This window comes from Pleurodeles waltl, chromosome 8 (genome assembly GCF_031143425.1).
Source record: "Pleurodeles waltl isolate 20211129_DDA chromosome 8, aPleWal1.hap1.20221129, whole genome shotgun sequence".
NCBI lineage: Eukaryota > Metazoa > Chordata > Amphibia > Caudata > Salamandridae > Pleurodeles > Pleurodeles waltl.
In genome coordinates, this window is record NC_090447.1 from 508482881 (window position 1) to 509059596 (window position 576716).

The 576716-nt window shown below is 44.9% G+C and overlaps 1 protein-coding gene across 2 annotated transcripts; it reads left to right on the forward strand.

Moving 5' to 3' along the window:
* Positions 1 to 44667: 44667 nt before the first annotated feature.
* On the forward strand, positions 44668 to 463346 carry GCC2 (GRIP and coiled-coil domain containing 2). Of its 2 annotated transcripts, none has more exons than XM_069204470.1 (23): positions 44668 to 44804; positions 73663 to 73722; positions 88834 to 88918; positions 123525 to 123592; positions 155562 to 155666; positions 180542 to 183808; positions 183900 to 183972; positions 189078 to 189178; positions 189268 to 189366; positions 205588 to 205707; positions 279016 to 279180; positions 294183 to 294287; positions 298690 to 298852; positions 299404 to 299504; positions 335273 to 335350; positions 338696 to 338833; positions 363020 to 363141; positions 372311 to 372487; positions 372621 to 372838; positions 394584 to 394778; positions 417168 to 417307; positions 446286 to 446487; positions 459311 to 463346. In XM_069204470.1, exons 1-23 carry the CDS (start codon positions 44799 to 44801, stop codon positions 459379 to 459381), a joined length of 5859 nt encoding a protein of 1952 aa, XP_069060571.1. In that variant the 5' UTR covers positions 44668 to 44798; the 3' UTR covers positions 459382 to 463346. The 2 variants fall into 2 exon arrangements, with proteins under 2 accessions (XP_069060571.1, XP_069060572.1); XM_069204471.1 differs by having other exon boundaries at positions 44711 to 44804; positions 73666 to 73722.
* The last annotated feature ends 113370 nt before the right edge of the window (positions 463347 to 576716 follow it).

The following is a 576716-nucleotide window of genomic DNA, read 5'->3' on the forward strand; positions in this document are numbered from 1 at the left end:
ACTGGCTGCCCCTGTGCCGCTGAGGGTGTACTTTCTGTGCCTGCTTGTGTCCCCCCCAGTGCCCTACAAAACCCCCCTGGTCTGCCCTCCGAGGACACGGGTACTTACCTGCTGGCAGACTAGAACCAGGGCACCCCTATTTCCATTGAAGCCTATGTGTTTTGGGCACCACTTTGACCTCTGCACATGACTGGCTCTGATCTGCTGGTGTGGTAACTTTGGGGTTGCCTTGAACCCCCAACGGTGGGCTACCTTGGACCCAACTTTGAACCCTGTAAGTGTTTTACTTACCTGTGAACTTAACAATTACTTACCTCCCCCAGGAACTGTTGATTTTTGCACTGTCCACTTTTAAAATAGCTTATTGCCATTTTTGTTAAAACTGTACATGCTATTGTGATTATTCAATGTTCCTAGAATACCTGAGTGAAATACCTTTAATTTGAAGTATTACTTGTAAATCTTGAACCTGTGGTTCTTAAAATAAACTAAGAAAATATATTTTTTATATAAAAACCTATTGGCCTGGAATTTGTCTTTGAGTGTGTGTTCCTCATTTATTGCCTGTGTGTGTACAACACATGCTTAACGCTACCCTCTGATAAGCCTACTGCTTGACCACACTGCCACAAAATAGAGCATTAGAATTATCTCTTTTTTCCACTATCTTACCTCTAAGGGGAGCCCTTGGACTCTGTGCACACTATTTCTTACTTTGAAATAATATATACAGAGCCAACTTCCTACAATATGGAATGCTGGTATTCCTCAGGATAAAGGCATCATGCACAGAGCCAGGATACTTGGCATTCACATGGGACATGTACTGGTCCGCCAAACACACCATCTGCACATTCAGAGAGTGAAAGCTTTTTCTATTCCTGAACACTTGTTCATTTCTACAGGGGAGATAAAAGCAATATGTGTACCATCAATAGCACCAATGATGTTGGGGATATGTCCCAGGGTATAAAAGCCAGCCTTTTCTGTGGCCAAATCCTCCACCTGGGGGAATACGATGTAGTTGCGCATGTGTTTCAGCAGGGCAGACAACACTTTGGTCAGCACTTGGAGAACATTGGCTGAGACATCCCTGATGCCATGGCCACTGTCGCTTAGAAGGAACCACTTGCCAGGAAATGGAGCACTGACAGGACCTGCACTAGAGGGGGGATACCTGTGGGCTGGCGGATAGATGACATCAGGTCTGGCTCCAATTGGGCACACAGTTCTTGGATTGTGGCCCTATCAAGTCTGTAAGTCAAGATAATGTGCCTGTCCTCCATAGTCGCCAGGTCCACCAGGCAGAAGACAATGTACCGCCCACTCCATTACAACCCGCCCATCCGCCAGCTTTTCCGGGCCGTACCAATGCCCTGTGGCGGTCGGAGTGTTAAAGTGGCTGTATGTGTTGGCGGTTTCTGCAGTGGTCATGATTCCAATTTATTTACTGCCGGCCTGTTGGCGGTATTAGTGCTGCTTTATCACCTATCGCCAGGGTTTTAATGAGGGCCCAAAACTCTTCAGCCATGAATAACCACACCTTTAATTATAAGCTTAGTAAGTTTTATTTCCCTTGTATTAACAATACTAAAGTCATGAATCTTAATCATCAGCTCAAATCAAACTAATTTAATAAGGCTTGTTAATCAACAGGTCACAAGAAACATGATCTAATCAAAGCTTGAATCAAAAGACATTCCAATGCATCAGCACAAATCATTAGTAAAACCCATTTCAGCAAGGGTATGATGTCCTTAAAGTTCAGCAAAATAGTCTGTCAACCGTTTGTCTCTACAATTCGTCAGTCGTCATGTGAATACCCTCAACTAACCCAGATTAGCATCAGCATGTGGGGCTTCAGGCAAAACAATTTAGAACACAAATGTGGAAAACGTCTACCTAAAGAAAGTATTAAAACAGTGCAGTTAGTACCTAGAAAGAAAAGGCATAAAATGCAATTCAGTCACATTGTCATATCTACCTATCCACAGTATGGGTCAGCAAGCAGAATCAGTCTTCGTCGTCAGGTCATCAATCGATCAGCAAACATCAGGCTCTCAGTCAGAGAGTATGAGCCCAATGACAGAATCTTGAATCTCTTCTAATTCAATATCGCATGTCATAACGGGGTAAGATCTGAGCTCTTTTCCCTTTGTCACATTGTTATATCAAAGTTCCCCAAACTATCCCCCAATTTCCAATCGGTCAATTTATCGCACGTTATTACTCTGTCCAATAGTGTCCATGTACCAAATCTATGAATTCTAATATTTCACAGTTTACATGTCGTTGATTGGTCTGCTTTACGATGTTCTGATCATCCGGCTCGTGAGGTATCAATTTTGTTGCATCTTCATCTCCAGTCAGTGTCTTCATTGTTTGCATCCTGGGAAAGTACATCTCATGCACATTACACACATCTGGATACATTACTAGAGACCTCATTTCTTGTCCGTCGGTTCCCATAGAAAGTTTCTGCTAAGCATGGTATTAAAACAATGAGCATTTCACAGTTAGTTCACTCTGTCAGCATTTTATATTAAACGCTAAAAAATACAGCTTCTGCATGAGGCCTGGCAAAACTAGGCCAAGACATTCGCTAAGGTAAGGCCTACAATTAATAAGCCAGGACATAATTCATAACTCTTAATATGACATATTACTACATTAATCTAATACATTTTCAATATTTTGTACGTATTAATCATAAATTAGTACATTTCATGAATACTGGTGGCCATTCTTCGAGATCACATTTTCAAACGTGCACATTATTTTTCTACGTTATTCATTTTCCTACATAAGTCATTATTCAAAATATGTAAACATTTCATTAAAAATTCTAATTAAGACATCTGCTTCAGCAATCCCTCCTCTGATGACTAAATATGTCATCACACCAAATTTACCACCCAAAATTTTACAACTCTATTTCTTCTACATTTTGGTGGTCATTACAACCCTGGCGGACGGTGTTAAAGCTGCGGTAATACCGCAAACAGGCCGGCGGGAAAAAAAAAGTGAATTATGACCGTGGCGGAAACCGCCAACATAGACAGCCACTTTAACACTCCGACCACCACGGCGGTACAGACAAGCAGCGCGGGGGTCACCCCCAACAGACAGGCGGGGGACAATGTACCGCCCACACTATTACAACCCACCAATCCGCCACCTTTTCTAGGGCGGATTCACTGTGGATAAAAACACGGCGGAAACAGCTTTTGCAATGGGAAAACGCTCACCTTAACACACTCCACGAGGAAGGAGGCCACCATGGAGCCGGAACTCCAAATACTCCCTGCGCTTGTCTTCCTGCTCCTCTACGAACACCAGCAACGGCGGCGCCAAAGACAACGGTAAGTACTGCACCTACGACATAGGGGAGGGGGGAGGCAAAAGTCAGGGACACACACATGCAACACCCCCACCCTCAACCCGACCCTCGCACACTACAACACACACACCAATGCATTTCCAAACATCACAGTAACAACCCCCAACCCCCCGAAGAATGCAAAGACAAAAAAAAAAATAGTTGAACCATTGTAATGTATCCAAATACAGTAAGCTCATATATATAGAAATATATACACATTCCAAATATATACATCACGATTAGTAGTGCAGGTATACACAATTCAATGTCCGTGGACCATTGGGCCCACAATGCATGGGCAAGGCCCACACTAGATACTTGCCCACAAACGGAGAGAACACTGCAGGGGCATCAGATAGAAATACAACAGGCACCTCAGGGGGAAGGGAAGGGGGGGCACCTCAGCCGGATGACAGCACCACGCCAGATCCACGACGGGGCTCCATGCCCATTGATGTATCCTGGGGAGAGCAAAGCCACAGTCTCTCAAGTGTCTACAGTGGGTGGGTTGCCCACTGTTCAATCCTGGGGAGTGCAAAGCCACAGTCTCTTAAGTCTCTACAGTGGGTGGTTTGCCCACTGTACCATCCTGGGGAGTGCAAAGCCACAGTCTCTCAAGTCTCTACAGTGGGTGGGTTGCCCACTGTTCAATCCTGGGGAGTGCAAAGCCACAGTCTCTCAAGTCTCTACAGTGGGTGGGTTGCCCACTGTTCAATCCTGGGGAGTGCAAAGCCACAGTCTCTCAAGTCTCTACACTGGGTGGGTTGCCCACTGCTGCATCCTGGGGAGGGCAAAGCCACAGTCTCTCAAGTCTCTACAGTGGGTGGTTTGCCCACTGTACCATCCTGGGGAGTGCAAAGCCACAGTCTCTCAACTGGATAACAGTCTCCACTGGTTCTGGATGGGGACTTGTGCCCAGAGTGCTTCATCCTGTGAAGGATTCAGGTAGTGGATGCAGTTCTCCACTGGTCCTGGAGGGGGACTGGTGCCCAGAGTGCTTCATCCTGTGAAGGATTCAGGTAGTGGATGCAGTTCTCCACTGGTTCTGGAGGGGGACTGGTGCCCAGAGTGCATCACGCTCCCCGTGACGGTCCCAGTTCCGTCACTGTCCCAGCTGCACATGGGCTAACGATGCTTGAGTTGGCGGTGCTTGCCCTGTTCAGCGGTGCTTGCCATGGCGGTCTTTGCCCTGTTCAGCGTTCTTTGCCCTGTTCAGCGGGGCTTGCCATGGCGGTCTTTGCCCTGTTCAGCGGTGCTTGCCATGGCAGTCTTTGCCCTGTTCAGCGGTCTTTGCCCTGTTCAGCGGTGCTTGCCATGGCGGTCTTTGCCCTGTTCAGCGGTGCTTGCCCTGTTCAGCAGTGCTTGACTTTGCAGTTTCTGACCTGTTCAGCGGTGCTTGCCATGGCGGTCTTTGCCCTGTTCAGCGGTGCTTGCCCTGTTCAGCGGTGCTTGACTTTGCAGTTTCTGACCTGTTCAGCGGTGCTTGCCCTGTTCAGCGGTGCTTGACTTTGCTGTCTCTGACCTGTGCAGCGGTGTTTGTCATGGCGGTCCCTCATTGCCCAGTGGGGCTGTGGCTGCCGGGTCCCTCCTGAGCACTGACTCTAGCGGTGGTCTCCTGACCAGCGACTAGTGGACTGCCCTCCTGGGTACTGACTCTGGCGGTGGTCTCCTGACCAGTGACGAGTGGACTGCCCTCCTGGGCACTGACTCTGGCGGTGGTCTCCGGGCCAGTGACGATGGGGCTGGAGGTGGCGTCCTGGCCAGCGGCGAGGATGATGGCCTTCTCCGCTGTGCTGCTCTTACCAGACTTTGGAGACTTCTTCTGCCCCTTCACCACCTTGGGAGGAGTCACAGCTGACTTTGCACTCCCCCCGGGACCCTTGTGAGCGGCTTTGCCGGCAGGAGTCTTCCCCCTCTCCTGTCGGGCACTGTCCAACTTCTGGTGCTTTACAGGGGGTGGACTGGCAGTGCTTTGGCTCCGTGTCACACTGGCTGCCCTGGTGCCCGGTGCACTCCACATACCTCTAACACGCACCACTGGAACCGGACTTTTTTTGGCTGAGGTGCTAGTACAGGACCTATGAATTGGAGGGGGGGTGGTGGGACAGAGGTCAAGGTTGCTCAGGAAAAGTTTCTGACGAACACTGGGATGGGTAGCTGGATGGGGTCTGGGAGTGGAGGAAGAGGAGGTGGTTGTAGGAGGTGTAACTTTAGATGATTTGGGTGCAGGTGCATGTTCTGGAGGCTGTCGTGAGGTGGATGGATGTTGGGTGTGTGTGTGCCCGCGTTTGGGTACTTTGGGAGGGGGCATCACAGACACACTGGGAGAGGACACAGGGGACGTGTAAATGGTAATGGGGGTGGTGAGTGCAGGTGAGCATGGTGTGGTGCTGGGTGTTCTGGTGCGAGTCCTAGTGGATGTAGATGTAGTGCATGCAGGTGAGAGTGTAGGCGACACTGGGAGGGAGGAGGGAGATGATGAGGAGGGGGACACAGTGGAGGCAGTAGATGTTGCTGTGTCTGTATGTGGGTGATGCTTGTGTGAGTGCCTGTGGGATGTGTGGTGCCTATGTTTGCCAGAGCCACTTTTGTGTGTTGAGGTGTGTGCATGCTGGTCTGATGTGGTGCTTGGGATAGGCTGGGGTACAGGGGATTGGGTCTGGGTGGAGGAAGTTGGAGGGGGGAGGCTAGACACAGGGGCAATGGCTGCCATCAGTGCTGAGGCAAGAGATTGCAGGGTTCGATGATGGGCAGCCTGACCAGAATGAATGCCCTCCAGGAATGCATTAGTGTGTTGCAACTCCCTTTCTACACCCTGGATGGCATTCACAATGGTAGACTGCCCAACAGTGAGTGGCCTGAGGAGGTCAATGGCCTCCTCACTGAGGGCAGCAGGGGTTGAGGTGCCTGGGGCGAAGGTGAAGCCCACCCTCCTGGATGAGCGGGCACAGAGCGAAGGCTGAGGGGCTGCTGGGAGGGCGGTGCTGGTAGGGGGGGTGGCGGCTGTACCTGTATAAGTGGGGGGCACAGTTGGTGCCACCACCACAAGGGAGCTCCCATCGGAGGACGAGTCCGTGTCGCTGTTTGCTGATCCGGTGACCGACGTGAAGCTCCCCTCGCCCTCCGTCCCACTGGTGTATTCTGAGTCCGTGGTGTGGCCCTCCAAGGCCATGTGGGATGCAGCTCCCTCGTGCTCCGGTGCCACTGTACCTCCGCCTGATGATGCTGATGCACAAAAGAACAGGGAGAGCACAAAAAGGGGTGTGGAAACAGAAGAAAGACAGGTTGAGTGCATGGCTTACCGCTACCGTTGGCGGACAATACAGACACAGCAGCCCCCTGCACTACGCCGTGCTCTTGGCCTCTACAGCTGCAGTTCCTGGGATATGGCCTATATGGCTATGAGTGTCATCTGCCCACATAGATGACACAGGGGCATGTATACCTGTACTTGGCACTCTACAGAGGTGGGGTGGAGTGGCACATGGCCTGCATTCCGGAGGGACCTAGCCTACGGAACTCGCCCTGGCCTAGGGAAACCCACAGCCCTCCTCCCCCACCCAGACCCCTCCACTGCATGCAAAGTCATCAGAATGTGGGTGTACTCACCCCCTTGTGTCTGCTGTGATGCCCTCATGCGTCAATCCAACTCAGGGTAGGCCACCGCCAGGATCCGGAACATCAGGGGGGTCATGGTGCGATGGGCACCCCTCCCACGTTGAGAGGCCATCCCCTGCTGAGCCTCCGCCGTCTTCTTGCTCCAGCGGCGAATGTCCTCCCATCTTTTACGGCAGTGGGTGCTCCGTCTCTGGTGGACCCCCAGGGTCCGGACGTCCTTGGCGATGGCACGCCAAATATCCTTCTTCTGGTGGGCGCTGACCTACATGACATGTACAGGGGAAGAAGAGAAGTCATTAGCAACAGCACCGTCGAGTGAGTGGCCCACATCCCTACCCTTGCCATGTGGCACATGCATTCACAGTCCTTCATGCTCGCAGAACTCTGCCCCCTTCCTACTGACATCCAGCCCTCTCCACCCAGGCATAGCCCATACAACGTGCTCCCTGTGTACTTACCTGTTAGTCTGGAGGACTGTACAGTAGCGTGTACTGGGGGAGGACCCCGTCCACGAGCTTCTCCAACTCCTGTGCAGTGAAGGCAGGGGCCCTTTCCCCAGACGCACCAGCCATTGTCTCTTCCAGACCGAGGTAACAGCAGCACTTGCAGTGTAGGTCCTCTCCTGTCGAAGATCAGGTATCGAGTGATTGAACAGATAGAAAATGGCGGTCACATCCGCGGCGGTGACGTCCGCGGAGGTGCGTATCATCACCGCCGGCGCACTTCATCATTGGCTCCTGGGACCCATAGGGTCCAATGTTAACCAATGCAGGATTGCGCCGCAGTCTACGACCGCCTACCGCAACGGTGTACAACACCTCACATCCCATTGTCCCAGTTTAGAGGTCAGGCAGCCGCCATTTCAGGGGCCCACATGGCTTCATTTACAACTGCGTCACACATACCTAGGCCTAGACTCAACACACATACAGGAAGAATTTTGTATTTAGTGTCGTGTTCTGTGTAGCTGTGGGTACATACCTCAGAATTGGTTGACTCTGTGGTCGCTGTTGTCCTTCTTAGGCACCGTCAGCTGGGACATTTGAGGAGATGGCAGAATCCCCCGGTGTGCCGACCGCTGGTGGACCTGTTAACAATGGAGGAGCGACATTTAATCATCACCTACAGGTTTGATCGTGCCACAATCCAGGAACTGTGTACCCAGTTGGAGCCAGACCTGATGTCACCAATCCGCCATCCCATAGGAATCCCCCCTCAAGTGCAGGTGCTATCAGTGCTCCATTTCCTAGCAAGTGGGTCATTTCAAACAACAGTGGCCATGGCATCAGGGATGTCCCAGCCTATGGCCCTCATTCTGACCTTGGCGGGCGGCGGAGGCCGCCCGCCAAAGTCCCGCCGTCAGGTTACCGTTCCGCGGTCGAAAGACCGCGGCGGTAATTCTGACATTCCCGCTGGGCTGGCGGGCGGCCGCCTTCAGGCCGCCCGCCAGCCCAGCGGGAAAGAGGCTTCCACGATGAAGCCGGCTCGGAATCGAGCCGGCGGAGTGGAAGCTGTGCGACGGGTGCAGTTGCACCCGTCGCGTATTTCACTGTCTGCCAAGCAGACAGTGAAATACTTGTAGGGGCCCTCTTACGGGGTCCCTGCAATGCCCATGCCAGTGGCATGGGCACTGCAGGGGCCCCCAGGGGCCCCGCGACCCCCCCTACCGCCATCCGGTTCCCGGCGGTCGGACCGCCGGGATCTGGATGGCGGTAGGGGGGGTCGGAATCCCCTCGGCGGCGCAGCAAGCTGCGCCGCCTTGGAGGATTCAATGGGGCGGCGGTACACTGGCGGGAGACCGCCAGTGTTGCCGGTCCGACCGCGGCTCTACCGCCGCGGTCGGAATCCCCATTGGAGCACCGCCGGCCTGTCGGCGGTGCTCCTGCGGTCCTCCGCCCTGGCGGTCTTTGACCGCCAGGGTCAGAATGACCGCCTATGTTTTCCAACTTGTTTTCCAGAGTGTTGTCTGCCCTGCTGAAACACGTGAGGAGCTACATCGTTTTCCCTCAGGTGGAGGATTTGGCTACAGTTAAAGGTGACTTCTATGCCCTGGGACATATCCCTAACATCATAGGTGCCATTGATAAGACCCATGTAGCTCTGGCCCCCCCGCAGGATTGAACAGGTGTACAGGAACTGGAAGAGTTATCATTCGATGAATGTACCGATGGTATGTTTGGCAGACCAGTACATATCGCTGGTAAATGCTATGTTCCCTGGCTCAGTGCATGACGCCTACATCCTGCGGAATAGCGGCATCCCGTATGTGATGGGTCAACTCCAGAGGCACCGTGTGTGGCTATTAGGGGACTCTGGTTACCCCAACCTGTCATGGCTACTGACCCCAGTGAGGAATCCCAGGACCAGGGCACAGGAACGCTACAATGAGGCCCATGGGCAGACTAGGAGGGTGATCGAACGCACCTTCGGCCTCCTGAAGGCCAGGTTCAGGTGCCTCCATATGACAGGTGGATCCCTATTCTACTCACCAAGGAAGGTGTGCCAGATCATCATCGCCTGCTCTATGCTTCACAACTTGGCTTTGCGACGACAGGTGCCTTTTCTGCAGGAGGATAGTCCAGATGACGGTGTTGTGGCAGCTGTGGAGCCTGTGGACAGTGATGAGGAGGAAGCAGAGGAAGAAGACATTGACAACAGGGACTCTGTCATACAGCAATATTTCCAGTGACACACAGGTGAGAACACATCCCTGCCTACTACAAGTACTTTCACACTTCTACCTCTATCCTGTCTGTCAATTTGAAGTAGTATTTGCTAACTGAGTGATACATTTCCATTACGGTTTCACAGGTGTGGTTACCAATGTGTGTCATCTGCTTGCATCCTTCATGGGCTTGTGATGTGTAACATAGGTATGTTGACATTACATTTTCAAACGGTTTTTGTCATTGTCATAGATATTCAAATTTTTCAAAATCACAGACTGACTCCAGATTGTTTTGTGGTTCAAGGGTGTTTATTGAAGTGCTAATTATTGGAGGGGGTGGCAAAATGGTGATGGGTGATGGTGGAGGAATGTCCATGGCAGAGTCCAGTCTATCAGTCTCACAGGTGCTTTGCCCATATGGGCATAGGAAGTGGAGATGGGGCAAATCCAATCTGGACAGGGTAACAAAGTGGGACAGTGGGAGGACAATCAGGGTGATCTAATTTCCTGGCGGGGGTCTTGCCATCTTGCTCTGTCCTGTTCCTGGATCTCAGGGACCGCTTGTGGGGTGGTTCACCGTCTGCAGGGAGTGGGGTGCTGGTGTGGTGGTCCTGTGGCGGGGCGGGGCGTCCTGTCCACTAGCGCCGGCGGAGGTGGTGGGCAGTTCATCGTCCAGGCTAGTGTCAGGGGCCCCTTGGAGTGCCACGGTGTCCCTCATGGTCTTTTGTATGTCCTTCAGCACCCCTACAATGGTGCCCAGGGCGGAGCTGATGGTTCTGAGCTCCTCCCTGAAGCCCAAATACTGTTCCTCCTGCATGCGCTGGGTCTCCTGAAACTTGGCCAGGACCATTGCCATTGTCTCCTGGGAGTGGTGGTATGCTCCCATGATGGAGGAGAGGGCCTTGTGGAGAGTGGGTTTACCTTGGCCTGTCCGCCCCCTATCGCACAGCAGCCCTCCCAGTTTCCCTGTGTTCCTGTGCCTCCATCCCCTGGACCGTGTGCTTACTACCACTGCCCCCAGGTCCCTGTTGTTGTTGGGATGGTGGGTTATCCTGGGTTCCCTGTAGTGGTGGACACACAGCTGATTGGCGTGTCCTGAGGACGGAGGTATGGGCCCGCTGGGTGGGTGCTGTGCTGGTGTTACCAGAGGGTGGAAGGTCAGTGTTGGACTGTGCCTGTGCGAGGGGAACCGACTGTCCCCAGTCCCACGATGGTCCGGGCTGGTCATCTGGATCCAGTTGGCCAGAGCTGCTTTTGTCACTGTGGGTTTCTTCTGTGGGTGGAGTGGAGATGTCTGGACCCTCCTGTCTGGTGACGTTACGTAGTGGTCCTGCAGGGGTATAAAAGCATGATTATTGCATCTGTGTGTGTCATGGTGTGCAATGGGTGGGTGTGCGTGTACCCCAGTGCAAGCATTCCTGTGTGGGGGCTTGTGTGATGATAGTTAGGGGGGTGTTATGGGTATGTGCAGTGGGCATGCTTTAGTGATGGGTGTCCATGCTTTGTTGTGTCATGCAGGGCTTGGTGTAGGGATGGGTGGTTTGTGTTATTAGTACATTAGTGAGGAGTTGGAGTGATAGGGGAGGGGGTGAGAGTGGGGGTGTGTGATAGCATGCAGGTAGGGTGGGGGATATGATAGTTAAGATTTGACTTACCAGTGTCCATTCCTCCACCGACTCCTCCGAGGCCCTCTGGATGCATAATGGTCAAGACCTGCTCCTCCCATGTTGTTAGTTGTGGGGGAGAAGTTGGGGGTCCGCCGCCAGTCCGCTGAATTGCGATGTTGTGCCTGGAGACCACTGAACGCACTTTCCCCCGTAGGTTGTTCCACCTCTTCCTGATGTCGTCCTGATTTCTTGAGTGCTGTCCCACTGCGTTGACCCTGTCCACGATTCTTCGCAATAGCTCCATCTTCCTAGCTATAGAGGTGTGCTGCACCTGTGATCCAAATAGCTGTGGCTCTACCTGTACGATTTCCTCCACCATAACCCTGAGCTCCTCCTCCGAAAACCTGGGGTGTCTTTGGCGTGCCATGGAGTGGTATAGGTGATGTGTGGGGTGGTGTATGTGTTAATGAGTGTGGTGATGTGTAGTGGTGTGGGGTGTTTTGTGCGTGGATGTTGTATGGGTGATGGTGTTGTGTGCCTCTGTGTGGTGGGGTTGTCTATTGCTGTGCTCTCTGTCTGTCCCCTTCGTCTCTAATTTTTGGTCGTAGGGGTTGTGGGTGATGTGGATGTGTGTTTTATATTGTGATGGGTGTGTGGGAGTGGTGTTTGTATGTGTATCAGGAGTGTGTATTTGGAATTGTCCAATGTGGCGGTGTTTTGGAGATGTGTGCGTATTTTGAGTGTGGAGGTGTGTACCGCCAATGGAATACCGCGGTTGAAAGACCGCCGCGTGGATTTGTGGGTTGTAATAGCATGGGTGTGTTTCTGTTGGCCTGACGGTGGAGGTTTTTTTTTCGCCAGTTCATCACTCACCTTTGGTGTGGCGGACTTGTGTGGATGTCTGAATTTCAGCGGATTCCGAACAGTGGGTCGTAATAGCTGTGGCGGAATTCCGCGGCCGCGGTGGTGTGTTTGTGGTCTTCTGCACGGCGGTAAGCGGCTTTTACCGCCAATGTTGTAATGAGGGCCTTTGTCTTCTCAAATTTTCTCTATATGTTCTTTCCCTATTTCTTTCTTCCCTCCTCTGATTGTTTTTAGTCCTTTTCAATTTAATTATTTTACATAATTGACATAATCCCCATATTCCTAATATGCAACCTATAACAATTAAAATTCCCTGTATGATTTTCAATAGTGCCCTATTCCAAATACTACTAAGCCATTTTCCCACTGAAGCAACCCCCTTACCAACCTTTTCCCAAACACATGGTTCTTTTAACTCCTTCAAATCACTAATTGCGTTAGTCAGATTAGTAAGTAAGTCCCTTATCTCTTTACTATTGTTAGGAATGTAAGAGCAGCAATGCCTAGAGTTAATCATTTTACAGACTCCAACATTTTTTGCTAAAAGAATGTCTAAAGCAAGACGATTTTGAAGAGTCATAGCTCTATCCCAGTGCCTAATTTATAAATAAAAAGGTGCCGGTGCCCAAAGCCCTCCTCTTAAAAACGCGGCTGCTGCAATTAAATATGCGAACATGGAATACTGAGGCAGTGTAATCCTGAAGCCATCTCGGTCCCCTCAATCCACATAAAGCCACTCCCTGCCCGTTTAGCTCACTCTAGCAGCTTTCTAATTCCTTCCTTTGTGACGCTTTTTTGTTTTTCCCTTCTTCCGTCTTTTCCATATGTGCCTTTTGCTCCCAGCAAATGCTTGAGGCAGAAGAATAAGCCCCGGCCCTCAAAAATAAGTGTCGGTGCTCCGCACCGGAAACAACAAGCACAAATTAAGCACTGCGCTATCTGCAGCCAATTCAGTATCTATCAGGAGTATAGACCCTGAAAAACTTGTCAGCATGTTATCCACAATAGTAGACAACTTTCGAATCTTGATTGAATTCAAAATGACTCCAACTGAAGGAATCACCGTACCAAATATATCTCCCACTATCGCAGAAGAGGTCTCCCTCCTCTGTCTCTTAATATGTAATTCTGTCATTTTCTGAAACTTTTTCAAATCCTCCATCTGGTAAATCTTTGGGAATACTATTCCCAAATAACATGTCCCATACCATCCTCTTGGAAGACGGTAATAAGCATTAAGTCCACAGATATAATATATCCCTGGAATCGCAGGGTCCTGCCCATTCAACATAAATGTCCATTTACTCTGAAACAAAAACACATGCCTGCATTCACTCGTACCCACAAATAAAGAGTCAGTGCGTGACTTAGGCCTATATACACAAAGCTTCCATACATGTAATGCATCTAAAGCTAATTTTCCTTGCGTCTTAATTGCAGTGTAAGCATAAGCATCCTTGTAAGTCTTTTTCTCTAAACCCTTTTCTAATTTCTTTTTCAGCGCCTTTCTCTTGGCATCGGTGTGATCTAAGAAGCTTTTCTCTAACGGTGTAAGCAAGCATGTAAGATTATTGTTGTGAGCATAAGCTGTCCCAAACGTTAGTGTAGGTTCAAAGAATCCTCTAACTAATACTATGTCATTATCCTTAACTACTCTACTCAAATACCTAATAATAGGAACAAACGAAAGCACAAGGCCATGATTAGAGTAGAAATACTGAATGTATTCCTGGTTATAGAACCTTGTTAGTAACAAACTACAACTTATCCCGTATGTTAATGGAAGACTATGGTAGGTGACTCCTTCCTCCACTGATGAAGGAATCTAGTACACACAAGACAATTCTTTGCATCCAGTGTCTCAACATACTCACTCAGCAAGCGATAGAAAACGTTTGAAGAAAGTTCTCCTTGAACATTAGTAAAGTCATGCAAATACTTCTCATCTAACTTGAATCTTTCTAAGGCCGTTAATGTAGTAGTCTCAAAAGCAGAGAAGTATGGTTGGCTCCTTTCACATCAAGAACAGACATACCCACAATCAACACTACAAACAAAATTCCACACATAATTGCCAAACCACTGCTCATACAGTAGAAAAGCAAATTAGGAATGTTAGGTGCTGTAAATATACAGGGAGTGCAGAATTATTAGGCAAGTTGTATTTTTGAGGATTAATTTTATTATTGAACAACAACCATGTTCTCAATGAACCCAAAAAACTCATTAATATCAAAGCTGAAATTATTGGAAGTAGTTTTTAGTTTGTTTTTAGTTTTAGCTATGTTAGGGGGATATCTGTGTGTGCAGGTGACTATTACTGTGCATAATTATTAGGCAACTTAACAAAAAAAATATATACCCATTTCAATTATTTATTATTACCAGCGAAACCAATATAACATCTCAACAATCACAAATATACATTTCTGACATTCAAAAACAAAACAAAAACAAATCAGTGACCAATACAGGGAGTGCAGAATTATTAGGCAAATGAGTATTTTGACCACATCATCCTCTTTATGCATGTTGTCTTACTCCAAGCTGTATAGGCTCGAAAGCCTACTACCAATTAAGCATATTAGGTGATGTGCATCTCTGTAATGAGAAGGGGTGTGGTCTAATGACATCAACACCCTATATCAGGTGTGCATAATTATTAGGCAACTTCCTTTCCTTTGGCAAAATGGGTCAAAAGAAGGACTTGACAGGCTCAGAAAAGTCAAAAATAGTGAGATATCTTGCAGAGGGATGCAACACTCTTAAAATTGCAAAGCTTCTGAAGCGTGATCATCGAACAATCAAGCGTTTCATTCAAAATAGTCAACAGGGTCGCAAGAAGCGTGTGGAAAAACCAAGGCGCAAATTAACTGCCCATGAACTGAGAAAAGTCAAGCGTGCAGCTGCCACGATGCCACTTGCCACCAGTTTGGCCATATTTCAGAGCTGCAACATCACTGGAGTGCCCAAAAGCACAAGGTGTGCAATACTCAGAGACATGGCCAAGGTAAGAAAGGCTGAAAGACGACCACCACTGAACAAGACACACAAGCTGAAACGTCAAGACTGGGCCAAGAAATATCTCAAGACTGATTTTTCTAAGGTTTTATGGACTGATGAAATGAGAGTGAGTCTTGATGGGCCAGATGGATGGGCCCGTGGCTGGATTGGTAAAGGGCAGAGAGCTCTAGTCCGACTCAGACGCCAGCAAGGTGGAGGTGGAGTACTGGTTTGGGCTGGTATCATCAAAGATGAGTTTGTGGGGCCTTTTCGGGTTGAGGATGGAGTCAAGCTCAACTCCCAGTCCTACTGCCAGTTCCTGGAAGACACCTTCTTCAAGCAGTGGTACAGGAAGAAGTCTGCATCCTTCAAGAAAAACATGATTTTCATGCAGGACAATGCTCCATCACACGCGTCCAAGTACTCCACAGCGTGGCTGTCAAGAAAGGGTATAAAAGAAGGAAATCTAATGACATGGCCTCCTTGTTCACCTGATCTGAACCCCATTGAGAACCTGTGGTCCATCATCAAATGTGAGATTTACAAGGAGGGAAAACAGTACACCTCTCTGAACAGTGTCTGGGAGGCTGTGGTTGCTGCTGCACGCAATGTTGATGGTGAACAGATCAAAACACTGACAGAATCCATGGATGGCAGGCTTTTGAGTGTCCTTGCAAAGAAAGGTGGATATACAGTATATCAGCCATGATCTGTAAAGAAATGTATTGAATTGTATTGTAATAGTATTTATATAGCGCTTACTACCCCTGACAAGCCGTCAAAGCGCTTTTCGGCGAGTAGCACGCTACTCCGGAACCCAAAAGGAATTAGAGGTGGATTAGTATAGGGAAATATGAGTACAGTATTAGTATTATTATGACTTGATTTGAGCCGCGGATATGTGAGTTTGTTAGTTAGATTGACTGGAGTAATGGAGGGGTGGAGGAAGTAAGAATCCAGAAATGTTAATTGGGAGTTTATGGTAATAGGATTTAGGCTTAGGATGAGTAAAGGGGGACGGAGGAGGGAAGAGTCTGTGGAAAGGGTTAGGGAGATCATAGTAGCAGGGTGAGATAAATGAGTGAGAATATAGTAGGGTTGTTTGGGAGATCATGGTAGTAAAGTGAGGTTTGGGTGAGTTAGATGTTGGAGCGGAGGGAAGAGCTTAGGCAGAGTTATTTAGGAGATGAAAGTAGTAGAATGGATTTGTGATGAGTCAGAGTGGGAATGAAGGATAGATTGATAGAGACATGACTTATGGTGATGCGTAGATAAATGTGATATAAGATGAGAGCAGGGATGATTCATAAATATCTAGTATAACAACTTATCTAGGAGTGATGCAATGACCAATGAACATGTTAAGCATAGAATAACATACACACATATATATACACACACACACACACATACACACATGAATACACACACATATGCACACATATATGTACATACATATGCATATTTAAACCATGAGTAAATATACATTAGTTAAACAGGTTTAAAGAGTGTGTGTGTAGTTTATTGTTATGACATAGTAGCGATACATATTTTCTAAAGAGCTATATATTACTAGAATATTCACATAATCAGAAAAAAATATTTATCAACATCAGCATATGCAGTCCATAGCTGTTTGAATATGGTGGTTATGAAGGAAAGATCCAACTCTTGAGTAGTTTTCTGAAGACAAGATAGTTATTTGTGGCTCTTATAGTTGGGGGTAATAAATTCCATAGTTTGGCTGCTTGAACGGAGAAGGATGTACCACCTATAGTCTTTTTCTGGTATGGTGGTGTCCCAAGGTGGGGTGCCAATCTTGAGCGGAGGTTTTCTTTGTTGCATGTATTTGGTTATTTTGTTTCTGAAAAGTGGTCCTGTTCCATGTATAGCTTTGTGGGTGATACAAAGCAGCTTGAAAGTGCATCTTCTGGCAATGAGTAACCAGCGTAGTGCTCTCAAGGCAGGGGAGATGTGGGCTTGTGGCTTTACATGTCATAGTAGCCTGGCTGCGGAGTTCAGAATACGTTGTAGTTTTTTCATAATAGATAGAGATGATCCATGGTAGAGGCCATTGGCATAATCCAGTTTGGATAGTACAAGCGAGATAGTAGCTTGCACCTTGTGTGGAAATCTGAGGTGGGGAAAGATGCGTCATAGAGTCTTCAAGGTGATGAAGCTTGTTCATACTAATTTGTCCTCTTGGGCATTCATAGTTAACTAGGAGTCCATGGTGATTCCAAGGTTTTTAACTTCCTTGGATAATTGAGGAGGTGGTCCGAGATCATCAAGTGCACAGTGGGTCATAACTTTTCCAGTCACCACATATGAGTATTTCTGTTTTGGAGGCATTTAGTTTGAGATGGCTCCAGGTCATCCACTGATCAACGGCTCTGAGGCAACTGAAGATTTCTGAGTTGTCAATGTTTTTGGGGCATTGTAATTTAAGTAGTATTTATGTGTCATCTGCATAGTTGTGGCATGTGAGATGAAAATCATTGATCAGTTCTGGTAATGATCTCATGTAGATGTTGAAAAGCAAAGGTGAGATGATTGATCCTTGGGGGACCCCTGCTTTTGTGAGGTAGGGTTTGGACGAGAAGGGGGGAGAATAGATGATATTAGATCTTTTTTGAAGGTAGGATGTAATCCAGTCGAGAGCAGTCCCTTCTATGCCGGCTTAGTGGAGTCTTTGAATTAGGGTGTCATGGTCAACCGTATCAAAGGCAGCCGAGAGGTCCAAGAGAAGTAGTGCAGCAACTCCATTGCAGTCGACTGTGTTTTTAAGATCATCCCAGATTGCTATGAGTGCCGATTCAGTGCCTCTTCCTAGGCGGAATCCAGTTTGAACGTCTGAAAGTATAGAATTGTCTTCAATGAATTGTGACATCTGGGAGAATACTGCTCTTTCTATCAGTTTGCCCAGGAAAGGTCCATTTGTGATTGGTCTGTAGTTGTTGGGGTCTTGCAGGTCTAGGTTTGTTTTCTTTAATAACGGTGGTATGTATGCCTTTTTCAGGTCTACAGGAAAAGTTCCTGTAGTTAAAGAGTTGTTGATGATTCTTCTTACAGGTGTGGCAGCAGAAGTAGATAGAAGAATGTTCTTGAAGATATGTGGTGGGCAAGGGTCAGAAGGGCAACCGGAAGGTCTGCTTGCTTTGACCAAATCCATAAATTCACCTTGTGATATTTGTTTGAAGGACTGTAGAGGCTGGGTTGGTTTATTCTTAGAGGGCATTTTAGGAAAGGGGTTGGTGCTGATGGTTTTCTTCTGTTTTAAATAGGAGTCCAATGTGTCTGCCATGGTTGTGTAATGAGTTTCCAGTTTGTTTGTGAAATCGTGAGTAGTGGGATGACTTCCTTCCATACATGTGGGTTTTTGAAATTCATTGAGAATGTTATAAAATTCTTTGGTTGCAGATTTAGCATTTTGAATTCTGTGTGAGTAGTACCTTTTTTTAGCTTTTTTTCATTGATGATTTGTATATTCTGTTAAGTTTGTGTAGCTGCAGTTTGTATTGACTGTTGTTTGGTTTGAGCCAGGTCCGCTGCAACTTTCTGATTTGTTGTTTTATCTTTTTCAGTTCTGTGTTTCTCCAAGGTGTTGGTATTCTTTTGTTGTGTTTAGTTTTTCTGGGTGGTATTAGGATATCAAAAGCTTCCTGTAGCCACTCATAAAGTTTTGGAACAGAATTAATTGTATCTAGATCTGTGTTGGCTGTTAGTTGTGTTTCTATGTCATCAAAATTGAGTTTGCTCCAAGGTTGATAGGTGCATGTATGTAAGTAGTTGTGGGGTGTGTTGATTTGTGGAGTTTTATGTCGGAAAGTTATCAAATGGGGGTCTGACCAGGTGATTGGCGTGATGCTATGAATGGTAACTAGTTCAGGCTTAGCAAAAATGACATCTAGGATGTGTCCAGCGATGTGTGTGGGATTGTGTAAAATCTGATGTAGGTTCAATGCGACTAGGCCAGTGGTGATAGCTTTTGGATGGAGCATATTGGGTTTGTCAAACCAAATGTTTAGGTCCCCAAGAATGCATAGGTTTGAGTATAATGTAATTAGGTTTGAGACTGTATCTAGAAAAGCATCTGGGAATGTTGAGTTGTTAGGTGGAGGCCTGTAAAGGAGGAGAAAGTTACAGGAGGAAGTTGGAGTAGGGTGGCATCTGGTGGGGAGGGCTTCACAATCTTGTATGGAAATGTTGTCTGTTTTACTGAGATTTATTGCCTGTTTGAATATAATAGCTAGTCCACCTCCTCTCTTGCCTATTCAGTTTTGTGTGATGGTTTGATAGTCCGGAGGAAGGGCTTCATGCAACACTGGGGCCATGTCATCTCCCAACCATGATTCCATTATGAATAGTAAGTCAGGTTGAGTGTCTGTGAGCAGGTCGTAGATGTGGTGCTTGTTTTTTTAGCGTGACCAAGCATTTATGAGCTGGCAGTTTAGAAAAAGTGTGTTAGTGGTGGTGTTGTTTTGCTTAGGAGAAGGGTAAGCAGTATAATTTGAGGTTTGAAGCAGGTGTGTTGTTAGTTGTGATAACTGTGTGAGGGTCACAATAGTCTTGTTTTTCAATATAGTGTTCCTCTTCCAGCAGGTTTAGGAGGCATTTTGTTGGGTCTGTGTGTGTGGGTGGTGGACTTGGTGGCTGAGAGAGACATGAAAAGTGTACTGTTTTTTGTAGGGTAGCCTTATTATGTAATAGACAAGGGGATGCGAAGTTGTTAAGAGTGGCATGTTGTTTATTTTGTTTGAGTATGTTTAGTGTGGATGGAGTATGGGTTAGGGGTGGTGGAGGAGCATGTGGATCAGGATGTAAGGCTCTAAATTGTGCAATGGAGGAGAGGCGAGTGAATGAAAGTTGCTGGGTTGGGGTGCTTGTAGTAGGTGTTTGTGAAGACTGAGAATGTAGAGGTAAAGATAGGATGGGATTTGTATTCTTTGTGAAGTCATGAGGGTGGGAGTGGGTGTGACGATAAGTATAATGAAAGTTGTGTTGATTTGATGTGCTGATGTGTGTGGTCTGTATTGTTTTTGTGGAATAGTGAGAGGGGATATGGATGTAGTTGTTTTCAGTGAGGGATTTGTTTGTGAGTTAGTGCTGGTGAGTGGAATTAGAGTCTTTCAGTGGGTGTTGATGTGTTTTGGAGATGAATGAATGAGGTGTGTAAGAGGGAATGGATGTGTGTCAGTGGAGGTTGTGTCAGTTGTGATGACTGGAAGAGGTAATATGTGTGGTGGAGTGTGAGGATTGTATGGTTGTTTGTAATTGGTGAAGAGAGGGGAAGGGCGTTTGTAGATGGTGTTTTGGAAGGCTGGGTTTGGGAATTGTTATGATGAAAGGTGGTCTGTGTGGAAGCAAACAGAGGATAGTGTTATTTGTTTGTATGAACAGGGAGTGTGTATCTGGAAGGCTGAAAGTAATGTAAAGTGTGGTTTTGTGTTGTGCGGGTGATGGCAGGTTGTGTTAGTGGGAGTGGACAGAGTAGTGTTTGCTGTGAGAATGCAGGGGTTTGACTGTTGTAGTTGTGGAGGATATGTGTATATGTGTTGTATAAGGGGTATCGTGTTGGATGATGGGACATTGCAATCTGTCTGCGGTCAGTTTGTGATGCACAAGAGAGATGTCTTTGCAGATAATGTGTTTGCATGTTGATAGATGTGTAGGGAGTAAAGTCCTTTCTGGTCAATAGAGAATTGGTCAGCATTTCTGGCCCTAGGCCCTATCAGTCCCGAACAGGCCCAAACAGGCAACTGCCCTTGTCCTCTCCACCCTTAGGCTCGACGCCCAGGCTGAGACGCCCTAAGTCCTAGGCTTAAATAGCCCTACTGGCCAATAGAAAACTAGTCCTGATCCTAACCAATCAGATTTGTAACCCTGATTCAAACAACCAATGGGGAACCCAGCCCTAAACACCAATCATACCCCTAATCTTGACAACCAATCACAACCCCAACCCTAAAAACCAGGAACCAATCAGAATCTCAGCCCTACTACCAATCACGACCCCAGTCCTAGAACCAGGAACCAATCAGAATCTCAGCCCTACTACCAATCACAAGCCCAACTCTAATCCCTAAACCAATAGAAAGACCAGCCCCCAACAACCTATCACAACACCATATGCAACAACAAATAGGAACTTATATAAGGGGCAAGTTAACTGAAGTCCAGCCCCTGTGGGCAGGGAGGAGGTAGCTGCTGCTCTATTCAGAATCTCCTTGGATACAGACACGCTGAATCCACACTTCCAAGCTAGCAGAGTCTATTTTCCAGGTAAGGGAGAGATTGTTTCAAAAACACTGAAATACTGCTTGTCGCGCACTCTGAAATGTGGCTTTTTAAGGCAACAAACAGGGGATGCAGACAGTTTCTAAACACAATTTAAAACACAGAAACAGATTAAGCAGTCTCCTAAACACACTCTGCAAGATGTATGTAGCCTTTTTACTTAGAAAAAGGGGGGGGCTTTTATGCAATCTTGTACCACAAACTAGAAGGGAAATTCACACATTCACGGCTAAAAAAACACCACTTTAAAAGGTCAAGCTGCCTGAAACTCAGAGAGTCTACAGTAAACAGGCTCGGGTAGCAGTAAAAAACACTTTGAAACAAATAATACTATTTCCCAGTAAAGACTGGGGATCCTTACCTAGGTCTTTTAGGAATCCTTGAACAATGGGCTGTATTAGGGCACTGGGAAAAATGCAGGGCTCACAAAATGGAGGTGGCTGTCTTGGGCTTCCCTCCACAAACTTAAGGGGCCAGAGCAGGTGTGAGAGGAGGGATCAGTTTGCCAGGGACTCAGAGAGCCAACCAGCTACGTCCAGCCCCTGTGGACATGGAAGAGGCAGCAGCTGCTCTATTCAGAATCTCCTTGGAGTCAGACAAGCTAAATCCATACTTCCAAGCTAGCAAAGTCTACTATCCAGGTAAGGGAGAGATTGTTTAACAAACACTGAAATACTGCTTGTAGCGCAATCTGAAATGTGGCTTTTTTAAGGCAAAAAACAGGGGATACAGACAGTTTCTAAACACAATTGACAACACAGAAACAGATTAAGGAGTCTCCTAAACACACTCTGCAAGATTTATGTGGCCTTTCTACTTAGAAAAGAGGGGGGGGCTTTTATGCAATCTTGTGCCACAAACTAGAAGGGAAATTCAGACAGTCACGGCTAAAAAAACCACCCCTTTAAAAGGTTAAGCTGCCTGAAACTCAGAGAGTCTACAGTAAACAGGCATAGGTAGCAATAAAAAACACTTTTAAACAAATAATACTATTTCCCAGAAAAGTCTGGGGCTCCTTACCTAGGTCTTCTAGGAATCCTTGAACACTGGGCTATATTAGGGCACTGGGAAAAATGCTGGGCTCACAAAATGGAGGTGGCTGTCTTGGGCTTCCCTCCACGAACTTAAGGGGACAGAGCAGGTCTGGGATGAGGGCTCAGGTTGCCAGGGACTCAGAGAGCCAATCAGCTAAGTCCAGCCCCTATGGACAGGGAGGAGGCAGCTGCTGCTCTATTCAGAATCTCCTTGGATACAGACAGGCTGAATCCATACTTCCAAGCTAGCAGAGTCTAATTTCCAGGTAAGGGAGAGATTGTTTAAAAAAAACTGAAATACTGTTTGTCGCAGACTCTGTAATGTGGCTTTTTTAAGGCAAAAAACAGGGGATGCAGACAGTTTCTAAACACAATTTAAAACACAGAAACAGAATGAACAGTCTCCTAAACACAGTCTGTAAGATGTATGTAGCCTTTTTACTTAGAAAAGAGGGGGAGCTTTTATGCAATCTTCTGCCACAAACTAAAAGGGAAATTCACACAGTCACGGCTAAAATGAACACCACTTTAAAAGGTCAAGCTGCGTGAAACTCAGAGAGTCTACAGTAAACAGGCACGGGCAGCAGTAAAAAACACGTTTAAACAAATAATACTATTTCCCAGAAACGTCTGGGGCTCCTTACCTAGGTCTTTTAAGAATCCTTGAACACTGGGCTGTATTAGGGCACAGGGAAAATGCTGGGCTCACAAAATGGGGGGTGGCTGTCTTGGGCTTCCCTCCACAAACTTAAGGGGCCAGAGCAGGTGTAGGAGGAGGGTTCAGGTTGCCAGGGACTCAGAGAGACAATGAGCTAAGTCTAGCCCCTGTGGGCAGGGAGCAGGCAGCTGCTGCTCTATTCAGAATCTCCTTGGATACAGACAGGCTGAATCCACACTTCCAAGCTAGCAGAGTCTACTTTCCAGGTAAGGGAGAGATTGTTTAGAAAATACTGAAATACTGCTTGTCAGAAAGCAGAAGTAACTTTGGAAACTTGCAGCAAAATTCAAAAATACACAATTATTCCAGCAGATCAGTTTCACTTCCAGGAACCTTTCTCCTTGTCAAAATCGATTTGCAGCTTTGTCAAATCAGGTTTGAAATGTCAAATCAGGTTATCAATGTATTTTTTGGTTATTTTCATCAGTCTCTTTCTCAAACATATTTCTCAGATTTTTGAACAGTTCAGTTCATCAGTCTTCTTCAGGTCACCACAAAATATTGACTTGGAACTTCCCTATCAAAACAAAAAGACATAGGCCCTCATTACAACCCTAGCAGTAAATGCCACTTACCGCCATGCAGAAGACCGCCAACACACCGCTGCGCCCACGGAATTCCCCTACAGCTATTACGACCCACAGCTCGGAATGCGCCATAATACAGACACCCACACAAGTCCGCCACACCAAAGGTCAGTGATAAAATGGCGATAACAAAACCGACACCGTCATGCCAACAGGAATACGCCCACACTATCACGCCCCACAAATCCGTGCAGCGGTCTTTCAACCGCGGTATTCCATTGGCGGTACAAACCGCCGCACTCAAAATACACACACATTTACAAAACACAACCACATTGGACAATTCGAAATACACACATCTGATTAACACACACACACCACACCCACACACCCAATCCAATATAAAACACACACCCACATCACCCACATACCCTTGCAATCAAAATGTATGAAGAAGCAGAGAGACAGAAAAGCAAAGACCACACCAGCATCCAGAGGCACACAACACCATCACTCATACACCATCCACGCAAAAAATACCACACACCCCTAAACATCACGCCACACATCACCTCACACATCACTCACACCACATCATGACACCTCAACGACAACCCAGGTTCTCTGAGGAGGAGCTCAGTGTCATGGTGGAGGAAATTGTCCGGGTAGAGCCACAGCTATTCGGATCACAGGTGCAGCACACCTCCATTGCAAGGAAGATGGAGCTATGGGGCAGAATCGTCGACAGGGTCAGTGCAGTGGGACAGCACCCCAGAACAGGGGATGATATCAGGAAGAGTGGAACGACCTATGGGGGAAGGGGCGTTCCGTGGTCTCCAGACACCAGATTGCTGTACAGAGGACTGGAGGTAGACCCCTACCTCCTCCCCCACAACTAACAACATGGGAACAGGTCTTGGCAATATTGCATCCTGAGGGCCACGCAGGAGTAGCAGGAGAACTGGACTCTGGTAAGTCAAAGTTTTACTATTATATCCCCCACCCTACCGGCATGCCGTCACATACTCCCACCCTCACCCTCACCCCCATCATTCCCACACCTCACATATGCTCTACTATCACAACCCACCCATCCCAACACCAAGCCCTGCATGCAACACCAAAGCATGGACACCCATCACCAAAGCATGTCCACTACAGAAACCCACACAGATCCCAAACCAAATATCACCCAAGGACCAAGACAAGAATGCAAGCACTGGAGTACAGGGTCACTCACCCATTGCACATGATGGCACACACAGATGCAATAATCATGCCTTTAGACCCCTGCAGGACCCCAACGTCACCAGACAGGAGGTACCAGACATGTCCAGTCCCCCCACAGAAGAGACCCACAGTGATGACAGCAGCTCTGCACAACTGGATCAAGATGACCAGCCCGGCCCATCAGGGACCTCTGGACAGTCGGTTCCCCTGACACTGGCACAAGCCACCACAGAGCTTCCCCCCTCAGGAAACACCAGCACAGCACCCACCCAACTGGCCCATCCCTCTGTCTCCAGGACACGTCAAGCAGCAGTGTGTCCACCACTACAGGGAACCCAGGCATACCCACCAACCCAAGAAAATCAGGGACCTGGGGGCAGTGGCAGTAGGCACACAGTTCAGGGGACAGAGGCTCAGGAAAACAGGGAAGCTGGGAGGACTGCTGTGCGACAGGGGGAGGACAGGCCAAGGGAACCTACTCTCCACAAGGCCCTCTCCAACATCACAGGAGCTTACCATCATTCCCAGGAGACAATGGCAACAGTACTGGCCAAGTTTCAGGAGACCCAGCGGCTGCAGGAGGAACACTAGCTGGGGATCAAGGAGGACCTGAAGTCCATTAACAACACCCTGGTCACCATTGCAGGGGTGCTGCAAGACCTTGTCAACACCAGGAGGGACACTGTGGCACAACAAGGGCCCCCTGACACTAGCCTGGACGATGAACAGCCCTCCACCTCCGCCGGCGCTAGTGGACAGGAGGCACCACCACAGGAACACGAGACCAGCACCCCACTACCTGCAGATGGAGAACCACCCCGCAAACGGTCCCTGAGATCCAGGAACAAGACAGAGAACATTGCCAAGACCCCCACCAGGAAATGAGTCCCCCCTGAATGTCACCCTTCTGTTCCACTTTGTCACCCTGTCCATCCTTAAACTGCCATAGCTCCACTTCCCATGCCCCTTTGGACAATGCACCTGTGAGACAAATAGACTGGACTCTGCCATGGACATTCCTCCACCATCACCCCTGCCCATTTTACAACTCCCTCCACTTATTTGCACAGAAATAAACACACTTCTATCACAAAACAATTTGGAGACAGTCTATACTTTCACAAATGTGTAATTGCAATAACCATGGAATATAGCAATATCAATTTAATTGTTCACATACCGATGTTACACAGCTGTAGGGCTGGAGGAAATATAGCAGAGGGCACAAAGTGGGACCCACATCTGTGAAATGGAAAGGCAAAGTGACATGTCAGGGTCCATACACTGAGTGAAAATGACAGACTTATGCTAGCTCCAATAATAGTATGAGATGTGGGTGGCAGTGACATCTTCTTACCTGTGTCTCACTGGAAGTATTGCATGATTATGTTGTTTCTGTTGTCGATATCCTCTTCTCTGCCTCCTCTTCTTCAATGTGCACAGGCTCCACAGCTGCCACAACACCACCAGCTGGACCATCCTCCTGCAGAAAAGGCACCTGCCGTCGCAAAGCCAGGTTGTTCAGCATATAGCAGGCCACAATGATCTGGCACACCTTCTTTGGTAAGTTTTAGAGAGAACCACCTGTCATATGGAGGCACTGGAACCTGGCCTTCAGAAGGCTGAAGGTGCATTCAATCACTCTCCTAGTTTGCCCATGTGCCTCATTGTAGCGTTCCTCTGTCCTTGTCCTGGGATTTCTCACTGGGGTCAGTAGCCATGACAGGTTGGGGTAACCAGAGTCACCTGCAAATGTCGAGGGACAACTGTTAGACGCACACTAACCCGTAGGGTCAACCCCATACCCAGACAACTATTCACACTGTATAGGGTCCTTGTCCTCACCTTTTAGCCACTCACGGTACCTCTGGAGTTGACCCATCACATAAGGGATGCTGCTATTCCTCAGAATGTAAGCGTCATGCACTGAGCCAGGAAATTTGGCATTCACATGGGAGATGTACTGGTTGGCCAAACACACCATCTGCACATTCATTGAATGGTAGCTCTTCCGGTTTCTGTACACCTGTTCACTCCTGCGGGGGGTACCAAGGCCACATGTGTACCATCAATGGCACCAATGATGTTGGGGATATGTCCCAGGGCATAGAGGTCACCTTTCACTGTTGGCAAATCCTCCACCTGAGGGAACACGATGTAGCTGCGCATGTGTTTCAGCAAGGCAGACAACACTCTGGACAACACGTTAGAGAACATTGGCTGGGACATCCCTGATGCAATGGCCACTGTTGTTTGAAAGGAACCACTTGCCAGGAAATGGAGTACAGACAGGACCTGCACTAGCAGGGGGATTCCTGTGGGATGGTGGATAGCTGACATCAGGTCTGGCTCCAACTGGGCACACAATTCATGGATTGTTGCACGATCAAGTCTGTAGGTGACTATTACGTGTCTCTCTTCCATTGTCGACAGGTCCACCAGCGGTCTGTACACCAGAGGATGCCGCCATCTCATCACCTGCCCCAGCAGACGTGCCCTATGGACGAGAACAGCGAGCATAGAGTCAGCCAACACTGAGGTATGACAACATGTCAGTTGCACACATTTAATAATTTGCAGTGTGCCTGTTACTGTGTTTATTCAAGGCCTACATTGGTGTGACGCAGTTAATATTAATGCTATGTGGCCCCCTGAAATGGCAGCGACCTGACCTGTAAGGTGGGACAAGGGGATATGAGGTAACTGCGCTGGCGTTGTACTCTGTCGCGGTAGGCGGTTGAAGACCGCGGCGTAATCCAGCATTGGTTAACATTGGACCCTATGGGTCCGAGGAGACAATGATGATGTACGCCAGCGGTGACGGTATGCACCGCCTCGGACGTGACCGCCATTTTCTGTCTGTTCACTCACTTGTTACCTGACCTTCAACAGGAGAGGACCTACACTGCAAGTGCTGCTGTGACCTCAGTCTGGAAGCGACGATGGCTCATGTGTCTGGGGAAAGGGCCCCTGCCTTCACTTCGGAGGAGTTGGAGAAACTAGTGGATGGGGTCCTCCCCCAGTACACGCAACTGTACGGTCCTCCAGACAAACAGGTGAGTACACTGTGAGCATGCTGCATGGGCAATGCCTGTTTGGAGTGGTGTAGATGGAAGATACGTCCCCTGTACTATTCCTCTCGGTCAGCGCCCACCAGAAGAAGGCTATTTGGTGTGCCATTGCCAAGGACATCCGGACCTTGGGGGTCCACCACAGACGGAGCACTCGCAGCCGGAAAAGATGGGAGGACCTTCGCCGCTGGAGCAAGAAGATTGCAGAGGCCCAGCTGGGGATGGCCTCCCAACGTGGGAGGGGTGCCCGTCGCACCATGACCCCCTGATGTTCCGGATCCTAGCGGTGGCATATCTGGAGTTGGATGGGCTCTTGAGGGCATCACAGCAGCCACAAGGGGGTGAGTACACTATCATTCAGCTGACTCTGCGTGCATTATGAGGTGTCTGGGTAGGGGAGGTAGGCAGTGGGTTCCCCTAAGCCAGGGCGATCTTGGTAGGCAAGGTCCCTTGTGAGGCAGGCTCAGTGGCACCCCAACCCCACTAGTGGTTAGTGCCATCTACACCTAGTCAGGCTCCTGTGACTTCCATGTGTGCACCAATCGGGCTTAGGCCTTGTACCCCATGGGCATGTGATTAATTTAGGAACTATAAGTGCATGGCATAGTGAAGAGGGCTTCTGTGTCTGTAGTGTCTGCCAACGGTAGTGGTGTTGCATGCACTGAACATGTCTTTCTTCTGTTCCCCCCCCCTTTTTTGTGGTCTCCCTGTTCTTGTGTGCGGAGGAGCATTGGCATGGAGCAGGAGGGAGTTGCATCCCACTTGGCCCTGGAGGGCAAAACAACGGAGTCTGAAGCCACCAGTGGGACAGAGGGCGAGGGGAGCTCCACGGCGGAGACAGGAGCAGACAGCAGTGACAGAGACTCCTCCTCTGATGGGAGCTCCCTTGCAGTGGCGGGCACCTCTGTGCCCCCACATCAACAGGTACAGCCGCTACCCCCCCACCAGCACCGCCCTCCCAGCAGCCCCTCAGAGTGTATCCCGTGCCCGCTCACCCAGGAGGGTGGGCATCTCCTTCGCCCAAGGCACCTCAGGCCCTGCCCCAGTCAGCCCTGCTGCCCTCAGTGAGGAGGCTATTGACCTCCTGAGATCCCTCACTGTTGGGCAGTCTACCATTCTGAATGCCATCCAGGGTGTTAAGAGGCATTTGCAACAAACAAATGCATAACTGGAGTGCATTCATTCTGGCCAGGCAGCCCAACAGAGAGCATTTCAGGCTCTGGGCTCAGCACTGATGGCAGCCATTGTCCCTGTGTCCAGTCTCCCCCCTCCAACCTCCTCCACCCAGACCCAATCCCCTGTACCTCAGCCTATCCCAAGCACACCATCAGACCAGCATGCACACACCTCAACACACAAGGGTGGCTCAGGTAAACATAAGCACCACACATCCCACAGGCACTCACACAAGCATCATACCCATGCACACATACCAACATCCACTGCCTCCACTATGTCCCCCTCCTCCATGTCTCCCTCCTCCCTCCCAGTCTCGTCTCCACTCACACCTGCATGCACTGCATCCTCAGCCACTACCTCCATCACCAGCACGCCCATCACCACACACTGCTCACGTGCACTCACCACTCCCACTACCATTCACACATCCCCTGTGTCCTCTCCCAGTGTGTCAGTGAGCCCTCCTCCCAAAGTACACAAACGCAGGCACACACCCACCCAACAGCCATCCATCTCACAACAGCCTCCAGCCAATGCACCTTCACCCAAATTCAGCAGACGTACACCCCCTAAAACCACTACCTCTACCTCCACTCCCAAACCCCCTACATCTACCCGTCCCAGTGTGTCTAAAAAGGTTTTCCTAGCTAATATGGACCTCTTCCCTACACCTCCCCCCCATTCTTTCCTTAGGGCCAGGCTTTCCAGGTCCCAGCCCAGCACCTCAGCCACCACATCCAGAGGCACAGTGGTGCCAGCAACTGCGGGGTCATGGAGTGCGCCAACCATCAGGGCTGCCAGTGTGCCACAGAGCGAAGGCAAGGTCATTCCACCACCTGCCAAGGTGAAAAAGGTGCCCACATCCCAGAGGGAGAAGTCGAAAACACCTGCCACCAAGGGGTCAGAGAAAACGAAAGGGGATAGTGGCAAGACAGCTGTGCCACCATCAAAGGTGGGGAAGGGCCAAAAACTGAAGGTCAGGAGAGGGCATGGTGGCACCGACTGAGGGACCAGTGTCTCACCTTCTGTCCACGTCGCCACCAACCTGTACGGGGGCGAACACCGCCACCTGCACCACCACAGACCCTGCCGCCAGGACCGCCGCACAGACCCTGCTGCCAGCACCGCCGCCACAGACCCTGCTGCCAGCACCGCCGCCACAGACCCGTTGCCAGCACCGCGCGCCACAGACCCTGCAGCCAGCACCGCCGCCACAGACCCCGCCACCACTGACCCTGCCACCAGCACCACCGCCACAGACCCCGCCACCAGCACCGCTGCCAAAGACCCCGCAGCCAGCACCGCCGCCACAGACCCCGCAGCCAGCACCGCCACCACAGACCTCGCCGCCAGGACCGCCGCCACAGACCCCGCCGCCAGCAGCGCGCGCCACAGACCCTGCAGCCAGCACCGCCGCCACAGACCCTGCAGCCAGCACCGCCGCCACAGACCCAGCCGCCAGCACCGCCGCCACAGACCCTGCCACCAGCACCGCCGCCACAGACCCCGCTGCCAGCACCGCTGCCACATACCCTGCAGCCAGCACCGCTGCCACAGACCCCGCAGCCAGCACGGACGCCACAGACCTCGCCGCCAGGACCGCCGCCACAGACCCCGCAGCCAGCACCACCTCCACAAGCACCGCCACGACTGACACCGCCACAAGCACCGCCAGCGGCCCCGTGACATCCTCAGCCAGTGGCACCACCGCAGACATGGCTACCATCCCCAGTGGTCAGTCATCTGAGGCTGGTGGTGAGTTCCAGGACCCTGGGCAGCTTCCATAAAGCAACACTGTCATCATAGTTGTCACCTGCATTTGGAATGCGAAGCCGCAGCAGTGTGGGGTATATCGCTGCCTCCATGGCGTATCATGCTACCTGTACCTCTGCAATCTCGTGGCACACACACCGAGGTGAGGGAATTGTACCGGCCACACTGCACGTGGAGCACTCTGGGCACCAGGCCCCCTCCAGAGCCAGTGGAGATTGACATCCACTACCTCAGTCCTTGGCAGGATGAAGAACTCTGGGCACAACGCCCCCTCCAGAACCAGTGGTAAAAGGCATCCATTACCTCAGTCCTGGGCAGGACGAAGCACTCTGGGCACAAAGCCCCCTCCAGAACCAGTCTTCCTGTCAGATGTGTTTCTCATTGACATCAACACCAAAGGCAATGCATCAGGCCATTTCAGATTCGTAGCTGCACACATCTTTGCAATTCTTGAATTCATCTGCTCCACTAGTCCTGATGCTTCAGGACGGTAACTACAATGTAACTTCTGTTCAATGTTCAATTCTGCACACAATAGTTTAATCACCTCATTATTGAAGTACGTTCCCCTATCTGATTCTAAAGAGATCAGAAGTCCGAAACATGGTATCAATTCCCTAAGCAGCAATTTCGTTACTGTGAGGCTATCATTTCTCTGTGTAGGGTATGCTTCAATCCAATGACTAAAGATGCACACAATGACCAACACATATCTCAAACCTCCACACGCAGGCATCTCAATGAAATCCAATTGCATTCTGCTAAATGGACCTCCTGCTCTTCCAATGTGGCTCAAACTAACCACTGTCCCTTTCCCCGCATCTAGTTGCTGACAAATGACACATCAATGACATACTGCTTTAGCTGCTTGTCTAAACTTGGGGTTAAACCAATCAATTTTGAACAAACGTACCATGACATCCCTCCCAATGTGTGCCTGGCCATGATACTACCTTGCCATCTGAGACAACAGGCTATTTGGCAACACCATCTGACCCTCCTCAGATACCCACAACTCATCCTGTCTTTGAACACATTTCATTTTGCTCCATGAACTTTTCTCTTCCTTGTCGATATTACTCTGCAAAGTTTTTAACTCTTCTAAAGTATCAACTAATTTTAATGCAAAAGTTGTACATGTTCTGTCCTCTTCAGGTAACAATTCCCACTTGTCTTTGAACGATATACAGTTCAATGCACAAAACCTTGTGACTTGATCTGCATATCCATTCCCTAGTGACACATATTATGGATCCGGCTCCATAGGAATCCACGTTCCGGGAAATATGCACAATCAATTTGTGCTGCCAGTTCTCCACGCGATCCATAATGTGGGACGGTCGATCTTTGCAGTAGAGTAGCCTGATGTGCAGTTTATCTTAGTAAGTGACCGGAGACTAGTAGATTAACAGTTCAAGACAAATTGAGGTCTACATATGTAGTTAAGGAGAAGAGTTGAGTGTTATGGTCCTGATAAAGTGTCATTGGATCAACATGGATCCCTGAGATGCGAAACATGTTGACCCATTTAATAGGGGTGTAAGGTAGTTTCCTACTCCCTTGATTGAGAGAGTGAAAGAGCATTATCTCAATTCTCACTCTCCTTTTTGTTTTAACTTTGGCCTTGACCCTTCCTCGATCAATAAATTTGTGGTGATGTGTTAAGTTTTGAGCCAATTTTATCCTTTTTCTGCTCTCCTATCCTTAATGTGCCTGTAGGTGGGCATCGTCCTCTTTTCCTCTTACCACGGCACAGAGACATTGAGAAAAGATCTCCAGCAAAGAGCCCCCTTGATGAGGTGCCCGCCAGACATTGCAGCGCCGGTCTGACGAGGAGCATGCCCGATGATGAAGCATGACATCCAATAGGATGTGTGAGGGCTTTTGCTTCTAGCAATAGGATTGCCCTGTGTCCTTCTATTTTTTCTTTCTTTTTGGAACATTGTATTTATATTTGTGAGGACCATAGAAGAGACTACCTGAACTTGCTTATTTGGTCCCCTCCTCACTAGACTCTGGGACATCACTCCTTGTTCACTCACATCTGGTTTCTTCTGCGCAAATAATGGTACCGCTGGACCAACAGTAATCGGCAGCGATATTGCATATGGGGCTGCTCTACCACTTGAACATTGTGGGAGAGTAACTCCCATGATCTGATTGATAATTGGTGTCAAGTCTGACTGTGTCCCTGTCATTGGTGTAAATCTCGGCATCCCCTGCGGCTGTACCTGGGGTAATAAAATCGAAGTCTGCTCAGTCTCTGGATGCATCTGTGCCTGAACTACTGGAGTAGTTAACACATTATGGGACTGATTACGACTTTGGAGGAGGTGTTAATCCGTCCCAAATGTGACGGATATACCATTCCATAGAATATTATGAACTCATAATACGGCTGGTGGTATATCCGTCAATTTACCGTCACTTTTGGGACGGATTAACACCTCCTCCAAAGTTGTAATCAGGCCCTATTTCCTTGCACCACACCCTGTGTCTGGCTTGTTTTAACTTGCACTGTGCTCACTGTTTCTATCGCCTGTGCTGGGGCTGTTGCATCAATACTAGTACTCGGACCATCGTTGTGCACTGCATAAGGTGGTGGTCTGTCTCTCAGTATCTGTGTAACAAGATCTTCAGCATCAGAGTCCTCCTCCACTAAGGAAGACTTTCTCACTTCCTTACTCTCAGACGGACTTTTATTAGACTTTCTAGTTGCTTTCTTTCCTTTTGTCTCATCTTCCTGCGTAATTGCTGGAAACAAGTTAACTCACTGCAATGTCTCTACTCTCCACCTTTTCTGCTCCCAGTCCCATTTAGCCTCCGCTAAGGACTTCTCTACTTTTCTTACTCTCCTCTCAAATTTCAATTGCTGTTGCTGTCTAGCTACCAGCTCCCAAACTGCTAATGCCTCAAACTGTGCTGGTCTCGGAAGGGGCTTCGATTCGTATAGCGCCATCCGCAATTGCTCCAGAATTCTCAAATTGAACGTCCCATTCTCGGGGAACGCTAAGCTCCCATTTTTCTCTGTCAACTTGCACCACTGTTTTAGCCAAAGACATGGCGCGACACCTCACTCCTCCATTACAATGTAAGCCGGTGTATTTTCTGGCAGTGTAGGCTCTCCTACGTTCGCTCTAATGTATGTAACTTCCCTTAGGGCACTCTTCAATGCCTTGAAAAACTTCATCTTTTCTACTTTTTATTTATTCAAAATCAAAATCGGGAAATTACTTTTACTCCCAAGATTCCTTTCACCCACGTTCTCAACTAAATGCCTCTCATGGCGGCTGCCAATCTGTGCACGACTCTTCTCACTGACTGACCTATCTCCGCGCATTTTCCAATGACGCCACACTCACACACACTGTGGCTGACAAAGTCTTGAGGCTCGTCCTCCAAAACTTCAATTCACACAAAACTAATGCATAATATTGCGAGCACTAATCACTTCAGAAACCTTATGGATTTTCACTGATGGCCCTTTCCCTCATGCAGCTATTCCTCTTTCTCGGTCTCCCAGATTCGCAAGCAAAATTCGACCTGTAAATTTTACTCTCAACTGATCAATTGGTCTTTCCTGGAGCACATAGAACTGGCCAAATCTCAATCTACATTTTCCTCTCACCCACTTAACACACACACTGACTCATTGACCATGCTCGATCAACCTACTAAACTAGACAGATTACAACACATAACCAAGTGTCTCATATACTTTTCAATATACTCTGGAGTCTTAGACCACGCAGGGTCCATACATCAACAACCACGTGGACAATTTTTTTGCATAAGGCACCACACACATATGAAATTCTACGACTTCCCTCCTCTCACACTACGGAGTACGCACACCCCTACTAAAACTTCATTTGGAGTATGCAAACTCCCTAAATCCTCCCATATGTCACAATTCACCTGTGATTTGCATAAGTTGTGCAAGAGCAACCTATGTTTCTCACTCTACCACTGGAACGCCGAGAACATACCCAACACCACTAGCAGGATCCAGGATCTGGTAAAGTCACATCTGGGCTCAAGGAACATCATTCTCTCTACAAATGCCATTTTGAAAAACAAAATCCAAATTTCAATAATACTGAATTCTTGAATGGATCAATCTTTAAACTATTACCATAACTAGGGGCACCTGTCCATCAGTCTCCTAGCACAACTGCTAACACCTGTCATGTTTTGTACATCTATAGCAAGCTCTTAAAGAGACTATACATCGGTCTCCCCACCATAAAATGTAACACCTATCACTCTGTACCTATGGCAAGCCCCTAAAGAAACTAACCATCAGTCTGCTACCATAACTGTTCGTGCGCCGGTCCTTAATAAGTAAACTTACAAGGGGACGCGTATAGGTCGATTAAACTTTTGATTTGTTTAAGGTGTTCTTACCATAGTTCCAGTACAGAGACAATAATCAATGCACAATAATCAATAATCATTAGTCAAATCAATAATCAATGGAGGCAGTAAAATTCACACACCATGACTCTTCAGCCATGAATAACCACACCTTTAATTATAAGCCTAGTAACTTTTATTTCCCTTATATTAACAATACTAAAATCAGGAATCTTAATCATCAACTCAAATCAAACTAATTTAATAATGCTTGTTAATCAACAAGTCGCAAGAAAAATGATCTAATCAAAGCTTGAATCAAAAGATATTCCAATGCATCAGCACAAATCATTAGTAAAACCCATTTCAGCAAGGCAATGTCCTTAAAGTTCAGCAAAATAGTCTGTCAACCATTTGTCTCTGCAATTCCATCAGCAATTGGGGCTTCATGCAAAACAATTTAGAACACAAATGTGGAAAACATCTACCCAAAGAAAGTACGAAAACTGTGTAGTTGGTACCTAGAAAGAAAAGGCATAAAAATGCAATTCCATCACATTGTCACATCTACCTATCCGCGGTATGGGTCAGCAAGCAGAATCAGTCTTCGTCCTCAGGTCATCAATCGATCAGCAAAACATTAGGCTCTCAGTCAGAGAGTATGAGCCCTATGACAGAATCTCAAATCTCTTCTAAGTCAATATCACATGTCATAACGGGGTAAGATCTGAGCTCTTTTCCCTTTGTCACGTTGTTATATCAAAGTTCCCCAAACTATCCTCCAATTTCCAATTGGTTAATTGATTGTACTTTATTACTCTGTCCAATAGTGTCCATATACCAATTCTATGAATTCTAATATTTCACAGTTCGCATGTCGTTGATAGGTCTGCTTTACGATGTTCTAATCTTCCGGCTCGTGAGGTATCAATTTTGTTGCATCTTCATCTCCAGTCAGTGTCTTCATTGTTCGCGTCCTGGGAAAGTACATGAACATTACACACATTTGGATATATTGCTAGAGACCTCATCTCCTGTCCATTGGTTCCCATGGCAAGTTTCTGCTAAGCATTTTATCAAAACAATGAGCATTTCACAGTTAGTTCACTCTGTCAGCATTTTATATTAAACGCTAAGAAATACAGCTTTTGCATGAGGCCTGACAAAACTAGGCCTAGACATTCGCTAAGTTAAGGTCTACAATTGTTAAGCAAGAACAAAATTCATAACCCTTAATCTGACATATTACTACATTAATCTAATACATTTTCAATATTTTGTACGTATTAATCCTAAATTAGTACATTTCATGAAAACTGATGGCCATTCTTCGAGGTCACATTTTCAAACGTGCACATTATTTTTCTACGTTATTCATTTTTCTACATAAGTCATTCAAAATACGTAAACATTTCATTAAAAATTCTAATTAAGACATCTGCGTCAGCACAGGATCTCATCAGTCGATTTCTTCTATCAACAAACCAAAATGCTGCTGAATCACGTTACTTATGTCTGGCTTCCATCCCTGAAGAATCTGAACACAAAATGAACCATATATTTAGCTTCTATGGCTTCAGTAACACTGAAATGCTTCAAAGCCTGGAAAATCTATCATAATAGGAATGTATTGACTCCTTAGATTCCTGAGTCGGTCTCTCAATCTTCAGCCAATCAATATGTTTAGGGGACACCTTGTTTTTCCGATCACTTTCTGATACTTTTTCATCACCTCTTCAAATGACGCATTTGTCATTGGATCTCTTAGAGGTTCACTATCAGGCCAATCAACAGCAACGTTACACTCAGTCCATAAATCACTCGAAACCACAATGTCAGACAATGTATTCAAATCTTCCCACGGGCATTTTGAAAGTTTCACAATGCGTTCTGTCTGCTTATGCCATTCCAATGGTTACTCTCCCAATTTTGGGTAATATTTGTGTAGAACAAAATATCACTCCTACTCCAAGGTACATAAACATATCCACCACCAGGAATTTCTCTCATGGGAAGCATCTTCACATTTCCCTCACTGTGACCTGCTCCTACCTGAGGCAAATCTGTTCTTGTTTTCTTCTGGTCTCTTTTCTTTGCCCATCTTCCTTCACACTTGTCTAGAGCTCCCCAGTTCTGAAAATAAGTGATCAATTCTCTAATCTGCAATCTCATTCCAAGAGGTCTCATGTTCAAAATATTATTGTCAGTAAAGTCTTCTCTGTAAGTTCTCTTCAAGGGTTCTGGTTTCTCCAAATTCACATCATATCTCTGGGCTAATTCAGATAATCTTACATAGGCTTGACCTGCATGTTTTGCAATGTCTTTGCACACGAACTGCCATTCATCTTCAGTGTAAATCTCTCAGTGAACTGTATCCACATTTCCCAATATCATTTAATCTAATTCTAATTTTAATCTAGGTATATCCAAGGGTCTATATCTCTCTGTGGTGTTTTCTGCTCTTCCGTTGCAGCTCATTCCTCCTGTTGTACCTTCTGGACTACAATTGCTCAGCCACTCATTCAATGGCTGGGCAGTAAAGCCTCACAAATTTATGGGATTAATCTGTAACATTTCTGTTCTAGGATGACCTGCAATTGATTGAATCGGGGTACTTGCTATAGACATGTCTTCTGAAGTGTTAAAGGGTAACCTTCCATTCCAGGTACTATAGTTATTTGCTTAGGATATTTTGATCTGGCCACAAAATATGTTGCATCTCTGGGGAAACCTCGCATCTGGAGTAAATGCTATCTTACTTGTCAGTGAAATTGGATCTGAAAACCAGATAGGTGTCAATGGTCTTGGAAGAGGATTCATCCTTTCCATCTCTGAACCACTTGGGCTTACAAATCCCTGTGCACTGTTTGATTGAACTGGGGTATTCGAGACATTCTGAACATTCAGGACATTGAGGCCCTCATTATGAACACGGAGGTAAACACCGTTGTGTTCATGCTGGCAGTCTTTCCATAGACCGCCAGCCCCCTTGAGCCCTGCCGGCAGCATTACGAACATTCTGCTGGGCCGACAGGTGGAAACATTGTTTCCAGCAGAATGCATGGCCAAGACATTGCCGTCAATACCTCTGTGCGGTGGGTGCAGCTGCACCCGTTGCGCAGATCACTTCCCGTAAATCGGGCAGTGACCTGCACGATGGGGCACTGCACAGCGGGCCCCTGCACTGCCCATGCCAGGTGCATGGGCAGTGCAGGGGTCCCCAGGGGGGCCCCGGAGCACCCATTCCGCCAGCCTATTCCTGGTGGGGGAACCCGTCAGGGGAAATGCTGGTGGCAGTAGGGATCTTTATCCAAGGGGCAGCAGCGCTGCCCTGTCGGATAATGATTCCGTCCACCGTCAGGCTGCCTGTCGGAGGCAGCCTGGCGGTGGAGGATGTCCGCCTATGGCAGCCCTCCATGTTTTCTTTATATGGCGGTTCAGACCGCCATGCCGGTGGAGGTCTTTTCCGCCGTCGCCGGAATGGCGGTCTGAACCGCTGTGTTCATAATGAGGGCCTTAATGTGTGAGGGTTATTCCCAGTCATGCCTGAAGCAGAACAACTGAATCTATTGTCACTGGAACTGTCAATGCATCTGGATTCATGTGTTTCATTGGATTGTGTGGAACCCCTATTCCTACAATCTGTCCTGTCAAAGTCATATTTAAAACTTGTACTGTCTGATTTGCATTTAAATTCTACCGTGCTGATTTTGACTGAAATTTTGCACAGGCTGATGTGTACTGAAATATGGCACAGATTGACTTGATTTAAAATTATGTGCTGGATGATTTGTGTTAAAACTCTGAATTGTCTACTTTGTGGTAAAGCTCTGAACTGGTTGATTTACATTAGAAGTCTGTCCTACTGAACTTACATTAGAAACTGGTGCTGTTGATTTGGGGTCTGTTCAACTAGTGCAGAAGGCACATTTCTTGGTATCTCACTTGTTCCTTCTATCTGCCCAGAATTATATGGAGGTGGACGATTTAAAAAATAACTGGTTTATAAAATCATCATCTAAATCACTCTCATAAGTTTCAGCTTTCTTTTCAGCATCTGTTGGCTGTTCACAATATCTGTCTTTTTCCTCGTCTTTGGCCTAGTGCTTTCTCCTTCTTCACCAGAAATGGCTGTATACAACTTAAACTCCCTCAATGAAATTGGCTATTCAAGCGTTCTGCTGACTGCCCCATCTTGCTTTTGCAACTGTTCTTAATGCTTTCTTCATTCTTCTCTTGTACTCTCTGTTTCTGATGAGCCATATGTTTCTAAACATTAAGCGCTTCAAATTGTGCAGGTTTCGGAGGCAGTTTCATCTCATAAAGTACTCGCCTTAGGTTCTCAATAATTCTCATGTTAAATGTTCCATAGCGAGGAAATGTTAGTACAACTTCTCGATTGGTAACCTTATGTCATTGTTCAAGCTGCAAACATGCATGAAGACCTTTTTCATACCACCTATAATCACATGGAGTACCTTCAGGTGGGGTCTCTATTCCCTCTCTAACCAGGATAAATACATCTCCTTTCATCAGACTTTTCAATGCTTTAAAGAACCTAATTTTCAATCCAATTCAATAATTCACAATTTACTTTTTGTAAGAATAAGGAAGTAATTATATTCCTACAATTTTCTCTTCAATGTTAAATAGCAGCACAGCACTTTGTGATGAAGTCCACCAATGCCAGTGTAGATTTAGACCAACCAACCTATACCAGCGTGACACACAATGACGTCAATCTCACTCTTCACAGTACCTCACCCTCCTTTACAGTTTGTGGGAAACCGCCACCTTGTTGCAGTACCCCACCCCCACTTTTTGCCTGGTTTCTGGATGCAACTTGGATTAGAGTGCACTGGGATTATGCAAACCAGGTCCAGAGTGCCAGTGTTCTTTCCCTAAAAATGCTAAGTTATTGATACAATTGGTACCACCTTTAGCTGACGCTATAAGTCCCTAGTAAATGGTACTTAGGTACCTATTGCATGGGGTATTAAGGGTAGGCCCCTGAGGGCACCAGCACAGATTGTGCCACCCTCATGGGCTATTCATCCAGATGCACCCAGCACTGCCATTGCAGGCTAAGTGTCCAGGTGCAATCTTAAGATGCAAACTCGACATGGCACACAGCCTGTAATATAGGTAAGTCACCCCCTGGCAGGCTTTCCAGCCTTAAGGCAGGGTGCACTATACTGTATGTGTGGGCATAGATGCATGAGCAATATGCCCCTAATATGTCCTTGCCTCTGACATAGTAAGTGAACAGAGCAGCCATTTTAAATGCATGTGCTGGACACTGGTCAGTAAGAGTTTAACAGCTACATGTTGGCTACTCTGAACCCTGGGTTGTTTGGTACCAAACAACTCAGAATGATAAATGTAATCTGGTACTAGTATTGGATTTATTGCAAAATGTATCCAGGGACCACCTTAGAGGTGACCCAAAAGCCAATGAAGTCCAGTTCACTGACCGGCTGTTGATGTAGGAACCAGACACTGCAGCTGGACCACATTTCACCTGGCAAACTTGGAGGAGGAACCCTGTCAGTGTACAAACTTTGGTGGCACTGCAATCACCAGTGGCTGAACCGTATAATAGCAAGGGGTACTGGACTCCTACATCAGACACCCAGAAGGACAGTTCACTCCAGACTGCAAGTGGGCCAGGAAGAAACCCTAGTTGAGGGACTTCAGGAAACACCAGGACCTCCCCTGCTGACCTGCAAGTGACCCTTAAAGAGACCTACCTCCTGCTTCCAAGGGCACCTTTGCACACAGCTCTTGGCTCACTGATTCGCTCTACATCTGGCCTCATTTGTCCTGCACCGAAGATCCAGCTGTGTTCTAAGGGTCCCCCAACCCTTGCGACCTTGACACTCCAAGGGGACCCATCGGACTCAACATGAAGTCCATCTGTGCAGTGCTTTTCCAAGTGGTCCCCCGCAGTGGTCTTGCACCAGCTCCAAAGTCTTTCTGCAGCTGCTCCTGCCAAAACTGGGAGCTGTCTGAACTTCTCCAGCTGCTCCACAGGGCCCACCGATGACCTCGACCTAAAACCGAGAGGATACATTGGTAAACGCATTGCCTTGTTTTATATGCATTTTTAAATTAATTCTCCATTGATTCCTATGGTGCGTAATCTCGCGCAGAACTGAGACATTTTCTAAATTTGAAAATTCACAACTTAAAAAGTACTTACTTGACTTTGATAATCTGGGTCTTAAAAATGTTATAAAAATCAGAAGTATTTTTGTAAATTGGTCTCGAGTTATTCTTTTGAGTGTGTGTTTTCATTTATTGATACTGTTAGTACAACAATTGCTTTGTACTTCTCCAAGATTAGCCTAACTGTTCAACCAAGCTACCATAAAAATTAGAGCATTAGGTGGTCTAGTTTTTACCTCTGTAAACCAACGTGTGGTTGCCTGGACCCCTTGCACGGTGTACAAAGTTTGCACACTACATAGAGGGCCAGTCTCCTACACAGTTTTTCTCACACACACTTTTAAAGCAAACCTAATGCAAAATATTGCAAGCAAAAACACAACAACCTGTCTGCTGACTACAGGATAGGGTAAACAGACACTTCAAAGCAGTATGGAACTACACTTTCTGACTCTGTTTTCACAGTTTTACAACTAATGAGACTCGACCAGCAAATCTCACTTTGGTCGATAAAGTTCCTCCATGTGCGCTCCGGATTCACTTAATACCAACCAACTCATGTTCACTCAAGGAAAACTATTAGCACTGTCGACATCTCATGATAAGCACCTCACACTGAAGACAATAAATTAACCAAGTGTCCTTTATACTTGTGTGTTATCCTGGGATCTTAGGCCACGGCAAACTTGTTCAACAAAAACAACTGCAACTTCTTAGCATTAAGTGCCACAGCAACACAACGGCGGAAACTCTGCAAAATACTTCACAACATCACACTTCATCACAATCTTTAGCCAAGGCAATGCAAGCACAATCCCTATTAATACTCACACATCCACTGCAGAGGAATGATGCTGGAACTTTACCAATCTTTGGAATAAACCATGAGACAAAACTTTTCGGGGTGGACAGTTGCATGAAATTTGGGATCTCTAACACTATGCCTAACTATGTCTCCTACCTCGTGGAAGAAATCAGATCTCTGCTACCAAATTTGTTAAAGCATTTCCATGTTGTGCTTTAAACAAGTTCAAAAATCTTCTCACCCAGCATGAAGGGGTGGAGAAATAGGACATCAAATCTTCACACTACACAATTTTAATTAACAGTATGACCAAATTGGCCACACAAGGAAAACTTCAGTCTGGATAAAGTTAAGGGGTTTAATTACAAGCTCAGACTCAAAGTCATGTAGATAATTCTCAAGACAAAATTATAAAGCTACAGAATCACCATGGGTTGCCAAGGCTAAAGAAAATTCAAATAAACTAACATCAAAAGGACTAAACATTCAACAAAAGCAATACAAACCATCAGAATCTGATGTACAAAAAACAAGAGCTGTTCATTTCTTTTGAGCATTCAGGCAATTTAGGGTAAGGGAAACCCCTACAGATTAGTAAGTCAAAAATTAACATGTAATGGGCTAAAACACGTGGACAAACATTAAAGGAAAAAAAGGGCAAAAGGAATTTGAAAAAAATGACATCTGGGGCAAAAAGTGACTAACCAAAGTTGGCAAAAAGTGGGTAAAAAGGAAGATGTCAGCATGTCAGAAGCTTGGTCAAGAGTCTTCTTCTTGGGGGATCAAGGGAAAGATTTCTAAGTCTCGGCAAAACATTGGAATAAAGGGTAAGGGTAGAGAGGTCTGTACCTCTCAGAGCCCAAGGGGTCTAACATGAAGAGTGGACCGAAGAAGGGTAAGGAGCAGAATGCTCTGATCCAACTGGGAGCGGTTTATTAAAGTCCAAATTGCAAGTTGATTTGCTCATCCATGACTCCACATGACTCGGAAGGTGTAATTGTGCAATCAAACTTTGTCATGCGACATGGAACTGCAACATCAGGAAAAATTCCCACTACCAACATGAGAAAGGCATCCATATTAGATCATCCGTAGGGGTTGAAATGAGTGTGTACAATTTTCTTCTACAGTTTCTGAATGTACTGTGCCCAAGCTTAATTTGTCAGGCTCGCCATGTGTAAAACAGTAGAATATCTATTACCAAACTACCACTTCATGAAAATTATGTCTGAAAAGAATGTCAGGTTAGCAAGAATGACTAAACATTTTTCTACACAGTCCGAAAACAAAGCCTTGCAGGCTTCACTGAGGCTAAGCAAAGAGAATTCAAATGGCACATTTATTTTTGCAAAATACAGCACATACAACATTTAAATCATTAATTTCTTATTAATAATCCTTGTCAGTGTTCATGTTACAGTAGATTTTAAAATGAAATAACACTGTTAATACATATAGCTGCCATGCTTCCCAGGTCCATGCATGATGTGCTGCTCCACTCCAGGTTTTTTCTTTGCATTCTGGAAATTGTAGTCCTGTTTTATAATGGAAAAGCCCCAGAATTAAAAGGAAAAACCTGGAATGGAGCAGCACATCACTCATAGACCTGGGAAACTTGGCAGGGCTGAATATATTATGCTAATTATAGTGCAGAACTGCAATTTCGACTTTTGCATGTAACATTTAAGAGATTACTTTTCTGAAATTCATTGTTGTTTTAGTGTAAACCCTTAATTAACATCATAGAGAATTTAGTTCAATTGGTAAATTTAAGGCTAAACCGTCACAGTTTAGTCCTCTGATCTACAGTGAATGTACATTAATACAGGCTTTCAGTGCACTACTTTACAATGAGTCTTTTAGTACTTCAATTAACAAAATGCAAAGTCTGTCATGGCTAGATGATCAATGTGACCTAGCAATAATATTTCTGCTACATCACTATCAAAACATTTATATTTCAAATTGATTTTGATCTCTAATTGTATGCTTATGGAAAGCACACTAATGTTCAAGCAGTGCTTAAAATCTTCCCTCAATAGTGACTTTTTGGGAGATCAAGGACTGTTTCAATGTAAAACAGCATGCACATTTGGTAACAAGGTGTCAGGTGAAAGCTAGCAATATAATTATTCAGTCTGTAGTGTAAAGAATGAGATGAACTTTGCAAAAGAGCTGAGAATACGGGGGTTCTACAGTGTTTCAGTATACGGGCGATAAGTATGAAATAACAGATGAGAGAGAGTGGAAACATTTGACTCAACTTCCAAAACTAAGCTAAGATATGTTTCCCGGTTTTAGCAACATGGCCGCCAGTTTGGCTCTACTGAAGAATGAATTCAAGCTTCGACGTCCGTTTTCTCTTTTGTTGGCAAACGCCATTCTCCAGTCTAGCGTCATATGAGATGAGGAAGGCGGAAGTGTTTGTGGTGTTGTGATGGCTCTTTACTGATGGGACGGTGCTTTGAGGCGAAGTCACCCCTTCTTTAAGCGGCAACATGGAGGTGAGAGGAAACCGGGGGGTCGTCATTTTACAGTTAAAGCCCAGAGGGTCGAACAGCACTTTTCTTGAAAGCAGAGAACAGTACTTTCAAGCCTCCGGTAGCCACCTGAACAGAGTTGCTGTACCGACTCACAGTCAAATAATTCCAAACACGGAGACACCACTTAACAAGCAGGATTACAACCCACGAGCAAATGGCTTACTTTAGACAAGCATTCAACATCTCATGAGCAGGTAGTGATCAACCCTCTGATAGGCAACAGCATGTGTCCAGACACCGTTATACGACCCGTAGCCCTAATGAACCAAAAGCGGACACTTCTAGGAAGGCAACACACGCACACTGAGGCAGGGGACAACACGGATGTCCAGTCAGGCACTGATAGAAGGAATCGGCACCTCCTGTAGCCTATGAAAACAATCAATTCACAGGCAACACACACGCACGCAAAGTGCTCCACGTAGAGGCAGTATGCATAAGGCTTGCTTTTTCTCCTTGTTCCTGAGTATATTAGTGGTTTCCAGTGTGGTTGCCGTCACTTGAGAGTGCTGTTCCAAGGATCCAGTATTATTACGCTCTTGTTGGGTACCCAGATACTCCTCAGTGTTCTTGACTCTCCAAAGGCGGCGAGGTGTGCAGTCACAACTAAAGTCAGAAGGTAGTAGGTTTGGAACTAAGATTTTGCTTGACACTAGTATTCACGTTCAATAAACTCAATGCCCAGTCTGGGTTGTAGTCGTAAATAATATTTTATTTTTTATTAAACTACTTTTGTTTAGCGCGAACACAGATATGTGAGTAGTTCCATGAGGTTGAACAAGAGCACATACTTGGGAGAAGAGGTGTATCTTCTTATATTTTTGGAATATTTTAAAGTCTTCCTTGAGCCAGAGAGGTATTATTCTTTTGTTCACATAGAAAACATTTAAAGTAGGAAACAGCATAATACACATAATGTCCTAGCGCCATGTGGGGGTGAGATATTATCCCTACGTCTTCGTCCCAGTAATTACTTTTTAAGTGTCTTCATCTCTCACGAAGGAGAAAGAAACAGAAAATAAGTGAAGTCAGAACTACCCCTGTGACTAGAACTTCCGGGACTAAGGATAATGAAGAGTACTAGTAATAACCGGGCAGGGCCTCACACAGTTTTATAGCAGTTAAATATTATAGCATTAAATTAGTGTGATGCACTTTGGTCAATGTCGTCCAGTGTTTAACGGTCCTGGGGTGGTCACTTATATTTGCAAAACTATAGGGCGTGCAACTTTTACTTCAGCACTCATTACATGTTCTAGTAAATGGTCCAAAGTTGCTCGGCAGAATGCTATAATGCATCAAATGGGCTGTGACACATCTGCCTTTTGTCCTTGTGTCTTGTTGTGTCACTGTGCCCAGAGAGACAATTCTGGGTTTAAGCCCTGATGTCTGAACATTTTCAAAAATGTTCTAAAAATCTACTTGGGCAAAATCCAACTGCCCAAAATAAATTTTACATCCCAAACAAAGACCAATCGAAGTAGCTTCCTTTTTTGTTCCTTTAAGTAAGGATCTATGAGTGTCTGGTGTCAACATTTCTTATAAGTCATGTCTAAGGCTGTATTATAAGGGAAAGCCAGGTCTTAGTCTGCAACTCCTAGCAGATGTTCCCCGCCGACAGATTTCTGCCAGTCATCCACATATTGATGTGATCCAGTGTACACTGTGTCCCTGGAACCAAGCTATACCCAGCTGATGAGCCCATAGCAAGGCCACATCTGGTCCTGGCTTATGTTCTTGTTCAGGGAGGACCTAGGTTGGCCGTTCATGCTGGGAGCAGAGTCAAGAATGATTTGCATGTAGCTGGGTCCAAACTGAGGTGGCATGGTGTACAAAATAAAGATAGATTGGGATGTGGCCTGAGCAATTTCCAGTGGCCGAGATTAATTCAAGTATTCCATCCATCACTTTATGTATACTTTAATAACTCATCCACATTTAGCACATAAAACTAAACTTCAGATTCTGTGTCACAGCTGTATGCACTTTGACATAGTACCCAATGTACAAAAACACAAGGCAAAGTATAACATATCCCTGAGACCAGGTCCTTATTTAGAGTTTTGCAGAGGTGAGACATTCACCTAAAAGCGGTAGATGCATCCTCCATCTTGTTTAGAGTACATAGACGTCAATACTCTTGAAATATAATGGACAGAACATAAGCCATCTTATGGCAGGTGTCCTGCTTCTTCCAAAATCAAAATACAGCAGTAGGTGTCTAAAGTCTCAGGGCCATATTTATACTTTTCGACGCACAACTGCGCCAACGCAGTTGTGCGTCAAACAATTTAACGCCGGCTAACGCCATTCTGAAGCGCCGGCGGAGCTGCCTGGTGTGCGTAAAAAAAAATGGCTTACACCAGGCAGCGCCGGCGTAGGGGAATATGGAGCTTGGGCGTCAAAAAATGGGGCAACTCAGGCTGAGGCAAAATTTTCGCCTCAACCCGAATTGCGACGTTTTTTTTGACTCACAACCCCTATTGAAATGACTCCTGTCTTAGCAAAGACAGGAGTCATGCCCCCTTGCCCAATGGCCATGCCCAGGGGACTTATGTCCCCTGGGCATGGTCATTGGGCATAGTGGCATGTAGGGGGGCACAAATAAGGCCCCCCATGCCACAAAAAAATAAAAATAAAAAAATACTTAAGTTCCCTGGGATGGGTCCCTCCATCCTTGGGCGTCCTCCTGGGGTGGGCAAGGGTGGCAGGGGGTGTCCCTGGGGGCATGGGAGGGCACCTCTGGGCTCCTTCCGAGCCCACAGGTCCCTTAACGCTGCCCTGAGCAGACGTTAAAAAATGACGCTAACGAGGGTAGACGTCATTTTTTTTGACCCGCCCACTCCCGGGCGTCTTTTTTGCCTGGGAGTATAAATACGACGCACATGCCTCTGAGTCATTTTTTTGTAGGAAACGCCTACCTTGCATATTATTAACGCAAGGAAGGTGTCCACGCTAAAAAATGACGCAAACTCCAAGATCTTTGGCGCTCGACACGTCTAACGCCAAAGTATAAATATGGAGTTAGTTTTGCGTTGGATTTGCGTTAAAAAAAAACGACGCAAATCCGGTGCAAACAGAGTATAAATATGCCCCTCAATGTCTAATTGCCTCCACTGTGGAGAAGTGTGGCACAATGGTTAGAGCGGCAGACCCTGATGCAGAGATCTGGCCCGGGAGCAGGGTTCAATTCCCACCTCAGCGAGTCTTGGGCTCAATTCTCGCCTCAGTGCCTAATCTAATTAATGGGTCCCACTCTGTAACTCTGTGCAATAGCCTGCTTAATCTCCACAACGGCCCTCACAGCGCTTGGATGCCTGGCTTCACCTTGGGGCTGTCCAGGAGTGGGCACCTCATAGGGAAAAGCCAGGAGGGGTTCCACAGCGGTATGCGTACAGCGCCTTGAGACCCTAACAGGTGAGTAGTGCGCTATACAAGTGCGAAGTTTACAGTTTAATTGCCTAAGGTCACTGTGGTCCAAGTGGTCAGTGTCTCGGGCACCAGCTGCAATTACGGTAAGAGATGAGTTATTATCCAAACTGGTTTCAGAAGTTAATGTTCATTTGGGGGACTACTGGTGCTAGAATTGGACAAGCACCAAAAAGTGTACCCATGAAGATACTAAAGTTTGTGAATTTGTATCTTTAAATCCACTACACTCATTATTTGGGGAAGACTTGTAGAACCCACTGATTTGTGCACTATCTTCAAAACCATAACGTCTACCAGAGGTTCCAGAAACACGAAGCCTGGCCTCTGTCATCGAGACGTGACCTTGCAAGGCCTTTTGTTTGGTTCCAAGGGCAGTCAGTGGTTAACAGGAAGTATCCTGGGTGGGTGTAGTCTTTTGTCACAAATAGCCAACAGTCCCAATCGTCCACCTGCTCTTACCAAAGTACAGGAAAATAATACATCCGTTAGGGACCCAGCGAAAATGTTTGGAAGTGATAATACAACATTATCACTGGTTTGCAATGGTTACAACAGCAGCCTGGGTTCGTCTCAACACCACAGCTCTGTCGCCCTGATAGAACACAGAAACGAAAAAGAACTATTAGAATCTTGTGAGCAAACGGGTAGAACCTTGCAGAACAAAAAACAGCGTGTTATTAGCTTAACACTCGCTCAGCAGGGAAGTGCCATGATCAGCTTTGGCCCGACCAGGGTTCAGGAATTGAGCTGAAGACACAGAGTAGAGAAGCCGACTTCTGTCGAGATGGAATAGGCAGCACAATGAGGGCAGTCTCTTGACAGCAGCTATGGATTCAGGTAAGTTTCAATACATTCAAGAAGGTACTGAAAAGCGAGATGAGAGAACAAAGGAAAGATGGACAAGCGTGTCAGGTGAAACAAGGACTCCGAGAATGGAAAAAATAAAGTGCGGGGCCTAAAGACTGGGTGACGAAGTAGTCACAAGTGGAGTACGACAAAACAACTGAGCAACATTGCCAGACAGCTTTCCAGTGCCTACGTGAATCTTATGTAGGAGCTGTACCCCTATCGCCTCAGAAGACCCACCCCTAACCAGGAAGTGAGAATCACATAGTTTCTGTATTACATGCTATGCCCCCGTCCTTAATGCCTGACCTCTACTGTTCTTAAATGAAGTTCGGGACCTTGCATATCGGACTGTACTTACTGCAGCCTCCTAATTTTTCTTTCCTATTTCTGACATCGTTTATCACTGGTGTCCCTGGGTCCCAATACTAAGCGCTCCAGTTTGATAGCCCAGGTACTCCTTTTGGGAAGTTGACTCACTCATGGTAGCGTAGGCAAACAGTCAATGCTTACTTGACGAAGGGGAATGCTTTGAAAGTCGGATTTAATATGGCATCGTAAATAACACCCAGAACATCGATTTGTAGTTAATGACGTCTCTGTGTAAAAATAAAATGCTTTATTAAAAAGGAAAGACATCGAACAGGCCACAACAAGATAAAAACAGAAAAATAAAAATTGATTGCGCTTGCTGAACTAACATGCTACTCTACCTCCTTACTGTCAGGATGGCTGGGCTTGGTTCATGTTGAATCGGACTATATCTGGGGAACTCGGGATCTCTAGTCTTTTGCTGTAGTTTCTCACCTACAAAGGGTCTTTGAATTGGAGCAAGCCAGGGCTTCGGTTGTCACTAGGCCACAAGGTCAAGTTAAATTAAGTAAATAAACTCTCAAAGTCTCTACTTACCGTAACTATGTTTTCATAAAATAAAAGTAAAACCAATAATTTAGGCTGTCAGCCAGTGCAATAGTTTTAAGAAGAGAGTGTCCGCCAGACGCATGTTGATGATTGGGTTGTGACTAGCTACTGCTCTTTGAAGGCTAACAAATGACTGATTGTCCCAAGCCAAACAATCCTTTCATAGACGATCCTGGCATGTGACTGGCAATCTTTCAGTCACTGGTCTAATAAGTAACTATATCCGAACAAGCCTTTCACAGTCAAACCTTTCATGAAACTGATTCATGCCAAGACCTTCCGGCATCTGAGAAACAATCCCTGCATGCGTCTTGTAATGATGTAACATGGCTCCATGCCAGAACACTGGGAATGGAACCAGCTTGTTCTGAGGTTCTGTGATGCAGGGTTCTCTGCATGACAGTTGATATGCTGGCTGTTGGTTGAGGCTGTAATAAATACCTCCTACCACATATCTTCATCTGGTGTGGATTCACTTTATTACACTGGCGACGAAGGTGGGCGGAGAAAGGAACCCAGAGGAAGGGACAGCCTCAACAACAACAAAGAAGGAAGAGCTTGGATTATTTATGAGAAATACGGAGATAACTTACAGAGACGTGCTGGGAGAGGATCGAGCGTCTTGCAGCATGTTCTAGCGGAGAAAAGTGTGAAATTGCGGTTGTAGGGGCTTTGTGGAAAGCTGTTTGAGCATTTACTAAGGATCAAAAGTGGTCTCTGTATGCTTCACGACGTCAGAAGGTCAGTGAGCAATTGAAAAAGGACTGTAAGCTGTGGGAATTGTTGGCGGCCATCTTGGGTGTGGTGAAAGGAGAAAAACAAGCCAGATTGTCTGAAGAAAATAGACTGGATGTTTGGTTGCGGCCATTTTGAGTGAGGAAAACGATCCGAGATTGCTCAAAGAGAAAGCAAGCCCAACTGCCTGAAGAAAACGGACTAAATGTTTCGTGGCGGCCATCTTAGATGAGGAAGAAGGATTTTTTTTTATTTTTCTAAAAAAAAATTTTTTACAGCGCAATTGTTGGAGGACATCGAAGAAGAACATCGACGGTCTATTGGAAGTTGAAACTTAGACGGAGACTGGATAAGGATCACTATATTGGTTTGTGGTCACGGGAATATACATTTCTTTGGAAACTTTATTGCACTTGTGGAATACAAGTATTGGGTGTTGTAAAATGAATTAAACTGAAAAGGTCGTCTCTGCGGTGACAAACACACCTGAAGACCCGTGTTTGATATAGCGGCATCGTGCTGGGACATACGGTGACTGGCACACCTTTTGGACTTTAAGTACTTTTAGCAACTAGTAGGGTTTGGAATATATTGTGGGGAAGAAGTGTTTTACACCTCTTGTGAGTATGCAGAATGTTACGGCGCCACCTTTTTTCTTGTCAGATCCAGGAGAACCGGTTATTAAGTGGAAGAAATGGAAAAAGATTTTTGAGAATTATGCCAGGGTGTGTGGTACGAATTTGAGTGGTGAAAGGAAGCAGGCACTTTTGTTACATTGTTTAGGGGGTGAAGGACAGGAGGTGTTGGAAAATCTACCTCCATTGTCGCAAGCTGATCAGAGGGGGTTGAATGAATATGAAATATGTGCAAGACAACTAGATTTACATTATTTGCCAAAGATTAGTACTATTATGGAAAGGTACCATTTTGGTTTGCGGGAGCAAGGGAAAGAGGAGAGTGTTGAAGAATATATTACGGCTTTACGGAAGTTGGCTTCAAGTTGTAAATTTGGGGCGTTGGTAGAAGAAAGGATTAGAGATCAGTTTGTGCTGAGGTGTTGCAGTGATAAAGTGAGGGAAGAACTCTGGCTAAAGGACGAGCCACCGTTGGATGAGGTTGTTAGTATTGCAAAAAGGGTAGAGCATATGTTAAAGTGTGTTGGAGAACTAAGTAAAGCACATAAAGAAGACAAGGTCAGTGTAAAAGCACAAGAAGTGGAGTGTCAAGTCATACAAAAAGATGAGAAGAAAAAAAAGTATGTGGGTGTCCGTGAGAAAGGTGTTGTAATAGAAAATAGCGCAGAAAAGACACAGGGGAATAGGAGGTTTGCAACACCTTTTCAAGGAAATTGCTACAGATGTGGAAGATTTGGACACATGGCTAATGCAAGTGAGTGTCCTGCTAATAGGATTACTTGTAATGTTTGCGGGAAAAGAGGACATTTTGGGAAAAATTGTAGGATGAGGAATAGGAGAGATTCTAGATCAGAAATAAAGGAAGTCAGTTTTCAAGTTAGTGAGAGTGAGGTGGAACATCCCTCTGAATGGGTTTTGGTAGGGGATGTTAGAGTCAAAATGAAATTTGATTCGTGCTCTCACATCACGTTTCTCTCAAAGGATCTTTTTATGAAGAATTTTCAAGGAAGGAAGAAACTGTTCAAACCTAATATTAAACCTACGGGTTATGGTGGGTTGCCAATTAAGTTATTAGGTTATTTTGATGACTGCATTGAGTACAATGGTAGGTTCACTGATGCTAGGATTTATGTTGCTAAGAGGGGTGATAATTTGATGAGCTGGAGTCATCAAGCACGTTTGGGTGTCATTCTCAATCCTAATGCACATCCATCTGTTCAGGTACAATCTATTGAGGGTGACGAAAACAAGTTTGTGAGAGCTTTTGGTGAATTGTTCAGTGACACCTTGGGGTGTTTAAAGGGGTACAATCACCGTATTAAGTTGAAACAGGGCGCTGTACCAGTTGTGGCAAAAGTTAGACGCATTCCCATTTGTGTCCAAGACGCTGTACAAAAAGAGATAGATAAATTGTTGTCCACTGGTGTTATACAGCCTGTAGAGGCAACGGAGTGGTTAGCTCCCATTGTTGTGGCACGTAAACCAAATAATGAAATCCGTCTATGTGTGGATCTTCGTGCCTTAACAAAAGAAGTGGTGGTTGACAAGTTCCCACTTCCCAATATTGAGGAATTAGTATCATCGTTGGATGGTGCTTGTTATTTTACCACTCTGGATATGGCATCAGCATACCATCAGGTTCCGTTGAGTAAAGAGTGTCAAGAATTAACTGCTTTTATTACGCCAATGGGGGCCTTCAAGTTTTTGCGTATGCCGTTTGGGCTGGTTTCTGCGGCCTCAGTATTCCAGAGGATTATGGAAGATCTTTTTAAAGGCATTTCAGGCGTAAAGTGCTACCAGGACGATGTATTAATATGTGGGAGAGACGTGAGAGAACATGATGAGAGGGTGCATGCTGTGCTGAAAAGGATGCTTGATGCTGGGTTATCTCTTAGGCGAAGCAAATGTAAATTTGGAGTCACTGAACTGGACTATTTGGGTCATCATATTTCACGGCAGGGGGTGAGTCCTAAAAAGGATTTGGTGGACACTATCGAAATGTTAAAAGAACCGTGTACAAAAGATGAGGTTTCTTCATTCTTAGGTATGGCAGAATTTTATAACAAATTTATACGAAATTTTGCAGATAAGACAGTAAATCTAAGGAAGTTGATGTGTAAGAATGCAGAGTTTGTTTGGACGGAAGAGTGTGGTACAGAATTTAAACAAGTAAAAAATGATCTCAGGTATGCACCAAACTTACAAGCTTTTGTACCTTGGAATCCCACTTTCATTGTTACTGATGCGAGTATAAAGGGGCTGGGTGCTCTTCTTTTTCAGATCAGGAAGGACCAAGAGGTGCTAATAGCTTGTGCTTCAAGATGCTTGAAAGGGGCAGAGATAGGGTATTCTGTTATAGAGAAGGAAGCGTTGGCAATTTTCTGGGCCATAAACAAGTTCAGAAAATTTGTGTGGGGATCTTCTTTCGTAGTCAGGTCTGATCATAAACCCCTGAAAGAAATTTTTGAGAAGAAGGGTTTGGACTCAATTTCCTCGAGGATCAGGAGATGGGTCATTTCCTTATAGGAGTATAACTTCATGTTTGAATACGTTCCGGGAAAGACAAATGTAACGGCAGACTGTCTGTCGAGATTGGTGGAGGTGGTAGAGAATGATAAATCTCAGGATGAAAATGATCAATGTGATGCTGAGTGTGGCATAAGAGTTTGTGATGTTACGCTGGGGGCTGTAAAGGAAGATGAATGGAGGGATGAGTTGCAAAAGGATAGTGAATTGTGTTCTGTGATGTCTCTTTTGGAACAGCATAAGTCTCGAAGTCTGGTTAAACCTTGGTCGTTAGTTGCGAATGAGTTAGCCGTTGTTGATGGTGTTCTAATGAGGGGCACAAGAATGATTCCCCCATTTAGTTTGAGAGAAGTCATCGTGAACATGGCTCATGAAGGGCATATGGGCATTTATAAAACCAAAGAGCGCATCCAACAGGATTTCTGGTGGCCTGGATTAGCTTTGATGGTGGAACGTACTGTTAGGGAGTGTACACCTTGTCAAGCTAGTGATAAGGTGCTCAAACCAAGATGTTCACCTATGGTTTGTAGAAGTTTACCAAAAAGTCCATGGGATGAATTAGCTATCGATATTGTGGGGCCATTGCATGGAGAACATCAGACTCCTTACCTGTTGGTGTTGCTGGATTTGTATTCACGATGGGTGGAGGTGAGTTTGGTGAGAGAGATCACTTCTCAATCTGTGATCAGTTTTTTAGAATCTGTGTTCAAACGCGAGAGTTTTCCTAACTCTATTCTTTCTGACAATGGTCCGCAGTTCTGTTCTGCTCAGATGGAGGAGTATTTTGTAAAATGTGGAATTGTACATAAAAAAATTGTGTTATATCATCCAGAGGCGAATGGTTCTTTGGAGAGATTTAACAGGACTTTAAAAGAGAGTATACAATTAGCAAAGGTAAACTGTTTAGATTGGAGAAAAGAACTGCAGGGTCGTATAACAGCTTACAGGTACACTCCTCCTGCATCAACGGGGAAGACTCCTTTTGAACTGCTCAGGGGAAGGTCTCCAAATACTTGTTTGTGTCCTGGCTGGATGGTTGCTGGGAAGGGTTTGAAAAACAATGGTATTGGGGAATGGAGAGACAAAGAAGTGTCTCTGCAAAGCAAAAGGAAGATTTATGTTGATAAAAGGAATAATGCGAAAGTTACAAATTTTGAGGTTGGAGATAAAGTAAAGGTCAAAGCTCCTGTTGGGTGTCAAAATTGGTCAAAATATACCTCTCCAAAAACTATCATTAAGCTGTTTAAAAATGCTGTCAAGACGGATGATGGTCGCATCTGGAATCATAGTCGTGTAGCACATTTTGGGGGGTGTGGTGTGGCCGACAGGAGAGATGATACTTCTCATCGTTTTCCCTCTGACATTGATTTAAGGTCTGATAATACTCGTAGGAGTGTCAGAACACGCAGGTTTCCTTTACATTTGCGTGATTTTGTGTAGTTCTTTCTACCCTCTTTTTCTTTCTGTTCAAATGTGTTTTTTGTTCTCATGTTACTTCTGTTCTAATGTAAAGAGGAAGAAGTGTAATGATGTAACATGGCTCCATGCCAGAACACTGGGCATGGAACCAGCTTGTTCTGAGGTTCTGTGATGCAGGGTTCTCTGCATGACAGTTGATATGCTGGCTGTTGGTTGAGGCTGTAATAAATACCTCCTACCACATATCTTCATCTGGTGTGGATTCACTTTATTACACGTCTGTTCATTCCCCAGTCTTGCCAGCCTGCATTGCTTATCCGGCGTGAGATGTACTCTGCTCCAAGCTTTCCCATCATTCCAATTCATCTTGATAGATGACTGCAATGCTGCCTCCTTCTGGTACTCGAAGATTTGTGATTTTTGTAATAGAAATGTGAGTTCCAGTGTGCCTACATGTGAAGTGCTGTTGTCCAATAAGACTGAACTGTTGGCGACTAGCTCATTTGACATGGGGTCACTTATCAGCTATGCGACTGACTGCTTCACAGCCATGCCAGCCTTTTAGAGACGGGTTGGGGAGAAACAGTTATACATGCAGTAAGATAGAAAAATAAAATGTAATTATTTTATTAGTCGTAAAAGACCAACCCCCATTATCTAAATAAGTGCAATGATTGTTAAAAGGATACACCAGTGATCCCTTTTAACCATTTACGAAGCATACTGTTCATCCATGAACTGATTTAATTCCTTAGCAGCGTGTACAATATTAACACACACACACATATATATATATATATATATATATATATACACACGAGGTTAGAAAAAGGTCACTGACAACAGCGCTGTCCAAAGTTCCATATCTTCAGAATGTCTTGAGGTTCAGCGTCCCTTGTTTGCTGCTCATGAGAGATTTGCAACTCAACTTTGACTTAATTCTTGTTAACAAAGTAAACACGTGAGGATAATTTTGGAGGCCTGCAAGAGTATCAGGTGCATGGGCCTAAACCTGGTCCTTGTCCAAACTTTGATACCACACTGGACAGTAAGTCAATGGTGCTCTGTTTAAAGATCTGCCAAGTGTTAATGTTGACTGCCGCTTTCAGGTCAAGTAAACCTTCCAAAACACATTGGAGTCCTGTGCCCATTTAATGAGCCATCTTGTCCATAATATTTTATGTACAACTTTTGGAAAGTGTTTGTCTGTTCCCACTATAGAGTTCCAGTGGGACTTTTTCTTTTAAGGGCCTGTGGTTCAAGATTTATTAGTCATAGTTAGGATTTTCCGGGGTGGGGTACCTGCTGTGTCACTGATGGCAACTGTCCCATCTGGGAACTAGTCTTATTAGCATTAGCCTTGACAACTACTTCAAACGTTTATATCCCAGAACCATACGAGTGATAAAGTGGATTTTAACACTGACCAAAGAGAAATGGACCCTGTACCGGGAGTGTGTGGGTCTGCTGGCTTCTGGTAAGAGGTATATGGGCATGCAGTGGAAGGGACAGTGCATGCTCAGCCTTGTGATCATTACTGGCGGCCCAACAACCAAGATGATAACTTACCATGGACTTTGCTTTTCCTGACCAGATGGAATGTGATGTGTTTAGCTGCTTGCTCCTGGGTGACCTATGTTGATTTAGACATCCACCTGCTGGTTTCAAATCAGCTTGGCCTTGCTCTGGTCTTCCTCGGATCAGGGTTCCTCGTACAAGCAGATGCTGTTCAGGTTGGCAAGTTCTTCCTCTTTCTATAGATTACAGCAGCAAAGTGGCTTCGCAGCAATCCCGAATTTAGGCTGAAACTAGAGGGAGAATGGCAGGCATTCGGAGGTTAGACTCCTAGTTATGTTGTCTTCTTTTCCCCACTAATATTCAGACCTCCGTTTGCAATGGAAGATGAGGAACTAACTACTGAATGAGTCGATGAGGGGGCTAGTATTTTTAATCGTCTGCTTGCCAACATAGTAAGCTGGAGCCACCCAGGGTTCGTGTAACATCAATAAGTTGAGACTTTCCTCCATTACTTGAGAAAGTCATCTTGCTGTGGCTAGTCAGATTGTGTTGGCTTCTGAGCCAGACAAGATGTGCTTTCACGTGTGTGTACTGGACAGGCAGTATGCCCACAGGAATCCACTTTAAAGGAGTGCGCCCCTAGACTATAATCATGCTGCCTCCTCTGCCAGTCATCATTAGCCTGAATTGAAATGGCAGTAACCACGCTTACATAGAGACAATGTACTCTCTGGGTGACACCAGTTATCAGACCACAGGTCTGATATCACACCACAAAGAAATTATATGGTGCACCTCCAGTTAGTCTGCATCATTAAGTTCACTTGAGGAAAATTACAAGGCTGTTAAATAATGTTTCAGTACAGAATGGCACTGCTTTGCCAAGCCACACAGGCAATTTTGTCCAAAGGTACCCGAGGTTGAGCTTAGTGTCTCAGCTACAAATGGAGATGATATGAGCTCCTATAAAATTAGGTTTTTCATAGCACAGATAAGGGACGAAGCAGGCTTTGCCACACTTGCAGTCCTAGAATATCTCCTTCAAGGTTTCAACCCGTTTACTACACAGATGTTCTTCAGTATGCTCTGGCTAGCTGAAATATTGTTGCACTTCCTGGAGATGACCTCCATGTAGGCTTCAGGCATTTGTTACTTATGCTTTATCCTCCTGGTTACAGCCCTGTGTTTTCTAATACTGGACAGCAGATCAACAGGAGGCCATCTGCATGGCGAACTTTACTCTGTGCTGTTGTAATGTTATTTCTCTCGAATCAAGGTAGAGTACTAGGTATTGCAGTTATTATACATTGGGGCCAGTGACATGAAGTCTAGCTTATGTGATTTTTAACTGGACCATTGGTAGGGCACCTGCCTCCTGTCTGCACCCAGATGAAGCTATCCAGTCCTGCACTTGCAGGAGGGAGGCATACAGGTGGGGGACCAGGGTCGTATGGTGCATATTTGTGCTGCACAGAGTGGTGGGTTTCTTTGTGTGCAACTGGTAATGTCCTTATGGGACACCACAGCCTGCATGTACACCTTTCGTGCATTTTCCCCTGCAACTTATGTCCCTGGTGGTGATTTTAGCCCAGTGTGTATTTCCCTGCCTGGGTCAAGTTCGCAACCCCCCATTTCCTGTGTTGTTGCCACTTCCTGGACTGTAGTCTGAGGCCCATACACAACACCTTGACCAGTCACAACAGGTCTGACTGTGGAATCCTCTGGGAAGCTCATAAAATATAGCCAACAACAAGGACAGGATATTGCTGTAAGAATGAAGGAGACTGTGAATGTGGCCGACCCTATGGTTGACTTGACCTCTGGAGAGGTAGAACTGCTGTACTGCTCATGCGGCTCTTGGTTAGTCTTTGCTGTTTTGACACAGAGGAAGCCTTTACACCAGTATAGTGAAAGAAGACATCAGATAGGGGTAGAATGTCTGTTGGATTAACTAGCCTCCAGACTGGGCTTATGTCTTGTAAATGCTGTGGACATGTAATCTGTCTGGGATCAAAAGGACGATGTAACTGTCTGCAGACAAGCTGGAGTTCACCTGCCAGGTGAGTGGCCTCATCCTTTGGGAGACCTATAGAAGGTCTGTCTGATTGAAAGGACATCTGTAAGGCAACTTGATAGCTTAAGCCTGCCCACGTGCCACAAGCCACCTGTAGCCTACCCACCCAGGAGTAAACAAGAACAGCATCTTGATCAAGGAGCTACTATATCACCATCAGGCATTTTTCAGTGGTATCTTAGTTGCGCAGTATGTGGGTTTTTTGGCATCTACATTTTTGGCATAAGAAAAAGCGAAAATATCTCTACTTAGTTAAATGTTCACATAAATATAGTATGTATACCTTAGCTATAGGTCAACCGTACCAATTATCGAGAGCATAGTTCCTCCAATATTTTTTTATCATTCAGACCGAACAAGGAAAACATCATAGTTCAGGAAAAAGAAACAGCCACTTAAAGTTTTCTTTAAAAAATGAAAATATTTTTGTCATTTTTGTCCTAACTGAAACAGCTGTGAGGTCTTTTGACTGTTGCCACCTGTGTTTGTGTTAGCTACTGTAGCACCTATTCCAACGTTTATTTTAAATAGTACAGAAATATTTTAAAGAAAGTGGGCTTATTATTCCATACTTTCGCTAGACCAAAATAATGATTGCATAAACCATTGGATGAGTATAGGATGGGAATAGAAGGTATACGATGTGTTTCAAGGTAGAATGAAGTCTCATTTATGGAAAGTGGTAAAAATAATCCATGATTGTTGCTTAGATAGTCTAATAAGAATCAGCCTACTTCAGTGTCCATTGATTTACTCCAGGCTCCAGTCTTCCTGTTGAATGGGGTGATAGCTTTGAACTCCTAATAAACAATTTGAAGGGTTGCTTCAGAGCATAAACTTTGAAATAGCTTTAAGCTATATGAAAATGGAAAGATCATTGCAAACTTTATGGAATTGTAAAGCGCAACAAGTTAGAAATATTGAGCACCAATGAAAAATGTTTGTGTTAACATTTGTGGCTGGTACTAGAAACGTCTATTTAGGGACTAGAGGAAATCATTTGAAGCCAGTTCGAGTGAGGTACAGATCATGCAAGGCTATGTAAACTAAATAGGTACCTTGTTCGTTGCTTCTGTGTTTAGTTCAGTCTTGTTTTCAATGCTCATTCTAAATTCTACTTAGGAATGGCAATGTCTCTCTTAGTTATTGTAGGTGGTGTTATTCTTTGACCAATTAAATATTTTTTAAAGAGAGATTTCTCTTAATGCATTCGTGCTTTTTTTATTGTTTGGCGTTGGTGTAGCTTGATGTCTGAACAGTGAGTATGTATCTCCCCAGGGGAAAGCAGATGTCTGATGTTGCCACAGAGGTTTCTTCTAGATATGTCCCCCACCCCATGTTCAAAGTCCTATTACTCTTTCAATGCTTGTTTATGTTTTGGTTGAATGGATGCACCCTCTGAAAATGTACTACTTTTGTCACAAATCTGCGAACTTAAAGGGAAATGTCCATATCTGAAAAGCCAGACTTACATTATTTTCTTGGTTTACGTCACAGAAGTTGTTGGTTGCATTTCTGACTGGAAAGCTAAGATATTTTGCAATACTGATAGTTCTTTCAGACCTATTGTGTAATGTTGAATTTCAGAATATTGGTAGGTTATATATTTCAATAGAGTATATTGTCCCAAGGTTCCACCCCTTGGATCTCGTTGATTACATTCAGGGTGTTTCGTTTTAATATTTTGTTTGTTTGGTTCCACTGCATAAAGTGGCTCACTAGAGGTGCCATTTTAATCTTGCCTGTGATCCTTGACCTGGTGTTGGATGAATCTCTGCTTGACCTCTTATGTTGTTTTGCCTATGTAAAGTGTGTTATGTGGCTAGATGATCTCAAATATAACATTTTTGGTGTTTCAAAACATTTGTTTATTAATGCTGACTCTGTTATAATTGAATTCCACACTGATCATTGCTGGTGCCAAACTAAGCAGTTTCCTAATTGGTGATGACCCTTAAGTGGCAGGAGAATCCATTGTCATAACAAGTTTCCCGACTTCAGATTTTAACTGGAAGGAAGGCTCTGGCTAGTTCATCACTGAGACTTTTGTGTTTGTTAAGCGCAAACAGTGGTATTTGCCGTGGGTAATCCAGTGTATCCAAAATGTGCCAGTTGGATTGAATAATCTTTTTAAATGAATTGGCTCTTGGGCTGTAGGTGGTAACCCAAACATTTGTTTTTGCATCATGTTCATCTTCAATCTTTATCTTCTTAAGTGCTGAGGCTTTTTCCTACCAGCGTTGATCACTTTATTGATGTGGGGAGCGGTTCACATTGATCCCTTCATACTTTTGTTTACACAGGAGGAATGCAGGCCACATTTGCTTCTTTTTCCCATAAGTTACAAACTCTAAAGGTACCCAGGGGTTTGTGGCTTTCTTTAGAGGGAATTTCAAAATATCCAAAATAAACCAAGTGTTAGAAATTAGGTTACATGTTGACTGTGGTATGAGTATGTCTTTTATTTATTTTTGTAAATGTGTTGTTCAAGAATGTTGTGGTAGTTATTTATTTTAGTTTGTGCCCACTAAACAGCATATACCCCATCTGTTGTGAGACATACTTTGGGCTTGTCATGGCCATTCAGGGGCCTGGAGCCCACCTTTAGCTTACCATTTAATGGCTTTGCTGACACTGTCATTTGCATACTTCTTATTGGTGTCACAGCTTGTCATATTTCTGTTTGTCCCTCCCATGAAACATTTCCTGTTTACCATCCCTTTGTTTGGCTAGCTTCTATGCTTGACCTGCTTACTTTTCCATTGCGTTGAATGACTTTTCCAGCTGTCTCCTTTGTGCCCTCTCCCACTGCACTGAGTGTTGCCCTCCTCCGTGTCGTGCTCACCGTTGTGTTCTTACCTTCCATTTAGTTCTTGCCATTGTACTTCTCCCTTGCTCTCTTCAGGTTGCCACTTTGGCCTTCAAGCCCATATGCTTCTCCTCCACCCACTCCACTTTGCTGTCTTTTGCCCTTTTGAAGCCACCAGCTTCTCTTGACTCTACCTCTGTCATCTGCTTCCCTCCCACTCACGTCTTCCGTGTTTCTGCCAACCTACTTGCACTTATGTGTTCCTTCTGCACCCTTGGGCACTTACACCCCCTGTTTTACTTTCGTATACCCAACTCGTGTTACTTCCTTCCCCCGTCCAAAGGAAACTATTTGCTGAAATAAAAAAAACTAACAAAAGTAAGTAGGAAAAAAGAAAAATAGATGGCAATGTTTTTGCACTGAAGGACAATCTACAAAAGTCATTTAAAGTCCATCCGTCAGACTCTTCGGTTCGCCATGGTGTTTGGTGTTTGTTGGTTGTCAAAAATACTAGCTATCCAGAGCCATGAAGTGAGATGCAGCTTATAATATTTTTTCATTGTTTACCGACCTTGCATCAGTTGATGCAGTACAATCTAATGAATGAAAAATGGGATGTGAAAAAGCTTGCATTTTAAAAATGTTCATAAGATGAAGACTTTAGGAGTTATTCGTAAAACTATGTATTTGGGGTTACCCACAAATATCATGTGATTCAGAGGGCCTTGATTTTAAAATCTGTTTCGTCTTGCCCCGGAACTTGCATTTGGAAGCCAAAAATGGAGAGAAACTCAATTGATAGTACACAATTGATATTAACAAATATTCTAACGTTCTGTGTTGCCACACTTCTCCTGAGAAAATGGTATCCCGCTGGTGTTGATCGGCCAATCACCTGCAATAGGAAAGGCCCAAAAAGCAAGAAGGAAGCTTCAGGCCTTTTCATTTTGAAATTCATATGTTCTCATGATGTGGATTGCTGTGGTATTTGAGCCTGGGCTCAGCCCACACTTATGGTTGTCTTGGAACTCCAGAAATGTCTGAAAACTAGACCCTGTGGGGAGTCCCAATTTGGTGTGGCTTGCCTGGATCCCACAATGTTTTATTACACACAATGGGTTTCAAACATAACACTTTGGCTAAAATCATAGATTTTCCTCCCATTTCTTTAAAGGAAAGTTGCAGAGTGTGCCGATGTATCCCTCTTCTGTGGGTGGGCCTGTTGGCAGCTATAGGAACAGGTCAAACCTTTGACTGTATGAAGTCAGTGTGGTCTCAATGACATTTTGACATGTCTATAGTTTTGGTCCATTCCGTTGACATGCATTACACCCACCCATACATGGGAGGTAGTGTTTCAGGAGAAGGGTGGGAATGGAGGGTGGAAAGACTTTGGCCATTGGCTGGAAGTGCTTGAGTTTTCTGTCATAAAAATATTGGAAAATCTTTTTGACCCATACTTTGACATTTGCAGGGAATTCTGGATAAGAAAATGTTGTGAGGTCCATAAGTACAGGCCACACCACCATGGATTCCTCTGCGTTTCTACGTTTCAGAAATGCTGAGGGTCAGTAGGGTTCCCTGATTGCTGGCGAACTATAGCTCAGTTGTTGCTGCCATTTGCCATGTCAAGTGACAGAAAATTGGGAGTTCTTTCAGTGTAGTATTGACATATGGACTGGCCTCCCCACAGGGAGCAGAAATACTGACTGCTGCCTGAAAGGTGGAGCCCATACCATGATGGTCAGGCATCCTACCCTATTACTTATCTCACTTTTTCCTGGTAGCTTGTTCGGCTTTCAGCCTCCCTGTGTAGGCAAATTGGGGTGTTGATCACCTCTCTGCCTATCCAGGGATGGGGGAGATGGAGGTCGGAAAGCCACCAGATCACACAGAAAGAAAGTGAGAAACAAAATGTGGTGTGGTTTTGCCCTTCATGTCACTGCACTGCAGCCCCTACTCATGGGCACCAGACATGGTCCTCTTTCTAACACTGCCTCTCTCTCGTGGTGATTGATGCTCCGGGCTGGTAACAGAGATTTGTGACCGTTCACAGTGGAAACAGCCGTAGCTAGGATTTTTTCACTTTAACTCTGAGACGTCAAAGCAAATGGCATGCTTCTCGTTAAACAGTACATTAAAAAAAAACATGAGCTTTGAGGAAAGCTCTTCTCTTGCTGTTTGAAATTTCACTAAAAGCAGGAAAGCTTTCTCGTGTGAGCTTCAGAAAGATTTCTTGCCTGCAGCCGATGAACAAACATTAATGTTTTCAGCATTTTGGAAGGGATACAAGGGACATGTAGTTTTCATTCTCTGATAATAACACTTCCCAAAGTACCACTCAGGCTCTTTTGTGGGCATTCTATGGCAATTTTCCCGACCTCCTTTAGCCTTTAGCTCTTAAATTTTCAAAGTGATATTCCTTGTTTGTATTGTTCCTTCAGATCCCCTAAGATACTCTGAAGGTAGTAGGTTGTTGTGTTAATCTCTTGAATGGAAGCAGTTTATACTTTTGGAGGAAACTGCTTCTGCCCGTTTGTTTTGTGTGAAGCATTGTGGTAAGCGTACCTTGATCTTCCTGAATCCATGTTTAGATTCATGGAGCTCAGTACTCGTATACCTTCCTTGCTCCTTGTGAAAGAAAGGATTTCCTTTAAACCCTCTGCAAGGTTCACAACTATGATATGTCTCTAAAATATATCTCCAATTTATTTGTGCCATACCTTTTATCCGGAACCTGTCTGTGAACCATGGACTGCGAGTTACTGATTATGCCCGATGTAAAAGATTTGGAGGCAGTTCTCCCCACCACCAGTGGTTCTCAGTATGAAACACTTTGCCAATTTGAGACTTGAAATTGATTACACCAAATTCAGGAACTCATTAGAAACTTGCTGCTTCATTATAGTATCTGGATAGCTTACACTTTTCAGAAGTAGTTCTTTAATGATTCTTTCTAGTCCTACCAGTCAGACACCAAAGGTAAGTCCATCACCGTTCACTGGGGATTCTGACTTCTCCCTGCCAAAGGCTTTGTCGGCTGTTTCTCACAGTGCTTTCCTATTGCAGTGTACTGTATGATCACTCACTTTTTTTGATATCTAAATTTTATTGAGCTTTATCGTGGACCGTATAAGCTGTTCCAGTGGCATAGAAGGGTACATAGCAAAATTGCTACGGTACATAAGTATAAAACAAATGATCAAGAGGAAACAAAGGCGCAGAAACATAAATCTCACTACCGACAATGTTTTACCTAGTTGATCCTACCATTTCCCCCATACACAGTCCTGTTTGGAAGGACATCCACTGGCTTTGTGTACGGGTGTCTCCTGCCACGCACACCAGTCTACTCCTCTTCGCCACTGCATTATAGTCAGAGGAGCAGGGTTCATCCATCAAGTTGCTATGTCATGCTTCAACCACCATGGTGGCTGTGCTCAAAAATGTTTTATCTGCCCTAGAGCCCCCCCAAACCCTCCAGGACGCCTCATAGCACGTTCAGAAGGGAGAGTTCTGCATCCCAGCCCAAAACATCCAAGGGTTCCGCTGTCATGACCGCTCAATATTTTTGAATTACGGGGCATGACAACACCATGTGGTAGAAATCAGAGGGGGCATCAACGCAGCAGGGCAAGTGGGATTAGGGAGGAGGCCTTCTCAGTGTAGTTTCGCCAGGGTGGGATAGGCACAGTATAGATAGTAGGTTTGAATCAGGCGTAACTCTGAGGAGATGGTGATGACTGGAGAAGACATCAGAGCATCACACCAATCATTGTCCTCAAGGGAACCCTGCCTTCCCTCCCAGCATATCCTTAGGTTATCTAGTGGACTGGGGGTACTCATGATTAGAGTACGATAACCTGTGATATTCTTCCCTTACCTAGTGTGCCCATGAGAAGTTTGGCCTCCAAGGAATTAAATTCCAGGAGGAAGGTGTCACGGGATATATGGGCATGAAGTGCATGTCTCAGTTAAAGGTATTTGTAGAATTGCGAAGAAGTGAGTACATTGGTTTCTTGAAGCTCCAGGAAGATGCGGATGTGAGTCCTAGACCATATGTCGCCTAGTTGTGTTATTCCAATAAGGTCCCATCTCTCAAAACCTTCCAATGCAGCCACCTCGAGCAGCCATGTGCCATGCAACAAGGGGGTCTGGAGTATAAGTTTAGCGTCTCAGTGGGTATGTCAGAGTGCGACTCTCCAGGCATGTAATACCATCCAGGATACCAGAGGAATGACAGAAGGGACCAATGCAGCATAGCCATAACCCGGGGAAGCCCCAGTGATGTTCATTCTAGCCGGTAAGCAGGATCGGACAATCCTCTGCTAAACTAGTCATTGATCACCAAGAGTTGGGATGCAAGATAGTAGAGATAAAGGTTGGTCATCCCCAGTCTTCCCTTGTACTGAGCATGTTGGCAGTAATTAATGGTTAAGCAAGATTTAGAGTTGTAGAAAAGGAATGATTACACCAGCCTGTCTAATTTGCTGAACCAGCAATGAAGCAAGAATATGGAAGGATTTTGAAAAACAAAGAGGAACCGTGGCAGTATCATCATTTTGAGGGCAATCCTACCCGTCACATATTAACGGGTGAGACTTCCATCTATTCAAATCGTCTTGGCCCTCCATGGCAAGGGTCCAATATTGAGGGCCCAGGTGATTTCAGGATGAAGTGCTTCCCATACTCCTAGATATCAAAAGGTGAGGCAGTGCATGGGGATGTAATTCTGCCATGCCACGCAGTCCTGGGATGAGGCCAGAGGCACCAAGACCTATTCAGCCGGATTGACGTGCAAACCCGAAGCTTCTCCGTAAAGCAGAATGATCTGAAGGCATCAGGGACCAGTCGATGCAGGATCTGCCAAGAAGAGCAGTACATCATTTGCATAGAGCGCGATTTGGTTTTCCTGGTCTCCTTCCCACCACCATCCCTGTATCTGAGCATCACAGCGAAGGAGGCAAGCAAGTGGCTCAGTCGCCAAGGCGAAGAGGAGAGAGGATAGGGGACAGCCCTGTCTAGTCCGCCGCCTAATCGGGAAGTATTGACGCCTTCAAAGGTCCCTTATCCTCCACACTTCACACAGATGAAGAGCACCTGTCCAGTCTGAGAGGCGCTGAGCGCCTGTCCAACCGGAGGTGGAAGAAGTGCACAAATATCCAAGTCTGGAGCCGGGACTGCATTCAAATCGCCACCAATTACCGTCCTCCCCTCTGGGAGGGTCAGCAGTGTCTTAGAGAGGTCGTTGAGGAAGGTGACTAAGGAGGTGGGTCGCATAGGTACAAACAAGGTTAACAGTGCATCCTCCAGTCTTTCCAGTAAGGGCGAGGAAGCGGCCCTTGGGTGTCCCTTGTCCCTTGTCTCTTGTCTCTTGAGTAATGGACATAGGGAAGGAGCAATGAAAAAGGATTGCCACTCCCCGGGAACCGTGCACGTAACCGGAGTGGAATACTTAATCATACCCCTGGTGTGTCAGGAATGGACAGTGGTTGAATAGCAAATGTCTCCTGCGGCAACAAGGCAGCAGGAAGAAAGCAACGTGTATGTTTCTGTACCTCTGCACGCTTTATCTGGTCCTCAGTTCATTCACATTCCAGGAGAGCACCTACATGGACCCAAGATCAGGGAGTGTGATGGCCATACAAGTAAGTGAAACAAGGGGCAATCAGTCTTGTGTGAGATTTCTGCCAAGGCATCCGCTTATCATCTATATAAAGTGAGAGTGTTCCCTGATTTAGATATAGGAGGTACCACACGAGTGCACCTCTGAGTGGAGTACAGAACATAGGAACATAGAAAAACATACAAAAACCAACCAAAAACATAACATACCACCTGCATACCCCCCCAACAATCCTCCCTGCCCATACTTCTACCCCAAAAGTATCTGTTGCCCTTAAACTGGAAACAGACACACAACACAACTTGAAATCAGGATTAGAATGGTGGACTCTACCATAATGAAGGATCAAGTGCAATCACAGAACTTAAGGTTTTGAATGAATAGCCATATTTATAGTGCCCAGCCAGTGCCAAATACCAGGTAACCCTTAAATTTAGATCGCATGGATCTGCAATAGATCAGTGTCATCTCCTTGTGCGGCTGGAGGCCTGCACTAGAGGTTTGTCATGATCCAGACGGGGGTCTTCTCTGGAGGGAGGCAAAGAAGTGGGTGGGGTGGGCATTTTCAGAGTTCGTATAGAAGGAGGCTGCAATGGTGAGTTTGCTCTATTCGCACTGCACCCCCTACAGGAGGGAGTGTGATTTATTTTCGTTTTAGAAGCTGTATCCTTTTCAGTCAAACCAGAGAGTCTTGGTCTAGGGGGCCGGGAAACACTTGTTAGATGGACTGGTTTCTCTTCTCTGAGCTATATCCAAGTCTCCTCCGGGGTGTCAAAGAATGAGTTTTGTTTGCAAAGACCACATGGAGCCGGGCCAAGAATAGTAGCCTATAAGAGAGGTTAAGCGTCTAGAGTTTCTGTTTAACCGCTGTGTATGAGCGGCGTTGCAGTGGCACCTCTCTAGTGTAGTATGGAAAGATAAGCACCTTGGCATCGCTGCATCATAGGTCCAGACGAGAATGGGCCTTATGCAGGATTGCATCTCTGTCTTTAAAGTTGAGGATGCAGGTGAATATAGGTCTGGTCAGGGCCCCCAGAGGAGACTTTGGTGTCAAGGCCCTGTGAGATCTCTCAGTTGCTAACCACAGGGACAGCCAGTCCGTGGGTATCCAGGACTTAATATGTTTCCAGAAACCCTGTAGCTTGTAAAGGCTCAATTCCTTTAGTTATCCCCACGAAACTCAGGTTGTAGCGATTGTAATGATTTTTGGCATCTTCTTCTCGATGGTAGAGCTCTGCCGTGTGTGAGAGGAGTCGGGAGACTTGCGATTTCCAGGTAGTGACTTTATCCTCCACTATGGACAGTTGGGCCTCGGTTTCAGTAACTCTAGCCATTGCGTTGTGCAAATCCTGGTGCATGAGGGCCCTGTTGACTGGCAGTTCCCCAATCTTAGTTTCCACAGAGGCCTGGTAGATGTGAATGGCTTGAAGGATTGTGGCTAGGTCCCATTCAGGTAGTGAAGGTTTGTCCTCCAGTTTGACCGTGGTTTGTAGTTTTTTTTGGTCCATATGAGTTTGGCAAGCCGTCGGTCGGCTGGATTTGTCTTTGCCCATATTTGTGAGGAGGCTAGCAGGCACTGCCAGTGTGCAAAAAGAGCCCGGCTGCTTACCGGAATGACACAGTAGCATGAGCATCCAGGCTCTGGAGGTGGGCATCAACTCAAAAAATTAGTCTTCACCTGTGAACAAGGTTTTCGGGTATTTCAGGGGTACATCAGATCATCCATGATGAATGAGGGGGTCAGACAGTCAGATGCACCAGTTCCCATTATTAGGCTAGATGCCTCAGCAAGATCAGCATCCCAAAAAATAGGCACAGTGGATGCCTCTTAGTGTAGGCAGAGCATAGCAGAGGTCTCCAAGGGACACCAGTCCAAACTGTAAGGTGAGTCCTGCCGGAGAGGGGGGGAGTCGAAGAGGCACATGCTAAACAGGCCGTCCATCCAGACCTGCCAGGTCCTGGTGTTCACTGGTTGGTAAGGTGGGAGGCAGCAGCGGATTCTGGGCATTGGGAGATCACAGCGCCTCCCCAAGCCAACAGCCCACCTAATTATTCGGGAGGTGAGAGGGGAATGGTGATGCCAAGGCAACAATGGTGAGTTGAACGTAGACCATTGTGCCATTGCTGGTTTAAGAGCAGACATGCCACGCTTCAGCAGCAGCCACACTGAGAAGTTGTATTAGAGGTTGCCTCCTTGTGTGTCATCCCAGGGACCAGAAGAGCAGTAGAAGCAGCCTTAGCCCCCACTCACCTCAGTCTCATACAATTCAGCCAGGTCATCAGGAAGTAGCGGCAGGAGCTCACAGGAAAATGTCCGCTATAAAGAGTTGTCTTCCTACTGTCCATCCTGGGGGTCAACATCACTGTGGCCCTTGGGGGGAAGTCCTTGCCCGGTATGTTTTCTTTGAACCCAGGGCCTGCTTCAGTAGCACCAGGGCCGCGCCCAGCCCTCAAGGCAGACTGGCGTTCACATTGTGGATATTCATGGTCTTCTGGATCGGGCACCGGTGTCACTGCAAACTTAAGGCCTAGTTAAAGGCCGCAGATTCCCCGGGGCCAAGCCGCTTTACCGCGTGAGCGTGCATTGGGGTTTCTATAGCGAGTGTTGTTTGGGACGGCCAGGGAGCAGGTGTACGGGTCCTGGAGAAGTTCGGAGAGGGATTAAAGTCCCTTTATAGCTGGCCCGGCGGTGCCGCTCATCAAGCGGTGGGGGGTGGAGGGGGGTCTCGGAGCCCTTCTCCACAGGATTAAACCTAGGTTGCAGGGTTCAGGTGCGCAGTGGCGCTGATGGACTGCAGAGGAATCCACAGTGTTGAGGGGAATGACTGTCCCTCTCGCTACACAGGGCCGGTTCATAAGTTGCAAAGCTCACCAGGTCTCAGTAAAGGGTTTCCCCGTCATCCCTTAGTCTGAATTCCATTTAAGGCACAAAACACAAATGGAAGTTTAACCATACATCACATCAGCTCAAAATTCCCTTGACCAGACCCCAACACAAAACCTGTCATCACAACCACACTCATACACAGTATCCCCAAACGTCCACCTCCTCCTCCTACTAAACTACAAAGCACAACAAGCCCACACCTTTGCTATCTTCCTGAAACAACACACGTATCCGTGCAAAGATGACAGAACATCACACACTAAAGTGCAGCCCAGCACCCCAGCATGTCCCACACTAGTCTCGCTAGCTGGCCAAACCGGCACGTGAGCAGGTATAGAAGTGCTCGGATACAACACACTAGACTGACTGGAGCTACATCAATCAAAACTATTCAGTCACAATACTGACCAGTTCAATTGTATGCAAACTGAAAAAAAATCGTACCACAGAACAATTACAAACGTACTTTGTCTTCTGTACCACACACTGTCAAATGTTCCGAGATGTACAGAATGGCAACTCTGGCAAAACGTGTGGATGTAACCCGTTGAGTGAAACCGTGGGTGATACCGTATGAACAGCTGCAGAAGAAATATTGCCTTTACTAGAAAGAGCAAGACATCAGCAGCTGCGACTATCAAAACAGATGCCCCAATCATGGTATTCTTGTCACGTTGTAATGGTTGTTCCCACTAGTTCTTCACTTCATCATAAACTTTGATAGAGCTCACTCTTTGGAATGTGACGTTCTGTGCCCCATGAGATTAGCAACTTTTTCACACTAACAGAAAGCTGTGTTACACCTGGGTCCGGTAAAGAACTAGGAGTCCTAATGTATTTTTTTATGGTGCCTTCAATCTTGGAAAGGTTAATAGCTACGCACTTGAAATTTGATCTATATAAATTAGTCTTTGTGAGACAGAAGTATCCTTAGTAACTGTCAAGTTCTTCTGTTTTTCCTCATTCTAATATGGCCTCACTCATAGTCATAGCAGGCAACACCTAGTGTTTAAATAGGAAGGGTTTGAATTATTTGTCCTTTTTAAAACATCTTGACCTCTGCTGAGTGTGTTGGCCAGCATACCCAAATGACCATGGACAGTTTGTTTAGTGTATCCGATACTTTTCTGTCCTGCCAACACCAGGATTCAATCCGTACTGTGGCAGCTAGAGTTTTAATTCCTAAGAAGCCCAGCCTGTATACCAGGTTCTGTGTGCTGCCGTTAATAGGCTGGCTGATCTTTGGTCATAGTACATTCAGTTCCTGAGCTTCCCCAAATAACTAAAAACTGGTCTTTTTAGGTAGCACCTTATGGATCACTAATGTATTCAGCGCCTGGAGTGAAGAGGCCTAAACACAAAGCAGTTTTTTCTTCCAACTTCTACTCCTTTTCGTGTTCTTTCTCATATATACTCGAATAACTTCATGCAGTGCAATAGAAATGTAGGACGTTCTTCAGTCAAGACACAGTTCAAAACCTTATTATGGCACTTTGACTTATTGTGTAATGGGTAGTAGCAGAACGGGAGAATGCTTCTCTTGTAAACAAGCTCTATAGACAGGGCCTATTGTTTTAAATACTTGTTTAATTAATGGCCCTGGTGAATATAGCCAGAGTAGGTCGTAGAGAATGCTCTGTCAGAGCTTTGCTTAGGATCCTCTTTTGCCCCAGTGGACTCCAGTATATGGCACCAGTGCGGCAGGAGAGTGCTTCTCCGAGACCCAAGTGATATTGAAATGAGAAACCATGCTAGGATACAGACCAGTGATCTGCAAGTCATACGTAGTGCTCTGCAGCAGGGACTTTTACACACTAGGATATTTTTTGATGATTCATATCTGTGACAAACACATTGCATACAGATCTCTTCAATAAAGTGCATCAACCACCTGAGCGATCTTAACATTTTTGTGCCCTGACACTTTTTGGGAATACATTGAACTCTGCACCAAGTGCCTTAATTAATAATCTATATCATCCGTGGGTGACGAATACATTTAGCCTGAATAGCAGTTTCGTTACATAAATATAGGCTGCATCTCAAAACGTTTTCGGCCAGCATTTTTTGGTGGTAAATAGTGGAGTGTTTGGGGCTAGTATATTCTGACATCATAGCATGAAAGTGTTTGAGATAGTGGCACTGTGAGACCATCTTGTTTAACAGATGGAGTTCAGTTGTGGTAGCACAAGGACACAACACGGCGACAGAATAACAAAACTGAACAACGTAGGAATATAACACAGTGACTTAACTACAAAATTAGAATGCGACACATCAACAAGGCAACACCTCCCAAAAATAATTAAAAACATCAACAAGACAATTTAACATCACAACAAATGAACATGTGATAACACAATTCAGCACAGCACATCAAACCCCTGCCCCCCAGCACATCATGGGAACTGATCTGCAGGGCAACAAATCACCAATAAAACAAGCAACCCAGTACAAGAAAACAACACATCACAACATAGAACTGCCCACAAACCCATCCACGCACAAAACAGTAATAACATTCAACAGTACATGATGCCCCTATGCGAGACAACATGCCATCACAGCAATAAAACCTCAGTTCAGCACATCAAATATACATGAAAACACCACTGGACACCAACACAGCACAAACCCTAGAACACACCAACACCTTAGGGCAGCACAACAGTACAGTTGTGTTTTTGTTTTTGATGTGTTTTGTTATGATGTTGTGGTTGTGTTGTATGGTGAATATCTGAACATGTATTAACCATTAATGAGTGATGGTGCAATTGTAGCCAGGCGCCCGAGTCTTCCGAGTGATGGTACCAATCTGTATATTCATTCTGGATTAATGAGTGATGGACTAAGAATTACTGATTGGTGGGTCAACCATTGAACAGGCTTAATGGTTGTAATTCTTGATATTTTGCGTGCTTCTTTAGCTCAGCGGTGTCCGCCCTTGGGGTAATGCTTGCACTGCTATTAGAATGGTAATTATTTATTGTTGACGCTCTTGGCACTCCACGCCCTGTTATAATGCTTGTCCTGGCAATATTGCTATTACATGGCATTTTATAACATAGTAACACTGTTGTCTGAGGCCTGTTAAGCTGGTTTAACCTGTCTGCATTCATCCATCCATCCATGCATGCACTTGCCTGCCCATTCATCAACCATACACTCTCTGAATCAGCCATTTTTCCAGACACTCACCCATTCATCCTTACTGTCATATTCACCCATTCTCGCAACCACCCACACAAACTTGCCAATCAGTAAAGAAGCCATGTGACTTCTGAAATAGCTAGAACTGTTGGCTTTGCCAGTGCTCGTGATTGAACTAGTGAATTCGAGCCTCTTAATGAATCAATTCTTTGTTTGACTTGTTGTACCTTTTCTTCTACAGCAGGATGCTGGTCACGATGGTGTTACTTCCCCCGCCACACCTGGAACGGGGAAGTCAAAGGTAAAGTAAATCAAATAAACTTTGTTTGCTTCTGTTTCAAAGGTCAGGATTGTTCTCTTGGAAGATGTCCAATTTTTCTTGCATAGCTTGTAAGATGTACATATGTTCTATTTGTTTTTGTGATTCTCAAACAGAAATCCCAGAACGCCACCTGGGTAATGTTTCCTTGAGTACCTAATTCTACTGTACCAGAGAAAGAATATGACTTCAAAGGGGCTGTGGTCTGAACAGGCAGTCGTGCAGTATTTGTGCTAATTGCTTTATTATTGCACAATGACTTGCTTGTGACTTAACCAGAATTGTTTATTTTATCCCGTAATTAATGAACCAGCTGGCAGTAATGTAATAGAATATAAGGGGCCTTAATAATCCAAAGAAAATATGACTAGTATTAGCTTCTTGGAAAGCCGCGACGTTGGGACTGCGTTGCTTTTAAGAAATCTACATAAAACCCTCTTATTCTCTGAAGAGTGGGAAAATCAGCTATACAGCAACTAACTATTCAGGAGTGGCTTTCCTGATTTAGTACACAGCATGGTTTAACCATTTTAATGCAGTAGATGCACTGTTCATGTTGACCACATAACCGCTGTAGTGCAGTGGATGTGAACACTTCATCCACAACACAATAGCTGAAAACTCTTCCTGTGCTCGAACCAGAAGGATTTTAATTTTAAAAGAATTTTGAGATGTGAGGGGAAACCTTCCCCCCTCATACAGAGATTGTTAATATTTTTTCTAATCAGGGCAGCACAGTGATCTACCATTGATTGAAAGTGAAACCAGGTGGCGCCAACTGGTTTCAGGTTTATCTGTTCTTGGTGGCCCATATTCAAGCCCCCGAACACCAATTCATGTTGGAGAGGTACCACTGGGAAGTGGGCATTGTCCCCTTTTCGGCACTACCTCTCTCTAGTGGATCCGTGCTTGGGGTCGCAGCACCACTGTGATCCCCAAGTAGGGATTTACCCTCTAGAGACTAGAGTGGCTCACCAGGCATGGACAAGTGCTTCCCCCATTTAAAAAAAAAAAGAAGAAAAAAAAAAGTCTGCCCTCCCAGTCCCCACAAGAGCAGTAAGCCAACAAGACACGAGGGAGAGTGTTTAAAAAAAAAAAAAAAAAAGTGTGTTCAGCTCACCTAGACATTGGTCTTTTTGCCCCCCTCTACCCCGAGGACCAAATTAGGGTGATTGCCCACATTTGCTCTCCCTTGAGTGGGAGGGGCAGAAAGCCCACTAGAAAAGGGATGGCTCCTCCCAAGTACTGGACCATGCCCCCACCCCTAATGGCCCTCCCTCACCATCCTGAGACACAGGCAGGGGAGGTTTACCCCAAATCTGTCCCCTGGGAGCCAGAAAGCCCATTAGACACCAGCAAAATGGTAAAAAAAAAAAAAACAGGGTAGGGGGCTTCCTAGCCATTCAGTGAGCCATTCCCCCACACCATAATGGCCTCAATAGTCTTTCTGCCTCCCGTGGGTAAATTGTCAGTTATTGTCAGGGTCCATCAACACCCAAGTATGAACCAGGAGCTCGATCCTTATGGCAGGGATGTGGAATTCCTAACTACCGGGACACATTGTTTGGGGTGAAGGGCAACTAGTGTTCCTGTTTATTTAGTCCTTGGAACAAGTAGGCCCAACCCCCTGCAGCACAAACTCTTTGGCTGCCAGTTCACAGACAAAGGAACGGTCTGCAGTTGAGGTAATGTGTGTTCGTATATTAATGCTGTGCGAACTTGTATTTATGGTTCATTAATGAAAAGTGTTCATTATTAGGGTGAACGCTATAAATAAACGTTTTAAGGACACATTGCACTTTCTGAGTGGTTCCAGTAAAAAAAAAAAAAGTGTACACACTTTTGAAAAGTTTAACAATATGAGGCTAAGCATAATGCTTCCAGAATGCTCTCTGATTATATGCAAATGTTTGCAGAAGCTTGTAAGCAAGAGTGATGATTCTTTGCTTTCAAAATAAAATGTTCATGGAAAAATGCAAGTAGGAAAAGAAACGTTTAGCTACAATGACATTTTTGGTGCTATTTCTTTGAAGCGTCATTTAGTAAAATGTGTTGTTGCATGCTAGTATTTTCCAAAAATATTTGTAATGGAAAATCAGTGTAGCTATTTTCAACAAAATTATGGGAAGCATGAAAATAAACAAGCACTGGCAAAGCCAACCGCTCCAACTTTTTTTTTTTTTTTCGAGTCTTTTGGTTTTGTCAACGTGTCGTGTTTTGACAAGGTTTTTGTAACACTTTATTGTTGTGGGAGCTGTCAGGCCCTCACCATTGTAACAAGCACTGGCAAAAAGAAAAAAAACAGTTTTTGGTCTAAAAACGCACACATTGCCACCAGTGGCGTAACAAAGGTCCTGCGCGCCCCCCTTTTCCTCCCTCAGGGGGCCCCTTCAGCACAGCACCTGCCCTGAATGAGTCTGGGTGGGGGGGGACTCCATGTTTTTTGCGGGGGAGCCCCCCTCCTGTTACATTACGGCACTGATTGACACAGTAGTTCCTGCACTGAACAAAACTTCTTTGTGTGCCAATATGCTCCTTGTGAAAGTAGAATGCAATCACTCTCAGTAACGCCAGCCGATAGAGAAATAGAAGTTTAATAAAACAAAATGTCTATGTTAACGTCAGACCTAATAAGGGATCCAATTGTTAAAGAAGGTCACAAAAGTGCGCCTATGGTGTATGTCTTTGAATTAGTGGCTTTCATGAATTCACAAGAACTTACAGAAGTGGACCAGGAAATGGTACTCCTAGAAAATATTTGTGAACTGTATTTTAGCACGAGCAGATATTCATGTGTAGATTTGCTCATTTGAAAATCTATTGAACGTTTACAAGTTCACTTTCCCTCTAACCGCTTTTTTCCCCAACCCTTGAAGATCTTCTACTTCTGCCATTGTCAAGAGTACATTTCCAACCTTTCTCATTACGGGAAAAGATTAGAGAAGAGCTGGTGAAAATCCTTAAAACATGGAAGTTAGTAGGTTTGCAGACTCAAAGCATTCCAGCCCTGGAACTATTGCTTACTGCTTCCTCCTGTCTCAGTATGTAGATCTGTGGAAAGGTGGCAAAATAAGGAAATTGCTATAGTAGGGATTTAAATTGCAAGTATTCAAGCCTTACTATAGTAGCAGCCCTGGCATAATCAGAGAGGTTTATATCAGAGCTCTTACATAATAAGATTGAAGCCATAATTTGTCACTGCACTACATGGCACCAAAGGGACAAGTAGATTTTTTTACAGGGCAAATTGATTTAGGAAGCAACCTGTCCCATGGAAAAGTAAATATATGATGAAATTCCACACCCCTGATATGGCCTTTTACAGTATGTCTGTGGGTTATAATGCACATAATGACTCTTGCAACTGCAGGCCTCGAAAAATCATTAAAATGTTACTTGATTTCCAGGTTGAGTAACTTGAAAAATCTACTTGACCTAATTGTGGGGTAATTGACCCGTAAATGGGTCTCAAATTGTGTGACCCTAAGCAAATATATTATTTTATGCAGTCACATTTTTCTCCATTCTCACATATGAGTTCACCTTCAAATATTTGAGTTCAGCATTTCTGATGTACAAAAATTTTTTTTTGATTACATAGAATAAACGTTTTCTGCATATATAATAAGAATGTAGCCCATATATAAGGTACACATGATCCATGACTTGCCTCTTAGTTTCCTAATAGCATTGCCATCAGGGCAGGAGTGTTTCTCAGTTTATGTTTAAACACTCACTTTTAATAAACTATTACTAAAGCATGATGTGGTAGCGCACTGTCATTTGCAGACAATAGGCCAAGAAATGTCCAAAAAGCTTCCCACCTACTTGCAGCTTTACTGATAAAACTATGTAGTTTATTAACAATAATCTGTGAAAATTGGGTTTCAGTAAACATATTTACCATTAGCACATCACCAAGTAAAGTGTTCTGATTTGTTTTCATCTCATTAAAAATTTCTTTTCATCACACAGATGTTCAAAAAATTAGCTTTCACAGCTGCTGAAATATATTTTGAAGTGTTTGTACAGTTGACTTAGTTAATTAAAAGCAGTGTGTTAGGGAAAACCTGACACCCTACAGCCTTTCATTTCATTCTTTTTGTACAGTAGTCTGACAGCTCACCTTACAAAAACCTGGAACTCTGCAGTCAGAAGGAAAAGTAAATGTAAGAAGACAAACTGACTTTTGACCTCTGTATCTGAACACAGAGCAAATGTCACAAGATAACAAGATTTAAAGGAGTCTTTATTGCTCCCCCACTTTCTGAATGAACAGAACACCTGCTGTTTGTCAACAACCCAGAACTGGCGAGTAATTTCTAAAAATAGCTTGATCTGATAAAAATGACTCGCCATAGCAAGTGGACGAGTAGATTTTTCGAGGCCTGAGCGTGTATGTCCGCTTCAGAATCATTACACAATTGTTGAAGATACAATATATCTATCTCTTGGTGTGCCTTGCCTGAATTGTTCTCCAGTCTTGTGGACCGCTATACTCCTCCCATGAGGTGTATGTCTTATTAAGGCTGAATATGCTGTATCTTTTCCTCCTTGACCCACTCTCTGTGCCCTATCTCTTTGCCTCCTTTTAACCCTCTTGCTTCTTGTCATGTCTTCATCTTCCTTTCCTGTGGCCTACCCCTCTTCACAATTAACCCAGTGAAAGTCTGTTGTCCCCCATTTCACTAGATTCCTTCCACTTCCTCAGGTTCATCATCTTTTTTCTCTGGATGTTGAATAGCATACTGAGATGGCACTAATTGCTGCAGGGCACAGAGTTGTTACTGCACATGAGGCTTATTACCACATCACGCATTAGGCTTACTGAACAGGGTATGATGACGACTATACAGTATTATTTGATTATCTCACATAGTGAGTGATGAGCTGGTCTTTTGCATACTCCTGACTGACTTGGCTGAATTCTAGACTATATATTGTGATTACTGTCTAATACGGAGAAACAGTTTTGTCTACTGAACTGCACTGAGTGATTGAGCCTATTGCTGCATTGAAAGGGACAATAGAAAAACAGCTGCACAGGGCAATGTGACAGCACAAATGACTTCACGATATTGGTTGATGAGATAATCCACACAGTTGTAGAGCATTGCAGCAAAAAAGAGGATGATTATGGTGCATTTTTTTGTGTTTTGCTATTCCATACTCTGTTGATCTGCCTCGAACATTTATGCCAATCATATGGCCCTGTCCCGCTAAAGTGAGTCCTATCATTCTAAGTTCTTTGTTTTTAGTATTCACTGTTTTCCCTCCTACATTAAGTTGTTGCACTCCAAATGTAGGCTGAATGCTCTAAAAAACTACCTAACAAGTACTTTGAAATACCTAGCTGATAATGGACTTGGTGACTGTTTTCAAAACTTTCTAGCTGTTCATCCTTCATTATTATGGACCTTACATAGTGGTTTATCGACAAAATGGCACCAAAGTAGTGAGAAGATCTTTATCAAAGTGCTGAGATAAAGACATCTGGCAGGGTAGGCACCCGGAAGCTGTTGTCTCAGTCATCACATGGATGGATATAATCTTTGGTTCAAAAGATTGGAATGACAAAAGGGGAAAGAACGTTTAGACCACATACATAAAGTTACAAAGGGCAAGGGAAGAGGCAAATACCAATACGAGGTAAAGTAATAGATGAGAAGAGGGTGTAGAACACATCCTTCTCCTTTGAAAATAATTCTTGAGTCATTCTCCTTGAGGGTTTCCTAGCCATGCCGTTATTTTTTCACTATCAGGCACTGTATCACTAGTGTGCTTCCAATCACTGAAGCATCAGATTAATCCCAATCAATCAAATGTATGTCAGCCCTCACTTTTGATAGATTACTTGCATCCCTCAGTTCAGCAGTTAAGGAGTTTCTGATAAAATACATTAGAACTCTGCATCCTTAGAAATGTTAGAATCCACACCATCTAATCTTCAAGAAATATGTGCAGATGTACCCTCCAACTTGTCAACTATAGCCACCCCTCTCTTGTTCCAACATGTATAATTTCAATTATGACACTTTCTTTATTTGACTACACTACTTTGACAAGTTTTCTATATTTAGAGTTCCACTTAACAATATAATCAGGTTTAACAATTCTCACCAAATCACTTAACGTCAAGTAACCACAAATTGCATTACATTTTTAATCATCCATGCATTTAGGCTTCAGATGATATTAATTAACCCTCCCTTTAGCCATTCCCTTGCTTGTATGGAAATATATTTTTTAAGATTACTCTTTTGTTTTTTATACTCCATTTATATTCATTGAAGTAGGGTACTCTACCTTTATGTACCAAGAAGAGACTGTCTCCAGTACTTTGTGGTGTGTGTGATTCTGTAGGACAATATCCCAGAGCCTCTCTCCTCTTCGACAGTCATGAAGCTTACTCTGCAAAACAAGTTCAGTATTTTCTTTAATGTAATAATTGAAATGTCTGAATTTCCCATTATATTTTGAGTCATACAGTGCTGACATGTTTTCTGGGATGCTTCTTAAGGATCTTGGACATGTCACCTGAAATTAAGTGAACACTAGTGTTAGTAAGAGTGGTTTCTGGGAAACCTTCTTTACTTAAGTACTTTCATGAGAAAAGTAATCACCATTGTGGTGGTTACTTTTCTACAAAAGTGATTTCTGATCATTCAGAATGGTAGCCCTCAGCAACAAAGAGATAACATGTTTGGAAAGCATTAAACAGGCTAACAGAGTAAGCTGATGCTGAATTGAAAAAAAGCTTGACACTGTGCCGTGGAAGGGAAGGGTTGTGTTTCAGATCATCTCCGAACACAAAATCTGAGTCTGGCGATAAGGCGGCAAACTGTTTTACTGGTTAGCCAACAAAGAAACTGGGGCCAGGATTGTCCTATCAGTGCTTGATTGTGAAGGGATGTTAAATACAGGCACTTTTGATATATCTGAAGCACTTGCCACTCACTATGAAAGGTTATATCAAAACAAAATCTGCCACAGTCAGAAATTGAGCTCTTTATCATAAGAGACGTCATCATCATCTACACCTTGTTGCCTGATGACCAATTAGAATTCGATCTCACCATGATTGCTGAGGAGATTCCATGGGTAATCTCAGAAATGCCATCCAGCAAGACATCTGACCCGGACAGGGTCAGTCACTACTGACACCTCACCTGCAGGCGATATTTGAAAAGGCTTAACACAATATACACCATAGTACGCCCTGACCAATACTGCTTCATGCAGTGCAGAGTACCCTCTACTGCCTGAGGTGTTTGCATGTTTGCACCATTCTATGACACTCTGCTCCACTCTACAATACTCTGCTCCATTCTATAGCACTTTAAGCCACTCTGCTCTATGCCACTCTACTACACTGTACTCCACTCTAAGCAACTCCACTCTACCACAATCTACTCCATTCTGACAGTCTATGCCACTCCACTCTATTTGCCGATATTCCACACCACTCAACTGTTCTCCACTCCACTCTGACACTCTACTCCATTTCACTCTACAAAACTTTACTTCACTCTACGCATCTTCACTCAGCGCCCCTCTATGCCACTCGACTCAACTGTATGTCACTCTGCCACTCCACTCTAGGCCACTCCATCCTACACCACACCACTCTGACACTCCACAGCACTATACACCACTCCACTAAACATCATCATACTCCACTGTAAGCCACTTCATAGCACGACATACTGTGCTACCCCACTCCACTCTAACACTTCATTCTACTCTTACACTTCATTGCACTCTGTGCTATTCCTCTCCACACTACGGCACTCCACTTTACTCCACTCTACCTCCACTTTCTTCAACTCTATGCCACGCTACTCTGCACCACAACAATCTCCTCCACTCTATGCCTTTCCACTGTACGCCACTCTGACACTCTACTTAATTCCTCTCTAATCCACTCTACACTCTACTTAATTCTTCTCTAATCCAATCTGCACCACTCTACACCACTTCATTCTAGTCCACTCTACTACTACTCTAAGCCTCTCTATCCTACAATGCTTTACTCTGACATTCCACAACACTCCACACCACTCCAGTCTGTCTCTTTACTCTACGCCTCTTTATGCCCAACCACTCATTGGCAGTCCACCTTACTCCACTCTAGGCTACACCACTCCACTCAATGGCACTTCACTCTGTTGCGCTTCACTTTACTCCACTCTACTCCACTGTGACACTTTACCCCACTCTGTGCCACTTTGCTGCTACACCAGTTGACAGCCCGCCACTCCACTCTGACACACTACTCCACTCTGTGCTACTACACTCTCTACTCTATGCCATTCTACTCCACTCTGTCACTCTACTCTACCCCACTCTACTTTACTCCAGCCCACACCATGCCACTTTACTCCACGTTATTCCATGCCAGTCTACTTAACTCTATGCCACGCCACTCTACGCCACTCTACGCCACACCGGTCTACTCCAAACCACTCTACTCTATGCTACTCTGCTCCACCAAAGTCCACTTTGACACTCTACTTCATTCCACTATGTGCTACAAATTATTACTCTATGCCACTTGATTCTAAGCCACACTACTCCACTCCACCCTACAACACTCCACTCTGACACACTATACCAGTCCACACTAAGACACTCCACTTCATGACACTCTACAACACTATGCCACTCTTCACTACTCCACTCTGTCACTTTAGTCCACTCAACACCTTTTCACACAACACTACTACACTCCACCCTACGCTACTCCACTCGGACACTTTACTCCACTCTACGCTCCACCACTCCACTCTGTGGACCTCCACTTACTCCACTTTAGTACTTCACTCTACGACATTTACTCTATTCCACTTTACTCCACGCCACTGTACATGACTTCACTGTACAAAACTCTACTCCTCTTTACTCTACGCCAGTCCACTCTATAACACTTAACTCGTGTTCCCCCGCTCTTCATCCCTCTTTGCTACACCCTCCTCACTTCCCTTTGCACCCCCTTCCCTAATCCCCTCTGCTTGATGCCCCTCTGCAGCACTCTACTTCACTCTACACCATCTTCTGCACTCTACTCCTCACTACGTCACTCTATGCCACGCCACTCTCCACGACTCTGGCACTCCAATCCAGTGTACAACACATACCACTCTACGACCCTCCACTCTACAACCCCACTCTGTCATTCTCCTCTGTGCCACTAACATTTAGCCATGCTGAACTGCAGCCACTCTGGTGTACAGCATAGCTAAACACATTGGCAAAGCCACTAGCTCTTGCTTAGGCAAGACCTTTTAAGTTTGCCCCTGCTTGTCTTAAATATATCATGACCCCTCTGCATGACCCAACGCTGCAAGTCAGTCAGCGGAGTCCTTTCTCGCTCTTTTCAACTAGAAAGAGAAATATGTCAGGGCTTCCCGCCTTCCCCCTCTCTTATTTACCTCATTTATTGAACCCCCACAGAATGGGTAAAACAGTATGTCCAGGTGAAGGAGTGTAAGTGGAGGAGTGGATACATGAATATGGTGTGCCCGTCTACTCTGATGCTTCTATTAATTCAGAAATCTCATAGCACTATCCCAAGACTAAGCAAAATTCTACAACTTTATGCCTGTGCCTCAGGCCTCAAAGTGAACTGTGGGACATCTACATATTACCTGGTAAAGGAAGACCAGTCAACATACGTGGCACATACCTAGTTCTGTTTTGCAGGAGACTATTGTAAATAATTAGGCATGTATGTGGCTAGAGACTTGCACTGGTGCGAAGACCTGAATGTCTCCCCATTACTCCAAAATACAAAGCAATACTTGGCAGAGTGGACTTCTCTCCTGGTCGTAATGGGAAGAGGAGCACGTCTTAATACAATTTCACTGCCCCCTTTTTATGCATCCTGTAAAACTAACAACACCCAATCCCACCCTCGTTTTTTGTTGTTGTTGTTGAAGTGCAGTCTTCAATTAGCAGATTTTTATAAGAAGGTTGACCGTCTGATAATCTTTTTTTTTAAATGCTTACAGGTCCCATATGACAGAGAGTTGGGAACAGCTAGTAGCTGTTTGTACTACACAGCTTCCTACATAATCCCTAAAAACAATTGGCTATTCTGTGATAGAAATGACCCCAGTGTGAGGTTACAACTAGACCTCATGTACAATCCCAGCCTAAACTCAATATTATGTGGAGCAGCTTATCCCTTGTGCAATACCACCTGTCACAAAGACACCACAAATGTGTTTACAGAACACTTTGAAATACACAAAATATTAGGAAACACTAACAAACGAAACTACTTTGTAGCTTGGCACGACTCCCCATCATAGCAAATTTGAATGGATTTCTGACATGGGACCTAACAGTTATATTGAAGATAGGAGACATATGGACTTTCTGCCATGTCAAATCATTTGAACAACTGCCCACAGAATTTTTGTTACTCCAATTACAATTTAATTTTTCCAATATATGCATCTACACCCTTAAGCCATACAAGAATAAATTGGAAGCTGTTGCTTAGTTTAACACCTTAGAACAAAAGTTAAAAATAGAGCTGCTCAGCAGAAATGGATGTTTCAGAATTTACAGATACGTAGAACTTAATATACCAGGCCTCCTAAAAGATCTTTAGGACAAATGGGTCCAGGAGCTTGCGAACTGTATGAAAAAGAATGTAAAAGTGTAAAAATGGCCTTGCACCCTCTGGCTATCCCTTCATGCCTCATTCTCACCCATTTCAAATACTTTCATGGAGTGTACTACAACCTGGCAAGGCTTGGGCAAATCGATAGGGCCCACAACCCAAACTGCTTGTGTTGTAAAAATAATCCAGATACATTTCCCCATACAATATAAAAATGTCCAGCAATTGCACAGTGTAGGAGGCTGGCCTGGCTTGTAGTGGGTACCAGAGGTACTTACACCTTGTGTCAGGTCCAGTTATCCCTTATTAGTGTAGAAGAGGTGTTTCTAGCAGCCTAGACTGATAGAACGCAGCTATGGCAAAGCAGCTTAGGCTGAACTAGGAGACATGTAAAGCTCCTACTATACCACTGGTGTCATATGCACAATATCATAAGAAAACACAATACACAGAGATACTAAAAATAAAGGTACTTTATTTTTATGACAATATGCCAAAAGTGTATCAGTGAGTACCCTCAGTATGAGGATGAGAAATATACACAAGATATATGTACATAAACCAAAATTATGCAGATAATAGCAAAAGGAAGTAATGCAAGCAATGTAAAGTTACAGTAAATTGCAATAGGAGCACATAGGTATAGGGGCAACACAAACCATATACTCCAAAAGTGGAATGCGAACCACGAATGGACCCCAAACCTATGTGAGCTTGTAGAGGGTCGCTGGGACTGTAAGAAAACAGTGAGGGTTAGAAAAATAGCCCACCCCAAGACCCTGAAAGGTAGGTCTAAAGTGCACCTACTACCCCCAGAGAGCACAGAAGTCTTGATAGGGGGATTCTGCATGGAGAACAAACACCAGCAATGCAACAACAGTGGATTTCTGGACCTGAGTACCTGTAAGACAAGGGGACCAGGTCCAAGAGTCACGACAGTGTCGAGAATGGGCAGGAGCCCAGAAAATGCCAGCTGAGTGTGCAAGGAAGCTGCCACCGGGTGGAAGAAGCTTGGTGTTCTGCAAGAACGAAGAGGACTAGGAACTTCCCCTTTGGAGGATGGATGTCCCACGTCGTGAAGAAGCTTGCAGAGGTGTTCCCACGCAGAAAGACCGCAAACAAGCCTTGCTAGCTGCAAAGGTCGCGGTTAGGGATTTTGGATGCTGCTGTGGCCCAGGAGGGACCAGTATGTCGCCACTTGGATGAGGAGACAGTGGGGGCGCCCAGCAACGTAGGGAGCCCTCACAGAAGCAGATAGCACCCGCAGAAGTACCTGAACAGGCACTTAGAAAAAAAGTGAACCGGAGTCCACCCGAAGTCACAAAAGGGAGTCCCACGACGCCGGAGGACAACTCAGAAGGTTGTACACTGCAGGTTAGAGTGTCGGGGACCCAGGCTTGGCTGTGCACAAAGGAAATCCTGGAAGAGTGCACAGGAGCCGGAGCAGCTGCAACTTACGCGGTACCCAGCAATGCAGTCTAGCATGGGGAGGCAAGGACTTACCTCCACCAAACTTGGACTGAAGAGTCACTGGACTGTGGGAGTCACTTGGAGAGAGTTGCTGAGTTCCGGGGACCACGCTCATTGTGCTGAGAGGGGACCCACAGGACCGGTGATGCAGTCTTTTGTTGCCTGCGGTTGCAGGGGGAAGATTCCGTCGACCCACGGGAGATTTCTTCAGAGCTCCTGGTGCAGAGAGGAGGCAGGCTACCCCCAGAGCATGCACCACCTGGAAACAGTCGAGAAAGCAGTCAGGATGAAGCGATACAAGGTTGCTAGTAGTTGTTTTGCTACTTTGTTGCGGTTTTGCATGCGTCCTGAGCAGTCAGCGGTCGATCCTTTGGCAGAAGGTGAAGAGGGAGATGCAGAGGAACTCAGGTGAGCTCTTGCATTCGTTATTTGGTGAAATCCCCAAAGCAGAGACCCTAAATAGAAAGGAAAAGGAGGTTTGGCTACCTAGGAAGGAGGATTGGCTACCAAGAGAGGTAAGAGCCTAACAGAAGGAGCCTCTGACGTCCCCTGCTGGCACTGGCCACTCAGAGCAGTCCAGTGTGCCACAAACACCTCTGTTTCCAAGATGGCAGAGGGGGAGGTGCAGGTCAGGGGAGTGGTCACTCCCCTTTCCTTTGTCCAGTTTCGCGCCAGAGCAGGGCTGGGGGATCCCTGAACCGGTGTAGAGTGGCTTATGCAGAGAGGCTGGGGGAGGCTACTCCTCCCCAGCCTTCACACCTATTTCCAAAGGGAGAGGGTGTTACACCCTCTCTCAGAGGAAGTCTTTTGTTCTGCCTGGACCCCAGGAGGGCAGAAACCTGTCTGGGGGGTTGGCAGCAGCAGCTGCAGTGGAGACCCCGGAAAGGCAGTTTGGGAGTACCCGGGTTCTGTGCTAGGGACCCGGGGGATCATGGAATTGTCTCCCCAATGCCAGAATGACATTGGGGTGACAATTCCATGATCTTAGACATGTTACATGGCCATGTTCGGAGTTACCATTGTGACGCTGTACATAGGTAGTGACCTATGTACAGTGCACACGTGTAATGGTGTCCCCGTACTCACAAAGTCCGGGGAATTTGCCCTGAACGATGTGGGGGCACTTTGGCTAGTGCCAGGGTGCCCTCACACTAAGTAACTTTGCACCCAACCTTCATCAGGTGAAGGTTAGACGTATAGGTGACTTATAAGTTACTTCAGTGCAGTGGTAAATGGCTGTGAAATAACGTGGACGTTATTTCACTCAGGCTGCACTGTCAGGCCTGTGTAAGAATTGTCAGAGCTCCCTATGGGTGGCAAAAGAAATGCTGCAGCCCATAGGGATCTCCTGCAACCCCAATACCCTGGGTACCTCAGTACCATATACTAGGGAATTATATCTGTGTACCAGTATGCCAATGTAAATTGGTGAAATTGGTCACTAGCCTGTTGGTGACAAATTTGGAAAGCAGAGAGAGCATAACCACTGGTTAGCAGACCCTCAGTGAGACAGTTAGGCATCACACAGGGAACACATACAGGGCACATACTTATGAGCACTGGGGCCCTGCCTGGCAGGGTCCCAGTGACACATAGACTAAAACAACATATATACAGTGAAATATGGGGGTAACATGCCAGGCAAGATGGTACTTTCCTACACACAGTGCTGAAGGTGCATACATCAAACACTGGAGATAGTAGTGGGTCAACCAATTGCGTAAGATCCCAGAACAGTTATCCTTGGTATATTGGAGTACTGGAAAGGTTCATTGTGCAACAAAATCGTAATAGTATTCGGCTTTTTAGCAGCTAAAAGAGACATTGCGTGTCACTGGAGAGCGGAGGTGACCCCCACATACTAAGGGAATAGTTGTGAGGCATCAACTACTGTTCTAAATTGAAAGAAACTATTTTCAAAGTGGGAGGCTGCATAAGAAAATGTAAGATGATTTGGGAGCCTTTGTGGGAATACTTATAGCAATTTAGCCTGCAGTATGATGAGAGAACCTCATTTATGAAATGTCATGTAAATCAGTTTCTCTATATGTGATATATTAAATGAATGACTCTGTAACCTACTATGCTACATGCCAAGTGTTTGCTGTGTTATATTTTAATTTGAAAACCACACTGACCACGGCAAAGAATTGCAACTGATTAATCATCAGGTTGTCGAAGACCCATCATAGGCATGGTTACTCTACTGCTGGGGAAGGGGATAAGGTTGTTCAGTAACTTCCCTTCAGTCCTCAGCATCACTCCAAAATGATTTTCAGCACAGGCTGGTGCGTTATAAAACATTTAAATAAATACATTTCTAGACCTGCTAAAAATATATATAATAAAAGAAATAAGCATCTCTAAGGAAGTATAGAAAATACAGGTGTGACGCAAGTGTTCTATATTTTAGCATGAAAACCAAAAAATAGCATTTTAAATGCCAAATTACTGCAGGGGATGGCATAAAGACAATAATAGCACTAGTGAAACAGAACCAATAATACAGGTGTGAAAAACAAGAAAATATTACAAATTGAAAAAGAAAAGTAATAGAAAACTGTAAGTCCATACAGGGCTCTCTGAAGGGTTGTGCAGCCCCTCAACTTTCCCTTTCTTATTCTGCCACTTCTCTCCACCTGCTGACCCCCAAGTTAGAAAAACAGACCGAAGGAAAAGCTGATTGTGGGGTGGCCTCAACAAAAGAGTTGTTTTGGGTTTCTTTCTGAGAAAAATAATCAAAATTCAGTTTTATATTTTTCGGCCCAAGATTGAAATCTAAGAATGTAAGCTTATGATTTGTTCATTATACAGGCAAGTAATACCTGTAAAGTTAAACCATTAATGGATATTACAGCTTATGACAAGCAAACCCTTCGTTTCATGGAAAACTCTTTATAGTTTACCATTTAATGAGAATCTAGCAGTAGATGGAGCGCATGTTCATGCACCATGTAGAATAAAGTTTGAGATTATACTTTCTTGTTTAATAGCTGGATACCCTTTCCAAGGAAGATCTCATCAAATTTGCTAAGAAGCAGGTGATTGTCCTTCAGAAAGTGAAGTCCAGATGTACAGGTAATGTATACTTAAATTACAACAATAATAATATATTTTTATTTGTTTGAGTATAATAAAAAGAAGATGTCTATGCTAAACCTTTTAGATCTTTGCTGCCTATCATTTGAACTTGATGAGTAACTCATACTGAGGATGCAGTGTGAAATAATGTGCTTGAATGATAATTTTAGCCTCTGTTTGACCATCTGTGAGCCCAATATTACAAAATCTCCTATGGTTAGCTTGTGGATTGTACCATGAGTGCAAAATGTGCCTGGATCCGACTTGAGAGGTGCAATTTAAATTTCTAGAGATCCTTTTGAGCAGTCTAAATGCTTGTCATACATTGTTTTCAAATTGAAATCCTCTTGGCAGCCTGAGGTGTCAAAAATAATTTGTGCTATTGCTGAACACTCAGAATAATGTGGTAGCTCTCCATAGGCAAACCAAAGATTCCTCAAACTTATCCTTGTCTAACCATTTAGATGTGTGGTTAAGGAATATGACTTGTTCCCAATAAATATTTGTGTGTCCACATCTTCAGCACATCAAACACCAATGCAGTTAAGAAAAAAAAGAAGTAAAGAATTATTGCCAGAGGAAAGTTTATGAAAATAAAGAAAAATGTTTAGCTGCTAACAACAAACAATTTCTAAAAAAATTATCAAAGGTAAGTATTGAGACAGAAAAGTCCTCTACGTTGTCATAGGCGAACACAGAGCATACCTGTGCGCCATGACATAGGCCTGTCTGGATTGCTGTCTTGTTGGACTGGGAGGGGTGCCCAAAGAGCTAACATCCATAGTAGTGGAAGGCTGCTGCCTTCACCAGGACTTAAATAGCACAAGCGCAGTGGTGGCAGCATACAGTGTTGTGATGAAAGTAGTGAACAGTTTTTTGTTTTTTTTTTGTACTTTTTGTACCCTGTGTCACTGGAGTGAATCCTACAGGCTCAGTCTCCTTTTTTTAAAAATTCCACTGCTCTGTGTTTAACTCACCCTTTGCCTACATCAGGCTGATGTGGAAGTGCGTGCATGATGAAAACCTGCTGAATGCATGTGAGCACGCACAACATACACTGCACAGAGGGTGCAGTGTGAAACAGTGTGCACATGGCAGATGTGTGTGCGGCGGCAGTGAGTGTTTAAAGTGACATAGTACTCTGGTGAAGTACAGAGAGACTTTAGTACTGCACAGTGTGTGCAGACTAAGTGCATGTGCTGCATGTGGGAATGCTGGTGGTATGGTACATAGGCACAACAGTGCTAGACAGTGGAATGGTCTGTGAATGTACACTGAGTGCAGAAGTGTCTACACTGGTACATTACATGGAGGACTTTGGATTCCCTTTTGGGAAGCCCAGGCCTGCCTGGTGAACACATGAGGAGATTAGGAGTCTCCCCCAGACAGAATTTTATATTGCTGCTTTCCTGTTAGCTGGGTGGGGCAAGCACTGGTTGAGGGGGAGCCAGTCTCTCCCTCCGCGTTTCAAAGGGCTCTTTGATTCAGTGACATATCACAAAGAAGGAGCCTGGGCACATCCCAGGAAGAGGGAAATGGGGCTGATAAGACACTCATAAAGGGAAGGGCTGAGGTCCCAGAATTAACCTTTTGATGCACATATCACTTTGGTTGACATCCAGGTTTTGAACTCTGGTCAACTTTATTATTCTTGTTGTGGGTTAATCAGCTTCGGAGTCCTGTGGGTTAATGAGCTTTGGAGTCCTGTCTGTTGTGCCAGACATCTTTCAGGAGGCAGGATGAAGGTGAGATGTTCATATCAAAGAAGCAGAACCCCAACATAAAACTTCAAAGATCCAGACCCTAAATTACTTTTTGTGTCAGGAAAAGAACTATAAGTAGAGAAGTCTGAGACCACATACTTTGTCATTTGCCGAGCAGCCAGCCAGGCAGCCTGAGATGGAGAATCTCTGCAAGAATTCTGCCAGTGACCAGGATTAGGGACAAAGCCAGCTAGGCTCCTTGCTGGGTGAGGGGACATCACCCAGGGAAACCAAGAGCACCTGTCCAAGAGCACCAGTACCTGCTTGCTTGCCAAAACTGGTGTTCCTGTGAGGAAGAGGAGCGCGTTGGAGAGAACGAGATCCAGAGGAGAGCCCAGTTGGGTGCGGTTACTGAGAGAGATGTGAGGAGCCAGTGCTGCATCAATCGGACCGTTGCTCATGTCCAGCGTTGTGAAGTCTGGTGACCCTGTATGTCAGAAGTGGCTGCTGCATGCCAATGAACTGCACTGCAACGATCGGGCCGTCTTCCTTGTGCAGGAAGTTGCTGTGACCCGGTATGCCAGGAGGGGCTACTGGAGTGGCAGCTTGGGGCCAGCGTGACCTGACAGTGAAATTTGTCTCAGCGAGCCGGTAGGCCAGAATGGGCTGCTCGAAGCGCTGAGACCAGAGGTATGGGTAGTTGCCCATGAGCCATATTTGCTGCTACAACCAAGACGAGGAAAGCTTTGTATCCAAGGAGGCCTGGGAACAGAGGAGATGTTGTTGGAGGGGGAGGGGAGAGGTTTGCGCCTGCCAGGAATTGTGTGTGTAGCTTGACTTTTCCGATCTACTTTAGGACTGCACTGCTGAAAGATTTTGAACAGCTGGAGTAGGTAAACTGAGAACAGGGCCTACCACGCCCCAGTGGATATACCACCTTTGGTTTTTGCAACCCTATTTGACTCTAAGTGACTGCACCTTATTGACTGAGTCTGATAGGAGAAACCCCATTAACGGGGCCTAGTGCTTTACATTCCCCGAATGTTGCCGCATGTGCATGGGTAATAATAGCATAACGGCTACATAGGAACTAAGTAGACCGGGGGTGGCTGGGCAACTGCAAGTGTGCCTACCTCAAGGGGCACTGTTGTTGCTTTTTGAATGTCGATTACCTTTGCTTAATTAGAATTAGAATTATAATACTTATTTTATACAAAATAAGTATTTGACTGGATATTGATTTATTGTGTGCGCTGATTGCACGTTGAGTTATGAGTCATGTTCACTGATCTGTATCTGCACATCCCTCCAAGGGAGGCTTCACTGCTCATGCTACACTACTAACTTAGGTGCAGAAGGGGGTGCTCGACCCAGTTGAGCAGGATCCATATTAGGGGGGTGGGGGCAGGACATCAAAATTAAAACGCCTCAACCACCTCAGTTGGGCCAAGTAAGCCCTGTGTGCCCTGTGTGCCCTGTGGCCCCATGAACAAGGTTCTAACAATAAGTGAACAGAGTAGGCCTAACTGTTCGATCATAGCCAGAAGACGCACCTGTTAACATGGGTTTCTACGAAACCCAATGCACTCTTTGGAGTGGCAGGAGTTAAAATGTTAAAACCAAAGCAGGAATTCTTAGAAAATCTGGGCATAGAAACATCATACTTAAGTGTGCATAGATCTTCAACAGAGGTGGTGGATTCGATCCAGTGAACAAAGTTACTTTCAGACTTGTTTTGAGAAAAACCTTACCAGCGAAAAAGATCCAAGACTTTATCTGATCCTCAGTTTGTTATATTAAAGACAAAAAAACAAATCTAAAACATCCAGCCTGTAGAAAATGCCCCTCAAGGCTGATGCTTGGTTGTCGTACACAGTGGGTGACATCTTTAGTTTCTCTCTAGCAGGCATGATTTTGGAGGGCCCAGGCTGAGCAGAGTTTCATTGCACTGGACTCTCCATTCAGGAAGGTGTGGTGGAGAGTTTAGCAAAAGTTGAAATCGCTCTGGTCAAGTGATGTTCTGTGGCATCTGTGCCTTGTTGCCCAATTTTTTGTCCAATCATTTCGGAAAATGTACCCAGCCCCTTGACGTACGTCAGTATGATTTGATATATATATAGGGGGTGATTCTAACCCTGGCGGTCGGTGATAAAGCGGCGGCCATCCCGCCAACAGGCCGGCGGTCCAAAAAATGGAATTCTGACCCTGGCGGGAACCGCCAACAGAGACCGCCACATTAACACTCCGACCGCCACGGCGGTACAAACAAACAGCGCGGCGGTCACCGCCAACAGACAGGCGGCAGACAATGTACCGCCCACCCTATCACAACTCACCAATCCGCCACCTTTTCCGGGGCGGGAGCCCCGCAGATAAAAACACGGCGGAAACAGACTACGAACGGGAAAACGCTCACCTCTACGCACTCCACGAGGAATCTGGACAGCATGGAACCCGAATTAAACATCCTACCTGCTCTCGTCTACCTGCTCATCTACCACGAGTACGAATGCCGGCGCAGACGACAACGGTGAGTACTGCACCTACGACACAGGGGACGGGGTGGAGGAAAGGTTACGGCACACACATATGCAACCCCCCCCCCCCCAAACTATGTACACACCAATGCAGAGCAACAAGTCACAGTGACACCACCCAAACCCCCCGGAAAAATGCAAAGACATAATTAAATTGAGAATCAAAATTTATGTAAAAAATAGCCTCTGATAAGTCATGGTCAAATAGCAATAACATTTTTAAAAAATCAATTCAATATTTAGTGCAATCGATAAACCGAGGCAATTAGTCCTGCACATTTAACGAAATTCCAAGTGTCCGTGGGCCAAAGTGTATCAACACAAGGGCAAAGCCCACACAGGAGACCTGAGTCCTTTGGAGAGAACACTGCAGGGGCATCTGATGACAAAACTACAGGCACCTCAGGGGGAAGGGAAGGGGGGGGCACCACAGCCACATGAGTCCACGACGCCAGATCCACGAAGGGGCCACCATGCCCACTGTCCCATCCTGGGGAGTGCAAAGCCACAGTCTCACAAGTCTCTACAGTGGGTGGGTTGCCCACTGTGCCATCCTGGGGAGTGCAAAGCCACAGTCTCTCAAGTCTCTACAGTGGGTGGCTTGCCCACTGTGCCATCCTGGGGAGTGCAAAGCCACAGTCCATCAGGTGGATTATAGAGACCACTGGTCAAGGAGGAGGCATGGTGGGCACAGTGAACCGTGAACAGTAGCTCGACTCAGATCCGGCACTGTCATTGTGCCAGTGGTGCTTGAGACGGCGGGGCCCAGCGGAGCGGTGCTTGAGACGGCGGGGCCCAGCGGAGCGGTGCTTGCAGGAAGGGCCCAGCGGAGCGGTGCTTGAGACGGTGGGGCCCAGCGGAGCGGTGCTTGACAGGAAGGGCCCAGCGGAGCGGTGCTTGACAGGAAGGGCCCAGCGGAGCGGTGCTTGACAGGAAGGGCCCAGCGGAGCGGTGCTTGCAGGAAGGGCCCAGCGGAGCGGTGCTTGACAGGAAGGGCCCAGCGGAGCGGTGCTTGACAGGAAATGCCCAGCGGAGCGGTGCTTGACAGGAAATGCCCAGCGGAGCGGTGCTTGCAGGAAGGGCCCAGCGGAGCGGTGCTTGACAGGAAGGGCCCAGCGGAGCGGTGCTTGACAGGAAGGGCCCAGCGGAGCGGTGCTTGACAGGAAGGGCCCAGCGGAGCGGTGCTTGACAGGAAGGGCCCAGCGGAGCGGTGCTTGACAGGAAGGGCCCAGCGGAGCGGTGCTTGACAGGAAGGGCCCAGCGGAGCGGTGCTTGACAGGAAGGGCCCAGCGGAGCGGTGCTTGCAGGAAGGGCCCAGCGGAGCGGTGCTTGCAGGAAGGGCCCAGCAGAGCGGTGCTTGAGACGGCGGGGCCCAGCGGAGCGGTGCTTGCAGGAAGGGCCCAGCGGAGCGGTGCTTGCAGGAAGGGCCCAGCAGAGCGGTGCTTGAGACGGCGGGGCCCTGTTCAGCGGTGCTCTTCTGCACGGCGGGGCCCTGTTCAGCGGTGCTCTTCTGCACGGCGGGGCCCTGTTCAGCGGTGCTCTTCTGCACGGCGGGGCCCTGTTCAGCGGTGCTCTTCTGCACGGCGGGGCCCTGTTCAGCGGTGCTCTTCTGCACGGCGGGGCCCTGTTCAGCGGTGCTCTTCTGCACGGCGGGGCCCTGTTCAGCGGTGCTCTTCTGCACGGCGGGGCCCTGTTCAGCGGTGCTCTTCTGCACGGCGGGGCCCTGTTCAGCGGTGCTCTTCTGCACGGCGGGGCCCTGTTCAGCGGTGCTCTTCTGCACGGCGGGGCCCTGTTCAGCGGTGCTCTTCTGCACGGCGGGGCCCTGTTCAGCGGTGCTCTTCTGCACGGCGGGGCCCTGTTCAGCGGTGCTCTTCTGCACGGCGGGGCCCCCTTCAGCGGTGCTCTTCTGCACGGCGGGGCCCTCTTCAGCGGTGCTTGTCCAGTAATTCAAGGGAGCCAGACCTGGCCTGGACTCCCTGCTTAGTCGCCCTCCGACCGTGCAGTTGCAGGACCCTTCGGTGACGGAGTCCTGGGCCCTTTGGTGTCCTCCCTTACAGCCGGGATGGGGCTTGTGGGGCCCTCCTGCTCCGCGCTCCTGCTGGCTGACTTCTCCGCCCTGCTGCCCTTTCGCTCCTTAGAAGAGGCTCTCTGGCCCTTGCCTCCCCTGGATGTTGTGGCAGGTGAAGTGGCCGAACTTTGGTCCTTGGGGGCAGCCGTGTCAGTCCTCTCACGGCGGCCCTTGAGTTTCTGGGTCCTCTTGCCTGGGGGGGGCTGGCTGTCCCCTTGCTGCTGATAGAAGTGTCACTGCTGCCAAAGGGTGGACTCCAGAACCCATGCACCACAGTGACACTCGAAGCTGGGCTGGTGGTGGCTGAGGTGCTCTTGGGACTCTTAGCAGATGGAGGGGGGTGGGTCAGGGGAGGGAAAGAGGTTAAGATTTGAGAGGTAAACTTTTTTAGGACCAAGGTAAAGGGTGGGAGTAGTGGTGATGGGAGTGGAGGAAGAGGATGTGGTTGTAGGAGAGTCAGGTGTGCTGTCTTTGGGTGCAGGTGCTTGTGACGTAGGCTGTCGTGAGGTGGATGGCTGTTGGGTGGGTGGCTGCCTGCGTTTGTGTGTCTTGGAAGAGGGGGTGACAGACACAGTGGGAGAGGACACAGGGGACGTGTAAATGGCAGTGGGGGTGGTGACTGCACGTGTGCGGACTGTACTGGAGGGTGTACTGGTGATGGAAGCACTGGCTGATGGAGGTGTGCATGCAGGTGCGAGTGGAGACGTCACAGGGAGGGAGGAGGGAGACGAGGAGGAGGGGGACACAGAAGTGGTAGTGACTGTTGCCATGTCTGCATCTGGGTGTTGCTTGGGTGAGTGTTTGTGGGATCTGTGGTGCTTGTGTCTGGATGAGCTGACCTTGGGTGTTGAGGTGTGTGCAGGCTGGTCTGATGGTGTGGATGGGATAGGCAGAGGAACAGGAGACAGAGACAGGGTGGAGACAGTTAGAAGAGGGAGGCTGGAAACAGGGACAATGGCTGCCGTCAGTGCTGAGGCCAGAGCATTGAACGATCGTTGATGGGCAGCCTGACCTGAATGAATGCCCTCCAGGTTGGCATTGCTCCGATGCACCTCCCTTTCTACCCCCTAGATGGCATTCAAAAGGGTAGTCTGCCCAACAATGATGGTCTGAAGGAGGTCAATGACCTCCTCACTGAGGGCAGCAGGGGTGACAAGGGCAGGGCCTGAGGTGCCTGGGGCGAAGGAGATGCCCGCCTTCTTGGGCGAGCGGGCACGGAGCGTAGGCTGAGGGGCTGCTGGGAGGGCGGGGCTGGTGCGCTGGGTGGCGGCTGTACCTGTAGAGGCGGGGGGCCCGGATGTTGCCGCCACCGCTAGGGAGCTCCCATCCGAGGACGTGTCGGTGTCGCTGGTGTCACCACCGGTCCCCGTTGTGGTGCTCCCCTCGCCCTCCGGATCACTGGTGCCCTCGGTGTCTGTGCCATGGCCCACCAGGGCCTTGTGACTTGCAGCTCCCTCGTGCTCCGATGCCAATTCTCCTCCGCCTGATGATGCTAATGCACACATGCACAAGAAGATGAAGAAAAGGGGTGGGGGGAGAAAAAATAAAACAGGTTGAGTGCATGTTATGTCAACACCGTTGGCGGAGAGGACAGACACAGGAGCCTCATGCACTACGCAGCGCTATCGGGGTATACTACTCAGTACTTGTGACCAGGCCTACAAGTCTATGAACACCAAATACACACATGGATGATGCAGGACCATGGATAGCTGTACTTGGCACCCTACAGAGGTGGGGGGCGGGGGCACAGGGCCATGCCTAAAGGAGAGGGCTACACTACAGAAAGCGCCCTGGCCTAATGTCACCCACAACCCTCCTCCCCCACCCAGACGCCTCCACTGCGCATAAAGATAGCAGAATGTGCTGATACTCACCCCCTTGTGTCTTCTGTGATGTCCTCAAGCGCCCATCCAAATCAGGGTAGGCCACCGCCAGGATCCGGGACATCAGGGGGGTCAGGGTACGACTGGCACCCCTCCTAGGTTGGGAGGCCATCCCCAGCAGTGACTCGGCGGTCTTCCTGGTTCCGCGGCGGATGTCTTCCCACCTCTTGCGGCAGTGGGTGCCCCGTCTGATGTGGACCCCCAGGGCCCGGACTTCCTTGGCGATGGCACGCCAAATGTCGACTTTCTAATGGGCGCTGACCTATTTGACATGTACAGGGTGGGAAATGAAATTTCATCATTTTTCTGCATGTTAGATGTGATTGCCCCCCCTCCCCAACTTTGCCATGTGGCACATGCTCTCATCTGTCGTGCGTTGCACTCCTCATTTGCTCCCCACCCCACCAACTTACATCCACCCCACTCCACACAGGCATAGCCCATTCAATGTGCACCCAGTGTACTTACCTGTTGGTCTGGAGGACCGTAGAGTAACGCATACTGGGGGAGGACCCCATCCACAAGTTTCTCCAACTCTTCAGACGTGAAGGCAGGGGCCCTTTCCCCAGTCGCAGCAGCCATTGTCACTTCCAGACCGAGGTCGCAGCAGCACTTGCAGTATAGGTCCTCTCCTGTGGAAGATCAGGTCTCGAGTGATTAATCTGATAGAAAATGGCAGTCACGCCCGCGGCGGTACGTACCGCCGGCGCACATCCTCATTGGCTCCTGAAACCCATAGGGTTCAATGTTAACCAATGCGGCTTCGTACAGCGGTCTTCGACCGCCTACCGCCATGGTGTGCCACGCCAGCGCATTGACCTCACATCCCATTGTCCCACTTCACAGGTCAGGCAGCCGCCATTTCAAGGGCCCACATGGCTTAATTTCAACTGCGTCACACAGGCCTAGGCCTTGCATTGCCACACATACACGCCTTTCAATACATAGATAACCGTGTGCTATGCAAGCTGTGGTGAACGTACCTGTGATTTGCTTGACTCCATACTCCATGTTGTCCTTCCTAGGCACCGTCCGCTGGGACTTGCGAGGAGAAGGATGAATCCTCGCGTGTACCGACCGCTGGTGGACCTGTCGACAATGGAAGAACGCCATATTATACTACGATACCGACTTGACCGAGCCACTATACATGAACTGTGTGCCCAGCTGGAGCCAGCCCTGATGTCCCCCATCCGCCAACCCACAGGGATTCCCCCTCTAGTGCAGGTTCTGTCAGTCCTCCATTTTTTGGCAAGTGGCTCATTCCTGACAACAGTGGGCATGTCATCTGGAATGTCTCAGCCTATGTTTTCAAAGATTTTGTCCAGAGTGTTGTCTGCCCTGCTGAAACACATGCGGAGCTACATTGTTTTCCCTTAGGAGGATGATTTGGCCACTGTGAAGGGTGATTTCTATGCCCTGGGACATATCCCCAACATCATTAGTGCCATTGATGGGACCCATGTGGCTTTAGTACCCCCAAAAGACGATGAGCAGGTGTACAGAAACAGGAAAAATTACCATTCTATGAATGTGCAGGTGGTCTGTTTGGCTGACCAGTACATCTCCCATGTAAATGCCAAGTTCCCTGGGTCAGTGCATGACGCGTATGTTATGCGTAATAGCAGCATCCCTTATGTGATGGAACAGCTACAGAGACAACGTGTGTGGCTAATAGGTGACTCTGGTTACCCCAACCTGCCTTGGCTATTGACCCCACTGAGGAATCCCCAGACCAGGGCAGAGGAACGGTACAATGAGGCCCATTGGCGAACTAGGAGGATCATAGAAAGAACCTTTGGGCTCCTGAAGGCCAGGTTTAGGTGCCTGCATATGACAGGTGGATCCCTGATGTACTCACCAAAGAAGGTGTGCCAGATCATCGTGGCCTGCTGTATGCTTCACAATCTGGCATTGCGACGTCAGGTGCCTTTCCTGCAGGAGGATGGTCCAGATGGTGGTGTTGTAGCAGCTGTGGAGCCTGTGGAGAGTGAAGAGGAGGAAGACGACGGGGACGACACAGACAACAGGGACACAGTTATCCAACAATATTTTCAGTAGCACACAGGTAAGAATCACCCACGCCATTTAACATTTCCTGAAAGCCTCCTGCATCTTTACTTTGTGTATTTCCCCCCAGTTCTTTTTAACTGATGTTTGATTTTCTCTTCCCTTTTCAGTGCTGTATGACCCACTGCGTGACTTCTGCTTGGTTAGCCCATGGACTAATGCTTATTGACATCGGTATGTTGTCATCACAAATTGACTGAACATTATTGAACAGTAATGTGTTATACATTTGTAAATAATACAGGCTGACTCCTGAATGATTTCAGTGCAATGAGTGATGTATTTTTAGTGCTAGATATTGGTACATGATATTAAAACGGTGATGGGTGAGGGTGGAGTAATGTCCATGGCAGAGTCCAGTTCTCAGTTTCACAGGTGCATTGTCCATATGCCTGTGGAAGGATGGAGCAGGGGCAGTTCAAGGTTGGACAGGGTGACAATGTGGGACATTGGGATGACAACAGGGGGTATGTTATGCTGGCGGGGGTCTTGGCATCCTACTCTGTCTTCCTGTGAGATCTCAGATTCCGCTTGCGGCGTGGTTGTTCTTCAGCAGGAGGTGGGGTTCTGGTGGCCTGTCGTTGTGGTGGGGCCTCCTGTCCACTAGCGCCGGCGGAGGTGGTAGGCTGTTCCTGGTCCTGGCTTGTGACAGGGGCCCTTTGTGGTGCCACATGGTCCCGCAATGTGGTTTCTATCCGGTTGAGGGCCTGGACTATGGTCCCCATAGCAGTACCGATGTTCCTCAGTTCATTGCGGAACCCCATGTAGCGTTCCTCCTGCTGTGCCTGGATCTCGGTGAACCTGGCCAGTACCGTCGCCATCGTCTCTTGGGAGTGGTGGTATGCTCCCATGATGGTGGTGAGGGCCTCTTGGAGAGTGGGTTCCCTGGGCCTGTCCTCCCCCCCCCCCCCCCCTGTCGCACAGCAGCCCTCCCAGTTGCCCTGTTTCCCCGGGCCTCTGTCCCCTGGACGGTGTGCCCACTACCACTGCCCCCAGGTCCCTGTTGTTGTTGGGGTGTTGGGTCAGTCTGGGTGCACTGTAGTGGTGGACACACCGCTGATTGACGCGTCCTGGAGGCAGAGGCATGGGCCCGCTGGGTGGGAGCTGTGCTGGTGTTCCCAGAGGGGGTTGGGTCTGCTGTGGCCTGTGTCTGTGTGTGGGGAACCGACTGTCCAGAGGTCCCCGATGGTCCGGGCTGGTCATCAGGTTCTAGGTCGACAGAGCTGCTGTCCTCACTGGGGGCCTGTTCTGGGGGTGGGATGGACAAATCTGGACCCTCCGTGGCGGTGTGTTGGCGTTCGGGCCCTGCAGAGGTAAAATCGTGTGGTTATTGTTTTTGTGTGTGCCATGGCGTGCATTTTGTGAGTGCCCTTGTCCCCCAGTGCTGGCATTCCCTTGTGGGAGGTGTTGTGAGGGTGGTTGGGGGGGGGGGTGTATGGGTATGTGCAATGGTCATGCTTTGGTGATGGCTGTCTATGGTTTGTGTTGGCATTCAGGGGTTGGTGTTGTTTAGGGTGGGTTGTGCTGGTGAGACATTGGCAGGGAGGATGTGTGCTGGGGGGTTGAGATTGGGGGTGAGGGTGGGGGTGTGGGTTGGCATGCTGGTGGTTGGGGGGGGGTGAAGTAGTTGAGATTCGACTTACCAGAGTCCATTCCTCCGTGTACTCCAGCGAGGCCATCAGGATGCAGGATGTTTACTACCTCTTGCTCCCATGCTGTGAATTGGGGTGGAGTGGGTGGGGGTCCGCCGCCAGTCTTCTGCACAGCGATGTTGTGTCGCGACACCATCGAGCGCACCTTCCCCCGTAGGTCGTTCCATCGCTTTCGGATATCTTCCCGATTTCTGGGATGCTGTCCCACAGCGTTGACCCTGTCTACGATCCTTTGCCATAGCTCAGCCTTCCTTGCTATAGTGGTGTGCTGCACCTGTGTGCCGAAGAGCTGGGGCTCTACCCTAATTATTTCCTCCACCATGACCCTGAGTTCTTGGTCCGAGAACCTGGGGTGTCTTTGGGGTGCAATGGGGTGGTGTGGATGAGGTGTGGGGTGGTGTTTGTGGTGATGTGCGTGGTGATGTGTGCGTAGATGTGGTGTGGGTGATGATGTTATGTTCCTGTGTGTGTTGTGCTTTGCGTTCCCTGTGCGCTCTCTCTGTGTATTGCGCCTTCTCTCAGATATTTGTGGTTGTAGGGGTTTGTGGGTGATGTGGATGTGTGTTTTATATTGTATTGGGTGTGTGGGAGTGGTGTGTGTATGTGTATCAGGTGTGTGTATTTCAAATTGTCCAATGTGGCTGTGTTTTGTATATGTGTGTGTATTTTGACCGCAGTGGTGTGTACCGCCAATGGAATACCGCGGTTGAAAGACCGCCGCGTGGATTCGTGGGTCAGAATGGCATGGGCGTGTTTGTGTTGGCGTGGCGGTGGAGGTTTGGTCATCTCCAGTTTATCGCTGCCCGCTGATGAGGCGGCCTTCCGTGGATGTCGGGTTTTTGGCGGTTTCACAGTTGGTGGTCAGAATGACCGTGGCGGTTTACCGCGGCCGCGGCGGTAGAATGGCGGACTTCTGACCGGCGGTAAGGGCCTTTTACCGCCTAGGTCAGAATCACCCCCATAGTTTTTTTTTTTTTTTACCCAGAAATACTGGTTATTGCTAAGAAGGTCTGCATTTTGGATTTTGAAGACTTTAGGTCATATAAAATGGGTTAGAATCTTCAGGCAGTAGTAGCTGTTCTCCATCTTTGTATTTATTGTTATTGAGCGGAATACATAAATAGCCCATGAAACTTCTAGAAATGTCTGCAGTCCTTGACTTTGTTTTCTTCAGGCCTACAGCTCTCAAGGCACACATTTGTGTTCAGGTGCTTGGGGCTCACACAGGAAGCACACATTCGTTCAGGTGCTTGAGGCTCACACAGTAAGCAAGCATTGTAAAGTAACTAGAACAATACCCCACTTATGTCATGACTAAATGAAGAAGTTGGCTAGTCCATCTTAGATTTAATTCAAAAGGAACTTTGACGCTAGAGAACCGGCTTCACCACCTTCTTTTTGGAATCTGGTGAAGTTCAGACCTGCCATTGGCTCCAGCCTATATAGGTAAAACAGGAATCTTGCTGGTGCACTTGATATTTCAGTGATAGGCTTTCCCTGTGCGAACATACACTGACTGTTACAGCAAAGTAATTGAGCCACAATTTTGTGAGATGATTTGAAGCCACTGAAGTTTCATATATAATATGTAGGTTAGAGCTCTTTTGTTTTTATGTTCTCAATCTTCGTATGCATCTGAGAAATCTCAGTCGTGAAGCAAAGCAGAGGACAAGTTCCCATTCTGGAGCCAACAGGGCTGGCCTGCTCCAGTGTTGTGTCAGATTCTGCTCAATTCATCAGACTACTTACATGTACCTTTAATAAAATGAATTCCTCTTCTGCACATTGGAAAGCTCAACCTTTATTAGGCCTAACCAATACACAATAAGCCCCAGACTGGTTTCAACTATATTGTACCTTATCTGTGAGGTGCCACATGTTCTTTTCTTGATGTGGGACAGGGCAGAGAAGATGTGCAAAATATTCTCTGCTAGAAGGAGGTGAGATGACGATACCTCAAGGGTCATGTGGATCCTGTCCTCAGGGATCCAATCCCACTTTCGGAGACGTGTGGTAATTTTGGTGACACTGAATGGCTGTTAATGAGCTGGGGGCTTGTTGAATCAGACCCTAAGTTTTCCTGCAGATAAGCTCCCTTCCTCGCAATCTTGCATTTAGCTGATGCAGAGCCATCCGTGTTGGACATGATGTACTTCAACTAGCATGCCAACTGCTAGTTGAGGACATAAAGATGGTAGCCCCAGAGACAACAGTGCTATCATATTTGAAGGGCACTGCCAATCTTAGCACTCATCTAATGCATGGCACAGTGTACTTTGTAGTTGATGTGTCTGGAAATGCGCACAGTGTCTCTGGGTCACGGGACACATTCTGAGAAGCAGTTATAATTAAATATATATGTGACATTTGAGAATGAAGTGACAATGGCTGTAATAGGCAGTGGTCTTTTATCCACGAGGATAAATACTAGGTCCTTCCAAGCTTATCAGAAGACAGTTTTCTCTACAGTGGGATTGGCTCTGTAGCAACACTTTTACCACCAGGACGATCCTCACACTGGAGGCTTAAGCTGTATGAACAAAGAAATAAGACTGAACACTTCAAGCAAAGTTGTAGCAGGAAGTGGCTGTTTTTTTACCTATAACTTGGACGAACAGTCATGCTGGAGTATAACACATACATTGGCTTGTCCCTCTGACTCAGCAACAGTCTTTCAAATACACGTTGTGTAGTATGGCAATTTTCTGGCTGGTCCTTATGGGCTAAGTTTCATTGTCAATTCCCTCAACTGCCAACATTATGTTATGCAAGTCATCACCCTAATTCAGTTGGTCTAGAATTTCACCTCTATTTTAATGCCTTTGCTGCCATCAATGCAACTGAACCCATTGACTTGTGGAACTGATTGCAAACTCCTTGAGACACTGCTGCTATTATTGACATATGGCACAGATTAGAGGTCCCCACACATTAGGGGTCTGGTACCATCACCAAATCAAGAAAAGTGAGGATATCTCCTGTGGGTGCCGGACCTTTAAAAAGTTCACTGAATGCCAGTATTACGAACACTCCAAAATTTGCCTCCAGCAGTTCGGCTCCAGCACCCTTGATCTTGTTTTGAGTCACTGCCCTCCACAGCATTCAACCCAACAATTTAACAGAGTAAAGTCAAATACTGACTGGGATTATGCAGTAACTGAGTTCTAGATCAAATAAAAGTTAAAGAGTTTTATTACAATAATCTTAATATAAGTTATACAGATAAATACTGTGAAGGCTCAGATACAAAGTATACAATCAGAAATCTTTTAAATACTAATTAGCCTGAAAAGACTCTCAAGAATCAAAGTATCAGGCTCATGAAGAGAACGGACACCATCCTAAGAAGAAGAAAAAGTCTCAAATAAATCAGACAATCTCAGGAGGAAAATAAGATCACCCTCCTCAGTACAAGGGGTTTTTATACACATTTTATGCATAAACAATTAGCAAAACTGCAGGTTCAGCATGACATGACTATTGTTTGTTCACATTGGACAGATAAAAAGCAAGATCGTAACTTTTAAGACTCTTTAGAACTAACCAGTTTCTTATGTAGAGGAATCAGTCTGTTAACTTCCACAGCAACAAAAATACAATATTACACAATCTCAGACAAAGGCTGATGCATTAGTGTGCTTGCAGGCCTATATTGGAAATTCCAGTGGGAGTGTCTTTCAGAATGATACATGTGGAACACGATGGAAAGTCGCATTCACAATACATACTCTCTAAGGAATGTTACTAACTATGGCACAATCCACTGTGCTCCACGAAAACTGCGAGAGAAGACTCACAGTAGGAGCAGGATGAGCAGAACACCAGAAACGGAATCCATTTTAATAAAATGGTATCTCACAATAAAGTAGCATAACTAAACAACATTAACTACACACTTTTAAACATTAGAGTTGAATTGTTTCAAGTGCAACATGTAGGAAGCTGGTTGTAGTACCCCCCCCCATACACTTTTTGCGTGGTTTATGATGGAACTTTGACTGAAGTGCAATGGGTTCCTGCTAACCATGGCCCCATTGCCAGTGTTCCTTCCCCAAAACAAGGTACCTGGTCACTTGATCCCCAAGTGTAACGCCTTTTGTAAGTCCCTAGTAAGTGGTACCTGCTCCTAGTAAGGGCCTAGGTACTGCAAAGGGTCCCTAAGAGCTGCAGCACAACTTGTGCCACTTTAAGGGACCCAGCACCAATCTCATGCAAACTACCATTGCAGGCTGCGTGACAAGGTGCTCCCTAAATGTAAAACCACAACATGGAGCCCAGCCTGTGTGCCATCTCCCCTAAACACTGCATGTAATACAGAAGACCTTACAGCCCGAAGGCAGGGTGCATTATATTTAATGTGTGGACATATCTGCACGAGCAAATATGCCCCTGCTATGTCTTTGTTGATTCTTAGACATAGTAAGTGAACAAGGAAGCCATTTTAAGGACGTGCTGAACACTGGTCAATATGAGGTCCCCAGCTGCATGATGTCTTCACTGAAAGTAGGGATGTTTGGTATCAAACATCTCATACTTATAAACCCTCACTGATTCTAGTGGTGGATTTATTAATGTATGCTCCCAGAGGGCAACTTAAAGGTGCCCCCCAAAAACCTACCAACTGCTGGTGAGCTCACTGACTAGTTCAAACTAGTCTGCCACCAACAGATGAGAATATGACCTCCAAGGGGGAGAACCTTTGATCTCTGGAGGACAGAAACAAAGCCTGCTTTGGCAGGGGTGCTGCCCACCCCTCCCTACAGGATGAACTGCATTCCAAGGCAGAAGGCTTCAAAGAAGCCCACTGCCTTTGGTATTTATGGGTCTGACCTTCCTCAGAAGAAGATGCCACCCCCGCTCCATAGCCCATCTGACACCTGGACAGGTGGAAAAATTAGCTATGCAGGAGGCGTGTTGCTTTTCCAGGCTGGACACACCCCTAGCGGGGCCAGCCTGAAATGCACACAGCCTTAGAAATTCTGGTACCTTGTGTGTGGTGGAATTAGGAATTCTGGGACAGGTTGATGCCCACTCCCCAAAGGGAGTAGTCATCTAGGGGGTGCAGTGACCCCAAAGGTAGGTAGCCCATTGGCTACTACCCTTGACTTCCCTTAATGCCCTCTTAATTGAGTATTTAGGGAACCCATGATAACAGATCCTCATATCTTCGCTGACAGAAAAGGAGGAGTGGACAAGAAGCCTGCTGAACATGAGGAGCACAACTGATTTAGTGCCAACCCTGCGAGCCTACCTGCTGCACCCGACTTGAGGAGCAACTGACCTGTCCTGCTGCTGCAGCCTCCAAGAAACCGGGAAAGCTGCTAGTGCTTTTCAAATCACCAAGAAGGACTCCCTTGGAGCAGAGGAGCTGCTTGTCTGCATCCACAGGCACCCAAAAAGAGAACTGTGAGGACCAGGACCACCCAAACCAGACACCGGACAGCATCACTGCACCCAAGCCACCTAGCCGGAGCTGAAGTGGGCCAATGGTGCCAGCGTGGTTTCATGGCCCTCCAGAGACAAAGCTCACCCGAGCTTGCCTTCTGTGGACTTCCGGACAACATCCTCAGCCTGATTCTGCAGATCCCCCTTCAAAGCAACCACCTCTGATGACGGAGACCCGACAGTCCACTGCATTTCTGCAGCCGGACACCCCGGACCGAGGAGGAGAGGTCTACTGGTGTCCCTACGTCCCCCAGGCTCATGAGAGCCGAGCCTACTTGTTGGTTTGGACGGGCTGGTCCCCCAGTCCACGCCTGCAGCCTGTTTGTGTGGGGCCCCCTCCACCGCAACCACCCCAGTGACGGTAAAATCTACGGTTCAAAGCACCTCTGCATCCGGACGCCCTGGGCGAGGAGAACAGGACCACTGGACTCCCTATGTCCCCAAGCATTGCAAGACTTGAACCCGCTTGATGGTTTGCCTGGACTGGACTCTCAGTCCACCCCTGCAGCAACTTTGAGACCGGACCATACCTCATAGACTTGCACCTGATGCTGTACTGCACCACTGCACCCTGCTGCCCCAGTGCAGCCTGAGGTGACCTGATGGTGTGGCCTTAGACCTTGCTCCATACTTACCATAAGTCCAGGAAATTGGTCCGGTAAGTCGCTGTACTATACCTGTATTCAGTGCTAGTTCTTCCTCCATAGGATAACATTACCGCATCTGAAAAATGCACTCGCTGTCAACTTTTGCAAACTCTAAAAATTCTTAACTCGAAAATTACTCATCTGATTCCAGTGATCTTCGAATCAAGGTTTATTTAAAAGTATGTGTATTTTGTAAACATTGGTTTTGGATTTCTTTATTGAGTGTGTCTCTCACTTATTGTATGAGTGTGTGCCTTAAATGCTTACCACTACCCTCTAATATGCCTAACTGCTTGACACTACCACAGAAGTGAGCTTTTTGGATGCCATTTGTGCCTCAGTGATACCTCTGGGGTTTGCTTGAACTCTTTGCATTGTACCGTTTATTTGTCCACTATATAAAGAGCCAGCTTCTTACACAACATCATTAGTTAACTTTGTACGACTATATTCATCTTAAAAAATCATTAATACACACAAATTATTTACCATCCAAAATGGCACATAAAAAAAAAAAATTCAACGTCCAACAAAGTTTAACCTGCTGCCAGCGGTATTGACAAAATATCACCCGGAAAGAAGCACCTTTAGTTACTGAGGAAAAAGTAGATGCCTGCTAGAGAGAATTCAAAGGAGTAAGGTATGATAAGCTACATATTCAAGAAAGATTTAGCTGAAATGGGTTCTTGTCGTTGGAGACCAGATAATGGTTGTAGAAAAGGTTGTAGTGAAACATGCATATATGTTAAGCCATATATACGCTGGCATTGAAGACTTTAAAAAGCAAACACATTCCTCCAGGGGAGATATTGTGGTTTATGGAACTTGGCAGGACAGAAAAACATCTGCTTGAGAAGAGTGCCACAAGGCTTTGAGGGGAAACACATTACATCCTAACTCTGAGATCATCACTTGTACCAAGAACTCTACAGATAAGGCGAAGAGAGGCCAAGGTAGTCATTCTAAACAAAAAAGGTAAATAGTGCTGGGAGCATCTGATTTGACTGCTGTTTATATTGGACCCTAATGTCCAGGTCATTTCAGCAAAGGAGGAACTTGTGGGTTATTTATCCCAGATGATCTTGAGTAATATGCAAGGATGCCAGCAAAACAAAAAAGGGCATTTGGGGGCTGCAGTCTTGAGAATATGTTCCAATGGGCAGGCTGGTAGTGGACAGCACCTTCATATTTGTATTTGTAGCTTGAAGCCTGGGCTTTGCCCTTTGCAGTTGCCGAGCAGGTGAGGCACTTTTTAAACTACAGTAAGCCACAATACGATTCTATTTTTTTTTTTTTTATTGTGGGCTCATTCTTGAATGATAGAGGGGGCAGTCAGATTTACTTGTCTTTTGGGGGATAGACTTAGGCACACTTGATCTTATTACGTTGCACATAGAGGGTCATGTGGACTCAGTTGGTCGTCTACCTTTACCGTTATACTTTTGGTTCCTTTATGAGACTTAGTGCATGAAAGCAGCATGCCACTAATCATGAAATTCTTATTAAACGCCAAGCTTCCAAACAGACATAGATCTGGGTAAAATTTAAACAGCGCTGGCATACTATGTGTATCTTCCAGCATTTCATCTTATGATTTTTACATTATCCTCCTCAAAATTGCACCATAATTTGGGTTTGCTTGGTTAAAACAATGTAAACGGACAGAAAACAAGTGGCTCTTGTACACAGCACCTTTGTTTTTTTTTGCTTTATTTTTTAGCGTGAAGTGCATCCTCATGTTAATTTTAGACACTAGGATGCATTCCATGCTAAAAAAAAAGCTACATCTAGATCTTGCCTAATTTTACTCTATTTTCTCATAATTACACAAAAGGAAATAACATACATTTTGCAACCCCTACATAGCAGCTGGTTAATATTAAATTACATGGAAGGAAATTGGGTGTGAATGGTTGTGGGGAGATCACTTTGCGTTGCTTTTAGTGTGTAGGGTCTGAGTGACAGGAAAGGTGGAGAAATGTAGTTGATGCTTCTAGAACAGTGGTTCCCAACCTTTTGATTTATATGGACCCGCATTTTAACATTAATAGAACCCAGGGACCCCCCACTGAATCATAATTGGAATTATGGGACCACCGCCTGAGTCATTACTGGAAGCTGGGGACCTAATTTGTCAATAATTAATATTTTTTAATTTTCTAAGCAGTTGCGGACCCCCTGAGAAGGCTTTGTGGACCCCCGAGGTTCCCCGGACCACAGGTTGGGAACCACTGTTCAAGAATGCTAATCAGGGTCAGAATCAGAAAAAGATAATTTCAGGGCAAAAGGCCCTTAATGCCAAATACATGAATGTGATTTGTACAGGTGTAAAGTGACATTATAGTTAGGCATGGTAATGCAATCTTAGCCGTTAAAAAAATCGCAGATTTTCCCTGAAAAAGCAAGAGTATAAGTGACAGTATAGCTAGATGTTGAAATGAGAGGAGTACTAATTTTTTAAAACCGAAGAGCTACTGAAATTCGCCATTTATATTTTAGTGAACTACAGCTTTCGACCTCTGGTTATGACCTCACATGTTACATTTCTCATGACCTGTTAAATAACAACATTGAGGAAATCACTGATGAAATCTTACTTACATCTTTGATGACCGCATTCAGCCATTGTGGCAACGTCCTAAGGAATGTGAACCTGAAGTCATTCACCAACCTACACCTGTGCGCACTCTTCTATCACCAATCAAATAATAATGGACATAACTTGACCACATGCTGGTCACAGCATATCTGTCAAGACACCCACATTTGGTGGATGTTACCCTCTTTTTACTGACATTCACCCACCCCACAAACGAAATCCCTCCATAGACTTTGAATGGGTTGGTGCCTTCAAAAATGAGCTTGTACTCTGTTCACCTTAACAGAATCACCCTCTTAAAGACTTCACATAACCCACAATTTTAAGTCAAGAGGTTGATAGATATGCATTTACCACTGACAAGACGTCTTCTTAGATTGGTACAATACACTACACCCACTCCTGAGAAACGGACAATGATATGCAACCTTAGAGCCATGTTTACAACCCCAATGTGTTAAAATAGCTTTTAGTTGGTCACCCCTACGTTTTGCACCATTCAGGAGTCTTTAATGCCTCAAAATCTTCGCAAAATGTTTGCAGATAAATATTTACACCTTATAAACCTACTTAATACTAAGGATTCTCCTATAGCACTGCGTTAGAAATATTTAAGATGGGCATGTGCTCCGATATCCTCAGATGGTTAATCTGCTGTCAATAGAAGCTTTGGTTTCTCTCACGGATCTTTTGCAACAGGCTTTGCTTGAAGCCACAACCTGCTTTGAAATATGCCTCTGCAACCCACGTCAGGTGTGCTCCTCCTTTAGCTTCTTTAACATGGAGTACTAATTGCACTCCAGCCTTTACTGGTTTGTAAACGGTGCACCATATAACTTTCAACATGAACAAACACACTTGACTCCACAGTTTATGCTATTTCTGTTCTGTGTACCAACACGAGTACACACAGTAAGTCTTGGTAAGTGAGTATAGCCCTTCACTAACTACTTTCTTTTCTTAAAATGATGCAGTGTTATGCATGATGTAACTTGAGATTTCATCAGTGATGCCATTTAAGATGTCATCTGTGACGTCAGTTATGTAATTTATTGTTTTATGAGTGAGGTAACGTGAGATCAGAAGAAACACATGACGGAAGTGCAAGTTATAGTTCATTATACTTTAAATGGCAATTATTTTGCTAAGTTTTACTCATCTCATTTCAACACCTTCCTATAACATTACTTTAACCCTTGTTTTTTTTTCTGAGAAAGTTCTTGGGCTTTTAACATAAGCTAAGATCTTATTACCATACCTACCTATAATGTCTCTTTAACCCTTGATGCTTTTTTTCCTGTTCATATCTGTGGTTATTTTAATCTTATTTAAAGTTGATCATATGCCTAATCGTTTTGGTTAATCTGTGCCCAACCCTGCTGCACAAGTGTTTCAGCATTTGGTCTGACGCCCAACCCACTGCAGGCGGCCAATCTCCAGTGCGCATTCCTACTGCCTGCACAATGACAGTTGGCTGCAGGGTCTGTTCTGTGACAAGATTCATCTAATTTTTTTAAATGTTTTTTTTGGTACTGCGGTGCCCTCTTATGTGGACTTTTTTTCTCTTGACTCCTTCCTGCCCACTTCAGCACCTTTTTAAACTTCTGATAGAGGCTTCCAGCTGCAGATTTCTCACTTTTTGAATATTCCCCTGATGTCCGACTATAAACTTTTTTGTACTACGTCTGTTTGCCAAAAGGTGGCACCCTGCAGTTCAGCACTGATGCTGTTGCGCTCCGGAAGTGACTTGCAGCGCATATATCAGCGCCTCTCCCGTCTGCTGATGTCAGTGTCTTTCCATGGATCCGGAGCTTACTAGTCTCTCTCAGAGACACTTTAACTTGGTTATTCTTAAACTCCTAACAGTGTGTAAGAGATTTCATCCCCTAAAACAACAGGTTTCAAGCCCTGTCGGGATTGTTTCAAACAGATGTCTGTTACAGATCCTCACCAGGTATGCCTGTGGTGTCCTGCAGGTCCAGCCATGAGTCCAAGACCAGCAGCAACTGCGTTGATGAACCTGAAGACCATAAGGGAACATGATGCAAAACCTTGTTGCCAAGCATAAGAAAACCCAACAGAGACGCTCCAGAAGCATGTCTTTGTTGTGTCCTAAGTCTTCAGGCAAGCTTAAATAAACACAAAAAAAATTGAAGGGGAGTTTTTATCCTTCGCACCACTCTCACTCCCTTGAGCAAGCATTTAGGTGGTGCCATTTGTCTTGCTAATTCTCTTGATAATGTTTATTCCACCCTTCCAATTCTCATGGAAGCAGCCGGAGTCGAGAATTTTGTGAAAAATACCATAAAAAAGTTTTGCCTCCCAATCAATGTTCTGTTTTATTATTATTGCTGTAAGGTTGTCTGGGCCAGCTGCTTTAGTTAGCTTAAGAGCCACAGTTATTTATTTTATCTTTTGCCGGGAGATATATGATCTAAGAGCCCAACCTACCTCGACTTTGTTTTCTTGTTCTACCCCAACATCATTTCCTCTGTATAGGTTGCACAGATGCTCATTCCAATCATCTTCACCAACTAAACACCACATGTTTCTGGTGTTTTTTTCCTCCCACGCCAGATGCCAGAACCTCCTAATATTGTGCGTTCCTATGACCTCTAACATAGCTTCCCAATTTCTATTTATATACTCTCATTTTGTCTTCCTCAAAAACATTTTTATAGACTTACTTGGCTAGGCGGAGCTTCTGTTCTATTTCCTTTGTGCGTCTTTTTCTATTTTCCCTTTACAGTTTCCACACCTTCAAGTTCTGAATTCTACACTCTTGATTGTATCAGGTGTTTTTGTTGACCTTCTGACTTGCCCCTTAACTTTATTCTCCTGTGTTGTTTTTAATTTTACTTTCAAACAATCTACTACTTGTTCAATTACCCTGTCATATCCCATTAATACATCATTAGGATCTTCCATCACCTTAAGATCCATATAATTTACCATTAGCTCATTAAGCACTTTTAGGCTGTCTTCTGTAATCGGGTAGTTATCTGGCGCGGGTACTCCACCTTCAGTGTGACCACTCTTTCTCATTCTCTTAGGGAATTATTCCCTGTCCTGAGCCTTAACTGTAGCGGCCAGTGATCACTACCCTCTAGATGCACAACTTCAAAACCCACCACTTCCCCAAAATGCCACACATTTATAAAAGCATAATCAATAGGACAGGCCTGGTTACCTATTCAAAAGGTCTGCTTCGCTGGGCGGTCTGTATTCATGCGTCCTTTAATACAGCACAGGCCTAAAGAGCCTAAAATTAAGGCCATATCCCGAGCCGTACTCTCTATCCTGGGGAAGATACTTTGCGATATACGTGCCGCGGTAAGCAACTCTTCATACAATTGATCACTACATGCAGGATCTAATTTATGATTATAATCTCCCAAGATTAGTACCAACTGCTCTGCTTTACCTATGCATGTTGCTTCCAGGTCTTCCTCAAGTAGGCCCAACTGGGTTTCGTAATCTACTACATCTCCTGCTGAATGTACACATTGATTATAATGAGCTGTCTTGACCCTCCAATATCATTATAAAGGTCTACCTGACCACCGAGTAGCCAGCGACTTTTAGTTTTTATCTCTGTAAGTCTGTTGGCTATTCTAGTTAAGATCAAACTAATTAGACCACCCTAAGGACAACCTGGGCCTAACCGAGCGGCGTCCTTAAATAGCCTCAGAAAGCTATCTACAGGTTTGTGTTCTACGCACAGCTAGGTTTCCTGGAAACACACTATATAATACTTTTCCAACCTCTCTTTAAATAAGTCTTGTTTTTAATGTTTTTTATAGCGTCCTACGTTCCAGGAAAAACCCAGATGGCTATGCAAAGAAGCCAATTCCTAGTCCAACTCGCCCAACTCCCCTCTGCTATAATTATCAAGGGTGTTTATAAGGGGCTCAAAGCGATTCCTCAACATAGGGCCTTTAGGATCGGCAACTGTAGTTACACTTAATTTGCCCTTATTTCTGTCTACACACGTTCTTGGGTTCTTGGCAACTACTAGAGTGTGCTGCACTTGATCTGGGAGGAGCCCTGCATGGCAGTTGAGGGCCTTACCGCTTCTTCCTCCATTCCCAAGTTCCCTTATTTGGACCCATCTTATTCCCTCCTTCTCCAATTCCTTTTCAGCCCTCAATACCATTTGTCTAACACATCCTGAATATAAAAGATCCCTTGTCACCTCACTCCCTTCTGATTTTATGGTAAATCCTATTTGCTTTATATCCTCTGACCTAATCTCACATAGACTAGGGCACTTTCCCATAACTTCCAATAGGCGCGAATGATTCAAAGGCTTAAGCTTCCTCCACCGCTTCCTCCTAATCTCCCTTCCCCAGGGTTCTAATATATACCCACATAATCTCACTTCTATGGGCGCCTTCCATCTTTCTCATAATTCTGGGGCCCTTTGGTGGTAATAAGGGGCTACCCTTCTCCTGTTATTCTAAACTTTCTTCACTTCTTTTTTTCCCCACTTATTACCTTCCTTTTAGTGTTATTTACTTTCTTATTTTCCTTGCTTTTCTTCAGTACAGTCCTTTGGGAATGACGCTTCACTTTCACTAACTGGATATCTTCTGTATTGACTACTCTGGATTCCCTTTGAGATGAACACCCTGTTTTAGGGATAACCACTTCTTTCCTCTGGCATAAGGCTGTTCTTGAATTTCTCTGCCGAACTATCCTCCCCCCTCTTTTCATGGGCCTTTTCCGATTAATAGTTCTCTGTTTGCTTCTTAAAATATCAAGGCAGGGTATATAGCCCGTACCTCCCCAACCTCGACTCCTTTTTATCGCCAGCATTGGTTGTTTAGAGAGGTATTCTGACGGGAGCTCCGTTGTCTTAACTGTATCTCTTAATTTTCCTTCACTACTTCCTACTGTTGTACCTGTCTCCTGATCCCTTTTCTCTGGCTCTTGCCGCACTAATATCGGCACACAACTGTTAATTTGTTTCAACTCTTCTGTTATTCCCTTGTTACTGATTTTTATGTGCCATACCTAAATCGTTATTCACTGTCAGTACTTCTAAAATGGCTTGTAAAGTTTTATGCATCAAGAACATTACTTCTAATAAGGATACTTCACGACCTGCAGTGGTCTCTAAGGCAAGAGCGGACTGCCTATCCGTGGGGGAGGAAGAATCTTTTTTACTTAGGTCTCTGTCTCCCCCTCCTAGCCCCTCCTTCTCTGCTGTGGTATAAAACAGAAGTCTTTTCTCCAACCTAGAGCTCTCCCTTACCCGGGGGTGGGGGAAGAGAAGGCTTTGAGGATAACCTAGGCTCCGGTAGGAGCATTCCTCCATATTCTTGTCTATCCCGCCCCCTAGTAATAAATCCTCATTCTGTAGGGACTCCGAAATAAGTGTCACTTGTTATAAACCGTTCAACTTCACTCTGATAAGTTACTGGGGGCTTTTTCCTTTTTGCTCCCTGAGATACAGTAGGAGTCTTTTTAAAATATTTTCCCACAAATTCTTTAATTGATGCATCCAGTGGTGTTAAAGCAACCCCTTCCCTGCTGTCCTTCGGGCGTTCTCCTGCTGAGTTGGCGGAAGCATATTTCCTCCTTCCAGACTGTCACGTTATCTCCCAAAGAACAACACTCCTTCGGGATCCCCTTTGTTTTAGAGGTACCTTTTAGACCCTTTTTTGGACCACAGGTCCCACGTGTCCGCACTTTGTTTAAGGGCATGCTTAATTTTTACTCCCCTGGAAAAAGGTAGACTCTGTACTATTTTTTTGGAAACTTTTCCTTTGGCTCCCACTTTCTAAAGCCACTACTGCCGCCATACACACTGTGTATCATAACCTCCGGCAGGTTTCAGTCTCTAGTACCCTGTCCAACCAGGTTCGACGCTGATTAACAATACGACATTTCCGGCTCTTACTCCTTTTTTCTTAAGGTTGTGGCACAAGCACACAGGGGCTTGCAGTATGCAGCAATACACAACACACAGGTGGCGGGCACAAGCACGGTAGCAGCAAGTCAGGGTATGCTTTCTCTACTTCAAGAGCGCCAGCCACTCAAGTATATTACAGATACATTAATTCAACTGAAATCAGATAGATGCCACTTACTCTAAATAGGCACTTAGGCAGTTACTCCCCTGGAGTCTTCCTTTTCACCTCCTCCTCGAGGTACTTTCAAGGTACAGATAGCCCTTCAACCATGGGCTCGTGATGTGGGGGGGGTGGGAGCGGTCCCCTCCTCTCTCAACCAGTGCGTCAGACACTGCGCGGTAGCCTAACTGGTCACCGCTCCGCAACTCCCTCTCAACCTCCACGAGGACAGGAGGTAAGCCGCTATGATGCGCCTTATCGTGCCTTTTGGTCTCACCTTGGTCTCCCCTCTCTCGTGCCTCTGCACCCTTTGCACTCCTCTCGCAACTCACGCTGGGGTCTCAACAATGCCCTCCACAATCAAGCGTAATCCAGCGCAGGTCTGGGCGCCCGGCTGCGGCAACCTCGCACCAATGCCTCTCACTGCTGCACACAGCGCGAGCTGAGCAAACTTTGGCCCGGGGGAAGTCTCTACCCCTCTCCACAAAGGCCCTCGGTGCCGCCTGGCCTGCCACAGCCCTCCTCATGCCCCAAGGAACCGGGGGAAACGCTGGGGGCAAAATGTGGCCATGGAGTGCGGCTGGTGAAATGCGGTCTGAAAACACGGTCCGAAAAGACCAGGAGAGGAGAGGACGCTAGATGACTGCCTACCAACCTGGAGTTGGGCAGATTGGGGTGGAGTTGGGTACATTAGGGAACTTTGGAGTGGGGAAGTTTGGAGTGCAATAGATTGGGGTGTAGTGGGTTACATAGGACTGGAGTGGGGTAGATATGAGTGCCATATGGTTGATTAGAGTAGAGTGGGGTAAATTGGGTAGAGTGGATTTGAATGGGGTGGATTGGCGTGGTGTGAAGTAGATTTGGGTAGATTGGAGTGGAGTGTGGCAGAGTGTAGCTGGCTAGATTGGTGTGGAGGGGGGAGACTGGAGTGGAGTGGAGTGGGGTAGATTAGGGTGAGGTAAATTGGGTTAGAGTGGGGAGTGGGTTAGAGTGGGGAGTGGGTTAGAGTGGGGAGTGGGATAGAGTGGAATAGGGTAGGTTGGGGTGTGAGTACAGGGTAGATGGGAGTGAGGTGGATTGGGGTGGAGTGGGTTGGATTAGAATGGGGTTGATTTGAGAGGAGTGTGATAGATTGGAGTGGGGTAGATTGGAATGAAATGGAGTGTGGCAGAGTGGAGTGTGGCAGAGTTAAAAAGATTGCAGTGGAGTTTGGAGTGGTGTGTGGTAAATTGGCGTGGGCTGGATTGGTGTGAATGGATTGAGATACATTGGAGTGAGGTGAATTGAGTAGATTACAGTGTGGTAGATTGGAGTGTGTGGCAAGGTTAGCTACATTATGCCGCATGGTTCTCTCTAGGTATTATTTCAATCCTTTTGAGATTAAAACAACCTTTTGTGAAATATACACATTTTGAAAATTGTGTGGCAAATGTAATTAATCCAGAAATTATGCAAAAAAATGCTTCAGCTGTCATCTCAATTGACCCTCACTATTTCCCATGTTTTGTTGACAAATTATTCAAGGGATAAACACCTATTCATTCTAAATCCAATCAGTTCTCATTGTTAGCTACACTTTAAATTAATCATTTTTTTTAAGCTAACTACACCAAAATAAGCATATAATATAAAACATAAATAACAGATGCCATGCATAAAATGATCCACTATTGCTAAAAATGAAAACAGTAGCACATGCACCTGGTGGTTGAGACACCTGTTTTAGAAAACCAATAAACCAGCATATATCTCCTAATCCCCATAATTCACAAAAGTAAGTCTGGCCTGTTGCTTACTTTTTGAGGATTAGTGAAGACAAAAAGGGAAAGTAAACCTCACATTTCTCTGTAGTGAAGCATCTGAGACAGCACCATGAACTGTGTATGTGTATCATTGTTCCACTTAGAGGTAAGAGCTGCCTTTGGAAGAATCCCTAGTCTGTATGTGACAAACAAATGTTTTGCTAATTGTAGTTGTACTTCTTCAGTGATGATTGAGTAAATTGACCCAAAGTATATCGATCCAATTGATTTTCCTGCAGCAAGGTTGAATGTGCTTTCTAAAGATTATGCTCTGAATTGGGTGAGGTTTTCCCAATTGTTACATACTAAGTAACACGATTGCTCACATTAATAAACTTCTCTGAAGGAGATGGTCATTCATTTCCTGTCCCTGAACGTATCGTTTGCAGTAACTTCTATGGTGTCAAGAAGGTAAAGGAGTCTTTTACCACCAAGTGAAAAACAAAACTTAGTAATTATGTTAGAAGAAGCTTTATGGATATGGTTATTTTAGTGACTCCTTCATATGTCAGAGGGAATCCTGGCTTTCACATCACCGGCCTTCACTGATGCCAGTGGAGCTTTCAACTCGTAGGCAGCAGCCTCATCACTGGAAGTGACGTAGCAAGTCCATAAGGGTACGACTGGATCTTTTATGTCATTTTCTATTCTTACGTGGATTACAGATGCAGTGATTCATTTTTATTTATTTTTTTATTATTATTTTTTTTTTTAATGAATGGTTGTTTTAGAAGAGGTCTCCTGCAAATGTTTCTGGGTTCAAACTGTGTGGGACTTGTCAAATCATTTATGGAATTGACTTTTATGCTACCTAATGTGTTGTGGAGCATTTTATGTAGAACCCTGTGACCTCTTCCACTAATAAGCAGCTTTTGGCTCTGAAACAGACGTGGACTAAATGCTTTATACCCCCAACGTTCTCACTGAGATCTTCGTGCCAGTTGCACAATTGATGGAGCTCCTGTTAGCTTAAAAAAGGCCTTTCTGGACCCAGCGGTGATTATAAGTAAGAAGCTGTATTCATCTCAGTGTTCTCTTAAGCTGTGATAAAACATTGTCCAGCACCAAAGGAACCCAAACTGAGTGTTCAACCAGTCTCATAGAGTCTAGTGCCACAGGTCTCTTCCACTCAGACTAAGTTGAAGCCCCTTCTAAAAATTACTGGGCTCTGCAGAAAGCTTTGTGCTTCTGGCGTTCTGGGCCTAGGAGTATATTTTACAGGGAGTGCAGAATTATTAGGCAAGTTGTATTTTTGAGGATTAATTTTATTATTGAACAACAACCATGTTCTCAATGAACCCAAAAAACTCATTAATATCAAAGCCGAATATTTTTGGAAGTAGTTTTTAGTTTGTTTTTAGTTTTAGCTATGTTAGGGGGATATCTGTGTGTGCAGGTGACTATTACTGTGCATAATTATTAGGCAACTTAACAAAAAAAAATATATACCCATTTCAATTATTAATTATTACCAGTGAAACCAATATAACATCTCAACATTCACAAATATACATTTCTGACATTCAAAAACAAAACAAAAACAAATCAGTGACCAATATAGCCACCTCTTTTTGCAAGGACACTCAAAAGCCTGCCATCCATGGATTCTGTCAGTGTTTTGATCTGTTCACCATCAACATTGCGTGCAGCAGCAACCACAGCCTCCCAGACACTGTTCAGAGAGGTGTACTGTTTTCCCACCTTGTAAATCTCACATTTGATGATGGACCACAGGTTCTCAATGGGGTTCAGATCAGGTGAACAAGGAGGCCATGTCATTAGATTTCCTTCTTTTATACCCTTTCTTGCCAGCCACGCTGTGGAGTACTTGGACGCGTGTGATGGAGCATTGTCCTGCATGAAAATCATGTTTTTCTTGAAGGATGCAGACTTCTTCCTGTACCACTGCTTGAAGAAGGTGTCTTCCAGGAACTGGCAGTAGGACTGGGAGTTGAGCTTGACTCCATCCTCAACCCGAAAAGGCCCCACAAGCTCATCTTTGATGATACCAGCCCAAACCAGTACTCCACCTCCACCTTGCTGGCGTCTGAGTCGGACTGGAGCTCTCTGCCCTTTACCAATCCAGCCACGGGCCCATCAAGACTCACTCTCATTTCATCAGTCCATAAAACCTTAGAAAAATCAGTCTTGAGATATTTCTTGGCCCAGTCTTGATGTTTCAGCTTGTGTGTCTTGTTCAGTGGTGGTCGTCTTTCAGCCTTTCTTACCTTGGCCATGTCTCTGAGTATTGCACACCTTGTGCTTTTGGGCACTCCAGTGATGTTGCAGCTCTGAAATATGGCCAAACTGGTGGCAAGTGGCATTGTGGCAGCTGCACGCTTGACTTTTCTCAGTTCATGGGCAGTTATTTTGCGCCTTGGTTTTTCCACACGCTTCTTGCGACCCTGTTGACTATTTTGAATGAAACGCTTGATTGTTCGATGATCACGCTTCAGAAGCTTTGCAATTTTAAGAGTGCTGCATCCCTCTGCAAGATATCTCACTATTTTTGACTTTTCTGAGCCTGTCAAGTCCTTCTTTTGACCCATTTTGCCAAAGGAAAGGAAGTTGCCTAATAATTATGCACACCTGATATAGGGTGTTGATGTCATTAGACCACACCCCTTCTCATTACAGAGATGCACATCACCTAATATGCTTAATTGGTAGTAGGCTTACGAGCCTATACAGCTTGGAGTAAGACAACATGCATAAAGAGGATGATGTGGTCAAAATACTCATTTGCCTAATAATTCTGCACTCCCTGTATACTATCTGGATATTCCTATAATTTTTAGGAAATAGTTACACCACACTTGCCTGAGCTTAAGGGAGAAATGTTCTTATTTGCTTAAGGATGGGATAGATGCAGCCAAACAGTTTCTCCTTTCCAATTTGGATATAGTTGACACATTTGTGAAGTCAGTGCGCTTAGAATTAATCATCAAACATCATTCAGGCTATGGGCATCTACATTCTCAGTTGCTTGCCAAGCCTTTCTACTGGATATGACATTTGGAGAAAAACGTATGTTTGGGGGAAAGTTGATATATTTTTCAAGTATTTTAAGCAAAGCAGTGTCATGGCCTCTATCTGGGATGGGCCTCTGCTGCGAGGCAATTTCAGCAGATATTCCCCAAATTCAGGTGCTACACTTCAATCGCTAGACCATGACTCCTTGCATAAAGCACCAACTGTGTCCCAATTCATCTAGATCAAAGAAGAGGTACTGACATGGCCAGGGAACAGAATCAACAGAAGTTTTAACCTTCCAGCCCCATGACCGACAGCAAAGTCTTTGAAAGCTTCAATCCCTATCTTCATAATACACCAAGTGGGGCAAAGAGGGAGTTAGTGGGATGTTTGCAAAGGTATTGAGATTCCGACTGGAGTCAAAGGTGATATCAGCCCTTCGTAGCCTTCCAGCTATAGAATTTGGTTTCTCTCTCTTTTTTTTTTTTTTTTTTTTGCAGAAATCATCTCCCAACCTTCCTCCCACTTCATTCTCACCCGGTTCCACATGTTTGTCTTTCTCAGCAAGTGTCTTTCTTTGATTGCAAAAGGAGGGCATTAAAAGTTATTTCCACCTAAAGGAACACAGGAGTTTATTCAAAGTATTTCCTGATTTCCAGGAAGGGTGGATGTATCTGCCTGATATTATATCTATGATTTTTAATTTATATTTTCGCTAGAAGAATTTTGTGGCCCTGGCCCGTATTCTACAGGTGCTGGAACCCCAGAACTGGTTGTTCTCACGAGACCTCCAAGATGCATAGTTTCACATATCTGTGCGAAGATAACACAGAAAGAATATTTAGCCAGTAATGGGATGACAAAGTCATGGCATTGGTTGCATTGCATTTCCCTAGGCAAGGGGGCTTGACCTTTGCGCTACAGGGATGATTGACTTATCAAGGCCATTTTGCCAGAAGCAGTTTTATATCCACTACAGAACTTAACATTTGTTGTACACTCAATGCTTTTAGGTAGTGGGTATAATAAATTTAACTGATTCAGGATACAATGGAAGGGAATGTTATCCTGACCATATCTAGAAAGAATACAAAGCATTTTTCAGTTGCTCTCATTTTTCTCACGTAGCACACTTCAGCTTCTGAATGTTCTCAATACTGTGAATGACTTGGTTTGAGTAGTGCCTCAGACCCAATAGAATCACTTAAGGAACACCTACAAGCCATCCTTATTCTCCCTGCCTAGGTTTGTAAAGTTCTTAATTTGTGCTCAGACTGTCAACCTTTTATGAAGGGGGATTCAGACCTGATGTGCCACACACTATGGTTGTGACGGATGTGTTTCTTATGGCGTGAATGTATTCACTTGTTCCATCTTTCTGTGAATGTTTGCTGTAATCAGATAGAATGCAGTCACATTTGCCATTCTTAATGTGAACAAGAGTGATTTCCAGACAACTTTGTTATTTGGTGAAGAAGTCATTGGGGCCACTTGTAATTTCACATTTAATCTGCCAGTCATGGAGAGTCCTAAAAGGGGACTCTCCATGTCGGTGATCATTGGCGACCCATGAATGGAATGTGTGGGTAGGAAAGCCCTGTGGTGTGCAGCAAATGATCTGTTGGGTACTTCTATGGACAGGTATTGTGAGTGGTTCTGATCTTTCCAGTTTCTGCACAGCCCTTGCCAAAAGGATGCAGTCTGCCTCAGCTGAAATTTCGTTTGTCAGCATTCCTTTCCTTCTTTTCTCATCTGCCAAGAGTTGGCCAGAAGAAAGGCTTTAAATTGAGGCCATCATCATCGATTTAGATTGGACGAAGAATCCAGAGACTTGTATTCAGACAATCTGAGCATGTGTCAACCCCTGGTGATTCCATTGATGAAGGCTATTCTGTTCCAATAAGGAGGGAGAGGTAATGCATCCAAAAATTCTGACTACGTACTTGGAGAGTAAAAGGAAGCCCTTGAGTGAACTTGCAATTTCTTGTGTCCTCTTGACTAAGTTTCATCTTTCATGTTCCCACTGCCACCAGATTTTATAAGGAACTATAGAGTACAACTCTGTTTCATGCCTCATATTTTAGATGTTATAGTGGGCTCCCTTTGGGCCCCATTCATTCTTTTTAATTGAGATTGTTATTAAAAACGTATTTTCTAGTGGTTAAAACTTCAGCAAACATATGTAAATGATACACTGTCTGCCAAGCATACCTTTAGTCTGTTTCTTGCAAACAAAATTGTATTGAATAAAGTCCACTTGTGGATTTCTTTCAAGCTCCCAATTGAAACTATGTGAACATGTTTTGTAGGCATTAGTGCCTCCATTTCAGTGCCAGATCTGAGGTGCTGATAGATAAAGCGGTCCTTGAACAGTTGTTGGTTTCAAACTTGAGAACCACATCCTGCACAGTAGCTTCTTATAGTGTCTAACACAAAGGAATCTGCTGAAGGACTTATTGCCAAAAGTGTTTTTCTGATGGATAATTGACCTTACTGCAGACTTCTCATCCTTCCCCCTCCACCCCTCTTCTTAAGAAGTTTTGGTTCTATGTGAGGTGGGGGCAGGAATGGTTATGGGTGAGGGCAGGAGGCAGAAGACTGGGGCAACTTCTTTATGATGATTCAACCTCTCTTCCAATTATATCTCTGGTGATGAAGCCACTCTTGCCGTGCCTGGCATTGAAGGGTATCAGCCGAAGCATTTTGGATCGATTCTGATGTGGAGATTTCTAAGGCCAAGAATTTGAGTGAAGATAAAGTTTCCATCAGAAAGATCATTCTGTAATGTGTAACATTTAGTTTTTATGTTTACCAGCCTGTGTACATTAGAGCCCGAAGTGATGGTATCAATCAGAATCACTTAAATACCTTGTAATCTATATTTGAGTCCTAAGATCCATACACTGAGTTGCACGTACAGCTGAAACCATTTACTGAAGTGTAAACCTGCTGTTCTTGCATGTCTGCATTCCGGACCACTTGGGCACAAATTCCTTTTTTTGGCAGGTTAACATTTTAGCAGATGTTCAGTATAGAGCACTCTGCCAAAAACTATTTATTATTTTCTTATGAAAATGTAGTAGCTTTTACCTTGTCTCACAACATGACAGACTAGAATAATTTGATCTCTACTCTGTCTTCCAGAGTTAGAAAAAGAAGTAGAAGAACTAAAGTCAAAATCGCCCACGGGAGGAGACAAAGATGTGATTCAGGTGAGAAGGCATTTGTTTATCAATTAGTGAGGATTTCTCCAGCAATAAATAGCATGTTACCTTCAAGCCATTTAGATTAGTTTATATGTTCAATAAAGTCTCCAGTACAGACATGCTTTTTCTTATTCCAAGTTTGTATTTAGATGTGTGGTTTTACTTCTGTTTACAAAATTAAAGATGCAACTGGTAATACGTATCCTTTTTATGTTGCCAACTTTCATTTTTGATCCCTCATTCAGGCTTATAACAGTTGGTTCATTTTTAACACCGGCCTCTGTCAGTTCCCAAATTGAGTAAACGTCTGACATACATCGGATACATATTAAGCCACCACATTTCTGTGGACACCTACTGAATCATTATTAGATGCTGGAAATCACTACCTATATTACAAACCACACAGGGTAACCCAATGAAGAACCTGAAGGATCTGGGTAAATCATTTCACCAAACAACATTGATCCATCAGGCAACAATTACCTAGACCGATTGAAGCGGGGGCTGTGACCGATTGTAGGCGATGAATGCACCAAGCCGAAAAGGGACCGGATTGGAAGAAATAATACTGGGGGTAAAGGATACATTGAATTACCCGGTTAGAAAATATTATTAAAAGAAGAAGATGACAATACGGATTCTCATGCATTGTGGACCTGAGGAAATTTGGAGTTATACTCGCAAAGATTTTGATTTAGAGGTTGAGTGAATTTTAGATGTTCCCTTCCTATTAGTCCTGAGGTAGACCCGTTTTGGAGCTCGGAATTAGCCCAAGAGATAGAGGGGGTCGAAACGTCGATGATAACGTTATAGCCTGGATTTGGTTTTTTGGAATGGAGCGAAGGACAAAAATGTGAATTTGAACCCGGACATAAACAAGTGTTGACTCAATGAGAAGAATGGTTAACCAACAGGCTGTTTTAAAATTAAATTTGTCAATGGATATGTGGGGGATTTACTGTTGCCTTTTGTGTTTCTAATCACGAGCACTTGATTTCTTGCACTTTTTCTGTCCTTCTTTTCTTTCATGTTGATATGATAGGGGTCTTTATGAATATTGAGTAAGATTATAGTAGGAATTGTGTATATTAAATAAAGGATGGATTCTTAATGTTTTTTATATCTATGCTGCATGATATTAATATATATATTTTTTTGTAAATTATTTTTTCTGTAAATCTTTTTTGGCTAATTATTTTTTGGATTAGACGAGATGGAAATCACTACCTAAGCAGCTTCTACAATTTGAACCTCAAAACAAAACACAACGATACAGAAACAAGTATACATCAAACAATACTTACATAATGAAATGTTTTATTTATTACACAAGCAAAAGAAATGTAGTGTTATAGTTCAGCTGAGGATACTTGAACGTACGGTTTCATGCACTGTGTGTGGCCCTTTCTCATGAGGTCTGTTTACTATGTCGACCAGAAAAGACTGGAATTGTGGCATATTTTAAGTTTTGTGCCATCACTACATAAAGAAGATTGTTCGCAAGAGATTTATTGAAAATAGTGTTTCTGGTTTGCTGCACACCCCTTTCTTTCAATTATCTCTGCTGATGATTCATGCTACAGATACCGGGTTTGTAGAGTTGAAAGTCAGGAAACACCCTTATTTATATATCTGTCAAATGTTCACTGTTCGTTACCTATGGCACACATATCACCCTTCAACCTGCATTTTCTGTTCAGAAGTTGCTGGACAGTCTATAGCTATATTTAAAATGATACACTACTAGGGGACAGAGTAATTAAGATATTACCCATATTATGTTATCTTTGAGACAAGGTCCTCTTCTCGACTAAGGATTTCTAGAATCTCTTGCCTTCCCCTCCTATCCACCTTGACACCACAATGACTGGTTCTTTTCTCCAGTTATTTCTGATTTCTGTAGAGTACTAGGCTTTTCTTATGAATCAGAGTATCTTATGTATTAGTAATTGCATCACAAAGTACTACTTTAGTGCTATTTTATGCTGTCCTACCATAATACTCCCTATGCCTTTGACTCTCCTTTCATTGTTACAAATTAAGGCTAGCTAGCTTCAGTTTTGATTGTTAAACTTTATCTCAGCATGCTTGAAAGTTTGCTTATGAAGTTCCAGAGTACATGGTCAAAAGTACCTCTTCCAGTACTGAGCACATTTTGAAAGTAGTTTTCTTGCTAATGGGGCATTGGCCTTATTACACACATAACACATTTAATAATAGGAATTAATAAAAGTTGAAATTGATAAAATTTTTATTTCATTAAAACTTAGAAATTATCCCTGTTGCAGCTGGTTGTGAACTGTAGTGTAGTAAGAGGGTAAAGCAGATGATTCAAAGATGGTAGAACATTGTCATAAAACGTTCTGAAGTATCTTCAAATGAAATGCTCCAGATCTGTTTAGCCACCCAAAAAGTTCAAATAGAACACCCTATCCCCTTGATTACGTCTACTAATTATGCTAGTAGTGACTGTATTATTCAACTAGATAGCTTGGATGCAGTAGGTAACAGGATCACTGATAGGGTGATATTTGTAACATTCTTAAACTACATCCAGATGATATCACCATAAGGGAGTTGCCACAAAACAAACACAAGATCTAGACACAATCAGCAAACTCTCATGCAAGCCCTGTAATGATGGTAGTTCTCAAATCTCACAAAAAACTCATCCTAGCCCAATACAAGTTCCTTCATTTAGTACATCAGGGTCATGTAGTATGAACAAATAAACATGGACACAGGGAAGTGCATCATTATATATAGAGTCAATACAACTTCTATGTACAGTGATCTTATTTCAATGCATATGGTAGATGTACCAAAATTAGTTACACACATTTGGGCTGAGACAAAGGCACCATTGATTAGCAAAGCCATACACTACATAATGACGGAAAAGCATGCTACTGAGAAATCTGTAGTGACATCAGGTGAACTAATAGATAAAATTCAGAGGTACAAAGCTGTCACTACAAATGATTAATAAATAACTTTGATTGCTTGTTCAGCATTGATAACACACCTATGCCCCCAGCTCTTTGGGAATTCAGCAGAATCCTTCCCTCCAGGGTACCAATCGTCAGTCAGTCAAAAACAGGTCCCTAGTAATTTTAGATGTAGTCAGATCATTGATGTAAGCATCATTGACCAAGTGTTCTGGTTCAATCTACTAGTGAAGAAATTTAAAAATGAATAACTTAACATGTTCTTTATTGACCTAATGTCCACATTGCCCAGCATTCCTGGTGAATTTTATGGAAAGCTTTGGAATCACTTAGGAAGATGTCACACGTACATAACATAATTTGGGTATAAGTACAGTCAGTTTCCATGCTTGGCTCTCAGGGTAGCAAAAGGAAGCAGGCACAAACTTTTCAGAGGGGTAATTTGGAGGCAAAAGCTCAAAACTCAGTAGTCAATAAACTGACCCGATAAGGTAATGGTCAACCCAGAGCTTTTAGTTTATGGAAAACGTAAGTGTTTTAATTTCACAGCAGATCCAAATACTACACAGTCCGTGGGTAGGTGTTACCGCGTTGCAATATAAGTTTTGCCTAACAATGAGACACTTCACCCTGTTATCTCCGGTACTCGCTCTCCCTCCACCAGTGTTTGAAGTCTTCCATGCTAAACACACTATGGATTTAGGCAAAGATTACACAGAGGTGCAGACGTCTCCAATAGTCTCATTGGTTAAATGAGCAACTGAGTTCAATTACTTTTTTGCTCCTTCAACAAAAAGTCATGAGTGGATCAGCAGACAAATCTTTGTTAGTCTATTGTTCCTGAGTGCAAGCCAAGGCTCGTGGTTCACCTACTGGTTATTTTTTGCTTTTCAAGCTGTGTGAACTTTTGCTGAGATGGTCAGCATGCCAACAGACAAATCCTCAGGGGCGGGCCTGGACATTTAAGGTTCTGTGCCAGGGTCACGAGCTCTTCAGTTGCCTTTAGTAGACATGCATGGTTGCATGGTCTCATCCTACGTACACACCAGCCTGATGGACATACCATTTTGCCTATTTGGCATCAAGTATACTCTGCCATGGAAAGGTTTATGGTAGGCCCTATCCCTGGGCCTTGTGTCTCCAGCTCGAGACTTGCACAGGCAGTCCTAGAAGATTCAGGGCTATTCAAAGGGCTTCCCCTTTGTCCCTACCTGCCCTCTCAATCTATCCAACAGCCTAACCTATTCCTCAAGCAGAACAGAGAATGGGGCAATCTCAAATGGGGACAGGTCCAGTAAACCTCCTCTTTGTCCTCCCCTGCTCCACAAGGTAAACATCTTTAGTTTTCCCTTAAGCCTGTGGGAAGGGTGTACCCCTTTTTGCTGTAAGGTCATGCTGACGGTCTTGTGGGTCCTGCAAATTGTAGAAAGGGATGTGCCCTTCCCAACAGAGATCCCGTAATCCCCCTCCATCCACTGCCAAATACGTCCATTTAGAGTATGTCACTCGAGTTCTTCAACATGAGGTGGTGGCAGTTCTCTACAAAACTACACTGGAGTTGGTCCCAGAGCGGGTAATAGGGCAGGAGTGGAACTCAAGGTACTTCCTAGTTCCCAAGATGGACGGCGGCCTACGTCGGATGTTGGACTTAAGTGTCTTGAACATTTTTCCTCTCAAGGGGAGAAGGACAATTCTGTCCCCAGCTTAGGTGTTTTTGCACTGTAAACACAGGGCTGAATGATGTGCATCATACTTCAGTATGTGTATTTCCTCATATCGATACTGCTTTTGCACAGGAGGTACCTGCATTTTGTGATAGGTTCCATCCACTACCAGTTTGCAGTATTCAAGTTTGAACTGACATTGGAAGTTAGGTCTTAAGCAAGGTGGTGGTGGTGGTTGCACATCTGCACAGGTTGTGTATATTAGTGTTACCTACCTGAACGATTGGCTGCTCAAGTCAGGCACACACTGCAGCTGGTACCACACCACCTGAACGCCAGGGCATCTCTGCTGTTCATCTTGGGCTTTTCCACCAACCTGCCCAAAACACACAAAACTCTCACTGCCTCCTGTTCATAGAGGAAGTACTGGACACAACGTGCCTCCTGGCTTTCTTCCTCCGCAGAGACTCGGGCCATTCAGAAATGATATTGCTACTTTGGGAAGGACCTCAAATTCCAATACCGATGCTTATTCACTTGCTAGGTTTGAGTCTTAATGCATCCTACTGATCACCCATGTACACTTGTAAATGAAAGTTCTCTAGTGGTGTCTCCATCTGTAGTGGTTCCAACATCGGGGAAATCTGATAGACATCTTCAGGACTCCCTTGGACACTGAATTGAATCTTCTCTGGTGGCCGGTAGAGGAGCACCTGGCAGAACGTAAATCCATTTGCCCACTACCAGCAGTTGCTATAGTAGTTACTGACACCTTCACCTTAGATGGGGGAGTGCATCTGAAGGAACTTGAGATCAGAGCCTCCTGTCTTTGGGCGAGCAAAAACTGCATATCATTTTGTTCTGAGAGCAATTCACCAGGCCCTAACTGCATTAATAACCACCTTTTGTGGTCAAGCATTCAAGATCTTTTAAGACAAAATGATTGTGATATGGTATGTTAACAAGCACTGAGGTGTGGGGGGGAGGGGGTCTCATCTTCTCTGCTGGGAAGCTCTGAAACTCTGGGAATGGGCAAAAGTACATGGAACTGTGTTGGTTGCCAACCATTTGGCTGGCTCACTGACCACAAGAACCAGTAGTCTGAGTTGGCATCATCTTGGCAATCACAAGTGACATCTCCATCTGGAGCATCTTTGCCCTGTGAGGCACTCCTTATCCGGAGGGATCCTAGAACTTGAGTGGAGAAATCTTAGTGACTTTCACCTGCTGCTGGAGGTGGGTGATATTATCCTCTGGTTGCTGTTTTGCTGTCGGGTCATTGCACCTACATGAAGTTGGTTTATGCCAGATCGTAGAACCCTTCATTTTCTGGTACGCGAATGAATGTTGATCCTCTTATAGCACACCTTCCTGATGTTTTGTGGTTTGCACTTTCGTTGACCCAGCAAGGATATGCAGTGGGCACATTTATAGTGGGCACATTTACAGTGTTAACACTGTTGCTCCCATGAAGGCTCTCTCTCTTTCTCTGAGACTCATTTACCCTCAAGTGTAACTTGGGACTATGAAGATCATCATCCTAGTAGCCACAGATTTAGCCAGGAGTGGTTGCTACCCTGAACACCATGACATGTGCGCTTGTCCAACAATCAGGCTGCCACTTTGGGAGGATCTTCTGTCATAGCCACAATGCAGGGTCCTGCACCCGGGCCTGCGCAATCTACACCTCCAACTTTAGTTTACTTTATGGATAAAAAAACGAACTTGTACTGCATTTACCATGATGCACTGGGGCTGACTGTATGCTGGAGTGTGAGCAGGGTGCTCCCGTTCTGGCTTTTCTGTTTAGGAAGGCTCCCTTGAGCCAACAAGCTGACGAGCTCTGGTTGAAGCATCTGCGTGCCAGTGAGTGGCACAGAAACCTTAGAGGACTTTTGACAGCATTTCCATCAACCCCGCAGACAAAGCTGCTCTCTGCTGATGAAGGGCTTACCCTGCAACACGTGTCTAGAGATTTACAGCACTTGCTGCACCTACTAAGGCGAAAAACTTTAGTTTACTTTATGGATAAAAAACGAACTTGTACTGCATTTACCATGATGCACTGGGGCTGACTGTATGCTGGAGTGTGAGCAGGGTGCTCCCTTTCTGGTTCTTCACCAGGACATGTGCGTCTATCCTACAATCAGGCTGCCACTTTGGGAGGATCTTCTGTTGTAGCCACAATGCGCAGGCCCGGGTGCAGAACCCTGCAATCTACACCTCCATGTGTGGAGATTGAGGTGCAGTAGTTGAATGCATTCTTTCTACCTCCCTAAGTAATGGATGCCATTCTGGTTGCCAGGCATCTTTCTACAAAGTGTGTTTATGCCAGACAATGAGGCTAGTTTGTGGCCTAGTGTGGCATCCCAAATAGAGACGTGTTGCTGGCCAAACTGACAGATGGTATGAAATCAGTCCTACAGTAATTACTTTGACATCGTAGACATTCATCAGGAATGTGTACCTTGATGCTTTGGTGCAGTGATTGCATATAAAATTTACAGTCATCCCTACTTGCAGAAAATGATATTTCTAGCTTGTCTCCCTTTTCAAAATCGGTTGGTTGATTGTGTTGATGAAATAGAGGAGGTGTTAAAATCGATTCCAGTTTCTTATCCTCTTAAAGACTTGTGTTTTTGAAAACGAAATAATCAGACTGAAGAAAATCCAGCCTAGTTCCGTCCTGGGAAGGCCTTTGCATCTAAATAGGAGTGTTTTGGATATTTTGAAAACAGATTGTGCATTAACCTCTGTATTTCGAGCACCTCTGACAATTGGTTAACCAAGTGAGGATTTTATGGGGCACGTTTAGAATTAAACTATCTAAACAAAATACCAAAACACTGTCACCCTGTGTTCTTTACTATTAGATAATGGAAGAAATCATCAAAATATTTACCAGAGAAGAGCATTGAAAACGAAAGGATTGAGCTCGTGGTGGTAATTTTGGTAACCACAGCAGCACAAATTGGAGTACTCTGCATTTTTCAAGAGACTATAACTTTTTACCCACAGTCATGCCTTTGTATAGTTACTTGAAAAAAGTGGCAGGGGCTTAAGCAACCAAGAGGCACATCTCCTGAGCCCACGGAGGATGCTTGGGATGGTGTGGGAATCCCAGAGGGGCAGATTTCGCCCCGAAAGGTTAAAACAAAATCCCCTTGTGAGATTAGTGGATCCCAAGGGTAGAGGTGCATGGTCCTGCTGTCTGAGCCTGCTGTGCATGTCCTTAGTCCAGGCCTCCCAACCAGATCCCATTGCACATGTGTAAAGACTGTGCACTATTGGTTTGAATCATACCGGCGCTAGCATAGGTCATCCTGGCGTGGCCAATCCCAAATGCATAGTTTGAAGTTCAAAAATAGAATATCATTGAAAATTACCCACTTATGGTTAGTTATGAAAATCTTAACTTACACCTTTGCCATGCACTGCTTAAGACCTCATACTTGACCTCACTGATGTTTGTCCCTTTGCACAAATACTTGAGCAGTATCAAATAAACTTCCACATTTACACAGATGATGCACAAATACGATTCCAGCTAGACAACAGCCCTTCCAGCAGCACTAACATCCACTCCTGCCTAGATCATGTACTCTTTGGATAATGGAGAGTTTTTCTGCATGAACAGAACCAAGCAGAGATCACCATCATGGGAGAAAGTAAACTTATCTACTATGCCTAAACTAGTCTCTCTCTCCGTCACTCCAAATGCGAGCACCTGACTAAATGGAAAATGTGTGCTTTCTGGAGTAAGTTAGACCAGCATGGAACTCGTAATGATGTGGTCACTGAGAAATGACAATTGCTTGTTGTCAATGGTAGTTATGTGTTCCCCGAGAATGGCAAATATGTGCTACCCGAGAATACCCTGTATTAGGTAGGGGTCGGGACTTGGGGCTCTGCCATGATGTACATTGCTTTTTTTAATCTACCCTTTCCTACTCACTGATTCACCTGTTTATGGCTGGTGTAGGAGGTGCGTTGTAACAAAGGATTTAGGGAGGTGTTTCATCCCTGTCAGCATCTCTCCAAACCTCATGGGCAAACTTTGATCCAGGAAATTAAATAACTGGGGCGGCCCATAGTCTAACTCCCTTCAAATCTGACTTCTTAGATTTCTAGCAAAAATGAAATATGTAAACGTGGAGGAGGAACTTACAGGTTCTTACTCTGTGAATGGTGGGTCTTGGGACATAGAGGCGGTCCTCCTCCCCTTCACATCCATACTTCTCCCAAACTAGAAATTAGAGGGAGGTGAGGTACGAGTTGGAGGAGTGCTCTTTGTTCTCGATTACTCCCTCTACCATCTGTCACTCTTCTGTCTGTAGGATGTAATTATGTCCCTCCTATGTCCTTCAACTGCAGTTTGTGGTAAGAGCTCTTTGTCCCTTATAGGTGAGCTGAGCTGTAGGTATGATTTTCATTTTTTATCAAGATTTTAAAATCCAAAATCTGTTGTGCTCCCCCTTTTTTAATCCTCTGGAAATTCCAATGCCTGATTTGACAGCAGTCATCTCTTCTTCTAGGGTATTTAAAAACTATTTCCAGAATCGAAGACAATGCACAGTTTGGTGAAAAAGCAACCACAATTATTTAGATACAGGAGAAAAAGTGTGGGCGCCACAACGGATCCCCGTTGGACCCACTTGCTAACATTTACTGGGTTGGTTAATTGGTTGGTGCTGTAGCGAATCTTGGCATAGTTCCCTTCATGTAGGCGTACTACTTTTTTTTAATTTTTTTACTTTGATTATTGGTGTTTCACAGAGAAGTACAACTCTTAGCTAGGAGTAGTATTTCTTGTTGCCTGGCACATGGGAAAGTTCATAAATTTCAGCTGGTTCCCGAGCACTATCAGGATTGTATCATGGCCCTTCCGGGTGTATTAATGGCATCCAGTGTATACACTACATCTTTTTGCGTTTGCATAGTCATGCAACCCCTATCCCGCTTTAATCAGTATTCATTCGCTATCATCCTTACTATCCCCATTTAAACTATTAACACAACTAACTAGAACATGTAACAATGCACTGTAGTGACAGTTCATTGTTGTGGTGTAGTTGGGGCATTCAAGGTTAGTTGAGCTATCTGATTTGAAAGGTCAGTATCTCTACCGTGATTCTTCTGCTTCTTCAATATAGGGGTGGGGGTCGAACCCCGACTGGCCCCAGACACCGTCCTTGGTTAACCGGTTGAGGCAGTATGTATGTATTGCCGTCAAAGCAGTGGTCCCTGCCCCCCTACTTCTAGTAATTGACATATCGAGTACTCTCTTTTGCGCAACATGTGCTACGTCACATCTCCGCTCCCTATTGAGTGGGGCTGTACCCCATTACTAACAGGACGTGCCCTCTTCGGTTTCCAAGTCCCCCACCTACCTCTCGTCTCTGTGTTTCCCATGCCTCCAGTACCTCAACCCATAAGGGAGCAATAGGACATGCATACATCCCCCGAGCCTCCTCCCTCCGTAGCGTGTGTAATTCGGCCTGGGCCCAGGTTGATATATCCCGTCTCCAGTCCACCAGTGCTGGGCCCGTAGGGGATTTCCAGGCCATGGCAATCCGACGCCCGAGTAGTACAAGGGCTAGGTCCAAAAACCTGCTGCCAACTCTCTTAGAAGCAGGTCTAGAATGTAGTCCCAGCTGGCAGAAGGAGGGATCTAGCTCCAATTGCGCATCTAGGATTCCTCCCAAAGCCTCCAGCACCCCCTGCCAGCACCGCTGTATCTCGGGGCACTCCCATCTACAGCATTGCACCTGGGGCATTCCCAGGGTTTGCCACCATATATTCCCCCGAGTCTGTGTGGAATAAGGTATGTTCTGTGTAAATAATTGTATTGGATGTATCGGAGGCGTGTGTTACGCGATATCCTACAGGGGTACCACACTTTCTGCCACTCTGTGTCTGTCTTCTCCTTGCCCAGTGTCCCTTCCCATTTCGCTCTAAGCGTTTGCAGAGACTTCAGGGTAATCTCGCTGTGGGCCCAGTAGAGTCTGGCAACCAGGTAGGTATCCTCCCCTATTGTCAGTAAGAGTTGGAGTATCTTGTGCGTTTCTGGCTCTGCGTTCACCGTAAGCCATAATCCTCTTATAGCGTGAGTCAGTGTCTGATTATAGGAGGAATTCCACCCCCCCCCCCAGGGATTCTGCTATCCTCTACTAATGCTGTGATGGACACAGGACCCCTTCTCGAAAGCAATCACCTAATGTCATCACTCCTGCCTGTGTCCTGCTCCTCATCTGGTTTCTTGGTAAGGTGCGATTCGGTGTCCCCAAGGGTATCCCAGTCAGTGGTATTTCAGGGGAGTAGGCCACAGTCACACTCATGCGTCTCAGACACCGTCTCCAGCAAGACAGGGCCACTGTCAGCATGACATTTCGTGCTGGTAGGGTGATCCGAGAGCTGAGCATCTGCGCCAGCAGCAGGTCTCCTCTGACGTCGCCCCAGGGTGTGGTCAAATCTAGCCGGTTCCCACCCGCGAACCACCTAGCAACCCATTGAAGCTGGCTCGACAAGTAGTATAATTCAAAATCCGGTACTCTAGTCCACTTCCATCGGTGGGGCGGCAGAGGGTGGACCGAGATGTTCGATGTCGTCCCCCGTACCAGAGGAGCTCCCTGAGGAGCGCATTTAATTCTTTAAACCAGCTCACTGGTATAGTCACAGGAAAATTAATGAAGTAGTATAAAAGGCGGAGCAACATAATATTTTTGGATAGTGACACTTGGGCCATCATGGAGAGCCCAAGAGAGCGCCAAAACACCACACACGATCTTAAGGCCCGAAGCGTTTTATCTAGGTTGCCGTCCCGAAGGTCTCATACGTTGTGGAACACTTGTATTTCCAAGTATTTGAATGTGCGGGGGGACCATGTAATATGAATAGGGCAGGAGGAGGGACGTTCCGCACCCGCACTCAGTGGAAAGGCGTACGTCTTTTTCTTATTCACTTTGAGGCCCGACAAACCGCCCAAGGGATCCCTGATGTACCATCCCGTAGATAAATTAGTATGTCATCTGCATAGAGCGATATGACGTGGTCCACAGAGCCCCACTGCACTCCCTTGCTATGCCCCTCCATTCGGAACTGAGCTGGTAGGGGCTCAGTGGCGAGCGCAAACAGCAAGGGCGAGAGAGGGCATCCCTGTCTGGTGCCCCAGAATATGGGATCGGCATCAGACACTGCCCTGCCAGTTCGCACCCTTGCCATTGGGAGGCAGTACAGTAGGTCGACCCATCGCGCCCATTTCTCTCCCAGGCCCATCCGAATCATTACTGTCCGGAGATGATCCCATCTTAGTGAGTCAAATGCCTTCTCAAGATCCACTGACATGAGCACAGCACCGGGGTGTCGCTCGTCGTGTGGTATGTGTAAAAGTGAAAATAGGCATCTAAAATTCAGAGAGGTGTTGCGCGCAGGTATGAAACCATTCTGATCCTCGTTTATGAGGTGGGGGACATGCGGGAGCAGCCAGTTAGCCAAGGCCCTACTTAGGATTTTGAAATTGCAATTCAACATGGACAAGGATCTGAAATCAGTCACTGAGGCCTCGTGCGATTTGGTGTTGGGTAGGGGGACCACCAGTGCCTCCCTCAATGTCACAGGGAGTATGCCCCTTTCAAATGCCTCTGTGTAGAGCTCAACCAATGTGGGTGCAAGGATATCTGTGCATGTTTTGTAAAACTCCATAGGGAGTCCATCCGTGCCTGGCGTTTTGCCCGCTGCCAATTGTGAAATAGCGGTCTTTACCTCTTCCAAAGTCATTGGTTCACCCAGGGGGCCTTGTCCTCAAGTGCTAGAGTTCTCAGTGGGAGAGCCTGTAAGTGATGCCCCAGCGACTGTGGCAGGTCTTCCTTAAGCTGTCTGTAGAGGGAAATGTAGTATGTTATAAATGCTTTGTTTATATCTGATGGCGCATACACATGGCCCCCATCCATCCCTCTGACACTCGTGATCGGGGAACCCTCCCCACCGTAGCGTACCAGCCATGCTAACATGCGGCCGGATCTACCCTCCTCTGCATGCAAGGATGCCAGCTACTTCTGGTAATTATGACAGCACAACCTTTCCTGGGTCTGATTAAATGACTATTTTTTTTATTTTAAGGAGTCGTTGCCGTGCCTCCTGATCCTCGCCCTGTTCATTATCTCTGTCATGTATTTCCTTCTCCAAGCAGTTTAATTCAAGCTCAAGTGTTCACCTGATCCCTTCCGACTGTCCCATACAGTAGCCTTGTGTCACTACCTTTAGGGTCTCCCATTCTCTGTGTCATGATGCAGTGGATCCCTTGTTAATGCTAATGTGCTCCAGTAGGTGGGACCGAAGAGCTTCTCTATACGGCAGGTCTTCTAATGTCATCGGCTGAAGTCTCCACGTCGGGATGGGGGCCCTAACACTGGCACACTGCCAGGTAATAAGTAACGGGCTGTGGTCCGACAGGGTTCGCCCTAGGTATTCGGAGTGAGCAGTCTCTGGCTAAGAGTTCCAGTACACATCACCCGATCTATTCTAGTATGCAGTTGATGGGGGCCTGAGTAGTATGAGTAGTCCTTATCCCGAGGGTGCTGAACATGCCAGCCCCCAGTGCATTACCCACTTGTTCAGGCCGTTTATCGTCTTGTGTGCTGTCGCCTCAGGCAAGGGGGAAGGTAGCGGTCCATTACAGTATCCAGCACACAGTTGAAATCCTCCCCAAGCAATAACTGTCCTCTCGAGAGTTTAGCGAAGTGCAAGAAAGGGATCTGCTCCTGGTTAGGGGCATGCACACAGCCCAGTGTGACATGTCGACCGTACAATCTATCCTCCACCAGTACGTATCGACCTTCCTGATCTGTATCTATGGACATGGCCTCAAACAGAACCCCAGCCCTCACCCATATTAGTGTGCCCCGTGCAAATGCAGAGTATGTGATGGTAAATATCTGCCCTCTCCATCTACGTCGCGGCCAATACACCTCTCGGGTAGTAATGTGTGTTTCTTGACATAGTGCTATGTGTACCCCCCTTCTTTTTAGATATGCCAGGATCTTGTGGCGCTTGATAATAGTCCCCATCCCTCGGATGTTCCAGGTTACTAGCTTGTAGTCCGCCATTGGTGGGAGTTGAAATCGGAGATGGACACCCACTCTCCCCCATAGCAGGAGCCCTCCATCTCTTCTGCTCTGTCCCCAACTACCAGTGTCAGATTTGATTCAACAATATCTAGCCTCCTACGCACAGCAAAAACATTCAACAACAGTCCCTAACCCCCAGGGCAACACCGCAACCGTTGGTTGCCCAGCATATGTGAAGCAAACATAACAATAACATTAAGTCATATAATGTTTGCACCATTCGTGTAATAGTGGCTGAGAAGCTGGGGTTGTCCATGGCCGTCATGGCCCCAAAGTCTATCAAAACCCTCATCCTGGGGTTGGTGACACCAAGATCATCCCAGATCATCTGCAGTTTGGGAGGCCACGCTTGGAAGATCATTAGAGTGATGCGAGTCTGAGTCTGTGGAGTGTGTATGCAGTCCGAGTCCCCTTCACTGGTGTCGCCAGTCAGGTTTACCTTCCGTAGCGATGCCACTGCCTCTACGGCCGCCCTTCTGTCCAATGCATTCTGTGCTGGGGTCGGTCCGGAGCTCAGTCAGGACCTATTTCGTTGTCTCCTCGCTCTCCTGCGTCCACGCTGTGTCACCATTCCCATTTTAGTGTGGGAGTCCACATCCTCTTCATGTGTTTCTCACCACTTCCATGCTTCCTCTGGGGTTTGAAAGAAGGTGGTGTGCCCCTCTATGATCACTCTCAGCCTGGTGGGAACGGGAGTGAGTACTGAATGCCCTTGTCTTGTAGCACCTGCTTTACCGCTGCATAGGAGGCCCGCCTGGTCTGTACTTCCGCCGTGAAGTCTGGGAAGAAGAGGGTTACTGTCCCATTTTCAACTCGGAAGGGCCCGACTTCTGTGGCTCATTGCAGCATTATGTCCATGCCCATGTAATGCAATAGTTTAGCCACTACTGCTCGTGAGGGTCAGCCCAAAGCAAGTGGTCTCGACGGCACCCAATGTGCCCTTTCCAACACAAAAAAGGGGGTAAGTTGCCCCGGGGCGACCTCTGACCTCAGCCATCTCTCCAGGAAGGCCACCATGTCAGCGTCCTCAACGCCCTCCGGGAGACCGATAACTCGCACGTTGTTCCTCCGATTCCGACCTTCAGCATCTTCGGCCCATCGTTCCAGTCGTTGGATACGTTCGGTCAGCTGTAAGACAGTGGCTTTAATCTCCTGGTGCCCTGGGGTTAAGTCCGTGAGCGTGGTTTCAGTGCGTTGGACCCTGTCCGCTAGCTTCTGGTGGTCTGCTCTCAACAGGCCCAGTTTCGCAGATACCTTGCCAATTTCCCGCTGAAGCGCTGTTTTGGATTCCTCTATGGCTCCCAGGATCTTATCCAGTGTGGGCTGTAAGGATTTTGGTACAGGGTTCGCCATGTCCATGTGGGCCATGTCGCTTACTCTGCACCGCCCCTGTGACTTAGCTCTGTTCCGGTTTTTGGTAGTCATTCGGTACGACAAGTGATACCGTCAAGAGGGGTCTGGTAGTAGCCCCCATGGCCTCTTTTAGAGTCACTTTCTCCCCCCAAGGCGGAACTGTCCAACAAAGGGTCCGGTGTCATGGGGTAAGCTGTTGCCGTTAGAGCCCTTCCCCAATATTCTGCTCACTCCCCTCCAAGATGTCATCCTAGGGTGTGGGAGGCAGGCGCGGCCTATTGCCACCAATGTTATCAACCCTGCCTATTGCCCCCAGGGGAAAACGCTACATGTCTCTCAGTAATTCGCAATGGCATCATGGATTTATCAGGGCCTGTGTTCGTATGATCCCTACATGGGCCCTATCTTATCCTTGGGTCCCTGTGCAAGGGTCACACTGTACTCACAGTGTCTCCGAGTCCTCCGGATTGCACCAACACAGCGCGCCTGCCCGACCAGCGCCCCCGAGGCATCCCTCTTGGTGCTTTTACTGTGAACTGCAGGTGCAGGATGGTACGCCCGACCTCTCTCCCGGTATGTTCCGCCCTTCTCATGCCTTTCGTCATCTCTCGCTTGTATCAGCTAGGGGACTGTCTTTATCCCTCAATATGCCATGGCAGGGCCCTGGAGCTCCCAGTACTGTCCTGTTGCGTGCCCCATGCGGCTCTTCCTCTGCCAACCGAGGTGCCGCTGAGCCCTCTGGGCCACGTGAGTCCGCCGCGGCCCAGCCGCTACTTTTCAGGTGTACTCTAGGCCGCAAGCCCCACCTCACCAGACGCAGCCGAGGCTCCCAGCAGCCCAGTTCTCTCGCGGCTCGCTCCCCACACCCCTGTCCAGCACCGGAGGCCTCTCCAATGTGTCTCCGTTCCTTTCCTGCAGCCGGCGACAGTTTCTGACTCCGATGGGGCAAAACACAAAGGATGTCTGTCGGGCCTTAGTGGTGCGTTCACACGTCTGCCATTTTCGCAGGTCAGGCAACCCCCAGCGTACTACGGTACTTAACAATTCATTTGATACCCCCCATCCCCTGAAGAGCTGAAGAGCAACCCACCTCTTGGTACCAGATCAAAAGCTGTGTGGAGAGCTCCAAAAGCCACTAATAGATCTCCGCCTCCAAGATCAACAGTTTTCCACTTGATCTCCATAAATCTTAATATTTGGTCTGTTGAGCTTGTTAGGGGTCTCGTAGGTCGCGTAGGCTCTCATTATTCTAATGAGACTGCTGGATTTTGAGCAGCAGGATCGTTCACAGTGTGGGAGACTAAGTCTAGCCCACTGCACGTGACACCTGTAGCTCTAAATCCGGGTTTTGCTCCCGCTAACTAGCAGTGCCTCATCTCTACCAGAGGGTAGTGATGATTGGGCAGCCGCGTGCATGACATACTAGGCTTCTCAGGGAAGTCGTGGTCACTCGGGTTGCATTGGGTTCTCTCATTTACAATTCAGTCTCATATATAAACAACGAACAGAGGCAATATATGTTTCAATAATGAGTTTAATAAAACTACTGCATCTTAGATAGCAAAGCATGAGCTGCAATTACCAGGACAACACTACACAACAGTATTACAATTGTGACGAGAAGTGAAGCATAAAAACAACGCTATCATATTGTCTATGATAGATAGACTATTTCCTATCTAAGCTATAATTTGAGCACAGCATATTAAGCTCTAATTCTGCCTTTCTGGTCCCCCGGAAAGACATCAACCCTCATACCTGAGCAAAGGCCTGTGGTCTGTGTTAGCTGTAGCAAAGCATTCAGCAGTCGGCATACAGTCATGGTCCCCTGGCTGGAATCTCCCTCTAACGTGTAAGGGACAAGGAAGTGTTTATATAACAACACAGCTGATGTTCTGAGAAAATGTCCCTATGTAAGGATGTGTATTATGAATGTTGGAGACTAAACTTTTACCACGTTCACCGGCAATGTGCCGAACTGTAGCCTTGAATGAAGCACAGAGTGATCAAGAATATCTTGTTTGAGAACTGAGTGCTGGGCTAGGCAAAAACAGTTAGATAGATGAAAAAAAAACAAGACCGTAAAAATATATATGTTATAATAACAAGCTGAAGCCGAATAAAATATATCTAGGTTAAAGTGCACAGCGGCCTAGTGTGTTAAAAAAAGGTGCATGGAGCTATAACTAAAATGGCTACACAACACTGGGATTTTATCCAAATCTGGGGCCTTCCCTTGTTTAAGTATATTAACTGCTAGTGTGGTCTCTGCAAGTGTAAACTCTAGTGGAACGCAGACATCCTAAAGGATAGCAGAAACAATAGTATATGAGGAGTGATTAGTATTGGGGTAGAGGGGGGCAAGAACAGAAATTGCTAAAGTGGGCAATCTATCCACACTAAAGTATGGAAGACCCGGTAGGAGAATGTGAATTGCCACTGTTAATGAGCTGCCAGAAAGTTCTCTTCAAGTAGATCTGCCCACAGGTTGTCATCCCAGGTTCTTTGCATAACTAAGTTCCGCCTATATGCCGCTTTAGTTGCCCTGATCTCTTTACAGTTCCCAGTTTTGATTGCTATTAGCAGGTTGTGTTTGGCCGTCCTGCAGCTATCGTTAAACCACCCACTGTTGGAGGTCTGACTGCCTGCACTGACGGACCTGGATACAAAAAAGTCCTTCAGTGTATTGAAGAATTCTATGTGTTCCGTGATTATCTTCCCACTATTGTTTTTATGACCACAGCCTGCCTCCATGTGTGCAGTAAGAGTCTAGTATAGTGTAGCTGTTACAGCAGGGGACATTTTAATGGCCTCCCATTTCACATTCCTATGGCTGTTGGTCACTTTAAGTTGCTATCCATTATTACTAGAGTGTGATGCAGTGGCTAGTGTTAGTAGTCTATAGTAAAAGGTGTTTATGGTCACTTTCATCGTGCTGGGTTACCGCCATATCCATCATGTTTTTCCATAATCTAATGTCTAACAGAACGTAGTCCATGTGACTTTTATAGGACATGCCTGAATTTGGAAACAGGATTGGCATCGGAGGGCTAACGGCCGTTATACGCATGTAGCCAGCTCATGAGCCAAAGTGATATCCAGAACCTTCAGAGCTGCCCTAGATAATAATCTCCAGGGTGGGGCTTTCAGCTCCAAGATATCCTATATTTGGTATTTGTCACAGGATAAATCGTGGGCAGTGGAGATGGGCTCAAATGTAAGATTGAAATAGCCCATAATAATTATATAGCGGGCCCAATGTACCCTAAGAGAAAATGTTCCTGTAGGTGTAGTGTAACAGACTCACAACCTTTCCCTATGCTTCTATTATAGCACTTAATTAGCACTATGGATACACCCTTGTCTGGGGGAATAGAGTAACTTTGGATGTCCCTAGATTATAGGCTCAGTTCAGTTACAGTGCAGAGGAGTGTCACGCTTACCCATGCAAGTAGGCTGCCCGATGTTCGTCGTACTGCCAGTCCACTAGCAGAGATCCATAAACTCTTATAGCCTTTCCTATAAATTGGATCTATGGCCCAGGTTTCTCCAGAATAGACACATTTGGTGCTTGTCTACAAATTGCCCCCATGTTGGATTATCCATTTTAGACCCAATTCCCGCAGTGTTCCAGTTCAAGATGCGCACCAAGTCAGCTGCAGAGAACAAAAAAATGGGTGGTAGATGTTTCCTTAGGGGGGTAGTACCTTCCTCTCAATGATACCACTGGGCAGGGGTCTCCTTATACAAAATAAATAGCTGTTATAACCCTGGGGGGAATACGGTTTTCCCTCAGCAATAGCACCAAGGCTTGTTCTTCCATCGCATCTCGATCACTCACCTTCCAGCATGCCAGAGGCTGCAGTTGCAGGCTCAGATTCAGATGTATCATATGCTTGTGGAATAAGTCATGTGGGGCCTATTTGTTTACTAGGTAGAACATGACCTCTATACACTAGGGTGACACTGCTGCTTAAATGGCTGATTATGATGTGAGGGGACTGCAATATACAAGTGCCCACCCCCAGTAAGTCAATCATTCTCAGACATTGGTGAGCATCCCTCCTTCTGCAGAAATAAACCCCTTTATTGAACCACTCTGTGTATGTTTCTAGGGTAAAACCTTCTGGTTCCTTGTGCTGGTATGGAGATCGATTCAGTGAATGCAGAAGGGTATAAGAAACTCATCGGACGCAGCCAGACTAGATGGCATAATCCTCCCAGCCTTAAAGTTTTAAAACAACCGATGAACAACAAAAGCAGAACTAAAGTTAATGATCACACAGTCACCCAGGAATTGCATAGGCAGTTGGCCGACCCACCCCACCCTTTGTACCATAGGTATGGTGGAAGCCATTTGGTGTGTAAAATATGAATGCAAATGCAACCAATGGAAAACCTTGTTTTTTTTATTTGGACAACGATCCTACAGAGTTCCCTGGCAAACCTGGGACATTTGTTATTACTGCCACTAACTGGCATGCTTCATGAGGGAGAATGAGTACTGGGTAATGAAGCCGGTTCTCTAAGCAATTAGGGATGTTACCCAGGTCACTCCTGCAATTCATACCCTCCCAAACCACTTCCCCGCTTCTCTCCTGTACATGTAAATGGCTCCTGTCTGTTACTACCTGCTGTCCATGGACGTTTTGATTTGATGGAAGTTTCAGCTTGTTTCCTCTTTCCTCTGGAGTCAGTTCGAATAGATGGAGCAATTTCAATGAGTGGCTCTAGGGAAAACTAGGCACCAGATTTAGGGGGACTCGTGGGGACTCATTACCATCAGATTCCAATATTTGGCTTTGTGTTTCATCGCACAATACAGGACGTGTATCCTAGGAGATACATGGGGGGAGTAAGTAGCAATAGTTGTCTCTCTGCTGTTTCAATTTTATTATTTGATACACCCACCGCCTGCTGAAGAAAACAGTCTAGGGTGCTTTAACACTGGTCTTGCCCATGGTGGTTGCCAGTTTGTGCTTCTCCATTCTGAGAGCGCCAGTGCACTGGCAATTTTTTAAAAGGGACAGTTTGGGCGTGAGGTTTTACGCTTCTTTCAAATCCCCAGCAGGCACTCTGCTCTCCCCAGATCCAGGCAGGTCACCACCACAGCTGTAACAGGTTAAATGAGGCAACATCTCCACTGAAAGAAGAGAAAGTACTTTCCTAGATGGGAAGATGTTGGTGGGGTGACCCAGCCCAGCCTCATCAGGGCAATAGATTCAACACAGGCCTGCACTTGGCCTGGGCTTTGTCCGGGCGCATCCCACGCTACAGAATGACAAGATGCACTTTGTAGCTCTGTTGAGTGTGTTAGGGTCACCTCCAGAATCTCAAAAGAATGTTAGGATGGGAAGTCCCCGGAGGAGTCCACCTGCTCTGCAAAATCACAAGGTGCGCTTTCTAGCGCTGTCAGGTGTGACGGGGCTTCCTCCAGGAGCCCAAAAGGATTTACATTTTGTAGTGAACAAAACACAGTACCAATTCAAAGTACTGGCTTTTGGCATAAAAACTGCACTGAGAGTTTTCACAAAATGCCTGGCTGCGGTAGCAGCATATTTAAGAAGGCAAGGGATACATGTGTATTTGTACCTAGGCAATTGGCTAGTAGGAGAAACTCTTCAAGCGAATGCAAAACAGATAAACAAAAGGTTCTATTCAGAATAGGATTTTCAATAAATACAGAAAAATCCTCCCCAAAGCCAGAACAGGAAAATATATTTCTAGGAGTAAGTCTCAACAAAATAGAATTGAAGGCTTATCCCTACAAGAAAGGGATCCCATCTAGACTGCAAGAAGCTCCCCAATACCAGAAGGGACAGTCTCTGACAGCGAGGACTGTATGGAAAATGATGGGGAAAAATGCATCATGCATATCTCTCATCCCACATGTGAGGCTTTACATGAGACCAATCCAGGAATGGCTACAAGCACAATAGTCACAAGCCACAGGGAGCTGAGAAGATCTAGTGGTTGTCACGCATAAAATACAGGAAGAGATGGCGTGGTAGAACAGCGCTCATTTAAAATCAGGAAGACCTTTTACACAACCAACTCCAACAATGACCATTACTACTGACGCTCCACATATGGGTGGGGAGCACATCTGTGCTCTCTTAAAGTCAGAGATGTTTGGAAGGATCAAGAAGCACCACAACATATCGATGTTCTGGAACTGAAACCAGTGTTCCTACCCTTAAAAGCCTTTCCGAAGCAGTTGGTGGGAATAAACATACTGATCCAGACAGACAATACCACATCCATGTTTTATATAAACAAACAGGGAGAAATGCAATCCTTTGTTCTATCAAAGCTAGTGTTGAAAATCTGGAAGTGGGCACAACAGAGGGAAATACACTTAATAGCGATTAATCTCCGAAGGAAAGATAATGTTCAGGCGGACAAATGAAGCAGACAATCTTCATCCTCCCACAAATGGGAACTCAATAAAACAGTACTCAAAGACCTTCGAACAGTGGGGAACACCAGAAATGACTTATTCGCAAGACAGGCAAATACAAAATGCCAATACTTCATGTCCAGACACCCGTACCACCAATCTCTGGGAAGTGCCCTGTCGATAAACAGTTCAGGGAAATTTGCTGACACTTTCCCCTAATGCCTCTGTTACAAAGGGTAAACAACGACTGCAAACAAGGTGAGACGGATACGTATTGCCCCACAATGGGCAAGGCAGACGCAGCACTCAGAATTAATATAAATGGTACAGGGCAACATTCAAAGATTACCAAAGCAACAAGACTCAATGCAAGGAAGGAGAGTGTTCCATCCAGAACCAGAGTCGCTAAGGTTGGCAGCATGACTCTCGATACATTGAGTTTTGACATCTATACTTGCCAGAAAATAACAATGGCATTTCTAAGAGAAGCGAGGAGGCCAGCAGCTAGAAAATGTTATAGGGCAAAGTGAGAAAGAAAGTCATGGTGGTGCCAACAATCGGGCTTGTTGCAGCAAAATATTACGGACACTGCAGGCCTGAAATACCTTACACATCACCTAGACGGGGAGGAGCCAAGATGGCGACCGGGAAGGACGCTTAAGCAAGCGCTCCGTCTCAGGCTCGCCACAGAATATCTGCGGGGCGCTCCTGGGGCGCTGACGCTTCGTGGCAGAGGAGGGATCCGCTCCGGGAGCCTCTCTCCCTTTGCTGGCGGCTCAGGAGGTGTTCGAGCGGCCGCGAGGAGAAGCCGCTGAAGAGTTACTCGTCGCGAGGAGCTGCGGCCGCCATTTTCTTCGCCGCGAGGATCGGGACTCTACCCTGGGGCCCGGACAAAGAGGTGGGTGTGCGGCAACGAGAGGGGCCCACCTTGGGAGAGCGGTGAGCCCACACCCACACCCGGGCCCTGCACTGCCCTGGGCATCCCGCCTACCCCCGCCTCTCTTTCGCCGGAGTTTCCCCCCCCCCCCCCCGCCGCCGCCGCCTGCGAGGGGGGTCGGCGAGCAGCAGGGGACCAGCAGCCGGGACCCCCGGTGGGTACCCCTTTTTCATTTGCGGACCGGCGGAGAGACGCGCCCCCCCTCAAAAAGGTCCCGTGAGGCCACAACAGGAGGCCTGCGGTGTAATCCAGGGGTGACAGCAATTCGGGGGCGGAGGGGGGATCTTCTCCCTGAGCCCCCCACCTGCTGCTGACGGCCCCAGAAACTGCTGGGCAGCTGAGGACACGGTCACGGTTGCCGCGCCCTCCCCAGGAGGCCGCGGCCGCCGTCTCCCCCTGACACGGGGACCTGAACTTAATCCGGAGAGCGGACGGCGAGGTGGGTGTATGGCGATTGGGGGGGCTGATACCGGGGAGACTGGGTCCCTGGGCTGCCGATGCCCCCCCCCCCCTTCCTCAACACGGATTCCCCCTCCCGCCCATGTGGTGGGGCGGAGGACGGTGGATGAATGCCTACCGCGGACCCCTGGGGGTGCCTCCCTCCCCCATGCTCGATGGCGTGGCGCGCTTCCCTCCGGAGAAGACCCTAGGACTGCAGGTAGATGTCGATGCCACTACAGACGGGGCACGTTTAGGGCCGGATTGGATCAGGCCAAGTCATATCTCACGTTAAATGGCGCCGACTTGCAGTACAAGGGGGGAACTGCTCTAAAAAATGTGAGCGCGCCCGGAACTTACTAGGCGCGCACACACGGGAACGACACTCTTCCACCTCACATTGACAGAGGATCCAGGGCCTGGAGTTGACTGCCGGCCGGAGGGCTAGCGAGGGCGTGTGGACCTTGCCCCCCCCCCCCTCTTCCCCTCCCCCCTCCCGCCCGCGCTGGTCGGGGGGCCTGGTGACGGGAGATCCCTGACCGCCTGAGCAAGATCTCACCTTGAAGATCACCAGGAGGGCCGAAACCTCAAAAATCGAAGCGCACACCGGTGCTGACCCGAGGGGACATATAGCCCCCCCTGCTTGAACAGTCCAGGGAACGTAGGTGAACGCGTGGGTGCAGGAGGAACCAGGACACACCAGATAAGACAAAATGGCCGGGAGGTCCAAATCAGCAAAAAGCCAGGACCGGAACACGCATGGCCAGGCACCTGGCAATCAACAACTTATGCCCACCCTGCACTCGCTGGAATCCACACTCCTGGCCCACTCCTCGCAATTCGAGAAAGTACTACAGGCAATTATGGATACTAAAACCTCACTGGAGAGCAGGATAGACACGGTGTCGCAAGATCTGAACATTCTCAAAGTAGACCACCGCAAGTTATCTGAAAAAGTGAAGACAACGGAAGAGGCGCTAAGCGAACTGGCTCCCACAGTAGCGGATAACCAAAAACAAATTCTCCGCCTGGATACAGAAGTAAAGACACTGCTGAGAAGAGCAGAAGAGGCGGAGGGCAGGTCCCGCTGCAACAACATACGGTTTCTCGGATTTCCTGAAAAATCACTGGATCAAAATTCAGAGCTCCTGCTGGAACACTGGTTAATTAAAGAGGTCCTGAATGGAGCCCCATCAAAATTATTTTCAGTGGAAAGAGCACACAGGATCCCTGGACGCCCCCCAGCGCCGGGTCAACCCCCAAGAACATTGATAGCCAGGTTCCTAAATTTTAGAGACCGTGATGCAATACTGCAACAGTTTCACAACAAAGGCCCATTCAGGTACGAGGATTCGACTGTTCACGCTTATCCAGACTTCACTCAAGATGTGCAAAAGCAACGCAACTCCTTCGCTCAAATAAAGCAATGCCTCAGTGAACATGATATAAAGTACGCATTATTATTTCCCGCCAAATTACGTGTATTAACAGATGAACACACCCACGTGTTCACCTCACTGGAGGACGCCTGGACGTGGATGCATGCTAGGGGCATCGCCCACCCCCGCGAAGCAACTGGCACCGCCGAGAATTGGTCAATGATAACGTCACGGAAACGATCCAAGAGGCGCCCCAGAGGTCAACCCACGGAGAAACAGGCTGCAGAAGAGAGAGCCAGGGCCCTAAAAGAAACTCCCCTGCTAACACAGAATTCCTTCGAGACTATCAGGACCCTCCCGGAGGAAGGGTTAACGGAGGCACTGAGGGGCCCGGAGCTTACCCCCAGGACCGCAGACACACTCTGAACGAACACCACCGACTCCCCCCCCCCCCCCCCCCAGAGGGACCGACCGCCACAGCTGGAGAGTAGAACTGAACCTTGCGAGCCCCACTGGGAGTGGTTGGTTATATCACCCGAACTTATGTATCCTTATTTCTCTACTCCTGGAGAATAACTGCTTTACTCATACTGCGCGTAATTAGCGGCGGAGCGCGGCGGGGGGAGGGGATGGATAGCCGCGCCCTAACTCACCCGCAGCTGTGTCTGCAGAAGGATGCGAGCCCCTACAATGAGCCGCACCTGGATAGTATTATTGCTCCCCCGCAGATATCCACATGGACACAGTTTAGCTCGCACCTCAACTGGGTGTGTAGCTTGTTGCAAGTTTACAGTTGGGGACGGGATCCAGTTGGGGAGGGAAAGAGGGTAACTACTAGTTTGTACACTACAGGTCTGCTCACAACACAGGACATGCAGCCGGGGGTGTGGGGCCTGCCCGCTGGGGGGGCGGGGGAGACCGACTGAGCCATATCGGGGGGCAGAGTGCCAGATACACTTTTACAAAATGAACATGGCCCAACCTACAGCCTATAGCACACACACATATGACATAGTCACCTGGAATGTCAGGGGACTCGGGACCCCAAGCAAAAGGTCTAGGGTGCATGCACGACTTAAACGCCATGGCACACATATCGCAATCCTACAAGTAACCCACCTGCGGGACCCAGATCTGCAAGACCTGCGTAGTAAATGGGGAGGACAGATTGTGGGCACATCCTACTCAACCTTCGCGAGGGGGGTCCTCATATGGATAGCAGGGAATGTCCCCTTTCTCCAAACATCACACAAGATAGATCTGGAAGGCAGGTATGTGGTAGTGGAGGGTAAATTAGACGGCAAACAACTATCAATTATAGGGGTATATGCCCCCAATAGCGCGCTGCCCGAGTTCCTGTGCACGCTCACCCCAGCATTATTAGTGAACCCCGAAACACCCGCCATATGGGGTGGAGACTTCAACTGCACGCCGGACCCAGCACTGGAGAGGTCTAACTCCCCCACACACCTAACAGCTAATAGATATCCCAGACGCCCATTGCCAACATGGGCCAGTGATATGGGCCTCCATGATATATGGTGCATGAAGCACCCACAACACAGGGAACATTCATTCTACTCAGTACCACATAAGGTACACACCAGGATAGACTTATTGTGGGGCACTCAGGAAATCTGCACAGTAACCAGCAGGATTGAATATCTAGCCAAGACACTATTGGATCACTCACCGCTTAAAATAACTCTGGACTGGGGCAGGCAGCGTCAGGTGATCCCAACATGGAGGCTACAAGCGGAAGCTTTACACGACCCAGCATTCACAGACACACTGAGAGCAGCGCTAAAACAGTACTGGGAATTATATACCAGCACCACAAACTTAAGAGCGGTGGAGTGGGACGCACACAAAGTAGTAATCCGCGGGCATTGTATCTCCACTACATGGGGTGTGAGACGTACACTCCATGCAGAGGTCAGCAAGCTGGAGAAGAAACTAAGAGTACTAGAAAATGCAGTAGCCCGCAATGAAACGCCATACACGTCACTAAAGGATGCGAGCGCAGAATATGCAACCGCCGACGCCACATTACGCCTTCATGATTACAAATACCACCTGACTAGACTACAATCGGAAGGCGACAGATTGGGTAGGCTACTCGCATGGCTCCTGCGTGAGGACCAGCAGTGCCCTCCACTCGGGGCAATAGGGGTAGGCGCAGGCGCACTGGCTACCACGCAGGTAAAAATAAATGATGCGTTTAGGGAGTACTATACACAATTATACACCAAAAGCACATCATGCTCTCTCCAACAGCTCGGGTCCTTTCTAGCAGACTCTTCCCTGCCCCAACTTACGCACACCGATTGGGAGACCCTAGAGGCCCCCATCACACTAGAAGAACTCAACAAGGCCCTTGAACAACTACCTAGGAATAAAGCCTCAGGGACAGATGGCCTGCCATCAGAATACTACTCTGCTTTTGTGACACACCTTAACGCACACCTCCTAAAAGTGATTGAAGAAGCAGGGATCAACTGGATTCTGCCCCCCACAATGAGGGAGGCAATGATAGTGGTCCTTCTGAAGCAGGGGCGTGACCCCACTGACGTTAAGTCCTACAGACCTCTTTCTCTGCTAAACCTAGACTGCAAGATACTCGGTAAAATCCTGGCCAACAGGCTAGCTCCTTACATGCACATTCTGGTACATGAGGATCAGAATGGATTCATCCGGAAACGCAACACCTTCCTCAACATCCGGAGGCTGATAAGTGTAATGGGCGACACTCCCCCGACAGCATTCGAGGAAGCGGTGATATCACTCAATATAGAAAAAGCGTTTGATACATTAGAATGGGACTTTCTGTTTGCCACCATGCAGCTAATGGGTATCGGCCCAAAATGTACACGCTGGGTACGCATTCTGTACACTGCCCCACAGGCCAGGGTGAATACGGGAGGAGTCATATCAGAGAGCCTCTCGATCAGCAGAGGAACAAGGCAGGGATGCCCCCTATCCCCCCCTCCTATTTGCTTTAGCGATGGAACCACTAGCCGCACGCGTCCGTGCAAAAAAAGAAGAATGGGGGGTGGCAAGGAGCGGCACTCTCCACGCCATATCATTATACGCAGACGATGCCTTGATATACATACGTAGAGCGGAGGAGCTGCTACCCCTGGTGATGTCGCTGCTGTCTGAGTTCGGAGGGATCTCTGGATTAATAGTTAATTGGGGGAAATCCTGCATATTCCCACTAGCCAGTTGGCCCCCAGCGAGGCAGGAGAGCGCCCCGTCAGGCCATTTAAAATGGTGCTTTGACACATTTAAATACCAAGGGGTCAACGTCTATCATAGAGCAGAAGACCTAGGGATGGTAATCTGGGGAAAGCGGTGACCTCTGTAAAGAGCGCAGTACGCTTCTGGAATAAATTACCACTCTCACCACTGGGTAGAGTCGCCATAGCAAACATGCTGATATTACCTAGACTGCTGTACTACTTCGCGGCCCTGCCAATTATTATCCCCAAAAGCTTTTTCAACAGTTTGAACTCCGCCCTACTGCAACTGGTGTGGGGCGAGGGCAGAAGGCGGGTCACGCTCACCACGCTGCATCATCCGGTGGCTACGGGTGGGCTGGGCGCCCCAAACTTTGAGCTCTACTCCGCAGCCGCACAGCTGCAGTGGATCCTAAATTGGCTCCATAGACTCAGCTCAGCAGAAACTATCTGGCTGAAATCCCGACTTCAGGGAGTCCCTCTGCTGGTATGGCTGATGGATAAGCAAACCAAAAGCACATGCGAAAACCCACTGATGACAGCGGCACACGCATGCTGGAAGAAGTATATTCAAAAGGACCCCAAAAAACTTCCCTACTCACCGCTTCCCCCACTAGAACGGCTCCCTGGGTGGGTGGAAGCCGGTTCACATTCTCCCACAATCTGGACAGATGCGGGCATAAATGCAGTGCGAGACTGCTTTGAGGAAGGAAAATTAATGTCCTTCGAAGCCATACAGGCCCTTACAGAGATCAGCCCGGGGCAATTCCTGGCATACCACGCAATATGTCATGCAATCAGGAAAACATGGGCATCCGGAGACCTAGAGCCAAATACCTCAGCCACCCTACACCATATGCTGAACTTGGACCCCCAGGAAAAAGCGGTCTAAAATGTATATAAAATTCTGAATAGACCCCCGGAATCCAATCTGCAGAAAGCTTGGGAGAGGTGGAACGCTGTATTGCCTACCCCGATCTCAGGGACGGAATGGCCAAAAGCTCTGAGCCACACACGTGAGGTCTCAAGAAACCCCAGATTCCGATACACACAGTTTAATTACCTACACCAGACATACCTGGCGCCAGCCAGGATTAAACATATGTTCCCCGAGACGGACCCAGCCTGCCCCAGATGCAAAACACCAGCAGCACAGTTCTACCACATGGTTTGGGAGTGCCCGCGGATACAAGGGGAATGGGCTGGGGTGGTTACAGCATTATCGGAAATGACGGGGCTCAACCTGGACGCGAATCCCAAGTCCTGCCTACTTGGCCTCAGGACAAGGACGAAAAGAAACAAACACTTGCACAAGTTCATAGATTTAGCTTATGCAATGTACAAAAGACTGATAGCGATGAACTGGAAGGCCCCCAACACACCCGACCTGAAAGCCTGGCTTACCCTCACACTTCGCTGAGCACCAGGTATTAATAAAACCTAGCACGAAGGGGACTGCGACAAGCGGGCTGTGAAGCTTGGGGCACTTTAGTCTCCAGACTAGAGGCCAAAAACGATGAAAGACCCCCTTGAACCGCACACAGCCGTGATCACCTAAACGGCTGCGGGCCTAGACCCGGCAATAATGCAGCATTACACCAGGGGAAGCATACACACCTCTCATCAACGCCTCGTCCCCACTGTCCCCCCAAGCGCATACATGCCAAACAGCACCAACAGGCCACCACGCCCAACCAATAGACACTAGTGCCATGGCTCACCGCGCCACATCCTCCCCCTCCTCCCCCCCCCCCCCTCGTCTCCTTTTCCCCCCTCCCCGCGCGGCAGTGGGGGCCCCCTCCTCTAGCGGCAATAGAGCCATACCACAATAGAACGCCCTAAACCTCTACGTCGGCAAAATCCGGAAATATTGATCAGACTGTGCAGACCTGGAAGTGTACGCAAGTTCTTAGTTGTTTGTTAACTTTAATATGGGAGAGCCTAGCGAGTTACTGTAATCAACAACATCCTGCTATTGATGACATCTGTATGCAATGCAATGTATGGCTCTCTTGAAAACTCAAAAACATGTTTAAAAAAAAAAAAAAACACATCACCTAGACTGCAAGCTCACTTATGCATTGTTAAAGGTTTATGTAGCAGCTATTGTGGCATGCACAAAGAGACATATCGAAGGAAGCTTCTTCAGTACACCAGTCATAAAATGCTTCCTAGAAGGGGCAAAGAGAATAACACCACCCAGACATGTGCCAGCACCACCATGGAACCCTAATCTTTTTTTTAGCACAACTCATGAGAAAGCCCTTTGAACCTCTACACAGGGCTTCATTAAACAAGCTTATGCAGAAAACAGCCTTTCTGGTGGCAATGACATCACTTTGCAGAGTACGTGAACTACAGGTGCTTCCAAGAACCATACCTGCAAATACACAGACATACAGTAGTCATGAGAGCAGACCCTCATTTCCTACCCAAGGTCATTTCACATTTCCATATAAATCATACCATACAAATTCCAAGTTTTTCCCAAGAACAAAAAATCAAGCAGAAAAAAGGCGTTACACTGCATGTAAGAAGAGCAGTCATTTACTGCATAGAAAAAACAAAGACGATTAGGAAAACAAAACAATTATTTGTTTACTTTGCGGGCAACAATCTGGTCAAACCAGCGACAAAAGGTACAATTGCCAAAAGGATTTCACAAACCATTCAAGCATGCCATGCAAATGCAGGAGTATAGTTAAGCAACAAACCAAAAGCACATTCAGCAAGAAGAGCAACCGTTGTTTTTCTAGCAAATATACCTTTACAGGACATTAGCATGGCAGTTACTTGGTCATCAGTTCCTATGTTTACAAAACATTATTGTATAGACATTCACATGAACAAGGAAGCTCAAGTGGGACAGAAAGTGATTAAACATCTGTTTACTAATTTAAATCCATCTACAGCCCAACCTCCAAATTTTTTAACAAAAACGCTACAAAATCAATGCAAAGCATGTAAATCCAGAAAAGATTCATGCTGCAAAACAAAATAGTTTCTTACCTGTAGGAGTAGTTTTTGCAACTCAAAGTATTTTCTGGATTCACATGTGACCTACCCACCTCTCTTAAAAGATGGGAGGAAATAAAATCTGAAGATGGTGACCACGAGGGGAGATTCCGTGGAGGGTATATGACGTAACGGGAGGCAGACTGTGGCACCAAATAGTGGAACTCTCGATGCCCAGCAACAATAACAAAACAAAAAAAGTGCTACTTCTGCAAGGGGAGAATTCCAGACCAAACCACTAGATGACGGAATAATGCACAGCATGTGAATCCAGAAAGTTCTTCAAGCTGCAAAACCATTCCTAAGGGTAAGAAACCATTTCCTTCTGCATCAACCATCAAGGCATTATTCTACTGTATTGAGTAATATGATTATTTCAGTCTGCCTTTGAAGAGGTACTGAAGTGTTTTATAAACATATGGCCCAGTATCCTGTGTGATAACTACAGCATTGGAAACATTGGTCGTGCATAGTGAGTTACAATGCTTAAAAGTAGTTTGCCATGTTAATTTGCCAGGCACTCTGTTGAACAAAACTGTACTACAGTCGCTGATACCTCTACATGCTTAGGAAATTATGCAGTCTATCATGTAAGATGTAATTCAGATAATTGCACATACTGTTGTGTAGTGATCATGTAAGCAGTTGCTCTAGGATATGTCATCTGGCAGTAGTGATAACCATGAAACACTGTATATTGTCATCCTTGAAGTCAGAGTCCCAATTCCTACTGGTAGTGCAAACCAGGGAGTCAATCTGTTGTCATCCTAGGAACAACAGAATCTTAGTCCCTTGGACAGCGCTAACCCACAAGGAGATTTTCTAAGATCTATTTGAATGCGAAGACACACCAGGTTAGATGATGTGTGGTTTAACCGCACAAAATATTGTATTATTAGATAGACACAGTTTTCTGCTTGGGTCACATCTAGGAATGTCTGCAGGAGAAATGTGTTGGTAGTGGGAGTTGAAAGGACTGAAGCAAGGGCAGAAGGGCAGTGAATATTCCAGCATAATGCCTGCCTTATAAATGATGTTCACATCTTTGTCATCAAGAGTTGTCTGTGCTAGGCAGGTTTCAGACTTTGCTTCGTAGCGTACACAGAGGATGAGTCACCTTAAGGTATGCATTGGTTACAGGCAGCCAGGATAATTGGCAAATTACAGTCATCAGGAGAGACAGTGGAGCACCATAGTGTTCACTTGTTTTTAGACAGCCAGATAAATTCACATTGAGTCTGCCCAGGAGCTTCAGTGGAACTTTTGGTCTATGGAGATATATAGCACAGGTACATACATTATTACAAATGTTGTTGTAATGTTCCAGACACCTTTAGCAAGAGTAAATTAATTGTTTTCTGTTTTTGGTTCATGTTCAGAGTGGTGAGACTTTCCAGAGATTGTACTAACTAAAAATGCTAACACAAATATATTTATTATTGCCTCTCAGTACATTTACTTCATTTCTTTGTAGGCTTTGGCAGATCGACTAGATACTGTTCTCTTGGAAAAAGCAGAAACTCAGCAGCAATTGGTATCCCTGAAAAAAGAAAATGCCAAGACTAAACTGGAAGCTGAGGTAGACATCTGTTTAAACTGCACGTCTAATTTCTTTTAAAGAAAAGGTTTTCCATTTGAGCATCTTTTCTATAAATTTACTATGATCATGGAGCTGTTTGTGATTTTGTAATCGCACATTTTTCACTTCCAATTGACAGCAGCCCTTCAAAAACAACCTATCTTTATCACAGCTGTATCTCACACAGCCTTCTGTACATCTTACCAGTATTTCTGTATTTAAAGACAAGGGTGGCAAGAGTAGACCCAAGCCAGGTGGAAGAAAGTTGTCAGATGTTATACAACACCAGAGGGAAGATAACTGTCCAAGGTAGGCTGGAAGGCAGCTGCTTGCCTGAGCTCATAAGAGCTCTGCAGAAAGGCCACTTAGCACCCATTGAGGGTTAAAACTACACTGTAATGCAACAGGCACTTTGCAGAGCTGGTAGCCGGGAGACCAGCTAGCATGGAGGTGTGAGGAAAATATTGAGAGGAATTACCTTATCTCGGGCACAACAATGGCTTTCGGCTTGTGGAAACTGTGCTCTGACCATTAGGGCCCGGCAAATAGGAAAGGTAGAAGTGAAGCCATGGCAGAACTGCACGAGTTACTGACCAGTCTGATCCATTCTTTGAGGTGGCCCGAAGTGATGTAGTCACGTCTGGCGAAGGTCCGCCAGTCACTGGTAGATGAAGAATCAAGGTCAGAGGAAGGAGTACAGATGTTTACAGACCTGAGAATCTGGTAGATCCCAGGTGCGGCACGGCCCAGGGTAAAATAGCCCTGCTCAGCTGGATCATGCTTGGGCTTGCTGCTGGTGTAGACTCTGCTTCCTCATTCCTGGGAGACACCGTCAGGGAGGGAAAAACGTTGTGTAGAAGTAGCGTACTGTGAGTGGAAAACTGGCAGCTGGTACTGGTAGGGCCATGAGGAATGGCTCTTCGATTATTGGCTCACCAAAGGTGTGAGCTTTGTTCTGAATACTTTTTTTGTTGACAAGGTGAGGAGAGCTTCATTGGGCATTTCAAGTTGCCATAGACAACAGCTGTTGTAGCCCTACTATAAATATTTTAGGTATTATGAATAAAGCTGAACACCAAAGACTTACTTACTTATTAAGGTAATGTCCTGGTGTGCTTGAATATTCTGAATCTAAGCGGGGAAAAGGAGAAATATTCACAGTTTTCTGATTTACTAAGGAACGTTTAATAAATTATTGAACATTTTTTCACTCCTGCTGCTATCTTTATTGACCATTAGCTTGTCAGTTTTTACTGGCTGCTTATAATCAAAGAACAAAAAATATCTACTAAACTACCCATGTTTATAATGTTAAAATCTCTGCTATTCAAGAGGGCATGAAATTTTAGTGTAAGAAAAGGGATGGTTGGGGAGAAGAAAACAGAGCACCGTAAGATCAGTGGAGATTATCCAGGAAAAGGTCAAGATCAAGAAAAGATGCTGGATAATCATGACTCCGCAATAGGGTGGACAAAATGTCCTAGTGAGCTCAAATGGAAAGGGCAGCTCAATCACAATGTGTGAAGATCTGGTAATGTCTCTGGTCCCTGTATCAGTCTCAAAAAAGCATTGTGCTCCAATATTACAAAAAAAAAAAAAAATCTCCCAAAACAAAATCTATATCTGAATAGCCTACCATTTCTTCCTGTCTAATTCATAGAAAATCACAGATAAGCTAACTTAGAAAAGGAAGAACTGCATGCTTGAGCAAAGACTGCTCTTCACTGTGCCAGACTGAAAGAAATCAACATTTGATAAATAAATATCAACAATAAAATCACAGCCAATCTTCTTCCATTATATCAATCATATTCAAGTTGTGATAATGGTCGGGTTTCAGCCAATAACTTTAGGCTAGGAAATGATGAAAGTAGTGGGAACTCAGAGAGAAAAACATTTAGATTAAAGCCGGGCCTCGCAGACTCATCCACAACGGTATTACTGAGAGGCACATTAAATGAAGTGACGACGATTAAACACACGCAGCCAAAGCACAATGATCATCTTCATTGCTTACATCAAAAGGCTCACAACATTGTAAATAAAATGTGTGCATTGCATAGACAGTTGAGAGCCGTACATACTTCCATGGTGCGCCGAAATAATTGGATACATTCAATTAACAAAAGGTGTGAGCATCTTGAGAATAGAACAAAGAAAGTCCACCTACTTATAGTCTGATTGCCAGAAGAATCCAACGGAGCAATCCTACAAAGTGTGTTCATTAAACAGGTGTCAGAACTTTTGTTGCAGAACGTACTTTCTGAAGAAGAATCAGCTCTGCTCTCTCTCTCCCTCGATAGCCTGCGTTTATTATGTGCCTTCCAACATAACTAGACCTGGGGGGCCTTCTAGAATGACCTTCAATTCAGTATGTAATTTTAAGTTTCTTTGGAGTGGAACATTTCATATGATGAGTCTTAAGAGGCATGGTATTTCTTCAAAAAGATACAGAAAGCTGGATCTTAAAAACTTTGTTTGGTAAGTAGACTGAATGTCTTTCAAAATCTTTTTTTTAATGGGTGTTCTGGGCGCCATCGTGCAGAGCTTGCACAGTAGTTTCAGCTAGGAATGTTGAAGTGATCACTCTGCTACTTTAGGTGTAGGGGAGGTGCCGTCGAGTACCAGGTACAGCTACTGCCACCAACTGCTGAGGGAAGAGGAGAGAGAGAGATAGAAGACTTGGAAGAGACTATGGTAGAGGGAAGGGTAGAAAGAGATGAGGGACGGTGAAAAAAACAAGAAAGAAGTCTAGCAGGTAAGAGTAGGGTGGAAAAAACAGTTTGTTCATAAAAATACTATATATTAAAAATTAATCAGAAATAGGAAATGTAATTCTCTGTTTCAGTTTTTTAAAACACAATAATTCGCAATAAGAAAAACTTGTATAGCTAAGGGAAACTGCCAGCACTTAAGTGGAAACTTCATGATCTGCAAATAGTGAAGCACAAAGTGGATGAAAAGGGCAGATGATTGTGGTACATATTTCTGCACACAATATGTCTTTCACTGTAGTCTCATGCCATGGTTCATTAACTAGTGACCCAGAAGCCTTAATAAAGCTAAGCATCATACCAGCAGCCCATCTTTCGCCTATAATGCCTGGAAGGAATTATCTTGGACATAGCCGGTCAAGGGGTTGGGCAAAACAACCGAGAGACAGGTCATGACTCGCTCACACTAATGATGACTTGTGATTTCATTACTTTCTGACGTGAAAAGCATCCTTCAGAGCTCCAATACCCTATCATAGTGCTGGATTCAAAACTCATGCCATACTAGATTTTTAAAAATAACTAAGTGAACCTGGATGAAAGGAGTTAACATAAAATTAGCAGTTTTCCAATCCGCTCACCTGCGAGTATGAGGATTGAAATAGAGAAGTCAGCTCTAATGATGAATGCTCCCCTTCATACATTTAGAAGGTCAGACAATTAACAATTTAAACTTCATTTCTCTGGATTTATTGAAGGTGTTTTAAAAAAAAAAAAAACCATTAAAGTGGTAACCCGTTTTTAGTACGAGACTGCTTTGAAACAATGTTATGAGGTGTGTGCATTTTATGGAATATTCGAGTAGGGCATAACAATCTGACATATATCAGTGATTTATTGCCCTAGCATGAGCAGAGCAACACACATCAGAGGGCTAATATCAGTTTAGAGATATGTATCTTTGTAAATGAACAAGTTCTACACACAGCGTATAATATGCAACTTCTTTACAAAGAAGGCATCAGTGTGGTGTAACTTTTAGCTTGACAGGTGAAAACGAAATCACCTCAGAGGTCTTTTGACGTATGGAAGATGCTAAGAGTCATAATAAACTTTATGCTGAGGGTAGCATAGCATTAGCATTTAATCGGTTATTGCAGTGGTTCCCAACCTGTGGTCCCGGGACCACTGGGGGTCTGCGAAGCCTCCTCAGGGGGTCCGCGACTGCTTGGAAAACTAAAAAAACATCAACAGATTAGGTCCTCACCTTTCAGTAATGACTCAGTAGGGGGTCCCCAGAGTCCTATAAAGATTCAGTGGGGGTCCCCAGGCTCCAGTAATGGTAAAGTGGGGGTCCACAGAAGTCAAAAGGTTGGGAACCACTGGGTTATTGTGTTGAATTATGATCAGAAAGCAGAAATATATTATTAGAGTTGGTAAAAGATTTGTTTTAAGGCTTTCTTTCTATTTCCATCTTGAGTATGGAGCATGCATCCTACTTTAATACTACTAGAACCTCAAGAAATCAGATGCAGAATTGAAGAGTGTTTGGTAGAGAAGGCTCCATGGGAAGATGGGTTTGTTAGTGAGATATATATATATATATATATAAAAACTATAGTGCAACAGTCATTACTCACTTGCTGATGCTTTTTTAATCACATTTGGAAATGGGTGCATGGACCTGAAACCTTAAAAAAGGCCACCTTTATATATTACTAAAATCCCCAACAAACCTAATGAATTGCACTGCTTATCATCTATCTTACTTCTGAATACACTTTGCATTTTTCATGAAAATAATGGCCCATCATTTGGTATCGGTTATAGGAAGAATGATGGGCCCAGATGAAACCGATTTCATACCCGAGCGCTATTCAATGGCACAAACCCATTTTCTTATTGAAACGTTCTTATTTGCAAGAGAGAAATCAAGAGATAGTCATCTTTTTAGACATTAGGAATATTTTGGGAATATTCTTAGAAAAATGTGTGTTTCCTTCCAGTATGCCAATAGGAAAGCTGTAATATATAGCGGTGTGTGGGCACAACCCATCGTTAGTGGTGTAACAGATGAAAGACTCGCTATCAAGAACTTTACTAGGCAAAGGTGCCCTCTTTCTCATTTACGTTTGACTTTGTGTATAGAACCATTGGCCTTTAAATGAATAGGAAATAGGATAATTTAAACTGGTCTGCTTTGTGAAAGATTAAGCTGTGTGCTGACAATGTCATATTGTATCGAAGACCTGAAGCTATGACTTTATAAAAGACATTTGCACTTACAGCTCAGTATCTAATAGAGACTTCTAGTTGCATATTCCTTACCGTAGAATTTTCCCCCAGGCATCAGACTGGATCCAGAGATTTTTCTTCGAGCAATACCCTTGCGCATCAGTAGGTGGCGTTGGCGTCGCTGGAATCGTAGTCGCCGTGATGACTTTGGGAGTGGTACATAGACGCCGCCTCGGCACAATGACATCCGTTCTTTTCTTTCCGCGGCACTCGCTGATCAAGAGAGAGCTACCCTGTCTCTCTTTGACCGAGTTTGAACGTTTGTCGAGTTTTTTGGTGAGTTTTTGGTGCATTGAGATGTCCCAGAAGACCGGTTTCAAGCCGATGCGAGGACTGTCTCCACATGAAGTCTGTGACAGATCCGCATCGGGTCTGTTTATGGTGCTTGGATTGCGACCATGACCCGAAGTCATGCTCCGAGTGCCGGGCCATGCACCCGAAGGCCTTGAGGGAGCTGTCCCTCCAGCTCATGGTGGCCCGGCGCTAGACTCTGCGTAGGTCCCAGTCTTGCTCAAGAAGAAGGTTTAAAAAACGTTCGCTGGGCCACCCCCACTCTTCTTCCTCCAGGTCTTCGGTCACAGGTAAGAAGAAGAAATCGTCGAAGCCGTCCTGTCGTCCTTCGACTTCACCCCGTCGCTAGGCTGATGCGATGCGGGAGGAGCGTCAACGCTCGAAGCCTCTGTCTTTGGAGCCTGCTTCTGGGTCCGTTCTGCGCTTCCCCGAATTTCCAGAAGCCGGAGCAATCTGCAATGGCAGTGTGCATGTGTTATGCAAGCGGTCCCCCTAGAGTGGCACAACACATGCTGCAGCCCTTAGGGACCTTCCCTGGTCACAGGGCCCTTGGTACCACTGGTATCTTTTACAAGGGACTTATCTGTGTGCCGGGGTGTGCCAATTGTGGAAACAATGGTACATTTTTAGTGAAAGAACACTGGTGCTGGGGCCTAGTTAGCAGGGTCCCAGCACACTTCTCAGTCAAGTCAGCATCAATATCAGGCAAAAAGTGCGGGGGGTAACTGCAACAGGGAGCCATTTTCCTACACTGTGGGACAGGGAACCAGAGGTCTGCCCAGTCCACCCCTGCCCCCGTTGCAGTCTCCAAACCCTCCTAGTCAGTCCCCTCACTCTGATCCAGCTGGCAGCAGGATTTGCCATCACCTGCCCCACTGGGAATCCATCACTACGGAAAGGTGGGTTTTGCAGATAATTTGAAAGGGCTATTCCCTTCCCTTCATATCTGCTCCACCAGCCATGCCTCCATCAGTCAGCCAACTTCCAGAGGATCATTTGCCACTTCTCCGCCAGGAAGTCGCAGTTCTCTTGGCCAAGGGAGCCATAGAGAAGGTCCCTGTGCTTGAAGTAGGTTGTGGTTGTTATTCCTGCTACTTTCTGGTGCCGAAAAAGGACAAGGGCTTAAATCCTATCTTAGACCTTGGGGTCCTCAACTACTTCCTCAAGAAGAAGAAATTTAAAATGCTCACCCTGGCTCAGGTCCTTTCTGCCTTATACCCAGAAGACAGGATGGTAGCGTTGGACTTGCAGGGCACTTATTTCCACAGTCCCATGTTACCTGCGATTTGTGGTAGGTCACAAACACTATCCGTTTACCGTGCTCCCCTTCGGCCTTACCAGTGCCCCTCAGGTGTTAACGAAAGTGATGCCGGTGGTTGCAGCTCATCTGCGCAGGTTAGGGGGTCTCAGTCTTCCCCTTCCTCGTCGACTGACTGTTGAAGGTGGACTCGCCCCAGAAAATCATATCCCACCTTCAGACTACGGTGAGCCTCCTGCACAAGCTCGTGTTCACTATCAATGTGCCGAAGTCACACATGACTCCCTCTCAGATGCTCCCTTTCATCAGAGCTGTTCTGGACACAGTGCAATTTCAGGCTTATCCTCCTGAAAAGTGAGTGCAAGATATTCAGGCTACGATTCAGATCTTTCAGCCTCTATCTTGGGTTTCGGTGAGACTGACTCTGAGGCTGCTGGGCCTCATAGACTCCTGCATCCTGCTAGTGACACATGCCAGAGGGCATATGTGGGCTCTGCAGTGGGACTTGAAGTTCCAGTGGGTGCAGCATCAGGCGAATCTCTCCAACATGGTCCAGATCTCCGAGGGGACTGCGAAAGACCTGTAGTGGTGGCTATCGAATCCACATTGGGTCCACGGTAGATACCTCTCCCTTCCGCAGCCAGACCTTTTCGTAGTAACAGATGTGTCGCTTCTGGGTTGGAGCGACCACATGGGAGAGGTGGAGATCAGAGGGTTCTGGTCTCTGGCGGAGTCTGGGCACCATATCAAATTTTCTGGAGCTCTGGGCGATCCGGCTTGCATTGAAAGCATTTTTTCCCTATCTCAAAGGGAAAGTAGTGCAGGTTTTCAGACAATACTACCGCCGTGTGGTACTGCAACGATCATGGCGGGGTACGGTCCAGGACCCTTAGTCAGGAGACACTATGCCTCTGGACATGGCTGGAACATCAGGGCATTACCTTGGTGGTTCAACATCTGATGGGTTTCAACACCAGAGCTGACGAACTCAGCCGTCGATGCACAGCCAATCACAAATGTCACCTCCATCTTGAAGGTGGCACAAGGTCTCTTTAAGAAGTGAGGAGAGACTTGGTTAGATCTGTTTGACTCTGCAGAGAACGTGCAGTGTCAGCTGTTTTGCATGTTGGAATTTCCAAGGTGGCACTCGCTTGGAGATGCTTTTCGTCTCAAGGGGAACTCCGTCCTCCTTTACGCCCATACCACTTCTGCCCAGAGTTCTCAAGAAGATCAGGAACGACTGGGCCCAAGTCATCTTGGTGGCTCCGGACTGAGAGTATCGTATCCAGAGCTATTGAGCATGGCCACCAGTCCTCCACTCAGACTGCCTCTTCGGGCGGATCTTCTGTCGCATCAACAGGGGACGGTTCTCCACCCAGATCTGTCCAATCTCCGCCTTCATGCGTGGATATTGAGTGGCGGCAGCTGATGACTTTTGATCTTCTGCCCGAAGTCTGTGATGATATCTTGGCAGCCAGGCGTCCCTCCACCAAAACGGTATACGCCTGTGGTTGGCATAAATTTGTGGCATGGTGTACCAACAAATCTGTTGATCCCCTCTCTGCTACGCTATCTGAGGTTCTTTTGTTCATTCTTTCTTTGGCCCAGCAGGGCTCTGCTTTGGGCACCCTTAAAGGGTATTTATCTGCCATTTTGGCCTTTCCTAGGCTACCTGATCAGCCCTCACTCTTTAAGATTTCTATTGTGAATAGATTCCTTAATGGTCTCACCCATGTATTTCCTCCCACTCCATGTATCATGCCTCAGTGGGACCTTAATCTTGTCCTTACTTACTTAATGTGTACTCCCTTTATCGCTCCTCACTTTCAAGACTGTCTTTCTTGTTGCCATCACTTCTGCTCGCAGAGTGAGTGAGCTTCAAGCTCTTTCTTCCAAACCTCCATTCTTGTCTGTGCACCTTGACAAAGTGGTGTTGTGCACTAAGGCTTCCGTCCTTCCCAAGGTTTTACGCCTTTTCATGTATCATCTTGATTCACAGCCCACTTCCGAGTATGGCATAGCTTGGGTATCTATTCTAAGGTCAGGAATCTGCAACTAGAAGTCTTTCAGATGTACAAGTTACTTACCTTCAGTAACAAAATATCTGGTAGAGACATATTCTAGTTGCAAATCCCTTACCGACCCACCCATCCTCCCCGCTTGCAAACTGATTTCTAGGGACAGGGTTCCCCCCTTCAGGTCTTTAGCTCTGGCGTATCAATCTCAGTGTTCTTAGCGGCTCTGCACTTTGGCATAGAAAGTCGTTAAAAGAAACTGACGTCACTGTGCTGAGGCGGCGTCTGTGTACTACGCGACATCTTAAAGGCGACTACGATGCCAACAACACCTACGAAGTCGACCGACGCACAAGGGTATTGCTCGAAGAAAACAATCTCTGGATCCAGTCTGATACCTGGGGGGAAATTCTAAGGTAAGGAATCTGCAACTACAATATTTCTCCACCAGATATTTTGTTACCGAAGGTAAGTAACTGGTACTTTCAGATATTGAGCTACAAAGCTAACTATATAAAAACTGAAGCTATACTTCTGAATGCTAGGTCAGCTACCTCACTGTTTTGCTGTAAGATTTGTTTGATTCGTTCTAGATTAAAACTAAATTAAATTATTTTACATTTATGTTACACATTATATTTGAACTGTTTCTTTAAAATTGTATATATTGTTTTTTTTTTTGTTTTTTTTTGTTTTTTTTCAAACCTCTAGCCGTGTACACAGTGAACAAATTTACAAACGATTTATGTTATATCTATCCAAGTTGCAAATTCAGCTTTCCCGTTGTTTCCCCAGGGAGTAATGTGGCAGTCAGTCAATGGGTAAAGGGAGCTAGGCATACATACATTGTGCACATGCAAGGTTTAACAGATAATGTGAAATGCAAACCTATAACAAAAGAAAAGTAGGAGAGAACTCTCACCTGGCTTTCCTCCCTTTGTGAAGCTTACAATACGTGTATTTCGGCCATACACCCACCACCCAGTAAACTAGAGCACATGCCATCTGTGCCTCTAGAGGTCCGTGAGGTTCTTGCCCTCCCCACTGCCTGCGTGAAATGCAACTATTCCTCACTAAATCAAAGTTAGTCTGGGGTTAAGTATTGGCACACTGTATGTTGGGAATTTTGCCCCCTTTGTGTATCCAAATATAAAATCAGTTTAGAACCTGAGACAAATAACTATTAACCCTGGTCAGCAGAATTGCCACTCTTCTACCATGTTTGTACAATGTTTGTTCTTTTTTTCTTTCAGACAATCTTATGTTTTCTCTTTACAACTCTTTTATCATTATTAATTCAGGCATACCCAGGTTCATGTGGGCTGAAGGAATGGGCACTCCTGGTCATAGAGAAATATTACCTACCTGGCTCCTTGTAATTTGTATGTTGGTTAATACATTTCTGGTATGATGCATCTATGGATAATAGTCAAGCTAAGGAAATGATTAGCATCAGTTACTTACACGGTTCATTTTTAAATATAACCCTTCAAGATTTGTCAGACAATATGCTTTAAAGTGCTCATCGGTATGGTCAGGATTTTAGGATAAATCGCTAGAATGTCGCTTGCACATACCATTATGAACAACCCTACTTTTCTGGCAGAATTTGCAGCAGGCAGCCAGACTTTACCATGACAGTGAGAAAAAGTGAAGGGGGATGTCCCACAGAGGCGCACATGAAATCACAACAGAAAATGCAGTAAGAATTTGGGCAATCTCAGTGAGATACATTTGTAAATGTTTTGAAATAAGGAATTGGCTAATGGATCGTCAAGAAAACAGAATAACGGTAAGAGGCAAGGTTGGCTTACTTACACTATACCAAAAGGGGAAGATCTCTGACCAGTATTCCAACCTCCTGACCAGTTTACAACACAACAACTATTTTGCTGAGATACGGGCCAAATGGACAAAATCACCGCTGTATTTAGAAAAGCGTGAGATGGTGATGATTTGCAAAAGAGACTTTGTGCCGAAAGGTGCCAGTGTAAGACGCTTGCTGTAAAGTCCAATATTCAGATTGTATTACACACCTCAAAAGATAAATTCCTAGTTTCTTGCCGCAGATCTTTATAGTCCTAGATGTAAGAGCTATATAGTTACATGGAGAGAATAGGTCCATAAACTGACTGAGATTCAAGGGTTCTAGTTGAGAGTTGAAACATGTAGAGAAACCTGCCAAAACTGTCCCCACAAACTTACCTTCTAAATATGATATAATGTCTACACTGCTGAATTATATCCTTTTTGGGGGTACCTATGCAGCCACAAGAGCGATCACAGAGAAATGGAAAGATAACCTGAATCCAGACGTTGCGGAATGGTTAGGTTAAATCAATTGCTACCTGAGAGCAGGGTCATCATATTAGAATAGGGCTAGTTTTGATGTTGAGACAGTAATTTGTTTCGTCTTTTCATCTCGTAGATCAAGGTTGTCTTCAAATCTTCTTTTGCTATCATATGTAATAGACATTGTCATGCAAAGAGGATGGTTCAGACATTTTTTATAGTAATAGTATTGATTAGAGGTGTTTTCTGTTGTTGATCTGTAAATTGAAAGCACAGGTCAATTTTCCACATGACTTGGTTGACACTATTGATCTCTCCATAAACACTGGAAAACCAGGGTGATCTACACATGTCTCATAAGTGATTAAAGGGACATGAATGTAAAATCAAAAAGCATCATATGAAAAGAGACATTGTCTAGATTATAAAATCATTGTATTGCCAAGTTAGAAACAAGTAACTGCAACATTTGGCAAAGGTATTAAAGAAATTGAGTGCAGCTTGTTACTTTCATCATTCACTCCTAGGCACTTCGAGAATGGTCTGGGGTCTGCACCTCATGTTTTATCTCATTACTTAAATTTGTAGAATGCTAATCAATAGTGAGCTTAGAGATGCAAGATGCGCTAATGCGCCAAGCTACTAAATAGTATATTTCCATACCCAGTAATATTAGATGATTTATGTTATGCGGGCCAGACAGTATTCACTACTGTAATCTAGGCTGTCCATCAGCCATTATTAGCATAGATGTACCCATGCACAAAAGGAGAATAAGGTGTTATGTATAATAAGGGGGAAATACGAAAGCTGTAAAATAGTTACTGCAACATTAGGGTGTGGCGTGATTCTATGGACAAACAGTTTAAGCCTGCTTTTAATTTTTAATTTCAACAGTTCTTGTTTTTACCTAATCAACTCAGTATAGTGTATCCTAATCACAAGGCATCTATTGAACATGGTGTGCCACTTAAAGATCAGTGTCACCTACCTTGTCTCTTGCTTCCGTAAGTGGTAGGAGTTCAAAATGAGCATTTGGTGCATATGTAGTATACTCTTCAATCTCATGTCCTCCATAGTCAATAAGACATTCCCTCTTTGACCGTCCAAATAAATTATAATACCTCCAGCATATATAGATTATACTGAACTACAGAAAAAAAACTGAATTCATCTATCTACATAGTGTCTGCAGGTAAAGCATGCATCTGCATAGGAGTCATTGCTCAGGGCTACCCATGCTTGTATGAACATGATTGTTCATCCAAGCATGGGTAGCCCAGAGCAGTGACCCCTATGCAATGACATGGATGTGAGGGCTTTGGTGATACACAGCTTGCTAGAAGAAATAGTGGTTTACTAAGGCTTATGTGTTTTTTTGTATGGGAACATGTGTTGCATATATTTCCATTATGGACATTCGTCTGTGTTTTTGCCTTACCCAAATGCTTTCTTTTAAAGGCAGTTGATGAATTTAATGGATGCTGTGTCAGTGTTATTTGCAGTAAAGCTACTTACTCTTACATCTCGGTCTTTCCTTTTGTCATTCTTGTGGGTTTCCTGGCCAGAGGTGGTCCCGAAATTGCATCAGAAGTTGTTAAATCAAACATCAAACCTTTTCATGCCAGTACTGCATAGTCGTGTTTATCACCTGCAACACACCCACCTTCCTTTTCTGTATGCACACATTTGCTCGCTCCCTTTTTTGTGTGGAGTTTATGGATATAAGCGCCTGCTTGTGCTCAGCAGTTTGTTAAATGCACAAACACTCCTCCTTCTTCCACTTATTCTATTTTCCTTCTCTCTTTATCCTCCTTCAGCTTACATAGTTAGCTTGCAACACTGGGCTTTAAGGTATGCACTTTGTGTCAGCAGTTGCTAGTAGCACTTCTCATCTTGTGCACACTGAAGTTCTGTGCTACCATCTGTAGGAAGTTCCACTAAACCTGTCAGGCTTGCGCACAGTCAGGGTGCACCCTTCTTGCATGTACAATTGAATTTGAATAATTAGAACGTAGGGTTGAGTAGGTGCTGTTCCAGGTAGGAGACCAAGTAATGAGCATTCCGCCTGAGGTAACTAAACACCCTGTCCAGGGACCTTCTGCTTCCCATGTGGTGATAACCCACGTACTTCATATGCACATGGAGCGAATAACCATGGGTAAGCCGGAAGCACTGGGGTCCAACAACCATCATTCCCCAGAGTAAACATTCTATTTCAGCTGGATCCTGTTGTTAAGGTGAAGGGGAGGGGGGCACCCAGTGTCCTCATTGGAGTACAACCTCTTCTGCACCTACTGATGGATCCTGGGCACAATATAGGCATGGCAGATCTAAGCTGCTATTGCATAATTGCACCATTCTAACAGTCTGGCCACCTGTTACATGCCCTTTGCATCAATAGGAACAGTGTAGCACCCATCCTGAGTGCTGGTTCATCCAAAACCAAGCCCCTATCTCAACCAAATCAGGTAAGTCCAGCTTACAGCTCCACCTCTGCGGTTCGGTAAAGCTCATGCTTCGAGCATGTGATAATTGGCAGGAAAAAGAACGCCCAGTAGGGGAGCAGAGACTCGGTGAACAAACAAACAAAATATTTCACTGTGGCCTAGAGTAATAAGCATGAATTTAAATTAATTCAAATTTTCGATCCAGTAGTTCTTTGCTTTCTATTTGGGAACAGGTGTGGTTCATTAAAAGAAACTATTTGGAAACAGATAAAATCCTATACTAAACAATGCACTTCCCATTTATGTTTTTTAGTTTCTTCATTTCCTTATCAGTCCCAACTATTTAACAAAACATTTATTGAAATTCCTAATATTTTTAGCGTATAATTAAACATTTAAACATGACCCAGGAACCACATTATGCCTAGTTGCCTAGGCAGACTCTGGTCATTGACCTAACCACCCTTTCTTCAGCCTGGGGATAACCTTAATGATTCCTTCTACGAAAGTTTTGAAATACTCTAGCAGATGCCCTATCATAAAGCAGGGGGTGCTTCCTTCATCCACAGGAATGGGCAATGCCAACAACATGCCAACGAACAAACAGCTTTACCCAAAACCATGGCCCGTACTCATGAGCATCTCTCTGTGATCTGGCCATTGTCGCACCATACAGAAACTACTGTTCCATAACAAAACAGGCTACAAGTGCACCTTGGTTATCTGCAAAAAAGAATGGACAAAATGGCAATGAAAAGTGTAACTGGCAAAATCTGCTGTTTTTTTTTATTTGTTCAGTTTTTTATTTTTATTTTACTCTGCGGTGCAAAAGTCAGTTTGAAAATCAGTGAAATTGTTCTGCAAGAGGACATTGGAAAATGATGTATTTTGTTCTCAAGCATAGACAACAACTTGTGAAAGCTGTTGACATCCTCCAGCATTGTGTTTTGTGGTCATCGGTTGGTTATCTTCAACAGTTCAGTTTGCTTTCCAGCAACCAATGAAAGTGGACCTAGCACAGAGACCTATTGTGCGGAAAGGGAGGTCCATCAGATTACTGTTTTTATAGCACTCTCATCGCCCATCCTTTCAAACAATCAGAAAGAGTAACGTGTTAGACCATTTTGACTGGCTGTTGGTAATTAGTCAAAATAGCTGTTTGAGAACTGCCCTCATACTCAGCCTAAGGTTAACAGAAGCAGATCATCCCAAAAGTAGATTTGCCCAGGGATTTACTGTGCTTACCAGAGAACAAAGAGGGATAAGATGCATTTTATTTATTTATTTTTAGCCGTGCCCCACGTGTAACAGCCAAAGTTCTCAACTTAGACCAAACTTCAGGAACAGCAGGCAATTAACTCCACTGCTCTTACTTCCGCAACATTCAGTTGTTCCATTGGTTCATCATTACACCACAATGACTCACACAGAAGATGATGTAGATTGGTCGGTGCTATTTGTAGTCAAACAGGGACAAAGAGAAGAACGGTCCGGTGCTCAGTGTGCCACTAGCTTCAAGCTAGCCTGACTGATGAAGGGTAGTACCCCAATACAAGTCCCAGGATGCTTGTTTCCGGTCCAGCGAGGACCTGGCCTGGCAGTCTGGGATGGACTGTTTCCATGGTGAGTAGGGTCAAGACTGATTTGCATATGGCTGGATCTAAACTGGGTGGTGGGTGTGGTGAACAAAAAATGATAGATTAAACCCAGATCTGTGAAAAAAGAAAAATAAATTGCTCCAAAGATTGAGCACAAAGATACAAAGAGGGTTCAGATGCATTTTATTTATTTATTTTTAGCCGTACCCCACGTGTAACAGCCAAAGTTCTCAACTTAGACCAAACTTCAGGAACAGCGGGCAATTAACTCCACTGCTCTTACTTCCGCAACATTCAGTTGTTCCATTGGTTCATCATTACACCACAATGACTCACACAGAAGATGATGTAGATTGGTCGGTGCTATTTGTAGTCAAACAGGGACAAAGAGAAGAACGGTCCGGTGCTCAGTGTGCCACTAGCTTCAAGCTAGCCTGACTGATGAGGGGTAGTACCCCAATACAAGTCCCAGGATGCTTGTTTCCGGTCCAGCGAGGACCTGGCCTGGCAGTCTGGGATGGACTGTTTCCATGGTGAGTAGGGTCAAGGCTGATTTGCATATGGCTGGATCTAAACTGGGTGGTGGGTGTGGTGAACAAAAAATGATAGATTAAGCCCAGATCTGTGAAAAAAGAAAAATAAATTGCTCCAAAGATTGAGCACAAAGATATATGGTTTCTTTAAGTCATTGTAACTCGTTTTGCCACAACTGATTAGTGGGCTGTCCAACCAAATAATAATTGTTTGGCATAGATTGACTTGCGGTACATTTTTGGCTCCTGTCTCCTTATTTTCTATGGTTCTTACTGCTGCAACAGCAAATTCTGCCATATCTTTCTGCAGCCTATGTTGCAGTAGATTTCTCCATATTACTCTCCTGTATCATTCGCCTCCAAAGGAACAATCCTTGCATCAGTCAAGTTGTCCTTACATGTCTGTATGTAACAATAACAATGTTGTTTTGTTTCAGAAACCAAGGAAATATCATATGGGTTCCCCAAGCATTAGCCTGATCCTTCTCTCTCGTTTAATGCTCATCCATGTCCAACGTAATCAACTCATGTGTGCGATGTGCAGACCACAATACATTTGAGGGATACCATCCAAATTGCTCTCAATACCTATCTTTCCATGTCCAGGAATTCTGTGGGGGAAGGGTGACTTAACAACTCTAGCATCGAAATTCAAGAAACCGGGAGTCTCCTTTGACACAATACTTTCAATCATTATTTGAATTAAAGGACATGTACATCTTCATATGCTTGCCAAAGTTACATTAATGCTAAGCTGTCATCACAAAGTTCACCTGGTCTGCACTTTGATGATAGCACATCTACACCTTACAAAAGAACGTACATAAACTTCCAAAGAAGGTTTTATAACAACTTAAACCAGCCCAAAACTGTGCAGCAAGACTGACCCTGGACATGAAAAGAACAGGGCATACAATTCTTGCTCTCCAGGCTTCATCCTGTTTGCTTTTGTAAAACATATGTTATTGGCAATATGCTCTGCATAATCCACCACATATACTTGTTTTGGAACAAAAAATGCCTAACAGAATTTTTTCACTACCTTGTACTGAACCCTAAGCAGAAATCAGCATCAGGACAATAGAATTATCATAGCCCCCTTTACCAGAAAGGATACATGCAAAAATACCCTAGGAGCTTTAGCCTGAATCTTATTGGACCCAGAACTTCAACAATATTGTTAGCTGTTTCACCAGGCATTTCCGAAACAGATACCCTTTGATTCCTTTTCTTAGGATGTCTGCAAATCTACTTATCACCTCAAGACGACCATCAGCAAAGTAGGAGGTGCAAATGTTTCTATATTTATCCCTTGTTTTCTTCCATTTTGCTTCTTTACTACCTAGCTGGTTCCTCCCTCCTTTACTTCCTGAAACTCTAAAGCTACCATTGTGGCATGCAGTCAGCATCAAAACACCAGTAAATAATTAAAAAGATAAAAGAATTGAAACCCATATTTGTATGTTTTTCTTTTTTGCAATATGCTTTATAAATGTAAGATATAATGCAATGCAATAATGTTCTCCAACTTGAGAATAACTTTACATATATTTGTAGTACATGGACTTTACATATATTTGTATAATTTAATGAAAATTTATGGAGCCCATGAAAAGTAGTTATGGCACTACTACAGACTTAGTACAGTATGCAGGGGTTGGGAATTTAATAAAATATCCTCTTGTTCATGGGACAGGCTGATTTATAAATCCACTTGTCCCTTGGTGCCATGTAGTGCAGTGACAAATTATGGCAGCAGAATTATATAAGAACTCTGTTAATAGCCTCTGATTATGCCAGGGCTCATACTGTAGTAAGGTTTGAATATCAGCAATTCCCTTATTTTCCACCTTTCCGCTAATCTACATTCTGAGGCTGGAGGGTAGCGCAAGCAATAGTTCCAGGGCTGGAATGGCCTTTTGAGTCTCTGCAAACCTAGTAACTTGCATGTAAAAAGGTTTTTCACCAGCTCTTCTCTAGGGAACTGGGCCCTAATTAGGTCTGGTATTAACCAAGACCTTTTGTTTTTATTACAATGGTATTTCTATCTATCGCCTGGCTTCACTGTGAGTGACCGCATTCTGCTCTTTTACAAGGAGCATATCGGCACTCAAAGAAGTTTTGTTCAGTGCCTGGGACTTCTCTGGCAATTTGTGCTTTTTGAGACTGAAAAATAGTTTTGCTTTTACCAGCGTTTGTTATAATGTCAAAACAAGACTTGCATTGACCAAGCCAAAAAACTGGCCACAAATGTCTGACTTATTTGCTTTTTCACTGCCTCTTCATGTTTCCCATACTCTTGTTGAAACTGGTTAAACTGATTTTCCATTGCAAGTATTGTTTTGGAAATATTAGCATGCATCAACTCGTTTTACGAAATGGTGCTTCAAAGAAATGGTTCCTAAAATTTAACAGTAGTTAGGCAAAACAATGTTTTTCCCAGTTGTATTTTTTGTGAACATTTTAATTTGAAACCAAAGAATCATCAATCTTACTTTCAAGGCTCTGTAAACATTTGCATCTAATTGGAGAGCATTCTGGGAACATTATATGTAGCCTCATATCGTTAAACTGTGAACGTGTGTACTTATTTTTATACTGGAACCACTGTCAGTAGTGCAGTACGAGCTTACAACATTTCCTTAGAGTGCTTACCCTAAGAATAAAGGATTTGAATTAATGACCCATAAACACAAGTTTGAACAGTATTAACATACAAGCACAAATTTTGCCTTCCCTGCAACCAATGCTCTTCCCTGATTCATAATGTAGCATTATAAACTGGCAACCAGAGGGTTTGTGCTGCAGGGGGTTGGGCCTAATTGTCCCAAGGACAAAATAAACATTACAACTTGTTGTCCTTGACCCCAAACAAGATGCCCTGGGTGGCGGCTATCGGAATTCCACACCCCTGCGTATGAGGAGGCATTGTAAATTTAAGAAACAGATTTCTGTCGAAAGATCAGCTTCTAAAATTCAGTGTTTTTGGTTTATTCCATCTATGTTTATGTTCAACATGTAAAGATGTCCTGGAATGTTATCATCTGATGTGAACTTGGAGCAAAACAGCCACCAGCATGGACTCTTTGTGAGATGCTTCTGCAGCCCATGACTACATTTCTACCCTCTTCTAGGATCCAGCATTGATTCTTCTTCTGTGCATTGATCAGTTTATTTAGGTGAAGTGAGCATATTTGTGTGTACTTCTCAGGACTCAGCCTGCAGTTGGGGCCTTGTTCTGGCAATCTTCCTGCCTCTTATCAGGCAACCAGGACAAAAGTGGTGAGTCCCTACATGGTCCGCTCAAGAAGCTGGATTGATGGGCTCCTCTATGAGGCTCAGTCGATGGGCATAGTATGATCCACAGCATCTGCCCCCGAGGCATATGTGCCTCCCACCATGATACTGCGGTGACCAGATGATACCATCTCCTACAGCATTGGGGCTGCAGCACCATCATAACGTGGCTGAGTTGCCACTTCTGACCCAACCCAGTCACGTCAGTCTTCTGAGACTTGAACTGCGACTGGCAATGACGCAGCTGCACCCTGGAGAATCAATAGATCATTGCAGGAGTTTTTGGCACTAATTCTTTTAGTGGCTGCAGCACTACCTGACATCTTGGTTAAGCTGTGCTGCTTATCTGATCCTGCTGCACTGATTGGTGGAGGCTAAGTCTTTGTCTTGTTCTTTGTGGGCCACTCTTCTGCTGTTTTGCTGACCCTGGGATCTTGAGGGTGGACCTGGCCTTCGGTGCCTTTTGGTCTCTTGATGGTTCTATGTTGTGTTGCAAGCGCTGATTTGGAAGATTTTATACATATGTCCATGATTGTCCTTTTATTTACGTTGGTCTCCGCTTAAGGGCCTCCTTGCATGAGTAATAGTAGCAGACATTTGATGACATACTTTATCAAACCTGACCTGAAGGAAAGAAATAGGTAGCCAGAATCATTAACTGTTGAAACAGTGGTAGTACTACCTTGAAGCCCAATTATGAGCCCCCTCTGTGCTTTGGAGTGTTTCTCTTTGTAATCTCACACTGAGGTGTTGGTTTACTACACTGACATAACGTGTATACAATATGGAAATATCCTCATTCTGTAGCTGTGTTATTGTAACGTGTACAATAAGCTCTCAGCAATATCCCTCACGTAAAGTACCTTACCATTCTCAAATAATGATTGTCTGAAATGATCTCTAATATAGGTAAGAGCACGTCCCATCCCTCATCTGTGGGACACCTTTCTCATAGGTTTGACCTGTTATCCGGTTTCATTACACTCTGTGGGCATTAGGTGTTCAACAAAGAAAATAAGAAAGAGGGGCAAATATCTGGGAGATTTATATGGTCCTGTGCATCATTCTCCCAAATCATGCAAAAATTAAAAGAATGCAGAGTTCCAAAAGAAAAAGTCGATCCTCACTACCAATGTGGGGAGGGGTCAGTTGGTACCTGCAAGCACTTTGTACTTGGAACAAGAGCCCGCACTCACCATCCAGTGACATGCTTCATCATTGGGCCATGCTCCTCGTCAGGCCGGCACGGCAATGCCTGACGGGCCCCTCAAGGGGGCTCTTTGCCAGAGATCTTATCAAAATATTTGCTGGAGATGTATGCATAATCCAAAAGTACAAACCTTTTTTTACAAAATGGAGCCCCTGTCAAGATTAAAAACAAAAGAGAAGGTAGGGGAAGTTGGATATAATGACCCAGTCCCCCTGCACATTGGTTTGTTATATGTCCTGTACCCCTATTCAAGGTACTAACATAAAGCGAGGTCGTGTGTGGGTATTTCATACACTACCTATCCCAAAAGTCTGGTCAACATGTTTCTCGCTCAGTAGTCTAAAGATCTGTTGGCGATTTGTCAGGACCTACAAAGAATCCTAATCCTCGCTGTCAAATCGACACATACCATAAACCTTATTGTAATTTTGGCAACCTAAGCAGGAACCTATAGAAAAAATAAAAATAACTTGTTACTCATGCTTCATTTTGACAGCAACAGGTATATCTCATTGTGTGTCGATTAGTGTCAAGCATCTAAGTGGAAACAACCACAGACACTCTTGGTGCTCAAAGGACGTGAAATGTGAGAACAACCATGTGTCACTGAACCCTATGTTTAATAGGTTACCTCTTACCCTCCTAGAGTCAGAAGAATAGACCCTTAGGAATTGCACCGGGCGTTAATAGATCAAAAGAGTCTACTAATCTAAACAAAATGGTTAAAAGAGAAAAATAATCAGTAATATATTCCACCACACAAGTTTGGGCCTCTCATAACAATGAGTCAAACATTATTGATAGTTTTCTGCGCGTGATAGGCTCATGTTGAAATTGTTTTATGAATACAGCTCAATCTGAAGTAAATTGGAGAACAGTGTTGCAAATTAATCCGGGGATACTATTGCTCCAGAGTCTATATCACCAGTGTACCCCTAGTAAAAACCCTCTGTAAAGGCTCAATCATATCTGCTAAATAAAACTCCTTGTATTTCCGATATGTGAGGGATAGCCCAATTCAAGTTAGATAGTACTCAAAATTAACACTTCATGTATGAAGACTGGGAATCATGGAGAGATGTCCCTTATCCTAATAGTCATTTCACCCGGTCAGAATGTGATATGTCTGTGCAGCATGTAAAAATGCTACCAACCATTAGGTACAAAATTGATAGAAAAATTGCGTATGTCTAAATGCCACATGAAAAAGTATTGTGCAAAATATTCACCGTAAGTTGCACCGTCCCCAGTAATGATAACCACTGCCCCAAAAAACGCATCGTCCTAAAGAAGGAATACTCCTAAGTAGTTCTGGTGTCATAATGCCAGTCCTGAAGTTTGATGGCTCCCACCCACCCGGGGATCAAACAATTAACCAGGTAGTGTGAGTTGAAACGCTACCAAGTGAAATCAGTGAAATGGTCACAACAAGTTTGACAGCTTCTGCCTGGGGTACAAACAAAACATGCAATTAACTGGTTAGCGTGTATGTTAAAAACAATGCTAAATGTAGTCAGCAAAATAGTCACAGCAAAGATCACCAACAGTAAAGAATGGCATTCGGATATGCATCTATTAGTAGAAAAATATGGTGCTCCAAACCCCGGCGGGGGAAGGCCAAAAACAGGCACACTTGCTTGTAGCGTGAACACAGGGCCAGCTTTAGCGCTCGTGAAGCCCTGTGCGAGTTTGTTTTTTTGCACCCTCCCACCCCATGACCACCTCCTCAGATCCCTCACTACCCCCACCCCCCACAAGCAAATGTGACACTCATCTCTCCATAGCACCCTTTCACATACAGTCATTTGTTTTAAAGCACTTGTAAAGGCTGGCTTTACTAGTCCACTTAGCTATCCACACAAAATATAATTCTGTTCTTTGCAGCAGGCATATTAACCCTCTACACTACTTTATGGCGAGTCAAAAGCTGCCGCTAGACAAACCTCTGATCTCTCTGTCTAGCAAGAACATTAATAACAAGAGGTATCTTGACATTTGAATTGCTTCATGAAGGCTGGACGCACAAGAAACGTTTCAGCAGGTGTTTTTAAATCGCAAGTTTCATAAGCTATTGCTAAACACAGCGCCTCCCTGAGGTCAGCACCTGGTGCGGCTGCACCACTCGCAACACCTTAAAGCCAGCCCTGCGTGAACACAGCTATCCGGTACACCTACACCAGCTCTGTGGTTCCCGCGATGGAGTCTGTACGGAGGGGGGAGTTGATCAATGGAAAAAGTGATGTAATAGAAATAAAGAACGGATTAGAAAATCAAGCCCAGAAAAGTGAAGGCCATCTTGGAGTGATGAAAAATAGCGATAGATGCCACATTGCAGTGCCGGCCTGATGAGGAGCATGGCCCAATGATGTAGCATGTCACCGGATGGTGAGTGAGGGCTCTTGTTCCAAGTACAAAGTGCTTGCAGGTACCGTCTGACCCCCTTCCCCAAATTGGTTGTGAGGATCCGTTTTTTCTTTTGGAACTGTGCATTCTTATGATTTTGGCATTAGATGTTCAACCTTTTCTCAGCTTTTTTTTCTCTGTCTCTGCTCAGTGTTACTCTCCTAATAATGCCTCAACAATTACGCCTATTAGCAACCCATGACCTTTTTCCTTACATAAGACACTCTCCTCACTCCTCCCAGTAAGGATATATAAGCCCTTCTTTGCATCTTCAATTTCTACTCTCCTTCCTTAGTAACAACGAGTAATGATCCTGATTTGATGCAGTTTCATCACTCTTTGAGCCTGCCTCCAACATTTTCATTGCAATTGTTAATGAACAAAAAGCCTTTGTTGAATTTCGGTACCTCATGGAAATTGGAACACTGCATCCTCTTCTAAGTAGTACATTTGGCACTAAATACTGTTAAAACTGTGAACTCCAGATTACACTCTCTTCTACATAACTGTAGATTAGTAATGAAATACAGATTGAAAATTGTTTACATCAGTGTTAACCATGATTTGAACTGTACTCACGGAAACGTCATTCAGTGACACATCTCTTAATATCATGACTCTTCTCCCAAATGATTACACCATTATAGTGCATGATTGACATGGTAGATCCAAGGAGAGGCTTAAGTATTACAATAAGTAATTACTGACTCTCATTCCACCTTCCAGTGTGTGATCACAGAAATTAAATCAGAGCAATCTTCTCTTATGAGACTTAATGTTATCTGTCACTCTCCTAGTAAAAACTTGCCTTTGTAGAATAGTGCACAGAAGACATGATCAATCTTAATGATGTAAATTGTTCCATTTTCACCCTTACTGATTGTATATATGAGGAACTCAATGTTGTAGCCCTGTTTAGAAGCAAAAGAATAAGGCTCAAACATTCTAGTTGCTGCTTTTCCAGGGATGTCCTTGAAAAAAGAAAATTCTTTAGAATGCTGGAATAAAGGGGCAGTCTTCCTCCTCATCCAATCTTCCAGTTTGTATGCTGGCCTGAAGATGCTACCTGGGAAATATTTTCAAAGAGTCGGCCACCTACATTAAATCTCTGATAAGTACTGCTGAGAATCACTTGAAATGGTCTTTGATTTAGTTAAAGCTGCAAATGTTATTATCTCTTCTAAATTTGAAGAGTTATTCAAGTTATTTCATCAGATTTGAACTTTCATTACCTCTCTTGCATCAAGTGTGTGCTGCGGTGCCTGATTACCTCAAGTAAGAATCATCAACAAAAAAAACACTCTGCTGTAATTTGGCGTCACAGCACACCCTTGATGCACTAGGTGTCTCGGTTGAGACCCCAATGGTGAAGCATGCTACCAACTAGTTTAGTAGGTGAGGGGTCTTTTAAAAAAACGTAACGGTTTTTCCACACAGACGAGGGAAATACATCCCAGTTAGACAGATGGAGTATGGTAGTGTGCTCGCTTTTCATTGTTTAATGAAAACTTTCACAACCCACATAACTTTAATGAACATGAGGCATGTGATTGTTTTTTTTTTTTTATGTAACTAAAGTGTTGTGTGGTAGCGCATGGTCATTTACAGACAGACCATTTTCTATTGAAATGGCCACTAAATTTGCACACAAATGATAATGTGTGGAAATCGAGTTTCACTGAATATTTATCATTTGTGCATCACCAAGTAAAATTGTCATGATTTGTTTTGATCCTATTAAAATCAGTTTTCATTATACGTCAGACTTCCCAAAAATGTGCTTCATTTTTGCTTTTCAAACTACTGAATGTGTACAGTTCATTTGCAGGTTTTTAAGTTTTGCTCTGTTACAAAAATGACATCCTACAGCCACCCTTTCTTTTCACACTATCTGTATGTGAATGTGAAGATTTTTGCATAATTCACTTTACTTTTCTTTCATTGCAAACTTTGTAAACACCGTTCCTTGTGGTAAAAAAAAAAAGTAAGCAGCAGTTTGTCAGAAGACATAGCCTGACCTTTAACCTCTGTCATTCAAGCGCAGCAAATGTGACAAGATAAATATAGAATTTAAAGGCATATTTAGTTATTGCTTAGTCTTTGACGATCCTCTGAAAATTGGCTTGTCACCCACCAGTGGATCGTGACCTACATTTAGGGAAACAATGCTAATAGACAATCAATGAACTACATTTCCCAACTGACATTTTGTTGTGTGGCATACTGTAAAATAATGCAACATACGAGTATTGATGTCACTGATCATTGAAGAGAAAAACAAGCGTAATGGGTGTCTAGGGGGACACAAAGCACATTTAAAAACATTAGTAAGCTCAAGGAATGATAGCATCCAAAAAAAGCCAGTGAATTTGGAAGAACTTATTGCTATCCTATGTTATTCTAGGCAATCTTTGGTAGTTAAAAACAGGCATGCATTTTAAACTGTTTTAATATTCTCTTTTGTTATAGTTTGTGATCCACTATTTCTTGTCACTGATACTATGTATGCTTTTCTGAAGGATGCTGCAAAGAAGGCTGCCAAACTTCAAGAACAATGGAACCAATCAAGTGAAGACTGCCATAAGGAATTTGAAATCCTCAAAAATGAACTTGAAATGTTGAGATGCAGCCACAAGGATGAGGTAGGCATGCTGCAAAAAAAACTGCAAGAGTCTGCTGATCAACAGCTAGCCCTTGAGGAAAAGATGACAGTGCATAGTAATCAACAAGATAATATAAAAAGACTAGAGACAGAGCTTCATCAATTGATACCCACTTATGAGGAACAGATTTTACATTTGAATAAACAACTGGAAGCTGCAATCGAAGAGAAAAATCTCGAAAGCAAAAGACAAGAACATTACCAGGTAGAGATTGCTGATCTTAGAAATGAGCTTCTTAAACTGAGGTCTGTCCATCAGGAAGAAGTATCTAACCTAGTACATCAGCTTGAAACATATGGAAAAGAGTATGTAGAAGACAGGAAAAGAGTAAATGAACTTATACATGATATAACAGAGCAGTTCCTGTCAAAAGAGAAAAGTATTCAGGATACGTTGAATGAAAATAAAGTTAAGTATGAACAGGAAATCATACTCCTCAAAGCTAGCATAGACGAAAAGAAAGAGAACTTCAGAAAACGTACAGAAGTACCAACAGACTTATCTTTGGAATCAGAGACAAAGGAACATGTGAAACATTTGGAATATGTCTTAAAGGAGCATGAATCTCAGGTTAGCATCATAAGAGATGAACTCACATATACACATAATGTTAAATTAAAGCTTGAGCTGGAAATCCAGCACTTGAAAGATGAGTTTTTTCATGAACGTGAGGATTTAGAATTTAAGATCAATGAGCTGCAGCTTGCTAAGGAAGACTGTGCTTGTTTAATAGAAAAATTACAATTTCAGCTTCACAGTGCAGAGGACAATTATGAAGGGATGATACAAAGACACAATCAAGAAGTTCTTGTTTTGAGGAATCAACATAAGAAGGAGATTTTGGATTTAAAGGAGAAGTTAATGTCCAGTTCCGAACAAGAAAGGGCATCGTTGATTTTTGAAATGAAGGTCCTCAAGGAACAATGCGAAAAACTTTTACTTGAAAAAGATGATGCTGTGTCTAACTATGAAAGCTTGAAAGAAACTCTTGTCACACTGCAGAATGAGCTAGGTGAATCTGCAGGAAAGATTAGTAGAGAATTTAAAGCCCTGAAAGAGCAGCAGGCAACAGATCTCCAAGAACTGCAGCAAAAACTCAGAACTGCTTACAATGAAAAAGATGCTCTTCTTGAAACCGCAAATAGTCTTAAAGCAGAAATTGAAGCTTTATCTGCCCAGCACTCTGAATATGAAGAGCTCAAACAAACCTTAAGTTGCTTTCAGGCAAGAAATGACGAAATGGTGGCTTCCTTACAGCAGAAGGATGCATTGTTAAAAGAGCTTGAAGAAAAAGTCAATGATCTTGGCTTAAAAAACACCGATCTACTGGCCTCTTTGGAAGCTTCCCGTGAAGAACTTTCCAAACTCCAGCATATGTGTACAAGGGAACAGGCTTGTGTTTTAGAACTGCGACAGAATACAGAAGCTATTACGAAAAACAATAGTCAATTAAAGCTAGAGTGTGAGGAATGGTTGAAAAAACTAAAAGAAGCTGAAATGGAAAAAGACCAAAATGTTAAAAAGTTAGCAGAAATTGAGAATCAACTTGAATCTGTTAAACAGGAGAAAGAAGCGCTGGTTTCTGATGTCCAGTGTCTAAATGGTGAAGTAGTAAAACTTAATGGAGAAAAAAGCACAATCAGAAGAGATATGGATAGAATATTATTTGAAACAGGCAATGATTTGGCATTTAAGGAACAGATTGAGACATTGCAAAATAAATTACAGCTAGTTAGTGTGGAAAAAGAAGAACTGATCACCTTGTATGCTAAAGGCCAGCAGCAAAGATTGCTTGAGGAAGACGCGCTACAGTCTAAGGTACACGCTCTTCAGAATGAAGTTGATAGGCTGCTTGAGGAAAATAAAGCAATAACAACGGATTTTGAGAGGTTCCTGTCAGAAAGAGGTGGTCCTTTGGCAGTTACAGAGCACATTGAGAATATGAATAATAAAGTGCAACCAGGAAATGAAGAGAAAAAAGAATTATGCAGAGATCAGCAGAAGATGATACTTAATGATGAAAAAATATTGTCTGAGGTGCAAGCTCTTTGTATTGAAGTTGAAAATTTGTGTGAAGAAAAGGAGAAGCTAAGTAATATATTTGAAAGGGATCAGCAGCAGAAATTATTTAATGAGAAAAAGCTACTGAGTGAGGTACAAGCTCTTCATATTGAAGTTGAAAATTTGAGTCAAGAAAAGGAGAAACTGTCTAAAGATATTGAGAACTTGGTGGCAGAAAGAGACTATTTCTTGAGCAATAAAGAAGAATGTGTGAATCTGCAAAGTAAATTACAATTGATTACAGTTGAGAAAGATCAACTAAGTCAATTATATGAAAAAGAACAGCATCAGAAATTGCTTAATGAGGAAAGGTTTGCATCTGAGGTGCAGGCCCTTCAACTGAAAGTAGAAAAACTTCTAGAAGAGAAAGAAACAATGTCTTTCAATATTGAGAGTTTTATGTCAGAAAGGGACGATTCATTGGCAGCTAGGGCACAAATTGAGTCTCTGCAATATAAATTGCAGTTGGCTATTGCGGAAAAAGAGAATGTAAGCAAATTATTTGAAGACGAGCAACAGCAGAAATTAATTGTAGAGTCTCGTCTCAGTGACTTACTGGTGCAAATGGGTAGCAACATGCACTCAGAGGAAAATAAGGACATTGTGGCCATTCTTCAAGCTGTATATGAGTCTGTTGCTAGACTGAAAAAAGAAAGTCAGACCATGGTTTTCCAAAGTAATGAAAGGTGTCTTCTCCTCCAACAAGACATGGAGCGACTTCAGGAAGAAAATGAGGCTCAGGGTGCAAAGCTCAAAACTCTAATTGAGGACTATGCAAAAGAAAAGGTGCTTTTGAAGGCTGAATTGGAAGCTACTGTGTCAGAAAGAGAATCCATGAAGGGAGATCTTCTTGTCATGAAGAGTGAAAATGAGAAGTCAAAACTGGAAAATCTTGATCTACAAGCTCGTATTGAGGAGTCTACAAAAAAGATAGCATGTCATGAAAGTCAAGTAAAAGAACAGCAAGAGCAGTCCCTCAAAGCAGTACAAGAAAATATGGAAGACTTGCTCGAACAAAAAGAGTCTGACCTGCACAATTTGAGACCAGAAATCACGTTAAAGGTGGGTTTAAGTTGCATTGCTTTCATCGTTGCATTGTCATTTCATCCTAACTTACTAGATGGTTGATGTAATTCTATCTTTTGCGTTTTAGGATTCTGTGGATAAAACACTAGCAGTAGAAAGTAATCAGCAGTCTACAATAACTGAGCTACAGCTGAAAATAGGTAATCTATGCATTGGCTTTATGATTTCAGAATGTGTGTAACTGTGATTTATTAGATTTTAAGACAAGCTTAATTATTTATTCTTTTCAAGATTTTAACCCTCCTTCTTCTCTGCCAGCAGAACTGTTCAAATAGGGGTGTGTGACATAACATGCATGTATTAGTTTACTGTGAGAGCTCTAAATTATTTGGCACATAATAATTATGAAGTACTGCTATCTCCAGTATCAGTAGTCCTTTGTGGACTTTAACTTAATGGGCCTCATTTAGACAACGGCGGTAAATTGACAAAACAGTTGTACTTTTTACCCTCCTCTTTGGTCCCTCGCCTTGTTTAGAGTGCGTGCCAATTATGTACGCCCTTTGGATAGAGTAAACAAGTTTGGAAATTACATCTGAAGGGGCACCCGATTAAAGGTGGCTCTTTTGATGTCTTTTCCACTGGTGTCACTTATGTCTGTGACTACTTTTAGCAAGTTTATAAAGTGCAAACATGACCCTGGTATCAGAGTGCTGTCCATACAAAACGAACATTACTGAGGTGAAGATTAATATTTCCTCAGCATGGATGAAGAGTTAGGGAGTGATTGAGAGATATTGCTCCCATGAGGTATTTGGTTGCTATGCTAGGTGGGCATGTGCATAGTTTTATTCTCCTCTGTGCAGCAGGTAAAGAAAAGGAGATCAGACTTCACAGTTCCTTTATTTGTACAGTTATAGAGGACTGAGATGAGTGTTTCAGGGAGATCTTTCGGCATCCTGGGTTTGAGCGCCTTAGCTGCATTCTTAGATAGGTTTAGGTGGTACATTATTTTGAATGAGGTGGGTCCAGTATTTGTTAGTCTTCTGTCAGTTGTGGTGGATATTGGCCCTGGCATGATGTGAGTTTCTGAGTTTTGGTATGAGTTCCTAGCGTGTTTCTATGTAATTGTACAGTAAATTCAATAATTGCCCACATTCCAGTCTAAATGTAGACTGTATGCATATTTCTGTTCAAGGAGAGGAGATTCCTTTCTGTGCTCAGACTAAGTAGTCTCACTCTGACATCTCTTCTGGGCCTGCCTGTCTTATGCACTCTCTGTGTGCCTTTGAACTGAAAATAGTCACTCTAACCTACATTCTCGATCATTCTTTTTACTTCCTCTCCTTGGTTATCCGGAAAATAACCACCACCAGGAGGGTCTACAGAGAGAGAGTGCACTTTCATAATCATGTTAGGCAATTGCCTTGCAGTGAATGACTGTCCTTATTTAGAGTCTTCCTCTGTTTGTTTTTATATCTCTTGAGAGTATGATAATGTTGCCCCCTTTTGATTTTTATGCACCTAGAAGACTGTGGTGAGATCTTAAGGAGAGACCTCTTCTGTTTCTCTGCCAACAAAAACAGTGGTTCCCACACCTATGATCTATATAGAGTTCCTTTTCCGATTTTCTTTTCTATGAGGAGTAGTCAATTTTCTATGTCCATGTTCTCAAAGGAAGATTCCTCTTTGAATTGTGAGATGCTGATTAAAATGACCGAGGCTAGGAGAAAATGGCTGATTACAGTAAAAGGAAAGGAAGCTTCTTGTGTGGCGCTCGAGGTCTCGGGCAGAGTCACATTTCAGCCCTGGCTTCCCTATATGACACAGCTTTGCTGACACTCTGCTACCAGAATTAGCGTGCTTGGGGCCTCTTTGGTGCTGCTCTGCATAAAGCTGTGACCTCAGGCCACCGTACAGGAGTGATCTCTCAGCTGGTTGAGCATTACTTTTCTAGACTCTCAACCTATGCATACCCCAGCCAAAATAGCACAGGCATTCTGAAGTTCACTGTGCCTATGATGGGAAGACCAGACTGAATGGTGGGGATTAGTTTGGCTGAGCGCTACTGGGACAGGAATGCACACCTCAATCTCCAACGTCTGATCGGGCAGCAACATAGGGGAGAGCACACTGTGAATTTGGCTGGGAGTTGCCACTTACTGCTGTCCTGGCAGGCTGGAGGGGAGCTGGTTTTATCTTGGTCAGTGCCACAGTCAGGACCATGGGTGGTCATTGTTGAGCCCTCATCAGCGTTGCTGAGCTTTACTTGTCTCACCACGCATCATCTCCAGCTCCTGGTCACTTAATAAGCTTTGTTTACTTTTCTTTTCCTCGCCTCATCAAAGATCATCTCCATGCGGCTACCAGGTGAGATATGCAGTCTTGATTTCTGTTGTCTGTGATTCTTAGAAAGGTGGATGCTTTATCGTGGTGTTTTTAAGGTGTTTGTTGCTTCAGCACTTTAGGGATCTGCTCCTACCACGCCTGTTCTTTGTCTTTCATTATTGCCCAGATTTGGTGATGGGTAGCATGTCTAGAAAGAGAATTTTCAGTTTGCGGTCCCAGGCTCTGGGAGCTCATCGAATAAATCATTTTCTGGCGGTCATCTTCCTTCATACATAACATACGTGACACCTTTCACTTTCTACATTTAGTTGAGAAATGGAAGAGAATGAGGCATGTATGGAAATGGTGACAGAGATTATAGTTTCCTAATTGACAGTTATTATGCAAACCCTATGGTGCCTACAGGCTGCAGCAGTGGTGATATTAAGAAAATCCATGACACTCCTAGCATTATATATTTGGGACAAAGGAGTAATTCAGCAGAGTCTTTCTGTAAAGATGTCTGGGCAGAAGACAGTGAAGACGTTTTGTAAGTGGTACCAACTTCAATGTGGGGATGTAAAAAATAACATAAAAAGAGAAGTATAGGGAGACATGCTTGGTACTTGGAAAAGGGAACTCATTTGGCAAGACAAGAAGTTAAGAAGATTGAAGAGGTCAAAAGGACAGGTTAGAAAAGACACTGAAAATTAAGATTTGTATTCTGAAACAAGTGCAGAAAAGGTTTAATCGTGCATTTTGAGTTATCTTCGGAGATGGAGAAGATTATAGATTATCTGAATGTCTAAATTTTGGAGAGATAAATAAAGTGAAGAGCTGCACCTGTTCTGTGTGAGGCAGTTTCCCTTAGCCTGCGTGTGTGTGTGTGTGTGCAGGCGTAGCAAGTGTATGCCTGGATGTGGGGAGACGCACACACGCATGTACTGGATGTGCTTTAAAATTATTCAAGATGAGTATGGCTTTGAAGAAATCTCCTATTGTCCCATAAAGGTGTACCCTTCACTGCTACCACATTTTATCAAGCATTGAACAAGCTATTAGGTTTGGTTTTTGCACAGATCATGCACACAAAGCAAAAGGCACTTTCAGACTTCCATACGCATACACAGACGTGCACGCTTACTGACAGCTTTGCAATCCTATAATACACATGCAGACACCATGGCTGTAGACAGAACTTGTAAAGAAACATGTGCATATCTCTCTCTGAATAAGATATGCACATGATGTCCATGTGGCGCATGTACACTGTAGGGGAAATTTGCATTTATAGTGCCTGTACCAAACATTTATAGTTAATGCAGTAGTGGTACGAGTTCTCTAGGGTTTGGGATGAAAACCATCTATTGCTGCAGTACAGCACTTGATATGTGAGTACAAATGTGGCTTGTACCCCTCTTCAGCCCTGCACCCCTCCATTTCACACTCTAATTTCACCACCCATATTTTATATTGCCATGAAGTTCACCAAGTTTCTCTTAACATACGACAAAGACACAGCTTTTAGAGCAGCAGTGTAAGCTTTGCTAACTCAAATAACAGGTACTAAAAAGGGGACAGCAGAACATTTTGTCACAGAAGAGGTACAGAACATGAGCAGCAGCGCGTGGTTACCATTTTGTGTGAAATATGTTTCAGCTGCTTGTAACCATGCATTACTCTTCTGTGGGTTACACAAGTGGGCAAGCGTCTTTTCATTCTCTACCCTCACATTTGTTTTCCGCTTTTAATTAACAAATGCACTTCCCACAAAAAAACTACATAAATAAATGCATTTAAGTAACATATTTCCAACTTTTAATGATTAACATTCCAGTGCCCTCTTACACTGTTTATCTATTATAATAATGTTATAATAGTGTTTAATACATTTATAAGTATAGTACTTGATAACATTGACAACACATGATTTTGCTTCGATTACAACACCACAGTGCAAATATATATAAAATTCTCCTTGTGCATTTATGTTTTTTATTAAAATCTACACATACAAATAAAAAAATTGACCTACGGGGTGTGTGGTTAATTGTTTTTCTTTGTGTGCTGTTTGTAAGTCTACTGTCGGTTGTAGGCACGCCATTGCTACTTCTGTCTGGCCGACCATGCACTTTGATAGTCAAACTGCGCTACACCTGTGACGTGAGAGCTGATAGAATAAGGAAAGGGGCAGGGCAGGCGGTGGTCCGAGAAGGACTGGGGAACTACTGGGTATGAGTGATGGCTGCCTGTGTGTATGTGTGTCTATATAAGGCTGTCCACTCATAAAACTGGCAAACAGATACATAGTGTTTTAGGTTACCTGACTCATAGGGAGAAGGCAGAGTGATGATGTCTGGGTTTTCCTCACAGTCACCCTACCGTATAGATGGTTGTGGAAAATGTCAAAAGTTATTACTGTGAGCTTGATGCTTCTCTGCAGTTGGTGCCAAGTGACGTTTCCACTGTATGATTTACTTTTGGCCTCTGTTTTGCATGTGTTTTTCTACCTATGCTGTGCTTTTTCTGTGTGAGGATGTTACTGTGTGTGTGTGTCTGTCTAGGTTTGTGACTTTATTAAAAAAAAAAAAAATGCTAAGTTCTAGTACAGTCCTTTTAAACGAACAGCAGCCCTGCTTAGATAGACAGCTCTTATCTTATCAACGTTTTCAGTATATGGATTTGGTATTCCCTTTCAGTGTAATTAGTACATATTATTATATATTGTTTAATGAATCAGAAATTGTGCATTTATCACCTAGACTTGCCTTTCCATCTTGCATCATCCTCCATAGATGACTGGTGTGGTGTATTTCGCTGGCGTTTTATAATACATTTTGAAAGTAGTTAACAGAATTGCAGTGTTTCATTTCCAGTGAAGGTATTTTCTGCATGTGCGGTGGGATTCGTTACAGACAGATCTCTGTCTTTTAATTCATGCTATAATTGTGTGAATTTCTTGTTCCTTTTTGAATAGTAAATCTGGAAAATATATTGAAAGAAAAGGAAGAGAAGTTGAATAAGTTTAAAGCAGTCGCTGTTAAAGCAAAAAGAGAACTGGATTCCAGTAGAAAAGAGGTAAAGCAACATGTAGACTCCTGTCATCTTTTTTTCTTTCACTGCATAATATGACTGTTCTCACATCAGGTGCCTATGTTTTTAAATAGGTGCACGCTCTTAAAGAAGACTTGGAGACAGTGAAAAACGAGAAAAGCCAGCTGTCTACATCGTTAAAAGATCTTATTCAAGGAGCAGAAAGCTATAAAGTAAGATCTCCAGATTTTAAAAGTATTTTCTATGTGACCGCAAAATTGTAGTCTTTTATACTCCTACCGTGTTACTTGTTGTAATGCACCCAAACTTTAAGGAATATAAGTCTTACCACTCACATCTGTGAGACTGTGAAACATAGATTATGTTTGTCATGCTTGAATTCTAACCAACTAGTGCTGTGATATTTCCATGGTGATTCCTATTTGGGAAGCAAGCCAATGGGTTGTTTGTGCAGTCAAATATTTGCCACAGACAAAAGTTTTTAGAATCATTGCTTCTTGATAATTCTGGGAGTTTTTTGCTTGGTAGCAAAAAGAAAGTAGACCTATGCTTAAACCTGCTCCTAGCCTCATTTATCTGACTTTCACAGATAACCCCTGGAAACACTCTCTCGAACAATAAGACCACTACCATGTCTACTGAAATGTTGACTATTCCTAAAAACGTGGCATGAAAATAAAGTGATCACCCATTCCAATACTGTGAATAATCTTGAGTCGCTCATGTAGCCTATCATAAGGGTTCACTGTGGGTTCTTGACAGCCTAACACCAAGGTTTAGTTCAAGCTTATTTAACTCAGGGGCACACTCCGAAGTAGATTCCGGCACCGAGAAATTTCGGCATCGAGTTGTCGAATCAAGCAAGCCCCCGAAAAAGCTCCTCGGAACCGAAATTCAGACAATTACATTAGGAATTTTGGTACCGAAAAAACCGTCTCGGAGCCGAAACGATCCTCATACACTGAGGAGCAAAGGCTTTCGATGCAACTCAAAGAAAGGCATAGATTTGAGCAAGATCTGAATGTAGAAGAACCTGACCAAACGCAACAAAGGTTACAAATCGAGAAGGAGACAGGGAAGATACAGACCATCCCTCCACTCAAATCTAAAAGAAAACTAGCCTTTCAAGAATCAGAAATGCAACCAAAAGCCAAAGTGGTTAGAGACAAGTCACCACCACCACAGGTCTCACCACAACCATCCCCACTGCACTCACCACACTTGTCACCAGTGGGTACACCGATAACGCAGTCACCCACACATACTGGGATGACCCAAGATGATGCTGATGTATGGGATCTATACGATCCACCAATATCGGACAACAGACCAGAGTGTTATCCAACCTAGCCTTCACCACCAGAAGACAGAACAGCATATACACAAGTACTAGCCAGGGCAGCTACGTTCCACAACGTAACCATGCACTCAGAACCAGTGGAGGATGACTTCCTTTTCAACACTCTGGCATCCACCCACGAACCTATCAAAGCCTGCCAATGCTACCGGGCATGCTCAAGCACGCACAACAGGTCTTCTAAAAGCCTATAAAGGGAAGAGCTATCACGCCTAGGGTTGAAAAGAAATATAAACCACCCCCGACAGACCCAGTGTTTATAACGCAAAAGCCCACCCCGGACTCGGTTGTGGGGCTGCAAGAAAAAGTGCGAACTCACAATCATCAGGGGATGCCACACCGTCTGACAAAGAAAGTCGAAAGTTCGACGCAGCGGGCATGAGAGTGGCATCACAAGCAGCCAATCAATGGCGAATTACAAATTCGCAAGCCCTACTTGCACGCTACGACAGGGCACACTGGGACGAGATGCAAGACATCATCCAGCACTTGCCCAAGGAACACCAAAAACGAGCCCAGCAAGTAGTTGAAGAGGGACAGGCCATATCAAACAATCAGATAAGGTCTGCATTAGACTCTGCAGATACAGCAGCACTGACTGTCAACACGGCGGTAACGATTCGAAGGCGTGCATGGCTGCGAAGTTCTGGATTCAAACCAGAAATACAACAGGCGGTACTAAATATGCTGTTTAACCAACATCAGTTGTTTGGGCCGGAAGTCGAAACTGCGATCGAGAAGATGAAAAAAGGCACAGACACGGCCAAAGCCATGGGCGCGCTCTACTCCCCACAATTCAGAGGCAATTTTAGGAAACCACAATTTAGAGGGGGGTTTCGGCATCAGACATCTGGACCATCCACCTCCAAAAACAAAACCCACCTACCAGTCACAATACCAAAGGGGGGGTTTTGTGGTTCCTATAGAGGACAGTTCCCAAGAGGAAGAGGGAAATTCCAGCCCGCCAAACCAAGCCCTAGCAAACAGTGACTACAATGTCACACTACACCAACACTTGTCACCAGTGGGGGGGGGGGAGGCTAACCAAATACTACCACAATTGGACACACATTACCACAGATATGTGAGTCCTATCAATTATCCAACATGGTTATTGCATAGAATTCACAACATTCCCTCCAGATGTTCCACCAAAACTGAACAGAGTGTCTCCACAACACTTAAACCTATTACATATAGAGGTCCAAGCACTGCTACAAAAACAAGCCATAGAGCTAGTACCCTGTCACCAAATGGAACAGGCGTTTACTCCCTGTATTTCCTTATTCCAAAAAAGGACAAAACATTAAGGCCTATCTTAGATCTTAGAACACTGAATCTCTTCATCAAATCAGACCATTTCCACATGGTAACACTTCAGGACGTAGTTCCCTTACTAAAAAAAAGGAGAATACATGACAACACTGGATCTCAAGGATGCGTATTTCCACATACCCATCCATCCATCTCACAGGAATACCTCAGGTTTGTAATACAAGGCAAACATTATCAATTCAAAGTGCTACCGTTCGGAATAACAACAGCCCACAGAGTATTTACAAAATGCATAGCTGTAGTAGCAGCTCATAAAGGAGACAACACATGCACGTATTCCCATATTTGGACAATTGGCTAATAAAAGCCAACACTCAGCAACAATGTCAATTTCAAACGCAATACGTCATAGATACTCTACACAAACTAGGGTTTTCTATAAATTACCTAAAATCACATCTACAACCATCCCAAATATAACAATACTTGGGAGCAACACTCAACACACAAAAAGCTATTGCCACTCCAAGTCCACAAAGAGTTCAGTCGTTCCCAAATGTAACATCAAGCATGCAACCAAACCAACAATACACAGTAAAGTTTGTGGTGAAACTACTAGGCATGATGTCCTCATGCATAGCTATTGTCCCAAATGTAAGACTACACATGCGGCTCTTACAGCAGTGCCTAGCAAAACAATGGACGCAGGCACAGGGTCAACTCCAAGATCTAGTGTTGATAGACCGCCAAACACATTCTTCGCTTCAATGATGGAACCCTGTAAATTTAAACAAAGGGTGGCCTTTTCAAGACCCAGTGCCTCACGTCATTATCACAACAGATGCTTCCATGATTGGGTGGGGAGCACACCTCAACAATCATAGCATACAAGGTCAATGGGACAATCAACAAAAACGACTTCACAGAAATCACTTGGAACTGCTAGCAGTATTTCTAGCATTAAAAGCGTTTCACCCACTTCTAGCCCACAAAAACATTCTTGTCAAGCCAGACTATATGACAACCGTATCTAAACAAATGGGGGGACACACTCGTCACAGCTGTGTCTCTTAGCACAAAAAATTTGGCATTGGGCAATTCACAACAACATTTGCCTCATAGCACAATACATACCAGGCATTCAAAATCAGTTAGCCGACAATCTCAGTCAACAGCAAACTCACGAATGGGAAATACATCCCCAGATTCTACAAGATCACTTCTACCACAGGTGGACACCAAATATAGATCTATTTGCAACAAAAGAAAACGCAAAATGCCAAAACTTTGCGTCCAGGTATCCACACCCTCAGTCCAAGGGCAATGCTCTATGGATCAGCTGGTCAGGGATATTTGCTTACGCTTTTCCCCCTCTCCAGCTCATTCCTTATCTGGTCAACAAACTGAGTCAAAACAAACTCAAACTAATACTTATAGCACCAACGTGGGCTCGCCAACCGTGGTACACCACACTGTTGGACCTATCTGTGGTACCCCACATCAAACTACCAAACAGACCAGATCTGTTAACACAACACAAACAACCGATCAGACACCCGAATCCAGCATCGCTCAACCTAGCAATCTGGCTCCTGAAATCTTAGAATTTGGGTATCTAAACCTTTCTAAAGAATGTATGGGGGTCATTAAACAAGCAAGAAAACCCACAACCAGACATTGTTACGCTAACAAATGGAAAAGATTTGTTTGTTACTGCCAAGCTAATCAAATTACGCCACTAGATGCCTCCACACAAAACATTGTAAGTTACTTACTACACTTACAAAAGTCCAATCTAGCCTTCTCTTCCATTAAGATACATCTCACTGCAATATCTGCTTATCTGCAGATTAAACATAAAAAATCGCTTTTTAGAATCCCATTTATTAAAACCTTTATGGAAGGACTAAAAAGAATCATACCCCCAAGAACACCACCAGTGCCTTCGTGGAATCTTATTATTGTGTTAACACGACTCATGGGCCCACCATTTGAACCCATGCATTCTTGTCAAATCCAATTTTTAACTTGGAAAGTAGCCTTTCTAGTAGCCATCACTTCACTTAGAAGAGTTAGCGAAATACAGGCATTTACTATTCAAGAACCCTTTATACAAATACATAAACATAAGGTGGTTCTCCGTACAAATCCACAATTCTTACCAAAAGTCATATCACCGTTTCATTTAAATCAAATGGTAGAACTCCCAGTCTTCTTCCCACAGCCAGACTTAGTAGCAGAAAGGGCATTACATACGTTAGACATTAAAAGAGCACTAATGTATTACATTGACGGAACAAAACAATTTTGAAAAACCAAACAATTGTTTGTCGCTTTCCAAAAACCACATGCAGGTAACCCCATATCCTAACAGGGCATTGGCAGATAGATTGTCAAATGCATACAAACCTGTTACCTAAAAGCTAAAAGAGAATTACCTATTACTCCAAGGGCACACTCCACTAGAAAGAAAGGCGCCACAATGGCTTTTCTTGGTAATATACCAATGACAGAAATTTGTAAGGCAGCCACTTGGTCTACGCCTCATACATTTACTAAGCATTACTGTGTAGATGTGTTAGCAGCACAACAAGCCACAGTAGGACAGGCTGTACTAAGAACATTATTTCAAACAACTTCAACTCCTACAGGCTAACCACCACTTTTGGGGAGATTACTGCTTTGTAGTCTATGCACAGCATGTGTATTTGCAGCTACACATGCCATCGAACGGAAAATGTCACTTACCCAGTGTACATCTGTTCGTGGCATGTTGCGCTGCAGATTCAATTCACATGCGCCCTCCCACATCCCCGGGAGCCTATAGCCGTCTTAGTTGCATTGAAATTGTATATATGTAAATATTTTTTACTTTAATACTCTATGTACATACACATTTACTCCATTGCATGGCACCTCTAGTATCCTTACTTTAACAACTCCTACCTCACCCTCTGCGGGGAAAACAATCTAAGATTGAGTCGACGCCCACGCGCAATGGACCCGAAAGGGAGGAGTCACTCGGTCCCGTGATTCGAAAAGACTTCTTAGAAGAAAAACAACTTGTGACACTCCGAGCCCAACACTAGATGGCAGGAACAGTGCACAGCATGTGAATCTGCAGCGCAACATGCCACGAACAGATGTACACTGGGTAAGTGACATTTTCCATCCAATGCAAATCAAATAATTAATAAAAATTCATCACCGTAGGGCCTGCCAGATGCTTCATCTTTCTCATGCCAACCAGAAGACGACCCCATTCAACTGCGAGAAAGATCCTCACCCTCACGGGAACAGTGTCAGGCATTTGACATCCAATCCTGACCGAGGTCTCGGAATTAATCGCTATTGAGCAGGGCCATCTTTTTATATCTTAACCACGAAAGAGCCTTCTAGAAGGCCCTCCCTCTCACATGGAAATATTCATAAATGCTGGCTATTTTAGGTAAACCTTGACAGGAGTGCATTGGGAGCTGGCCATCATCCCAAGGCACACCTCCCAAAGTCAAACTGTTCTCTTGTCTATGATAAACACTAGCTTGTTATGGCCTTATCAAGCTCCTACATGTTGTGTACCAGCCCTAGCTATTCGGTGAGAAGAAAAACACGTAGCAATAGAAAAACACATTGCATAACATGTTTGCACGGAAAAATACTTTAACATGGCGGCAAAGCTAAGCTGAACACAAAATGGAGTCTATAACCAGTGACCAGTAAAGTGACAATAGGCATCTAAGCCAGGTGCAAAGCGATGTGACACGACATCAGTGGTCAATACTCAAATAACATTATAGTAGCCCATTGGCAGCTACCCAACACTCCCTGAACCATGCCTAAATTCAGTATTTAGGGGAGCCCTTGGCACCAGGAAATCAGATCCCGCTGACCTAAAGAAGGACACTCCAGAGACACAAAAGCGGGAACTGAAGCCAGTGATGGACTCTGCGCCAACCCTGCCCTTCTGCGTGCTAACTTAAACAATCGTGCCAAAGTCTCCTTGTCCTCCAGCTGCTGAGCCTTCCAAAAGCCCGGGAAGACTGACAGCCTTCACTCCAGCACAAGGGAAGTTCCTTGTAGTTGGGAGCTGCTCCCCTTCATCCTTGTAGGCACCCAAGAATTGCTGAAGAGGACTCCAGACTGTCAAAGCCACCACCAGACAGCACCACTTCACCTGAGCCTCCCAGCCCATGTTGAGGTGGAACAACGGTGCCAGCATGGTCCCCAGCTTCCCTAGAGTGAAAATCCATTGTGGGTTTCCCCACTGCTACCTTCACTGCGACGCCTGCAGTCTCTTTCTGCAGGTCCCCCTCAACTGAGACTGCCTCTGTTGACAGTAACCCTGACGGTCCACTGCACCCAGACACCCTGGACAAAGGAGCAGAGGAACACTGGTGCCTCTGCGTTGCCCAGGCTTGTGAGACTTGAGCCCACTTTTTGGTTCACCTGGACTGGTCCCCCAGGCAACACCTGCAGACTGTTTCTGTGGCCCCCCTCCACCACCTCTGGAGACGGACACCTGATGGTCCAAGAACCCTCTGCATTCAGACGCCCCGGACTGAGGACCACTGGTGTCCCTAAATCCATGAGCAGTACAAGACCTGAGCCCACTTGGTGGCTCACCCTAACTGGAAACTGTAGGAGGCTGGACTGGCTTGTAGTGAGTACCAAGGGGTACTTGCACCTTGCACCAGGCCCAGTTATCCCTTATTAGTGTATAGGGTGTCTAGCAGCTTAGGCTGATAGATAATGGTAGCTTAGCAGAGCAGCTTAGGCTGAACTAGGAGACGTGTGAAGCTACTACAGTACCACTTAGTGTCATATGCACAATATCATAAGAAAACACAATACACAGTTATACTAAAAATAAAGGTACTTTATTTTTATGACAATATGCCAAAGTATCTTAGAGTGTACCCTCAGTGAGAGGATAGGAAATATACACAAGATATATATACACAATAGCAAAAATATGCAGTATAGTCTTAGAAAACAGTGCAAACAATGTATAGTTACAATAGGATGCAATGGGGAAACATAGGGATAGGGGCAACACAAACCATATACTCCAAAAGTGGAATGCGAACCACGAATGGACCCCAAACCTATGTGACCTTGTAGAGGGTCGCTGGGACTATTAGAAAATAGTGAGAGTTAGAAAAATAACCCTCCCCAAGACCCTGAAAAGTGAGTGCAAAGTGCACTAAAGTTCCCCTAAGGACAAAGAAGTCGTGTTAGAGGAATAATGCAGGAAAGACACAAACCAGCAATGCAACAACTGTGGATTTCCAATCTAGGGTACCTGTGGAACAAGGGGACCAAGTCCAAAAGTCACAAGCAAGTCGGAGATGGGCAGATGCCCAGGAAATGCCAGCTGCGGGTGCAAAGAAGCTTCTACTGGACAGAAGAAGCTGAGGTTTCTGCAGGAACGAAAAGGGCTAGAGACTTCCCCTTTGGTGGACGGATCCCTCTCGCCGTGGAGAGTCGTGCAGAAGTGTTTTCCCGCCGAAAGAACGCCAACAAGCCTTGCTAGCTTTAAATCGTACGGTTAGCGTTTTTGGACGCTGCTGAGGCCCAGGAGGGACCAGGAGGTCGCAAATTGGACCAGCAGAGAGAGGGGACGTCGAGCAAGACAAGGAGCCCTCTCTGAAGCAGGTAGCACCCGGAGAAGTGCCAGAAACAGGCACTACGAGGATGCGTGAAACGGTGCTCGCCGAAGTTGCACAAAGGAGTCCCACGTCGCCGGAGACCAACTTAGAAAGTCGTGCAATGCAGGTTAGAGTGCCGTGGACCCAGGCTTGGCTGTGCACAAAGGATTTCCGCCGGAAGTGCACAGGGGCCGGAGTAGCTGCAAAGTCGCGGTTCCCAGCAATGCAGCCCAGCGAGGTGAGGCAAGGACTTACCTCCACCAAACTTGGACTGAAAAGTCACTGGACTGTGGGGGTCACTTGGACAGAGTTGCTGGATTCGAGAGACCTCGCTCGTCGTGCTGAGAGGAGACCCAAGGGACCGGTAATGCAGCTTTTTGGTGCCTGCGGTTGCAGGGGGAAGATTCCGTCGACCCACGGGAGATTTCTTCGGAGCTTCTGGTGCAGAGAGGAGGCAGGCTACCCCCACAGCATGCACAAGCAGGAAAACAGTCGAGAAGGCGGCAGGATCAGCGTTACAGAGTTGCAGTAGTCGTCTTTGCTACTATGTTGCAGGTTTGCAGGCTTCCAGCGCGGTCAGCAGTCGATTCCTTATCAGAAGGTGAAGAGGGAGATGCAGAGGAACTCGGATGAGCTCTTGCATTCGTTATCTAAAGTTTCCCCAGAGACAGAGACCCTAAATAGCCAGAAAAGAGGGTTTGGCTACCTAGGAGAGAGGATAGGCTACTAACACCTGAAGGAGCCTATCAGCAGGAGTCTCTGACGTCACCTGGTGGCACTGGCCACTCAGAGCAGTCCAGTGTGCCAGCAGCACCTCTGTTTCCAAGATGGCAGAGGTCTGGAGCACACTGGAGGAGCTCTGGACACCTCCCAGGGGAGGTGCAGGTCAGGGGAGTGGTCACTCCCCTTTCCTTTGTCCAGTTTCGCGCCAGAGCAGGGGCTAAGGGGTCCCTGAACCGGTGTAGACTGGCTTATGCAGAATTGGGCACATCTGTGCCCAAGAAAGCATTTCCAGAGGCTGGGGGAGGCTACTCCTCCCCTGCCTTCACACCATTTTCCAAAGGGAGAGGGTGTCACACCCTCTCTCAGAGGAAGTTCTTTGTTCTGCCATCCTGGGCCAGGCCTGGCTGGACCCCAGGAGGGCAGCTGCCTGTCTGAGGGGTTGGCAGCAGCTGCAGTGAAACCCCAGGAAGGGCAGTTTGGCAGTACCAGGGTCTGGGCTACAGACCACTGGGATCATGGGATTGTGCTAACTATGCCAGGATGGCATAGAGGGGGCAATTCCATGATCATAGACATGTTACATGGCCATATTCGGAGTTACCATTGTGAAGCTACATATAGGTAGTGACCTATATGTAGTGCATGCGTGTAATGGTGTCCCCGCACTCACAAAGTTCAGGGAATTGGCTCTGAACAATGTGGGGGCACCTTGGCTAGTGCCAGGGTGCCCTCACACTAAGTAACTTTGCACCTAACCTTTACCAGGTAAAGGTTAGACATATAGGTGACTTATAAGTTACTTAAGTGCAGTGTAAAATGGCTGTGAAATAACGTGGACGTTATTTCACTCAGGCTGCAGTGGCAGGCCTGTGTAAGAATTGTCAGAGCTCCCTATGAGTGGCAAAAGAAATGCTGCAGCCCATAGGGATCTCCTGGAACCCCAATACCCTGGGTACCTCAGTACCATATACTAGGGAATTATAAGGGTGTTTCAGTAAGCCAATGTAAATTGGTAAAAATGGTCACTAGCCTGTTAGTGACAATTTGGAAAGAAATGAGAGAGCATAACCACTGAGGTTCTGGTTAGCAGAGCCTCAGTGAGACAGTTAGTCACTACACAGGTAACACATTCAGGCACACTTATGAGCACTGGGGCCCTGGGTTACCAGGGTCCCAGTGACACATACAACTAAAACAACATATATACAGTGAAAAATGGGGGTAACATGCCAGGCAAGATGGTACTTTCCTACAGAAACCCAGTCCTAACCTCCAGCCTCTTCCCAAAAGGACCAATCTCCATTGACTAACATTTGGCACCGGATGCCATACTACACCTCTGCATGCGGCCGCGCAAGTGCCACCTGGTGTAACCTGCTGGTGTAGCCCTGAGCCTTACCCAATACTTATCGTAAGTCCAGGAGATTGATCCCGTAAGTCACTGTACAATACCTGTTTGCCATATTTGTTGTTCCCTCTTAGGATAACATTGCATCTTTCAAGAATTGCACGGAGTTGACTTTTCTACACTGTAAAGATATCTCTTGCAAAGCATACTTACCTGATCGTTCTGAATCTGATGCCAAAACATATATAAAGATACCTGTTATGTTTGTAACTTTGTGTGTATCTCCTTATTGAGTCATGTCTTATTTAATGACTGTGTGTGTATTTGTTGATGTCTCACACTCCTCTCTGATTACTCTGAGGCTGCTCAACCACACTACTGCCTAAAAGAGCACCCTGTGATTGCTAGAGCAAGCCCCCGTTCACTAGTAAGGGAACCCCTGGACTCTGTGCATGGTATATCTCATTTTGAGATGCCATATAAAGAGCCAGCTTCCTAGGAGGTTCCAGTCGAGAAGCTCCCCAGCAGTCCGGACCTTCTCATTCAGAACCATGAACAAATCTAACACCCAGATCCTAGAACTCTCAACCGAGCTATTTTCGCTTAAGGTCATATAGTTTGGTTACCCTAACTAACCACTAGAATGTATGAACATTCTTAAAGAGGCACATAGACCCACCACTAGAGATTGCTATGCAGCATAGTGGAAATGTTTTGTCTGCTATTGTCATACAAAACAAATTGAACCCCTTAAAAGCAACGGTACAATACATTTGCTGCTACCTATTTCACATACAGAATGCTGGGTTAGCATACACAGCTATAAGGTTACATCTCGCAGCAATGGCTCCCTGTTTCCAAAACGACAACACCTTTCTCTGTTTAATACCTCAGTCATTAAAGCCTTTATGGAGCAGCTCAAACATGTTATTCCACTACAAGTACCCATTTGCACCTTCTTGGAACCTCAGTATCGTCCTTACAAGACTCATGGGTCCCCCTTTTGAGGCCCTACACTCATGCCTTCTTCAATTCCTCTCTTAGAAGGTGGCATTTTTAGTCTCTATCACTTCACTCAGATGTGTTTGTGAGCTCCAGGCTTTAACCTTTGAAGAACTTTTCTTCCAAATACAGAGACAAAGTGGTTCTTAGTACCAAACTTAAATTTCTCCCTAAAGGGTATCTCAATTCCACCTCAGTCAATCATTAGAATTGCCAGTTTTTTCCCCACAACCAAATTCAGTTGTAGAAAGATCTCTTGATACATTACATGCTAAAAGAGCACTCGTTCTATAATGATATGATTAAAACATTCAGAAAGTCTAAGCAACTTTTTATTGCTTTTTCACCTTCAAATAAAGGCAGCCCTATATCCAAATCAGGCATAGCCAGATGGAACGTGAAACGGATATACACAAAGGTTAAGGCCCAAAGACATTTATCTGTTCCTCCCAGATCGCACACTACTCTGGATAAAATGAGCATCTATGACCTTTTTAGGAAACATTCACATTGCCGACTTAAATAAGGCAACTACATGGTCCACACTACACACTTTTAACAAACATTGTGTGAATATATGAGTATGCCAACAAGCCAATGTAGGACAGGCAGCGTTGTACCTTTTTCCAAACAACTGCAACACCCACGGGTTAGCCACCGCTTCTGAGGTGGACTGCTTTACAGTCTATGCAGAGCATGTGTATCCACAGCCACACATGCCATCAAACGGAGTATTGTACTTACCCTGTAAGCATCTGTTCGTGGCATGTAGTGCTGCAGATTCACATGTGCACACCCTCCTCCCCCTAAAACTGTGGCCATAACAGTTTCTTCCATTTTCTGTTTTCACTATATATATACATTTACCAAGGTCATTGCGTTACTTACATGTAATCTACACTCCTTTCCCAGCTTCTTACGGGAAAACAATCTAACAATGGAATCGATGCGCAATATCACCAAGAGGAGTCGTCACTCAACCTCTTGATTCAAAAGACTTCTTTAAAGAAAAACATCTTGCACAACTCCGGACCCAACACTAAATGGCAGGAGTGTGCAGAGCACGTGAATCTACAGCACTACATGTCACTAACAGATGCTTGCAGGGCAAGTAACATATTCCTTCTTGGACATGAACTCCTCCCTAATGCCCCTTTGGTATGCTGTGTAGGGCAAAATGTTCATCTGCACAGATATTACTACTACAGTGTTTTATATGAAACAACAAAGATGCTCATTTCCAATTTTCCGAGGTCTAGCAGTGCAGCTGTAGAAGTGAGCACCCGACAAGAGCATCTATGTCCTGTCACCAGCTTGGCAATGGATCAGAATACACTTGTAGAGAAATTAAACATGTTGAATTAGATATCCCTCAAATAGGAGGTTTGTAGTGATGTTGTGTTTAATGTATTCTTATCTCAATGAGAATTTCCTTTTAGATTCTCATTGGAGGCACACATTTATTTTGTGTAGCTTAGCATATGAACACAAGCCTCTGCTTACTCCCGGATTTATGTAGCCAGATGCTGTATTAACACCCTTCTCAAGAGCAACATTTGCAAAAAGTAAACTTTAATTATTGCTAATTAATGAAGTGGGTTCATTAAAGAGCTTATTGGTAGATTCCACCTTTTTTATTGTAACATTGACTCCAGCTCAGCTGTCAGTTCTGGTGTCTGACCAACTCCATTATAAACTTAGTGTTCTGTGGACTAATTCTAGGTTGCATTGGGTGGAAAAATAATGTATAAACAAAATTAGTTACCCTTCCACACAATTCTTCGGTGTACTTAGAGGCAATAAATACTACAGCCAACACTTTTATTTTTGCCACCACCCCCAAGGTAAACTGTCCCCTACATTTTAGATATCTTGCAGTAAGATTTACCACTTTATGAAATGCTTAGAGAGTCAAAGTGATGTCAATGTCTCGTTTCAGGGTAATTAGAACATGTTGGTCAGTAAGAATAGTAGCAGCTGAATAATTTTATTCCCGTGGTCTAGGTGTTGTGTAGTTCCAGACATTATAAAGATGAGATCTAGAGCTATGTGCCTATCTGCTGCTTCATTATTATAGGAAGGTGACCCTTTATGTGGTGTTTTAATACCTTGTAAAGAGTCTGAGGGTTCCCCAGTGAGTGGACAGGGCTTGCTATGCAATCCCAAAGTACTCTGTTCAGCGGTAGTGTGGTCGAGCAGCCTTGAGCTTAACTCAGAGGAGTGCAAGACAGCTACAAATACACACAATAGTTAATAAATGAAACAACACAACTCAAAAAGGAGATCCACACCAATTTATTAAAATAGCAAGTATCTTTATAAATATTTAGGCATCAGAGAAAAATCGTTCAGGAAAGTATGTTTTTAGGTAGGAATTCTTTTCACTTTAAAAGTGGACACGGTGCGATTTCTGAGTTCTGCAATGTTATCCTATTGGAGGAAAAGCAAGTTCTGCATTCAGGTACTGTTTGAAGACTAACTGAACCATCTCCGAGACTTAAGTTGAGTATTGGGCAATGGTCAGGACGCCATCACCAGGCCACTCTGGGCGGCACAGGGGCGGCCAAGTGCAGAGGTGTAGTACAATGGTGGTTGCCCAGTGTATTCAATGGATATCGGTCTTAGTGGAAAAAGGCTGCAGGCACTGGCCAGGAGACAAGTCAAGGTCAACCAACAGGTAGGTTACCAAGGTGGGGTGCTCAGGGGACGTAGGTGCACCTTTGGGCCTCTTCTCCACAGGTGACGGGCAACGGGTGCATGAGATGTCCTTTGATGTTGGGTTTTTGTGTTTTGGAGCTCTCACGGTTGAGGGGTCCTGTGGTCAGAGGCTGTGGGTGTCGGGGAGTCCGGGGGGGGGGGATGAAACCACAGTGGACTCGAGCTCAGGAGAGTTGAGGGACTTTATTGACACTGTGGGCCCACTTCAACTCGGGCCTAAGGCGACAGGGGCAGTAGTTATTTTAGGCGTTTAGTTTCTCTCACCACAGAAGCCGCGGGAGAGGAGGCCTGCGTGCAGAGGCTGCAGGCGACTTCAGGGAATCCAGGAGGAGTGAAACCATGATGAACACGGATTCTGGGGAGCTGGGGAACCTTCTTGGCAACAGTGGTCTACTTCACCTCGGGTTGGAGGCGGTGGGTGCAGAGGTGACTTCAGTTGTCAGCTTTTGGTGGTTCTAGAGTCTTCAGAGTTAATTCTTTTGAGGTTTTTGGAGAATTAGGTGCACAGTTCACTGGAGCTTTTGAGTCTTTATTAAAGGCAGGCACTCTTCCTGGGTTTCTGGAGTCACAGCTGCAGGACGAGTTGACTTTGATGGCAGTTTCGTCGAAGGATGCAGACAGGCCGGCAGAGTTGGTACTAGGTCAGCTGCTTCTTTTCTCTCTTTCTGCTGTTGCAGCTCTTCGTGCCTTGTCTTCTTAGGTTGTCAGGATCTGCTTCTGAGGTGCCAGGGGCTCCCTTAAATACTGAATTGAGGGGAATTAGGGGCGTGCAGTGTATTAGCCGTTGGGCTACTGACCCTTGGGGTCATTACACCCCCTATCTGACCACTTCCTGTGGGAAATGGGCATAACCCTGTCCCAGAATTCATAAGTATGCCATCACCAAGATGGCTACTTCTGAAAAATTGTGTCCACCTCGCAGTAACCCACCTTAGGGGTGGTAATAGCCTGGGGGTGGCACACCTACCTGCCTAGCTAATCTACCCACCTGTCCAGGTGCCAAATGGGCTCTGGACAGGTGGGGTGTCTTCCACTCTTGTGAGGGGGACAGATTCGCATTTCAAAGGCGGCAGCCCTTTGAGACTTGCCGCCTTTGGAAGGATAATCAGCAGGTCATCCTGTGGGAAAGGGTGTTGCACTCTCTTCCCGTACAGGCTTTTGTTTTGGACCTCCTGAGAGCAGAGGACTTTCATCCTAGGGGTCCAGAATGGTGTCTCAGATGGCAGGGTGGCAGAAACAAGTCAACGAGCACACCAGAGGCTAGTAGATTTTCAGGGGGTACCTCTAAGGTGCCCTCTGAATGCATGTATTGGTAAATCCAACACTGGTATTGATGTGGATTCACCAATACGAGATGTTTGATACCAAACATCCCTGTCGTCAGTGAATCCATCATGTAGCTGGGGAACTCATTTGGACCAGTGTCCAGCACATGCGTTTAAAATGGCGTCCCTGGGAACTTACTATGTCTGAGAATTGACAGAGACCTAGCAAGGGCATATCTGCTTGTGCAGATATGCCCTCATATGTAATATAATGCACCCTGCCTTAGGGCTGTAAGACCTGCTAGAGAGGTGACTTATATATATTGTATGCAGTGTTTAGGGGTGTCTGCCATGTTGTGTTTTCACTTTTGTCTGCACCAAGACATGCAGCTTGCAATGGCAGCCTGTCACACGCTCGGTGAGGGGTCCCTTAGGGTGGCACACTTTGTGCTGCAGCCCTTAGGGACCCTCTTTAGTACCCCAGGCCCTAGGTACTAGCAGTACCTTTTACTAGGTACTTACAGAGAGTGCTAAAGGTTTTGTCAAATGGGGAAGCGACTATGCAGTTTTGTGAAAGAGATCTGGCACTGAGGACCTGATTAGTAGGAACCCAGTGCACCTTTAGTCAAAATTACTTCACGTACAAGGCAAAAACTGTGGTGAGGGGAGGGTAACCACGTTAAAGAGGCCCTTTCATACATGTGGTCAGACATTCTTCTAGAAATCTTCTAATTGTGGAAAATACTCAACCCTAGTCATTTTCTTTGTGACCTCCCATTTGATGGATTTTTCTTTTTTTTTTTACAGTATTCATTCAAAACATTAGCCTACAGTAGAAATCCAATATGGAAATATATATTTCAACAATTTTGTTTTCTTAATTCAGAGTACATTTACGAAAGCTGATCTAATATGCCCAGTAGAGTTTGTTTTTCAAAACATTTTACTTTCACTTTTTTCACTTGGCTGTGCCACCTTCTTACCCTAATGTTTTTTGTAAAATTGCATTCACTAATCTGCTTGAGTTATAAAGGTTTGTTATTTATTAGAAGAGATTTTAATTTAATTAAATGTGTGGATTTCTTTTTCTCCTTCAGAATCTTTTAGTCGAGTATGACAAACAAGCAGAGCAACTGGATGTGGCTAAGGAACGAGCAGAGTACAGTGAACGTCAAATAGAGGAGCTTACGAAGCAGCTGCAGGCTGCATATCAACAGGTACAGCACAATTTAAACTGACCAAAGTGTGGTTGCAATTGTTAACTATGCAGATTGTCTGCACAAATTACATAATTTCAGAGCTGTAATTGAGAAATTACAGAAAAGGCTTGGCAGGTATGTCCACTCTCCTGATCCATATATATATATAAATAAATATATGTTCGATGGCATGTATAGCTGCAGGTACACATGCTGTGTATTATCCTGCCATCTAGTGTTGGGCTCGGAGTGTTACAAGTTGTTTTTCTTCGAAGAAGTCTTTTCGAGTCACGAGACCCAGGGACTCCTCCCTTTCGGCTAAATTGCGCATGGGCATCAACTCCATCTTAGATTTGTTTCTTTCCGCCATCGGGTTCGGACGTGTTCCTCTTCGCTCCGTATTTCGAATCGGGAAAGTTAGCTATTTATTGGAAAATTTGACGGTATTGTTTGCGCTCGGTACCGGTCTAGTATTAGTTCATCAATACCAATAGAAGAAACGCTCCTGCGGCCCTTCAGGGCTTCCACTCTTCAGCGGGGCCTGGTCGGCCCGACCGCGTCCATCGTCGAACCTCATGGACCGGACCCCCTTCCGCTTCTGCCCGAATTGCCACGCAAAGTATCCTTATACAGACCAACACTTGGTCTGTAATCTGTGTCTGTCACCGGAACACAGGGAGGACACTTGCGAGGCCTGTCCGGCATTTAGATCGAAGAATACCCTACTCGACACCGGCCGAACAGATCGACATCGAGGAAGAGGAGAGATTCTCCATTCAAGATTCGGACTCGGACAACTCCTAAAGTGAGCAGCCGAAGGCGCAGCAAAAAACTGTGAGTAAATCAGCCCTGGCCAAGACTCACTCCAAAATTATAAAGGCCAAGGGGATGCCACCGCCAACAGGCAACCCGAAAACACGGTGACCAAACATCGGCATCGAAAAACGCCTCCCAACGGCCGAAGACATCCGACTCCGGTCGAGATACCGGCTCCGAACCATCTCGCCACCGAGAGTTCGACACCCACAAAGTAAAAAAGGTTTCCTCGGAGCCGAAAAAGATCGTACCGAAACCTTCTGTGTCAAAACATACAGCCTCGGAGCCGAAAACAGGCTTTTATACAGAGGAACAAGGACTTTCCAGCCAACTGCAAGGGCACAGATTTGAGCAGGAATGAGGTATGGGAGAGCCAGACCATACTCAAAGGAGGCTGCACATCCAGAAAGAGACTGGTAAAATTCAAACTCTTCCTCGAATAAAAGTGAAAAGAAAGCTAGCATTCCAGGAGTCGGAAATGCAGCCAAAGGCAAAGGTGGCAAGTGACAAAACACCACCAAGATTTTCGCCACAGCCTTCACCACTGCACTCACCACACCTGTCCCCGGTAGCAACACCCCCAATGCAGTCGCGAACACACACGGGGATGACACAAGATAACCTGGATGCATGGGACCTATATGATGCACCGGTCTCAGACAATAGTCCTGATTGCTACCCGGCAAGGCCGTCACCACCAAAGGACAGCATGGCATATATGCAGGTGGTATCAAGGGCAGTTACATTCCATAATGTAGCAATGCATGCGGAGCCCATAGAAGACGACTTATTATTTAACACCTTGGCATCCACTCACAGCTCTTACCAAAGTTTGCCAATGCTCCCAGGCATGCTAAAGCACACCAAACAGGTGTTCCAGGACCCAGTGAAAGGCAGAGACATCTCGCCTAGGGTGGAGAAGAAATATAAACCTCCCCCAACAGACCCTATGTTTAAAACACAGCAGCTGACACCAGATTCGGTGGTCGTGGGAGCAGCCAGAAAGAGGGCAAACTCCCAATTGTCAGGAGACGCACCACCGCCCGACAAGGAAAGTCGGAAATTCGATGCAGCAGGCATACGGGTGGCAGCACAGGCAGCCAATCAATGGCGGATTGCCAATTCTCAGGCTCTACTGGCTCGCTTTGACAGGGCACACTGGGACGAGATGCAACACATAAATCAGCACTTGACCAAGGAACACCAAAAACGTGCCCAACAGGTTGTTGAGGAAGGACAGACGATTTCAAACAACCAAATAAGATCTGCAATGGACTCAGCAGACACAGCAGCACGGACAGTGAACACTGCGGTAACCATTCACAGGCACGCATGGTTACAGAGCTCAGGTTTTAAACCGAAAATCCAGCAAGTGGGCTAAATATGCCGTTCAACCAAGAACAATTGTTTGGGCCGGAGGTGGATACGGCAATCGAAAAGCTCAAAAAGGACACGGACACAGCCAAAGCCATGGGCGCGCTCTACTCCCCACAGAACAGAGGCACTTTTAGAAAGCCACCATTTAGAGGGGGGTTTCGTTCCCAAACCACAGAGCCTTCCACCTCACAAGTCAGACCCACATATCAGGGCCAGTACCAAAGAGGAGGTTTTAGAGGATCATACTGGGGGGGGGGGACAGTTCCCAAAGGCAAGGGGAAAATTCCAGAGCCCTAAAACCCCTCAAGCCAAACAATGACTTCAATGTCACAAACCCCCACCACTCCACACCAGTGGGGGGGAGACTTACCGCATACTACCACAACTGGGCAAACATAACTACGGACGCATGGGTCCTAGCCATTATCCAACATGGTTATTGCATAGAATTCATAAATTTCCCACCAGATGTGCCCCCAAGAGCACACAATATGTCCAAACAACACTTAGACCTGTTACAACTAGAAGTCCAAGCATTGTTAAAAAAACAAGCAATAGAAATAGTACCCAACAATCAAAAAGGAACAGGTGTCTACTCCCTGTATTTCCTCATTCCAAAGAAGGACAAGACGTTAAGACCCATATTAGACCTCAGAACACTGAATCTTTACATCAAATCAGATCACTTCCACATGATAACACTTCAAGACGTGATTCCCTTGCTCAAAAAACAGGGCTAAATGTCAACATTAGATCTCAAGGATGCATATTTCCACATAACCATACATCCTTCCCACAGGAAATACTTAAAGTTTGTAATCCAAGGCGTGCATTACCAGTTCAAGGTGTTACCACTCGGGATAACAACAGCCCCAAGGGTATTCACAAAATGCCTTGCAGTAGTAGCCGCTCATATCAGGAGACAGCACATGCACGTATTCCTTACTTGGACGATTCGTTAATAAAAACCAGCACTCAACAACAGTGTCTACTTCACACACAATACGTGATAGAAACTCTGCACAAACTAGGGTTCTCTATAAATTACCAAAAATCACATCTACAACCATCCCAAATACAACAATACTTGGAAGCAACACTCGACACACAAAAGGCAATTGCCACTCCAAGTCCACAAAGGGTACAAGCGATCCGCAATACAATATTAAACATACAGCCAAACCAACACTACTAAATAAGGTTTGTAATGAAACTTCTAGGCATGATGTCTTCATGCATAGCCATTTTCCCAAACGTAAGACTACACATGCACCCTTGCAACAGTGCCTAGCAACGCAATGGACACAAGCACAGGGTCAACTCCAAAATCTAGTGTTGATAGACCGCCAAACACACTTCTCGCTTAAATGGTGGAACCGTATAAATTTACACCAAGGGCAGCCATTCCAAGACCCAGTGCCTCAATATGTGATCACAACAGATGCTTCCATAATTGGGGGGGGGGGGGAGGAGAAGCACACCTCAACCAGCACAGTATACAGGGACAATGGAACATACAACAAAAACAACTGCACATAAATCATTTAGAACTGTTGGCAGTGTTTCTAACATTAAAAGCATTTCAACCCCTGATAGCACACAAACACATTCTTGTCAAAACAGACAACATGACGACAATGTATTACCTCAACAAACAGGGAGGGACACACTCCTCACAACTGTGTCTCTTAGCACAGAAAATTTGGCATTGGGCAGTTCACAATCACATTTGCCTAATAGCACAATACATCCCAGGCATTCAGAACCAGTTGGCCGACAATCTCAGTCGAGCTCACCAACAAACACCTGAATGGGAAATTCATCCCCAGATCCTTCAAGATTACTTTCTACGCTGGGGAACACCAAAAATAGACCTATTCACAACAAACGAAAACACAAAATGCCAAGACTTCGCGTCCAGGTATCCACACCCTCTGTCCAGGCGCAATGCGTTATGGATGAGTTGGTCAGGGATATTTGCTTACGCTTTTCCCCCTCTCCCACTCATTCCTTATCTGGTAAACAAATTGAGTCAAAACAGACTCAAACTAATACTCATAGCACCAACCTGGGCTCGCCAACCGTGGTACACAACACTACTAGACCTGTCAGTAGTACCTCATATCAAATTACCAAACAGACCAGATTTGTTAACTCAACACAAACAACAGATCAGACACCCGAACCCAGCATCGCTCAATCTAGCAATCTGGCTCCTGAAGTCTTAGAATTTGGACATTTAGACCTTACACCAGAATGTATGGAGGTCATTAAACAAGCTAGGAAACCTACTACAAGACATTGTTATGCAAACAAATGGAAAAGGTTTGTTTATTACTGCCTCAATAATCAAATTCAACCACTACATGCTTCCACAAAGAACATTGTAAGTTACTTATTACTCTTACAAAAATCTAAACTAGCATTCTCTTCTATTAAAATAGATCTCACAGCAATATCTGCCTATCTGCAGATAACACATTCAACATCACTTTTTAGAATCCCAGTCATCAAAGCATTTATGGAGGGATTAAAAAGAATCGTACCCCCGAGAACACCACCAGTCCCTTCGTGGAACCTCAATATTGTGTTAACACGGCTCATGGGACCACCATTTGAACCCATGCACTCTTGTGAAATGCAATTCTTAACTTGGAAAGTAGCCTTCCTGATAGCTATCACATCTCTTAGAATAGTAAGTGAAATACAAGCATTTACTATACAAGAACCCTTTATACAAATACATAAACATAAAGTGGTTCTCCGTACAAATCCCAAATTCTTACCAAAAGTTATATCGCCATTCCACCTAAACCAAACTGTGGAACTCCCAGTCTTTTTTCCACAACCAGACTCAGTAGCTGAAAGAGCCTTACATACGTTAGACATTAAAAGAGCACTTATGTATTACATTGATAGAAAAAAACTGTTTCACAAAACAATTGTTTGTAGCCTTCCAAAAACCTCATGCAAGGAATCCAATATCCAAACAAGGCATTTCCAGATGGATAGTGAAATGTATTCAGACCTGCTATATCAAAGCAAAAAGAGATCTACCTATTACACCAAAGGCGCATTCCACTAGGAAAAAAAGGCACCACAATGGCTTTTCTAAGGAATATACTTATGACAGAAATCTGTAAGGCAGCCACATGGTCTACTCCTCATACATTCACAAAACATTACTGTGTAGATGTGTTAACAACACAACAAGCCACAGTAGGACAGGCTGTATTACGAACATTATTTCAGACAACTTCAACTCCTACAGGCTAAGCCACCGCTTTTGGGGAGATTACTGCTTACTAATATATGCACAGCATGTGTATCTGCAGCTACACGTGCCATTGAACGGAAAATGTCACTTACCCAGTGTACATCTGTTCGTGGCATGAGACGCTGCAGATTCACATGCGCCCTCCCACCTCCCCGGGAGCCTGGAGCCGTTATAAGTTGAATGAAAACTGTAAAACTTGTAAATTTGTAAATAAATACTTTTTTAGGACACATTATGTACATACATACTTACTCCATTGCATGGGCACAATTACTATATTCACAACAACTACCTCACCCTCTGCGGGAAAACAATCAAAGATGGAGTCGACACCCATGCGCAATGGAGCCGAAAGGGAGGAGTCCCTCGGTCTTGTGACTAGAAAAGACTTCTTCGAAGAAAAACAACTTGTAACACTCCGAGCCCAACACTAGATGGCAGGATAATGCACAGCATGTGAATCTGCAGCGTCTTATGCCAGGAACAGATGTACACTGGGCAAGTGACATTTTCCATATATAGTAAGTCAGACGTATTTTGTCAATTAAGTTAATTAGTTCATTTCATTAGTTCATTTCTATTTCACTTAATCTTTAGACCATTGTCTTCGGCATGAATTGTAATACTTTCTTTGTCAATTGCATTTTCATTGAAGTGTATGTTCATTGATTGTATTTAAGCAAATGTAGCTGTTCTGCAGTTAAGGTATGCAGAGAGTGCTAACAGTCTTACTCTGTAGAAATCACTATCAAGTTAAATTCCTGTAACAGAAAAATCTTCAAATATATTTACTATCTCCATGCTTGTCAAAATATACCATCTGTCTGCTCTAACCATACATATCATATAAAACCCTAGAAATTCACTGAAAAAACAAAGATTAAAGTACTATTCTAGGTGAACTATTCAGTAACCACATACAATTTTAAACAAAAAAAACACAGCTATTCACCAGTTGTAGCTACCCCGTGTAACTATAATTTGTGCCCTAAGGTGTAACTATAACTCCCTCACCAGCCATGCACAGTTTTCTCTTCATTAATTTCATCGCAAATGTGGCAGTTATATTATCAATGCTGTCATAGAAGATGTCGAGTGATGTAATGTGTGGGGTAATTAACATTGCATGGTCAGCCAACCCCCCCCCCCCCCTTTGGGGGCAGTCAAACCCCCGCTGCACACTGCTGCCACAAGGCCTGGCCACAATCCTCCACCAAGCAGGCTGTCAGTCACATGCCATACCATAGTGTTGGCCTTCGGGACCCAAGAACCCCATACCCTGGGACCACAACATATATTAGGGGGGGCGTGCAGCCCTCCTCCCTAAGCCTTAATAGGCCCCTGGCACCGCAACCCCAGGACCCAAATCCCATTAAAAAGGGAAGAGGGCCACGTGGCTCCTCTCTCTGAGCCTATTGTGGCCCTGAGACCGCATCCCCTCACCCAGGGCACCCACCAGACAACATTTTAATTGAGGGGATGTCGTCATGTGGCCCCCTTTTCCTGAGCCTCTTTAATCCTCAGGTACCCCATCCCCTGGTGCCAAATTCAATATAAAAACGAAGGGGACGTGTGGCCCCCTTCACCTGAGCCTCTTTATGCACTGGGGACACCAACCCCCAGGCGCATATTCAGTTAAAAAGGGAGGGGCTGTGGGGCCCTCCTCCCGAAGCCTTCATAGCTCTCGGGGACCACATCCCCCAGGGCCATATGGTATTTAAAATTAGAGGTACGTCACTGGAAAAATTTATGGTAAAAATACGTTATGGGACCCCCGCCCCCGTTGTTCCTCTGTCCCTGCTCACCTCAAATGTCTGTTTTCCTAGCAATGTTTTTAAGCATAGGATGAGCACAGTACTCCCGCTCTTGGTGCAGCTGTTGCCACACTGTGGCACCATCACTATTCATTCCCGACTCCAACACAGAGCTGGATGGGCGTCATCAGAAGCTGGCTCAGAAGCAGACTGGGACCATGCCCTCTGTGTTGGAGCCTGTGACAGGCCTGGAGAGGGAGATGAATGGGGAGGGATCTAAAGACCCTTATGAATGCCCACATCCCCTAGATGACACAAAAGACAACTGGTATGAGAACCTGGTGGAAGCCAGTGAGTTAGACACCTCACTGGACAATAGCTTGGTCTCTTCTCCCTATTGTGGCTATGGAGGAAAGTGCTGTATTCGCTATGGTGGTCTTAAGGTTGGCTGAGGTCTTTGGCCTTCAGTTGCCCTCAGTGGCAGTCAAGACAAACTTCTTGACAGAAGTGCTTAAGCTGGGAGTTGCCCCCTTTAAGCCTGTACTCCCATTTAATGAAGCCCTTACCAATGTTCTACATGGGACCTGGTCCAAACCCTGCACAGGAGTTCCTGTGCACAAGACAATTGCCTGCCGCCATTGCCCCTCTCCAGGGGAATCCATTTTCTTCATCCAACACCCCACCCCGGAGAGCTTGGTGGTCCACGCGTCCACTTCCCAAGTCATACCTGGCACTTTGCCTACAGGTCCGTAGGATAGGGAATCCAAGAGGCTGGATGCCTTTGGTAAGAGGAGGTTCTCTTCTGCCAGCCTAGCATTGCGGTTGGTGAACACCGCATGACTTTTAGGCTAATATACTCATAAAATTTGGGACCCGGTTGTGCAAGTGCTGCCCATGGTCTCGGAGGAGGCACAAACCATACTGTCGCCAGCAATTGCAGCAATAGGCCGAACAGATCGACATCGAGGAAGAGGAGAGATTCTCCATTCAAGATTCGGACTCGGACAACTCCGAAAGTGAGCAGCCGAAGGCGCAGCAAAAAACTGTGAGTAAATCAGCCCTGGCCAAGACTCACTCCAAAATTATAAAGGCCAAGGGGATGCCACCGCCAACAGGCAACCCGAAAACACGGTGACCAAACATCGGCATCGAAAAACGCCTCCCAACGGCCGAAGACATCCGACTCCGGTCGAGATACCGGCTCCGAACCATCTCGCCACCGAGAGTTCGACACCCACAAAGTAAAAAAGGTTTCCTCGGAGCCGAAAAAGATCGTACCGAAACCTTCTGTGTCAAAACATACAGCCTCGGAGCCGAAAACAGGCTTTTATACAGAGGAACAAGGACTTTCCAGCCAACTGCAAGGGCACAGATTTGAGCAGGAATAAGGTATGGGAGAGCCAGACCATACTCAAAGGAGGCTGCACATCCAGAAAGAGACTGGTAAAATTCAAACTCTTCCTCGAATAAAAGTGAAAAGAAAGCTAGCATTCCAGGAGTTGGAAATGCAGCCAAAGGCAAAGGTGGCAAGTGACAAAACACCACCAAGATTTTCGCCACAGCCTTCACCACTGCACTCACCACACCTGTCCCCGGTAGCAACACCCCCAATGCAGTCGCGAACACACACGGGGATGACACAAGATAACCTGGATGCATGGGACCTATATGATGCACCGGTCTCAGACAATAGTCCTGATTGCTACCCGGCAAGGCCGTCACCACCAAAGGACAGCATGGCATATATGCAGGTGGTATCAAGGGCAGTTACATTCCATAATGTAGCAATGCATGCGGAGCCCATAGAAGACGACTTATTATTTAACACCTTGGCATCCACTCACAGCTCTTACCAAAGTTTGCCAATGCTCCCAGGCATGCTAAAGCACACCAAACAGGTGTTCCAGGACCCAGTGAAAGGCAGAGACATCTCGCCTAGGGTGGAGAAGAAATATAAACCTCCCCCAACAGACCCTATGTTTAAAACACAGCAGCTGACACCAGATTCGGTGGTCGTGGGAGCAGCCAGAAAGAGGGCAAACTCCCAATTGTCAGGAGACGCACCACCGCCCGACAAGGAAAGTCGGAAATTCGATGCAGCAGGCATACGGGTGGCAGCACAGGCAGCCAATCAATGGCGGATTGCCAATTCTCAGGTTCTACTGGCTCGCTTTGACAGGGCACACTGGGACGAGATGCAACACATAAATCAGCACTTGACCAAGGAACACCAAAAACGTGCCCAACAGGTTGTTGAGGAAGGACAAACGATTTCAAACAACCAAATAAGATCTGCAATGGACTCAGCAGACACAGCAGCACGGACAGTGAACACTGCGGTAACCATTCACAGGCACGCATGGTTACAGAGCTCAGGTTTTAAACCGAAAATCCAGCAAGCTGTGCTAAATATGCCGTTCAACCAAGAACAATTGTTTGGGCCGGAGGTGGATACGGCAATCGAAAAGCTCAAAAAGGACACGGACACAGCCAAAGCCATGGGCGCGCTCTACTCCCCACAGAACAGAGGCACTTTTAGAAAGCCACCATTTAGAGGGGGGTTTCGTTCCCAAACCACAGAGCCTTCCACCTCACAAGTCAGACCCACATATCAGGGCCAGTACCAAAGAGGAGGTTTTAGAGGATCATACTGGGGGGGGGGGACAGTTCCCAAAGGCAAGGGGAAAATTCCAGAGCCCTAAAACCCCTCAAGCCAAACAATGACTTCAATGTCACAAACCCCCACCACTCCACACCAGTGGGGGGGAGACTTACCGCATACTACCACAACTGGGCAAACATAACTACGGACGCATGGGTCCTAGCCATTATCCAACATGGTTATTGCATAGAATTCATAAATTTCCCACCAGATGTGCCCCCAAGAGCACACAATATGTCCAAACAACACTTAGACCTGTTACAACTAGAAGTCCAAGCATTGTTAAAAAAACAAGCAATAGAAATAGTACCCAACAATCAAAAAGGAACAGGTGTCTACTCCCTGTATTTCCTCATTCCAAAGAAGGACAAGACGTTAAGACCCATATTAGACCTCAGAACACTGAATCTTTACATCAAATCAGATCACTTCCACATGATAACACTTCAAGACGTGATTCCCTTGCTCAAAAAACAGGGCTAAATGTCAACATTAGATCTCAAGGATGCATATTTCCACATAACCATACATCCTTCCCACAGGAAATACTTAAAGTTTGTAATCCAAGGCGTGCATTACCAGTTCAAGGTGTTACCACTCGGGATAACAACAGCCCCAAGGGTATTCACAAAATGCCTTGCAGTAGTAGCCGCTCATATCAGGAGACAGCACATGCACGTATTCCTTACTTGGACGATTCGTTAATCAAAACCAGCACTCAACAACAGTGTCTACTTCACACACAATACGTGATAGAAACTCTGCACAAACTAGGGTTCTCTATAAATTACCAAAAATCACATCTACAACCATCCCAAATACAACAATACTTGGAAGCAACACTCGACACACAAAAGGCAATTGCCACTCCAAGTCCACAAAGGGTACAAGCGTTCCGCAATACAATATTAAACATACAGCCAAACCAACACTACTAAATAAGGTTTGTAATGAAACTTCTAGGCATGATGTCTTCATGCATAGCCATTTTCCCAAACGTAAGACTACACATGCACCCTTGCAACAGTGCCTAGCAACGCAATGGACACAAGCACAGGGTCAACTCCAAAATCTAGTGTTGATAGACCGCCAAACACACTTCTCGCTTAAATGGTGGAACCGTATAAATTTACACCAAGGGCAGCCATTCCAAGACCCAGTGCCTCAATACGTGATCACAACAGATGCTTCCATATATGGGGGGGAGGGGGGGAGGAGAAGCACACCTCAACCAGCACAGTATACAGGGACAATGGAACATACAACAAAAACAACTGCACATAAATCATTTAGAACTGTTGGCAGTGTTTCTAACATTAAAAGCATTTCAACCCCTGATAGCACACAAACACATTCTTGTCAAAACAGACAACATGACGACAATGTATTACCTCAACAAACAGGGAGGGACACACTCCTCACAACTGTGTCTCTTAGCACAGAAAATTTGGCATTGGGCAGTTCACAATCACATTTGCCTAATAGCACAATACATCCCAGGCATTCAGAACCAGTTGGCCGACAATCTCAGTCGAGCTCACCAACAAACACCTGAATGGGAAATTCATCCCCAGATCCTTCAAGATTACTTTCTACGCTGGGGAACACCAAAAATAGACCTATTCACAACAAACGAAAACACAAAATGCCAAGACTTCGCGTCCAGGTATCCACACCCTCTGTCCAGGCGCAATGCGTTATGGATGAGTTGGTCAGGGATATTTGCTTACGCTTTTCCCCCTCTCCCACTCATTCCTTATCTGGTAAACAAATTGAGTCAAAACAGACTCAAACTAATACTCATAGCACCAACCTGGGCTCGCCAACCGTGGTACACAACACTACTAGACCTGTCAGTAGTACCTCATATCAAATTACCAAACAGACCAGATTTGTTAACTCAACACAAACAACAGATCAGACACCCGAACCCAGCATCGCTCAATCTAGCAATCTGGCTCCTGAAGTCTTAGAATTTGGACATTTAGACCTTACACCAGAATGTATGGAGGTCATTAAACAAGCTAGGAAACCTACTACAAGACATTGTTATGCAAACAAATGGAAAAGGTTTGTTTATTACTGCCTCAATAATCAAATTCAACCACTACATGCTTCCACAAAGAACATTGTAAGTTACTTATTACTCTTACAAAAATCTAAACTAGCATTCTCTTCTATTAAAATAGATCTCACAGCAATATCTGCCTATCTGCAGATAACACATTCAACATCACTTTTTAGAATCCCAGTCATCAAAGCATTTATGGAGGGATTAAAAAGAATCGTACCCCCGAGAACACCACCAGTCCCTTCGTGGAACCTCAATATTGTGTTAACACGGCTCATGGGACCACCATTTGAACCCATGCACTCTTGTGAAATGCAATTCTTAACTTGGAAAGTAGCCTTCCTGATAGCTATCACATCTCTTAGAATAGTAAGTGAAATACAAGCATTTACTATACAAGAACCCTTTATACAAATACATAAACATAAAGTGGTTCTCCGTACAAATCCCAAATTCTTACCAAAAGTTATATCGCCATTCCACCTAAACCAAACTGTGGAACTCCCAGTCTTTTTTCCACAACCAGACTCAGTAGCTGAAAGAGCCTTACATACGTTAGACATTAAAAGAGCACTTATGTATTACATTGATAGAAAAAAACTGTTTCACAAAACAATTGTTTGTAGCCTTCCAAAAACCTCATGCAAGGAATCCAATATCCAAACAAGGCATTTCCAGATGGATAGTGAAATGTATTCAGACCTGCTATATCAAAGCAAAAAGAGATCTACCTATTACACCAAAGGCGCATTCCACTAGGAAAAAAAGGCACCACAATGGCTTTTCTAAGGAATATACTTATGACAGAAATCTGTAAGGCAGCCACATGGTCTACTCCTCATACATTCACAAAACATTACTGTGTAGATGTGTTAACAACACAACAAGCCACAGTAGGACAGGCTGTATTACGAACATTATTTCAGACAACTTCAACTCCTACAGGCTAAGCCACCGCTTTTGGGGAGATTACTGCTTACTAATATATGCACAGCATGTGTATCTGCAGCTACACGTGCCATTGAACGGAAAATGTCACTTACCCAGTGTACATCTGTTCGTGGCATGAGACGCTGCAGATTCACATGCGCCCTCCCACCTCCCCGGGAGCCTGGAGCCGTTATAAGTTGAATGAAAACTGTAAAACTTGTAAATTTGTAAATAAATACTTTTTTAGGACACATTATGTACATACATACTTACTCCATTGCATGGGCACAATTACTACATTCACAACAACTACCTCACCCTCTGCGGGAAAACAATCAAAGATGGAGTCGACACCCATGCGCAATGGAGCCGAAAGGGAGGAGTCCCTCGGTCTTGTGACTAGAAAAGACTTCTTCGAAGAAAAACAACTTGTAACACTCCGAGCCCAACACTAGATGGCAGGATAATTCACAGCATGTGAATCTGCAGCGTCTTATGCCAGGAACAGATGTACACTGGGCAAGTGACATTTTCCATATATAGTAAGTCAGACGTATTTTGTCAATTAAGTTAATTAGTTCATTTCATTAGTTCATTTCTATTTCACTTAATCTTTAGACCATTGTCTTCGGCATGAATTGTAATACTTTCTTTGTCAATTGCATTTTCATTGAAGTGTATGTTCATTGATTGTATTTAAGCAAATGTAGCTGTTCTGCAGTTAAGGTATGCAGAGAGTGCTAACAGTCTTACTCTGTAGAAATCACTATCAAGTTAAATTCCTGTAACAGAAAAATCTTCAAATATATTTACTATCTCCATGCTTGTCAAAATATACCATCTGTCTGCTCTAACCATACATATCATATAAAACCCTAGAAATTCACTGAAAAAACAAAGATTAAAGTACTATTCTAGGTGAACTATTCAGTAACCACATACAATTTTAAACAAAAAAAACACAGCTATTCACCAGTTGTAGCTACCCCGTGTAACTATAATTTGTGCCCTAAGGTGTAACTATAACTCCCTCACCAGCCATGCGCAGTTTTCTCTTCATTAATTTCATCGCAAATGTGGCAGTTATATTATCAATGCTGTCATAGAAGATGTCGAGTGATGTAATGTGTGGGGTAATTAACATTGCATGGTCAGCCAACACCCCCCCCCCTTTGGGGGCAGTCAAACCCCCGCTGCACACTGCTGCCACAAGGCCTGGCCACAATCCTCCACCAAGCAGGCTGTCAGTCACATGCCATACCATAGTGTTGGCCTTCGGGACCCAAGAACCCCATACCCTGGGACCAAAACATATATTAGGGGAGGCGTGCAGCCCTCCTCCCTAAGCCTTAATAGGCCCCTGGCACCGCAACCCCAGGACCCAAATCCCATTAAAAAGGGAAGAGGGCCACGTGGCTCCTCTCTCTGAGCCTATTGTGGCCCTGAGACCGCATCCCCTCACCCAGGGCACCCACCAGACAACATTTTAATTGAGGGGATGTCGTCATGTGGCCCCCTTTTCCTGAGCCTCTTTAATCCTCAGGTACCCCATCCCCTGGTGCCAAATTCAATATAAAAACGAAGGGGACGTGTGGCCCCCTTCACCTGAGCCTCTTTATGCACTGGGGACACCAACCCCCAGGCGCATATTCAGTTAAAAAGGGAGGGGCTGTGGGGCCCTCCTCCCGAAGCCTTCATAGCTCTCGGGGACCACATCCCCCAGGGCCATATGGTATTTAAAATTAGAGGTACGTCACTGGAAAAATTTATGGTAAAAATACGTTATGGGACCCCCGCCCCCGTTGTTCCTCTGTCCCTGCTCACCTCAAATGTCTGTTTTCCTAGCAATGTTTTTAAGCATAGGATGAGCACAGTACTCCCGCTCTTGGTGCAGCTGTTGCCACACTGTGGCACCATCACTATTCATTCCCGACTCCAACACAGAGCTGGATGGGCGTCATCAGAAGCTGGCTCAGAAGCAGACTGGGACCATGCCCTCTGTGTTGGAGCCTGTGACAGGCCTGGAGAGGGAGATGAATGGGGAGGGATCTAAAGACCCTTATGAATGCCCACATCCCCTAGATGACACAAAAGACAACTGGTATGAGAAACTGGTGGAAGCCAGTGAGTTAGACACCTCACTGGACAATAGCTTGGTCTCTTCTCCCTATTGTGGCTATGGAGGAAAGTGCTGTATTCGCTATGGTGGTCTTAAGGTTGGCTGAGGTCTTTGGCCTTCAGTTGCCCTCAGTGGCAGTCAAGACAAACTTCTTGACAGAAGTGCTTAAGCTGGGAGTTGCCCCCTTTAAGCCTGTACTCCCATTTAATGAAGCCCTTACCAATGTTCTACATGGGACCTGGTCCAAACCCTGCACAGGAGTTCCTGTGCACAAGACAATTGCCTGCCGCCATTGCCCCTCTCCAGGGGAATCCATTTTCTTCATCCAACACCCCACCCCGGAGAGCTTGGTGGTCCACGCGTCCACTTCCCAAGTCATACCTGGCACTTTGCCTACAGGTCCGTAGGATAGGGAATCCAAGAGGCTGGATGCCTTTGGTAAGAGGAGGTTCTCTTCTGCCAGCCTAGCATTGCGGTTGGTGAACACCGCATGACTTTTAGGCTAATATACTCATAAAATTTGGGACCCGGTTGTGCAAGTGCTGCCCATGGTCTCGGAGGAGGCACAAGCCATACTGTCGCCAGCAATTGCAGCAATAGCAGACGGCAGGGATGCAGCGAAGTTCACCATCAAGTGTGGACTAGATACGCCTGACTTGCTGGGTAGAGCAATTTCATAGTTGGTTTTATTTAGGAGCAGCGCATAGCTGAGAACCACTGGTTTTTCAGGGGATGTCCAAACTTCGCTCATGGACATGGCCTTTGATGGCTGTCGCCTTTTTGGTGAGAAGGCGGACTCTGCGCTGGAGCACTTCAAGGATAGCAAAGCTACTGCCAAGTCCTTGGGCCTATCCATGGCCCCTCACTAGCCCCAGTCCGACTTTCGTGTTTATGGAAGGAGCTTCTAAACGACCAAGGCCAAAAGGATTTTCAGCCTTTTCGTGGCAGAGGATACTGTTTCCATAGACCACATGGGACAACTAGCCAGAGGACAGGCCAGTCCACCATTCCCCCTCCCAGCAGCCACAGGCTCCAAATCCTTATCCCTTTTTTGCTCTCATACCTCCATGGGCATCCGGTGCAAGTCAGAATACGCCATCAGCTGCACCACTGGCTGTCGCTTACATCCAACAAGTGGGTTTTAGTAGTTCAGGTGGCTACTCCATCCCCTTTCTGGACACCCTTCCAGCCATGCCAACCACATACGACTGGCTGATGGACAACCATCAGCCATTGAGAGGGTGCCAGCATCAGAAGTAGGTTGTGGTTGTTATTCCCGCTAGTTTCTGGTGCCAAAGAAGGACGTAGGCCTTTGTCCTATCCTAGACCTGCGCCTTCTCAGCGTCTTCCTGAGAAAGGAGATGTTTAAAACGCTTACATTAGCTAAAGGCCTGTCCGCGCTGGAACCTGGCGGCTGGATGGTAGCATTGGACTTGCAAAACTCATACTTCCACATCCCCGTCCTGCCTGCCCACAAATGTTATCCCTGATTCATGGTGGGCCAAGACTAGTTTCAGTTTGCTGTGCTCCCTATTGACCTTACTAGCACCCCTCGGGTGATCACCAAGGTGATGGTGGTGGTTGCAGCACATCTTCAAAGGTCAGAGTTTCCAGTCCTTCCCTACCTACTTTGCCTTTTAAGGCGAGTACACCCAAAGCAGTTGTCTCCCACCTCCAACTATGGCAAACCTCCTGCATTCGCTGGGTTCACTATAAACGTGCCACAGTCCCACTAGATTCCCTCTCAGACACGCCCTTTCATTGGGGCTGTTCTGGACATAGTGCAGTTTCAGGCCTGTCCTCTTAAGCTGGGAGTTCAGCATATTCAGGCTTTAATACTGATAAATCCACTCAACCAAAACACTTTACAGTGCTGTACTGTACACACTCCACTCTACAAAAATCAAGTAGACTGTATGCCACTCTGCTGTACTGTAGTCTACATTGCTTTCCAGTGCTGTACAATACCCCACTATACTCTACTGTATAGCAATGTCCTCCAATTAATGACACTTCACTCAACTTTATGCTATGCCACTCCACTCCACTATAGTATAAGAACACGCCAGTCCACTTTGACACTTTACTCCACCCTGCACGGCTGCCTTCCAGTGTACTCCACTCTACTCTGCTACACTTTAGTCCACTCGAAGCCACTGTACTATTCTATGCTCCATGCCACTCCTGTCCGACACTCTACTTCATTGTGTGCAACTGCACTCTACGACTCAGTACTACGCTCTATGCCAATATGACACTGCTGCACTCTGTCAACCGAATTTCTCTCTATCATATGTCACCCCACAGTATGGCACAGCACTCTCCTCCACTGTACTCTACTACACTCCACTTGTCGATACTCCATTCTGATACTCTACTTCATCCTACTCCACTCTAAAGCACTCAATTCCACTTTGACAGTCTATGAAACCCTACTGTACTGTTCACCATTCCATTGTACAACTCGCTGCTCCTGCCTATGATACCTGACTCCACTATAGGTGACACCTTGCCACTACACAGTATAACAATTTTCTACACTGTATGATACACTACTACACTCTACATTGATTCCAATCTGCAATTCTCCAGTCTGTGACAGTAGAGTTAACACACTTTCTTCCATTGTACTGTACGACAATCCAATAATAACTCTCCTATTGGGACACAGATTTGAAACACATTGTTATTAAAACATTGGAAAAAAAAATGAAATTTAATGAGGAAACCAAAGGTTAAAGCTTATAGTTAAGAAAACTTATTTTCCCTATACAAACCAGGTTTAAACTAACAAACTTTAAAGATTTGAAAGATATAGTTATATCTTTAATTTACAATTTATCCACCACCTTCAAATTATTTTAAGTAGCGGACCTCGTTACACATTCCTTTTAGCATGCTAACCAGACAACACTAACTACAATGCACTGTGTTCTCAGAAATAATGATCTTCCACTGTACAATACTACAATGTACAAGTCTCTCCCCCACTGTACTGCACAACACCACACCCAGCAACACTGAACTATACAACACTATGCCACTGAACTCCACTCTGTGCCACTACTCTCTACAACACTCTGTGCTACTCTGCTCGATGACACTCCATTCCACCACACTTCATTTCATGACACTCCACTGTAGAACACTCAGCTCTACTCTTCAACATGATACTACGCTGTACAAGGCGTTGCTCCACTCTGCGATACTCCACTCCATGGTATGAAATACCAAGCCACTCAACTGGATAACACTTCACTCCAGTGTATGCTACATCACTCCATTCAACTCCACTTTGTTCCACTCTACAATACTCCACTCTGCGACACTAGACTCTACAACGTTCTCATACACTGTACTGTACAACACTCCACCCTGTGATTTGAAACACAATTTTATTACGAAATAAGAACCATTAACATACAATGAAAAACACAAAGGTTAAGGATAATCTATAGTTAGAAATACCTTATGTATTCTTTCTTTACAAACACAACTTAAAATACACAAACCTTAAAAATTCTAAGGTTATAATTATAACTTCAATTTATAATTTATGCACCACCTTCAGATTACTGTCACACATCTCCAAACAGTCTTGTCACTTCACTTGCCACTCTACATTAACTATATCCCATGCCTTTTCCCACAATTTGTTAGAAATAGGGTCTCTAGTTGGAATAGGTTTGCACCTTGTCCAAGTAGGAAACCCTCACTCAAGTCAGGTTAAGGGAGCCACACAGGTAAAATAACCCCTGCTGTCACCCCCTAATAGCTTGGCACGAGCAGTCAGGCTAATCTCAAAGGCAATGTGTAAAGTATTTTTATGCACACACAGTAACACAGTGAAAACCCCACAAAAGTACTCCACAGCAGTTTTGAAAAATATCGAAAATGTGAGTACAAGACCAAAACTACAAAAATCCAACATACACAAGCAAAGATATGAATTTTCAAAGATGAAATCTTAGTATCGCGCTTAGAAGCACAATAGTTCCAACTGGGGCTATCAGAACCTCTTGACTGAGTCGTTCCCAACAGTCTGCCACTCGCGAGGGAATGCAGGCCGGTGACGGAGGCGCACGGATCCCAGGTGCAGTACCGTGGAAAACAAGGAAACCAAGACGTTGCACAGAGTCAGGGAGGAGAGGCGCGCTGGAGCTGGTGTGGCGTTGTTTCCTTACTGCTACCAGGGAGGTGAAGTGTTGGTTCCTTACTGCTAGGCAGGGAAGGTGAGGCGTCAATTCAAGATGAGGCATCAGTTCTTACTGCTGGGCAAGGGAGGTGAGGCAACGGTTCCTTACAGTTGCAGGAGAGGTGATGCGGTGTCGGTGGCGAGGCGGTGTTTCCTTAAGACAAGGCAGGGTTGATGAATCCAGCAGGTCAATATGCGAGGTGTCGACTTCGTGGTGTCTCGATCACACCATGGGGCCACAGGTGCCACATTGGAGTCGGGTGTCACAGACAGCGGTGACACAGCACTTGGGACATGCACTTTGGTGCGACTTTAGAGGTGCTGCAGCAGCGTCGGGCCTGCGGAATCGGTCGTGGTCGTTCCACTGAGCGGGGATCACGGCTCCAGTGCAGGCAGCAGCATGGAGTCAAACAACGGCGCTGGTTCCGAAGTCGCTCTGGAATTGATGTGCTTGTTTCTTCCTGGTTACATTGGAACTTACTATGGAGGGCCAAGGAATTAGATCTGGCAGCACTTGCCAAGTCAGGAATCTCAGCAAGAGAGCCTTGGTGCCGGCAGATGAGTCTTTGATGTCCCTGAAACTTAACAGGAGGCAACCTCAGTCCAAGTCCTTGGAGAACCTTTCTAAGCAGGATGTGGAAAGCAGAGTCCAGTTGCTTCACCCTCAGGACTGAAGCAACAAGGCGCAGGCCAGCACAGCAAAGCAACAGGCAGAATAGCAGACCTTCCTACAGCATCCAGCTCTTCTTCCTGGCAGAATGTCCTGAGTCCAGAAGAATTCTAACTTTGTGGGGTCAGAGGTCCAGTAATTATACCCATGTGTGCATTTGAAGAAGGCAAACTTCAAAGAAGAGTCTTTATAGTGCACAAGACCTTGCAGTTCCTGCCCTGGCCCCAGACACACTCCATGGAGTTGGAGACTGCTTTATGTAAGGAAAGGAACAGCCCTATTCAGGTGCAAGTGTCAGCTCCTCCCGCCACTCTAGCTCAGGAAGATCCGTCAGGATACTCAGTGCACACCTCAGGTCCTTTTGTGTGACTTTCTAGAGTAAATTCACAAAAGGCCTAACTGTCATCCTAACCCTGAGGGGTATTCCACAGACAGACAGAGGCACAGAATGGTTAAGCAAGAAAATACCCACTTTCTAAAAGTGGCATTTACAAGCTTACAATTTAAAAACCAACGTCACCAAAAGATGCATTTTTAAATTGTAATCTCAGCGGACCCAAACTCCATATCTCGATCAGCTCCCAATGGGAAATTACACTTACGATATTTCAAGCCAATCCCCATGTTACACTATGGGAGGGATAGGCCTTGCAATTGCGAAAACTGAATTTAGCAGTATTTCACTATCAGGACAAGTAAAACACAGTACATATCCTACCTTTTAAGTATGCCCCACCCAACCCATGGGGCTACCTTGGGCCTTCTTTAGGGGTGACTTACATGTAGAACAAGGGAAGGTTTGGGCCTTGCAAGTGGATGTACTTGCCAGGTCGAAATGGAAGTTTAAAACGGCCCACACAGACACTGCAGTGGCAGATCTGAGACATTTTTACACCGTTACTCATGTGGGTGGCACAATCAGTGCTGCAGGTCCACTAGTAGCATTTGATTTACAGACCTTGGGCACACAAGGTGCACTATACTAGGGACTTACTATTAAAACAAATCTGCCAATCATGGATAAACCAATCACCAATACTAATTAGACAGAGAGCACTTGCACTTTAGCACTGGTCAACAGTGGTAAAGTGCCCAGAGTCTTAAAGCCAGCAAAAGTTAAAATCAGCATAGGATCAAAAACAGGAGGTCAGAAGCAAAACGTTTAGGGATAACCCTGCAAAAAGGGCCATTTCCAACACACTGTTTATACCCCTGCATACAAAATGACTTATAGCATGTGAGAACATCGCATTCATAACAGCACTTGTAACTTCTCAAATGACATTATCACAACACAGTGCATGGTAGATTTGCGAGTTATACTTGTTAATACCTGTATGTATCATTTTTGCGTTAACCAACTGTGCAGTGTTAAAAACAATAACCACAGTGTACCAACAAGGGAGCCATGCCTTACAGAGATGTGAGTAGTGCAAAACCACATTAGGGTTGCATACAATATCTGTACAGTGAGACGGACTGAATCCATAACCACCTTGATTCCAGTGGCCCTGCTCAACAGTGATCTAATCATTCAAATGAGTACTGTCATCACTTGACAAGGCTGTGGCCGCAAACCTTTCACCCAGTTCCCTCCATATGAGTACATCATCTTCTACCTTGCCATTCCTCCTACTTAGCTTCATGTGAATCTCCTCTGCAAGCGTCCATTCTTTCATGTCCCTGCGCCAGAGTGCCGTCACCGGGGCTGTTGACCAATCTAAGTCATGACAACCCTACGTCAAGCCAAAACCAATGCAAACTGCAAGAACTTGTATGCTGTCTTACAGCCTTTAGTCCTGCTGATATTCCCCAGTAAGCAAAATTGTGGAGTGAGGGCAACTGGCAACCAAGTGGTGCGTGTGAGTTCCCCCACTATCTGTACTCGGAAGTCGTGCATTCTGATATCCCAGTCCAGGTGGAGAAACACTTCCCCCCCCCCCCCCACCAGACCCACAGCGGAGAAACTCATCCAAACGGGCCTGTGATACCTGATGTAGTATCAGGGATGTCATGTATTTACAATGTAAGAAGTTGTAGTGTATCAGCTTAAAACGAGCTTTACACAAGACCATGCTCCCGAGGGCATTCTGACTGCGGCGGTTCAGCCGCGGTCAGAAAGGGTAAACCGGCGGTCTCCTGCCGGTTTACCACTGCCCGTTGGAATCCTCCAAGGCGGCGCAGCTTGCTGCGCCGCCGAGGGGATTCCGACCCCCCCTACCGCCATCCAGTTCCCGGCGGTCCGCCCGCCGGGAACCGGATGGCGGTAGGGGGGGGTCGCGGGGCCCCTGGGGGCCCCTGCAGTGCCCATGCCACTGGCATGGGCACTGCAGGGGCCCCCGTAAGAGGGCCCCTACAAGTATTTCACTGTCTGCTTGGCAGACAGTGAAATACGCGACGGGTGCAACAGCCCCCGTCGCACCTTCCCACTCCGCCGGCTCGATTACGAGCCGGCATCCTCGTGGGAAGGGAGTTTTTCCCTGGGCTGGCGGGCGGTCTTTTGGCGACCGCCCGCCAGCCCAGGGAAAAACTTAGAATACCCTCCGCGGTCTTTCGACCGCAGAGCGGTATTTCTGAGGGGGGAACTCTGGCTGGCGGCCTCCGCCGCCCGTCAGGGTCAGAATGACCCCCCATGTTTGTTAGTGCACAGACACGAGTCCAATCAACTTCCCCCATGGGGGCCCCTAGGTCATTCCCCCCACCACCCCGACTACCTGAACTCGCAGTGGCCCCCTTCCAAAAGCGTCCTGGACCAGTGATTTATATATCAGGGATACCAAGTGCTGTCTTGACCAGCAGGGTCCCCAGGGTTCTAGATGCTGGTGGGAGAAGTCCAGGTCTCTCTAGCTAGTTCAGCCATGCCTGCATAGTTAAGAAGTCTCTCGCCCCACTCCAAACTTCACGTGTGCATCTTCAAACGTGATGTCGTTCTCATTGGGGTACAAGTTACCCAACAGCTTGCAGCCCCCGTTCCTCCAATCCTGAAAGGAAATACTGTGAGATCTGTCATACCATGGCCAGTACCCCTGTTAGGAGTTCCAGATGAAAGGGGGCCCACTGCAGAACTATTATTACTGATTTCTGCCATATGTGCAAAGTGTGTCTGACCACAAAGGGTGTGTCGCCTGAGGTACCAAAGCATTCCATTCATTTTGCAGCAAGCTGCCCGGTGTCAACAGCCTACGCCAGCAAAGCCTTCTCCCACCTGTCACACTCTCCAAACAATGTGCGGACAACTCTCAGCGCAGGCCTATATCCAGCAGCTGCCTGTAGGAGGCTGGACTGGCTTGTAGTGAGTACCAAGGGGTACTTACACCTTGCACCAGGCCCAGGTATCCCTTATTAGTGTAGAGGGGTGTCTAGCAGCTTAGGCTGATAGAAAAGGTAGCTTAGCAGAGCAGCTTAGGCTGAACTAGGAGACGAGTGAAGCTCCTACAGTACCACTAGTGTCACTTGCACAATATCATAAGAAAACACAATACACAGATATACTAAAAAATAAAGGTACTTTATTTTTATGACAATATTCCAAAGTATCTCAGTGAGTACCCTCAGTATGAGGATAGCAAATATCCACAAGATATATGTACACAATACCAAAATATGCAGTAATAGCAATAGAAAACAGTGCAAACAATGTGTAGTCACAATAGAATGCAATGGGGGCACATAGGGATAGGGGCAACACAAACCATATACTCTAGAAGTGGAATGCGAACCACAAATGGACCCCAAACCTATGTGACCTTGTAGAGGGTCGCTGGGACTGTAAGGAAACAGTGAGGGTTAGAAAAATAGCCCACCCCAAGACCCTGAAAAGTGGGTGCAAAGTGCACCTAAGTTCCCCAAAGAGCACAGAAGTCGTGATAGGGGAATTCTGCAGGAAAGACCACCACCAGCAATGCAACAAAGATGGATTTCCAGACGAGAGTACCTGTGGAACAAGGGGACCAAGTCCAAAAGTCACAATCAAGTTGGGAGTGGGCAGATGCCCAGGAAATGCCAGCTGTGGGTGCAAAGAAGCTGCCACCGGATGGTAGAAGCTGTGGATTCTGCAAGAACGACAAGGGCTAGAAACTTCCCCTTTGGAGGATGGATGTCTCATGTCGTGAAGAGTCATGCAGAGGTGTTTTCGTGCAGAAAGACCACCAACAAGCCTTGCTAGCTGCAAAGGTCGCGGTTAGGGTTTTTGGATGCTGCTGTGGCCCAGGAGGGACCAGGATGTCGCCAATTGCGTGAGGAGACAGAGAGGGCATCCAGCAAGACAAAGAGCCCACTCAGAAGCAAGCAGCACCTGCAGAAGTGCCGGAACAGGCACTACAAAGTGGAGTGAACCGGAGCTCACCCGAAGTTGCACAAAAGGGTCCTACGACGCCGGAGGACAACTCAGCAGGTTGTGCAATGCAGGTTTGAGTGCCGGGGACCCAGGCTTGGCTGTGCACAAAGGAAATCCTGGAAGAGTGCACAGGAGCCGGAGTAGCTGCAAAACACACGGTTCCCAGCAATGCAGTCTAGCGTGGGGAGGCAAGGACTTACCTCCACCAAACTTGGACTGAAGAGTCACTGGACTGTGGGAGTCACTTGGACAGAGTTGCTGAGTTCAAGGGACCTCGCTCGTCGTGCTGAGAGGAGACCCAGAGGACCAGTGATGCAGTTCTTTGGTGCCTGCGGTTGCAGGGGGAAGATTCCGTCGACCCACGGGAGATTTCTTCGGAACTTCTAGTGCAGAGAGGAGGCAGACTACCCCCACAGCATGCACCACCAGGAAAACAGTCGAGAAGGCGGCAGGATCAGCGTTACAAGGTTGCAGTAGTCGTCTTAGCTACTTTGTTGCAGTTTTGCAGACTTCCAGCACGGTCGGCAGTCGATTCCTTAGCAGAAGGTAAAGAGAGAGATGCAGAGGAACTCTGATGAGCTCTTGCATTCGTTATCTAAGGAATTCCCCAAAGCAGAGACCCTAAATAGCCAGAAAAGGAGGTTTGGCTACCTAGGAGAGAGGATAGGATAGCAACACCTGAAGGAGCCTATAAGAAGGAGTCTCTGACGTCACCTGCTGGCACTGGCCACTCAGATCAGTCCAGTGTGCCAGCAGCACCTCTGTTTCCAAGATGGCAGAGGTCTGTAGCACATTGGAGGAGCTCTGGGCACCTCCTAGTGGAGGTGCAGGTCAGGGGAGTGGTCACTCCCCTTTCCTTTGTCCAGTTTCGCGCCAGAGCAGGGCTGAGGGATCCCTGAACCGGTGTAGACTGGCTTATGCAGAGATGGGCACCATCTGTGCCCATCAAAGCATTTCCAGAGGCTGGGGGAGGCTACTCCTCCCCAGCCCTGACACCTTTTTCCAAAGGGAGAGGGTGTAACACCCTCTCTCTGAGGAAGTCCTTTGTTCTGCCTTCCTGGGCCAAGCCTGGCTGGACCCCAGGAGGGCAGAAACCTGTCTGAGGGGTTGGCGGCAGCAGCAGCTGCAGTGAAACCCCGGGAAAGGTAGTTTGGCAGTACCCGGGTCTGAGCTAGAGACTCGGGGGATCATGGAATTGTCTCCCCAATGCCAGAATGGCATTGGGGTGACAATTCCATGATCCTAGACATGTTACATGGCCATGTTCGGAGTTACCATTGTGACGATATACATATGTTGTGACATATGTATAGTGCACGCGTGTAATTGTGTCCCCGCACTCACAAAGTCCGGGGAATTTGCCCTGAACAATGTGGGAGCACCTTGGCTAGTGCCAGGGTGCCCACACACTAAGTAACTTAGCACCCAACCTTTACCAGGTAAAGGTTAGACATATAGGTGACTTATAAGTTACTTAAGTGCAGTGGTAAATGGCTGTGAAATAACATGGACGTTATTTCACTCAGGCTGCACTGGCAGGCCTGTGTAAGAATTGTCAGATCTCCCTATGGGTGGCACAAGAAATGCTGCAGCCCATAGGGATCTCCTGGAACCCCAATACCCTGGGTACCTCAGTACCATATACTAGGGAATTATAAGGGTGTTCCAGTATGCCAATGTAAATTGGTGAAATTGGTCACTAGCCTGTTAGTGACAATTTGGAAAGAAAAGAGAGAGCATAACCACTGAGGTTCTGAATAGCAGAGCCTCAGTGAGACAGTTAGGCATCACACAGGGAACACATACATATAGGTCACAAACTTATGAGCACTGGGGTCCTGGCTAGCAGGGTCCCAGTGACACATAACAAACATACTGAAAACATAGGGTTTTCACTATGAGCACTGGGCCCTGGCTGGCAGGATCCCAGTGAGACAGTGAAAACACCCTGACATACACTCACAAACAGGCCAAAAATGGGGGTAACAAGGCTAGAAAGAGGCTACTTTCTCACACTGCCCGCTGAGGTCTCCACCAACATAGCAAGAGGAAATACCAGGGACTTGTTGGAGTTAATCCACAGCCCCAACAAGAACCCAAAGTCATCTAGGAGACGCAGCAGTATCTGGAGGGAGTCTCTGAGGGACCTGAGGTAGAACAGCACGTCATCCGCGTATCACAATAAAATAAGGCTCGTCTCCCCCAATTCTTTGCCAAGGTCGCCCTATTCCGACTGAGCCCACACCACCAGTGGCTGAATCGTGAGAACAAACTAAAGTGGGGACCAGGTGCATCACTGTCTTGTCCCTCTTCCCTTTTCCCACCTCTCTGATCGACACTGTCTCACCTGGACTTTAGATCTAGGTTCAGTGTAAAGTGGTTTGATCCAGCCCTGGAATTATGGCCCGAACCCCATGTCTCACAGGACCGCAAGCAAATAGCCCTAATTGACCGTTTTGAAGGCCTTCTCCAAATTGATGGACACCAGGGCCATTTCATCATGCTATTCTCCGGCACTGTGTAGCACCTGTCAAGCACCTGAAGTTCATCCCAGTGCTACAGCCTGGGATGAACCTGTATTGGTCCTCGTGGACCAGGATCGCCATGATGGGATTCAAGCGGTTCACCAATAATTTTCACAGGACTTTTACATCCAAGTAAGTGGTCTGCATGCAGATGGGTCTGTTGTGTCCCCACTGGGTTTGAGCAGCATGCAGATGTCCCCCTCCCTCATGGATGGCAGCCATACCCCACTCTCCCCTACCTCCAAAAAGACCTCAAACAACCCCTGTGAGACAGTGGCCAAAAATTCCTGGAAAAACTCTACTGGGAACCCGTCCCACCTAGGTGCTTTGGAGCAGGATAACATGCTCAAGGGTGCACGCAGCTCTTCAAGCTCGAGATCTGAGTCTATCTCCGCAGCAGCAGTTTCCCCAAATTTTGGTAGCACCAGTCCTTCCATGAAAGTGTGAAGTCGATCCTGTGTGACCCAGTGGTTGGCCCTGTACACTCCCTGCAGGTGTCCCCGGGAGACGAGTACAATGCCCACCCTGGATGTCAGTATTGTGATATCCGGGGCTGTCAGATACATTACTGGAATAGCGTGTTTTCCCTGCGCAGTATCTAGGCCAGCAGCATACCTGATTTGTCCCCCTCTCTGTGCAGTCGTCATTGGTATTGTTTCAGGATATACTTGTCCAGCCTGTCCCACTTCTCTGCTACACCAATGCACCTCCATCTACTCCCCACTCACCCCTGGGTCAGTTAAGTCACCTATCTGCAGCACAGCTCAATCTGTTTCTTCTGTCACAAGGTCTGCCTGCAATTGTTGCTGCACCCCTCAGGTGAGCCCTAAACATTCTCCCCTCAACACTGCCTTCAATGCCTCCCATTCTGTCGCCCTATGTGCAGTGGTGCTCCAGTTATTTTCCATATAATCAGTCAAAGCCCGGGAAAGTGTCTCTCTCCCCGCAGCATCAGTCAGCACCTCTGCCGGGAGCCTCCACACCCTACAATTCCACGCGGATCTTCCCCACTTCAACTCCCAGCAGACCGTGGAGTGATCGGAGAGGAATATGGCCAAGTGTATCACAGTCATTCAACCCACAACAGAGACTTCCCCGACCAGTGGTCTGTCCAGCATACTAAACGTATTGTTTGTCAGAGAATGACACATATATGCCCGTGTAGGGGATGAAGTGTGCACCATGCATCCACCAGTCCCTAATTGTCCATGACCTCCCTTAGAACTCTGGTCATGTGTGGTTTAGTGCCCCCCTTAAGCAGGCGGCGCTGAGTCATAGTCCCATCTAGCACACAGTTAACGTTCCCCAGCCAGAATAGGGGTGTGTCCAAGTCTTGCGCAACCAGGTCCTGCACTGTGTGAAAGAAGTGAGTCATCCACATTCGAGCATGTGTGTTAAGTACAGTCGCTGCCTTCCCATCAAGTATGGCCTGTAGCAACACGTACGTGCCTGCCAAGTCTACTTCAGCATAAGTAAGGGAAAACGTCATGCCCAGGGCCATCCATATCAGTAACCCCTGCCAATTGTAGAGTAGGAGGCATGAAAAAGTTGACCCCCACGATTTCCGAGCTGGCCCAGCATCGTCTAGGTGTGTTTCCTGCTGTCAGGTTTTACTAATCGTATTGAGCTTTAGAAAGGTGAGCACCCTATGCCTTTTCATGTAGGAGCGTAACCCTCTGACATTCGATGCCAGCAGCCTAATGTCACGCCCACCATCATGAGTCAGAGGCACCCTGTCCCCCTCTACCCTCCCAACTCCCTCCTGTCTCCCATTGCACTGTACTTAATCCTACTTGCTTCATGGTTAGGAACATTACCAAACAATAATGAACAATAAACTCACACACACCCACTGACGAACATAGTGCAAAGGAATGTCTGTATATGACCCCCCAAACCCCAATGCATGTGCCAGGACCTGCGCATCCTCCCTTCCCGTCCAACAGGGACAGTTCCCCCACTCCCGCCTCCCCACCCTTCCTCTCTTCACTTAATATGTTGTCCAGGTTCCTGAAGGAATCCTGGATTCTGCCTGTAGGAAGCTGGCCTGGTGTGTGGTGAACATCTATGATGTTTGCACCTAATACCAGGTCCAGGCAACCCCTATTAGTTAAACAGTGACTAGGAAGCCAGGGCTCTCTAATGGTAGCTGTGGTGAGCAGCCAGGACTTAGCTAGGAAGAGTGTAAAGCATTTGCAATACCACGGCAGTCTCGCAGTAACTTATCTCACATGAAAGGAAACAGAGTGTTGCAAAAATATAGGTACTTTATTAGAGTAACACTGAACTAGATTACTTATAGGCAGTCCGCCAGCTGGAGGTAAGTGTACACTATATACACATGGTAAGTATTAGGAATTGGCATAAAAAACAAGCATTGGCAAGAAATAGCAGAAAATAGCTAGGGCCCTGTAGGGGAGCCAAACCATATACTAAAATAGTGGACTGCAAAGTGAGGTCCCGCACCCAAGGATGTGAAATACTTAGGAGGGAGCTGGTAGAACTTGCCAACCCCCTCCACCCCCCCCCCCCCCCCTTCCCCCTTCCCCCTGAAGGAGAGTACCTAGAGGACCACAAGCGACCAGAAGAGCAGAGTTAAGTTACCTGGTCTCCCCAAAGACTAATAAGGGGACTTGGAAAAGGAACTTTGCAAGAACAGGACCAGTCCAGTGGAACCCAACAGTGGATTCCAGAAGAGGAGGACCTACAAAAGAAGGGGACAGAGTCCAGTCTACACAGGAGTGTCCAGGTGGGGCAGGAACCACTAGCCACTCTTCTGTGGATGAAGATTCGGGTCAACAATGGAAGATGAAGGCCAGCTATGGAGCCCAGAAGCTGCAAAGGAGTCCCCAAAGTTGTGCTGAAGCTGTCCCACCCTGCTCACCGGGTCGCAGTCAGGTCAGTGGTCAGGAGGGCCACTAACATGCCTTGGCAAGTGCAAATCTGGACAGAAGAGGATTTGCAGAGCTGAAGAGGACCAGCAAGGTCTAGGGACCTCGACCCTTGGATGGGAGTCCCGACTGACCCTCAGCAGTCGGGAGACTCAGCAGGAACAATTGTAAACCCTACAGGCAACCCACTGGCAGGCACAGTAGGTTGCAGTGAGGCCCAGTCAGCACACCTGGAGAGGAGTTCCACGTCGCTGGAGCAGCAGAGGAGAAGACTGTCCTTGCAAGGATGAAGAGCTGGAGGCCGAGGCTACTTGAAGCCATAAGATCCTTCGGAGCAGGAGTCCACAAGCCTTGGTTGCTGCAAGAGTAGTGGTGCACAGGGTTTTTGTTCTGCAGGGAGAGGCAAGGGCTCACCGTCTCCCAAGTTGGACAGAAGGCAGAGAGGACCAAGATGAACACTGAGAACCACCACCTGTGTTGGAGGATCCAGGCAGTTCCAGTGGAGAGCAGATCCTAGCAGCCTGACGTCGTTGCCTTAGATGCCTGCATATGCAGGGGAGGGACTCCTTCACTCCAAGCGAGATTCCTTTTTGCTTTTTGGTGCAGCTGAACTGTGGCCGACCACATAGGTGGCACAGCCGTGAAAATGTTGCAATTGCTGGAAGGAGCTGGGATAACTGTTGCAATGCGAGGTCATCTTGGAAGTTGCAGGCTTGTTTGGTTCCTGTGAAGTCCAGCAGCTTTTCCAGTGGTCAGGAGCAGAAGAGGTCGATGCAGAAGAGTCCTGGTGAAGTCTTGCACGCTGGATCTGGGGATCTACCTGCAAGGGAGTCACTAAATAGCTGTTACTTGGTCACTCTGCAGGGTGACCACATATTAGAGGGGATCACTGACTTCAGTTACCTGTCTTGACCAACCAGGTCCTCCCAGGGGCCTCTGTACATCTTGTTTCTATGATGGCAGAACCAAGTGGAGGCGCTCTGGGCACCACCCCTGGGGTGATGATGGGCAGGGGAGTGGTCCCTCACCTTTTCTATGTATGGTCCCTGTCCCTGGACTGGTGAAAAACGGATTTTGCAAGTCAGGCATCAAATGTGCCCTTCAAAGCAAGCCGGTGGCGTGGGGAGGCTATCCTTCCCCATCCTTGTAACTCATATTTCCCCACAAGAAATCCTTTATTCTGCCTTCCCCTGCTTGAGCTGGTCAAGCAGCAGGTGGGCAGAAACCTGTCTGAGAGGGTGCAGCAGCGTGCGCTGCTCACATAACCCTGGAAGATTGGTAGGGGCAATACTGGGGGTCCTCTAAGGTGCCTCCAGAGTGCATGGAATCATGCCACCAATACTGGCATTAGTATTGGGGTATGATTCTGACATGTGTGATATCAAACATGCCCAGGTTTGGAGTTACCATTATGTAGCTGGACCTCAGGTAGTAACCAGTGGCCAGTACATGGGTAAAGTGGCTTCCCTGCACTTACGAAGTCCCGTGCATTGCAACTGGGGATCGTAGGGGCACCTCTGCTCATGCAGGGGTGGCCTCACACACAGAAATCTACACCCTGCCCTTTGGGTTGCTGGGGCCTACCATAGGGGTGAATTACGGTGACCAGTAGTGAAAGGTTGCATGCACCTTCTCCACGCAGGCTGCAATGGCAGGCCTGCAGACATAGTTTGAATGGGCTCCCATGGGTGGCATAATACATGCTGCAGCCCATGGGGCCCCCAGGTGTTCCAAAGCCCTTGGTACCTAAGTACCATATACTAGGGACTTACAGGGGTACACCAGCATGCCAACTGTAAAGGTTTTAAGGGTACCAAAGCAACCAAATTTAGTGGAGAGCGCACAATCACTGGGTTCCTGTTTAGTAGAATCCCAATTAAAACAATCTAAGCACACTGATAACTGGCATAAAGTGGGGGTAACCATGCCAAAAAGAGTGCCTTTCCTACACAACCCTGCTTAAGCAACTCAGTTTTATCACGGCCCCAGGTGTCTAAGCCCTACTTTACCACATGTATATCCCCTGCTGGCAGACCAACGCTTCCACGCCACACATTGCAAACAGTTCTCGGGGCAGCCACTTGCCACCCCTCATGTAAAAGCGTTTCTCAGCTAATCTGGCCCTCGGTATCTCCCTCCAGTCTAAAGAGATATGTATGTTACAGGTAGTTGAACTCTGTATCACTTCTGAGCACAGCACACCTGGCACACTATCACTCACAGGGCCCTTTTCATCAGTCTCTCATCTGGCCATAGGTGAGGTAGATCTCACTTCCCCTGACATCACTGCGCTGTTCTCAACCCACACTCGCATAGTGTTGTAGTCCTGGATTGTAACTTGTCAAGGGACCTGCCCCCAAGTGGACTTCCCTGGTTCGTCCGTGTCCGGAGGTGGGGCAAGGTCTAGCTCCTGCTTCCGCCTGTGTCCTTCTGCTTGGGCGATGTGTCTCAGACGTGTCCCACATCTCCAGCCACTCTCAGACCTCCTCCGGATGTTGGAAGAAGTGTGCTTTCCCCTGCAAGATGGTCTTATATTTCATGGGATATAGGCGCATGTATTTAATCTGCAGCGCACAATGTTTTTGCTTGACTCCACGAAAGCATTTGTGTTGCCCCTGAATCTTACTGGTGTAGTCTGGGTAGATGGCTATTTTGCATTTTTCAAACAAGGGCCTTGCCTGCTCCCGGGAGGCATGCAGTATAACAGTCCCCGTCCCGATAGTTCAGTATCCTAACAATGAGAGCTCTTGGTGGGGGCACCAGGGCTCTGTGCATCTGTTCCACAGTAAAGTAGTCTGAAAAGCCCCATGGCTGAAACTCTTGTTGCACCCAGTTTTCTAGGAAGGCCTCTGCAGAGGTTCCCTCTGCCCTTTCCAGGAATCCCAGCACACAAATGTTGCTATGCTGGAAGCGGCCCTCAGCATCCTCCACCCGACATTGTAGCTCACTGGAGACTGTGATCAGTTTGGCCATCTGATGCTTGAGGGTAGTGACCTCCCCTTGTAATGACTCAATGTTATTCTCTGCCGTCCGGACCTTTTCTGCCACTCTCCATATATTCAGTCATCAGCGCAACGCAAGTCGACAATGGAGACGGTTTCAGTCTTGTGTTTAAGTGCGGTTTGAAAACCATGAATGGCCACCAGCAACTTAGCCTGTTTTTCTGTGGACTTGGCAACAGAGTCCACAACCCCTATGTCGCCCCCCCGATAGGTAATATGTTGTGTTGGTTGTCCTGGTGTTGTGTATTGCGTGATGGTGTTAGAGTGGGAGCATGTCGCCTCTCCTTCCCTATGATCAGGCTGTGGGATTGTCACACTTCTACACTCTGCCGCTCTTCAGATCAAGTGGGGGCAGGCCATCGCCTGCAGCACAACCGCCTTCAGCGTTCAGTTCCCCACTCCAACACAGGCCGCCCTGCCACCGGACATGGGTGCACCCCAAGGAGCGAGGATGTAAACACTCACAGACCTTGATCCACAGTGGCTCCTGTCACTCATGCTTCAATGCATCAGTCTCAGATGTCCAGGATCCCCAACCCTGTCACCCAGCATCTGTTTCTGCATGAATCGCCTCCAGCTGGGTCTCTTAAGGTTCCAGCAGGTCTTAGGAAGTCTCTCGATGCAAGGGTGCAGTGGTATTTTCTCAGGTCACCCCCTTTGTCCTGGGTGACTTAGTGTAGTTTCAGGAGCGGCCCTCGCCTCGGGGCCTCAAGGCCAGACATTCCGGTCTCATTTGCCCCAATTCAAGCTGTTCCTCACAGCACACAGGAGCCCTGCCACTTCAGTGCAGCACTGCTTCATGAAGCTGCCTCTCTTCAACCGGGTGGGCTCTACCAGGGCCAGCCAAACCAACCACTGCTGGCAAGCAGAAGGTCACACTGGTGCAGCATTCTTTTAATATCCCGGAGAGGTCCTGTGATCCTTTGCAGCGGGAGGGAGGGCTCAAGGAGGATGCCCTCCTGGGCCTCGAGCGACCAAGGAGCTCTTGGGGCAATGGACCAGCGAGCAGCGAGTTATAGTTATTGTTTGATTAGCAAGCTGAAAAATGTGTGTAATGATCGGATGCTTGGAATAATTTGAGGGTGGTGGATAAATTGATAATAAAAGATCTAACTATAACTTGAGAATTTTTAAAGTTTCTGTAGTTTAAACTTGGTTTCTATAGGGAAAATAAGTTTCCCTATCTATAACTGAGCTTTAACTCTTTTTTTTTTTTTTTTTTTTTTTTTTTTTTACATTTAATTTATGGAGTACACATTACACACACATATATATATATATATATATATATATATATATATATTCGGTAGCATGTGTAGCTGCAGATACACATGCTGTGCACTGTTGCTGCCATCTAGTGTTGGGCTCGGAGTGTTACAAGTTGTTTTTCTTCGAAAAAGTCTTTTAGAGTCACGGGACCAAGTGACTCCTCCCTTTCGGCTCCATTGCGCATGGGCATCGACTCCATCTTAGATTGTTTTCTTTCCGGCATCGGGTTCGGACGTCTTCCTCTTCGCTCCGGTTATTCGATTGGGAAAAAGACTAAATTCACCGAAAATCGTCGGCATTGTTTTCGATCGCGAAACATCTTGCATCGACACCGGCGAAACACACCTTCGGTTACCCTTCGGGGCACCCGTGCCCATCCAGGGCCTGGTCGGCCCGACCGCAGAAAGCTTTGAAGCCTCATGGACCGGACCCCGTTCCGATTCTGTCCACAGTGCCACGCCAAGTATCCCTGCACAGATCAACACTGGTTCTGTAATCTGTGTTTGTCACCGGACCACCAAGAGGATACTTGTGAGGCCTGCAGGTCCTTCCGTTCGAAGACAACCATGAGGGACTGAAGGGGCGAGACAACTGCAAATGGCGTTGAAGAGTACCAAGCACTTTGACGTCGAGGAAGAGGAGATGGCCATCTCCATCCAAGGTTCCGATTCGGATGACTCTGACGCAGACTGACCACCCACAGCAGGCCAGCACGTGAGTACGCCTGCCCCGACCCAAGCCCAGAGTCAGTCGAAGACAAAACAAAAGGCCTCGTGGACGCCACTGCCGAAAAGCCATGGCTCGAACCACAAGAAATCAAGCGGTGACCAAGCAACACCTTCGGCACCGAAAAAGGCCAAATCCGTGCCAAAGTCTTCAGACTCGAGCAGAGAAACCGTATCCGAGAAAACTCGACATCGACTTGTTGAGTCGAAACCTCGAAAGAGTCTTTCGGAGCTGAGGCCTATTGTCAGCAAGGGCATTTCGGTGCCGAAGAACCCGGCTTCGGAGCCGCAAAAAGCTTATACTGAAGAACATGGACTTTCAAAACAAATGAAAGAAAGACACAGATTTGAGGAGGAACTTCACCAAATGGAGGAGTTTGATGAGACACAGGCAAGCATACAGATCCATAAGGATACTGGGAAAATCCAAACAGCGCCTCCTCTCAAATTCAAAAGGAAACTGACTTTCCAAGGACGTTCAGACACTGAGCAGCCAAAGGCTAAAGTGCCCAGCAAACAATCTCCGCCACGCCACTTTTCCCTAAGCACATTCTCCTCCGCATTCTCCGCAAAGAACTATTTCACCCCTTGCCACACCCACTGCACAGTCACTCACACACACTGTGCAGTTGCAACAAGATACGGACCCATGGGACCTCTATGATGACCCTGTGTTGGACAATAGCCCGGAGTGCTATCCTTCTAAACCCTCTCCACCTGACGATAGTACCTCCTACACTCAGGTCTTGGCTAGGGCGGCTGCATTCCACAATGTGAGCATGCACACAGAACCATTAGAGGACGACTTTCTTTTTAATACCTTGTCCTCAACGCATGCTTCTTACCAAAGTCTGCCCATGCTCCCAGGCATGCTTAAACATGCCCAACAGATTTTTCAGGAGCCCGTGAAGGGAAGACCCATAACACCAAGACTGGAAAAGAAATACAAGCCACCACCGTCAGACCCAGTATTCATCACCCAGCAGCTGCCCCCAGACTCGGTAGTGGTCAGCGCAGCGAGGAAGAGATCGAACTTGCAGTCATCGGGAGATGCACCACCTCCAGATGAGGAGAGTAAGAAGTTCGACGTGGCAGGAAAGAGGGTAGCTTCACAAGCTGCCAATCAGTGGTGCATAGCAAACTCTCAGGCCCTCCTCTCAAGATATGACCGAGCTCATTGGGACGAGATGAGCGACATTATCCAACATCTCCCCTAGAAATACCAGAAAAGAGCTCAGCAAGTGGTAGAGGAAAGACAGGCGATATCTAATAATCAAATCAGATCTGCATTAGATTCCGCTGACACTGCCGCAAGAACAGTGAACACTGCAGTGACAATTAGACGCCATGCATGGGCTTAGATGCTCAGGTTTCAAAACAGAGATTTAGCAGGCTGTCCTCAACATGCCATTCAACCAGCAACAGCTATTTGGCACACAAGTGGACACAGCCATTGAAAAAATGAAAAAGGACACTGATACAGCCAAAGCGGTGGGAGCGCTTTACTCGTCCCAATACAGAGGGACATTCAGAAAACCGCAGTGTAAGGGAGGTTTTAGACCACAGAAATCAGAACCATCCACATCTCAAATAAAACCCTCCTACCAATCACAATATCAGAGAGGGGGGTTTTGCAGGTCCTTCGGAGAACAATTCCCAAGGTCCAGGGGAAAATTCCAAAGCACAAAGCAGACCACTAACACCAAGCAGTGACTTTGCCATCACCTTTCCCCAACACACATCCCCTGTGTGTGGAAGACTGGAAATGTTCCACAATCAATGGTCAAACGTAACAACGGACACATGAGTACTATCAATTGTCCAACATGGTTACTACATAGTATTCACACATTTTCCTCCAGATCTTCCCCCAAAAGCACACAAACTATTGTTGCAACATCTAACTTTGTTACAAACAGAGGTGCAAGCATGTTTAACAAAACTGGCCATAGAACTAGTACCTCATCTACAAAAAGGAACTGGGGTCTATTCCCTCTACTTCCTTATTCCAAAAAAGGACAAAACACCAAGACCAGTATTAGATCTGAGGACCCTCAACCTATACATCAAATCACAACACTTTCGCATGGTGAAACTACAAGATGTCCCATTACTAAAACAGGGAGAATACATGTCAACACTGGACTTAAAAGATGCATATTTTCATATACCCATCCATCCATCTCACAGAAAATACCTCAGGTTTGTTATACAAGGAAAACATTACCAATTCAAGGTATTACCATTCGGGATAACAACAGCCCACAGAGTATTTACAAAATGCCTTGCCGTGGTAGCGGCATACATAAGGAGACAACACATGCATGTATTCCCATATCTCGACGATTGGCTAATAAAGGCCAACACTCAGCAGCAGTGTCAAAATAACACATTAAAAATACAATCAAATCAGCATTACACAGTCAGATTTGTGATGAGACTCCTAGGCATGATGGCATCATGCATTGCAATTGTCCCAAACGCACGGTTACACATGCAGCCCTTACATCAGTGCTTTGCAAAACAATGGTCGCAGGCACAGGGTCACCTCCAAGATCTAGTGTTGATAGACCGCCAAACACACTATTTGCTTCAGTGGTAGAACCCCATAAATTTAAACAAAGGGCGGCCTTTTCAAGACCCTGTGCCTCACGCCATCCTCACAACAGACGCATCAATGATTGGGTGGGGAGCACACCTCAACAATCACAGAATACAAGGACAGTGGGACAATCAACAACAACAACCACACATAAACAACTTAGAGCTACTAGCAGTTTTTCTAGCACTAAAAGCTTTTCAACCTCTTCTAGCTCACACACACATTCTTGTCAAAACAGACAAAATGACAACAATGTACTACTTAAACAAACGGGGGGAACGCACTCATCACAACTTTGCCTCCTAGCACAAAAAAATTGGCATTGGGCAATTCACAACAATATTCACCTAATAGCGCAATACATCCCACGCATTCACAATCAATTAGCGGACAATCTCAGTGGAGATCACCAGCAAACTCACGAGTGGGAAATACATCCCCAGGTACTACAAAAATACTTTCGCCAGTGGGGGATACCAGACATAGATCTGTTTGCCACAAACCAAAATGCAAAATCCCAAAACTTTGCGTCCAGGTACCCACACCCTCAGTCCAAGGGCAATGCTCTATGGATCAATTGGTCAGGGATATTTGCTTACGCTTTTCCCCCTCTCCCGCTCATTCCTTTTCTAGTCAACAAACTGCGTCAAAACAAACTCAAACTAATACTCATAGCACCAACGTGGGCACGCCAACCGTGGTACACGACACTGTTGGACCTATCAGTAGTACCTCACATCAAACTTCCAAACAGACCAGACTTGTACACACAACACAAACAACAGATCAGACACCCCAATCCAGCAATGTTCAATCTAGCAATCTGGCTCCTGAAGTCTTGGAGTTTGGCTAGCTAAATCTTCCAAACGAGTGTATGGAAGTCATTAAACAGGTGAGAAAACCTACCACAAGGCATTGCTATTCTAATAAATGGAAAAGATTTGTTACTGCCAAGCAAAACACATCACACCATTAGATGCGTCCATACAAGACATTTTAGAATATTCACTACACCTACAAAAAGCAAATCTTGCCTTTGCATCCATCAAGATACACCTCACTGCAATTTCGGCTTACTTGCAAATTAAACTCACAAAATCACTATTTAGAATACCAGTCATTAAAGCCTTCATGGATGGACTAAAGCGGATCATACCTCCAAGAAATCCACCAGTACCCTCGTGGGACCTTAATATTGTACTTACAAGACTCATGGGTCCACCTTTTGAACCCATGCATTCTTGTCAAATCCAATTCTTAACTTGGAAAGTGGCATTTCTAGTAGCTATCACTTCATTACGAAGAGTTAGTGAAATACAGGCTTTCACTATTGAGGAACCCTTTATACAAGAGTTGTTCTCCGCACAAATCCAAAATTTCTACCAAAAGTCATTTCACTGTTTCATTTAAACCAAACAGTGGAACTCCCAGTCTTCTTCCCACAGCCAGACTCAATGGCAGAAAGAGCACTGCATACATTAGACATAAAAGAGCTCAAAAGTACTATATAGACAGAACAAAACCATTTCGTAAAACTAAATAATTGTTCGTCGCATTCCAGAAACCCCATGCTTGTAACCCTATATCCAAACAAGGCATAGCCAGATGGATAATTAAATGCATCCAAACTTGTTACCTAAAAGCTAAAAGAGAACTACTCATTACACCAAAGGCACACTCCACTAGAAAGAAAGGAGAAACAATGGCCTTTCTAGGTAACATTCCAATGACAGAGATTTGTAAGGCAGCCAATTGGTCCACACCTCATACTTTTACCAAGCACTACTGTGTAAATGTGTTAGCAACACAACAAGCCACAGTAGGACAGGCTGTACTAAGAACATTATTTCAAACAACTTCAACTCCTTCAGGCTGACCACCGCTTTCGGGAAGATTACTGCTTTGTAGTCTATGCACAGCATGTGTATCTGCAGATACACATGCCACCGAATGGAAAATGTCACTTAACCGGTGTACATCTGTTCGTTGCATGTTCCGCTGCAGATTCACATGTGCCCTCCCACCTCTCCGGGAGCCTGTAGCTGTTTAAGTTGCAATTAGAAATTGTATATATGTAAATAAACATTCCTTTACCTCAAACTATGTACATACATATCTATTCCATTGCATGGACATCTTTACTATTCTCACTCTACCACTCCTACCTCACCCTCTGCGGGAAAACAATCTAAGATGGAGGCGATGCCCATGCGCAATGGAGCCGAAACGGAGGAGTCACTCTGTCCTGTGACTCGAAAAGACTTCTTTGCAAAAAAACAACTTGTAACACTCCGAGCCCAACACTAGATGGCAGGAACAGTGCACAGCCTGGTCGGCCCAACCGCGTGCGTCTTCAAGGCTCATGGAACGGACCCCATTCCGCTTCTGCCCCGAATGCCACAATAAGTATCCTTACACAGATCAGCATTTGGTCTGTAATTTGTGTTTGTCCCCCGAACACAAGGAGGATACTTGCGAGGCCTGTTGGGCATTTCGGTCGAAGAAGACGCTACGGGACCGGAGAGCTCGAAGGCTTCAAATGGCATCGGTGCCGTCAGGACACCACGACGTCGAAGAAGAGGAGACTTTCTCCATTGCCAACTCGGACTCGGACGAGTCCGAAAGTGAGCAGCCGGCGAAAACCGTTAGTAAAACTGCCCCGGCCAAAACTCACGCCAAAATAATGAAGGCCCAGGGGACACCACCGCCGGCAGGCCATGGCTTAACCGGTAAGTACGGTGACCAGCCCTCGGCACCGAAAAGGGGCACACACGTGTCGAAGACATCCGACTCCGGTTGAGATACCGGCATAGAGTATACTCGGCACTGAGAAACTGGCTCCGACCAAACTCGACACCGAGATAGTGGCTCCGAACTAAGTTGGCACTGAGAGATCGGCACCCTGAAACCGAAAAAAGTGGCTTTGGAGCCAAAAAAGACTGCGGAAACAGTTTCGGTGCCGAAACACCCAGCATCTGAGCCGAAACAAAGCTCTTATTCCGAAGCACAAGGCCTTTCAGCACAACTACAGGGCCATAAATTCGGACAAGAATTAGAGATGGGGAGCCAAACTATACACAAAGAAGGCTCCATATTCAAAAAGATACCAGGAAAATAACAACTCTTCTCCTGATTAAAATGAAAAGGAAACTTGCTTTCCAAGACACAGATAAACAACCAAAAGCAAATGTGGCTAAAGAAAAAACTCCACCACGTTTTTCGCCACCACCATCGCCACAGCAATCACTGCAACTGTCACCAATTGCAACACCCCCAATGATGCAATCTCCAACGCACACAGGGATGAGCCACGATGACTCAGATGCATGGGATCTATACGATGCACAGTATCTGACAATAGTCCTGATTGTTACCCGGCAAGACCTTCACCACCAGGAGACAGTACTGCTTACATGCCAGTCGTGTCCAGAGCAGCTGCATTTCACAATGTAGTACTGCATGCTGAACCTATTGAGGATGACTTTTTATTTAATACTTTGTCATCAACACACAGCCAGTACCAGAGTCTGCCGATGTTACCAGGGATGTTAAAACACGCAAAACAAGTGTTTCAAGACCCAGTCAAATGCAGAGCCATCACACCTAGTGTCGAAAAAAAGTACAAGCCTCCCCCTACAGACCCTGTGTACATCACGCAACAACTAACACCTGACTCAGTGGTAGTAGGCGCAGCCTGCAAAAGGTCAAACTCACAGACCTCTGGAGATGCCCCACCACCCGACAAAGAAAGTTGTAAATTTGATGCAGCAGGGAAAAGAGTTGCAGCACAGGCAGCCAATCAATGGCGCATTGCCAATTCACAAGCTTTATTGGCAAGATATGACAGAGCTCATTGGGATGAAATGCAGCATTTTATTGAACAGCTTCCCAAGGAGTTTCAAAAGCGTGCACAACAAGTGGTGGAGGAGGGCCAAAGTATCTCCAACAACCAGATACAATCGGCTATAGACGCAGCGGACACAGCCGCCAGAACTGTAAACACAGCGGTCACTATTCGGAGATACGCATGGCTGCGCACCTCTGGATTTAAGCCAGAGATCCAGCAGGCTGTGCTTAATATGCCCTTTAACGGACAACAGTTGTTGGGGTCGGAGGTGGATACAGCTATAGAGAAGCTCAAGAAGGACACTGACACGGCCAAAGCCATAGGCGCGCTCTACTCCCCACAGAGCAGAGGCACCTTTAGGAAACCACACTTTAGAGGGGGGTTTCGAGGCCAAAGCACAGAGCCCTCAACCTCACAGGCCAGACCCACATACCAAGGCCAGTATCAAAGAGGAGGTTTTCGGGGACAATATAGAGGTGGACAGTTCCCTAAAACCAGAGGGAAGTTCCAAAGCCCAAAGACCCCACAAACTAAACAGTGACTGCAATGTCACAAATCCCCAACACACAACACCAGTGTGGGGGAGACTCACAGATTATTACAAACATTGGGAAGAAAGAACTACATACTCGTGGGTCCTAGCCATTATCCAACATGGTTATTGCATAGAATTCCTACAATTACCACCAAATGTGCCTCCAAAAACACACAACATGTCCAAACAACACTTGGAGCTATTGCAACTAGAAGTCCAAGCGTTGTTACAAAAAGAGGCAATAGAACTGGTACCCAACCATCAGAAAGGAACAGGTGTTTATTCCCTGTGTTTTCTAATACTAAAAAAGGACAAAACTCTGAGACCCATTTTAGATCTCAGAACACTAAATCTTTACATCAAATCAGATCACTTTCACATGGTAACACTTCAAGACGTGATCCCCTTGCTCAAACAACAAGACTACATGTCAACATTAGATCTCAAGGATGCTTACTTCCATATACCCATACATCCTTCACACAGGAAGTACTTAAAGTTTGTAATCCAAGGAGTGCATTACCAATTCAAAGTGTTACCATTCGGGATAACAACAGCACCAAGGGTATTTACAAAATGCCTTGCAGTAGTAGCCGCACATATCAGAAGACAGCACATACACGTATTCCCGTATCTAGACGACTGGTTAATAAAAACCAGCACTCAGAAACAGTGTCTTCAACACACAAAATATGTCTTAGAAATCTTTCACAAACTAGGGTTCTCAATAAACTATCTAAAATCACACTTACAACCGTGTCAAATACAACAATACTTAGGAGCAACAATCAACACAAAAAAAGGGGTTGCCTCTCCAAGTCCACAAAGGGTACAGCATTCCAAAACGTAATACAAAGCATGCACCCAAACCAAAAATATCAAGTAAAATTAGTGATGAAACTACTAGGCAAGATGTCCTCATGCATAGCCATTGTCCCAAATGCAAGATTACACATGCGACCCTTACAACAGTGCCTAGCGACACAGTGGACACAAGCACAGGGTCAACTCCAAGATCTAGTTTTGATAGACCGCCAAACACACACCTCGCTTCAATGGTGGAATCCTATAAATTTACACCAAGGGCGGCCTTTCCAAGACCCAGTGCCTCAATACGTGATCACAACAGATGCCTCCATGGTAGGGTGGGGAGCACACCTCAACCAACACAGCATCCAGGGACAATGGGACACTCAGCAAAAACAACTTCATATAAATCAACTAGAACTACTAGCAGTGTTTCTAGCGTTGAAAGCATTTCAACCACTAATAGCCCACAAACACATTCTTGTCAAAACAGACAACATGACAACAATGTATTACTTAAACAAACAGGGAGGGACACACTCATCACAACTGTGTCTCTTAGCACAGAAGATTTGGCATTGGGCGATTCACAATCACGTTCACCTAATAGCGCAATACATCCCAGAAATTCAAAACCAGTTGGCCGACCATCTCAGTCGGGATAACACAACACCGCAAATAGACCTATTCGCAACAAAAGAAAATGCAAAATGCCAAAACTTCGCATCCAGGTACCCACAGCCTCACTCCAAGGTCAATGTGTTATGGATGAGTTGGTCAGGGATATTTGCTTATGCTTTTCCCCCCTCTCCCACTCCTTCTGTATCTAGTAAACAAATTGTTTTGACTCAAACTCAAACTAATACTAATAGCACCAACTTGGGCACAACAACCTTGGTACACAACACTACTAGACCTGTCAGTAGTGCCTCATATCAAACTACCAAACAGACCAGATCTGTTAACTCAACACAAACAACAGATCATACACCCGAATCCAGCATCGCTCAATCTAGCAATCGGACATCTAGACCTTACACAAGAATTTATGGAGGTCATCAAACAGGCTAGAAAACCTACTACAAGACATTGCTACGCAAATAAATGAAAACGATTTGTTTATTACTGTCATAATAATCTAATTCAACCATTACACGCGTCCGCGAAAAACATAGTAAGCTACTTACTACACTTACAAAAGTCTAAGCTAGCTTTTTCATCCATTAAAATACATCTCACGGCAATTTCTGCCTATCTGCAGATTACGTATTCAACTTCACTATTTAGAATCCCAATCATAAAAGCATTTATTGAAGGTCTAAAAAGGATCATTCCACCAAGAACCCCACCAGTTCCTTCTTGGAACCTCAATATTGTATTAACACGACTCATGGGTCCACCATTTCAACCCATGCACTCTTGTGAGATGCAATACTTAACCTGGAAAGTAGCCTTCCTAATAGCTATCACATCTCTCAGAAGAGTAAGTGAAATACAAGCCTTTACCATACAAGAACCCTTTATACAAATACACAAACATAAAGTGGTTCTACGCACAAATCCCAACTTTTTGCCCAAAGTCATATCACCGTTCCACTTAAACCAAACAGTGGAACTCCCAGTGTTTTTTCCAGAACCACACTCTGTAGCTGAAAGAGCATTACACACATTAGACATAAAAAGAGCACTAATGTATTACATTGATAGAACCAAACAATTTTGCTAAACAAAATAATTGTTTGTAGCTTTCCAAAAACCTCATACAGGAAATACAATATCCAAACAAGGCATTGCCAAATGGATAGTTAAGTGTATTCAAACCTGTTATGTTAAAGCAAAAAGAGAACTGCCTATTAAACCAAAGGCACACTCCACTAGAAAGAAAGGCGCCACCATGGCCTTTCTAGGAAATATACCAATGACAGAAATTTGAAAGGCAGCCACATGGTCTACGCCTCATACATTCACTAAACATTACTGTGTGGATGTGTTAACAACACAACAAGCCACAGTAGGACAGGCAGTATAACGAACATTATTTCAAACAACTTCGACTCCTACAGGCTAAACCACCGCTTTTGGGGAGATAACTGCTTACTAGTCTAAGCACAGCATGTGTATCTGCAGCTACACATGCCATCGAACGGAAAATGTCACTTACCCAGTGTACATCTGTTCGTGGCATGTGACGCTGCAGATTCACATGCCCTCTCCCACCTCCCCGGGAGACTGTAACCATTATAAGTTGATAAAAATAAACTTGTACATTTGTAAATTTATCACTTTTAGTCACATTATGTACATACATACTTACTCCATTGCATGGGCACTATTACTATATACACAACTCCTACCTCACCCTCTGCGGGGAAAACAATCTAAGATGGAGTCGACGCCCATGCGCAATGGAGCCGAAAGGGGATGAGTCCCTCGATCTCGTGACTCGAAAAGACTTCTTCGAAGAAAAACAACTTGCAACACTCCGAGCCCAACACTAGATGGCGGGATATGCACAGCATGTGAATCTGCAGCGTCTCATGCAGGTTTTTTCGATCCCCCGTCGGGGCCTGGTCGGCCCGGCCACATGTCTCTTCAAGGCTGATGGAACGGACCCCATTCTGCTTCTGCCCAAAATGTCATAACAAGTATCCATATACAGATCAGCATCTGGTCTGTAACTTGTGTCTGTCTCCAGAGCACAAGGAGGATACCCGTGAAGCCTGTCGAGCGTTTCGGTCGAGGAAGACATTAAGAGAGCGAAGAGCGAGAAGACTGCAAATGGCGTCGGCGCCGACAAGACAAGGGTGTTTCGAGGAGGAAGAAGAAACCTTCTCCATCCAGGAATCGGACTCGGACGAGCTCGATCCCGAAGAAACCGAAAACCGTGAGTAAGACGTCGAAACATAAAACTCACGAGAAGACAACAAAAGCCCAGGGGACGCCACCGCCAACAGGCCATGGCTTATTCCGAAAAATAGGTGACCGATCATCAGCACCGAAAAAGGGCATGCATGTGGCGAAGTCATACGACTCCGGTCGAGATACCGCCTCACAGCAATCTCGGACCCGAGACAGCGGCTCCGAGCAGATTCGGCACCGAGACAGCGGCACCGAAATGGTTCGGCACCGAGACACCACGACGCCGAAAATAAAGAAGGTTTCCTCGGATCCCAAAAAGGTGACCGAAAAGGTTTCGATTCCAAAACATCCAGCCTTGGAACCGAAAACAGGTTCCTACACAGAGGAACAGGGATTGTCCTCCCAGATGCAAAGACATAAGTTCGGAGAAGAACTTGAATCAGTAGAGCCAGACTACACTCAAAGAAGGCTCCACATTCAAAAGGACACAGGGAAGATAAGCACTCTTCCCCCAATTAAAATGAAAAGAAAACTTGCCTTTCAAGAAAAGGACAAGCAGCCACAGGCAAAGGTGGCAAGACAAACAACTCCACCACCATCTCCACCACCATCAATGCACACATCACCGGTAGCCACTCCACCACTGATGCAATCCCCGACTCATACTGCAATGAGTCAAGATGATCCCGACGCATGGGACCTTTATGATGCTCCTGTATCAGATAACAGCCCAGACTGTTATCCTGCGAGGCCGTCGCCACCTGAAGACAGTACATCCTACACGCAGGTGGTCTCGAGGGCAGCTGCTTTTCACAACGTCACCTTACATGCAGAACCAATTGAGGATGATTTTTTGTTTACTACACTATCCTCCACTCATAGCCAATACCAAAGCTTACCTATGCTCCCGGGAATGCTAAAACATTCCAAACAAATATTTCAGGATCCTGTAAAATGCAGAGCCATAACTCCAAGAGTGGAGAAGAAGTACAAGCCACAGCCAACAAATCCTGTTTATATTACGCAGCAATTAACACCAGACTCTGTAGTTGTCGGGGCAGCTCGCAAGAGAGCAAACTCTCATACCTCGGGAGACGCACCACCTCCAGACAAGGAGAGTCGCAAAATCGATGCTGTGGGTAAAAGGGTTGCAGCACAAGCAGCAAACCAATGGCGCATTGCCAACTCACAAGCACTGTTGGCAAGATACGATAGAGCTCATTGGGACGAAATGCAGCATTTCATAGAACACTTACTCAAAGAGTTCCAGAAAAGGGCACAACAAGTGGTGGAAGAAGGACAAAGTATCTCCAATAATCAGATACGGTCAGCAATGGATGCAGCAGATACGGCTGCAAGGACAGTAAATACTGCGATAACGATAAGGAGACACGCATGGTTGCGTACATCAGAATTCAAGCCGGAAATACAACAAGCCGTGCTGAATATGCCCTTTAATGAACAGCAGTTGTTTGGACCGGAAGTCGACACTGCTATTGAGAAACTCAAAAAAGATACTGATAAGGCAAAAGCCATGGGCGCACTCTACTCCCCACAGAGCAGAGGCACATTTTGCAAGACTCAATTTAGGGGAGGGTTTCGTGGTCAACCTACAGAAACCACAACCTCACAAGCAAGGCCCACTCATCAAAGCCAATATCAGCAGGGAAGTTTTCTGGGGGCAATATAGAGGGGGCCAATTCCAAAAGAATAGAGGGAAGTTCCAAAGCCCCAAAACCCCTCAAAACAAGCAGTGACTTCCAAGGCACACATCCCCAACACATAACACCTGTGGGGGGGAGAATAAGTCAATTTTACAAACATTGGGAGGAGATAACAACAGACACTTGGGTACTGGCAATTATCCAGCATGGTTATTGCATAGAATTTCTCAAATCCCCTCCAAACGTCCCACCGAAAACACACAATATGTCAAAACAACATATAGATCTTCTAGGACTAGAAGTTCAAGCATTGCTACTGAAAGAAGCAATAGAATTAGTACCAAAACAACACAAAGGAACAAGAGTTTACTCTCTGTACTCTCTCATACCCAAAAAAGACAAACGTCTGAGACCTATATTAGATCTCAGAACATTGAATACCTACATCAAGTCAGATCACTTTCACATGGTGACATTACAAGACGTAATCCCACTGCTCAAACAACAAGACTACATGACAACACCAGACCTAAAGGATGCATATTTCCATATACCGATACATCCTTTACACAGAAAATACTTAAGGTTTGTACTCCAACGGATACATTACCAATTCAAGGTGTTGCCATTCGGGATAACAACTGCGCCAAGAGTTTTTACAAAGCGTATGGCAGTCGTAGCTGCACATATCAGAAGGCAGCAAATACATGTGTTCCCATACCTAGACGATTGGTTAATCAAAACCAACAGGCTAGAAAGGTGTTCACAACACACAAAGTATGTCATAGATACCCTCCACAAACTAGGTTTCTCAATCAACTACACAAAGTCACACCTTTTGCCGTGTCAAACACAGCAATACTTAGGGGCGACAATCAACACAGCAAAAGGGATTGCCACTCCAAGTCCACAAAGGGTTCAAGCATTTCACAATGTAATACAGGCCATGTATCCAAAACAAAAAATACAAGTCAAAATGGTGATGAAACTCCTAGGCATGATGTCCTCATGCATAGCCATTGTCCCAAACGCAAGGTTACACATGCGGCCCTTACAACAGTGCCTAGCATCACAGTGGTCAGAAGCACAGAGTGAACTTCAAGATCTGGTGTTGGTAGACCGCCTAACATACACCTCGCTTCAATGGTGGAACAGTATAAATTTAAACCAAGGGCGGCCTTTCCAAGACCCAGTGCCACAATATGTAATAACAACAGATACCTCCATGATAGGGTGGGGAGCACACCTCAATCAACACAGCATCCAAGGACAATGGGACACTCACCAAAAACAGTTTTATCAATCAACACAGCATCCAAGGACAATGGGACACTCACCAAAAACAGTTTTACATAAATCACTTAGAACTATTGGCAGTATTTCTAGCGCTGAAAGCATTTCAACCCATAATAAGCCACAAACACGTTCTTGTCAAAACAGACAACATGACAACGATGTATTACCTAAACAAACAGGGAGGGACACACTCAACACAGTTGCGTCTCCTGGCCCAGAGAATATGGCATTGGGCGATTCACAACCACATTCGCCTAATAGCACAATTTATTCCAGGAATTCAGAATCAGTTAGCAGGCAATCTCTCTCGGAATCACCAACAGATCCACGAATGGGAGATTCACCCCCAAATACTGAATACATACTTCCACAGTTGGGGAACACCACAAATAGATCTATTTGCAACAAAGGAAAACGCAAAATGCCGAAACTTCGCATCCAGTTACCCACAAGATCAGTCTCAGGGCAATGCGTTATGGATGAGTTGGTCAGGGATATTTGCTTACGCTTTTCCCCCTCTCCCACTCCTTCCATATCTGGCAAACAAGTTGAGTCAAAACAAACTCAGACTCGTACTAATAGCGCCAACATGGACAAGACAACCTTGGTACACAACACTACTAGACCTCTCAGTAGTGCCTCATGTCAAACTACCAAACAGGCCAGATCTGTTAACGCAACACAAACAACAGATCAGATACCCAAATCCAGCATCGCTGAATCTAGCAATTTGGCTCCTGAAATCCTAGAGTTCAGACACTTAGACCTTACACAGGAATGTATGGAGGTCATAAAACAAGCTAGGAAACCTACCACTAGACATTGCTATGCAAATAAGTGGAAAAGATTTGTTTATTACTGCCATAATAATCAAATTCAACCCTTACACGCATATGCCAAAGACATCATAACATACTTACTACATTTGCAAAAGTCAAAGCTAGCTTTTTCTTCCATTAAGATACATCTTACCGCAATTTCAGCTTACCTGCAAATTACGCACTCAACTTCTCTATTTAGGATACCAGTCATAAAAGCATTTATGGAAGGCCTATAGAGAATTATACCACCAAGAACACCACCAGTTCCTTCATGGAACCTCAACATTGTCTTAACACGACTCATGGGTCCACCTTTTGAGCCCATGCACTCTTGTGAAATGCAATACTTAACATGGAAAGTTGCATTTTTAATTGCTATCATATCTTTAAGAAGAGTAAGTGAGATTCAAGCATTTACCATACAAGAACCATTTATTCAAATACACAAGCATAAAGTAGTTCTACGGACAAATCCTAAATTTTTACCAAAAGTCATATCACCGTTCCACTTGAATCAAACAGTAGAATTACCAGTGTTCTTCCCACAGCCAGATTCTGTAGCTGAAAGAGCACTACATACATTAGACATCAAAAGAGCGTTAATGTACTACATTGACAGAACAAAACTAATTCGAAAAACAAAACAATTATTTATTGCTTTCCAGAAACCTCATATAGGAAATCCAATTTCTAAACAGTGCATTGCTAGATGGATAGTTAAGTGCATTCAAACCTGTTATCTTAAAGCAAAAAGAGAACTGCCTATTACACCAAAGGCACACTCAACTAGAAAGAAAGGTGCTACCATGGCCTTTCTGAGAAATATTCCAGTGACCGAAATATGTAAGGCAGCTACATGGTCTACGCCTCATACATTTACCAAGCACTACTGTGTAGATGTGCTAACGGCACAACAAGCCACAGTAGGTCAAGCAGTACTACGAACATTGTTTCAAACAACTTCAACTCCTACAGGCTGAACCACCGCTTTTGGGGAGATAACTGCTTACTAGTCTATGCACAGCATGTGTATCTGCAGCTACACATGCCATCGGACGGAAAATGTCACTTACCCAGTGTACATCTTTCGTGGCATTAGTCGCTGCAGATTCACATGCGCCCACCTGCCTCCCCGGGAGCCTGTGGCCGTTTAGAAGTTGATCTTGAACATTTATAAATTTGTAAATATATTACTTTAAACTACATTATGTACATACGTTTTCACTCCATTGCATGGGCACTATTACTAGCATACACAACTCCTACCTCACCCTCTGCGGGGGGAAAACAATCTAAGATGGAGTCGACGCCCATGCGCAATGGAGCCGAAATGGGCGGAGTCCCTCGATCTCGTGACTCGAAAAGACTTCTTCGAAGGAAAAACAACTTGTAACACTCCGAGCCCAACACCAGATGGCGGGATGTGCACAGCATGTGAATCTGCAGCGACTAATGCCACGAACAGATGTACACTGGGTAAGTGACATTTTATTTATATATATATATATATATATATATATACATATATATATATATATATATATATATGATTGAGATGTATTTTTTTATTCATGGATATGTCAGAGTTTCTACTGAAAATATTTTTTTTTGTTTTCTTAATAGCTAGGGCACTGTTAAACCAATCTGCAAGAAGTTAATATAACAAAAAGATCCAATTTGGGTTCTGCAAGGGAAGTTCATGCAGATCCACCAGAGGCTGCGTCAAGGTGCATAAAAGTGATTTTCCCCATTTTAACTTTCATGGGAGTTTTTGCTCCCCTCAACCCAAAATAGACCTGAATGGAATTACATCAAACTTGGCTTGAAAGTAGACATTTTCTCAAGTGAAGTGTCTTTGCTTGTTTTGATGTAAATTCATACATTTGTTTCTGAGACAGTATCTATAAATGGTTTGAAAGGGTTTAAAAGTTAGAGATATGTGGACTATTAGTCTATCCGCAAACAAAAAAAACACTGTTGGGTCCAAAATCAACGAGGAGGCCATAATCTGAAGGGATTGTAATCCAGATATTTTGATACTTAGTCATAAGTAAATATAGATCATAACTATAGTTAGGAATTGACTAGATTACATTTTGGCCTCTACAGTCTTCTTCTTACCATGACCTGGAGAGAGTAAGAATTTCCAAGAAGGTTCTCATTAGGCAAAAAAATAAAGTGGACCTCATTCACTCACTTATAGTGTTTGTGAAAGTGGCTCATCAAGCAGTGAACCCAAATACAAACTTTAAATCCTGTACATTTCAGAACAGTCTTCATTGAATTGACTACCTATGAGACCATCAGTATTTCAGAGTCCAGTTTGAGAGTGTTAAGACCAGGAAGTAATGATGTTCTCATAATTATATATCCGAGCCACTGTGCCTTAAAAATTCCCAGCCAAACAAATAATAATTATGGTATCATTGGTTTATGAAAAGACAATAAGGGTGCATTGGAGTAGCCAAATGAGCCCCATAGGTATTAAATAAGCTAGGTTTTAAGATTGATTACTATTATTGCAGTGAACAGAATGACAGACTGAGCAGAAAGATGGGGAATTATCTATCTGAGAATGTTTCAAAAGTAAAGACCAAATTCTGTTAATAGCATGTTTTTTTAATCTTATTCATTGGAATCTGTACATTAGAATGTAGTGATTGATATTTTCAAATATGACTAACAGATCTATCAAGATGAGTGCTGTGACATGGCCCACCATCTTGAAATCCACAGAGTTTACTGTCTCAGAGGAATACACGGGGCCCAATAGCGGAGCCATTCACATTCATGTGACCCAAGACACGGCAGACTGCACAAACTGTTAGGACAAGAAAATGCCAACTTTCTAAAAGTTGCATTTTCAGACTTATGACTTTAAATCCAACTTTATAATAAAAGAGGATTTAAAATTAAAATTCATTTGAGTGTAAATACCATAGCTCTGCCTTCTCCCAGTCAAAGGTTATCACACATCAAATATTATCCCACATCTTACTTTTTAAATACAATGCATCCTGCCCTACCTTAGGTGGACTCTAAGGATTGCTTATGTTTGAAAAAGGAAGGTTTAGGCGTGGTATACGTTCTTTTTTTTTTTTTGGTCAGGTCGAAAGGGCAGTTTAAAACTGCACTACAGACTGCGGTGGCAGGCTTCAGACACACTTTAAAAGTCTATTTCAATGAGTGCTGCAGGTCCACTAGTAGCTTTCAATTTACAGTCCCTTGGTACATGAGGTACCATTTACTAGGGACTTAATAGTAAATTAAATATGCCACTTAGTTGTAGGCTAATTTTGCCATGTTTGAATGAGGGAACACGTGCACGTTAGCAGTGGTGGAGTGCACAGAGTCCTAAATGCCAAAATAAATGGGTTCAGCAAAGCAAGGGAGTGAAGGCAAAACATTTGGGGTGACCCTGCAGAGAGGGCCAAGTCCAACACTTATCATCAAATTAAAATGCATTAAAGATGTCCCTAGTGCACTACGAATTCAGTCTATCTTTCGACCTGCTTCTGTCCTAAGGGAAATTTCATGGGGCATGGCTGATGTAGCCCCATAGGGCTTTGAAAGTGTAGGCCAAAAAGCAAACTGAGATTTTGCGAGCACCACTGATAAGAGGTTGAGCACCCATGTAACAGAGAATGTTCCTCTTGGCTCGTTGGTCTCTCTCTGTCTGCAGTCATGGATGTACTATACATAGTGCTGCATATGGCTCATATGCTGGAGGGGCTCTAGATCTGTTTGGCCGTAAGTTACCAAGAATCAAGGAGCAGGTTGAAACTACTGGAAGAACCCCTCATCATGTAATCTCCTCAGTAGTACATCACCAACCATTGATAACCTATAAAAGGGTCACATACCGAACAGTCTGCTTGCTGTGACTAGGAATCAAGAACAGGACACTCAAAGCCACCAAAGAAGAAACTGCTCTGGCAAAAATGTTGAGACAAAGGAACAAGACAGGAGCTGATGCAATTGAAATGCAGGAGGGCGGGGAATAATGTATATTACCTCTGATTTATTGGAGAGGTGAATGACACTGAGAATTGAACATTGCGTGGAGTTCAATAATGAGTCACTTGATTTGATGAGTATGGAACATTTGTGCTTGGCTTGTATGTGGGATGTATGGGACTCCACTGATGTTTTAATTTTGGATTTCAGTGAGCTTTTAGTGGACAAGACATTCACCAACAGTGAGTAAGTTGGCCCCTTTGGAACAGTTGTTATTAACTAAAAGACGATCATTCTTGTGGTTTACCGGATAGAAGAGAGCTTTGTACTCTTTCTTTAAAGAAATGGGTGTGGCTTGATGGTCCTAGACTTGACTTTTCCAAATGTTGTTTGGTATAAGTAGGTGGGTTGGACAATTCCATCCGTGAGTTTCAGTGCTAAGTATGTGTAAGGAAATGCCTCCTTGGCATGGTTGCCCCCTGACTTTTTGCCTTTGCTGATGCTATGTTTACAATTGAAAGTGTGCTGAGGCCTGCTAACCAGGCCCCAGCACCAGTGTTCTTTCCCTAACCTGTACTTTTGTATCCACAATTGGCAGACCCTGGCATCCAGATAAGTCCCTTGTAACTGGTACTTCTAGTACCAAGGGCCCTGATGCCAAGGAAGGTCTCTAAGGGCTGCAGCATGTCTTGTGCCACCCTGGAGACCTCTCACTCAGCACAGACACACTGCTTGCCAGCTTGTGTGTGCTAGTGAGGACAAAACGAGTAAGTCGACATGGCACTCCCCTCAGGGTGCCATGCCAGCCTCTCACTGCCTATGCAGTATAGGTAAGACACCCCTCTAGCAGGCCTTACAGCCCTAAGGCAGGGTGCACTATACCATAGGTGAGGGTACCAGTGCATGAGCATGGTACCCCTACAGTGTCTAAACAAAACCTTAGACATTGTAAGTGCAGGGTAGCCATAAGAGTATATGGTCTGGGAGTTTGTCAAACACGAACTCCACAGCACCATAATGGCTACACTGAAAACTGGGAAGTTTGGTATCAAACTTCTCAGCACAATAAATGCACACTGATGCCAGTGTACATTTTATTGCAAAATACACCCCAGAGGGCACCTTAGAGGTGCCCCCTGAAACTTAACCGACTGTCTGTGTAGGCTGACTAGTTCCAGCAGCCTGCCACACTAGAGACATGTTGCTGGCCCCATGGGGAGAGTGCCTTTGTCACTCTGAGGCCAGTAACAAAGCCTGCACTGGGTGGAGATGCTAACACCTCCCCCAGGCAGGAGCTGTAACACCTGGCGGTGAGCCTCAAAGGCTCACCCCTTTGTCACAGCCCAGCAGGGCACTCCAGCTTAGTGGAGTTGCCCGCCCCCTCCGGCCACGGCCCCCACTTTTGGCGGCAAGGCTGGAGGGAACAAAGAAAGCAACAAGGAGGAGTCACTGGCCAGTCAGGACAGCCCCTAAGGTGTCCTGAGCTGAGGTGACTCTAACTTTTAGAAATCCTCCATCTTGCAGATGGAGGATTCCCCCAATAGGGTTAGGATTGTGACCCCCTCCCCTTGGGAGGAGGCACAAAGAGGGTGTACCCACCCTCAGGGCTAGTAGCCATTGGCTACTAACCCCCCAGACCTAAACACGCCCTTAAATTTAGTATTTAAGGGCTACCCTGAACCCTAGAAAATTAGATTCCTGCAAACTACAAGAAGAAGGACTGCCTAGCTGAAAAACCCCTGCAGAGGAAGACCAGAAGACGACAACTGCCTTGGCTCCAGAAACTCACGGGCCTGTCTCCTGCCTTCCAAAGAACTCTGCTCCAGCGACGCCTTCCAAGGGACCAGCGACCTCTGAATCCTCTGAGGACTGCCCTGCTTCGAAAAAGACAAGAAACTCCCGAGGACAGCGGACCTGCTCCAAAAAGACTGCAACTTTGTTTCAAGGAGCAGCTTTAAAGACCCTGCAATCTCCCCGCAAGAAGCGTGAGACTTGCAACACTGCACCCGGCGACCCCGACTCGGCTGGTGGAGAACCAACACCTCAGGGAGGACCCCCGGACTACTCTCCGACTGTGAGTACCAAAACCTGTCCCCCCTGAGCCCCCACAGCGCCGCCTGCAGAGGGAATCCCGAGGCTTCCCCTGACCGCGACTCTCTGAAACCTAAGTCCAGACGCCTGGAAAAGACCCTGCACCCGCAGCCCCCAGGACCTGAAGGACCGGACTTTCACTGGAGAAGTGACCCCCAGGAGTCCCTCTCCCTTGCCCAAGTGGAGGTTTCCCCGAGGAAGCCCCCCCTTGCCTGCCTGCAGCGCTGAAGAGATCCGTTGATCTCTCATAGACTAACATTGCAAACCCGACGCTTGTTTCTACACTGCACCCGGCCGCCCCCGCGCTGCTGAGGGTGAAATTTCTGTGTGGGCTTGTGTCCCCCCCGGTGCCCTACAAAACCCCCCTGGTCTGCCCTCCGAAGACGCGGGTACTTACCTGCAAGCAGACCGGAACCGGGGCACCCCTTCTCTCCATTCTAGCCTATGCGTTTTGGGCACCACTTTGAACTCTGCACCTGACCGGCCCTGAGCTGCTGGTGTGGTGACTTTGGGGTTGCTCTGAACCCCCAACGGTGGGCTACCTTGGACCAAGAACTGAACCCTGTAAGTGTCTTACTTACCTGGTAAAACTAACAAAAACTTACCTCCCCCAGGAACTGTGAAAATTGCACTGTGTCCACTTTTGAAATAGCTATTTGTCAATAACTTGAAAAGTATACATGCAATTGAAATGATTCAAAGTTCCTAATGTACTTACCTGCAATACCTTTCAAACAAGATATTACATGTTAAATTTGAACCTGTGGTTCTTAAAATAAACTAAGAAAAGATATTTTTATATAATAAAACCTATTGGCTGGATTTGTCTCTGAGTGTGTGTAACTCATTTATTGTCTATGTGTATGTACAACAAATGCTTAACACTACTCCTTGGATAAGCCTACTGCTCGACCACACTACCACAAAATAGAGCATTAGTATTATCTCTTTTTACCACTATTTTACCTCTAAGGGGAACCCTTGGACTCTGTGCATGCTATTCCTTACTTTGAAATAGCACATACAGAGCCAACTTCCTACATTGGTGGATCAGCGGTGGGGTACAAGACTTTGCATTTGCTGGACTACTCAGCCAATACCTGATCACACGACAAATTCCAAAATTGTCATTAGAAATTGATTTTTGCAATTTGAAAAGTTTTCTAAATTCTTAAAAGACCTGCTAGGGCCTCGTGTTAGATCCTGTTTAGCATTTCTTTTAGAGTTTAAAAGTTTGTAAAAGTTTGAATTAGATTCTGGAACCAGTTGTAGATTCTTAAAAAGTATTCCAACTTTTAGAAGCAAAATGTCTAGCACAGATGTGACTGTGGTGGAACTCGACACCACACCTTACCTCCATCTTAAGATGAGGGAGCTAAGGTCACTCTGTAAAATAAAGAAAATAACAATGGGCCCCAAACCTACCAAAATACAGCTCCAGGAGCTTTTGGCAGAGTTTGAAAAGGCCAACCCCTCTGAGGGTGGCAACTCAGAGGAAGAGGATAGTGACTTGGAGGAAAATTCCCCCCTACCAGTCCTATCTAGGGAGAACAGGGTCTCTCAAACCCTGACTCCAAAAATAATAGTCAGAGATGCTGGTTCCCTCACAGGAGAGACCAACACCTCTGAAATCACTGAGGATAACTCCAGTGAAGAGGACATCCAGTTAGCCAGGATGGCCAAAAGATTGGCCTTGGAAAGACAGATCCTAGCCATAGAGAGGGAAAGACAAGAGATGGGCCTAGGACCCATCAATGGTGGCAGCAACATAAATAGGGTCAGAGATTCTCCTGACATGTTGAAAATCCCTAAAGGGATTGTAACTAAATATGAAGATGGTGATGACATCACCAAATGGTTCACAGCTTTTGAGAGGGCTTGTGTAACCAGAAAAGTGAACAGATCTCACTGGGGTGCTCTCCTTTGGGAAATGTTCACAGGAAAGTGTAGGGATAGACTCCTCACACTCTCTGGACAAGATGCAGAATCTTATGACCTCATGAAGGGTACCCTGATTGAGGGCTTTGGATTCTCCACTGAGGAGTATAGGATTAGATTCAGGGGGGCTCAAAAATCCTCGAGCCAGACCTGGGTTGACTTTGTAGACTACTCAGTAAAAACACTAGATGGTTGGATTCAAGGCAGTGGTGTAAGTAATTATGATGGGCTGTACAATTTATTTGTGAAAGAACACCTGTTAAGTAATTGTTTCAATGATAAACTGCATCAGCATCTGGTAGACCTAGGACCAATTTCTCCCCAAGAATTGGGAAAGAAGGCGGACCATTGGGTCAAGACTAGGGTGTCCAAAACTTCCACAGGGGGTGACCAAAAGAAAGGGGTCACAAAACCTCCCCAGGGGAAAGGTGGTGAGACAGCCAAAAATAAAAATAGTCAAGAGTCTTCTAAAGGCCCCCAAAAACCTGCACAGGAGGGTGGGCCCAGAGCCTCTTCACAAAACAATCCTGGGTACAAGGGTAAAAACTTTGATCCCAAAAAGGCCTGGTGTCGAAACTGTAGTCAGTCTGGACACCAAACTGGAGACAAGGCCTGTCCCAAGAAAAGTTCCACTCCAAACTCCACTCCAGGTAACACTGGAATGGCTAGTCTCCAAGTGGGATCAACAGTGTGCCCAGAGCAAATCAGGGTCCACACTGAAGCTACTCTAGTCTCTGAGGGTGGGGTGGATTTAGCCACACTAGCTGCCTGGCCTCCTAACATGCAAAAATACAGGCAGCAGCTCTTTATTAATGGGACAAGTGTAGAGGGCCTGAGGGATACAGGTGCCAGTGTCACCATGGTGACAGAGAAACTGGTTTCCCCTGGCCAATACCTGACTGGAAAAACTTATACAGTCACCAATGCTGACAATCAAACTAAAGCACATCCCATGGCAATGGTAACTTTAGAATGGGGAGGGGTCAATGGCCTGAAACAGGTGGTGGTCTCCTCAAACATCCCAGTAGACTGTCTGCTTGGAAATGACCTGGAGTCCTCAGCATGGGCTGAGGTAGAACTAAAAACCCATGCAGCCATGCTGGGTATCCCTGAACTGGTGTGTGTAAAAACAAGAGCACAATGCAAGGCACAGGGTGAAAAAGTAGAGCTGGAGTCTGGAAAAATGGCCCAGCCTACCAAGAGAAAAGGAAAGTCAGTTGGGAAACCAACTGCAACACAGTCAGAAAAAGGGAACCTCTCTTCTCAGGAAGAAGTTCTGCCCTCTGAGGGAACTGAGCCTTTGGAGCTTGAACCTTATCAGGTTGAGCTCTTAGGCCCAGGGGGACCCTCAAGGGAGGAGCTGTGTAAGGGACAAGAAACCTGTCCCTCTCTTGAAGGCCTTAGGCAGCAAGCTGCTGAAGAGTCCAAGGGCAAGAAAAATGGAACACATAGGGTCTATTGGGAAGATGGACTCCTGTACACTGAGGCCAGAGACCCCAAACCTGGTGCCACTAGGAGAGTGGTAGTGCCTCAGTCGTTCAGAGAGTTTATTCTGACCTTAGCCCATGATATTCCCCTTGCTGGGCATTTGGGACAAACCAAGACGTGGGAGAGGTTAGTCAACCACTTCTACTGGCCCAATATGTCCCAGAAGGTTAAGGAGTTTTGCCTCTCCTGCCCCACCTGTCAATCCAGTGGTAAGACAGGTGGGCACCCAAAGGCCCCCCTCATTCCACTTCCAGTGGTGGGGGTCCCCTTTGAAAGAGTGGGTGTGGACATAGTTGGTCCACTGGAACCTCCCACAGCCTCAGGAAATATGTATATCCTAGTAGTAGTGGATCATGCTACTAGGTATCCTGAAGCTATTCCCCTTAGGTCGACTACTGCCCCTGCAGTAGCCAAGGCCCTCATTGGTATCTTTACCAGAGTGGGTTTCCCTAAGGAGGTGGTGTCTGACAGAGGTACCAACTTCATGTCAGCATACCTAAAACACATGTGGAATGAGTGTGGAGTGACTTACAAATTCACTACACCATACCATCCACAAACTAATGGCTTAGTTGAGAGATTCAACAAGACATTAAAAGGCATGATCATGGGGCTCCCAGAAAAACTCAAAAGGAGATGGGATGTCCTCTTGCCATGTCTGCTTTTTGCTTACAGAGAGGTGCCACAGAAGGGAGTAGGATTCTCACCCTTTGAACTTCTGTTTGGTCACCCTGTAAGGGGACCACTTGCTCTTGTTAAAGAAGGCTGGGAGAGACCTCTTCATGAGCCTAAACAAGACATAGTGGACTATGTACTTGGCCTTCGCTCTAGAATGGCAGAGTACATGGAAAAGGCAACCAAAAACCTTGAGGCCAGCCAACAGCTCCAGAAGTTTTGGTATGACCAAAAGGCTGCACTGGTTGAGTTCCAACCAGGGCAGAAAGTCTGGGTTCTGGAGCCTGTGGCTCCCAGGGCACTCCAGGACAAATGGAGTGGCCCTTACCCAGTGCTAGAAAGGAAGAGTCAGGTCACCTACCTGGTGGACCTGGGCACAAGCAGGAGCCCCAAGAGGGTGATCCATGTGAACCGCCTTAAGCTCTTCCATGACAGGGCTGATGTGAATCTGTTGATGGTAACAGATGAGGATCAGGAGGCAGAGAGTGAACCTCTCCCTGATCTTCTGTCATCAGACCCAAAAGATGGCTCAGTAGATGGAGTGATCTACTCAGACACCCTCTCTGGCCAACAGCAAGCTGATTGTAGGAGAGTCCTACAACAGTTTCCTGAACTCTTCTCCTTAACCCCTGGTCAGACACACCTGTGTACCCATGATGTGGACACAGGAGACAGCATGCCTGTCAAAAACAAAATCTTTAGACAGTCTGACCATGTTAAGGAAAGCATCAAGGTGGAAGTCCACAAGATGCTAGAATTGGGAGTAATTGAGCGCTCTGACAGCCCCTGGGCTAGCCCAGTGGTCTTAGTCCCCAAACCTCACACCAAAGATGGAAAGAAAGAGATGAGGTTTTGTGTGGATTACAGAGGGCTCAATTCTGTCACCAAGACAGATGCTCATCCAATTCCTAGAGCTGATGAGCTCATAGATAAATTAGGTGCTGCCAAATTCTTAAGTACCTTTGACTTGACAGCAGGGTACTGGCAAATAAGAATGGCACCTGGAGCAAAAGAGAAAACAGCATTCTCCACACCTGATGGGCATTATCAGTTTACTGTTATGCCCTTTGGTTTAAAGAATGCCCCTGCCACCTTCCAAAGGTTGGTGAATCAAGTCCTTGCTGGCTTGGAGTCCTTTAGCACAGCTTATCTTGATGATATTGCTGTCTTTAGCTCCACCTGGCAGGATCACCTGGTCCACCTGAAGAAGGTTTTGAAGGCTCTGCAATCTGCAGGCCTCTCTATCAAGGCATCCAAATGCCAGATAGGGCAGGGAACTGTGGTTTACTTGGGACACCTTGTAGGTGGAGGCCAAGTTCAGCCACTCCAACCCAAGATCCAGACTATTCTGGACTGGGTAGCTCCAAAAACCCAGACTCAAGTCAGGGCATTCCTTGGCTTGACTGGGTATTACAGGAGGTTTGTGAAGGGATATGGATCCATTGTGACAGCCCTCACTGAACTCACCTCCAAGAAAATGCCCAAGAAAGTGAACTGGACTGTGGAATGCCAACAGGCCTTTGACACCCTGAAACAAGCAATGTGCTCAGCACCAGTTCTAAAAGCTCCAGATTATTCTAAGCAGTTCATTGTGCAGACAGATGCCTCTGAACATGGGATAGGGGCAGTTTTGTCCCAAACAAATGATGATGGCCTTGACCAGCCTGTTGCTTTCATTAGCAGGAGGTTACTCCCCAGGGAGCAGCGTTGGAGTGCCATTGAGAGGGAGGCCTTTGCTGTGGTTTGGTCCCTGAAGAAGCTGAGACCATACCTCTTTGGGACTCACTTCCTAGTTCAAACTGACCACAGACCTCTCAAATGGCTGATGCAAATGAAAGGTGAAAATCCTAAACTGTTGAGGTGGTCCATCTCCCTACAGGGAATGGACTTTATAGTGGAACACAGACCTGGGACTGCCCATGCCAATGCAGATGGCCTTTCCAGGTTCTTCCACTTAGAAAATGAAGACTCTCTTGGGAAAGGTTAGTCTCATCCTCTTTCGTTTGGGGGGGGGGTTGTGTAAGGAAATGCCTCCTTGGCATGGTTGCCCCCTGACTTTTTGCCTTTGCTGATGCTATGTTTACAATTGAAAGTGTGCTGAGGCCTGCTAACCAGGCCCCAGCACCAGTGTTCTTTCCCTAACCTGTACTTTTGTATCCACAATTGGCAGACCCTGGCATCCAGATAAGTCCCTTGTAACTGGTACTTCTAGTACCAAGGGCCCTGATGCCAAGGAAGGTCTCTAAGGGCTGCAGCATGTCTTGTGCCACCCTGGAGACCTCTCACTCAGCACAGACACACTGCTTGCCAGCTTGTGTGTGCTAGTGAGGACAAAACGAGTAAGTCGACATGGCACTCCCCTCAGGGTGCCATGCCAGCCTCTCACTGCCTATGCAGTATAGGTAAGACACCCCTCTAGCAGGCCTTACAGCCCTAAGGCAGGGTGCACTATACCATAGGTGAGGGTACCAGTGCATGAGCATGGTACCCCTACAGTGTCTAAACAAAACCTTAGACATTGTAAGTGCAGGGTAGCCATAAGAGTATATGGTCTGGGAGTTTGTCAAACACGAACTCCACAGCACCATAATGGCTACACTGAAAACTGGGAAGTTTGGTATCAAACTTCTCAGCACAATAAATGCACACTGATGCCAGTGTACATTTTATTGCAAAATACACCCCAGAGGGCACCTTAGAGGTGCCCCCTGAAACTTAACCGACTGTCTGTGTAGGCTGACTAGTTCCAGCAGCCTGCCACACTAGAGACATGTTGCTGGCCCCATGGGGAGAGTGCCTTTGTCACTCTGAGGCCAGTAACAAAGCCTGCACTGGGTGGAGATGCTAACACCTCCCCCAGGCAGGAGCTGTAACACCTGGCGGTGAGCCTCAAAGGCTCACCCCTTTGTCACAGCCCAGCAGGGCACTCCAGCTTAGTGGAGTTGCCCGCCCCCTCCGGCCACGGCCCCCACTTTTGGCGGCAAGCCTGGAGGGAACAAAGAAAGCAACAAGGAGGAGTCACTGGCCAGTCAGGACAGCCCCTAAGGTGTCCTGAGCTGAGGTGACTCTAACTTTTAGAAATCCTCCATCTTGCAGATGGAGGATTCCCCCAATAGGGTTAGGATTGTGACCCCCTCCCCTTGGGAGGAGGCACAAAGAGGGTGTACCCACCCTCAGGGCTAGTAGCCATTGGCTACTAACCCCCCAGACCTAAACACGCCCTTAAATTTAGTATTTAAGGGCTACCCTGAACCCTAGAAAATTAGATTCCTGCAAACTACAAGAAGAAGGACTGCCTAGCTGAAAAACCCCTGCAGAGGAAGACCAAAAGACGACAACTGCCTTGGCTCCAGAAACTCACCGGCCTGTCTCCTGCCTTCCAAAGAACTCTGCTCCAGCGACGCCTTCCAAGGGACCAGCGACCTCTGAATCCTCTGAGGACTGCCCTGCTTCGAAAAAGACAAGAAACTCCCGAGGACAGCGGACCTGCTCCAAAAAGACTGCAACTTTGTTCCAAGGAGCAGCTTTAAAGACCCTGCAATCTCCCCGCAAGAAGCGTGAGACTTGCAACACTGCACCCGGCGACCCCGACTCGGCTGGTGGAGAACCAACACCTCAGGGAGGACCCCCGGACTACTCTCCGACTGTGAGTACCAAAACCTGTCCCCCCTGAGCCCCCACAGCGCCGCCTGCAGAGGGAATCCCGAGGCTTCCCCTGACCGCGACTCTCTGAAACCTAAGTCCCGACGCCTGGAAAAGACCCTGCACCCGCAGCCCCCAGGACCTGAAGGACCGGACTTTCACTGGAGAAGTGACCCCCAGGAGTCCCTCTCCCTTGCCCAAGTGGAGGTTTCCCTGAGGAAGCCCCCCCTTGCCTGCCTGCAGCGCTGAAGAGATCCGTTGATCTCTCATAGATTAACATTGCAAACCCGACGCTTGTTTCTACACTGCACCCGGCCGCCCCCGCGCTGCTGAGGGTGAAATTTCTGTGTGGGCTTGTGTCCCCCCCGGTGCCCTACAAAACCCCCCTGGTCTGCCCTCCGAAGACGCGGGTACTTACCTGCAAGCAGACCGGAACCGGGGCACCCCCTTCTCTCCATTCTAGCCTATGCGTTTTGGGCACCACTTTGAACTCTGCATCTGACCGGCCCTGAGCTGCTGGTGTGGTGACTTTGGGGTTGCTCTGAACCCCCAACGGTGGGCTACCTTGGACCAAGAACTGAACCCTGTAAGTGTCTTACTTACCTGGTAAAACTAACAAAAACTTACCTCCCCCAGGAACTGTGAAAATTGCACTGTGTCCTCTTTTGAAATAGCTATTTGTCAATAACTTGAAAAGTATACATGCAATTGAAATGATTCAAAGTTCCTAATGTACTTACCTGCAATACCTTTCAAACAAGATATTACATGTTAAATTTGAACCTGTGGTTCTTAAAATAAAATAAGAAAAGATATTTTTCTATAACAAAACCTATTGGCTGGATTTGTCTCTGAGTGTGTGTACCTCATTTATTGTCTATGTGTATGTACAACAAATGCTTAACACTACTCCTTGGATAAGCCTACTGCTCGACCACACTACCACAAAATAGAGCATTAGTATTATCTCTTTTTACCACTATTTTACCTCTAAGGGGAACCCTTGGACTCTGTGCATGCTATTCCTTACTTTGAAATAGCACATACAGAGCCAACTTCCTACAGTATGGTTATGTACCCGGTGAACTATGGAAACACAATATAATAACCTTTACAGAGAGACAGACAAAATGTAACCACTTATTATGTGGGCTGTCTCAAAGCTTGACTAAGTAAATGAACATCCTGAACATGTTGATTCAGGCTAAAGTAGATATAAGCTTCCTTTAGGATACACACGCATTGTGTGGTGATCAAAGAAGGCGTTGTTTCAAATTGTTTCTGAATCAGTTCCTGTCGTCACCCCCTAAAAAGGGCTTGGCAACTGTATATTCTTGGCACAGCTTGTACTCTAAAGTGAACACCTTCAATATTGACAGAAAAAGCAGTTGAATAGCCTTCTGTGGTTCACACCAGTGTCGCTCCTAACCTTTGCCATAATATACAATCACCATAAGGTACATGAGGGCTTTCTCCCAGTGGCGATCCAGAAGTTAGGGCACTTTGCTGCTGGATGCCTTGTAGTATGGAAAAAATTCATGTTGTAATGTGCCAGCAGAAGGCCAAACACCAATGGTTTAGAGTGATGGACATTATTTTCAGTAGCAGTGTCAGAGTGACTAGAAAAAGTAAGGCTATTTGACACTTGGCAACATAGGCAGGCTCTCCAAATTGCCCAATCACATTTCAGCTGTGTATCACATGCAGAGAAGAATTGACTAAACAAGTAGGCAAGATACTACTTAGAGCCATCAATGTGTCCACTCACTTCCACATTAAAATAGAAGGGGCAGTAAGACGGGAGTAACAGGGACACAATGGAAATAATTATCCTTTGCTAAAGGATCTGTTAATCCTGAAGCATGTAAGATAACAGATTATTGGTTACATTGCTGCTTATAACACTGGTGAAGCGCAGAAGACAATTGTTGGACAAATTCGAAAACCAGTCATAAGTGGACATTTTCTTGATGAGGTGCCTGGCCTTAAAAAAAATATATATATAGAAATAAAAAAGAGAGAAGCACTTATTCTGAAACTGATGGGCAACGTCCTCGAGGCAGAAGCTAAACTTAAATAAAGCCATGTTAAAGCTTTTAGCATAAGTTCAATGTATTAAGAGGTCAAACCTACACATTTGAAATGGGCAAGGTGAACTGGTTTCTAGCGTAGCTCAACCTGAAATATTACAGAAGTAATCATGTGGAGACTGGATAGACTTCTGTCCAAAATATGAACAGTGCAAAAGCACTGAGTTAAGGAAAAAAATGAGGAACTCTTAAAAGGAGTGACATGTAGAGGAAAAAAGGAAAAGTAATGGTTTTGAGCAATTGTACAAGCATTCTACATAGGTGATATTACTGAAGAGTTAGGAAGGTAGGCTTACTTATGATGAGTCCCTCTACTAGTTTTGGCAACAGCAGGTCATGAAGACCTAGATGCCACTGTAACCAGGGAACAGGTGCAGATGGCTTTTTTTGCCTAAAGTCTACCATAGCTCCTTACCTAGATGCGTTCTGAGCAATCTTCTAAAAGCTAATTGCAATACAGCTGACTATGTTAGCGAACTTGATGCATTAGATCAACTGTCAACTCCATTGTGAACAAGTTAACAGTCTTTGTAATACTTGAGTCTTTCAAGGATCCAAGCTTTTGTTACATCATATAGGTCCCTCTCCCTACTCACTTTTGATGCACAAATTATCACAAAGAGCGTAGCCAATCTGCTTGATTAGCTAATGCCATTCTTAAAACATCCACACCAAACTGAGTTTCTGAAAGAGCGCAACACGGGTGACAAAACAAGTGCAATGCCAGTTTGAAGCTGGGGTTAGTGGTAGAGATGAGTTTCTCTTCTTGTTAGATGCTGAAAAAGCATCTAGCACCGTGAACTCGGCTCCTTCTTTCTGGATGACTAATTGTGGGCCATTCAGTGAGGAGAGAACTGATTGTGATAATCTATGGTTAACTGCCAGTATCGAATCAGCATTGGTTGAAGTGAATGGTCAAATGTTGTTTAGGGTGGATATACATAGACGTACCCTGCATGGATGCCTGTTTTCTCACCTCCTCTTTTCCTTCACATGAGCCCATAGCTGAGCAGACCAGAAAATCTTCAAGTCACGGGTATCAGATTAGAAACAGATGTCATGAAGCTTACTGTGTTTGCATATGACAGTTTGGAGTCCGTGACGTACCAGAATCTTTGTAACTAACTCATTGGTAGAGGTCTACAGGTTTCAATATGTCTCTGAATTTAATTTCGGTATGACAAAATCGAAGTATCTCAACTTGATCCTGATTTATCAGAAGCAACAAGAGTTTAGAACACACACTGTGTTAAAGTGGAATGAAGAGGTCATCAGGTCCCCAAGTATTTCTTTCTCAAGAAGATTCCATAGAGTTGAATAAGAATACCCACTACCAAACTGTTGAAAAAGATGTAATTAGTTGGTAAAACAAATGATCTCTTTGCTGAGGAAGAGCACCGGTTTTAAGTATGATTGTTCTCACGAAGATGATGTATATGTTTCAAAATGTTTCCTTAAATGTATACAGGATGTTTACTTTGCCCATATCTGGGTAGGGTAAGTAGGTGGAAGAGCATCTTTCTTATGATAAAACTCTTTCTGGTGGATAGTCTACATAACAGTAGCTTCCTTACATTTTGAACATCCCTGAGTTGGTGGATAGTCTACATAACAGCACATTCCTTAAATTTTGGACATCCCTGAGGTGGGTGGCAGCCAAGTTCTAGAAAACTTCACAGAAGTGATCCAGTCTGTGGTCAGATTGTACTGTGCAGCTCTGTGTTAGCCGTCCACTTCCCATGAAGTGATGGAGCTGAGCCACACATAATCACAGCCCAAGCACACTACTGACATCAGTTTCATATCTCTTTCCCTTTTTATACCTTCAGACACAGAACATAGTTCAATTGTTGGTGGCAAAGGGCTGATTTTAAATGTTAGAGATCACTCTGTGGAATGGGGACACATGAGGGTATTGACGAATCTGCATGTAAAGTATTCCACAGAAAGAGCGTTACCAAAGGTAAGTAACTTACTCTTCCAATGGATTCTTCTGAGTGCAGATTCCTTACCTTTTAAATAAACATTAGCTGTGCTGTGAATTGATCCTCCCTCTGGACTTATCTGTCAAGGCAATAGTGCTTAGTGAATTATGTCTATCAATGTCCACATCACAGTTTGGCAAATGCAAAGAATAGGTTCTTCCTGAGCTAGTAACGTTGTAGCAGCCTTGACAAGGGTGAAATGAGCTCTTAAGTTCTCACTAGTTTCATTTTTGGACAGGGTATAGCAGATTTTGATGCAAAGAGCTACACATCTAAGGTCCTTTTCTGGAGTACCTTAAGGCGGAGCAAAGAAAGCCAAATTGATTTGCCAACGTGGAAAGGTGGCACGACTTTTAGAAGAAATGCCACTGCTTATCTAGAAAAAATGTGGTATGAGGAGGTTGGGCTAACAGCACCTACAATTCATTCAATCAGCGCTCTGACTGAATGGCCAATAGAAAGACATTGAGCATCAAGAGTCTGTGTATGGACTAAAGATTGTGCACATCAGGAAAGTCAAGAACAGATGAAGGCCCCATTAGGCATCCCAGATGACTTGGGGGTGATACATATGTGTCAAACCTTTTATAAAATGTTGTACAGCTTAGAATTTGAGCAGAGACAATTGGTCTGGCACAGAAAAGCAATCAAGGTTAACAAGTAGCCTTCTACTGTCTAACTTAAAAGTCCTGTTAGGTCAAGGTCTGTGCAAATAAATAGGGCTTAAAGTAACCCTGCAAGGGATCTGTATTCCGGGCCCCACATCTGACAATAAACATCTCCCAGCACCCAGCATACATTGACTTAGTCAAAGGGAGTGTAGCAGTAAGTATGACATCCATCACTTTGGTAGGCAGGTTCATTACATTTAACCACCACCGCTCATTCTCCATGCTTGGAGGTGTAGGTTGTGGAGACTGTGGTGCAGGACCTTGTCATGTTGCCCAGATAGGCGGTCCACCTATGTGGAAACCTGATCAGAGTGCAGATGATCAGGCTCAGATGCTGTAATGCTATCTGTATTTAACCACCGGCTCCATCTTGACCATTGACTCCATTTTGTGCTTAGCTTCAAACGCCGTCACATTGGTGGTGCAGGTATTTTTCTGCGCACAGCTTGTTAACGTGTTTTTGCTTTTTCTCACCATGGAAGGGATCATAACAGGGGGAGGCAATACAGATAAGAATATACCAGGCTGAGAATGTTTATGGTAGAGCAGGGTACAGCTCGGTCTTGGAAATACACTGTGAGATCTGGCCAGTCTCTCTTGTGTTTTTTCAACACTGACTTGGTATGGCCAGCACTTGAATTTCACAACTTACTCAAAGGGAGGGGGGTTTCTAGAACCTTCCTCTTAAGTTTGCTTAAAGTAAATAAGGTGGAAAAGGAACTCCTCTCTGGGGGTGGATGCATTGCTCAGAGAGTAATCCTATTGGGGTTGTTCTCTTTTCTCAGTTGTCATGGGTTCCACAACTTGACATTGGCAGACAAAGGATGATGTTGGATTCGAGCCTCATGGGGCTGCATTTTTAATTCTTAATATCTAGCTTTGCTGTGTGCATGCATGAATGTGTAGTCACTGCATATATATTATATTTATTGTTGATGTATTGCATTTTCTTTAATTATTATTATTCCACTGTTGTGATTATTTTAAGAGTTGCACGAGTGTTGCTGCATTCACATTAAGTGCTCATGTTATTATCTTTGTGTAACCTCGGAAATGCCTTAATAAATTCATTGCTCAGACTGAGAGTACTGCGTTCTTTGCATTCCTTTAGCTTTGTTCCCAGTCATTCTGAAGCAAAGCAGAACAGATGCTCAGAGTACCACACACTCCTGGCCTAATCTGTGGCAATCCAGATGACTTAAATCTGGTCTTCCTTGATCTTAATCATTAACTGAGGCTAGAGATGAAAAGGTGGGAACATGTACAGGACTCCCGATTTCCATTCAAGCTAAAATGTGTTTCCTAGCAAAAGCCTTGGAGTAAATTCAGTGCATAAATCTGCTGACACTGCACATTTTCATTGATGGTGAATAGCTTAACCAGGGCTCTACCTATTGATTGTAGAGGACACCACATCCAGTTGGAGACTCCTCTTAGTCTTCAAGAAATCATCTGCTCAACTCATCGGTTCTACATTCAAGGACCATGCTTGGTAACCTTGACAATGTTCTATTGGTCCAGCTACTTCTGGAAATATAGAGTATCCTGGCAATAGGGCAGGACCCTATTCCACCCTGCTTGTTGGTGTACCACATGGTGTTATCCGTGAGAACCTGTACCAGTTTTCACTTGATGGATGGCACAGAGGCTTTCAAGTCTAAGTGTATCATCCACTGCTTTAGGAGGTTGATGTGGAGCCAATTTGCAGCAGAGGAGGTGATGCCTCTAATCTACACTTCCCCTGGGTGAATCCACTAAGCAGGCATTGATGCATCTCTCACAACCATGAGGTCTGGATGATGGAGGAAAAGTAGTCTGCTGTTAATCAGGTGGATGTTTGTAAGCCACCACAGTAGATCCCTGATGCTAGACTCCCTGGGATCTGAGCTTCCACTGCAAGGCTCTTCTGTGCCATGTGGTGGATGGGATAAGGAGAATGCATGCCTCCAGGAGACCATGAGTTCTCAGAGCCATCCTCACTGAGACCCAGGATTGATCCAAGGACATTTTGATTATATCTTAATAGTCCAGACTCTCTGCAGTGGTGAACTGAACCATTTCTGGTACTGCCCCAATGAATGAGATTATCTGTTAGTTGGTCAGGCGTGACTTCTCAGCAATGTCAAGAAATTGGCCTTCATTGTGAGGTGGGCCAAAACTGACTGGTGAGCACACATACTTTTACCCTTCAAAGATGGGCAGCGAGAACCAACTTCTCTTTTGTGAATGTGCAAGGGGCTGAGGTAAGGCCGAAGGGAAGCATGCCAAACTGAAATTATTATTGGTCCACCTTGAACTGCAGATAAAGCATGTGCCACTGCAGTATGGGTATATTAGAATATGGTCCTGCAAACCCAAGGACTCTATCCTGCCTCCTGAGTCTAGTGCAAACAGAATCTGAGCCAAAGTAAGGCTCTTGAATGGTTTCCTCTGTAAGAAGGTATCCAGAGGGGCAAAGGTCCAAAATGGGTCAGTGGTACCAGTCCTTTTTCAGGACAATGAAATAGCAGGATGAATATCCCTTGTGATGTCCACTCAGTTGCACCATTGAAGAATAAATGTAATACCTTCTGTATCAGGATTTGCAAGTGCTCCTTCAAAGTTTGTTCTGGTGTGGGAGGTAAATGAGATAAGGAGATAAATGAAGAGTAGGGTGTCAGGCCTGTCAACTCTATAGCTCAGTATGTCTTATGTAATAAATCTCAAGCTGGGGAGGAAATGTTGGACTACTGTCCTCAGCCATCGAGGACAAACTAAAGCAGCTTGGTAGCCACTACACAGTGGAACAAGAGTTGTAGGACTGTTGTCCATGCTGCTGTGCACGTTGTAAGCTGACGCTGTGTAGGCATCTCCGAATTGGCTGAAGTGGTTGCTGCACTACCATTTGGGATTACTGCCACGGTCTTTAAACTAACCCCCCTTGAGCAACCTCTAAACCTATAGAACTGGTGGAGAAAATTGTTAGGGTGGTGTCAAGAGTCTCAATGCTCTGCAGTGGATAGGCTGTTTTGAACCTCTCTAGAGCCAATTTTGCCTTATTTCCCCAGAAGTGCAGTACCCATCAAAAGGCATGTCCATAAAGGACACCTGTACATCGCCCGAGAAATCTGAGGACCTCATCCATGCATCCATCTTCAGTACCATGCTGGTACCAACAGCCCTGCAAATGTAGTCTCTAGCATTCAGGCCAGTGTAAATGGCAAACTTAGCTGCATCCTGTCGGTCGTGTATTTTTGGGCTAATGAGGCTCTCAGATTTTCTGGCAACACAAGAAAGATCTTGCATTCCATGGCCCAGAGTGCATGTATGTATCTACCCACCAAGCATGCGCTGTTTAAGGGCTGCATGACCAGGGTCACTGATGAAAACATTCTCTGTCCAAATGCATCATTCTGTTTGGATTTCCTGCCCAGGGCAGAGAGTCAGAGTTAACCTTATCAGTGAAAGCTTGCACAATGAGACTGTCTCAAATAGGGTGTTTAGTCAAACAACCTGGGTCTCCAGGTGCAGGTCTAGGCCCCCAGCCTATTGGTCTTCTAACTGTTGGACAAGAACAGGTTTTTGACTGTATAGCCATTGTCAGAAGGGCCTGATTAAAAGGCAAGAATGGGTAAAATGGCATAAGCCCTAGCTGAAGAATCTATGTTACAACATTTAATTTTGTTTCAATGGAGGGCAACTGCAGTTCTTGTGCCTCATCTGCCCTCCTCACCAGCTGTACAAACAAACTGTTTCTTCCATTGGTGGTCCATGTGATGAGTCAAGCTTAATTTTAGGGGATGTGCCCAGTCAACTGGCACTTAATCATAATCCCAAAGTACCCGACCTAGAATCCTGCACAGAGTCCGAGTCAGAGGCAAAAATAAAATGGAGCCTTTGCAGGTAACTACATCACGGTAGAGGCATCTGATTAGAATCGTCTGAATAAAAAACAGTTGCACTTTTGTAATCCCATAGTGTGACATTGGTCAGACTTTGGCTGAGGTTAGTTTGGAATCTGACATGGGTGTTGGTGCCTTTCACCCATTATTGGTTACAGTGTAACAGGAACTGGCGTGGATCTCAGCACCAGTGTGTAAGACTGTACCAGAACCAGTATGGGCCCAGAAACTGGTCCAAAGGGGCCAGACAGCATCCATGTAGGAGGCACCAGCAGTAATCCGACTGGAAGCCCCTGTGGCTCACTGGAGCCTCAAAGTGCTCCAGAGCGGGTCAGTATTGCACTGATACTTTGCAGCATGGCCCATCTTAAGGCCACAATCTGCTGGTGGTCTACAACATCCCTCAGGTCCACCAGAATTAACTGAGGAATTGTATCTGAAGCCTGGATAGTCGACCACACATGCAGTGATCATCTTCTCTTTAGAACTTAGAATAGTTGGATGAAGTTGAGTCCCACTTTGAGTTCTTATGTTTACATTTAGATGTGACTTTGACTTACCAGGAAACTTCTACTAGGAAGTTGATATTCTGCAGGGGCAACGTCATGACCCAGACTTGGATTGGGCCAGTGACTTGTAGAAGGAACAGAACTTTTGCTTCATCCATGGCCTCTTCTGATGGTTGGCGATGTAGAGCTTTCCATCCCAGTCCTCAATCACCCTCATTTGTCGCACAACTGCGAAGATGTGGCTAGAGCCCAGGTCACAAAGATCAACCTCATGCGGGTCCGTCACTTAAATCTGTTTACTGCATTCGTGAAACTTGTAGTTTTGGAGGTGACACTGTTTCCTAGAACACTGTTAAAACATTTAGGGCTGTCAGAAGACTAACGTAAGTTATTAGCAGAGCTCTATATCGTCCTCAGAAGGCTTGGAGAAATAAATGAGCTGATGACAGTGCAACGGGTGATGCTTATATACAGCTCAGCTCTGTCTCTTCTGGGAAGGCACAAAGCCACACAATGTCACTTGCATGCTGGAGCACCACTATGAAGTTCTCTGGATATAATCTGGACCCAGTAATATTCAATAGGTAAGAAATCTGCATTTAGAAAAATCTGCCTGAATAAATTAGCCACAGTGTGCAGATAGCAAGGGGAGGACTGATACTCCCACATCAGCTTTGATGCAACCAGGTGACCCAACTTCTGTACTTTTAATATTGGACTCGAGAGAATACAGATAAAATATGGTACTTTGTAGATCACATGCTTGAAGCATTTTCTGTGGGCGGTACTTGGTAATTTTAAGTTTTTTATCCATCAACTGTATTCTGGCAGCAAGTGCAGGGTGCTTCCTGCCATTTCACTGAACTAGGATGCTGTATCATGGGTATATTGATTTTTATGACAGTCCCTGAGATGTTAATGAGCACTATCAATGTGGTATAGTTACAAAATGAACTAAAAAGTTATTGAAAACTTGAACATGGATTAGCACAATCCTGCATTTACTCAGGTTTTCCAGTACACAGTTTTCAGGTATGACATCCAGGTTATCAGCTTCACGTACTAGACTGAAAGTATGCAGAAAGTGAAGATGCCTTCATAGGCGCAACATGTTCAGCAAATATTTCTGAAATGAATTGCATTTATAGGCTATTTCCCAAATGCTGTGTGGCTCAAGTGCTTCCAGACACCACAGAACATAGTTTTAAATTTTACAGAATGTTAATTTGATCCTACTCGGATGTATTCTTCAACGTTTCTCTTTGTACTTACTTAATATTACAAGTGACAGTTGCTGTTTCCAAAACATATGTTATTGAATGGCATTGGTGTTCTGTTTTTCTTTTTAGCTCGAAAAGCTGAACTCTGAGAAGGAAGACCTGCTAGCTCATATTGAAACTCTTCAGACTAACACTAGGTTACTGGAATCTCAGATTTTAGATTTGCAGAGATCTAAAACAAGTGTGGATAAAGAGCTAGAGGCTGAAAAACTTCTAAAAGAGCAAAAGGCAAAGGTAAGTGAAAAATGTCCCCTGAGGAGCTATTTCTAATAGCAGCCCAACTTTTATTCATATCACCAAGCAGCAATAACTTACCAGTGTTATAACAAGCACTCCCACAGCGTCCAGTTCACTTCTCAAAATTTCCCCATCAAACTCAGTACATTCATACAGTCCACAACTCTGTACACAAGACAGTCTTGACCGTCCCAAAGCAGTTGACAGCTGCTCTTTCAACAACTATGAATATTTGCGATTTATAGCCCAAGTCTTCTACCATTATGTATGTTGATCCACAGCATTTCTAAGCCCTTAAACTGGTTAAAAGATCATGATACATATTTGAACTGCTTAACGTGTTATTTGTTCCATGTCCAGTTACTACTAATGTAACTAAATATATCATGGCTCTAGTGGATAACCTATCTAAACTACATCTTGACATTTAGTTTTCTCCATCAGAGCATTTCCTGACTATGTTAATACTGCTATTGAGAGCCCACCCCTTTTGACCACTTCTCTGTGCTTATTTACTTTAACAGTTGTTGTTGCATTTTGCTGCCATTTATAATTCTTTCTCACACTGATACCACAATATAGCGAAAGACCTAACACTGGACTATTCAGGTGTTACTTTTGTTTTGTCAATGAGTAGCCCAGGAAAATAAACAAAATTGTTACAAATGTAAAGAGGAAGACTTTATGAAGATATACTATAATTTTAATATAGGGTTGTAAAATATGCTTTTAAAATATAGGATCACCTCAGAAAGCAAAAAGGATACAAAGCCACCAGCTCCAGATAAGCTTACTTTTCATATGCAGGACTTGTCCACAGGTGCCAGATAAACTTAATTTTCAGACCTTCACTTTTCCAGGGTTTGCAGGAAAGAGTTGTTCAGCTACAGATGCTCACCATCAGGCATCTGTTGTACCCCTTCACTTAAAAAAAGCTTGATGTTCTCTGCAATCTGTTTCTTCTTACTTGTCAAGAAACTCTGTTCTAAATTTCCAGGATTAATATTGGGGGTTGTTTCTCAATGACAAAATCCTTCAACAGAGGCCCAATGCAGATCTAGGGCTTTGTCAACCCTATGACCCAACTGTCCTAGTTGGGACAAACAAATTGCAAAACATTATGTTCACGTCAATGCTTAATCGACTATATACTTGAAAGTCAAAATCAATATATTGAAATATATATGTGTACACTATATCTAAAAATATTTTATTTTCACAAACAGAAAATTTGAGTGAACCCCAAACCTGAATTTAAAGAGATGAAGGGCAAAAACACACATTAACCACAAGTGGTTAAATGAAGGGTAGTTTTAATAGAACCTCTACTTCTAAAAAATGTAAAGGGACTTTCATACAGAAAACTCAAAAAATACAAAATTTAAATATAGAGAAAAGAATTGTGATAAAAAATTATGATTGAGTCAAAAGTAGCCACGCTTTTGTATTGATGAATACACAGGACTAATTTACAGGACAAAATAACTTTCTTAAAATTGGCCAGTGATCCTACTATAGAATATGCAAAGGAAAATTAATAATTAAACCAAGCTGGAGAAAGGGAACTGAGGTACAAAACATTTTGAGTAACACTTCAGATTTGAGTTTTATATCTGGTGCCAAAAATTCACAAAAAAACAAATGACACTTCTAGGACATCCAATTACATGTGGCAGTAAATCACTTGCAATATTTCTACATTATTTGTTTAATTTTCTGATTAAAAGTAGATATTTATATATCAAAGACAAAGGAACATTTGTGAGAGCATAAAAGCCATGGAAAATACTAAACAAATATGTTATAATTAACACGTCAAAAGTCTATTTCAGAAGCACACTCACCGGAACTGGGAGCTATAGGAGGAGATTATGACAAGAAGGCCATACTGGAGTAAATCATATTTTTAATCTGTTTTACATTCTAAATATTTTTGGTATTTCGATTTTAGAACCATATTTTTGTACAGTGACCAGGACAAAATGACAAACTGCAAGCTAAGTTAATTTGGCTATGATGCATAGATGACAAATACGGTGTTTGGTTTGGAACCTGACAGGATTGATCATACTTATTGAAATATATCTTGATACAGTTTAAATTAAATATTGGGATTTCACAAGTATAATTGTTAGATGCAGAAGTAAATCTGGTCAAAATTTAATTTGAATTAAGACCACTTCATAATCTAAGTTTTTGAAATACATTTTTAAATCCTAAGAGTGTTTATCGAAGTAACATATTGGGAGTCCTACCATATAGTCTAACTGCAGCTAAAAAAGGGGAGTACTGAAATACCTGGGGCAAGTTTAATTGATTAATTTAAACTTGGAGAATATAATGTACACAGAAGGAAAAGCACCACACGTAATGTGATGAACTACTCAAAATGAAACGCAAACATCATTAGGGGGTTCTCACATTTGTTTCAAACTGTTTGCCCCAGTCAAAGGAAATTAAACAGGTCATAATGAAACAATATAAATTGTTACAACTTGACAAAGGACATTGATCTACAGAGGCTGTTCTCAAAGACACTGATATTTACCCATGAAGGAGGGTGAAGTTTTAAAGTTAAACTGATCAGAGTTAACATATCTGATGGAGGCTTCTCGCTACAAATTCTTTACCTTTGAATGTTTCCCAGGCATCCGACTGGATCCAAAACTTTTCTCATGAGCAATACCCCTGCACACCGGTAGGTGGCGTCAATTGGCTTCACATGGCATTGTCTGTATCTTCTGCGCCAGAAGTGATGTGTGCAGTGCCTATACAGGGAGTGCAGAATTATTAGGCAAGTTGTATTTTTGAGGATTAATTTTATTATTGAACAACAACCATGTTCTCAATGAACCCAAAAAACTCATTAATATCAAAGCTGAATATTTTTGGAAGTAGTTTTTAGTTTGTTTTTAGTTTTAGCTATGTTAGGGGGATATCTGTGTGTGCAGGTGACTATTACTGTGCATAATTATTAGGCAACTTAACAAAAAAAAATATATACCCATTTCAATTATTTATTATTACCAGTGAAACCAATATAACATCTCAACATTCACAAATATACATTTCTGACATTCAAAAACAAAACAAAAACAAATCAGTGACCAATATAGCCACCTTTCTTTGCAAGGACACTCAAAAGCCTGCCATCCATGGATTCTGTCAGTGTTTTGATCTGTTCACCATCAACATTGCGTGCAGCAGCAACCACAGCCTCCCAGACACTGTTCAGAGAGGTGTACTGTTTTCCCTCCTTGTAAATCTCACATTTGATGATGGACCACAGGTTCTCAATGGGGTTCAGATCAGGTGAACAAGGAGGCCATGTCATTAGATTTCCTTCTTTTATACCCTTTCTTGCCAGCCACGCTGTGGAGTACTTGGACGCGTGTGATGGAGCATTGTCCTGCATGAAAACCATGTTTTTCTTGAAGGATGCAGACTTCTTCCTGTACCACTGCTTGAAGAAGGTGTCTTCCAGGAACTGGCAGTAGGACTGGGAGGTGAGCTTGACTCCATCCTCAACCCGAAAAGGCCCCACAAGCTCATCTTTGATGATACCAGCCCAAACCAGTACTCCACCTCCACCTTGCTGGCGTCTGAGTCGGACTGGAGCTCTCTGCCCTTTACCAATCCAGCCACGGGCCCATCCATCTGGCCCATCAAGACTCACTCTCATTTCATCAGTCCATAAAACCTTAGAAAAATCAGTCTTGAGATATTTCTTGGCCCAGTCTTGACGTTTCAGCTTGTGTGTCTTGTTCAGTGGTGGTCGTCTTTCAGCCTTTCTTACCTTGGCCATGTCTCTGAGTATTGCACACCTTGTTCTTTTGGGCACTCCAGTGATGTTGCAGCTCTGAAATATGGCCAAACTGGTGGCAAGTGGCATTGTGGCAGCTGCACGCTTGACTTTTCTCAGTTCATGGGCAGTTATTTTGCGCCTTGGTTTTTCCACACGCTTCTTGCGACCCTGTTGACTATTTTGAATGAAACGCTTGATTGTTCGATGATCACGCTTCAGAAGCTTTGCAATTTTAAGAGTGCTGCATCCCTCTGCAAGATATCTCACTATTTTTGACTTTTCTGAGCCTGTCAAGTCCTTCTTTTGACCCATTTTGCCAAAGGAAAGGAAGTTGCCTAATAATTATGCACACCTGATATAGGGTGTTGATGTCATTAGACCACACCCCTTCTCATTACAGAGATGCACATCACCTAATAGGCTTAATTGGTAGTAGGCTTTCGAGCCTATACAGCTTGGAGTAAGACAACATGCATAAAGAGGATGATGTGGTCAAAATACTCATTTGCCTAATAATTCTGCACTCCCTGTATAGGGGCCACACCAGCACACTGATGTCACTACTTTTCTGTCTGATAGAGAACTCTAGTTGCAGATTCCTTACCTTAAAATTTCCTCCAGGCGCCAGTCTGGATCCAGATATTTTTCCTCAAGAAGAACCCCTTTGCACCATTAGGTGGTGTTGGTCGACTCCTCATCCATTGTTGGCGTCGTGGTAGCCGGATATGATGTCTCGGGTCATATATAGGTGCCACCCTGGGACCCTGATGTCAGTTCTTTTCTTTCCACGCCAGCCTACACACAGATCCAAAGAAGAGCTACCACACAGTCATGTTTTGATTAGTTTTTTTGGCTATTTGTCAAAGCTTTTGACCTCCTGGTGCATCGAGTATGTCATCACAGAAGACCAGCTTTAAGCCCTGCAACTCCAGGCATCAGATGATGTCCGTAACGGTTCAGCACCTTGTGTGTCTTTGGTGTGTGGAGCGCTACCACGACCCGAAGTCGTGCTCCGAGTGCCAAGCTGTGAACACAAAGGCTTTGAGGGAGCGATCCCTAAAGTTTCTTGCGGCCCAGCACTCTGCTCCGCATCACTTCTGGTCGAGATGAAGGTCCCAAGACCGTTCGCAGAGCCCACACTCTTAGTTGTCCCTTTTGAATTCTTCAGGATGCTCAGGTAAGCACAAGATGAAGTCTAAAAAGAGCAAACATTCTGCACTTCACCCCGTCAGTCAGATGACATGACGTGGCAAAGGAGCGTAGCCGTTCTAGGCCTCTGTCCTCTGAGCCTACTTCTGGGTCGCTCCGCACCTCCCTGAATTTGCTGGAGCGGAGTCACCCCTGCCCACCTCCACGAGTTCTCTGAGGATATGTGCTTCATATTTGGAAAGTCTGACCCTGCTTGAGCGCCTTTGGGCCCCACTGGGTCGGCAGGGGTCCCCTCAGGTTCCATGCCGGTAGATTCAGCTTCAGCCCCGGAGGGCTACCAGGGATCCGTTTCTAGATCCTCATCGTTGTCGGTCATGCCACTGCGACCTTTCCCAGCAACGATGCAGAAGTAGATACTCCCATACTTATTGCCTACACGGGCTGGACCAGCGTTGATCGATGCCAATTCAGACTCCGACTGGGACCATACTCCCCAGCTTGGATCCTGACCCTCATTCTTACGGGTACAGTGAGAGTATGGAGGGGTCACGGGATCCTTTAGAATACCTGCTTGATGACCCAATGGACTGCGCTCAGGACTTGGGTGAAGCCAGTTGTCTAGATACCTCACCTGAAGCTGGCATGCTTTCTCCCCCCTACCATGGCTACGGAGGAGGAAGCGTTGTATTCAGTGTTGGTGAGGAGAGCAGCCGAGGTATTGGGCCTCGAGCTGCCTTCTGTGGCCGTCATGAAGCCTCTGGATTGAAGCTAGCCTGCCTGATGAAGGGTAATACCCTGAAACCAGTCCCAGGATGCTTCAATCCTGTCCAGGGAGGACCTAGCTTGGCAGTTTAGGCTGGACTGCTCCCATAAGGAGCAGAGCCAAAACTGATTTGCATATGGATGGGTCCAAATTAGGGTGACGTGGCAAGCAAAATACAAATGGATTAAACCCAGATCTATGACTGGGGGTGAGTGTTTAAAAAGTTTCAACACTCCGTCATTCATTTTATTTTGTGATGTTGAGTCAGGAACAACCTCCTGACTGAGGTGCTTCAGCCTGGGGCTTGCTCTTCTGGACCCCTCTTGCTTTTGAATGAGGCGCTCCCTCATGTCCTGCTGGAGACTTAGTCGGAACCCAGCGCAGGGGCTCCTGTAAAATGGACAACCGCCTGCCGCCATAGGCCTGAGCATAATTACCCAAAATTCCTGACCCAACACCCCACACCTGAAAGATTGGTCATGCAGGCTTCTACATCCTCTGGCGCATTCCCTTCCGCCCCCCGGTCTTTTGGACTCCCTATCGGATCAGCTTGGATAGTAAATGTTTTCTTCCATCAGGCCATGAACACCGCATGCCTTTTGGGCCGTTACTCCCATACTTTATCAGACACAGTTGTGCAGGTGCTGCCTCCGGTCCTGGAGGAGGGCCAGTCCATTCTCTCCCAAGCGGTTGTTGATGGGAGAGATGCAGCTAAGTTCACAATCAGATGTGGGCTGGATACGACCGACTCACTGGGCAGAACAGCTGCATCAAAGGTGGCCTTGAGGCGCCACGCTTGGTTGAGGACATTTTCCGGAGATGTCCAAGCATCACTTATGGACATGCCCTTCAATGGCACTCCTCTCTTCAGAGACAAAGCAGACTCTCACCCGAGCGCATTAAGGAGTACCGGGTATGGCTCGGTCCTTGGGCCTTGCAGCTGCCCCTTGCCCTCCTCAGTTTGCTTTTCACCCTTTTTGTGGCTACAGAAGGGTCACCCAACCACGTCCCTTTCCCTCTTGCACCATTCCGCGCATGTTGCCCTGCCTCTGTGTGGCTGAGGACGTGGGATCCAACGTCTTCGTGGATCAGGGAACCAGCAGTTGGCCCCGTCCAAAACCCTTCCCGCTGCAGCCTCCAAACATTCCTAGTCTGACGCTTCGCCATCAGGGACTAGTTGGAGGCAGGATGCACCATCACCTGCCCCACTGGGAATCCATCACATCAGATGACTGAGGATCACCTGGCACTTCTCCACGAGGAGGTTACAGCTCTCTTGGCCAAGGGAACCATAGAGAATGGTCCCTGTGGCAGACGTAGGTTGTGGTAGTTATTATAGCTGCTTTCTGGTGCCCTAAATTGACAAGGGCCTTTCATTCTATCCTAGACCTCTAGTCCCTTAATCTTCTCCTCAAAATGGAGAAATTCAGGATGCTCACTCTAACTTAGGTCCCCTTTGCTTGGACCCAGGAGCCTGTATGGTAGTGTCATCATAGTGATGGCTGTGGTTACAGCTCATCTGCAGAGGTTAGGGGTTTCAGTAGTCCCCCTACTTTGATGACTGTCTGTTGAAGGTGGGCTCTCCTCAGCCTGTCGTGTTCCACCTCAAGATTACGGCAGACCTTCTGCATTCGCTGGGGTTCACTATAAACATGCCAAAGTCACACCTCACTCCCTCCCAGATGCTCCCTTTCATCTGCGCTATTCTGGACACAGTGCATTTTCGGGCCTATCCTACCGAGCAGCGAGTCCAGGATATTCAGGCTATGATACAGATGTTTCAGCCTCTATCCTGGATTTTGGTGAGAATGACTCAGGCTGCTGGGCCTCTTGCAACCTGCTGGTGACACATGCTACATGGCATATGTGGGCTCTGCAGTGGGAGTTGAAGTTCCAGTGGACACAGCATCAGGGGAATCTCTCAGACATGGTCCAGATCTCAGAGGGAACTGCGAAAGCTCAACAGTGGTGGCTTTCGGACCTTGATTGGGTGAGAGGCAGATTCCTCTCTCTTCCCCAACCAGATCTAATAGTAGTGATTGATTGGTCACTCCTGGGATGGGGCAGCCACATGAGAGAGTGGAGATAAGAGGAGTCTGGTCTCCAGCGGACTTCGGGCTCCATATCAATCTTTTGGAGCTCAAGGCGATCAGGCTAGCATTGAAAGCATTCCTTCCCTCTCTCAAAGGGAAAGTGGTGCAAGTGATCATGGACAACACCACTGGCATGTGGTACTGCAACAAGCAGGCGGGTTGTGGTTGTGCATCCTTTGTCAGGAGGCTCTGCACCTCTGGAAATGGCTGGAACATCAGGGCATATCCCTGGTGGTTCAACATCTGGCGGGCTCTTTGAATGCCACAGCAGCAAATCTCAGCGTCAGTGTCTAGTTGATAACGAATGGCAATCGATCCAGAATGTAGGAAAGTACCCTCTTTTTGGCAGGGACCCTTACTTTTTGCCGGCTATCAGAATGTTTAGACTGTTTTCACTAGAATCCTGCTAACCAGTACCTAAGTAATTGTGGCATACTGGTGTCCCCTTATGGGTCCATAGTATATGGTACTTACTTACACATGTCATTGGGACACCAGGGATTCCCCATGGGCTGCAGCATGTATTATGCCACCCATGGGAGCCCATGCAAAATGTGTCTGCAGGCCTGCCATTGCAGCCTGCGTGAAAAGGTGCATGCACCTTTTCACCACAGGTCACTACTCCAGGTCACTGTAAGTCACTCGTATGGTAGGCCCTTCCAGCCCAAAAGGCAGGGTGCAGGTTCCTGTGTGTGAGGGCACCCATGCATGAGCAGAGGTGCCCCTACAAACTCCAGTTCCATTGTTGGTGTCGTGGTTGCTGGCTTTGATGTTGCGGGCTGTATATAGGCGCCACCCCGGCGCACTGATGCCAGTTTCTTTTCATGACTTCCCACATCAGAAGTACGGAGCCACAAAGAACACTGACTGTTGTGTCAGAACTAGGGCCTTGAAAGGGAAGTCCCTGTCCTTAAAATCAGATGCCAGCAGACTGGATACTTCTTCAGATACTGGCATGGTATCTCCTCCTGCCACAGCTACAGAGGAGGAAGCCTCATTGGCAATGGTGGTGAGAAGGGCTGCTGAGGTCATTGACCTTTGTTACACTCACTGGCAGTCAAGACTAAGGTCTTGATGGAGGTGCTTCAGCCAGGATGACCCTCTCAGAATTTCTCCTTGCATTTAACAAAGCCCTCACGGACGTCCTGCTAGGGTCTTGGTCCAAACCCTGTACAGGAGCTACTGTGAACAGAATGTTTGCCCACCACCACTGCCCCTGCCCCAGAGGACCCAGTTTCCTCACCCAACACCCTACCCTGGAGAGCTTTGTTGTCCAAGCCTCTACCTCCCATGTAAATACTGGTGTATTCCCAATGACCCCACTGGATCGGAAATCCACGAGGCTGGACACCTTAAGAAAAAAAAAGTGTTTTCTTCCACTAGCCTGGAACTGTAGTCCGTGAACACTGCTTGCCTTTTAGGCTGTTAATCCCATGCACTGTGGGATACCGTAGCACAGTCGCTGACAACAGTCTCGTAGGAAGTCCAGTCTCTTCTCTCCTAGGCTGTTGCTGACGGGAGAGTTGCAGCCACGTTCACAATCCGATGTGGACTGGACACCATCGACTCTGGGCAAAGTGCTATCATTGTCAGTGGCTTTACGGCGCCAATCCTGGCTGATGATGGCGACTTGCTTTTCAGAGGCTGTCCAAGCATCACTTACGGTCATGCTTCTTGATGGCACCTGTCTCTTCAGAGATAAGGCGTACTTCGAGCTTGAACACTTCAAGGATAGTAGGGCTACAGCTAGATCCTTGGGCCTATCCCTGGCCCCTCACCAACCCCAGTCTCCCTTTCGCTCCTTTCGTGGCATGAAAAGGGATTCTAAACGTACCTTTACCCATACAGCCACCACCGCACACAAGCCTCCCATCCTCTGCGTGTCCAAGGACCCTCAAGTATGGTATACCCGCATACCTTGTGGGTCAGGCAGCCTGATGTTGGGCCAGTCCCCCATTGCCCTGGCAGCCTTAGCTTTCAAACCCCATTAGATTGCCCTTATTCCATCATGGGCACCTAGTGGGAGGCAGGATGCTCCATCTCCTTCCCCATTGTGGTCTATCACATCATACCATTGGGTTATTCAGGTTGTACTAATGTGCTACTCCCTCCCCTTTGTGACACTTCCTCCACCCATGCCACCCACATATGAAAGACTGATGGAGGATCACCTTTCCTTTCTTCACCAGGAAGTGACATCTCTCTTGGCCAGGGTACCAACACCAGAAGTAGTTTGTGGTGGCTAGTCCCGCTACTTTTTCGTGTCCAAAAAAGGACAGAAGCCTCTGTCCTATCCTAGATCTGCACCCTCTCAAATTCTTCCTCAAGAAGGAAAAATTCAAAATGCTTATGCACGCTCAAGATCTGTCTGACCTGAACCCCAGGGACTGGATGGTAGTGTTGGACTTACAGGACACTTACTTCCACATTCATGTCCTGCCTGTCCACAGACGTTACCTGTGGTTCAAGGTGGCCCACAAGCACCTTCAGTTCACTGCACTTCCCTTTTGCCTTATCAATGCACTCGAGTGTTCACCATGGTGAGGGCCGTGGTTGCAACTGATCTGTGGAGACCAGGGCTGCCAGTCTTCCTCTGTCTTGAGAACTGGCTGTTGAAGGCAGGCTCGCCCCAGGCTGTCGACTCCCACCCCCAGACTACGGCAGACCTCCTGCACTTGCTGTGGTTCACTATAAAGATGCCGAAGTCACACCTAACTCTCTCTCAGATGCTCCCTCCCATTGGAGCTATTCTGGACTCGTTGCAGTTTCCGTCTTATCCTCCTGAAGGATGATTCCAGGATATTGAGGCTATGAAACCAATGTTTCAGCCTGTATCCTGGATTTCGGTGAAACGGACTCAGAGGCTGGTGGGCCTCATGGCCTCCTGCAGCCCATCTGTGGAGGTCACTGTTTCCAGTCTTTCCCTACATTGATGATCGGCTGTTGAAGGCAGTCTCGCCACATGCAATCGTATTCCGCCTCCAAACTATGGCAAACCTTCTGCACTCGCTAGGGTACACGATCAATGTACCAAAGTCACACCTGACTCCTCAGTCGCTCCCTTTCATCTGAGCTGTTCTAGACACAGTGCAGTTTCGGGCCTATCATCCCAAACGGCGAGTCCAGGAGTTTCAGGCCATGATACAGATGTTTCAGCCTCTATCCTGGATTTTGATAAGAATTACCTTGAAGTTGTTGAGCCTCGTGGCCTCCTCCATCCTTACTTGTAACCCACGCCCATTGGCATAGCCGGGCTATGCAGTGGGATTTGAAGTCGCAGTGGGTTCAGCATCAGGGGACTCTCTCCAACATGGTCATGATCTCTGCAATAGATCTGCAGTGGTGGCTGACGAACTGTGATTGGGTCTGGAGTAAAGCCCCACTCCCAACCAGAGCTGACTATAAAGGCAAATGCATCACTTCTGGAATGGTGCAACCATCTGGGAGAGGTGAAGTTTAGAGGTCTCTGATCCCCAGCGGAGTCTGGCCTCCACATCAACCTATTGTATATTCATCCGAATTAAAGCCTTTCTTTCTTTGATCAAAGAATGGCTAGTGGACAACACCACCACACCACACCACCACACCTGGACAACACCACCACAATGTGGTACTGCATTAAAGAGGGTGAGATGGTGTTGTGGACCCTTTGTCAAGGGGCTTTGTGTCTCTGGACTTGGCTGGAATACCCAGGGATTTCCATGGTGTCTCAACAGTTGGTAGGATCTCTGAAGCCAGGACAGACAAACTCAGCTGAATGTGCCCAGCAGATTGCGAATGGAGTGTCCACCTGGAAGTGGTGGAAGGCGTCTTTCAGCAGTGAGAAAAGCATTGGTTAGATCTGTTTGCCACTGCCAAGAAGGTGCAGTGTCAACACTATGGCATGCTGTAGTTTCCAAGGTGACTTAGATGCATTTCATCGCAAGTGGAGGATTGGCCTCCTGTATGCCTTCCTACATATACCACTCTGGCCCACAGTTCTCAAGAAGATCAGGAACGACCAGCCCCAACTTATTCTTGCGACTCAGGATTGGGCATGGAGACTCTGGCATCTCGAGCTGTTGAGCATGGCTATCGGTTCCCCTATCAGCCTGCCTCTTCGAGAGGATCTTCTGTCGCAGCAACAGGGATGTTTCTGCACCCAAACCTTGTGCACCTTTCACCTTCATGGGTGAAGTTTGAGTGGCAACAGTTGACAGCTTTTAGCCTTCCGACCCGAAGTCCCTCCCCCCAGGCATTCACTATGCACCAGTGGGATCAAAATCTTGTTCTAACCTCCTTAAATGTGTGCACTATTTGAGCCTCTGCACAGGTGCCTGCTTTGACTTTTCCACATAATCACTGCATTTGTAGTGGCCAATAGTTGGCATGGACGTCAGAGAATTTCTGGAGCTCTTTGTACACCCTCCCTACACACCATCTATCCGGATAAGCTGGTACTCCAGACAAGTGCCTCCTTCCTTCCGAAGGTTGTGACTTCTTTCTATGTAGGGCCAGAACATCACCCTGCCTACACCTTTTTACTCCGTTTCACCCCTTCAGAGTGGAGGAGAGACTTCTTTGTCTGGACCCAAAAAGTGCATTGTCATTCTATCTTGAATACAGAAAAGAGTTCCGGGTGGATGACCAACTCTTCATGGGGTATAAGGGAGCCAAGAAAGGGAAGGCTGTGCAGGAGTGAACCATGTGAAGATGGATGGTGCTCTGCATCAAGATTTGATACGCATTGGCCAAGGAGCAACCCCTTGAAGGTTTTGCGTGCTCATTCCACACAGAGCTAAGGCTACAACCATTGCGTTAGCCCGTGGAGTCTATGTCTGTAAGTGGGAATCTTTGCACATGTTTTCCAAACGCTACTGGCTAGACAGTCAGGTCTTTTTTGATGGGTACTTCACCTGTCCAGTCCTACAGGACTTTTTGGTTTAAATTGTCTTTGCAGACCCACCGCTGATTGCAGGGTAAGAGCACCAGTAGTCAGTTACTGTGGCTGTGCGCACCTTGTGTTAAAAGTTGTGAAAGTAGCTGACATCAGCGCGTTGTGGTGGCACCTACATAGGTACTGCACATGTCATTTCCAGCACGGCTGATGCAGAGCCAAACAACGCCACCCACTAGTGTGAAGGGGTACTGTTCAAAAACTTCTGGACTCAGTCTGACACCTGGGGAACATTCTGAGGTAATGTGTCTGCAGCTAGATAGTCTCTCTTCCAGACTTTACCAAAGGTACGTAACTTATTCTTTACACCTAAAAATAATTGCAAATTTTTAATGAGCCATGTCCAGTCCTCTCACTGTTTTCCTTTTTTTTTTTTTTTTTATATATTTGTATGTAAAAGAAGTTTTTTCTAAACCTAATAAATAATGCAAGACTGTGCCTTTAGCACGTCGCGACTCAACCATCTTTTCTGTTTCTCAAAGTTAATACACTATGATCATTGACATATTATTCATTTTGCGCATCTCCAATAGCAAGGAATTTAGGTCACATTTGATTTCACATCACTGATCAAGCATCTGTCCTAGAAGGAGCAGGGACTAGAATGAAAATTGTTGCTCCAAAAACATATTGGGTTGAATTCTCAAAAGCTTGAAAAAAAAATGGGCCTTAAGGACTATGTTAATTACGTGTGTTTTCGGTACAAAACCAAGAAATAAAGGTAAATAAAAAATGTATGAAGTGGTCAAAGTTTATGTAAAGGATTATATATAGATAAAATAAACAATAGAACAAGAAATCATGGCACACTTATTGGCTGATAGGAAACGAATAGGAAGAGATGACAGTCTAGAATCGAAGCACATGGTTAGCGAAATTATGTATCGGTAATTGTTATAACAACAAGGTAATCTGTTTTAAATAGAACATGGCTCAGAATCTCAGCTACATTTTCTTCATACAGTGACCATTAGACGTGCAGTGGTGAAACTTTGGCTTATTGGTCCCAAACAGTGACCTTATACACAGATCCTTTCGGTAACAACATTTCATCTGCAGCCATCCCACGATGTTCAGCTTCCAATGACTCATTGGAACTGCATCTATGCCCTTTTATGTCTCCAGACTGCTTCCACATTTGCAGACTGAAGTTCAGTTCATAGTAAGCATGTCTGATACATAATAAACAACTTAGATGTTCTGTGGATTCAGCTACAACATATAAATATGCAAGCTCTAGAATAAAATTGTTTCTCTGTTGAACATGTGGACGTACAGGTTTAAACAGACAATTTATTGTTTATTTGTGGCCACGTTATAGCTTTAATTAGCTTCATGTATACTGGTGAATTGAATAATCTGAATCAAATCCTCTCTTTTCGAAAGTGGAAACAGGTTTAAGGCGTCTACTGTATGATCTTTTTACATTGTGTTGCCTTGTCTCTTTTTACGCAATTGGACAAACAATAAGGTAGTGCATTTTACAAAAGGTTTCTAAACTCTGTATACTTGTGTATTACAACTGATATATATTTCAGGGATTTATATGTGATAGATAGTACACAGAACAGATAAATTGCCATCATATTTTTGTTGTAAGGAAGGCATGCTTAAGAAGGTGGTTTGAAGACACATGTTTTATCTTTCCTGGATGTCTACACTTTCCTCTGTGTAAGGACCTCAAAGAGGGGATTGGAAAGCCTCAAAATGACAATCTTGGCAGAGGTGCTTACTCCATACAAAATGGCCGCTGCATCGAGGAGTGGTATACCCCAAAGTGGTGAATTCTGTTACAGACAAATGCCAAAAGTGAAGTGGACAGAGGTTGGGGGTGGGGAGGGGTGCGGAGCTTCCAGCAGATGGGCTGGGATGCTCTGGCAAATTAGGTGAAACATTCAGCTGGAGGCAGCCGGTTAATGTCGGCGATATCATTTAGTGTTAAGTAGACCTTTACTCCGATTGATTTCTGTACCTATGTAGGCTATGAAACAAGAGGTTCCAATGCGTAAGTGCAAGGATAGCCAAGTGAAAATGTAAACATAAATCATTCTTCGCTGTACCAATTATAGTGAATGATTTTGAAGACGACAGGCAGTATTCAGTTGGGGGGAGCAGGGGTTATTTTTCTTTTCTAAATCACTGTATTATGTATTTCTATTGACTTTATGAATAAGTAAATTTAAATTTTGATCAATCTTATATTTGCCTGAAAATAACTACTCCCACAAAATATTTTATCTCTTTACATTCAAGGATCATGTTGCTGCCCTAAAACAGATTGAAGATATACAGACACAGCTTCAAAAGGAAAAGAAACAGGCTCAGATGACTGTGCACGAACTAGAGCTTCTCAGGAAGGTAAAGTACAAAGCTTCTTTCTATCAAACTTGTGAAATCAATTTATGTACCTTAGAGAAATATTGTATTACAAGTTTATCAATAATGCACAGTTGTGTTTGATCAATATTTGCATGTTTTATACACTGCTGCAAGTAAAACAAAAAGAAATGAGAAACGACTTTGAATAACTTGAATATTATCGCACATAGAAAAAGTTGTAAAACCATACACTTAAATGTACATTACATGCCCAGGTTCTTCTGCATCTGTTAGGGAGAGGATTGATCCCAGTATAAGTCCACACACACACTGCTATTGGATTATGAAATTCTGATAAGAAACATTGCTGTATAACTTTATTGATTCATAGTAAAATGCCAGAGAAATATTGTGATTGGAAGGCATGTCTTGCTAAACAATTCTCATTTGAGAGTTGTTTGCCTGTAAGTTTTGCCAGACCACCTAAGCAAAGGTTGAACCACTCTCGATCCATTGTAGACAATCTGATGCAAAATACCCTCAAACTGTTCTGTCGGAAGTGTTTCTTAGTGCAGTAATCCTAGATGGCAGTTTTCATCGCCACATTGACTAAGGGCAAATAACGGTAGTACTGGACTCCGAGTCAATAGGTGGAAGAACTACATAGAGAATTTCTTCTGCATACAGGTGAAATATGTAGGAAAGTACCCTCTTTTTGCCTACTATCAGTGTGCTTATACTGTTTTCACTGGGATCCTGTTAACCAGGACCGCAGTAATTGTGTTTGCTCCCGCTAAGTTTGTTTGCCGATGACTTTTGTGCACTTCTCAATTGGCATACTGATGCCCTCTTCCAAGTCTGTAGTATATGGTACTTAGCTACCCAGGGCATTGGGGCATCAGGGGTCCTCCATTGGCTGCAGCATTTATTGTGCCACTCATGGGAGCCCATGCAAAATGTATCTGCAGGTCTGCCATTGCAGCCTGCGTGAAAAGGTTCATGCACTTTTTCACCACAGATCACTGCACCCGGTCACTGTAAGCTACCTCTGTGGTAGGCCCTCCTAGCACAGAGGGCAGGGTGCAGGTCCCTGTGTGTGAGGGCACCCCTTAATGAGCAGAGGTGCCCCTGCGAGCTCCAGTTCCATTGTATTGGACTTCGTAAGTGCGAGGAAGCCATTTTATCCATATACTGGACACACTACCTGTGTCTAGCCACATAATGGTAATTTCAAGCTTGGGCATGTTTGGTATCAAACATGTTGGAATCATACCCCAATACTATTGCCAGTATTGGTTGTATGATTCAATGCAATCTGGGAGCTCCTTAGTGGACCCCCCAGTATTGCTCCTACCAGTCTTCTTGGGTTTTCCAAGCAGCCTGTGCTGCATCCACCCCTCAGACAGGTTTCTGCCCTGCTGCTGCTTAACCAGCTCAGGCAGGAAGGCAGAACAAAGGATTTCCTGTGTGAGAGGGAGGCAACACCCTCTCTCTTGGAAATAGGTGTTACAAGGCTTGGGAGAGGTAGCCTCCCCAAGCCACCAGTTTGCTTTGAAGGGCACATTTGCTCCCCTCCTTGCATAAACTGGTTTGCACCAGTCCAGGGACCCCTATTCCCTGCTCTGGCATGAAACTGGACCAAGAAAAGGGGAGTGACCACTCCCCTGTTCAGCACCACTCCAGGGGTGGTTCCCAGAGCTCCTCTGGGTCGATTGTACCATTTTGAAAGCAAGGTGTTCAGAGGCCCCTGGGAGCATCTGAGTGGCAAGGTCAGGCGGATGACGACAGAGACCCTCCTGATAGGAGGTCACCGTGCAAGGTGATTAAACTCCCTTTTAGGGCTATTTAGGGACTCCCTTGCGGGTGGGTCCCCAGATTCAATGTGCAGGACTCCACAAGGACTCCTTTGCATCATTTACATCTACTTCTGGCCACTGGAACTGCAACTGGGCTCTTCAGGAACCGACAAGACTGCAACTCCTGAGACAACCTCGCCTTGCAACATTGTTTCTCTGGCTCCTTCCAGCAGCTGCAACATTTCCCCAGCTGTGCATCCTCTGGGGTCACGAGACTTAACCCTGCGCCAAGAAGGAATCTCCCTTGGAGTGAAGGAGTCACTCCCCTGCTTCTGCAGGCACCTATAGCAATGACGTTTGGCTGCATTGCTCTGCTCTCCTGTAGAACCACATGGATACTGCATCACAGGTGGTGGTCTGGAGTGGTACCCTTGGTCCTCTCTACAAGCTGTTCAACTTGGGAGACGGTGAGCCCTTGCCTGTCCTTGCAGGACAGTACCCATGTCCATCGTGACTCTTGCAGCTATCAAGGCATGTTGTGTTGTCTCCAGCTCCACCGGATCTTCATCCACAGAAGGGTGGGTAGTGGCTCCTGCCCCGCCTGGGGACACCATCGTGGACTGGACTCTGTCACTTTCTTTTGCAGGTCCTCTTCTTCCAGAATCCACCTTCGGTTTCTTCTAGTCCGGTCCTGATCTTGCACAAGCCTTTTCCTAAGTCTTCTTGTTAGTCCTTGGGAAGACCAGGTACTTACCTCTGCTCTCCTGGTCGCTGGGAGTCACCTAGGTACTCTCCTCATGGGGTCTCTAGTTCTTCCAGGTTCCCTCTAACGAACTCCATATCCTTGGGTGGGCACTTCAATTCGCATTCCACTATTTTAGTATATGGTTTGGCCCTCTCCTAGGGCCCTTACTATTTTCTACAATTCTTGCCAATGCATGTTGTTTCTATGCTAATTCCTGCTTGCTATTGTAGGTTTACTCATTATATATATATATATATATATATATAGTGTGTGTACTTACCTCCAGTTGGGGGGCTGCCTATAAGTATTCTAGTGTAGTGTTGCTGCAAGAAAGTACCTTTATTTTTGTAACACTGCGTGGTTCCTTTCATGTGTGATAAGTTGCTGTGTAACTATTGTGGTATTGCATAAGCTTTGCATGTCTCCTGGATAAGACTTGGCTGCTCATCCGGAGCTACCTATAGAGAGCCCGGGCTTCCTAGACACTGCCTAAATCCACTAATAGGGGTTGGCTGGACCTGATATAAGGTACCAACACCATAGGTGGCCACCACACACAAGGCCAGCTTCCTACAAAATCAAAAGCCAAAAGAAGTGATAATGGCTCTGAAGGGGTTTTATGTGGAAGATTTTAAAAGCGGTCTTGCATTAAAGGACAAACTTGAAAGATAAGAGAAAACAAGTTTAGACTGCTGCCTGATAAGGGAAGGTGAGACTATGGTATGCAGCACTGTGGAATAGTTGGACGTATCAGAGCTGCAGAGGAAAGTTTAATATATATGAGAGTATGATTTCCAGTGAAAAGGATTTGTAATTTTCAGGTGGAAAAATATTTAATTTGTTGTAGTGAGTTAAAGGGTGAGTAAATTGTAATTCCTATGAATCCCTGTGGAATTGAAGTTAAGAGGCAAAGGGCCAGATGTATCAACAGATTTTGCACTCGCAAACATCAAAATCGGCCGTTTGCGAGTGCAAAATTGAGGTCTGCAATGCATTAAATGCATTTGCAGACCAAAAACCGAAAATCGCAAATTTTGCGATTTTCTGCGTTGCGACCTGGATTTTGCGAATCGTAATTTGCGATTCGCAAAATCCAGGTCGCAAAGCAATTCTGCAAAAATTTGCAAATTGCGATTTTTCGCAGAATGGTATTTTGCAAGTGCAAAATACCATGACCTGGAACCAGGTGGTAACCTGGTGCAAAATTAAAAAATGCAGTAAAACTGCATTTTTAAATTTGATATGTAAAGCACACATGCCATTTTGGCATGTGTGTACTTTACATGTGAAAAAAAAAATGGGGCGCAGGAGAGGGGGCCTTAGGCCCCCAGCACCCTGGCCCTTTGCTTTTCCCATATTGCGATTTCTGTTTCAGAAATCGCTATTTGCGAAATGCAAAAAATGTGCAACTCCCAACTTCCCAACAGGCCCATAGCTGCGAATGGGGCCAGTATCGCAATTTGCGATTCGGTAATTGCATTTGCGATTTTTAAGAAATCGCAATTACCGACTCGCAAATGTGATACATGGCCCTTTGCGAGTCGGTAATTGCGATTTCTTAAAAATTGCAATTACCGAATCGCAATGGGCCAGATTCATTCATCTGGCCCAAAGTACTAGTTGGAGGGAAACTTTTAGGATTCATGAGCCACGGTATTTTAATGGTTTACTTGAAACATTTAAAGACCAGTGAATTGTAGAGTGCTTAGATGAGGTGAGGTTGGCCGCTGAAGGAAAGGGCCCAAGGTTTGATAGAAGCACACTCCTAACTATAGTGCAAATAAGGAAAGTGACTTGGTGAGACTGCTGTGCGTAAAAATGGGCAATGACTTGCATGAGAAATCTGTGGCTTACATTATTACAAAGATATTGTCAAAACAAATTACTATCTTTATTGTAGGACGCACAAAAGAGCACACTGATGGATATGGAGATGGCAGATTATGATCGTTTAGTCAAAGAACTTAACCAAAAGATTTCTGACAAAAACAGTAGACTGGAGGATCTGGAGCAAGAAATGAGACTTCAGAAGCAGAGAGAAGAAACCTTAAATGAAGAAATAGGTAAGGGAACCTGAATTTGCTATCTTGACAAAGGTTTACCTAAATACTACAGGAGATTGAGTGCTTGTCCTGTTTGTACAATATTACGTTTAAAAAAAGTTCAATTTTGAATTCTATTGGTCATTTTTGAAACTTACTGTTTCAAAATTAACATAGCAGTAGTGTTACATTTTAAACTAGGTAAAGAAGTAACAGAAATGCCAGCAGATTGTAAGGGGTAGTGAAAAAGTTATACATATTGAGTGTGATGTAGTTATTTGAAAGAGTAATTCAGCGCACACACACTTCCCAAGATGCCTGATCATGTTATTTTGCCCTTCAGTTTGCTGCAATAAACTGTATTCTGCATCTTTTGTCCTTGGTCTTTTGTTTCTGATATTAACATCAAAAAGTATTCTGTCTTCTGTTATGGTGTACTTACTGGTATGCTGTTTAATGGAATGTCTTTTTAGCTCCCAGTTCCTCTGATTTTTTATTTGTTTTGCTGTTGATCACATAAAGTGTTGTTGTTCTGTGGTCCCAATAATTATTCTGTTTATTCAACATATTAGCTTCACTTCAGGCATCCGTGGAACAGTACGAGGAGAGAAGCACCAAAATGAAACAGCTGTTGCTTAAAACCAAAAAGGAACTGTCTGATTCTAAGCAAGCAGTAAGTATAACTCAACCTATCCAGGCCTATTTGAACGCATTGTGTAACCTGTGTCTTTAATGAAGATCTCCATAACAAGATCTCCTGCCCACTTGCATTGGTTCAGTACTCTGATGAATTTTGGAAATTCTGTTTAAATCAAGAATTACATAAATACAGGCTCTGTGGTAAATACAATCTTTTTTTTAGAATTTCATTGTCATTAGGATTAGTCATCTGACAGGTTATGTCTACAAACAAGTAAATAGTCCTCCAGCCTCCCCCAGTGCATCCTCATGCCATCATATGTAGCCTGTCTTTTGAATCTGTGGTCTTTTTCTTTTTGTCATTTCAAATCAAATTTTTGTTTATTTTATAACTATTTTATTAGACACATTATGGGAGCAAAGCATTTTAAACTTTGCAGTTATATTAGCCCTGGTGTAAACATTGCCTAAATATTATAGGTTTTGTTGCATCTTGTTTATCTCCAGTGACTTTTGTTTGAATACTAAATCCATGCAGTCTCCCCATAGTTAGTTAGGCTGTGAAGGGGACTGCAGTGAAAAATCTCGATTCAGATTAAAAGAGAGTTCTGCAGTGCGCCACTTTCAGGAGAACAGAGAATTTGCAATTGCAAATCACCTTAATATCAGGATGTTTACTTTATGGCCAAGCCAACTTTCTTTCTTATCATTTGCATACTTAAGTGTTTTCTCTCAACTTAGCACAATGTTGTAAAGCAGGCATGTTTGCTGAATGTCAGTGGATCCTTTCGCTCTGTGGCATCCAGAACCTAGATTCTTACAGTCTCCATCAGCAGGTAGGCAGGCAGACCATCTGTAGCAAGCATAGTACTAGACTGCGTCTGCTAGAAAATCAGAAAATTGACTCTGACGCTCCTTACAAGACATCTGACTGGATCTTACAGTGTTAGCTACTGGCACAAGGTGTCTGTGTGCGGCACAAGCTGTGAATCTGCTAAGTACTCACTGGAAATGACCTGTGTCTATGAAGGCGTTACTGGAGCAGGAAACATAGGTTCCTTTTTTATTGCTGCACAGAAGCACACGATCTGTAATTACATATTTTCACCAGGGTATTTGTTTTCTCATTTTTGTGATTCCCCCCCCCCCCATTATTTTTAGAGGATTTTGTCACCCCTCCAGCCCGTCCCACCGCCCTCTCAAATCCTCTAGATTAAATCCCAGTTGTACTGTCGCTTACTGATGTTGGTTACAGACTCTCACACCAACTACCTTTGATGCATAGAGACAGACTACAAACGTGAACAATCTGTTGCCTCTGTAGTACCTGAAAGGCCTTTTCCACATGTGTGATTGAATTGAAATCAAAATCAAGTTGCCTTCTTGGAGCTGACCCCTACAAAGGAAGAGATCACCTCATCACAAGAAGTACAAAAGCACCACTCCTCCTTATCCCTCTACTATGAACTTGGAGGAGAATTTTAAAGTTGGTATTGTTTTTGTGAACATGCAACCTACTTTTTTCTTTCCCTTGCTATGAGCATCCTCCAATTCGAGCTTTCCAATAGTCATGTTTACCTTCTTTAATAGTCAGCGGCCAGATAGAAATGCCAGGATTCTCTAGCATACTACAACTTCTGGAGCACCTGCTGTCCCTGGTATGTGCCAGTTCCTCTGGCCATGGGACATATGTACCCGTTTCTGCCTCTTCCATCTGTTCCACCACTGATAAATTGGGAAGCAATCTAACTCTGTTTCAGCTCCTGCAGATTTGGAATCTCCACCAAACGCTCAGCTGAGAGTCCGTTGAAGGCAGTGGCTCCAAATTCAGATGTGCACCTACCTATATGGCCCTCATGATTTAACATGGCAGAGACACAGAGGATGGCAGGCAATCTCTTTCAAAAGGTATTGCCGGACTTAAAAACAAAAAAAAATACATTCCCAGTAACATTTTACAGCTTCAGTGTCTTTTTTGCTTTACATATGCTGATGCCTTGGGCTTTTCAGAGACTTTGACAAATAAATATAAGTGACAAGAAGAGATGACAAAGAGGCAGAAACGTCTTCCTATTGACCATTCAGATACAGCTCTCCTCTTGGATCTGCATGGTACAGTTGGGGGGTACATAAATTTATGCATGCTAGATAATGGTGCTGCCTGTCTGCGGATCCTTTCAGATTTGCTGGCAAATTTCAACACAGTTGATCACAGCTAACTGTTAAAGATTTTAGAGCTTTGCATGTTCTTTGAGGGTTTGTGAACTAGAACACTGCACGTGCTTTGAGAGTGTTGTCGTGAACTGCTTCCAATCCTTAACAAATCAATAACACTCAGGCTTAGAAGACACTCATTGTAAGCTACCACTGTGACTTGTGAAGTTGCACAAGGTTTGTATTTAGCTCTGACATGCTTTAATCTCTACATAGAGCCACTAAATGTTTGGATCTATTAGTCCATAATGCCCATCCACCAGTTTTCTGAATAAAGCAGTTTTATACCTGAAAATCTGTTCTATCCAAGATGTTAGCACCATGAAATTGAGATCAGACAATCTGCTCTTTTTTAAATCTTTTTATTTTATTTTATTTTATTTATTGTTTTTTTTACAAGTAACAAAATGAGCTACAAAGGTAACCGGGCCAGCAGGTAGCACAACAGGTACCTGTAAGAACAAACCGCAATAGAAAATAATGCAAATTTAGCAATATGCAATCAATTGAACTGTGTAGCTATAGGAAAAGGAGGTGGGAAGAAGGTAGAGAAGAGGGAGCAGAATTGGTGGGAGGTGAGGCAAGGGGAAGGACATTGTAGGGAAAGAGGAAGATAAGGAGAAAGCGCTCTTTTTAACACGAAAATATCAAGTAGGCAGGTGTTAAAGCATCAGCAGCAAATAATTTCCAGTATTGTGTCAAGTGGTATGACTGCTGTAGGAAGTTGGCTCTGTATATACTATACCTGTAAGGAAATGCCACTGTTGACATGGTTACCCCCCCCCCCCACACACACACAGACACATTTTGCCTGATATTAATGGCAACTTTGATTGAAAGTGTGCTGGGATCCTGCTAACCAGGCCCCACCACCAGTGCTTTTTCCAAAATCTGTACCTTTGTGTTCACAATTGGCACACCCATGGCACAAAGTTAAGTCCCTGTGTTCTTCTAAGTGCCCTCTGTCTCCATAGGATTCCATTGGGTGCCTGACACCTGGCTGGTCCTGTGTTGCTGGTGGGGCACCCTTGGTGTCTTCCTAAACTTTGCCCTAATCCCCAAAGACTGGGATCATAATTCGAGTACTTCTCTGCAAATTGTGTTGTTACATTTCCTCATCGCCAGGTGTTGCAGTTCTTGCAGGGGGGAGGTGCGAAGCATGTTCACCCAGGACAGGCTTTGTTTCTGGCCACAAAGGCTCTCACTCAGAAACTTGTCTGAAAGTGTCAGGCTGGCACAGACCGGTCAGTCCTGCACTAGCAGTTTGGTTAACATATAGGGGGCATTTCTGTAAATCCAATACTGGCATCAGTGTGAGTTTAGGGAACAGAGAAGTTTGATACCAAATTTCCCAGTCTTCAGTGAAGCCATCACGGAGCTCTGGAGTTCATAATGACAAACTCCCAGCCCATGAACTCAATATGGCCACACTGCACTTACAATGTCTGTAAAGAAATGGCTCCCTGTTGCAGTTACCCCCCACGTTTTGCCTGATACTGATGCTGACTTGATTAAGAAGTGTGCTGGGACCCTGCTAACCAGGCCCCAGCACCAGTGTTCTTTCACCTAAAATGTACCGTTGTCTCCACAATTGGCACTACCCTGGCACCCAGGTAAGTCCCTTGTAACTGGTACCCCTGTTACCAAGGGCCCTGATGCCAGGGAAGGTCTCTAAGGGCTGCAGCATGTCTTATGCCACCCTAGGGACCCCTCAGTCAGCACAGACACACTGCTTGCCAGCTTGTGTGTGCTAGTGGGGAGAAAATGACTAAGTCGACATGGCACGCCCCTCAGGGTGCCATGCCAACCTCCCACTGCCTGTGGCATAGGTAAGTCACCCCTCTAGTAGGCCTTACAGCCCTAAGGCAGGGTGCACCATACCACAGGTGAGGGCATGGGTGCATGAGCACTATGCCCCTACAGTGTCTAAGCAAAACCTTAGACATTGTAAGTGCAGGGTAGCCATAAGAGTATATAGCCTGGGAGTCTGTCAAAAACGAACTCCACAGCTCCATAATGGCTACACTGAATACTGGGAAGTTTAGTATCAAACTTCTCAGAATAATAAACCCACACTGATGCCAGTGTTGGATTTATTAAAAAATGCACACAGAGGGCATCTTAGAGATGCCCCCTGTATTTTACCCAATTGTTCAGTGCAGGACTGACTGGTCTGAGCCAGCCTTCTGCTGAGAGACGAGTTTCTGACCCCATGTGGTGAGAGCCTTTGTGCTCTCTGAGGACAGAAACAAAAGCCTGCTCTGGGTGGAGGTGCTTAACACCTCCCCCCTGCAGGAACTGTAACACCTAGCAGTGAGCCTCAAAGGCTCAGGCTTCGTGTTACAATGCCCCAGGGCACTCCAGCTAGTGGAGATGCCCGCCCCTGGACACAGCCCCCACTTTTGGCGTCAAGTCCAGGAGGAGATAATGAGAAAAATAAGGAGGAGTCACTGGCCAGTCAGGACAGCCCCTAAGGTGTCCTGAGCTGAAGTGACTCTGACTTTTAGAAATCCTCCATCTTGATTTTGGAGGATTCCCCAATAGGAATAGGGATGTGCCCCCCTTCCCTCAGGGAGGAGGCACAAAGAGGGTGTAGCCACCTTCAAGGACAGTAGCCATTAGCTACTGCCCTCCCAGACCTAAACACACCCCTAAATTCTGTATTTAGGGGCTCCTCAGAACCTAGGAAAGCAGATTCCTGCAACCTAAGAAGAAGAGGACTGCTAAGCTGAAAAACCCTGCAGAGAAGACAGAGACACCAACTGCTTTGGCCCCAGCTCTACCGGCCTGTCTCCCCACTTCTAAAGACACTGCTCCAGCTACGCTTTCCCCAGGGACCAGCGATCTCCGAATCCTCAGAGGATTGCCCTGCTCTAGAAGGACCAAGAACTCCCGAGGACAGCGGCTCTGTTCACCCAAGACTGCAACTTTGTTTCAAAGGAGCATCTTTAAAACAACTTGCGTTTCCCGCCAGAAGCGTGAGACTTGCTACTCTGCACCCGACGCCCCCGGCTCGACTTGTGGAGAAACAACACTTCAGGGAGGACTGCCCGGCGACTGCGAGACCGTGAGTAGCCAGAGTTGCCCCCTCTGAGCCCCCACAGCGACGCCTGCAGAGGGAATCCCGAGGCTCCCCCTGACCGCGACTGCCTGCTTCCCAGATCCCGACGCCTGGTAAAGACTCTGCACCCGCAGCCCCCAGGACCTGAAAGATCAGAACTCCAGTGCAGGAGTGACCCCCAGGAGGCCCTCTCCCTTGCCCAGGTGGTGGCTACCCCGAGGAGCCCTCCCCCTTGCCTGCCTGCATCGCTGAAGAGACCCCTTGATCTCCCATTGAAACCTATTGAAAACCCCACGCGTGTTTGCACACTGCACCCGGCCGCCCCCGTGCTGCTGAGGGTGTAATTTCTGTGCTGACTTGTGTCCCCCCCGGTGCCCTACAAAACCCCCCTGGTCTGCCCTCCGAAGACGCGGGTACTTACCTGCTGGCAGACTGGAACCGGGGCACCCCCTTCTCCATTGAAGCCTATGCGTTTTGGGCACCACTTTGACCTCTGCACCTGACCGGCCCTGAGCTGCTGGTGTGGTAACTTTGGGGTTGCTGTGAACCCCCAACGGTGGTCTACCTTGGACCCAAACTTGAACCCCGTAGGTGGTTTTACTTACCTGCAAAAACTAACTAACTCTTACTCCCCCCAGGAACTGTTGAAAATTGCACTGTCTAGTTTTAAAATAGCTATATGTGATTTATTTGACAACTGTGTATGCTATTTTGATTATTCAAAGTTCCTAAAGTACCTACCTGCAATACCTTTCATTTGAAGTATTACATGTAAAATATGAACCTGTTGTTCTTAAAATAAACTAAGAAAATATATTTTTCTATACAAAAACCTGTTGGCCTGGAATTATCTCTGAGTGTGTGTTCCTCATTTATTGCCTGTGTGTGTACAACAAATGCTTAACACTACTCCTTTGATAAGCCTACTGCTCGACCACACTACCACAAAATAGAGCATTAGAATTCTCTTTTTGCCACTATCTTACCTCTAAGGGGAACCCTTGGACTCTGTGCATACTATTCCTTACTTTGAAATATTGCATACAGAGCCAACTTCCTACAATGTCCAAGAATTGACGTAGACACTGTAGGGGCATATTGCTCATGCATATATGCATCTACATCCTCACCTGTGGTATAGTACACCCTGCCTTAGGGCTGAAGGCCTGCTAGAGGGGTGGCTTAGCTCTGCCACAGGCAGTGGTTTGTGGGCAAGGCACCCAGAGAGGGATGCCAGATTGACTTTACCTTTTTCTCCCCACCAACACACACAATGTGCAATGGCAGTGTGCATGTGTTTGGTGAGTTGTCCCTTAGGGTGGCACAGTACATGCTGCAGCCCTTAGAGGCCCTCCCTGGCCACAGGACCCTTGGTACCGCTGCAAGGGACCTATCTGTGTGCCGGGGTACGCCAGTTGTGGAAGCAATGGTACAGTTTAGGGGAAGAACACAGGTGCTGGGGCCTGGTTAGCAGGTTCCCAGCACACACTCAGTCAAGATGCATCAGATGTCAGGCAAAAAGTGAGTGTGTGGGGGGGGTAACAATGCCAAAATGGACATTTTCCTGCAACTGCGTTTCCATTCAATTGTTCTGGAGGGTGTAAGAGATGGCGAGCTAGCCACCAACACAGCTAAATATGATATCAGTGGTGCCCAGATATCCAGAGGGTGAGAACTCACAGCACAAGGTCTCAATAAGCTTGCAGTTGTTCTTGGCAGTTTGCTGCATTGTGCAGCCAGTCTGATTGGAGCAGAAGATGACGACGTCCCCAGCATATAGCCACTCGTCTCTTGGCAAGAAAGAGGAGCATTGCCACCAGTCTGCACCAATCGTCTGGCACATTCTTAACATATCCCAGTAAAGCAATCATCGGGGTGCATTCAGTGGCATAGCCCAACATAGTTGCAGTAGCTTCAAAGACCTCTCCCCAGTATGCCTGTATGACTGGGCAGAGCCCGGCAAGGTGGAAAAACATCTGTGTGTGGTGTTGTACAGTATGCCTCCTCGCGCCAGTCCAACGTGCATAGCCTGTCGGGGAAGCAGTACCTGCCTATTGATGAATTTAAAATGGAGCAAGCCGAGGCTGTAGTTAGGAGAGAATGTGCGTGATTGTGTGCAGCAGTACACAATCCATTGTCCATTGGACATCTGAGATCGGGATCACCAAGGCAGCAGCAGCTCATTACATCTGCAAACATGGGTTACACACTGGCGTCGTCACTTGTTTTGTAGCGTATAGTTTTGTGATTAGGTGACGTGAAGCTGACTTGGTTAATACCATCTCAAGGACTTGGAGCGTCCCGGAAGGGCCTATCCTGCGCACACAGGGAAGCCCTCAGCAGTGAGGTTCTTTAAGAGGGAGGCCATAGCGCCTTGAAGGGCTTCCTTCAGTACAATGAAAGTGGCATCTGGATATACTGCCCCCATAGTGGCCAGTGGTAAGTTCCGAAAACTTGTACAGGTGTCAGTGTCTGCAGTGATGTGCAAGGAGGAATTGCTCAGCAGGAAGACTGATGGGACGAACAGGTGTTCAACTTGAGCTCTGCACCGAAGTTAATTCCATGCCCACATCGCGCAAGCAACAGTGTCAAGCCGAGCTCTTGGTCGGCGGCATGGGGGTGGCAGGTATAAAGCCGTATTCGGGGGACACAGGTGCACCTGGTCGTACTCCTGGGCTGTATGAGGCTGAAATTGTATGAGTTGTATCCAGAAGTGCGCAAACTGTGCCTACGCGCCAATTTAATAGAGCTCCATATCTCTATAGAGCATGAAGGGGAGTGTGAGTAGTTCCCATTTGGCTCTGGGGGGCTTACCAGCCCAAGCTAGTGAGATAAGGCATGATCGCAGTTTTTGGCAAAGAGTGAGTGGCAAGGGGAGGGGTAGATTCACAGATATTAGAATTTAGGGACTACTGCCATCTTTACTATAACTAGCTGGCCTGTTCGGGATGGCGGTAGCCTACGCCAGTTCCCCAGATGGTCCTCCAGCCAGGTGAGTGCCTGTTCATAATTAGCCCCCCACAGGTCAACATGGTCCCTACTTAACCGGATACCAAGGTATCCAACCTGTCCCCTGGCCCAGCAAAGGGGAAATTCTGAAGGATATTCAACTGTCAGATCCGTGAGGGGGATAGATGATGGACTCAACCCAATTAATCATGATATCTGAAAGGTCCTCAAATGGTATGAATTCACAAATCAATGCGTCCAAATTATCTTGATGGCTATTGACATAGAGTGTGACATTGTTGGCATACATAGAGACCAATATGGCCCTAGGCGTAAAGGCCAACCCTTCATGAGTATGATGCTGCTGCAATCACGCATTAAGGGGCTCCATGGCAACTGCAAATAAAATAGGAGAGGGAACATCCCTGACAAGTGCCTCCATTACTGGGAAAGGGGACTGATATACACCGTTAGTGTGCAGTCGGGCCATGGGTTGTTGATAATAGGAGGCTAATTAAGTGGTTGAACTTAGGACTAATTACAAGACAGGTAAGCAGGGCGAATAAGTATGGCCATTTGAGCGAGTCAAATGCCGTGGTGGTCCCCAGGAAGACAGCAACAGTATTGCAGAGAGCCGGTGACACGGTTCACAGCACAGGGGTCTTTATTGCGTTTAGAAGACTGGCGATCAGTGCTTTGTGCAGGGAGGGGGAAAGAATTCCTATCTCACACACCTCTGCATAGATTTCCAGCAAGTTGGAGGCTAGCTGCGGTGCAAACTCCTTGTAGAAAGAGGCTGTGAGGCCATCCAACACAGGAGCTTTGTGTCCAGGAAGCTGTTTAATAACCTGAATTAATGTCTTCTGTGGTGAACGATTAATCAAGAAAGTGCCTATGGGGACGCCAGCGGGCAGGCAAGCAAGATGGCTGAACTACTGTGAGGCTCCTGCATCCCGTGATTATTAACCGACAGAATCCTTCTTAGGGGCCAACAAACGGCCCCAGATCTCCCGTCTGAGCAGTCTAGCTTAAGTTAAGGCTCGCTGGCTGCTGTGGTCTTTCCAAGAGAGGTGCAGTTTGGCTCCATTTGATGGCGGGGCTTATCCATGAGGCTGGTGAAAAAATGCCCTCTAAGATGGCGGTGGTGCCGGCTGCGGACTGATTGTCCTGGCTCACGACAAGCGAGAGTCGGACCATCTGACACATCGGGATTGTTCTGCTGATTGGAGGCCCCCTGCTTGCCTACCAGCCCGAGTATCAGCGCAGAGTCGGCGACCTGTCCCTGGAGGTGCGGGCCAAGGCCTGGGAGGAGTTGTCTGGGGTGCAGCCTGCGGGTACCTGGGAGAAGTTGAGACCTTGACAAGGACTGCTGGCCTTGTGCCGTGGCGGCCGAGCGTGCATTGCTGCGACGCCTGAGGAGGATGGCTATGGTGTGGATGGAGCCAAGTCTGCTTGGGGCCTCGCCGGGTCCCGCAGCTTCGGCTGAGACCTGAGAGAGATCACCGTGGGTGGCTGGGACCCCGCGGGCGCTACCAGGGACGCAGCACTGCTGCTGCCCTACTAGACATCCCTGAGATTACCTTCTACATACCTACCAGTTGTAACACCGCAGCCCATCCTGTGTGGTAAGGCCTGACTGCCCTCCTTACCGGTGCCTTGGAATTTATTGACTACTGCTGCTTTAGTGCCACGCTGTTGCGGTGGTTTGACTATACCAGATAATTTTATTGCCTGCAGCCAGGTGGGGCGCGGCAATTGATGTACGGGACCTGGGGTGCCTGGACCTTGCGCTCGGCAGCCCCGTGGGCCTCTGGTACCTCGTTTTGTCTGGATTTGGGGGGGCACACACGGCAATTGTTGAAGATGGCTCCGGGTTTCCTGCATGGCTGCAAATCCAACCCCCCCCATCCCCAACCCGATAGCCACCTTGCCCCACCTGGTTCACACCTTGGTGGCATTGGCTTGTCACGGCCGCTGTCTTGTCAGCTGCCACAGGGTAAAACCGGTGAAAAGCAGACAAACCTTCCATTTGAGGGCAGAAAATCAGCAACAGAATGACCCAGGGGCCTCAGGAACAACAGAGCATGGATGAGGCATAGGACACCGATGACATGAAAGCCCTATTGCTGGCCATGAAAAACAGTCTGGCATCCATTGATGGCAAGGTGGATAACTTGTCTGCCAGGCTAGATTTGCTCCTCAATAAACTAGAAAAACAGGCCGGGTGATTGACTGCAGTTGAGCAAAGGATCTCCGCAGTGGAAGATACTGTGCACACAAAAAATGAACAGCTGCTGCAGATGGAAAAAGTCCTGGAGCTTATAGCGGCCAAAAATTAAGATCTAGAAGCCACATCTAGGAAGAACAACATACAGATTATAGGCGTTCCAGAACCCAACCGCTGTTAATCTTGGAGCGAGCGCACAGATCCTTAACTGCTAGGCCGCCGCCAGGCGCACATCCCCGCATGATAATCACTCGTATATTGAACTATAGTGACAGGGATGCGGCCGTGCGAAAGGCTTGAGAGCAGAGGACACTGAACTTTGAAGATCATGAAATATCAATCTACCCAGATTTTACCATGGCAATGCAGGAAGCCCGTAAGAAGTTTGCTACCATAATGCAGAAGCTGCAACAAGCAGATATTTTTATGATTAGCCTAACTGCTCGACCATGCTACCACAAATAGAGCATTAGTATTATCTATTATTGCCTCTGTCAAGCCTCTTGGGGAACTCCTGGACTCTGTGCACACTACCTCTAACTTTGAGATAGTATATACAGAGCCAGCTTCCTACAACGGCGCTGACAGATTATCAGGAGATGGCTGAGGTCGTATACCGAGGCAAATAAGCGCAGGCGCAGTCTTATGGTGAGGGGGAGCAGCGGGGTCATTCACTGGCTACCAAATTAGTGCATCATGCCCAGGAAACACCTTCCTAGCGATACAAGATGTTACTGGCCTACTCGTTGTGGACACCCCTGAAATTCTCAAGATGTTTGTGGCATATTACGCGCACCTCTATTAATCGGCCAGAGAATTCACACTAGATATTGACAATTATCTAGACGACGTTGCCCTCTGCTGGCTGAGTGACACGCAGTGCACTTTCCTTGCAGCAGACATTGAGCATGATGACATACGGTAGGCCATTATACAGCTACAGTTGGGGATGGCCCCCATCCCGAAGGGCCTACAGGCTGCTTTTTGTAAAACATATGCAGATACTTTAATACCCCTGTTGAAGGAAGTTTACATTGAGGCCAAATATGATGGTCTCTGCCACCCTCAATGTGGGAAGCCCTGATTATCACACTGCTAAAACTGAGAAAAAAAAATTGCTTCCGGCTGTGACTCCTACAGACCATTATCTCTAATAAATAGTGACGTAAAAATATTGGCTAAAATTTAGGCTTATCGGCTAAGACTTCTAATGACTTTTCTGACAAGACTGGACAATCAGGATTTGTCACTGGCAGAGCCACCTCACACAATCTGCACACTTTTTTCGCATTACTGCAAAGTACTGATCCTGACCTCTCAGCAGCAGCTGTTTTCTTCGATGCCACAAAGGTGTTTGACTTGCTAGAGTGGGACTACCTGATGGTTATTTTGCAGGGCATGGGCATTCCTTCTGAGATCATGGCCTAGATTGCGCTTCTTTATGCAAGTCCTTCGGCGCGAGTACAGATTAATGGCACGTGGCCTGCGCCATTTCCTATTAGTCGGGGGACAAGGCAGGGAGCCCTCTGCCACCCATGTTGTTCGTGCTTGCGACTGAGCCTCTGGCTGCCCAGTTGCGCCAGGTCCATAGCGAGTATGCGATCCGGGAACCCAGCAGACACATCCTCATTTCCTTATATGCTGATGATGTTATAATCTGATGTTACACTCTACTTCAGCCACCCTGCGGAGAGCCTCAATGCAGTGCTGCAGGAATTTATCACATTTGGTCGCCTAGCTGGGATTCAAATTAATTGTGGCAAATCACAAATCTTTCTCCTGATGGTAAAAACGTGGAACTGTCAACCTGATTGCCCCCTGAAATGGTGTGAGACCTGCCATCGGTATTTGGGCATCAAGGTGTCCTGGGCTGACGTGATGTGTGCAAACTATGGCACTGTGCTGAAAGCATCACATCGAGCATTACTCACTAGATTTCCTTGCCCCTATTGCTCGCAGGCTGCATCTCCCTTATAAAGATGATTATCCTCCCCACACTGCTTTATCTGTTCATTAACATACCATACCCACTGAGCCGTCTCTTCTTTAAAATACTCAAAACACAGTCGATTAGACGGGCATGGGCTGGTAAACAGCCGCAATTGAAGTGGGAAGTGCTCGCACAACCGTTTGATCGGGAGGATTCAAAGTCCTAAATATGGAACTATATCATGCTTGCTCGCAAGCATATTTCACAATATACTGGCACCATCCCCCACCATATATGACATACCTGGCTGTTGAGCAGGGCTATATAGCTCCGATGTCCTCTTCCACTTATCTGGGACCTGGGACGCACAGCTAACACCCCCCGCCACACTAGACCCCACCAAACCCCTGACCCCTACCCTGGCTTTGACCAAGGCAGCTTGGGGCAGGCTGGCCAGGCGGTGAGGCAAGCAGTTACTATACTCACCGTTTATGCCTCTACATCATCAGGTTGCTGTTCTGGTCGCCTGTGAGGTGGTGGGCAGAAAGCTGTTGACATGATATGGTATTCGTGCATGGGTTGGGGGGGATCTTTACAGAGAAGGTAATTTCCAAGACGGTGGCGCTGATGTCGACCGTTTTACGGACCCCACGGGACATCTCCCTTTTTATCTGCCTTAAATATGTCATCAGGGCCCTTACGTCAGACTTAACCCTTGAGCCTCCGACCGTCAAAGCATTTCATCTGCTGCTTAGTTTGGAGAGCTTACTTTGAAGAATCCGAGGCAGTTAGTGTCATTACTGTATCAAATCACACAACAAAAGCAGCCGGCATTGAGAACTAGGGCTAGAGAGAGAAGGGATCAGGAGCTGCAGGTCCCACTGACTGACAAGCAGTGCCTATATTGCTGCCAACAGACCGGCAGGATTGGTTCCAGTAGTAGGCTATGCATAATCCACAATAAATTCCTACACAGGCTATACCACACCCCAGTAAGCTTGCCATACATAAGGCTTCCATACATATGACTTCTGAGTTTGGGGATCTGAGCACGCAGACTTCATGCATTTGGCATGAGCATGCCCCCAGGTTCTGCGCTTCTAGGGTGAGAGTGAGACCGCTTTTTCCCTCATGGTCTCCATGCCGCCTACACTCAATCAATCAATCAGGGATTTGTAAAGCGCGGCTACTCACCTGTGAGGTCTCAAGGCGCAGGGGCCTGCTGAGGATCAATCGAAGAGCCAGGTCTTGACGTCCTTCCTGAACTGTGACAGGGTGGGGGACTGCCTGAGGTGGATGGGGAGGGTGTTCCAGGTCTTGGCGGTGATGTGGGAGAAGGATCTTTCTCCGTCTGTGTTTTTCTGGGTGCGGGGGATGTTGGCGAGTGCCTGGTTGGTGGAGCGGAGTTGTCTGGCGTGAGTGTAGAAGGAGAGTCTGCGGTTGAGGTAGGCTGGTCCGGCATCGTGTAGATCTTTGTAGGCAAGGGTCAGGAGCTAGAAGGTCATTCTCTTGTTGATGGGCAGCCAGTGTAGGTCTCCCAGAAGGGCAGATGTGTGGATGTGTTGAGGGGCATTCTTGATGAGACGGGCGGAGGCGTTCTAGATGCATTGTCGTCTTTTCTGGTCTTGCCAGTGGTTCTGGTGTAGAGTACATTGTTGTAGTCGAGGTGGCTGCTGACGAGGGCCTGGGTGACTGTCCTTCTGGCTTCTGTAGGGATCCACTTGTAGATTTTTCGAAGCATGCGCAGGGTGTCTAAGCAGCCCGATGAGACGGCGCTCACTTGCTGGTCCATTGAGAGCGATGAGTTTAAGATGACGCCAAGGTTGCAGGTGTGGCCGGAGGGAGCATTTCCAAGGGTGGCGGGCCACCAGGAATCGTTCCAGGCAGAGGGCGTGGAGGACTCTGTTTTGTCCGAGTTCAGTTTGAGGCAACTGTCTTTCATCCAGGCGGCGACTGCTATAATTCCTTCATGGAAATTGTTCTTGCCGGTGGTTGGGTTGTTGGTGAAGGAGACTATCAGTTGGGTGTCGTGGGTGTAGGAGACGATGTTGAGTGCGTGGCTTCTGACAATGGTGGCCAGTGGGATCATGTAGAAGTTGAAGAGGGTGGGACTCAGCGAGGATCCTTGGGGGACGCCACAGCTGATCTTGGTGGCTTCAGAGAGACCGGGGGGAGCCAGACATTCTGTGTCCTGCTGATGAGGAGCGAGTAGAGCCATTGCAGTGCTGAGTCTCGGATGCCGGCATCGTGGAGGTGGGTGTGTAGTGTGTCGTGTGAGACTGCATCGAAGGCGGCAGAAAGGTCCAGGAGGATGAGGGCGATGGTCTCGCCTCAGTCGATGAGGGTGCTGATGTCTGTGGCGGCGAGGAGGGCGGTCTCGGTGCTATGGTTGCTTCTGAATCCTGACTGAGAGAGGTCCAGGATGTTGTTGGCTTCCAGAAAGGCGGTGAGTTGTTTGTTGACTGCCTTCTAGAAGACTTTGGCTGGAAAGGGGAGCAGGGAGATTGGCTGGTAGTTCTTGAGGTCTAGCAGGTCGGCAGTGGGTTTCTTCAGTAGAGGGTTGATCTCAGCCTGTTTCCAACTCGCTGGGAAGGTGGTGGTTTCGAATGAGCGGTTGATGGTATGCCGGAGTTTGGGTGCGATGATGTCGCTGGTGTTTTTGAAGATGTGGTGAGGGCAGGGGTCAGTGGGTGCTCCTGAGTGGATGGTTGCCATGATGTTGCGGGTCTCATTGTCGGTGATGTTGTTCCAGCGGAGGAGGGCAGAAGGGGGTGGTGACGCTTCGGTCGACAGGCTGGTGGTGAGAGTAGGTGGGGGGCCCTGGATGGTGAAGCTGTCGTAAATGTCTGCATTCTTGCTGTGGAAGTAGTTGGCAAGGATTACGCAGAGTTCTTGTGACGGGGGGATGTTGGTGGAGTTGGGGTTGGTGACCTCTTTGATGACTGCGAAAAGTTCCTTGCTGTTGTGGCTGTTTTTATTGATGCGTTGTTTCAGGGCAGCTTTTTGGGTGTTCCTATTGAGCTGGTGGTGATGTTTGATGGCGTTTTTGAAGGTTTTGTGAATTGCAGGGGTCTTGTTGGTGCGCCATTTCCTCTCTAGAAGTCTGCAGACCTGCTTCGATTCTTTGAGTGCTGGGGGTGTAGCAGTTTGCTTTCTTGGCTGTGCGTCTGTAGTGGGGTGTCTTGAGGGGAGCGAGGGTGTTGGCGCAGTCGGTGATCCATTTGTGGAGGTTGTGTGTGGCAGTGTTGACATCGTCGTCTGCTTGGTGGGGGTATTGCGTTGAGGCTGACAGTGAGCTGGGCTTCCGTGACCTTGTTCCAATTTCTGCTGGGAAGTTGGGTAGCGTGGTGGTGACCAATGGGTTTGTTGAAGGTGAAGTGAATGCAGCGGTGGTCAGTCCATTAGAGTTCGGATGTGTGGCTGACTGAGACGTGGTTGCTGGTGGAGAAGATGGGGTCCAGTGTGAGTCCTGCCAAGTGAGTGGGTGCGGTGATGAGTTGCTTCAGTCCAAGGTTGGCGAGATTTTCGATCAGGGTGGTTCAGTTGTTGTTGTTTGGGTTTTCCAGGTGGAAGTTAAGGTCCCCCAGTAGGATGTAGTCCTTGGATGGGAGAGGGATGAGGCTCAGGCAGACACCTTGAACTTCTGACCAGGGTCAGAGTTCAAGACAGGACGGGCTTCCACTTACTGGTGGAGCTATGCGGATACAGAGCGGTTCACTGACCCTTCTAAGATATACTGAGGATCTGGAAGCGGGATACCGCAGATATGTCACCCTTAGTCTATTATTGGCTAAAAGAATAATTGCATGTAGTTGGGGTAAGGGCCGGGCACCTAAATTTAAGGAGTGGTTATGGGATTTAATATACTGTAAAGACCAATTGGAAACATGCTGAATTGTTACCTCCGAGTTCCAGACCCAAGGATATTTGATGGCTGTTAGAGTCCTCCTTACTCCACTGTCCACTGGACAGCCTGCATGCAACTGCCTGACCAGCTGTTATTGATTTTTACTGTAATACACTGCTCATTGTTACGCACCCCCCTGTGGGAGTGGGGGAGCCTGTGGAGGGCGCTGAGGGCATGGTGTATGCCCGGTAAAGCTGGCGTAGGACTGAGGTGTAACGATGTTAGAAGAGTCAGCCCCTTTTGACCATAGTGCTAAAATACAGCTGTCATGTGCACAATATGCTTATTATAATGTGTTAAGTGTGGCATGTCCGATGGTGGAACTTTTTTCATAAATGCTTAATAAATGAAAACAAAAAAAGAATGTGCCTATGACCTCCCTCTAACCAGAAGAATTGAATGGAGTCAAAATCTGCATTGAAGGCCTCGGATGGCATGGATTGTGTGGATGTGTAAAGTGAGGAAAAGTAAGACGTCATTGTCTGCTGAACCTCCTCTGTGGGATTGTTCGTGTTTATTTACTAATTCTACAATGTGATCGCTGGCTTGCGAAGAAGGTTGGCCAGCGTCTTTCCAGCTTTGTCCCCCTTGCCAAATCGCCGGATTCATGTCTTACGGCCCAGGTAGTGCAACTCCCTCTGCGCTGCCTCCTCGAAGTGATCTAAACAGGCCCTGATTTTAGGCCAATATAGATTAATCGCATTCAGCTAAGTACTGGCATTCAAGAGCACGTAGTTCAGTCACCAGCTCAGCGATGTCCCTGCGCAGTGCTTTTAATATGCAGCCTGCTTTGCTATGCACTCCCTTCTAATAACCGCTTTCCATAGGGTGAAAGGAGATTGTACTGAAGCTTTTTTGCTATCAAAATAATCAACTATAGCTTCCCTTATTTCCTCCATGAAGACTTGGGGGGTCATTACAACCCTGGCGGTCTTTGACCGCCAGGGTTGTTTTGGCAGATTTCACCGCCAGCTCCTTGGTATTACGACCGTGGCAGAAGAGCCGCGGTCGCACTGCCGGGCCAGGCGGTTTCCTGACACTTTAGTCCCGGCGGGAGTAATCCTCCAGCCAGCCTTTTCATGGCGGTTTGCACCGATATGAAAGGCTGGCGGAAAGGGGAGTCGTGGGGCCCCCTGAAACGGGCCGTGCAGCTTTTCACTGTCTGCTATGCAGACAGTGAAAAGCGCGACGGGTGCAACTACACCCGTCACACGGCCGCCACACCGCCGGCTTCATTTGGAGCCGGCTCCTGTGTTGTGGCCCAGTGGGGATCTCGTAATGGCCATGGTGCGAGTACGGCTGCATTGCCTGTTGCCCGGCGGTCAGACCTTAAGCCGCCCGCCAAGGTCGTAATGACCTCCTTGGTCTTTTAGGGCCCCACTCAAAAGCCTCCAAGTAAACACCCTCGAAGCAGCCAAAGGGACACCTAATTGTAGCAGAATTGAGGCATGATCATAAAGTGTGCTTTTAAAATGGTCGTCTCTAGATGTCCATGTCTTATCATAAGGAATAGCGAACTAGAAGTCTATGCGTAATCAGGTATTGTGTGCGGTGGTAATACAAGTGCCCTCTCTGTTAGAGCTGTGTGCAGCCAGCCAGAGATCTGTGAGACAGTTGCCAGCCATGAGTAGACACAGTAGTGAGGCAGCCCCTGGATGCGGCAACTCTAGAGTTGCTGTGACCCTCAGCTGTTGTTGAAATCTCCACCCCGTAGAAGCACACCTAGACCCAGTGTTCCAGCCAGCCTCTAGACTTCTGCATAGTGTTCTGGGCAATCAACATTGGGGAAAAAATAGCTAGGAGACAGAGTGAGAGCGGGTGCAGTCCTGAGCCTTTTGTAGCAGCCAAACTTTGCTAGTCGTTATCACTAAGTAGCCACTCAGTGTATTTTGGCGGTCCAACCCAGATCCGTTGGCAACGAGCAGCAAAGTTTTGCCAGATTTGGTGGCCACTTTGGGATCTGTGAAAAGATGAGTCTTGCCCCGGTGATGAATCCTTAACTTGGCAGGATAAATTAACGAGTAAGTGACATCCGTTTTCTGCAAAGAGGGCTTGACTGGGGCAAAGCCGTGTCAGGTGGGCTGGACAGCGAGAGTGTAATCTGGGAAGAGAGAGTTATTTAGTTGCCTTGATAGTGCAGCTGTTTCTTGTCTTGGGCCACTCTCAAAGCAATGTCTTGGTAGTTCAGTAAGCAAGTTATAATGAGTTGAGCAGGAGCACCCTGTGGGGGCGTCGTGTCCAAAGAACTATGTGCCCAGTCGGCCAACAACAGCGTGGACGTGGCGTCTCCAAAGAGTGAGCGGAGTAGGACTATGATATGGTCTTCCATGAGGCCCATATCATTTGACTCAGGAATGCCAAGGATGCAAAGGTTGTTCCGCCTGAATCTTGCTTCTAGGTCTTCATTTTTGCGGGGGTGTGGCTAAGATGGGTCAGAGAGCGGACGCGGTGTGAAAAGCTTCACTAGAAGCCCCAAATGAATCCTACATAATCCTCCAATACATTGGTGAGTGGAGCTGTGCCCCCTATGATACTGACCGGTGGAACCTGTGGCACGACGATATCCCAAGGGGGAAAGCCCTGATCTGATACCGGGTGCACTTGAGGGGAGGCCCGGATGCGGTGGGGGCGGCCTGCCCTGTGGTGGGAGTTGACGACCCTCCTACTGCATCCTTAAGTGAGCCAAAGACAGTGGTGGCACTTTGGGAGAGAAGAGTCCTGGAGCAGGCGTCGTCGCTGGGACACCACGGTGCCACCCTCCCCCTGGTTTCAGCCGCACCCCCGAAGACATCCTGAGCGTCTGCCGGTTCGGAGACGGCATGAGGCGGTGCGGGCTATGCACTGTGCAGCCTGGCTCCCTCCGTGGAGTTCCAGCCCTGGGCCCCATCGCAGGATTGGCAGAGGTCGGTGTGTGAGACCCTAGCCTCCAGGAGGGAATACGATGACCCAGCCGGTCAAGCTGGACAACTTCGCTCCGACATACCCTCTGCCAGGAGGGAGGTGAGGCTGCCGCTCGTAAGACCTGCCTCAAGGTGGAGGTAGCAACTGCCGGCTCGCGGCCGCACCACGATCCTCATCTACAAGAGCAGCAGTGCCGCGGATGAGAGGAACCGTGGTGTGTCACCTACTGCTGTGTCTGCATTTCCATCTTTCCCCGGGGGCGAGCTGCACAACAGCTGGCACAGGACTGGTGAGAGGTGGTGGGCCTAGTGGAGCTTGAGCGGGCTCTCCCTGTGAGTGTGACCCAGCTCCATAGGACCATTGAGGGAGGAGGTCAAGGACCATGTTGAGCCCCAAGGAGAGGTAAAATGATGCTGCAGGAGAAGCTCATGAGGTAAGAGGGGTGCGGGCACGGTGGCCCTCCCCCTGGAGCCTAGTCCCCTCGTTGCAAAGTCACTGCCCCCATATCTCTAAACATAATGCAATCATTGAAGTAACAAACTCCCAACGTCCCCCACCCCAACCCCACTGTTCTCTGCAGATGTGATCATCCCCAACCAAAGAACTGTTTTGCAGAGAGGCTGGAAAGGTCTGTATTTCCACCCAGCTCATATTACATTACCACTGTTTAAGGCGTATTTAAGGAGGAGCGCCTGCTCGCCCACGCCAGAGTGAGGCAATGAAGAGTGAGGGGCAGCATGGAGGTAAGGCAAGTGGGAGGAGACGCAGCCACTGCAAACAAAATAAATGCAAAAACAACAGATGATGGACGGAATGCAGAGCAAATCATTCACCCCCCAGTCACAGATATGGGTTTAATCCATCAGTTTTTTTGCTTGCAATGCCATTCCAATGTGGACCCAGCTATATGCAAATCAGTCTTTACCCTGGTCCCCATGGGAGCAGTGCAGCCCAAACTGCCAGGCCAGCCCTTCCCTGGACCATAAGCAAGCATCCTGGGGCCGGTTTCAGGGTATCTCCCTTCATCAGCCAGGCTAGCTTGAATCTGGTGCCGTAGCAAGCACGGGACCCATGTCTGAGCTTACCCTTCCCACTTGGGGCGGCAAATGCAACAACAACAGATGATGGACGGAATGCAGATCAAATCAAACATTCACCCCCAGTCACAGACCACACAAAGCAGCACCTCCTGTCCAGGCTGGAGTCTTGCATCGGGCCACTGACCCAGCCTGGCAGTCAGCAGCTGGCAGGCAAGCCAAACGATGTGCAGCAGAGGGCACAGGCCAAATCGGAGCCCCCTCCATGCTCCCCAGTTACAGTGGGGGGGGGAGGGGGCGCAGCTGTGTTCAGTAGTCGCCAGTGGGCCCCTGGCGGGAGGATAAATGAAGGATGTAGCACTCTGGCCGGCAGAGCCTCACAGAGTGGCGGCCATCTTGTTGTCGGGCCTGTATTTCCCAGCCATTCACTGTTGCTGTTCTCTTGCTTGACTCCCACTTTGGATCCGAGCCCCACCTGTTCTAATGTTCTTCCAGTTCCTAGTCCTTTTTTCTCCTCATCTCCTTTCTTAGCATTACCTTCTTAAAAGTATATAACATATGTCCACCATTTGACCTTGATTTTTTTTTTTTTTTAAGTTTGTTTGCCTTCAGAAGAGTACAATAATGTTTGAAAGGCTTCATGTTCTATGTAACGATTAACCAGACATTCACTAAGTTTTATGTACAGCACTCGGATTTTTTTTTTTTATGTAGAATGGTTTTGTTATGAGTGCCATAGCAAAACAACATGGTAGCATTGAGCTGATAGCATTGATTACTATGTTTGAAGTCTGCACTACAGGCATTAAAAAAAAAAAAAAAAAACATTAAAGGTGATAATAAATTATCACTACCACAGCACATACGAGCAATTCAGTGCAAATGGAAAACATCAAGAACGTAATCACAGAACAATAGTGGCAATACCAATTAGACTTTATTAGTGATACAGGCATAGTTAGGTGCCTGAACAGCAAACATCACAATTCCGGAGCAAATGATGTCCAGCACTTAGATATCCTTGGGTTTAGTGCGCTTTATTAGAATGGATGAATATGTAAGAAAATAACATGCTTCTAGGGCTACAGGTGGTAGACAGTGGAACTGGGCTGTCAGCAGCTCATCTGGTGGGAGACTTAATTTGAGACAAGACTTCCTAAGCTGGCAGAAAACAGCCAGCCAACCACGAATGGCAGTCTCCCATTTCTAGGCATGCCTCTCTCACTGTGCCTCAGGTGCCTATTATGGTTAATTTCTTTGTCGCTGAAATAATTTCTGTACACTGGTGGGCTTTCCTCTAAGTTAGCTAGCCGGATTGGAGTACCTCACCCCATATATGCCTTCAGAGGAGGAAAAAGGCTATTTGGGGTAAATTTTGAGCAGTGATACTTGTTCAGCCTTTCCTGATGTCTAGCGTGCTTTCTCTTTCCCTAGAAAGAAATGAATAGTTTTGAATCTGTTCCTTAGGGAAGGGGAAAACATTAACCCGGTTTTCCTATCCCCAGTTTGTAAACCCTGCTATCTGTTATAGTGGAATTACCCCCTCCCCAAGACCCCGGTTCTCTTGTTGTGGGGAGGTAGGCCATATGTGGGCCAGCAAGGAAATCACCCACCTTCTATCACTGGTGTCCATTGGGGTTGCTCTTTAAGGGTGAAGGGCTGGGGGCAGTTTGCCAGGAGCTCCGCTCTGCTCATTTTCATATTCCTGGCGCTGTTCGGCTTTACCCTTCCCAAGGTGTAAATTCACTAATCCCCACCCACCACTAGGGGGTTTAGGGGTCAGGGCACACTGCTCCTAGTGCCCCGATTGTCAGTAGAAAGTCCATTTGTGGTGAGTCACAGCAGTAACTTTCGAAAGAGGTATGGTTGTAAAGAAGAGTACCCCTCTTCCAACTCTGCCTTGCCCGTTATGTGGGCAGCAAGGTTGTGCTGCCTAAAGCAGCTGCTGCCCTTATTGTATGTTGTGGTTGGAGCAGGGTAGTAGTTCTGACCCTGACTACAGACGTTAACATGGTGAGGGTGCACCAACCTAATTAATCATCTGGGCAAAGACCCTTGAATGATCGTGGGAGTAATTCCTTTATTTCCCATTGTAGAGGAAAACCTCTGTTGTGAGCACCAGAGCTTTCCCTTAACCTTAATGTTAGGATGTGAATGTCCTCTTCTTAAATCTTAAAGCCAGGTGCTGATGTCTTTAGCACAAAATAATTCATGTATAAATAGATCTATAATTTTTACGTAGCATGAAATAAGGAACCTAAAATTCATAACTACTATGCAATAAAATACAAATGAAGAATGCTGAGATTGATTTAAAGAGTTATGATGCAGGCATACAGTATAAATGTTACTTTCATCGATGATTTCTAAAGTTAGTCAATTATCTGTGAGGCATGAAATAACTTTTAAGCAGAGCAAAGTATACATTCATATTTCTTAAGTGTTGTGAAGTGGCTTTTTCACTTCATGAATGTTATGAAAAGGCAACAAATTTACTGACATGAGAAAAGAGCATTTGGAAGTTTAACGTCTGCAAATCTTTGTACATTTCAATAAGTGCCATTTTAACTGAACAGGAGCCAAATTTCCGTTTAGATCTGGCCGAGAGACAACTTTAGATCGTGTGCTAGCCTCTTGTAATCAACAATTCTAAATATAAAATACATACCATGTGCATACATTAAGTGGCTTTGGGTCTGCTCTCTTCATCTGTTCGCCAGTTCAAATGTCATTCATATTTTGTTTCTGGCCACATCAGGAGACAGCGTGCTACAGTGGGTCAGCCCTCTTCGGTCATTGCCCGTCTTGTACAATGTTTTTCCTGATCATGTTGCAGATCTGCCTAAAAGAAGTGGAGTTCAGTGCCACGGCTGGGTCAGGCATTTGGTGTGCTAGTGCCGTTTTTCTTTCCGTTGTTAATCCATTTTTATTTTTTAATCTTCCCTATGTGTTTAAACTGTTTTCAGGTTCTAGTAATGTAAAGGCAATAGTTTATTTTCTGTAGGACAATAAAAATCAAAGTTTTTTGTGATGCGCCTTAAAACTAAAAAAAAAAAAAGGTGCTTTGCCTGTTCTAAATAGACCTGACTGCTAGTAACCAGCCATACGGTTTTATTAAAATTGTACGCTATGGTTAATTTTCCATGTCTTTCCTAGTGCCATATACCTAAGAAGCACAGAATGTCCTCCCCTTCATGCTCAGAATTCAGACAGACAATAATAGCTCCATCGTGAATTGCACCCACAAATCAATAAAAACCCTTCACAGCCCTCCTCAAACCACGTTCCATATAACTTGAACAAGCAAACCTCTTCAAAACCCTTCAGGGAGGTCATGATGATAATATTCACATTCAGTTAAGTACAGGAACCTCGGATGCACCCTACAGCGGCACTAATTTGGTCAAGTTGACTGCACCTTTTGGTAGTGTTTCAATCCTGATGCCTCCTGCCTAGAGTACAAGCCCATTAGCTTAATTTTGCCGGTGGCTCCGGGTCCTGCACCTTCCAGCTGCAAGTGAATGGCTAAGGTGTTAAGACTGACTCCAGCAGCATTGGTGGGTGTATCTGCTTCCACTTCTCTAATGCCATGGCAAATCTTATATTGTGTATTGCTTGGAGAAGGAGTTGTTTGGGTCTTATCCGATGCCAAGCCCTCTTCAAAGATGACCCCATTTCTTCATTCACATTGATAATCTTTATTTTGCAAGATTGTGATGCACAGGGGTTTTCACAGCCATACCTTTAAAGAGATGAGAATGAGTATAGTGCATCGGTCGGTGGCCCTCTGATCATTTGGTTCTGTGGCTGACCCTAAATCTGCAAAATGCCAGGAGGATTGACTTTTTTTTTTAAGGTGATTTTCCAATCCTATCTGTTTTTCTGTGTTTTACCACTGGTGACAATTGCTGCATAAACAGTAACTCTTGAGTTTTATTATACAGTTGTATGCAAAGTTAAGCCAAGGTAGAAGAGAGCATTCAATGCATTAATGATTATTTATTATGCATAGGGGGGAGGCCATTTTTGACCCATCCCATAATCATAATAGCAAGGGCCCAAAACAGTGGTGAATTTATTTTGGGAACTAACCTTTTCCCCAAACATAAAAGTTAACCATATCGTTTAATCTTTCAGTGCTGATACAGAAAAACACTCTCACAGTGACAGTGCTGCTCTTAAGCCATTATTCAGCAAACCTGACAAGCTCACCCATTCTTGATGCAGGCATCTCCCAATCAATCCTCCCCAATAATTGAAAATAGGCATTGTAAACTCAGATCTCTCCAAGTAAAAAAAGCACATTCCCATATTGCACTTTATTTTCTTGCTTTATAAATGTCTTATTAAACCTACAGGATAGTGGCAATGTACCACAAAGAAAAGCACATTTTAGAATGCATGTTTTTAATTTCCTTACAATGTCTTTTGCATTTACAATGTTCTTTAAAATATTTATTGTTGCATACAACAGAGTAGCATGTTTTCCCCCAACAAGGAAACACACCTTACTCAAACCATTGATGGATATATCTGCATGCTTAGGCAAACATTGAAAACTAAACCGATGATGTTCAAATGCTTTAAATCTTTTCTAAAGTGTTCTAAAATCAATGAATTATGTAATCTAAAATGTACATGAGTAACATGTAATGTGGTCCGATAATGCTTCATTGAAGTTTAGGTGACATTTATAAACCACTCGGCCTACGACCTTGTATAGGCCCATAACACAGATACCCATCATGTTTTCTATTCCAATGTATGCCCCTCCACTTTACTCTACTTCCTTCCACTCAACTCCACTCTACCTCACTTTAGCCCACACTATGCCTCTGTATGACATCCTATTCGGCTCCACTCTACAACACTCTATGCCACTGTTCTACCCTCTACTTCACTCTATGCCACTGTATGACACTCTACTCAACTTCTTGATCATCCACAACACTGCTACACTGAGACACACTACCCAACTCCCTCTTTGACACGCCACTCCATGCCACTTGACTCAACAACACGTTTTACCACTACGCTCTACCACACTCTTCAACACTGTTTCCCACTCTACTCCACTCTCACGCCACAATACTTTCCAACTCTATGCCACTCTATCGTATGCCTCTGTACTCTGTGCCAGTCCACTATACTGTACTCCATTCTACACTACTCCAGTGTTCGTCACTCCATCCAACTCCAATTTTTACCACTCCACTGCTCTGCTGTATGACACTGTACTCCACTCAAAGAGCCTCTGTCCCTCCACTCTACCACACAATACTTCACTCCATCACACTCCACAACAGCACACTCCAGTCTTTCCAAGTGTGCGCCACTCTTGTTTACTGTATGCCGCTGTATGACACTTACCTACATTCTACAGCTCTGTATGCAACTCTCCATACCACCCCACCCAACTTAACTGCACCCTGCTCTGACACACTAATCCACTGTGAACTACACTACTTTACTCTGACACTCTATACCACTCAACTCTACAAGACTCTATGCCACTCTGTTATACCAGACTGTACCACACTCTACTATACTCCATGCCACAACACTGTAGAACACTGTAATCCACCCTGTGGAATTCCACTCTGTAACACTTTCCTAGACTCTACGACAAGCCAGTCCACTCCTCTGTATGACACAGCACTCCACTCTGACACTTTACTCTACTGTATGATATGCCTGAATACTCCACTCCATGCCACTGTGCTCTACAATTTAACACCTTGCCTTTATTACACTTTATTCCACTCTATTCAACTCCAATCCACTGTACAATACTGTACCCCACTTGATGCCACTGTTTGGCACTGCACTCTCCACCTCTCCACTCTACAACATACTCTTCCACTCTGCAAAACTCTACTACACTCTATGCCACTTTACAACACTCTATACACTCTGTTCTCATGCACACCATTATACAACTCTGTACTCCACTCTATGCCCATACACTCGACTGTATAACACTCTGGTCCACCTTACGAAACTTCAACACATCCTACGACACAGCACTCCACTCTACTGTACGAGCCGCCACTCCACTCTGCACCACTCTACGCCAATCTGCTGTAAGGCAGACAGATCCACTCTACCATACTTTACAACACACTAAGTTATGCCACTCCAGCTCCACTCCAGTATACCCCGCTGCGTGGAACTTTACTTCACTCTATGCCACTGTACAATAATCCACTCTACACCACTGTACGACACCCTACTATGCTCCATGCAGCTCCACTCTCAAGACTCTACTACACTCTGATATTACTCTGTCCATCCACTCTGTCACTGTACTACACTAATTGACAGCCTAGCACATTTCACGCCACTCTTCTCCACAACACGCCACTCCACTATATGATAAAGCCCTTTTTAACCACTCACCTGGTTCCAACTGCAGGCATGATTCTGGACCTCCAATCTCAGCTGGGCAGCTTAGAGAAACAAGTAACAGTCTGGTTCCACAAGCGGTCCAAAGAGGGGAAAGGGGGATGAGATAAAACAAGAAAAGTTGAACACACAACGCTGAGGGAACTGCTCACCTGTCTTCTGTACTGGGTAGTAGAATCTGGACTCCATGGACGTCGTTATTCTCAATGCAGGTGTGAGACACTAAAAACAACAAGAGGCAAGGTTACCCATAGATTCCTACATTGAAATGATCTAACAATAGTTATACATCTTGTACATTTACAGACTTCATCATAAACATAGCATGAGCGAGAGCTGAAACCATTTCAATTACAAACTGGTGGTCTTCCGATACTCCGGGAACATAAGGGATTCCAATTGAAGCCCATATACGACAAGTAGTTCTAGAATATTCTCCCAAAATACTGGATACAACTGGTCAGACACACAGAGGCAAACTTTCAGTTTGGGTACCATAGAGTTCAGAGCGCTGCAATGAAAGAGTCCACAGCGCTGAGCCTCAAGGGGGTTAAAACTCAAACAATGTCCAATATCTGAAAAACTTGCTCACGCCTTCAATGGAATAAGTCTTTGTATCATCTGCTAACCTATGGATTAGTGCGCACTACCCTGAGGGGAAGGTACTTAGCCAGGACAGTACTTGAGCAGGAATCTGAAGACGACAGGGAACTTGGTGCAAGAAACTCAAGAGAAGGCAGAATTGTAGCTCATGAAGGAAGACACTGGAAGCATTGCAGATTCCTGGATCACAGAATCATCAGGAAGGCTTGAAAGACTAGAGCACTGGAGTTTTGAGTGACTCAGGTGGGGAGTGCAGGGACGAAGCTTGTGCTGGGCAGGAATGAGGCCAAGTGCTGATGAGGTTCAGAGGGGGTATTTATACAGGAAGCAAACAGTGTTCCAGAAAAGCATTAGCCCATGTGGAAGCATGGAATAGTCCAATGAACCTGGGGAAAATCACCTGTTACATACAATGGATATGAGGTCTACCAGGTGGCAGGTGCAGATGGTAATTGACAACAATAAACAAGTACAATGGAACCCCAAGCGCATGATGGTACAATTCAGTGGTTCACAGTGAAAACTTGACTATCCTAAACAAACAGGTAATAGCCTCAGGTGCAAACTAGCCTAAACTTGCATAGCAGCAGATCAGGAGGGTCAATGGTTCAGGCTTCCTGGGAGGGAAATCATGGAGAGGTTGAGATTGAAAGGCACCACAAATGAAGCATGACTGGAAGTACTAGGGGCAGGGTGGTGCCAAAAGGGAAGGGTGGAAATGAGCCCTGCGAGTAAATCCCACCACACAGAGGGCACAAGCTGGCGTTGTGACAGCACTCCACTCTTCAACGCTCTCCTCCACTGTACGACACTGTACCCCAGTCTACTGTATGACAGGTCACTGTATGACAGTACTTAGTGCGCAACTATCTGCTACTCTACTGTGTGACACTTCACTGTACTCCATTCTGTGCCATTACATTGTATAACACCCTACTCCAATGTATGACACGCTACTCAGTCACTGCAGTCGACAGCACTCCATTCAGACACTGCAGTCAACACTCCACTGTACGATACTCCACTCCACAATATGACAAACCATGCCCTCTACTGTAGCACACTCTAATCCACTCTGTACAACACTTTCCAACACTCTACAGCACAATAGTCCAATCCACTGTACAATACGGCAGTCAATTCCACTATACTACACACTGCTCCACCCCACTGTATATCACTTTATTCTACTGTATGCTCTGCCACTACACTCTGTTCCACTCTTCAACACTACACTCTGACACTGGACTGTACAACACTGTCCTCTACTAAACTCTATGACACTCCCCTTAACACTCAACTCAATGACACTGAAAACTACTGTAGGAAAATGCCACTGTTGGCATGGTTACCCTCTAACTTTTGCCTTTTGTTGATGTTAGTTATGATTGAAAGTGTGCTGGGACCCTGCTAACCAGGTCCCAGCACCAGTGTTCTTTCCCTACAACTGTACCTTTGTCTCCACAATTGGCACAGCCCTGGCACACAGATAGGTCCCTTGTAAATGGTACCCCTGGTACCAAGGGCCCTGTGGCCAGTGAAGGACCCTAAGGGCTGCAGCATGTATTATGCCATCCGAGGGACCCCTCACTCAGCACATGCACACTGCCTCACAGCTTGTGTTTGCTGGTGGGGAGAAAAAGGCTAAGTCGACATGGCACTCCCCTCAGGGTGCCATGCCCACAACCCACTGCCTGTGGCATAGGTAAGTCAACCCTCTAGTAGGCCTTAACAACCTAAGGCAGGGTGCTCTATACCACAGATGAGGGCATAGCTGCATGAGCACTATTCCCCTACAGTGTCTAAGCCAATTCTTAGACATTGTAAGTGCAGGGTAGCCATAAAGAGTATACGGTCGGGGACTTTGTCGAACACGAACTCCACAGTTCCATAATGTCTACACTGAATACTGTGAGGTTTGGTATCAAACTTCTCAGCACAATAAATCCACACTGATGCCAGTGTGGGATTTATTGAGAAATACACACAGTGGGCATTTTACAGATTCCCCCTGCATGCCAGCCCAACTGCTAGTGCTAGGCTGACCGGTCTCTGCCAGCCTGCCACTTCCAGACTAGTTTCTGGCCACATGGGGTGAGTGCCTTTGTGCACTCTGTGACCAGAAACAAAGCCTGTCCTGGGTGGAGGTGCTTCACACCTCCCCCTGCAGGAAATGTAACACCTGGCGGATTTAGTTCAATAGAAATAGGGATGTTCCCCCCTCCCCAAAGGGAGGAGGCACAAGGAGGGTGTAGCCACCCTCAGGGATAGTAGCCATTGGCTACTGCCCTCCAGCCCTAACACACCCCTAAATTTAGTATTTAGGGGTGACCCTGAATCCAGGAAATCAGATTCCTGACGACCTACAAATAAGAAAGACTGCTGACCTGAAAGCCCCGCAGAGAAGACGGTTGGCAACAACTGACTTGGACCCAGCCCTCCTGGCCTGTCTCCACACTCAAAGAACCTGCAACAGCGACACATCCAGCGGGACCAGCGACCTCTGCCGACTCAGAGGACTGCCCTGCCACCACGAAGGGCCAAGAACTCCTGTGGACAGCGGTTCTGTCCAAACAATAAGGAAGAAACCGTCTTCAAAGGGACTCCAGCCTCACTCCTGAAGCATGAGTCCCCAACACTCTGCTCCCGACAACCCTGGCTCGTTTCCAGAGAGAACAACACTGCAGTGAGGACCCCCCGGTGACTCCCATGATGTGGCCACCCTGAGACGACCTCCCTGCACCCCCACGGTGAAGCCTGCAGGGAGAATTCAGAGGCTCCTCCTGACCGCGACTGCCCAGTAAAAAAGAACATGACGCCTGGAAGAAGCACTGCACCCAGAGCCCCCAGGTCTGAGTGGAACCAACTACCGGTGCAGGAGTGACCAGCAGGCGGCCTTCATCTTTGCCCAGTCAGTGGCTGGCCTGAGAAGCCCACCTGTCCCCTGCCTGCATCTCCAGAGTGACCCCCGGGGCCCTCCATTGATCTCTAATCAAAACCAGGCACCTACTTTGCACACTGCACCCGTCCGCCCCTATGCCGCTGAGGGTGTATTTTGTGTGCCTGTTTGGGACCCCCCCAGTGCTCTACAAAACCCCCCCGGTCTGCTCCTTGAGGACGCAGGTACTTACCTGTTAGCAGACTGGAACCGGAGCACCCCTAGTCTCCTTAGGCACCTATGTTATTTGGGCCCCTCTTTGACCTCTGCACATGACCGGCCCTGTGTTGCTGGGTGTTTTGGATTGAGTTGAACCCCCAACAGTGGGCTGCCTATGCCCTGGAGACTGAGCTTGTAAGTGCTTTACTTACCTGCTAAACTAACTTGTACTTACCTCTCCCAGGAACTGTTGAGTTTTGCACAGTGTCCACTTTTAAAATAGCTTATTGCCATAACTGTGCACCTTACTGTTTTCATTCAAAGTTCTAGATTTACCTATACCAAGTACCCTACAATTTATGTACTTACTTGAATTCTGAAACTTGTGGTTCTAAAAGCAAATTAAGAAAATAATATTTTTCTATATAAAAACCTGTTGGCCAGGAGTTAAGTCTTTGAGTGTGTGTTCCCATTTATTGCCTATGTGTGTACAACAAATGCTTAACACTACCCTCTGATAAGCCTACTGCTCGACCACACTACCACAAATAGAGTATTAGTATTATCTATTATTGCCACTATCAACCTTTAAGGGGAACCCTTGGACTCTGTGCACACTATCTCTCACTTTGAGATAGTATACACAGAGCCAACTTCATACAACTACCGTTTGAAATATATTTTTTATTAAAAAATAAAAGCCATTGAAATTTAATGAGAAAACAAATGTTAGGAATTAAACTATACAAACATCGGAAATTCGAAAGTTATAGTTATAACTTAAAATTATAATTTACTCAGCAACTTCAATTTATTATGTCGCGCACCTCCTTACACAGTCTTGTCAGCTCACTCGGCACACTAAATTAACCATAACTCGCCACTCTACCATGCACAGTGTTCTCACAAATGTCATTTTAAATGTCATAAGTGTTATAAATGCTATGATTTCACATGCTGTAACTGATGTCATATGCAAAGGTATATAACCAGTGCATGGAGAAGGCCCTAGTCATAGTTAAAGTAGTATGGCGAGTGAGGTGACAAGGCTGTGTACAGAGGTGGGCCACTTATAGTAAATTGAAGAGGGTGCTTAATTATTTTTTTAAGTTATCTGTAACCATATATATATATATATATATATATATATATATATATATATTTTTTTTTTTTTTTTCATACATTGACTTGCTGGAAGAATCTAAGCTGGTAGTGGCTCAAACAGTGTAGTACTTATTCTTATGTGTCCAAGCATTTTTTATGTTTTAGAATGCTATGGTTTGCTATATTGAAGTAGGGGTGTACAAAATGTTTAGTTCTGGGGAGACCACAAGTTTGAGTTATTTTTTTTCTTTTAGTTCTGTTTGATAGCACGTTCGTGAGATTTGTCAGTCAAGACAGCAGTGTAATAATTAGTGAGAGGTTTGACATTCATGGTGGTAGTGAGACATGTTTGAAGAATGTTCCTATCAGCTGTCCTACGGATCCATTCAGTCAGGAAATCGGATCTAGAAAATATAAAGTCTCCAATATTTGAAATTAATCCTGTTTATATTATTTTGTTGTCAGTGGAGATCAGAGGCTGTGTTACAGCAATGTCTGATGGAGGTGTGTGAGGAAATAATACAAAATTAAATAACATGTTTTTACTAATTAAAACTTTGTCTGCGTAAACAGATGACCTTCATAAATTAGAATAATATAAACATCAACTTTCCACTGCTGATCTGTCCTTTTAAAACTATATATGTATATAAAGATTTATGGTAAAGGCTGAGACTCTGTATTCCCTGTGAAACACTCCTGTGGATCCCATGGTATGAGTAACAAAAGCATATGTGTTTAAGACCTGTGAAGAAAGCAGTTTATTGTATGGTGTGGTTGTGTGACCTCACTATGTAATATATTCACAAACCAATCTTGGATCCAGTCAGGATTGTTTGCAAAACCTTAGTTCCACCCTAGCTAGCTGTGGCTTTGAGCAGTCAGGTTTTGTCAAAGTTACAAGTGCAAAGCATTTAACAAGTACCAAAACAGTTGAACAAGAAAGAAACCTGACGCAAAGGAAATGTAATAACAACTTATAAACATAGCTCTTACATTTATGACTTTGAAGACACCAAAACTAACATAATCCACCACAGTGGTCCAGAAATATGAATTATTAGCAATTAGTATATCACTGCTTTTCATTCAAATCTCAAAAGGCATTCGCAACTACCGCACTTTGAAATCTTTTGAAAAGTTGCTTTGGGCAACCAAGTCTAACAGGGAGAGAGTTACAGGGGTCAATGAGGCTTGGCATGACAACCAACTTGCAGTCAGAGCTGTCTCTAGTCCAGTTCCAGGCTCTAATGGCAAACTGCCAGACATCAATGGAGTGGCCATGATACAAAGAGTACAGAATGCTGAACCAGTGACGGCGGTTTCCTAGGGTCACCCCTCAGTTCACAAACACAGTCACGTAACTGTGGCCACAGGGGTCAATGTCCCTTAAAGTCCAGTTGAAGTCCAGCCACAAGCCAATTGGCACTAGTCTGCTGGTCTCTGGGTACAGCAAAACCAGTAGTTCACTGACTGGGCAGCAGTCACGCGATTGGGCTACCAACTCGCCAAGGCAGGCTTCTTCAGCTTTTGTGGCTCTGTACCTGGAACAGGAAGTCAGACAACTGATTCTTGAAGTCACTTCTGATGTATGGGTCTCAAATAAGCCTTTTCCTCAAGGAGGGTATCAAAGTCACATTATTTGCTAGCTCAAGAATCAGCAAGTGTAATCCAATCTTTGGTGTAGCCTCTTTTTGTCAGGTCCATGAAAAAGCAAGCTATCCTTTCTTACAGCCAATCTCCATTTCAGACATGATTTGAGGTCTGGGTGCCCAGGGCGCCAATTTCATGCCCAAACTTGCCTTCAGTTATGCTGTGGCTACTAGTCAATGGGCTACCAGGTCCCCTCCCGTCTCATGACAACTTCCTCTCACGTGTGGCATCTATCTGTTCCAGAATGCAATATTCTGCTCACTCCCAAGATGGCAGAACCCATCTATTGGTGTGTGGAGCACAGTAGTCCACCCTAGAGTTGTAGCTATGCAAGGGATACATACCCACAAGAAAGCTTGTTTGGCCAGTGTTTCCCCCTCTGTTTTCAAGACGCCAACCTGCCAACCAGAAGAAAAGAGAAACCCCTCTTGTATGTGTCCACCATCTGCCTTTCAAAGGCGACTTCCCCTGTGAAGCTTGCCTTTTATGCTCACACCCTGTTTGGCCTTCCTGTTGGGAATTGATAACAACTCTTCGAATGGGAGGCCATTTGTGTTCTTTCCTGAGGGTCATTCACACCTTTCCCCAGCATGGTAGAAAACTGTTTTGTGGCCAGCAACCATAAACTGTCACTGGAAAACGGTCAACAGACTGGTAACTTTCTAAAGTTGCCATTTACTTAAAAGTTACATTAAATTTTAAGAGGGCAATTTAGGCATAAAGTCGGGTTTAATATCAAGATTCTTTTAACACCTCAAAGTATCAACTTTAGAAGTCCCATTCAGAAGTTAACACAGCTGAGTTGTCAGTGTGTAACCATGTACTCGCCAATGGAGCTTCTAGCCTTTCTAAAGCAAAAATGTCAGTTTGCAGTTTTTACTGTTAGGACATGTATGAACATGCCACACTTTTTAATATACAGCACCCTGCCCTAGGGCTCAATAGGCCAGCCTTAGGGGTGTCTTGTATAATTGAAAAGGAAGGTCTGGACTTAATTAGTTTAGGATTAAATCTGTTTATTGGTATACAGTGCAGTACCACCACAACAAAAGGCCGGTGGACGCAGCAGACAAGAAATACCATATACAAGAAATAAACAATTCCAAAAAATTAAAGAAAGCAGTGGTCTTTTCCCATCAGTGATCCTTCCTTCGCGCCCCACCAAAGCACATCACCTTCCCCCTGGTTGTGATGCCCACAACTGTCCATGGCCATTTCAGTGCAGCCCTTTAGTGAGTATCACATAGTCCCCATGCATCTGACACAGCTCACAGGGATCTGAAGGTGTAACTATGCAGTAGTACTCACAGCCATGAGTCTGATTACTCTTAGATGTTTGGAGCATATGAGTTACCTATAGTCCTATTGAAAGAAGGCTAAACGGAGTCCCCAAGTTTTCTTAAAAACAGCCTCTTGTCACTGCTACACCTCAGCTCTTCCCTTCGCCCAAGGATACACACAGGTCTACAACCGGTCCAATAACCTAGGGGTCTTTTTGTAGGATACGAACTTTACGCTGGCTCTTTCGCTTTAACCCCTACATGAGTCGGAACCTCAGTGATGTAATGGAGCATGGACTTTTCCAACTGGCATCAGTTTATGAACCCAGATCCTGCTGTTGTATCCAATGCAGTTTATCTGTCTATTGATACCTGTGGTTGTTTTCATCATGGAGGGGTTTTTTCCTCAGTACTTCTGTATTGCGATGCATTAGTTAATCAATAAAGTATTGCATAAAAAACAAAAGGGTTACTGATATCTTTACCATCCCCAGCAAGTCCCATAGGTGGGACAACCATGTCCCATAGTCTGGGACTGGATCTTTGCCCCAGAGCGCCACAATGGCCTGTCTTGCTGCAGCCAAAGCTATTGCTCTACTGTGGTGTGAGCATAGTGGAAATGTGAGTTCATTAGGCAGTCCTACTAGTGTATAGGCTGGGAATGCGGGATGTCTATATGAAAGATGGTGTTAATGCTGTGCACCACTGCTGTCCAATACGTCCTTAGCTTCAGGCAGTTCCACTGGCATTAGTTTAAATAACAAAGTAAATTTTGTTTCAAAACTGCTGTGCCACTCAGTAGTGGCAGGCTGGGAGTCTTGCTGTCCTTTGTCACAATCTTGGTGGCACAGTAAGTGCTGTAGTCCACGAGGGACACTAACCTACAGGCCCTGGGTACCCCTGGTACCACATATTAGAGACTAAGTAAGTTCGCTTGTGCTAATTGTGGTTGAGCCACTCAGACATAAACCTTTCAAGGAGTAGACCATGCACAGGGGGCCTGTTTGGCAGGTCTCGGTGCACTCTTGAGTCAAAAAACCAGAAGCCTCAGACCAGTACATTGGGGGTGGTCATGCAAAAAGAAGAATTTCCTTACAAGAACCTGTGGTACAGGTAAAAAAAAAAAAAATGCTAAATCCATTCCCAAGCCCTAGGAAAAAGAAAGATTCCTAAGTCTGTTTTCGTTTTCTAATCTCTCATCAAGAGCATATGGTCATATCGTGAAAAACCTCCAAGTAAACAAGATAATTTTTTCAATTTTCTACAGTTTGTGCTTTGTGTTGTTGGTTGGATTATTGGGTTTAGGATTTTGACAGATTGATAGTGTTTTCCTTAGTGTCCGCGTGGTCATTGAGGTTTTGGTCAGTATTTTATTTCATTGCCTGCAACAAGACTTTCCTTGCTCGTCATTCAAAAGGGTGTTTTTTTCCCTAGGAGACTGACCACCTTCGACTTCAGGCATCTCTGAAAGGAGAACTGGAAGCAAATCAGCAGCAAGTAGAATCGTTTAAGGTAAGTATTTGCTATAGAAATTAGGCCATTATTTGTTATGCTCTGTTCAGCAATGCTATGCTATGTTCCTCAAGTACAGTATGGAATGACATAATGACCAGTACATTTGAGGACTCCAGAAAAGTAATAATTTTGATTTTGTGTTCTTTTGTAAAAATGTTAATTATGTCACTATCCTACTGAAGTTCCATCTTTCAGTAGAAAAAAATATAGGAGTTGTAACCCTCGTTCTCCTTTCAAGAATTATTGCACTCCAGTCATTGTCAGTACTGAGAGTTATTTTGTGTTTTTTAATTTGAATTAGGGAATGTCGCCTGTTGCATACATTCATGGTGAGGTTTTTTATTTTTAAGGAAACAGTAAGGGGATAGGGTACTGCAAGTTGTATTTCCAACTTTGCAATTGATTGAGGCCCTAGCTGCAGCTACTTCACTGGCCTTACGATTGTGGTCAGGAGTGCCAGTTCCAGGTGTGCGTTGTCTACGTGTTTTGGGCATTCTAACATTACCAGCCTGCCAGGGGGGAGACAGGCTGAAGGTCAGGAGACTGCGTGGATAAATCCCTAGTGCCTGCACCAGAGATTTCCCAACACTCTGGTGCTGTGTCATGGAGGGCACATCCTCAGCATGATACGTGCTAAGGATAATGCTGCACCGCCTACCAGTTTGATACAGTGTCGGATTAGGTGAGCTGGAATGTACCTGTTAGCCTTGTAGCTTTTGGTTCTCCCATTATTGCGCACTCAGTGTCTCTGATGGAGGCTAGTTTGTATACCTGATCAAACTGGGATGTCCATGTTGTAACTGAATTTACATGCAGTGAGAGCCCACATGCAGGATATCCAAGCTGGAAATATGGCAAGAGTGGCAAGAAGGGGCACCTGTGGATAGGGGAAAGAGAGCTGCACTATAGCCCATGGTCAAACACCAAATGACCTCCATAACATGAAGAGGCCTGTGGTCTGTGATTCTCTATTCATGTCTGTTGTTTTTTTAAACTCTTTGTGGACAATGCATACGCTGAGGCTAAAAACGGAGCCCATGTGTCTCGGTTGTTATATATCAAGATCTGAGCTATTTGCCTGTGTCTAAATTTAGGATATGTTAGCTGTGTCTTGCTGTAGAATTTGATTTTCCCCATTTCGCTGTTCCTATTCATAAGTCCTGGAACTGCCTGTTTCCTAGCAAGCAGCATTATAAACGCCGAAACCCTCTGTTCTGCTAAGAGTTGATTGTATTTTACTCTTCTTCCATTGGTTCTCTCTTGGTGTATCTGTACTTGCCTTTGATTGTGATGTGAAAGCGATATTTTGGCCTTTAGGGGTTTCGTTGGTATAGGACTTTCTCCTAAGTGTTTTGTCTTTGGGCAGCGATGATATTAAATCTCCCTCTCTGGGTGTCTCATTTCCTCTGAATCGAGTCCTCATTACCAATCATTTTTGCCTCTGTGTGTCTGACTTGCTCCCTTTTACAGTTAAACATGGATATCTTTAGTACCCTGGCGTATGATGCATATGATGGCAGCAACGTGGCATACAATAGTACTAGATCAAATGTATCTTCTGCCATATCAGGTAAAAGTGTTAGACATTGTATAAGAATTGGTCTTATTTTTCATGCCAAAAAAATCAATTTCCACTATTTCCGTTGGGACTCACTCTATCAGATAGGTACTGCTTCTCATGTGGCACAGCTCTGTTTTCCTGTTGTGCGTCCAATGATTGGGAACAAGTGCAGTTTTTTCATGGGCACAAGCAGTATCTGCTGCTATGCAGAAATAGTGCTCCAGGGTATTGTGGCGAAATGTGAAGTATTAGAATATTTCTATAGTTTCACTCCAGCACTGCTTGTAAAATATGACTTTAGACAGTACTCGAGAACTGTACTGTGAGATGTCATGTTTGGCCCTGAGGATGTTCCCTTTAAAAGCCCTCATGTAGATAGTCAATACTGCATAGCTATGGAAAAATGCCTAAACTGCACTTAGTTTTTTGTCAAGCTCTTATGCCTGCATGTGATTTGACCTCTGCACATGGTATCTGCATGTCTGTTAGTATGCTTTCAAACTTCTACAGTACCGTGTGACTCGGTAAATGTGATGGTCTGTGGCAATGTTTCCATGTATATGTTTTGTTTTTTTACACCTATTCTGTCTGACTGCCTGTTTTTGTTTACTAGCATGTGCATTTGTGTGTATACCTCTGTGTCTTGGTCTGTGTGCAGGGCTGACTTCATGTTGCATTCTACCTAAATCTTTCCATCCTTGTGAATGTCAATGTATCTACTGCCCTGTTTGCGTGATGTTGTAGGCGTGTTGACCAGTGTGTGTTTCTCAGTTCCAAGGCATATTGCTGTTTCCTCAGCACATGATTTAAGTGTGTACGTACATATACAAATAGATCTTTGCACTGTTTCTAGGGCTCAACACTTTACAAAAGGCAAGCCTGTAAGCTTTATCTCGGCTTCTTTGCTTAACACTTTACTTAAATCTTTCTGTTTGCTCACAGATTAAGTGACATCTGTGTCGCTAAACTGTTGTTACAGTCTGATTTGTACAGTTAGTCATCCTCGTTTTCTACTGTATCATGGGAGACATAATAAAGTGACGGGAGTCACTCTCCGCATGTATTAGAAATTCTACAAAATTAATCTGCAGTTACAAGTGTGATTCGAAGGAAGGAGGTAAAATAATTCACTTCAACACAAACTTCTGTAAACATCAGTAGTTCATTTTAACGATGTGGGCATATTTACATGTTAAGACAATATATAAGCAGGCACGTTTCAGTTTATATTTTCTGAGCTAGCCAGTCTGTTGTCCGAAGGAGGTCGACAGGATCTCTGGGCACAACTGGCAATTTAAAGACTTTTTTCAGGGGGCTGAAGGAGTAGTGTGCACAAAAAATGGTGCGTTTTTTACACTACTCTTTTTGATGATGTCTAAAATATTAGGGTTTATGCCATGTAGAATATGTGGTGCAGATGGTTTCAATGCCCAGTATGACACAAGGTCTATCTGTGTTTGAAGACTTTATTCATGTTGTAGCTCTTTCCTCTGTAAACTCCTCTCATTGGTTTGTCTTTGGCACATTAGCTAGCATAAAAGAAGAGCCAACATGCAAACGTTCGTAGCCAAAATAATGTGTTGTTGTTTTTTAACTGTAAAAAATATCCTGTCCATTTTCTTGCCACTCTTTTGGTTGCTTACAAACAACTTTGTTTGATTTCTTGAAGGTTTTTTTTATTTTTATTTTTTTAGACAAAAAATAATCGTATGTTAATGGCTATCGTTTCTGTATTCGAACACTATAAATGTTAATAAATCTTTGAAGATGCATGTTTTTAGATTCAGGTGGCAGAACTGTCTGCAGAAAAGCACAGGCTTCAGGAACAATTGAGGACATGCATGGAGCAACAGCAACGAACTACAAATGCTTACCAGCAGAAAATTGCATCCTTGCAGGATACATACACTATGGCAAAGGTAGAGTTGAAATCACTTTTTATTTGACAACATAGCATTGTATCCATGGTGCAAAGAAATAGTGATTGTTCTGCAACACACCTTCCTCCCTCACTTGCCTGCCTTTCCCCCCACCTCTCTTCGCTTCCCTCTATCTCCTACATACGGTCTCCTATGTTGCTGGTCCCACTACCCTGCCACCTGTGCCGCAGATTGGCAGGCCTCTACCTCCAGTCACTACAGTGAATCTACCTTGAGAAATGTACAGCCTTTGAATTCAACCAGACACCCTGTATTTATTTGAGATGCTATGTTAAAATTATATATGATTGAAAAAACTAGTGCAAGGTGAATAGTGTAGTTCCCCACATTTTACTCCCTGTTGCTCTGCCAGCATTTGCAGAAGTAGGAATCTTTCAATGAGGTCTTGAGAATTTCTCCAGTTGAACCATTGCTTTTCCTTGTGTTCAATAGATCTGGTAGTTCACTATTCACACTTAGATGAAACGCCTCTTTAAACATTAGAATGCATCCCTTGCAGAGTTAGGCTATTCGTATGAATGGCAGTTATATTACTGTGAGTTGTTTTTGTTAATTCTTGGGACACATTTATTAAACAAATGTGTATTCTTATACCCTCTAATAGGTAATGTCTATTACAAAAAACTAAAGATCATTTGTTTTCTTCATCTTCTCTAGGTTGTCACCTTCAAAATATTCCCTGGCACCGAATTGCTTAAATGATAGGTCATGCATCTCTTCATTTTTCACTGTGTATATATATATATATATATATATATATATATATATATATATGTTCGATGGCATGTGTAGCTGCAGATACTCATGCTGTGCACATCCTGCCATCTGGTGTTGGGCTCGGAGTGTTACAAGTTGTTTTTCTTCGAAGAAGTCTTTTTCGAGTCACGAGACCGAGGGACTCTTCCCATTTCGACTCCATTGCGCATGGGCGTCGACTCCATCTTAGATTGTTTTTTTTCCGCCATCAGGTTCGGACGTGTTCCTTTTCGCTCCGGGTTTCGGGTCGGAAAGTTAGTTAGAATCTCGGAAAAATCATCGGTATTGTTTGCGTTCGGTATCGGGTTAGTTACAACAGATCGACACCGAATTAAGAAGAGCTCCGGTGGCCCTTCGGGGTTTTTTGTCGATCCCCGTCGGGGCCTGGTCGGCCTGGCCACGTGTCTCTTCAAGGCTGATGGAACGGACCCCATTCCGCTTCTGTCCAAAATGCCATAACAAGTATCCATATACAGATCAACACCTGGTCTGTAACTTATGTTTGTCACCAGAACACATGGAGGATACTTGTGAGGCCTGTCGAGCGTTTCGGTCCAGGAAGACACTCAGGGACCGAAGAGCCAGAAGACTACAGATGGCGTCGGCGCCGACAGGACAAGGGCGTTTCGAAGAGGAGGAAGAAACTTTCTCCACCCAGGAATCGGACTCGGAGGAGGTTGATCCCGAGGAAACGCCGAAAACCGTGAGTAAGACGTCGAAGCAGAAAACTCATGAGAAGACCGCTAAAGCCCAGGGGACGCCACCGCCAACAGGCCATGGCTTAACCCGAAAAATAGGTGACCGTCCATCGGCACCGAAAAAGGGCGAGCTGGTGTCGAAGTCATCCGACTCCGGTCGAGATACCGGCACACAGCACTCTCGGGTCCGAGATAGCGGGTCCGAGAAGATTCGGCATCGAGACAGTGGCACCGAAATGGCTCGGCATCGAGAAGGCACGACGCCGAAAATAAAAAAGGTTTCGTCCGAGCCGAAAAAGACTGTCGAAAAGGTTTCGGTACCGAAACATCCGGCCTCGGAACCGAAAAGTGGTTCCTATTCAGAGGAACAGGGACTGTCCTCACAAATGAAGACACACCGATTTCAACAAGAATTAGAGATAATAGAGCCAGATCACACACAAAGAAGGCTCTTTATTCCTAAAAAGATACGGGGAAGATCAGCACTCTTCCTCCGATCAAGATGAAACGTAAACTTGCCTTCCAAGACAAGGACAAACAGCCACCCGCAAAGGTGGCTAAACAAGTGACACCACCACCATCCCCACATCACTCTCCACCACCATCACCTGTAGCTACTCCACCAATGATGCAATCACCAACTCATACCGGAATGAGTCAAGATGACCCTGACGCATGGGACCTTTATGACGCACCAGTGTCAGATAATAGCCCTGAATGCTATCCAGCAAGGCCATCGCCACCAGAGGATAGTACAGGCTACGCTCAAGTGGTATCAAGAGCTGCAGCATTTCACAATGTCAGCCTTCATTCAGAACCCATTGAAGACAACTTTCTTTTTAATACACTGTCGTCTACACACAGTCAATATCAAAGTCTTCCGATGTTACCCGGAATGCTCAAACACTCCAAACAAGTGTTTGAAGAACCTGTCAAGGGGAGAGCCATTACTCCAAGAGTAGATAAAAAATATAAAGCGCCACCAACAGACCCAGTGTACATCACACAACAGCTAACACCAGATTCTGTTGTAGTGGGAGCAGCGCGCAAAAGAGCCAACTCACATTCTTCTGGAGATGCACCGCCTCCAGATAAAGAAAGTAGAAAATTCGATGCAGCAGGCAAAAGGGTGGCGGCACAGGCAGCAAACCAGTGGCGCATTGCAAGTTCCCAAGCTTTGTTAGCCAGATATGATAGGGCCCATTGGGATGAGATGCAACACTTTATTGAGCATTTACCAAAAGAGTTCCAAAAAAGAGCGCAGCAAGTGGTAGAAGAGGGACAGAGTATCTCTAATAATCAGATACGGTCAGCAATGGATGCTGCAGACACAGCTGCTAGGACTGTCAACACAGTAGTAACAATAAGGAGACATGCATTGCTGCGTACATCAGGATTTAAACCAGAGATACAGCAAGCTGTGCTAAATATGCCATTCAACGGACAGCAGTTGTTTGGGCCGGAGGTGGACACTGCCATAGAAAAACTGGCACATTTCGAAAGACACAATTTCGAGGGGGGTTTTGAGGGCAGACCACAGAAGCCACAACCTCACAAACAAAGCCCACTTACCAGAGCCAGTATCAGCGGGGAGGTTTTCGGGGACAATATAGAGGAGGACAATTTCAAAGGAATAGGGGAAAATTCCGAAGTCCCAAAACTCCTCCAAACAAACAGTGACTCCAAGATCACAAAACCCCAACACATAACACCTGTGGGGGGGAGACTAACCAAGTTTTACACACATTGGGAGGAAATAACAACAGACACTTGGGTCTTAGCAATTATCCAGCATGGTTATTGCATAGACTTTCTAAAATTCCCTCCAAACGTCCCACCGAAAACACACAGTATGACAAAACTACATATAGAGCTTCTAGGACTAGAAGTTCAAGCATTGCTACAAAAAGAAGCAATAGAATTAGTACCAAAACAAGAATTAAACACAGGAGTTTACTCACTGTACTTTCTGATACCCAAAAAAGACAAAACACTCAGACCTATACTAGATCTCAGAACGTTAAATACCTACATCAAATCAGACCACTTTCACATGGTTACTTTACAAGATGTAATCCCACTGCTCAAACAACAAGACTACATGACAACACTAGACTTAAAGGATGCATATTTCCATATACCAATACATCCTTCACACAGAAAGTACCTAAGGTTTGTATTCCAAGGGATACATTACCAATTCAAAGTGTTGCCATTCGGAATTACAACTGCGCCAAGAGTTTTTACAAAATGCCTGGCAGTAGTAGCTGCACATATCAGAAGGCAGCAAATACATGTGTTCCCGTACCTAGACGATTGGTTAATCAAAACCAACACGCAAAAACGGTGTTCACACCACACAAAATATGTCATAGAAATCCTACACAAACTAGGTTTCTCAATCAACTACGCAAAATCACACCTTCTGCCGTGTCAAACACAGCAATACTTGGGAGCAACAATCAACACAGCAAAAGGGATTGCCACTCCAAGTCCACAAAGAGTTCAAACATTTCACAATGTAATACAAGCCATGAATCCAAAACAAAGTATACAAGTCAAAATAGTAATGAAACTACTAGGCATGATGTCTTCATGCATAGCCATTGTCCCAAATGCAAGGTTGCACATGCGGCCCTTACAACAGTGCCTAGCATCACAATGGTCACAAGCACAGGGTCAGCTTCTAGATCTGGTGTTGATAGACCGCAAAACATACATCTCGCTTCAATGGTGGAACAATATAAATCTAAACCAAGGGCGGCCTTTCCAAGACCCAGTGCCACAATACGTGATAACGACAGATGCTTCCATGACAGGGTGGGGAGCACACCTCAATCAGCACAGCATCCAAGGACAATGGGACATACAGCAAAGACAGTTTCACATAAATCACTTAGAACTGTTAGCGGTATTTCTAGCGCTAAAAGCATTTCAACCCATAATAACCCACAAATACATTCTTGTCAAAACAGACAACATGACAACAATGTATTACCTAAACAAACAGGGCGGGACACACTCGACACAGTTGTGTCTCCTGACACAGAAAATATGGCATTGGGCGATTCACAACCACATTCGCCTAATAGCACAATTTATTCCAGGAATTCAGAATCAGTTAGCAGACAATCTCTCTCGAGATCACCAACAGATCCACGAATGGGAAATTCACCCCCAAATACTGGACACTTACTTTCAAATGTGGGGAACACCACAAATAGATTTATTTGCAACAAAGGAAAACTCAAAATGCCAAAACTTCGCATCCAGATACCCACAACATCAGTCTCAGGGCAATGCGCTATGGATGAACTGGTCAAGGATATTTGCGTACGCTTTTCCCCCTCTCCCACTCCTTCCGTATCTAGTAAACAAGTTGAGTCAAAACAAACTCAAACTCATACTAATAGCACCAACATGGGAAGACAACCTTGGTACACAACACTACTGGACCTCTCAGTAGTACCTCATGCCAAACTACCAAACAGACCAGATCTGTTAACACAACACAAACAACAAATCAGGCATCCAAATCCAGCATCGATGAATCTAGCAATTTGGCTCCTGAAATCCTAGAATTCGGACACTTAGACCTCACACAAGAATGTATGGAGGTCATAAGACAAGCTAGGAGGCCTACCACTAGACACTGCTATGCAAATAAGTGGAAAAGATTTGTTTATTACTGCCATAATAATCAAAATCAACCCTTACATGCATCCGCAAAAGATATAGTAGGATACTTACTACATTTGCAGAAGTCAAAACTAGCTTTCTCTTCCATAAAAATACATCTTACTGCAATTTCAGCTTACCTACAAATTACGCACTCAACTTCATTATTTAGGATACCAGTCATAAAAGCATTTATGGAAGGCCTAAAGAGAATTATACCACCAAGAACACCACCAGTGCCTTCATGGAACCTCAACATTGTATTAACACGACTCATGGGTCCACCTTTTGAACCCATGCACTCTTGTGAAATGCAATACTTAACGTGGAAAGTTGCATTTTTAATTGCCATCACATCTCTAAGAGGAGTGAGTGAAATTCAAGCATTTACCATACAAGAACCATTTATTCAAATACATAAAAATAAAGTAGTTCTAAGGACAAATCCTAAATTTTTGCCAAAAGTTATATCACCGTTCCACTTGAATCAAACGGTAGAATTACCAGTGTTCTTCCCACAGCCAGATTCTGTAGCTGAAAGAGCACTACATACATTAGACATCAAAAGAGCACTAATGTACTACATTGACAGAACAAAACTAATTAGAAAAACAAAACAACTATTTATTGCCTTTCAAAAACCTCACACAGGAAATCCAATTTCATAACAAGGCATTGCTAGATGGATAGTTAAGTGCATTCAAACCTGCTATCTTAAAGCTAAAAGAGAGCTGCCTATTACACCAAAGGCACACTCAACCAGAAAGAAAGGTGCTACCATGGCCTTTCTAGGAAATATTCCAATGAACGAAATATGTAAGGCAGCAACACGGTCTACGCCTCATACATTTACCAAGCACTACTGTGTAGATGTGTTAACTTCACAACAAGCCACAGTAGGTCAAGCGGTACTCCGAACATTATTTCAAACAACTTCAACTCCTACAGGCTGAACCACCGCTTTTGGGGAGATAACTGCTTACTAGTCTATGCACAGCATGTGTATCTGCAGCTACACATGCCATCGAACGGGAAATGTCACTTACCCAGTGTACATCTGTTCGTGGCATTAGTCGCTGCAGATTCACATGCGCCCACCCGCCTCCCCGGGAGCCTGTAGCCGTTTCGAAGTTGATCTTGAACATTTGTAAATTTGTAAATATATTACTTTAAACTTCATTATGTACATACGTATTCACTCCATTGCATGGGCACTATTACTAGCATACACAACTCCTACCTCACCCTCTGCGGGGAAAACAATCTAAGATGGAGTCGACGCCCATGCGCAATGGAGTCAAAATGGGAGGAGTCCCTCTGTCTCGTGACTCGAAAAAGACTTCTTCGAAGAAAAACAACTTGTAACACTCCGAGCCCAACACCAGATGGCGGAATGTGCACAGCATGTGAATCTGCAGCGACTAATGCCACGAACAGATGTACACTGGGTAAGTGACATTTTCCATATCTCTCCCACTGAAATTCGCCACTGGTTAGTTATGGCTCAGATACACTTTACATTGAAAAGGCATTTTTTTAGATTGCCATATAAATTTTTACCCTATGAATGGATCTCAAAATAATTTGTAATTGCTTACCCGTAGTCAGCTTTGGTCAGGTATGCCAAATTTTATGCAGTCCATGCAGGCAGAACAAGATTAAGGGTCCAGTGAAAATTGTGCTCACACCTAGAACAGATTTACCCCAAATTTAGAGTGAAAGTAGAACTTTACTCAGAAAGCAGCCTTTCATTTGATTGGTGTAAATGTGTTCAGCTGTTTTTGTTTTGAGATATGTGTAACAAAGTTGCCAGGTGGGCTTGCAAGGGTTAACCCTCTTGTATATACTGCTTATAATTATGATTCTGTGGTTCTCCACTCCTGTCTGTAACAGTTGAATTTGTATTTACATATGTGATTATGCTGGATATGAACTTTATCCACAGAAATAGGGTAGGGGGCACTATGGATGTGGCCAGCTTGCGTATGGGGTGGGTGTCTAGAGACCCAAACCGTGAGTAGCAGACCAGGAAAAAAATGCAGGAGATAGCAGGTGATTCAGCAATTTACCCCTTCTCTTTCATCTTTCCCTCCTTCGCGTTGTCCATTCCTTTTTTGTGGGTGGGTTGTTTTCTCTTTCAGAGCATCAAGTATTTCTTTAAAAATCACTTCAAGGTAGAGGAGAGTTATATGTTCATTTGCGACTAATTCAGAACTTAATTCATTTTAATTTAGTTTTCTGCTATCTACAGGTTATAATCCCCAGTTTCTGATATTTGTATTTTATCATTCTTTTTCTTTGCAAAAGTTAAGATTCTGCATGAATGGTAATCATGTTAGTCCCTCTTGTTTGTTTACAACATTTTATTTCCTTCTCAAAACTGTCCAGTGTTTTTATCATCAGTTAATTGTATTAAGTAATCATAACCTGTGTATTGCAAACCTTGAATGGAGCACAAATAAGGTGAAACATGAAAGGACTTGCAAAGACCTACCTTGTGACATGATGTATTTAATATACCTAGTACTTGGATATTACTCCAGTTGTATACGTATACATTCTGTTCACAGTGGATTAGATGCTTCAATAATGCTGTAGATATTAATGTGTAAATTGTTTAGTATGATACAGTATTTAAGATTATGATCTGACTAATGAGTGATATGAATTCATTTGTAATAAAGAATGCGGTCGAATTTTGAAATCTGTATGACAATTCCATAAATGAACTGCTTTTATTAAGATTAGCTATCAGTGCCTGGCTTTGAAGATAGATTCTTGTGATGGTTAGTTATTAATTTGCAGTAATCATTTTAAATGTATGTTATCGAGACTCATACAAGCTTTATTCGGTCTAATTTAACCATCAAAGCAATAATTTACAGCAATAAAACCATAATCTGTACATAATAGATATATAATATCAAAGGTTAAAAAGTAATAATGAAAATAAAAATAAAAAATCTGTGAATATACAAAAAAGTATTGATGTAGATCTCACATGTATCTCCCCTCCTACATGTGAGGAAGAATCGTCGATCTTTAGCTTCCTCATTGTTAATTTGGTAAAAGACTCATTGAGCTTAAAACTATTATATAAACAATATTTACATTAAATAAGTTGAGATCCATGTTCAATTAATAGCAAGTCACTATGATTTAAAAAAAAATATGTACGTATGTGCCATGCGGACGCAAGGAACTTGCTGACCGCACAAGTTAAAAAGGAGGAGCAGTCTCTCATCATCAATCTTAGGGCATCTTTACACGTTCTCAACCCCAAATTCCGGCAGGCAGGACGGAGCCATTTCTGCCGAACAAGCCCAAAGCAGGACACATAAACATAAAGTGCACTACAGTTTCTGCAGGGCCGTTACAACTTGGGCATTGATCGGTTAGCGAAGTAGAGCACCATGAACTAGTAAAAGACTTCAGGGGAAGGCATCCATACCTGAACCGAACATACAAACTTTTGCTTAGTTGATCAGAAATCAAATCTAGAAAGGGTTCAAAGTGAGGATACCACTTGAAATCAAGAAATTGGGATGTCAACCTACCATATGAGGTACATAACAGATAATTGTTCCTAACATGGGACCAGTAAATTGATTTAAAATGTTCCTTGTGAGCCCGCCTTAAATTATGGGGCTGGCTCCAAAAGTCACTAAGTTCCAAAGTATGAAACCAATACGAAATGTACTTGAGCCAAGGGATAGAGAGTACGTTTGGTCTATCCAGTAGATCTTGCAAAGACTCCTTGTATATGACTAATTCAGGGGTAGTCCAAATACGAACCCAAAAGGTTAGAGGCCTTAGAGCTATTACATCAGAAATGTGGGAGAACCCTAAGTCCAGAAACACTGGAACCAAGGGAGTGCTGCAAGGACATACCAAAAGCGATCTTACAAAGTTATTTTCCCCCACAGATAATTTACTAGTTTTAATGCAGCCCCAAACCTCTGCACCATAAACCGCAGCGCTCTGAGCCTTTGCTAGGTAGATTTTAAGGGCTGGGGAAACAACTTTCGCAGTATTAGACTTTTGGAAACGAAACATTGCCCCTGACCTACGTGCTAAAAGAGCTAAACTTTTTCCCACCTGGGCCTGCCAGTTCATGTCATTGCTGATTCTCACCCCTAGGTAATCAATAAAGCATACCTTGCTCAGAGGAACCTCGTTAAGTAAAATATTGCACCGTTTGGTGCGACCAAGACCAAAAATCTTAAATTTAGTTTTATTAGAATTAAGCTTCAATCCATGGTCTGCACAAAACACACTGAACCTATTCAGGAGAACCTGAAGGCCCATAGGTGTTTTGGAGATCAGAAGGGAGTCATCAGCAAATAAAAGGATTGGAACTTTTGAATTGTTCAGTGAAGGGGCATCATTTTGGCAGTCAGATACAACTTGCACCACCTCATTAGTAAACAAAGAAAAAAGAGTGGGTGCAAGGACACAGCCCTGGCGTACCCCTGCCTGATATTTATGCGATCGGTAAGTTTCCCCTGACTGCCCCATCTTACTCGAGCGTAGGTGTTCTCATGCAACCTTCGAATTAGGTGCACCAGATTCCTCTGGACACCAATTTTGTTTAGGACTTCCCACGGACGAGATCAAAGGCGGACTTTAGGTCAACAAAAGCAACGCACAAGTTTTGTTTAGCCAGAGTAACGTATTTCCAGAGTAGCAGGAGGAGCCTAAAAACTTGGTCCATAGTACTAATTCTTGGGCGAAAACCGGCCGGGGGGGGGGGGGGGGAGGGAGGATAAAACCTGGTTAGCTTGAACCCAATCCATAAGCCTATCTGGGACTTTCGAAGAGAATTTTTTTTGTAGGTTATCAATGGGACTAATTGGGCGATAATTTGCGGGCAGTCCCACGTCTCCTTTTTTATGGATAGGGTTCATTTCTGCCCGAGCCACGAATCAGGGCTAGGGACACCTGCTGCGATGGCATTCGACAATGTATTTATATACCACGCCCAAATTACGGGTTCAGACTTAAACAGGTCCCCCGGTATCATATCAGGACCAGTAGCCTTAGCGGATTTTAGAGAATTAATAGCTGCTGTAGTTTCAGCAATTGTGAAAACAATGTCCTCCGTGGATCCTTCAATAAGAGGTCTGCATTTGTCACCCCTATGGTCCACAAGGTCCTGCTGTATGGATGAGGTATAGATCTAAGAGAAAGGGGCCACCCATCTTTTGGGCTGGATGTGCAAATTTAAAGTGTCATTGCCCCCTCTATGCCTGTTGGTCAGCAACCTCCAAAAAGAACTCTCATCTCGATTTTTGACTGCCTCCAGCAGCTTCTGCCAGATCTCAAATTCCCAATTTTTCTTTGCTAGATCCAGGGCCTTGGTATAACTTAGTCTGGCTGCCCTGATCTCCTCCTGTGAGTGCTTTTGGAGGGCCAATTTAAGATTGAGCCTTGCGTGGTCACAATCTTGGTTGAACCATTCTCTAGATCGGATGGTATCAGGAGTATACCTAGAAGTGGTTTCTTTGTAGAAAAAGTTCTGTAGGATATTTATCAATTCAACATGGATGTTCAAGATTGGAATACTATCAACCTCTTGCTCATCAAAACTAGAGAGCAGCTGTAGAAAGGAAGAGTAAATTTGCTTAATCAGGAATGGATTAGATGTAACTTTTGGCCAGCTGACACGAGTTTGCCTAAGATTCAGACGGGGGATTGGGACATCTGTGATCTCTAGATGCTGGGCTCTCCCAAAAGCTTGATTGGATAGAATAAGACTTAGAGGGTGGTGGTCGCTATCATAGCGGGGTTCCACCTTCATATCCAAAGTATTTAACCATAGCCTAATATCGACTAGGAAATAATCAATAGTACTGGAAGAGCACCCTCGCTTGAAAGTGGGAGCGCGATTTGGATCAGATTTAGTACGACCATTGAATTCTCTAAGTCCAAATCGTAAGCAAAAGGAAGCCATCTGCATAGCAACACAAGAACCGATGCTGGGAGTATCGTCCTTCGTTTGGGGAATACCCCAAGATTCATCTTCTTCAAATGCATGTTATCATTAACATGGCTTTTACCATAAACAAAACTATATGAGTTCAGCTGAAACTTGTTGGCTTTGCAGCGTGAATCTTTTCTGGATTCACATGCTGTTCATTACTCCTCCATCTAGTGGTTGGGTCTAGGTTTACTCCTATTTTCCTAAATGTTTTACTACTTCTTTCTCTACCTTTGTTAGTTGGTGGGCGTTGACGGACCTCTATTTGCTGTATCCTTGTGACGTTGGCCCACTTCCTTCAGTAGTCTCCACCCCACTTTGCCATCTTCAGATTATTTTTTTCTGCTGTTGGGTCTGGATATTTTCATGGAGATGTCTTCAACTGAACGAGGAGCTTTGAAGAATTACGGAAAAACTGTGAAGGAAGTCGACAAAGGGGAAGAATTCCTGCAGAAGATGCAATCACAGAGCGGATGAAGTGAGCGGCTGTGGCTTGTATTTTTATTTCACCAACAGATAGTCGCGAATACCTAGTCAGGGGGGCTCCCCACGTGGCGTGAACAAAAACACACCTTTTTAATTCTGTAAGAATTGCCACCATAAATACACACAGAAAGACAAACATCCTGTGTGCAGTATTTGCCTTCCCGTCAACCATCGGAGCAAGGGCTGCCTCGCCTGCTCGGCTTTTGCACCGAAGACACCGAGAGTGAGACAAAAACAAAGAATGGCACACCCTTCTCTTGAAGGGCAGAAATTAAGACTATCATTGATAGAGCTTGGTCTTTCAAGTGACGAGAAAGAAAATATTGCAGAGGTAGAGTCTTCAGAGGGTGACTGGGACATCATAGAGATCGGAGAGAAGGCACCGAAAAAAATCCACAAGGAAGTAAGAGACTCAGACCTCTGTAGAACTTCTTGTGTCAAAGAAATCAGACTTGCGACACCTAAAGGGGGCCATGCCGTTGAAACACTCACCGTCCGCAGGCAAAACACATGGAAAAGAATCCCACGGAACCCTCGAGGGGGGGTTCCCGGAGAAGAGAAGGGTTCGAAAAAACACGAGTTGTCCAAATACGGGGACGTTAAAGACGCTGTATCCCCATTCAGGGCCCTCGATGCACACAGAAGCCAATAAAGCTCGGAGGCAGAGAAAACAGTGAAAGAGGCTTCGACTTCAACGTCGTGAAGGAAACCGATTACAAACAGCCTCAAAGACCGGACGGTCAAAATGGAGATCAAAAAGAAAAGTCTTGAGGCCAAAATGGTTGCATTATTCAAAAGAGAAGAGAGTTTGATGAAAGTCTAAAAGCATTCAGGATACCTCAAAAAACCTCGAAAGATATCCCCGAGCCAGCAGAAAAAGAAATTTGACCCCCAATGACACCTGAGCCTCAAGAAGAGGCAGAGGGGATGTATTATGAGGAGGAGGAAGAGCAAGGTTATGTTCAACCTTCAGAGGAAGGAGAGCACAGGGAGACTCATTGGGAAGATCTGGAAGAGGACTCTCCTGAGGAAGATGTTGAGTCCTATTCTTCGAAAGTATCTCCCCTGGATGACATAAGAATGTGCAATCTGGTCATAAAGAATGGAGCAGTGTTTCAATGTGCAGTTGGAAGAGGACAAACCACAGTCATGTTTCCTGTTAGAGACACTGTTGCCGACTCAAACAAAGAATCTATATTTGCCCATGCTTTCAAGTGTTCTGCCCAATGGCAGCGAGGCATTTAAAGAACTGGCAACCTGTAAGGCAGTAACTCCCAGAGCACAGAAAAAATACAAGTTCTCCTCAAAAGTTTTGCTGTATATAAAGGGATAAGTCCCTGCAGACTCTATTATAACACCAAAGGCTAGGAAGAGAGCAAGCATTCCCTCAATATCAGGCCCACCCCCAGACAGGGAGAGCAAGAAAATGGAGGTCATGAGCAGAAGGTCTGAATGCTGTGCGGCGAACCAGTGGCCCATTGCAAACTAAAATGCTCTTCTAAATAGACATAGACATCAGCATTGAGAAGAAAAAGGGGAGTTAATGAAACACCTTCCCGAACAATATAAAAAGAGAGCTGCGCATTTGGTGGACATCAGTAAGAACATTGCCGGTACTTGCTTAAAATCAGCATTAGCGCAGCAGACACCTCAAGTTGACAGTTAATGATGGGGGTCACATTAAGACAGCACTGTCGGTTAAGAATCCCTGGCTTCAAACCAGAGGTTGAAGCAAACAAAATAAACACCCCTTTCAATGGATCATTTAAAGAAAAACCATGAAACTGCAAAATCAGTGAAAGCATTGCAGTTTCGAGGGAGATTTTGATGGGGAACTTTCCCATCAAGATTACCATCCTCCAGAGGTTCATTTCATGGGGGATTATACACCAGGGGTTCCGGGTGAGCACTCAACCAGCCGCTTCACAGCAAAACTGGCAGTACAACCAGCAAGATAGGAATACCTTTCGAGATATAGCCAGAGGTCAAACTTCGAGAGGAAGTTCAACGCCAGCAAATAAGTGACTTCACTGCAGCACAAAACAAGAATGCAACAAATCACATCATCAGTACAAAATTCCATCACAGCCCACCAGTAGGTGGAAGAATAACATCTTTCCTCCAGGAGTGGAAGAAAATAACTTTGGACAAATGGGTAGTAAACTTAATAAAACATGGATATTGCATAGAATTAATAAAATTCCCACCTGGAGGGAAGCCAAGGAAAAGAGTTCATTTGAAGGAAGAAACAAATCGCCTTATAAACGAAGGCTTGGAGTTGCTAGACAAACAAGCTATAGAAGGAATACCACGGGATCATATCAAAGGAAAGGGGATCATATAATCAAAGGAAATGACTCAACATATCTCCTAATACACAAAGTGGACGGATCCCTTAAGCCAATTCTAGACCGCAGGTGCATCACCAAATTCATAAAGGCTCAAAAGTTAAAAATGACAACTTTAAAGGAAGTTATACCTCAACTTCAAAAGGAGGATTACATGCTTACTTGCACATCCAGATGAAGGCAAAGCACAAGAAATATTTAAGGTTTGTAGTCGACTAAAAGCATTAAGAGTTCAAAGTCTTGGCTTTCGGAATAAAATCAGCCCCATGAGTGTTCACAAAGTGCTTAGCAGTGGTTGCAGCACACCTCAGAAGGAAAGGGATGTATGTGTATCCATACCTGGACAACTGGCGAGTGAGAGCACACTCTTACCAAAAAATGCAAACCGGATATTTCAGATGTGATGGAGACTCTACACACTCTAGGTTTCTCCTTAAACATAGAGAAGTCATTACGAGAACCAGAACAGGAGAAGGTGTTCTTGGGAGAAAAATTAAGCTCAATTCATGCAAAAGCGTGTCCCAGCAAGAAAAGTATTCAGTCCCTGATAGAGGAAACTCTCCTATAGCAGAGGGGAGCAAGCTCGGACTCAGAGGACGGTGGGGAAATTGTTAGGAAAGATGGCATCATGCATTCCTTTAATCCCATATGTGAGGCTACACATGAGACCAATCCAGGAATGGCTTCAGAATCAATGATCTCAAGCAACGGCTAGTTGGGAAGATCCAGTGGTTGTCATGCAAAGGGTTCAGGAAGAATGGTTCAACAGGAAGAATATTACTCAGGAAAGACCTTTTCTGCAGCCAACACTAACTGTAACCACAGATGCCTCACATGTGGGTTGGGGAGCTCACATGGGCTCACTAAAAGTAAGAGGGCTATGGACCAACCAAGACTCAGTCCAACACATCAGTTGGCTGGAATTAAAGACGGTTTGGCTTGCCCTGAAAGCGTTCCAAAACCATATTCATGGAAAGACAGTATTAATTCAGACAAACAATAAAACAACAATGTTCTACATCAACAACAGGGAGGGACTCAATTGCCACCCCTCTCAAAGTTGGCCCAGTATCTTTGGAGATGGACGATTCAGAGAGGCATAGAGTTTCAAGCAATTCATCTACTGGTGAAGGAGAATTGCGAAGAAGACAAGCTAAGCATACAGGCCTCATATTCACACGAATGGGATTTAAACCAAAGGGTGGTGCAAAACATTTTCAAGAAATGGGGAACACCAACAATAGACTTGTTTGCAACGCCTTGGAACCAAAATTCCAAAACTTTGCCTCCAGACAATCACACCCTCAGTCTCAAGGGAATGCCCTTTCGATAGACTGGTCAGGGACGTTTGCATACGCTTTTCCACCGATACCCTTATCACACACATGATTAACAAATGCAAGAGAAGCCAGGTGATGCTAATACTAATATTGCCGCAATGGGCGAGACAAACCTGGTACTCCAGAACTAATTCAGTTAGCCCAGGGAAATTTCCAATGTCTGTGAAGAAGACAAGATTTGCTGTCTATGGAAAAAGAGATAGTACTTGTAGGAAGTTGGCTCTGTATGCACTATTTCAAAGTAAGGAATAGTATGCACAGAGTCCAAGGGTTTCCCTTAGAGGTAAGATAGTGGCAAAACGAGATAATACTAATGCTCTATTTTGTGGTAGTGTGGTCGAGCAGTAGGCTTATCAAAGGAGTAGTGTTAAGCATTTGTTGTACATACACACAGGCAATAAATGAGGAACACACACTCAAAGACAATTCCAGGCCAATAGGTTTTTGTATAGAAAAATATATTTTCTTAGTTTATTTTAAGAACCACAGGTTCAAATTCTACATGTTATACTTTGCATGAAAGGTATTGCAGGTAAGTACTTTAGGAACTTTGAATAATCACAATAGCATATATACTTTTCAAATAAAACACATATAGCTATTTTAAAACTAGAAACAGTGCAATTTTCACAGTTCCTAGGGGAGGTAAGTTATTGTTAGTTCTTGCAGGTAAGTAAACCACCTACAGGGTTTAAATTGGGCTCCAAGGTAGCCCACCGTTGGGGGTTCAGAGCAGCCCCAAAGTTACCACACCAGCAGCTCAGGGCCGGTCAGGTGCAGAGTTCAAAGTGGTGCCCAAAACACATAGGCTTCAATGGAGAAGGGGGTGCCCCGGTTCCAGTCTGCCAGCAGGTAAGTACCCGCGTCTTCGGAGGGCAGACCAGGGGGGTTTTGTAGGGCACCGGGGGGGACACAAGTTAGCACAAAAAGTACACCCTCAGCAGCACGGAGCGGCCGGGTGCAGTGTGCCAACACACGTCGGGTTTGTAATAGGAATCAATGGGAGACCAAGGGGTCTCTTCAGCGATGCAGGCAAGGGGGGGGTTCCTCGGGGTAGCCACCACCTGGGCAAGGGAGAGGGCCTCCTGGGGGTCACTCCTGCACTGGAGTTCCGATCCTTCAGGTCCTGGGGGCTGCAGGTGCAGGGTCTTTTCCAGGCATCGAGATCTGGGAATCAGACAGTCGCAGTCAGGGGGAGCCTCGGGATTCCCTCTGCAGGTGTCCCTGTGGGGGCTCAGGGGGGACAACTTTGGTTACTCACAGTCTCGGAGTCGCCGGGGAGTCCTCCCTGAAGCGTTGTTTCTCGACCAGTCGAGTCGGGGTCGCCAGGTGCAGAGTTGCAAGTCTCACGCTTCTGGCGGGAAATGCTGTTGTCTTTAAGTTGCTTCTTTGGAAACAAAGTTGCAGTCTTTGGTGAACAGGGCCGCTGTTCTCGGGAGTTTCTTGGTCCTTCTAGAGCAGGGCAGTCCTCTGAGGATTCAGAGGTCGCTGGTCCTGGGGAAAGCGCCCCTGGAGCAGTGTCTTTAGAAGTGGGGAGACAGGCCGGTAGAGCTGGGGCCAAAGCAGTTGGTGTCTCCGTCTTCTCTGCAGGGTTTTTCAGCTCAGCAGTCCTCTTCTTCTTAGGTTGCAGGAATCTGAGTTCCTAGGTTCTGGGGAGCCCCTAAATACAGCATTTAGGGGTGTGTTTAGGTCAGGGAGGGCAGTAGCCAATGGCTACTAGCCCTGAGGGTGGCTACACCCTCTTTGTGCCTCCTCCCAAGGGGAGGGGGTCACATTCCTATCCCTATTGGGGGGATCCTCCATCTGCAAGATGGAGGATTCCTAAAAGTCAAAGTCACTTCAGCTCAGGTTGCCTTAGGGGCTGTCCTGACTGGTCAGTGACTCCTCCTTGTTTTTCTCATTATCTCCTCTGGCCTTGCCGCCAAAAGTTGGGCTGTGGCCGGAGGGGGCGGGCAACTCCACTAGCTGGAATGCCCTGTGGTGCTGGAACAAAGAGGGTGAGCCTTTGAGGCTCACCGCCAGGTGTTACAGCTCCTGCCTGGGGGAGGTGATAGCATCTCCACCCAGTGCAGGCTTTGTTACTAGCCACAGAGTGACAAAGGCACTCTCCCCATGTGGCCAGCAACATGTCTCGAGTGTGGCAGGCTGCTAGAACCAGTCAGCCTACACAGGTAGTCGGATAAGGTTTCAGGGGGGCACCTCTAAAGTGCTCTCTGGGGTGTATTTTAAAATAAAATTTACACTGGCATCAGTGTGCATTTATTGTGCTGAGAAGTTTGATACCAAACTTCCCAGTTTTCAGTGTAGCCATTATGGTGCTGTGGAGTTCGTGTTTGACAGACTCCCAGACCATATACTCTTATGGCTACCCTGCACTTACAATGTCTAAGGTTTTGCTTAGACACTGTAGGGGCACAGTGCTCATGCACTGGTGCCCTCACCTATGGTATAGTGCACCCTGCCTAGGGCTGTAAGGCCTGCTAGAGGGGTGACTTAGCTATACTGCATAGGCAGTGTGAAGTTGGCATGGCACCCTGAGGGGAGTGCCATGTCGACTTACTCGTTTTGTCCTCACCAGCACACACAAGCTGGCAAGCAGTGTGTCTGTGCTGAGTGACGGGTCCCCAGGGTGGCATAAGATATGCTGCAGCCCTTAGAGACCTTCCCTGGCATCAGGGCCCTTGGTACCAGGGGTACCAGTTACAAGGGACTTACCTGGATGCCAGGGTGTGCCAATTGTGAAAACAAAAGTACAGGTTAGGGAAAGAACACTGGTGCTGGGGCCTGGTTAGCAGTTCAAAACATAGCATCAGCAAAGGCAAAAAGTCAGGGGGTAACCATGCCAAGGAGGCATTTCCTTACAGTACTGCACCCAGAACCAGAATATTTACAATTAACGGCATGGTTCCTGAAGACATAGAATTCAGAAACTTGAAATTGCCAGAAAACACAATGGCTGTTCTAAGAGAAGCCAGAAAACCTGTTACAAGGAAATGTTATATGGTAAAATGGAAATGATTTACACTGTGATGTGTGAATAAGAAACTAACCAAAGGGATTACAAAGGAAAATACAGTTTTAACCCATTTACTACAGGAATGGCTTATTTATGTTTCTTTAAGAGTTCATCTGGCCACTATAGTAGCGTATACAAGTGGACAAATGGGAAGAAGTGTCTTCACATAACCAGTGTTGAAAAGATTCCTAGAAGGGGCAAAGTGGATAGCACCTCCTCAGAGGGTTCCAGTGCCTACTTGGAACCTAAATCTTGTGCTTTCACAACTCATGAGAAAACAGTTTGAGCCGCTACACAAAGCTACTTTGCAGACATTAACGTTAGACTGCGTTCTTAGTGGCTATTAATTCCTTGTGCAGGGTTAGTGAGTTGCAAGCGGTCACTATTCAAGAGCCCTACTTTCAAATTCACAAAGACATGATTGTCATGAGGATAGATCCTTTTTTCTTACCAAAAGTGGTTTCCCAATTCCATATTAATCAATCTATTCAGATACCCAGTTTCTTTCAAAATCCAAAGACACATACATGTGACAAAGACAAATACAGAAAGAAGTCTGCACACATTGAATGCAAGACGTTGCATCATGTATTATATTGAAAGAACAAAACACTTCAGAAAATCACTGCAGGTGTGTGTAGCGTTCTCAAAGAACTATCCGAGGAAGGCAGTATCAAAGAAGACTATTGCAAGGAGGATTGCACAGCTGATCCAATTTTGCCACTCAAACGTAGGCGAATCGTTACCAAGGGGGCCATGTGTGCGCTCAACATGGGAGAATCTATATTGAACTAACGTGAAATCAAACATTTCGGACAGCAAGAAAAATGTATCTGAGCTTTGCAACATTTCTCTGATAATATAACCATAAATATTAACAACCGGGCTCTATCTCTAGGTTTGAATTATGTGCACAGCATTGCCCTTCAAGATTATGTAACATGTATAGTCTGGGGGTCCCGTGAGGATGTTGTTTTGTGGAATAATGAGAATTGTATGTACTTGGTGACTTCCAATGCGCAGAGCGCAGCAGCCGGATAGCCCAGTGAGATAAAAACCGATGATCTGCAAGTAACACGTTTCAACCTCAACAAGGCTGCCTCAGCCTTTCATCCTTTCCTATGTACAGTTACAGTGGATGCTAAGAATACCTGTGTTTATAAATGGCAGAAGTGCTATGCAACGTGCACTGTGAAATATTATTATTAGAGGTGTATTTCATATGGGTAAGGGTGAAAAAAAATAAGAGCAAGCTCCCCTTTAGTAGGGAGAATGTTGACAACACTGCTGCTTTTTTTTTTTTTATTTGAAAACGAGCCTTTTGTGTAGAAGGTGGGAACGTTAAGATTGAAAGAGGGGGCAGCTCCCAATTGAAGGATGCCTAGCTGTGGTGTACTGTGCTTTACTCTGGACCCCTCCCCTTGCTCCAGCTTGACCCTCACCTCCTGTGAGCCGAGCTGTCCCTGGGCACACTGACTGAGTGAACTCTGCTCAGGCCTCCCCGCTAGCTCTGCTTTCGGGCCCATCATTACAGGTGCGTCTCAGCTGCCAGTTGCAAGATCCTCCTTGACGTGTAATTTTTCGACAAAGCCACTCCTCAAAACTTGCCAAAGATCATTGGGTTTGCTTAAGTGCAAATGAAATAATTAATGACCTATCGCCAAGGTGCAGCAAACCTTTCAACTGCCCTTTTAATTCCACTCCTTCACAGAGGAAATGGCAGAGGGGATGTAAAAAGCGATTTAAAGAAAACGAGTTTCTAAGATTTGTGACTGGGTCCCTGACCCTCCCTCGCCCAATACGTTGATATTTTTCTATTTGCATTAAAATGCTTTGTGTCCTTTTTAACAAACATCTCAAGAGCTACAAATACATATGAAAAAATGCTCTGAAAAGTGCTGAAATGACATCACTTTTCAAGTACATTTTTTTTAATATATTTGTGATAGGGATGGTGCTAGGCTTTCACGTTCAGCTTTTACCTGCTCTCTCTGCAGCCAGCCTTCTCCATGCTTGCAGTTGCCTTGTTTACAGTCACAAGTCACGACTAGTTTTGATGGCGCACTGGGGTGCTGCAGCGCACTGTTGGGAACTGCTGACTTAATTGTAACATTATTTTTTGAGGCATATGTGGCTGTAGATGCACATGCTTACCATAATCCTGCTATCTAGTGTTGGGCTTAGATGTGTGCAAGTAGTTTTTCTTTGAAGAAAGTCTTTTGAGTCACAAGGTAGAATGACTCCTCCTCCTCCTGGCAAGGGGCATTGTCCATGACTCTGTTGTTAGACTGTTTTCTTCCGCCATCTGGCTCAATGTGATCTTCTGCTTCGGTTCTATGGTACAAACAAACAAGGGACCTCTAGGGTGCATAGGAGCAATGGGTATGAGCTATTTGAAAGGAACACTGGTCCCTTCAAATGGCCTACTGAATTTAGAATACACATAATTGTCACAATCACAATATCATATTTAGAAAATGGATAATCAAAAAAATATAGTGGGTCATGTCAAGGAAAATGGGGATGACCTTTCCTTGAGAACCTCAGGCAATTACTAGCAAGTGACAGAAAAATTCAACTATCAATGCATGTCGCAACTCAAAATCTGAAGACTGCGGGACTGAGTAACTTAGAGGATTGGGCTCTCTTCCTTACTCCCAGTGTTTAAGAATTAGGAGGAATTGCATGGGTTAAACATGATTTTTTATGGAACCAGAGAAATTATCTCAGAAACTCCTTGCTAGGGGTTATCCCAGGAGATTAATCAAAATATTGATGAAGAGAGCATTATACTGTCTGAGGGGCTCATTTGTGTTGATAGCAATTGTGTGTGAATTCTAAATTCGGTATGTTTTTCGTAGGGGCCAGTGTTCTTTTAAAATACCTCTGCTCTGGTTCAACACCCTTGTCTTTTATCCTTTCTTAGGCTTTAATGTCGCTATTGTTCTTGATCACAGCTTTTCTCTGGCTCCTACTGTTCATCAACGTTGACTGCATCGGGCAACTTGAGTCGGCCACGACCGTCATGGGCCTTCGCCCTTTGGAGCAAACTTCTCATCTTCGATTTTCCCTCTGCTCCATGTCCACCAGGTGATGGAACGGATGCCCTTCTGCTTCTGTCCTCGCTGCCATGCCAAGTACCCACGCACCAATCTCAACCATGTGCGTAACTTGTGCCTCTGCCCTTAACACAAGGAGGCTACCTGCAAAGCCTGCAGGACCTTTCAGTCCAAGAAGACTCTGAGTGACTGTCAAGCTTGATGCTTCAACAGGTCTTGCCGCAACATCAAAGATACACTGAACCTCTTCGGAGCCAAGGACATTCAAGAGGAGGCACAGGCCCAAGCATCGACTGCAGATGAGGGCATCTTCTCTCCCGACAACAGCTCCGGTTATGAACTAGAGATGCAGGATCTCACACAGGTCAAGCCGTGAGTACGGTGCCTCCTCCACCTCGACCCCAAACCCAGCAGACCACCACGAGGGGTCGCCCGCCTACCTCAGACCTGCCAAATTCCACCATTGGCCAACTACTGCCTAGAGCCATGGTCGTCATCGACTGGCTGCATCAGACACACCCAGCCTCAGCGGCAAAAAACAGCACAAGCTGCACATTCAGGAACCAGGTCCTCAACCATCGGAGTAGAGCTGACCTTCGGAGCAAAGACCCTCAACGTCAAAACACAACTCCACCTCAGCACTTAAAGTTCCAGCTTCAGACCCGAAGCCCTCTGCATCAAAAACACAGGCAATGAAAGCTTCAGCATTGGAGCTGAAATCCTACACTTTCAGCAAATAAGCACACATTCCCCAGCCTCTAGAATCTGTCCTTCAGCGGATGCAAGAGGAGATAGATTCCAAGCAAAAACACATAATGATACCTCTGGACACTGGTTCTGTTATTACAAGACCTCCTCATACCAGTGCACAGCCAGACAAAAGACAATAGAGCTTTGAAGAAGCTTTGGCGATCCCAGCACCAGAGCATAGAAAGAAGGCAGAAAAGACCACAAGCCCGGTGCACCTCAGCCCACCACCAGCCCCTGCTGTGCATCACACACACACTTACCACCGCCTTCACCTGTTGCTCTCACCATACTCTCCAAAGGGTTCCATTCATTCTTACATGGAGGAAGGGGAAGAGGAAGACTAGTTATCCTTCTGACAACAACCCATGGGAATCATATGATGCAGAAGCACCTGCCGATACAGACCCGGATCTGTATCCTGCTAAACCCTCTCCCCCCATATGACACCACCATCTATCATGACCTGTTGCAGTTGCTGACAGGAGCTGAAGATACAATGTTGCAGGTCATCTTTGCTTCTTTGTTGCAGTTTTGTAGAGTTCCTGGAGCAGTCAGTGGTTGATCCGTTGGTAGAAGATGGAGTAAAGGATGCAGAGGATTCCTGCTGGAGTCTTGCAATCCGAATCTGAAGAAACACCCAGAGGAGAGACCCCAAATAGCCTTAAGAGGGGGATTGGTCACCTAACCAGGTAAGCACCTATCAGGAGGGGTCTCTGACGTCACCTGCTGGCACTGGCCACTCAGATGCTCCCAGAGTTCTCTGACCATCCTGAAAGCAAGATGGCAGAACCCAGGGACACTCTGGAGGAGCTCTGGGTACCACCCCTGAGGTGGTGATGGACAGGGTAGTGGTCACTCCCCTTTCCTTTGTCCAGTTTCGCACCAGAGAAGGGACTTAAGGTCCATGAACCAGTGTAGACTGGATTATGCAAGGAAGGCACCATCTGTGCCCTTTAAAGCATTGCCAGAGGCTCTGGGAAGATACCCCTCCCATGCCTGTAACACCTGTTTCCAAAGGTAGAGGGTGTAATACCAGTCTCCTAAATGAAATGCATTGTTCTGCCTTTCTGGGATTGAGATGCTTAACCCCCAGGAGGGCAGAAGCCTGTCTGTGAGGAGGCAGTACTGGGGGTCCATTGTGTAGCCCCCGGAGTGCATGGGATTGTGCAACCAATACTGGAATCAGTATTGGGGTACAATTCCCAGTTGTAAGACACCTTACATGGCCATATTCGGAGTTACCATTGTGAAGCTGTGCATAGGTATTGACCTTTGTACAGTGCACACTTAAAATGGCGTCCCTGCACTCACAAAGTCCGGGAAAATGGGCCTGGACGAAGTGGGAGCACCTCTGCTAGTGCAGGGGTGCCCTCACACAAAGTTACCTTGCATCCAGCCTTCAGGGTTGGAAGACCTGATATATAGGTGACTTATAAGTGACCTGGTGCAGTGAAAATGGCTGTGAAATAGTGCACGCACTATTTCACACAGGCTGCAATGCCAGTCCTGTAGAAGACTTTGTATGGGCTCCTTATGGGTGGCAAAAGAAATGCTGCAGCCCATAAGAATCCCCTGGGACCCCAATGCCCTGGGTACCTATGTACCATATACTAGGGACTTATAAGGGGGGTCCAGTATGTCAGTTTGGAGTGAAATACTGAGTCACTAGTATGCAGTGGCAATTTTAGAAACCGGGAGAGCATGAGCAATGGAGTTCTGATTACAATCCAGTTACAATTTAGAAAACAGTGAAACACACTGACAGGCAGGCCATAAACCATAAGCACTGGGGTCCTGACTATCAGGTACCCAGTGACACAGTCAAAAACACACTGACATCAGGCAGAAATTGGGGGTAACATGCCAAAACGAGGGTACTTCCCTACAGATGTGTGTTAAGTAAAATTTTGTATTGTTATTTATACTCTAAACTACAATAAGTCTTTGAATAAAGTTAATGTGCCGTCTTTATCTCTTCATTTGAATGCTTTCAGATCCTCATGCAGCTTCATAAACAAGCTGAATGTTGCTAATGTTTTCTCTTTTTTTTACAGGCAGATCAAGCAGCTGTTAGTGCTGAATTTGAAAGCTACAAAGTACGGGTTCATAACGTTTTTAAACAGCAAAAAAATAAATCATCCTCTCAAATTGAGAATGAGGCTGTCAAACAAGAAAGGTAAATACAGTACTCTGAGAACTTACAGTATAGTCTCAGAATCCTAGTCGTACGCACCTAGCTATCTTCATAGTGGATGGTACTTAACTTTTTTTTAGGACATTGAGTTGAGAGGGAAAAATGCAAATGACTACTGCCAATGGCTAGCTAAAATCTTGCAATACTCAATGGGTCCAGAACACAAAAGTTGACCTGTAAAACGTAATACCACACACAGCACTGCCCCAAAATGTCTACTATTCAATCTGTCCTGCATACCCATCCCTTTTGTGTCAGTTTTTAAGAGAGTTGCCTCCTGCTCTACAGCTTTGTAGCTTCTTAGGCAGTTTCTCCGCTGAGTTCACCATTATGATTTTAGATTTTATTCTTCACGAATTCTATCAAGTCCTAGTAAATTAATTCTTGCTAGTCCATGCCAGCTGAAAATTGTATGTTCGATGGCATCTGTCGCTGGAGATACACATGTTTTGCATAGCTCGCCATCTGGTGTTGGGTCGGAGTGTTACAAGTTGTTTTTCTTCGAAGAAGTCTTTCGAGTCACGGGACCGAGGGACTCCTCCTCTTTGTCTCCATTGCGCATGGGCGTCGACTCCATCTTCGATTGTTTTTTTTCCGCCATCGGGTTCGGACGTGTTCCTTTTCGCTCCGTGTTTCGGGACGTAAAAACAGTTAGAACTTCGGAAAAATACGTCGGTATTGTTTCGTTCGGTATCGGGATTAGATAGAATCGACACCGAATCGGGAAGAATTCCAGAAACCCTTTGGGGTATTTTCCATCCCCCTTCGGGGCCTGGTCGGCCCGACCGCGTGTAACGTCGAGGCTGATGGAACGGACCCCGTTCCGATTCTGCCCTAGATGCCACAACAAATACCCATATACAGACCAACATTCGGTCTGTAACCTGTGCTTGTCGCCCGAGCACAGAGAAGAAACCTGTGAGGCCTGTCGTGCGTTCCGGTCCCGAAAAACACTCCGTGACCGACGAGCCAGAAGACTTCAGATGGCGTCCACGCCGACAGGACACCGAGAGTTCGAGGAGCAAGAAGGAGCTTTCTCGATCCATGAGACAGACTCGGACGAATTCGACGAACACGAAACAGTGAGTAAGACGTCGAAAATAGCACACAAGAAAGGTGACAAGGCCCAGGGGACGCCACTGCCGGCAGGCCATGGCTCAACCCATAAAGTCGGTGACCGACCATCGGCACAGAAAAAGGCCGAAAAAGTGCCGAGATCGTCCGACTCCGGTCGAGACACAGGCACCCAGCCATCTCGGGACCGAGATAGTGCTGCAGACAGAGATCGACGCCGAGATAGCGGAGCCGAAACTGCTCGACGCATAGACAGCGGCACCGATGAGGATCGGCGCCGAGAGATCTCGACTCCGAAAAAGAAAAAGGTGGCCTCGGAGCCGAAAAAGAGCGCGGATATAGTTTCGGTACCGAAAAGACCCACAACTGAGCCAACTAAAGGTTCCTATTCAGAGGAGCAATCAATGTCCACTCAAATGAAAAGGCATACATTTGAAGAAGAGTTACAATCCACCGAAGTGGACCATACTCAAAGACGGATTTTTATACAAAGTGGAACGGGGAAGATAAGCACCCTTCCTCCTATCAGAAGAAAAAGGAGGCTTGAGTTTCAACAGGAACAAGCACCACAAACAAAACTGGTGAAAAAGGTAACTCCGCCACCTTCTCCTCCACCTGTAACACACATTTCACCGGCACAATCTCCGTCACATTCCCCGGCTCACACCACCATGAGCCAAGATGACCAAGACCAAGACGCCTGGGACTTATACGACGCACCAGTGTCAGATAACAGTCCAGAAACGTACCCTTCAAAGCCCTCACCACCAGAGGACACCACCGCTTATTCACAAGTGGTAGGTAGGGCAGCAGAGTTCCACAACGTGTCCATGCACTCTGAACCGGTCGAGGATGACTTCCTGTTCAACACCCTCTCCTCCACCCATAGCTCCTACCAAAGCCTGCCTATGCTCCCAGGAATGCTTAGGCACGCAAAGGAAATATTCAAAGAACCAGTCAAGAGTAGAGCTATAACACCAAGGGTGGAAAAGAAATATAAAGCACCTCCAACAGATCCTGTTTTCATCACCTCACAACTGCAACCAGATTCGGTCGTGGTGGGAGCAGCTCGAAAGAGAGCTAACTCTCACACATCAGGTGATGCACCACCCCCTGATAAAGAGAGCCGCAAGTTCGATGCAGCCGGGAAGAAAGTCGCAGTACAAGCTGCAAACCAGTGGCGCATCGCTAACTCTCAGGCGCTTCTTGCGCGCTATGATAGAGCCCACTGGGATGAGATGCAACACCTCATTGAGCATCTACCCAAGGATCTACAAAAGAGGGCGAAACAGGTTGTTGAGGAGGGGCAGAACATTTCAAATAACCAAATACGCTCCTCCATGGATGCAGCGGACACAGCGGCAAGAACAATTAATACGGCAGTAACTATAAGAAGGCACGCGTGGCTACGAACCTCTGGTTTTAAACCAGAGATACAGCAGGCAGTGCTCAACATGCCATTCAATGAGAAACAACTGTTCGGACTTGAAGTGGACACTGCAATCGAGAAGCTTAAAAAGGATACAGACACTGCAAAAGCCATGGGCGCACTCTACTCCCCGCAGAGCAGAGGCACTTTCAGCACCTTCCGCAAGACAACATATAGAGGGGGGTTTCGGGGTCGAAGCACACAAGCCAGCACCTCACATGCAACACCGTCCACCTATCAGGGACAGTACCAAAGGGGAGGATTTCGGGGCCAATACAGGGGAGGACAATTCCCTAGAAACAGGGGAAAATTTCAAAGCCCCAAAACACCTGCAAGTAAACAGAGATTCACACGTCACCCATCCCCTCCACACAACACCAGTGGGGGGAAGAATAAGTCAATATTACCAAGCGTGGGAGAAAATAACAACAGACACTTGGGTCTTAGCAATTATCCAACATGGTTATTGCATAGAATTTCTACATATCCCTCCAAACACACCACCAAAGACACAGAATATATCAAAACAACATTCAGACCTCCTAGAAATAGAAGTCCAAGCTTTACTGCAAAAGAACGCAATAGAATTGGTACCAAAAACACAAAAGAATACAGGGGTTTACTCACTGTACTTTCTAATACCAAAAAAAGACAAAACACTGAGACCAATCCTAGACCTCAGAACACTAAACACCTACATCAAATCAGAACACTTTCACATGGTCACGCTACAAGAAGTGTTACCATTGCTAAAGCAACACGACTACATGACGACCTTAGATCTCAAGGACGCGTATTTCCACATACCAATACATCCGTCGCACAGAAAATATCTAAGGTTTGTATTCAAAGGAATACATTACCAATTTAAAGTTTTGCCGTTTGGTTTAACAACCGCACCAAGAGTCTTTACGAAATGTCTAGCAGTAGTGGCTGCACACATCAGAAGGCAGCAAATACACGTATTCCCTTATCTAGACGACTGGCTAATCAAGACCAACTCACTGACAAAGTGCTTACACCACACAAATCAGGTCATACAAAACCTCTACAAACTCGGTTTCACCATCAACTATGCAAAATCACACATTCTACCGTGCAAGGTACAACAATACCTAGGAGCCACAATAGACACAGCAAAAGGATTAGCCACTCCAAGTCCACAGAGGATTAAAAATTTCCACAAGATCATACAACGCATGTATCCAACACAAAGAATACAAGCAAAGATGATATTACAACTCCTAGGCATGATGTCCTCATGCATAGCCATTGTCCCGAACGCGAGACTGCACATGAGGCCCTTACAACAGTGCCTATCATCACAATGGTCACAAGCACAGGGTCACCTTTTAGATCTGGTGTTGATAGACCGCCAAACATACCTCTCGCTTCTATGGTGGAACAGTATAAATTTAAACAAAGGGCGGCCTTTCCAAGACCCAGTGCCACATTACGTAATAACAACAGATGCTTCTATGACAGGGTGGGGAGCACACCTCAATCAACACAGCATACAAGGACAATGGAACGCACATCAAACAAAACTGCATATAAATCATTTAGAACTGCTAGCAGTTTTCCAAGCGCTAAAAGCATTTCAACCAATCATAACTCACAAATACATTCTTGTCAAAACAGACAACATGACAACAATGTATTATCTAAACAAACAGGGGGGGACACACTCCACACAGCTGTGCCTTCTAGCACAAAAGATATTGCAATGGGCAATTCTCAACCACATTCGCCTAATAGCACAATTTATTCCAGGGATCCAGAATCAACTTGCAGACAATCTCTCTCGAGATCACCAGCAGGTACACGAGTGGGAAATTCACCCCCAAATCCTAAACACTTACTTCAAACTTTGGGGAACACCTCAAATAGACTTATTCGCAACAAAGGAAAACGCAAAATGCCAAAACTTCGCATCCAGATACCCACACAGGCAGTCTCAAGGCAATGCCCTATGGATGAACTGGTCAGGGATATTTGCATACGCTTTTCCCCCTCTCCCTCTGATTCCATATCTAGTAACCAAATTGAGTCAAAACAAACTCAAACTTATACTGATAGCACCAACATGGGCACGGCAATCCTGGTACACAACACTGCTAGATCTATCAGTAGTACCCCACATCAAATTGCCCAACAGACCAGACCTGTTAACACAAAACAAACAACAGATCAGGCATCCAGATCCAGCATCGCTCAATCTAGCAATCTGGCTCCTGAAATCCTAGAATTTGGACACTTAAACCTTACCCAAGAATGTATGGAAGTCATAAAACAGACTAGAAGACCATCCACTAGGCACTGCTATGCAAGCAAATGGAAGAGGTTTGTTTGCTACTGCCATCAAAATCAAATTCAACCATTACACGCATCTCCAAAAGATGTAGTGGGTTACTTACTGTATTTACAAAAATCAAACCTGGCTTTCTCTTCCATTAAAATTCACCTTGCAGCAATATCTGCATACCTGCAGATTACGCATTCAACTTCATTATTTAGGATACCTGTCATTAAGGCATTTATGGAAGGACTTAGAACAATTATACCACCAAGAACACCACCCGTTCCTTCATGGAACCTCAACGTTGTATTAACAAGACTCATGGGTCCACCATTTGAACCCATGCACTCTTGCGAAATACAATTTCTAACCTGGAAAGTTGCATTTCTCATCGCCATAACATCTCTACGGAGAGTAAGCGAGATCCAAGCGTTTACAATACAGGAACCTTTTATCCAAATACACAAAAATAAAGTAGTCCTAAGAACCAATCCAAAATTTTTACCAAAGGTTATTTCACCGTTCCACCTAAACCAAACGGTAGAACTACCAGTGTTCTTCCCACAGCCAGATTCTGTAGCTGCGAGGGCACTACATACATTAGATGTCAAAAGAGCACTAATGTATTACATCGACAGAACAAAAAACATCAGAAAGACTAAACAACTATTTATTGCATTTCAAAAACCTCATGCAGGAAACCCAATATCAAAACAAGGTATAGCCAGATGGATAGTTAAGTGCATCCAAATCTGCTACCTTAAAGCAAAAAGACAACTGCCCATTACACCAAAGGCACACTCAACCAGAAAGAAAGGCGCTACCATGGCCTTCCTAGGAAATATTCCAATGCACGAAATATGTAAGGCAGCCACATGGTCTACGCCTCACACATTTACCAAGCACTACTGTGTAGACGTGTTATCTACACAACAAGCCACAGTAGGTCAAGCTGTGCTAAGAACCTTGTTTCAAACCACTTCCACTCCTACAGGCTGAACCACCGCTTTTGGGGAGTTAACTGCTTACTAGTCTATGCAAAACATGTGTATCTCCAGCGACAGATGCCATCGAACTGAAAATGTCACTTACCCAGTGTACATCTGTTCGTGGCATCAGTCGCTGAAGATTCACATGTGCCCACCCACCTCCCCGGGAGCCTGTAGCAGTTTGGAAGTTAACTTCAACGTTGTACATTTGTGAATATATTATTTAGACCTTAAATAGGTACATACTTATTCACTCCATTGCATGGGCATTATTACCAACACACACAACTCCTTCCTCACCCTCTGCGGGGAAAACAATCGAAGATGGAGTCGACGCCCATGCGCAATGGAGACAAAGAGGAGGAGTCCCTCGGTCCCGTGACTCGAAAGACTTCTTCGAAGAAAAACAACTTGTAACACTCCGACCCAACACCAGATGGCGAGCTATGCAAAACACGTGAATCTTCAGCGACTGATGCCACGAACAGATGTACACTGGGTAAGTGACATTTTCATTACTGGGACCTTATCAATCTGCTTATCATTTTTTTACCCCTTTTTTACCCCTCAATTCCCGTTGTGCACAGCATGTGCCATCTTCCTGTTTCAGGCATTACCAAAATCACACATTTGCCATTCCAAAGTCCTCGGAGGATACACGACCTGGAAACTGTTTCAGTTGCTAACAGGAGATGAAGATACAACAGAAACATATAGCTCCATTCAGCTCCATTCAACAGTCTTCACCCTACGGAGTGAAAAGAATGAGAGACACTGACTCATGATAAGATAATTGACGTGGAATGATGAGCAAGGAGCGGAGACCAGGGAACTTGGGAAGCTGATAATATGGCTGTCCTATTTAGACCACAACCAATTAATAGAGAACGTTGAACTAACGTTGATATTCCACAAAAAATGGCCCCAGTATCACAGTGACCCACCTTCCAAATCCTAGACAACGCCCTCCTGACCACAAATAAACATGACCTCTACCTCATAATATTGCTGGACCACTCAGCTGCCTTCAGTATTGTTGATCATCCCACCTTCATCCACAGCCTGAAGTCTTCAGAGAGATTCACATGTAACATATTTCACTGGTTCTCCGACTACCTATTCACCTGACATGCATTTGTTTAAATGGGCATCTACAGGACCCTGCCACCTGCAAAGTTGCCCAGGGTTTCTTCTTGTCTTTTGTGCTCTTCAAACTCTACCTGGAGATCTTTGGGACTCTAATCCCATATGACATAATCTAAAGTCACCCATTCACTGATACCACATCGCTCAGTTTGAAATGTTCCTCTGCCCTGGATATCCAGTGCCTCAAGCACTGCATGCACCTCATTCAGAGTTGGCTATCCAACACCAATGAGATGCAAAGCCCAATGAAAATGGAATTCCTATTTTTGCTAAGAAGTAGCCACTGGTTTACACTTAGCAGTGGCATGAACCTGGACTTATTTGAACTCCAACATTCACCCAGTGACAAGTAAATCTCATTCACTGTGGACACAGACCTCATACTGAAGGAACACATAACCTGGGACACTAAGACACACTGGTACCCGCTATCTCTGCTAAAGAAAGTGAACTGTTGATCTCAGAAAATGACTTCAGAACTGCCAGTGTAAGACTTCATATTTGTGTATCTGTATGGTGACACATGACCCCCTTAGACTTCATACCGCATATCCCACCCCACCTCCCTTCCATAGTACCTCGCTCCCCTGCTATCTCCAACATGACGTAGAGCACCTCATCATTTTCTGAAGAAATATGTCCATGTCACTCCTACCTATTTAGAACTCCACAGGCTCCTGTTGCTTGATCACACCATCTTCAAAACCAGATGCAGCCTCTATAAACCCATTCCGACCAGCAAACCCTCCAATCTGGCTGACAAGCTTAACACCTCCAGTAGATCTCAGCACACCTGCAGCCAAGGCAACACCAGACTGGAGACAAAGTACAGAAAATAAAAAAAAGAAGTTAGCATGCCTTCTCCATTGTTGCATCCAGAATCTAGAACAACATCACCATATCCATTATAACTTCCCCAACTCTACCCTGATTTTGGATAGATCTGAAGCCACTCTCAGAACTCAGCTAATCACCTACTGATAGGATCACTGCCTTTAACACTGTACAGCACTCTGTTACCTTTGAGCTTGGTTCATGCTTTATAAATAAAAAGTACCCACATATTTCTGAGGCCCTCTTGTCCACTCATCATTATCGACATAGATACAGTTTAACCAATGATTTCCCTAATATCTTTATTTGAGAAGAAATGAGAAAATCAGAAACTGAAGATGATAGCCCTTTCAGTTCTGTTTATGTGTTCTTTCCACACATCTGCATGTGAACAATCACTTCCTCATCCAAACCATGTTTAGTAATGTAGATGTTCTTGTATTTGCTGTATGTAGAAAATAAAGTTTATCAACAATGGATTACGATACAGAGTTCTAAATTATCTACAGGGAATTCATTTTGATAAATTAAAGACCAGAAATATCTTCCACTCCTCATGAATGAGGTTGTCAGTGTTTATAAACACTATGAATGTACTGTTTCCCATTTTATATTTCTTTTCACATTAAAAATGCTATAGAAAAGGAGACTTCATGGCCTTACAGCATGATTTGCGCAACTCTGTGGGTGACTTGTTAGAAGTACTGTGGTTGGAGCATATTTCCTTCCCTGATACTGGCTTATGATCACTCCCATGTTATTACTGTTATGATGGAGTGCAACGTTCCTAACCTTTGAAAATTATTCTCTGTGTGGTTAACCTAACCCTTATGGAGCCTGAATCTGCTTCTGGTCATTCTAATAGTGGTTTCCCTCATAGCCCTTGATATGAATTCATTAGTCACTTATTACCTATATAAAGTCTGAAGGAAAAAGGCCACGTGTGCCTGCCTTTATTTATGATATTGATAATGTGCTAATTGTGGTATATTTCTCCTAGTCAAGAACACAAAAAATCTGATTAGTTTACACTTATCTGTCTTTCGGTATCTCCAAGTTCAGTATGCCACATTCTTGTTGCACTGTAGTCACATTCTTGTTGCACTGTAGCCTTCTATAAGAACACTTTTGAATGAACTTTGGTCTTGAAATGAAGAGGAGTAAAAATAAGGGCATGTGGGTAACGTAACGACTTGCTTTCTGCAGGGTGCATTTTTAAAATGTTCTTACTTCGATGAGCAATTTAGCGAGTGTATTGTATGTGTAGAATTGAGTTCTGAAATCTGATGCTGTAAGTATATCACTTACTCAAACAATGTGTGTTTAATATACATAACTAAAACTGGCTAATACTCTTTTTTGGGGGCTTTTGTATTTTAGAGAACATTTGGAGATGATGTTAGAACAACTAAAACACAAGTTGCAGGATTCTCAACATAATCTACAAATCAACACAACTGAACTCCAGACTTTGCAGGTGGATCATGATACTCTGCTGGAAAGACATAATAAAATGTTGCAGGAGACGGTGGCAAAAGAGGCAGAACTTCGAGAGAAGTGAGGCTTTGTTTTTGCATATTGCACTTTATATGATCTTTGAGCTCCTACAAGATCCAATAGTTTCCTGGTTGTTATAGCTTCTGAAATACATTATATAGTAAGAGTTACCTTGATTTCCAATTCATTCCAGGCTTTGCACAGTACAGTCTGAGAACATGGTTATGAAGTCAGAGCATGCTCAGATTTTGAGTCAGTTGACAGCTCAGAATGAAGCCCTTCGAAACAACTTCAGGGATCAAATAAGACACATGCAAGAAGACCACAGGAAGACAATAGAAACGTTACAGCAGCAGCTGTCTAAAGTAGAGGGTCAGCTTTTCCAACAACAGAATGAATCATGCACAACAAGTAAGTGAGGATGTAGTGCTACATTTATGTCCATCACCTGGACCCCTTCTATTTAGTCAGTATATCCTATGAAAGTCTGATTCTGCACTGTACAATTGATTTTATTTATCCTATGTTAAGTTGCATCTAATATTTTTTGTTTCTGATGTATATTTCTTGTAAATTAATCACCTTATAAGTGTCCACAGGGGCCACACTAGATCTAGAAGTGTATTTATTTAGCCATAGCTTTCAAACATTTTCAGATAGTGCTATGTAACAGCAGTCCGGTTTTTGCTGCATGGGAAGTGACAACACCAGCCTATATAGGTGCACTGGTGTTGATTCCTGGCCATGCCTTACAAGCAGAAGTCTGTAGCTTTCCTTCAGTGAGCAATGAACACCTCAAGTTTATAATTAATCTTATTTAGCTTCATGGCTATAGTAATTACTTTACACAGGCATACCTAGATGCGTGCCATTGGATCTTCCAGAGACTTCTGTGCTGCCCTAATAGACAAACCATTTGATGATGAGTCTTGTTGACGAGAAAGCAGACTCCTCTTTAGAGCACTTCAAGAATGCATCGCTGCAAGCATCGCTGCAACCCAAGTTTAACAATTTCACAAGCTGTTCTGTTGCTTTCAAAGCAATTCCATTGATTAGCATTCCTGGTAGCTACAATCCTCTTGATCTATTCAGATTCTTCAGCAGTGTTTCTATTAAAGTTCTACTTTCCCCTTTCTCTTTCTGGGTCTGCTGCCTCAAAGGTGATTTAATGTGCCTTCACCATCTGCTTCTAGTCCGGGACACACTCCCATTTTCTGAACCTGAGGCAGTCAGTCACCACAGATCTCACAGTGCTCAAGGGCCTCCCCTTTCTTAATGGCTAGTCCCCCTGAACATCATTCATACACCAGAAAGTACAACCGAGTTCATGCCTCAGTCATGGAAGTGGAATTCTTGGCTTTGCAACAAAAAACAACTATACAAGTGTGTCACTGAAAAGAGGGGCATGCAATGTTATTCTTTCTACGTCTTGTTCTCAAGGAGGTTGGGGGCCAGAAAATTGAAATGGTGTCCCAGAGTCAGCTTTTCGGTTCCATGGGCGAGCATGATTGCATAGTGCCACTAGATCTTAAGCACACCTGTTTCCATCTTTTGATCCTCCCAGCTCTCAGGTGTCATCTCTGCGTTATACCACACCGAGGTCCCAGCACTAACAATTTCTGGTATTGCTCTTTTGTCTTTGTCAAGCTGCTGACTCTGTTAGTATCCTTCCTCAGAATGTCAGTGTGCTGTAGTTGATGGCAGCTCCTTAGCACACAAGGAGTTTCTAACCTCCACCATGTGCTATGTTGTGTGTGTTCTTCCATACAATCCTAACACTGTACATTAACTGAACTGACAGAGTAGAGCCAGTTCATGGACCCTGTGCTGGCAAGCAGTGTGCTGTCAGACAGGTATTTCCCTGTGGTAACTCACCTGACAGGCCTTCTCACTGTGAATGCAGAAATGTGAGTCACCTGTCTCTGGTGAATTATGAATGGGCACTGTAGGAAAGTACCATCTTGCCTGGCATGTTACCCCCATTTTTACTGTATGTATGTTTGTTTTTGCCTATGTGTCACTGGGATCCTGCTAGTCAGGACCCCAGTGCTCATAAAGTATGCCCTGTATGTGTTCCCTGTGTGGTGCCTAACTGTATCACTGAGGCTCTGCAAACCAGAACCTCAGTGTTTATGCTCTCTCTGCTTTTAAAATTGTCTCTGCAGGGTAGTGACTAATTTTTGCAATTCTCATTGGCACACGGGAACACCCTTATAATTCCCTTGTATATGGTACCTAGGTACCCAGGATATTGGGGTTCCAGGAGATCCCTATGGGCTGCAGCATTGATTTTGCCCCCCATAGTGAGCTCAGACAATTCTTACACAGGACTGCCACTGCAGCCTGAGTGAAACAACATCCACATTATTTCACAGCCCTTTTACACTGCACATAAGTAACTTATAAGTCACCTATATGTCTAACCCTCACTTGGTGGAGGTTAGGTGCAAAGTTACTTAGTGTGTGGGCACCCAGGCACTAGCCAAGGTGCCCCCACATTGTTCAGGGCAAATCCCCCTGACTTTGAGTGCGGGGACACCATTACACGTGTGCACTACATATAGGTCAATACCTATATGTAGCGTCACAATGGTAACTCCGAACATGGCCATGTAACATGTCTAGGATCGTGGAATTGTCACCCCAATACCATTCTGGTATTGGGGGGACAATGCCATGCATCCCCAGGTCTCCAGCATAGAGCCTGGGTACTGCCAACTAACTTTCCGGGGTCTCCACTGCAGCTACTGCTGCTACCAACCCCTCAGACAGGTTTCTGCCCCACTGGGGCCTGGGCAGCCTGGTCCAAGGAAGGCAGAACAAGAGATTTCCTCTGAGAGAGGGTGTTACACCCTCTCCCTATGGAAATAGGTGTGGAGGGCCTGGGAGGAGTAGCTTTTCCTGGCCTCTGGAAATGCTTTGAAGGGCACAGATGGTGCCCTCTCTGCATAAGCCAGTTTACACCGGTTCAGGGATCCCCCAGCCCTGCTCTGGCGCGAAACTGGACAAAGGAAATGGGAGTGACCACTCCCCTGACCAGCACCTCCCAGGGGAGGTGCCCAGAGCTCCTCCAGTGTGTCCCAGACCTCTGCCATCTTGGATGCAAAGGTGTGAGGGCACAATGGACAGCTCTGAGTGGCCAGTGCCAGCAGGTGACGTCAGAGACCCCTCCTGATAGGTGCTTACCTTTCTCAGTAGCCAGTCCTCCTCTGTGGGCTATTTAGGGTCTTTCTTGTGGGCATCTCACCAGATAACGAATGCAAGAGCTCACCAGAGTTCCTCTGCACTTCCCTCTTCGACTTCTGTCAAGTATCGACTGCTGACTGCTCCAGGACGCCTGCATAACCACAACAAAGTAGCAAGAAGACTACCAACAACATTATAGCGCCTCATCCTACTGGCTTTCTTGACTGTTTCCTGGTGGTGCATGCTCTAAGGGCTGTCTGCCTTCACCCTGCACTGGAAGCCAAGAAGAAATCTCCCGTGGGTCGACAGAATCTTCCCCCTGCCAATGCAGGCACCAAACTTCTGCATCACCGGTCCTCTGGGTCCTCTCTCATCCTGACGAGCGTGGTCCCTGGAACACAGGAGCTGGGTCCAAGTCTCTCCGACAGTCCAGTGGCCCTTCTGTCCAAATTTGGTGGAGGTAAGTCTTTGCCTCCCCACGCCAGACAGTAATCCTGTGTACTGCGTGAACTGCAGCTGCTCGGGCTTCTGTGCACTTTTGCAAGACTTCCTTTGTGCACAGCCTAGCCCAGGTCCCTAGCACTCCGTCCTGCATTGCCCAACTCGCTGAGTTGGATTCTGACGTCGTGGGACCCTCCTTTGTGACTCTGAGTCGACCGCTGTCCTCAGATCTTCTAAGTGCCTGTTCAGGTGCTTCTGCGGGTGCTGCCTGCTCCTGCATGGGCTCTCTGTGTTGCTAAGCGCCCCCTCTGTCTCCTCCTCCAAGGGGCGACCTCCTGGTCCTTCCTGCAGCACCCAAAATCCTCAACCGCGACTCTTGCAGCTAGCAAGGCATGTTTGCGGTCTTTCTGCGTGGAAAAAACTCTGCATCCTTCAGCACGCCGTGGGACATCTTCTGACCAAAGGAGAAGTTCCTGGCACCTTCCGTTGTTGCAGAATCTTCGGCTTCTTCCATCCGGAGGCACCTTTTGCACCTTCATCCAGTGTTTAGTGTGCTCCTGCCCTCCCCCCCTCCCGGACACTTGCATTACTCTTGGACTTGGTCTCCTTCCCTTACAGGTCCTCAGGTCCAGGAATCCGTCTTCAGTGTTTTTCAGTCAGTTGCTGTACTTGCAGAATCCCCTATCTCGCCTTTACTGTCTTTCTGGGGTAGTAGGGTAACTTTACTCCTACTTCTCAGGATCTTGGGGTGGGGTATCTTGGACATCCTTCGTGTTTTCTTACACTCCCTGCTACCCTCTACACATTACACTAGGCCTGGGGTCCATTCGTGGTTCGCATTCCACTTTTGGAGTATATGGTTTGTGTTGCCCCAGGCCTATTTATCCCTATTGCATTCTATTGTGTTCTACATTGTTTGCACTACTTTTCTAACTGTTACTTACCTGATTTTGGTTTGTGTGTATATTACTTACCTCCTAAGGGAGTTGATCCTCTGAGATACTTTTGGCATATTGTCACTAAAATAAAGTACCTTTATTTTTAGTAACTCTGAGTATTGTGTTTTCTTATGATATAGTGCTATATGATATAAGTGGTATAGTAGGAGCTTTGCATGTCTCCTAGTTCAGCCTAAGCTGCTCTGCTATAGCTACCTCTATCAGCCTAAGCTGCTAGAACACCTCTATTCTACTAATAAGGGATAACTGGACCTGGCACAAGGTGTAAGTACCACAAGGTACCCCCAAAAGTCAGGCCAGCCTCCTACAGGCGCTATAACCCGATGTGAAAAATGTGATCTTCTCCCACGTCAGGTTTCCCTGCATAAACCTCATTGCCTTAGCTGTAAAGAGAAAATGCATTTGACGCTGCACTTCCCATCCCTTGGTACTTCGGTAGATACCTTCTGAGTGAGATGGCCACAATGCCTCCTTGTGTTCACTACGATTCCATTTATGTTGAGGGTTCTGAACAAAGTGTGAGAGGATGGCGTAATGCTGATTTTCATTAACCGAGATTTGGGAGGAGGATTTGGTAAATGGTCCTTTTGCAACTTACTCTCCCAAACAGACTAAATCTGTTTATACAGCAGGATTGGTAAGTCCTCCTCAATTCTCAGACGATTTGTCTTCACAAATGGAGATTGAGCAGGCCAGTGCATCAGTCTTCCACATGGTTCAGTCCATCTTCCATCCTTCTTTCCCCCTCCTCATTATATTCAAAGTGGAGGAGCTCAGGGGCTCAACACTAGGGGAAGTGCCTACTACTATGCTGATTGGATGAGTTCAGTGTGCGTGGATGATCACATTTTTGTGAGACTTATTGAATCTGAGAGAGCCAAAGCAATGACCAAATATACTACTTTGCGTTGGGTCACTCTTTATATTAAGATCTGCTGTGCCTTCACTAACAAAGTATTAGATGTTGGCTTACATGTACACTTTACTTTGGCCATGATGTCTTCTACTGCTCTCCTCATTGGCGGGCACTTGGTTTTCATTAAATCCCTTTATCAAGCATTGTCTGACAGCTCCGACATGAAGTGATGTATATGATGCTATGTCTACACTGCATCATTTCCTTGATTACTCTGCACTATTTAGTTCAGTCTCCAGCTGGGCACTACTTTGGAACTCATTCATAAGGTAATGAATCTCATATGAATGTGTTCCAAAGGAGGACCCATGAAGGAAAAAAGTTACTTTGTTTTTGGTAATGACATGGTTGGTGGATACTGGAACTTCATTCAGTTTTCTCAACACTGTTTCTTATTCCCTTTAGTTTAAAAAAAAAAGTGGAATTCCTAATAAGGTTCCAAGGTATTAGGCTGTTCTTGAGCATTGAATCTTTCATAGATTCACCCTACTTGAATAATTTACTGTCACTGAGCAGGGACTCTCACAGTGATTACACATTAGACGTAAGGTCAAATTACTATTGAAATACATTGAAAGCATTTTCATAAGTATCCAACTGTCCTCATTAGAAAAGAGCCATTGTCCAAAGAGTGAAGTAGAAGTGTTCTGAACTCCAGTCCTCCTCAGGCTACAGTACCTCCCATTTTCTGCTACATGTTGTGTGAAAGGCGGTCTTCTTCTGTGCTCTGTGCTGAAGCAACCAAATTTCTGTTGCTTCTATGTACTTCCTGGAGAAGTTCCTCTTGTAATGTGATTGTTCCTGGACTGTCGATCAATCTATTTAAAAAAACATTTATTTATGCTGTGTGAAGCCTGTGGCAGTGAGAGACTCTACACAGAGAATCCCCAGTCCAAAAATCATAGATTGCCACTATCTGACACACAATACCACTGATTGCAGAATATGCCACCGCCTTTTCAACAAAGATCACCAGTGAACTGGAAAGTCATCTGCTCAGGTGTCTCCAGCAAAAGAAAATGTTGAAAAATACATCCTAAAGGGAGAATGTACACTTTAAACCAAAGAAAAATCTTCTAAACATCTGACGAGGAAATAGTCTAATATTGCAAGATCTGTCAAATACTTGCCCCCACCTCCACTGGAGAACCTCCCAAACAAAAGCCACAAAAAAGTCTAACATGTAGCTAGACAGGACAAGCAAAGCTTAGTCTGTGGCTCAAACAAATGAAAATATCTCTTAGCAAAGCCATTGACAACCATCCAGATGACAACAGTCTCCTCCACTACCATAACATCTAACCATTAGCTAATCAGCCCGTTGTCACTGCTTCACGGTCCACCTTCAAACCATTTTTGGTGACCAAACTGTCAGTGCCTCTCTTTGTCAATGTGCTGCCAACAGCTTTGTTGACTGGGACTACATCTTTATTATCAACAGTTCCTCGGTCGGTAAGAACCTCAAGAACAACCACGACAATGACATCATCGTTTGTGGCACTCCTGTAGACAGCTTCATTTGGACAGTTTATGAAACTAGCATGAAATCTGCCACTGGTCCTGTTACTTTACTAAAGCCACAGTGACTCAGGTGTGGATTCACCAGTAGTGGGTCACTGATCTCTTCCACTTCTCAGAAGCCCTTGCATTCATCTAGACAGGTGAAGCAATGTTCTATCCAAAGAGAATGGCAAAATTCTTCACCACAGTCAAGGGTCGCTCAGTTCCTCGGCATGGCTCTTGAATAATTGTAATTCTTCCAAATAGATATCCCCTTAGATTGCCAAGCCATTTCAATATTTTTACTTACCTATTGGCCACTAGAATCATCAAACAATCATTAAAGCATATTCAGTCCTATGCCAGCGCCATAGTCATTGTTGAATTTAACACTGTTCTTGCTCAGTTGATAACCATCCTTTCAACCAATACATAAAGTCATAAAACATTATATGATAAAGAGTTCCCTAACGTCAGCTAGGAGAGTATGTAAAATCTATTCTTACTGTTAGACAGCATATTTGTGCTTCCAGAAGAAGGTTATTGTGTGAACAAACTCAAAATTAATTCCAAAGGTCCAATAGATTTCCATTTGAAGTAACCTGTGATACTTAAGTCTTTTTCCAAAATCTAAAAGAGCTGAAATTGCTCTTCACTCATTAGATGTACAATAATGTTTAAGGTTTTGATCTGTATCAAACAAAAACATTTAGAAGATCAGATCAATTGTTTGGAGCCTTTGGCCCTGCACAGAAAATGTGGCCTATCTCCAGATAGTAGATAACTAGATATATCACTTCCATTATTACCTTCTGCCATTTCAAAGCTAGTTGCCCCTTATAAATGTCTGTGTCTGCTGATTCCACATGAACTGTGGCAGTTCTATACTGGTGTTTCATTAGTTGACATCTGCAGAGTGATGACATTGAAGAGCCTCCACATATTTGTGAAAACTGCTGCCTGGTTACTGAAGCATCTAGAGATTCAGCGGGGGGGCAAGCAATCTTTCAATATCTTTTTTTTTCTCTAAAAGATAAGCCTCTTCTTTCCTGTACTGTGTTTAATCACTGTATCATCTTACATTGTTGAATACAATTTGAATATGTTTTATATTACTAGTTTGCTACTACCCACTATTCCGATTAAAGTATGTGAATCTATGAAAGATTCAGTGCTGGAGAAGAAAAACGTTATTTTTCTGTAACTAGAGTTCTTCAGCATTGATATCTTTCATAGATTTTTCTTCTACTCTCCTTCCTTCCCAGTCAGAGATGTTCTGTATTTCCTCCTTTTATCCTGGTGCTATAGAAAATATTAGTGATGGTAGCTTCTGGGGAAGTGAAGCTCATTGATTGGTAGGGCTTTGGGTATTTTCTAATAAGTGTGTTGTATACTAAATCAAATACATTTTATGCACTTCTATTGTAATTTGACCTAACTACTTGTGTGTTATAATCACCCTGGACGTAATAGCTTGTTGACACAAACATGTGATGGATGGAGAATTGCAATTACATGTAAGTGACTTTATTCTTAATTGTTTTGTTATATTACCTGCTGTTAAGCCTTTAGGGTATGAGAAAAGTAAGGCGCTGACACTAACATAGAAGTATTGCTGTATATTGCCTGGTGTTGTCACTTCTTGGGTGACAAGAGGCACGTTTGTAGTCATGTGGCAATGCTGGAGAGCTATTGCTAAAGGAAAGATGTGCAAATCCAGTCTGGCACCCATATGGTGAGGAATATGCAGGAAGATATAGCATCAACCAGAATATAATTGCTAAAGGTAGGTATTTTTTTCTTCAGAATCAGAATTATCTCATGCGTAAGCTAGATCAGTTAGTGAATGGATAGCTAAAAAACGTAATGCAGGTGGCCATTATTTTACGTTCCTCACAAAGATTACTCATTAATTCTCATAAGCCTCTACTTACTCTGAACAAAGGCATCCTCACAATCTTTTTAAAATTACCTCCTGGTCGACACAGAAGGCATGTACCTTGAATCGGGAGCCACTGGAGGAATAAGAGGCTCATAATGCTCCCTCCCTTCTAATACCAAGAATGAAGACACTCTCGGCGCTGAGCCAGAAAATGTAACTTGTACTTTTGTGTAAGTTTAGAATTCTTTGCTATTCACAAAGGTATTTTATGAGTAGTATCTTTATGAGTGCAGAGTCTCCACACATAAAAGATAAGACAATACTATTGTTTTATGTGCAGTATCTTGGAGAATATACCAATAACAGATATGTATCTGCGAAGTTGCTACATCGTCACTAACAGACCTATTCACTCATCATTTCTGTGGATTTTCAAACCTGTCAGGAGACACTGGTTGACCAAGCACTTTTTATTTCAAACACCCACATTATGTGCTAGCTAGCCACAGCTTTATGGGAGTGTACTGATTTACACTCTATGCAGAGTGTGTGATCTACTCCAAAACAAGCATGGGGTTCTCTTGATAACCACCAAGAGTCAAGAAAAATAACAAATATGTAATATACAAATGTGGTAACTCTCTTGGCGATAAATATGAATGATTTGAGGGGTAACCGGAGCAATTCAAAAGTCAATTGTGAATCACCCCATGTAATGGCAAGTTATTTTTTTTCTTTATTAGGTGTCCTAATCAATAAGGACCATCATACAAATACTCAATCCCCATTCTTATCCTTCTTTACTCAATTACTTTACTGTGCTATTCTTGTGCATGTGATATATATACAACCTGTGGTGATCACAGAAAACATTTTTCTTTCACATGTAACATTTAATTAAGACAGTAAGTAATGACACAAATAATATAATACATTATTCACAAAACTATATACATTCAACAGTTGATGTATACAAAGTTGTTGCGTAAAAATATCAATTGTTAAAGACCAGTGTGTTGAGTTCCTACTGGTTCAATCTAAAACTAACCCAATACATGACTCTACTGGACTCTCTTTAATCAGTTCTTAATTCACCAATGCCCCGTAGCAAAGTTATGTCCATTGTCATACGGTGGTGGGCTTCAGTCACATCATGTTGATGCATTTCAACCCCTTTAATTATTTTCTATACAAAGCGTAAAATAAAGTCTATGCCCTGAGTCCCATCAAAGTATGCAAAGGAGAAACTGTTTTATCATGTGAATCTAGCATGGATGGCTCTGCTGATTTCTTTTGCCCCAGTCTAACACTTCCCCATAGAAATTTAATGGTGAATCAGACACATCCAGTGCAGTCTGAGCCTGTGTGCACTCCCAAAGTGGCCATGACTGTCCGTGCCTATGTGATATACAGCCACATGTGCTACAAATGGAAGATAATATGGTTTCTGTAACCATCTGTAGATTATAGTGCTGCAGATTCTGGTGGATATTTTAAATGCAGATTCCCCATAATCCACCCACCTGCCTGATCTAGGGTTGGACATCTGCACACTCTTAAAAGGTCCTGAGTAAGATTTCAGTTCACTTTTACCTTTAGTTTGCTCAGTCGATTTGCGTCTGAGGGGCAGTAGGAGGTTATATGTCCCCATGTAGGAGTGGTGCCTATATGTGTCTTTACTCTTTCACTTCTAGGGCAGTGCGAGGTAGCTGTGAAGTCACCCTGCACCACATAGCAGCATGCAAACATATTATTTGAAGGAAAAAAAATGTCCAGCTCCAGTCTGGCACCTGAGAAATCTGCATTTATAGAATCTACCAGAAAAAAAAGTATTACCAAAGGTAAGTACCCTTTTCTTTTAGCACATTATTATCTATTATGTTTTATGGGCAGTTATGACGGGGGCAGTCTCACAGATATCAGATACCTCTATTTGTGTAACAGTGTCCAGGAGCATTTTCTCTTTGTATCTGCAAATAGAATTACATCCGATCAGAATATTATGTGCTGGTATGAAACACTGGATGCAAGCAGAAAAATGTTTGTGCCACTGTAGATAAATATAGCCTTCATAAATGTTATGCCTGGAAAAATAACACCAGTCTCAGTACTATTCCTGTTTGAGAATACTCCTGTATTTATATGCCAAATACCATCAATCCTGATGCCATTATGTGGCAGTGGGGATTCTTCTTACATAAAACCTGTGGCTGCTCTGTGGGCACGTGTGCGACCTGTCTCCTTCACCCAGTTACCTGATCTCTGACCTCAGGCCTAGTATGCAGATAAGAGTTTGATTATTGCAGCCCTCAGTCTGCTCTGGCTCAGTAGTCCACTGATTCTGCTTAACTTTAAACTGAGTAATATTGCACTTGTTTAGATTTTGGTATGACAAGCAGCTAGTCGGTTCAGCAGGAGTCTTTGAAGAGCTTTGTTTCTGATGGAATCTTCTCTTTTTTTATTTCAGTAATTTGTTTATTGAAGTTTATCCAAAAGCAAAATAAGACAAGAAAACATGATGCATGGCCGGATTCAGTAGCACACTGATAGGAGTTGACTATATATATATGTCAGTGATATAACATTGATGAAACATTAGAGAGAATAGAGGTAACTAAGAGAAGTATAAAAAGCGGCGATATAGAGAAAAGGGAAAATTAATTCATAAAGATGCATTTGTGATCTAAATTTATCAGGACTGGAGGTTAGGCCCAAGAGAAGGTACTTCCTGAGTTTTGATGAGAATTAAATAGGCATGGGGGTTTGACTGCTTGTAGATATATTTTCAAACTGTTTTATAGGAACCTAGAGGAAGAAACAATAAAATTGTCAGGGTGCATTACATTGTCTGCACTTCTTACAGAACAAACCCAGGCCTTCCATGCACGATGCAAAATATTGTTCAACCAACCTGTGTGGAAAGTTTTTATGCCAATTGTAAGCAACAGGTCAAATAAATAAAAGTCCCATTTGCTGAGGAGGGGATGTGGAACAATTGTTGAAGGACCCAAAGTGACCGTCATAAAATTAAGATTCAGGATGGTATGGAAGATAGAGTTTATGCTCTTAAGCTGGTCTCAGAAGGAAGAAATGTATTTACAGTGGACAATATGGTGTTTGAAGTCTCCTACAGTCTTTAAAGTGCCCACAAGGGTTCTAGTCAATCATACCCAATTTGTGTAATCTTATGGGAGTCCAAAATGTCCTATATATCATCCAAAATGTGCACTGCTGTATTAAGGGGAGTATTTTATATCTAGTGATATTGTCCCATATGTGATCCCACATTACCTGTGATGTGGAAGGAATGTTGATAGATAAACAAGCGCCTTACCACTTGTTTTGAAAATAATAGGTACTAGGAAGAGCACACTTTTCTAGGATTTTTTATATTGTGAGTGCAATATGTCCTTTGCCAGAATTAAAGATAAGGAACTTTGCACAGTCAGAAAGATGTAAATTTCCCAGTTTTATAATTGCAGCTTTACCTTTTAAGCAATTATAGGATCTTGTAGAGGGGGGATTGCATTGCTCAGAAATCATTGCGAAAGATAGTGGAAAATCGGGGGGACCACAAGTCTTTGATGAGGAGATGTGCCCATAGTTCCAAAAACATGTGTTCAGTGATCATTTTGATGAGAAGATTAAACCACAATAGAAGAGTGATTGGATTTTTTTAAACCTATTTTGGAAGCATCTGTTGAGGAAATGGAAATGTATCACTAGAATGGTGCATTAAGGATCTGGTATGAGTGAGGAACCTTCAGTTGTTTCAGAGATGCAAAGCTTTGTCAAAGCTAATGGATTAACCAGGTCTATTTCTTTGCAAACTATGGGGGATGAGAGTGGAGTTCTCGATTTAACCAATGTATAGCTTGTCTGGCAAGGAAATCTATTTGATTGTTATTAAATTTAAGTATCCGTACACCTCCTGTAAATTTATGATATCACTCCATGTGAAGTTAGGGATTAAAGTGTCAATGTTTTATGAAAATTATAAGACAATTTAAGAAGGAGCATTCTGAGAATAAAATTTATGTGAGGGACAACCATCATTTTAACTGTTTCAATGCGACCCCAGGTAATACTTTTTTGGGACCAATCCCAACATATTTTTAATTATGGATAATAGATTAGTTTCATCATGTGATTTTGTTTCTGCCAAGTCTTTTTTTTTAATTCAATTCCTTAGTAATTTAGGCACAAAGGTTGTTAATTTAATTTGGAGTCTTGGGCCATAAGTGGTAAACATAATATGTTATGGGGAAATTTTTGTTTTTTTTCTCTGTCAAGGGAGTAACCAGAAACAAGTGTATTTCTTAATAAGATTTAACATTTTGGCGTTATCTTCCCCAGTGAAGTAGAGAATGAAAAGTACATTGTCTGCATAGGCAGCAAGTTTCTGATAACCGGAGGCGAAGGGAATCACTTCAATTTTCATATTGTTATGGATAGTCTGAAGCAATGGTTCTCTAGATATCAAGAAAGGTAAGGGAGATAGGGAACAGCCTTGCCTGGTTCTATGGTGGAGCAAAAAATAATCTAAGACTTTGCCATCAATTTTGATACAAGGCTGATGGTTTGAGATACAGGGATTACGCTATGTGGGTAAAACATGGTCCTAGGGGTAAATTGATGGAGGACTGCTTCCAGAAAGGGCCATGAAACTTTATTGAAGGCTTTTTCAGCATCAACTGCCATAGCTATAGTTGGGGAGGAAAGTAAGCCAGCCTTCTCAATAACATGAGTGAATAAGCGGATGTTCTCCGCAGCAAGTCTGCCCTTAATGAAATCAGTCTGGGAAGGGTGGATAATGGAGGGCATGACCTGTTCTAAGCAGGACACTAATGTTTTGATGTAGATCTTGTAACTGGTCTTTAGTAATGGTAGCTCTACAGTTTTTATGTTTCAGAGGACCTTTGCCATTTTTGTGTATTACCACAATACAGGCTTCGGAAACACTACCCTAGATCTTTCCAGAGGGGTCAAAATATGTTAATAACTTTGGAGTTGAGGTAATAATGAGTTTGAAATGTTCCTAAAAGGCAACTGGGAAGCCATCAGGCCTGGGGGCTTTCTTACGTTTAAGAGATTTAACGGCCTGTATGATTTAATTCTTATCGTTTTCTTTGTTTAAGAGTTCAAAGGAGGAATCTGACTGTTTTGGGAGATTCCCGCTGCAAAGATAATTATGGCACTTGGAGATGTCAGTCATGGTAGAGGGATTGTATAGTTTCTTATAGAAGGAGAATAAAGAGTTCAAAATCACCTTAGTCTCTAAAAGAATCAAGCAATTTTTATCTTTGATTGCTAGTGTACATGACCTTGTATGTTTCTGTTTTAAGTAAAGACTGGATAATTAACCCACTCTATTGCATTCAAGAAAGTTAAGAGCTTACATTTTGTTTGATCAAACATGTGCATGTTCACTAAGAATTATATTTATATTTTAGTGGTTTAATTTTGAGATTAATATTAGGATCAAGAGAGAGATCTCAGTCTAGTTCAGGCTGTTTAATTGAGGATTAGAGTTCTGATAGTCCTCCATTTAGGTTTTATGTTTTTTCCACTGATAACAGATAAGATGACCCCAATAACTTTAGCTATCATGGCATTCCATCTAATTTCTTGAGAGGTCTTGAGTGGAACTATCCAAGAAAACATTAGTTGAGGGTTTCCTGAATTCATGTTTTTGACATTGGATTCTCCAGTACATTATCATTCATTATCCATGTATTTTTTGGGGGGTTGAGTTTGACTAGCTTGACAGTCAAGGAGATGCAGAAGTGATCAGAAATACCAATAGGTGAACAGATGGTTATGAGGAAAAGGGAATGAGGTTGCTGCTAGTAAGTTAGATTATCTATAAACTTGATGAGGAATTGTGGGGGTGTAAGTAGAAGATGAATTCAATACCACTATTGGTAATGTATGCCCCAGAAATCAATCAAATGTTGTTGCCCAGGAGCCCAGCTCTCCACCTACCTCTGCATTTTTCCAGACCCTGTCTCCTCTGCAGCATTCTTCTTCCTCTCCCTGCTTCTGCACCACTCTCTTCTCTAGCCTCTTCCTGTTCTCTTTCCCAAGCCTCTTCCTGCTATCTTTCCCACCCTTCTTGCTGCTCCTGCTCTTTCCTGCCCTTTTTTCTGCCGCTCCTGCCAGTTTCTGCACATTTATCTTACTCTCCACTTCAGTCTTTCCCCTATTGCTTCATTCTCTCCTTATTCCATTATTCTTTTTGCTCTCTTTTTGCCTTTTCTGCTCTCTTTGCCCTTTTAGACTGCTTTGGCTGCTGCCCCTTTTTGCCCTTTTCCTACTCCTTTCTCCTCCTCCTGTCTCCTTCCACCTTCCCCTCTCCTTCCCGCCTTTTCTTCAAACCTGCCCACCGCCTCCTAGTGCCCCCCCAGACCTACTTAATGGTGGCTGCAGCACAAATGCACTGCTGACGCGCCAAAGTTGCCAAAGGCAATCCTGTCTGCGCCCATCCATGCATGGACTGTGTTCAACGCCAGGAACTCTGGTCTAACCACCATCCACAGCTACACTTCTACTGCTCTTCATGACTTCAACCCTGGATGCCGCCATGAACATTGCCACCGACCTGCACCACACTTCACGGTACAACCTTTCACCTGCACCTTTACCATTTCAACTACCACAACACGCACACCACCCCTATCCGCAACACCCAGCCCTCTTGACGCTCAACCCAAGCTACCCACCACCATCTTGCATGCACTCTACTCAACAATTGCTCACTCAGCAAACACGCCACAAAGGTCTGTGACCCCATTGACACTCTTGCACCCGACATGGTCTTTCTAACCGAGACCTGGATCAACCCCACATCAGCTCCTGACATCACCACTGCCATACCAGCAGGATACAGAATTACCCACCACAACCACATCAAAAAGCCAGGCGGAGGAATCCGCATCATCCACAAAGACTCCATTGAATGTACTACTGCCACAGATGACACCATCCCAGCAATGGAATACCCCAATTTCCCTATCCAGCGGGTGAGAAATCCCCCATTAGGGGAACCCTTGGATACCTTCCACTGGGACCTCTGCAACCTCACACCAATTTCATCCCCTCATCCTCTCCATGGTCTCGAAGGACTACATGTTCTTTGGTGACCTCAACTTCTTCTTCGATGACCTAACCAAACCTAACTCCGACAACCTCCTCTACAGCCTGAACAACATTAGCTTCACCCAACTTGTACATGACCCTACACCAATAACAGGACACACAATCGATCCCATATTCACCCCCTGAACCGCATCTAATACAGCAACCCCACCGAACTCTCATGGACCAACCTCTCAATCGTCCACTTCTTCATCATGACCCCCATACCCTCCGTCCATCCTGACGCAACCCAACGTAGCCCATTGCAGCTGGAACAAGGCCTCAGAGACCGAATGGACCAACACCCTCATCGCCAACCTGCCCTAACACCACAGCAACGTGAACCAGGATGTCAGAAGCTTCAACACCTAGCTTACTGACTGCGCTGACATTGTTGCCCCCATTAAGAATAAGAAACACAAAAGATCCGCCAAGCAAGCCATCTGGTACACCGTGGACCACGGGAGAGCCAAGCGCCACTGCAAGCACCTAGAGAGAAGGTGGCACACCAACAAAGACCTATCCAACAGAACTACCTAGAAATCAGCACTCAGCCTATACCACTGCCAACTACATGAGATGAAAACAAAAGCTCTGCCATTGCACAGCGAAGCTAACCCCAACAACAGTTAGGAGCTCTTAAGCATAGTCAAGGAATTTACCAACCCCGTAACAGCAACAAGCAACATCTCTCCCTTCCCTCCCTCTCAGAATCTATGCAACAGCCTCACAGATTTCTTCCACGACAAAATCGCCAAAATATACAGAAACTTCAACTCCCAACTTAAGCCTGAAGACTTTTTCAACTGCTGTACCTCCACACATATGTTCATCTCAAGGCAAACCACCTCCCACTCCAGACACCAGCACCACTCAGGTGCCCCATCCGACCCTTGCCCCCACCCCATCTTCAACCTAGGAGCATCAAGGTTCGGCCTGAACTTTTCACTCTACTAAACACCTCACTGGATTCTGCTACCTTCACAGAAGACTGGAAGCACGCAGCAGTCAAACCCCTGTTGAAGAACCCTTCAGCGGACCCCAATGAATTCAGCTACTACAGACCCATCTCCCTGTTCCCTTTCCCATCAAAGTCATTGAAAAAGCCATCAACCAACAACTCACCATCTAACTGGAACACAATCGCCCCCTAGATGACTCCCAATCCAGATTTTGCAGCAACCATGGAACTGAGGCAGCCTTAATAGCGGCCACAGATGACATCTGGGCCCTCCTTGACAGAGGAAAGACAGCAGCCCTTATCCTTCTGGATCTCCCAGCAGCTTTCGACACAGTCGCCCACCACATGCTCATCGCCAGACTTCACATTCTAGTCATCCAAAGAGCCACACTCAGATGGATCACCTTCTTCCTCACCGACGGAACATAACCAGTCCACCTTCCTCGGTTCAACTCCAAACTCAAAACAATCATCTGCAAAGTCCCTCAAAGCTCATCACTCAGCCCCACCCTTTTCTATACCTACATGTCCCCCTTTACAAACATAGACGGATCCCACAAACTCAACATTATATACTACGCCGACAACACAAAATTCATCCTCTCCCTCCCTAAAATCTCCCAACACCACCAACTACCACCAATGCATGACAAGACAGAAGCCTGGAACTTCAGCAGCGACAACTCCTCCCTGGATGCCTCCTCTTGGCCCACAGAACTGGAGTCCACTTTGCCATGAGGTCCCAAGTCAATGCAGTGTCATCCTCCTGCACCTTCATCCTGTGCATGTTACGTAAGATTTTCTAGTGGCTTTCCTAAAACGCGAGACACACCATCACCCAAACCATCGTCACCAGTCGCCTGCACTACGGAAACAGTCTTTGCAAGGGAATTGAGGCCCACCCAGTTCAAAGATTACAGGCCATCCAGAATGGTGCAGCAAGCCATCCTGGATATCCCTCCTCACACCCACATCACCCCCACCTCAAACAAACTCTACTGGCTCCGAGTTCAGAAGAGGTGCCAGTTCAAGCTCCTCCATGCATTCTAGGCCCTGCACAACTCCGGACCTGGTACATTATCCACTGCCTGAAATTCCACAAAACCTCCAGACACCTCTGCTACCCCGATCTCAGACTGGCCCATACCCCCTGCATACAACGCAGCAAGAAGGAGGATGCTTCTTCTGCTACCTTGATGCCAAAGCCTAGAACAGCCTCCCCTTGCACCTCAGGACCTTCCCAACTCTACAGGAGATCTGTAGGATGCCGAGAACCTGGCTTTTGACTGAGACCCTGGACCCTACCAGTGCCTAGATACCTAGACGAATGACAAGTCATACTCTACACGTCGACTGACTGACTGACTGGTCGATTAATTGGCCAGATTGTTGTCTTCACATAGCTGATACATTTGTAGATGAGATTAGGGTGATTAATATATTCAATTGAATATCTATCCAGGGTGGTATTCCATGGGAGATTGAAGTCACCACCCTAAAATCACAAAACTATCTTTTGGTAACTCTGATGCACATTTGTTAAGGTCCTTCCAGAATGAGGAGTCATCATTTGTAGGTCTGTATATGTATGCTGATAAGATAAACAGGGGTACCAGCTGCGTTGAGGCAGGGTATTACCCATCTGTCATTGTCGTCTTTTGAAAATGTGTCAAGAGAGCCTTTAAGATTTTTTTCAATAAATGTGATTACACTTTTTTCTTTTGATTTGCAGGTGCGCACACACACCATATTGGACCCATGAATGTTGCTTACGGTGTGTTGCAGCCTCCTCTGTTCTCGTTTCTTGCAGTAATATAATTTTGCCAAGGAGTTTGTGGCTATAGTTTAGTATTTTATTTCCTCTTGAGTGGATGGTTGAAACCCTTAGTATTTAGGGATAAAATGTTAAATGTGGCGTTCATTAGTTGTAGTAACCAATACAGAAATATGCTTGTGGTCTATTTCAAGGTCTTGGACCCGTAGATCATAGGTCAATGCTTTCTTAATAGGACAATATCACATAGCAGATCAGTAACAATACCTAATGATAGGTATGTGTCAATAAACAGAGATAGTGAACAAGTATAACTCCTGATAACTACAATATAGGACAACCATTAATCCTCTAGTGCTATGAAGAGAATGTATCACTTATTGCATAAGTAAGAAACCAAATAGTAAATGTATCACATTGGTGAGAGTACAGAAATATCGACCGAGACAGCAAGGGTGTTCTAATTTGTATAACAATCAGAATGTAATGTATATGAATGTTCTAATAGTACAGTCAATTATCCCTTATAAACATCAGAAACACCTGTGAACAATAAAGGAAACAGTAATAAGGAGGTAATGATCCAACTAAAAGATACCTTATACTAGATGATAGTAGGTATTAGACATCTTAACATCCAAAATGTCTCTCAGGAACGATTAAAGGTCTTCGGGGTCTTCAAACACCTTGGTGTGCCCATTGTGGGTTTTTTCAGTTGGTCCCATAAACGAGAAAGAGATGTGGAGTGTACAAAGTTCTGGTCTAAGATTCAGGAAGTTTTTCTACATGGCACTTTAGGCCTTACAAAGTCTTGAGAGATACCAACCTTATGGCCATTGCAAAACAAGGATTTTATCTTTCTCATGTGATCTAAAAGCATCTGTGTGTTTATAATAGACCTTCTATTGGGGATTCTGCGTGCCCTTTCGATTTCAAAGTCTTTCATAATTGTGATCCCAAGGGTTTTGGAAATCCATGACTCCAGGAAGGCAACATAAGATTCCACAACGTTTTTGAGCCTGTCGGAAGACCAAAGATTGTTACTTTTTCACCCCGGTTCCTGTCCTCCAGTTCTATGATCCTTTTCAAGTGATAGTTTCTTTGCTATGACATCAGATTTTTTTGTCAGAATATTTTGAGCATTTTCTGTTTTACTAATTCTTTTCTCTGCCTTCTCCAATCTGTTGGCGAGGACCCTGACATCAATGGATAACTCTGATAGTCCAGATTGTAGAGATTCTGAAATTGACATGGTTGAGACTGTGATTTGGTGCAAAGAGCTTAGTTGTTGAAGAATGATTTCCATGTTCCCAGCACTGTCACTTTTTCCTTTAACCTTAGAGTTCAGAAAGGGTGGTTCCTGCATTGTCCTTTTCTTTATCCATTTTCTGGTGTTTGGGGGTTATCATGTTTGTCTTCTTAATGGTCCGTCATTGTGCGCAGAGAGAGAGAGAGTTCGATGAGGGGAAAAAATAAAATCTGTGATCTACATCAAGATACTGCACACAGAACTGTGGTGTCAGATGAGCTGTTGGCAGTGCTGAGGGCACAGTAATCTGTATGTGGAGCCCCCAATATGGTTATGCTGTGACAAAGTGTAGCAGCAACATTCGAGTGGAGTAACCGCGATTAAGCAGGCTTATGAAAATGGTAGTTCCTGATCTTTGAGAGGTTCAGTGTACAATCTAATGATAAAGGTGGGTTTCCTCCAGTTTGTGAGCTTGTCAGAAGGTACTCAGAAGGCATGAGAGCAGTTTGCATTTAGGGAGTTAAATATCAGAGGTAGCTATAGCTCAGCCCTTTACAACGTAATCAGACTAATATTGGATGTCTGTCTTCCAGGTAATCCTAAAGTGGAAATAGGAGATGGTTTGAAGGTTAATTGTTACAGAATAAATGAGAGCATTTGGTCAGAATAGGGTGACTGAGGTCTTCCAGAATTAGGTTATTTCAAATCTTAGTTGGTTCTCTTTGGTGGAAGCTGTAGAGGAGTGCAATATTTGGTTTGTAGGGTTATTTTCAGTTAAAAAGAAAATGTATCCCCTGTTACTGTGCTTAGCACAGGGATTTTTATTCACTAAACGCTAAATAGCCTAATAAGCAACACTTCTACTGAACACGCCCTATTTCGCTGACTTGTGTAAATGGGTCAATATCCAAATTTTATCTGGTGAACAAGGAACCTGGCTATCTATGTAGTACACACCCTTTCCTTCAAAACTTTCTTGAGAGACGTGCTACACTTGAGATTTCAACACAGTGTATGGATTGGAGAGGAGTCTTTGCAGTACAGTTATTTCCATAAAGGATATTGTTACTCCATTAGAAACTGCTGGTAACTTCACAGATAACAGCCAGGGAGCAAAGTGATGAGTTGGAAAGCAGACGATCACGAGCTGGAGCGTATAGAGTATGAGAAACTGATGTGTGATACTTGCAGTGAAGAACATTATCCTAGTAGGTACTAACTCTTAAGTCTTTGAACTGCCTAACTGTGACAAAGTTGTATATTCCTTAACATTTAGTGGAGGCCGGAGTTGCTTGCTCAGCCATAATATTTAGGCTGTAGGTGAAAGAAGATGTTTAAGGATAAGAGAATCTGTTTCCAAGGTGGGATTCCCCCTCTCCCCAAAATAGTTGATTAGAATGTAGGAGAAGTTATTCCTCCTTCTAAATTTTAATGTGCAAACATATGTAGGCTTCATTTACACTAGCAGAATGGCACCTGTAACTATTCCTTTAGCAGAAATATGTGAATGCCATTCTTTTCCTTGATTACTCACTCCTAGAACTCTATGAATTTCAAATAAGTTGGATATTGTACATTTGCTGTCGAAAATGTCATGAATCAGTCCTTTTATATACAGAGGTATCCATAATTGTGAATTTCCTTCTAAATTATTGTGCAACATATGACAAAGAATTGAGTGAGGAAGCAATCGGTTGATGACTTTTCTGAATACAACTTTTGTGTAACGAATAGAGCCATCTGACCAGATTCTCTGCAACCAAAACATTGGAAAAGCATAGTGGAAAAGTTAAAATATTTATACACCTGTTTAAACATTAAAAATTATACATATTCATTCAGTAATACAATAAAACTTTGTGTTAGCTTAGAGTGATAAATTGTTTAAATGCCTTCATTTCTCATTTTGTTTGAAGAAGAAGATGATGTAATTTAAACAAGCAGTGGGACTGCTTGTCAGAGTATCCACTCGTTTTGCACAGTTTTAGAGAATTGTAAATTGATATTTTGATAATGCTTAAAAACAATTATTTGGGGGAAAGAGGGGTCAATTTTACACTAGCAGTAGACGTCTAATAGTGGTTGTTCATTTCATAATGAGATACATATGGTTTGCCTAACTTGTTTTTAAGAGATGTGCTCTTCTTTCAGGCCCTTCGCCTTCCCACCCACCAATGAAGACCCTGCGGGAGAGAAGAGCTACTGATGTGCCTATCCTTGATATGTATATTGCAGCAAGGGAAGAGGGTGAAGGCATGGAAACAACCGACACTGATTCAGTGTCTTCTGCCAGCACTTATCTACCACCATTAGAACAACTTCTTAATTCTCCCGAGTCGAAGTTTGGTGAGTGAATCTTTTAGAACTTTCTTCATCTTATATTTATTAGACTTCATTTATTTTAAACATTGTGATGAATGGATAAGTCTTCATTGTGATATTTCGTTAAACTTCCGGGCGCATGCGTCTGTATAGAATGCAAATGTAGTGAATGACTGATAGGGTTTTATTACCTATTTTGCCTTTAAAAACATTTTCTTTAATTTTACTGAACAAAATCTGCAGTAAAACATTGTGGTCCTTTATTTTACATTTCATTATGAATAATCTTATGTTCATGTTGCACTTGATACTTTGGTTTATACATTTAATTGGGTGTAGGTGGTCCAGACACCCAAGAACTTTTCCCCATTGCTTCTGTGGTGCAATTGTGTAGGGTAATCGCCATATAACAAATCCACACAGGAATATGCTGGTTTGTAGATATTTGCTCTTCTTCTCTGTGCTTCCTGCATGTTCTCTTGTCCTCATTGGAATTCCTGTGTAATCTCATCCTGCATCTTCAATCATGGAGAGAACTGGATGGTCACTGCAACTGCTGCCCCCTCACTGCCTGCCTCTGCCTATCTACCCATTAGTCAATGAGAGAATAAGGAAAGCTGCAAACAGTGTGGCACAGAACTGCCAGATTGCCCTGTTTAAGATTTTACAATTGGGATAGTCAGCCCATTAGGTAGCAGGGTGTTGCACTTCAGGCTTCCCCTTTCAAGCCATAAAGGGAAGTTTGGGAATTTACCCTCTCTTGTCTAAGGTTAGACACTGTTGGATGTTTGTGTTATATTTGACCCAGAAAGAATTTGCAGTGGGCATTTTTCAATGTCAGTACTTCTGCCCTTTCTTTAGGTTTGCTGTACCAGCCGTCCTTGTTCAAATCACCTTTTGTGATGAGATTTCTTAAACATTTACAGCATATGGTTCCACCAAATCCTTTTCTGATGCCACAGCCAGGCATAACTGTTTTTCTCACTTTCCTAGTGTGAAACCCTTTTGAACCAATGCACAGTTGTCTGTTATGTCTCTTATCCCTGAAAATGGTATTTTCTGATCACAGAGCCTGTCAGATGAGTGAACATCAGACCCTCTCAGTCCAGCCACCTTATACCACCTTTTTAAAGACAAACTGATGTAAAGAACCACGCTGTATGTGTCCCAAAGGTAGTGACACATTTTCATGTCAGACAATCTATCACTCTTCCTACAGAGCATTCCACCAGAATTGAGTCTGCTACCACTGAGTTAGCATGCAGAGTGCCTGTCCTAGATTTCTTTCTGGCAGCTTTTGAGCATCAGAGCACACTTTCGCAAAGCACTATTGCCTTCATAATCAAGTCTGTCAGGATGGGCATTTTTCCCGTTCTGTCCTGTAGGTCTTTGTTGACTGAGCCACTCCACTGACACACCACCTTGGGAGGAACTGCTTTGGTATCTATTCTAAAGGTGAGGAATCTGTGGGTAGAAATATCAATCAGAAAAACAAATTACTTTAGGTAACACTCTTTCTGGTATTGCAATAAATAAGATGGAGTGGGATCCTGGGTCCTGTGCCAGAAGGCTCTGCATCTCTGCGGTTGCTTGAAGCATCAACACATTTTCCTGATAGCAAATAACCTGTCAGGATCCTTGAATGTGACAGCAGACTAGCTAAGGAGGTGGCGTTTGATAGATCACAAATTGTGTATACACCCCGTAGTGGCGCTGGGCATCTCCTGGATAGATCTTTTCTCCACTGTTTGAGAACAATCAGTGTTAAAGGTTTTGAGCTTTGCAGTTTCCACAAAGGGACTCTCTAGGAGAGTCATTCCAACTAAAATGAAATACAGGCCTTCTGTAGCCCTTCCTATTTCTGCTTCACTGAGTCCTGAAAAAGACCAGGCAAGGCTGTGACCAAGTCATGCTAGTGGCTCGGTGTTTGGCTGGAACTTTTGGACATGAACACCTGCTCTCCGATCAAGCTACCACTTTGACAGGCTCTTCCGTCACAGCAGTTGAGCAGAGTCCTTTCATCCAAACCTGAACATCCTACACATCAGTGCTTGGAGATTGAGGGATGGCAGTTTGCTGATTTTCATCTGCTGCCTGAAGTGGTCGTTGTCATACTTGTCACCAGTGCCCTTCTACAAAGTCCATTTATGCTGTGCACCGGGACAGAGCTGTTGCTTGTTGTGGTATTCTCAAGATTGACCCTGTACAAACCAAAATGACAGGTGTCCTTTTGGTCATTTTGTCTTAGGCCCAACATGGGCTTGCAGTGGGCTCTGTAAAGTTTGTCAGTCCTTTCTGCTTTTTTATTTTTTTCCCTGACCAACCATCCTTATTTAAATCACCTGTTGTGATGAGGTTTATAAAACGTTTGACACAGATTTTCTCCACAAGGCTTTTGATCCCATAGTGGAATCTTAATTTGGGCTTCACTTTTCTCATGTGTATGCCCTTTGAGCTGATACATAGCTGCTGTCTGCGTCGCCTCACTTTAAAGAATGCATTTCTTATCACAATTACTTTAGCTTGTGGCATGAGAGAGCTTCAGGCACAGTTAGTGCAACTGCCCAACCTCACCTTCCCTAAAGTTGTGACTCTTCCCTAAAGTTGTGACTCTTGTCCACATTGGGCAATCCATCAACCTGCTAGCGTTCTTTTCCCTTGTCAACTCTTGAGTGGAGGTTTAATCAACTGAACTGCTAAAGGGCTTTTAGTCTTTTGTATTGATTGTACTACTGTGTGGATGATCAGCTTTCTATGGGGTTCTCCCGGATGAAAAAAGGGAGGTGTGTGCAGAAGAGAACCCTTTTGAGGTGGATAGTCTTCTGCATTAAGATCCACTGCTCACTGGCCAAAAAGCAGCCATTCAAAAATTTGAGATCATACTCCGGCAGGGCTAAGGTTGTTGGCAGCACTGAATTGGAACCTGAAGTGCCTTTCCTTGATATCTGCCAGCCTGTGACATGAGCGTCGCTGCATATGTTCACGAAGTACCGCTGCCTTGACTGCCAGGTCCAGTGTGAAAAGTATTTTGCCCACTCTGTGCAGTATGGCTTTGTGGTCTGAGTCTCCTATACAGACTCTTCACCTGGAGAGCTACTGCTCTAATATCTATTATAAAGTAAGAAATCTGTGGTTAGAAGTATTCCTCAGAAGAACAAGTTAGTTACCTTTAGTAAAACTCTTTCTGGTGGATACTCTTTCTAACCGTAGATTCCTCACGGCCCTCCAACCTTCCCGTTTTGTGGAGTGATCTTATTTTAACACCTTAAAGGTTCCAAATTAGAAATCTGAACACTGGTACCAACAATTGTTCCCGATTTTTATCTATGGAGGGAAATTGAAAAATAAGAAACTGACATCAGCGAGCAGGGGTGGTAGTTATATGTAGCTTTAATCTGTCACGACTGGGACAGTATGGAGCCAACAAGATCCCGCACACAGCCACATAGCAATGTTGCAGGAGTATTGCTGGAGACAAGTTTCTGAATCCAGTCTGGTACTTTAGAGTATTCTGCAGTGGGGAATAACGGTTAGATAAGAGTATTCCCCAGAATAAGTGTTACCAAAGGTAAGTAACTAGTTCTTCTGATGGATACAACTACCTGTGGATTCCTCACCTTATGGATTCTCCCAATGCACCAGCATTCGACGGAAAAGTTTCTTCCCAGCTCTCCACGTCGACAAGAACGTCACAATTGCACGGCTCCACATGCAACTCGGTCTGACACCACTGTGGCAATAAGAGGTCCTCGCTGGTGTGCTGACGTCAGTTCCCTTTTATCGCCAGCATTCAACGGAAAATATTCTTCCCAGCTCTCCACTTCGACGAGGACGTCACAATTGCACGGCTCCGCACCCAACTCCGTCTGACATCACCGTGGCAATAAGAGGTCCTCGTCGGCGTGCTGACGTCAGTTCTCTTTTTTTCATGCCTTCGACTCTAAAGGTTTTCTCCTAGCTCTCTGGGAGCTACTGTTTTAAATGGGTCCTTTTTGTCTCTGGTTACATTGTCTCCTCCTAGAAAGTCAGGGTTTAAACCTTGTCAGGAGTGCGGATGTTGTATGTCGGTCACGGACCCTCACGATTACTGCTTATGGTGCCTAAGTTCGGAGCATGACGTAGAGGAGTGTGTGCCCTGAGAAAGGATGAATCCGAAGGCGCTGAAGGAGAGAGAAGCCAAACTCTTTCTGGCTAAGGTGAAGAAAGGACACAGAAGTCATCAGAGATAGTCTTCACATACCTCTTTGAAGAAGCATAAGAAGCAGTGACAACACGACTCTCGGTTTCATACAGCTAGAGGTCGTTCACGATCCAGGTCTCCATCTAGACGGTGACGTGGGAGGTTAGCCCTATGGTGACTCCACAGCCTCAAAGCCCTCAGGCTTCTCCAGAGCCATCAGTCTGCGAGGTGGTTGCACCCCAAGAGAGTCCTCGCTTTTCACCTAGGGTGCAGGATTCTGATGCCCAGCCGGCGCAAGTGCTGCAGGAAGATCAGTGGTATCCTGGCTTACCTGCTCCGGGAGCGGATCCGGCTGCATTTTTTAATGCCATGTTCAACATGTTTAATGCTATGGCCCCTGCTGGTCCACCGGCTGATACCACGGGTCCCTTGGCATTCTCATTGCGATCTCCGGCTCCATATAAGTCGGTGCTGTTCATGCCTTTTTATCCGGCTGAGGGTGCCGGTTCGGCGCCGATAACGTCACTTCATCGGTCTACGGCGCAAATGATATCACCTTATAGGACTCCGGCGCTGATGACGTCGCCTCATACACAGTCAACACCGATGACGGAACCTCATGTGTCCACGGTGCCGATGGGATCAGCTGTGGCGCCGGATGGGTCCGGATTGGATCGTAGTGTGTCTCCTTCTTCTCCTGATTTGCGTCTATCGGTCCTGAAGCCGGTGTCGTCGACGCCGGCTAACTCTGTCGACACCAAGATTGGAAGCCAGGTTGAGGTTGCGGAGAAGAGCACTGAGGCTCTTAGAAGAACAGGAGTACCAAAGACAGCTGCTGGAAGGAGAGATTGCTGAACCCTTGGAGGATTATCAGGGCCTAGACTCAGCCAGTGGGCTGGACACTTCCCCTAAATGGGATCTTTCATCTCCAGGGAAGTTTACAGAGGAAGCGGCCTCCTTCCATTCTGTGGTCAGGAAGGCGGAAAATTTCTTGGACCTTCCGTTGCCAGCTGCTGAGGGTAAAACGAAAATTTTGACCGAGGTCCTGCATCCTTCTTCAGCTTCAACAGAACCCTTGCTTCCATTTAATGATGCTCTTTTGGAGGTTTGGAGAAGTCTGTGTCATCGCCAGCTATGAAAATATCTGTTGCAAGACGTATAGGGTGGCTACGGGAGATCAGGGACTTTAATCAAAGCATCCGACTCTGGAGTGTTTAGTGGTTCAGGCCTCATGTTCGCCATGTTCTGCACCAGGCTCCTTCCCTGTTACTCCTTCAGACAGAGAGTCCAAGAGAATGGAGCAGTCAGCCAAGAAGACTTTCTCATCCCGCAGTACGGCCCTGAAATAGGCAAATCTTTCCTGTGTGTTAGGTAGATATGTGCACGCGGCTAAAGCTGTAGTTCCTGACTTAATGCAGTTCGGTGAGCTCCTGTTAGACGCTCAAGCTGCGGCTGAGCAGATTATCCATCCTGGTCTGGATACTACAAACTCAGTGGCCAGGGTGATGGGTACTTCAGTCGCCACCAGGAGTCATGCGTGGTTGAGGTCTTCTGGCTTTTCTACAGATGTCCAGACCACTCTATTGGACCTGCCTTTTTTCGGAGAAAAGCATTTTGGAGCTAAAGCTGACTCTGCCGTAGAGCGCTTCAAGGACAGTAGGGCCACAGCGAAGTCTTTGGGTCTGCAGGCTTCCACTACTACCCCTTTCAGGTTCTTTCAGAGGTTCAGGGGGTTTGGGCGTGGAGCTGTTTATCGTGGGAGACCCCAGTCCACAGTCCAACAGCCTGCCCAGCCTCCCATATAGATCCTTTAGAGGGTTGGGGAGTGTTTGGACAAGAGGGGCCACCAACAGCACCCTGCATCACCCTCTTCCTCTGGGGGAGCACAACAAGGGAAGCAGCCCTAGTTTTCTACCCATTTTGAGTCACAATTCTCCTGTAGGGGGAAGGTTACGTCTTTTTCTTCACGAGTAGGAGTTCCCCACATCAGACTCCAGGGTTCTAGATATTGTGAGGAAAGGGTATGCCCTTCCTTTTCTGGAGTTTCCCCCTCCAATCCCCCCCTGTCCTTTTTGTTCAGAAGACCATCTCCTGTTGTTGCAGCAGGAGGTTCAAATCCTGTTATCAAAAGGCGCAGTGGAGTTGGTTCCAGAGCAGGAAAGGGGTCAGGGTATTCAAGATATTTCCAGATCCCCAAGAAGGATGGTTGATTGAGACATATCCTGAATTTGAGGATTTTGAATTGGTTCCTCAAGCAGGAGATATTCAAGATGCTGACTCTGGCGAAGGTGCTTCTGCCGTTAAACAAAGACGATTGGATGGTGTCTGTCGACTTGTAGGATGCTTACTTTCATATCCCTATTCTCAAGTCGCACAGGACGTATCTCCAGTTTGTGGTGGGGTCGCAACACTACCAGTTTGTGGTCCTTCCTTTTGGTCTTACTTCTGCACCTCAAGGAAGTTTATGGCGGTGGTTGCGGCAAGTCTTAGGAGGACAGGAATACCGGTATTCCCTTACCTGGCCGATTGGTTGGTCAAAGCCAAGCCTCCAGAGCTTGTGCTGCATCACCTGTAAATGACAACTCAGTTGTTGTTCAGTCTGGGCTTTTCGGTAACATGCCCAAGTCTCACCCGGAGCCCTCTCAGCGCCTCCTGTTCATAGGGGCAGTACTGGATACAACATTGAATTGGGCCTACCCTCCGCCTCAGCGGATTCAGGACATTCAGGCGTTGATTCCAATGTTTCAAAATGGAGCAGTAGTTCCAGTCCTCAAGGTCCTGCGCCTGCTCGGTCTGTTCGCTTCTTGCACTCTGTTGGTCACTCATGCACGCTGTCACATAAGGGCTCTTCAGCGGTGCCTCCGCAGGCAGTGGTTTCAACACAAAGGGGATCTTGAGGAGTCGATAACGGTCTCCAGAGACGCTGCAGCAGATGTACGAGGTTGGGCTGTGGACGGCAACCTTTCCCAAGGAAGGCCATTTTCACTACTGCCTCCGGTGGCTACGGTCATAACTGATGCTTCCACTCTAGGGTGGGGAGCTCATCTGGGGGATCTGGAGGATCTGGAGGTCAAAGATCTTTAGTCTCCAGTGGAACAGACTTTTCATATTAATCTGTTAGAATTGCGGGTGATATGTCTGGCTCTCAAGGCCTTCCTCCCATCCCTTCGCGGTCAGTCAGTTCAAGTCTTGACGGACAACACTACCGTGATGTGGTACATCAACAAGCAGGGAGGAGTAGGGTCATACCTTCTCTGCAGAGAGGCTCTGCGGCTCTGGTCCTAGGCTCAGGACCATCGGATTTGCTTGGTAGCAAATCATCTGGCCGCAGTTCTCAACGTACGTGCGGACAGTCTCAGTCAGCATTTCTTGGCCGATCACGAGTGACGTTTCCATCCAGACCTGGCCCTTCACATCTTTCGGATGTGCGATTTTCCGCAGATAGACCGATTTGCCACTTGGGAGAACTTGCACTGGCTGTCATTCTGCAGCCTCCAGTATCCGGTGCAAGGAGCTTTGGGGGACGCGTTTCAGATGTCTTGGTGCAACCAGTTGCTTTACGCGTTCCCCCCCCCCATACCCTTGATTCCTCGGGTTCAGAGGAAGATTTTCCAAGATCGAGTTAAAGTCATTTTAATAGCTCCGGATTGGCCGAGAAGGGTGTGGTACACAGACCTTTTCCGACTCTCACTGTGCCCTCCGCTCCGTCTCCCTCTCAGGGCAGATCTCCTCTCGCAGGGCAGATTCTACACCCCCACCTCCAGAGCCTGCACCTACATGCCTGGAGATTGAACAGGAAATCTGAGTTCTTTCTCTCTCCCACCAGAGGTAGTGGATGTTATTTTATCGGCCAGGCGACACTCCACTAAGACTGTTTATGCCGGCAGGTGGGCAGAATTCGTGGCTTGGTGTGGAGAGAAACAAATTGATCCCTTGAGAGCCCATCTGTCTGGTGTTCTGTTGTTTGCTTTAACTTTAATGCAGAAGGGTTGTGCAGTTGCGACTGTCAAAGGCTATTTGTCGGCGCTGTCATCCTTTGTTTGCCTTCCGGATCACCCTTCCTTGTTCAAATCACCTATAGTTGTTAGGTTCTTGAAAGGTTTAACAAATAAATTCCCCCCACTCCGTTTCTTATGCCTCAGTGGGATTTAAATCTGGTTTTGACTTTTTTTATGGGTTCACCGTTCAAACCTATGCATTCTTGTCCTTTAAGAATATTGGTCTTTAAGACAGTTTTCCTTATAGCTATTACGTCTGCTAGGCGTGTGAGTGAGTTTCAGGCCCTTACTGCCAAACCTCCCTTTACATCATTCTTTGCTGACAAAGTGGTGCTGAAAACCAGGGTGGCTTTCCTTCCTAAAGTTGTCACTCCTTTCCATATGTGGCAGTCTATTACCCTTTCTTCTTCCTACCCTCCTCCTCATCCTTCAAAAGAGGAAAAAAGACTCTTATCGCTTGGACCCCAGAAGGGCTCTCAGTTTCTATATTGAGAGAAGAAAGGACTTTTAGTTGGATGACCAACTCTTCGTTGGATATGTGGGAAAGATGAAAGGCAGAGCTGTCCATAAAAGAACCATATCCAGATGGGTCATTCTTTGTATTAAGATCTGTTATTCGTTAGCAAAGGTTCCTCCTAAGGGTATTAGAGCTCGTTCTACCAGGGGTAAGGCTGCCATTTCAGCTTTGGCTAGGGGTGTTCCAGTGGTAGATATTTGTAAAGCAGCAACTTGGGCTTCCCTTTATACTTTTGCGAAGCACTACTGCTTGGATTCGGAAGTCAGGAGGGATGACCATTTTGCACGTTCTGTGTTGCAGGATTTCTTGGTGTGACTAGTCAGGCACCCACCTCTGAGTGCGGTACTGCTTTGGGACTCTATTCATAAGGTGAGGGATCCACAGGTAGTTGTATCCATCAGAAGAACAAGTTACACACCTTCGGTAACGCTTTTTCTGGTGGATACACTAGCTACCTGTGGATTACTCACAGCCCCACCCGCCTCCCTGTTGCCTGTCTGGTCATACCAAGACTTTTGTATTATAAGTGTATACATGTTTTGATTAATTTTTATATAAATAAATGTTGTACTTATGTTACCTCAGTATGGTTATATGTATGTATTTATATGTCCAATCGTGAGGTCGGTTTTCACATGTTCGCCTCAAAGGCACGGAAAAAAGGGTGAAACTGACATCAGCACACCGGCAAGGACCTCTTATTGCCACGGTGACGTTAAACGGAGTCGCATGCGGAGCACTGCAATTGTGACGTCCTTGTCGACGTGGAGAGCTGGGAAGAAAATTTTCTGTCAAATGCTGGCGCATTGGCAGAATTCATAAGGTGAGGAATCCACAGGTAGCTAGTGTATCCACCAGAAAAAGTGTTACCGAAGGTAAGTAACTTGTTTATCTTCATGATTATTCAAAAGCCACAGCCTGGCTTAGTACCTCTGTCTGAGCTTCTAACTCTAGTAGAGTCCTGCTAAATATGCTGTTTGAAACTGCTACTGTTTACTGAACCAGAAGAGGTGGTACAGGAGATATTGCCTTTTCTTTATTTATTTATTTAACCTCTACAAAAGTGTTTCAGATTGCTGCCGCTATGCAGCACTAACCAGTGTAAATGACTGTACATTATCCCGCAGAGACTAATTCATGTAGGTAAGTGGGTAACTAATTGCTTTCTGTTGTTGGCAATTGGCATCTATATGGTAACATAAGTATTTGACAGAAAATTAAGGTTACCAAAAAAGGTGCATTGACTGCCTGACTAAAATTATTACACATATTTGTCTTTTAATTACCTCTTTGTTAAAAGGAGTGTTTTTTGTTTCAGCAGTATTCAAACTTAGAATAAAATATGTTAAAAAGGCATACAAAGTTAATGGATACAGTGAAACCTCAAGGCAGGGGCTTGCCGTCTGTTGTGCAGGGACCTCGTATTGATGATGCAGCCACGTCCAAACCAAGGGGCAGTCCTAGGCTGGGCGTTTCAAAAGCTATGTCTGCTATCCCAGCGTCTGGCCCATAATTCTCCCTCTGGGTGCTCAGAAACTTTGCATTTTCCTTCTGCCTGTATGCCGTTTGTAATAATTTTGGCTAATGTTGCGTCTACGGCATCTGGGGTTAAAGAGGATTTTTATAACCTTAAAAAGAAGGTGTTCAATTGGCTGCAGGGAAATGTCATTAGTTGGTTGTCAGCAGCTTTATGAAAAAATAATCATGGTGCGAAGGGTGAGGTGGATTGGCCCTTCTATCAAATCTATTGGTGGGGATTGCATTGTTAATTTTCCAAACAACCGGAGGGCAGGTGATTTAATCAGGAGGTTTGAGTCAGGTCCCTTTTATAATGGTGGTATAAAAATTATATCCCTAAGCTGTTTTTATAAACCATATTCAGTGAGGCCAGCCCCTACAGCTCCTTAATCTAATTCTCACAAAGAAGCTGGCAGTTCCCACAACACTATTGTTAGGAGTGTAGTGCCAAATTTTGTTGTGACAAATCGGTTTGAAGCCCTTTCTGATTTCAATGAGCAAGCCTGACCTGGGGAAAGGGGAGGGGGAATGGGGTGTTTAATAGCTTTAGAAATGTCCCACAAGCAGCAGTTTCTGCCAGGGCTCTTAGAATTATGTCCTGGAATATTTCAGGTTTAAGGGCGAAGTCTGATGACCCCCGAATGGTTGAAATTTCTCACTTCTTTGCTGTTATATCTTTGCAGGAAACGGTCTTAACTGGGGGATTCCACGTGGATGGTTATGTGTCATTCTCAACTAATGATTTGCCGTTGACAAGTGGTAGGCCTAGTGGGGGTTTGTTGACATTGGTTAAGGTAGACCTGGCTTATAGTATGGAAGGGATTATGGAAGTTTTTCCTCACATCCTGGGGTGCAGCTCATGGGAATGAATTGAAGGATGTTATGACCTTGTTGAGCTCTTATGTTCATAGGTTCTACCTAACTCAACATGCCTCCAGTAGAGTACTCATGGATCTTAGTGACTTTAATCTTCACCTTTGTAAAGGGTGCTTTTTGAAGATGATGCTATGAGACTGGGGATTTTCAGGATCAGGATCACCAAAGTTATACGAGACAAGGGGTAATAATGAATGGTTTGTAATCTGAGTGTAATTATGTCAACCTCTTGAACCGAGGGAGCCTGCAAGAAAGCCTTCTTGCCCCCTCTTTTAAGGGTCATGGGAAAGGATCTAATATAGATTATATGTATGTCTCTGCGCTTTTGCTCCTCTTATTAATCTCTTTTTCTGTGAGTTGGAATGTCCTTGGTGACCGTAACCCACTCATTGCTAGTTTTTATTGGGAGTTTGAGTTAAGGGAATCCAGCTGTTAAGTCCACGAAGTTAGTCCCACAGATCAGGGCAGCAGAGTCAAGTGGTGTAGAATAGTACCCGAGCAGTAGTTTTTTGCCAGGCTAATTTAATCTTGTCCTAAGGAATTCCAGACTTGTTTAGATGTCAAGGCCCCTAAACCAGAATATGCTAGCGGCATATGATAAAATCTGTAGGAACATTAATAAGACCTTGACCAAGCCGCTTGGGTCAGTTCCTTCGACTTTCAGTCATTGGTTTAATAATGATTGTACGCGGGCAAAAAAGGCGCTTCTTACTGCATTAAAAAAGCAACCCTGGGATAAGGAGAGAGAATACATTGTAGGGCTGTATATAGAGAAGTGCTAAAAAATAGGAGATCAGCCTTGAAAAAAGAGCTATGGGAAGACCTGCTTCAGGCTAGCTGGCAGAAGTCGAGTACACTTTTCTAGAAAGTGGTCAGTCATCCTTTTTTAAAGATGTTGAAGTAGAGGAGCAGGACACTTTAGTGCCTGCTCAGGTGCGGGAGACCCATTTTTTCTGGCCTATATAATGGACCTGTTCCTACCTCTCAGTCCCCTCTTCCGGGTGAGGAATTTCATATAAGGTTGTTGTGGTAAGAAGTTGGATATGCTATTGGTTCCCTTCCACAGGGAAAGGCACCCGGCACAAATGGTGTTCCTGGGGACCTGTTTAAGGCACTTATAGGTTTATGGACCCCTTTGCTTATTCTTTATCTCAATGCTGCAATTAGTTGTGCTATTCCTTCTTCATGGTGCCATTCTATTATTGTACCAATTTTTAAGAAGGGCAATAGAAGTGACCCTACGTGCTACAGGCCCATTTCCGCAATAAATGTTGAGATTAAGACTATTGGAAAGGTTGTGTTGAATAGACTAACTCAGTGGGCTGAAGAGAAAAATATTCTATATGACATTCAGTACGGGTTTTGTCCAGGCCGGGGAACAGTGGAACACATCTTAAATCTCCATCTTATTGGTAATAAGCACGTTAGGGCAAAGAGAGGTTCACTGCATCTTGCCTTTATGGACCTCAGCTCTGCCTTTGATAAAGTAAACAGAGAGAAAATATGGGCAGAGCTGGGTTCCATGGGGGTGGAAGAGAACCTGATATATTTTTTGACGGGCCTCCATCAGGGCCTGACGGCCTCTGTCCTTTATGGAAATGGTGGGGAATGCACCAGGTTCTTTTCTCTTGGTCAGGGAGTTCGGCAGGGATGTATCCTGGCCCCTTTTCTTTTTATCATGTATGTCAATCGATTGGAGAATGAACTTTTGGAGATAGAGCTGGATGTGCCAAAAGCTGGGGGCAAGTCTCTCCCAGCCCTTTTATATGCAGACAATGCTGTTTTAATCGCCAAGAGTCTGCAGAAGTTTTTAGATACCTTTGTGAATTATATAGCTAGTTTGGATCTTACAACTAATTTTACAAAATCACTTGTGATGGATGGTCTTCGGGCCAAAAAATAGCAAAAGTGCAACTCTGTGTGCAAGTCAAGTCTTAAGTAAGGTAGAGTTGTTTACTTATTTGGGAGTTCTACTGGACTCAAAACTTAACTGGCAGCCCTGCCCTCGATTAAGAAATATGTGAGTGAAATGTCAAGGGCTTGTGCCGCTGCTCGTGACTCTTCATTGCGATTGGGTCATAAACCTTTGAAGCCTATGTTGGAGATCTGTAAAGCTAAATGTTTACCCAACTCCACTTTTGCTTGTGACATCTGGGGTCATGTGAACATAGATGCTTTGGGGGTGGCAGATAATAACTTTGTGAGTGGCCTCTTGGGTGTTGAGCAAGGCACTGGATCTGAGACTCTTCATGAAGAGTTGGGAGTGGCTTATATTGGTGATTTTATCCGTTTGTGCCTACTTTTGTTGTGGTGTGCTATTTGGGGTAAAGGATGAACTAAGTCTCAATAGGGCAATTATTGAAGATGGTATGCACTGAGATGACAAGGCGAATATGCCTTGGTTGTCGCATGTTAAGGATAATTTTAAAGCCTTGGGAGGCATGAGCTTTTTTAAAACCCTAGAAGCATTACCAAGCAAGATGTCGCTTGGTTGAGAGAAGCCTTTCTTAGGAAAGTGGCTCCAGAGAGGAAAGCTTCAGCCTTACAAAAAGTGTCTTTTAGGAAATTTGTTCTGATAAAAACTGTTCCTGATATTGAGCCATATCTTTCTTTGGATATGCCCAACGATTCATGCCGATTACTCACCTATTTAGAACTGGACCTATTCCATTAGTTGATTTCCCCAGTGGGTGCTTGGTGTAAAACTTCTGATCTCTCAACTTGTTCTTATGATATGGTCCCCATTAACGACACTATCCATGGTGTATTGATATGCCCTTTTTATATCTCTCTTAGGCATAGATATAGTAAACTCCTTTTTTTTTACTGCCTCTTGTATACTTTTAAGTATAGTTACTGTGGGTTTAAAGGCATTTCATTTGCTCGTTTCAGTGTCATTTAAAGATCCTTTCTTGCTAGTGGTCAGTTATGCCTCTTTGTCCCTCCTTTTTCTCTTTGAGAGCAGGGACCAACTACTGTAATTATGCTTTGTCTTATTTATCTCTTCCTTAGGGTACTTTTTTTTCTTCGTGTCCTGCTCGTATTTGGCAAAGCTTCCCTTTTCATTTGCAGAGCATTCTTGCTCTAAGCTCAGCTTTGCTTCAATCAAGGCTGTAAATCAGGCTGTTATCTTGGTCACATTTGCTCTTCGCCGGCTCTCTGCTCAGCCCCCGGCTGTGGAAGCGAGGGCGGAGGCCTGCTTGTGCTTCTCTTAGAGAAGACATCACCAGAATGCACTCTTTGTTTACACGTATTAGCAGTCATTATATCTCTGTCATGCTCATGTGAGAGCTTTTTATCTGTTGACTCTCTCTGTTCATTATTGAGAGGACTCCCCAGGGTTAATTTGAACTTCACAGAAAAAGATTGTTTCAAAATAATACCCTAAAAATGCACTCGTTTGAGACGTTCCAACCCAATGCATGTCCTTGGGCATAACAGTAATGTTTAGCAATCCTTTTACAAGTCCTGTAGGCGCTCCAGCCAGGCTATATTGAAAATATGGAGCCACAGGTGAAAGCACAGCTCACTGCGAACTCGCCTGAATCTTACTGAAATCTTACTTAAGTGCTTGTCTTACCTTGATAATATTTTATAGAAACTAAAATGTAACTGTCATTGAGTTACTGTTGGTAACTGAAGAAAACTTCTTCTGTTCCAAGATGGCGGTAGAGTCCGTGGCAGAGTCAGTAGAATTTTCGTACGTCCTCCCGCTCGCTCAAATCGAGGTGGGGCTGCGCGAGTGGCTTCCTGTGCTGGAGAAGTGACAAGAGTGGCTCATTTGTTATTGTTTTCATTGTTGCGACCCCGGACAAGACCCGCCCTCCTGGGTTAGGTCATTGAAGCAGGTGATGGTGGAAAGCAGCTGGGCACCGGTAATATGAGGGATGGACGAGGTCAACATCAGGAAGAAGATCTTCAAGTGCAGAAATACATCATGAGTTCCTCACAGAAGCATCGGGCACAGTGCATAAAGGGGCGCTGCGTTTGTGGGAAGCACACAAGAGTTCCAAACCTCTTTAGAGAAAGACCGTAACTTGTGGATATCCGACGAAACAAGAAGCAAGTCTCGTTCCTCAGAAATATCCCAGTGGTTAGCTGCATTTGTGGTCAACTATAGATTGGTAGCGACCTGGGTCAGTACTGGTTGTTGCTCATTTACAGTAGTACCACGTGAGAGTGTGACTAACAACATCATGGTGATTTGCAGTGTAAGGGTAGCAGGAGATTGGAGTGAAGACCAGTTATAAAGATAATAGCAGCTTGTGGTTTCAACTGCGTGAGAGTGATTTGGGGGAGGGATTTGAGGGCATAAAATAATCTTCTAGAAAAGTCAGACTGGAAACAATTTTGGTGGCAAGATTGTCAGTTTCCGCTACAGGTTGGCATTGCGAATAAAATTTTGAAAGCATATCATTTTATTTTTCTTAGAATGTCTGTCAAATCTTAGAAGTTCCTCTTTCTAATTGCTCAGATGGGGGGGGGGGGGGGGGGGGTTGTACTTGGTGTTTATATTTGCGTATTATTTATCAAAGTGTTTTTGTTCTAGCATATTTTACTATAAACTTGAAGTTACTACTTCGTCTGAGTGCAGCCTAAAGCTCTTGCCTTTTGTTGGCATATGCAAACAGAGTTTGTTATCCACTTTCAACCCTTGAGCTGATCAATTGACCTAGCTTGAGCGCTGGTTTGCTTCTAGCCTCGTAGTGTACAAAGGGTTTCCACGATTCTACTCCATGTCGAAAATACCAAATGTTTCAAAGTGAAATCATGTATAATGCAAATCATGTTTTTTTCTACATTCTTGCATCCTGAAAATGCATCCAATCTCTAAAACATTCTTTACATCTTTAAAATCAGTGTTGAAAAACTGACCTTTTAGTTAAAACTTCTCATTGTCACCTCTGCTTTTTTCTTACAAATTGCCCACTGTTTGCCTTCAGATAGAGCAAGTGCTTTAGTTATATGCAGGGCTACTAGAATTTTGTGGAGAGAGGACCAAATTATGCAGCGGGTTGACCAATTTATATGGCAAGAAAAGTCCAGTTATGCATTTACAGCGCCAATAGCTCTAACTCAAGGAAATGCGAGACCTATTGCATTGCAAATGCTTGTTTAACTGAGCATTTTACTAGGGCGAGGCCTGCCTTTTTGTACCTGCAACTTTTAGCTACAGAAAAAGCTTTTCTTTTTATCAAAATTTTTAATGGCCGTATTAATTGGTGCTAGATTAAATTTAATGTTCGATGGCATCTGTCGCTGTAGATACGCATGTTTTGCAATAGCTCGCCATCTGGTGTTGGGCCGGAGTGTTACAAGTTGTTTTTCTTCGAAGAAGTCTTTCGAGTCACGGGACCGAGTGACTCCTCCTTTTGTCTCCATTGCGCATGGGCGTCGACTCCATCTTCGATTGTTTTTTTTCCGCCATCGGGTTCGGACGTGTTCCTGTCGCTCCGAGTTTCGGAACGGAAAGATAGCTAATTTCGGAAGATTTTCGTCGGTATTGTTGCGTTCGGGATCGGCGTAGTTAGATTCAACACCGCATCGAAGATCGAAGAGCTCCGGTGCCCTTCGGGGTAGTTTTTCGATCCCCCGTCGGGGCCTGGTCGGCCCGACCGCGTGCTGAAGAACGCCGATGGAACGGACCCCGTTCCGTTTCTGCCCCAAATGCCACAATAAATACCCCTATACGGACCAACACTTGGTCTGTAACCTGTGCTTGTCACCTGAGCACAGTGAAGACACCTGTGAGGCCTGTCGTGCGTTCCGGTCCCGAAAAACACTCCGAGACCGTCGAGCCAGAAGACTTCAGATGGCGTCCGCGCCGACAGCCCACCGAGAGTTCGAGGAACAAGAAGAGGAAGGTACCTTCTCGATCCAAGACTCAGACTCCGAAGGATTCGACGATACACAAACCGTGAGTAAGACGTCGAAAACCACACAGAGGAAGATTTACAAGGCCCAGGGGACGCCACTGCCATCAGGCCATGGCTCCACCCATAAATTCGGTGACCGACCGTCGGCACCGAAAAAGGCCCAAACAGTGCCGAGATCGTCCGACTCCGGTCGAGACACCGGCACGCAGCCTTCTCGGGACCGAGAAAGTGCTGGAGACAAGCCTCGACACCGAGATGCCGGTGTGGACACGGCTCGACGCCGAGACAGCGGCACCGAAGAAGATCGACGCCGAGAGGTTTCGGCACCGAAAAAGAAAAAAGTCACCTCGGAGCCGAAAAAACACGCAGACAGGGTTTCGGTGCCGAAACAAACTGCAAGCGACCCAGCTTCAGGCTCTTATACAGAAGAGCACTTGCTAACCTCCCAAATGCAAAAGCATAGGTTTGAGGAAGAGCTACAATCAACTGATGTGGACCATACGCAAAAGCGTATTTTCATACAGCAGGGGACAGGAAAAATAAGCACCCTTCCCCCCATTAGAAGAAAGAGAAGGTTGGAGTTCCAAACTGAACAGACACCACAACCAAAAGTGGTGAAAAGAGTTACCCCACCACCCTCTCCTCCGCCCGTAATTAACGTCTCACCAGCACAGACTCCATCACACTCCCCAGCTCACACCACCATAAGCCAGGGTGACCAAGATCAGGACGCATGGGACCTATACGACGCCCCAGTGTCGGATAACAGTCCGGAGGCATACCCTACGAAGCCATCTCCACCAGAGGACAGCACCGCGTATTCTCAAGTGGTGGCTAGAGCAGCACAATTTCACAACGTAAGCCTCCACTCAGAACAGGTCGAGGATGATTTTTTATTCAACACACTCTCCTCCACCCACAGCTCATACCAAAGCCTGCCTATGCTCCCTGGTATGCTCCGGCACGCAAAATAAATCTTTAAGGAGCCGGTCAACAGTAGGGCAATCACACCAAGGGTGGAAAAAAAGTATAAGGCGCCTCCTACAGACCCGGTTTTCATCACTACACAGCTGCCACCAGACTCTGTCGTTGTAGGAGCAGCTAGGAAAAGGGCCAACTCCCACACCTCTGGAGATGCACCACCCCCAGATAAAGAAAGCCGCAAGTTCGATGCAGCTGGTAAGAGAGTCGCAGCACAAGCTGCAAACCAGTGGCGCATCGCGAACTCCCAGGCACTACTTGCGCGCTATGACAGAGCCCACTGGGACGAGATGCAACATCTCATTGAACATCTGCCCAAGGACTTACAAAATAGGGCAAAACAAGTGGTTGAGGAGGGACAGACCATTTCCAACAACCAGATCCGCTCCTCCATGGACGCTGCAGATACAGCTGCACGGACAATTAATACATCTGTAACTATCAGAAGGCATGCATGGCTCCGAACGTCTGGATTTAAACCAGAGATTCAACAAGCAGTTCTCAATATGCCTTTTAACGAAAAAGAACTGTTCGGTCCAGAAGTGGACACAGCGATTGAGAAACTCAAAAAAGATACAGACACTGCCAAAGCCATGGGCGCACTCTACACCCCGCAGAGCAGAGGGAATTACAGCACATTCCGTAAAACACCCTTTCGAGGGGGGTTTCGGGGTCAGAGCACACAAGCCAGCACCTCACAAGCAACACCGTCCAGTTACCAGGGACAGTATAGAGGAGGTTTTCGGGGACAATATAGAGGAGGGCAATTCCCTAGGAATAGAGGAAGATTTCAGAGCCCCAAAACCCCTACTACTAAACAGTGACTCACATGTCACTTACCCCCTCCACACAACACCAGTGGGGGGAAGAATAAGTCATTATTACAAAGCATGGGAGGAAATCACTACAGACACTTGGGTTCTAGCAATTATCCAACATGGTTATTGCATAGAATTTCTACAATTCCCGCCAAACATACCACCAAAAGCACAAAATTTGACAACACACCATTCCAATCTCCTGGAGATAGAAGTGCAGGCACTATTGCAAAAGAATGCAATCGAATTAGTGCCAAACACACAAATAAACACAGGAGTTTACTCACTGTACTTTCTGATACCAAAGAAGGACAAAACGCTGAGACCAATCCTAGACCTCAGAGTAGTGAACACTTTCATCAAATCAGACCACTTTCACATGGTCACACTACAAGAAGTATTGCCATTGCTAAAACTACACGACTACATGGCAACTTTAGACCTCAAGGATGCTTATTTCCATATACCAATACACCCATCGCACAGGAAATACCTAAGGTTTGTATTCAAGGGAATACATTACCAATTCAAGGTACTGCCTTTCGGATTAACAACCGCACCAAGAGTCTTTACCAAATGTCTAGCGGTAATCGCTGCACACATAAGAAGGCAGCAAATACATGTGTTCCCATATCTAGACGACTGGCTAATCAAGGCCCATTCGTTAATAGAGTGCTCAAATCACACAAATCATATCATACAAACCCTCTTCAAACTAGGGTTCACCGTCAATTTCACAAAATCCCAAATTCTGCCGCGCAAGGTACAACAATACCTGGGAGCCATAATAGACACATCAAAAGGAGTAGCCACTCCAAGTCCACAAAGAATTCAAAATTTCAACACCATCATACAACGCATGTATCCAACTCAAAGAATACAAGCAAAGATGATATTACAACTCCTAGGCATGATGTCTTCATGCATAGCCATTGTCCCAAACGCAAGACTGCACATGAGGCCCTTACAACAATGCCTAGCATCACAATGGTCACAAGCACAGGGTCACCTTCTAGATCTGGTGTTAATAGACCGCCAAACTTACCTCTCGCTTCTGTGGTGGAACAACATAAATTTAAACAAAGGGCGGCCTTTCCAAGACCCAGTGCCACAATACGTAATAACAACAGATGCTTCCATGACAGGGTGGGGAGCACACCTCGATCAACACAGCATACAAGGACAATGGAACGTTCATCAAAAAAAACTGCATATAAATCACCTAGAACTTCTAGCAGTTTTTCAAGCACTAAAAGCTTTCCAACCAATAATAGTTCACAAATACATTCTCGTCAAAACAGACAACATGACAACAATGTATTATCTAAACAAGCAAGGGGGGGACGCACTCCACGCAGTTAAGCCTGCTGGCACAAAAGATATGGCGTTGGGCAATTCACAACCAAATTCGCCTAATAGCACAATTTATACCAGGGATCCAAAATCAACTCGCAGACAATCTCTCTCGAGATCACCAACAGGTCCACGAATGGGAAATTCACCCCCAAATTCTGAACACTTATTTCAGACTTGTTTGCGACAAAGGAGAACGCAAAATGCCAAAACTTCGCATCCATATACCCACACAAACAGTCCCAAGGCAATGCCCTATGGATGAACTGGTCAGGGATATTTGCTTACGCTTTTCCTCCTCTCCCTCTCCTTCCTTACCTGGTAAACAAACTCAGTCAAAACAAACTCAAACTCATATTAATAGCACCAACTTGGGCAAGGCAACCCTGGTACACAACGCTACTAGACCTATGAGTAGTACCCTGCATCAAATTGCCCAACAGGCCAGATCTGTTGACACAGCACAACCAAAAGATCAGACACCCAGATCCAGCATCGCTGAATCTAGCAATCTGGCTCCTGAAATCCTAGAATTCGGGCACTTACAACTTACCCAAGAATGTATGGAAGTCATAAAACAAGCCAGAAGGCCATCCACCAGGCACTGCTATGCAAGTAAATGGAAGAGGTTTGTTTGCTACTGCCATATTAATCAAATACAACCATTACACACAACTCCAGAACATGTAGTGGGTTACTTGCTTCACTTACAAAAATCTAACCTGGCTTTCTCTTCCATTAAAATACACCTTGCAGCAATATCTGCATACCTGCAGACTACCTATTCAACTTCCCTATATAAGATACCAGTCATTAAAGCATTCATGGAGGGCCTTAGGAGAATTATACCACCAAGAACACCACCTGTTCCTTCATGGAACCTAAATGTTGTCCTAACTAGACTTATGGGTCCACCTTTTTAACCCATGCACTCCTGCGAAATACAGTTCCTAACCTGGAAGGTGGCATTTCTCATCGCCATTACTTCCCTAAGAAGAGTAAGCGAGATTCAGGCGTTTACAATACAGGAACCTTTTATACAACTACACAAGAATAAGGTCGTCCTAAGGACCAATCCTAAATTTTTGCCAAAGGTTATTTCACCGTTCCATCTAAATCAAACAGTGGAACTTCCAGTGTTCTTTCCACAGCCAGATACCGTAGCTGAAAGGGCACTACATACATTAGATGTCAAAAGAGCATTGATGTATTACATTGACAGAACAAAAAACATCAGAAAGACTAAACAACTATTTATTGCATTTCAAAAACCTCATGCAGGAAACCCAATATCAAAACAAGGTATAGCCAGATGGATAGTTAAATGCATCCAAATCTGCTACCTTAAAGCTAAACGACAGCTGCCCATTACACCAAGGGCACACTCAACCAGAAAGAAAGGTGCTACCATGGCCTTTCTAGGAAACATCCCAATGCAAGAAATATGTAAGGCAGCCACATGGTCTACGCCTCACACATTCACCAAGCACTACTGTGTAGACGTGTTATCCGCACAACAAGCCACAGTAGGTCAAGCCGTATTAAGAACATTATTTCAGACTACTTCCACTCCTACAGGCTGATCCACCGCTTTTGGGGAGATAACTGCTTACTAGTCTATGCAAAACATGCGTATCTACAGCGACAGATGCCATCGAACTGAAAATGTCACTTACCCAGTGTACATCTGTTCGTGGCATTAGTCGCAGTAGATTTGCATGTGCCCACCCGCCTCCCCGGGAGCCTGTAGCAGTTTGGAAGTTACCTTCAACTATTTATATATGTATCATCTCAACCTTAAATAGGTGCATACTTAGTCACTCCATTGCATGGGCACTATTACTACAATTCAACTCCTACCTCACCCTCTGCGGGGAAAAACAATCGAAGATGGAGTCGACGCCCATGCGCAATGGAGACAAAAGGAGGAGTCACTCGGTCCCGTGACTCGAAAGACTTCTTTGAAGAAAAACAACTTGTAACACTCCGGCCCAACACCAGATGGCGAGCTATTGCAAAACATGCGAATCTACTGCGACTGATGCCACGAACAGATGTACACTGGGTAAGTGACATTTTCATTATGGCTTGTCCCTGCGATTTACAAGTGCTGCTGATATCTGTGTTTAGTTAATTGCACTTCTTTATGATAATTTATCTTCATAAAGATAAATTGTATTCATTGTATTTATGAGAAATGTTTTATGATGTTGTTCTGATGGATTTTTGAACCCGAATAAACTTGTACTACTAATGTACACAGTGGTGTTTATTGTTAATACAAATAACATTTCAGAGCCTCCTCAGTGGCAACCAGAACTCTCCAAAGAAGAATTAATCCAAAAACTAAATACAACAAGTAAGAGCATCGACCATTTGAGCGGATTACTGCATGAGACCGAAGCTACAAATGCAATCCTAATGGAGCAGATTACCGTAAGTGCTGTCCGCATTTGTTCTATTGTTAATGTTCATGCGAGCTCTCACGATAACAACTGTGTAGTCTACGGTAAATAATAAAGACAAACTACCTCATTAAAAATATTGTCTAGGAAAATTCAAAAGGAAGAATAGAGAGAGAGGAAAAACATAATTGGGGGAAGTTCAGACACGAAGTAGAAGAGACCGGAGTGAAGATTTTGTGTCGAGATGAGAAAACAGGCTTTGTTATTATAAAAAAAAAAATGATTGTCATTACATCAAGGTGCCACTAACAGGGCTGGGTGAAAACTATTTTTCATGTGGAAGTAAATTGTAACGAAATTCCATAAAATTAACTTCCGTCTATCATAGAAGAAAATAGGTGAACCTCGGCGGACCCTCCTACCCACATACTGTATACTGTTCAGTTTGTGTAGTTCCCTGTAAGAAAGGAAGTCCAAGGAGGCCCACAGGAAGTACATAAAGTGCCCACTTTCCACCCGACCTTTTTTTCTAGGGAGAGCCAAATGAAATTCATGAATTGCAGGAAATGCCTGAAATCCTCGTTTTTTGTAGGTTTGTCTAGAAAATGCATATGGGCGTATTTTATTTTTTTAATAACCCAGTTCCGCTTTGCTGGTGAATTCTTTAAAAAAAATTTGTCAGATTTGTCCAGTTTCACTAAATACTTTTACTGACCTATAAAATCAGATTTCCACTACTTTGCATGCCACTAAAGAGGATGTCATTACATCGAATTGGTATCTATCCGACTAACCTTCATAACCTAATCCTAGCACTGTACCACGTACTTCACTTTACTCAGAGTCCAACCAAATCTATTACCCTAAATCCTAACGTTCATGAAATCTAACCCTAAAATAGAACGTTTCTGTAGCCCTAAATCTAGTCGTAATATAATTGAATACATTATCATATTTCGAATCCTATTCCTATCACTACCCCTTCCACCAGTTCTACACTTAACACTAAATGGTATTACTATTGACATTTCTACAGCAGACATTCTGCCATTGGTATGGCATTGCAACGCTATGTAGAGTCTGGGTAGACTTCCCAAACAGTTCTGAGGTTTCCATCACAGACTAAAGTCTCATTCAGCTTGTTGAGATTTGCTGTCAGAGTATGGGAGAATGTACTTCTCTTAAGTGAGTGTGTCACTTTTAATGTGTTGTCAGTGAAAGTTCTTGGTGTTTTGTGAGTGAAACTGAAGAGCTATACTGAGTTCCTTAGCTATTATCTTAGTCAATAGTCACTTTGCCCCAGGCAGAGTAGCTGCCTACATTTCTGCGTGATCTGGTTAGACTGTGGATGCAAATTTCTTAAATCTTTTTCTCTCAAGACGTTTCCTATCCTTTACTGGTACACTCACTCCAAATCACCGTTACTGGTTTATATCTCCGAATGGTGTCCACATATTAGCCCTGTTTGTGACCTGATGATGACCCTGTCAAATTCCTTTCACAAAGACTTGAAAAGTAGCGTAATCTCTACTTCTATTTTGTTTTGTTTATTCATTTATTTTTGCGATGTGTAATTTATTTTCAGCTGTTAGATAGTAATACTTTACATTTTTGTTACTTTTAAAATTTTAATGTGAATATTTCATATGTTGCAAAAATAGAAAAAAACATCTTGGTCTTGCCAAGGCCATACAAATTGGCTTTGTCAATGGTTGTTACTGGGATGTTGTTATCGTACTAATAGAATTTGAAAAATAGACTGTTTCTTCCCGGCCAGGTTTCTATTATTGTATTACTACTTATTGATGTCTAAGCACAGTAGGGCATTTAAAAAAACATAATGAAATGGTTCCAGTAACCCACTTGCAGTACCAGGTTATCCCGCGCTTATGCCATACGACTGCAGGCGGTAGGATATAATTGTGAGGCTCTTTTATCCTTTGGCAGTCTGTTAAATAGCACTGGTTTCCCAGGGCCACCATGCTAACCTACACCAATTGGATAACCAAATTACTACTTTAAGGCATTTCACTCATAGGGTCACAGTGGCAAGCAGTCAGAGCTTGCTTCTCTCTGCTCCATCCACTTCCCATCCAAACTGCTCAAGAGCAATTTCCCCTAGAAACAGATCTCAATTGGATCCTACTGTGAGAAACTGTTTTTAAGGGGTAGTCTTCTCTTTTTTTCTGTACTGATTCTAGTGACTAACACATCACGTTTATTCCTCGCTCGCTGTGTCAGTACTCTGAGAGAGGGAGACAGTGTAGTGGCTGAAGCCAGCTATGAAAAAAGTGCACATTAGACCCAATAGTACTTTTGCCTTTTTTTAAATCTGGTAATGCAAATGACCAGTAACCAGTGCATGACTTCATATTTTTGGTGGTGTTACTCAGTAAAGATGGTACTGTAGGTCAAGCAGTTCCTGTCACCTAATTTGTAGTACCTTATACCTCTGAATAGTTTCCAAACTCAGATTTGTCACCAGTGAGACCACAAAGCAATATGCTTTAATAGTTTTAGACCCGGCTTATAACATAAGGGGACATTACTGTATGCCCTTTTGCCGCCCCTGGGTGCCTTACATAAGAAAGCTAATAGACAAAATGAAACTTACAGGGCTGGCTGGAAGAGCCATAGGAGCTGAGGTAAGGAGATGACTGCCACTGTAATCTCTGAATTTATCAGAACTGAAGTGAAAACAAAGCACATTATGTGCGTTTTGCAGTACACCATAAGAGAGCAGCAAATATGATGTTATTACGACTTCCATCACTGCCTGTAGAGTTCAACACTCAGAGAATAGCATAGCATTTCATCTTCCCTCCACGTAAGGCTTGGCAGTAGAAGAGCAAGTAAAAGTAACACCGAAGGGTGCCATACAGTCTAATTTCAGTTGGTGTACGCACTACAACATGAGGAGATACTGAGAACTCCTGCGCTGAAAAAAGAGCTCATCTGTATAATAAATACTAAATTGAGTAATACAAACAAACCTCAAGAGAGAACATGAAGCAAATATGACCTGGAGATAAGGATAGAAGGTCCGATCTGGAGGAGTGAGAGACTGAGGTAACTGTTCCAGCTTACTGGGTGCAAAGGTCCTAAACTGTATTTTTTAAGATTTTAAGTTGCCCACTCTTTTCTGCTCTATGTAATTCGGGGAGCCGGGCCCACCATTGCCTTACTTGTTTTAGCTTAGTTTGTAAATTCTTGTGCTCCAGCTGGATGTACCTTATTTGATTTTGTTTTACATTTTTTACTTATTTTTTACTTATTGTTTTAGTTTGTTTTCCCTTGTTCTGTAGCTGCCCCATGGAAGTGTTGTACAGATCCTACTCAAACAATAGGACTGCGTATTTAGGATGGCAAAACTTCAGAATGTAAGAGACTGAGCCCATCAACACGGTCAGTAACTGTCGTCCCAACTCCTGGCTAGCTCACACTGCCTCACCCCAACCCCAAAACCTACCGGGGTGGAAGGTGATTATGGCAACATGAACATGATTCACCCATGGTGAATATGGTTCTAGAGGTTCCTAACTAACCCCAAGTCTAGGCTGAGAGCATATAGTGGTGTACCCTTCTGCCTGGCCCAATCTAAGGTATTAGCCCTAACCCCATACCTGAAGACAACTTCAGGAGTCGGCCTGCGGTGTAGAGGGCATTCCTTTCTGGAGGCTGGTAGATTAGCACCAGCAAGCTGCATATCACACAGCATTCATTCCAGGATGGTTGTGGCTGGAATGCCCTCTGTTACTTCTGGGTCACTGCCCTGTTTAAATAGTAAAGCCATACTGTGTTGGAAGCACAGCTTTGATGCAATGCTGTGTATACATGTTGGAAGCTGTCTCCTAAACAGGCAACATAAGAACTAGGATATTGTGTAGTGTCCCTAGCCTTGAACAGAAAGTACAGATAACATGTCGTGCAAAGGCTAACTAAACAAACAACTCGTATTAAGATTCCTAGAAAACTGTTGTGCAAGAAATACGTGTAAATGTAATAGCTAAAAGCAGCTTTGCTAAAGTGAATAAAATATGAAGATGTAAAACAAAGCTAAAAACTGGGGTGACCAACTCGGGAGCAAAAGGGTCCTTAAAGCAGAAGGAGTTTTTAGGGTGACAATGTAGAATACCTGAGCTACAGTTTGATTTGTGTTATTCGGTCATCTCTATTTTTATTTTCCCTGCTTGGATGCCTTGACAGAGTTGCCTGGAGTTGAGTTGAGGTTACTTAATGCCTCCACATGTGTGCTGATATATTGGTAAAATACCAAAGGGGCTAGCCCGTTAATGCTAGTCTGCTCAAAAGTTGTACACGGTCAGTCACTATGCTTGTGCATTCATCAGTCACATGTCTCGTGCAAGGCTGTAAAAGTTCAGTATATTGAATTCCATCACTTAAAGATTGTCTCAAGTGCAACTTTAAATGAAGTTTCAGGTAATTCAGGCTTTGATTAGTATAGCATTGAAGTCTTGGTTCATTTTAATGAACTCGCAGTCACTTACTAAACACAAGGCTGATGTTCACAACTTTATTATTGGTTCCAGGCTTCATATTTTATTTATTAAGGCGACCTGGTCGCTGGAGTTGTATAGTCTCGGTTTGCATGCGGACGTCCGAGATAAGAGAAGGGGGTCTTGAAGTCTTGTTCTGATATTTAGAGGTTCGCCCTGTAGTGAGGCTTGAGTTGAGCCCATTCAAGTATGCAGAACTTTAGTGTTTTTATGCTTAATGCATATTAACTGGGCAGTGGTTTAGTAAACTCTGGGTTCACCCGGCAATTTTGGCTTAAACTTGGCTTCATTTCTAGCACTTATTTTTACAGCGGCACCTACCTTTCAACTGCTATGTCAGTAGCTTAGCAAACACAGCTGATTGCCCGGACACAACTTTCATTAATTAGTCTTTCACAATTTGTTGCACAACACATTCATGTTGTGGGTCTTTTTTCCTTGCAGTCATGTTACCTGTGGAAATGCCCAGTCTCTGGTCTCTCCAAACATTGTGCTAGCCATAATAAATGACACAGTCACACCTTACAGGAACCTCCTGCATAGTGTTGGCAGTTAGAATACATTCCTGGTTCAAAGTTACAAGGGAAAAGGTCTTCTTTGCTCTGGATAATCTTCCTCTGAACATAGACAGAAAGGGCTATCTATCTTTTAATTATTGGATTACAGCTGCTCTAGACTCATTTGCTCCAATAAAACCATATAGCGTTGCTGATCTCCTTCATCTGCTCCATAGTACATTGGCAAATAATATTATGCAATGTTAAAAATATTACAGTTTTTGACACCTTGCCTATTTCCCAAAGTATAACCCTGAATATGTTGGAACCTGTGCCTATGAAAAGCTAGTACCCAGATATCCTTTTTTTGCTTTGTGTATAGAATTATTTTGCAAAGAAACCTTTAATTTATCTGAAGTGCTGCAGCATGGCTTTAACTCCCTGTAATGTAGTGGCATAGAGCGCAGTAGCATAGAGTGAAGTGTTGCAGAGTGGCGTAGAGTACAGTGGGGTAGAGTGGGGTTGTGCTGAGTAGATCGGTGTGGTGCATCTTTCGCAGTGAAATCCATTCAATTTGTACTTTGTTTTCTGACTGGTGAAATGTCAGACCCACTTTCTGCTAACAAACTGGATAGCACAGAGGATAATCCTGTGATTGTTTCACTTTGCTCTGAGATGAACAGTGAATATTTGTCTATTATCAAATTTTGCTCACCTAAGAACCCATGCCCAGCATCAGTTTTTAGGTTAACTGCAGAAACTGGTACCACCTACATATCAATCCATTTTCATGAATCAGTGCAAGAAGCCTGGAAATAGACCCTTGTGTGACACTTTCACAAAAAAATCCTAATGGCCAACTGGTGATTTAAAGCAATTTTACATTTATCTTTTTAGTTACCACTCCTTTGCTAGGATCTAGAAAAACACCTTCATAGCCAGTTAGGGTCTATTCTTGACAACACATTTTTTGATTCCCTTCTGTCTAATTTCAGGTCACCACAATCAGCACTGGGTTGTGTCATATTTGACCTGCTAGGAATGGTTGAATAGGGGGGCAGATCAACTGTGGCTTTCCTGGTTCTTTTGTCCACCTTTGACATCATTTCGCGCAAGGTCCTTTTTTGTCTCTTTTATGTCAGACAGGCGCTCTGATGCAAACCTGCTAGATTTGCACTGTAGAAATACCAAAGGATACATGCACACATACATATATACAGAGTGAGACCTACAAGAGTGAACCCAGTATTACTCTCCCCTATTTTTGTTGTCTTTTAAAGCAAACTCTGGAACATTGCACCACTGAGATCATCTTTGAGCCCTACCTTTTTCAATCTGTGTGGAGCCCGCTTACTCAGCTGACTTGGTTGTTGGGCCTTACACCAGAGGCATATGCAGATCACACACATTATTGTCTGCCTGGGCAACCATTCGAGATTGGCTCAAGAAAAAAAAATTGAGACTGTCATAAAGCAGTAACCAGCCTGAAGAGATTCAATGCTGTGCAACTAAACAGAGATAAGAACAAAGTGCAGTTGATGATCGGAGTATGAGTGACACCTCCTGCTGATCCTTACACTAATGACCTAAAGAGCTGGTCTCTAAGCCATCTTCCCTCACCCTCCATCACACTCCGTTAGAAATTTGTGATTCTTATTAACTCATTGCCTTACGCTTGCAACTCAGTAAATCAGAGTTAAAACCAGCAATGTGAGGATGCTCTAAATCAATGGTTCTTATGGGTCAGCAAAGCTTACTCAAGGGATCCATGACTGCTTACAAAATTAAATAATGCTAACAAATTAGTAAAGTGTTAATACATTTTAAAAAGTCAAATTTCAGCCTAACAAATACAGTAGTATCCTAGGATTGATTACTGGGAGCAGAGCAAGTGAATCAAACAGGATATTGTATGGATGATGAGTGGCCTCAATTGAATTTAGAAAAGACCATTAAACTTAACATTTTAATTTTTGTTGGTTATTTGTTTGTGAATTAAATAAAATATTTTTATCATGTGTGTATTTGTTTGATGAACGCTTGTTTCTGTATTTTTTTAGTATTGTTTTTCTAGTACAATTCGTAGACCAGGGTCCCCGTTTCCCTGTAATGACTTGGTGGGGGTCTCCGGATTCCAATTATGATTCAGCGGGTTTCCCGGGATTTCAGTACTGATTAAGTGTGGTTCCACAGTAGTCAGAAGGTTAAGAACCACTGTTCTAAATCAGTGTTTTGACTTCTGTGGACCCCCGCTTTATCATTACTCGAACCCAGGGGCTACCACTGAATCATTAATGGAATCTGGTAACACCCCACAGAGTTATCGATAGCCAGAGACCCAGTCTTATACATTGTTGATGATCTGAACCTCAAAACAACACACACAAATAAAGAAACAAACATTCTATTAAACACATACACAAATGATAACACATTTATTTAATTTACAAATTAAAAAAATAAACATTTTAAATTTAATAGGACCTTTTCTAAATTCAATTGAAGCCACATATCGTCCATACTGTATTCTGTTTGATGGACCTGCACTGCTCGCACAAATCAATTTGAGGATACTAATTTATTGTTTAGCCGTTGTTGGAAAATGGGTTATTGGTAGGGCAGGTAGGTACCTACACCTAGCAACAAGCCACAAACCTCCACAAAAGTACAGTTAGGTCTCAGTAAATTAATCCCAGCTCTACCCTTGGTAGCTTGGCATCGAGCGTCAAGGCTTAACTTAGGAGACAAAGTGTAAAGCATTCAGATATCACAAAACAGTAATTAAATAAAACACAGGAAACAGTTTAAAAAACCAAAACCAATTTATAAAAATAGCTTATATTTTTATCTTTAAAATGACACAAAAACGATTAAAATCGGTTCAGGGGAACCGGAGATATGAATTTTTAAAGTATTATTATTTTCTAGCGCTTAGAAACAAAAAGCGCCAATCGGGTCATCTGGTTGCACCAGGACCGGGGCAAAGTCAAACTTTCAGGCCGACCGCGATGGAGCCCTGCTCGGCTACAAGTCGCGGGAGGCCTCGGTTAAAAAGTTACCTTCTGACTTAGTCTTTATTTTGAAGTTTTTCTTCACCGGGACGAACCTGCCAGTTGAATCCAACCTCCTGGAGCCCTTGTCCGGATACGCGAAGTCGGTTTCCTCGGTGGTGATTTTTACCTTCGGACTTAGTCGTTTTTTCGAGATGAAAATCCTTCGACCGGGGTAAACCTGGATCTTGATCCGACGTTCGTGGAGCCCTTCTCGGATACGATGGCTGGAAGGTCCCGGTCAACTTTTTACGTTCGGACTTAGTCTCTTTTTTGGATGTTTTTCTTTACCGGGACGAACCACGAAGTCAGGCCGGGTCGCGGTTGAGGCATGCCGGCTAGAATTTCCGCGTCGGGTCGGTCACTTTATGGAGCTTTTTTCCAAAAATTCTCCAATCTTTTCCAAACTTCTGGGGCTTCACCCAGATGTTCTTTTAAGGTTCTTTTGGGGTCCACAGCTCACCCCAAGGGTCCAGAAGTTCTGTGATGGTCCTTGGGAAGTGCGGACTTCAACTCCCAGAATACACCTGGCGCAAACTCCTTTTTGGCCACTGGACAGTGGTCAGCTGGTCACTTTTTCAGGAGTTGGTGCAGGGGACTCTGGTTAGCAATTTTTCACCTGTAGCAAACAGGGAGTCCCTCCTTGAACCAGTGGAAGCCAGGCAAAGTCCTTCTTGTGGTGAAGCCCAAGTGTGCAGCTGGTGCAGTCTTTCTGAGTGCAGGGTCCAGGTGCAGGCCAGGGGTCCAGCAGGGCAGTCCTTCTTCTCCTTGTAGTTCCTTCTTCTTGAAATTTGGTGGGGATCTGAGGCGTGGGTGCAGGTCTGCCAGTTTTATCCTTGCTCCTGGGTGAAAAGCAGGGGGGCCCTGGTTCTCCAATCAGGGACAGGGTCGTCCCCCTGTGATGACCACTTCCTGGGAAGTGTGGCAAAAATCCATCCCAGAAGGCAACAGTCTCTAAAAATCCAAAATGGATGAATCTGATTTTTGGAGGAGAGATCTGGCTGAGCCCACCCACTGGTGTGGCTAAAAATCATAAACACACCCCTCTCCTGCCCTCTCCTAATCTAATCAAGGGGGCACCTAGCTGTCTGGGGTTGCAGGATGTGGGGGTGTTGCTGGGTGCTCCAGATGTCCTTCTCTGCCTTTGAAGACCAGTTTGGCAGCCCTCCCCCTTCCTGCCTCACCATCTGCTGAGGGGAGATTCTCTCCCCCAAGCACATTCCTTTGTGTGAAGCCAGGCCACTTCACACCTCATTAAAGTAGCCTGGCAGAAGCTGCTGCAGGCTGGCCAATCAGAGCACAGCAGCAAAAACAATGCAGAGCTGAAATTGGCAACTTTTTAGGTAAAGTCTAAACTTTTTACCTGCACTAGTTATATTAAATCCAACAACTGGAAGTTGTGGGATTTATTATAACAATCAATTTGATACCAAATTCTTGGTATGTAACATTTAAGGAGACTTTAAAATTTAAAATAAAGTCTGCCCATTCTAGCCTATGAAGGCCATTTACTTCAATGAGGGAAAAACGAATTTGGCTGTTTTTACCTCACCAGGGCTTAAAAATCTATTTTTATAAAGTCCCTGCTTATAGTTACATGGCACCCAGCCCTAGGGGCACATAGGGCACACCTTAGGGGTGACTTATATGTAAAAATAAGGTAGTTTAAGACTTTGGAAGTACCTTTAATTCCAAAGTCGAATTTGCATATAACTTTAATTTAAAAGCAGCCAGCAAGGCAGGCTTGCTTTTAAAATGACACTGGGCACCTCAGCAATGCACCTAGGTGTGCACCACCTATGCTGTGGTCCCTAAACCTACATGCCCTACCATATACTAGGGACTTATAGGTAGGTTAACTTAGCCAATTATAATTAGCCTAATTTGCATATCCATTTTACACAGAGCACTGGCCCTGGGACTGGTAAGCAGTACCCAGGGCACAGCCAAGAGTCAGTAACCACCAGTACCTATCCAGAAAGAGTGGGGGTGATCAGGCAAAAAAAAAGGACTTTCCTACACTGCCCCCCCCAGATGAAAGGTGATGGGTACTAACCTACACCCTGGTAGTCCTCATCAGCTAAGTGGAAAAACCTGGAAAGGCCATCTGCATTGGCATGAGCAGTCCCAGGTCTGTGCTCCACTGTGAAGTCCATCCCCTGTAGGGAAATGGACCACCTTAACAGTTTTGGGTTCTCCCCCCTCATCTGCATTAACCATCTGAGAGGTCTGTGGTCAGTTTGTACACGGAAGTGAGTGCCAAACAAGTAAGGCCTCAACTTCTTCAGGGACCAAACCACAGCAAAGGCCTCCCTCTCAATGGCACTCCATTTTTTCTCTCTGGGGAGTAGTCGCCTGCTGATGAAGGCAACTGGGTGATCATGGCCCTCTTCATTAACTTGTGCTAACACTGCCCCAATCCCTTCCTCTGAAGCATCTGTTTGCACTACAAATTCTTTGCTATAGTCAGGGGCCAGTAACACTGGTGCTGAACACATAGCCTGTTTTAGGGTGTCAAAAGCTTTTTGACACTCTGGGGTCCAAATGACCTTCTTGGGCTGTTTCTTGGAGGTAAGCTCAGTTAGAGGGGCCACCGTGGTCCCAAAATTTTGAACAAACCTCCTGTAATACCCAGTCAGGCCAAGAAAGGCCCTGACCTGAGTCTGGGTTTTTGGAGCCTCCCAATCCAGGATAGTCTGGATCTTGGGCTGGAGAGGTTGTACATGGCCTCCACCAACAAGGTGGCCCAGGTACACAACAGAACTTTGCCCTATCTGGCACTTGCTTGCCTTGATAGTCAGGCCTGCTTGAAGCAGGGCCTGAAGCACTTCCTTCAGGTGGACCAGGTGGTCCCTCCAGGTGGAACTAAATACAGCTATATCATCCAGATAAGCTGCACTAAAAGATTCCAACCCAGATAGGACTCTATTCACCAACCGTTGGAAGGTGGCAGGAGCATTTTTCATGCCAAAGGGCATCACCTTGAACTGAAAGTGGCCCTCTGGTGTGGAAAATGCTGACCTCTCCTTAGCTCTTGGACTTAAGGCAATCTGCCAATATCCTGAGGTCAGATCAAATGTGCTCAGGAATTTGGCAGCCCCCAACCTGTCAATGAGCTCATCAGCTCTAGGTATGGGGTGAGCATCAGTCCTAGTGACTGCATTTAGACCTCTGTAGTCCACACAGAATCTTAATTCTTTCTTCCCACCTTGGGGATTAGCTTTGGGCACCAGTACCACTGGACTGGACCAAGGACTATCAGAGGGCTAAATTACCTTCAGGTCCAACATCTTAGCCACTTCAGCTTTGATGTTGGCCTTGACCTGGTCAGACAGCCTGTACAGCTTGTTCTTGACAGGCAAGCTGTCACCAGTGTCAACATCATGGACACACCAATTGGTGAGTCCAGGGGTCAGGGAGAACAGACTAGCAAACTGTCCCAAGACTTGCTTACAGTCTTGTTGTTGCTGATCTGTCAATTTGGGAGAGAGTACCACTCCCTCCACTGACCCATCTTTTTCTTTTGAGGACAGGAGGTCTGGCAGAGGTTCACCTTCCTCCTCCTTCCCTTCATCAGTGACCATCAGCATGGTCATGTCTGCCCTGTCCTGGTGGGGTTTCATCCTGTTTACATGTAGGATCCTGTGAGGATTCCTGGGGGTGCCAAGGTCCACCAAGTAGGTGACCTCACCTTTTTTTTCTAGGATTGGATAGGGCCCAGTCCATTTGGCCTGTAGTGCCCTAGGAGCCATGGGCTCCAAAACCCACACCAGCTGTCCTGGGTGATACTCAGGCATGGTAGCCTTTTGATCATGCCAGAGCTTCATGAGCTCCTGACTGGCCTCCAGGTTTCTGCTTGCCTTCTTCATATACTCAGCCATGCGAGACCGCAGGCCTAGTACATAATCCAGCACATTCTCCTTGGATTCCTTGAGAGGCTTTTCCCAAGACTCTCTCACCAAGCACAATGGGCCTCTTACAGGGTGCCCAAACAGTAACTCAAAGGGGCTGAATCCAACCCCCTTCTGTGGCACCTCCCTGTAGGCAAACAGCAGGCATGGGAGGAGGACATCCCATCTCCTCCTGAGTTTGTCAGACAAACCCATGATCATGCCCTTCAGGGTCTTATTGAATCTTTCCACCAGACCATTGGTCTGTGGATGGTAGGGTGTGCTGAACTTATAAGTAACACCACACTCCTCCCACATGGCTTTCAGATAGGCTGACATGAAGTTTGTGCCCCTATCTGAGACCACCTCCTTTGGGAATCCCACTCTGGTGAACACACCAAGTAGGGCCCTAGCCACTGTGGGAGCAGTGACTGTCCGGAGGGGTATTGCCTCAGGGTACCTGGTGGCATGGTCCACTACCACCACAATGTACCTGTTACCTGAAGCAGTTGGTGGGTCTAGGGGACCAACAATGTCAATCCCCACCCTCTCAAAGGGAGTCCCAACCACTGGCAGTGGAATCAAGGGAGCCTTTGGCTTGCCCCCTGTCTTGCCACTGGCTTGACAGGTGACACAGGAGCTGCAAAACTCCCTGACTTTTTCTGACATTTCGGGCCAATAAAAATGGTTGACCAGCCTGCTCCAGGTCTTGGTCTGTCCCAAATGACCAGCTAAGGGGATATCATGGCTTAAGGTAAGGAGGAATTCTCTATACTTTTGGGGGACCACTACTCTCCTAGTAGCCCCTTCTTTAAGGGCCCTTGCCTCAGTGTAGAGAACTCCATCCTCCCAGTAAACCTTGTGGGTACCACTGGTATCCCCTTGTTCTTGCCTGGCAGCAGTCTGCCTCAGGCCCTCAAGAGTGGGACACTCTCTTTGTCCCTGGCACAACTCTTCTCTGGTGGGCCCACCTGCCCCTTGCAGTTCTGCCAAGTCAGGCAGAGTTTGCAGGGAAGGTGTCCCTCCCTCAGAGTTCAGATCCTCCCCCTCAGGGTTGGATTCTTCCTGACCCTCTGTACTTGTTGGGGCTGGTAAGCCAGACCCAATGCCCTTTCTCTTCTTCTTGGAGGCTTGGCCCATTGTTCCAGGGTCCAAGTGTCCAGCATTTCCCTGTTGTGCTGCCTGTGACCTGGTCACAGCACACACCCATTCAGGGAGGTCCAGCATCTGTGCATGGACCCTTCTCTCCACTTCTGACCATTCAGATGCTTCAAGATCATTTCCCAGCAGACACTCTACTGGGAGGGCAGGACCTACAGCTACTTTTTTAGGGCCAGTCACACCTCCCCATTCCAGACTCACCATAGCCATGGGATGGAGTTTGGTTCTGGTATCTGCATAAGTCACCTGGTGGAAGACACCAGGTAAGACCTGCTCTGGAGAAACCAGCTTTTCTGCGACCATTGTCACACTGGCTCCTGTATCTCTCAGAGCTTCCACTTCAGTCCCATTGACTTTAGGCCTCTGCCTATACCTCTCCATGATGGGAGGTAAGGTGGCCATAGTTGCAATGTCCACCCCACCCACGGATACTAAGGTGACTTCAGTGTACCCTGATTCCACCCCTGGGCCAACTTCCACCCCCAACCCTACACTAGCAATCCCCTGGGATTGCCCACCAGTGGGGGGCTTCTTGGTGCAGATAGCATCTCCTCTTTTATGTCCTGGCTGATAACAGTCAAAACACTTGCCGGCCTTAGCAAGCTCCTGAAACTTTCCTGCTTTAGCAGGATCAAAATTCTTTCCCTGATACCCTTTCCCTTTAAAAGTGAATTGGCTCGGGGCTCCCCCTCCCTGAGAAGTTTTTGGGGACTCTTGTGAGGACTCTTTGGGTTTTTTGTCATCTTTCCCCTGGTTCTTCCCCTGAGAAGAACCATGTCCTCCCTTTTTCTGATCACCCCCTGGGGGTTTCTGGTTAACCCTAGTTCTTAACCAGTCATCTGCTGCCTCCCCCAGCTCTCTGGGGTTGGTCAACCTAGAGTCTACTAGATACTGGCGGAGCCTCTCTTGGACACAATTAGTTAGAAGGTGCTCCCTCATAATCAAATTGTACAGCCCCTCAAAGGTACTTACCCTGTTGCCCTGTATCCAGCCCTCCAGTGCTTTTACTGAAATGTCCACAAAGTCCACCCAGGACTGGGTGCTTGTCTTTTGGGTGTCCCTAAACTTAAGCCTATACTGCTCTGGGGTTGGACCAAACTTTTTAGTCAAGCAACTCTTCATACTGGGGTATGAGTCTGCATCCTCCCCACTCATGGTTAGGAGCCTATCCCTCCCAGAGTTGGGAACTAACTCCCAAAGGAGTGAACCCCAGTACTGAGGCTTGACTTTCCTCATCTGGAGGGCCCTCTCAAAGGCCCCCAGCCACTTATCTATGTCATCCCCCTCCACATAGGCAGGAACCACCCCTTTGGGTAATCTGGGGGCAAAACCCCCACCCAGGGACACCTCAGTTTCTTTCTCGCTGCCACCATCTCTTTTTTCTTTGCTTGCCCACTTTTTCTTTTCTAGGGCAAGCTTATCTGCTTCTAAAGCTATGTAGGCTAGCTGGGCTTCCAGCTCTCTTTCCCTGATGGATGGGTTCTCTCCTCCTGAAAGGACCCTCTTCCTACCACTAGCTTTGGGTCTGCCCCTAGTGACAGTATCCACTGAGGACCGTTCCCCCTCTTCCTCACTTGGGGTCTGATGCTTTCCCTCCCCTGAGTGGTTAGAGTTAGCATCTTCCTCCTCTGAAGCTTCCTCTGTCTCTACCTCTTGGGCCTCAGCCCATGCTGTCAGGGATTTAATCAGGATTTGCTTCCTGAGATCAGGGGTTGCAGGCAACCCCCTCTCAATACACAACCCCCTAAGCTGGACTACTGTCAGTGTGGGTAGGCTAGCCAGATCAAGCTCCATGGTTCCCTAGTTTTGTGTCAACAAAAACTTTTTGCAAAAATTGGATACAAGAATTTAGAAAAATTACAAAAATTCAATAATTGAAATTAATCCAAATTAATAATTAATAAAAAAAATTACAAATTAAAAATTAAAAAAAAAAATGTTTTTGGCACTAAGACAATTTAAAGGATTTTTAATTTGTTTTACTTAAACTGTAACGTGATACTGAACACAAGTACAGGATCCCACCGCTGCCACCAATTATGTTGGAAAATGGGTTATTGGTAGGGCTGGTAGGTACCTACACCTAGCAACAAGCCACAAACCTCCACAAAAGTACAGTTAGGTCTCAGTAAATTAATCCCAGCTCTACCCTTGGTAGCTTGGCATCGAGCGTCAAGGCTTAACTTAGGAGACAAAGTGTAAAGCATTCAGATATCACAAAACAGTAATTAAATAAAACACAGGAAACAGTTTAAAAATCCAAAACCAATTTATAACAATAGCTTATATTTTTATCTTTAAAATGACACAAAAACGATTAAAATCGGTTCAGGGGTACCGGAGATATGAATTTTTAAAGTATTATTATTTTCTAGCGCTTAGAAACAAAAAGCGCCAATCGGGTCATCTGGTTGCACCAGGACCGGGGCAAAGTCAAACTTTCAGGCCGACCGCGATGGAGCCCTGCTCGGCTACAAGTCGCGGGAGGCCTCGGTTAAAAAGTTACCTTCTGACTTAGTCTTTATTTTGAAGTTTTTCTTCACCGGGACGAACCTGCCAGTTGAATCCGACCTCCTGGAGCCCTTGTCCGGATACGCGAAGTCGGTTTCCTCGGTGGTGATTTTTACCTTCGGACTTAGTCGTTTTTTCGAGATGAAAATCCTTCGACCGGGGTAAACCTGGATCTTGATCCGACGTCCGTGGAGCCCTTCTCGGATACGATGGCTGGAAGGTCCCGGTCAACTTTTTACGTTCGGACTTAGTCTCTTTTTTGGATGTTTTTCTTTACCGGGACGAACCACGAAGTCAGGCCGGGTCGCGGTTGAGGCAAGCCGGCTAGAATTTCCGCGTCGGGTCGGTCACTTTATGGAGCTTTTTTCCAAAAATTCTCCAATCTTTTCCAAACTTCTGGGGCTTCACCCAGATGTTCTTTTAAGGTTCTTTTGGGGTCCACAGCTCACCCCAAGGGTCCAGAAGTTCTGTGATGGTCCTTGGGAAGTGCGGACTTCAACTCCCAGAATACACCTGGCGCAAACTCCTTTTTGGCCACTGGACAGTGGTCAGCTGGTCACTTTTTCAGGAGTTGGTGCAGGGGACTCTGGTTAGCAATTTTTCACCTGTAGCAAACAGGGAGTCCCTCCTTGAACCAGTGGAAGCCAGGCAAAGTCCTTCTTGTGGTGAAGCCCAAGTGGCCAGCTGGTGCAGTCTTTCTGAGTGCAGGGTCCAGGTGCAGGCCAGGGGTCCAGCAGGGCAGTCCTTCTTCTCCTTGTAGTTCCTTCTTCTTGAAATTTGGTGGGGATCTGAGGCGTGGGTGCAGGTCTGCCAGTTTTATCCTTGCTCCTGGGTGAAAAGCAGGGGGGCCCTGGTTCTCCAATCAGGGACAGGGTCGTCCCCCTGTGATGACCACTTCCTGGGAAGTGTGGCAAAAATCCATCCCAGAAGGCAACAGTCTCTAAAAATCCAAAATGGATGAATCTGATTTTTGGAGGAGAGATCTGGCTGAGCCCACCCACTGGTGTGGCTAAAAATCATAAACACACCCCTCTCCTGCCCTCTCCTAATCTAATCAAGGGGGCACCTAGCTGTCTGGGGTTGCAGGATGTGGGGGTGTTGCTGGGTGCTCCAGATGTCCTTCTCTGCCTTTGAAGACCAGTTTGGCAGCCCTCCCCCTTCCTGCCTCACCATCTGCTGAGGGGAGATTCTCTCCCCCAAGCACATTCCTTTGTGTGAAGCCAGGCCACTTCACACCTCATTAAAGTAGCCTGGCAGAAGCTGCTGCAGGCTGGCCAATCAGAGCACAGCAGCAAAAACAATGCAGAGCTGAAATTGGCAACTTTTTAGGTAAAGTCTAAACTTTTTACCTGCACTAGTTATATTAAATCCAACAACTGGAAGTTGTGGGATTTATTATAACAATCAATTTGATACCAAATTCTTGGTATGTAACATTTAAGGAGACTTTAAAATTTAAAATAAAGTCTGCCCATTCTAGCCTATGAAGGCCATTTACTTCAATGAGGGAAAAACGAATTTGGCTGTTTTTACCTTACCAGGGCTTAAAAATCTATTTTTATAAAGTCCCTGCTTATAGTTACATGGCACCCAGCCCTAGGGGCACATAGGAAACACCTTAGGGGTGACTTATATGTAAAAATAAGGTAGTTTAAGACTTTGGAAGTACTTTTAATTCCAAAGTCGAATTTGCATATAACTTTAATTTAAAAGCAGCCAGCAAGGCAGGCTTGCTTTTAAAATGACACTGGGCACCTCAGCAATGCACCTAGGTGTGCACCACCTATGCTGTGGTCCCTAAACCTACATGCCCTACCATATACTAGGGACTTCTAGGTAGGTTAACTTAGCCAATTATAATTAGCCTAATTTGCATATCCATTTTACACAGAGCACTGGCCCTGGGACTGGTAAGCAGTACCCAGGGCACAGCCAAGAGTCAGTAACCACCAGTACCTATCCAGAAAGAGTGGGGGTGATCAGGCAAAAAAAAAGGACTTTCCTACAGCCGTCAATTTCAAATTCCTTGACATTTACAGTAAGTTTTATAATTTTGAATTGTACATTTAGCCACTTTATTTATATGCACTTTATTAATCTGTTAATATTCATTTTCTAAGCAGTCATGGACCCTCTGAGGATGCTTCGTAGACCTCCAAGGGGCCGTGGCCCACAGCCCATGACTGTGTTTCTCATGCTATAAGCCTGTGGTGCACTCCCTTATGTTATCTTCATTGGATAACAGCATCATGCTGTATTTAGATGCATCCAAATACCTGATTCAAAGGTTGCAGATAGTGCAGTACACCACAGTTGCTGTTCATGTCCTAGTTTTGTATCAGGAAAAGGGTCATGTTCAAAGATTTGTGACTGGTACATCAAGGCCTAATTAACAAAGGCCTCTTTTATCTATATCCCAAATTTCTTCTGTACTTACTTGTCAGGTATCTTTTCTAATCATCTTTTGTCTTGATTGCAGCACCTCAATGTGTTAGGATGGGTGTTGTTTAGGTTGCAGCCTCCCAGGCAGGGCAGCTGTCTGGTTTGCTAAAGACATCTTCGGGACTTTCAAAAAGTTGACCTGGGAATGCATTCTGCCTATTGATTACCAATGTCTTTGTGGTTTGTAACTCACGTTTTCTGGCTTTCTATTTCCTGGCTTTATTTGCTTTAGGCTCTCCAGGTTCAGTTTGTCCCTCCCATTGCCTGAACCATGTTTACTGTATCCTTCCATGAACTCCCTTTCTGTAAACACGCCTTTAAATCTTCTTCGTAGCCTGTCAAGTTTGCTGTGCATTCAAAGGCCGAGGTCAAATGTCAGGCACTGTCTTCTGAGTGCGCTTGTGTACTTTTTGTTCTCTGACTTCAAAGTGAGACGATTTATGTGACAATCATGCTGGATACTGGGGGTAGGTAAGAGTTTTTTTTGTAGCACACAACAACATTTAAATGAACTTTGCAAGTATTTCAGAATATATGAGAATTAGTAACATAAATGAAGCACATTATTTGTTATTTCTGAAGTGTGCTGGAAACAGATAGTTTAATATGATCAAAACAACTCATTACACAAGGTGATAACATTTCCACACATTTTCATTTGTGCACTGTGTAGTTTTGTTAATAAAACTGTATGGCTGTGCAAATGTAATGGTCATTTCAATTGAAAATGTATTTTCTGTAATGGTAGTGCGTTACAATACCATGCATACTACGCCAGTCCACTCTTCTCTGCACCACTCTACTCCACTCTACTCTACTCAACTCCACTCAACTCCACTCTGCACCACTCCACTTTACGGCACTCTATGCCACTTCACACTATGCCTCTCTACTCTATCACTCTACTCTGTGCCAATGTGCTCATCGCCACTGCACTCCACACCACCCTAGTCTAGGCCACACCAGTCTACTCTGCACAACCCCACTCTACCCCACTCTACGCCACTGTACTCTGTCACTCTGCAACACTGCCTTCTGTGCCCCTGTACTCTACGCCAGTCCACTGTATGCCACTCTAGTCTACTCTGTATGATTGCACACACCACTTTACACCATTACACTCTATGCAACCGCACTCTGTCCTCCACCATGTCACTCTATGCCACTTCACCCTACTTTGAAACAATCTACTCTATGCTACTGCACTCTAAGCAACTCTGCGCCACTCCACTTTATGCCTCTGCACTCTATGCAACTCTACTCTTAACCACTGCATTCTATGCCAGTGCACCCTACACAGCTGCTTTCTATGTCACTCCACGCCACTGCACTCTACTCTGCATCACTATACTAGGCACCACTGCTCTCAATGCCACTCTACTCCACTGCACTCTGACAGTACTGTGCAACACCGCATTCTCTGCCACTGAGCTCTACACCACTGTACTCTAATCCACTCTACTGTACACCACTGTATGCTACTGCATTCTACAGCACTATACTCTACACCACTCTATTCTACTCTGTTGTACACCAGTCTACTCACTGCACTCTACCTCTCGACTCTACACCACTGCACTCTATGCCACAGGATTCTAGTCTTTGCCACTGCCCTATGCATCACTCAACTGTATGCCACTCTACTCCGCACCACTGTATGCCACTGACCTCTATGCTACTGCACTCTATGCCACTCAGCGCCAGTCTACACTCCCCCAGTCTACTTTGGGCCATCGCACTCTACTAAGCACCACTCTAATCTGTGCCGCTGCACTATGCCACTGAACTCAACTTTGCTATACACCATGCCACTCCAGTGTATGCCACTCTACGTCACTCCACTCTATGCCACTCCAGTACACAACACTCTGTCACTCCACTCTACAGCACTCTTTGCCATTCCACTCTACGACTCTCCACGTGACTCTCCTGCACGCCACTTACTTTTAGCAATGCTGAACAGCAGCCATACTGGTGTACAACATGGCTGAAAAGCATTGGCAAAGCAAGTAGCTCTACATAGGAGAGACCTATTGGCTTTGCCAATGTTTTTTGTTTTTGGCGGCCAGACATTGGCATCAACTTCCTTTTATTCTGTGTTTTGCAGAAATCACATTTAGAGTTCCAAATTAGAATCTTTCTTGCTTTACAGCTAACTTAGCAGCCTCAAAACTAGCTCAAATCAAACTACTTTCATTGCTCTAAGGGCCAGATGTAGTAAGCTGTTTGCATGGTGCAAAGTGCGAAAATCGCAGTTTGCGCCATGCAAACAGCCTTCTGCGATGCACATTCACAATTTGCGAGTCGGTACCGACTCGCAAATTGTGAATGCGACTCGCAAATAGGAAGGGGTGTTCCCTTCCTATTTGCGACTCGCATCGCAATGCAGAATTGCTTTGTGACCGCGAATGCGGTCGCAACGCAATTCGCAGTTACCACCAGTGTCACACTGGTGGTAACTCATTCGCAAAAGGGAAGGGGCCCCCATGAGACCCCTTCCCCTTTGTGAATGTTGCCAAAAAAGGTTTTTTCAGAGCACTGCCTACTCTGAAAAAACTAAACCAAATGGTTTCGTTATTTTTTTTATTTTGCAACTCGTTTTCCTTTAAGGAAAACGGGCTGCAAAATAAATAAAAAAACTGCTTTATTGAAAAAGCAGTCACAGACATGGAGGTCTGCTGACTTCAGCAGGCCACCATCCCTGTGAGTGCAGGGACTCGCTATGGGGTCGCAAAATGCGACCCACCGCATTAATATTTATGAGGTGGGTCTTTGCGACCCCATAGTGAGTCCCAGACGGTGTCTGAGACACCGTTCTGCATCAGGATTTGCACAGACTCGCAATTTCAGAATCGCAAATTCTGACATTGCTACATCTGGCCCTAAGTCCCTAGACTCACAGTGCACACAGGTCTTGGAAGCTTACTGTACGAATACTACTTTCATAATGTTTTACAATGAAGCCATTAATGCTAATACTTTTGGGTGGAACAGCTGCTGAGGGATCAAGTGTGATACTGGGGGAAAGGATAACTCTGGACCTAGTTGCCCTACGAATTCATCATTTATCCCCAGAGATTCACCTGGAGATTTTAGTGGCTTTTAACAGCCACAATTTCTACAATAAACAAAACAGATCTACAGTGTTCCCATTGATACCATAATTCGTATGGCGCCAGTAATTGATATCTATGGCCCCATTTGAATTAAAAGGAACTCGTAATGAGGCCAGAAGTGTGAATTTCCTCATTTTGAATCATATTCTAAATTTCCAAATGAAGGCACATTGAGATGTGTGAGTGAGCATTATTCCTTTAATCAAGTAACTTCAATCCAGGCCATCTTGTGGAAGTGATGGTTAGAAGATGATTAGCGAAACAACGCAGGGGTTTTCTAGAGAACCATACCAATGCAGGCTGGCTTATGCTTTAACAATAGCAAACAGAATTAAGAAAAAGTGCAAAAATAAATAAATACAAACTTAAGAAATTGCATGTTTCTTTCCTCGCCTTGAGTCCACATACAATCCAGGTAAAGTTAACTAATCGTCTGAAAATGTGACATTTGAAGTCCAAGTACTAGTTCATGGTTTGCCTACCAAATGCTAAAGGAGCTGGAACACATTGGTAAAGTTCATGATTGGTGTCAAGCCAAACATAAGATATGTTCTAGCAGTTTTCAGAAGTGGAATGCTTTGATGTGGAACACTTGAATTAAAGGAAACAGATTGCATATGTTTTTTCAAGAATCACCCCGGATATTTGAGAACAGAGTCCATAGTATAGCTCCAGCTACATCTCCCTACTTTTAATGGAATATGGGCAAGATCATATACCACAAAGTAATACTCTCCCATCTAAAAACGAAGGTAATTAATTAACTGGTATCACTAAATGTCAATCTCTTAACTCTTTCGTGCTTTTAAAGATAAACATGTTGTCCCACATTTAAAGAATTATTCATCAGATTTAATACACTTCAGCCAAGTCAAGAATGGCTGCTGAAAATTGTTTTTCTCCCATAGGAGCCCCCAAGAAAGCTACTGAGTCTGAAAAAGGTGTTCTCCACAAATTATCCTCTAATGAGTTTGCACACATTTGTTCTCATTGTATTTATAAAATGAATGGTTTTACGGGTAGAGTTATTGCCATTTATATTACTACTTTATTACTCTCTTGGGTTTTGCATTGGCCTGTTTTAAAGTGTGCATATTCTTCACAGTTTACAAGTGTGAGGGTTGTTTGCAATGTTGTGCGCTGGGAATGTTCAACTTTTATATCTGCGGTGGGTATGAGTTAGTTTCTCCAATGTTGTATCTTTTATAGATTAACATGCTTGAATTTTCCCCATTGTCATGGTGGGAGTCCCACGATAACAGTACTGAAAGCAGTGCTAAAACCTTAGCATTAGTCCCCAATGAAAAAAACCAATATTAATTGTTAGCCTATTTACTTTGTTTTAACAATCAAACTCCAACCAATCAGAACTCAGACCCGGAAGAACTTATCCCCTGCAGAGCCACCAAACCACAGATTTCTTATGGCACATGTGTTAGGGAGTCTCCCTGAGCTCTGCTCAGTAACAGTGTGTAGGAAGCTGGCTCTGTAGGTACTATCTCAAAATGAGAGATAGTGTGCACAGAGTCCAGGGGTTCCCTAAGAGGCTTGACTAAGGCAATAATAGATAATACTAATGCTCTGTTTGTGGTAGTGTGGTCAAGCAGTTAGGCTTATCTTGGGCCAGCCACCAACTGGGCAAGGGTGAGGGCCGTCTGCTGGTCACTGCTGCACCGGTGGTTGGTTCTTCACGAGCCTGGGGGTTGTGGGTGCAGTGCTTCTTCCAGGCGTTGGGTTTCTTCTTTCCGGGCAGTCGCGGTCAGGCGGGGTCCTCGAGATTCCGTCATCAGAGTCGCCTGGGGATCCTCTCTGGGTAGTTGGTTTCTCTGGACACGGGCCAGGGATGTCAGGTGCAGAGTGGTGGGGACTCACGCTTCTGGAGTGAGGTGAGAGTCCCTTTAAAGATGGTTTATTCTTGCTTGAGGTAGACAGTTCTGCTGTCCTCAGGAGTACTTGGTCCTTAGGAATTGCAGGGCAGTCCTCTGAGTCGGCAGAGGTCACTGGGCCCACAGGATGCATCGCTGGTGCAGGTTCTTTGAATCAGGAGACAGGCCGTTAGGGCTGGGACCAAAGCAGTTGTTGTTTTCCTTCTTCTCTGCAGGGTTTTCAGGTCAGCAGTCCTTCTTTGTAGGTCATCAGGAATCTGATTTCCTGGGTTCAGGGTCACCCCTAAATACTAAATGTAGGGGTGTGTTAGGTCTGGAGGGCAGTAGCCAATGGCTACTGTCCCTGAGGGCGGCTACACCCTCCTTGTGCCTCCTCCCTTTGGGGAGGGGGGCACATCCCTATCCCTATTCCTATGGGGCTTAATCCTCCAAAACAAGATGAAGGATTTTCTAAGGACGGGGTCACATCAGCTCTCCTTCCCCTAGAGGTGGACCTGGCTAAGGGGGTGACTCCTCCTTGTTTTTCTCGTTATCTCCCCGGACTTGCCGCCAAAAGTGGGGGCTGTGTCCAGGGAGGCGGGCATCTCCACTAGCTGGAGTGCCCTTCGGCGTTGTAACACCAGGCTTGAGCCTTTGAGGTTCACCGCCAGGTGTTCCAGTTCCTGCAGGGGAAGGTGTGAAGCACCTCCACCCAGGACAGGCTTTGTTCCTGGTCACAGAGTGCACAAAGCCACTCACCCCATGTGGCCAGAAACTGGTCTGGAAGTGGCAATCTGGCAGAGACCGGTTAGCCTAGGACTAGCAGTTGGGCTGGCATGCAGGGGTCATCTCTAAGATGCCCTCTGTGTGCATTTCTCAATAAATCCCACACTGGCATCAGTGTGGATTTATTGTACTGATAAGTTTGATTCCAAACTTCCGAGTATTCAGTGTAGCTATTATGGAACTGTGGAGTTTGTGTTAGACATACTCCCAGACCATAAACTCTAAATGGCTACCCTGCACTTACAATGTCTAAGAATTGAATTAGACACTGTAGGGGCATAGTGTTCATGCAACTATGCCTTCACCTGTGGTATAGTGCACCCTGTCTTAGGGCTGTAAGACCTGCTAGAGGGGCGACTTAACGGGCCACAGGCAGTGGGTTGTGGGCATGGCACTCTGAGGGGAGTGCCATGTTGACTTAGTCATTTTCTCCCCACCAGAACACACAAGCTGTGAAGCAGTGTGCATGTGCTGAGCGAGGGGTCCCCTAGATGACATAATACATGCTGCAGCCCTTAGAGACCTTTCCTGGCCACAGGGCCCTTGGTACTAGGAGTTCCTTTTACAAGGGACTTATCTGTGTGCCTGGGCTGTGCCAATTGTGGAGACAGAGGTACAGTTTTAGGGAAAGAACACTGGTGCAGGGTCCCAGCACACTTTCAATCAAAGCTGGCATCAACAAAAGGCAAAAAGCTAGGGGGTAACCATGCCAACAGTGGCATTTTCCTACACTGCTAAACCTTTGACCTACAGCTCTTCAGTTCTACTTCAAACGTTAAAGTAACATCTGAAGTAATGTATACGAGTGTGTTTGACTGTTTTTTTTTTGTTTTTTTTACAGTGTCTCTGAGGCTAAACAAATGTGTTTCAGGCCTTGTCAGACCTGTGGAATGTCCAGACTGTATTCTGAGGTCCCCCACAAAGACTGCTTATATTGTCTAAAGACTGTAAATACTGCTGTACTTTTTTCTGTCATAAGCATCAAAGATTGGGAGGGTAAATTGCTCCTATGGTGCAGAGAAAAAAACAGACCCACTCTGATTCTGAGAAGAGGGCTCATTCCTCCACAATGTTAAAGAAGGAAGAGGGGTTTTCAGCCTCTCAAAAACAACACAAAAATAATTCAGGTCTTGCGGTAGGGAGACCACTACTGAGAGGGAAAAGAAGCAAGGAGCCAGCTGGTCCCCCACAAAGCACACCCAGGCCACAAAAAGGAAAAAACTGTGCCACCACCAATACCTATTCTGGATAATTTTCAAGACAGTGATGTGAACCAGCAGCTGGCAGAGAGGGAGAGATCCAGTTGGCCATCCGGAGTGAAATGATTGTTACACCAATGCCGGCGTCTTTTACTCCCTAACAGGAGGCAATGATGTGAAGCAGGCTCCTGCCGTCCATGTCGCAATTCAGTTTGGCAACCTTCTCTCCAAATTCTTCGATCACTGGAAGTGCATATCTTCCGACAGATGGATATTAGACATAATCCAGCACAGTCACTGGAATTTGTTCAAAAGCCTCCCAATCTACCTCCATGCAAGCCATCTCGAAGAAAGGAATTTGATTGCTTCTTTCAAAGGAGGCAATAGAGGAGGTGCATACAGTCAGCACAACTAGGGCCTCTTTTCCAACTTCGTCATCAAGAAGAATTCAGGAAAATGGAGACAAGTGATGGACCTGAGGCTGTTAAGCAAGTTCATCAAAAAGCAGCTCTTCAGGATGCTATGTCTTCAGGAGATCTTGCAGCTGGTGGACACTGGAGTCTTCCTGTCCTTCCTAGATTTACTGGACATATATTTCTATATTCTGATACAGTCAGGTTTGAGGTGGCAGAGCGTCATTATCAGTTCAAGGTGCTCCCTTTCGGATTGAGATCAACTCCCAGGGTATTTACCAAATGCATGGTGCAGGTGGCAGCTTTTCTCAGACATTCAGGTCACCAGGTCTCCCTGTACCTGGACGACTGGTTCATGAAGGGTTCCATTTTCCATTCAGGAGAAAGGTTGACACAGGCTTGTCTACAGCTGTTCCAATCCTTAGGCTTCTAATTCAACTAAGAAAAACACTCACTCATTCCATCCAGAAGTAGAGGTGTTCTTGGGAGTGATCCTGGACACAAAGCCCTCCAAAGCCTTCCCCATGGAAGAAAGGCTATCTCACTTACAAGCAATCATGCAATCTCTCTCATCAGAAGAGTTCACTTCATAAGAGCATGCAAATCTATGTTGGGGATGAAGTCATCCTGCACCCCATTGATCCCAAATTGCTGCCTTCGCATGCAGCAGCTTCAGGAACAGCTGCATGCACAGTAGACTCAAAGCTGCTGATCATTCGACGACAGGATCTCAGTCTCTCCAAAGATTAAGTTAGCAATGTCCTGGTGGACTATTGGGGACAAAGTTGGACAGGGACTGTCGGTCCTCCCAGTGATACCACAGGTGGTGATGACAACGGATGCTTCCCTAGAAGGCTGGCGAGCCCACCTGCAGGACTTAGAGGTTCACAGGTAGTGGTCCTGTCAGGAAGCATTGTCTCACTTAAACCTCCTAGAGCAGAAGGCATTTTCTGCCCAGAATTTGCAACTATGCAGTAGAGGTGATAACAGACAACACTACCACGATGTTTTAGCTCACCAAACAAGGAGGGAGGAAATCACAGGTTCTGTTGGTTCAAGCACAAGAAACTTCAGAGTGACTGGTATCAACACCTCATTGAAAATAGAGCATGTCCCAGGGGTGCTGAACGAATGGGCAGAACCCTCAACAAAACGGACGAGCAATGCCACGAGTGGAAGATCAACCACAGTCAGTTACAGAAGATTTTTCAGTCTTTGGGTTGGTCAACCCTAGACCTTTTTGCCACTGGTCTCAACAAAAGGTAAAAAAAACTTTCGCCAGCAGATACCCTCAATCAGGATCTTGGGGAACTGCCTTCCACTTCTCTTGGATGGGGACGTTCACTTACGGATTTCCCCCATTTCCAATCATTCCAAAGTTCTTGCAAAAGATTTTTTTTAAAACCTGCTGTCTCATCCTCATCGTCCCAGCGTGGCCAAGGCAATATTGGTTCACTGAGCTGCTTCATCTATCAGAGTGCTCACACATTCACTTTCCGCTGAGGGAGGATCTTCTGTCAATGAACCAGGGACAATTGGTTCATGCACAGATTCGAACACTCAGCTTATCAGCCTGGTTCCTCTACATGGTAAATTTGAAAATGTAGGCCTCTTATGAATGTGCTGCAATTCTTCATAAGGCTTATGCTCCTACGAACAACTCAGCAGAGTGGAAAAGATTTTGCTCATGGTGTGCTTCTCAGTCTCATCATCCTTTCACGTCGATACCTGAGCAGATTCTTCCTTATCTTCTGCATCTCACCAAATCAGGTCTCAAGCATGCTTCCATCAGGATGCATCTAGCTGCCATTTCTCGATTCAGACGGTGATCTGGTCAGCTATCCTTGTGGGCCATTAGACTGGTGATGAAATTTATGAATGGTCCGTTCCAAGCTTACCCTCCTGTTCAACCTCATCTTGTTCTTTGTAACTAAACACAGTCTTGTCACAACTTATGGTATCCCCTTTTGAATCCATTCACAAGTCTGAATTGAAGTTCCTCTCTAGGAAAGTGGCTTTTCAGTTGGTGATCACATCTGCCAGGTGCATAAGTGAAAATTCAGGCTTTCACAATTAAAGATCCTTACCTACAGTTTCAAGAGAACAGAGTCATCCTGGACACTAATCCATCATTCATCCCAAAAGTACTGACAAGTATGTCAGGCTCATTGAGCTTTTCATCTCAATGAACCTGTCATTTTGTCTACTTTTTCCCTGATCTGTTGTCACCTGCAGAACAGGGCCTTATATTCTCTAGACATTAAACGCTGTTTGAGGTTCTACTTGAAAAGAACTAAAGCCCGCCGAAAATCAACTCAGCTGCTCATTCCCTTCTCAGCTCAAAGGAAGGGCCAAGCATTATCGTGGGTTAGCATTGCTCATTGTGTCTCGGCAACTGTAGACTTCTGTCGTGAACAGGCAGGACATCTGCTTACTGCTAAAGCGAAGGCTCATTTAACCTGGAAGGTTGCAGCGTCTTCAGTCCTATTTGCAGGAGTGTCACTACCTGACATCTGCAGGGAGGTGACGTGGGTTATTGCCCACACCTCCACGAAGCAATACTGCTTGGATTCCTGAAGTAAAGCTACTCTGTGATGCTTGTTTGCATAAGCTATGCTGCTTTTTAAGTTCAAGTCATTTTTGTTATTACATTTGCATTTTTCTCTAATGTTTCTTTTAGTGTTATTGCTTGCTGTGGTGCTGCGTCTTCAACTCCTCTTTACAGTTTCAATGTATTTGGCTTTACTTTTCTTATTAAAGAGCATTCACAGTGGGATACTTTGCCTTACCCACCGCCATGATAATATTGATACTGCTAGCTAGTCTGATTCAAGCATGTGAATCTATGAAAGATACAATACTGGAGTAAACAAAAGGTACTTACCTGTACAATATGGTTCTCCAGTATTAATATCTTTTATAGATTCACATGCGACCCTCTCACCTCCCCGTTCATTGCTCACCATTTCAGACCTCTTATGTTTTTATTAGTCTTGTGTTCGAAATCTGAGGCATGGTGGCTATGCAGGGGATGAGTGCTTCTGGGTCTAAACTCTGATTGGTTAAGGTTTGGGTGTTAAAACAAAGCGAATAGGCTAACATGTAATGTGTATTGTTTTTTACATTGAAGATTAATGCTAAGGTTTTAGAACTGCTTTTAGTACTGCTATCATGGGACTCCCACCATGACCACGGGGGAAGATTCAAGCATGTGAATCTATAAACTATTGTTAGCAGTACAAACAAGATGCAACCACCTATCCTATCCAAGTCTCCAATATTCCATTTCCACTCATTTTCTTCTGACTCATACATTATGCATTTTATAGTCCTCAATGCATGTATAAGTCATTGTTAAAATTATCACAGCTTTTGATGTTATCAATAATCTCCGCCGTGATTTTTCCCAACTGAAGTATTTGCTTAAAAAAGAAAGCATTGACATAAGAAGAAAAAAAAATGTGTTGAGGCAAGATTGACATTCCATAAAAAATGGCCATTTTGTTTGTTGGCTTGTATACAAGCAAAGAATGTAATTCCAATCTAAGTATTTTCTTTGTAGCTTCTCAAGAACGAAATCAGAAGGCTTGAAAGGAACCAGGAACGTGACAAGTCAGTCAGTAACCTGGAATACTTGAAGAATGTCCTTCTGCAGTTCATATTTCTGAAGGCAGGCAGTGAAAGACAGAGACTTCTGCCTGTGATTGATACTATGTTACACCTCAGCCCTGAAGAGAAGGGAAAGCTTGTAGCCATTGCCCTAGGTGAGTGTCAACAGAAACGTCAATGTAATAAAACATTGGTAAAACTATTTTAGGTCGATAAATGTATTCATGTGTTTGAACTCATTCACAGAAAAGTTGCAATATGTTCTGCTCTTTAATTTATTCTTGTTTATTCAAACTTAACCTATTCCATTGTTTGTATTACCTGTCTTGAACATTGGTCCTCAGTAGTCCTAATTTGGATAAGCTTTTGAAAGCTGGCAACCTGATCTTGGCCTGTTCTAAGAGGAATGTCCTGTCCATGGCGCACAGTTGAATCACATGCTTACCCAGCTTTGATTGTCTGGAATCCTGTTTTCTGTTTCTGGAATTTGTGCCCAGCCTCCTGCTAATTTAGCCTGTACAAGTATAGTCCAAAAGGGGCGTACTAAGCATAGCCTTCACTGTGGCAGAGAACTACTGTCCCTGTCACTGCTTGATGCGAGTAGTGTGGTGGTGGAGCTTATCGTGTTTCGAAGTGAGTTTAGCAAGACAAGGTCTTGACACCTACATCAAAAGTGTGTGAGCTTACTGGCTCACTTGGGTAAATTTCTACTGTCGGTGATGGACCCAGAATCCTAGCACGAAGATCCTGAGCACATGGATGAATGCTTGTTGTGTGTGGGATATAAACTGCATGAGTGAGAGAGGAAGTGACACAGCCCTGTTGGTTCTATTTCAAAGCCCATGACACAAGATTGATGTGTGGTTCCTTTCTGAGACAATGGAAGTGTCATTGGTGTGAGGAAGGGTATAGGAATGAGGATCTATAATGTAATACTGAAGATATTATTGTACAGTGTCTGTATACTGCTATGCTTATCAAAATCTCTCACTGAAATGGACTGCTTTCTGGCAATTTAAGTGCATTATAGTGCCTCTGCAGGTTTCAAGTCTCAGAGTAAAAAAAGCTAAGTCACATCCTTTCCCCATCAGACAGGGCAGGGAAGGATGAGATATGGAAAAAGTAGAGGTAGGGGGTGGAATGGCCCCCCACAATACTTTCAAATACTTGAGCATCAGGGTTTATACATCAGTTTCATGTATGAAAACTACAAAGAAGCATTATGCTTTCTGTTGACTTTCTGGTGCCACCTCCCAATATGAGTTACAAGTTGGGTGGCCCTCCAAATATTGTGGTTACTGTTTTACTTTGCCACTACACATATAGCACTCACTCATAAATTATTCAGGGAGCTCAACTCCTTAATTAATTATATAGGTTGCAGCAGTAGGAGAGGAGTGACCTTAAACAAACTTAATCTGCCAGTCAAGGAAGGTGAGGGGCAGTGGGTTTCTGGAATTATATCACCTTGCGGCCCAGCTCCAGTGGGCGGGACATTCGGTTGTGGAGTCCAAAACACCATAGGCCATCTTAGTTGAAAACATGTTAGCCACAACCTTGTTAACTTTGGGGCGGATGTGTAATAGGATATAAGCCATGCTGATAAAAAAGGCAAGAAATTGTTGGTTTATGTACACTAGTAAGGTGAAAATGCCTGTGGCATAAGCAGGAGTAATCACCCTGTCAATGTTAGAGAGCGATGAGATCAGGGGAATGTTTTCCAGAAACAAATCTGGAAATCGTGGGGATAGTTACAATTGGAGCTAATAGTTCTCTTGAGTTATTGAAGACGTTCAAAGAACTGGAGGCAGAATTTAAACTACTGGGAGTGCAATTGATCTTGTATAATATTATTACTAATCCATTGCAACAGCTATTGGGTATAAAGAATGAGGAACCCCTTACACATAGGCTCTGCAATCTGTGCTCACACTTGGTTCAAGGCAACTACTCAACTATATGGGGCACTTGGAAGGAAAGCAGTAACTGAAACCAGGCATGCCAGGTTCAAATGGGTGAATGTAATTCATAGGACAATTACTAATAAGGAGTGCAATAGGATAGAGCCCTTCCCAAAGAAGGTGTCTACGAAGTTTAGGTCTAAATGCATACAATTCAGCTACTTCCATCAAAAATTCATGCCACCCGTAAAGTTAAAATGACTTAAGCCTCAGCTTTTTACCGCATGTTATAGTCATGCGGAGTGTTGTACAGCTTTTGGAAGGCAGTTACAATAACACTGGTTGAGATGACTGGCAGGTCTGGTTTGTATCATGGTACAGTGTGTGTATGTATTACGTGACATGCCTGGACCTAAAATAGTCATAGTAGAGTAGAGTTCATAGATCAACCGCTACACTACTAAACAAAAGATTTAAAGAAGCTAGAAGTCCTCTGCTCTTCCAAGGTTGGAAAGAATGGGTAGCGAAATCGAGGTAATGTGTGGAACCTGAAATTCAGGAGCAGGATAACTGGAACCACACGTGTAAGGCTCAGATATGGGATGCTTCACTACTACTATTACTACTACTCATACAGTTCCATGAAGGGCACTGATGCCCGCCTTGAACTACACAAATTAATCTCAAAAGGAAGAGATCATCACAGTTTGTAGTGTGAACATTGATGATTGAACACATGGGTACCATGGGAAGGGTGGATGGATGGCCAAGTGGATGGATGGATGAATGCAGATGGACAAGTGAAGATGTATAGTGATCATAGAAGACACCTATTGGGCCACTTGGTGCATACATGTTGGGTTTGAAGAACTATGGCAGGCACATGGGCAGTTTGAACTGTGATGGAACTAGTTCGTGGTGCAAACTCAGTACTTTTAGCCGCAGATTCCTTGCCTTAGAATCATCCCCAGACATCAGAAGGGATCCGGAAGATATTCGTGAGCAGTATTCCTGTGCACCGGTAGTCGGCGTGAATATGCTCTGCATGTCATCATCTGAACCAGAAGTGACGTTTGCGGTGCCTGTATAGTTGCCGCCCAGGGCCGTTGACGTCAGTTCTTTCCTTTTTGCGCCATTTAGCGCAGAGCTGGAGAAGAGCGACTGCTTGTCATTTTTTAACTAATTTTCTTCAATGTTTTGTCAACTCTTTTTGAGGTGTTTTCCTCCTGGTGTGACAGGGATGTCCTCCGGGAAGGCCAGCTTCAAGCCCTGCAGCGCCTATCATCGATCAATGTCACTGATGGACCTGCACTTTGAATGCCTGTGGTGCCTCGTGGCTGACCACGAATCTAAGTCTTGTGCCAATTGACGGGCCATGAACCCAAAGGCCTTGAGGGAGCAATCCCTCAAGTTCCTGGTGGATCGACGTGCAACACTGCGATGATCCAGATCCCGGTTGAGAGGAAAGTCCCGTGGGCAGTCGTGGATCCCAAGATCTTTGTTCCATTCGAAGTCATCGGGCCTCTTGAGCAAGTCCCACCACCACCACAAACAAAAGTTGATTCGAAAAACATTTCTACTTCACCTCGTCGGTCAATGAGACAAGAGAGCATTGTGTATTGATTCCTGGCTCTGCAGTTAAGCCAGCGCCTGTGCCTTCTCCGTACCTCCTTCAGTTTCCAGGAGTTGGAGTGACCCCCACCCAATTAGAATAATTGTATTAGTGCATACGCCTTATATTTGGGCTGCCGTTCCCTCCAGCGTGTTTTCAGGTCCTGAGGGTTCAAAAAGGGGGGCCCCTTCTGGTTCCATGCTGACGGCTCCAGGCTTGACGGCGTTTGGGCCTTTCAGATCCAATCCGGACCGAAGCCACTCATGCCATGTGGGCTTTCCCAGCTCTGGTCCCCATGTCACTGCTCCTGGTGCCTTCTGGCGGCCCTGCCCCAATCCTCATTCCCAACTCTGCACCGACTGGAGCCATGCCTTCCAGGCTGGAGCATTAGCCCTATTACTATAGGCTAGGATTCATGGAGGATTGGGCAGTGTTGCTGGACCCTGAAAAATATCAGCACTTTGAAGACCCTAACATGGACTGGTGTGAGGACCTGTGTGAAGGCAGTGGACTGAATACATTTTGAAATACTGTTATGCTTTCTCTCCCTACCGTGGCTACAGTGGAGGGGGTGTCCTTTGCAGTGGTGGTGCGGAGGGCAGCCGAGGTCCTGGACCTCCGCCTACCCTCAGTGACAGTCATGGCCAACTTCTTAATGGAGGTGCTGCAACCAGGAGTCTCCCCTTCAGAACCGTTACTCCTGCTCAACGAAGCCCTCACTGACATCCTATGGGGACATGGTCCAAACCCAGCGCAGGGTCTCCTGTGAACAGGATGGTTTCCTCTGCCACTGCCCTGCTCCAGGGGTCCCAAACTTCCTCAAACAACACCCTACACCAGAGAGCGTGGTGGTCTACGCCTCTAAGTCCCATGTAAATCATGGGGATTCCCTACTGTACCCCAGACAGGGAATCCACAAGGCTGGATTCTTTGGGGAAGAAGATGTTTTCTTTCACCAGCCTGGCATTGCGGTCTTTTGGGCCACTACTCCCATGCATTGTGGGACCTGGTTGCACAGGTGCTGCCAATGGTCCTGGAGGAGTCCCACACCGTACTCCCTCAGGGTGTCGCCAATTAGAGAGATACAGCAAAGTTCACCATATTTTGTTGACTTGACATGACCAACTCACTAGGCAGAGTGGTTTCTTCGACAGTGTCCTTGAGGCACCATGCCTCATTAAGGATGACTGTTTTTTCTGGGTATGTCCAAACCTCTCTTATAAAAAGGAAAAGTCAAATAAAGGGTCCCTGGAATGATAAGGAGAGAGAGTCAGGGAATCAAGAATATCTTTGTAGAAAATGCCACTCTCCTTTATATAGTACAAAAAAAAAAAATCTGAATAAAGAGATTTTTATTTTATTTTATAGAAAACTGAGAATTTTATTCTTAATAATTATGAAAGAAAAAAATTAAAAACCTAAAAATGCTAAACACAAAACATGAAAATAAACCCTTACTAAAAGACAACACAAGACAACAGATTAGACAAATTGGGAGCAGCATGTGCAACGAGCGTAGCCAACCTGCATGTGGGACTCTTTGAAGCAAAATTTATTTACAATGAAGTTGCCCCTTTCTACGAGAACATTACACGATGGTCAAGATATATAGACAACGTGTTCTTTGTTTGGAAGAGGCAATTGGAATAACTCCATGAGTTTTTCACTTGGTTGAATCTTTGTGATACTAATTTAAAATTTACCATGAAATACGATCGCAACCAGGTGGAATTCATAGATATATGCATTGCACAGAAAGAGGGAGTTCTTACAGTGTCCCTCTATGTTAAACCCACGGCCAGAAACACATTACTGCACTACGAAAGTTACCATCCCACCAGCAAAAGGCAGAATATCCCATTCAGCCAATTCTTGTGAGTAAGAAGAAACTGTACACGTATGATTGACTACATAGAACATTCTAATATTCTAGCTAAGAAATTCTTACTCCTAAATTAATCAAGGCTCTCAGAAAAGAGCCAAATATTATGATCGTCAGGCAATATTCCCAAAAAATCAAAAGAAAGCCAATGACAGACTGGTATGCTCCATTCGCCACTCAAATATCAACGATAAAATTAGGAGAATTACTAACTCTCAGTGGCATATTCTTAATTCTAGAGTAGGTATGGAACCACTTGAAAAACCACTCTTTGCTTTCAAGAGAAACAACAATTTAAGAAATATCTTGGTTAAATCAGCCATGAGAGCTCAGCTAGAACGATACAAAAATCATTTTGTGGCGCTGAACCCATTAGGGGCAACCACAAATGTGACCCATGTGGAGCTTGCAAGGGGGCTATAGTATCCAGCACTATTACCTGTAACAAAAATAATATTCAACTTAGAAAAAATATGTCCAATTGCAGAACTAAGAACGTAGTATATCTAATCTTGTGCCCTTGTAAATTGGGCTATGTGGGTGAAACAGCGAGAGAGTTCAGATTCAGATATTACAAACATAGCTCAGCATGCAGGACTCAAAAATGTAATGCCCCTCTGGTCTCGCATTGGCTTGATTATAAGCACAAAGAGGAAGACATCAAATGGACGATCCTGGTAAAGATCCTATCTAGCGATGAGGAAGATGCTGAGAAGAAAAAGAAAAAACTTGAAGTTTTTTGGATTTTCTTTCTTGACATGTGCAAGAAAGAATTAAATGAGGACGTACCGTAGCAGAATGTGATCAGTTGAAAATTCTTTTACAGCTTTTCACAATAGGCCTTTTGACAGTAGCAGTCTAACTGTATGGCAGTAGGGATGTTTTCTTATACTTTTTTTTAGGGGTTCTGTGTCTACCTTTAGATTTACGTAGGTGTGGTTCTCATTTTAAACTCCAGGCATTCTGGCGTTTTTTCTTTTTCTTTTTCTTTTAGGTTGAATATCTCTTTTACCTTCCATTTCAGCAATGAGGACTTTCAGTTTAGCATTACTCGATTTTTGAGAACTCAGGCATCCAGAGGGCCTGTTGAGTCGCCTCTTCCGAGTTTGTACAGGTTGGAGAGTGAAGAGCAGTGGCTATGCCCCAGTGATTCCTGATACTAGGGAAGTAGAATTCTTTGAGGTTAGTTCAATGAATCCTGTTTTTTGTTATTATGTTGCCAACATTTTTTTGGTACATGTTCTTTTTGAGTGGGTTCGAATACTATTTGCCTCTAGGTTATCCACTCCAAGATGGTCGCCATAGTGGGTGCTGTTTTTTCTGTTTCCTCCTTTTAAGTCCTTTCTCCCTTGCAGTTATATTGCAAAGGTCCCAGGAAATCAGTACGCTATAAATCGGCGAGTTGCGAAACCCTTTGGGATTTATATCACTGGTCGCATACGAAGTGGTGTTCCACATGAAAGGATCGAGTCTTGCTGGCAATATCTACTAGTAAGTTTCAAACCTTAAGAGCTTAGGCACTAAATTGGGTGATTGTGCTTGTTTCTTAGTTATTTTTTATTATTATTTTCTTGGTATTTTTATAGCCTTCTATTCACGGTCTCTGTTCGAATTTTACTTTCTCATTAGGAGTCCATAGTTCAGTATACATGGCTATGTTCGGTTTTTTTGTACCTACAGTGCTTGAGTCTTTGTTGGTCAATATTTGGTTTTATCTTGATACTGATTGGAAAAGCTTCTTCAATCCTGCCCTCTTTTATGTTTTCAGCCCACGAGGAAGTAATTCAGCTTTTCTAACTTGGATATGGCTTACGCCTCTAGACAGGGCGTGTAGTCATTTTAGAGAGGTGATTATGTTTAATTGCTGTACCTCTAACTTTGGACTTTAAGGTTAATTTGTGTCACACTCAATATTCATTTCTTGTACCAAATAGGGTGGTTTTGGTCATGGGTTTGGGCACACTCTCGGTTTATCTATATCTATCTATATAGGTGTAAAATCTTGTTGAGTTCTGTTGTTTTTTCGATTATTCTCAGGTGGTGGTATCTACTGGTCTCTGGTCTATGGGAGGCACTTTCATTACATTACAGCTATGACCACTTGGTGGTATGAACTCAGCTGAATTTTCATTCGAGACATGTAAGATAATAATAAAAAATTAAATACCCTTTTGTTTTATTCGTTCCACGTAGAAATTATTCCAGTCCATTGGTGCATTATTATGTGTGGCCCTGAGGAAGGTGGCTTAGAATACAAGTATTCTGTGGGATCCACTGAAACGCGCGTCAGCAATTAATACCAAGGCTGGCATAGCAAATTGCATCTAACCTGTGTTTGAACCTGGGCGATGGACGCCTGAAATCTATGTTCAAACGAGTATTAAAGTTACCTTCGCAAGTTACATCCAATAAGGAGTAACAAGGCTGTCTCAGTGAGTTACATCCAAACTACGCTGGAATCTGGGCAAGTGAAGCCTGATATGCATTTGTTGCTGTTTGAATAGACTCTCACTTACGTAGAAACACACAGTGATCATTCAAAGACTTCCATGTTTGTATCATGAGTTAAAGACTCCTATAAGCAGAGCGAGTTTATACCATTGATGAATTGTGGAAGGAAAATCCACAAATATACTGTATAAGTGGCAATATGTTCTGTTAGGAATTGTTTATTTGTATTTTGATATAATTCATATGACTGTGCAAAAATTTGATTCTATGTGTTATTGCATACAGGTTGGGGTTTGAATTTGTCTAATCTGTTGTCTTGTGTTTGATTGTCTTGAGTCTTTATGTTGTGTTCTAGTAAGGGTTTATTTTCATGTCTTGTGTTTAGCATTTTTAGGTTTTTTCTTTTTTTCTTTCATCATTATTAAGAATAAAATTCTCAGTTTTCTATAACATAAAAAAAAAATTCTCTTTATTCTGATATATTTTTTTTTTTTTGTGCTATATAAAGGAGAGTGGCATTTTCTACAAAGATATTCTTCAAACCTCTCTTATAGACATGCCTTTTGATAGCTCCCTTCTCTTTGGAGAAAAGGTGGATTTGTCCTGGAGTGCTTCAAGGACAACAGGGCTAGGCCCAAGTTCTTGAGCCTTTCTTTGACCCCTCACTCTGCCTTTTGCTCCTTTCGTGGCCACAGAAGGGGCTGCCAGCCACTGTGCTGCACATGCCGTCCATCTCTATGTGGCAGAGGGCGCAGTACCCACAGACCTCGTAGGTCAGGCAGCCAGCGGTCAGGTCAGTCCACCAACCCCTCAAGAGCCGCAGCCTCCAAACCCTCTTAATTACCCCTCATATCATCCTGGGCATCCAGTAGATAAACGGAATCTCCATCACCTGTCCCACCGGCATTCCATAGCATTAGACAGGTGTGTTTTGCAAATTGGCCGAAGGGGCTACGCCCTCCCCTTCATAACTACCTCTCCTGCCATGCTACTATCTTACGACAGGCTGATGGAAGATCACCTATCCCTTCTCCGCCAGGACGTTATGGGTTTCTTGGCCAAGGGAGCCATAGAAAGGGTGCTGATGGCATAAGTTGGTTGTGAATGCTATTCCTGCTGCTTTCAGGTGGCAAAAAAGGACATGGGCCATCGTCCTATCCTACATCTATGCCCCCTCAATTACTTCCTGAAGAAGGAGAAATTCAGAATGCTCATGTTAGCTCAGGTCCTGTCTGCCCTGGACTCAGGAGACTGGATGGTAGCATTAAACTTATAGGACACCAACTTCTACATTCCTATCCTGCCTGTCCACAGGTATTACCTACAGTTTATGGTAGGCCAAACGCATTTTCAGTTCACCATACTACCTTTTGACCTTACTGGTGCCCTTCAGATGTTCACCAAGATGATGGAGGTGGTTGCAGCTCATCTGCAGAGACCAGGGGTGCCAGTCTTTCCCTAGCTCAAAGACTGGTTTGTGAAGGCGGGCTTGCCGCAGGATGTCATCTTCCACCTCCATACTACGGCGGACCTCTTGCATTCACTGTGGTGCACTATCAATGCGCTAAGGTCACACCTGACTCCCTTACGGGCACTCCCTTTCATTGGAGCTGTTCTGGACATGTTGCACTTTCAGGTCAATCTTCCTGAACGGCGAGTCCAGGATATTCAGGCTATGACCTGCAGTTGGGTCAGAGGCAGACCCCTCTCCCTTCTCCAACCAGATATGACAGTAGTGACAGATGTGTCATTCCTGGGAGAGGTGGGAATCAGAGGACTCTGGTCTCCGGTGAAATTCGGACTCCACATCAATCTGTTTGCTCTCCGAGCAATCCGATTAGCATTGAAAACCTTTCTACCCTCCATCAAGGGAAGGCTAGTGCAGGCGTTCATGGGCAACTGCAACAAACAGGGCGGGTGGGGTCGTGACCCTTTGTCAAGAGGCCTCTGCACATGGCTGGAATATCAGGGCATTTCCCTGGTGGGTCAACACTTGGCGTATTCACTGAACGCCAGGGGGGATGAACTCAACGTCAAATGGTGTCTCCAGCCAGAGTTTGTGCAAGGTCTCTGTCAGCAGTGGAAGAGAGCCTTGGTTAGATCGGTACACCTCTCTGAGAACGCACAGTGTCGGCAGTTTTGTGCGCTGCAGTTTCCAAGGCAGCTCTCACTCGGAGATGCTTTTTGTCTTGAGTGGAGTTCAGGCCATCTGTACACTTTGGCACCAATACCACTTCTGCTCAGAGTTCTCAAGAAGATCAAGAATGACCGGGCCCAAGTCATCCTTGTAGCTCTTGACTGGGCACGTATAGTCTAGTATCCCGAGCTGTTGAACTTGGCCTTCAACCTCCAATCAGGCTGCCTCTTCGGGCAGACCTTCTGTCACAGCAACAGGGGACGGTTCTTCACCCAAACCTGTCCAACCTCTGCCTTCATGCGTGGAGATTGAGCGGCGACAGTTGATGACTTTTGATCTTCCACCCAGTCTGTGATGTTATCTTGGCAGCCAGGCGTCCCTCAACCAAAACTGTATACGCCTATCGTTGGAATAAATTTGTGGCATGGTGTACCAACAAATCTGTTGATCTTCTCTCTGTCCGAGGTTCTTCTGTTCATTCTTTCTTTGGCCCAGCAGAGCTCAGCTTTGGGCATCCTTAAAGGGTAATTATCTGCTATTTCGGCCTTCCTTAGGTTACCTGATCAGCCCTCACTTTTTAAATCTCCTATTGTGAGCAGATTTCTAAAAGGCCTCACCCATTTATTCACTCCCACTCCATTTATCATTCTTCAGTGGGACCTCAATCTTGTCCTTACTTATTTGATGTGTACTCCCTTTGAGCCAATGCATAATTGTCCATTGCGGCTCCTCACCTTCAAAACTGTCTTTCTTGTTGCTATCTCCTCTGCTCGCAGGGTGAGTGAGCTTCAAGCCCTTTCATCTAACCTCCATACTTGTCTGTGCACCCTCACAAAGTGGTGTTGTGCACTAAGGCTTCCTTCCTCCCTAAGGTGGTTACGCCTTTTCATGTAGGCCAGTCCATCACCCTGCCTACTTTCTACTCACCCCCACATCCTTCCCATGAGGAGGAGAGACTCCACCGTCTGGACCAAAAAACGAGCGTTGGTATTCTATCTTAATCCTACTAAAGATTTCTGGGTGGACGATCAACTCCTTGTTGAGTATGTGGGTGCAAAAAATGGGAAGGCAGTGCAAAAGCGTACTTTCTCTCGATGGGCGCTTCTTTGCATCAAAATGTGCTAGGCGTTGGCCAAGAAGCAACCCCCTGAGGGCTTGCGTGCTCATTCCACCCGAGCAACTGCTGCTTCCACTGCGTTAGTACGCGGAGTTCCTGTCCTGGATATCTGCCAGGCAGCTACGTGGGCATCCCTGCACACTTTTGCTAAACATTACTGCCTGGACAGTCAGGTCCATTGGGACGGCTACTTTGGGTGTTCGGTCCTGCAGGACTTCCTAGTATGATCTTGGTTCGCAGCCCCCCCTCCAAGGATGGCATTTCATGGGTATTTATTCTAAGATAAGGAATCGGCAACTAGAAATCTCTGTCAGATGTACAGGTTACTTACCTTCGGTAATGAAATATCTGGTAGAGACATATTCTATTTGCAGATTCCTTACCGCCCACCCATCCTCCCCGCTTGCAAACTGATTTCTAGGGGCAGGGATTTCCCTTTCAGGTCCTTTGCTCTGGCGCACCAATCTCAGTGTTCTTAGCGGCTCTGCACTTTAGCATGGAAAGTTGTTAAAAGAAACTGACGTCACTGCGCGAAGGCGGTGTCTATATACTATTCCCAACGTCATCACGGTGACTACGACGCCAACAACGCCCGACGCCCGCGGAGTTGACCGACACCACTTACCGACGCGCAAGGGTATTGCTCGAAGAAAAATCTCCAGATCCAGTCTGACGCCTGGGGGTAAATTCTAAGGTAAGGAATCTGCAACTAGAATATGTCTACCAGATATTTCGTTACCGAAGGTAAGTAACTTGTACTTTACATTTTATATGAGGGTTAAACAGATTAATATCTGAATGCCACTTCACAACGCACCAACATTTGTCAATTATGGTCAGTCATTACGTTCTTTTGTAAGAGCACTGAATTTATCTCTATTATTAATGAGATATGCAACACTTGTCTCTAGTTGTTTCCCAAAATATTTTGAGCCAGATTTCGATAACCTAGTATTTTGGGAGATTATGCAGTGTCCATTACATATGGTACTATATTGTGTAATATTCACATAATGCAGTATTACCTTGACATTCAGAATTCTTTACATTGGAATGGGGAATAACCCTAATACTGCATGGTTCCTCCTATTTAGATTTGCAGAATTCCAAAACTCTGATATTTTTCCGAGACAAATTACACCAGGTTTTAACTGGGAAAATTGTGTGCAGCGAAAAAATGTTTTAGCGCACACATTATAAACCTGGTTTAGGTGCAAGTCCCTGTTTGCACCCAGTTTGGGACTTCCAGCCAAGTAAAGCAGCGGCCTGTATCTTTTCTCGTCCTGCAGTCTTTGAACCCCACATAAAATCGCAGAGCGTGTTACCAAGCAGGTCCTTGGTAGTAAGGGTTCTTCTTGTTAGGTCTGGCGATGGTCTATACGACCCTTGGTTTTTAATGAAAAAATAAAGCCTACTATAAATACATACTTAGAGGTTTTCAGTCAGCCCGTTTCATCCATTTGTCTGTTATAGTGTCAGTCACATTTTGCTTTTGCCCACCACAGCTAACAACGTGGGGCACAGGGTTAGTCACCCGGATGCAAGTGACAGCATTTTGCTCTTGCACAATGTGCACACCTGTGTAATGAGTAGTCCTCTTCCATGCCAGGGACTACAGGAACAATGTGAGCTTTTACATCAATAAAATATCGATGTGGGGCTTTGAACAATGTTTGTTTTCATACACTGCATGCCTTCCTACAAAAAAATAACTAAATAGGCATTGGTAGAGTAAAAGGTTAACAGCCAGTGCCAGACCTGTTGGCTTTGCCAATGCTTTTTTTGGAATCTGCATTCGGTTGTAGTGCGTGAGCGTTGAGCTGTTATGTTGTACCTTATTATTTGTTTGTATTCCTTTTGTATGTCTTTCTTGTAAAGGTGAAGAAGAGGCTGCGGCAAGGCCCGCCGGTTGGGCTTCATACCTTCACAGCTGGTCGGGACTTCGATAGGCTGATTGTGCCGACATCACGTTCCACCCCTGCACTCCGGCTGGAATGTTCCAACAAGTAGTGGTCCCCTCACCTCTTCACCTCTTCATTTCTGCTCACGGGAATGTAAAATATCAGGATATCGTTTGTCCATGGCTCGGGAATCTGTTTACAGTCGGTATTCATCTCATCTCCGTTTGTAAATTATCCCTCATAGCAGTATTGCTTCTGAGAATTCAACCAAAACCAAAGAGGATGGGTTTTAAAAAAGAAGCTGATATGCACCATAAATGGGTAACAAGAAATCTAAACACACAGAGAAGAGTGGAACGAAATGCAATATATTACATTGTTTTTATGTTTGCTTAATCATTTTGCACTACCTATGTTGCTGAAAACTATCAGATTACACGTTGTTTGTCCTAGTATTGTTATGCTAAAACAGGCTGCGTAGACACCAAAACACATTATTTCTCGTGTTGACTTCTTCTGTTGTATAGTAATTTAATTTTAGTTTTTTTTAAATGCACTTTCTTTGTGGACTGTATACTTTTCTCCCTCAAATGTGACCAACCTCTGAAGCACTCATGCACCAACAGTTCTTGATTTGAGATACTTCATAGCGCGTACAAGACAAACGCATCAGGCGGCAAGGATTCCTAACCAGGTACTCTATAAGGATGTAAATTTAACACTGGCATTTCTAGGTCATTTTTAAATCACAAAATACCTGCCTTGTGTATTTACACAATCCATTTCTCCTCCTAGTATTTTTACAGCTTTATTGTTAGACGTTTTACTCATACTTCTTTTCTGCACCTCTTCATTTCTGTGGTTTTCATATGTTAGTGTCCAGGACTACGTAACCACCTGACCAAGCTTACATGTACAGGTAGTTAGTACCAGGCGTACCATGACTTTGTAACCACACAACTCCAATTAGTGATTTACTAATGCAACTCACGGAAGCTGTGATGCTTCAGTGGTCCTCAACTGTGACCCCTTGGCAGTGTGCTTTATGCTGATGATTTCAACGGTTAATGCAAACCTTCCAGGCAGTATACCAGCTACCATGGCATTACAGTATCTCTTACCCAAGTTCTATCCCACCCTTTCCTTTACTTTGCTAATTTCTTCCCTTTGAGGATAGGAGTCAAAAATAAATTGCCATGCCCCGTTGAACATAACAGGTGTTGTTTCCCTGCACATGTGTGACATCATTGGCAATATATGAATAGTTGTATACTCCACAATGCTTTCCCTGGCAGGATGTATGCAGAAGGTGAAGAGGAGTTGGCATTTCACAAGCGCTGGATGTTGAAGCACAAAGCATTGGCCAGTTTTCATGTAGTGAGATTAGGGGTAGGACCTAAAGATCACTGCTATAGAATTATTCCTCCATGTATCTCATGCTTCCCTTAGTTGCTTCAAACGAATGAGGTGGCGTACACACCTTGGGCCATGGCATCATCTGAAGAGGCCACGTTGTTTGAAAGTCTCAATATTTTGTTGTGTGCATGGTGCTTTTTTGCACAGGAGAGAGGCACTGAAGTATCAGATCCATTGTCAGACTTTCAAGAAGATCCCCTGTAAGACTGAGGGAACAGTCCAGCTCCTGTAGAACTCAGAAGATTGTTTTTTTTAATACCTTGAAGTGCCATAGAGACGGAACTAGATGCAGGTCGCTTATTAACAGATATGACTGGTTGCCTTATTCAGATGATTGGTGGATAAGTGTCTGCTTCCCTGCACAGTCCTCCCTCCTACAGCTTTGAGCCATCTGCAAGGACGTACTACTTGCCGGCTAATGTCTACAGGTGAAATAGACTTCTGTTTGTATTTGTGATTTAATTCACACACATTTTGGAAGTATTTTATATGATCTTGCTAGTTTGTGGACGTTAACTCATTTAAGCCGAATGAGGCCATGATTGCAAAATATATGACGCCTTCCATGGCAAATTCCATTTTCTGACTTGTGATGTTGGAACAGCCTATTGTCATCTTGCTCGCGTTTCCAGAGATAGTTGTTGTAGCATTTTCCGTTTTGAGAACAGTTCTCAAATTATTACATTTTAAAATGTAGGACTCGGAAAACAACTTGACATTGTAAATAAATCATTTTTAAACTATTGCTTGAGTTTACACAGCAGTTTAATTTCTTTTCTCATTTTTTTATACCAACCATAGATTTTTATAGCGCTTTCACAAAATGTTATTCATTCAGTGCATTTACTTCCTAGAAGTTGATGTACTAACAGATTGCACATTTGGCATTGCATGCCTCAAGCCGAAGATCACCCTGCCTAGTAATTCGAACTAAACCTTTCCTTTTCAGCGGGATTGAATTGATTTGCTAAAGATTTATCACTTTTGGTTACAGCACCAACAAGCAGAAAAATGAAGGAAAATGCTCCTCCAAAATACCTACATATGTCCAGAAGGATTGGCTCCTGCATTTACATCTCATTTCTTGTTCTCCAGAAACCGATTTTACTACAACTACACTGTCACAAAAGCATTAATTAGCATGCTTTGGTGTCTCAGTTGGCAGCTTGCGAAAAAGAAGTCTTGCAGAGTCATAAGGTGGTTTCAGATAGGGTCCTACACGTAGACCACTCCAAAAGAAAGCTTAAGCGTAGTGGTTTTAATTACTGGTGCCATCAAACCCATCTTTCTCAGATACGTTTTTTTTAGCAAAGTGATTGTAATTTAGATTACAATTTTACCGCACCGAAGCAGGCCCTGTCCTTTTCCTTGAACTCCTTTACTAGTACGGATAAGAGACTTGGCTGAAAGTAGCTCTGTTGCCAAATTCCTGCCTCCCATCTGAAGCAGCAGAGCACCACCGTACAGAGGTGCAAGAGTGGTGTATGACCATGTTCGGATACAGCTTTTTGCTTTGTCTTTTTTCCCCTAACTAAATCTCACCATCTGCTGCAGTGATCAGTATAGTGATGGAAGGGTTTGTTAAATAACTGCTGGAAAAACGAATGAGGTCATCTTGCAGATGAAATCCATCTTTTCCTGCCTTTTAAGGTATTCCTCAGTTTCTGCTTAATGTTTATGAATTGCAGTGTTTGTTCTGATTTTGCATCTATAGACTACTTGGGTGTTTTCCAGTGTTTAAGCTAAATAGAATATCTCAACTGACATTTTTTACCTAACTTTTCTTTTAAATTGGGAATGTTTGCTAGGCAAGGGGAAGGCTGTGATATGCATTCAAGTGGGAATAAAGAACCGAGAAAGCATTACATATGTAGCATTAATAATGCACCCATATTTAAAGGTGAATGTGGGCATTTGACACAGACATGAAGGAAATGGAAGAGTTAATTGGCACAATAAATTGTGTGTCCTAATTTATGAAGATATAAATACAGGCCACTTGGCTATATTTTTTAAGACTTGTTTTTGTAAGCAGCTCTTAGTATTTTTCACGTTTGTGATCTGGAAAGGAAAGCAAGGAGTCTGCAAATAGTTTGCCACCTATGGAGTTCATAAGTATCTGTAACAAATTGTCCCCCCCCCCCATTAGTACAAAAGTCAGTGTTTCCATCTTTGATTCACGAAATTAGTCTTTATTCAACTAAAGAAAGAGTTTGTGGGTTAATATGTCAAAAGCACAAATAATGGCTGAGTATTTACTCTGTTTTTAAAAGATATTGATTTTTGGTCAAAGATTTTACAAACCATATCAACTGTTTCCATTTATGCACTACATGTCACACGACAGGACCAAATGCTGTGGCAAAATCCTAGGTTCTAGGCAGTGAAATCAAAGAATCTAGAACCGGCAATTTGAGTGGCAGCAAAGGGCTGGGTCGCCTTGTTTTATGGAAACGTCTTGTTTTAGGTTCCTTATATTGGACAAAGTTTTATAAATTAACTTACATTGTTTTGGGATTTCAAACATCAATTGCAAACTGAATATTGGATTCTGCTCTACATAAAATAACAATGTTTAATAAAAAATCAGCTGCTTATCTATTTGTCTTTTTTGTATTATTGTATCTACCCATGTGTGTGCTTGTCATATACAAAGAAAACAAACTGACGTAACAGTGAATGGATTTTCTCAGCTCAAGAAGGTCGTATTTTGTTCCATTTTTTAAAAAAACAGTCAGGTATTATTGGCCCTGACAAGACAACCCAGCAAAGCATTTGCCGTAATTGTTTATTGGGTACAGTGACTAGCTTCCTAAGCATTTTAGTAATTGTAATGTTAAGTACATTCAATCTAATAATGTTAAAGCATGGGGTGCACAGAGCCATGCTATCACTTTGAAATCTCAAATTACTTTTCAGTTAATGTTTACTACTTGCTAAGTACTCAACGTTTTCTTGTACACAGTTCATGCTTTTTGGAAATTATAAGGGAAGAGTATTTATACATTTTGAGGGCTAGGTTGCCAAGATTATGTTCCTTTAGTCAATTCCGCTTTAAAGTCACTAACTAGTGAAGTATAGTTCCCTTTATCCTGTCCTCATCACTAACAATCATCTGTAGTAAGAATTCCAAAATGTTCCTTTGTTTGATGTCTAATTGGGTTTTGAGACGTTTTGTGACGTTACTCACCCAATAGCCTCTTTAATATCAGCAGCTCATGGGTTCCCCATGTTTCTTCACTTTTGGATCCTTTCTATTGTAGTCCTCCGATGTGGCCTGAGACCAGCTAAACAGGTTTTTACCACTATATGTTTTATGTATGAGGGCATTGACTATTGAATCCCAATGCAGTCCTTGCTGCTCGGGGGCCGATCTAACATAACTTCAGGAAAATAGGTTGGCAATGGAGGGTGTAAAATATTAACAGAAGACAGCAGAGAACACCGCGAGGACCGCAGTAATATTGCTCATGTCCACCCAATGCTGTCCATCTGGGCCCTGGGGTATGTCCTAGTCTCTGTCCACGTCCTGTGGCCCCCAGCTGACCAATTGAATGACAGTCCTCTAGTATATGTAATAACCCTAGTATACTTGATATCCCTTTGTCTGGATGTTATAAACCCACTTGGGCCAATGTTAATCTATTGTTAACATATTAATATGCCAGGCCAAGTCAAACGTTGCTTATTGGGGAAGGCTGATTGGCTGTGACAAGCACCCTTTGATGTATCTGTTCTTATTGCTGCTAGAGATCCACTATTGAAAGCTGTTATTGATGTATTTCCTGTGAAACTGACTGGACCATGATTAATAACTGCAAACAAAACAAAGTAGAAGCTCCTGCTGATTACTTCGATTATTGAAAAGACCTGTTTGATCCTTGATCTGGTATTTGCAATGCTATGAAAATCGCTCAAGAGCTGTTGGAGTGGCTTTCGTTCAAGGGCTGTTGTCCAAGGCTATTTCAGCTGTGTACCATCTGCACTGGATGGCAAATTAAGGAGCCCTCTGAATTGGTTTCTGTTGTTAATCATTGTGCTGCTGTACATGAAAAATCTACTGAATCTAAGCCAGTGTCTATACAAATGCAGTCTTTCCAACAGTCAAAGGGAGGGGACAAAGAGGAATGGGATGTGGAGAGGTTTTATGGCATGGGCAAAGTAATCAGTTGCCCAGGGGCCCACCTTCCAAGGGGCTGCATGGTAAAGTGAATGGCACAGTCTAATGTCCTGTCATAATAAAGTTGCTCATAGAAACAACTTCACCTAATTAAACAGTTGATCATGCTTTACAGAAACTTAGGGCCAGATCTGCTAAGGGTTTGTACAGGGCAAAGTTGTCCAAAGAGACACAAAGCAGGAGAAACACTAGTAAGGGAAACACCTTCTCGTTTAAAAAGTATTTTGCACTGAAAAGGTAGGCGCCCTTTTCTCATTGCAAATTGTGTGTTTCACCACTTTGCATCAAGGGGGCATTACTTGGCTGTGACTTGGGTGGATTAAGCCAGGCACCCATAGCTTACGACACAAAGCCCGATCTACTGAGTAAGCCAGACCCAGCTTCGTGTAAATAATACCTTCTTGAAGCAGACACTAACAGGAAGAGATGTCTAAATTTCTCCACACACTGCATGCGTGCTGCACTGTACAACGCATATACAGTGCTTGGAATGTTTAAGCATTGCTCAGGCATAGGATTTTGTACTGGAAGCGTAAACTTCCTATCAGATCCTATGCTAAACAGCACCCATTGCCCTCTGTACCATGGTGCAAAGGCTGTGCATATTGCTATGCAGCCTCTTTGTGCATCAGTACAGGGATACTGAGGAGCAGCAGGACATTTTTAATAACTACGGTTCTGGGCTGTTTGATTTCTCCTTCTTGTGCACCGGAGCACACTTTGCATGAGAAAGAGCGTTTTAAAAGCAATCCTCAATTCAATTTCGTAGCCAATGTAGGCTGACGCAGGTTGAAGTGATGTGTTCACTTCTTGTCAGTCCAACAACAACTGTGACTGCAACATTTTGTATGCATGAACCTGACGAAGTAAAATCTCCTGGAGACCATTTTAAAGAAAAATGCATTTGTTTAATCTTAATAAGACACAAAAGGCAATCACTAGCCCATGGAGTTGAAGTGGAGGAACCAGAGGTCCTTCTTCTAAACTTTCAGATGAGAAAAAGAATAAGCCACCACCGTCTGTAACTGAGCTGCTGTAGACAGATGTGAGTTCAAAAGACCTTATAGTCTTTACACACTCAACTGGCAGAGGAGCCGGCCCCATCTGTGTAGGCCATGGATGATTTGACCATCTTTCAGAGGGTATTATTCCTATCACTAGTAGTTCTGGTTTGTAATGTAATTAAGGAAAGTTACGTCATCCAGTTCTGAACAGCAAGTACACATAGCGAATATCAGAAGAACCTGGGGAGTGTTGATTAAGTGAATAAAGAAGCAAAGTAGCCAAAGGTTTTAATAAGAATTATCAGAGGTCGGATATAGATGTCACAGGGAGGAACGCCATGAAACTCCACAAGCAATTTCATGAGCTTTAAATCAGAAAGCGAAGGGGGTAAGACCACTGGTTGGCTGCAGTCTTTAAGAAAGGATATGATCTAGGAAACCCCCTAAACCTTGAATTTCAGTGCACTCTCAGTTGCTGTTATGATACTTTGTGTCGAAGGCAGCAGAGAGGTCAGGGAGTTGCAGGACTGCCTAGTATCCTTGATAAGTGATGGATCTCATCTGCTCAACTCCTGTGAATCACTCGCTCTATTTGTACTTGTCTGTGTACCTTAGACCTCTCGACCTCATCTCTTTCTACCTTAGCTTTGTCTACTTCTACTCTCTCGATATACCATTTATTCTTTATTGATTTCATCTCGCTACCCTCTCCTTCTCAAAGAGTTGCCCCTCTCTGTCGCTCTCTATGTGTACAAGTATATCTATCACTCTTGATTCTGTCTCTCTACTTCAACTCTGTACCTCATCCCTCACTCTGTGTTCTCCCTTCACTTTTTCCATCTGTCATGCTTTTATCACTCCTCCCTCGTCTTCACATCTCTCAGAAACTCATCTCTATTTTTATCTCACCTTTCTCTCTCTTCATGCCCCTTACCCCTCTCTAAATCTAGTGCCACAGTACCTCACTTCTCTCTACCCCACCACTCTCACTACTTATCCTCTCGTTTTTAGAATAGATCACCACCTCCTCTTTCTCCTGTTCTACCTCTGTTCCCTTTCCTCTATCTCTCCCTCGCTCTTTCATAACAAATACATATCTCTCTCTTTCCCCTGCTATGTACCGTTCTCCGCATTGCCCTGACATACTACTGGAATCGGTATCTTTGTATGACGTAGCCTAGAACTGGACCGCAGCAGGTGTATAGCTCCCATTGATTGTACCACTTCATGGTGATTTGCACCCACTTGTATTACAACTGTATATAGTACATTATAATGCCACTGTCAAGTTTATGCGAGAGGGAGGGGTGGGGAGGGCGGGGGGAGTGCACACTGGCTTAGGTTTCAGGATGCATGTCTTTTGATGATTATGTAAATATCGGAGACATTCTCCACCAACACTTTGTTCATGTACACCATACGTTTAAAAGTATATTGGGTCATATTTTTTTATGCTTTATGTTTTGGATGTACAATGGTATCATTCGCCTTTCAGCAGCTGTACGTACGTTTATATCAGAATACACTAAAGTTTGTGGTGGAAAAATAAATACCTCTGTACCTGCTTTTCCATTTCAACTTATCACCTTCACTCTCGCAATCTCCACCTTATAGATCTCTCTACCTCACCACTCTTCGTCTCACAAGTGTCTGCGATTGTATAAACCATACCTTTCTTTCGCTTTCACATTTCCCTCAACATCCTCTTTTCAATCTGCACCACGTGTCTTTTTCTACCCTTCTCCCCCTATCTTTCTCTTTCCCTCTACTAAACACATTTTCCATACCACATATTTTTCCCTCTTCCTTGCATCCTTGTTATTTCTGAAGTCTTCCTACCATTACCTCTAGTGTTTAACTCTCTAATTCACCTCTTTTTCAACATTGTTTCCCTCTACATCACATCATGAAGTATTATACTCCTCTGCCTCTACATTTCTTTCTCCCTATCTTTGTCTCTATCTCTCTACTTAACTTGAAAACCTTACCTATTGCTCTAGCTCTTTCTCCCACCTACATCTTCCTACCTCTCTTCAGCCTTTCTACTAGCTACCTCACCTTTCTCTATTTACCTCCTTTTGGCCTAAACATGCTAATGAAAGATATGTTTATATCGCTGAACTTATCAAGATAAAAATAAACCCAATTAAAAACCCTCCCTAGGATACCGCAGTGCCAGTACCGCCCGAGATGGAGGCAGAAATATGAAGTGTCATTACTTTTTTAATTTAAAAAGGTGTTGGTCCCTACAGCAAATTGTGTGTAGTACAACTATCTTAACAATCAAAAAGCATGTGAAGACGCGTACCATTTTGTACCAGATGTCCATGCTATAAATGTTGTGCTGAGTTTTCCTATTGTATTCTACCAATCTAACATGTTGTGTATGTTGGCGACCATCACATGGTTTACTGATTTGTGTTCTGCATTCGTCTCTGTACTGTAAGTCCTGATGACCAACCTCTTTGCACGTTGTCATGTTCTGTTAGCCACTGCATATGGTTTCACTTGCCACAAGATTATACAGAGTCACGCTTTATCTTTTTACAGGCTTTCAAGAAAGATGTGGACACCCTCTGCTTCCTGGAAGGATCCAAGCTAGTTCAGTATGTTAATGGATTATTAATTGTTTTTTTACTTTCTGGACCTGTGAAAGTCTGATTATCTATAACTGTTCACTGAATAATAAAACAGGGTCACAAAGCCTCTAAAAAGAAGTTACAATTGTGCTTACACCGAGAGCGATATTTAGGTCACAACATTTCAGTGAGGAAGGGATATTTGTCTCCCATATCTGCCTCCTTGCGGCTACCAGACCAACCTTCTCTTTTCAATTCTCCCATTGTTGGGAGTTTTCTTAAAGGCCTCACTCATATGTTTCCTCCTGTTCCATTCATCATGCGTGGGATTTAAACTTGGTCCTCACATTCCTCATGTGTACCCCTTTCGAGCCGCTCCACAATTGTCCTTTACGACTCTTAACACTTAAAACCGCTTTCTTGATTGCCATCACCTCTGCTTGCAGAGTAAGTGAGCTTCAGGCTCTTTCTTCAAAGCCACCATTCGTAGCAGTGCATCCTGACAAAGTGGTGCTTCATACCAGGGCTTCTTTTCTTCCCAAAGTGGTAATGCCTTTTCACATAGGCCAGTCTATCGCCTTGCCTACTTTTTACGCACCCCTACACCCCTCACATGAGGAGCAAAGACTCCACTGTCTGGATCCAAAAAGAGCATTGGCGTTCTGTCTAGATTGTACCAAAGATTTCCGGGTAGACGATCAACTCTTTGTGGGATATGTGGGTGGGAAGAAAGGGAAGGCAGTGCAGAAGAGGACCATCTCACGATGGGTAGTCGTCTGCATCAAGATGTGCTACACTTTAGCGAAAAAGCAACCCCCTCAGGGTTTGCGCGCTCATTCTACCAGAGCAACTGCTGCTACCACAGCGTTAGCATGCGGAGTTCCAGTCCTGGATATCTGTCAGGCCGCAACGTCGGCGTCCTTACATACGTTCACCAAGCACTACTGCCTGGACATTCAGGTCCGCAGGGACAGCTATTTTGGCCATTCGGTCCTGCAGGATTTCTTGGTGTGATCTTGGTTCGCAGCCCACCACCGGGGATGGTATTGCTTGGGTATCTATTCAAAGGTAAGGAATCTGCAACTAGAAGTCTCTATCAGATGTACAAGTTACTCACCTTCGGTAATGATATATCTGGTAGAGACATATTCTAGTTGCAGAATCCTTACCGACCCGCCCATCCTCCCCGCACTGCAAACTGATTTCTAGGGACAGGTACTTCCCTCTAAGGACCCTAGTTTTGACACATCATTCTCAGTGTTCTTCATGGCTCTGCTCTACTGGCGTGGAAAGTTGTGAAAAGAAACTGACGTCAGCACGCCAGGGTGGCGCCTATACAGGGAGTGCAGAATTATTAGGCAAGTTGTATTTTTGAGGATTCATTTTATTATTGAACAACAACCATGTTCTCAATGAACCCAAAAAACTCATTAATATCAAAGCTGAATATTTTTGGAAGTAGTTTTTAGTTTGTTTTTAGTTTTAGCTATGTTAGGGGGATATCTGTGTGTGCAGGTGACTATTACTGTGCATAATTATTAGGCAACTCAACAAAAAAATATATATACCCATTTCAATTATTTATTATTACCAGTGAAACCAATATAACATCTCAACATTCACAAATATACATTTCTGACATTCAAAAACAAATCAGTGACCAATATAGCCACCTTTCTTTGCAAGGACACTCAAAAGCCTAACATCCATGGATTCTGTCAGTGTTTTGATCTGTTCACCATCAACATTGCGTGCAGCAGCAACCACAGCCTCCCAGACACTGTTCAGAGAGGTGTACTGTTTTCCCTCCTTGTAAATCTCACATTTGATGATGGACCACAGGTTCTCAATGGGGTTCAGATCAGGTGAACAAGGAGGCCATGTCATTAGATTTCCTTCTTTTATACCCTTTCTTGCCAGCCACGCTGTGGAGTACTTGGATGCGTGTGATGGAGCATTGTCCTGCATGAAAATCATGTTTTTCTTGAAGGATGCAGACTTCTTCCTGTACCACTGCTTGAAGAAGGTGTCTTCCAGGAACTGGCAGTAGGACTGGGAGTTGAGCTTGACTCCATCCTCAACCCGAAAAGGCCCCACAAGCTCATCTTTGATGATACCAGCCCAAACCAGTACTCCACCTCCACCTTGCTGCCGTCTGAGTCGGACTGGAGCTCTCTGCCCTTTACCAATCCAGCCACGGGCCCATCCATCTGGCCCTGGTCTTGACTCACTCTCATTTCATCAGTCCATAAAACCTTAGAAAAATCAGTCTTGAGATATTTCTTGGCCCAGTCTTGACGTTTCAGCTTGTGTGTCTTGTTCAGTGGTGGTCGTCTTTCAGCCTTTCTTACCTTGGCCATGTCTCTGAGTATTGCACACCTTGTGCTTTTGGGCACTCCAGTGATGTTGCAGCTCTGAAATATGGCCAAACTGGTGGCAAGTGGCATTGTGGCAGCTGCACGCTTGACTTTTCTCAGTTCATGGGCAGTTATTTTGCGCCTTGGTTTTTCCACACGCTTCTTGCGACCCTGTTGACTATTTTGAATGAAACGCTTGATTGTTCGATGATCACGCTTCAGAAGCTTTGCAATTTTAAGAGTGCTGCATCCCTCTGCAAGATATCTCACTATTTTTGACTTTTCTGAGCCTGTCAAGTCCTTCTTTTGACCCATTTTGCCAAAGGAAAGGAAATTGCCTAATAATTATGCACACCTGATATAGGGTGTTGATGTCATTAGACCACACCCCTTCTCAATACAGAGATGCACATCACCTAATATGCTTAATTGGTAGTAGGCTTTCGAGCCTATACAGCTTGGAGTAAGACAACATGCATAAAGAGGATGATGTGGTCAAAATACTCATTTGCCTAATAATTCTGCACTCCCTGTATGCGACTGCAGCATCACGACGCCAACGACACCCACGAAGTCGACCGACGCCACCTAACAGCGCGCCGGGGTACTGCTCTAAGAAAATTTCTCCAGATCCAGTCTGATGCCTGGGGAAATTGAAAGATGAGGAATCTGCAAGTAGAATATGTCTCTACCAGATATTACATTACAAAAGGTAAGTAATTTGTACGTCACCATCTCACAACTACACTTGTGGGGATGGCGGGATATTGCAACCACTGGACTCTGGGATATTGCCAATATTCTCAAGTTATTACATGATTTCATTAAGAAAGACATTCTTAACCATCGCCCTGGTCCACAGAGGAAACGGTCCTTTTTAACTGAGTCCAGCATTATCCTCTGCTCCCGCAACAAGATTACCTGATGACAATAAGCCTTTCACATTTTACTGTCACAAGTGCCAGGGCATTGCTTCGGGCATGCTAATACTAGGCCATGGAGATTAAAACATTTTTTAAAAAAGTTGCATGCTACTCTTCTGCTCTCAGTACTGTTGCTGTGGTGCTTCTGTCTACCTTGTTGAAGCATCTAGAAATCTCTGCATCTTTCTCTATAAGCTGTCATGGTGTGACATACTGATACTGAACCTTCTTATGTTACTTGGGTGCAAAGTCCTTTGTTGAATCTTTTATCTCTGTTTCCTGCTGCTTGCAAGGAAGAGCCACAAGACTCTCTGTCACTGCCCACCTAATTAAGCTGAATTTTGATCTGATTTATGCACCTTTATCCAAGTGCAAATTTGTGTATTATGTTGATGGTTTGTCTTAGAAATGATAAGGGAACACTAGGTGCAGGTTACGCAGTTTGTATACTGTACGATGTTGTTGAAAGAAGATAAGCACCAGATGTGCATTCTGCTCATGTAACCAAACGGATTGGTCTTACTTATGCTTGTATTTTAGCTATCTAAAAACCTGTCACTAAATTCACTGACTCAAAGAATGCCTTCGGAGTCACCCATTATTTTGGACGTAATCATCTGGGCAAAGCCTGCAATCCTCACCAGCGCCTGACTCTCGATTGTGAACGGTTCTTATGTCAAAGGTGTACTTGATGCTCTTCAAGTGCCTTCCAAAACGACTTTTTAAATATGTTGCTCATCATTCTAAGTAAGATGTGACAGGGAATCCTGAGCCGATCAGACTGCCACGAGAACTGCATTGTCTCCTAAGTCACTTTATATGTATCCCAGGTGTGTGGGTCCCTCATGCCCATCTTAAAGGATCTTACTGAAATATAAGGACATCTCTTTGATATTGAAAAGAATGCTAGTTCAAGGCAGCACTGTAAAAGGGGCTCTAATGGAGTGTGGAGAGATAAGTTGGGGAGAATAATTGCCCAAAAGGTACTATTCTCCATCCTTGCCTGGCTGTTCCATGGTGTTGCCTATGTTAACAAAGACAGCATTATCCGTGCCATAAATGCACAGTGGTTTCGTCCCTTCTTCCTTGTTGCCCATCTGCATTGTCATGCCTGTGCTGCTTGTCAAGCTACCAACATGGGGAAGGGTTTCAAAACTAGGCCACTGTCCACCCATCTCTCAAGGTGCCCCTTTGTCAACATTTAAATCAGTTTTACTCCAGTGTCTGAATGTTGATGTTTATATTTATGTTTTGGTTCTAGTATGCATGTTCTCAAGATAGATTTAAGCCTACCCATCTGTGCAAACTGATGCAATCCTTGCACAATCATTGTAAAGTTACACCTATGCTTGGAACTCCTCTGAGGAATAGGGAGAGGTAAGGGTACTCACTTGATGTTATCTGTAGTTCAGGAAGTATGAATAACTTTAGGAATCAAATAACACATTAATTGTGATTACACCTATCTGTTCAGGGCTGAAAAATACAGAACAGTTTATAGTGAGATAGGGCTTAAGTGGCGTGACGTAGAGCCTTTAGCACTCTGGTCAGTGTGAGTCATTCCAATCAAAAGACTAAGCTGAGTTACTACGAAATTATAAAGCAGCCCCTGATGATGCATCATTCTACCCCACTCATGTCTTTATCTTTTCTTGTTTGCACCTTGATGATGCGACTACAGTATTGCATTTAACTGATTTGCTAGTTCAACAGCTTCTGTTCTCGGGTTCAAGTTGTCCGTCCTGCCTGACTCGAGCATGTCACGATGTGCAGCCTGGAGACTGGGTGCAGGGTCGGCTTTAGGGTGCTGACCTCCCGGGGGGGTGGGGGGAGGTGGGGGCTGTGTTTAGCAATGACTTACGAAACTTGCGATTTACAAGCACCTCCTGAAAAGTTCCTCGTGGGTCCAGCCTTCAGAAAACAATTAAAATGTCAAGATAGCTCTTGCGATTGATGTTCCTGCTAGAAAGAGAGATGGAAGTTTTGTCTAGAGGCAGCTTTGACTCGCCATAAAGTAGCATGGAGGGTTAGTATGCCTGGTGCAAAGATTAGACCTATATTTTATGTGGATAGCTGAGTGGATTAGTAAAGCCAGCATTTACATGCGCTTTAAAACAAATTAATTTATGTGAAAGGGGGGCTATGGAGAAATGAGGGGTGCATTTTCCGGGTGGTAGTGAATTAATTTGAGGAGGTGGTCATGGGTGGGGGGGGGGTGCCAAAAAGACGGTCACACAGGGCGCCATCAGCGCTAGAGCCGGCCCTGACTGGTTGCATGTGGAGACCCACTAACAGATGGCAGATCAGTAGGCTCACTTTGAAAAGAAGACATTGCCAGCAAAAGGAAAGTTCTTGTAATAGACGAAATGTGGGCAATAGCATTTCTCGCAAGTGCCAAGTGGATCAAGGGATCGCTGTAGCCCACACAGATAGCCATGCTTCTCTATAATCAATCTGACCACTGATCATAGTCAAGTTGCGTCGCCAGTGTCCTAAATTAGTATATGCAACACCAATTCAGTTAGAGGGTAGGCACAGACAGAACCACATCACAGTTTTTTGGTCCTATTTGTCAAAAGCTTATGACATAATTTTAGGAGCTGGAGACTGGCCACCGCAGTTTGTAGAGCAAGAACTGAAGCACTTTAAAGTTGTACCCAAAGCACTAGAGGAACTTTGTGAACTGGATTTGTTTGTTATACTCGCAGCTGGTGGCCCGCCTGCGGATGAATGGCTGCGTGTCGGGACCCTTCCCGGTGGCACGCGGGACCAGACAGGAGTGCCCTCTGTCTCCGTTGCTTTTTGCGATAGCGATGGAGCCTTTGGTGCCTTTTTTGCGACATCACCATAGTGCTAGAGGGTTACCGTTCTGTCAGAGGTCAACTCTAATATCTATGTATGCAGATGATGTCACGTTATATGTGTGGGACCCCGTTCACAACCTAGGCGTTTTGTTGGATGAGATTGTCCAGTTTGGTGGAATTTCTGGAATAATGATAAACTGGTCTAAATCCGTAGTGCTGCCTCTTTCGCTGGGGATGGCGGTTTGCCGGTCCCGATATCCCATTGTGTGGGCGGACGGCCCGGTTCGGTATCTGGGAATATGGCTGAGTTGTGATGTTGAGACACTCTGGCTGGCCAACTATGGTAAAGCTATGTCTTGGTTAGAAGACAGAATTGTGGTGTGGCGCTCCTTGCCCTTTTCTTTGACCGGACGGATTGCTGTGGCAAAGATGCTGGTACTGCCTAAATTCCTGTACCTGTTCGTTAAGCTTCCTCTGGTCCTCACGGACTGTTTTTTGCAGCGACTCCAGTCTGCTATGATTCGATTGGTCTGGGCCGGGGGTCAGCCTCGAATCGCATGGAAGAAACTGGCGCTACTGTTTGAGTTGGGCGGTCTTGCGGCCCCTGACCTGGAGCTCTATTATTACTGTGTGCAGGCTCACTTTGCGTATTACTGGATCCGTCCGATTCGTTATTTGCCGCATCTTGCCCCGGAGAGTGATGCGGTGTGGCCAGATGGGCCGGAGCGAGTTCTGGGGAGCTTATCGAGGGCCTGCCCCTGGGGTGTGGATACAGTGGCGTGCACCGTCAGAGCCTGGACGGTTCTGCTGAAGTGATCCGGTGTTCATGTGCCTTTTGCACCGTCGGTGGCGGCTGTGGCTGATGAGGCGATTTTTCGTGATTCGCAGCTTCGGAATTATCTGTGATTCGAACCTGTTATCTTTGGAGGACTGGTTTGTGGATGGGAGGTTGAAATCTCCGGGGGAGGAGCTGGGGGATGGGCCTGCTAATGCACTGCATCGCTTATTTGTGTTGTGGGTATGCCCTATGCTGCGTGCACGATATCCTAGTCTCCCTGAGATTCCGCTGACATGTCGGGCGTTGGAGGTGCTGTGGAGTGTACAGTCGCCGAAGAAGCTTATTACTAAATTGTATGGTTGTATACAGGAGCAGTGGGAGGGCTGGTGCTGGCTGCTAGGGAGAAATGGGCGGCTGATGTGGGGGAGGACATTCCGGATGAAGTCTGGCGGGCGTGCTGTGTGCATATGAGGGAGCTATCGCCCAACTATAGGCTGCGCCTCATTCACTTTAAGTTTCTACACCGCTTCTATCACACTCCTCGAGGCTTGTGTGCTATGGGGCTGCGTGCGGATGCCACTTGTGTAAGATGTCACGATCCGGCTTTATACATTTGGCGTGGCACTGTGCGGAAGTACATGACTTCTGGCGGGAGGTTTTTCATGTGATTGAAGGATTGACTGGATTGGAGCTGACTCCCTCTCCTGTGCTGGAGCTGCTGGGCAGGGTGGACGGGGTGCCATTGACGGTGCGGAGATTAGTGGGCATGCTGCTGCTGTTGGCTAAGCGCAGGGTTGCAATTTGCTGGGGCCGGGGCCGACACCCTCGAGTCTCCGATTGGCTGCGGGATGCTGCATTTTGTCAGGAACAACTGACAATTTATTGGGAATTGGCGCCGGAGGGCTCCAGTCCACGTGATATTTGGGCACCTCTCCGGTCCTATGTTGCGTCTGGGCATACCTAAGGAGCACTTCTGTTGACTGGGCATAAATGTGGAATTGTCTGAGTTATCGACCCTGTGCGTTGCTGTTGCTTGGGATGACTACTCATGGTACTGTATACTCCCTTCCCGGCTTCCTAGCTCTTCTTTGTTGATTGTTTCTTCTGTTTTCGCCCCCTGGGCTCGGCTGCTTGCTGAGGCTGGTTCGCTATATGCTGTCTACAAATGGACATTTGATATCGAAGCTGGACTCTGTTTGCTAGAACTCAGTGGACTACTCAAGATACATTGTATTGTGAGTGTCCGAAGATACTTTATGGCTGAATCAGGCTGTAGTTATGTTTATTTTAATGCTATGCGAGCTGAAGTTTTTTTTTTTTCTTTTGTTTGTTTGTATGTTGTAAGCATAAATGAATAAATAAAAAAAATTCAAAATTCTTTTTTTTTTTTTTAAAGCACTAGAGGAATCCTGTGCTAGCGACTGGGCAAGGAAACTAGTTGCAGGTCTTTATAAAAATCCAATCAGCTAGGATAAAAAGGCAACTTCACACACTCTTCACAAAGGAGATGGACTGCAGAAAAGGCCACAATATCCCCTCAAGTTGGAGGCTAAGCGAGATATAAATGAAATATATTATCTGAGGTTAAAAAAAAAAAAAAAGAACGGGGATTGTTTGCTCCCTGTCATTCTTTGATGAATTCACCAATGTTCTAATTTGTATCTAAACCCTACTGTACCCACTGTCTGATAGACTTCTGGTTGCAGATTCCTCACCTTCGAATTTTCCAGATGTTAGACTGGATCCGGAAGCTTTGCTTAAGCAATACCCCTGCGTGTGCCATCGGGTGGCTCTGCACGGTTCTGCGTGGTGCCGTAGGTGCCAGATGTGACATCGCAGTCACCTCTATAGGTGCCACTCAGGCTCGCAGATGTCAGTTCTTTTCTTTCCGCCACAGTTAGCCCAGATCCGGAGAGAGCTACCCAGCTGTTGTTTTGTTAAAGTCTTTTTTCGACATTTAGTTGAGTATTTTTTGAAAGTGTGTTGAGGATGTCATCCACAAAGGTTGGATTTAAGCCGTGTGGTGCCTGTCACCACACCATGTCACTTATGGACCCTCACCTTGTCTGCCTATGGTGCCTTAAGTGTGACCACGACTCAAAGTTGTGCTTGGACTGCAGGGCCGTGGCACCGAAGGCTTTGAGGGAGCCGTCTTTATGAAGCTGCTTGCAGCCTGGCAGTCGATGCAATCTGGCACGACTCCTTAGAGGTCCCTTCCTGGTCGAGGAAGTCGCAGGACAGCTCTAGGAGCCCAACTCCTACTCTTCTCACTCAAGGTCCTCAGGGCACTCGAGAAAGAGGTACAAAAATGAGGAAGTCTAAACTGACTTCGCCTCGTCCATCGACCAATGCAACGAGTTCAGAACTTTGCCGTTTCAGGCATGGTTCTGCAAAATCGATGCCAGGTCTGACTATGCTCCTCCCTCCATTTTCAGGAGCCAGAGCGACCCCCGATCAGGTAAAAGACTATTACGAGACCATGCGCTGCGTATTTGAGTGGGTTGACCTCTCCAGAGCGCCTAGGGGCCCTGCAGGGTCAGAGGAGGCCCCATCAGGTTACGCACCAGAGGCTTCGGCCTCAGCTCCGATGAGGTCTCATGGATCCAGATCCGCACTGGTCGTACCTCGTGACCTTCTCTGGTACCCGCCACGGCGCCTATTCGGGCGCCAACGGTGCCCATAGGTGCAGAACATTGCATGACCAGTATTTTCAACAGCCAGGCATGGGAGAAGATTAAGAGGAATAACTGAAGTTAAAGTGATCTATGGACATGTATGAGGAACTATGAGAGGCCAGTGGGCTGGACATCTCTTCAGATACTGGCTTGCTCTCTCCCCCCACTGTCGCCGATGAGGCTGCAAGCGTAACGCGGAGCTCTGGGGCTGCAATCGGGGCCCGGCCGACATTATCTCCGCGCAGAGCTCACCAGAGTGTTTACGACCCGCTGGGACCCTCCCCTGTGTTGCATCGGAGGCAACCTTGTCCCTGGCGATTCTGCCCCCGCGAAGGCATCTTTGGGCGAGTGTAATGGGCGTCCCAGGGAAAACTATGAGAAACAAGATGGCGGCCGCGGCGTTTGTGGCAGCTGCTGGCGAGAAGAGAGGCACAGAGACCCGGAGCAGCGGTAGAGTCCAGAAATTGAAGGCAGCGACTCGAGGAGCCACCTGGGAGGGCTGATGACCATGGGCAGGTGCGAGGACTGGTGAGGGCAAAGTAGCACGAGCGGAGGAAAGCGGTGGGGCCCCACCAGAGCGCAGGGAGCGGACTGGTGTCCGTCCTCCCAAATACTAAAGTGAATAAGAGACCGACCTCTAGGGCCCCCCAAAAGCCTTAAAAAGGAGCACTTGCAACACGAAGGATACTCGCCATCCCCCCTGCCTAAATTAAAAGAATCCTCTCCCTGGAGTTACCGCGGGAAAGGGGGGGGAGTCAGGCCCTCCCTCTGAGGGAGCTTTGAGTAATTGGGGACTCCGGAGTCGCTTTACCTCCGGGGGCCCCCCATCGGAGTCTGGCTCCGTGCATACATCGGGTCTCCTCCGAAGCTGTAAACGGAGTGGGGATGTTGGACTGCGATACCCCGGCGCATATATCTGCATGTTAAGGGGCTTGGGTCATTAACACAGCGGGTGCAGGCGCGGATCACACTACCTGCTCCTGCATCCCGCCCCCTCCGTGGAAAACATAACCAGACCTTTGCTGGGGACCCCCGGGCCAAACAGGGAGCTCCATCAGAGCACAGCTGGATTCCCCTGGAGGGGACCATCACCCGGAAACGACTCCTGAAGAGTTCAAAGTGATTATCCGGGGGACCGCAGGGGGTACGGAACCCTAAAGGTGGAAGGACACGGAGGGAGCAAAACCAAGTTCAGTTCCTTGATTCACGGCCTCTATACTGATTGGACGCACAAGAGATCGATTCACAGAGCACCCCTCACGCCTTGACCACCTCCACTTACCTGGGATCTATCAGAACACCTCAGATGGTGCCAATAAGAGGAAGAGGCGGAGTGGAAAGGCGCCCCCCGCCAACTGGCGGAACCCTGAAGAAGGAGAAGCTCAATGGTGGATTGGGTGATCCAGACGGACCCCTGCGGTGGCTTGGGAACTCGATTCACCTTCTCCGAGCACAGCAAAGTTTTAATCATGGGGAAACCCAAAAAGCGTGAAGACCAACCCCAATCAGATTTTGCAAATACAAAACAACCCTCACAACCCTCCAACCTGGCTGGCTCAGACAACCTAAATTCACAGGAAACAACCTTGGACACGGTCCTGTTAGCTATCAAAGAATCCCGCGAAGCACTTGAGAAAAGAATTGACAGCCTATCGTCGGACCTCTCACTACTACGAGACGACTACCGCAAACTGAAAGAGAGAGTGGAGACGAACAAAAAATCTTTATCTACAGTCGACCTTGCACAACAAACAACAACCAAAGAACTAACACATATAACAGCCCGCATTAAGACACTGGAAACTAGAGCAGAAGATGCTGAAAACCGAGCCCATAGAAATAACCTCAGATTTATAGGAATACCGGAAGATTCGGAAACCTCAGCAATTAACTTAGAATCCTTCCTGGAAAACTGGATAAGAAACACAGTGGCCCCTGAAGGCCTCTCAGCTTCCTTCGCAATAGAAAGAACTCATAGGATCCCAAACAGAGCTCCACCTCTGGGAACTAGACCACGCCCTATTATAGCTAAACTGTTACACTACAAAGATAGAGACTATATACTCTCCCAATCACGACAACTAGGCGAAACTGTATGCAATAATCAGTGGGTTATGATCTTCCCAGACTTCACGAGAGAAACCCAGGCGCAAAGAGCCTTGTTTCATAGTCACAAACGCACCCTACGAGAAAATGGGATAAAATATGCAATGCTTTTCCCTGCCAAGCTCAGAATAGAATACGAAGGTAAAACGCATTTCTTCATTTCACCTCAACTGGTAGGCGAGTGGCTGGATGCCTTGAACCTGTCCGCCTCGGCTCTTCCACCAGGACCCCCCCGCGAACCAGGAAAGAAACGCAGTCGCTCCTCTAGGCGGACTACGGGGGCTGCCCCCTCTAAGCATCAATCGCTTCAGGAAATGCGAGACGCCGTAGACGCGGCCGCCGCCCTTAGCCGGGGTTCCTGCCACAAACCTAGGTCCTCTGGTAACTTTTCAGACCCAGACTCCAGCTGCGGGGGCTCATCGATATCCTCACGAGACACTGCCACCAGCCTACCTATAATAACGCCTGGAACCTCAGAAGAAATTATTTGACTGCACTTTGTACGGCCCATCCTGACCGTGAGTATTTAAAAGAAAACAATTATCTCCGATGTTGGATCTTGCTCGGCACTAGCTCAGGAACACTGCTGGTAAACTCCTGTGATAAAAGCGGACTCTACAATGAGCTTTCCTTGTTGCGGCCGGGCCCCGGGAGGGGCTCTGGACACGCGCTCTCGGCCCCAGCCATGCCACTCACCTATAGGATATTAGAATAGGATTGTTAACAGTTTGGACGGGAAGAGTTTTAGTAGCCGGTCCTGGGGAGTGGGAGTTGGGATTTATGTTTATTCAGTTAGTTTTAGGGGGAATTTGTGCACTGAGGCCTAGAATGGTCAATATCTCTAGATCTAAACACCTGATAGCTTTTGGTAGCAACAAACTACTCTTGGATTCGTCCCCTAATAGCAGCCAACAGCTAGTAAATCAAGATTATGACTTCAAGATACAAATTAATAACCTGGAATGTCAGGGGGTTAAATAATATTGCCAAGTGATATAAGGTGTACAGCTATCTTAAACGCAGAGGAGCCCACATTGCTATACTGCAGGAAACTCATTTGCTAGAAAAGGAGGTTAGGGCACTTAGGAAAAGATGGAGAGGCCAAATATTCGCTAATAATTACTCGGCGTTTGCAAGAGGAGTTCTGGTGTGGATTCGTCCCGGCATTCCATTCCAGGCCCTTCACTCAAACCTAGACAAAGAAGGTAGATACGTGGTTATATCAGGAAGGTTAGATGTAAGGGAAATAACCATAGGGGGTCTTTATGCCCCGAACCAGGATCAATAGAAATTCTTTGACACTTTGTCTAGGGAGCTGAGTCTGATCCTAGCGAATCCGAAGATAATAGGTGGGGACTTTAACTGCATAATAGATATTAATATAGACAGATCGCACCCCCCCCTCGCAAACACTAAAAACTGCTAAAGCTTTTGAGGCATGGCAACAACACTGGCAAATTAGAGACTGCTGGAGACACCTCAACCCGCATAACAGAGAACACTCCTTCTACTCAGCAGTACATGACCTACACGTTAGACTAGACACCATACTAGCCTCCCCAGAGCTACTACCCACCGTAACCTTAGCTGAATATCTGAGCCGTACCATCTCAGATCACAATCCATTACTGATTTCATTAGACTGGCATAGAGAAAAACCTGTGATCCCCTCATGGCGATTGGTGGCAGAGTCCTTAGAAGACGAGGCCTTTAAACACTACCTCCACCATACTATCAATGACTACTTCAAACTAAATGCAGGAACAGCTTCCACTAGAACATTAGAATGGGAAACCTTTAAAATAGTAACCAGAGGCAATTGTATCGGGGAAAGTGTAGGTGTGCAAAGAGCTATAGATTCTGAGCTTAAAAAACTTGAAGACTCCCTAAGAATCACAGAACGCAACCTTCCTTCACACCCTGAGCTGCTCCCTCTTTTGCGGGAAACTAAAACGAAAATAGTTGAAGTAAATATCAGGCTATCTCGCTTCAACTACAAACAGTACTTAAGTAGACAGCACGCTGAAGGAGATAAGGCAGGCGCTCTATTGGCATGTTTAGCCAAACCCTCCAAACAACAAATTATTATACTCGAAATTGAGAGGACCCCAGGTGACAGAGTACTCAGCCAAAAATAAATTAACACCTGCTTCTTTGAATACTACTCCTCCCTTTATGCCCCACCCACTGAATCAATTAATAGCTCTCAGGTCACAGAGTTGGAGTCACTTGCCCTCCCTAGACTGGAAATCGAAGAAAGCGCAACCCTAGCCGCCCCTATCTCGGTAGCGGAAATGAAAGCTGCAATACAAAGCATGGCAAAGGGTAAAGTACCGGGTGCAGACGGCCTCCCGTCAGAGTTCTATCAATTATATCAGGATGCACTAGCACCTAGACTCTGCACATTATACTCAGAAGCGTGGCATAATAATATATTACTTCAATCTACCAATGAAGCCATGATGGTCCCATTACTAAAACCTGGAAAACCTGCCACTGATGTCCGCTCATACCGTCCTCTTTCTATGTTGAACCTAGATTACAAAATTTTAAGCAGGATATTAGCTAACAGACTCTTACCCTTCATGTCCTCATTGATTCATCAGGATCAATCGGGCTTCATCCCTCTACGCAGTAAAGCGCAAAACATCAGATGCTTAGTCTCAATTCTTCACTCCGTGCCTAGTTCCACACCACACGCAGCAATAATCTCAATAGACATTGAAAAAGCCTTTGATAGCTTGAGGTGGGATTACCTGGAACAAGTAATGTTAAAACTGGCCTGGGAGAGGGCTTCACTCGATGGACGAAATTATTGTACACAAACCCCACAGCGAGAGTTTGCATGGGTGGCACCATTTCCGAGATCTTCACCGTGGGAAGGGGGACTAGACAGGGCTGCCCACTCTCCCCCCTTCTATTGGCTATAGCGGTCGAACCCCTTGCGCAAACTGCTAGATCCAAAAGATACTATGAGGGCATCCTGATTAATAATTGGACACACCACATCGCCCTCTATGCTGATGACATGCTACTTTTCCTCAAGAACCTGAGCGCCGATCTTCCTGGGGTGATAGAAATGTTAGAAAGTTTTGGTTCTACCTCGGGACTCCAGATTAATTGGAGGAAATCCTCCGTCTTTCCGGTGTTCAGGGACACCCCGGAACCAGCTGACACTAGGGGTTTGCCCTGGTCCCCAAACACCTTTAAATATCTGGGAGTCAACATCTATCATTCAGTTGAAGATATGCTAGAGGGGAATATACATGGAACAATTAGGGGAGTCAAATCTAGCATGCAATTCTGGAGCACACTGCCTCTTACAGTCGCAGGGAGAGTCGCTCTGCTTAAAATGATAGTACTGCCCAGACTTCTATATTACTTTTCTACGCTCCCTCTAATAATCCCGAGTTCGGTATTTGAGAACACAAACTCTTTAATTGCAAGCTTTATATGGGGACCTAACAGACACAGAATTGTATTGCACATGCTACAAAGACCTACATCGGAGGTAGGACTAGCTGTGCCTAACTTAGAAATTTACTATTGGGCGGGACAGCTTCAATGGCTAGCGAAATTGATTAATAAACCCTCAGTTGGAAAAGATCTACAGATACCTTTAAACTGTTTGCTAGGAAAAAAATTATGTATAGTATTTGTAAGGAAATGCCTCCTTGGCATGGTTACCCCCTGACCTTTTGCCTTTGCTGATGCCAAGTTATGATTTGAAAGTGTGCTGAGGCCTGCTAACCAGGCCCCAGCACCAGTGTTCTTTCCCTAAAACTGGACCTTTGTTTCCACAATTGGCACACCCTGGCACCCAGGTAAGTCCCTTGTAACTGGTACCTCTGGTACCAAGGGCCCTGATGCTAGGGAAGGTCTCTAAGGGCTGCAGCATGTCTTATGCCACCCTGGGGACACCTCACTCAGCACAGACACACTGCTTGCCGGCTTGTGTGTGCTGGTGGGGAGAAAATGACCAAGTCGACATGGCACTCCCCTCAGGGTGCCATGCCAACCTCACACTGCCTATGGCATAGATAAGTCACCCCTCTAGCAGGCCTTAAAGCCCTAAGGCAGGGTGCACTATACCATAGGTGAGGGCATAGGTGCATGAGCACTATGCCCCTACAGTGTCTAAGCAAAACCTTAGACATTGTAAGTGCAGGATAGCCATAAGAGTATATGGTCTGGGAGTCTGTCATACACGAACTCCACAGCACCATAATGGCTACACTGAAAACTGGGAAGTTTGGTATCAAACTTTTCAGCACAATAAATGCACACTGATGCCAGTGTACATTTTATTGTGAAATACACCCCAGAGGGCCTTTTAGAGATGCCCCCTGAAAACATACCCGACTTCCAGTGTGGGCTGACTAGTTTTGCCAGCCTGCCACACACCAGACATGTTGCTGGCCACATGGGGAGAGTGCCTTTGTCACTCTGTGGCTAGTAACAAAGCCTGTACTGGGTGGAGGTGCTTCTCACCTCCCCCTGCAGGAACTGTAACACCTGGCAGTGAGCCTCAAAGGCTCACCCCCTTTGTTACAGCGCCACAGGGCACTCCAGCTAGTGGAGATGCCCGCCCCCTCCGGCCACGGCCCCACTTTTGGCTGCAAGGCCAGAGGAGATAATGAGAAAAACAAGGAGGAGTCACTGGCCAGTCAGGACAACCCCTAAGGTGTCTTGAGCTGAGGTGACTCTGACTTTTAGAAATCCTCCATCTTGCAGATGGAGGATTCCCCCAATAGGATTAGGGATGTGCCCCCCTCCCCTCAGGGAGGAGGCACAAAGAGGGTGTAGCCACCCTCAGGGCTAGTAGCCATTGGCTACAGACCCCCCAGACCTAAACACACCCCTAAATTGAGTATTTAGGGGCTCCCAGAACCTAGCAAGATAGATTCCTGCACCCTGAAGACGAAGAATGACTGCTGACCTGAAAGCCCTGCAGAGAATACGGAGACACCAACTGCTTTGGCCCCAGCCCCACCGGCCTGTCTCCCCACTTGGAGAAAAACTGCAAAAGCGACGCGTTCCCCAGGGTCCAGCGACCTCTGAAGCCTCAGAGGACTACCCTGCATCTAAAAGGACCAAGAACTCCTGAGGACAGCAGCTCCGCTCCAAAGAAGAAACAACTTTGCAACAAAGAAACCAACTTTAAAGGACTGCACGTTTCCCGCCGGAAGCGTGAGACTTTCCACTCTGCACCGACGCCCCCGGCTCTACCTGCGGAGAAACAACACTACAGGGAGGACTCCCCGGCGACTGCGACCTTGTGAGTAGCCAGAGTTGACCCCCCTGAGTCCCCCCCCAGTGACGCCTGCAGAGGGAATCCAGAGGCTCCCCCTGACCGCGACTGCCTGCTTCTAAGAACCCGACGCCTGGTAAAGTCACTGCACCTGCAGCCCCCAGGACCTGAAGGATCTGACCTCCAGTGCAGAAGCGACCCCCAGGTGGCCCTCTCCCTTGCCCAGGTGGTGGCTACCCCGAGGAGCCTCCCCCTTGCCTGCCTGCTTCGCTGAAGAGACCCCTGGGTCTCCCATTGAACTCCATTGCAAACCCGACGCCTGTTTGGACTCTGCACCCGGCCGCCCCCGTGCCGCTGAGGTTGTACTTTTTGTGCTGATTTGTGTTCCCCCCGGTGCCCTACAAAACCCCACTGGTCTGCCCTCCGAAGACACGGGTACTTACCTGCTGGCAGACTGGAACCGGGGCATCCCCTTCTCCATTGAAGCCTATGCGTTTTGGGCACCACTTTGACCTCTGCACCTGACTGGCCCTGAGCTGCTGGTGTGGTAACTTTGGGGTTGCCCTGAACACCCGACGGTGGGCTATCTTGGACCCAACTCTGAACCCTGTAGGTGGGTTACTTACCTGCAAAACTAACTAAAACTTACCTCCCCCAGGAACTGTTAAAAATTGCTCTGTCTCTAGTTTTAAAATAGCTTATTGCCATTTTGCTAAAACTGTACATGATATTGTGTTGATTCAAAGTTCCTAAGATACCTGAGTGAAATACCTTTCATTTGAAGTATTACTTGTAAATCTTGAACCTGTGGTTCTTAAAATAAACTAAGAAAATATATTATTCTATATAAAAACCTATTGGCCTGGAATTGTCTGAGTGTGTGTGTTCCTCATTTATTGCCTGTGTGTGTACAACAAATGCTTAACACTACCCTCTGATAAGCCTACTGCTCGACCACACTACCACAAAATAGAGCATTAGAATTATCTCTTTTTGCCACTATCTTACCTCTAAGGGGAACCCTTGGACTCTGTGCATGCTATTTCTTACTTTGAAATAGTGCATACAGAGCCAACTTCCTACATTGGTGGATCAGCGGTGGGGTACAAGACTTTGCATTTGCTGGACTACTCAGCCAATACCTGATCACATGACTAAATTCCCAAAAATTTAATTAGAAACTGATTTTTGAAATTTGAGCTATTTTCCTAAATTTTTAAAAGTCCTGCTAGGGCCTTGTGTTAGTCCCTGTTAGCATTTTTTTTAGAGTTTAAAAGTTTTGTAAAAGTTTGAATTAAGTTCTAGAGATAGTTTTAGATTCTTAAAAAAGTATTCTAACTTTTAGAAACATAGGGCCTGATTACAACTTTGGAGGAAGGTGTTAATCCGTTCCAAAAGTGACGGATTTACCACCAGCCGTATTACGAGTCCATTATATCCCATGGAACTCGTAATACGGCTGGTGGTATATCCGTCACATTTGGGACGGATTAACACCTCCTCCAAAGTTGTAATCAGGCCCATAATGTCTGCTACAGAAGAGATAGTGATGGAACTCAACCTCACTCCTTACCTGCATCTTAGGATGTCAGAGTTAAGGTCTCTGCAAAATCAAAAAGATAGACTGGTTCAAACCCTACCAAAGTACAGCTCCAGGAGCTTTAGGCAGAGTTTGCTAAAAACAACCCTTCTGATGATATCTTCACAGAGGGGGAAACTAGTGATGAGGAAGGAAATTCCCCACCCCCTCTCCTAGTTAGGGAGCCCAGGGTTTATCCAACCCTGACTCCAGAAGTGATAGTCAGAGATGCTGCTTCTCTCACAGGAGAGTCCAACAGCTCTGCAAGCATTGAGGGCAGCCTCAATGAAGATGACCTCCTGCTAGCCAGTTTGGCCAAAAGATTGGCTTTGGAAAGACAGATCCTAGCCATAGAAAGGGAAACACAAGAGATGAGCTTAGGTCCCATCAATGGTGGCAGCAACATAAATAGGGTCAGAGATTCTCCTGACATGTTGAAAATCCCTAAAGGGATTGTAACTAAATATGAAGATGGTGATGACATCACCAAGTGGTTCACAGCTTTTGAGAGGGCTTGTGCAACCAGAAAAGTAAACAGATCTCACTGGGGTGCTCTCCTTTGGGAAATGTTCACTGGAAAGTGTAGGGATAGACTCCACACACTCTCTGGAAAAGATGCAGAATCCTATGATTGAAGGCTACCCTGATTGAGGGCTTTGGATTCTCAACTGAGGAGTACAGGATTAGGTTCAGGGGGGCTCAAAAATCCTCGAGCCAGACCTGGGTTGATTTTGTTGACTTCTCAGTCAAAACACTGGATGGTTGGATTCATGGCAGTGGTGTAAATGATTATGATGGGCTGTACAATTTATTTGTAAAAGAACACCTGTTAAGTAATTGTTTCAATGATAAACTGCATCAGCATCTGGTAGACCTAGGACCAATTTCTCCCCAAGAATTGGCAAAGAAGGCGGACCATTGGGTCAAGACTAGGGTGACCAAGACTTCCACAGGGGGTGACCAAAAGAAAGGGGTCACAAAGACTCCCAAAGGAAGAGTGTTGAGACATCCAAGGGAAAAAGTAAAGAGTCTTCTCCAGGGCCCCAACAACCTGTTCAGGAGTGAGGGTCCACAGCCTCTTCACAATCCAATTTTGGGTACAAGGGTAAAAACTTTGATCCCAAGATGGCCTGGTGTCGTAGCTGTAATCAGCAGGGACTCCAAACTGGAGACAAGGCCTGTCTCAAGAAAGGTTCCACTTCAAACTCTACTCCAGCTAACACTGGAATAGCGAGTCTCCAGGTGGGATCAACAGTGTGCCCAGAGCAAATCAGGGTTCACACTGAAGCTACATTAGTCTTTGAGGGTGGGGTGGACTTAGCCACACTGGCTGCCTGGCCTCCTAATATGCAAAAATACAGGCAGCAACTCTTAATTAATGGGACTAGTGTAGAAGGCCTGAGAGATACAAGTGCCAGTGTCACCATGGTGACAGACAAACTGGTTTCCCCTGGTCAATACCTGGCTGGACAAACTTATCCAGTCACCAACGCTGGCAATCAGACTAAAGTACATCCCATGGCTATGGTAACTTTAGAGTGGGTAGGGGTCAATGGCCTGAAACAGGTGGTGGTCTCCTCAAATATCCCTGTAGAGTGTTTGCTTGGAAATGACCTGGAGTCCTCAGCATGGGCTGAGGTAGAGCTCAAAACCCATGCAGCTATGCTGGGTATCCCTGAACTGGTGTGTGTCAAGACAAGGGCACAGTGCAAGGCTCAGGGTGCAAAAGTGGTGTTGGAGCCTGGAAAAAGGGCCCAACCCTCCAAGAGAAAAGGAAAGAAGACTGGGGAACCAGCTTCAACACAACAAGAGAAAGAGAACCTCTCTTCCCAGGAAGACGTTCTGCCCTCTGAGGGAACTGAGCCCATGGAGTTGGAACCTTATCAGGTTGAACTCTTAGGCCCACGGGGACCCACAAGGGAACAGCTGTGTAAGGGGCAAGAAACATGTCCCTCTCTTGAAGGTCTTAGGGAGCAAGCTGCTGAAGAGACCAAAGGAAAGATCATTTGAACACATAGAGTCTATTGGGAAGATGGACTCCTCTACACTGAGGCAAGAGATTCCAAACCTCGTGCCACTAGGAGAGTGGTAGTGCCTCAGGAGTTTAGGGAGTTCATTCTGACCTTAGCTCATGATATTCCACTTGCTGGGCATTTGGGACAAACCAAGACTTGGGAAAGGTTAGTTAACCATTTCTATTGGCCCAACATGTCCCAGAAGGTAAAGGAGTTTTGTGTCTCCTGTACCACCTGTCAAGCCAGTGGTAAGACAGGTGGACACCCAAAGGGCCCCCTCATTCCACTTCCAGTGGTGGGGCTCCCCTTTGAAAGAGTGGGTGTGGACATAGGGGGCCCACTTGAACCTCCCACAGCCTCAGGGAACTAGTATATCCTAGTGGTAGTGGATCATGCCACTAGGTACCCTGAAGCAATCCCCCTTAGGTCCACTACTGCCCCTGCAGTAGCTAAAGCACTCATTGGTATCTTTACCAGAGTGGGATTTCCTCAGGAGGTGGTGTCTGACAGGGATACCAACTTCATGTCAGCATACCTGAAACATATGTGGAATGAGTGTGGGGTGACTTACAAATTCACCACACCACACCATACCATCCACAAACCAATGGCCTTGTAGAAAGATTTAACAAGACATTGAAAGGCATGATCATGGGGCTCCCTGAAAAGCTCAAAAGGAGATGGGATGTCCTCTTGCCATGTCTGCTTTTGCCTACAGAGAGGTGCCTCAGAAGGGAGTAGGGTTTTCCCCTTTTGAACTTCTGTTTGGCCATCCTGTAAGGGGACCACTAGCTCTTGTAAAAGAAGGCTGGGAGAGACCTCTTCATGAGGGTAAACAAGATATAGTGGACTATGTACTAGGCCTACGTTCCAGGATGGCAGAGTACATGGAAAAGGCAAGCAAAAACCTTGAGGCCAGCCAACAACTCCAGAAGATGTGGTATGACCAAAAGGCTGCTATGGTTGAGTTTCAGCCAGGGCAGAAAGTCTGGGTTCTGGAGCCTGTGGCTCCCAGGGCACTTCAGGACAGATGGAGTGGCCCTTACCCAGTGCTAGAAAGAAAGAGTCAGGTCAATTACCTGGTCGACCTAGGCACTAGCAGGAACCCCAAAAGGGTGATCCATGTGAACCGCCTCAAACTCTTTCATGACAGGGCAGATGTGAATCATCTGTTGATGGTAACAGATGAGGACCAGGAAGCTGAGAGTGAACCTCTCCCTGATCTCCTCTCCACAGACCCTAAAGATGGCTCAGTAGATGGAGTGATCTATTCAGACACCCTCTCTGGCCAACAGCAATCTGACTGTAGGAAGGTCTTACAACAGTTTGCTGAGCTCTTTTCCCTAACCCCTGGTCAGACACACCTGTGTCCCCATGATGTGGACACAGGAGATCGCATGCCTGTCAAAAACAACATTTTCAGACAGTCTGACCAAGTTAAGGAAAGCATCGAAGTGGAAGTCCACAAGATGCTGGAATTGGGAGTCATTGAGCACTCTGACAGCCCCTGGGCTAGCCCAGTGGTCTTAGTCCCCAAACCTCACACCAAAGATGGAAAGAGAGAGATGAGGTTTTGTGTGGACTACAGAGGAGTTAATTCTGTCACCAAGACAGATGCCCATCCCATTCCAAGGGCAGATGAATTGATTGACAAGCTAGGTGCTGCCAGATACTTAAGTACCTTTGACTCGAGAGCAGGGTACTGGCAAATCAAAATGGCACCAGGAGCGAAAGAATAGACAGCATTCTCCACACCTAATGGGCACTATCAGTTCAATGTTATGCCCTTTGGTCTAAAGAATGCCCCTGCCACCTTCCAAATGTTGGTGAATCAAGTCCTTGCTGGCTTGGAGTCCTTTAGTGCAGCGTATCTTGAGGATATTGCTGTCTTTAGCTCCAGCTGGCAGGATCACCTGGTCCACCTGAAGAAGGTTTTGAAGGCCCTGAAAGCAGCAGGCCTCTCTATCAAGGCATCCAAATGCCAGATAGGGCAGGGAAACTGTGGTTTACTTGGGACATCTTGTAGGTGGGGGCCAAGTTCAGCCACTCCAGCCGAAGATCCAGACTATTCTGGACTGGGCAGCTCCAAAAACCCAGACTCAAGTCAGGGCATTCCTTGGCTTGACTGGGTACTATAGGAGATTTGTGAAGGGATATGGATCAATAGTGACACCCCTCACAGAAATTACCTCCAAGAAAATGCCCAAGAAGGTAAACTGGACTGTAGAATGCCAACAGGCCTTTGACACCCTGAAACAAGCTTTGTGCACAGCACCAGTTCTAAAAGCTCCAGATTACTCCAAGCAGTTAATTGTGCAGACTGATGCCTCTGAATATGGGATAGGGGCAGTTTTGTCCCAAACAAATGATGATGGCCTTGACCAGCCTGTTGCTTTCATTAGCAGGAGGTTACTCCCCAGGGAGCAGCGTTGGAGTGCCATCGAGAGGGAGGCCTTTGCTGTGGTTTGGTCCCTGAAGAAGCTGAGACCATACCTCTTTGGTACTCACTTTATAGTTCAAACTAACCACAGACCTCTCAGATGGCTAATGCAAATGAAACGTGAAAATCCAAAACTGTTGAGGTGGTCCATCTCCCTACAGAGAATTGACTTTATAGTGGAACACAGACCTAGGACTGCCCATGCCAATGCAGATGGCCTTTTCAGGTTCTTCCACTTAGAAAATGAAGACTCTCTTGGGAAAGGTTAGTCTCATCCTCTTTCGTTTGGGGGGGTTGTGTAAGGAAATGCCTCCTTGGCATGGTTACCCCCTGGCTTTTTGCCTTTGCTAATGCCAAGTTATGATTTGAAAGTGTGCTGAGGCCTGCTAACCAGGCCCCAGCACCAGTGTTCTTTCCCCAAAACTGTACCTTTGTTTCCACAATTGACACACCCTGGCACCCAGGTAAGTCCCTTGTAACTGGTACCCCTGGTACCAAGGGCCCTGATGCCAGGGAAGGTCTCTAAGGGCTGCAGCATGTCTTATGCCACCCTGGGGACCCCTCACTCAGCACAGACACACTGCTTGCCAGCTTGTGTGTGCTGGTGGGGAGAATATGACCAAGTCGACATGGCACTCCTCTCGGGGTGCCATGTCAACCTCACACTGCCTATGGCATAGATAAGTCACCCCTCTAGCAGGCCTTACAGCCCTAAGGCAGGGTGCACTATAACATAGGTGAAGGCATAGGTGCACGAGCACTAAGCCCCTACAGTGTCTAAGCAAAACCTTAGACATTGTAAGTGCAGGGTAGCCATAAGAGTATATGGTCTGGGAGTCTGTCATACACAAACTCCGCAGCACCATAATGGCTACACTGAAAACTGGGAAGTTTGGTATCAAACTTCTCAGCACAATAAATGCACACTGATGCCAGTGTACATTTTATTGTGAAATACACCCCAGAGGGCATCTTAGAGATGCCCCCTGAAAACATACCCGACTTCCAGTGTGGGCTGACTAGTTTTGCCAGCCTGCCACACACCAGACATGTTGCTGGCCACAGGGGGAGAGTGCCTTTGTCACTCTGTGGCTAGTAACAAAGCCTGTACTGGGTGGAGGTGCTTCTCACCTCCCCCTGCAGGAACTGTAACACCTGGCGGTGAGCCTCAAAAGCTCACCCCCTTTGTTACAGCGCCACAGGGCACTCCAGCTAGTGGAGATGCCCGCCCCCTCCGGCCACAGCCCCACTTTTGGCGGCAAGGCCGGAGGAGATAATGAGAAAAACAAGGAGGAGTCACTGGCCAGTCAGGACAACCCCTAAGGTGTCCTGAGCTGAGGTGACTCTGACTTTTAGAAATCCTCCATCTTGCAGATGGAGGATTCCCCTAATAGGATTAGGGATGTGCCCCCCTCCACTCAGGGAGGAGGCACAAAGAGGGTGTAGCCACCCTCAGGGCTAGTAGCCATTGGCTACTGACCCCCCAGACCTAAACACAGCCCTAAATTGAGTATTTAGGGGCTCCCAGAACCTAGCAAGATAGATTCCTGCAACCTGAAGAAGAAGAAGGACTGCTGACCTGAAAGCCCTGCAGAGATGACGGAGACACCAACTGCTTTGGCCCCAGCCCTACCAGCCTGTCTCCCCACTTCAAGAAAAACTGCAACAGCGACGCGTTCCCCAGGGTCCAGCGACCTCTGAAGCCTCAGAGGACTACCCTGCATCTAAAAGGACCAAGAACTCCTGAGGACAGCGGCTCTGCTCCAAAGAAGAAACAACTTTGCAACAAAGAAACCAACTTTAAAGGACTGCACGTTTCCCGCCGGAAGCGTGAGACTTTCCACTCTGCACCCGAAGCCCCTGGCTCGACCTGCGGAGAAACAACACTACAGGGAGAACTCCCTGGCGACTGCGACCCTGTGAGTAGCCAGAGTTGACCCCCCTGACTCCCCCCAGCGACGCCTGCAGAGGGAATCCAGAGGCTCCCCCTGACCGCGACTGCCAGCTTCTAAGAACCCCACGCCTGGTAAAGACACTGCACCCGCAGCCCTCAGGACCTGAAGGATCCGACCTCCAGTGCAGAAGCGACCCCCAAGTGGTCCTCTCCTTGCCCAGGTGGTGGCTACCCTGAGGAGCACCCCCCCCCCGCCTGCCTGCTGCGCTGAAGAGACTCCTGGATCTCCCATTGAACTCCATTGCAAACCCGATGCCTGTTTGCACTCTGCACCCGGCCGCCCGTGCCGCTGAGGGTGTACTTTTTGTGCTGACTTGTGTCCCACCGGTGCCCTACAAACCCCCCCTGGTCTGCCCTCCGAAGTCGCGGGTACCTACCTGCTGGCGGACTGGAACCGGGGCACCCCCTTCTCCATTGAAGCCTATGCGTTTTGGGCACCTCTTTGACCTCTGCATCTGACCAGCCCTGAGCTGCTGGTGTGTTAACTTTGGGGTTGCCCTGAACCCCCAACTGTGGGCTAACTTGGACCCAACTCTGAACCCTGTAGGTGGTTTACTTACTTGCAAAACTAACTAAAACTTACCTCCCCCAGGAACTGTTGAAAATTGCACTGTCTAGTTTTAAAATAGCTTATTGCCATTTTTGCTAAAACTGTACATGATATTGTGTTGATTCAAAGTTCCTAAGATACCTGAGTGAAATACCTTTCATTTGAATTATTACTTGTAAATCTTGAACCTGTGGTTCTTAAAATAAACTAAGAAAATATATTTTTCTATATAAAAACCTATTGGCCTGGAATCTCTGAGTGTGTGTTCCTCATTTATTGCCTGTGTGTGTACAACAAATGCTTAACACTACCCTCTGATAAGCCTACTGCTCGATCACACTACCACAAAATAGAGCATTAGAACTATCTCTTGTTGCCACTATCTTACCTCTAAGGGGAACCCTTGGACTCTGTGCATGCTATTTCTTACTTTGAAATAGTGCATACAGAGCCAACTTCCTACAGTATTGAACCCCAAGAAACCAAAAGAGCCTCTCCCTTTGGAGTGGGAAGCTGCTAGATATTTCTGGGACCTCTACCTCAAACGCTCGCACACTAAGACCCCATACGCCACTAAGATACCTCTGGAGTCTTTGAAGTGCCCCCCAGGTACTCAAATCACCAAACATATTAATAAATTAGCCCCTTTTAATATTACGAATTTAGGCAACCTGTTTCTTAATGGGAAACTCTGCTCTTTCGCAGAACTGCAGGATAGATATACTCTCCCACCCGGATTGTTTCTCACTTACGGTGCCCTCATTAGAATTATCCAAAAATTGTGGGGTGCAGGTACTAACGAACCCCCGATCCACGGGGGTTGCGAACTCCTCTGCTCCATAGGAGACCAAAGGGGAATAATCTCGGGAACATATAAATTCATGCAGAACAGCATCTGCACTCCACTTAACAAACTCAAAGCAAAATGGCAAAAAGATCTTGACACTCCATTGGAAGATACCCAATGGACCAGAATAGCAGCCCATGTCTACACCGTTTCCAGGAATGCAGATTTAAACTGATAAACATTCACATTTTCCATAGAGCCTATCTTACCCCCCAAATGATAACCAAAATATATAACGCAAATAACTCCTTCTGCCCGCGATGCTCCGAACCAGCAGCAGACTTAATGCACATGTTATGGAATTGCCCTCAGATTAGTTCATACTGGATAGAAGTACTCAGGATAATAGCCAGCTGTACTGAAAGATCTCTAACACCAAACCCTTTAGCAGCAATTTTAGGGGACTTCCCACACCCCTCGACACACAAAACTTCGAACAAATTCATAGACTTGGCCCTGATATTAGCAAAAAGGGAGATAACCTCACACTGAAAAGGTCCAGGGGGCCCAATAGCAAGTAGATGGCAAGGTGCACTCGAAGAGTGGGCTGAAATAGAGAGCACTGTGTTAATGAAAGAAGCCCTACGGGGCCAAAGACCCAGAGAGAATGCCACACATTGGGACTTATTGTGGGATAACTGAAAGAATGTGGACGCCCCTACTACGGAGGAAGACAATTCGGACTCGGACTCGGACTCCGAACAGATTGCTACAGTTGCTTCATGAACACATTGAAGCTTTGACCTACCTCAGGACCACAGAGACTGGTCGGGGGAGGGAGGAATTACACAGTTGGGGAATATATTAATGGGTTGTGATTTATGTTATCTTCTGTATAAAAGCAATAAAGACATATAAAAAAAAAAAATGAAGCAATTACTGGTGGCCTGCTGGGAACTTGGTCCACGCCCAGCACACGGGCTCCTGTAAATAGGACAATTGACAGCCGCCATCGCCCTGCACCGGGCGACCCTAGTTTCCTCAGCCAACATGCCACCCCTGCAAGCTTGATAGTTCAAGCCTCCACTTCCCAGGGCACGCTCCCTTCCACTCCCTTGGATAGGGAATCCAAGAGGCTGAACCTGCTTGGGAAAAAGAGGTTTTCTGTCATCAGCCTGGCATAGACTTTGGTGAACACCACATGCTTATTGGGTTGTTTCCCGCACACCTTATGAGAGAAGGTTGTACAAGGGCTGCCACAGGTCCAAGAGGAGGCCAGGGCCATCCTCTCCCAAACAGTGAAAGACTGGATAGATGCAGCAAAGTTCATCATTAGGTGTGGCCTGGATATGACTGACTCGTTGAGCAGAGCATTTTCAGTGACTGTGGCCTTACGGCTGCACACCTGGCCAAGAACAACTAGCTTTTCTGGGAATGTCCAGGCAAACCTCATGGACATGCCCTTCAACGGCACTTGCTTGTTTGATGAGAAGGCAGAATCAGCGCTGGAGGGCTTAGAGGACTCTCGGGCTATGGCTAAGTCCTTGGGTCTCTCAGCGAACCCTTGTCCACCATCTGCCTTTTGCCCCTTGTGTGGCCACGAAAGTGGCGTAACACTGCGCCAGCCCCATGCCAGCCACTGTCTTGGGTAAGCTCCGCAAGCTATGCGAAGATGTGGGAGCAGTTTCTTTAGATCTAGAGGGTCTGGAAGCCCGAAGTCATCTGCCACCCAGCACCCAGCAGCTGAGCCCTCAAAGTCCTCCTAGTTTGATTCTGTTGGACTATGCTTGTCCAGTTGGAGGTAGAACTCAACAACATCTCCTCCACTGGCATTCCGTTACATCGGGCACTTGGTTTCTGCAGACCATTCAGAAGGGCTATGCCCTGCCTTTTCAATCCTTTTCTCACCCAGTACCGCCAACATACGAACGGCTGACAGAGGATCATTTGTCTCTGCTCCAAGAGAAAGTTACAGCTCTCTTGGCCAATGGAGCTTTGGAAAGGGTCCCAAAATCAGAAGTAGGCAGTGGTTGTTATTCCTGCTACTTTTTGATACCCAAAAAGAGCAAGGGTCTTTGCCGTATTCTAGACCTACAAACAGTCAATCTGTTCCCCAAAAGGTGAAGTTTGAGATGCTCAGGTTGGCTCAGGTCTGGTCTGCCCTAGATCAGGAAGACTGGTTGGTAGCGTTGGACTTACAGGATGCGAATTTTGATATTACCCTCCTGCCTTGCCCACAGGTGTTACATGCAGTACAAGGTAGGCCACGAGCACTTTCAGTTCACTGTGCTACCATTTGGCCTTACCAGCGCTCTTCGGGTGTTCGCCAAGGTGATGGCCGTGGTTGCAGCTCATTCGCGCAGGTTAGGGGTTTCAGAATTCCCCTACATCGACAACTGTCTGCAGACCTGCAGTGGTGGATTATGAACCGCAATTGGGTCAAGGGCAGACTCTTCTCCCTTCCCCACCCAAACCTCACATTAGTGATAAGACATGTCACTTCTGGGATGGGGCAGCCATCTGGGTGAGATCGAGATCAGAGGACTCTGGCCCCCAGTGCAATTCGGACTCCACATCAATGTGCTGGAGCTCTGGGCGATCCAACTAGCATTGGAAGCATTTTTTCCCCTCTGTCAAGGGGAAGTTAGTGCAGGTGTTCATGGACAACATGAACTGCCATGTGGTACTACAACAAGCAGGGTGAGGTTGGGTTGTGGACTCTTTGCCAAGAGGCTCTGCGTCTCTGGACATGGCTGGAACAGCAGATTATAACCTTGGTGGTTCAACACCTGGTAGGTTATCTGAATGCCAGGGCAGGCTAACTCAGCCATCGATGCCTAGTGGATCAAGGGCCTTGGTTGGATTTGTTTGCCTCTGAAGAGGACACGCAATGTCAGCAGTATTGCACGTTGGAGTTTCTAAGATGGCAAACACTTGACAACGCTTTTAGTCTTGAGTGGAGATCAGGCCTCCTGTACACCTTTCCGCCAATACCACTCCTGCCTGGAGTTCACAAGAGGATCAAGAACAACCTGGCCCAAATAATCCTTGTGGCTCCAGACTGGGAAAGTAGAAGTTGGTATCCTGAGCTTCTGAAAATTAGCATCCATCCTCCGATCAGGCTGCCCCTTCGGGAGGACCTTCTGTCGCACCAGCCGGGGAGGGTTCTCCACCCGAGCCTAGGGTTCTCCACCCGAGCCTGTCAACTCAGCCCCTTCATGTGTGGTGATTGAGCTGCAACAGTTGACAGCCTTCGAACTTCCTTCTGAAGTTTGTAAAGTTGTTTTAGCAGCCAGGCGTTCCACCACAAACATTGTATATGCCTACTTTTGGTGAAGATTTGTAAAATATTGTACAGAGAAGTCTTTAGATCCTCTTTCTGCTTCTCCCTCTGATGTTCTTCTTTTCACTCTGTCCCTTGCCCAGCAGGACTTTGCACTGGGCACTCTTAATGGCTGTCTGCTTTATCCACTTTTCTGCTGCTGCCTGACCAACCCTCTCTTTTTAAGTCCCTATTTAAATAGGTTTCTAAAAAGGCTTTTACATATGTTTCCCCCTTCACTATGCCTCAGTGGGACCTGAACTCGGTTCTTACATTTCTGATGTGTGCTCCATTTGAGCCACTTCATAACTGTCCCCTCACGCTGCTCACCATCAAAACAGCCTTTGTCGTGGTTACAATATCTGCCCGAAGGGTGAGTGAGCTTGCAGGTCTTGTCATCTAAGCCTCCATATCGCACAGTGTTTCCAGATAGTGATGCTGCGCACTGTGCCTCTTTTCTGCCAAAAATGGTGACCCCAACTTCATTTGGGACAGACTGTCACCCTGCCCAAGGAAAAGGAATGACTCCACCTGCTGGACCCAAAAAGAACTTTGTTGTTTTACCTTGATCGCACAAAAGAGCAATAGCGGCTCCTCCGTTATGGTGGAGGAACGTCACCCACTGCCTATGTCAGCACATAAAAACATATAAAATTATAATAAAGGAGTTTTATTATCATTTTATTTTTCATGCCAGAGCAGAGTCTTTCGGGCTGGGCCATCCTCTGACAGCAGCATGGAGGAGTGGTGGCGCACTGCAAGTGCGCATGACAGTTTGTCCGGCTGTCTTAGGACCGCCAAACCGTCATGTGCACTTGGATATCTCCAAGCTGTTGCACGGAGATACATCAGGCATAGACTCCATTCTCCAGGTACAGGGTCCCAGTCCCTCTGGGAGCGTAAAACCATCCCGCTCTGCCCAATCCCAGCGCTTTTCTCATGCTGGGTAATAGTATTTCCAGCATGAGAGCAGTGTCTGAATTGGCACAGGGGAGTCTGGAAGCCTGTGAGAAACACCATTCCCCCCCTCTCTGCGGTCTGCTTCCTGCCACTGGGTCGCAATGGGACTCTGCTAATCTTGCATCCTGGCTGTCGGGTGGAACCCTGTGGGAACAAGTGCTGGTGTATCAAACACAAAACAAATACTTTAGTGGGCCTCTGATGTTTTTTGTCAAATGCTCATCCATGCGTTTTTAAACTGAATTCCAGTGATATTTCCTGGCTGATCATTGTTTATACATGTACAATTGTACTGGGGCTTGGTGTGGCCTGAGAACACCAGCTCTCAAATCAAATGAATCAAATCAGGGTTCTAAAGTTCAGCCACTCACCTATAAGGGTGTCAAGACGCTAAAGGGGGGTTGTCCTCTGAGCTTCAGTTGAAGAGCCAGGTTTTAAGATCCTTTATAAATTGAGGTAGCGATGGTGACTGCCTGAGGTGCAGGGGCAGGGTGTTCAAGTTCTTTACCGTGAGGTAGGTGAACCATCTTCTACCAGCCAAGGTCTTCCTTATGCAGGGTACAGTGGATAGTGCTTGTTAAGCAGAGATGTATGGTGGGGGAGTAGAAAGTGATGCGGTGGTTGAGGTAGGCTGGTCCTAGGTCGTGAAGGGCCTTGTAAGTGTGGCTGAGGAGCTTGAAGTTAATTATTTTTTCGATAGGAAGCCAGTGGAGGTGTCTTAGGTGATTGGAGATGTCCATGATGAGTCTGGCGGAGGCATTTTGAATGTGCTCTGTAACAAGACTTGTAAATAAACTACATCCGACTGTGTCCGCCCTTTCAGAATCTCTTGGCACACAGATTTCTGTTTCACTGTTTGATTGTAATAAACACACACATGACCTTTAGGGAGAGACCTCACTAGCCCTGTTCCTGCCAAGTCTCACTAATCTGATAGAGACTTCTAGTTGCAGATCCCTTACCTTAGAATTTTCCCCCCAGGCGTCAGACTGGATCCGGAGATTTTTTCTTCGAGCAATACCCGTGCGTATCAGTAGGTGGCGTCGGTCGACTCTGCAGGCGTCGTAGGCATTGTGGTCGCCGTGATGACATCGGGAGTAGTACATAGACGCTGCCCTTGTGCAGTGATGTTAGTTCTTTTCTTTCCGTGCCACGCGCTGATCTGAGAGAGAACTACCCTCAGCTATTTTTTGGCCAAATCTGACCGTTTTGTCGATATTTTTGGTGTGACCTTTGGTGCGTCGAGGATATCCCTGAAGACCTGGTTCAAGCTGTGCGAGGACTGCCACTGCATGATGTCGGTGATAGACCCACATCGTGTCTGCGTGTGGTGCCTCAAGCGCGACCATGAGCTGAAGTTGTGCTCCGAGTGCCGGGCAATGTATCCGAAGGCTTTGAGGGAGAGGTCCCTAAAGCTGATGGCGGCCCGGCACTCGACTCCGCGTAGATCCCGATCTCGCTCGAGAGGAAGGTCTTGAGATCGGTCACGGAGCCACCACCACTCATCTTCTTTGAAATCTTCGGGTCAAGGTAAGAAGAAGAAGAAGTTGAAGAAGTCCCATCGCCGACTTTACCCTGTTGCTCGGCCGACGCGACGTGGGACGAGCGTCCACGAACTAGGCCTCCGTCCTTGGAGCCTCCCTCTGGGTCGACTCTGCGCTTCCCCGAGTTTCCCGGAGCCATAGCAACCCCTGCCCAACTCAAGGAGTTCTACGAGGCCATGCGCCTCATCTTTGGGCGTGCCGACCCCGATACAGTGCCTTCGGGCCCAAGGGGCCTTCGGGTTCCGTGCCGGCGGCTTCGGCCGGTCGCACAGTCGAGACCTTCCCCGGCGCCAGGTCGTTCAGCGACACTCCCAACTTCTGTAGTGCCCACTATCGACGTCAACCCGATTCTCATTCGCGACGACTCGGAGTAGGAGCGGCATCAGCCGCCGCCGCCATCGGCTTCAGAGGGCCCCATTCGCCCGAGGTCGGATTCTGACCCATTTTCCTATGGGTACGAATACGGGGAGGAATTGGAGGGGTCCCTGGACCCTTATGAATACCAGGAAGACCCTACTATGGACTGGGCACAGGACTTGGGTGAAGCCAGTGGTCTTGATACTTCTCCTGACTCTGGCATGCTGTCTCCTCCTACAGTGGCTACGGCGGAGGGAGCTACCTTTGGTATGGTGGTTAGTAGGGCGGCTGAGGTCCTTGGCCTTGAGCTACCTACTGTCGAAGTCAGGTCTGACTTCCTGACGGAGGTACTTCAGCCTGGGGCCTCTACGTCTGAACGCCTTCTCCTATTTAATGAAGCCCTCACTGACGTCCTTTTGGGTACATGGTCCAAACCCAACACAGGGACCCGAAGTTTCTGTCCCAACATCCTACGCCTGAGAGTCTTGTTATCCAGGCGTCGTCTTCTTCTGGCGCGTTCCCTTCTGCACCCCCAGATAGGGAATCCAAAAGGCTGGAACAATTTGGTAAGAAGTTATTTTCTTCCTCCAGCCTCGCGCTGCAGTCCGTGAACACCGCATGCCTTTTGGGCCGTTATTCCCACTCCCTGTGGGATACGGTTGCGCAAGTCCTTCCGCAGATACCGGAGGAGGCCTGTGCTATTGTCTCTCAAGCAGTCAAAGATGAGAGAGACGCAGCAAAGTTCACAATCCATTGTGGGCTGGATACGACCGACTCTCCGGGCAGATCTGTTGCTACGACAGTGGCCTTACGGTACCAGGCCTGCTTACGTACTTCTGGTTTCTCGGGGTATGTCCAATAGTCACTCATGGACATGCCCTTTCATGGCACCCGTCTCTTCGGAGAGAAAGCCGACTCGGCCTTGGAGAGGTTCAAGGAGTCCAGGGCTACGGCTCGGTCCCTTGGCCTTTCTGCCACCACACGCCCCCCACAGTCCGCTTTTCGGCCCTATCGTGACCACAGAAGGGGTGCCCTGTCGCGTCCTCAACCCAGCCACCGAGCCATGCACGCTGGACAGCCTATGCGTGGCCGGGGGCATGGAATCCCACGAGGTCGTGGGACAGGGAACCAGAGGTCTGTCCAGTCCACCCCTGCCCCCGCAGCAGCCTCCAAACCTTCCTAGGCCGTCCCCTCACTCCCTCCCTGTAGGTGGCAGAATCCGCCATCACCTGCCCCACTGGGAACATATCACCACGGATGGGTGGGTTTTGCAAATAATTCGGAAGGGCTACTCCCTCCCTTTCGAATCCGCACCACCACACATGCCACCATCCTTCCATCCCCTTTCGGAGGATCATTTGGTGCTTCTCTGCCAGGAAGTCGCGGCTCTCTTGGCCAAGGGAGTTATAGAAAGGGTCCCTGTGCCAGAAGTAGGTTGTGGTTATTATTCCCACTACTTTCTGATACCAAAGAAGGACAAAGGCTTGCACCCTATCCCAGATCTTCGGGACCTGAACTACTTCCTCAAGAAGAAGTTCAAAATGCTCACCCTGGCTCAGGTTCTGTCTGCCTTAGACCCGGGAGACTGGATGGTAGCGTTGGACTTGCAGGACGCTTATTTCCACATCCTCATCCTGCCTGCCCACAGACGTTACCTACGATTCATGGTACGTCACGATCACTTTCAGTTTACCGCTCACTTTCGGCCTTACCAGTGCCCCTCAGGTGTTCACAAAAGTGATGGCAGTGGTTGCAGCTCATCTGCGCAGGTTAGGGGTCTCAGTCTTCCCCACCTAGACGACTGGCTGTTGAAGGCGCCTTCGCCTCAGACAGTGATCTCACACCTCCAGACTACGGCGAACCTCCTGCACTAGCTGGGGTTCACTATCAACGTGCCGAAGTCACACCTGACTCCCTCTCAGACGCTCCCTTTCATTGGGGCAGTTCTGGACACAGTGAGGTTTCGGGCTTATCCTTCCCAAAAGTGAGTCCAAGATATTCTGGCTATGATTCCGATCTTTCAGCCTTGGTCTTGGGTTTTGGTGAGACAGACTCTGAGGCTGCTGGGCCTCTTGGCCTCCTGTTTCCTGCTAGTAACACATGCCAGGTGGCAAATGCAGGCTCTGCAGTGCGACTTGAAGTTCCAGTGGGTGCAGCATCAGGGGAATCTCTCCGACATGGTCTAGATCACGAGGGACTGCGAAAGACCTGCAGTGGTGGCTTTCGAATCCCAATTGGGTCAATGGCAGATCCCTCTCCCTTCCCCAACCAGATCGCTCAATAGTGACAGATGCATCGCTTCTGGGTTGGGGTGGCCACATGGGAGAGGTGGAGATCAGAGGCTTCTGGTCTCCGGTGGAGTCGGGACTCCACATAAACATGCTGGAGCTCCGACATGGACTCTGGACATGGCTGGAACATCAGGGCATTACCCTGATGGTTCAATATCTGGCGGGCTCTCTCAACGCCAGAGCAGACGAACTCATCCACCGACGCACTGTCGATCACGAATGGCGTCTCCATCCGGAGGTGGCGCAAGGTCTCTTTCTCAAGTGGGGAGAGCCTTGGTTAGATCTGTTCGCCTCCACACAGAACGCGCAATGTCAGCTATTTTGCGCATTGGAGTTTCCAAGGCGGCACTCGGTCGGAGACGCTTTTTGTCTCGAGTGGAACTCCGGCCTCCTTTACGCCTTCCCACCTATCCCTCTTCTGCCCAGAGTTCTCAAGAAGATCAAGAGCGACCTGGCCCAAGTTATCTTGATGGCTCCTGACTGGGCTTGAAGAGTGTGGCATCCAGAGCTATTGAGCATGTCCATTGATCCTCCACTCAGATTGCCTCTTCGGGCGGATCTTCTGTCGCAGCAGCAGGGGACGGTCCTCCACCCGAACCTGTCCAACATCCGCCTTCATGCATGGAGATCGAGCGGCAACAGTTGACAGCATTTGCCCTTCCACCCGAAGTCTGCAATGTTATCTTGGCAGCCAGGCGTCCCTCGACTAAAACTGTATACGCATGTCATTGGAATAAATTTGTGGCATGGTGCACCAACAAATCTGTTGATCCCCTATCAGCCCCTCTTTCAGAGGTTCTTCTATTCATTCTTTCCTTAGCCCAGCAGGGCTCTGCATTGGGCACCTTTAAGGGGTATCTGTCTGCTATTTCCGCCTTTCTTAGGCTTCCTGATCAGCCCTCACTCTTTAAATCTCCTCTTGTGAGTAGGTTCTTAAAGGGCTCACCCACTTATTTCCTCCCACTCCCTTCATCATGCCTCAGTGGGATCTTAATCTTGTGCTTACTTTCTTGATGTGTACTCCCTTTGAGCCTATGCATAGTTGTCCCTTACGGCTCCTCACATTCAAAACTGTCTTTCTCATCGCCATCACCTCTGCTCGCAGGGTGAGTGAGCTTCAGGCCCTTTCTTCAAAGCCTCTGTACTTGTCATTACACCCCGACAAAGTGGTGTTACGCACTAGAGCTTCCTTCCTTCCTAAGGTGGTTACACCGTTTCATGTAGGCCAGTCCATCACTTTGCCTTCCTTCTACGCACCCCACATCCTTCCCATGAGGAGGAGAGGCTCCACCGTCTGGACCCAAAAAGAGGGTTGGTGTTCTATCTCAATCATATTAAAGACTTCTGGGTGGACGATCAACTCTTTGTTGGCTATGTGGGTGCGAAGGGAAGGTGGTGCAGAAACGTACCATCTCTCGATGGGTGCTTCTTTGCATCAAAATGTGCTACGATTTGGCGAAAAAGCAACCTGCTGACGGCTTGCGGGCTCATTCTACCAGGGCCACTGCTGCACCCACTGCGTTAGCACGCGGAGTTCCTGTCCTGGATAACTGTCAGGCAGCTACGTGGGCGTCTCTGCACACGTTTGCTAAGCATTACTGCCTTGACAGTCAGGTCCGTCGGGACGGCTACTTTGGTCGTTCGGTCCTGCAGGACTTTCTAGTATGATCTTAGTTCGCAGCCCACCACCGAGGATGGCATTGCTTGGGTATCTATTCTAAGGTAAGGAATCTGCAACTAGAAGTCTCTATCAGATGTACAAGTTACTTACCTTCGGTAACGAAATATCTGGTAGAGACATATTCTAGTTGCAGATTCCTTTCTGCATACCCATCCTCCTCGCTTGCGAACTGATTTCTAGGGACAGGTATTCCCACCTTTCAGGTCCTTAGCTCTGGTGCACCAATATCAGTGTTCTTAGCGGCTCTGCATTCTGGCGTGAAAAGTCGTTAAAAGAAACTGATGTCACTGCGCGAGGGCGCCGTCTATGTACTACTCCCAACGTCAGCACGGCGACCATGACGTCTACGATGCCTGCGTAGTCGACCGACGCCACCTACCGACGCGCAAGGGTATTGCTCGAAGAAAAAATCTCAGGATCCAGTCTGACGCCTGCGGAAAAATTCTAAGGTAAGGAATCTGCAACTAGAATATGTCTCTACCAGATATTTTGTTACCGAAGGTAAGTAACTTGTGCATCTGGCAGTTTACATTTCATACTGTTGTCCATTGCCGGCTGAAACCTTTCGTGCAGCACATTAGCAGCTCTGATAGTGCAAGCTGAGGGAGTAGTGTCAGGAGCAGAAGAGCGGCGAGGTGGCAAGTAATTTTTAATTTGTATTTATTAGTGTCCCCTGCTCTGCACCATCACTTTTTCCTGCTGGCAGCTGCCACTGCAAACGAGTTCCAGGTGGACGACCAACTCTTTGTGGGTATGTGGGAGCAAAGAAAGGTTGGGCAGTACAGAAACAAACCATTTTGCACTGGGTCATTGTCTGTATAAAAATCTGCTATGTGGTGGCCAAAAAGCAGCGTCCCGATGGCATGAGAGCCCATTCCAGCAGGATTAAAGCTGCGACCATGGCATCGGCTTGCGGAGTTCCAGTCCTAGACATTTGTCAGGCAGCAATGTGGGAATCGCTGCACACATTTGCAAAACACTACTGCCTGGAGAGTCAGGTCTGCAGAGACAGTATTTTGCCCGTTTGGTCCTGCAGGACTTCCTAGTGCAGAATATTTGTCTGCAGCCCACCGCCAGGATGTTATGGCTTGGGTATCTTTTCAAAGGTAAGGAATCTGCTGCTACTAGAAGTCTCTATCAGATGAATGCGTTAGATACCTTCTGTAACGTGTTATCTGGTAGAGAATATATCTAGCTGCAGATTCCTTACACCCACTCATGCCTACCTGCTTTCCAGACTCATTTATTAGGGTCATGGTGATCCTTTTCAGGGACTTAGTTTGGACACACAATCGCCAGTTCGTTTCATGGCTCTGTGCTCCTGGCGTGGAAAGTCGTGAAAAAAGTAACTGACGTTCACATGTCTGGGTGGAGCCTATATAGGTGACCGTGACATCACATGCAGCGCTGCCACACGGAACCAAACTGAGCCACTCGACAGTGCACGCAGGGGTATTGCTCAAGCAAAAGTTTCTGGATCCAGTATGATGCCTGAGAAATTCAAGGGTAAGGAATCTGCAGCGGGATATACCCTCTACCAGATAATGTGTTACCAAAGGTAAGTAACTTGTTCATTAAGTACAGGATTATAGGAACTTTAATAGCTTTACCAAATCACAAGCTGTACAAAATGCATACACCACTGGGGCGATAGCGTACTTAGTTCTAAATATAGGACCAATCAATCTGGCATATAATTACTTCAGCAAAAGCATAGCCCCTGAGTCACAAAACCTGGCCACCTTCTCATTTGGAGACACTCAATTTGCATTTGCGAGATTGCCTGGCTATGTTTGCTTCTAGGATTATGGAAAAGCTAGAGGCAGTTTTGTGACTGATGACATATACCTCAATGGTGACTAGAATAACCACCCTCAATGGGCAAATTCGTGATAACTTTTGTGGGAGAGGGATGAAAAAGTCAATATTGTTATTTTTAAATGGCATTTTTATAGTGCACAATCTGCCATCAGTATGGCACTGTGAAGTTTTTGAATACCCTGTGGCATGACTTTCCAAATGTTTAGATGGGTGAAAGAGGAGTATAGCAAATTGCTTATATAGCTTCTTGATTGGTATTGATGGCCATTGCCTATCAAATGGAAAAGTCACTGATAGTAGCGAGTGTGTCTGAATGCTTTAGTGGTAAGTTATTTGCACATGCTGGGGCTATTTCGTTTGGTGGATGCATGACATTATTTGACAGATGTCCCATATCTGCCTGACTCTTAAAAAAAATTTAAAAAAATACTAATAATCCATGAGTCGTTATTGGGCTTATGTTCAGAGTTCTGTCTTCATTTGTGCTATTTTAAAATTATATGTTTTATGTCTAGGTGGACAGTGCTGCTGTGAGCATGTCATTGTCCAACTATACGTCAAGGTTTGGAGGCAAAGTGAACTAATGAATCCACTTCAGGGATCTGTGTTCCGAGTGTGTTCTCTCATCCTCCTGAGGGCAATAAAATGAGTTGGGTAACAATAAATGTGTTGTCAGTGCCAAGACACCCTTCAGATGATCCTGTGCTTTCAAATTATGTATATGTCTTATCTGTGCAGTGTTAGATGTTTGTAATGTGTAATGAGTAATTTTGAGGTTACGTCTCTGTTGTGTGATTCGGAATGCCTGCAGTTGTAAACTTGATACCAAGCCATATCTGACCTTTGTTGAATAGATGTGCAAAATATTGTCTGATTTGTTGTGTTAAAAAATTGTGAGTTGTTGCTAGTACTGGCCATGTAGTTCTTGGAGGAATGAAAGGCTAACGGCTCGTTGCTAGGATTTGAACTAGTGTTCTTGAACGCTTTGGGAGCGCAAGGTCTCAAACTTTTTTTGACAAGAGTAGGCAGTGGGTAAGGGAGGGGTGCATAAGGGTCAGAGGGAGATTTGTGAGTGGGACCCTGGCATTCATGGATAGTAACCCTTGTAACTCGCGCCCTCTTAAAATGAAGCAGGTGCATGGAACAAGACGACGCATCATCAGGCATGAGACCTCACACATGACATGACACAAACAGACTGAAGCTTGTAGCATCACATGAGGGAAAATAAATGAAACCCAAGGCATTGATATTACTAAAACATGTTGCGAGTACCAACCCAGTTGAGCGTGACTGCGTCCATGCATGTAAGGAAATACACTTGTTGTGAGCCCTTTAAACCCAAGATGACAATCCATGAAATTTGTTGTGATCCCAAATAACTTAGTAAAATAGCAATTTTCTTTTGGCTTAGAAAGGATGGCCACTCGTGTAAAAAATACACAATGAAGTTTGTTCATCAACTGTAGATACTTTTAACGTGGCTTTTTGCACTGATGTGGTTCCACAACTGCACTCATGTCCTCTGAGAGCGTATAGGGATATGGCATTAAAAACACCTTGTTTTCCTCTCAGTATTTCCACCAGTACAGACAAACGCCTGCCCAGACTGTTATGGTACATCCACCTCCAAACACTTAATGCTAGATATATTTCATACTGGAGATGCAACAGCTTTCAGGCTCTTGTGGTGGCACTCAGTGAAAACATTAGATTAGACCTGATCTTAGCAAAAATTTGTTTTTTTAATTTGATTGTGAATGGGATATTGACATGGCAATTCCTTCTAGCTATGCCAAAAGCACATTACCAATTTGTAGAAATCTAGCTTGCTCAACACAGAGTACACAGCTTTCAAAAATAGGTGCCAAAAGTCTATGCATGCACACTACTACTGCCGCAAAGTACAGTCAGGCAAAGCAACCACTGCAGCCTGGGGAAGACTACATGGTGTCAAGGGTAAGTGCAATGTTTTTCCAAGTGAACCATTGTAGGAGGCTGGCCTGGTTTGTAGTGGGTACCTTGGGTACTTACACCAGGTCCAGTTATCCCTTATTAGTGAAACGCAGTAGTGTTCTAGCAGCTTAGGCTGTTAGAGGTAGCTGTAGCAGAGCAGCTTAGGCTGAACTAGGAGACATGCAAAGCTCCTGTAATAACACTATAGTTACATAGTTCTTATACACAAGTAAAGACAATACTCAGTGTTACCAAAAATAATGGTAATTTATTTTAGTGACACAAGGCCAAAAATATCTTAGAGGCAATACTCCTTCTGGAGGTAAGTATTATACACAATATATACACTAGACACCAAAATAAGGTAAGTAATTAGTCATAAGACAGTGCAAACTATAGAAAATGCTATAGAATGCAATAGGAGAAAATAGGTCTAGGGGCAACACAAACCATATACTAAGAAAGTAGAATCTGAATCACAAATTCCCCCTAGACAAGTGTAGTGTGTAGAGAATCGCTGGGAGAGTAAGAAAACCACAAAGGTGAGTAAAATACCCAACCCCAGAGCCCAGGACAGTAGGAGTAAAGTACTGCAAATTTCCTTAGGACACACTACAAGTCGTGATTAGAGTTATTGCAAGAACCAAGCAAGACTGCAAGCAACAAGTTGTGGATTCCTGGACCTGAAGACCTGTAAAGAGATGAGACCAAGTCCAGAAGTCGCAGAGGATTCCAGGAAGCACAGGAGCCCCTGCCAACCTAGAAGATGGTGAAAAACAGGAGTCTCCAGTTGGAAGAAGACTGCAGAAGAGCACCAAGGAAGATGGCTGCTGGTTCCTGCTTGATGCAAAGGATGTCCTATGTGGATGTGTTGGATGCAGGTGAGTTGTAGCGCTGGATTCATCCAACAAGCCTTGGTTCAAGCAATGTCGTGGATTGCGTCAATATGGCGCTGCCTGGACCCAGGAGGGACCTAGGGGCCTCAACTCAGACTGAGGAGGCAGAGGGTGCTCCCAACACTGGAGGGAACCCACAGATGACCAGGCAGCACCCACGGAGGTCCCAGGACACGGGGACAAAGAAGGTGCAAATTGCAGTTGTTGCAGCACTACAAAAGAAGGTCCCACCCACCGGAGAACAAATCAGCGAGTTGAGCATCACAGGATAGAGTGCTGGGGACCTGGGCCAGGCTGTGCATGAAGGATTCTTGCAAATAGTGCACAGAGGCCTCAGGAGATGAAGATGACACAGTGCACAGGGGTACTGTCGCAAACGTGGAAGGCAAGCTCTTACCTCCTCCAAATTTGGACAGCAGGACCTTAGGACTGTCTGTGTCGAAGGGGTCCACCTCCTGTGTTCCAAGGAACACGCTTGTCGCCAGGAGAGGAGTCCAAGAGAACCGGTTGTTGTCTTAGAAGGTGCCTGCTGGAGCAGGGAAGTGACTCAGTCACTCCACGTGAGATTTCTTCGGTTCTTCTGGTGCAGGGTGAAGACAGGGAGTCCCCAGAGCGTGCACACCATGGAAACTGTTGCAGTTGCTGGCTGGAGCTGAAGTTGCAGAGTCGAAGTAGACCTTCTGGATACTTTGTTGCAGTTACAGTGGTTTCTGGAGCAGTCTGCGGTCGATCCGAGGTCAGAGGATGAAGTAGTAGTTGGAGAGGATTCCTGATGGAAACTTGCAAGCAGAATCTGAAAAGAAACCCATAGTAGAGACCCTAAGTAGCCCTGAGAGGGGCATTGGCTACCTAATCAGGTATGCACCTATCAGGAGGGGTCTCTGACGTCACCTCCTGGCACTGGCCACTCAGAGGCCTCCAGAGTGTCCCCACACCTTGGAAAGTAAGGTGGCTGAGGTCTGGGACACACTGGAGGAGCTCTGGGCACCACCCCTGGGATGGTGATGGACAGGAGAGTGGCCCCTCCCCTTTCCTTTGTCCAGTTTCACGCCAGAGCAGGGACTGGGGGGGGTCCCTGAACCGGTGTAGGCTGGCTTATGCAAGGAGGGCACCGTCTGTGCCCTTCAAAGCATTTCCAGAGGCTCTGGGAAGCTATCCTTCCCAAGCCTGTAACGCCTATTTCCAAAGGGAGAGGGTGTAATACCTTCCTCCCAAAGGAAATTATTTGTTCTGTCTACCTGAGGCTGAGCTGCTAAGACCCCAGGAGGGCAGAACCCTGTCTGTGAGGTGGCAGCAGCTGTAGCTGCAGTGCAAGCCTCAGAGAGCTTGTTTGGCAGTACTGGGGGTCCATGGTGGAGCCCCTAGGATGCATGGAATTGACTCCCCAATACCATATTTGGAATGGGGGGAGAATTTCATGATCTTAGACACCTTACATGGCCATAGTCGGAGTTACCGTTGTGAAGCTACATATAGGTATTGCCCTATATGTAGTGCACGCGTATAATGGCATCCCCGCACTCACAAAGTCTGGGGAATTGGCCCTGGCCTGCGTGGGGGCACCTTTTCTAGTGCAAGGATGCCCTCACACTTAGTAACTTTGCACCTAGCCTTCAGTAAATGAAGGTTAAACATATGGGTGACTTATAAGTTACTTAAGTGCAGTTCAAATGGCTGTGAAATAGTGTGTGCACTATTTCACGCAGGCTGCAGTGGCAGTCCTGTGAAAGGGTTTGTCTGAGCGCCTTGTGAGTGGCAAAAGAAATGCTGCAGCCCATAAGGCTCTCCTGGAACCCCAGTGCTCTGGGTACCTAGGTACCATATACTAGGGACTTATAAGTGGAGGGGGGTCCAGTGTTCCAATTGGGAATTGGTAAATGAAGTCACTAGCCTGTAGTGACAAATTTAGAAGCAGAAAGAGCATAAGCACTGAGTTTCTGGTTAGCAGAGCCTCAGTGTCACAGTTAAGCACTACTGACAGCACACACATTAGGCCACAAACTATAAGCACTGGGGCCCTGGCTAGCAGGATCCCAGTGAGACAGGGAAAAACATACTGACATACAGGTAAAAATGGGGGAACATGCCAAGAAAGATGGTACTTTCCTACAACCATACTGCACTGTTTCCAGTCACCTGACGCTAAACTACTTTTCTTTAAAGAGTCTCTCTGAACAGAGCTGGCAACGTGACTGCCCTGCTCTACATGGAGACACTTTTTTTTGGGGGGGGGGGGTGTATTTTTTTGGGTGGGGGTAGTTAGTTGTTTTACCTTACAGTAGGGCAGATGGAAAGCTTCACGGCCTGCTCCCCAATCCCCTTTACCAGCTCTGCCACTCAGCCCTCTCTCCTCTGTGCCCCCCACTACCACCATTGTGCCCCACTCCAGATCGCTAAAACACGTTTTTCCAAATTAAAGCCATTGTAGTGGGATAGAGACATGTATATGTCGGTCTCGCTCAGAGAAGGAGCTGGCCAAGATATGGATGTCAGTGCCACCAGTAGTACCTTTATTTCACAAGTAACATTTCCCTGGGCAAAGGAAGAACAAATGAAGAATTTGTGGAACAGGTCGTATTCTGGTACGGGGCTGCTTTGTCCCCATTGGGTTTCATCATAAGTACTGTTCCTCACTGCTCAGCTTCTCTACTTTGTTGTCATACCCGTGTGGCCCATTTTTTACCCTCATTCGACCCCTTTGCTCTTTTTCCCCAAACCATATCGGCAAACCCTTTTCTGTGCCAGAATACATTCTCATCCTTTTTCACTTTTGCTAATTCGCCCTAATGCTTTGCCCGCTTTCCTGTATTACTAGTTTTCTCTTCATTTGCCTGGCCTGTGACACATGGACAATTAGGGAACCTGGGATATGTATAGGCTGCTAAGCTCACCCTAATATCAGTATTTTTCTTTACCTACAACCTTTGCTCGGTCCCAGAGAAAAGAGCCATGTCCCGTCTGTGCCTGTCCTGCAGGTGTCCTAGATCTTGACCCCAAGCCCAGGCCCTATGCATGCAAGATTAAGAAAACAAATTGTAAATGTTTTACATTCTAAGCCATAGGTTGATCAATACTTTGCACCAGGGCAAAGTCACAACCTGGCACTAAGTGTGTATGTGTTATTTACTTTCTAAGTGCACAACTTGGTTTGCACTGGAAAGCTGCATAAAAGTAATGCAAAGTTGCGATTTGTACTGCCTTGTAATACTTTGTGTTTAGGGGACACACGTGGGTGGTACATAGACATTCCCACGCTACGACCCATGGTTTTTGATGCAATGTCATATCTACTAGCATTTGTAGAAAGGGTTTTGCGTCAAAACATACACCTCCTTGATGCAGGCACAAAGTAAGAGAAAGCTTTTGTCTTCACATTTTTCAAACTTTGAATGTGTGCTGCACTGTATAGCAAACATACAAAGGTAAACTTTGAAAGTATAGCTGGGCATAGTATTTTGTTCTGGAAGGGATGCCTTCCAGTGCAATACCTATGCTAGACATAACACACTCCTTTGCACTATGGTACAAAGGCGTCTGCGTGGCACAAGGCAGCCTGATTGTGTGCCAGCACCTGACAAGAGACCAGCAGCACCATACCTTTGTAAACCTGATTCTGTCCTGTTGGCTCCGCTCCGCTGTCTTGTTGGCTCCGCTTCCCACATCTGCATGTAATCCTGGTTAATTTGCATCTAAATATCAGCATCTTGCAAAATTATGGTTACTTAGTGTGTCGTGTTGGACTCGATCGCAGCTTTCGCAAATGAACTGCTAACATTAAATCATAAAATGTATACATCGGGCCAGGTCAGCGGGTGTCCTGGGGGTGCACTGGAAAAAATTAAGTGAACTGGGGTGTGGAGTTTTTTTTTTGGGGGGGGGGGGGAGTCTATGGCACATTTTGTGGCCCCTTTAGCTCCGCCAATGCGCTAGAAGCAAAATACTTTCAGACCAGGGACAACAAATTTAGCTTGGGGACGATTACTACATCAGTGCACACATACATCCTTTAGAAGGAAGGATAGGCTGACAATAGCATACAAATCACATCTCTGTTCAACTGAGGATGAGAAACCTCCACCCATAGACATAGCACATAGCAGTTTTAAAAGAAGGACGTCCAGTCACGTTATTAAGACAGTTATTGTATCACTGATAGTCTCTCTGGAAGATGGAATGAATGCTGGAATACCAAGCTCCAGAAACCTACAAATGCGGTGGGTGTGCCCTCCCGGACTGAAGCAGTCTTAATGTTTGAATGTGATTCTAAACTCAGGACTCAATTATTTGTACAATATTAAGAAATTACTTCGCTCACGCCACTTGTATTGTATCTACAGTCTTAATCACAGTGTTTAATACTAATGGTTCAGGTCAGCCTTCTGCTGAAATCCTAAATATTCTGCCGTCTGTGCAGCAGCTCAATAGACATTGGATGGGTCAGATTTGAAGCCAGATTATTTCCCCCCTAAAACTTTGTGACTCTCCTGCTCAATGTGCAGAAATACAAGCTTTCTCGTAGCCGAACAAAAAGCTGCTGTACTGGGCCCCTCACTGATTGTTTCAGATTCAGCTTCCTGTGTGCCAGGGTACAATGTAGACTTGAAGCACTGACAGCAGAATGGTTAGCAGGACTCTAAAGGCCGGGGATAAAAGCCAAACAGCTATGGATGACGATTGTTGCTTTAGATATTTTTTAACACGGATGTAACAAACAGCTGCACATCAGAATGGTGGTATACACTCTAAAAGGAATGCTGAAGCCGGTGTCTACGCAATGTCAGTGCAAACCTGCCGGGTTGAACCCTAACTAGATCTCAGACAAAAATGGATCCTGAAATTGCACTAGCAATGCAGTCGTCTTTCACAGCACTGAAGTACCTAAAGCCATTCCAGCTAACTGAACGCAAACTTTGAGACCTTAAGGCGCTCCAGAAATGTCTATTGCAGAGGTAGGAGAACGAAAAAAGATGTAAACAATCCGAGAGGGAGGATTTGATCAAAGAAACGGATGAGGGACTTGCTTCAGAATGTGTCAGCAAAGCTGCAACATTAATACTGCTCCAGCAAGGATGCTGGTACTCCTTAATGCCAAACAGACTAATAAATGCCATACAATGCTGGGTCTGTGTTAAAAGTAATCTTCCCTTAGGACACTAGCACAAATTCCTCTCACTAAGGCCTCCCAGCCTTTCTAAGTGGTATACCAAGGCCATTTTGTTAGAAAAGCTGAAAGAAACTCAATTACATGAGATCACCTGTGAGCTGCTCATGTGTGGTCTAGTAGTTGTAATGGGATACCGCTCAGCCAACTGCTGTCATGGTTTCTGTAATCATGGAAATAGCTTTGATCATTCAATATAAATATATTTTGGTTGCTGTGGATTCCTGTTGAAGATTCCTTTGGATTTTGACTTAATTTAATACTAATGTTAATGTCGTAAATCTGGTGTGGGGCACAACTGTGACTCTTACATCCTTGTAGACACTTATCTAACACAATAGTGGAGAGAGCGAGCAGCACGCTAAAGGAAGCACAATCAAGTGGCCAGAGATTTACTCCAGAGCTGCACACTATACCAAATGCTATTCGAAATTTGTATACATCTCAGACCTTCCTTGGGGGCAACGGTCTCAAGAACACTCACGTCTGGGACAGGACCTGAAGCAGAATAGAAAGACTAGATAACACTTTCAGAAACACAAGCCTCTCAGCATTTTGCCCCTAGTCCTGGTGACTCTTTTGGGTGGATACTGAAACCTTGTGAATGAAAGGATCCATCTTAAACAGCAATTTGGACCTGCATTTTGCCCATCCATTCCAGTGATTGGGGTAAAAGACACACAGAGTCATTCTGCCACCACTATTGTGGTCAAGAAAGAATTTGCAAGTTTTGATAGACTCTGTGAAACCTCACCATATGGCTGACACTCACACCACGTTGTCTCTAATTCGCTCCTGAATAGATCATTCCTCTCCGTGAACCTCCAATACCCCAAGAATCAGCTGATCAACTCACTGTGGTAGCTCCATGCAGTGCGTTTGATGCTTCATAACTCCTCCTCGAGGTGGGGACACCCCACCTTGTTTGTAAAGCTTTGGCAGCCGTATTCCAGCAGTACCTCACTGTTTCAATGAGAGCAGTGCTTCAAGGCACTTGAATTATAACCCTCAGACACTGGTTCACCAAAGAGCTGCATCCACCTTGGTCATATTTATGATTGCCGTGCGGGGTACGGCTTTAATCTGGTGAATTACAGACTGATGATGGTTACTAAAATGAGAGAAGTGCACTTCTTGCTGTTGCATTAAATTACTTCTGATGAAAAAGAAGTTACAAATGCATTTTTTCATCTCACCGTGTTTCAAGTAGTGCATCTATGTGAATCTAATGCCTTTTCCCTATAAGGATGTCATATACCATTACCAAACCAATTTATCAGATTCTAATACCACTGACACTAAAAGTACCAGATGTCTTTCGTCTTAGCTTGGATGACATTCTTTCCCTCAAGCCCTATTCACATGCATAAGACATTGATGCTCTGCAATAAATGGGTAAGAATTTGAAAGCATCTGGGAACAACAATCCATATCTGGACACTGACAACCACAGGTAGGTGTTTTGTTTTTACAAATTCTGAAAATGACTGACCTCAATCCAATACAACAAAGGAGATCTACAACATAACCTAAAATTAACACTGTTCAACTCCGTCTGCCAACACCACAAGGTAAAGTAATAATCCATGGGGCTAAACATAATTCAGGTGCTCATTTGTATGTGCAAGTCAAGGAATATTACAGCCTTAACCATGTATTCATTGGCTTCTATTTGAATCATATTCATTTTAGGATGCTTCTATTCACTTCTCAGCACCGCTGCAAAGTTTGGCATGGTTCTGATACATCTTTGCCAATAAGAGGTACCCTAGAGATTTCATCTTTTTGAAAGCCACCTTAAACTACCTGTTTGGGTTTGAGTGAGTTGATACTTCACTTTGTTAGCACCCCAGAAAATGTAGTCTTACTTCTCTGATTGGCCCTGAGGTCTAAAAGTCTCAAAGAAGTTAAACAATTCATTGAAAATGTTTCTTTCCTCAGTGGCGGCTCCTCCTAAGTGGGCGCTGGGGCTCCGCCCCCTTTATATTTCCACTAAATGCTTTTTAATTCTGTTTGTAACTGTTCAAAAAATAAAGATAAACTGAGGGCAGCTCTTCAACAGCACTTATATCAGTGGCACTCTCCTCATGTAATACTTATCCGATGTTGCAGCAATTTACAGGCTGCTCAGCCTGCCGTCAATCACAATTTGCCGGGTTGACGAGCTCACAGCCCTGAGGTCTGTGACGTCATCAGCTCGTCAAAATCAATGTCCCCGAGTCGAAGCTCCACCTTCTGATGATGTGGGTGTAAAGTTAGCCTCTGGGCGCTTGAGGGTGAAGCCCTGTAGCACCACAAGCTACATGTCAATCAGGGACTGGAGCCAAGCCACCCCACCCTTTCACCAATCGTCACAGGGTGGGGAGGGATCAAGCCTCACTGACCCCCACCTCGTCCTGTGACGAGTTGTGAGATGGTGGGATTAGAGGCTGCAGGCGCAAGGAAGGCATTGAAGGCATTGGAGTTTGTTAAAGAGTTTTGAATATACGATGCCACTGCGCTCGTTCCTGCTTCCTGCACTGGCCCTCTAGTGCAGTGGTTCCCAAAGTGTGCGCCGCGACGTTGTTTTCTTCTGTGTGAAGGAGGTGGTAGAATTTCTCTCAAGTCATGAATCATCACTAACATATACGCAGCTGGCCATATGGTTTCACTTGGTACTGGACGGATGAGCGCTGAGCTGCACTATGCACAGCGAAGAGGGCCCGTCTATTATAAACTTCAGCGTTAATCTTCTAGAAACTTTGGCATGTAAGTTAATTTTGTCTTTTCTGTTAGTATGTATTCTTATTAGATTGCTTGCTTCCTATGCTACAAAAGACGCAGGTGTGTCTGAGCAGCAAACATCAATTAAGACTCAAACATAAAAATGAAAATTAAATACATTAACAAGGGAATATAAAGGGTACGTTAAAAGTGATTATTGCAAAATATATCGTCTATATTTCTAAAATGCACTTTTAGATCTAAACTATTGTAAACTTTAGGATTCTTGTTTTCTATTTGTTTGTTAAGGTGGTTAACGTTTTTTAAAGAGGTGAAAAGGGGCCTGTAATTAATATTGCACATGCTTTGTGCTGAAGTCGTTTTAGTGTCCACCAAGGAGGAAGTCAATGTCCTTTCCTGAGAAATATATATCATGAACGAGTGAGCGAATTTAAAAACCGCGACACCTCTGTCTAGTTCGAACGTTGTCACGCTTTGCAGTCTTGGCCGTTACATTGTCTGATCTACATATCCTCTGTCAAATGTTTGGGATGACCTGTAAACACACTTATGACAGGTGACATTTATTCTACTAAGAAAGTGTGGACTAAAATGAAACAAACATTGGGGAATTCTACCTATTTTTGTTACCTTGTCATTTTCAAATTACTTCTAATCGCCTTGTGTTTTTCTATCATTATACATGCGGGAAAACTCCTCGTGTGATAATGCTGTTAAACAAAACCAGCACTGTAGTTTGAACCATGCTTGCCCTCAAACAATGCTGCCTACATTTCCAAAATTAAGACAATATTTTTGAAGAAGGATATCTGATACAACAATCAAGAATGTGTTGTACTTGTGAGAATACAAAACATGAACATATTTTACATTTTGAGTGTTTTTATGTTATTGCTTTAAAAGACCCCAGCTTTTTAAACATTACATTACTTTGCTTTGATAAACTAGGTGGGTTACTGTATCGGAGACCCGTTCCACAACTGAAGATGAATATAAAGGTAATTAAGTGCCTTGTGTTTGCATGAAATCTAATGCATGATTAATAAGCATTGCTTAGGCTGAGGCCGTAGTTCCCAAACTGTGCGCCGCACCACCCCGGTGCCCCTGGCTGGTTTTGGTTGCATATGTCCAGCTCCGGGCTGAGCGTGCATGAACATCCAACAGATTCACTGTATGACCTGACGGCACACAAATATGTGAGAAGGGAGAGAAGACATATCCTTGCATTGCACACACTATTCTTCATACCTTCATCTAAAAAAAATTCAGGGATTAAATGGGAAGTACTATAGAGGCCAGGCTTACAATCCCCACCACCACTGTCCCCTCCCCTGCCAAAACAGGTAATGTAATGGGGAGCTGCAGGCAATGGTCAAGGGAGCCACGAGTTAAAAAAGTTTGGGAACTACTGCTCTAGTGCATCGCTGTACTGGAGAGGGAGACTTTAGTGAGTGTGACTCGAGTTTGCCTCAGGTACAAGAAAATAGTTTGGCAAACCAGACGGACTCTCTGCTTGGCCCAATACGTGTAGGCACATGGAGTGGATGGAGAGGGGATGTGCCTAAAGTTTATTTGCCCGTCACCTTCAAGTAAATGCATATAATAAACATGCCTTAGACGAAAAAGAAATGCATGTGTCTTTATCACGCGTACTATTTCACCTCACACTCTCCTGGCTTACAAACACGTTTAGTCATCTTACTTCCCAGGCACCCTCACATTGTTCTCAAGTCTGCTCCCCACTGCCTCCCGACTGCAGGCCTGCACTCCTTCACATCCACATGGTTAAACACCAGTGGCACTGGACCCCACCAAACCTTCCTGTCCCAGCAGGAGATCGAGGGCTTCGAGAATATAGAGGGGCATAGGGAGGATTGCAAGGATTGGGCTCAGCAGAACTGACATCTGGGCCGGGCATAGGGCATGAAAGGTGAAGAGAAAGTGAGAAATGGAGAAGGACCTCTCTCAAGCTAGAGAGACAGCAAGCTGGAAAAGCGTGAAGTAGTGGAAGCCAACCTGTAGGGTATTCCTGGGTGTCTGGAAACACAGAGAATTGCCTGATAATTCCATGTTATTGGAAATGTAAAGTTTCCAATGCTAATATATTTGCAAACCGTTTTCACATGAAGTGTACGACGACTACACCAGCCAGGGTGCATTATGTTTCAGAACGCTTTACTGGCATGAAAAGACAGACACGAACGACAAAGTAAACACAGTACCTAATATGCTTTACAGACTACACTTTTAGTGTGTTATTTATTTTTATTGTTGTCTGCGGACAGTGTGGTTTTGATATCACCATTATTTTGTCTTTGTGCGACTGATGGTTGTCTGGTCTTTGCTGGTGACTGTCACTGTGGCCGATGTTTTCTGCGTGCAGCACTCCTTGCAGGTTGTTTCTTTGCAACTACTATTGTACTTTTAATTTCTCCTCAGAAGACAGCACAGACTTACTACATAAACATAGTTTCCTTGCTCTTGCACACGTTTGTGTGCTTCAAGCTTGATTTCTTTTTCTGGAAGTGGGAAATCCTGTCTGCTTGAGCTTCAGATGACATTTATATGAGCCAGTGGGGGTGAAGAAGAGTGTGAATGATAAGATTGTGGCTGTCATAATGTGGTTTTAGATTACCGTTTCTGTATTTTTTTGAGTTATGGCGGTTCTGAGATATGGAGGTTACATGTGAAAAAAGGGGGAGCTGTGAGTGACTCATTCTTGTATGTTTGTAAGAGGGCTGTTGGTGTGTTTGGTGACTCTTGGCAGGTGTGTTTGTGACGACATGGGCATGCTGGCCTGAGTGAGGGAGTGATCCCAGTGTGCTTAAGATGATGGAGAACATGTCACTCTGTTTTTTATGTGTGTGACTATTTTGTGTTGTGTCTGTTTAGTCTATTCGTTAGAGGTTTTATGTTCAACCTGTCTGTGATGATTGTGCTTTTGGGAGTTTGAGTTGGGCTGATTTATGTTTAATCTGTGTGTCTGTGTTGCATGTGTTTGCGGTATGGCTCACTGATAGATCGAGGTAATGCCTGCAGTGTGCATCCATAAATTGCAACATCGCGCTCTCTCTCCTGGGGAGATTTGGAACAGTAAACCTTAATTGTATATTTACTTGCTGCGGAGGAAGATGTTAGCAAAAACACAGGTCACAAGTGTACCTAAATATATATCGCTTCTAAACAAAAGTGATAAGGGGAACACATGCTTCAAGCGTAATCATCTGAGATCCCTCTACGCAGTGTTCAATTTTGTTGTTTATTAGGTTGTTTAAATCATTACAGAAGGTAACCAACATATTACTGAGCAAGTGTATACCCACCTCCAAATGCCGGCCATGTGCTCATTTTTTCCTTTTTAATTCCAAACTCAGTCCAGACCGGTAAGGTCTTGCAGGCAACACAATGACACAAAGGTAATACAGATTGTTCTGTTATCAATACAGTAACTATCTGCCCCTTGCACAGAGAGCTGTCAGGGCTATGATAAAGCTGAGCTTAGGTAGTTCCTGTGCTACCCACAGCAGGGTACTTTGCATACTGGGGTACCCACAACAGAGACACAGAGAGGTGCAAATTTTCATCACATGAACAGCCACACTTAAGTGATCAGGAAAGAGCCAAAAGAATGGCCTCAAGTAAAGGATACTTCTCACAGTGAACAGCAGAATGCAGTCCCAAAATGTACTTCCCCTACCCCCGTCCAAACCATCTTCTAAGTGTCTGTGCTTCCGGAAAACTTGCTAGCAGCCCCTCTCCGCAAAAGGACCTAATCGAATTTCTAAAGGTGCCTGTCTACTCTCTCCGGCTTCCCTGTCTAGATCTTCTTCCTCATGTCTCAGGAATGTCAGATTATCAAAAGACTACAATGCCCCTAAAGGGAAACAATTACATAAAACATACAACCGGCATAGGTACATTACATAAAGAAACCTTTAAATTATTTTTCACATCAACATAAGGATAACAAATCATATCATCATACTATAGGACAAACCATCCCACCCTAGGAGACAGAAGGACAAGGTGAAAGAAAAAGTGCTCGTGTTAGGCGATAGAGAAATATAGTCAATATCCACATATTCCAAACATTAAAAACAGAAGGTAAAAACAGGCGGTAGGTTCCTTATTCACTGCATTAATTCAGTTTCGAATTATCTGGGAAAACCAATCTTCTTCTTATGTCCTTCTTTATATGTATACAAAGACCAATCCCGGCTGGGAAAAGTACGTCGACGTTTCGACCCTTATAAATCCTGGGCCAATTCAGTTCTCCATAGCGGGTCTTCTTCAGGACTAGCTGGTGGGAGTCCCTATAACGATACCATAGAACGAATCACAATAAACTAATGGAACGTTCTTACCTATGCTGATCTTCTTTTAGCAAATATACTCACCCTCACTTCTAAAAAGCTTCTTATCACAACATTCTTTTCATTATTTCAATGGGTCAAGCAGCTCAATCTAAAGAATAAATCAAATTACAAAAATACCTAAGTCACCTCATATCTGCTCCTCATATCGCATTGGATCTCCAAATACTAGATACATACAATAAGCGAGGCTTACCTCGTATGGATAAACATACCCATTGACTTAATCACCGACTTTTTTTTTTCAATATATTCCCATCTACGCCATGTGTCTCATCCTTTTAATTCAATCTAGAAAATATCAATGCGTGAAATTATTACCTCAAGTATACATATATTCTTTCCTCCAATCCTTAATCCATTTACGAAATGCAGCGATAGTCTGCAAACGTATTAACACATATTTCGATCAATAGGAACCATTCACTAAAAGAACTTACAATAGATCAGTTCAGTTTAAACAAAGTATAAGTAAAATACTCTCAAATATGGAACAAATCCGTCAGTTACATAATGCTCCGAAAAAAGAAAGAAAATCCTACTTATCTAAATTGCGAAATACAGCTGTGATCTGCAGACGCGCTCACCGACATTTTAATCGATACCTTCCATCACTGAAAAAATCACTACCAGACGGATTGTCAATGAACACAATCAATGTAACCAAAATGCAGCCACAGCGAACTGCAACGGTAAACTGCAGATACGCTCGCCGACATTTTAATCACTACCTTTCATCAAAGACAAATTCTTTGCCAGATGGGATATCAATAAACGCAATCAACGTAACCAAAGTACAACCACAGTACTTTCCGAAGAAATGTACTGAGAGCAGAATCCGACTTCCTACCTTGATGGCGGACCACGGAGAGATACAAACACGGAGACAATACTACAGGTGGTGAAGGCAACGGACCCGGTAATTAATTTATCTAGATATCAGCTGTCTTTTACAGAACGGCAAGCGCTATTTAAAGGTCTATCTTTTGTCCCTACAAATTTACCTGACTTTTTTAATCTAAAAATGAAATTATACACATTTTTTCGTAAGATTAGATTGAGATATTTTTTCAAAAAGATTCTAACTCAAGCCCCTGCTTCAGTGACCTCCATTAGGACACCCTCTATGTTTACACCTCCCGCGCTTGCGATGTCACTCAAGATCTTAGCGTTTGAGCAGGTAGTTATGAGAGATATAATGAACCTGATTGCACGGGGAAGATATGTCAAATACAATATCTCCAAAGCTGAGAGGGATGCCTTATACACTTTAAGAGCAAATAAGGATATAGTTATCAAAAGTGCGGACAAAGGGGGAGCGATAGTGGTACAAAACATCGAGGACTATAAAGAGGAGATAGTCATCCAGTTAGGAGAGATAGGTAACTATGTGAAACTTGAGCGTGACCCTACCAAGGAGGTGGCAAATTTGATCAAGAAAGTCACTAATGAGGGCCTTCTTCATGTTTTTTTAATGAATCTGAATATGATTTTTTTTAACAAAAATAATCCACGTACTCCCACTATATACACACTTCCTAAAATTCACAAAAATCTTTCTAAACCTCCAGGTCGCCCAATTATATCTGGATGCGGTTCAATTTTAGAACCCATTTATAAATATGTGGATTTTTTTCTAAAACCCTTAGTGGTTGAAACAGAAGCCTACATTAGAGACACGATGGATACTATTAGACTGATTGATGATCTGGAATTCGATTGTGAGAACCAATTTTTGGTCACGATGGATATTGTATCCTTATATACCAATATCCCTCAGCAACAGGCTCTTCAAACTATGATAGAGGTACTTAATAGAAGAGTCCAACCTACACAAGTACTCACTAGTTTTATTATTAAATTGTTGGAAATTGCTATGGTTAAGATTTTTTCTATTTTCAAGGACATTTTTTTATTCAGACCAAGGGGGTTGCTATGGGTGCTGCCTTCGCTCCTGATGTGGCTATTTTATTTATGGATGCCTTTGAACAGCAACACATCGTTAATGAAATGACACCTTATTTTGTTAATATAACGATGTGTAAGAGATACATTGATGATGTGATCATGATTTGGTCCGGCTGTGAGAAAGATCTTTTGGATTTCCATAAGTGGCTAAATGATAGATCCAAAGACATTCAATTCACTATCAAGTATAGCGCTTCGGAAATAGATTTCCTTGATCTAAGTGTCATAGTAGAAGAACGTCGTTTGTATACCACTCTGTTCAGAAAACAAAGTGAAAAAAACTATTACAATATTCTAGTCACCACCCACGGAATTTAAGAGATAACTTGCTATATGGCCAATTCCTCCGTATCCGGAGGGATTGTTCTCTCAAACGGATTATTTCTGGGAGTCGGATGACTTGATTAACCGTCTGGTAACACGTGGTTACCCAAGAAGTCTTGTGAGAAAGGCACGTAAAAGAGCATGGTTTTGCCATCAAGAGGACCTCCTTACACCAAAAGGAAGAGTACAGAGTGAAAATGATAGATTAATATGTGTTACTACCTTTTGCACTAGGAGCACAGAAATAAGAAAAGTGATTAATCAGTACTGGCAAATGATTTCTGGTGATCTTCAAATTAATGAGCCTCCCATGCATGCATTTAAAAGGGGCAAAAATATAAAGGATTGGGTGGTCAGCTTATTGCTATTTGAACCTAATAAACCTTCATTGATATTGATGCTTAATTTACCAAAGATTGTTGGCCACTCTAAATGTGGATCTTGTAAAGCCTGTTTACAATGTACTGAGATGAAAGTATTTCAATACAAAAATGTTTCTGTGACTCTGAAAGAACATACTTATTGTAATACGAATAATGTAATCTACATTATCAAATGCCCATGTGATTTACTCTGTGGGCCAGACAAAACAGAAGGTTAAGACATGGATTCTCCAACATTGCAGTTGCATCAGATGCAAAACATTAGGTGCACCGCTTGTGGACCACTTCACTGCATTAAATCACTCAGCAGACTCCTTGAGATGGATGGTCATTGAGAGGATCAACCCCAACCCAGGAGGGGGGATCTAACTAAGGCCATGAATCTGAGAGAGTGTAAATGGATCCATCTTTTGAACTGAGTAGATAGTGGTTTGAATGAATATGAGGAAATCGCGAGACAAACAGCGGGACTGGCCAATAGCTAATAGTGAATTGGATATCAGCTTGAAGTAAAAGTTAAATTATGAGCAGTTAGTCCCTTGGTAGATAAATTGTTCAAACTCCAGGTGGCGTATATCTATTTTTTTCTACTTTGAATTGGCGCATTATCTCTTTTAAGATATAGCTAACATTTGGACATTAATACTATGTTTATATCATCTAAGGGTATACTGGATATAATGGTTATGATCCTTTCTAAATGTAAGGTAAAATCGCGTTGGGTTAAAATGAATATGGAACTCCGACATTCCTGAAGTAATACCTTTTCATCTATTGGTAGTTTGATTCCAAGTATAATTGACAAGGAGATCATGCCCCTATGTGTTAACTTCGGGCAGTGTTACTATTATTGGAAAGAAGCGATGATTGTGAGTGTATTTAAATAGTTTCTCCAGAGAGGCCGTGGCTCGCATTGGAGTCAGTTTGGTTTGCACATTCCTCGAATTCCTTTGTACGCCATGGTAGCTACGTACCCTTGAAGACGTTATAAGAACGTTTTCACAGATGCCGCGTCTTGTCACGAACTGATCAGACACGGCGCGCTGTTAGTTGACACCGTCCGCCATCAAGGTAGGAAGTCGGATTCTGCTCTCAGTACATTTCTTCGGAAAGTACTGTGGTTGTACTTTGGTTATGTTGATTGCGTTTATTTATATCCCATCTGGCAAAGAATTTGTCTTTGATGAAAGGTAGTGATTAAAATGTCAGCGAGCGTATCTGCAGTTTACCGTTGCAGTTCACTGTGGCTGCACTTTGGTTACATTGATTGTGTTCATTGACAATCCGTCTGGTAGTGATTTTTTCTGTGATGGAAGGTATCGATTAAAATGTCGGTGAGCGCGTCTGCAGATCTCAGCTGCATTTCGCAATTTAGATAAGTGGGATTTTCTTTCTTTTTTCGGAGCATTATGTAACTGACGGATTTGTTCCGTATTTGAGAGTATTTTACTTATACTTTGTTTAAACTGAACAGATCTATTGTAAGTTCTTTTAGTGAATGGTCCCTATCGATCGAAATATGTGTTAATACGTTTGCAGACTATTGCTGCATTTCGTAAATTGATTAAGGATTGATTGGAGGAAAGAATATATGTATACTTGAGGTAATAATTTCACGTATTGATATTTTCTAGATTGAATTAAAAGGATGAGACACAAGGCGTAGATGGGAATATATTGAAAATAAAAAGTTGGTGATTAAGTCAATGGGTATGTTTATCCATATGAGGTAAGCCTCGCTGATTGTATGTATCTAGTATTTGGAGATCCAATGCGATATGAGGAGCAGATATGAGGTGACTTAGGTATTTTTGTAATTTGATTTAACCTTTAGATTGAGCTGTTTGACCCATTGAAATAATGAAAAGAATGTTGTGATAAGAAGCTTTTTAGAAGTGAGGGTGAGTATATTTGCTAAAAGAAGATCAGCATAGGTAAGAACGTTCCATTAGTTTATTGCGATTTGTTCCATGGTATTATTATAGGGACTCCCACCAGGTAGTCCTGAAGAAGACCCGCTATGGAGCACTGAATTGGCCCAGGATTTATAAAGGTCGAAACGTCGACGTACTTTTCCCAGCCGGGATTCGTCTTTGTATACGTATAAAGAAGGACATAAAAAGAAGATTGGTTTTCCCAGATAATTCGAAACTGAATTAATGCAGTGAATAAGGAACCTACCAGCTGTTTTTACCTTTTGTTTTTAATGTTTGGAATAGGTGGATATTGACTATATTTCTCTATCGCCTAACACAAGCACTTTTTCTTTCACCTTGTCCTTCTGTCTCTTAGGGAGGGATGGTTTGACCTATAGAATGATTATATGATTTCTTATCCTTATGTTGATGTGAAAAATAATTAAAAGGTTTCTTTATGTAATGTACCTATGCCGGTTGTATGTTTTATGTAATTGTTTCCCTTTAGGGGCATTGTAGTCTTTTGATAATCATTTGCACCCAGCCCCTTTGGGTACATGGGTTACCCTCTGTGGTTTATTAGCACTCAGGAATGTCAGAAACACATTTCCACCTTCTGCGAAAGCAACCTCATCCCCAGCTTACGCACATTGACAGGCAATGGACTTTCAAAACAGAACCCACAGGCCTCCATTACTCTCTTTCACTTATACTTATCCATCTACCACACTGATAACATGCACAAAAATGCATCACATACACTTGGGACGTTAGCACTAGGTAGCTTCTTTAGCTTGTCCTCTTCTGATTATTAAAACTAATGATTTTAGTCTGCACCAATGATACTACGCTTGAGTGAAATTTCATTTATGTGGCATAATATTGAGAATTTCAAATTACACTTATGTGAAATTGCCAAAATTAGACCATTAAGCCATGTTGCGTAATTATGCTGCATTTGCAGCAGAATTATAGAGCGAGAACAACACAGAACAATGAGAATGCAACCTGCTTTTGATGCAGCACTTGTGTTTTTGGTGCTTTTTTTTTGCATGAAATGTGTCATTGCATCAAAACTGGACATGGTGATGCATGTACTAAATGCTTCATTTGTATTTTATGCAGTTCTGCATATTTTCACATAATTTTCCCATAATTGTGCCTAACTATATAAAAGCAAATTTCACAAAATGTACTCACCCCTAATTGTTACTAGCCCAGTCCTGTCAAGTCACCATGTTTCCCTAAACGTCTTACCCTCTTGCATTACAAAGGCTGCAGCCTGCACATGCATCTTTAGGCTTTCCTTACCCTGAAAGCCTGTTTGCTCACTAATGGAAAAATGATGGTTCATTTTACGCCCCACCACTTTCAAATTTCACCAGCCGCCACTGTTAGGTGATGAACCTTTTCTCATTAGGCTATTGTTTTATATGAACCATCCAGTCCCTATTTTAATGCACAGAGATCACGGTTAATTCGCAATTCCAATTCTGTAGCTCGAGGCTGTACCACATTCCCATCTGTATCAATGTGTTCTGTATTAACAATTGGAACTTAACATGTCCCCTTCAATAATTATTGATGTGCCTTTCAGAACGGTGTCAGGCTCCTTTAGAATAAAGTGCTGCTTATCACGGTTTCAGCTCCTCTGAGATGTTGCAGCTTGCACCTGCCACTGCTCAATGCGGTTTTTGTGTTTAATTTATCTGTGTTGACCCAACCATTGCAATGTGATAAGCTTGCAAAGCTCTTTTTGTTGTTAACTAAAAAATATGTTGTATTGACATTGGCAGATGGTTCTTAGACCCTACAGCGTGCACAGATAGCTACCAAAATTGTGCACCTCCTCCACACAGCGTACACAGCACACTTAGCGGATTTATCGCCTGTTTTGGGGGTTTCGAACAGTACTGGGCTTCATTCTTCTGTTTAAAGCCATTGGCATCAGACTAGTTCACACTTTCAAATTTGACATCAGTGGCATCTCATCCATATATGGAGCCCTTGTTTCCAGTGTTGATCATCACAGCGGTGGTGCTCTCGTTACTCATGCTTTGACGATGACTTCATCATATCCAAAAGAAAAACCTTATCAAACCATGATTGCTCTTTACATTGGCATGTATTTATTTGATGACACTGGCTTTTAATACTCTCCAGCCGTCCATATTGGCCCAAGCCCGTTTCAGATATTGTCACTGCGTGCTGTTGATCATGTTGGACATTCCATGACACTGGTGCCATCATCTCTTGGTGGACCCTCTCTTTGCTCAATGGGAAGAGTATGAAACAGCTGAGATCCCTGATCTAGCAGCAGCAGGTTCTGAACCTGTCATTTTACCTGCTCCAGTGCCACCTACACTCTCCAGGTGTTCTGCACAACCGCTGGCTTCCACCATAGATAGTTGCGGTCAAATATATTCGATGATATGGACAGCTTCTCCTTCAGCTCCTAATGAGCCTCCACAAGCTGGTGCCTCAGCATTCTCTAGCCCAGATCCACCTACTTCTTTATTGCCTGCTTCGGCCTTATCCTTCCACGGCACACCAAGATGTAATTTTGCCAGAAGGGCACATGACCTCTGTCCGGCTTGACCATCTACATAAGAATAGTTACCTCCAGTGGTTCTACGCAAGGTGATCGATAGTGGAAAGACATTGGTAAGCCCTGAGTATTAGTATATGCAATGATTATGTGAAGTGACCTTTAAATGTATGATGTAATTATTTACTTCAGGGCAAAAGGTCGGCTTACATTTAATATCACTTTCATAGGTTGTATTTGGTTTCTTAATAATCGGTAAAAGTGCTCTTTTAAACGTGAGCCGTTTCTATGTACTATTGTGCCATGGTCCACTAGATCGTTATATTTTGAATTCAGGATTGGAATTGCTCCAGTAAGGGGCTTCTGTAGAAAATGGTTGACTATCCCACCAATTGGTGACAAATATTACCGTCATGCACATGTGAAACTAAGACAGTGACATATTATATGGTATTTTTTGTCATTGTTTTCATGTGCCCTAGTAGGACATGGATAGTTCCGATTTGTCATCAAATGGGAGTAACCAAATACAGAATCGCTCTAAGAATTCTACGAACAGACTCAAGAGGGTCCATTGTCTTTAGCATAGCCCAGTTTTATGCATTTTGGCAGATGAGAAAGAAACACTGCATAGCGTTTTACTGTGGTATCTAAGAATTTATTCATAAGTAAATAGATTATATTCTATCCATAATGTTAACGATCAATATTCGAGGTCTTTCTGTGGTTCTGTGATTTTCAGCTGGTTCAAAAGTATTTGTCCTTTTCAGTTCAAGTCTTCCACTGGAATATTGTTGAGTGCAGGATCTATTGGTGGGCCAAAACCGCCATGCAAGCTTACAAGCACTGCCAGCTTGTTTACCAGAGCCAGTGGGTGCCTACCCAGCCTACCGGAGATGGGCAGCACATCAGAATAGAGAGGGCGTGCCCAAGCATTGTTAAAGTTGAATGCCGATGGATTTTGAATGTAACAGCATTATAGAGGGACTACACACCACGGAGGTTTGTAATTCTGTTTTATACACTTGAAACTGTTCCAATTTAAACTGTGTTTTTCCACATTTTAATATTTTCTGACTAACCTCTTGTAGCACCGGCCCCTTTGGCTGGGCCGGGGCCCACCCTGCACTGGTCGACAGGGGTGTTGCGCTAGGATACCCCTCATGCGTGGGCTGAAATGTTAAAGCCCAGCATGACGTATCCTAGGGGTTAATTGTTGTTCGCGAAGGTGCGAAAAGGTTCTTCTTGCAAGTATCGAGTAAATGAATAAACGTTGTTTGAAACCAGCCCGCAGCCCCGCGTCTTCATTTGGCCCGGTTCAGCAGACCTCTCACTTTTTGTTGTTTGCTGTTTTTGGAATTTCCGCATTTACTCTAATTCATGATTCCTGTTTTACCACATCTCAAATATGGTGTTGATCTAGACGAAACCGTTCTCTGCTTTAAATTCATTTCATTCAGTTCATCGATACACCATTGTGTACATCGTTATGGTAACATAATTGCTACGATTATTTTTTATTTTTATACCTGAAATTGTATGTATTGTGTTCATATCAAATTGATTTCACTGCCATGTATTGCAACCCACATATGTTAAGTGAAGTGACTTTGCCTGGTGTGTCACCTTAATTTTGAAGACATATTGGGGGTTATTCTAACTTTGGAGGAGGTGTTAATCCGTCTCAAAAGTGACGGAAAAGTGACGGATTTACCACCAGCTGTATTACGAGTCCATTATATCCTATGGAACTCGTAATACGGCTGGTGGTATATCCGTCACTTTACCGTCACTTTTGGGACGGATTAACACTCCTCCAAAGTTAGAATAACCCCCATTATTCTATCCTCTCACTGTCTGTGACTCATCAGCGGCCCAATTTCTTTAGCTGTCTGTTTTTTTAACACCTTTTTTTACACCATTGTTTCAACACTTTTTCATTCAAAAAATTGTTTTAATGAAATGTACCTATGTTATTAGGCAATTGTCCTCCCAAAACGCTTTTCGTAAAGTGCCTTCTATTTTCATCACTCATGCACACATGCAAAACCATTTTGGAGAGTTTCCCGTGGGCGTTCCAATCCTGGCGGACAGTACACGGGTGGCCACCCTTGCAGGAGGCTCCACCATATTTGCTATTCTGGAGCAAACAAGTGAGTGTGCTCCACCCGCGGAACGCTGGTTCCTCCACCATACAGATGTCCTATTATCCTCTCCATTTTTTTGCCTTCAGTGATCTCTGACGTCATGGTTGTATTGATTTATCCACCATTGAGTAAGTAATTGATATGATTAAATAACACTATTGAGGGTGTTTTTATTCTCAGTGGAGCCATTCTTTATACATTTCTAAATTTCCATAGTTTGTTTGCGATTCAATCTCAACATATTTTTTGACATTTTACCTCACAGATTCATTTATTTGCCCCAGCAAGTTCGTACCACTGTATGGAGGTCACTAACCTTTGGTTTTACCCGAAATATCTTTTGCAGTGGGCCCATGTTTTTTACATTCTTTCCAAATTTCCTTAATTTTTAGCTACTTTTCTCTGGCATCAACCTTAAACAATTCCCTGGTCCTGATGATGGACCCCTAAGTAACACTGGGTCGAAACGCCATTGACAACCAAGGCAATGAGGACACCAAACAGGTGAACTGTTTTCTTGACACCCATGCTGTCCTGACTATTGAATTGTTCAATTGCCTTTATTTGAAATACACACTTTTGTATTGGTTTGGTATTGAACCCTGTGTGATCAATTGAGCACAGGGCACTTGATGGTTAAACTTATGGCTGAATCAATTACAAGCTTTATAATATCTAACTGAAGAGTCCAGCCTCTTGTAATTTTGTTATGTAAAATTATTTATGTTCCACCAGGAACCACTGTTCTTGCTGTCAGCACATCAGTGCAGCATTAACATCTACAGGACAGCAGTATCATGTCCATCGTCTGCTTTTTCTGGGTCTTTTCTCATCTGATGGCGGGGAACAGTTAATCCACAGTCTTAAAAGCTTGGCTCACCACAAGCAAGATTTTTGCTACTGGAAGCTCTCAACAGCCAGCTCTGGAATTTTATCTTTTTCGCTGACAGATTTTTGGCGCACCATTGTGCCAGAACATTTCTATTTTAAGTTGATGTGTGGGATCTTCCAACCTGAATTAGCAACTTAACCTCTTTCTGCTCTAGAGCCGTACATATATGTCCTATGGAGTAAAAAAAAAAAAAAAAAAAACACTTTTACAATGCCGTACTAGCGTGAATGTGTCAATGCATCTTAGATGGCCTCAACCTTAGAATTAAACTACAGTGACAAAAAAACATTATTTACTGTCCTCTTGGCTTTTTCTGCCCTTTACGTGTCGTTTAGCTGAACAGTCATTCAAGTTAAAGTTATTTGACAACCATTTGAGAGTAGAGAAATGCTGCAGAAAAAGCTAATTTTTGTAAAATTCATTCTCAAAACAAGGCTTTTAAATTCATTTTGCTGTTTGATGGTTGGGCAGCAAGAACTAGGACTGCTTCTTGTTAAGTGTTGAAGGATGCAGCGTTTATCACAGCAACATCTAACAAAGGACTAAAATACCTCCCAGGAGGCCTTCAGCCTTTAGATGGTGACACAAATGACGTCGTGTCATTTGTGCTCAAGACGTTTGTGGGCACCTGGACAATTGTATGAACCTTATCCGACCTGAATGTAGGTAAATGTATGTAAATATGACATTACATTTTAAAAAACGACCAGCTGGCACTGTAATTTACTCACCTTGTACGTCAGTGTGACTTGTAGCTTGCATGGTGAGGGGATTGTGAGCATGTGCTCTATAGCTGGGGGTGGTGGCCGGAATGTGTTGCATAAAGCACAGCAAGCAGCTCGGAGTTGATGGTATGAAAACATTTCCAATATCGTGGGAGTCGAGGCATCAGATGCCTTAAAGGATGGCATGATTATATAAACGTCAGAGAATGTGATAAGCCTTCATCCGCGACCCCGCAGTAGGGCACCCACATCTGGCAAAAAAGGCAGCAGTAGGTTGCGATTGAGCAGGATGGAGGGGGAATAGAGGTAGTAAAGTTTTGCATCTTTCGCAAGTCCGTCCCAGGCCCATCTTAGGCATCCACCCGTATCAATCTCCCTTCTTATTACTTGGTACGGTAAGTGGCTGTAAATAAGGGCCATGGCGCCACTTGGTCTGTCTCGATGGCTACATCTGGTTGAAAAGGTGTGGGATGGAGCCAGAAATGTTGGAATTGTGCCAGAGTGCACAGTGTGTGTATAAGGACCAATCAGGCTCTCCCAGTCCGCCCTGGGTGAGCGGCAGCATGAGGATCTCCTATGATATGTTGGGAGGCTTACCTTCCCAAGTCAAGGTGATGAGGTTGGAGCACCGATGACTCAGGAATTGTGCAGATAGAGGAGTGAGTATGTTGATAATTAGGTAAAGAAATTTTGGAAGGATGATAATTTTTGCTATTTCTATCTGCTCGGAGCTAGATAGTGGCAGGCAAGACAAGACTGGGATCCTATCCTCAAATCAGGTCATGGCTCGAGCATAATTGACTCTCTAGAGTTCGTCCAGATCTCGGCTGAGCCATATCCCTAGGTATCTGATTGGTGGTGGTCCATTTAAACGTTCTGTGGGGATAACCTGGGTGCCGTCTGTGAGAGAAAATAGCATTGATTTTGACTAATTGATCAGTATGCGGGAGAGGGCACCAAATCAGATGATCTCACAACTCAGAGGGGCTAGGTTAACCTGTGGATTTCTAATGTATAGCGTGATGTTGTCACCGTACATTAAAACCCACCAGCCCGCTGGTGGCGAAGCAATGCCACAATGTAATTGTGACATTCTTAACCCCCTGCCTCTCTCAACTTCGAAACCTATCTTAGCAGACCTCTCAGTGCTTTAACGCAAAACGATGCCCCCCACCCCCAGTGGAATGTGATGCAGGACCCTTTCTATACTATATCTCACAGATATCTATTGATATTACGCTGAATGGAGGCCCCCTAATGTGTCGGGGAGGCCCTGAAGGGTTTGGGCCACCCCCGTGGTAGGGGCTGCAGGGGCCTCCATTAAACCCATGAGCTTTCCTATTTTCTGAGAAGTCCAGACAGGAGCTTCTTTTCAATGTTAAGATCGTGATACCATGACAGAGAGGCAGCTTTACATATTAAGCAGTCAAAATGTGTATTTTCTTACTCTGGAACTTAAGTGTTCCATAATACTCTTGCTCCATAGAGGGTACACATTACGGCAGTGTTCTGATTGACTGTTAATAGGACCACACTCCATCTACAGACGAACATCCTCTGTATAATGCCAGATTCAAGTGCATTCATTCACTCACATTTATTGTCATTCCACAAGTGGGGGGTTGCCTTGCCAGATGTTGACAGTCTTATGTTGAAATGTAAAATGTGTGCTCTGTTAATGATCTTCTATAGCCCACAGCCTACTGAAATCCAACCGTTCACCGTCAGTATGCCACGCATTTGCTAAATTGATGTGGCAAAATATTTGTTCTACATGTGATTGCTGTCCTTTTGAGAAAGTGTAGCTTATATAATCTATATTAACATGAAATGTTTATGAACTAATGTATAATAATGCTGCATAGAAACTATATTAATATGTTTTGCTTAGACGTGCACTTGAAATGTGACCATGGGGAGTGATCGCCAATGTATTCGAGGGCTAATAAAAATGACTAATATAGATAAAATAGGATATTAAGAATGGTTTTATACTAATTATTAATGATTATGTTATTAAAGTTTTGTTATTGAATCTTGTAGGCCTTAAGTTAGCATGAGCCGAAGCCTAGCTGCCAGGCTCTCATCTTAAATATGTTTTTCTAATGTGCAGTGTGCTGACTCGCGAAAGGACATGACCTCTTGTTTTCTTCAAACTAGAAGCTGAATGTAACAATAGTGGATCCGTTCTCATGAAATTCATATTGCTTGTAGAAATGTATTTAGTCAAAATGCAACAGTGTAGATTAGTATAATGTACAAGATCGACCAAACCGGTACAGACAATGGAGCTACTGACTGAAGATGTGCAAAGAATTACAGAAGGAGGAAATCATACCGGACGTGCTACCTCTGAAGACGTCAATCATGTGGACCAATAAAACGCTTGTGAACTATTGTGGGGTGACAAATTCGATGCGCTAATTCAAAGTTAATTGGGTAGAGATAGTGGGGTGCAACCCCTTAGCCAATTAGATTTTAGGGGAATGTACAATGAAAAAGGGATAAAAACCCATGACACAGGGAGCCATTTAGATTTTGGTAGGGAATGCTATTGATTTTATCCAGAAACTTTGTCACTCTGTTTGGTGACTTATTGGTTTACTTAAAACCATCCTCTTCCTTAGATTGCCCATTTACACTTTGCCTCCTTATGAGGGAAGTGCCCTTTTTGTCCCCGAGCTGAGTTTTGACGGATGGCAAATCAACTGATGTCCTGAAGACGAAGACTGAAACTGAGTGCTGACCTAAACCTTGGAGAGTAACTATGACAATGAAATTGTGATTTGTCTGTTTGCTTTTCCTTTCTAGGTACCAACTGCTTATTCTGACAGAGACCATAGATAGATGTTTCCCAAATTGGTGTTCTAAATTGTTTTGCATGAAGCCCAACGTGCCAATGCTAATCAGTGGTTAGGACAGGTGTTCACTGAACTGATGCAAGTAGACAAATGACTGAAGCTATGCTTTGTTGAACTGACACGTTGATGACGTTCTGCTAAAGTTGATCTATGTTCACATCGTGTTATGTTCTAATGTTTGTGATTCTCGCCTTAATGAAATCTTATCAGAATTGCCATATTGTGACCATGCTATTGTGTTTCTTGGTTTTGAGATTAACACACCTGCTTTTAGAATTGTAACTAATAGGGAATAAAACTCATAAAATTCTACTAAACTGGTGTGGTTATTCATGACTGCAAGGTCATGGTGGTGTCTTGAGTTGATTAATGTCTTTGACTAAAGTGAAATGCATTGTTGTAATAAATATTGATGACATTATTGATGTGTTGATTGACATATTGATTAGCTATCTCGTCCTAAGGTGTCTCTCAACTGGGTCAAAAGATTCATTGGCCTAAAACAAGTCCTGATGTATAATAAATTATCATAGAGGGACGCGTTAGCAGTTCTGGTAGCAGAGCAACGGTTTGGCCCTTTGGGGCCCTAGGACGGGGAATCACTGTTTGGATAGTTTTTTCTGAGATAATGCAAATTGGAGATATGATGTGTTTCCAAATTCCCCATGACTTTCCCGGGATCTCGGAGCCTGCCTAAGTGAGTTGGGAATGTTCTCGGCGTTTTAGCATGTGTGATGTAGAATTTGCACTTGCTCAGCTTATGAATTCTGCAGGTAATTTGTGAGGATTATTTGTGTTTAGTCCAGGTAAACGTTGTTTTAGGAGGAGTGGGCGTACTCCACAGTATGAGAGTAGGGAAGTCGGCGTACTTCATATGAGTGTGGGCTTTGTGCTAAAAAATTATCCACGTGGTTGGTTGGTAATGTACGGACCCGTTGCAGTCTAAGACTCCAGAGTATATTGACAAGTGTAGGAGACACTTGGGTTTATGTTGTAATTTGTGCGGATTAATAGGTAAATCGGGCGTGGTTGACAAGTCGAGTTTGAGTCAAATTCTGTGAGTGAAACCTTTGATGGAGATTTGGCAAGTTCTAAAGTGCACTAGGACGAACCATTGACAAGTCAAGAGTAGGATTTGCGGGTCGAATTCTGCTTGCGTATGCGGGAACTGAGAAGGAGAGAGTAGCGGCCGAGGCTTCAAGTGAAATCTCTGTAAAGTTCTGAAGCGATTGTGTACCCTTCCTGTAGTAAACCGGCAAATTTGAGTCATTGTTGTTGTTAAAGGTGCTCGCAATATATTGCTTTAAGTCTGGTGTGAATCCAGTGTGAGGAGGACAAGCCGCGAGACTTTGTCAGCTGCAGTGTGTGTGAGCGTGACATCAGTGGTGCCGCGCTGGGATAGGTCAGTTGCCGAGAGGGGTCGCGCACGAATTGGCAGCCGTCCGTGAGAGGCAATAGGTTGAGAAAGGTGGGTGAAGAGTGTCCTGGGAATTAAAGTCACTTCCTGATTAAATACAAACAAAAGAAAAGACGCAAAGATGAATTTTATTAAGGCTTTTAGGGGTGCTCTGAAAGGAGAAGCATACATTATGGCGAGTGAAGGGGAGCCTACACCGCCTGAGGGTACTCCAGCTTATATAGTAATGGAGGAGAAGGGAGTAGCGCCTTGTCTTTGGATGAAACAGTGGCGTAAATTAACAGAAAAAGAGGGATGTTTGGCGTTTCCGGAGCCCGGAACGTTCAATACGAGAATTTTAGAAAATTTGAGGTGGATGTTAAGTGTACAAAAGCCACCTCCGAGGCCAGCTCAGTACGAGGCATTAGCAGTCTGGGATTTAATGGCTATTAAACAAAGACAGCAGAAATTCTAAAGGAGGATGAAGAGGGCAGAGAAAACTTTAGCTGAGGCTAGATGGGACAATGAGAGCAAGATGTGGAGAAGGGGAATCGTTGACAGACTCAAATTGTTTCCAGCAATGACACAAGAAGACGAGACACAGAGTAAGAAAGCTACCTGTAAGACAGATAAAGGCTCTAGTAAGCCAAAAGAAACTAAGAGATCTTGGATAGAGGAAGACGATTCAGATGATGAAGAGTTTCTTAATCAGTTGTTGCATGATCGCCCGCCACCTTATGCAGTAGACGACAATGCTCCGAGCACTAGTGCGAGTCCTGGGAACCAGACGCAGGATAAGGGAGTCAAAGATACAGTGCAGACTAGTGATACGGTTTTGTCACAAAATGGTGTCAGTGTACCCACCGCGCCAGACATACAGATACAGTTGCAAACTCCGCCACAGATACAGAGAATTTATCCAGACGTCCCAGTACTAGAGACTACCACAAATCTAATGGTGCCGCCTGATCCGATATATACAAAATCGAGGTTAGTGCAGATTGAGCCAACTCTGCAATTGCTGTCCCAGCCTCAGCAACAGCTAATTCCAGGTTATAGTCCAGCAGCAGGACCTCCGTTAGTACTTGCACCAGCCACAGTGAGTCAGGCTTTGGGAGTTACTGCTCCACGGGGTTTGGGACCAGGTCAGACACCAGCTGCTATATCATTACCAATTACTGTTGGGCCACCGGTACCATTGTGTGCGCAGGGTGAGCCTGGTATGTGTGATCAGGGAATAATGACCCAAGATGCAATAAGAGGAGGGTCCCTAGGGACTCCCCAGTTAATGGCCCCGGGAGAGCAATTAGTTGAAGGACCCAGATCCTTGTTAGACCTTAGTCCGGTTGAAGCACCTTTGGAGGCAATGAGACAGGCAGTGCTAGGTATGCTAACCCCATAGACAATAAGTATAAACGCCTCACAGTCGCCAATGATGCATGCAGGGAATATTTCACTGCAAGGGTTTTCTGTGCAACAGTAGAAAGAGTGGTTAGAAAAGGCTCATACTTTGCAAACTACCGCAGTGACCGTAGAAAGGTCAGAGAGAGATGAATATCTGAACTTTGTAAGACTGGGTGTGGAAGCTGCTGAACTAGTGGAAGGGACAATAGGGGGTAAACAGATTAGAATCACACACACAAGCAGAGTTAAGGTATATGTGTCCCAAAATCACTAAAGAAGTGAGCAAAGTACATCAGAGGTTGGCGAACCTAGCAGACAAGTACAATATTGATATTGAGAATACTAAACATTTGAAAAGGAGCTACAGACTAGACTTCGACTCTAAAGATTTTGACCACATGAGGTCGGCCGGAATAAAAGCACACCTTAAAGAAATACTGCAAAGTGCGCAGATCTGGGGAGCCTTAGAAAAATGGGAAGGCAGATGGGCAAAGAAAAGAGATAAGGAGAAAGGTGACAGCCCGGGATCAATCCAGACTAAACCCTCACCGGACACTGGGTCGGTAAAGATGTTACCAATGAGACAAACAGCTGGAGGGGTTCTAGTCCATGTACCGTGGTCTAGGGGAGACATTCTGTCATTCACAAATGATTATCCCAAGTTGAGGGAGAAACCAATAGAGTGGTATCAGCAGACAGACAGGTTTGTGAAGCTTGCGAAGTGTCTCTGGGAGGACTTGAATACCCTGTTTGAGATTATTGTCCCACCTGACTTATGGCTTGAGTGCAAGAGAGGTGTGGACTGGCCGACACAGGAACCGGCAAGGAATAAGGTGACTGGAGCACCATCCGAGGAGGTGATGAAGTACTATCATAAAGTGATTGAGTTTTTGAAGCAGAAGGTGTCGCCGAAAGTGACTGATTGGCAGAAAATCGACCGGACCTCACAGGAGGTTAAAGAATCGATCCATGCTTATTATGAGAGGTTGTTGGAAGCGTTCAAGCATTACAGTGGCACTGAGACTACTGAGTCGAAAGACATAAACCATCTTGTGTTCAGATTTGTTGAAGGGCTAAGACCAGAGGTTAGCCAGATGATTAAGAATCATTTGATCTGTTGGCAAGCAAAGCCGATTGATGAGGTGTTGCAGTATGCCAAATACTGTAGTGATGAGATTGAGTTGAAGCAGAGAAAGTTGAAGGAGAAAGTGATGGTGATGCAGATAAAAGCAGCGCAGGCAGGTATGCAGGGGAACGGAATTCAGCAAATGGTACAGCAGCAACCGCAAGGGAATGGTCTGTTTCAGGCGCAACCGAGAGGCCGAGGTTGAGGTTTTGTGAATCGTGGTCCAGATTTGAACACTGTTGTGGTTCAAAATGATGCGCAAGGGATGAAAAGATGTCACTATGTCACGCGTGCGGGGGCGTGGGGCATTGGAAGCGGGAATGCCCAAATGCTGTGCATGATGGTGTAGTTCAACAAAGCACTGATGTTGGTATATTTCAAAATGTGTGAGGTCCAAGATTGAGAGGTCAAAATCAAAACTTCCAGAATAATTTGGTTCAGATGCAGGGGTTACAGCCCATGCAGCAAATACAAATGCCGCGTGTTCAACCAACACAAATGCAGCAAGTACAACAGCAGGTTCCCATGGTACCTAGACAGCAAATGCAATTACCATTAGCTCCAATGGGACAGCAACAGGTGATGCTTCCTCAGCAGGCCAAATGATGAGTCAAAATAACACAGTGCAGCAGTTCCCATTGCGTGGTGAGGATGGAATAAATGATGACTGGTTGGATGACAGTTCAGACAGTGAGGAGTGCTGGCTTGCAGAGTCCCTAGAAGTAGATCAGAGGGGACCCTATGTAGAGGAGAAGGTGATGGGTCATAAGGTTTCATTTTTGGTTGACACAGGAGCTACACGCTCTACAGTCAGAAGTGCAGAGGTTCCGAAATTGCCACTTTCAGGGCATACCATAAGAGTGGTAGGAGTAGCAAACCAGTACTTGACAAATCTGATCACAGACCCCGTTCAAGTTGAGATTGGCAACTTTCAGGGACTGCATAAGTTTTTAGTCTGCGATTCGAGTCCCGTCTCTCTACTGGGAAGAGATTTGCTGTGCAAGACGAAATGTTCGATTACCTGTTCTAATGAAGGAATGGAAGTGCAAACAAACACTGATGATGAAGGGGATGATGGGCAGTTCTCATAAACAGAAACAGAGACCGCAAATGAAGATTACCCTTTGATAACCTTATTCCCGATGCTTACAGAAACTGACTTGCCAGCTGAGTTGCAGGGAACAGTGACAGAGAAAGTGTGGGACCTGACAGGAAAGGAAGTGGGACTGATAAAAGGAGTTGAACCGGTTAAAGTACAAGTAAAGCCAAATGCAGTGTTTCCCCAGGTGCCGCAGTACCACATGGCACAAGATGTCCTTATTCAGGTATCACAGATAATTGCGGACTTTGTAAAGCAAGGAGTTCTGAAGGAGGTATTGAGCAGCCCATGTAATTCACCAATAATGGGTTTGAAAAAGCTTTGTGGGAAAGTCCGAATTGTGCAGGATTTGAGGAAAATAAACAAGATTGTGGTAAAATGTTGCCCCATAGTGCCAAATCCAGCAGTGATTATGTTTCAGGTTCTGTGTGATGCAGAGTGGTTCACAGTTGTGGACTTGTCACAAGCATTCTTTTCGGTGCCTCTTCATGAGGACAGCCAATTTCTCTTCAGTTTCAAATTCCTGGACAAGGTGTACAGTTGGTGCAGAATTCCTCAAGGGTTTTCTGAGTCACCATCCGTCTTCAATCAGATATTGAAAAAGGACTTAGAGTCGTTAGAACTGCCTTTCAGTTCGACTCTAGTGCAGTACATTGATGACTTGTTGATTGCGTCCAGAACAAAAGATGACTGCAGGTATGACACAATTGCCTAACTGAACCATTTGGGAAAGAACGGACATAAAGTGACCCCAAAGAAGCTGCAGTACTGTCAGAAAGAGGTGAAGTACTTAGGGCACTTGATAGAGAAAGGGTCCAGGAGAATATCAAAAGAAAGGGTGACCGCCATACTGCAGATGAACCCCCCCCGACAACAAAGAGAGATGTCAGGATGTTTTTGGGAATGGTGGGTTACTGTCGTCAGTGGATTCACAACTTTTCGATTATCTCTAAGCCATTGATAAAGCTGACAGGAAAGGAAACTAAGGATGAACTGTATACCATAATTTTGTCCGAGGAAGAGCTTGAGTCATTAATGGAATTGAGAGAGTGCATGTGTAGGGCACCAGCCTTAGGTATGCCTGATTACACGAAGCCTTTTCTACTGTTTTGTCATGAACGTGATGCTTGTTCTTTGTCTGTCTTAACACAGGTCCATGGAGGTGCAAACCGCCCAGTAGCATATTTTTCAGCTACTCTGGACCCAGTCGCAGCAGCCTTACCGGGTTGTTTGCACGCAGTTGCAGCAGTTGGTCAGAGCCTCACGCACTGTGAAGGCATAGTAATGGGACATCCCTTAACAGTAATGTTTCCACATTTAGTTGAGATTCTGGTGACCCGAACTAAAACTCAGCACATGACAAATGCCCGACTTATGTGATATGAGACAATTATTTTGGGGTCGCCTAATGTCTCCTTGAAACGATGTACTGTATTGAACCCGGCAACTCTACTTCCTGCTGAAAATACTGAGATTAATAACACGGAGGAAGTGGAGCACGACTGTCTTGAGGTAATAGAACTGTGCACCAAACCCAGACCTGACATTAAAGGTATGCAGTTAAAAGTAATCAACTGCATTATGTTTGTTGATGGATCATGTTTGAGAGACTCAGTCGGAGTACTGAGGGCCGGTTATGCTGTGTGTACAATCACTGGTATTATAGAAGCTTCCTGGCTCGAAAGAGTGTATTCCGCACAAGTGGCTGAATTAATTGCCCTTACTAAGGCATGCCACGCAGATGAAAATCTGAAAGTCACTATCTATACTGACAGCAGATACGGATTTGGCATTGTACATGATTTTGGCCAATTGTGGTCACAGAGGGGTTTCATGACCTCTTCTGGTTCTCCACTGAAAAATGACGAACAGATTTAAGACTTGTTGCATGCGATTCAGTTACCTTTTGAAATTGCTGTGGTGAAATGCAATGCTCATGTTAGGTCACAGGACTTTGTGTCAATGGGAAACGGCTATGCAGATCAAGTAGCAAGGTTTTGCGCATTGAACTGTATATCGTTCAAGGATCAGTGGGAATTGTTACCACAAACTGAAAATGTTTGAGCTTTGCATTAAGAGTAGTTGATACATTAGATGAGCTAAAATCACTGCAGGGTCGTGCAAGCAGGGAGGAAAAACGCTCCTGGCAGAGAATGCAATGTGTACAGAGAGCCAACGACTTGTGGGTCTTAGAGGAGGGGAAACTGTTTTTGCCAAACAGTCTTTTCTCACAATTTGCAAGGCTCTATCATGGGAAGGCACATCTTGGGAGAGATGCAATGATCAGATTATTCAACATTGACTGGTTCAATCCGAAATTCAGACAAGCCGCAGAGGTTACCTGTCACAGGTGCATCATCTGCCAACAGATGAATGCGGGAAAAGGGACTGTGGTAACTTTGAGCCACATAGGGAAAGCTGGAGGTCCGTTTAGCAAGATGCAGATGGATTTCATTGAGATGCCAGTGTGTGGAGGTTTGAGGTACGTGTTGGTGATTGTGTGTGTTTTCAGTCACTGGATTGAAGCATACCCTACACGTAGGAATGACAGTCTCACAGTTGCAAAGCTGTTGCTTAGAGAGTTAATACCACGGTTCGGATTTCCCGTCTCTTTAGAATTAGATAGGGGCAGACACTTCAACAATGAGGTGATAAAGCTCTTGTATGCTGCATTAGACATTGAACAGAAGTTGCATTGTAGCTACCGCCCCGAAGCATCAGGACTAGTGGAACAGATGAATGGTACCTTGAAATCGAGAATGGCAAAAATGTGTGCAGCTACTAATATGAAGTGGCCAGATGCATTGCCCTTAGTGTTGATGTCAATGAGAAACACACCTGACAAGAAGACAGGATTATCTCCCCACGAGGTAATCATGGGCAGAGCTATGAGGTTGCCCGCAGTACCTGCAAATGCTCTTGTGAATATCACGGATGATATGGTGTTGGACTACTGCAAGGGTCTGGCTGATGTGGTCCGCTCTTTTTCCCACCAGGTGGAGGCTAACACCTTGCCACCGATCAGTGATCCAGGTCACACCCTGCAAGCCGGTGACTGGGTGGTTGTCAAGAAGCATGTAAGGAAGTTGTGTTTGGAACCACGCTGGAAGGGGCCATATCAAGTAATACTGACAACAACCACTGCTTTGAAATGTGCAGGAGTTCCGAACTGGATACATGCCAGTCACACAACGAAGGTAACATGTCCAATTGATGAGGAACTTGATGTGTCCGAAACAACAACTCCGGAGAGGGAAGTCTCAGGGCCGGAGAGTATTCAAAGGGAAACTGAGACTGTAGGAGAGCCCACTGAGGACGGCTTAGTCCCTCAAACAGTAAACAAGTTCGAGAGAGGTGACGGTGAGCCCGTCTCAGTAGAGGCAGCAGGAGAGCCACAACAGGTTCTCCCAGAAGCAGACGGATACAGGTTTGAGCTTGAACCCGTTACAGACCCAGAAGACGAGGGGGAGAGAGCAGAAGGAGATCAAAACACACAGACACCCCCTGAGCCAATTACAGGTCCGTCAAGAGAAAACACCATAGCACAAGAGGAGGGTGTTGTTCAGCGTCCTGAAAGGCCAAGCAGGAGGAAAACGCATAAAGGTGATAACTGGCCAAAGAAACAAGCTGCAAGGGATAAGGTTATTCCAGGTGAAACAATAGAGGAAGAAGTCGATACAACCAGAAGGGAGGGTCTTAGTGAAGGAGAGATGCAGAGTGAACGCAGATTGAAAAGAAAGAGAGTAGCAAACAGAAGGTACGCAGGTCCTGAATGAGCGTATGCAACGACATCTGAGTGGCAACAAGAATTCTTAGCGTTCTGCTTTGATCGAGAAGTACCAGGCCAATACTGCGGTACCTGAATTCAAACAGAGAAAGAAACTGTGTTAAAAATTTACATTGAAAAGTAAAAGCTGAAAACTGAGAAAAGAGACTTTTAAATTACCGGATGTGACACTTAAAACCTGAATTGACTCTGAAAACCTGATTATGATAAGCTGCTAAACCTGAATTGACAAAAGGGTCCTGGGGTGAGTGAAACGCTGTAAATACAGGCAGAGAGAAAAAGAGACTTTGCATTGAGAAGAAAAAAAAAAAGAGCTTTTAAATCGTCCTCCAGTTGATTGTTTGTTTTAAATTATTCTGCTATCTGATTCTTTACAGACCATGGCTTACACTAAGAGTAAGAAAGGTAGGATGTGTGGTTGGTTAAGTGTTATATTAGGTATTGTGTGTGCAATAATAATTGTAGGTGTGATTGTGGGAATGCCATGGTTGGATAAGAAAGTGACTAACAATGCATCAAAACCTAAGACTGCTACATTAACACCGTGGGAAAAGTTTGAGCAAGATGCAAAATGCAGGAACCAACTCAAAGGGGGAACTCTCTACTAATGCCTTCTATCGCTTGCTGAATGAGTATGTTGACACAATGGATGCGAGAAATTGTTATGTGTGTACAAAGATTTCTTCATCAGTACAAGAAGGGGTCACCTACCATAGCCTGCCACTAACATATGGGATAAGCTGTAGTTTGTTACTAACAAGATTCTATGATCAGAAACATGTGCAATATTTTTACTCTAATTTAGATGTAGTGTTTTCCTTTGTGCCTGTTAGCTAAAGAGCATAGTATAAAATGAGTTAGAGGATTCTTTGAGCAGACACTAACATTTGGGACAGCTTATGCACACCGCAACAATCTGACCTGCTTATTAGCACCTGTAGAGAAAAGCTTTTTAGATCACACCGATGATAGACGCAAAGCACTGAAAGAAAGACTAGAAAAGGGATTAGAAAAACGCACATATGCAAATGATTATGCTTACACTGCAATAAAAACGCAAGGCAAATTAGCTATGGATGCATTACATGTAAGTAGGCTTTGTATATATAGGCCAAAATCTGAACACAACACTTTATTTGTGGGAACGAGTGAATGCAGGCATGTGTTTTTGTTTCAGAGTAAGTGGGCGTTCATGTTAAATGGACAGGATCCAGCCATCCCTGGGATCTATTATATCTGTGGACTTAATGCTTATTACCGTCTTCCTAAGGGATGGTATGGGACATGTTATTTGGGGATAGTCTTCCCAAAGATTTACCAGATTGATGACTTAAAGCAAATACCTAAAATGTCTGAATTACAACATGCTAGACAAAAACGAGAGACAGCGGCTGCTGTCGTTGGTGACATATTTGGAGCCATAATTCCTTCAGTAGGGGTTATCTTAAACTCCATAAAGATTCAAAAGTTGTCTACTATTGTGGATAACAAGTTGACAAACTTCACAGGGACTATACTCCTGATGGATACTCAACTTGCTGCGGAAAGAGCTATGACTCTTCAAAATCGGCTTGCTTTAGACATTCTTTTAGCAAAGAGCGGCGGAGTCTGTAAGATGCTTAACGAGCGCCATTGTTGCTCATTTATTCCGGATAATAGCAAAAAGATTAGAGGCATGCTTACTAACCTAACTAGAGAGAGTGCAGATTTGAAAGAACCTGGAGTCTGGGAGAAAGTTGGAAAAGGAATTGCCAGAGTAGGGAACTGGTTTAGCAATATTTGGAACGGGGTTCTTGCAAAAATATTAGGAGGTATATTAATTGTCTTAATTTGTTTATTGGGTTTATGAGGAGCATGCAAAATTAATAAAAAGATTAGAAGAAATTGGACAAAACGACATAAAAGAAACGAAGAAAATGAAAGGGAGAAAATGTTTAATGAAATTTGGGAAAGTTTCCACAAAGGGCAATATCTTGAAATGCGCATTATGCGCAAAGTGAAAAATTGAAAATGAAAGGTTGAAAGGGAAAGGTTGTGTGATGACGAACGTCATCAGAGGAGGGACTGAGAGAACATAACTTATATAATCTATATTAACATGAAATGTTTATGAACAAATGTATAATAATGGCGCATAGAAACTATATTAATATGTTTTGCTTAGACGTGGACTTGAAATGTGACCACGGGGAGTGATCGCCAATGTATACGAGGGCTAATAAAAATGACTAATATAGATAAAATAGCATATTAAGAATGGTTTTATACTAATTATTAATGATTATGTTATTAAAGTTTTGTTATTGAATCTTGTAGGCCTTAAGTTAGCATGAGCCGAAGCCTAGCTGCCTGGCTCTCAAATTAAATGTGTTTTTCTAACGTGCAGTGTGCTGACTCGCGAAAGGGCATGACCTCTTGTTTTCTTCAAACTAGAAGCTGAATGTAACTATAGTGGATCCGTTCTCATGAAATTCATATTGCTTGTAGAAATGTATTTAGTCAAAATGCAACAGTGTAGATTAGTATAATGTACAAGGTCGACCAAACCGGTACAGACAATGGAGTTACTGACCGAAGATGTGCAAAGAATTACAGAAGGAGGAAATCATACCGGACGTGCTACCTCTGAAGACGTCAATCATGTGGACCAATAAAACCCTTGTGAACTATTGTAGGGTGACAAATTCGATGAGGTAATTCAAAGTTAATTGGGTAGAGATAGTGGGGTGCAACCCCTTAGCCAATTAGATTTTAGGGGAATGTACAATAAAAAAGGGATAAAAACCCATGACACAGGGAGCCATTTAGATTTTGGTAGGGAATGCTATTGATTTTATCCAGAAACTTTGTCACTCTGTTTGGTGACTAATTGGTTTACTTAAAACCATCCTCTTCCTTAGATTGCCCCTTTACACTTTTCCTCCTTATCAGAATTGCCATATTGTGACCATGCTATTTTGTTTCTTGGTTTTGAGATTAACACACCTTCTTTTAGAATTGTAACTAATAGGGAATAAAACTCATAAAATTCTACTAAACTGGTGTGTTTATTCATGACTGCAAGGTCATGGTGGTGTCTTGAGTTGATTAATGCCTTTGACTAAAGTGAAATGCATTATTGTAATAAATATTGATGACATAATTGACGTGTTGATTGACATATTGATTAGCTATCTCGTCCTAAGGTGTCTCTCAACTGGGTCAAAAGATTCATTGGCCTAAAACGAGTCCTGATGTATAATAAATTATCATAGAGGGACGCGTTAGCAGTTCGACACCTAATATACTCCCGTCTGACGGTGCGTTTTGTTTATCTGCTCTTAGCTGCTTGAGATTTACTGTATTGGATAGCTTCCAGGCTATTCCCACATGGAAGCATGTCTACAGTACTAATCCTCTGCTTCTGAGCGTTGCATATTGACTCTCCTCAATCAGCTTCTAGCTTCGATCCTTCCTTACCTCGCGGTCCAGATAGCGTAGGTGCCTCCAACTAATTAGTTTCCCCCACGGTCGTGGCTTCAGAGTGGGTGTTTGGGGTGTTAAACTCCCCCTAATAAATGCATTTTCTGATAACTAGTTGAACACAGGTGCTTTCAGTCGGGTATGGTGAGGTGTCTGTCGGATTTCACCAGGAATTTTTACACACACAGACTAAAAATACCCACACTCTCCCTCTATGTTTGGAAAGAGAATGAAAAAAATGATAGTTATTTCACAAAATAATGTGTTTTCTCTCACTTAGTACTCCTCCTAGTCTGCATTACACTACCTTTCCACTGTTCCCTAACACCCTCTTGTGCCCCCTGAATGTCGTATAATATATTTTAACATTAAGGGCAATTTTATTGAGATTTTGTGGCGTGTTTGCGTCACAAAAGTGACACAAATGCACACAAAATCTTTTTCCCCAATTTACTTTCCAGCGCAAAACTTTCTTTAAAATTCATACCCCTGCAACCTAACAATTCCTAATCGCATGTAGCCCATCGATTCATCCTGCTAACCATTTTCATAAGTTCACATACCATTCTCCCCTAAAGATTGCATCTATGTGCTACACACAAACTTGAGTAAATGCATAGGATGGTTTCTTAAGAGCACAAAACTAATCCCAATACCCAACCAAAAACTACTGTAAAAATAAAACACTAACTGTGAGTTTCGGAGCAGGGTCCTCCCTGGCATAAGCGTTTCAACACATCATTAGGGATAGTAAGAGCTATATAAATGCAATTACAATATAATACAATACATAAATCTCCTAGATCACAATAACAGTAATACCATCCAACTCATCAGACAAGCAGTCTGTTGTACTTCATACAGACTGTATAAAAATTCCCTTCATTCTTCTTGACACACATTAAGCCCACATAAGACAAAACTGCTACAGGTCATGTCCCGCACCCAGTACTGCACCAGTCTATGGCAATTAACCACAAAATACCAACTAAAAAGTCATAGACTAACTTAAGAGCTCTGCCACATGTCACTGGCCATGACAAAAAAGCTATACCTGCTTTTTGACTTTTCACAATGACAATCAGGCTCAGGATAATATTAACAAAGTCCAACCCGGCAGATCACACCACCGTTTCTCCCTCCAACTCATACCTGCTCAGGACCATAAACGTTAAACAAAATATGTCAGAATGGACAACCCAGTGCAGTAACCAGCTAAGTAGACTCTGATCCTAAGAAATATCATGAATGGGCTTGCAGAGCTGTTCATATGTGCCAGTGTACTGAAAAACATAAACTGTGTGTCTGTCTCTCACACTGCTAAATGCTGCACACCATAACATGATAACCGTACCTCACTGGTCCTCCCGCACAACATTACAACCCTTCCCACATAGGACCAAAACAAAGAAAATGCCTTCCACCACCCCTCACACACCTACATATGGTGTAGGAGGGTGCCCAGGTAGGCAAGCTCTTCAGTGCCCTATTTAGGGGTAGTAACAGCTATATAAATGGTGCAGAAAAATGCAAAACATTCTGTTTACTTCTCCTCCTTTTTTAATTCTGTCTTTGAAATGGAAAAGTAGTCATTTCATAATTTTCTACAGTCTTCAAAGACAAAATAAGAATCTGGGGTACTTAACATTTTTGGTGATGCCCAATACTTTTCATTTGCTGCTCAGATTTACACACATCTTGCTGCCTAACATTTTTAGTTTGTGTTTAACAACTTTTGACATATTTGTCCCTTTGTGGGCCTATCAAGGTGGAATTTTGAGCACAAGACCATATGTGTTTTTCTGCACGTTATCATGAGGGGACTAATGTCATATGTTCATAAACCCCCTTTTTTAACGTATTGTATTATACATTTCTCCAGGTAAGCTTTCATGAGGCGGTGTTCTAGATTTCCAGCTAAACCCTACAGTCTACGGCCTATAACCTTTGCCCCTATTGTCAGTGGTACCAAAATGTATTGTGTAACATGTTTTGCTGTGTTACAGAAGTTTGCTAACTAGTGATGTTTGTCAAATATATTTAATAGCCAATTCATCTATCACCTGTATTGGAAAATTCATCATTGCCAGTATTGTGCTCTATGCATATACAATTTTCACGCTATATCCTAAAGCACATCAACGAAGCGTGGGAACTGGGCATCGTTATTCTCAAGTTTTTTTTTATCCTTTCTAACCCAGTATTAAAAAGATGGCTTAGCTAATTGGCAGAGTGGAACCACTGCTTGCAGGGAAACATATGCCTGATATGAGTTTGCAGCCCATTGACTGGCGCTGCCCGCAAATGTGAGATCTGGGTACAGCCTATGAAAGGTATGCAGAACAGTGAGTGCTTTTCTCATTATGGTAGAAAAATGCAGTGCGATGGAGTACACTGCTATCTTCATATTATTTACATTTGTGATATGTGCCTCAGCTAATGGCTTAATAATCACTGCAATACAGCTCTTCCATATATTTTGTACTAGGATCAGGGTCGAACTGGGACAAAAAAATAGTCCCTTGCACCAAAAAATTGGCCTGCAATAGTGAAACATATAGCTAACTAAACAAGCATTTGCAGTGCAATAGATCTCACATTTTCCTGATTTACAGCTATTGGCATTGTAAATTCAGAACTGGACTTTTATTGCCACATACACTGATCAACCCTGTCTCATAATTCTGTCTTTTCCTGCCATGTTCTGGTGGTCACTGGCGGCTACTGACATCAGAAATCACAAGCTGTTGAGGAGAGACAAGATGAGCGCACTACCTCATGCTGTGTAAATGTCTGAACAGAAATTGGAAAATAAGTCTGGAAAAGTATTTTCTTTTTATTTTAACAGAATGAAAAGTGTTGCCAGCATTCTTGCCTCACACTTCAAAGGGCAGAGCAGCCTAAGAAGATTTAGGGCCCCAATAAAGGGGATAACCAATGCCATGTGCGTGATGTCATGAGTGCTGGCAGGGAGGGGCCCTGGAGAGAGAGACATGCGATGCTAAGCAAGTTTCAGAAAGGGCAAATTGTGGCTTTCCTGAGCAGTGAGCTAAAGGACCGGGTGTTTCATTTGTAAAATAATCTTATTTTAGGAGCCAGAAGTAAACGAGGACAGCACTGGAAGAAAGTCAAAACAAATGTCAGTGACATGGGAGGAACAGAATGCTGCAATAAAATGCACGCAACTACCAGCCTAAAACACCAACAGTAAAAGGGGAGCACCAAAGAAATAACAAAAATAGTCTGTCACAGCAACAGATAAAGAAACCAAAGTGGAATAATACAGTTGTTGGTCACTGCTCTGAAACAGAAGAAGGAGGGAGAAAAAGGCAGAGCTGACCACTAGCGAGCAAGAATTTTCAAAGGACAATGCAACCAACAAATGAAATCGCTTTAAGCCATAAGAAGTATACTAAAAGTATGCATGAGGTAGAACGCTTACTCTTGACCTAAAAATGACCCATATGTGCAAATCAGGGCAGTTTTGAACTTGCAAAAACACGCTGTATAAGTGTTTTGCAAGGTATGGAAGTCTACATCAATTTGAGCTTGCGGCAAACATAGCTTGTTTTAATATCAGGGAAATCAACAGTAAAAGCCAGCCCAGCAGGCCAAAAAACAGGCCCACACATAGTGTAAAAAAAATGGCCCACACACTGACCTGTCATACCAGTTCTTAAAGCATTGACTTTAGGCCAATCCGACCATGGTTAGGATAGTGCATCCTAACTAATGAGTGAGTGTCAACATTTGTAAAGCACCTATCACAAAACAGGGGTCTCTTGTCCAGCCATATGGTAGGTCATCAGCTTCATGCTGAAGTCCACAGAGGTAATTCTTTGTCAGACTTCAGGAAGAAGCTAAATACGTACACTATCAGATTTTTGACCCTATAAGGCAGACTGTGTGAGTTGGGGGGGGATTCTGCTGCATGCTGAAGGCACAAAACATTAGGTTAGGCATCAGATCCATGGTAAAAAGCAAATACTTAGAACCTGCAGGCCCAATGGCCAAGTGAAGCAGCAGCACTCAGAATCAGTAGTTGAGCACAGATTCTCAGTTGAGTACGTGATTGACAGGGTCTCTGGGCATCCTAGTGGGCATAGGGGTGCCTGTACCATTCTGTCCACACTTGCAGGCGAGAAAAGGGAGCAAGCTGGGAAGGGGCTGGAGTGATACAGCAGCAGTCACACTAAATGGGTGGGGCCATTCATTAACGATTTATCAACATGATCACATTAGATGACAAACCTTGATTAGCATGACGAATCATCAAAGTATTGCTGACGTCTGGTTCCCGCTTGGCCGTAGAGACATACAGTATGATACAGTTCCATAGTTCCATGACTGGCTTTGATTGAATGACTAAACAGACAACTATTGCTAAGCTTTATTATTTACCTTATTCTTTAGCTACTTCTGGGATATCATTTATTCATCGGACACTAAAAATGGACAGGTTCACATAAAGGAAGAAATTCTGGTCACACAAAGTGGCCAACTCTCCCCTTAATTACTCTGAAGGCGAATGAGAAAAACGTGCACAGAACATTAAGTGCTTAAATTAAGAAATTCAATAATGAACTATCAGAAAAATGGGTGAAAAATATGTCTTATGGACAGCACACAAGGGAGTTAGATGGAAGGTCAGAGAAAGGACTTCAGCAGAAGTGTTATGCTGCATATTATAACAGCCAAGAGAACAACCATAGCCAATGGACACTAAGTGAGACATTAAAATACTTTTGCTACCACCAGTTACACAAGATTAAGGCAACAACTTGTGAGTGATGCCAAAAAGTAGACTGAAACAATGCCAGACAGCCCTGAGAGCAACAAGGAGAACAAATGAACACAATAAAAATACAGGTGCTCTAGACCAGTGGTCCCCAACCTGTGAGACGCAGCCCCCCCCCCGGGGTCAGTGACACAGTCCCAGGGGGTCTGCAGGCCTAGGCCGGCAAGAAGGCACTTCTCCAGTTGGGGCCTCTCATAGCAACACATGTGTTTTCATACTTATTATTTCCTTTGTGCTGCACTTTTAAAAGCACTGCAAAGTTCATTGTACAACCAGCAGTTTTTGGGCATCAAGATAACTCTTGTAGTTAAGGTACTTTGACTTATATAAGGTAGGGCAGATGGTTAATGTCTCTGCAGTAAAGAACATGTAGCAGGAAAAGAACTGTATTTTATGTGCATAGCACAGTGGGTTACTGGATTTGTCACAGAGATTATTTTGTTACAGTGCAGTTCATAAGTTATGATCACATTCTAGCACAGTGAGCTATGAACTGCCGTTAAAGAGCTGCATGCAAACTGCATGGCACAAATTAGAAAGTTATGTTTTTTCCTTATACTGCTCAAAAAGATTTCCTTGCATAGAAATACTTTCTTAACATTAAAGTCAATGCTAACCACTGTGTTATGTTCTGTATCCTGGGTTTGTGATTCTCCAGATGAAGCACTCTTAGAAACTACCTATCAGTGTGGATGACATGTGAATCCCACACCATGTAGTCCCCTGTAAAGTGCTCCAACACCCTTCACTGGTATGAGAGGTGCTATAAACAATGTGACAGAGGGGCTATGGAGACATGAAAGGCCCTTACGGTTTTATTTATTTCCCCACCACATAATAACTTGAAAAGGCTTTCTCAGATCTTATGTACCTAATAAATAAAAACAAAAATTGCTTGGGGAATGTAGAATCCGACTTGAGGATTCAGCTTTCCTAAAAAAAAAAAAAACATTGAAAAGTTAGTCACTTAGATGCAGCGTCAACCTTCCCATAAATTATTTTCTATTTTTTCATGTTTTTTCAATATAAAATAATGATATCTTTAGTAATTCGAGTACTTGTTTGGTGTGTATTGTTTGCAAATTACTGTTAATGTTTGTGATTTACATCGTTCAAATTGCTTGGGGATCCCAGCTTCCAGTAGTGATTCAGTGGAGGTCATCAGGAGTCAAAAGGTTGGGAACCACTGCTCTAGACAAAACAACTGGATTCAAGAAAAGGAGGCTTTACACAAATTAACTCAAGAGAAAACTACTCAAACTTTAGAGGGGGTGGCATACCAAAGGTTGATGGTTAACTTTGAAAATATTGAGACTCACATCAACTATCAAACCGAGAATAAACTGTGTCCAGTACCTTTAGAAGTCCCATGTTCTTTGAGGTGGTTAAAGTCACAATGCCTACTATAAACAAATCAATTTTGAAGGGCTTTGTAATGGGCAAATAGCACCATAGTCACTGCAAATGCCCAGAAACAGACAAAACTGGAAGCTAAAATTGTTCTTTGCAATTAAACTTTTGCTTGGCTCCGTTTTAAGCTTGAAAATGTAAAAGTGAGACCACGAGTTAATTACACAACATATGAGTTCTAAAATCCTAGGCAGTACGTAAAAACACCATACATTACGTCATTTTGCATTATGGAGAGAGTAATCTGCCAACCCTTTGCTATGTTAAGAGTCATGCCATCTTAGAAATTCACTATGAACGTAATAATTGCTAGAGTTCTGTAGTTTTACTAGAACATACCACAATATTGGCAAAAGGCCTAAAAATCTGATTGAAATATATTGCATGATTATAGCAATCAAGTACTTTCATGCTGTGGTAAACGAATGCTACTCCTATTAAAAGTGCATAGGAACCACGTGTGTGGCTACATCACTGGAAGCCCTTTTTTTTTTTTTTTTTTTTTTTTGTTTTAAGGACGGTACCCCTCACCCACCCTGAGGTGACATTCTTCATCATTAGGCTCTTCTCACTATGGTGTCAAGGAAAGGTGCCGTCGTGGGCTACAACCCTCTTCAGAGGGGAGCACTTAAGAGGATATAATAGCACAAAGTGGATTGGGTGAGGTATTACAAAAGTGCAGAGGAGAGATATTTGAGGAATGAAGCGAGAATGCAATTGCCTTTGGTGACCTAAAATATTATTGTCGATCTCACAGAGCAGAATTAAAAGGCAATACAGAGTAACTCTTCAGCAGAAGAGAATGTTCAACATGTTTCTGCCTGATCTGTGTCCCCAGGGGGAGGTGCAGTGGCATTCATCAGGACCTCTGTTAGCATGTGTGATAATTGAATATTAAAGGAAGACTTTTGATACAATGCCACATACATTTGTTCTGGTGAGGTTCAGCAGTTTCTCTGTACAAATCCATGAGATATGGCAGTTATATACACAGTATGTAACAAAGTAATAGTGATCAAAGTGCAACATGTGGTGTGAATTCACACTGCACAAATAAGTTCCAATAAGTAGAACAAAGGTATACTCGCCTGAGTACAAGTTACTAAATGCATAACAGAAAAGAATGGATGCAATGCATCAAGCTGAAAATTACATAAAAACTCTCACTTAAAATGATTATACTCAATGAAAACATATATACAGGATTATGTTTATCTCACAGCTGAAGTATAGCAATGTTGGTCTACGTAGAAAGAAGAGGTATTTTGGTCAAAAAGGATTTTGTTAAGCATGCTTCTTTCCTTAACAAGGAGAGGCAATGAGAGATGGGCTATCTGGAGCACTTTATCCTGTCTTCCCAATATGCAAGTCCACCATGCTGTCCATAATTGGTGGGGGACACGGTACAGCCGCCAGCTGTGCATTTTTCATTGGCCCATCTGGAACTAGAAGGCTACCCTGAGTCAGTGCATGCGGAAAATGCAGAGGATGCAGGGGCGTACCTCAATTAGTGAGATTCAGGGGTGTGATTCACAAATTTCCTATCTAAAAAAGCAGTGGGCTGCAGAGTGTAGAGGAGACATGACTAAGGTTGGTGATAAACTGTTTTCATAAGGAACATGCTCAGTACTGGCCTGTATTAGGTGGGCCTCTGGGTAGAATGGCACAGTGGGTGAAAAACAATGGGCTGGAATGCCACCCGGAGCAGTTGCTACTGGTTAGACAATTTGCAGGTGTTCTTCCTATGACCTTTTAGGTGTTTGATTGCCAGTAGTATTCTGAAAACGTTGAGACTGACAGCTTTCCAAAACTACTACTACCAAGGCTTTTGAATTCCAAAAAGTAGTAAATGTGAACCCATTCAAGGAGTACTCCTGCATGTGCAGATTCACTATTTTCTGGTAAACCCTTAACTATATTTATTCAAGATTCCAATCCAAAAAATTAACAACTTAAAACCCCTTAGTGAAATGAGAATGATAAGAAAAATCTACACAGATGTAGCCGACCTGACTCAGTCCCCCATAGCCCAACTACGAAACCAAGGGGCATATTTATAGTCTGTTTGCACCGGATTTCCGTAATTTATTTTTTATGAAAATCTGGCACAAACTTAACTTCATATTTACATTTTGGAGCTAGACATGTCTAGCGCCAAAATATTGGAGTTAAAGTCATTTTTTTCCTGCGGAAAACTACCTTGCGTCAATGAGATCCTAAGTAGGCGTTCCTGGGCAAAAAATGACTCTAAGGCCCAGGCGCCTTATTTATCCTCCCGTGCAAAAATCACTCACGGGAGGGAGGCGGGCCTAAATAAAGGCGCTAAGCTTGCATAGCGCCATTATTTAATGCCTGGTCAGGGCAGTCGTTGGGGTACCTGTGGGCCTATTTCCATGGTGGAACACCATGGAATAAGCCCACAGGTGCCCTCCCAAGAGACACCCCCACCCACACCAAAGGGACAGCAGAGGACGGTGGACCCCATCACAGGTATGTATAGGCAAGTAGAGGTAAGTATTTTTTTTTTTTAACGTGCCATAGGGTGGCCTAACTTGGGTACCCCTACATGGGCATGGCCATTGGGCTGGGGGGCATGACTCCTGTCTTTACTTAGACAGGAGTCATGTCCATGGGGGTTGTGTGTCTAACAATGGCGCTAGTCAGGTTAGAGTCATTATTTTGACTCTAACCTGACTAGCGCCATTCTTCACGCACAACCTCCAGTTTTCCCTACGCCTCCCTTAACTGGTTAGCATCATGTATTTGATGCTAACCGGCCTTAGCGCCGGCTTGCGCTATTCCTTAAATATGGCGCCCTGGAATGGTGCTAGCCGGCGCTATACTTTTTTACGCAAACCTGCAGTAAAGCAGGTTTGTATCAAAAAGTATAAATCAGGCCCCTAAAAGTACATTTGAGGGGTGTCACAACCCAGACAACTCTGCTGAAGCCACACCCCTGCCTGTCTCAGCTGGGCCTGGTAGTTCTCTCTCTGTGCTCATTTTTACGGTGACATACAACACAACAATCTTGAGTCACTGCCCTGGTATTCCTTATTTTAAATGTATTTCTACTGCCCGCACTTCTCTTCATCAGTACTTCAGGAACCTTAATGGTAGGGTTGTCAAATCGGTGCACGAGGCCAGGGCTCCATGTTTCTAGCCCTCACCTAGTTCAAATCATTTTATCAAGAGACTGATGGCCCCATGTACTAAGCCTGAGTCACAAATAGAAGAGGGCACAGAGGCAAATTAATAGGGCGGGCTGAGCCATTGGTCTGGGTTAGATCCAAGAGTCCGTGCATGGATGAACTATTAAAACATTTGGCAGGCATATCATTCAACAAAAGTTAAAACATCATACAATCTCTTCAAAATTCAAAAACCTGTATTTATTTAACATGCAAAAGGGTTTGACCTCAGTACATCAGATTTCACCTTAGCACTGCATAGTCAGACATATATTTAAAGTAATAGTTTTTAGAAACATTCATGGCTCGCCCACCAACAACAATACCATTCGTAAACTAAGAGGCAAGTTAGTAGTTACATAAATCCTAAATACAGTGTAGAGTCTTATTATAGATGGAACAACGTTATAGTCCATTACAGTGGTTCTTAACTTGTTGACATCTGTCGACCCCCACCGAGTCAGTGGGGGCCAGGGACCCCTAACCTAAGCAATTTCTATTATTTCAACCTCAAAATAATACACAAAAATACAAAGTCAAGTACACACCATACAAATGCTCAAATATTGAAATATTCTCTTTAATTTACAATGAAATATAGACAATGTTTTTTAATTTCCTGTTTTGCTTCTTTATTTGTATATAATTTATTAATTTTAATGTATTATTTGTAATATTATTTAATTTTGTAAAAAGCTGCAGACCCCCTTGAGTAGGCCTTGTGGCCCCCAGGGTTCCTCGGACCACAGGAAAATAACCACTGGTCTATGAAATCAAACTTGAGTTGCTGTACAGCACGACGATCTCATATGTGCTGTTAAAGAAAAAGGAGGATCTATGAGATAAAATATTTGCCTAGGATCATATAGTTTGGACAAGCAGGGAAGCCAGTATTGATTCCAGGTTATCTGGTTTTACATATTGAAGTTCAACCACCAGATGGGTATTTCGGTCTTGCTCCAGTTTCCATAAAAGATCAGTGTTTTGTATTTCATTCTTAGCTCTTGGCCAGTAAAACCGACACAGAGAAAGCAGATCCAACTCAGGGCTCCGGACCCAACTACCAAGCCAAGAATTTGGCTGATGTCACCCCCCGAACACACCCTCTGAAGCCATCCTCTCAAATTATGGTGTATTTGGGGGATGTCACACACCAAAACACCCCTCTGAAGCAATGGCCCTGAGGGGGTGCGCTGTATTGTGTCCTTGCTTTACTCACCAGGAAATCTAGGGCCAGATTTACCAGTTTGTTGCGCAGTGCAGCAGCTGCAAATGCTGTGCTGCGCGGCATGAGAAGGAGAAAGCAGGAGAGTGACATATTTACAGAAATATGGCACTCTCCTCCCCTCACCCTAATGCTGGTGCAGAAATATGTGGCCATGTGCCATGGACACACCTTTGCACCATGGTGCAAGGGTGTCTCCGTGAGTCTAGGATAGGTTTTGTACTGGAAGAATATCCTTCCAGGACAAAATACTATGCTTAGACTAACTTTGAACATTTTCCCACTTTGTATATGTGCTGTACAATGCAATGCCGGAAAATAAAGGAGGAAAAAAAGCATTTCTCCTTCATAGCATCCATCTGAAATGGGCGATATTTTCTAATGCTAAGCCTTGTCTACTTTTTAAAGTAAATGTGGCTTAGCATAAGAAATCTTTGGTGGTTGCATGGGAACGCCCATGCACCCACCATGGTATGCCCCCTTGGCACGAAGTAATGCAAAGCAGCACTATGCACTGCTTTGCACTACTATTGAGTGAATTAGCAGCACTGGAAAGTAAATTGGTGAAAAAAGATTTTGCATTGTTGTGCGTCACTTTTGTGACACAAACACGGCGCTAAAACTTAGCAAATAGACTCCGTACTGTTGGTGTGTTGCCAGTGATGTGAGCCAATAACCAACGTGTCTGTTCTGGGTAGAGGTTGGTGAGCCTCTCTCTTTGAAAGCCTGAGATAGGCCAGCACCAGATGCCTGGCTCTGGCTCAGCCCGAGGTCCTCTTTGAACCTCAAGCCAAAACCGAGCCGAACTTGCATGTAGCTTAGTGGCTACAGCGGACAACCACGTACCATTGGGAGCCAGGTTTGAATCACAGCCTCAGCTCAGCTTTCTGACGCTCCTGGTACATCTCCCTACGATGAAAAAACTGGTAAATTAATCTATGTCTGTCATGAAGCACTATGTTGGCTTCAAGCTAAGTAATAATGCCCAAAATAGAATGTGGATTCTATCCGTCAATCTAATTGCATCCTCTAAGAATTAAACACGGAGACATTTTGATGTCGGCTGTATAATTTTTGGGAAATTAGGCATAGGAATATCACCCTGAATTCTGGTTGCTTCTCGTTTGTGCCTGGTGTTATTTGCCATTATGATTAGACGTAAATCCAGGTCATGCTATTTTAGTAGATTTGGGTTTGTGTGAAAACCTATTGGTGTCTGTGCTCTCCTACTCCGTTACGTCACCTTTGCATAGTCTATAAGAGGGTTGGTGCTCTACTGTTGAAAGCGATGTTGTATCTCTGACCTTGTGTTGAATGAGAACAAAAAATGTGTTTTGCCATTTATGTTGTGAAGTGCTGCTATGTGCCACACTAGTGCCTAAGGAACCCTATGTTAAACTTTGGCTCAACAGTTCAAATGGTGTCACCAACGGTGGTGGAACGGCATAAAATACAGACTGCGAGTGGCTCACCCAAAAGAAAAGAAAGGGTGAGCACAGGAAGGCAACTCTTATAATTACATCTGCAGTCTCAAACCCCGTGCACAATATGCCAGAGTGGGACAGGGAAATGGAGGGGGTGACCAAGAGTCAAAAGTCAAACTCACAAGCAAAGAACAGGGGCAAGATACTTGAGAACTGACAAGACAAACAATACTAATTGACTCCGCTACACCTACAGCCATCCAGAGAGTCCACCAGCAAGAAAAGAGGAGGTTGAGGAGTCTGTCAGAGCTATGCAAGAAATAGTTGCCAATGCAATACACTAAGGGAAAGAACAACAAGACTCAAAACACCCTTAAAAAGGAAAAGTGGAAAAGGAAATCCATTTGACAACAAAAGAGTGATAACTGTAATGGAACAGGCAAGCAGACCGAAACTGCAATATACACGTTTCCTTACGCTCCTCCGTGGAAGATTACCTAAAGGCACATCATACTAATCAGATGCAAAAAGTGCCACACCATATTGCACAAGTGGTCATTAAAAATCACCAATCACACAACTCAACATCCACCCATGAATCGGAGCATCATGTCGTCTACAGTAAAGGGCGCAATCTAAATCACTCTGTGCTCAAATGGAAAGACAAAGAAGGGGTTCCTCTTTAAATGGGAGAGGAGAGATTGTATAAATCACTTTTATTTTAAGTGGTGAGGGGGCTATGTGTGTTAAGGACACAAGGATTTGGTAGCGTTGAAGCCTGTGAAGTCCACAAATGGGATTCTGGACATTGCTTCTTGCCCCAAGGACTAGGCAGGAAGTGAATAAAGGAAAAGGGGATCCTAGTGTAGGACAATGCCTAAACAGCATGATGGGAAACAGGAAATAGGAAGTCGAGGAGAAATGTACCAAGTAGAGCCCAAATAACTAAGATTGGAATATCGTGAATGCTTCTTTGTCTTCTCTAACTGTGCACAATAGAACACAACAAAGTCTTGTATTCAACCTTTCAACCTGGAACAGTGAGCTGTTAAGTGGCTTTAAACAGTATTTTAAATCCAGTTTAGGCTAATCTAAATCTGACTTTCAGTGAACCACATGGCTATTAGTGACTTTGCAGTTACTATCATTCCTCTTATTGTTTCTGTACTATATAAGGGACAGAAGATACTTGTGTGGCTCCTTCTGTAACATATTTTGTGCTGCCATATATTTTGCCATGTGAAGTGGATAGTCCCTTATTTGTGTAGAAGCCTAGCGCTATGCAAATGAGAAATGTATTTGCCACCACGCCACATCATAGATGCACAAACAAAAAGATTCTTGGAGAACATATTATTTTGCACCCAGTAGGTGGAGGAGCACAGTTCATGCACTCTCTATGGTTGTTTTTTTAATGAGAAAATGGAGTAGGGTGTCCAGCCATCCGATATTTTGTAGGTTTGTCCTGCAATCATGCATTCTGTCCTACTGCCTACATGGAAATACTGCATAAAACCCATTGCCCTACATTTTGTTTTCATGCCACTTTTAACCCTCTTAAAAGATAAGCAATTCTAACTCTTTAAGCCTTTTCTCAGCTTTGAAAGTGGTAACAATGGGGGCTGCGAGGAAGAAGCTGTAGCACATGATGCACAATGCCACTTCAGAAACATGCTCAACTATAGAGATGCACCCCTGGGGGTCCGCGAAGCCTCCTCAGGGGGTCCGCGACTGCTTAGAAAATTAAATAATATTAACATTTTAGGTCCCCAGCTTTCAGTAATGACTCAGTGGGGGGTCCCCAGAGTCCAAAAATGATGCAGTGGAGGTCCCCGGGTTCCACTAATGATAAAGTGGGGGTCCACAGAAGTTAAAGGGTTGGGAACCACTGCCTTAATGAATACCTACATGCTGGGGACATATTGTCAGACCAGTGAACAGAGACACAGGGAGAGTATGAGTAGCCCAGGATGAAATAGTTAATTAAAGTAGTAGGCCCAAGACTACAGCACACAGCTAAGTGCTGCAAAGGTTCAACATTTAGCAATATATTGTATTTTGTTGAATATATTGTGATACTGGGCACTTCTCCCCTCTTCCAGGTACTCTGTAGTCTATTTTTGCAATCCACACACGTATTAGCAGCTTTTACATTGATTCTAAATATTCCCAATCCTGTCAAAAAGGGAGCAGAGGAATATGTTGAAAAAGTGATGGCCAAGAGCATGCAATATGGCTAACTGTGAAGCTAGGATTACAAATGTATCTCCTGCTTCTACTTTCCAACTAGTCCACAACTGGGGTGACTGTGATTCTGTTGGCAAGCCCTAGGGCCTCCCCGCCTCCAGGCAAATGTCATTGTTTTGTGAGATCAGCCACCCAGCTTTAGAAAATACAGTGTTTGTTTGCAACATATGTGGGTGACGTGTTAAAACTGAGATTAAATGTCAAGCACCCTAGTACCATGACTAAAGCACGCCCACTGGATGTCTGTGGCAGTAGGTGGTTAGTTACTGGCTAGCATGTATTGTAGATACTGATAATTACCATCAATATTTCTAGCCATAAAACTATTTTATTTCATTGGATACCGGAGTTCTTCATTTTCTAAACTTGCCTCTCAAAAATTGCAAAAGTGAGCAGCCAAGGCTTACTGCAGGAGGAGGTAAAGGGATTACAGGTGAAATCCAGTTGAACAGTAATCTCATTTGATAAAATCAATCTCCGGTTGAGTTACATCTTTTAAGGTGCCACGATTTAGAGGAGAATTTAGAATGAAATCCCAAAAATATGCTATGCCAAGTCCTAGTCCTCACGCTCCCCAACAAGCATATTCTGATACCTCTCTGTGTGCAATTTGTATGTTTCCCTGCACTCGGTGCCGTTCAAAGTGATAAAGGTAAGTTGCCCCCCAAGTACGCAGGGTCCCATCAGTGAGTTTCATCTTTTTTCGCATTTTTGGTATCCAATGGAGAAGACACATCCCTTCAAAGCTGGTAGCAGTCTGCTTTCCTTTCTACCTCAGCACACAAGAGAAAGGGGATATGTGGTGCGACCCGCATGGCAGCGATCAAAAGCAGAGCAGCACTGACCTTAGAGCTGGTTTTCTTTTCCCTGGAACCAAAAACTATATGTTTATTATTTTTAGAAAAAAGTCACTGGAAAAGTGATCCTGATTGACTGAGAAACCGTGTATTTCCCTAAATTCTCTTTTAAGACATTTGGAGAAAACTGTATTAATTCGTTAGTTTATTGAGCCACATTTCAGAAGCATTTTTTACAAAGTTCATGGCAGCGTGCTTTTCTTTAAAACTTATCTAAAATCGTCTCACTCCGGTATTTTTCGTTACCATCGGGCAGTCATCCAAAGAAGAGAAGGAGATTACTTAATGGGCACTGTCAATATGACAAATGTGATCACACCCGGTTCTAATGCGTTATAGATTTTCCAAGCTCTTATGCCTCGTAAATATTTTAGTGAGCTATTGAATTAAGGGAATTAACTATTGTCCCTGTAAGCAAAGCACGGCTTCTCTTGGATCTAACAATGTTAATGCGAGTAAACATGTGATAATATATAATCCATCCTACTGGGGATTTCTCTCGAAGTATTCTCTCGGATAATGTACCATTCCTTGGTAAATCAAGTTAGGTTCAAAACACAAAATGGAGAATGGCAGTCTGCGTCGGAGTGTGCGTTGTTTCTGAGATCCAGTGTCAGGCTCGAAGTTCATGGAAGGTGAAATGACTCCTCAGGTCTCGGATGAGAAAGAAGAGAAGAAAAAATCAAGGTCCCCAAGGACTGCAACATTTTAGAGGCTGAAAATCAACAATCATGGTGGTTAGAGGCTGCCACTGGAAGTAAACCAATACATTCCCTGTGAAAATTAGTTCAACAGGGCCATAGATAATGAAGGGATAAGTGATATCCCCCGGGAGACCGAGCTCGACATGGATGCAAATAGTACCTCTCTCCTGAAGTCTCAAAAGTTCCCTGGAGAGATGTTCTACACTGGAGGAACGTGTGCCACCCCACCCCCACCCTGGTTACTGATTTCCCCAGACACTCCTAGGCCCCTGGGGACCAACGTGCTCTTTAAAAAACAATATATACATACCCCTTATATTGTGTCTACTATTGGTGAGGTAGGAGATGTATTGTGGTTATCGAGTTCCAGACTTGATTTGGGCGTGAACTGTTAAGAGGGTGTCACCATAGATATTTCTTGTACATATTTGTAAATGAATGCATAGTTCTTTTCCTTTTTAAAAGTTAAAGTGCTGCCCAGACAATGATTTAGTTGGTGGTGTTCGTTGCATGCCTGTTTACTAGGATACTAGCCCACACCATCCCTACTGAGTAGGCCTTGGAGTCTTCAGCCTCGCTATCCTGAGTGAGTCAAAGACTACCAATGGGTGCTTGGTTGATTATCCTTTCTTAATGAACAACTTTTTAACAGTGCGGTTTTGGTAGTCTATAAAAAAAAAAATCTTAAGAGTGAAGAAAAGCTTAAGGAAACCGGTAAGCAATGACTTTCTGGCTTTGCCGGTGCTCACAAGAGTTTGCGTAACCCCCCCTTTGTAACATCTTTTTCCACCCACTTCTATTACTTGACCAAGAAGAGAGGAGGTGCCAACATCATTTCACCTAAGGAAACCAATCCACCCGAGCATGATTCCTTTATTGCCAGGCCCATTGACATTTTTAGGTCTCGCCTGACAACAGTGCATACACTGTTGCTGCAAGGGCATATCGTTTACAGAAACAAGTTTGGAGCCCACCCATTGCTTGCCATTCATTGGCTTCGGTGTCACTCTTATTTCTGCCTCCTAATTGGCAAGCGCTTGCCAATGTTACTTCCTGTTCTTCTGACTGATTAATTTTGATTAGTGTCCTTCCACTGTCCATCAATTGCTTTAGTTTTTCTGTCCATGCTGCTTCTTTCTCTCCCACCCTCTACCCATTGTCTGTGTTGCTTCTTCCCCTCCCAACCCTGACCCTGTCCATATTGCTTCTTTCCTCCCACCACTACTCTTCCATTGTCCCTCTGGCATCTTCCCTCCCGCAACCCTCCCGTAACCCTCCCGTTGTCTGTGTTGCCCACCACCCAACAGCTGTATGGAAATATTAGCGATATGACAAGGCCAGTGCTGACAATATCACTGCACTTTTTTTTAACATTTCATTCCCTTCCCATCCTCTTGTTGTCTCTGTTGCCCCTTCTCACCCTCCCCTCCTGTTGTCTGTGTTGCCTGCCCCACCCGCCATAATAAAAAAAAAAGTGCTGTGATTCAGCCAGCAGTGACGTCCTCATAGTGTTTTTTTTCTAAATTTACTTTTAGTCATGCTGCACAGCCACACTGCTATACAATACAACTACAAGACATTTGCAAAGTCAATAGCTTTGACCAATTGGATTTTCCAATGCTTGTTTTTAAATGTAAATGTTTTGTGTGCCATCCCTCATGGTTAACATACAAAATCATTATCTTTTTTGCACTACGCACATTTTATTTAATTGCAAAAAGTGCATGTTTTTCAATGTGCTCACCACAGTTATTATCCGTTTAAAAAAAATAGTTTCTATTTTTTATTGAGTTCAACATTTCAATTATTAATTTAGGTGTGAAAGATATGTCTTTTACAATAGGTGAACATAGCATTGTATTTGTTCATATGTGTTGTTATGTGTGTTTTCATACACAAATATATGTGTGCATGTGAATGGTAAGCGTGATGTGGTGTACTTGGACATTTGCAGCAAATCTTCTAGGGCTAACCCTACTCCTCACATGGACATGCGCATGCAGAAACATCCTCTACACAGGTGTACTTTTCTGCAAGAACTATTTCTCATGAGTACTCGTTAAACAGAAATACTTAAGAATAAATACAAACCTCATGTTGCTTGGTTCCACATTTACATTGTGTCTTCATATAAAAGGCTTTGAGTTACTGTTAAATGAAGAAATAGTTTAAACAAACAAAGGTGAGTAAAAAGTATAAAGTCTAAAAAGAAAAAAAGATTTTCAAGTATAGTATTGGCCCATCAGACCTAGCACTGAAATGCACTTCTTTTTAGGCAGATGTGTACATGTGACGAGAAAAAATGGTATCTGTGTGTTGAAGAAAACAGTTGGAGGTGTGTATTCATTATTCAATATAAATTTACATGTAATATTGATATAGAATGAGCAAACACGTTTCATTGCAGACATCACATCTTCAGGCCTTAATAGTTATTGCATAACATTTCAACAAAAACTATTTTGGTTAAGTGCATGATAAAAAAAATTGACTATGTGTGTCCAAGATATTGTGTGCTGGTAAATTATTTTCTCTGTGGGTTGGTTGTGGAGGTGAGCAACCAACCTCAACAGTATTAGTCCATAATTTCCTAATCTGAACAAATTGATTATGTACTGGTAATTTGGGAGTGGCGTTGTTAGATGGTTAGTACCAGTTTCAAGGCAGAGGATGAATTTAGTGGCTCCGAGGTGGGGATTAAGGACAGGACCCAGGAATGAAACAGTTAAGAAAGTGAATTACAGTCTGGTGGCGGATAATGTCAATACTACTGGAAATGTGTGAGTGAAGTCTTTGGTCAGGACCGTGGCCGATGGATAGAGTCAGATGTTATTGTTCTATTGACTCATCAGACTCATCAGAGATGGTGGCACTGTTGTTATGGAGAAAAGTTAAGTGCGTCGTTTAGTAAGGTTGCAGGGATTTCTTGGTCGCCCATTGTTTGGATGTACATGTAGATAGGAGTCAAATTTGTGGATTCAGATGAGCACTTTGTTTTTAAGAAGAGAGAAGACAAAGTGACCAATGTTAGAGGGAAGTTCATTATGATATGTATTGTAACCCGTATTAAAATTTGAATCTGAGATGAGGAGTGATTCATGTCCTATTGTGTGATGCCAAATGTGAATGTTTAAAACGCCATGAAAAGAATTAGTAATAAATCAGTTTATAGCAGGAGATGTAACCGTGATGATGTTTAATTCAAATATTTGTTATTGTGGTGGACAATAAGCATTCTAGGCAGTGCTTTAAATGGGCCGGCACTCACCGGTACGGAGTACCGGCACTTTTTTATTTTCTCCCCTTGAGTACCGGAACTTTTCCTCTGAGAAGGAGAGTACCGGTACTCACAGGGGCCCTGGAATTTACGCAAGTGGTGCTGCTCATGAATTCCTGCCTCAGCAGCAGTTTCAGTTTCAAATGCCTCTCGGAGAGCGGAAGCCGGGGATGAGTTGCTATAGCGCCGGAGCAGCGGCTCTTGTTTGTAGGCCTCGGTGAGCTATCTGAGCTGCTGTGGAAGTAACGGGGGGAGGGAGGAGGCTGCAGGGCGCCATCTTCAGCTTAAAAGGTGATTGTGAAACCTAATGGGCAGGGGTGTGGGAAGCATTGTTCAGGGCAGTGCAGCTTGATTAGTAAGCCAGTTGTTTAAAATGCCTGCACATTTTCACCCATCAGCGTTTTTAAAGTGAAGGTGTTTGCGTGAAAGAAAATCCCTGCCCTCTCCACCATCTTTCCCGATTAACCTCAAAGAAAAACTACATTAGAGGCAAAAGAAATGATTTTTTTTAGCGTTCTGCAAGTGGCAACCTCTTGTTTTAGATGGAAAATCAGATCCAAACCAGTTGTTACATGGAAGATGTTCCATGGAAGATGTGACATTTTCATACATTTTTTAATTTTAGAGGCCAAACCTGTGCATTCTGGGATTTGTAGTTCTTTTTTTCATTCTACGCAAGAGATTAAAAAAATCTCAGCAATAAAACATGTATTGTAAAAATCGGGGATGGATTTAAAATGTTACATAGGAGGCCACTTGGGACTACCAGCCCCTGCTCACATATTTTGTGGGAGTCCACACATATGCATAGAACAAAGATCAACAATGACCATTTTTTGGCATTTGTTTTTGATGAATACTGAATCCTTCAGGGCACTGCTTCTGGTGCAGGATCTACAACATTTTTGAGAGCTGCCACTGTCCGGCAGTGTATGTGTAAAAAGACAACATGTGAGCAGTGCTTAATTTGAGCCGGTGGTTTCTTCTCGGGTGCGGGGCACCAGCACTTATTTTTGAGGGCCGCAACTTATTTTTCTGCCTCAAGAATTTACTGCGAGGAAAAGAGACATATGGGAAAGGCAGAGGAAGAAAAAAACTAAAATGCTTCACAATGGGAGAAAGCAGAAAGCATGTGAGAGATGGAAATTAAAAGCCAAAATGTGAAAGTTTGCAAGCACAGTTATGCCTGTGAGAATGACATGTGGAACTTGTGTTCGTGTGAAACTGAAGGTGATTCAGAGTATGAAATGGATGTGTTAGTCAGGGACATCTTGAGGTTTTGTGGCCCTTGGCCAAACGTATTTAGGGTGCCCCCGTTTGGAACAGCTTTGAATTTATGATCCAGTTTCAGCTCTTTTGTGCCCTCTTTGGCCAGGACACTGTCAGTGCACAGACACACTCAGTGAAATTCTAAATGTGTTTACATCTAATATTCTGGGAAAGTGACCTGATTTTAAGTTTGTAACACAGCATCAGCTCACTATTACTATAAATAATCTCTGTGACACCCTCCCTTTCCTCATGTGTGAGGTACTGTTTTGAAATACAATAAACTTTTTTATGGAGGTTGCATTAAACATGAACACAACATTTGCCTGTAAAATGCAAACACCACCTACATTAAAAATATATTAAAGGAAAACACTATTTAAAACAGTCTGTTTAAGAATTAGTCAAGGTCATCAGGGCGAGACTCTCTCCAGAACAGAGCTGGCTCTATCAGAGCCCCCCCTGGAAGGCTGGATCAACGTGTCTGCCATAATGCTGTCTGCCATAATGCGCAGAATGAAACATGCAGATCACAGATTTGTTTATGTAGGTAGCTCAGTTGGTTATTGTTTTGCTGCAGAGATCCTTGTGTTACCTGTCGTTAAAATCCTTGGGATATAGCTTAATGATTCACGAACCTGCATCAAGGAAATACATGAAAACAGCAAGGCATACATTGGGAATGTTGCTGTTTTTTCCTCAATACATTGTTATTCTAAGATTGCTAAAGAAGGATTAGTTTGGTTAATAATCACCACTTCTTATATAAGTACTATATAAATGGCCATTAGTGTAATAACTCATGGACAGATACATCGTTCATTCTTACAGTGCATGCAGATTTCTGGCATACAAAGCTTAGAATGCCCAAAAACCTAGCCCCGCCCCTTACCCCGCCCTTAGCACCACCCTTATGCCCACCCCAAACTCCACCCCAGTCCACCACTCTTTTTGGCGAGTACCTGCACTTATTTGTTTCCATTTAAAGCACTGATCCTAGGACACCATGACCGTTTATTCCATAAGACATTTCCCTGGAGCTGGAGCCATTGGAGACTGGATTTAAATGCCAATGTCCACACCTCCAGATTTTGTGAGTTTATGGCAGCAGGTACAGCAGACACTCACCCTTGCAAGTTCCTTCTTCTTTGCAACTCATAAGTAAATGTAGCAGTGGTTTCCAGCTGCTATTGCAGTCACATGCCATTGATTGGATACTGAAACCTCAAAGAGTGTGATATTCATTGATAAAGATGTCTGTGATGCCTAGCTCTCAATTTGAGCAGGTGGGAGACTGGTATCTATGGGAGCAGACAGTGGCATGGGAACCACTGAATGCTTTCCCCAAAGTCCTTCACTTCAGACCAATTTTTCAGGTCTTGCATACAAGGAACATTTTGCCCTCTGTTGCCGAAAGGCCTCTTGTGGACCATACCAGAACCTTCCAATGTGCTTTTTACCAGCCCTTTGCTTACCATTGGTTGGTTTTCTTTCATTTGTTTGCTTCTTTCTTAAGTAACCTTCCTTCATCTTCTTGTGTTTGTCCCTCCCCTGGATCATAGCTTCTTTACCATGCTTTTGGTTGGATGACTTGTATCCTTCTTTTTTATTCAGCACGCAATGAGAGTGTATGTGGTTTTTTGTGCTCTCTCCATCATGTGCAGCTTCCCCTATCACTCTGAGTGTTGTTCCACATCCCTCTCCAATTCTCTGTAAAAGCATAGCTTTATGTATTTGTTTGCTGGGTTAAAATGCAAGATCAGACTGTTTTTATGTCCTATATTCCACATATTGCATGAATGCATAGGGCTTGGCATACAAACGCTTTCACTGCACTGGGGAAGGGGCATGCTACTGTGCTCACTCAACTGGCAAGTGAGGTAGAAAGTGTACTTAGCATGACTGAAAGGGAGATGTCTCTTCTCCTGGAGACCTATAAACCTCCTACAGTGAACCATATGGCTGAGCATTTGTTTTAGATATAAATTTTGTGGAAGGTAAATTAGGACCCAGCAAGCATTTTCCTTTAAAATCTCACTCTTCTTTATTTTTTGTAAATTCTGTTCAGGGTTTCCCGAGTTAAAAGTATTTAAAAAATAAACCAGACCATTTATAAAAATTGAAAATATTAAATTTGGTGTCCAGTTTTGAGAAACTTTAAAATATGTGTTTGCTTTTCCTCCAGTATTTTTATTTTTTTTCTATTACTTTTTTAAACAAGACTTTAAAAACAAACATTTGCAAAGCCAGTAGATTAGAACTTGCATTATAAAGGCGAGTCCTCCTTACTGGCTTTGCCAATGCATGTTTTATTTTGATTGCAAACCTCTCCCTTTAAGAGGAATCTGCAGAAGTGTATAAATAATCCCGATACTGATGGTCTTGTTATTTAGTTTATCATGCGTAAATCTGTAACTTTCCCACAACACCTTCCAACCACACGGGCGGCTATCCCACAAATTTTCTTCTTTCACAGAAAGAAATGGTATGCAACATCCATCCTGAATTTTTCTTTTCTGGATTTAAAACATGTCCCCTTGATTTACTCATATTTGTTACATTCAGTAAGCTTTCCCTTCTTGTTGATTACTTCTTACACTTTATTTCCATGGTTTCTCACGTTTCCTTTCAAATTCCTTTGTTATTGATGAAAAAAACTTTTTCTTGGTACAATGAAACCGCCAAACTCTGTACTTTTCTCAGTTTTGTCACAATATTTCTTTGTATGATAGGAACTAAAATTAGCAACTACATCCAATATATGGTATTAGGTATATTTTCTGTGGGTTAGATATCTCCACTCAGTTTTAACCCAAGGGAATAGCCTTAAAATGAAAATACCCCCTGTTGAACCATACCTCTTTAAACCACAGCGAAAAGGCAAAGTGGGCAAAAATTACCTTACTTAGGAGGTTTCCCTTCACCCTTTCATTCTCTTTACATCATCTATCTATATATCCTTTCACCCTTTAACTATTCATTCACTCAACTGTCAAGTCGTTCACTATTCCATATATCAATCTATCCTTTCACCCATATATCAGCTCATTTAGCTCTCCAACTCTTCTCATTTCCATCCACTCATCCCTCCATCTAACCATCCCTTCATCTTTTCACCATTTCATATATCCTTTCACATTTCCCTATATGACCTTTGGTTTTCCTTCCATTCATTCACCCTTTCGCGTATCAGTCCTTTCAGTCTTCCTTCCATCCTTCTGCCCTTCTGTCTATCCATCCTTTAGCCCTTTCATTGTATCCGTTCTCCTCAGCCTTTTACCCATCCATCTATTCATTCCTTCAACCTTTCATTCACCTCCATCTTATCTTTCACATGTTCTTTCTCATTTCCTTTCACAATTCCTTTTTTTCTTTTACCTCACTTCATTTCTTTTCTCTTTCCATCTATCCATATTCTGTCTTTCATCCTTCTGGTTTTCCCTTACTTCTCTCTCTGGCCCACGTTTTCTAATTCTCCCCCTCTCTCTGGTATCCCCCCTGTTTTCTCCATTCCATTGTTTAAATTTCTGCTCCTTAGCTGTGCATATCAGGTGACCCACACCCATCTGTAATGGCATTTCGTAACTATATTTTATTAGCATTTTGTCTGTAGATGGAAGAGGCTCACACATGACGAATTTAATTTTATTGTACCAATGATATCCCCCGCTTAACGCAGTTTAGGGGGGTAGTTCAGTAGGCCTGTGTGTGTGTGTGTATATATTTATATATATATATGTGTGTATAGATAGATAGATAGATAGATAGATAGATAGATAGATAGATAGATAGATAGATAGATAGATAGATTATATTTCCAGGCCTCACTCACCAAAAAGTTTGTATTCTTAAATGTCACTCCATTCCAAAAATGTGAATTATAAATCTTGATTCGAATGATCTGTTTTGTTGATGTTTACAAAGGGAAATTCTACTACAGTTGACTAACCTTTCTTCAAAAAAGATGGAAAACGTGAATATGGGTCTTTTGAGGGGATGGAGGTGCAAACTATTTCGGAAACACAGGAGAGGTTGAAACTTTATGGGTAGTCACAAAACTGTCCCAATGTGTTTCCCACCCACAAAGCACATAGAAATATGCAAAAGGCAGGATTCCAGGGTCGAGGCAAAGGGACTGCTGCAATATATAATATGAGTTTAGGGGAAGAGGCTTGCTTTACACGGAAATTCCTTTCCCTGTGTTGAAAAAAAATGTTTTGCCTAAAAGTACAAAATGACTTGTAAACCAGTTAACGTTATGGTTAGGAGAGTTATGAGGAATAGGCCTTACACATGAAGATCTATGAATGTAAAGAATTTCAGAGTGTAACTCTGGAATTCTGTGACCTACCCGTAAAAGACAAAATCCAGTACAAACTTGGTTTATTCTTTTTTTTTTTTTTTTGCTAAATGTGACCCTCTTTACCTTAGTCTTGAAAGATTTTTTCTTGAAGTAACTTCACTGTAGTGACTCTTGTTTGGTCTAGCCTAAAGACAGCATTAGCTCTCTCGCCATCCTCATGTTTTTCAAACAATTCATATTTAAAAAATAAACAAACATACACAAAAAGTAGCTTTTTGTCATCCTTCTTCCCTGATTGGGCTACTCAAGTGTCATTCACATTTTGGTTCCGGCCACTACAGCATATTGCATGGAGCAATGCGTTAACCCACTTCATCCATTTGTTCTCATCCCGTGTGAGTTGCAGAGTTTTTCTGTTATTGTGCTTCGGTTTTTCTGCTGGAATAATTGCACATCGTATTTGGGAGCAAGTCATTACCCTTCGACCTGGAAAAAAGATTTTACTCTTGTCTGTCGCAGGAGTCAATTTGTAGCTATTTCCAGAATGGTAAGGGCCCGAAGATTAATATGTGAATACCCAAAAAGCTGTCAGATCACCTAGGAGCTTGTTCCTTTCAACGCATGATGCTTACTATGTTTAATGAAATCTACTTTTGCATTTTTTTTTTTAACTCAGAATCTGTTTATTGCATTTTTAATTGTGTTAAGAACAATTGCAATAAAACAGAACAAGTCTGTGACTAAATTCGAATAAGAAGCCCATATATCTGGAGTACAGCCTAAAACATTGGGACTATAGGAAACCAGAAACATGAAATAGCTTTTGCTTTTCTGCATGTTTCTAGTGTCTGGGACAGTGCTTAATTTGTAAATAAAAACGTGCTAGTGCCCAAAGCCCTCCTCTTAAACATGCGGCGGCTGCTGTAATTAAATGTGCGAACAGGGAATACTGAGGCAGCGTAATCCTGAAGCCATCTCGGGCCTCTTCAATCTATTAATAGCCACTCCCTGCCCCTTCAGCTCACTCTTGCAGCTTTCTGCTTTCTCCTATTGAGACGCTTTTTCGTTTTTCTCTTCCTCCGTCTTGTGTCTTTTGCTCGCAGTAAATGCTTGAGGCAGAAAAATAAGTGCCATCCCTCAAAAATAAGTGCTAGTGCTCCGCACCGGAAACAACAAGCAGAAATTAAGCACTGGTCTCGGATCAGTCCAAAGCAGCTCCATGTGGTACATTAGCACTATACAGAACACATAATCAAATAAAATACCACTTTTATACGAAACATCGGAGGCAGCTAACAATGGTCATACATGAGGTATAGAGGTTGAAAGGGTGGGAGGTGTATCTTAGCAGCAGCTGATTAATACTGTGTTTTGTTGCCACTAGTGGCCGTTCTCTAGCATTCAAAAACGAAGTATGCTTTTAGTCTCTCAAAGCTTTTGTTTTTCGGCGAACCTATGTATTCACCCAGTCAGAAACCAATGACAACAGTTGTGCAAAATGGTCGCAAAAAGATAGGGGGAAATATAGTTTTAGAACCTGTCTACAAAACCGGAAGTCCTCTCGGAAGGGAAAACGACCATTCAGCAGCCACCACATTGCTAGCTCTAAGTTTCACAACAAAAAGGGCAAAGTATAGATAGGCAAGCTTTTAAGCCTCCAGGCCAAGTGATGCAATGAACGCTGGCTCGTGAGCTCGTTTCATAAAACAAGTCGCTGTTTAGTGCTCAGTTTGGCACTAATAACGGACCCAATAAACGGACTACTTTGTGAAAGGAGGGCGTGGAGCCGGATGGACGCCTGCGAAAATACCCGATACCAACCAACAAACTGATAATGTGATCCGGCCTCTCCAAGTAAAGGGAGGTCATAGTAGGCAGTCACGGTGCATGTGTGCAAAAACGCAATTTAACGTTTGCTTTACAGCGTCTGATGCACAAAAAATACTATTGGTGTTGTGAAATTAAGTTTTTTGCACTTGTGCGTCATATTTACACGTTTTCGATAGCAATGTTAATTTGTGTGCATCGTATTAATCAATTAATGTTAGGTGGCTGCATTTACACGTAGTATTACCCACACATATAACCATACTACAATCATTGTATTCATCATGCTAACTGTATTCGTATGTTGCCATCTTTGCTCTCATGGATGACATGATGTGGGCCTAGGCCTCAGTCACTATAGTTGTTTCTTTAATAAAGCCATTGCAAGTTTCATGTTTTCTGTCCTCTGCAGATACCTTACCAAGCAAGGAGTGTTCATTTGCTATTGATTATTGTAGAGAACTGTGAGATTAAGCTGGCATTATTTAAATTTGGCCATGGGCATGTGGCAAGTTGGGATGGGAAAGAGCCCTAGTTCCAGGCAAGACTGATTGTTACTAACTTCAAGGCAGCACATCTGCACATTCATTGTTCGTTGCTAGGAACCTGGGGAGTTTACCTGCTCCCAGAGAACTTTGCCTTCTGAATGGACTGTCCAGAGGGAGTCAGTGGTAAGGAGTTTACCGAAAAATTATACTGTGTATTAATTGTATGGTTTCTTAGAATACTTAATAGATCCTGTCCTAACTTCACTATGAGAAGACCTTTCTCAACTTTGTGGATTCCCCTTGCCAAGGGTTATGAGATTTCATGCTTGAATGCTCGTTTCACCCCTGATTACCTTCATTTGGTTCTTCTGATGCTGATACCTTTCTCTTTTAACTTCCGCTTGACACTTTCAAAGCTTGATTTAGATTAGGGATTTTCCTTTATGGAACCTATTTAATTTACATTCTATGCTTTATATCTTATTATATTTTACATCTTTTTCATTCTAATAAACTGATTCAGATTGCATAATTATAAGGATATGTACTGCTGTTGGATACATTGAATACATTATATGATGGTTGTTTGTACCCCGACTGAAATTTGCTAATAAATCTACATGATTTAGACACCATCCTCTCTGTCATTTTGTGGAGCCAAATTGGTTTACTGTAATTGAAATGTACTGGCCATGCTAGCTCTTTTCTTACGCTTTCAGTAGACTACCAAAAGTCCATATGAGTGGGCAATCTGTAAAATGATCATATGAGAATCTTCAGGTACAGGAAAATCTCCCCCATCAAGTCGTAGCAGAACAAGGATGGTTTTGTTGCTGAGGTGTCGGGAGCTAGAACAGCCCAGAAAGATCTATAATTTGTCTCAGTCCAGCCCATGTCCCTAAAATCTGTGGCCCAGTTTGGTGTATCAACAGTGTTTCAGTGGTTCTGAAAGTGATTGCTGTACCCGAGGAGTGAGTATCAATAGGGTTGTGCATGTGCAGATTGTGTATGTCAAGCCTGTGTTGTTTCTGTTGAAATTGCGTGGTTTGCAGTGTAGTTTCCATTAGACAATCCAAAAAGGAGGCAAAGTTGAATGGAAAACTAATGTGCTTCTTTAGTTAAATTAGTTGCCCGCGAAAAGTGCACATGCGCCTATTGGTGTTGAGCAGTTAATATTGTTAATTATCTTGCCGCAGTCTAAGATATCAGGATAGCTAAATTAATCGTGGTTTAACTTGTCTGCTGAGATATGTAGTGCCGGTCTGTGAGGTACCATCAGCCACACAATTGAGAGATGTAGTTGTAACTTCTAGTTGTAAATATACTAATAGTGATTGATGTTTGTTGATCCTGTTGCACAGAAAAGAAACTGCGCTAGTGAGGGTGAGTGTCCATTGGCTGAGATTTCACCTGTTTATGTGATAACTTTGGAAAGCATTATTTCTGGCATTTCCCTCTTGAGTGAGTGATAACTTAAATTTTTTTTAGCGCAGCAGAGAGGAAATATTTGTTTTTCCTGTTCTAAGCTGGATAGCAGGGATTGGGTTAAAGTGCTTACTGACTCTGCATCCATTATGAAAGGTGACACTGCCAAGAGGTACAACACCTTAGAAAGCTGGATGAACAACTGTTTGGATACGCTTGTCCCTTATAATGACTTTAGAGCAACTCAAGGGAGGAATGGGGCTCCTTGATACTCTTTGGAATGATCAAAAATGAAAAATGATACAAAGAAAAGTGAAAGTGAATGGAAAAAGAAATATGACGATGTAAGCAAAGCCCAATAAATAGCTATAAAAGAATACAAACGTTTGTTAAAAGAAGACAGAATAACTTATTTTAAG

Coding starts and splice junctions, on each gene's coding strand:
- GCC2 (XM_069204470.1), top strand. Junction 123,593..155,561: donor GAGACAAAGATGTGATTCAG/GTGAGAAGGCAT, acceptor ATTTCTTTGTAG/GCTTTGGCAGATCGACTAGA. Junction 338,834..363,019: donor ATACATACACTATGGCAAAG/GTAGAGTTGAAA, acceptor TTTTTTTTACAG/GCAGATCAAGCAGCTGTTAG.